The sequence below is a fragment of the Tamandua tetradactyla genome, chromosome 9 (genome assembly GCF_023851605.1).
Source record: "Tamandua tetradactyla isolate mTamTet1 chromosome 9, mTamTet1.pri, whole genome shotgun sequence".
Classification (NCBI taxonomy): domain Eukaryota; kingdom Metazoa; phylum Chordata; class Mammalia; order Pilosa; family Myrmecophagidae; genus Tamandua; species Tamandua tetradactyla.
The window spans coordinates 32,169,354-32,746,069 of NC_135335.1; the positions used below are offsets into that span (position 1 = coordinate 32,169,354).

Sequence of the window (576,716 nt, forward strand, 5' to 3'; positions counted from 1 at the left end):
CAAACACAAACATTCTTAACGTATGAATATTCCATACTTGGTGTGCAATCAATGGCCCACAATATCATCACATAGTTGTGGATTCATCACCATGATCATTTCCCAGAACATTTACATCACTCCAGAAAAAGAAATAAAAAGAAAAAAGGAAAAAGTCATACATACCAACCCCCTTCCCCACCCTCTCATTGACCACTAGTATTTCCCTCTACCCAATTTATTTTAACATTTGTTCCCTCTATTATTTATTTATTTTTAATCCATATGTTTTACTCATCTGTCCATACCATAGATAAAAAGAGTATCAGAACAAGGTTTTCACAATCACACAATCACACTGTGAAAGCTTGTGGTAGTTAGGTTCAGGTGTCAACTTGGCCAGGTGAAGGTGCCTAGTTCTGTTACTGTGGACATGAGCCAATGGTATGTGAACGTCATCTGTTGCTCATTACTTCTGCAGTCAGCTGCAATGTGCCTGCTGCAATGAATGATGTTTGATTTAATTGGCTGGTGCTTAAATGAGAAAGTTCAATGTAGCACAGTCCAAGCAGCTCAGCATACCTCGTCTCAGTACTGGCAGCTCAGCCCAGGCCTTTGGAGATGCAGAAAGGAATCATCCAGGGGAAAGATGTTGGAACCCAGAGGCCTGGAGAGAGGAGGCACCCTGTGCCTTCCCACGTAAGAAAGAACCTCAGTTGAAAGTTAGCTGCCTTTCCTCTGAAGAACTATACATTAACTAAATAAATCCCCTTTTATTGAAAGCCAATCTGTCTCTGGTGTGTTGCATTCTGGCAGCTAGTAAACATCTTAAAGAAACATGGGACACAGTTCTACAATTTCAGGCACTTCCCTCTCTAACACACCTTAAACTAAAAAGAGGATATCTATATACTGCATAAGGATAACTTCCAGGATAACCTCTCGACTCTAAAATCTCTCAGCCACTGACACTTTATTTTGTCTCATTTCTCTCTTCCCCCTTTTGGTTGAGAAGGTTTTCTCTGTCCCTTAATGCTGAGTCCCAGCTTATTCTAGGATTTCTGTCCCACGTTGCCAGGAAGGTCCACACCCCTGGCAGTCAGGTCCCACGTAGAGAGGGGGAGGGCAGTGAGTTTCCTTGCTGTGTTGGCTGAGAGAGAGAGAACACATCTGAGCAACAAAAGAGGTTCTCTGAGGGTGACTCTTAGGCCTAATTTTAAGTAGGCTTAGCCTATCCTTTGTGGGGATAAGTTTCATATGAAAAAAGCCCCAGGATTGAGGGTTTGGTCTTAGGCCGAACTTTTAGTAGGCTTAGCCCTTTGCAAGAATAAGTTTCAGAGGGGCGAGCCCCAAGATTGAGTGCTCAGCCTATTGATTTGATTGTCCCTACTGCTTGTGAGAATATCAGGAATTCTCCAAATGGGGAAGTTGAATATTTCCTTCTTTCTTTCCATTCCCCTAAGGAGACTTTGCAAATACTTCTTTATTCACTGCCCAAAATCACTCTGCAAGCCCTTGATCTTGAGGCTTACTCTTGAGAAGCTTATTTCTGTAGCAGAGAAGCTTAGCCTCATTATAGTTATGCCTAAGAGTTACTTCCAGAGGACCTCTTTTGTTGCTCAGATGTGGACTTTCTCTCTCTAAGCCCAACTCTGCAAAAAAGTCTTTACCCTCCCCCTTTGTGGAACATGACATCCAGGAGTGAAACTCTCCCTGGCCACATAGGCATGACTCCCAGGGATGAGCCTCACCCTGGCACCATGAGATTGACATGACTTCCTGACCCAAAAGGGGAGAAGAAGTGTAACAAATAAGGTATCTGGGGCTGAGAGAGTTCAATGGCTTCTCTTGAGGCTACCTTTATGTAAGCTTCCACTAGATATTGCTATTTACCATGGTTTGCCAAACCCCAACCAAAACCATTCCTGCCAACCCCAAAGAACATGTAGGGGGTGAGGGTTCAAGACGGCGGCTTCGTGAAGTGAGATGAATATACAACTATGTGACAATATCATGAGTTATTGATTATATACCAAGAATGGAATGATCATATGGTAAAAATGTTCGTGTTTGTATGTTATGTTTTAAAAAAATTTAAAAAAAATAAAAGAATGTTTGTATGTCAAGAATGTATGTTTGTTTGTGGTTTACAAAAAAAAAAAACAAACACATAGGGCTTTATTTGGTATTTCTACAAAAGTTTCACGTGCTATGGCTACTTTCCAGAAGCCTGCAACCTCCAGGAAGGTTCCTAGGCCTGAAACCCAGAGGGAAGAACCTCTCCAGAATATCAAACATCAAATAGTTCCAATCCCCTATCCCATATTATCGTTACTCCTTTCCAATGTGAAAAAGTTAGGATGGGTATAGCCCAAATATCCCTAAAGACTGAGAGAAAGATCAAAGGAGAAGGTGGAGTTATAACAGAGAAGATAGGATTTATCAAATGAGTATGACTGCCGAAGCATTATATTGATATTTATTTTAGTTTCCAGTGACTTGGAGCAGCTAGAAGGAAAAACTTAAAATTGTGAAGAATTTTAATCCACATTCTGTTTGTAATCCAAACTCTGAAGTCTGTTCTTCAACTAATTATTGTGGTGTGCTTTAAAATTTATTGCTTCTTTTTGGTATATATATTATTTTTCGCAATATATATACATGTAGAGTCCCTTGAGGGACTGAAGAAAAAAAATATGGAGCTATTAGACTTTCCCATCTGGCAAACCCTGGGTTCTCTAGAGAAACAGAACCAGCAGGAGCTACCTGGAAATATGAGATTTATAAAGGTGTCACACAACTGTGGAAATGGAGGGGTCCAAAATCTTAGGGTAGGCTATGAGGCTGGCAGCTCCGATGAATGGTCTCAATGGACTCCACACGAGAAGCTCTTTGACTGAAGAGACAGTGAAAAAGTCTTTCTTCATCCTAAAAAACCCAACTGATTGGATTATCTCTGTGTTTGGGTGTTGGGGCTCCTTTTCGGACCTGAGCTCATTTGTTCAGTACCCACTTCTGGTCAGTGCCCACTCAGCTTCCAGGCGTGACCTTCTCATCTCCACGTCACCCCTCAGGTGGCACAGCTTTAATTGGCACCAGGTGTCCTGTCTCCCACCCGCCCTCCCCCCATGTGGAGCCCCTAGAGGGGAGGGACCTTCGTGTAATTATATTTGGACTCTGAGTCTCCACCAGGCATAGGACTTGGCCAGTAACAGACCTGTACATAGTATCTCGCACGATGGAGAGAAGTTTATTCTTTTAACAGCTGGCACTAGAATTCCTCTGAGGGAGACCACTAGCTCCTTTGAAGAATCTGGAGATGGTCACGTGGGGTACGGAGTAGCTCCCCAGAGTTTGGAAGTAGCAATGTCAGCACTTGGAGAGGAGTTGTTTCCAGAGGGAGGACTGCAGAAGAGGGGCAGGGAGGAAGGAAGGGAGAGAGAAGACGGAGAGAGAGAACCAAGTGAAGGGAAGGTGAGGTAGGATGGGGCTGGGGGGTCCGGGGCAGCCTGGGAGGTGGGGAAGATGTGGGCAAAACCACTTGGGATAGTGCTGTGCACTTTCTAGGTGGTTCTCTTGGGCATTGCCATCCAATTGGCATCTTTAGCACATCCATGTGTTGTGAAGCGAGCTCTTTGTGGGGGTTGGAGAGGGGCCGCATATTTTTGTGAAATTGGCCTTGGGCTGTCCAAGGGCAGCCCATGTGGCAGAAGCAGGTGCTTGGAGAAGGGGGGGGGTTGTCACAGAACCAGCATTCCCTGGACCCGCCAGACATTGGGGACAGGCTTGGCACACCCAGGAATTGTGGAATTGGAGAGGAGTGGGGGACAGAGGCAGAACAGCCCATTGTACCAGGAACTCGAGGGACAGAGAAGCCCCCACTGGTATGTGGTTCCAACAAAATCAACCCAGGATTCTGGAAGGAACCAGACTCAGGGGCTGAGACGAAAACAAACACACACACATGAGACCTCTGAGCTTGGCTAAAAGGACTGAGCAGCCAATTTATTTCAGGTGTCTGGTGGTTTGAGCTGACCAGGGAGGGCTGCTGCAGTCTGGGGTGTTGGCTCAGGGCCCCACCCCAAAGCCTGAGGCTGGCAGTGGGGGAAGCCGGGCTCAGTCCAGGGGCTTTGCCACGGTGCACAGCAGGCCAGCCAGGAGTGCCAGGCCCAGCGTGGCCACGGCCACCAGCGCCACGTCCCTCCAGATGTGGGAGTCGGCCCAGGACATCCAGAGCTGCCAGCCACAGTTGCCCAGCTCGTAGCCGGTCAGCTGGCCCAGCGGGCGGTGGGAGGTCTGGGCCGGGCTGGCACACAGGACCAGCTGCAGGGCCTCGGGCGCGCGGTCCTCCAGCCAGAGGCGCAGGTAGGTGAGGCTGCAGTCGCAGTGCCAGGGGTTCTGGGTCACATCGAGGGACTGCAGCTGGGGCAGGTGGTCAAAGGCGCCAGGGGACACCGAGTGCAGGCTGTTGTTGGCCAGCAGGAGGTAGCGGGTGCGGCCAGGCAGGGCGGGCAGGGCCGTGAGGCCCCGGCCCCGGCAGTCCACCCACAGCCCCATGGTTTCCAGGTTCTGGCAGGTGCACGGCACGGGGCAGTCTTTGATGGCCCCAGCTGCCGTCCAGAGCAGGAAAAGTGCCTCCCACGCATGCATCGGGCAGGCTGGTTGAAGGGAGAGCAGCGTGAGGTGGGGAGGTCTGGGGAGGCACCCCATCATGAGGGCCAGCAGGCAATTGGGGCAAGGAGGGACTGACCGGGACAAGGGGTGACTCACCTCCCTTCTCAGGCTTCTGCTTTCTCTGCTGTAAATGGGGGAGGGGAGCCCGTGTCCAGCCCAAGGCCTGGCTGACCCTCCCCCACCCTGGCTGGAGGTGGTGGTGCACCATGAGGAGGAGGAGGGGACGGGGGGGTGCAGAGGGGGAAGGCAGGACGATGAGGGTGGATGTGGTAGGGGGTGGGGAGCAGGGAGTAAGTTTGGGGGAAGAGGAAGGGATATCCTAGAGCCCCTAGCAGAGACCCCAGCCCCAGTTCAGGAGTGGGGGGAGCTGACAACCGCTAAATGATCCCCCCACACTGTACACTGCCCCTAAGAGAGCAAGTCAGGGCCCCCAGGCTGCTCCCCGCTCCCATGCTGAAGACTGGGGATCTGGCCAACAGTTTGGACCATGCCTAGGCCAATCGATTCCCGACATTCTTGGCCTCAGCTGAGTGGTGCCAAGTGTAGAAAAGAGAACCCAGAAGGGGCTACTCATCTAGGCTAACGCTTTGAGATGAGGAGTTTGAGCTCAGAGAGGGAAAGCAACTTGTCCAGGGATGCTCAGCGCTCAGCATTAAAGACCAGACTCAAACTCCAGTTCTCACGAACCCTGATTTGTAGCCTTTCAAGCCAGGCTCCACGGGGTCCTCTGCCTTCCCTTAAGGATACAGCGGATGGCTGTTTCCGCTTCGAAGACATAGGGCTTTCCCACTAGTGCCTGGCCTACAGCTGGCTTCCCATGAATGTTTGTTGAATAAATGAATGATTGTTGACTCAGCCCAGAGATAGCATCTCAGAGTAAATGCCATCCTGCCAGTTCTCCACCCTTTCTTTTTTTTTTTTTTGCATGGGCAGACACCAGGAATCAAACCTGCATCTCTGGCATGGCAGGCGAGAACTCTGCCTACTGAGCCACCGTGGCCCGCCCTCCACCCTGCTTTTTAGGAAGAGAGTGAAAAGGGGGACAGAGGCAGGACTTAAGGCCACTTTCTTCTCCTCCTGCCTCTAGGCCCCCCCCCCAACTGGTAAGAGGGCCACGGGGCTGGGGTGCAGAGTAAGGAGGAGAACCACTCACCTGTGAAGCCTTCTCGGGCACCCCTTCCTACAGGTTGGACGGTCCTGGTTGAGACCGTGGGGACAGCTGTAGGTCAGGCAGTGGCTGGTGGCTGCTGCTTGAATGGGAGGAAGGAAATGATGAAAATAGCCTGCCTTATCCCCCAAGCACAGCTCTGGAGGGTGTATCTCCAGGAACAGGAGACGTTTGGGGTCCCGTGGCCTGGTGCACAGAACCACAGGTCAACCCCGTGGTACAGAAAGGGGTCCCGCAGCAGATGCCAGTGTACCACCAGGACAGGGGCTTTGGGGAGAACTGAGGGGCCCCTCACTTGCCCCAGGAGGTTTATGCAGTTCTTGCTTGACTGTGGGATTGTGGAAAACTCTTCTTCCTGTTCAACCAAGCAAGGCTCAAGTGGTTTGCTGGTTGTTCCTCTGAAACTCAGTTTTTCTCGTCTGTAAAATGGGAATAACAACCCCTGGTTCAAGGGCATGTCACAAAACCCATGGGGGAGAGTGATTCAAATTTTAATACTCTCTGTTTCTTCTGAATAAGTCAGAGAAAGGCTCTTTTAGGGCCAGGATATCTTTAACAGCTGCCTAATGCTTTCTGCTCTCTCTCCCTTTTTTTTGTTTTTGCATGGGCAGGCACTGGGAATCAATCCGGGTCTCCAGCATGGTAGGCAAGAATTCTGCCACTGAGTCACCGTTGCACAGCCCTCTGCTCTCTTCTTAACAGAAGGCTGCAGGCCTGGGGACCACAGCCTCTACTGAGCTTTGGACTCTAGCTAGAATTTAAAACCATTGTTTTATTTGCCTTACATTTATTTCTGTAGCTACATTCTACTTAGAGGAGGGACACTATTTTTCCACTTACGTTTGTGATATGAGATTCCCTTTTAAAAGTGTATATTTCTTTAATTTTGCTTTTAACATTTCAAAATATTGAACAAAATGAAGCATAATAGTAAAATATCATATTATAAACAATTATATTAAAATATTAATGTATATATAAAAATGTTTTCTATGGTGATAATATATACAAAACTTAAAATTTCCCATTTTAACCATTTTTAAATGCACATGTATTTAGTGGCATTAATTATATTCCCAATGTTGAGTTACCATCATCACTATTTATTTCCAAAACTTTTCTGTCACTCCAAACAGAAACTCTGCCCCACCATCCCTCCATAACCTCTAATCTACTTTCTTTTCTCTGAATTTGCTTATTATAGATATTTCATAACAGTGGAACCATACATTCTCTGTCTTTTTGTAGCTGTCTTATTTCACTCAGCATAACGTTTTCCCAGCTCTTCCACACTGCAGCATGCATCAGAGCTTCATTCTTTTTTTTTTTTTTCAGGGTGAGGGGAGTTTGAATCCTTTTTTTTTTTTTTCCTATTTTTACGATTGTAACAAATATACAATTCAAAACTTCCCATTATAACCACTGTCAAGCGTACAGTTCAGTGGTATTAATCACATTCACATTCTTTTTTTTGTATATATGTCGTATTTCACATTTAAAAAAACGCACTCACAATATTGTGCTACCGTCGCCGCTAACCATTACAATAACTTTTTCATCACCTCAAACAGAAACTGTACCCATTAAGCAATAACTCCCCATTCCCCTCACCTCCTGGCCCCTGGGAACCTCTGATGTACTTTCTGTCTCATTAAATTTGCTTCTTCAAGATATTTTGTATAAGCAAGATCATACAAATTTGTTACTTAATGTCTAGCTTATTTGACACAACATGATGGCTTCAAGATTCAGCCATGATGTCTCATGTGTCAGCACTTCATTCCTTTTTACTGCTGAATTGTATTCCATTGCATGGATATGCCGCCTTCTGTTTATCCATCCATCCATCAAGGGACACGGGTTGCTTCCATCATTTGGCAATCGTGAATAATGCTGCAGTGAACATCGGTGTGCAAATTTCTGTCTGAGTCCCTGCTGTCAGTTGTTTCGGGTATTGTTTTAGTTTGTAAGCTGCCAGAATGCGATGTACCAGAAATGGAACAGCTTTTAAAAAAGGAATTTAATAAGTTACAAGTTTACAGTTCTAAGCCTATGGAAATGTCCAAACCAAGGCCGATGCGTCAGCTGGGAAGTCACGTGGCCAGCATCTGCTGGTTGCTTGCTCCTGGGCTCCACTGCCTTCAGCCTCTGTTCCTGTGGGGGTTCCTCACTTTGCTTCTCCATGGCTGGCTTTCATCTCTTGGCTTCCCTTGGCTCTGTCCAGGTTCTGGCAATTGTAACATCTCATGGTGATGTCTGCTGGGCTCCAAGCATCTCCAGACATCCGTGTCTCTGTTCTCTGAAGCAACTGTTCTCCAGGCGTCAACATCTGCTCTCTCTGTCAGCTCTGCTGTCTCCAAAATGCTTCCCCTTTTAAAGAATTCCTGTAAACTAATCAAGACCCAGCTGGAATGAGTGGTGTCACATCTCCATCTAATCAAAAGGTCACACACACAAGTGGGCATAATCTGATAAAAAATTCACTTTTTTTTTTTTTTTTATTTTGCTGGAGGTGGGATTTGAATCCAGATTAATAGAAATAGTTGTCTGGACACGATCAAATCAGGATTAAACCATGGCTTTTCTAGGGTATGTAATATTTTACCACAGGTATATACCTAGAAGTGGAAGTGCTGGGCCACGTGACAATTCTATGTTTAACTTTCTGAGGAACTACCAAACTGTTTTCACAGTAGCTACACCACTTAACATTCCCATCAGCAATGTATTATGAGTGTTTCAGTTTATCTGCATCTTCAGTGACATATGTTAATTTCTGTTTTTTTTCCATTGTTATTATAGCCATCCTAGTAAGTGTTACGTGATATGTCATTGTGGCTTTAATGCATCCATTTTATAATAAATTATAAAAATCTCACTATTATAAAATATTAACTATTAAAAAAATAATAACTATGAAATCAATAAAGGAACAGAAGTTTTGCAGAGATGACAAAATTCATGTCTGCAGAGGAGGAGGCAATATGGGTTTGAAACTGCTTGTACCCCAGAAAGACATTCTTAAAGTTAATCCATTCCCGTGCGTGTGAACCCATTCTAAGTAGGACCTTTTGTTGAGGTGACTTCAGTTAAGGTGTGGCCTACGATGGGGCTTAATCCTATTACTGGGGTCCTTCATATGTGGAATGAAATTCAGACAAAGAAAGCCACAGAAAGTGAGAGGCTGAAATATAATGCAACCCAGAAGAGAAGAGAAAGGCCAGGAGAGGTTGCCATACGCATTATATGACAGAAGAGCTGAGGACCAAGGATTACCAGCAGCCAGCCCCAAAACGCCACGGTATTAGGGGAGAAAGCCTCGCCTTGATGACACCTTGATTTGGACTTTCTCTTAACCTCAAAACTGTGAAGAAATAAATTCCCATCATTTAAGTGGACCCACTGCATGGTATTTGCTTGAGCAGCCAACGAAACCTTAAACATCCTGTAATATAAGCCAAATTAAGATATTCTGAACCATTGATTGTACCCTTTGGCTGATTACATGGTATGTGAGCATATAATATATGTCAATAAACAAAAATTTAAAAAAATACATCTGTAATAAAGAAACTTTAGGAAAATGTAGAAAGTGTTTTACCAACATAAACTGAGCCCTTGGCCCTTTTTGGGGGGGTGCCCAGGAGACGAGCCCAGAGTGGAAGCTGCTGAAAGTTGGGGCTTGTGGGAGAACAGACGGGTCCCTGAGGAAAGGACAGGATCACTGGGCCATGCTCATGGGCATGGAGTGTTGGCCAAGTAAGTCACACCCAAAAGGAGGGTCTGGGCCCCCCATCCAGAGTCACTCAGGGGTTTTTTAGGACTGGAAAGGGAAACTGAGTCCCAGAGCAGGCCCAGCATCTTACCCCAGCCAGAGCAGAGGGGACCTGACACTCTTCAAGAGGCTTTTGTTCTTCAAACAATGCACACCACCAATCTTTTTCTTTTTCATATACTGTTTTTTTAAAAAATATTTTTATTATAAACAATGAACAGACATATAAACATTCTTGACATGCAAACATTCTTGAGATGGCTACAATCAACGGCTCACAATATCAGCACAGTTGTGTATTCATCACCATGATCATTTTTTTTTTATCATTTGCATCTCTCCAGCAAAAGAAATAAAAAAGAAAAACTCATACATGCCATACCTCTTACTACTCCCTTTCATTGATCACTAGTGTTTCGATCTACTCAATTTATTTTAACCTTTGTTCCCCCTATTATTCGTTTATATTTTTATCTATACTTTTTACTCATCTGCCCATACCATAGATAAAAGGAGCATCAGCCACAAGGTTTTCACAATCACACAGTCCAACACTGTGAAAGTTATATCATTATACAATCATTTTCAAGAAACATAGCTACTGGAACATAGCTCTACAGTTTCAGTACTTCCCTCTAGCCTTTCAAATACACCATAAACTAAAAAGGGACTATCTATATAATGCATAAGAATAACTTCCAGGATAACCTCTCGACTCTGTTGGAAATCTCTCAGCTACTAACAAAATACTGAGCTAACTTGTCTCATTTCTCTCTTCCCCCTTTCAGTTTAGAAGATTTTTCTCAATTCCTTGATGCTGAGACCCAGCTCATTCTAAGATTTCTGTCCCATGTTGCCAGGGAGGTTTACACCCTTGGGAGTCATGTCCCACGTCGAGAGGGGGAGGGCAGTGCGTTCACTTGCCATGTTGGCTGAGAGAGAGAGGCCACATCTGAGCAACAAAAGAGATTCTCTTTTAGGCCTAAATTTTATTTTATTTTTTTTACAACTTTTCTTTTTTATTCACCAGTATGTATTACCACCATTTTAAGCAGAACAGGATTTGAGCACTACATTTCCACTCAAAGCCTGTCTGAGTGTTTCCTTTGCTTTGCAACAGCACAGGCAGTCTTAGAATTGTGCTACTCTAAACAATACTTTTCTCTGGAAAACAAGCCCTATGGATATTTGCTCCATAATGGTGGTTTAACATACTAATTTCTAGAGGCCTAGTACATGAAGAGTTATAAACTACAAGAGATGGAAGGTTTAAAAAGTAGATCCTCAAAGATGAAACAAGTCATTAAAGAGTTCTTTTAAACATCAGCGTATATGTCTTTTAGGCCTAATTTTAAGTAGGCTTAGCCTATCCTTTGTGGGGATAAGTTTCATAGGAACAAACCCCAGGATTGAGGGGTTGGCCTATTGATTTGGTTGTCCCTATTGCTTGGCAGAATATCAGGGATTCTCCAAATGGGGAAGTTGAAATTTCCCCCTTTCTCCCCATCCCCTCAAGGGGACTTTGCAAATACTTCTTTATTCACTGTTCAAATCACTGTGACACCACCAATCCTACAGCAGCAGGTGGAGAAAGACCAGGGCACAGGGCCTGAGTGATTCCTAAACACACACTGTTTACAGATTAGTCCCACAGGGATATTCTTGACCTCCTCGTAAAAAACACAAGCTTTCTTATTTCTTCTCCTATGCCCTCTCTCAGACCACCCAGGATTTCTGGGAACAGGGAAGGGTCTCTCTTCCAGCCTGCAGAAAGGCCTCCTCTTTCCCCTTCTCCGTCCAGTTCTCCTCTGATTCCATCTGGCCTGCTTGTCCTGAAGGGAAGTAAGACCCAGGAGAGGCTGGGAGACGTGCCCAGAAGCACAGTAATGGAGCTCTGACTCCCAGAGGGCCAACTTTCCAAACCTGTTGCTTCTCTGGCCAGAGGAGAGATGGGAACTTGGTCCTTGCGGTCTCCCTAGAGCCACACCCTGCTTGCTGCTGTAGGGTCACCTGCCTGGGTGCTCAGCCTTCCCTGCCCTCCCCCTCTGGGGCCCTTCCATGTCCCACTTCTGCCCTATCTGCCTGCATATCTTTTTGCATATCTTTTATGCAGCAGCACTGTGGGTTGACCCCTCCAATTTATGGGTGGGGTGGAGAGTTAAGTGGGTGGCCTGCAGTCCAAATTTAGTGACCTGGCCTGACCCAGTCCCTAGCACTCTCCCTCTCGGGCCTCTGAGAGTCCCTTCTTACTTTCAGCAGGCAAAACTTAAACCAATGACAACAGGGAGGAAAACACACACGCACACATAATAAATCCTTTTCACTATAGAAAAAGAAGGATGTTCAGATGAGCAGGAAGAAGAGAGAACTTTTCTACAACCCCACAGTCAAGCAAGAACTCCCTTCCCCTCGCCCCACCTTTTTTTTTTTTTTTCCTGGGTACATTTTCTTGCCACCCAAATAGGATCATACATGGCCCAAGATTTTCTGAAAGTGTCTTCCCTCCCATGACTAAGCCCACGTCTATGGCACCATCATCTGTGGTGGCTGAGCGTCCATCGCGTGGACAGGGTGTCGTTATTTAAGGAGTCCCCTGAAAGAAAGTGCACGCCCTTCTCTCCCCTCACCCTTGTGCTTATCTCACTGGCACAGGAACTTTGTGGTGTGTGTGTGTTGAGGCAGGAGGGAGCAGCTGTTGGGGCTTTCTGAGGGGACAGGAGGCTCCTCCCTCCAGGGGCTGCCCAAATGGGCTGAACTGGACATGACCGTGCCTTCCCTGAGAACCGAGGCATTCCCCCAACCTGCATCTCCTGGCTCCCTTCTAGGTCATTTCCCACTTCCCTGCCCATAGAAGGGGCGGGGGCCCTCTCTTTGACCCCCTTCCTTTCAGTCTGTGAACATACTCTTGGCCTCTCTCATTTTGGAAAAATCTCGAGTGTATGTTGGACACCAGTTTTCCACCCCTACCCTGCTCCTACCTTTTAAAACATAAATAGATCCTGGCCCATACACATTCCAAAACAAAGAAACAAGCAAACAAATGAACAAAAAAACAACCAAACGCAACTTCAACAAATGGTTCTGCAATAACAGGATGCTCATGAGGAAAGAGAATGAAACATGACCCCGCCATACAGCATATAAATAAATAAACAGAGAGAAAATACAACATGTAATTTCCCATTTTAATCCTTTTCAAAGTGTACAATTCCATGGTGTTAATCACATTCACAATGTGCCACCATCACCATTATCCAAACTTTTCCATCACCCCAAATAGAAACTCTGCACCCGTTAAGCAGTAACTCCCTGTCCACCACTCCTGCCGACCCCTGGTAATCTCCAATCAACTTTCTGTCTCTATGAATTTGCTTATTCTAGATATGTCCTATAAGAAGAACCATAGAAAAGTTTTCCTTTTGTGTCTGGCTTATTTCACTCGGCATGTTTTCAAGGTTGAGTGATGTGATAGCCTGGATCAGAACGTCATTCTTTTTTGTGGCTGAATAATATTTCATTATACAGATGCATTGCATTTTGTTGCTCCACCCATCTGTTGATGGATGCTTGGGTTGCTTCTACCTTCTAGCTATTGTGAATAATGTTACTACAAATATTGGTGTACAAGAGTAGAGGTAATAAAAAAATGTACAACTTCCATAATAGCCTCTGGCACCAACTGTATGAATATCAAAGACTTCAACTAGCAACTGTGAGAAGTGCAGTCACTGGATTCAATGCAAAGCCATTCTGACTCTAACCTCAGGAGTTAGGCCAGATGACAAAGCTTCAGGGACATTCTCTACAAGATCCTCCTTCAGGCACCAGCCACACCTGTGGGGGTCCAGGCCACCTACCCTTCTGACCAATTGGGTAAAACGTGGGGAATTTCCACTGTCATCTCAGGTAGATAATTCACTAGAATGGCTCACAGAACTTGCTGAAAGCACACACTTAATGATGAGAGTTTTATTATAGTGAAAGGATATGAATAAGAAAAAGTCAAAAGAAGAGCTGTGCCTAGGGCCAGGTCTTCCCAGAGGTCTGGGAAGGTCCCAGAGGTGAGCTTCCATATTGTCTCCACTTGGAGTCACAAAGCATCACCCTCCAAGCACAGCAGCTATGTATTTTCTCAGTCATGGAAGCTCACTGGGGCTTTCATGAACTGAGTTTATATGGGTCTCATGAGATAGGTGTGATTGATGGAACCAGTGTCCCTGTGGTTGAACTCAATCTGCAGCCCCCCTTCCCTCCCAGGACTTAGGGCTGATATGACCTGGCCTAAGGTCCCAATCTCCTAATCACCTAGTTGGTCTTCCTGGTGGGGCTGGCCCCCTACCCTAAGGCTGCAGGCGTGGCTGGCCCCTCACTGTCACTTCATTAACATATAAACTACCAGGTGTGGTCCTGGGTCCAACCAGAACCAAAGACACTCCTACCACTAGGCATTTCTACAGTTTCAGAGGTTGCTTCCCCAGGAACTGAGAAGAGAGACCAGCCATAATTCTCATTGTACTGTAGCAAGAATTTGTCCCTGTTTTCAATTCTTTGGGTAGAGACCAAGGGATGGGATTGCTGGGTCATAGGGTAAATTCTAAGTTCAACTTTCTGAGGAACTATATCAAACCTGCTCCTGACCCTTTCTCTCCCCTTTGGTATATGCTGTGAGCCCCAATTACTTATTTCTTTCTCTGCTTTTCTCTCATCCACTTGACCTGCCCATCCCTGACCATGACAGCTCTGACTTGTGGAAATGTTGTCTCCTAGATATCTTCTCTGGGTGTCCCACAGGACCGTCACACTCACCATATCCCAAACTGGACTTTGTCTCTCCCTCCCTGCAAAGCTGGTATTCTCCATCTTGGGAAAAGCCGGTACCAGCCACTGGTCAACTATCCAGAAACCCTACAACACCTCTTTCTGCCTTATGTCATCAAATATGTCCAAGTTCCTTCTGAACACCTCAGGGATATGGCTCCCCTTCTGTGGCCCTACTCTCTGTTTATTTTCTGTCCCCTTCCTTTGACCACATCTTCCACCCCTCGCTAAGCTTCCCACTGTCAACAGCACCCTCAAACACTCCCCTTCTCTGGCCTCCTTACCTCTTTTATAATGGAAGTCCAGCTTTCCCCCAGGTCTCTGCGGCTGCAACTGCTCCTTAGTGCTGCTTCCCAGCAATTTCTCTCCCTCCCTCCAAGCTCCAGCTCTTTGGAAGTATCTTCTTCCCCAGCCTCATTACTTGGCTTCCATCCCCTCCCAGCTCTCTGGTTCCTGACTTCCAAGAGGAACCACCCTCATCCCGTGACTCTGGCACCCATGTAGCTGACCGTTTGGCACTCTGGCCTCAGAGCACTTTGGCCTCGTTTCCTCCTGTGGCCCTGCCCTCAGCTGCACTTCAGCTGTTGACCCCCATGGCCCTATTCTAGGCTCACCATCACCAGCAATGGCTCCTCCCAGAAACCCTGACTTTAAACTCCCCATACATTGATCATCAGTTCCTTCTTGAAGATCTCCAGGACACTGGCCCTACCAGTTTTCCATTATCCCTCTCATCCTCTAGGCCTCAGAATTTGTGTTAGAGGCAACTAATGTCCCCAACGTCCACTCTCCCCTTCTTTCACACCCATGGACTCCTAGCCAGACCAGGGTCTTGTGGCTAAAGACTACATTTCCCAGCATCCCTTGCTTTGAGATACAGTCATGTGACTAAGTACAAGCCAATGGAAGTAGGGGAGGAAGTGACACATGCATCCTCTTGCCTTGGCTGGTCCTCCACTTTCTCTTATCTTCCTTCCTGTGTGTGAGGGTGCTGGCAAGTCTCCCTTCCTCTGTGGGAAGCAGGCTTGAATTGAAGGCAGAGGAAAAAGGTGGAAGAAAGCTGAATTCTTGCTGATTCTGGAATTGCCCTTCCAGCACTGGCATATCCAGACTTTTCTCTGTGAGAGAGAGAACATTTAATTTTGTGGAAAGCATTGTCTTTTCAAGTTTCTTTGTTACAGTGACTGAATGTCACCAAACCACCCACCTGCTCGCAGCTGTGTCCACACGTTCTGCCTTCTTTCCTGCTGTGAAAGAAGGTGGTTCCCGCTTCCGGATAAGGCTGTGGTAGGCAGAATTTCTAGGAATGGCCCCCAGGGTTCAACAAGCCCACCCCCAGCACCGGTGAATGTAATGAAGTGTCATTCTTGTGATTGGGTTTTATGTGGTGCGGTCGACCTTAAAAACAAGGAGGTTTCTCAGGCAGGCCTAATATTATCATATGAGCCCCTAAAAGCACCTGGCTTTCTCTGGCTGGGGGCAGAGAGGGAATTCAGAAAGGTTTGAGGTAGGAGAAAGACTTGGTGTGGCATTGCTGGCTTGAAGATAAAAAACTGAATTCTGCCAATAGCCTGAATGAGTTTGGAAGCGGATTCTTCCACAGAGCCTTCAGAAAGGAATGCAGCCTTGCCGGCAGCTTGATTGCAGCCATATAAGACCCTAAGCAGAGAGCCCAGATGAGCCATATTGTACCTGGAGTTCTGACCTATGAAAACTGTGAGGTAATAAATGGGTGTTGGTTTGAGCCTCCAAGTTTGTGGTCACTTGTTCAAGCAGCAGTAGAGAACCAATGCAAAGGCTTAACCCTTCCCTCATTCTCTAAATTCCATCCCCTTTGACCTTCTCAAAACAATCTTCCTGAAGCCATCCCCACTCTCTCCAGTGTCATCAATTTATCCTGCACTTGCTCATTTGTATCACATCACAAACAAGCACAATGTCACCCCTTTGAAAAATCCTCCCTCAATCCTCCATCTTCCTCCACTTACCACCTATTTCTCCACTCCTCTCCATCACCAAACTCCATGAAGAGTTGTCTCTCTTTGCTGTCTTCATCATCAGTAATTCCTGTTGTCACAGGCCCCAAATATATTCAAAATGTAACCACTTCTACAAAGAGCTCTGATGTAAATTACTTTAGGTAATAACAGTATTATAATAATATTGGTTCATCAGTTGTAACAAATGTACTACATTAATGCAAGATATATATATATATATATATATATAAACATATGTATATATATATATATAGAGAGAGAGAGAGAGAGAGAGAACTTAATCACTTCTTCTCACCTGTCCTGCTGCTGTCCTCATCTTCCTTTAGCCCCATTGGCTTCCCATTGAAACTAGAATAAAATCCATGCTCCTTACTTTGATTTACAAGGTCCTTTGGGGTTGGCCTCCACCTATTTCTTTTTTAATCTTTAAAAAAATTATTGAAATGTATACAACATAAAACTTCCCTTTTTAACCACGTTCAAGTGGTATTAATCACATTTATCATGTTGTGCTGCCATCACCAACATCCATCACCAGACTTCTATCACCCCATACAGAAACTCTGTAAAATGGGCATTAGTTCCCCATTTCCCATCCGCACCTCGGGTATCCTGTGCTCTACTTTCTGTCACCATGAATTTGAATATTCTAGGTATTTTATATCAGTGAGATTATACAATTGAAAGGGAAAACTAAATTTGTAGAGTCTGTTCTGTTCAACTGTTGGGGCCACTGCATGACTTTGGTAATAAACTTATAGAGCCTGTGATACTCAACGAGGTTACCATTACGTGACCTTGATGATAAATTGTTGCAGAGTTTGTTACGCCTAACTAAGGTGGCCATTACGTGACCTTGGTAATAAATTGTTGAAATGTACACTCTAGCTGGGAGGACTGGTTATCCAGTCCTTATCCTCCCAGAAAGAGATGTATTTTGATAAAAAGAGTTATTTAGGTCCCAGGAAACTCCTCTCGGTACCTAGCCAGTTCCCACAAGACCATCTGGGCCCAGTCACCTAAGCTAATTGGAATCCAGCCACTACTGTATAAAGATAGCTTATAAACTGCATGCAAGCAGTTAGACTAGAGAATTGAGAGAGAGAAAGAGAGAGAGAGAGAGAGAGAGAGAGAGAGAGAGAGAGAGAGAGAGAGAGAGAGAATGTTCTGCTGTGGATTTGTACCACTCAGACCCTGAATGCTGTCTCCAAGAGTCCCCAGCACTCCTCTTCAGGTGTTGATGCTGTCCCATCTGGTAATGTAACTATGTCTCATTTCTAATAACCTTTTAATTACTTTCCTAATAAATTCTGTTTTTATATCACTGAAGTCTGTGTTGTCTGAGAATCCAAGCCTATAAATTAAGTGGCCACAAATATCACATTGCTGTTCGTGCAACAATATTGGTCCTTTTGTGTTTCTGGCTTCTTTCACACAACATGTGTTCAGGGTTCGTCCATGTCGTAGCGTGAATCAGAATCTCATTCCTTTTTATACTTGTTTTAGCTATCCAGGCTGCTCAAGCAAATGCCTTGAAACGGGTTGACTTAACCAATGGGAATTTATTAGCTTATGGTTTTGAGGCTAAGAGAAAGTTCAAATCAAGGTATCATCAAGGAGATGGTTTTTCCCCAAAGACTGGGGCATTCTGGGGCTGGCTGCTGGCAATCCTTGACCCTTAACTTGCCACATAATAAGGCACATAGCAGTGTTTCTTGGTCTCACTCTTCTCTTCCAGTTCTGTGGATTTTCAGCTTCTGACTGCTCCCTCTGTGGCTTTCTCTCTCTGTGCATGAATTTCATTTTGCTTATAAAGGACTCTACTGATAGGATTAAGACTCATCCTGACTGAGGTGGGCCACAGCTTAACGAAAGTCACCTCCTCAAAAAGTCCTACTTCTAAGGGGTTCACACCTACAATAACTTCAACAATGTGTTTTCCTGGGATACATACAGTTCCAAACCACCACAATGGCTAATATCCCTTGTCCTTGGCATTTGACAGTTTGAGTGCAGTATGGCTGGGAATAGTTCTTTTTTTAGTTTATCCTAATTAGAATTCATTAGGCTTCTCAAATAAGTACATTCATGTCTTTTGTTAAATTTGGGAAGTGTTTTGCTATTATTTCCTTGAATATTCCTTCTGCCCCTTTCTCTCTTCTCCTGGAAGGATGCATTGATGGTGTCCCACAGGTCGCTTGGCTCTGTTCACTCATTTTCATTCCTTTTTCTTTCTTCTCTCCAGCCTGAATAATTTCAATTGTCTTATCTTTGAGTTCACTGAATCTTTCTTTTGCCACCTGTATTCTTTTGAACCCCCTTAGGAATTGCAAAATTCAAATTTATAGTGGTTTCAACTCCACATTTCTGTTGGGTTCCTTTGAAAAATTTCTACATTGGAATTCTCTTATTGTTCATGCATTATTTTCCTGATATCCTTTAGTTCTTTCTCTGTTTTTCTTTATCTCTTTGAGCTAATTGAAGTCATTTTATATAAGTCTTTGTCTGAACACCTTCTTGACCAAAAGGAGAAAAAGAAGTGTAACAAAATAAGGCATCAGTGGCCAAGAGAGTTCAAATAGAGTTGAGTGGCTATTTTGGAGGCTACTCTTATGCAAGCTTCAGCTAGAAATTGCTAAATTGCCTTGATTTGCCAACTCCCAACCAACATCATGCCTATGACACCTAGGGCTCTAACTGAGCCTCTATAAAAAGTTTCATGTACTAAGTTTACCTTCTTGAAACCTATGCCCTCCAGTGGGTTCCTAGGTCAGATAAATCCTGAAACCCAGGGAGACCAGCCTCTCCAAGACCATCAACTAATTACAATCCTTTATTGCCAACACCCTTTTTCAACATGAAACATTTAGAAGGGGCATTGTTACTGGACAAGGGCTGTGGATTCTTTTGCCTGACATGTTCAATAACATTCCTAAGACACCAAGGTTTCAGAGAGAGAAAGAATTTATTACTAGAGGTGTAGTAGAGCAGATGGCCTATTGGCCCAAAATCTGTCTCCCCAAACTGCAGTAATTCTGATAGTTTTATGAGAGAAAAAAGATGGGCAGCATTTAGGATAATGAGCACAGTGCCCCCAGAGGATGTAATTAGAGGTGATCTAATTATTGGGCATGTGCAGATTGATTACAGGATTAGTCACAGAATGTATATGAGAAAATGGTAGAATGAGGCATAGGTGACTTGAAGGTTAAAGTCGAGGCCCCTGGGCATGTTAGGCAGGCCCATTCCCATTCGCTCCAGTCTCAGTTGTCAAGATAACTCTGGACTTGGGGTGAGGTAGTTCTGGGCTGCCCCAAAACCCTTCATTAATAAACATCAGGGGCTGTCTTTAGTGATCACAAGACTCTAAAGTTGTAAACACTGGATAAATGGGTACAAATGAAGGTTAGCCACAGGTTTTTACAATCACAGGGGCAGAAAATAATGGCCATATAATCATTATCAGACATCAGGGCAGCTGGATTGCAATTTAGAGATTTTAAGTATTTCTCTCCGTCTACTCCAATGTACCAAAAAGCAAAAAATGGAGTATCTATATAATGATTCAGTAAACAAAACCACCCCTTAAATCCTGATTTATTGGTTACAGCATTTCCCAAAGATCCCTTCTTAGGAGAAGAATCAAAGGAGAAGGAGGAGCTGTAACAGAGAAAATAGGATTTAACAAATGACTTTGACTGATGAATCACTATACTGATATTTCTTTCAGCCTCCAGTGTTTTGGAGCAGCTAGAAGGAAAAATCTGAAATAGTGGAATGGTAAACTATAACAAACTCTGAAATCTACTCTTTAACTATTTGTTAAAATGTTGTGCCAGTTTGAAACTGTTGCGTACCCCAGAAAAGCCATGCTCTTTAATCCTGATTCAGTATTATTGGGTGGGATCTTTTTTATTAAGTTATTTCCATGGAGATGTGACCCACCCATTCAAACTGGGTCATTTATTGGAATCCTTTAAGAGGGAATGTGGGAGCCCAAGTGTGGAGCCGTTCCCTGAGTCTTTATGAAACTCTAAAGCATGCAGCTGCTTGCATGACCTGGGTCAGTTAATGTTTACGCTAACCTCTTTACAAAGGAGAAATGCACAGATGATCAATGCATGTAAGAAACCAGACCCCACTCCACGTAGTTAATCTATACCCTACTCTTCTTTTCTGGGGTCATGTTTACTGTTAACCTATAATCATTATCACGAGATCCCTCTGTTGTCTTTGTCTCAGTTCCCTATAACTGGCCCTACTGATTCCTGCCTAATTGCGAATATTTTCACACTGAGCTCTGTACTAGCCTCCATCAGAGCAGTTTAATTCTCTGATTGACCGTCTTCTTTTACTCCTGTTAATAAGTTCTGATAAGGTTCATGTCTCTGTCCATGCCTGGTGTTTTATTTGGGCTCTTGGCTAGAAAAGCCCCTTTGAGCTGGAACAGGAAACCATTTTGGCAAAAATCGTCAGAGCCAACACAAGACCCAGATGTTTGGAGATGCAAAAAGAAAATGCCCCCAGGGAGGTTGCTTGAAACCTGGAGCCAAAAGACCAGCAGACACCAGCCATGTGCCTTCCCAGCTGACAGAGCTGTTCCGGACCCATTGGCCTTTCTTGAGTGAAGGTGTCCTTCCTGGGATGCCTCAGTGTTCCGGTTTGCTAGTTGCGAGAATGCAATATACCAGAAACAGGACGGCTTCCAAAAGGGGGAATTTATTAAGTTGCAAGTCCACAGTTCCAAGGCCATGAAAATGTCCCAATTTAAGCAAGTCTATAAAATTGTCCAAATAAAGTCACCAACTGTTAGGCACAGTCTTTAAGGAATCCACATGAGAAAGTGAGTCAAAACTTAACAGATTTATTGAAGAGAGAGAAAGCAGGCAGGTAGGAGCCAGCAAAAGGAAAGAAAAATGACTCCTGCTTTTGGTTCTGGGGGCTGTGTTTTAAAGGGAAAGTGACGCCGGGAGGGGAGGGTGCCCACTGGGTCCTGTGTTGTCCCTTGATTGGATGGGGGCTTGTTGATTTGGGCTCCTTTGATGTGCAGCTGCATGTATCAGGCAGGGTGAGACACTGGTAGGGGAGGGTGTTATCAACAGAAACAGACTATGACCATATTTCTAGTTGTCTGGGATGTCTTGTCTGGAGGATACAACACCAGCCAGAATGGCAATTGGTTTATTTCTGGATCCTTGGATCTGCCAAGGATGCTGAGAAAGGGGGCTGAGGGGGCTCTGTGTCAAGAGTTCCCTCTTAGAATTCTTTTTCTGAGACTTAACAGTTACCTTCACTCATGAAAGACCAATGAAGTTCAGGGTTTCTCTCTCAGCTGGAAAGGCACATGGCAAACATGGTGATGTCTGCTCACTTTCTCTCTAGGCTTCTTGTTTCATGAAGCTCCCCCCGCGGATGTATTCCTTCTTCATCTCCAAAGGTCTCTGGTGGCTTGAGCTCTCGGCCTCGTGGTTGTGCCGTGGCTGTGTTAGACTCTGCTGTGGCTTTCTCGTGGCTCTACAAAGGGATTCTCGCCAAAATCTCTCCTCTTTTAAAGGATTCCAGCAAAGTAATCACGACCCACCTGGAATGGGTGGCGTTGCAACTCCATGGAAGCCATCTCATCAAAAGTTAATACCCACAATTTGGTGGGTCACATCTCCATGGATAATCAAAAAGCTATCAGCCAGCAATATTGAATGAGGATTAAAGGACATGGCTTTTCTGGGGTCCACCACAGATGTGAACTAGCACACTTACTTTGGATGTTTTTATAGCCTTAGAACTATAAACTTGTAATAAATTCCCTTTTTAAAAGCCATTCCATTTATGGCACATCACATTCTGGCAGCTTTGGCAAACCAAAACAAATGAAGTTGGAAAATTAGTGCTTTTTCTTTCTTTTTTCTGCATATGTGTTATATTTCACAATAAAAAATGATTTTTAAAAAGAAATAAGACTGAAATGATAAAATAAAACAAACGAGTCAGTGTAGTGGTTACCCCTTGGGGAGAGAGGGGAGGGATATGAGCATTTCGGGATGTGTTACACGGAGCAGCTGGCATAGGGTGTTGACAGTAGATATTTTTCCTTTTGTTTTCTTTCCATCATTTTTTTTTAATACAAGCCAGTGTAGGTAATATATATCTGTGCATGTGTGTGTACATCTTTATCTGTTTATCTATCATCTATCCATCTGTCTATTTGCCTATTGGGAAATCCATTGTATGTGAAACCAGCATTCAACCAGAGGAAGAGAATGTCACCAAAAACTTGGTCCATTCCAGTTTGCCTGTGCTGTCCCCTCACCAGCTCCTTGCCACAGGATACAACTCTCCTGAATTTTGAATTTATCATTCCCTTGCTTTAAAAAATAAATATACCACTTATTTAGTATGATTAAATATATTAGTCAATATGTTGTTTAGTTTTACTTGCTATTCATCTGTATATAAAAAAGTAAAAGTAACCATTTAGACATGTTTCACATTCATCATTTTAGTTCTAAGTTTCATCTATATTGTTGAGTGTAACTGCAGTTCATTTACTTTGCCATGGATAAAATATTCTGCCTGAATAAAACAGTATTTATTAAAAAAAAATCTTTGTGTAGTATGTCCAAAGCCTTGCCTTCTTAGATGGTTTCTGAAATTTTATCTTTCTCCTTTGGAAGAGCCATCATTTTCTGTTTCTTTATTTGTCTTGTAACCTTTTGTTGTACGCTGTAATTTTAAGTATTTAATGTGTTAACTCTGGCCTTGAGTTCCTGAGCCATTTCTTAAATTTGCACTAGGCTAGTGATACCACAGAGATTTCCTTGAGTGCCAAGAGCTACCAAAAACAAACCAAAGCAAAAAACACTTTTCACAGTCTTTGCCTATTGATTCTGCATTGACTGGAGCTGTCCTTTAGAGTTTAGCCTTTGCACTGAGAAGATTAGCCAGAGGTGAAAGTGTGGAGTTCTCTCCTTTTCTGAGTCTGCTTCTTGCCCTGGGCTTGTACTAGTGGCCTTAGGAGTTCCCCTGTTTACAGGAATCAAATACCTCCTCCTCTACTCCTTAGGAAATAGATGCCAACCTCTCCCGGATTCTCTATTGTATCTCTTAAAGCCGATAATCCTTTGCCTCAGGCTGGTTTGCTTTAATTGCTTCATACACTGCTTTCCCTGTATGCAAACTCCTTCAGCCTGCAGGGCAAGTTCTGTGAGGCCCAGCTGCAGATGAGTTTCCTGGTTTACTCTCTCAGGCTGCCACAGGATAGAACGGCCCCTACATGCAGGCACCCAGCATCCGCACGGGGGTTCTCTGCTCCCTTTAGACTTGACCAGAGATCCACAATGGGGCCCAGGACAGCTCCACACCTCTCCAGGGAGGGGATGGGGAAGGTGCTATAACTGAGAAATCAGGATTTAAGGGATGATTTTGATTCGTAAATCATTATATAAAAATTTCTTTTTGCTTTCTGGTATGTTGGAGTAAACAGGGAAATACCTGAGATCTCTGAATTGTAGTCCAGCTGCCCTGATATCTGAAATAAGTGTAAGAAGTCCTTACCCTGTGCCTGTGATTGTAAGAGCTGGTCATTCTCTTGTAAAGCAAAGGCCGTAATGCTAATGAAGTCGGCCACTAACTACTTTTTCCTTTTGGTTTACACCTTTAGCACTGAACTGAGAGCTCTGCCTCCCTTCCTTTCAACTTGTGTTCTATTGAAATGATAATAATAACACCTGTCTCCTTTTTGCTTTGAACTCTCTGAAACGACCTCATCTCCCCTTGCTACAATCCTTGAAAACCTTGACCCCCTTAAACTCGAGGAGACAGATTTTGGGCCGTTAGGCTGTCTGATCCTGCTACACATGTAGTAATAAACTCTTTCTCTCCTTGAAAGCCCGGGCTCTCAGGAATTGGTTATTGAGCATATCAGGCAGAAGAATCCACGGCCTTTGTCCGGTAACCAAGCCAGCCAGGGTACCATGAGCTTCTCTCACCAGTTTTAAGCTGTGTGTTACTGCTTCTGCACTCACCCAGCTACCATAACCCTTTAACTCTTTCCCAGAGTTTTAAGGAAGATGGGTCTGCTAGTCTTGCTAGTTTTTCATAGAGTCTTTCGGGGACCGTCCCGCTGTAGCATCTTATGCTGCCTTCTTGGTTGATTGGAAGTCCACTGTATGGACACACCACATTTTGCCGATCCATTTGCAACAGCAACCTTTTAAATATAATCTTACAACTGTGATAGCAAGCTGGAAATTGTAATAGTGGCCTTTAAAATGCAACCTTTAAAACAGCCTTTAAATGTAACTGTAAAGCTGGAAGCAAGCTGTGACTATGAACACTTAGTCTCACAAGGGAGCAATATGTAAATGTGAAGTCTGCACTGAGACCTGAAGTTTTCATCTATTGCCCCAGACCTCCCAGATATGAATAAGACTTTCATCTATCTCCCCAGACTGGGCAGCACCTTTCCTAGGTGTCACGGAGGAAGTAAATCCTTAAGGAAGTATAATAAACTACTGAAGTTCTCCAACCTCAATTACTAATTAACTAAGATGATTATCTCTCCTTGTCTCTGAGGGGTATAAAAGCTGACTGAAAAACACTTTGGGGAGACAGATCTGGGAAAATTCCTGTTCGCTCACTGGTATAAATAAATAAAGTTTTTTTCCTGTCCTCAGCTCTGTTCTGTGTGACTTTTAGGGTTACTGGCCGTGTGGAGCAACAAACCCAGGTTTGGGAGCTCCCTTTCTAAACAGTCACCCTTTGATGGACACATGGATTGCCTCCACCTTTTGGCTACTCTTGATAATGCTACTATGGACACTGGTGTCTAAGAAACTGTCCGAATCCCTGTTTTCAATTCTTTGGGGTATGTCTGCCTACTTCTTAACCTCATTGTCCAGTCTCCTCATTGCCTCGCCTGAACTTCTTCCTATTTTTCTCACTCCAGTAACTTCCCACCTCGGGGCCTTTGCACTTGCTGTTCCCTCTGCCTGGAACACTCTTCCCCTATATCCCCACAAGGCTTCTACCTGATCATCATGTCCCCTAGCCAAGGCAGTAGGATCCACCACTCTACACCATGTTAGTTCATTTAATTTCTCACATAGCATTCATCACTACCTGAAATTATCTCATTTTAAAATTCATTTATGTGTGCATTAAATATAGCCTCTCACTAGATGTGAGCTTCCAGAGGGCAGGGACTCTGTCTCATTCACTGTTGTATCCCTGACACTTATGCCTGGTGCCTATACCTGTTTAATAAAGACTTGCCATTTTTGCTGACCAATCTCCTATAGGTCGGGCCTCAACCATATCTCTCCAGGATTGTCTGACGGATGCTGATCTCTGCCTCTCCACTCCACTCCACAGCATCCTTTTGTGGCTCTCAGATGTCTTCTGGAGAAATTCAACTCCTCAGCAGAGTTTTCCTTGACCATCCTTTGCCATCTTCCTTAGTCTCGTCTGTCATTTCTTCCTGATGTGAACCCTTGTGGTAGTCACGCCTGTTCCTTACACCCCGTCCCAAATCCTGATTCCTGGCTCTACACCTTTGCCTCTGCAAAACCCTTTTCTTGGATCCATTCCCTAACTTTTGCCTGGCAGACCCCATCCTTTAAGATTCCTCTAGGATGTGACCTCCTCCAGGAAGCCCTCCTTGGTCCCTCCTCACCTCCCAAGCTGAATTAGTGGTGCTTCTGTTTGCACACCTGTCTTCCCCAGGAGGCCAGCAGTAGCTCCGGAGCCCTGGACACAACGTGTAGGTGTAATAGAGGCTTGTTCATAAAGTAAGTGAGCAACTGAAAGTCAATTAAGGCTCTTAGATGATTTCACGTGGTGCGTGCCTGTAGCATTAAGTAACAAGACACAGTGAGAGAGGAACTCCTTTTCCATATCTTGACCTGAAGGGGAAAGAAAGCCTCAATTTGATCATTGTATTATTATAGGAAACTGTTTAGAAAAACTTTTATTTGGGGCCCTGGGACTGTTTGCTATCCCCCCTTGGAAACAATTTTTTTCTTCTCATGGTACTCAGAAAGGGTTAAGAAATGATGACTGTTATATAGCATTTTTAGCAAGGCCCAGCAGTCTATGTGACACCAAGGAGGAAAACAAACACCCCTCTATAGCACCCCCTTGCCCCCCACAACTGCTCAAAGCAGAAACCTGGTTTGCTAGTTCTTTGAAACTATGCGTCTCTATAAATAAAGGTATTTGTTCAGACCCAGCCTTTTGGAGCCTGGCACATGGAGGTGTCAGGGTGTGGGGGGTATCAGCCCAGTCACCATCAGGGAATAAAGAGGGAGCTTGGGGAAAAAAGAGGGAGCTTGACCCCCTCTGCTCTGGCATCTGATGATTTCTGTCTCATTGTGATTTAAAAAAAAAAAAGAAAAGAAAAAAGTTCAGACATAGCCTAACGTGGTCCAGGAAGGAACCCCCAGCTTGGGCAGTCCAAAAACTCCTGCCATTTTGAACTCTCTCTCTCACCTTACGTGTCCCCTCAGATTCGGCAGCCACATCTGGTCAGAAGTCAACCGCAGGGGGTTGTTTTCTGTGAATTTATGAGACGATCATGGCACCGTCTCTCAGTGGCAAGTGAGACTGGTTTTCAAAGGAGAGGATATAGGGTCTCTTTTTGAAAGGCATTCACATGAATTTTAAAAATGAGCTGCTTTTAAGGAAAATATGAAGTAGATAATAGTACAAGTCGTGGGAAGATTTGGCCAGCATCCAAGGAGCGGGTATTCGGGTGAGTTCGATTCGGGCCCTTCCCAGTGTATGATTTTTGTACCTTTTGACATTCCTTCTTCCATTCAGGGCGTGTCTTTGCCACCTTGTGGGCAATGTAGGAAACTACAGGATATTTTTTCGAGGCCATTGGAGGAGGGGTGTGGGGGCGGCGGTTTAAGATCCATGGAATGGCGTTGGTGCCCCAAGGTGCGAGAGAGTGAGAGAGAGAGAGAGAGAGGACTTTGGAGTTTTACCCACTCCATCCCTCGTCCACCAAGGACTGGCTTCAGGGACAAATATGACGAGAGTAGATGCCCAAGTCCCCACACTCAGAAGGACCCCACACTGGGGGGTTCACGGCCTGTTGCTGTAATCAATCATTTTATCTTTGTGTTTTGTAAGTGAGGTCTGATGGGACAAGGGGGCATGTGCCAGGGGCTTGTCACCGCCCCCCGCCGACACCGGTACACCGGACCCCATCCTACTAACCCGGACCAGGAGGACTGCAGGCTGGTGGGAGGGGCTCCGGCAGCAGTCAGGCTGAACACGTGTGCGCTTGCCTGTCCCTACCTGCCCGGGTAGCTCTGTGCGCGCATGCTCTATTTTGGAACCCTCTCTTCCTCCTCCCAACCCCTGGCTTGTGTTGCTCTCCTCTGTCCACCTCAAGGCCCTCTCCTGGAGGAATTATGAAATATCCATTGTTTAATTCCAGTGATTCTGCATATGAGTTCAATGCTCTGGTATTTGAATTTAAAACTGGCATTAAGTAGTCAATAAACAAACAAGCAAACAAACAAAAAACAACACCGGCGATAAGCCGCGAGAGAGACTGCAGAGGAAAGGAATAAGCTTTATATCCACCTTTACCTGATTTTTTTCATTTCGCAGCTGCTCCTGCCCCCCCACCTGTGAAGTGAGGCAAGATCGCACAACTTATTCTGGTCAACGAAATTTGAGGTAGCTTTAAGACTGGACGTGCGGTTCGCATTTTCTTTCCCCTGCTGTGATGGTGGAAGCATGTGTTGAGGTGGCATCTCTACCAGCCTGAGTCCTTGTGTGACAGCCATAATCAGAGCCCCCTGGACTGTCATTAGACATGCAGTTTGAGTGAGAAATAAACTCTCCTGGGGTTAAGTCACAGAGACGATTTTGTTGTTACTGCAGCATAAGCTAGCCCATCCTGACTCAGGTAAGGAGTCACGGTTATGCCAATGTTTCTGTTTCTTAGATGTTCCCGGACACCCAACAACACGGAATGTGTGTGTGTGTGTGTCTGTGTGGTTTGTATAGGGGATGTACAGGTCTTTAGGAACCCAGAAATAACTGCAGATTGGGCGCCTGGAAGTCCTGGAATCCAACTTCCACTTTGACCTGGGGAAGTCCCTGCACGAAGTCCCTGCACACTCTGTGAAATGGGTACAGTTTTGCCCCACCTACCTTGTGGGGCTGCAGAGAGGCCACAGTAGGGTCAGGCAGGTGAGGGTGCTTCCTAAACTGAGGGAATTAGAGCTGCAGTGAGAACAGCTCACCTGTATTTTCTAGAGACTTCCAGTCACTGGATCACCCCTGTGGTGGGTTTGCCACCGAATCCTTGGTCAGGATGCAACCCCCAAACATAACACTTCCCTAGGAAATGTGGAGGGGAGAAGGGAGCCCCAGGCCTGGTTTTTGTTGGCCATGGACACCTGTGCTTGCCTCTTGTCCCCTGACCCAGTCTTCTTCCAGGGGTGTTCCATGGCCCCCCCCGGGATTTGTTACCCCGAGGTGGCAAGTGGCCAGGCTCTACTGGGCAGGAAGCAGAAGCTGAACTTGGCCAAAGGAGATGCTCAGGTCACATCTGGCAGCGGGAGAGGTCCCAGCCTCTTTCCCCTGGGCGAAGGGGAATACCACCCAGGGTACAAGTCAGCAAAGAGCTCAGAGGCTGGCAAGTGACTCACCCCAAGGCCGACTCTATGGCAAAGACAGCTTAGGGTCCCCCTTCAACCATTTTCCCTTTCTTTACTTAATAATATTAGCATTAGCCTGGCCCTCAGCTAGCCCAGCTAGAGACTATGGGTCCTGGACAATGTAGTTCATCAATGTGGCTGATGCCATCTCATCAATGGATGAGAGAAGAAGAGATGTGTGTCACTTCCAGCCTCAGAGCCAGTGCAGCAGACCTTTCCCTCCCTCTGCCCTCCTACCTGTGGGCTGGGATGCTGATGCAATGCTGGTGTGCTGGCTTCCACCGTGTGAGAGATGACAACATCCTGGGAAGGCCAGGGCCACAAAATGGAAGGACCCCATGGAGCAGGGCTGCCCTGCTCACTGCAACTAGTCTCTGTTGCAGTCTAGCGTTTTATCCTGTTTGATCCAGAGCATTTGAGGGCCTCTTTATTAAGGCAGCTTGCCACTGCTCAGCCAGATCCTTAGCAAGCCTGGCATTTCCTAGCCAGAGGCATCTGGCAGTGGCTGTATGTGCATGAGGCTTGGGTTCAGAAAACAGGTACCCCACTCCAGACTTAGACGTGAATTTGCTGTGTGACACTCAGTAGCTCACCTAACCTCTCTGGGCACCTGCTCTGCTCAGACCAGTCTTTTCATGACCTGGCCCTGTTCACTGGCCCCTGGGGAACCCGGGCGGCCCTTCCCCAACAGACCTATCCTTATCCCATTGGCCACAGGCGTTGGGGCTGTTTTATTCCATTTCCAGAGGAACTATCTGGATGCTAGGCTTTGAGTCTAAGGGGCTTCTCCTGGGTCACCTAAACTGCTGAGTGTCTGAGGCCAGGCCAGAACACACACATCCCTTTGATCCCTCCCCACCTGCCCAGTCTTTCTGGGCTTCCAATTCCTGCCAGTGACACCAAGCCCCAACTCCAAGGATGCCTCTTGCCTGCTTCCTTCCATCCCAGGACTTGAGACCCTCTCGATGCCCCTGCTCCTACATTCCTGTTGCAGCTGTCCTCTTCACAGACCTCTCTGCCTCCAACCCATCATCCACACGGAGATGGAGCCTCATCCTGCTTAGAACTTTCGATGGCTCCCCATTGCCTGTGGGATTCCCCCCCCCCGCCCCCCCCCCCCCCCCCCCCCGTCCCATCAGAGCAGCCTGGACCTTTGCTCCTCCTGCATTTTCTGGACACAGAGCACACCTCCCCCCCCCCCCCCCCCACCATCCCCACCTGCAGTCTGTCCTATCCACTGCTCACCATGCATCATTTTTTTTTTAACGAATCACTTTTTGTTGGCTTTCATTATGTTGCTCTTTATTTTGCCTTTGTTCAGCACCAATTTTATCCACACTGCACTATAGGAATTTGCCAACACATCCTTCTCTCCTATGAGACTTTGAGCTGGGTGAGAGGAGGCACTGGGCCTCACTTCTTCCTGTTCAGAAAAGAGGGGCTCCAGGAACTGAACCAATGGGGTCCTCTCTGTCCTATTTACTGTTACTTCAAATTAAATGCTTTCCTCTCTTTCTTAGCCCATCAAAGTCCTACCTCTCCTCTAGAGCTAGTTCAAAGCCAGCATCCACAGGAAGCGTACACTGATCTCTGCTTCCTTGGAATTCCCCCAGCTTTCCCTGGTCTTTGACTTTTCCTAGGGAGCTGTGGAATTTCCCTCCAAATGGATCAAGAGTGCCCTGAGGTTTGGGCCCAGTCTCCCCTGCATCAGGCAGGCTGGTGGGGAGAAGGGGCCAGCACTGGGACGGGAGGAGACCCTGGGATGGAGGGAAGGGATTCTGGGCTGGGCGGGGTGGGAGAGGGGGTACCTCTGCTCTGAGGCCAGGGAAATGGCAGCAGGTACAGGCTGATCCAGTAACTGCAGGGTTTTAATATGGACTCCGGGGGCAGGAATGCAGGGGCTGCTCAGGAATCTGGGAGGAGCCTAAGGAAGGGGAGGGCGCCAGGTTCTGCCGTGGGAGGCTTTTGTTTTGCCCCCAGTCTCTGAAGGACCCAGGGCCTCCGGGGCTGCAGTTGACCACCCTGAGAGCTGGGAGTGGCCCAAACTTTATCAACCTGGCAGCGGTGGAGGACAGCCGACTGCGGGGGTGGTTGGGCTGACAAGGGAGGTGCAGGGGCTGGTCTGGTAGTGGTTGGGCTGGCTGCAGAGGGCAGTCTGATGGTAGCTGGACCATCTGCCGAGGCTGGTCTGATGGTGGTTGGGCTGACTGTGGGGGGTGGGCCGATGGTGGCCATGGCAACCGCAGAGGCTGGTCTGGAAGGCTGATCTGGTGGCAGGGCTCTGTTCGGATGGTGTCAGGCTGACCGGGTTGCCCCAGGCCAGGTCAGCCACTTTAGCAGGGGATGAGTAGGGGGTTGGTGAGGGCAGGAGCTGGGGAGACCGGTGCTGAGGTCTGTCCCTGCAGGAGCTCGCAGCCAGCCAGGGCTCCGTGCAGGGCGTCCAGGATTGCCAAGGGGCCAGATCCCCCGTCTGGAGGGAAAGATTGAGGAGGGAGTCCAGTGTTAGCCCTGCGGGCAGCCCCACTCTGCTCAGCCCACCTCCCAGCTCCCTGGAGCACCTCTCACTACCTCCCTCCCCGCCAATCGTGCTTCGTGCCCCCTCCAGCCCTGCCACCTTCTTCTGAGGGCCCCTCCCTCTTGTCCATCTTCCATTGAAGCTTTGGGGGAAGGAGCCTCAGGCTCTCCTCCCTGACCCCGGGTCCTGTGCAGAGCCAGGGACATACCTGGATGGAATGAGACCAGCAGCCCTCCTCACGGAGGTGCCCGGAGAGTCCCAGGGAGCAAAGGGCCCCATCCCCTGTCGGTGGCCCCTTGGCCCCGTGAGACCCTTTGGGATGGGAGCTTGGCTCTGCTCTTCTGGGCTTTACTGGGCAAGGCTGGCATGGATGAAACTCTGCTGCCTGAGCTTTGCCAAACAAGAGGCCCTGGGCACTGTCCCTCAGTCTTCTCATCCATAGAATGGGAATAATGGACCTTTTTACAGGGTCATTGTAAGAGAACCCCAGTACATGCCGGTGAGTCTGCATTGCCAGCAGAGGAGTTCTGCCCAGCCCTGTGGATGCAGTTGTATTGTTGCTGGTTAGCCCCTTTCCCTGGGGGCTCTGTTCCCCGCTGTGGTTAATGTTCCCAAGCCTGTCCTGAGGATACCCCGTGGAGGGGTCCAGGTCAGGGATACTAGCCAGACCTTCAGCCAACATCCCCAGTGAGCCCCCACTCCTGCCCCAGCCTCTGCCCAAGTTCTGAAAGATGACGTGGTGGTTTGGAGCTGCACGTACCCCTTGTAAATAGAACCTTTCGATGTGGGTACTTCAGATAAGGCACGGCCCTCAATCCTACTACTGAAGGCTTTACAGGGAAGAGAGAAAAACCACAGAGGGAGCGGCCAGAAGGTGAAAGTCAATGGAACCCAGGGGATAAGGGAGAGGGCGCCACGTGCATGGCCACGTGACAGGAGCCCAGGACCCAGGATGGCCGGCAGCCAGCCCCGGAGCCTCAGTCTTCGGGAAGAAAGCATCGCCTTGATTTGGACTTTCTCCTCGCCGCACAATCTTAGCCTCAGATAAATCCCCACTGATGAAGCCAGCCCAGTGCGCGGTGTTTGCTGGAGCAGTGAGGAAACTGAAACAGATGGAAGCTCTCCTACCATGTGTAGGGTCTCTGCAAGCGTCCAGTGTGCGCAGCATAATCTTCCCCAAGGCTCTTTTTGAAATGTTCTTGAAAAGAAAGGGAGACAGGACTGGGTCAGACTGTGGCTGCTTTGTTCTCAGGCAGCGGTATGAACGGGAGGGTCCCTTGGGGCTTCCGTGCAGCCACCTGGGGGTAGAAAAAGTCTCCTCACTCCTACCCCAACGATCATCCTCTCCTGGCCTCCTACACCGAGCCTGGCCTGAGATTCCTGGTGCTGGATGGAGTCCCCAGCTAAGCACTTGAGAAATTGCTGTGAATAAGACAGCATTTCCATGCATTAGCTCATTAAATCCTTGCAATGAACCTGATTTTATTACCCCTCTTTTCTGTTCATCTCTCTGTGTGTGTCTTTTTAAGCTTTTTTTTCTTTCCTAGAAATCTTTTATTATTAGAGCATTACACTTTTCTCAGAACAAGTGTAATTTGCAGGAATTATGCAAGGCAACTATTTACCAAATACCAACGTTTAGCAATGTGGTTGAGCAGAAATGTAATTTCAGTGACAAAACCCATCTCTGCTTACAAAAAATAATCAGAAAAGTTTACTGGATTGAATGTGTTTTTGCAAGTGTTCTAAGAAGTCTTAAACCAAATAATATTTTAAGTAGATAAAACACTAATTTTTAAATAGTTTGGTACACTATTTCTGTACATACATGAACTGGTCTCTTTTATAGGAAACCTGACTAGAAGTTTATCACTTGCACACAAAATATTGTAAATCAAAAGCAAGAGCTAATCGCCTTTGAACAAAAATACTCCCTATGCAAAAAAAGCATAACCATAATAAATGAATTATTATAAATAATAAAGATATTATTTAGTGCGTGGTAATTATCTGCTACAAAATGTGTAACAAAATACATTTACTGGATTGTTTTTCAGTTGCAGTTGCCTGCTAGCATTCCAAATAAGGATTTCCCATAAACAAAAACTGCGGTGAAATTCGCTTAGTGATTAGGATTTTTTTCTTTTATTCTTTTATCTGCTCACCCCACCATGCCCTGTACTATACTATTAAAAACATTAAGAACCTGCGATTTGTGTTTCATATCAAGACATCATCAGAGTAATTTCAAATAATAAGAGTACTTTATACAAAAAAAAAGATGTTTTGTGGTCCCAGTTATTTCAAAAAGTAATTATATTCAAACACCTTGACATATCATGCTTTAGCAATTACAGAACCACGATTTTGACGCATGGCAATTTATAAGTCACTCAAATGTGAACTGCTAAAAGATGGGAATAGCTATTCTTCTATAAAGAAGTGTTGCAAAAGTCAGGTAATGACTTTATTTTTTCAGTTAGCATAACTAGCCCACAAAGTACGCCATAAATTTTTTTTGGAAGTACAAATTCAAGGAAAGTAATACTTTTTAAAAAATTTTTAAATTAAAAAATACATAACAACAAACAAACACAAACATTCTTAACATATGAACATTCCATTCTACATATATAATCAGTAATTCACAATATCATTACATAATTGCATATTCATCATCATAATCATTTCTTGCATCGATTCAGAAAAAGAAATAAAAAGACAACAGAAAAAAATTCATACATACCATAAGCCTTACCCCTCCCTTTTACTGATCACTAGCATTTCAATCTAAATTTATTTTTTTTAAATTTTTTTCTCTCTATTATCATTTTATTTCTTTTTCTGTTGTTTTTTATTTCTTTTTCTAAATCGATGCAAATGTACTAAGAAATGATGAATATGCAACTATGTGATGATATTAAGAATTACTCAATCTAAATTTATTTTAACATTTGTTCCCCCTATTATTTACTTTTATTCCGTATGTTTTACTCGTCTGTTGATAAGGTAGATAAAATGAGCATCAGACACAAGGTTTTCACAATCACACAGTCACATTGAAAGCTATATCATTATACAATCATCTTCAAGAAACATGGCTACTGGAACACAACTCTACATTTTCAGGCAGTTGCCTCCAGCCTCTCCACTACATCTTGACTAACGAGGTGATATCTATTTAATGCGTAAGAATAACCTCCAGGATAAACCTCTCGACTCTGTTTAGAATCTCTCAGCCATTGACACTTTATTTTATCTCATTTCTCTCTTCCCCCTTTTGGTTGAGAAGGTTTTCTCAATCCCTTGATGCTGAATATCAGCTCATTCTAGGATTTCTGTCCCATGTTGCCAGGAAGTTCCACACCCCTGGGAGTCATGGCCCACATACAGAGGGGGAGGGCAATGAGTTTGCTTGTTGTGTTGGCTGAGAGAGAGAGGCCACATCTGAGCAACAAAAGAGGTTCTCTGGGGGTGACTCTTAGGCCTAATTTTAAGTAGGCTTGACCTATTCTTTGCAGGGACAAGTTTCATATGAACCAACCCCAAGATTGAGGGCTTGGCCTATTGCTTTGGTTGCCCCCACTGCTTGTGAGAATATCAAGAATTCTCCACTTGGGGTAGTTGAATTTTCCCCCTTTTTCACCATTCCCCCAAGGAAACTTTTAATAAGTTCCAAGAAGTTGGCAAGTCAATACAGTACTCTTTTAATACAATAAAACTGTATTTTTGTTGGAGTCACATATTACTTTAGTGATAACTGTCACTCCAAAAATATCACTTATGTAACAAATCTAAACACTGTGATTTTCAATGGTGGCATAGAGCAGAGCAAGTTTTTAAAATACAAATTAACATCCTTTTAAAAGTTACAATTTCTCTTTTTAAAGCGAGATCCTTCACGAAGCTGTGTAATGCAGTAAGGCAATCACATGTATATAGGAAAGGGTGTCTGCTTTTTTCTGGGGTTGGTCTAAAGCCAGATGGAGTTCCAGTGCATGAAAAGCTGTAAAAGTCTACCTTAAGGAGATTTAATATGCCAATATCAGTTTCAAAGTACTTTTTCAAAAATTGTAAAATTTTAACGTAAATATTGGAACCATTAAAATTACATGGTCATTTCCTGTAACACAAATTTTGGATGGCTGCTTTTACTTAGGAGCCCTGCATCTCTTTGTTTTCATCAAAAGTCACATGCCCTTTCACCAGTTTATTAAAAAAAAAGTCTACCTAAAATATAGTTTGTTTTTTTAAACAACAAATAAATATATTGCCAGCTTGGAAAGACCTGGGGGACCCAAAGTTGTATACCAATTTTCACTATCATTTCTCTACAGATGTTGCCGCTGCCATTTGAGGCTTCTGCCTCTTCTTGCTAAAGCCATCAGTTCTTCAGTCTTGGTATTTACATATCACCCATTCCATTGTTTCTCAGCCTTTATTAGCATTGGAAGAAATTGGACACGCCCTCAGTCCTTCCAGTAACTGCTGGGGCTGACTCCTTCCACAATGATTATGGCCTCAAAACAGCTTTTTTCTGGGTCTTGACAAGACTGTGGTTTGTATATAAGTCTTTCATCAACTGAAAGAATATATATATTTTGCATGGGCAGGCTCTCGGAATCGAACCCAGGTGTCAGGCATGGCAGGCGAGAACCCTGCCACTGAGCCACCGTTGCCCGTCCTACTGACAGCATATTTCTACATGAAATATTAGGAGATTTAACTTCTGTCATTCTGTTTAAGGGTCCACTATCAAATATTCCTGCACACGTGTTTTGACTCTTGCTGCACCAGTAAGAGGGTTCGCAATGGAAGACAGCGCGCACTCTCAGCCGAGGAGCCCATGCTGTGCAGCTTTCCGTAAGGATCTCTATGTCTGTCCAATGCATCATCCCAACCATACTTGGGTTTGCAGGGTTTGGGTATTTCTGCATTGCAGCTGTAGTAATAGTTTCCCACAGGTGGTCAAAGATGTGCACGGAAGTCCATATCTTCATGGCATTGGCAACGGCGAGATGACCGGGCGGGGAGGGGTAGGTAAGAGGCAACACCTGTCCCCGGCCCCACCCTCAGTCATCCCATTTAAAAAAAAAATTTTTTTTAATTTTTAAAAAAAAATCACAAGAAAAACACAAACATTCTTAACATATGTTCATTCCGTTCTACATATATAATCAGTAATTCACAATATCATCACATAGTTGCATATTCATCATCATGATCATTTCTTAGAACCTTTGCATCAATTCAGAAAAAGAAATAAAAAGACAACAGAAAAAAATTCATACATACCATACCCCTTACCCCACCCTTTCACTGATCACTTGCATTTCAAGCTACTAAATTTATTTTAACATTTGTTCCCCCTATTATTTATTTTTATTCCAAATGTTTTACTGGGAAGTTATATCCTAGATCCTATCTCTGTGAGTTTGCTTATTATAATTAGTTCATATTAGCGAGATCATACAATATTTGTTCTTTTGTATCTGGCTTATTTCACTCAACATAATGTACTCAAGGCTCATCTGTATTGTCGCATACATCAGGACTTCATTCTTTTTTACAGTTGAGTAATATTACGTTGTATGTATAGATCCCATTTTGTTTATCCATTCATAAGTGAATGGACACTTGGGAGGCTTCCATCTTTTGGTAATTGTGAATAATGACCTATGATCATTGGTGTGCAAAAGTCAGTTCGAGTCCCTGTTTTCAGGTCTTCTGGGTATATATGCTTGTAGCAGGAAGATCATATCATATGGCAATTCTCTATTTAGCTTCCTGAGGAACCACCAAACTGTCTTCCACAGAAGCTGTTTTACACTCCCACCAGCAATGAATGAGTGTTCTTATTTCTCTACATCCTCTTCAATACTTGAAGTTTTCTGTTTGTCTTTTTATTTTTTATTTGTTTATCTTTTTGTTTTTATTTTATTTTTGTTGCAGTTTTCTGTTACTTTGATAGTGGCCATTCTAGTAGTGTGAAATCATGTCTTATTGTGATTTTCATTTGCATTTCCCTAATAGCTAGGGATGTTGAACATCTGTTCATGTGCTTTTAGCCATTTATTTTTCCTCTTTGGAGAAATGTCTACTCAGGTCTTTTGTGCATTTTTTAATTGGGTAGTTTGTCTTTTTTTTTCCTTTTAATTTTTTTTCTGGATTGATGCAAATGTTTTTCTTTTTATTGTTGAGTTGCAGGATTTCTCTAAATATTCTGGATATTAAACCCTTACTTGGCTAGGTGATGGTGCCTGGTTGTCTAGTTAAGTAAGCAGTTGTACATTTGACATTCCCACCAACAGTGGATAAGTGTGCCTCTTTCTCCACATCCTCTCCAGTGCTTGTCGTTTTCTGTTTTATTGATAATGGCCATTCTGGTGGGTGTGAGATGATATCTCATGGTGGTTTTGATTTGAATTTCTTTAATAGCCAGGGAAGTTGAGCATATTTCCATATGCCTTTTGGCCATTTGTATTTCCTCTTCTGAGAAGTGTCTGTTCAAGTCTTTTGCCCATTTTGTAATTGGGTTGTCTGTCTTTTTGTTGTTGAGTTGAACAATCTCTTTATATATTCTGGATACTAGACCTTTATCTAATATATCATTTCCAAATATTGTCTCCCATTGTGTAAGCTGTGCTGGTTTGAAAGGATGTATGTCCCCTAGAAAAGCCATGTTTTAATCTAAATTCAATTTCATAAAGGCAGAATAATCCCTATTCAATACTGTATGCTTGAATCTGTAATTAGATCACCATCCCTGGAGATGTAACTCAATCAAGAGTGGTTGTTAAGCTGGATTAGGTAATGACATGCCTCCACCCATTTGGGTGGGTCTTGAGAAGTTTCTGGAGTCCTATAAGAGAGGAATTTTGAAGAATGAAGGAGATTCAGAGAGAGCAGAGCAGAGCAACATAGCCACAACAAGCAGAGTCCACTAGCCAGCGACCTTTGGAGATGAAGAAGGAAAATGCCTCCCAGGGAGCTTCATGAAACAGGAAGCCAGGAGAAGCTAGCAGATGATGGCGTGTTCACCATGTGCCTTTCCTGATGAGAGAGAAGCCCTGATTCTGTTTGCCATGTGCTTTCCCACTTGAGAGAGAAACCCTGAACTTCATCAGCCTTCTTGAACCAAGGTATCTTTCCCTGGATGCCTTAAATTGGACATTTCTATAGACTTGTTTTAACTGGGACATTTTCTTGGCCTTAGAACTGTAAACGAGCAACTTATTAAATTCCCGTTTTTAAAAGCCATTTTGTTTCTGGTATATTGCATTCTGGCAGCTAGCAAACTAGAACACTCTCTTTTTACTTTCTTGACAAAGTTCTTTGATGCACGAAAGTGTTTAATTTGAGGAGTTCCCATTTCTTTCTTTCTTTCTTCAGTGCTCTCATGCTTTGGGTGCAAGGTCTAGGAAACTGCCTCCTATTATAAGTTTTATAAGATATTTCCCTACATTTTCTTCTGAAAGTTTTATGGTCTTAGATGTTATATTTAGGTCTTTGATCCATTTTGAGTTCATTTTGGTATAGGGTGTGAGATATAGATCCTCTTTCATTCTTTTGCATGTGGTTATCCAGTTCTCTTGGCACCATTTATTGAAGAGACTGTTCTGTCCCAGGTGAGTTGGCTTGACTGCCTTATCAAAGATCAATTGTCCATAGATGAGAGGGTCTATATCTGAACATTCTATTTGATTCCATTGGTAAGAATATCTACCTTTATGCCAGTACCATGCTGTTTTGACCACTGTAGCTTCGTAATATGCCTTAAAATCAGATAGCATGAGACCTCTGACTTCATTTTTCTTTCTCAGGTATTTTTAGCTATTCAGGGCAAACTGCCCTTCCAGATAAATTTGCTTATTGGTTTTTCTATTTCTGAAAAGTAAGTTTTTGGGATTTTAATTGATAGTGCATTGAATCTGTAAATCTATTTAGGAAGAATTGACATCTTAATTATATTTAGTCTTCCAATCCATGAACACGGTATGCCCGTCTATTTATTTAGGTCTTCTGTGATTTCTTTTTAACAATTTCTTGTAGTTTTCTTTGTACAGATCTTTTGCATCTTTAGTTAAATTTATTGCTAAATATTTTATTCTTTTGGTTACAATTGTAAATGGAATTTTTTTCTTGATTTCCCCCTCAGATTGTTCATTACTAGTGTATAGAAACACTACAGATTTTTGAGCATTGATCTTGTAACCTGCCACTTTGCTGTACTCATTTATTAGCTCTAGTAGTTTTGTTGTGGCTCTTTTGAGGTTTTTGACATATAGTATCATATCATCTGCAAAGAGTGAGAGTTTTATTTCTTCCTTTCCAGTTTTGATGCCTTGCATTTCTTTTTCTTGCCTAATTCCTCTGGCTAGAACATCCAACACAATGTTAAATAACAATGGTGACAGTGGCCATCCTTGTTTTGTTTCTGATCTTAGGGGGAAAGTTTTCAGTTTCTCCTCATTGAGGATTATGCTAGGTGTGGGTTTTTCACATATTCCCTTTATCATTTTGAGGAAGTTCCTTTCTGTTCCTAACCTTTGAAGTGTTTTCAACAGGAAAGGATGTTGAATTTTGTCAAATGCCTTTTCTGCATCAATCGAGATAATCATGTGTTTTTTCTGCTTTAATTTGTTGATATGGTGTATTACATTAATTGATTTTCTTTTGTTGAACCATCCTTGCATACTTGGGTTGAATACTACTTGGTCATGGTGTATAATTATTTTAATGTGCCACTGGATTCGATTTGCAAGAATTTCGTTGAGGAATTTTGCATCTGTATGCATTAGAGAGATTGGTTTGTAATTTTCTTTTCTTGTAGTATCTTTGTCTGACTTTGGTAGGAGGGTGATGTTGATTTCCTAGAATGAATTAGGTAGCCCTCCCTCCTCTTCTATTTTTTTGAAGAGTTTGAGCAGGATTGGTACTAATTCTTTCTTGAATGTTTGGTAGAATTCACATGTAAAGCCATCTTGTCCTGGAGTTTTCTTTTTGGGAGCTTCTTAATGATGGATTCAATTTCTTTACTTACGACTGGTTTGTTGAGGTCGTCTATTCCTTCTCGAGTCAGTGTTGGTTGTTCATACCTTTCTAGGAATTTGTCCATTTAATCTACATTGTTGTATTTATTAGCATAAAGTTGTTCATAGTATCCTTTCATTACCTCCTTTTTTTCTGTGGGGTTAGTGGTTATGTCTCCTCTTCCATTTCTGATTTTATTTATTTGCATCCTCTCTCTTCTTCTTTTTGTCAACCTTGCTAAGGGTCCATCAACCTTATTGATTTTCTCATAGAACCAACTTCTGGTTTTGTTGATTTTCTCGATTGTTTTCCTGTTCTCAATTTCATTTATTCCTGCTCTAATTTTCATTATTTCTTTCATTTTGCTTACTTTGGGATTAGTTTGATGTTCCTTCTCTAGTTCTTCCAAGTGGACAGTTAATTCCTGAATTTTTGCCCTTTCTTCTTTTTTGATATAGGCATTTAGGGCAATAAATTTCCCTCTTAGCACTGCCTTTGCTGCATTCCATAAATTTTGATATGCTGTGTTTTCATTTTCATTTGCCTCGAGATATTTACTGATGTCTCTTGTAATTTCTTCCTTGACCCACTGGTTGTTTAAGAGTGTGTTGTTGAGCCTCCACATATTTGTGAATTTGCTGGCACTCTGCTTATTATTGATTTCCAGCTTCATTCCTTTATGATCTGAGAAAGTGTTTTATATGACTTCAATCTTTTTAAATTTTTTGAGACTTGCTTTGTGACCCAGCATATGGTCTATCCTTGAGAACGATCCATGAGTACTTGAGAAGAAGGTATATCCTACTGTTGTGGGGTGTAATGTTCTATAAATGTCTGTTAAGTCTAGCTCATTTATTGTATTATTGAAATTTTCTGTTTCTTTATTGATCCTCTGTTTAGATGTTCTGTCCATTGATGAGAGTGGGGAATTGAAGTCTCCAACTATTATGGTAGATATGTCTATTTATTCTTTCAGTGTTTGCCTCATGTATTTTTGGAGCATTCTGGCTCAGTGCATAACTATTTATGATTGTTATGTCTTCTTGTTGTATTGTTCCTTTTATTAATACATATTGTCCTTCTTTGTCTCTTTTAACTGTTTTACATTCGAAGTCTAAATTGTTGGATATTAGTATAGATACTCCTGCTCTTTTCTGATTATTATTTGCATGGTGTATCTTTTCCCAAGTTTTCACTTTCAACCTATGTTTATCCTTGGGTCTAAGATGCATTTCCTGTAGACAGCATATGGTAGATGCGTCCTATTTTTTAATCCATTTTGCCAGTCTGTCTTTTGATTGGGGAGTTTAATCCATTAACATTAGTGTTATTACTGCATGGGTAGTACTTTCTTCTACCATTTTGCCTTTTGGATTTTATACATCATATCTAATTTTTCTTCTTTTTAACTTTACTGATAGTCTTCATTTTTACACTCTTCTCCACGCCTCTCTCTCCTGTCTTTTCCTATCTGTCTCTAATGCTCGCTTTAGTATTTCTTGCAAAGCTGGTGTCTTGGTCACAAATTCTCTCAGTGATTTTTTTTGCCTAAAAATGTTTTAATTTCCCTCTCATTTTTTTTTTTACTCAACAATGACAGTTTTTATTCATTAAATTATCATCTCCCTGACAGAACAGGCTGTGCCAAAATAAATCCTTATTAAGCTTGAACTGGACTGACCTAGTCCTGACATTTGGCTCTGTAAGTCATTCTTTTATTTCTCTACTAGGCATAATGTTATATCAAGGAGCAAGTTGCATTCTGACTTTTTATTATTCTCCTATGAAGCAGTGGTTTCAGGTACAGTGAAAGATAAAGGGCTAAATCACACATTGCTATCTCTCAACTCCTTTTATCTAGAGCAAATAGAAAGTCAGAATCATGACAAGCTGCCTATTTTGTCCCACCCTTGGTGACTACATTTTCGTTTTCATGGAATGGAATCAACAATTTAATGGAAAGAAATAAAAATTTATGTCCTTTATGATCACCCTGGAGAGAATGAAAACTGCCATCCTCCTTGACCCAGCCTACAGACCAAAAGAGGATGTTTGGGACGATGCATTCAGGAAACACCCAAGGGCCAAGCTCTGGGGCTCTAGGGCCCTGCTTTCCATTTACTGTGCCTGATGGATTAACTGTTGGAGCCGAAGTAATTTGCTGCAGTGTTTCTGAATATGCTTCCTGCTCTTCCTTCTCACAATAGTTTGCAGAGATTTAAATTTTTTTTATTAATTAAAAAAAATTAACTAACACAACATTTAGAAATCATTCCATTCTACATATGCAATCAGTAATTCTTAATATCATCACATAGATGTATGATCATCATTTCTTAGTACATCTGTATCGATTTAGAAAAAGAAATAGTAAGACAACAGAAAAAGAAATAAAATGATAATATAGAGAAAAAATAAAAATAAAAAATACAAAATATATATATATAAAACAAACAAACAAACAAACAAACAAAAACTATAGCTCAGATGCAGCTTCATTCAGTGTTTTAACATAATTACATTACAATTAGGTAGTATTGTGCTGTCCATTTTTGAGTTTTTGTATCTAGTCCTGTTGCACAGTCTGTATCCCTTCAGCTCCAATTACCCATTATCTTACCCTGTTTCTAACTCCTGATGGTCTCTGTTACCAATGACATATTCCAAGTTTATTCTCTAATGTCAGTTCACATCAGTGGGACCATACAGTATTTGTCCTTTAGTTTTTGGCTAGTCTCACTCAGCATAATGTTCTCTAGGTCCATCCATGTTATTACATGCTTCATAAGTTTATTCTGTCTTAAAGCTGCATAATATTCCATCGTATGTATATACCACATCTGTTGATGGACATTTTGGCTGTTTCCATCTCTTGGCAATTGTAAATAATGTTGCTATAAACATTGGTGTGCAAATGTTCATTTGTGTCTTTGCCCTTAAGTCCTTTCCCTCTCATTTTTGAAGGACAATTTTGCTGGATATAGAATTCTTGGTTGGCAGTTTTTCTCTTTTAGTAACTTAAATATATCATCCCACTGTCTTCTTGTCTGTATGGTTTCTGCGAGAAATCTATGCATAGTCTTGTTGGATTTTCCTTGTATGTGATGGATTGCTTTTCTCTTGCTGCTTTCAAGATTCTCTCTTTCTCTTTGACATCTGACATTCTGATTAGTAAGTGTCTTGGAGTACGTCTATTTGAATCTATTGTTTGGGGTACGCTGTACTTCTTGGATCTGTAATTTTAAGTCATTCATAAGAGTTGAGAAATCTTCAGTTATAATTTCCTTCATTAGTTTTTCTCCTCCTTTCCCTTCTCTCTTCTGGGACACCTACAACATGTATATTTGTGCACCTCATCTTGTCATTCAATTCCCTGAGTCCCTGCTCATATTTTCCCATTCTTTTTGCTATATTCTCTTTTGCTTGCCAGATTTCAGATGTCCCGTCATCCAGTTCACTAATCCTATGTTCTGCCTCTTGAAATCTGACATTGTAATTTTCCATTGTTTTTTTCATCTCTTCTACTGTGCCTTTCATTCCCATAAGTTCTGTGATTTGTTTTTTTCAGACTTTTGATTTCTTCTTTTTGTTCATTCCTTGCCTTCTTTATATCCTCCTTCAATTCTTTGATTTGAATTTTGATGAGGTTTCCCATGTCGATTCGAACATTCTGAATTAATTGCTTCAACTCCTGTTTTCTGTTTGAATTTTTGGTTTTTTCTTTTGACTGAGCCATATCTTCAATTTTCCTAGTATGATTCGTAATTTTTTGCTGGCATCTAGGCATTTAATTACCTTAATTAGTTTATTCTAATTAAGTGATTTTTTTCACTTCTTTTAACCTAGGATTTTTTTGCTGGATGACTTTCTGGTCTATCTGTTCTTTGACATTCAGTTCAGCTTATTCTAGACCTCTAGCTTAGGTTTTGTTTAACAGATCAGAATTTTTCAGTTCTTGTTTTCTTGTTGCTTGCCCTGCCTGTATGGTGCCTCCCCCCTCCCCCCTAAGGAGGATCTACTTAGGTATTACAGACCCCAGCCAGATTTTCCAAGACCAAACTGACTTCCTTTCGGGAGGAAAGAGTCATCTGCATCAGTTTTCCCTGCGGGTGAGACCCAGCAGATTGAAAGGCTTTCCTATGAAGCCTCTGAACTCTGCATTTTCTATCCTGCCAAGTATGTGGTACTTTTCTGCCTGCAGGTCCCACCAGCATAAGGTAATATGGTACCTTTAACTTCAGCAGACTCACCATGCTGGGGCGTGGTTGAGACAGAGGAGAGATTGTAGGCTGGTTTTTCTTTTTTTTTTTCACAATATCATCACTTAGTTGCATATTCATCATTTCTTAGAACATTAGCATTAATTCAGTAAAAGAAATAAAAGACAATAGAAAAAGAAATAAAACGAACACAGGAAAAAAAAAAAGATTATACCTACCATACCCTTTACTCCTCACTTCCATTGATCACTAGCATTTCAAACTAAATTTACTTTAGCATTTGTTCCCCCTATTATTTATTTTTTCCCATATGTTCTACTCGTTTGTTGACAAGGTAGATAAAAGGAGCATCAGACGCAAGGTTTTCACAATCACACAGTCACACTGTGAAAGCTGTATCATTATTCAATCATCCTCAAGAAACATGGCTACTGGAACACAGCTCTACATTTTCAGGCAGTTCCCTCCAGCCTCTCCATTACATTTTTTTTTCTTTCATTTTTTTTATTAATCAAAAAAAAAGAAAAGAAATTAACACAACATTTAGAAATCATTCCATTCTACACATGCACTCAGTAATTCTTAGTATCATCACATAGATGTATGATCATCATTTCTTAGTACATTTGCATCGATTTAGGAAAAGAACTAGCAAAACAGCAGAAAAAGATATAGAATGTTAATATAGAGAAGAGAATTAAAATAATAATACTAATAAAAAAATATATATATAAAAAAGGAAAAAGAAAAAAAAACAAAAGATACAAACAAAAAACCATATTTCAGGTGCAGCTTCATTCAGTGTTCCAACATAGTTACATTACACTTAGGTATTATTGTGCTGTCCATTTTTGAGTTTTTGTATGTAGTCCTGTTGCACAGTCTGTATCCCTTCAGCTCCAATTACCCATTATCTTACCCTGTTTCTAACTCCTGCTGGTCTCTGTTACCAATGATATATTCCAAGCTGATTCTCGAATGTCAGTTCACATCAGTGGGACCATACAGTATTTGTCCTTTAGTTTTTGGCTAGACTCACTCAGCATAATGTTCTCTAGGTCCATCCATGTTATTACATGCTTCATAAGTTTAGTCTGTCTTAAAGCTGCATAATATTCCATCGTAGGTATATGCCACAGTTTGTTTAGCCACTCGTCTGTTGATGGACATTTTGGCTATTTCCATCTCTTTGCAATTGTAGATAATGCTGCTATAAACACTGGTGTGCAAATGTCCGTCTGTGTCTTTACCCTTAAGTCCTATGAGTAGATACCTAGCAGTGGTATTGCTGGGTCGTAATCCATTCTGCCATTCTATGTCTTTTGATTGGGAAATTCAGTCCATTAACTTTTAGTGTTATTACTGTTTGGATAATATTTTCCTCTACCATTTTGGCTTTTGTATTATATATATCATATCTGATTTTCCCTCTCTCTACACTTTACTCCATACCTCTCTCTTCTGTCTTTTCGTATCTGACTCTAGTGCTCCCTTTAGTATATCTTGCAGAGCTTGTCTCTTGGTCACAAATTCTCTCAGTGACCCTTTGTCTAAAAATGTTTTAATTTCTCCTTCATTTTTGAAGGACAATTTTGCTGGATATAGAAGTCTTGGTTGGCAGTTTTTCTCTTTTAGTAATTTAAATATATCATCCCACTGTCTTCTAGCTTCCATGGTTTCTGCTGAGAAATCTACACATAGTCTTATTGGGTTTCCCTTGTATGTGACAGATTGTTTTTCTCTTGCTGCTTTCAAGATCCTCTCTTTCTCATTGACCTCTGACATTCTAACTAGTAAGTGTCTTGGAGAACCCCTATTTGGGTCTATTCTCTTTGGGGTGCGCTGCACTTCTTGGATCTGTAGATTTAGGTCTTTCATAAGAGTTGGGAAATTTTCAGTGATAATTTCTTCCATTAGTTTTTCTCCTCCTTTTCCCTTCTCTTCTCCTTCTGGGACACCCACAACATGTATATTTGCGCGCTTCATATTGTCATTCAGTTCCCTGATCCCCTGCTCAAGTTTTTCCATTCTTTTCCCTATAGTTTCTGTTTCTTTTTGGAATTCAGATGTTCCATCCTCCAGTTCACTAATTGTAGCTTCTGTCTCTTTAGATCTACCATTGTAGGTATCCATTGTTTTTTCCATTTTTTCTTCTTTGTCCTTCACTCCCATAAGTTCTGTGATTTGTTTTTTCAGATTTTCTATTTCTTCTTTTTGTTCAGCCCATGTCTTCTTCATGTCCTCCCTCAATTTATTGATTTGGTTTTTGAAGAGTTTTTCCATTTCTGTTCGTATATTCAGCATTAGTTGTCTCAGCTCCTGTATCTCATTTGAACTATTGGTTTGTTCCTTTGACTGGGCCATATCTTCAATTTTCTGAGCGTCATCCATTATTTTCTGCTGGTGTCTGGGCATTTGATCAGATTTCCCTGGGTGTAGGACCCGGCTGGTTGAAAGGTTTTTCTGTGAAATCTCTGGGCTCTGTTTTTCTTTTCCTGCCCAGTAGGTGGCGCTCGTGGCGCTCGTCTGCCTGCGGGTCCCACCAGTAAAAGATGCTGTGGCTCCTTTAACTTGCCAATCCGAATCTCGAAGTCGGCCTGGGAAACCGTGCGGGGGCGGGGGGGGGCGTCGCCGGCCGCCGCGGCTTGGGGGAGTGCTGGTCCAAATTGCCCAGCTGGCCCGAGACGCCAAGCGTGGCAGGAGGGCCCCGCTATCCAACGTTCCCAGTCAGACCGGGAAGCCATGTGCGTGGAGGGGACCCCAGTCGCCAGCCGCCCCGGCCGGGAAAACGCGCACCCCTCGGGTATCTCACCGCAGCGGATTCTCCCTGCCCATTCAGCCGTTCCAGAATGGGGTACGCTGTCTTTTTGGTCTCTGTCGTGGCTCCGGAAGCTGTTTTGTATTGTTTCTGTTTCTTTAGTTGCTTTTCTGGAGGAGGAACTAAGACCCACGCGTCTTACTAAGCCGCCATCTTCTCCGGAAGTCCCTCCATTACATCTTGAATAACAAGATGATATCTACTTGATGTATAAGAATAACCTCCAGGATAACCTCTTGACTCTGTTTGGAATCTCTCAGCCATTGACACTTTGTCTCATTTCCCTCTTCCCCCTTTTTGTCCAGACGTTTTTCTCAATCCCTTGATGCTAAGTCTCAGCTCATTCTAGGGTTTTTCTCAATCCTTTGATGCTGAGTCTCAGCTCATTCCAGGACGTCTGTCCCACGTTGCCAGGAAGATCCACACCCCTGGGAGTCATGTCCCACGTAGACAGGGGAAGGGTGGTAAGACTGCTTGTTGTGTTGGCTGGAGAGAGAGGTCACATCTGAGCAACAAAAGAGGCTCTCTTGGGGGTGACTCTTAGGCCTACATTTTAAGTAGACTTGACCTATCTTTTGTGGGGTTAAGTTTCATATGAACAAACCCCAAGACTGGGGGCTCAGCCTATAGCTTTGGTTGTCCACACTGCTTGTGAAAGTATCAAGAATTCAACTTGGGGAAGTTCAATTTCTCCCCATTCTCACCACTCCCTGAAGGGGGCTTTGCAGATACTTTTCCACTTACTGATCGAATCACTCTGGGATTCATCAGGGCATCACTCTGCACAAACCAGCAAAATCTCATGTCCTACCTGAGATTCCAAGTACTTATGGTGTTCAATCAAGCTATCTACATAAGTTATATTAGGAAATGCACTAGCCAAAATATAAATTTTGTAACAAATGAACATTTTTTTGCTTTGGTCTCACATATAAGGTGACATTTTAAAATATTAATTACCATCTATTTTCAGCACCCTGCAGTAATGACATTCCTTTGTTCTTCCTCATGTAAAAACATTTTTAAAATTTGTACATTTAGTCACTATTATTATACACTCTAGGCATTCCTAGATTATACCATCTCAATCTTTACCATCTATCTTTCTTTCTGATTTCATTTATGTCCCCCGCCCTCCTCCATCATCCTCACATGCAGCTTCATTCAGTGTTTTAACATAATTGTATTATAGTTAGGTAGTATTGTGCTGTCAATTTCTGAGTTTTTGTATCCAGTCCTGTTGCACAGTCTGTATCCCTTCAGCTCCAATTACCCAATATCTTACCCTATTTCTATCTCCTGATAGTCTCTGTTACCAACGAAATATTCCAAGTTTATTCACTAATGTCAGTTCATATCAGTGAGACCATACAGTATTTGTCCTTTAGTTTTTGGCTAGTCTCACTCAGCATAATGTTCTCAAGGTCCATCCATGTTGTTACATACTTCATAAGTTTATTCTGTCTTAGAGCTGCATAATATTCCTTTGTATGTATATACCACAGTTTGTTTAGCCACTCCTCTGTTGATGAACATTTTGGCTGTTTCCATTTCTTTGCAATCGTAAATAATGCTACTATAAACATTGGTGTGCAAATGTCCGTTTGTGTCTTTGCCCTTAAGTCCTTTGAGTAGATACCTAGCAATGGTATTGCTGGGTCATATGGCAATTCTATATTCAGCTTTTTGAGGAACCGCCAAACTGCCTTCCATAGCAGTTGAACCATTTGACATTCCCACCAACAGTGAATAAGTGTGCCTCTTTCTCCACATCCTCTCCAGCACTTGTTGTTTTCTGTTTTGTTGATAATGGCCATTCTGGTGGGTGTTAGATGATATCTCATTGTAGTTTTGATTTGCATTTCTCTAATGGCCAGGGACATTGAGCATCTTTTCATGTGCCTTTTGGCCATTTGTATTTCCTCTTCTGAGAAGTGTCTGTTCAAATCTTTTTCCCATTTTGTAATTGGATTGGCTGTCTTTTTGTTGTTGAGTTGAACAATCTCTTTATAAATTCTGGATACTAAACCTTTATCTGATATGTAGTTTCCAAATATTGTCTCCCATTGTGTAGGCTGTCTTTTTACTTTCTTGATGAAGTTCTTTGATGTGCAAAAGTGTTTAATTTTGAGGAGTTCCCATTTCTTTCTTTCTTTCTTCAGTGCTCTTGCTTTGGGTGTAAGGTCTATAAAACCGCCTCCAATTATAAGATTTATAAGATATTTCCCTACATTTTCCTCTAACTGTTTTATGGTCTTAGACCTGATGTTTAGATCTTTGATCCATTTTGAGTTAACTTTTATACAGGGTGTGAGATACGGGTCTTCTTTCATTCTTTTGCATATGGATATCCAGTTCTCTAGGCACCATTTATTGAAGAGACTGTTCTGTCCCAGGTGAGTTGGCTTGACTGCCTTATCAAAGATCAAATGTCCATAGATGAGAGGGTCTATATCTGAGCTCTCTATTCGATTCCATTGGTCGATATATCTATCTTTATGCCAGTACCATGCTGTTTTGACCACTGTGGCTTCATAATATGCCTTAAAGTCAGGCAGCGCGAAACCTCCAGCTTCGTTTTTTTTCCTCAAGATACTTTTAGCAATTCAGGGCATCCTGCCCTTCCAGATAAATTTGCTTATTGTTTTTTCTATTTCTGAAAAGTAAGTTGTTGGGATTTTGATTGGTATTTGCATTGAATCTGTAAATCAATTTAGGTAGAATTGACATCTTAACTATATTTAGTCTTCCAATCCATGAACACGGTATTCTTAGGCCTAATTTTAAGTAGGCTTGACCTATTCTTTGTAGGGTTAAGTTTCATATGAACAAACCCCAAGATTGGGGGTTCAGCTTAGGCCTAATTTTAGTAGGCTTATCTATCCTCTGCAGGGGTTAAGTTTCATATGAATAATCCTGCAGAGTGAGGGTTCCACCTATTGCTTTGTATGTACCCACGCTTGTGAGAATATCAAGAATTCTCCACTTCAGGAAATTGAGTTTTCCCCCTTTCTCACCATTCTCCCAAGGAGGCTTTAGTAGCCTTGATTCTTTTTTTTTTTAATTTTTAAATTATTTTTTAAATTAAAAAAATATATGACAAGAGAGAAACACAAACATTCTTAACATACGATCATTCCACTCTACATATATAATCAGTAATTCACAATATCATCACATAGTTGCATATTCATCATCATGATCATTTCTTAAAACATTTGCATCAATTCAGAAAAAGAAATAAAAAGACAACAGAAAAAATTTAAACATACCATACCCCATACCCCTCCCCTTTCATTGATCACTAGCATTTCAGTCTAAGTTTATTTTAACATTTGTTCCCCCTATTATTCATTTTTATTCCATATGTTCTACTCATCTGTTGATAAGGTAGCTAAAAGGAGCATCAGACACAAGGTTTTCACAATCACACATCACACTGTGAAAGCTACATCATTATAGAATCATACAATCATCTTCAAGTGACCAATTGATTTTTGAAAAATTTTTTTTATTTTTTTAAATGCCAAAAAAAACACCAAACAAATGCAAACATTCCTATCTTGATCATTCTGTTAGTAGCCTTGATTCTTGAACATGATTGTATAACTAACTATAGTTTTTACAGTGTGCTGTGTGATTGTGAAAACCCTGTGTCTAATGCTCCCTGTATCCAGGTTATGAACAGATGAGTAAAAAAATAAGGACAAAAAATAAATAATGAGAGGGAGGATGTTCTAGTTTGCTAGCTGCTGAAATGCAACACACCAGAGACGGATTGGCTTTTAATAAAAGGGGATTTATTTTGTTAGTTCTTCAGAGGAAAGGCAGCTAACTTTCCACTGAGGTTCTTTCATACATGGGAAGGTACAGGATGGTCTCTGCTGGCCTTCTCTCCAGGCCTCTGGGTTCCAACAACTTTCCCCAGGGTGATTCCTTTCTGCATCTCCAAAGGCCTGGGCTGAGCTGCCAGTGCTGAGATGAGGAATGCTGAGCTGCTTTGGCTGTGCTACATTGTGCTCTCTCATTTAAGCACCAGCCAATTGAGTGAAACGTTATTCATTGCAGCAGGCACACCTCCTAGGTGACTGCAAATGTAATTAGCAACAGATGAGGTTCACGTACCATTGACTCAAGTCTACAGCAACAGAACTAGGTGTCTTCACCTGGCCAAGTTGACAACTGATTCTAACTACCGCAGAGGATAAGGGGTAAGAAAAAAGTGGGTAGATTGCGATACAAGGTTTTCGCAATCACACAGTCACATTGTGAAAGCTATATCATTATACAATCATCTTCAAGAAACATGGGGACTTCCTGGAAGATGGCGGCTTAGTAAGACGCGCGGATCTTAGTTTCTTCTCCAGGACACCTACTAGGGGAGTAGAAATGATACAGAAAGCGCCCAAAGCCACAACAGAGATAAAAAAGACAGCATACCCCATCCTGGAACGGCTGGCTGGCTGAGAGAAGCAGCTCGGGTGAGATCGCCGAGGCGCGCGGGCCTTACCGGGCGGGGTGGCAAGCGGCCGGAGTTACTCCCTTCCCCCTTCCCGGGCCGGCTGGGAGAATTGGAGAGGTGGTCCCCTGAAACCAAGGCGACTGGCGCCCACACCACGCGCAGCCCCCGGACCAACTGAGAGAATTGGATCGGAAACCCCCAGGCCGCGGAGAACGGTGACCCCGTGACTCCCGGGGAACGTGCACTCTCTTGGGCGGGCCGCTGCCGCTGGCGCCCTCCCGCCACGCGTGTTGCCCAGGGCCGACTAGGAAATTCGGACGGGCTCTTTCCCTGGCTGCGGCGACCAGCAACCCTCCCTGCGTTCGGACCTCGGGCCGGCTCAAGCCGCTTCGGCTAGCGAACCCCCAGGACGGCGAGAGTTTTCCAAAGTTTAAGGTCCCACAGCACCTTTTACAAACAAACGTGTGCCACCAGCGCCACCTACTGGGCAGGATAAGAAAAACAGAACCCAGAGATTTCACAGAAAAATATTACAACCTTGCTGGGTCCAACACCAAGAGAAATCTGAATAAATGCCCAGACGCCAGCAGCAGAAGATAACTGTCCATGCTCAAAAGATTGAGAATATGGCTCAGTCAAAGGAACAAACCAATAGCTCAAATGAGACACAAGAGCTGAGACAACTAATGCTGAATATACGAACAGAAATGGAAAACCTCTTCAAAAATGAAATCGATAAATTGAGGGAGGACATGAAGAGGACATGGGCTGAACATAAAGAAGAAATAGAAAAACTGAAAAAACAAATCGCAGAACTTATGGAAGTGAAGGATAAAGTAGCAAACATAGAAAAATAATGGATAGCTACAATGATAGATTTAAAGAGACAGAAGATAGAATTAGTGATTTGGAGGATGGAACATCTGAATTCCAAAAAGAAACAGAAACTATAGGGAAAAGAATGGAAAAATTTGAACAGGGTATCAGGGAACTCAAGGACAATATGAACCGCACAAATATACGTGTTGTGGGTGTCCCAGAAGGAGAAGAGAAGGGAAAAGGAGGAGAAAAACTAATGGAAGAAATTATCACTGAAAATTTCCCAACTCTTATGAAAGAAACATGGCTACTGGAACAGCACAGAATGAGAGGGAGGGGAAAGCAGTATGGGATGTGTGGGATTTTTATTTATTTATTTTTCTTTTTCTGGAGTAATGCAACTGTTCTACAAATGATCATGGTAATAATACACAACTATGTGATGATATTTTGAGCCACTGGTTGTATACTTGAATGGACTGTAGTGTGTGTGAAGATATCTCAATAAAAATATCTAAAAACCTGAGGTTGAGATGCTGGAACTTCCCTGGTATAATGTAGATGAGGGGATCCAAAGGCTTAAAGAAATTGGAATGTTAGAGTGGATTTATCATGGGAGACCTGCTCACACACCCCAGGAATGTCCAGAGGACGCACCTTTTATCAGAACTGCAAATAATTTTACAGTTACAATTTTTGCATGAATAAGTTTGTGAGACTAACTGTATCATCCCTGAAGAGCTCTGTAGTCGCCCTTCTCTGTAGGTCAGATATTACTGTAGGAACTGCTGTCACTGAGCTGGAATCCTTAAACACAGTGGGGATGACCAGATCCCAAGTTGGCAGAATCCATATGGTGGAACTTTATCACTGTTCTAGTTTGTAAGCTGCTGGAATGCAATATACTAGAAACAGAATGACTTTTAAAAAGGGGAATTAATTAAGATGCAAATTAAAGTTCTAAGGCTGTAAAAATGTCCCAAGTAAGGCAAGCCTATAAAAATGTCCAAATTAAGGCATCCAGGGAAAGATATCTTGGTTCAAGAAGGTCAATGATGTTTGGGATTTCTCTCTTAGCTGGAAAGGCACAAGGCAACATCTACTAGCTTTCTCTCCTCTTTTCAAAAGGCTCCCCAGAAGCATTTTTTTTCTGCTCCAAAGGTCTTTGGCTGTGTGGGATCTGTTGATTCTGGTGGCTCTAAAGAATGGATTCCTCTTAAAGGGCTCCAGTTAGTAACCCCCCTTGAATGGGTGGAGACATTTCTCCATGGAAACCATCTATCAAAAGTTACTACCCACAATTAGGTGGATCACATCTCCACAAAAACAATAAAAAGAAGAGTCCACCCATCAATATTGAATGAGGATTAAAGAACATGGCTTTTCTGGGGTACACAACAGTTTCAAACCAGCACAATCACCAAAGACAAGATGGGTGTGGCTATCATAATGGACACAGACTCAAAGCAGCAGTCAAATACTCTGACTTGCAGAGATTTGTGGCATTGGCTAGTAGATCATGGGGTACCTAGAAGTACAATAGATGGGCAGTCTACTAAATTCTTGTTTGAGCTACATAAACAAAAGAGTTCTAGGCCAAGTGAACAGAAGTCAAACTTGGATTACAAAAACACAGAGTCACGGCGCCTTAATCAATTTCCAGACTTGAGACAGTTTACAGACCCAGAGCCCCTTGAGTGAGCAGAAGGCCAGGTTCCTTTGGGGGAGAACCCTATTACACTGCCATAAATCTATACTGCTAATCTTCCTCCAAGCCTTTTCCAAGAAGACCAACGGCCTTTTATCAGGGTAACTGTGCTTTGGGGAAAAGGGAACGATCAAATATTTCTGGGATTATTAGACACTGGTTCAGAAGTGACATTAATTCCAGGAGATCCAAAATGTCACCAGTTAGAGTGCAGGCTTATGGAGGTCAGGTGATCAATGGAGTTTTAGCTCAGGTCCATCTCACAGTGGGTCCAGTGGGTCTCCAGCTCCATTCTATAGTTATTTCCCCAGTTTCAGAATGCATAATTGGAATTGACATACTGAGCAACTGGTAGAATCCCCACATTGGCTCTCTAACTCGTGCAGTGAGGGCTATTTTAGTGGGAGGGCCAAATGGAAGCCACTAGAACTGCCTCCACTTAGCAAAATAGTAAATCAGAAGCAATACTGGATTCCTGGAGTGATTGCAGAGATTACTGCCACTCTTAAGGACTTGAAGGATGCAGAGGTGGTGATTCCCACCACATCCCCATTCAACTCTCCCATTTTGCCTGTGCAGAAAACAGATGGGTCTTGGAGGATGACAGTGGATTATTGTAAGCTCAACCAGGTGGTAACTCCAATTGCAGCTGCTGTTCCAGACGTAGTATCATTGCTTGATCAAATGAATACATCCCCTGGTACGTGGTATGCAGTATTGATCTGGCAAATGTTTTTTTCTCAATAGCTGTTAGTAAGTACCACCAGAAATAGTTTGCTTTCGGCTGGCAAGGTCAGCAATATACTATCACTGTCCTACCTCAGGGGTGTATCAACTCTCCAGCCCTATGTCATAATTTCATCCGCAAGGACCTTGATTGTTTCTCCCTCCCACAAGACATCACACTGGTCCATTATATTGATGATATCATGTTGATCAGACCTAGTGAGCAAGAAGTAGCGACTACTCTAGACTTACTGGTAAGGCATTTGTGTGTCAGAGGATGGGAGATAAATCCAACAAAAATACAGGGGCCTTCCACCTCAGTGAAATTTCTAGGTGTTCAGTGGTATGGGGTATGTTGTGATATCCCTTCTAAGATGAGGGATATTCTATTGCATTTGGCCCTTCCCATGAACAAAAGGAGGCACAATGCTTAGTTGGTCTGTTTGGATTTTGGAGACAACATATTTCCCATTTGGGTGTGATACCCTGGACCATTTGCCAACCAATGACCAGAAAAGCTGCTAGTTTGTGTGTGTGTGTGTGCGTGCACGTGTGTGTATGTGGTCACATTTCATTCTTTTTCCATGTGAGTATCCCGTTATTGCAGTACCATTTGTTTGGTTAGTTTCATCATTTCTCTGTTTGCTTGTTTGTTTGTTTGGGAAGTGCATGGGCTGGAAATTGAACCTGGGTCTCCCTCATGGCAGGCGAGAATTCTACCACTGAACTACCCTTGCACCCCCAAGCTGCTAGTTCTGAGTGGGGACCTGAACAAGAGGAGGCTCTGAGACAGGTACAGGCTGCTGTCTGAGCCACCCTGCTACTTGGACCATATGATCCAGAAGATCCAATGGTGCTGGAAGTGTCAGTGGCAAAAAGAGATGTCAGGAGTCTTTGGCAGGGCCCTGTAGGAGACTCACAATGCACATCCTTAGGATTTTGGAGTAAAGCCTTGCAACCTCTGCAGACAACTACTCTCCTTTTGAGGAACAGGTTTTTGGCCTGCTACTGGGCCTTAGTAGAGACTGAACACTTAACCATGGGCCACCAAGTTATCATGAGACCTGAGTTGTCTATGAGCTGGGTGTTGTCTGATCTACCAAGCCATAAAGTTGGGCATGTGCAGCAACACTCCAACATAAAATGGAAATGCTATATATGAGATATGACCTAAGCAGGTCCTGAAGGCACAAGTAAGTTACATGAGGAAGTGGCCCAAATGCCATTTCTCCTGCCACATTACCTTCTCTTTCCCAGCCCAGAGCTAAGGCCTCTTGGGGAAGTCCTTAAGTCAGTTGACTGAGGAAGAGAAAACCTGGGCCTGGTTTACAGATGATTTTGCACGATAAGCAGGTACCACTCGAGAGTGGACAGCTGCAGCACTGCAGCCCCTTTCTGGGATGTCCCTGAAGGATAATGGTGAGGGGAAACCCACCCAGTGGGTGGAACTTTGAGCAGTGCACCTGGTTGTTCATTTTGCTTGGAAGGAGAATTGGCCAGAGGTGTGCTTATATACTGACTCAAGGGCTGTTGCTAATGGAAAACTGCAACAACCTAATCCAGGCAGGATTGCAATGGCCCAGAATCTTCAGGAATGTAGGTTTGTGTCACCCCATGAAGCAAAGAGTCATGGCCAGCTGGAGTGCTTGCTGAGGTAAAGGGGACAGGGAATCGGAAGTGGAAGAAGGTAGTGCTAAATATGAACTACGACCACATGACCCATTACAGAAATGAGAACTGTAATGGTATGAATATTTCTTCTTTGCTTTGCAATAAAGGTACATAAAGCAAATATCTTCATTTCCTCTCTATCTTATTCCCTTTATCAATTATGCTGTATTGTTCATGTTATAGCGTTTGAGTTATAGGTTATCAAGTTTAAGAATGAACATTACCCAAGACTTTCACCCCATTCTGGAGAGACTTAGTGCATTTCTGGTTGCATGCAGGACAGTTGAGTATCGTTAGGCAAAAAACGATAGAAAATAGAAAATACGTTTTCTATTTAGAGATTAGGTATATGGTTTAAGGTGATGCATATAGCTTCCAAGTTGTAAATGGATGAGCTGTGATGGTTAGTTTTATGTGTCAAGTTGGCCAGGTGATGGTGCCCACTTGTCTGGTCAAGCAAGCACTGGCCTATCTGCTGCTGTGAGGACATTTTGTGGAGTTAAATCATAAGCACGTTGGTTGCATCCATGGCTGATTACATCTGTAGCTGGCTAAGTAGAGTGTCTTCTGCAAAGAGTGACACTTAATACAATCACCTGAAAGCTTTTAAGGAGAAAACAGAAGGGAGAATCTCTCTCCACTTCAGCCAGCCAGCCTCCCCTGGGGAATTGTTGAGGACCTCCATTGGAGCTGCCCGCTTGTGGCCTGCCCTGCAGATTTTGGATTTTTGGATCCCTACAGTTGCATGAGACACTTTTATAAATCTCATATTTACAGACAACTCCTACTGGTTCTGTTCCCTGAGAACTCTAACTCATACATGTGGGTTTCCAAATATTTTCTCCCATTGAGTAGGTTATCTTTTCATCTTCTTGAAAATGTCCTTTGATATGCAAAAGTTTTCAATTTTGAGGTCATCCCATTTATCTATTTTTTTTTCTTTTGTTGCTTTTGCTCTGGGTGTAAAGTTTAAGAAACCATTACCTAATACAACGTCTTAAAGATATGGGAAGAGCCACTTCTGAAACCCATAGTCCTGGGTACAAATCCCACTTCTACCTCATATTGGCTGAGCTAGTTAGCTAGTCTCTTTTTTAAAAATGTGTTGTTTAATGGTTTGCTGTTGCTTTATTTTTATCTTTGAACTATTTTAACTTATCTTTAACTATTTTAACTTGAGAAGGTATTACGATAACTTGACTCTTGTTTCTCTTGTGTATTCTATGTAGATGAATCTGATCTATTATCAATGTTAGATTTGTTTCTTCCTTTCTAATCCTTACACATTTTATTTCTCTTTCTTTTCTTACTGTACTGGCTAGAGCTTCTAGTATGAACAGGAGCTGTGGTGATAGGAATTCTTGTCTTGATACTAATTTTAGAAAGATTCCTTCCAACATTTTAGCAATAATTATGAGATCTGTGAGGGTATTTAGTTGAGACACCTTATCTGTTTAAGGAAGAGCCCTACCGTTCTTTTTTTGAGCACATATGCAGATTAAATCACTTTAACTTGGTTCTTTCTCCTTTTACTTGTTGTCTCTTTGCTACTTTCCTTATCCTTTTTTGTTCCTTTTTAATAAATCTTACTCTCCTTATAACTTTCAGACTCTAAAACTTTTCATGTTTATCTTCTCCCCCCGGCCTTTTTAAAAAATGCGATTGTTTTGAGGTATATTCACACAGCATAGAAATCATCCAAAGTATAGTGGTTCACATCATCATCACATAGAGCCTCATGATCAAATTTAGAACATTTTCATGTTCCAGAAAAGAAATAAAAAGGAAAAAGAAAACCCTAGTGCTCTCATGCTCCTTGTCCCCCCATATAATTGGGTCATGGTATTGGTGTAGTACATTTATTACTGACAGTGAAAAAAGTATTAAAATATTATTGTTAACTATAGTTTGTAGCTTGCAATAGGTACATTTCCCCCATATATCCCTCTGTTATTAAGTTCTTACAATAGTGTTGTATATGCTCTTGTTTATGAAAGAACTTTTTAATATTTGTACAGCTGAAGTGACTGTTTTTTTTAGTCATCACCATGATCATTTTTAGAACATTTGCACCACTCCAGAAAAAGAAATTAAAAGAAAAAAGAAAAAAATCCATTCAGCCCATACCCCTTACCCCTCCCTCTCATTGACCACTAGTATTGCAACCTACCACTAGTATTGCAACCTACTGTTCTTAATTTGCTGAAAGCTTTTGTAATAAATGGGGATTGAATTTAACTGATTGCTTTTTCTATGTATATTGAGATGACCATATGCCTTTCCTCCTTTAATCTGCAATGTCATGAATTATATTAATAATTTTTTTTGGTATGCTGTATGACGGGGTCATATTTCATTCTTTTTTCCATCTGAGTACCCCGTTATTGCAGCACCATTTGTTGAATTTTTGTTGTTTGTTTTTCCTTTGTTTGTTTTGGGGTAGTGCATGGGCTGGGAATTGAACCTGGGTCTCCTGCATAGCAGGTGAGAATTACACCACTGTACTACCCTCGCACCCCCTATATTAATAGTTTTTTTTTGATGTTGGATTATCCTTGAATTCCTGGGATAAATACAACTTGGTTATATGGCATTTCTTTCAATATCGCTAGATTTGGTTTGCTAGTTTTTATTTAAGGTTTTGCATCTATGTTTAAATGTGACATTAGCTTATAATTTCTCTTAAGAGAAAATTTATACTCCTGTGGGTTTTTGTATTTTTTAAAATTTTTATTGCAGTAACATAAACAACTCAAAATTTCCCATTTTAACCACTTCCAAGTGTACAGCTCAGTGACATCAATTAAATGCACACTGTTGTGCTACCATCATCACCATCCCTTACCAAAACTTTTCATCACCCCAAACAGAAACTCTGCACCCACTAAGTGATAATTCCTCATTCCTTCCCCCACCCCAGCCCCTAGTAACCTATAATCTATTTTCTGTCTTTGTGAATTTGCATTGTAGGTATTTCATATAAGTGAGACCATAGGAGGTTTTTCTTTTTGTACTTGACTAATTTCACTTACCATATCTTCAAGTTTCATTGACGTTTTAGCAGGGATCAGAACTTCCTTCTTCTTTAAAGCTGAATAATACGCTATTGCATGGATAGAGCATATCTTGTTTATCTATTCTTCTGTTGATGGAATAGATAAACAGAAGTTTATCTATTGGGTTGCTTCTATCTTTTGGCAATTGCGAATAATGCTGCTAAGAACATTGATGTACAAGTATCTGTTTGAATTCCTGCTTTCAATTCATTTGGGTATATACCTAGAAGTGGGATGGCCGGGTAATGCGGTAGTTCTATGTTCAACATCCTGAGGAACCACCAAACTGACATCCACAACAGCTGCACCATTTTACAATCCAATCTCCTACGGTGATTTTTTTTGGCATGGGCAGGCTCCTGGAACTGAAACCGGGTCTCCGGCATGGCAGGCAAGAACTCTGCCACTGAGCCACCATTGCCTGCCCTCTCTTATGGCTTTGAGATCAAAGTTATATTCACTTCACAAAATGAATCAGGAAGGCTTTTCTCAGTTACCTCTTCTGAGCCTCCATGCCTGCATCTGTAACATGGAGATAACACCAGCCTACCATAAAGAAAGCCTATAGCCCCGTACATGACCGGTAGTGGGGCTCCCTTTCAACTGCTCTCTCCCCCTTCCTGGACGAGCCATCTTCCCTGAGCCTACCAGGTCCTGAAGCCTGTGCAGAAGCTGCAGCACGTCCACCAGCTTCTCCTCCAGTAGAGACAGCCTCACCCTCTCCGTCTCCACCATCTGCAGCTCCAGCTTCAAGTGCTCATTCTCCTCCACCTTCTGCTGAAGCTTCGCCTGTGGGGACCAAAAGGTGCTCAGCACGTACCCTGCTGCCTTGTCCCTGGAACTCATAGCCCCTTCCCCAGGCAAGGCTCATAGCCTTTCTTGATCTCCTTCTGCCTTTCACAGAGGTCTTCTCATCTGGCCTCCTACAGCCTGCTAGGTAGTTGGCACAGATGAAACCTTCTCTTGTCTCCCTGGCAATGGCACTCATGCCCAGAGAGGCTGAGAGCCTGGACTAAGGTCACACAGCAAGTCAGGATGATGGAAAAATATGCATATTTCTTTTCCCAATCTAAGAACTCCATCCTTCCTTCTTTTCTCTGTAAATCTGGTTTCTTTTCTCTAACATTTATTTATTTATTTTTGGTTGCAAGCAACAGAAACCAATCTGGCTAGCTTAAACAGAAAGAGAATTGACAGGTACACTAGTGGGTACCTCACAGAATGCACCAGCAGCTAGAGAGACTTGGGAATTTCCCCTGTCTCCTCTTAAGATTGAAAGCCTCAGGAGAGGCACCTGCCTGATTTGCCTGAGTCATTGGCCCACGCTTGGTTGGGGATGCCCAAGACAGTTGACCCCACCAGAATACCCACCATGGAGGAGCGGGTACTGTGGGAAGGGGAGTCAGGCAGTCACAAAGTGCCAAATGTCTACTCTCATTATAAAGCAGGGACTGCCAGGATGCAAGACCTTCCCCACTCTTGGTGCTGATGGGGAGAAAGAAGCAGCTGAAGATGTTTTGTGCATCTGGGTCCACCCTGAGCTGCAGGTGGGTGGAGAGGAGGCTCAGTACTTCTGCATATTACAGAAGGATGGGAAGGCTGGGCTTGGGGACCCAAGGGTCTTCCTCACCTGTGTCTCAGTAATTCTTTAACTCTGCAATCATCAGCACATTGATTGCATCCATGGCTAATTACATCTGCAGTTGGCCAAGGAGTGTGCCTCCTGTAATAAGTGACATTTAATCTAATCAGCTGAAGGCTTTAAAGGAGAAGTCAGAAGAGAGAAGTCAGCCAGCCAGCTTCTTCTGAGGGATTCATTAAGACCTCATTGGCGCTGTTAGCTTTCAGCCTGCCCTGTGGAATTTGGACTTTTGCATCCCACAGTTGTTTGAGGCACCTTTGTAAAATCTCATATTTATAGATTTCTCCTGTTGGTTCTGTTTCCCTAGAGAACGCTGATTGATATAAGCATGGTACTGTTTTGTGCCCATTTTACAGATGAGGAAACTGAGGCACAGAAAAGCTGAACAACTCGCTATTATAGGTTGTCCTCATAGAAAGATATGTTGGCCATGTCAGAGACTGTGTTTTTCTTGTGCATGCCAATATATATATATATATATATATACGTTGATGTCCTCACTCCTGATACCGCAAATAGTGTCATCACAGATGGAATTAGTTAAGACGAAGTCATACAAGCATAGGGCGAGACTCTTCATCCAAAAAGATGGATGTTCTTATAAGAAGGGGAGAAGAGACACCGAAACAGAGAGGAAGATGCCATGTGAAGATGGAGGCAGAGACTGGAGAGAAACCTCTACAAGCCAAGGAATGCCACGTATGGCTGATGAACTCCAGACACTTAAAGAGGCAAGGAAGGAGTCTCCCCTACAGATTTCAGAGGAAGCCTGTCCCTGCTGACACCTTGTTTTGGGCTGCCAGCCTCCTGAACTGGGAGACAATACATTTCTGTTGTTTGCAGCCACCCAGTTTGTGGTTCTTTTTTACAGCAGCCCCAGGAAACTAAGATACTGGCTCAAGGTCCTACAGGGGATTTAAGGCTTTCTGTATCCATCACACTCATGCCTGTCAGCATTAATGGAGTAATGCATCTTCTGAATCACATTCTTAGATTATTCAGGACCCATCACAGTAGGGGGTGCCCCCCAACCCCAAGACAGAGGCTCCAGGAATTGGGGGTGCTGCAGACCCTACCTCACAGGAAGGTTTTGAACCAGCCACAGTGGCTGCTAATTGAATGACATACATCCTCATTTCCTTTTGCAAATCTTAATAAAATATTTGCATGATCTTGATCTTTGTCCTATTTATTGCAATGTTCAAGGTCCTTTCTTTTTTTCTGTCTTGGTCTTTGATGGCATACCCTAAGAGGCTGGAATCTAAACAGACCACCTCTCTTGTTCTTATCCCAACGACCCATGCAAATGTCCTACAGAAGGACTGAGTGGGATGGCCGCCATGTTCCTTGGCTTGAGGGCTTCAGGAATGAGCTCAGAGTCCAGTCCACCTGACTACTCTCCCTGGTTCTCCATCTCTAAGATGGGGATCAAACCATTCTCTATCTCACGGGGGTCTGTGGGGCATGGAATCATGTCCCCCACAAAGTCAGGTTCAATTCCCAAGCCCCAGTCCTGTGGGCGAGGCCTCATTTGTAACTAGGATCTTCAAAGATACTATTAAGAACAGGCTGTGATGGTTTGAATTTATTATGCAGCCTAGGAAAGACCATGCCCATTCTTGCGGGGGCAGACCTAGTGTGGTTGGGGCGTTTGGGTTAGGCTATTTCAATTGAGATGTGACCTAGCCAATTCAAAGTGGGTCTTAATCCTTTACTGGAGTCCTTTGTGAAGAGGATAAAAGAAAAAGGCCAGAGAGCTTAGAGAGAAAAGCCCCAGGAGAAACAAGCAAGGGTCCACAGGAGCTGAGATAAAAAGTCATTGAAACCAGAACCTGGGAAACATCTCCATGTGCCTTTCCCTGCGGCAAAGGAACCCAGATGTGAGCAACCTTTCCTGAGAGAAGGTATTTTCCTCTTGATGCCTTCATTTGGACATTTTTATGACCTAAGAACTGTACATTTGTAAACTAACGAATCCCCATCGAAAGAGTCAACCTATTTCTGGTATATTGCATTCGGACAGCTTTAGCAAATTGAAACAGGCCAAGCTGAATCAGGGTGGTCTGTGTCCAATATGACTGGAGACCTTATAAGCAGAGGGATTTTGGAAATGGCAGTAGGAATGAGGAGACAGCCAGCCATGTGACAGAGGCAGAATCTGAGTTAAGGGTTGCAGCCAGCCACCACCAGAAGTCTACAGATGTCAGAGGAAGCAAGGCATGCCAAATCTCAATTCTAGACTTCTAGCCTCCAGAACTGTGAGACAGTGAAATCCTGTGGTTTAAGCCAACCAGCCTGAGGTGTTTCTCAAAGCAGCCCTGGCAAACTGAGACAGGCTCTTTGAGAATAAAATGAGATAGTGCATACCAAATGCCTGGCATGCAATTAAGGTGTGGTACAAGCCAGCTGGTATTGCATTTTATTATTTAAAGGGATAGAACTTCCCTAGACCATGTATATGTACAAAATAGTATAGATTTAGAATTTCAGGTGTACAACTCTAAAACTACCTTATGCAAAAGATCATGGTTTGCAAAAGTGCAATGGGCTAGGGCCAATGATAAACTTTTAATAGCATCTCACATTTGGTGCCTATGGAACAGAAAAGTTACTATGGAGTAGAGAGATGAGGGGGAAAAATGCTAAGTGGTCTTCTTGAAATGAGGATGCTTTACTTGCCCAGCCTTCCTTCCCTCCTTCGTCTTAGAATGGCACCCCCTTTCCTTTGGGAGCTGCCCCTCCTTTACTTTATCTGGCTTTGGTGGAACTGGGGTTGGCCCAGGGGCAGGCCTATGACTGCCAATCGGAACCCTTCCCTGAGATTTAATATACTAGGAGTGAGATTCTCTCTTCCCTCTGGGGTTTCTCAGGTGGGGTGGTGGGTGCCTAGAGCTGTCTGTGGTCCTGCCTTCCTTTCCCACACCACGTGGAAGAAGCTCCTCTTAGGTAGGGGAAGTGAGGCCAACACCCAGAGAAACACAGGGCAGGTGGAGACAAACTTTTCTCGGATCCAGCTGTGCCTAAGGTTCACACCAAGTCTGTCTTCCTCAGCTCTGCATTCCGATAAATTCCTGTTTTGCACTCTAGCTAATCTGAGCTGGGATCTTTTAACTTGCAACCCATAGAGTCAACATTCAGTGTAAATCAAAGGAAATCATGCCTCTCTTCTGCCATGTGGGACTCCAGAATTGGTTCAATCCTTGACCTCTAGGGTTTGCTAACCTCCTCCCCGGGTGTGTCAAAGGTCTTTGTGCCACAGCTTCGGGTCCCCAGCTGCTCCACCAGCAGAGTGATGCAGGCCTCCAGCTCCCCCAGGGCGCAGGTGTGGTCTGCACTGCCAAAGTGACCCAAGCAAGTCAAGAGCTTCTTGGCCGTCTGGTTGTCACACCTGCAGCAAAGGAGAGTGCCAACGCTGTGGGAAGCTGCTTTCCAGACACAGAGAGCTGGTGTCATTACTAAAGCTAAACTGCCCAGCACCTCCCCATCAGGGGCAAAGCCAGAGGTCTCACCTGCTCTGTCCCCCTGCTCTTTCTGACCTCACCTTCCCCCCTCACCCTGTTCCAGCCATGGTGGCCTCCGTGTAACCTCCACCACGCTCAGCTTCTTCTTGCTTGATGTTCTACCTTCCTGGAATGCTGTTCCTCTGACATCTGCATTGCTTATTCTCTCATTTCCTTCAGATCTCTGCTCAAATGGCTTCTTCTCAGAGAGGCCTTCCCAGAATCTCTGCCTCTCCCCCTTCTGCACATTTCTTTTTTACATTTTTCACCTCTTCAATATAATAGAGGTTCCAGGAGAGTGAGGCCTTTGTCTTGTTTATTGCTGTTTTCCCAGGTCCCCCCACCCCCACCCCACCAAATTTCCTGGCACAGAGTAAGTGCTTAATAACTGTTTGTTGACTTAAAGAATCAGTGATAATAATAATCCCAGAAAATCGAAAGGACTTTTCAAATAATAATAAAAGTAAATCCACCTCCCCCACCCCTGCAATGGAATCCCTACTCTGTGTAGGGCACTTATGACACATTTCAAGTCCTTGAACTCAAATCCTCACAAAATTTCTGCTAGATGGGCGAGACTGGCCGATCTTAGAGAGAAGAGACTGAGGTTGAATGGCCACGTGACTTGTTTGCAGTCTCCTACCCCCAGTCCCCCCCATCATTGTCCTCAGCTTGTTCTTTTTCTATTCTAGGGTGGTTGTGAAGACTAAACAAGCTGATAGATAGGAGATGCCCCAAACAATATTTGTGGCAAGAAACAATGGATTGGGAAAGGATCTTGCCTGTAAGGGAGAGACACTGGAGCCTCAGGCATGTCTTGGGATAGTGATCCTGGGCATGGATGTTTCCGAGGTGGGAACTTACCCTCACACATTTGTGTTCTTGTTACTTAGAAGGGGCCTGCAGGGATGGACCCCACAATCCTGGACAGCCCCAGACAACTTCCCAAAAGCATGTGGCCTGCAGAGGGCAGCTCCTGAACAGGGGACCTGGGCACACATACCTGCTCCCGCAGCTGGAGAGGCGTGCCAGCAGCTTCCGGACCTCTGCCGCTGCTGGCCTCTTATCCTGCCACTTGTCTTCCTTCTCCTCCTCTTCCTCCTCTTCATCAGAGGCGGCCTGGCCTTCCACGGAGCGGAACAGCTGCTCGCCCACTACTGGAGAAGCACAGGAGGTGGGAGGTAAGAGGTAGGGACCCAGGACACGTCAAGCCCAGTGCTGGGCCAAAGGGCAGGGAGCCAGGCGGCCCCTCCCAGGATGGGAATGTAGGGCCTGGGGAGTCAGGGAGAGTCCAGGAGAGGCTATCCCTCCCCGGAGGCCCTCCTCAGGATTTTACACAGAGACACTGGGAGAGAGCAGCCCCCCCTTTTCTTCTCCCGAGCCAGCAGGTCTCTGTGTCTCAGAAATAAGTATTATCACCACTCAGGACACTGCCATCTCGGCTTGGAAGCCAGGCTGTCTCACAGGAGGCAGTGTCGGAACTGCAGCACCAGGTAGAAGGAGTTTTCTACTCTCAGGAAAGTACAGGTCTCTAGTATTTGGTAGGACATGGAAGAAGGGGGTGTCACATGCGTGAATATCTGCGGTCCCCAACATTGCCATGTCTTGGGTGATGACAGAGTAGCAGAAAGTCCTGGGGGGGGGTGTGGTGGGGTCACCTCCTCTTCTGCTACCCTGCAGACCCCGATTCGCCTTGGGGTGCCCTGCCCCTCTCTTCCAAGGCTGAGTTTCCAGGTGGGGATTTGGGGGTGGGTAAGTGGGAGGCGAGGGGGTGAATCAGGCCTGGCCGGTCAGAAAACAGTACCCACCCCCCCACCCCACCCCAGCAACTGGTGCAGACAGGACAGGGGACTCCAATCGCAGCCACTGAGAATCAGGGCAAAACTTCGATTCATCCGTCCAGGGAGAAAAAACACCCCAGCGCCTCTGGCCTGAGAGTTGTTATGTGACACAGGAGTGAGTGCAGAGGCAGGGCCTGCAAACGAGAAATTAAGGATTAACCAATGAGTCCGATTTCTGAATCATTATATGGATGCATTTTCTTTCTATATGGTAGAAATGCCAGAAGTTAATACCTGAAATTACTGAAACCCAGTCTCAGTCCTGTTTGTGCTTTTGTAATGGTCAGCCTAGCCTTGTCCCAGCCTGTGTATGCTTGCTGTGGAACTGGTAACAGCCCCATCTCCCCTTGTTTGGATCCAGTAAACCTTGGACTCCTTAGACTTGGGGACAGCTTTTTGGACCGCTAGGGTATCTGTTCTCCTGCTTCTCACTTAGCAATGAACCTTTCTCTCTTATAAACCCTGGGGTCATGGGTTGGCTGTTATGTGCATCCGGCAGGGAACCCCGCCATTTGTTCAGGTATCGGCATCACGAGGGAAAGTGTTCTGTGGTCATCTCAGCTGTGCCTGGAACCTAATTGGGCTTTTTTAGTTTTCATTTTTTACAAGCTTTTGATTTTTATTATTAAAAAAAAAAAGCTTTGTTTTATAATTTATCTTCCTGACTCTGTGCTTGTGCCTTCAACACCTTCCCAATGATGGATTTTCTGATCCTCCATCAGGAAACCACGCTCAATCCTGTCACGGACACATCTGGCACAAATGGCACCACCACAGGCTCTGCTGCCGTGGTTTCCTGTTTCAGATTCACCTCATAAGAGCTTTAGGCCTCACAGCACGAACCCCCTGACGTCGGCTTGGACTCATGCCACATGCAGGTTTTGGTGCTTCCCCAACCTTCTTGGTACAAAGGCAAACAATTCATGTCCAGAGGTTAGGACAGCCTCGCTTTGTTGGACGGAGGATTGCAGGACAGCCTACGACAGGAGGTCAAATGCCGGACCGTGCTGAATGCCTCTGTGTACCGTCCAGGAAGAGGTAACTGGACTTCGTTTATGTGAACTGGTAACTTCGCTTTGTGTCGGCCATTTGGGGTTGAATGATCTGACACTCGCAGACCAAAAAAAGGTCCTAACCGATACAGATATTTTTAAGAAACTATAGATCATGAGCTCACCCTGGAGAACTGTTTGCAGTATCTTCACAGTGGGCTGGGGGAGCTGTATTTTTTTTGCATGGGCAGGCACCAGGAATGGAACCCGGGTCTCTGGCATGGCAGGTGAGAACACTGCCACTGAGCCACCGTGGCCCACTCTGGGGGAAGCTGTATTTTTAAAAGCCCAGGTGATTCTGGCCACCTCGCGGGTTGGGGACCCACCGAGTGGGATATCTGGAACCCATTGTTCCAGCTGAGAGAGCTCCTGGCACTTTTACTCGTCTTAATAAAAAGAGTGAACATTTATGTTATTCCCAAGCAAACAGGAGCAGGAGCGAAGCTGCTATTCCATGGCTTTTTGACTGTCTGAGTGTGCTTCCAATATCTACCATTTGTTTCTCTGTTGGGGACTCTTTTTCCTGATGCTGTGTCCCTGTGCATGTGTGTACATGCAAGGGTGCATGGGTGTGCTGTCATTATCATCGCGGCTATTTGCATCGTCCTGGTACCCAAGGCAAGAAAAGACAAGGCGCTCTGAAGATGGGGTGGGGGTGAGGGAGGGGGATGGAGGCCCAGCAGCTCCTCCCCAACTGTTTACCACTGGGCCAGCTGAGCACCTGGGCACCACCCCAGCCACTCACCACTCCCTTCCTTTTTTTTTCAAACTACTTCTACTCCCTAAAAATCCCCAGCTTTAATCTCAACTCCCTTCCTTTTGATGGATCTATACTCACCAGGGACCGGGCACAGGTTCTTACGACTAGATATGACCACCCAACCCCGGCTTGCTTACATGCCTCTAATGACAGGGAGCTTATTCCATCCCCAGCTCCTTGGGCAGTCCAGCACATCCCTGTAAAGAATTGACAGGGAGACAGATTTCCCCCACACTGAGCTGGAACCTGCTTCCCTGACATTTGGGAGGGGAATGTGAGAGGAAGGAGGAAGGTTCTGTCCCCTCTCCCTTGACAGCATTTATGCTCTCAGGTCTCGGGCAAAGGGCACTTATGGGTTCAGGAAGCCCAGTCTGAGCAGGAATGGGGAGTGGGGCTCTGTCTGGACGCTGGACACAGACAGGCCCCTGGGAGCAGGGCTGGGGACACAGCAGCTACCTGGGACGCAGGGACAAACCTTCCTCCAGGCATCTGCTCCCAGCACTGCTATCTGACTGCCAAGATCCTTCTGGAGGGGAGCCTGGGTCTCTGGCCTCACCGTCCTCAGGTTCACCACTCTTGACTTCTGGTTCTGGGCTGGCTCCTGGAGAGTTTGGGAGCTGAGTGACTTCTGACCTGTGGGCAAGGCAGGGAGAGATAGGTGCTGAGAGGGAGGAGGGGGTCTTGCTAACTTCCTGAAGGGGAGGGTGGGTTGTGAGCTCCCCGTCTTTTGCCCCTTATTCCACACAGGTAAGCTGTCTATAAGGTGTCTGAAGAAGGGACTGGCATTATCTTTTGTGGCTGACTCCAGTGGCTGCCTACCCAATGGGCAGACATCATCCTGCTGGCACAGTCACCTTCCATGTTCCAGGGGGAAGTCCAGATACTCACATTCCCAGCCTTCCTTGCTAAGGGGCATAAAACCCAATTTTAACTAATGGAACTCAAGGCAATCTTCTGAGGAGCTTCTGGAACAGATTTTCATCCCTTATAAAAAGAGGCATAGGAAAGGAAATACCTACATCCTTCTTGCCTTTGGTCATTGTCATATGAAGACGTAATATTTGGAGCTGTGGCAGCCATCTTGTGACCATGAGACGATGTCCAAGAGAACTTCAGAGTAATTGAACACAAGCCCTGACATCTTTTAGCTGTTGAGTTAACCAGCCCTGGAGACATCTACCTTTGGATTTCTTATTGTGGGTGGGATTTTTTTTTAAGTCTTCATTGTTTCAATTGCTTTAAATTGCATTTTCTATTCCTTGAGCCTGAAAGGCTTTAATCAGATTGTCGCCTCTCTCTGGGTTTTGGAATACCTACTGCACCCCTAACCAGTCAATTTTCTTGATATGCCAATCAATATTCTTGATATTACAAGGTCCTCAGGGTTTGAATATTCATTTTCCAAGGTCTTGCAATTACAAGGGCAGGAAGAAAGAAAAATCTGTCATAACATGAAAATATTCACAAGCTGACCTTTTATTAAAATCCAGCATCCTTCTTCTCTGCTCTACACCAGCATCTGTCCCTTGCCCCTCTTACTAGCATTTTTGTTACTCAACCTCTCCCTGCTGGTCAGATGTTACACATTTAGCAGCCCAATTACAAATCACCTGCAAAGTGAAACTGAACATCTTGAAATAAGGGAGGTTTCCCGACAGCAGTGAAAGGGATGCTGGAGACTTACTTGAATCATAGGCAAAGCCAGGCATGGTGAGGGTGAGGCAGGGTTAGACCAGTTTACAACTGAAGAAGACAAGGCAAGGGCAGATGAGACGAGATGAGATGAGATGAGATGAGATGAGATGATGAAAAGAGACGAAATGGCTGGAAAAAGCTCTTAGAAAAATGATCAAAGGCCTCAAATATTTTTGCAAAAATGACCCTCCTCCTGATTAAAGTACAGAAGTAAAAGACATAAAGTTAAGGATGCACAGTTGTGCTTTCTCACAATTTTGCTAAAGAAATTCCTCCAAAGGAATGATCAACTCTCAAACTGATAAAGGTTTGGTCTGAGAATTAGTGCATTATACATCAATCATAAATATTAAAACAAAACAAAACAAAGAGTGACTGAGTGGTAGAAAATGTTATCTGGTTTTATTGAATAAATAGTCCAATAAACTCAGTTGAATAAATTTTAGTACTATTTTTCAAGTGAAAGTCTCAATCAAATCTTTGGTCCCCAGTATTTTATGTGGATTCACTTTAGTGGATTTCCCAGAACCAAATATTATTGGAAAACAAGGACTCTTGTCCCGAGCTCAGGAGTTGCTATTCGGAGTCACAGGTCCCTTTCTGGACCCCACATAGATTCACTGTAAAGGTGGAAACCCCACAGCACCAGGTAGGGCCTGGACCTGGAGGGAGGCACTTCGACTTCTTCTTCACTTTAAAAAACTGTTTATTTCGAAATAATTTCAATTTACAAGACAAGTGCAAAAATAATACAAAATCCATACAGAGAATTCTCACATACTCCCTCCCCAAATACCTGGATTTCTAACTGCGCTGGCTTGAATCTGGTGGGCCCCAGAAAAGCCACATCCTTTAATCCTCATTCAGTATTGCTGGGTGGGAATATTTTGATTGTTCCCATGGAGATGTGACTCACCCAATTGCGGGTGGTAACTTTTGAGTAGATGGTTTCCATGGAGATGTGTCTCCACCCATTCAAGGTAGAGTTGCTTCCTGGAGCCCTTTAACAAGGAACCATTTTGGAAAGAGCTTTAGAACCAAAACAGCCCAAACTGCCAGAGACCTTTGGAGATTCAGAAGGAAAACATCCCTGGGGAAGCCGTTGATGAAGCTGGAGAGAAAGCTAGCAGACTTTGCCATGTGCCTTTCCAACTGAGAGAAAAACATCATCAGCCTTTTTGAACAAAGGTATCTTTTCCTGGATGCTTTAGATTGGGCATTTCTATAGGCTTGCTTTAATTTGGACATTTTCACAGCCTTAGAACTGTAAACTTACAACTTACTAAATTCCCCCCCTTTTTTAAAAAAAAAATTTTATTAATTAAAAAAAAATTACAAGAAATACAAACATTCCCAACACATACACTCAGCAATTCACAATATCATCACATAGTTGCATGTTCACCATCATGATAATTTCCCAGAACATTTGCATCAATTCAGAAAAAGAAATAAAAAGACAACAGAAAAATAAAACAAAAACAGAAAAAAAATTTACATACCATACCCCTTACCCCTCCGTTTCATTGATCACTAACATTTCAAACTAAATTTATTTTAACATTTGTTCCCCCTATTATTTATTTTTATTCCGTGTGTTCTACTTGTCTGTTGACAAGGTAGATAAAAGGAGCACCAGACACAAGGTTTTCACAATCACACATTCACATTGTGAAAGCTATATCATTATTCAATCATCATCAAGAAACATGGCTACTGGAACACAGCTCTACATTTTCAGGTAGTTCCCTCCAGCCTTTCCATTACATCTTTTTTTTTTTTTTTTTTAGCATTACAGTAAAGTCCTTCATTGTTTATTCAATAGAGGGCTTAGTGGGTTGTCTTGAAGTACAAATGAGATCATGTGCTGCTTATTTGTGATACACAGGAGGTGTTTTTCTCTCTGCTTTAGCTTGTGTCTATTCCTATATTCTCTCTAAACATCCACCTCTCTCTCCAACCCCAATATCCTCTTTTTTTTTATTAATTAAAAAAAAATTAACTAACACAACATTTAGAAATCATTCCATTCTACATATGCAATCAGTAATTCTTAATATCATCACATAGATGTATGATGATCATTTCTTAGTACATTTGCATCGATTTAGGAAAAGAACTAGCAAAACAACAGAAAAAGCTATAGAATGATAATATAGAGAAAAAATAAAAATAATAATAAAAATAAAAAATAAAAAATATATATAAAAAAGAAAAAAAAGGAAAAAGAAAAAAAACAAAAAACACAAACAAACCAACCAAAAAACAAACAAACAAAAAACTATAGCTCAGATGCAGTTTCATTCAGTGTTTTAACATAATTACATTACAATTAGGTAGTATTGTGCTGTCCATTTTTGAGTTTTTGTATCTAGTCCTGTTGCACAGTCTGTATCCCTTCAGCTCCAATTACCCATTATCTTACCCTGTTTCTAACTCCTGATGGTCTCTGTTACCAATGACATATTCCAAGTTTATTCTCTAATATCGATTCACATCAGTGGGACCATACAGTATTTGTCTTTTAGTTTTTGGCTAGACTCACTCAGCATAATGTTCTCTAGGTCCATCCATGTTATTACATGCTTCATAAGTTTATCCTGTCTTAAAGCTGCATAATATTCCATCGTATGTATATACCACAGCTTGTTTAGCCACTTGTCTGTTGATGGACATTTTGGCTGTTTCCATCTCTTTGCAATTGTAAATAACGCCGCTATAAACATTGGTGTGCAAATGTCCGTTTGTGTCTTTGCCCTTAAGTCCTTTGAGTAGATACCCAGCAATGGTATTGCTGGGTCGTATGGCCATTCTATATTCAGTTATTTGAGGAACCGCCAAACTGCCTTCCACAGTGGTTGCACCATTTGACATTCCCACCAACAGTGGATAAGTGTGCCTCTTTCTCCGCATCCTCTCCAGCACTTGTCATTTTCTGTTTTGTTGATAATGGCCATTCTGGTGGGTGTGAGATGATATCTCATTGTGGTTTTGATTTGCATTTCTCTAATGGCCAGGGACATTGAGCATCTCTTCATGTCCCTCTTGGCCATCCGTATTTCCTCTTCTGGTAAGTATCTGTTCAAGTCTTTTTCCCATTTTGTAATTGGGTTGGCTGTCTTTTTGTTGTTGAGTTGAACAATCTCTTTATAAATTCTGGATACTAGACCTTTATCTGATATGTCGTTTCCAAATATTGTCTCCCATTGTGTAGGCTGTCTTTCTACTTTCTTGATGAAGTTCTTTGATGCACAAAAGTGTTTAATTTTGAGGAGCTCCCATTTCTTTCTTTCTTCAGTGCTCTTGCTTTAGGTTTAAGGTCCATAAAACCGCCTCCAATTGTAAGTTTCATAAGATATCTCCCTACATTTTCCTCTAACTGTTTTATGGTCTTAGACCTAATGTTTAGATCTTTGATCCATTTTGAGTTAACTTTTGTATAGGGTGTGAGATACGGGTCTTCTTTCATTCTTTTGCATATGGATATCCAGTTTTCTAGGCACCATTTATTGAAGAGACTGTTCTGTCCCAGGTGAGCTGGCTTGACTGCCTTATCAAAGATCAAATGTCCATAGATAAAAGGGTCTATATCTGAGTACTCTATTCGATTCCATTGGTCGATATATCTATCTTTATGCCAATACCATGCTGTTTTGACCACTGTGGCTTCATAATATGCCTTAAAGTCCAGCAGCGTGAGACCTCCAGCTCCGTTTTTTTTCCTCAAGATACTTTTAGCAATTCGGGGCACCCTGCCCTTCCAGATAAATTTGGTTATTGGTTTTTCTATTTCTGAAAAATAAGTTGTTGGGATTTTGATTGGTATTGCATTGAATCTGTAAATCAATTTAGGTAGGATTGACATCTTAACTATATTTAGTCTTCCAATCCATGAACACGGTATGCCCTTCCATCTATTTAGGTCTTCTGTGATTTCTTTTAACAGTTTTTTGTAGTTTTCTTTATATATGTTTTTTGTCTCTTTAGTTAAATTTATTCCTAGGTATTTTATTCTTTTAGTTGCAAATGTAAATGGAATTCGTTTCTTGATTTCCCCCTTAGCTTGTTCATTGCTAGTGTATAGAAATGCTACAGATTTTTGAATGTTGATCTTGTAACCTGCTACTTTGCTGTACTCATTTATTAGCTCTAGTAGTTTTGTTGTGGATTTTTCCGGGTTTTCAACATATAGTATCATATCGTCTGCAAACAGTGATAGTTTTACTTCTTCCTTTCCAATTTTGATGCCTTGTATTTCTTTTTCTTGTCTAATTGCTCTGGCTAGAACCTCCAACACAATGTTGAATAATAATGGTGATAATGGACATCCTTGTCTTGTTCCTGATCTTAGGGGAAAAGTTTTCAATTTTTCTCCGTTGAGGATGATATTAGCTGTGGGTTTTTCATATATTCCCTCTATCATTTTAAGGAAGTTCCCTTGTATTCCTATCTTTTGAAGTGTTTTCAACAGGAAAGGATGTTGAATCTTGTCAAATGCCTTCTCTGCATCAATTGAGATGATCATGTGATTTTTCTGCTTTGATTTGTTGATATGGTGTATTACATTAATTGATTTTCTTATGTTGAACCATCCTTGCATACCTGGGATGAATCCTACTTGGTCATGATGTATAATTCTTTTAATGTGTTGTTGGATTCAATTTGCTAGAATTTTGTTGAGGATTTTTGCATCTATATTCATTAGAGAGATTGGTCTGTAGTTTTCTTTTTTTGTAATATCTTTGCCTGGTTTTGGTATGAGGGTGATGTTGGCTTCATAGAATGAATTAGGTAGTTTTCCCTCCACTTCGATTATTTTGAAGAGTTTGAGGAGAATTGGTACTAATTCTTTCTGGAATGTTTGGTAGAATTCACATGTGAAGCCGTCTGGTCCTTAACTTTTCTTTTTGGGAAGCTTTTGAATGACTGATTCAATTTCTTTACTTGTGATTGGTTTGTTGAGGTCATCTATTTCTTCTTGAGTCAAAGTTGGTTGTTCATGTGTTTCCAGGAACCCGTCCATTTCCTCTAAATTGTTGTATTTATTAGCGTAAAGTTGTTCATAGTATCCTGTTATTACCTCCTTTATTTCTGTGAGGTCAGTAGTTATGTCTCCTCTTCCATTTCTGATCTTATTTATTTGGATCCTCTCTCTTCTTCTTTTTGTCAATCTTGCTAAGGGCCCATCAATCTTATTGATTTTCTCATAGAACCAACTTCTGGCCTTATTGATTTTCTCTATTGTTTTCATGTTTTCAATTTCATTTATTTGTGCTCTAATCTTTGTTATTTCTTTCCTTTTGCTTGCTTTGGGGTTAGCTTGCTGTTCTTTCTCCAGTTCTTCCAAATGGATATTTAATTCCTGAATTTTTGCCTTTTCTTCTTTTCTGATATAGGCATTTAGAGCAATAAATTTCCCTCTTAGCACTGCCTTTGCTGCGTCCCATAAGTTTTGATATGTTGTGTTTTCATTTTCATTCGCCTCGAGGTATTTGCTAATTTCTCTAGCAATTTCTTCTTTGACCCACTCGTTGTTTAGGAGTGTGTTGTTGAGCCTCCACGTATTTGTGAATTTTCTGGCACTCTGCCTATTATTGATTTCCAACATCATTCCTTTATGGTCCGAGAAAGTGTTGTGTAAGATTTCAATCTTTTTAAATTTGTTAAGACTTGCTTTGTGACCCAGCATATGGTCTATCTTTGAGAATGATCCATGAGCACTTGAGAAAAAGGTGTATCCTGTTGTTGTGGGATATAATGTCCTATAAATGTCTATTAAGTCTAGTTCATTTATAGTAATATTCAGATTCTCTATTTCTTTGTTGATCCTCTGTCTAGATGTTCTGTCCATTGATGAGAGTGGTGAGTTGAAGTCTCCAACTATTATGGTATATGAGTCTATTTCCCTTTTCAGTGTTTGCAGTATATTCCTCACGTATTTTGGGGCATTCTGGTTCGGTGCGTAAATATTTATGATTGTTATGTCTCCTTGTTTAATTGTTCCTTTTATTAGTATATCGTGTCCTTCTTTGTCTCTTTTAACTGTTTTACATTTGAAGTCTAATTTGTTGGATATTAGTATAGCCACTCCTGCTCTTTTCTGGTTGTTATTTGCATGAAATATCTTTTCCCAACCTTTCACTTTCAACCTATGTTTATCTTTGGGTCTAAGATGTGTTTCCTGTAGACAGCATATAGAAGGATTCTGTTTTTTAATCCATTCTGCCAATCTATGTCTTTTGATTGGGGAATTCAGTCCATTGACATTTAGTGTTATTACTGTTTGGATAATATTTTCCTCTAACATTTTGCCTTTTGTATTATATATATCATATCTGACTTTCCTTATTTCTACACTCTTTTCCATATATCTCTCTTCTGTGTTTTTGTATCTGACTCTAGTGCTCCCTTTAGTATTTCTTGCAGAGCTGGTCTCTTGGTCACAAATTCTCTCAGTGACTTTTGTCTGAGAATGTTTTAATTTCTCCCTCATTTTTGAAGGACAATTTTGCTGGCTATAGGAGTCTTGGTTGGCAGTTTTTCTCTTTTAGTAATTTAAATATGTCATCCCACTGTCTTCTAGCTTCCATGGTTTCTGCTGAGAAATCTACACATAGTCTTATTGGGTTTCCCTTGTATGTGATGGATTGTTTTTCTCTTGCTGCTTTCAAGATCCTCTCTTTCTCTTTGACGTCTGACATTCTAACTAGTAAGTGTCTTGGAGAACGCCTATTTGGGTCTATTCTCTTTGGGGTGCGCTGCACTTCTTGGATCTGTAATTTTAGGTCTTTCATAAGAGTTGGGAAATTTTCACTGATAATTTCTTCCATTAGTTTTTCCCCTCCTTTTCCCTTCTCTTCTCCTTCTGGGACACCCACAACACGTATATTTGTGCGCTTCATATTATCATTCAGTTCCCTGATCTCCTGCTCAAATTTTTCCATTCTTTTCCCTATAGTTTCTGTTTCTTTTTGGAATTCAGATGTTCCATCCTCCAGTTCACTAATTCTAGCCTCTGTCTCTTTAAATCTATCATTGTAGGTATCCATTGTTTTTTCCATCTTTTCTACTTTGTCCTTCAATCCCATAAGTTCTGTGATTTGTTTTTTCAGACTTTCTGTTTCTTCTTTTTGTTCAGCCCATGTCTTCTTCATATCCTTCTTCAATTTATTGATTTGGTTTTTGAAGAGGTTTTCCATTTCTGTTCGTATATTCAGCATTAGTTGTCTCAGCTCCTGTATCGCATTTGAACTATTGGTTTATTCCTTTGACTGGGCCATATCTTCAATTTTCCTGGCATGATCCGTTATTTTTTGCTGGCTTCTGCGCATTTAATCAGATTTCCCTGGGTGTGGGACCCAGCAGGTTGACAGATTTTCCTGTGAAATCTCTGGGCTCTGTTTTTCTTATCCTGCCCAGTATGTGGTGCTCGTCTGTCTGTGGGTCTCACCAGTAGAAGTTGCTGTGGCTGCTTTAACTTTGGAAGACTCTCACTGTGGGGGAGGGTTGGCAGCCGAAGCGGCTTGGGGGAGTGTCGATCCAAATCTCCCAGCCGGCCCGGGAATCCGCACGTTGAGGGGGGGGGCGCCAGCTACCACGGCTTGGGGGAGTGCCGATCCAAATCTCCCAGCCGGCCGGGAAGCCAAGCGTGGCGGGGGGTGCTGGCCACCGCGGCTTGGGGGAGTGCCAATCCAAAGTTCCCAGCCGGACCGGGAAGCCACATGTATGGAAGGGACCCCGGTCACCGGCCTCCGCGGCTTGGGGGACCTCCGCTCCAAATCTCCCAGCCGGCCCAGGAGGCCGCGTGTGGTGGGGGGGCTGGCCACCGCGGCTTGAGGGGACCGCCTGTCCAAATCTCCCAGTTGGCCCTGGAAGGAGGGAGGGAGGGGCTCCGGCCGCCAGCCGCCATGGCCCGGGGAAGCGCGCGCCCCTCGGGGATCTCACCGCAGCAGATTCTCCCAGCCAGTTCAGCTGTTCCAGAATGGGGTACGCTGTCTTTTTGGTCTCTGTCGTGGCTCCGGGACTCCATTACATCTTGGTTAACAAGGTGATATCTACTTATTGCGTAAGAATAACCTCCCGGATCACCTCTCGACTCTGTTTGGAATCTCTCAGCCATTGACACTTCGTCTCATTTCACTCTTTCCCCTTTTGGTCGAGAAGTTTTTCTCAATCCCTTGATGCTAGGTCTCAGCTCATTGTAGAGTTTTTCCTCAATCCCTTGATGCTGAATCTCAGCTCATTCTGGGATGTCTGTCCCACGTTGCCAGGAAGATCCACACCCCTGGGAGTCATGTCCCACTTAGACAGGGGGAGGGTGGTGAGTTTGCTTGCTGTGTTGGCTGGAGAGAGAGGCCACATCTGAGCAACAAAAGAGGTTCTCCTGGGGGTGACTCTTAGGCTTTATTTTAAGTAGGCTTGACCTATCCCCTGTGGGGTTAAGTTTCATATGAACAAACCCCAAGACTGGGGGCTCAACCTATAGTTTTGGTTGTCCCCACTGCTTGTGAGAATATCAAAAATTCAACTTGAGGAAGTGGAGTTTTCCCCCGTTCTCACCATTCCCCGAAGGGGACTTTGCAAATACTTTCCCACTCACTGATCACATCACTCTGGGATTCATCAGGGCATCACCTGGACAAACCAACAAAATCTCATGTCCTATACAAATTTCCATGTACTTAAGGTGTTTAACCAACTATCTACATAAGTTGTATTAGGAGATGCACTAGTCAAAGTATAGATTTGTACCAAATAAACATTTTTTGCTTTAGTCTCACACATAAGGTGACATTTTAAAATATTAATTACCATCTATTTTCAGCACACTGCAGTAATGACATGCTTTTGTTCTTCCTCATGCAAAAACATTTTTTAAATTTGTACATTCAGTTACTATTATTATACACTCTAGGCATTCCTAGATTATACCATCTCAGTCTTTATCGTCTGTCTTTCTTTGTGATTTCATTTATGTCCCCAGCCCTCCTCCCTCTATCATTCTCACATTCAGCTTCATTCAGTGTTTTAACATAATTATATTACAGTTAGGTAGTATTGTGCTGTCCATTTCTGAGTTTTTATATTCAGTCCTGTTGCACAATCTGTATCCCTTCAGCTCCAATTACCCAATATCTTACCCTATTTCTATCTCCTGATGGTCTCTGTTACCAACGAAAATCCCAAGTTTATTCACTAATGTCAGTTCATACCGGTGAGACCATATAGTATTTGTCCTTTTGTTTCTGGCTAATCACACTCAGCATAAAGTCCTTAAGTTCCATTCATGTTGTTACATACTTCATAACTTTATTCTGTCTTACAGCTGCATAATATTCTATCTTATTTAAATGCCACAGTTTGTTTAGCCACTCATCTGCTGATGGACATTTTGGCTGCTTCCATCTCTTGGTAATTGTAAATAATGCTGCTATAAACATTGGTGTGTAAATGTCCATTTGTGTCCTTGCCCTCATGTCCTTTGAGTAGAGACAGCATATAGATGGGTTAAATTCCCCTTTTTTAAAAGCCATTCCATTTCTGGTATATTGCATTCCAGCAACTTTCAAACCAGAACACTAACTTTTTTCTTCAGCTGTCAAAACTGTGAATGTTCTCAAAACAGAACATTAATATTTTCTCACATTTGCTATATCATTCTCTCTCAAATTATTAATTTATCATTTATCCATCTAATTATTTATTATCTACTTATCATCAATCTACCCTCACTATCTAATTATCATCTATCATTTATATCTAATTATCTATCATCTATATCTAATTATCTCTCTACCTACCTATATCTATCACTGATATCTATATAGTTATCTAATTATCACTCATTTATCTATGTATCAACTATATCCTTCTATCTTCTATAACTATGTATGTATGCATGTATGCATCTATCTATCTATTTATAAACTTTTGAGTAAATTGAATTTACCCACTCCTTGAACACTGAATACTTCCTAAGAACAAGACTAATTGCTTATGTAACCACCTTGAGTACAGCTATCAAGTTCAATTGTCCCAGTAATATCCTTGGGGGCAGCTTGGCCTCTAACACCACCTGCTAACAAGGAGCTGGCAGTGGGACTCAGGCCTCATCTGTAAGGTGGGAGGCTGCATCCGCCCCTGACCTCAGGGTCTTTCCAGCTCTGCTTTGGATATTTGTGGTCGGGACTGTTGAGCAGGCAGAGGAGCCAGGAAGTGGTCAGTTTAAGACGAGCTCTGCTGGTCCCATGCGTGTCACCAAAACCACAGCAGCTGCTACCGTGGCAGTTTGGACAAGGCAGGGCGGAGAGGCGGGACATGCCAAGCAGATGTGAGGACCCGGTTCCAGGAAGCCAGGGCTGTGGGAGGGGATGGGCTCAGCATGCAGAGGGATGTCAGCCGCCTAGAGGGACCACCGATCCAAACAAGAGGGCCTCTGGGGGCTGCACGTGACGCCCTGCGGTCAGTCAGCACGCCCTCCAGTTTGGGGACAGCTCAGTGACTGTCATCTGGATCTACCTCCCCTCACCCCAGGTAGCTCATCTGCTCAGCTGGAGGGCAGGGCATGTGGCTCAGCCCCCAGCTAATCAGCATAATTCTGCCCCTAAGCCACAGTGATTGGTTCAGGGCTGCACAAGTAGCTAATGAGAACAAGGAGCTGTGTGCTGCAGTGTCTGGGAAACAGAAGTTTCCTCTCTTGTTGACCCTTTTTGCTTCCTGCCTGGTGAGGTGTTGAGGATGAGGTCTGGAATTTTGACAACCATTTGTGACTCTGAAGGGATCTCCTGGAGCTGCCAGGGGCTACGTATAGAGCCTAAAAAATGACAATAGAAATAAAGTTCTTAGTAACATTGAGTTGTTGGACTATGCTTTGCTCAAAGACTAAGCTACCATGAAATCTTAGAAGCCAATAACTCTGAAAGAGTCCTGCATTCAGGCTCCCCCATTGCAAGCAGAGAAAGGGGATGCGGCTTGGCAGTAGCCAATGCAAAAATCCCCTAGGTAGAGATTCTTGTTTAAATGTGAAACCATGTGTCTAGCGCATGGGTCATATTAATTAAGGTCTGATGCTCACAATCAGGGAGGTGATAGTCCCTCCCTACTTCAAGGGATCAGATCTCTCAGCCTAGAGAAGCTACAGAGGGATAAGGTAATTGTCTCCAAGACTCAGGGGCCATGCTTGACCAGGCTGAGTGGGGAGCAAAGATGAGAGTTGAATAATCAAAGGGAGGCACATTTTAGTTCACTATGGAAAAAAAAGCAGGAGAGATGACCAAGAATGAGAATGGTCAGCTTTGAAAGGTAGTGAGCTTGCTGGCAGAGATGGTATGTAAGCAGATAAGAGACTTCTGTGGATCTGAATAGAGATGGATATTGCATTAGATAATGTCCTGTTTTCTTTTTCTAAGTTATGTGAGGGCTTCAACAAGCAAAATGGGGTGGAGGGGCAGCCCTTATTGGGTGGCTTTACTGAACAGATCCTTCAGTCATGGGAGTTTTGGGAACCCTCCTCTAGGCCTGGCTTCCTGCATTAATGCCAACAATAGTTACTAAAATCTTTCAGGCACTGCTTTCAGTCTTTGAAACATTTGCCTAGGTGCATAGCTTCATTATTCCCATTTTACAGATGAGACAATGGAAACACTGAGGGCTAGGGTAAGCAGCTCAAGCCTCAAACCTCGGAAATGAAGGAATTGGGATTCACATGCAGCCAAAGTGGCTCTGGGGCCCGCACACTCAGTGGCCCTACTAGGCAGAAAGGCAGCTTTGAAAGCCAGCTGTGGAATGACCCAGTCCAGCTGCTGTCCTCATTAGCTGACCACAGGTCAAGGACCCGGTAGCACGTGAAATGAGATCCCAGAAGAGGAAGCCACTGAGCATGGAGCTGTTTGGAGAGTGGGACAGCTGAGGACACACTATGGAATTTTCCAAGAAACAAAACGTGGCTGCAGAGAAAACTGAGCATTTTCCCAGGGAGATTTGGCGTTTGCAACTCTTGTTGTAGTAATGGGTATTTAACTGCTTCTACCTTTCCCCCCACCCCACCCCCATCTCCTCTCTCCTACATCACTAATTTTTCTTCTCTTTACAGGATCATTCCCACCATCATACAAATGTGCTGTAATACTAAATCTTAAAAAAAGAAGCAATTAAAATGACCTTTCCTTCCCCAACCACATGGCTTCCGCCAGCTGTCATTCCTTTCTCTTCTTTGCTTTACAGCAAAACTCCTGGAAGGAGTGTTCTCTGCTATTGAATCACATCTCAGTCCCCCCAATGTCACCCACTTGCCACTTTTCTTGACCAATACAGTAAGGACTGGATGCTAGCCTCCTTTCTCACTTGAAGCACTGTGTGCACTTGGCTTCCAGGAGAGCACACACTTTGGGTTATTCTCCTTTTCAAAAAATATTTTTATTGTACACAAAAAACAAACATACAAACATTCTTGATATACAAACATTCTATACATGGTTGTGCTGGTTTGAAATGATATATATACCCTAGAAAAGCCATGCTTTAATCCTAATCCCATTCTGTAAAGGCAGCTGTTTCTTCTAATTACTATTCAGCGTTGTATGTTTGAAACTGTAATTAAATCATCTCCCTGGAAGTGTGATTTAATCTAGAGTGGTTGTTAAACTGATTAGCTGGAGGCATGTCTCCACCCATTTGGGTGGGTCTTGATAAATTTCTGGTGTCCTATAAAACAGGAAACATTTTGGAGAATGAAAGATTCAGAGAGAGCAGAGCAGAACGACATAGCCACGAGAAGCAGAGTCCACCACCAGCAACCTTTGGAGATGAGGAAGGAAACCTCCTCCCGGGGAGCTTCATGAAACAGGAAGCCAGGAGAGAAAGCTAGCAGATGACACTGTGTTTGCCATGTGCCCTTCCAGATGAGAAAGGAACTCTGAATATCATCGGCCTTCTTGAACCAAGGTATCTTTCCCTGGATGCCTTTGATTGGACATTTCTATAAACTTGTTTTAACTGGGACATTTTCTTGGCCTTAGAACTGTAAACTAGCAACTGATTAAATTCCCCTTTTAAAAAAGCCATTCTGTTCCTGGTCTAGAAATCAGACAGACATTGGATTTGGGTCTGTAGTACCCAGCCCTGTGGCCTAACTAGGGTTTCATGTGAGAGCGTGCTCCTTGGGGCTGCTTTTTGGTTGGCAATTTAGGGGAGGGAAAGCAAGGGCAAACTACCCCTGGGACAAGTCCAGAGCCCAAGTGGGTACCCCAGAACCCTCCCATCACTGCCTGCTCTCAGAACATTCCTGAAAGCACAGGGAGGGACTAGCACTTGATTTGCAGGCACAGGACCTACGTCAAATCCCACTACCCAGTTCTAGTCTTGAAGAAGTCATCTTTCTCCTGTAGAATGGGGAATCTGAGGCATCTCCTCAGGTGAGGAGGCAATGCAGGTTTTCCCAGAGTGCATGCTGTTTTGGTCATTTGGTCATTTGCAATGCTGGTTTCTCTGCCTGGACATGGAAAAGTGAGCAGAAAAACACATACAACAGAAACAAAACAAAGTTGGTTCCACTTAGACCTTGTTTTCTGGCATGGCCTTGAAGTTGAGGTTCCTCTCCCTGGCGAAGAGTGGTCAGGATGCTCAGGGAGGGGTTCCAGGTGCAGGAGACACCAAAGGCCCATGTGCGCCATGGTGGTGTGACCCTCGCCTCCACCTGCTGCCAACCCGCTGGACATCCCTCCTTTGGAAACTCAGAGGGAATGGTGGGAGAGAACTTCTGTGAACTACAGAAATGCCCTCCCAGGCTCTAGGTGGTCCTGGGGAAAGGCACTCCCCACTCTCCCCTTGCACCCTTACTGCCTGGCACATCCCCAAATCCCATGTGCGGGTGGGTGTTCCCTCCAGCTGGCCACATCTCCACCGCATTCCCCGGGCAAGCCTTTCATGTGTTCCTCCTGCCGGAGGCCACATCTGGCTGCCAGCCCAGTGGTTTACACACTCTGACAAGGGCCAAATGCAATTCTTCCTCTCTACCCCAATCGGGGCTGGAGGGACGTGGGGTGGGGGTGGGCAGCACACTGTCCTGTCAGTGCCTGCCTCAAGGTCTCCATCTGACAGGCCCTTCCCTGGGTTCTCAGGAGCTTCTGCCTTGGGGTTCCAGCCCCGCTGGACTGTGGTTTTGTTGTGTGAACTTCAACTCCTTCTGCTTCTCTGGGCCTTTGTTTCACTCCCCCATCCATTCATCAGCAAACACCGATGGAGACATGTGATGGTCAGGCTCTGGTGTCAACTTGGCCAAGTGATGATGCCCAGTTGTCTGGTCAGGGAAGCACTGGCCTGACCATTGCTGCAAGGATACTTCCTGGCTGGTTGATAAACTGAAGGCTGGTGTATTAAATCATCCGTCAGTTGATTGCATCTGTAGTTGATTACATTTGTGATCAATTAAGGGTGTCTCCAATCAGTTGAAGGCTTTTGATGAAGAAGACAGACTCTTTCACTGCTTCTTCAGCCAGCCAGCCTCTCCTGTGGAGTTTGTCCAGACCCTTCATCGGACCTGCCAGCTTCACAGCCTGCCCTACAGATTTTGGATTCTTCCATTCCCACAGTTGCATGAGACACTGTGCCAGTTTGAAAATAATATGTGCCCCAGAAAAGCCGTGTTTTAATCCTGATTCAATCTTGTGGAGACAGCCATTTCTTTTAATCCTAATTCAATAATGTAGGTGGGAAATTTTAATTACATTATCTCCATGGAGATGTGACACACCCAATTGTGTCTGTGACTTTTTGATTACGTGAAGATGTGACTACACCCATTCCAGGTGGGTTTTGATTAGTTAACTGTAATCCTTTAAAAGAGGAAACATTTTGGAGAGAGTCAGAAGTGACAGAAGCCTCAGAGCCGACAGAGAGCAGATGTAGACGCGTGGAGAATAGTTGCTTCAGAGAAAGTGACATGGATGTTTGGAGATGCTTGGAGTCCAGCAGACATCACCATGAGATGTTAAGGAAGTCAGAACCTGGAGAGAGCCAAGGGAAGCCAAGAGATGAAAGCCAGCCATGGAGAAGCAAAGTGAGGACCCCCCACAGGATCAGAGGCTGGAAGTAATGGAGCCCAGGAGCAAGGGACCAGCAGATGCCAGCTGTGTGACGTCCCAGCTGACAGAGGTGTTCCTGGCCCATTGGCCTTCCTCAAATTAAAGTATCTATCCCTGGATTCCTTAGTTTAGACACTTTTATAGGCTTAGAACTGTAAACTTATAACTTACTAAATTCTCCTTTTAAAAAGCCATTCTAGCTCTGGTATATCGCATTCTGGCAGCTCCCAAACTAACACAGACACCTTTATAAATCTGATATTTACAGATCTCTCCTGCTGTTTCTGTTTCCCTAGAGAACCTAACACAAGGTGCTACTGAGGGCTGGGCCCTTGGGGAATCACAGGACAACTGTGAAGTTTCGGTGACAAAACATAGGGCTTCCCAATAATATAAATACACTGAACGAAGCTGGATGTGAGTATAGTTAGAGGAGAAGGGCTGGGGGCATGTATGATACCAGAAGGAAAGACAGAGGATAAAGACTGAGATGGTATAACTTAGGAATGCCTAAAGTGGACAATGATGGTGATTAAATGTCAAATATAAGAACATTTTTGCATAGGTAGAACAAATGAATGTCAACATTGCAAGGGTTAAAAGTGGGATGGTATACAGGAAAAGGTACAATCAGTGCAAGGAGTATATAGTCAACAGTAACATTGTAATATGATTCCACTGAATGTAGCAAAGGTATTATGCTTTAAAACTAAATGTCAACAAGCAGGGGATATGGGGGAGAGGTATGGGATACTTGGCAGAAGGAATGGGAATTTCCTTATATAGATTGTGGTGGTGAGGGAATGGCTATGTGATTATACCAGGAACCACTGATTTTTTTTTTTTTTTTTACTTAGGATGGATTGTACGATGTGTGAATAAAACTGCTTAAAAATGAACAGAGACAAATAAGTGCTAAAGAGAATGAGGAGAAAGAGATGTACCTCTTTACTATCGGTAGGAAATGAGAGGTCTAGCCCCTTGGAGGGCAGTGTGTGGTTCCACAGGAGGCTAGGGGTGGGATTGCAATTTGATCCTGAAACCCCGTCGCTCAGAAGGAACTGAGTGTGCGGTCACAAATGGACATTTGCACATCGGTGTTTATGGCAGCAGTGTTCCTGATTCACAATGGACGGAGGTGGTCTAAGAGTGCAGCAACTGAGGAATGGAAGGGGGAACTGTGGTGTACACATACAATGGACTACTGAGTGGTTGCAAGAAGGAATGCAGTTGTGAAGCATGCAACTAGATGAATGAACCTTGAGGACTTTATGTTGAATTGAATGGCAGAAACAAAAAGACAAATATTATCATGCCTCACTCATATGTCTGTGCCAGTTTGAAAGGATTACATACTCTAGAAAAGCCATGTTTTTTTTCTTTTTTCTTATTAATTTTTAAATTTTTTGAAAAAATGTAACCACAAACATTCTTAACTTATGACCATTCTGTTCTACATATATAATCAGTAATTCACAATATCATCACACAGTTGTATATTCATCAACATGATCATTTCTTAGAACATTTGCATCAATTCAGAAAAAGAAATAAAAAGACAACAGAAAAAAATTCATACATCCCATACCCCTTACCCCGCCCTTTCATTGATCACTACCATTTCAATCTAAATTTATTTTAACATTTGTTCCCCCTATTATTTATTTTTATTCCATGTGTTCTACCCATCTGTTGATAAGGTAGATAAAAGGGGCATCAGACACAAGGTTTTCACAATCACACAGTCACATCGTGAACACTATATCATTACACAATCTTCTTCAAGAAACACAACTTGAAGAAGTTGTGGATATATACTTGAAGAAGTATATTCTGTGTGTTCCAGAATATACTGGAACACAACTTTATATTTTCAGGCAGTTCCTTCCAGCCTCTCCATTACATCTTGACTAACAAGGTTATGTCTCTTTAATGCATAAGAACAACCTCCAGGATAACCTCTCAACTCTGTTTGGAATCTCTCCACCACTGACACTTTTTTTGGTCTCATTTTACTCGTCCCCCTTTTGTTTGAGAAGGTTTTCTCAATCCCCTGTGCTGAGTCTCAGCTCATTCTAGGATTTTTGTCCCACCTTGCCAGGAAGGTCCACATCCCTGGGAGTCATGTTCCATGTAGACAGGGGGAGGGCGGTGAGTTTGCTTGTTGTGTTGGCTGGAGAGAAAGGCCACATCTGAGCAACAGAAGAGGTTCTCTTAGGGGTGATTCTTAGGCCTAATTTTAAGTATGCTCGACCTATCCTTTGTGGGGTTAAGTTTCATATGAACAACCCCCAAGATTGGGGGCTCAGTCTATTGTTTTGGTTGTCCACACTGCTTGTGAGAATATCAAGAATTCAACTTGGGAAAGTTGAATTTTCCCCCTTTCTCACAATTCCCCCAAGGGGACTTTGTAAATACTTTTTTATTGACTGTTCAAATCACTCTGGGATTTATCGGGGCATCACTCTGGACAAACCAACAAAATCTCATGCCCTACTCAAGGTTCCATGCACTTAAGGTGTTCAATTAAGCTGTCTACATAAATTATATTAGGAAATGCACTAGTCAAAATATAAACTTTGCACCAAATAAACATTTTTTTTGGAAAAACCATGTTTTAATCCTGATCCATTTTGTGGAGGTAGCCATTTCTTTTAATCCCTAAACTGGCACTGTAGGTTATACACTTGATTAGATTATCTCCATGGAAATGTGACTCGCCAATTGTGGTTATTAACTTTTGATTAGAGGGAGATGTGACTCCACCCATTCCAGGTGGGTCTTAATTAGTTTATTGGAATTCTTTAAAAGGGAAACATTTTGGTGAAAGCTTCAGAGTCCACACGGCCAGACACCTTTGGAGACAAAGAAGGAAAACACCGCTGGGGGAGCTTAATGAAACAAGAAGCCTAGAGAGAAAGCTAGCAGATGTCGCCATGTTCACCACATGCCTTTCCAATTGAGTGAGAAACCCTGACCATCATCAGCATTCTTGAACCAAGGTATCTTTCCCTGGATGCCTTAGCTTGGAAATTTCTATATCCTTGCTTTAATTTGGACATTTTCATGGCTTTAGAACTGTAAGCTTGCAACTTTAAAAAATTCCCCTTTTAAAAAGCCATTCTGTTTCTGGCATATAGCATTCTAGCAGCTAGCAAAATAGAACAGTGTATAATTATTTTAATATATTATTTTGTTGAGCATTTTTGCATCTATATTCATAAAAGGAATTGGCCTGAAGTTTTCATTTCTTGTGGTATTTTTATATTTCTTTGGTTTGAGCGTGATGTTGGCCTCATAGAACGGGTTAGGGAGTATTCCCTCTTCTTTAATTTTATGGAACATTTGAGCAGAATAGTTCAGTCTTTTTAGAATGTTTGATAGATTTCTCTTTTGAAGCTATCTGATCCAGGGCTTTTCTTTGTTGGGTGGTTTTTGATCACCGATTCAATCTTTTTTACTAGTAACTGATTTGTCGAGATCTATTTCTATTTAAAACATTTTTATTGAGAAATATCCACACACATACAGTCCAACCATGTTATACAATCAATGGCTCACAATATCACCGCATAGTTGTGTATTCTTCACCATGATCATTTTTAGAACATTTGTATCACTCCAGAAAAATAAAAAGAAAAAAATCTCATATATCTATACTCCTTTAACCCTCCCACTCACTGACCCACAATATTTCAGTCTACCCATTTTTTACACTTTATCTTCCCCTATTATTTATTTATTTTTATCCTTATTTTTTTTTGCTCATCTGTCCATGAATGGATAAAAGAAGCATCAGACACAAGGATTCACAATCACACAGTCACAATGTAAAAAAGCATGCAATGCTAAGAAAACGCCTGAAATTTGGCACACTTAGACACTGGCGTCTCTGCTCTTTGCCTGCCCCTCAGCCACTCATTTTACCCCCCACAACAGAGGACCCCAAATTTAACACATGGTCGTCGCCTTTAAAATAAAGAATGTTTCGAATGCTTTCATGCTATCCAGAAATGAACTGGATAAATAATACACCCTATCTTCACATATACTTTTAGAAAAGTTAACCTGATGCTCTTACAGTGATTTCTGGAGAAATAAAAGACAAGTGATTTTATAATATATTGCAGTTATGTAAATACTCAGACAATGAAATTTCAGACACTTACTCTTGCTTACAATGACAAAGTGTGAATTTTCAGTAAGGTAGTATTCATTTGAATGTTGCTCACACTTTTCCCTCATATTTAAAGTTTTCCAATAAGGGCTAAGAAAATACATTTATATATATATGTCAACTCAGTGAGATACAAACATAACAAATACCAGCCAACACATGCATTATTTTTTTATCAGGGGTTAAAGACCAGAAGTGTTTTTACCATCTGTAATGTGGCTCTGAAATGATGAGCAACTCTTGGAAAATCCCAAACAAAACAAAGTAGAACCATCCCTTCAGCTCAGACAGCACTGCACTCTTGGAAGATTCTTTCTATATTAAAACTGTGCAAAAGAAATTGTGTTCATATGTAAAACTGAGTTAGAGTCTAGCGTCAGATAATTGCCTACAGAGGGATAGGGGATGATCTTTAGTTGCTTAGGACTTTCCTGAGTGGCTTGTGTCCCCCCAGCTGTGGAGACAAATGCCTCCTCTCCACAGATTTCCAAGACATGTGTGGAGACGATTCTGCTCCCAGAGATGCCCTATGCTAGATACTCTCCCCTGATATCTGGCCTCATGTCCCACTGGCTTGGGCAGCCTCAACCCAGGCCTGGCTCCAGGCAGCCTCACTGGGGACTTCCTGGTTCTGCCCCTATGAGGTCCCCACTCCTGTGACTCTGGACGTGGAGGTTGCTGGATCAGCCAGCTAGATTATAACCATGGCCATGGGCGGGGTGGCAGCCAGCACCCCCATTTGTTAGTGCCTTACTGGCCTGAAACCAGCCTTGTCACCTCCCCATGTGACCTCACAGCTGGGAGATTTGACTTGTGTCGTCTAATTCCAGCCCAGCCCCTTCACCAGAGGTCCCCTCATGAAGCTGTTTCCCCTCTCTCAGACTCAGCTTTCCCATCTTTTAAATGGGCACTGGTGACCCCAACTCATGGGATGTGAGTGGGAACTAAATGAGGCAGTCAGCAAATATCAGCTCCCTTCTCTGTTCACAGCTTTCCTCCTTTATTTATTAAAAAATAAAATAAAAAAATAAATGCTTGAATTCTAGCATATTGTAGATCCACAGTTTTTAAATTCAGTCTGCACTGTCCAATACGGTGTTCACTTATTATAGGTGGCTATTTAAATTTAAATGAATTAACATGACATGGAACTTAAAAGCCAGTGCCTCAAGTGCACTGGCCACATTTCGAATGCTCAGTAGCCACATATTGCTAGTGGCTATCGTATTAGACAGTGCAGATGTAGACCATTTCCATCATTCCAGAAACTTCTATTGGATGTCACTGATGCTAAGCTTCTGTCAAAAGTTAAATCAACAGCTCACAGTCATTTTTTCCAGAACTGTAGCTCTCACTAGTAAGCCACTGATTCAATTCACTTTTACATGAGTGCAGTGAAAAGCTTGCTTACATCGTCTGCTGGTTTGAAATTGTTATGTTCTCCCAAAAGCCATGTCCTTTAATCCTGAATCAATATTGCAGGGTGGAAACCCTTTGATTAGATTGTTTTCATGGAGACTGACCCACCTAATTGTGGGTGTCACCCCTTGATCAGATTACTTCCAAGGAGATGTGACACACCCACTGTGGGTGTGACCTTTTGATTAGACGGAGATTTGTTTCCACCCATTCAGAGTGGTTCTTGATTAGTTTACTGGAATCCTTTAAAATGGGAGACATTTTGGAGAAAACGCAGTTGCTTCAGAGTCAACAGAGACACAGACATTTGGAGATGTTTGGAGTGCAGTTGCCTAGACATGCACGTTTGGAGATGCAGAGTCCAGTAGACATCGCCAGGTGCCTTCCCATGAGATGCCAGGCAAGCCAGAACCCAAAGTTGTGTCCCAGAGGAGTTAAGTGAAGGCCCACAGAGGCAACCACTGGCATCAGAAGCTGGAAGCAATGGAATCAGGAACAAGGACCAGCAAACACCAGATATGTGCCTTCTTGGGTGACAGACATTGGCCATTCTTTTTTTTTTTTTTTTCACATAGGCAGGCACCAGGAATCGAACCTGGGTCTCCACCATGGCAGGTGAGAACTCCGCCTGCTGAGCCACCGTGGCCTGCCCCATTGGCCTTTCTTGATTCAAATATCTTTCTCTGGATGCCTCAGTTTGGAGAATTTTATGGCCTTAGAACTGTAAACTTGCAACTTAATAAATTCCACTTTTAGAAGCTGTTCCATTTCTGGTATATTGCATCCCAGCAGTGTATTAGTTAGGATTCTCTAGAGAAACAAAATCAACAGGAAATATTTATAAACATAAAATTTATAAAAGTGTCTCACATAACCATGAGAACATACAGTCCAAAATCCGCAGGGCAGGCTGTGAAGCTGATGATTCTGATGGAGGGTCTGGACGAACTCCACAGGAGAGGTTCACCAGTTGAAGCAGGAAGAGAGCCTGTATCTTCCGAATCCTCCTTAAAAGGCTTCCAGTGATTAGACTGAGCATCACTCATTAAAGAAGACACTCCCCTTGGCTGATGATAAAATAGAATCAGCTGTGCATGTAGCTGACACGGTCATGATTTAATTCTATGAAATGTCCTCATAGCAAAAGACAGGCCAGCTCTTGCCCAACCAGACAAACAGGTACCACCACCTGGCCAACTTGACACATGAACCTGACCATGTCAGTCCACCCCTTCTCAACCTGGCAGCAATACATATCAGCTGCTTCTAGATGAAGGGGAACACGGTAAGACCAGAGAATTCCACAAGCATATGCCCATTCCTGCACTTCATTTGCTGTGAAGTGTGTTCCTTGATCAGAAGCAATGCTGTGTGGAATACCATGACGATGGATAAGGCATTCTGTAAGCCCATGGATGGTAGCTTTGGCAGAAGCATTGCATGCAGGGAAAGCAAACCCATATCCAGAGTATGTGTCAATTCCAGTTAGAACAAATCGCTGCCCCTTCCATGAAGGGTGTGGTCCAATGTAATCAACCTGCCACCATGTTGCTGGTCACCTCAGGGAATGGTCCCATATCGGGGGCTGAGTGTGGAACTCTGCTGCTGGCAGATTGTGCACTCAGCAGTGACTGTAGCTAGGTCAGCCTTGGTGAGTGGAAGTCCATGTTGCTGAACCCATGCATAATTTCCATCCCTACCACCATGACCACTTTGTTCATGAGCCCGCTGGGCAATGGCAGGAGTTGCTGGGGAAAGAGGCTGACAGGTATCCATAGAACGGGTCATCTTATCCACTTGATTATTAAAACCTTCCTTTGCTGAAGTCACCCTCTGGTGCACATTCACATGGGACACAAATATCATCATGTTTTAAGCCCATTCAGAAGGATCTATCCACATACCTCTTCCCCAGACCTCTTTGTCACCAATTTTCTAATTATGGTCTTTCCAAGTCCCTGACCATCCAGCTAAACCATTAGCAACAGCCCATGAGTCAGTATATAAACGCACCTCTAGGCAGTTCTCCTTCCAAGCAAAATGAACAACCAGGTGCACAGCTCAAAGTTCTGCCCACTGGGAGGATTTCCCCTCACCACTGTCCTTCAAGGACACCCAGAAAGGGGTTGTAGTGCGGCAGCTGTCCATTTTCGGATGGTACCTGCATATTGTGCTGAACCATCTGTAAACCAGGCTTGAGTTTTCTCTTTCTCAGTCAATTCACTGTAAGAACTCCCCAAGAATCCATAGCTGTGGTCTGGGAAAGAGAAAGTAACATGGCAGGAGCGGAGACCTTGGGCATTTGGGCAACTTCCTCATGTAACTTACTTGTGCCTTCAAGACCTGCTCTGGCCCTGTCTTGTAAATACAATTTCCATTTTATGATGAAGTGCTGCTGCACACATCCAACTTTGTGGCTTGGTGGGTCAGACAACACCAGCTCATGATAGGCAACTCAGGTTTCATGGTAACTTGGTGGCCCAAAGTTAAGCGTTCAGTCTCTACTAAGGCCCAGTAGCAGGCCAAAAGCTGTTTCTCAAAAGGAGAATAGTTATCTGCAGCAGACGGTAAGGCTTTGCTCCAAAATCCTAAGAGTCTGCATTGTGATTCTCCTATAGAGGCCTGCCAAAGGCTCCAATCAGAATCTCTATTTGTCACCGACACTTCCAGCACCATTGGATCTACTGTATCATATGGTCCAAGTGGCAGAGCAGCTTGTACAGCAGCCTAGCCCTATTGCAGAGCCTCCTCTTGTTTAGGAACCCATTCAAAATTTGCAGCTTTTCTGGTCACTTGATAAATGGGCCAGAGTAGCACACCCAAATGAGGAATATGTTGTCGCCAAAATCTGAAGAGACCAACTAGGCGTTGTGCCTCATTTTTGGTCATAGGAGGGGCCAGATGCAGCAACTTATCCTTCACCTTAGAATGGATATCTTGACATGCCCCACACCACTGGACACCTAGAAATTTCACTGAGGTGGAAGGCCCCTGTATTTTTGTTGGATTTATCTCCCATCCTCTGACACACAAATGCCTTACCAGTAAGTCTAAAGTGGGTGCTACTTCTTGCTCACTAGGTCCAATCAACATGATATCAATATAATGGACCAGTGTGATGTTTTGTGGGAGGGAGAAATGATCAAGGCCCCTGCAGACAAGATTATGACATAGGGCTTGAGAGTTGATATACCCCTGATGTAGGACAGTGAAAGCATATTGCTGACATTGCCAGATGAAAGCAAACTGTCTCAATAGGTGTTAGGTCCTTACTAACACCTATTGAGAAAAAAGCATTGGCCAGATCAATAACTGCATACCAGATACGAGGGGATGTATTGATTTGTTCAAGCAATGATACCACATCTGCAACAGCAGCTGCAATTCCAGTTACCACCTAGTTGAGTTTATGATAATTCACTGTCATCTTCCAAGACCCATCTCTTTTCTGCACAGGCCAAATAAGAGAGTTGTGGTGGGAATCACCACCCCTGCATCCTTCAAGTCCTTAAGAGTGGCACTAATCACTGCAATCCCTCCAGGAATCCAGTATTGCTTCTGATTTACTATTTTGCTAGGTAGGGGCAGTTCTAGTGGCTTCCACTTGGCCTTTCCCACCATAATAGCCCTCACTGCACAAGTTAGAGAGCCAATGTGAGGATTCTGCCAGTTGCTCAGTATGTCTATTCCAATTATACATTCTGGAACTGGGGAAATAACTACAGAATGGGTCCGGGACCCCACTGGACCCACTGGGAGACAGACCCGAGCTAAAACTCCACCTGACCTCCATAAGCCATGACTCTAACTGGTGGATGTTTTGGGTCCCCTGGAATTAATGTCACTTCTGAACCAGTGTCTAATAATCCCAGAAATATCGGATCATTTCCTTTTCTAATGCACAGTTACCCTGGTTAAAGGCTTTGGTCTCCTCGGGAAAGGCTTGAAGGAAGATTAACAGTATTATTTCTGGCAGTAACAGGGTTCTCCCTCAAAAGGACCTGGCCTCCCCTTCATTCAAGGGGCTCTGGGTCTGTAAACTGTCTCAAGTCTGGAAATTGATTAAGGGGCCATGACTCTGTCTTTTTGTAATTCAAGTTAGACTTCTGTTCACTTGACCTAGAACTCTTGTTTTATAGTTCAAGCAAGAATTTAGTAGACTGCCCATTGATTGTATTTCTAGGTACTCCATGATTTACAAGCCAATGCCACAAATCTCTGCGAGTCATATAATTTTGACTCCTGCTTTGAATTTGCTGTCCATTATAACAGCCACGTCCACCCTGTCTTTGGTGATTGAATGCTGCCACCTGGCTTCTGCCAATTCAGGATCCCATCATCCCCATTGTGTTTAAGGATTCCAGCTCAGTGACAGCAGTTCCTACAGTAATATCTGACCTACAGAGAAGTGCAACCACAGAGCTCTTGAGGGATGATGGTGCTAGTCTCACAAACTTATTTCTCACTGTTCTGGTAAAAGGTGCATCCTCCGGATCTTTCTGGGGTGTAAGAGCAGGGTTTGCATGATAAATCCACTCTAACACTCCAATCTCTCTAAGCCTCTGGGTCCCCTCATCTACGTTATACCAGTACAATTCTGGCAATCCAACCTCAGATAATATCAGCCACCTTTTGATTCATGTTTCAGCCAACCAACCAACCAAACTGTTACTTCCTTTTCTAACCCCTTAAGCTATAACATTAAATGCAGAATCTCTGCTTAGTGGGCCTGTATCAATAAATTCAGTCTGATACAGCCTTATATTCCTCCCACCATTATCCCACACCATTAAAATCCATTGCCACACATACTCCCCTGATTTCTGTCTATATAAATTGGAAAACTCACACAGTTCTTTTGGAGTATAACATACTTCCTTGTGCTGGTTTGAAAGGATGTATGTCCCCTAGAAAAGCCATGTTTTAATCAAAATCCCATTTCATAGAGGTAGAATAATCCCTATTCAATACTGTATGTTTGAAACTGTAATCAGATCATCTTCCTGGAGATGTGATTTAGTCAAGAGTGGTTGTTACGATGGATTAGGTGATGACATGTCTCCACCCATTTGGGTGGGTCTTTATAAGTTTCTGGAGTCCTATAAAAGAGGAAACATTTTGGAGAATGAAAGAGATTCAGAGAGCAGAGTAGAACGGCATAGCCACGAGAAGCAGAGTCCACCAGCCAGCAGCCTTTGGAGATGAAGAAGGAAAATGCCTCCCGGGGAGCTTCATGAAACAGGAAGTCAGGAGAAGAAGCTAGCAGATGATGCTGTGTTTGCCACATGCCTCCTCACTAGAGAGAAACCCTGAACTTCTTTGGCCTTCTTGAACCAAGTTATCTTTCCCTAGATGCCTTTGATTGGACATTTCCATAGACTTGTAATTGGGACATTTTCTTGGCCTTAGAACTGTAAACTAGCAACTGATTAAATTCCCCTTTTTAAAAGCCATTCCATTTCTGGTATATTGCATTCCAGCAGCTAGCAAACTAGAACACTCTTCATGTGTGATACTTTGCACCTCACCTTTAGGGGCCTGTTGGGCCTTTAGTTTTAGGTCTGGAAGAAATGAGGGGTGCTGAGGGTGGGTTATGAAAAGAATTTCAAGTATCTTCCAAGCCATTTACTTCAGGGCATTCATTTGCAGTTTCATCTGGCAAAACAGGATTAATCACTCTAGGGCTAATCTTTTCCAGTGGAGGTTGGGTGGCCAATTCCTCAAAACAGGCTGGAGGTGTGGTGGCTATGTTCTCAGGGTAGACTATTACAGAATTATCCAGAGAAGACTCAGCATGACCTAGGGTTTCAACCTCACCCCCAACATCATTACCAATCCATATGTCACCATCCCATTTTTCAAGGTCACACTCCTTTTGAATTAATGCCCTCACTTATGCTGGTTTGAAAGGATATATGTCCTCTAGAAAAGCCATGTTTTAATTAAAATCACATTGCAGTCATTGCCTACAGGGCAGAAGGAAATGGAAATAAAAGGGGAGAAAATCCACTTCTACCCCCGCCCCAATCCTGCTCAGGCCTCACAAGGCACCCACATGTCAAAATTAACAACCACCCACATAACGGCCTTCAGGAAATTATCATTTAACTCAGGGGTCAGCCAATTCTTTGGGTCAAGTATTGACTTGGGAGTCCCTAATGTTTGGCACAGTATCCGGGGTTTCCCTGGTGGTAAAGTTTAATAGTTCCATATTTTTTCTCCTATCTCTCAAAGGACTTTGCCAATACTTTTTAATTATCTGCTCAACACACTCTGGGATGAAAATGTTTCAGGCTTTGCAGGCCACAGGGTCTGTCACAGCTGTTCCTCTCACCTTCCTATAAGAACACCAGTCATGTTGGATTAAGGGCCCATCCTCCTCCAGGGTAACCACATTTTTTAAAAACATTTTTTATTGTGAAATATTACATATATACAAAAAAAACCAATACATTTCAAAGCACACCGCAACAATTAGTTATAGAATAGATTTCAGAGTTTGGTAAGGGTTACAGTTCCACAACTTTAGGCTTTTCCTTCTAGCTGCTCCAAGATACTGGAGACTAAAAGAAATATCAATATAATGATTCAGTGATCATACTCATTTGTTAAATCCTATCTTCTTTGTTATGACTCCTCCTTCTCCTTTGATCCTTCTTTAAAGGGATCAGAGGGCTATGGGATAATTGGGGATAATTAGGCTATGCCCACTCTAACTTTTTCATGTTGGAAAGAGCTGGCAATAAAATGGGCTGGGGGATGGACATAGTTGATGTCCTGGAGAGACTGGGTCCTCTAGGTTTCAGTACTCATCTGGCCTAGGAACTCATCTGGAGGTTGCAGGTTTCTGGAAAATAATCTCAGTATGTGAAATTTGCGTAGAGTCTCAGTTAGAGCCCTAGATGTGCTTCAGGGTTGACAGGAGTGGTTTCGGTTGGGATTTGGCAAACCATGATAAGTAGCAACATCTAGCTGAAGTTTGCATAAGAATGGCCTCCTGAATAGTATCTCAACTCCCTTTGAACTCTCTTAGCCACTGATACCTTAATTGTTACAATTCTTTTCTCTGTTTTGGTCAGGAAGACATTGTTAATCCCATGGTGCCAGGGCCAGACGCATCCCTGGGAGTCATATTCCACGTTGCCAGGGAGACTTTCACCCCTGGATGTCGTGTCCCATGTAGGGAGTAGGGTAATGATTTCACTTGTGCAGTTGGGCTTAGAGAAGGAGAGGCCACATCTGAGCAACAAAAGAGGTTTTCTGGAAGCAACTCTTAGGCATAACTATAGGTAGGCTAAGCTTCTCCACTACAGAAATAAGCTTCACAAGAGCAAGCCTCATAATCAAATACTTGGCCTATTGACTTGGATGTCCCTAATGTTTGAGACAGTACCAGGGGTTTCTCTGATGGTAAAGATTAATAGTTTCATATTTTTTCTCCCATTCCTCAAGGGACTTTGTCAATACTTTTAAATCATCTTCCCAACATACTATGGGATATATTCTAGTATTTAACTAAGCTATACAGAATTACAAGTCTTCATTCCCATTTTGGGCTCCATTCGTTTGGTTTGTTTAAGTGAGTTATCCAGACAGGTTGAGCTAGGATATGTGCTTTAGAAAATTTAGGTTTTGGAAAGCATGAACCTCTCTTCCTTCAGCCTCACAGTAGAATTTCACAGTAGGTGAAATTCTAAAAAACAGCAATGCAGGGTGACCATATTTTAACTTAAGGAATTACCTCTGCAAGGACCCTGTTTCCAAATGAGGCCATGTTCACAGGTATGGGGGATGGGGTAGAGCTAGGGCTCAACATATCATTTGGTGAGACACAATTCAACCCCTAATAGGTAGATTATCCCTATCTGGTCACATGAGCCCCTTTAAAAGCAGAGAACTTTGTTGGCAGGGAGCAGAAGGGGAAGTCAGAAAGACTGGAAGTCTGAGAAGGATTTTACATAGTCATTGCTGGCTTGAAAATGGAGGGAATTGTGCAAGATAAAATGCAAGGAACAACCCCCCGTCAACAGCCAACAAGGAAGTAGGGATCTCAGACCTACAACCACAAGGAACTGAATTCTGTCAGTAATCTGAAAGAGTGTGGAAGTGGACTTTTCCCCCAGAGCCTCCAGATAAGATCCCAGCTAGTCAACATGTTGATTTTGGCTTAGTGTGACCCCCAAGCAGAGAATTCAGCCAAGACCACCTGGACTTTGGACCTACAGAATTGTGAGATAATAAATGTTTTTGTTTTTTTTTAAGGTGTGAAGTTGTGGTCATTTGTTTTGTCAGTAATAGATACTGGTGGTCAGACCCGTCTTCATTGTAACACAACCTTGGCAATTACTTTAGGTACTTCATGGCCATGTGCTTCAGGAAAGGAGATTTGACTGGTGTAAGCCAATTGCAATTATCCATCTCCTTTGCCAGGGACCTGTTTAAGAACAGATGTGTCATGTGATTCTGGCCAATGACAAGTGAGGGGAACTCTACTACAGGGGTCTCTGGGACAAGTGAGGCCCAAAGAGGAACAGTTTATTTTTCTGCCTCTGGTTGTGGCAGTGATGGCCAAGGCCATGGCAGCTATTTTGTGACCATGAGGACTGCTTGCTGGAAGGTCAACATGGCAAGCTGAGGAAGACAAAGTGGGAATATGGAGAATTGAATCTCTGAAGATAAAACTGCTCTCCCTTAAAATTCTTGTGTGGGATCATCATTGTCTTGTGATTTAAGCCATCCTGAGTTGCGTTTGCTGTTACTTGCAGCCTAAAGCATTATGACTGATAAATTGCTCATAACACTATCTAAGGGTTAAGTTGTGAACACAAAATCCTTTCTAGTGTAGGGCTTCCCACCTAGCAGGTATTCAGAAATGTTGGTTTCTGCTCCTTAGTCAATGCTGCACCTTCCCTCTTATATCAGTAAAAATTCAACCAGAGAAGTAGAACCTAGGGGACATTTGTGCTGATTTGAAAGGATGTATGTACCCTAGAAAAGCCATATTTTAATCCTAATCCCATTTGGTAAAGGCAGCTGTTTCTTCTAATCCCTATTCAGTACTATATGCTTGAAACTTTAATTAGATCATCTCCCTGGAGACGTGACTCAATCAAGAGTGGTTGTTAAACCACCAGACATGTCTCCACCCATTCTAGGTGGGTTTTGATTACTTCATTGGAATCCTATGAAAGAGGAAACATTTTGTAGAAATCTCGAGAATCTGAGAAAGCAGAGAATGCCACAGTCCCGCAAGGCAGACAGTCCACCAACCAGTGACTTTTGGAGATGAAGAAGGAAAATGCCTCCTGGGGAGCTAGAGAGGAAGCTAGCAGATGACACTGTGTTCGCCCCGTGCCCTTCCAGCTGAGAGAGAAACCATGACTGTTTGCCATGTGCCTTTCCACATGAGAGAGAAACCCTGAACTTCATCGGCCTTCTTGAACCATGGTATGTTTCCCTGGATGCCTTAGATTTGCCATTTCTATAAACTTGCTTTAATTGGGACAGTTTCTCAGCCTTAGAGCTGTAAACTAGCAATTTATTGAATTCCCCTTTTTAAAAGCTATTCTGTTTCTGGTATATTGCATTCCAGAAGCTAGCAAACCAGAACAACATTCTTCTGTTTTTGGGGAGAAGCCACAGCCTTGCTTTAAAGGCCTTTTAACTGATTAAGTCAGGCTCACCCAGACTATCCAGAGTAATCTCCCTTATGTAAAGTCAACTGATTATAGACTTTAATTACATCTGCAAAGTACCTTCACAACAATACCTAGATTAGCATTTGATGAAACAACTTGGGACTGCAGCCTAGCCAAGCTGACAGCTCAAAATAAAAACATAGCAACCCTTGGGTTCAGCTCTTTTTGGAGTGGATGGAAAATGTGTGTCACTCCTGTTTGTTTCTTTCCGCTTTCAACCCTCTGAGCCACTTGGCAAATCTTCAAGCTTCAGGAAGCTGCAGGGCTGCTAGGACACCCAGAGCTTCAACCAGGGCCTGCGGAGGTGGTGTGGGCTGTGGGGGGTGGGGGCTGACTGTTTCCCCAAACCCACCCTTGCCCCATCCTGAGGACTGTGCTGGAGTTGGAGAGGCGATGGGGAGGTCCTGGACGCTCACACACAGCGCTTCCTTTGCTGCCTGGTGTTTCCTGATTGAAGCCTCACAGGAAACAGAGACCAGAATGTAAAAACAAGAGAACAACAGTAGGAAGAAGAGCTCAAGAAGGGGGCTGGAAGAAGAACCGAAAATAAATGATGAAGAAGAGGGGAGCATGCGGGAAGTCCTTGGGGGCCTGCTGGGCCTGGGAAGCACCCTATACACCTCTTCATTTACGGTCCCCACCTCAACATGGGGGCCCACACTCTTTACTTTGCATAGATGGTGTTCTAGTTTGCTAGCTGCCAGAATGCAATATACCAGAAATGGAGTGGCTTTTAAAAGGAGAATTTAATATGTTGCTAGTTTACAGTTCTAAGGCCAAGAAAATGTCCCAATTAAAGTAAGTCTATAGAAATGTCTAATCTAAGGCATTCAGGGAAAGATACCTTGGTTCAAGAAGGCCGATGAAGTTCAGGGTTTCTCTCTCAAGTGGAAAGGCACGTGGCGAACACAGTCAGGGTTTCTTTCTCGGCTTAAGGGCACATGGCAAACATGGCGTCATCTGCTAGCTTTTCCTCCAGCTCCCTGTGAGGCGTTTTCCTTCTTCATCTCCAGAAGTCGCTGGCTGGTGGACTCTGCTTCTCATGGCTGCATCGTTCTGCTCTCTCTGAATGTCTCATTCTCCAAAACGTTTCCTCTTGTATAGGATTCCAGTAAACTAATCAAGACCCACCCGAATGAATGGGTGGAGACACGCCTCCACCTAATCCAGTTTAACAACCACTCTCGATTACATCACATCTCCAGGGAGATGATCTAATTACAGTTTCAAACATACAATACTGAATAGGGATTAGAAGAAACGGCTGCCTTTACAAAATGCGATTAGGATTAAAACATGGCTTTTCTAAGCTACATACATCACTTCAAACCAGCGCAGATGGCGTGAGGAGCCAAGGACTGTGAACTCTGTGATGGAAGTGGCCAAGCAGACTCGGGGACTCAACTTTCAGTGATACAGCATAGGTGGGGGCTGCCAGCCTGCAGTGCGAAGTTTATTCTTTTTGTGTTTCTTAAAAAAATAAGTATTTAGCACTGCTTATCAAAGAAGCTGATCAATTCTCACTTGCTTTCAGCAATTTCAGTACACTCTGATCAGCAATTTAGATGTTAGGATCTATTTTTTTTCCTTCTAAACTTTTTATTTTGAAATAATTTCAAGCTTACAGGACAGCTACAAAATTAATACAAAATTCACGCAGAGGACTCCAACAAACCCCCACTCCAGATACCCAGATCCACCAATTTGAACATTTTGCCACGATTGCTGTATCATTCTGTATCTACCTATTTATCCATCCATCCATCCATCCATCTACCCACCCATCCATCTATCCACCCATCCCTTCATCCATCCGTCATCTATCTACATCTGTCTATCCACCCATCCCTTCATCCATCCGTCATCTATCTACATCTGTCTATTTTCTGAACATCTCAACGTTGGTTGCACACAGCATGTCCCTTGAACACATAAGACTTGCCTGTGGTTTTGTCCTTTAAAAGATAAATGACTGAGCCAGGCACTGTGCTATAATGCTGGAGATACCGAGTTTAGCAACATGGCCTCATGGAGCTTACATACCCTGGAGGACAGAGACAACAGTGAAGTAGTCACAAAAATAAATTAATGATGAAAAAGGACCCGGGTTGGTGAGAACAGAAACAGGAGAGCAGACTGAAAAATGGGGGTCAGGGACCTCTCTGAAGAAGTGATGTTTAAGCTGAGACCTGGAGTCTGAATACAGATGAAGCCAGAACAGGGGACAGCCAAGGCAGCTGCACATCCCAAGGGCCTGCAGAAGGAAGGGGTTTGGTGGGTTCTGGGAACAGAGAGGAGTGTGCGTTAGGCCAGGAAATGAGTGCAGTGGAGAAAGTGGAGGAAGCCGAGGCCAGAGCCTTGGGCAGAAACCACATTCCCCGCGGGTCAGAAGGTCACGGTGAGGGGCTGGTGTTTAGTCTAAGGGCAGTGGGAGGCCATGGAAGGTCATGAGCAGGGGAAATGCAAGATGAGACTTGGGATTCGAAAAGACTACCCTGAGCCCTGCATGGTCCACGGACTGGAGGGTGGAAGCAGAGAAACCAGTTAGGAGGCCAGTATGGCTGCCCAGCATGACACTGCAGCTGGGCCTGGGGGCTGTGTGCAGCTGGAGAGAAGCAGGCGGATTTGAGAATATTTGGATCACCAGCTCAGCAGGACTCAAGGTGGACTGTCTGCGAGACAGGGTGTCCAGGGCTCTTTTGTCTGCTATTCCCTAGTGCCTCGCCCCCCTCACTTGGCCCATCTTCATCTTGGGCATTTCCAGAGTTCTCATCACTCTCCAGCCATTTGTAGACAGGCCAATCTTGTTCCCTTCTTGGTAGTTCTGCCTTGCTCTTCCCACTGGCTGGATTTGCTCTCACTCAAGATCCTACAAGTCTGCTGATTCTATCTCATCACTCAGGTCTCAAGTCAAATGTCACCTCCTCCAAGAAGCTTCCTCTGACTGCTGTAGCTATAGCAGCCTCCCTCACCTCCGCTCATCCGTGTTCATTTGTCCATGTGTTCATTTGTGGACTGTCTCCCCACTCAAATGTCAGTTCTATGAGAGCTGGGATTTGCCCATCTTGTTCATGGCTGCTTCCCTTACAGCCAGGACAGTGCTGATACTCTCTTGGCATGCAACAAAACCTGGCTGAATCAAGAAAAGTCTGACCAAAAGTCACAAAGAGACAAAGTGAAGAGTTTCTGCCCCATGCCTTACTGGTATCTGACTTCGGAAGGCTCCGGGCTTCTCTTGGTCCCTCTTGGGGGACATTCCCCCTAATTCAGAACAGACAATGGGAAATCCATGCATCTGCTTGGTCACTGAAGAAATCACCAACCATTCCTGAGTCAGGCCCTCTATTGGGCTCTGTAGTAGGAAGGGCAGAAAAGAGGGGCCCAGACCACCATCAGCTCCCAAAAAGAGCTCCCAGTGTAGTGGGGACTATTTGTGGGAGAATCCAACCCTACCCTTCTCCTCTTCTCTTCGTCCACGTGACACAAGTAGGGCTAGAGATGAGCATGTGACCCAGGTCTGGCCAATCAGAATGGCCCAGAGTAGTCAAATGACCCAAGGGTGCTGGTTTGAAACTGTTATGCACCCCAGAAAAGCCATGTCTTTCTAATCCAATCTTTTGGGGGCAGACCTATTGTTGGGTTGTTTCCATGGAGATGTGACCATTCAAGGTGGGTCTTAATCTACTTACTGGAGTCCTTTAAGAGGGAAACATTTTGGAAAAAAGTCAGACACAGATGCTTGGAGATGCAGAAGGAAAATGCCCTAGGAGACACCCGAAGCTGAGAGAGCCATTTGAAACCAGATGCTGGGAGAGAAGGACAACAGACATCACCATGTGTTTTTCCATGTGATAGAGGAACCCAGATACCAGCTGCCCTTCCTCTGAGAAAGTACCTTCTTGTTGATGCCTTAATTTGGACATTTTCACATCCTTAGACTGTACCTTTGTAACCTAATAAATTTGCCTTCTGACAGCTTCAGCCAACTGAAACACCAAGCTGGCCAATCAGCATATTCCATAGCCCTGGCAACAGTGATTAGTTCAGGGATGGGCATGTGACCCAAGTCAGGATAATCAGTGTTAATCTCAGGATTTTGTTTGGAATGACTGGGAAAGAGAAGCTCTTTCTGTTGGGGGTGACTAGGAGATGGGAGTTAACCCTAGTGATGATGGCAGTTATCTTATCACCTTATGGAAAGGCCATCTGAAAGTGGAGACAACCAGGGAAAAGCAGGGATAAGAGAGGGAGAGGTTCCAGGTGATGTGACCTGAGCTCCTGGATCCAACCGTGCCTGAAGCCAGACACTGATGTTTTTTTAATTGATAATTAAATAAATGAATTCCCTGCCTGTTCTTTTGGCCTAGAAAAGACCAAACCCCCCCACAAAACCCTGTAATATAGAATTCTACCCTCCCCCAAAGAAAGTATGCATGAATTTATTTCCCAGCAGTTCTCTACTCAGGTGCAGGGGGGATGGGTATAAGAATCCTACACGGGACTACCTTGAATATCTATACCCCCAGCTTGTGCCATCAGAACAAGTTGGGAGACCATGCCCTCTCCCTTATGTTGTCCAAAGTGATCTGTTTTGGGACTGCACAAGTTGTCTGTACCACTCACGACTCAGGACCTAGCCACCTTAGGCTGCTGGCTCCAACTCTTCCAGAGCTACAAGACATGCTGGGACTCTACCTCACACTGGTCTCTTTCTCCTGTGTCTCCTTGTGGGTAAACAGCACATTACTATGTGTCTCTTTGGACAGATCACCCTAAATAAGGGAACCATCCACATGCCCCCAGCCTTTTTGGAAAACCACTACACTACATAAAAACTTCCAACCTTTGTATCAGAGGCCCAGATACCCACTCTTCTATTTTCTTTTTGCTTGTGCTATGTTATAGTCCTTACACTTGGATTTTTACTTCCAAGGGGGCGTTCATGAGGTGGACATTGGTTGTTTTGTCTCACCTGCATCCTTCCTTTGTCTCCTGGTAACAGTACCCACCTCCCTTGAGGAATGGATCTACCCCATTCCAATCAGAGCACTGATCCCACCCACTGCAAGGTAGAGGGTATGCCCTAACCCAGCCCTGGCCAATTGGGACTGACCCCAACTGGGCCAATCCATATTCTTCCCTGGGATTTTACCCACAGTATTGGCGGCAGGCTGATTTAAAGTCCGCTCCAAAGACTGCAAAGCAGACGAATGAATGTGCTCCATGGGTGAGAATCGACTGATGACATGGTATTTATGGGGTGCTTATTATGTGCCAGGTACAATTCTAAGTGCTTTTTACCTTGGGTCTCAGTAAGGAGCAAGGGTATAATCCTTACCCTACAAGGTAGGCACTAAAAATAACTCCTCTTCAGATGAGGAAACTGAAACTCTATCAGGTTGAGTCGAAGCTCTCCCATTTTTTCAAATCAAGGCACAAAAGAAAATGTGTGGCCTGTTGGGTTAAATGGACGAGGCCACCCAGGCCACCCCAGGTCCGGTGTGGCTGCCCTGGCTGAGAGGACCGGTATTCTGGTCCACCTATAGCTCCCCTACTCCCTGAGGCCACTCACCTGGCTTGGAACTGGAACTGGAAAAGGTGGGACTTGGAAGCTAAGTCTCACCCCAGAGAAAACTCACACCGTTGCCCTAACCACAAAGCCAAGAGAACTGAAGCTTACTCCAACCCACCTGCAGGAAGTAAGGGAGAGCCTTAGACTCTGAGACTCTCAGAACACTGAGTCCAGACTTGGCTGTGCCCCCGACTTGCTGTGTGACCTTGGGCAGATCACCTCCCCTTGCTGGGCTCTGGCTTCCTTCTCTGAAGGGCACATTTATTGCACATGTTTGTGTGTGCAGTCAATAGCCCTCTTCCTAGTAGGGGTGCAAAATCCCAGACCCTAATGCTTCTGGCCTGTCAGACAAAGGAGTGCAGGGCAGGCTCTGTCTTCGGAGAAGTGGGCTGGGGCATACATTTGAATGAGGGTGGATCTCTCTGGGAGTCACTACTGATTGCCCAATTCAGCAGACAATTCTTATACCCATCACTATTTTTAAGGTGGGTGCCAGGATAAGGAACAAAGTTGGTAATGACAGTTCCTAATATTTATTAAGCATTTACACTATGCTAACTACTACTCTGGGCACTTTAAATACATTCACACTCAGTGGGTGTTCTCGACTTCCTCCTCATCGTTGCCATTTTACAGACCGGGAAAGTGAGGCTCACAGAAGTGAAGGGACTAGATCAAGGCTTACAATAAAAATGTGAAAAAGCTGGGATTCAAACTCTGCAGAGCTCATCTCTGTGTCCCCAGGGGCCCCAGGCCGGGACACATGACAGATACCCGCCTGGCGCTACTCCTCTGTGGGAGCTGAATATTGTCCCTGGTAATGGGGCTTCAGTTCTCACAAGTGGCCACCCACTTGCCTGCCTCGCAGGGTAATGGAATCCGCAGCCAGAAGCCTCTCAGCTCCAGATGGTGCCCCCAGGCCTGTGCAGCCCCGCCCACCCATCTGCTCTCCTCCTGCACCCCTGCCGCAATGGGGTGGAAGAAAAGAGGTGACCCTCCAGTGGCCTCATCTTTGTGTTCCCTCCATAGGGGCCAAGTGAGCTGTCCTGCTGCCTCCCGCGCTCCACCCTGGCCTTTTCATCTTCCCCGGAGAAGACAACAAAGCCTCTGGAGCTGGGCTGGGCAGGCCCCGCCTCCCTGCTCCAGCTGCTTGCACCCCAGCCCCTGCCCGGCTGCACTGTGTCCTGGAGGTCCTGCTGGGTGGGCTCAGCTGTGCCAGTGCACGGAGAGGCTGGGCAGGCAAATGGCCAAGACTCAGAGGCTTCAGGAGAAGGAAGAGATGCCACAACGCCGCCCCAGGGTCAAGGTGGTCTCCTTCAAGGAGATCCCCCACCCCTCTGTACCAAGCCCCTTTTCACTGGGTATTTTTGAGGACCTCAGCCATTCCTATGCTCATTCAGTACTTCATTCATTTGTTCATGCACAGTCTTACTGTGTGCGAAGCCCTTGGCTGGGAGCTGGGCCAAAGAAATGCCCAAGACACTGTCCCTCCCCACGGGGGCTTCCAGGCTAGGGAAGGAGATGGGTAATGACCTTTTTTGCCCAGCCCACCCTAGTAAGTACTGAAGATCCCCAAGGAGCACAGCTTGACAAAGGTGTAGAGCCCCCCAAACCAGCCCCAAAGCATTCAGGAGCTCAGAAAAGCAGACTTCATGACAAGGCTGCCCTGGTAACAGACCAGGTTTCCTTCCCAGGTCTTGCCTTCCAGAGGTTTTCAGGCTGCCACGGGTGGAGCTATTCCCGAGACAAGAAGGGGCCTTAGGACTGCAAGTTCCAGAGAGGGGCTGGGGGCTGGGGGCTGGGCTGCCTGCTGTTTTAGCACATCCCAGATACACTCCCTGCTTATTGCTCTGGCCCCAGGGGGAGACACCCACTCTCAGCCCCAGGGTCCCCCTGGGCTGACTATGGCTCCGGGGGTTGGTAAGTGACCAAGGCTCTGCCAAGGACAGCACCAAATCTTCCTGCCCTGTAAGGAGCTCACAAATGAGCATGTTTCCCAAGTTGGTCCAAGAGGCTCTGTTCCAGGACTTCAGAGGATGGCGCGGGTGAGAGATTACCTTTCTAGGGGACTTAGAGCTTTGAAGATGTAGTCTGGTGTCCCAGGACCATCAGGGAGAGAGAACTTGCCTGAGAGTGAAGCTGAAGCTGGCTCAAAGGGAAGCAGAGCTAGGTGTGAGATGCACATCTATTCTATCTATCATCTGTCTGTCTGCCTATCTATCCATCTGTCATCTATCCTCCTATCTCTCATCTATCTAATCTATTACCATATATCTAATCTATTCAGTTATTTATAATCTATCTGCCCATTTACCTATCGTCTCTCTCATCTACTTACCACATGTGCACACATACACAGTTGGTCCTCACTATTTGTGGCTTCGTATTTGCAAATTTAACTGGCCTACTAAACTTTACTATTCGTAACCCCAAAGTCAGTACTCCTAGCACTTCGTGGTCGGTCATTCACGGACCTGCACAGGGTGGTGAGAAATCTGAGCCGCTGACATACATGTTCCCAGCTGAGCTTGCACAAGGCAATGCTCTGCCTTCTTTTTTCAGCTCTCATACTGCAAACAAACATCCTTTTCATGGTATATTTAGTGCCAGGAGTTTTGCATTTTTGATTTTGTACTTTCACTGTTTAAAACAGTCCCCAAAGTGTAGTGCCGAAGTGCTGTCTAGTGTTCCTAAGCACAAAAAGGCTCAGATGTGCTTGATGGAGAAAACATGCATGTTAGGTAAGCATCCATCAGGCCTGAGTCATAAGTACTGTTGGCATGAGTTCATTATTAATGAATTAACAACATATTAAATAAAGTATCTTTAAACACAAATACACAAAAACCAAAGTTATGCATTGATCAGTTGATGAAAATGTTGTGACCAGAGGCACACAGGAGCTTAACTCAGTATTTCCCCAGGGACTATGGCTCAATATTCAGCTTTTATGATGATTTTAGAGAACAAAATAAGAATTGACTGTGTGTGTGTGTGTGTCTCTCTCTCTCTCTCTCTCTCTCTCTCTCTGTGTGTGTGTGTGTGTGTGTGTATGGATATGCCCATACTTTTCAGTTCTAAGAGCCAGGAGATTCTCTCTTTTTGCCCAAGACAGTTTGAGCCAGGTTTTCTGGCACTCAGTCAAGATGACAGAGCAGAAGAAAGAGAAAGCAGGAGAGAGAGAAAGGTAGACAGTGACTGGGTCTAGGTTGGGAGAAATGTGATCATGCTGGTTGGTGGGGGATTAAATGACATTTGAAAAACCTGTTGCCCAGTATCTCACTGAAGCTGTTTGCATTCCTGCACTGTACCTTCCTGCCCCTCCCCACCACCCCAAATCAACAGTGAAGTTGACTCCATTCAAAATGTTTGGTGGGGACGGACTGTTTTGTTGGGTTTGAGGAAGGAGCTGAGTTTCTCTTCCAATAGGCGGTGGTGCCAGACAAGAGTTCTGCTGGGGGCAGGCAGGAGATCTGATGGAGTGGACAGAGGGGCTCCTGGGACATTTTTCTTCCGAGCTGTAAGAAGCCTGGAGACCCCTTCTGACACCTGGGTTAGTCCCATGCAAGTCCTGACCACAGCTCTGGAAGTAGCAGTAGCTCCCCCATGGCCCCTTAGCACACAGTACACTTGTATCCTAACGTGTTGAGGGTCAGCTCTCCTTGGGTCTAGGAGACCCTTTGAAGGCAGTGGACTTGACTATACCAATTCTGTGTCCCACATTACTAGCACAGGGCTTGGTCCGAGGAAGGTGCTTAGAAAATACCACTGAACGATTAAATGAGTATCTCCAATCCCTTAAGAACTTTTTTCTCTCTTAAGTTTTTACTGTATAGTCTCTTATTTGCTGGTCAAGATGGGAGTTGGAGGTGCTATGGGAAGCCCCCCTCCATCTCCAAACACAGAGAAATGATGGATAAAAAAATAACTATTTTAAAGAATATAGAGACCAGGTCCAAAAATATGAAGGGGAGACCTTCAGCTTACAGAAGGAAAAACGAGATGGAGGCAAAAGGCCCATGGAGGGGTCTGGAATGGGGTTTTATGAACAAATGGATCTTTCCCTGGAGAACTATAACTAATACAAACACTACGTGTGGCATTAAGGAACCCCAAAAGACTTTGTATGGTGAGTCTATAGAAGGAGGGCCCCTGTTTGAAGTCAGGAGCCATTGAGGGGAGGTCTCACCTACAAAGAAAGACAAGAAAAAACCCCACCCACTGGCCTCAGGATGTTGTGCCCAGGTGTGGATCTCAAATTCCCACTGTGATGGTCAGGTTCAGGTGTCAACCTAGCCAGGTGATGGTGCCCAGTTGTCTGGTCAAGCAAGCACTGGCCTCACCGTTACTGCAATGACATTTCATGAACTTAAATAATTAGTCAGTTGATTGCATCTTTGGCCGATTACATCTACGAGCAACCAAGGTGTGTAACTTCTGCAATGAGCAGATTCAATCCGTTGGATTTAATCCAATCAATTGAAGACTTTTAAGGGGGAGGTCACAACTTCAGCCATCAGAAGAGAGAACTTTCGGCTGTACATTAGCCAGCCTCTCCTGAGAATTCATCGAAAACCTTCATTAGAGGTTTGCAGCCTGCTCTGTGGAATTTGGATTCGTGCATTCCCACATTTGCGTGAGACCCTTCTATAAACTCCCCTATTTACAGATATCTCCTGTTGGTTCTGTCTCGCTAGAGAATCCTGGTAAATACACCGACTATGTGTGGCATTAGGGATCTCCAAGCAAAGAAACTAACTTAAAAATCAGCCCAGAATCATGCCCCGGTGGAGGTATGTGGGAAACCTTTGAAGGGAGCTCCAGAACAACGGTTATATGTGGGATTCTCAAGGATCATGACTTCTGCCAAAGACAAAAGTTACAAAGCACACTAGGAACTCAGCATCATGAGACAGATGGTGAATATAAAAACCCAAAGGCAGTTCAGCTATTCCAGCCCCCCAAAAAGAGACTTTACAATAAGTATATGCAAAATGTTTAAAGTGCTAAAAGATTGAATAGAGCCCATAACACGAGAACTGAGCAAGATGAAAAAGACTGTGCAGGTTTGAAAAGGAGCTGAAATGAAGGCCTAGAAATGACAAATAGAGTCACTGAAATATTTTAGGGAGGTGGCAGAGAAGGGGAAAGGACATTTGATTCAGAGTTAGGAAACTCAACTCTCAGTGCTCATTTAATAAAGTTCTGGCCACGAGTTGGTCAGGTCACTTGCCCCTCTGAGACTCCTTTTCTACATTTGAAAAATGAGGACATAAATGCCAAACTCAGAGAGTTATTAGAAGGTCAGAGTGAGGTGATTTCTTGAAAACTGGAAGAGGCCAGAAAAGTATGGGTAACACATTCATTTTAACTAAATGGCCTCAAACTGTCATTCCGGAGATGAATTCAGTCATTGCACTTTTTTTTTGTTTTTAACCTAAAAACACACCACACATCTGCAGAACACGTGGACATGTTCTAAAATGATGTCACTTCACAAGGCATGACCTGGCTCTGGCTTTAGGGGTGTGGTGCCTCTTCCTCCCAGTAATTCCTCCAAACTGCAGGCCCAACTGGTCCAGCTGCAGGGCAGGGAGGTGGCTCAGCTCACCCCTCAGGGGACATCTGTGTTCCTGGCATTTAAAATGCGAAAGTAGAGGCAACATCACAGCCCATAGCCCCTCTCCGGCCTGCAGACATTTTTGGGGTGGGAGAGTCCAGGACGACCTGCAACCTTACCAAACCCAGCCTGGGGTAAGTGGCTTTGGGGCCACTCAATCTGGACTTTGAATCCTGGCTTTGTCATGGCTCTTTATGCCATATTGCAAGTTGCTTCCTCTCTGGCATTGGATTTCTTATCTATGAAATGCAGATAACAATACTTTTCATTTTGGATAGTTTAGGGGCTAATATGAACTAACACAGGGAAAGTGCCTGACCTTGTGCTTTGTACAGAGTTGATGCCAAACAAATGTCCACAGCTGTTCTCTCCCCTCCTCTTTCCTTTTTTCAAAGACAGAGGGAGCTTTGGGGGCAAATCAGTCCACAAAACCATAATCCTTGACTACACAAAGTGTGCAGAGGAGGTCTGCCTCCAGGGGTTGAGCAAAGTTTACCAGGCACGTTTTTACAGGGACAGGGGAACAAGTGGCAAAGCCATCATCTAAACAGTGTGACACTCACACCGTATCACTCTCTAGTCCTCAGTTTTCTAATTCACAGGGTGCTGCTTTGGGGAAAACCTTGCTGATTGCCTCCATAATATCTGTTCCCCTCTTTTCCTTACTAATAGAGCCCCAATTTTAGGGGGCTGTCAATGTGCCCAGATTCCCCTGCAGGTAGGAGTAACCAGGTGAGCAGTTTTTACCCATGAGAGGTAAGTTCTTACCCATGAGGTGTAAGTTCTCGTGGGAAGAGGTATCTCTTCTGGAATACAACGGCAAAGACTCACGAGGAGAAAATCCTAACCCCCCCACCCCCCCCACGCCCAGGTGCCCTTCCTTCTTCTTATTCCTGAATAGCAGATATTAAGCCTGGAGTTTCAGCCGCTATTTTGCCACCATGAGGCAAGAAAAAAAGGTAGAGTGCAAAGAAAGAACACAGGCTGCGGGGTCAGGCAGACCTTTTTTTTTTTTTTTTTTCCTACTTTCTGGCTGGGTGGCCTTCTCATTACTCAACTTCTCAGAGCCCTACTTTCCACAATCTGTAGAATGGAGATACAGTCTCTACCCTGCATGGTTCTTGGGAGGACTAAATGATGCAATGGATACAAATCCATTTTTTCTATTGTTTGTAGTTCTTCCAATTTTGCTGTAAATGACAGTGTTACATCCAGGCAAAAAAAAAAGAGACCCTTTATTTCTCCTCTTGGAAAAAGTTCCAAGGCAGGACACAGGCCCCAAGCCAGCCAGACCTCCTCTTTAGCCAATCAGCTATGCAAACAGGAAGTGACTATCCAAATATTTGGAGCTGCGGGAGACTGGCTCAGAGTCTGCCTCCTTGGGAGACCTCCCTCTAGCCTTGTGAGCTCCAGCTGTGAGCACCTCAGAAGTCAAGGACACAGTATTTCCTCTAAGGATCTAGGTTCAAAGCTACCCCTCTGGCTGCCATCCCCCTCCATCCCAGACAGGGCCAGACCCCCCTTCCTCTCATGTTGGAAGCATGACAGCAGCCCCTCTCGGGCTCCCTCATCCATCTCTGCTTCAAACAGCCGTAGTTAAGGTGTTTTTTTTCCCCCTGAAATGCAAATCTGATCTTGTCGCCCCTCTGCTGAAAACTTTTCCATGGCTTTACATTGCTCTTGAAGGAAAGACAGAAGCCATTACATTCAGACAGGTACTGAATGACCTGGTCTCTGCCTGCCTCTTTATCCTTCCCATCAATCTGACTTCCTTACAGTTTCTGGAATATGTCAAGTCCTTCCTGCCTTATGGCTTGGGCCATAGTGTTCCCATGTGCCCTTCCCTTGGCCCATCCTGCCAAGTAAGAAACACTCAGCTCAAGTGCCCATCTTCAGGGGCTCAGACACTGAGACATGGGGAGCTTATCAGTACCAACTCCTGGAGAGTCTGGTGCCTTTCCTTTACAGCACTCACCCAACCTGCAGCCATCCACCTAATCATGGGGTGATCTCTTAGAAGTCTGCCAGCTGCCTTACTCAGCTGATGGCTGCTCTGGCCAGGATTTTCTTCTGTCTTGTTCACAGTAGCATCTGTGGCACTTGGCTCAGCACCCGATTCATCGTAGGTGCTCAGTCATGGAAAGTGGATATGCCTTGCGATTTGAGAGGCAGAGGACACGCTTGCTTACTGAGCACATATTATACTGGTACGGCAGGACGGTACCAACCCTTCAAACCATTCTGGTAGGCAGTATCACAATCTACATTCCACAGAAGATGAGCAGAGGCTTGGAGAAGGGTGGTGGCTTACTGGACCCATCTGAGGCCCTGCCAGGATCTGAGGCTTGTTCCCAAGCCCAGGTTCCTGCCTTGGTGGAGCTTATCACCTAGCCCAAGGGATACTTAGCCTCATCTGTAGAATGGGGACATAACTCACAGGGTTACTATGAGGGTTAAAGAGTTAAGTTAGACTGAGCTCAGAGAATAAAGTAACTTAGCTATTGTAGAAATTATTCTTTGATCAAATCAAAGGGCAAGTAAGAATGGATATATTCAATTGCAGTCCATGAATAAGCAAATGCAGGAACTTTGTGAGTGAATGGGTGGGTGGGTGGATGGATGGATAAACAAAGAGCAAGCAATGGAATCCATGAATGACTCAGGAAATGAAAGAACGGAACAGCGAATGAATGAATGGATGCATCAACAAGGCCGGGAACACAAGAACGGGTAGGGGCTGGGGCAAGGACGTACACCTGGGATTTGGGAGACCCGGAGCTGACCAGGGGGGCCCAGGCCCTCGCGTTCCTAGCTCACCTGTAGCGCTGCAGCTCCCCCTCCAGCCGCCGCACCCAGCGCTTCAGGCCAGGCACCTGCTGTGCCAGCACCTCCAGCTCGCGCACGCGGCGCAGACTGCACAGCACTGCCTGTCGGGCCTCCTCGGCGCGACGCCGCACCTCCTCCTGGCCCCGGCGCAGCCGCCCCGCGTGGGCCTGGGCCGCAGCCAGGGCGCCCCGCGCTTGCCGCAGCTCCCGTGCCGCCGCTTCGGGCCCATCGCGCTCCACCTCCTGGGCGCCCGCTTGGCTCTTCCAGAGGCCGACCTGCGGGGACAGGGCAGCAAGGGGTGAGCTGATGCACGACAGTAACGCGGGCCACCACTCCGGCCACCAGTCCTGTGCACCCAGAAGTACACTGACGACGGTGCACATTCATCGCAGGCACTGCTTACAAGCGTCGGGCGCTGTTAAAGAACCCAGCCTGTGTGAACCTATTTAATCCTGAATAGGAGGTCTAAGACTTGAATTTTATGGATGAGAGGCACTGAGGCACAAAGCTCACATCCTGTCCTTTGCATTGTACCAGCGATCTCTCAGTATCATGACTCGCTGCTTCTCCTCCTTCCTCCTATATTCATACCGCCCAAACTTCTGAGACTCTCCCACCCCCAAGATCCAAACAACATCTAAGCTCCCCAGCCTAGCGTCTAAGGCCCGGGCTCATGTCTGCTCACTAGCCTCAGCTTCTAGAAGGTGGAGCTTATGTCCCCCATATTTCCCACTGTATCCCCAGCGCCTAAAACAGGCCTGGCACACAGGTGCTCAATCAATACCTGGCGAATGAATGGTCTTGGACACTCTTTTTAGCCTGCTTTCCAGGATCCCCTTTACATCGCTTGACTCCACACCATGGGAGTACTTTACCACTGCCACCCTTTGCTTACCCCCTTCCACTTCCATAATTCTCGCTACTCTCCCTCACCCTGCAGCATTCTCTCTGCCCTCTCAGGGCCTGGGGACACTATCCGTTCCCTTCTGGCCTGCGGACCCCTTTCAGTGGTCTGTCCCTCTCCCTCCAGCATCTTTCCGGGCACACTGCTGGGTACAGCGCTACGTGTTAACTGAATCCCAAATACAGGGCTGGGTCCGTATGACACTTCCTTGTCAATATCCCAGAACTAACCTGGCCCCGGTGACTGCCTGATCAAGTGTTAGCGACAGGAATTCTCACCTGGGCACCCCGTGGGCGCCCCATAAATATTTGCTGAATGACTGAGCGGCCTGACCACTCCACTAAGCGGGAACCTCTGATGGGGCCTTCTTCTCACCTGTTTCCTAAACCTCGCAGAAGCCTGGCACCCTCCAGGGCTCAAGGTGCTTGCTGAATGACTGAATCCGTGAGACTACTACCCACGTTTCCTGGGAAGGTGCAACTCCTGGGAGAGAGGGGAAAGACCAAATGGGGATGGGGTAGTGCAGGATGGTTGCCCGGGTGGCACTGAGGTTTGGGGCGTGGAACAGGTGATAACAGAGATGCACGAGGTGGGACAGAGACAGCGTGCAAGTGGGATGAAGTAGGATTTGGTTGCGTGGGCCTCTCCACGTCCTCTGCTGAGTCCCGGCTCCACAGCCACCCCGCTGCTCAAGATACCCCCACACCCCGTCACTAACCTCCCCCCGCAAGCTCCCGGTCCACCTAACCCCTTCCCGCCCCCGGCCGAAGCGCACCTGCAGCGCAAGGCAGCGCGCATCACTGCTCTGCAGCGCGGCGCGCAGGTCCTCCACCAGCTCGCGCAGGCTGCTGTTCTCCTCCTCCAGCCGCGCCACGCGCTCGCCGTCGGGGCCGCAGTCCGGGCCGGGTCCGCTAGGCAGGCGGCGGCGACGGCGCGGGCGGCGCAGGCGGATCTGCGTCTCGATGTGCTCGCTGAGCGCGCCACGGGGCAGCCGGGGACCCGCGCGGGTGCCGAAGTAGCCGCAGAGGCGTGCGTGGAACTGGCGGAAGGTGAGCTCGGGCGGCTCGGCGCACAGAGCCAGGCGCGCCTCCTCCTCGGCGTCGGCGTCACCGTCGGTGGCCTCTCCAACCGACGTGTCCCGGGTGGCCGCGTCCCCGGAGTTCGCGTCTCGGACCGCAGCATCTCCGGCAGCCTCCCCGGAGGCGACCGGCCCCTCGGCGCGCAGCCCCAGCACTGTGCACAGTGCGCGGAAGTCGGCGCGGGGCAGGCGGCCGGCGCCGCGGCAGTCCAGGTGGTGGAAGACCTCCTGCAGGTACTGGTCCAGGCCCGTGGCCAGCACCACGATCTCGTTCTCCACGCCACGGTCCAGCCCGTAGTGGTGCGCCAGGGCGCTCAGCAGCCACTGCGTGCGCCGCGCCGGCCGCCGATACGGGTCCCCCGCCGCGCCCTCCATGCCGACCTCCGCGCCCGGGCCGTCAGGCTCCATGGCTCTTCTCCGTCCCTGCTCTGGCCCCTCTGCCCCGCCACTTCCAGGGGCCGGCCCCCGGAATCTCTCGAAAGGAGGGGCTTAGCGGCCGCAGTCTGGTTGGAGCGGCGCCGGGGACCGCGTCCGGCAGCTGCGCTGGCGGGTCAGGGCGGTTGTGTTTATTCGGGATGGCTTTGGAGGGGGTTGCGGTGGGGGGGGGGGGCCCGGAGTCCCCAAGATGCTGCCACTTCCCGCCGCTTCTCGCTTCTCCCCGGTACCCCCGCACTCTTCCTCCTCTCATCACTCGTCGGGGAGCTCCCGGAGTCTCTACCCTTTTCCTCCCGCTCTAGGGTCAGCCCGCTTTCAACTCCTCAAACCTCTGCCCCACCCTCCTGGCGAGGGGACTTTGCCTCGAAACCGTGGCGACGGGTGGGAGGGGAATAGGAAGCCGGCGAGGAGGGCGGCAGCCTTGTCTGGTTGCTGGGGGCGTGCCCCCCGCCTGCTGTTCGCTCCACCTACACTCCGCAGAAAGCTGGCTGACCCCTTCCCCTGTAAAGTGCGGCATCTCCCTCCCCACTTAAATTCGCCTACTGGGCTCCCTAATCCACTTCTCGCCCCACTCGGTTGCACACCCTTTAAACCACAGGATGGTGCAAAGAGTCACACTTGGTAAAGAGAGCCAAAGAGGAAACTGAGACTTGGAGAGGCAAAAGGATTAGGATAGGGACACCCCGGTGGTAAGAAACCTATTGGAGGGGACCCTCTGCTCTCTAAGCCCTGTGTAGGTGTGGGGTGGGGATGGGACTCCGCGGAAAGTGGCGTGCTCCCCCTTAATGCTAAGGGATGGAGAGCTGGCAAAGGGACCTGAGTCATATCCCCTCGCGGGGATTAGGCTGATATTGATGTTGGGCCAACACTTCTCTCTGGTGCCTTAGAATACATTTCCTGGAAGGAAAAGTAAAACCAGCTTCTTAGATGTGTGCTAGGCTGTTTTCCCTTTCTTTTTCACGAGAGGTGCAAAGAGGTGGTGCATATGTTACCTGCACTGGGGAGGGTTCTCCTGTTCCATTGACTTCCCTGAGAGAGACTCAGCCAGGGCAAACGAGAGGCAGACTTGGAAGAATTAGGTGCCAGACCCGGTCTCTCTAATAGCTCTCGGGTGTTCAGCGGACAGAATCTCGCATAGTGTATAACTCCCTGATTTTAAAATGTGCCATTCTGAAATTTGAAAAAGCAATACAATTCTATAGGCACAGGCACTATGGAAAACAGTTTGGTGGTTCCTCAGAAAGTTAAACATAGAATTCCCACATAATCTGGCAATTCCTCTTCTAGGCATACACCGCAAAGAATCTGAAAGCAGGGACATGAATAGATGTTTGCACGCTGGTGTTCATAGTGAAATTATTCACAATGCCAAAAGGTAGAAGCAACCCAAGTGTCTGTGAATTGATGAATGTATAAACAAAACAGGGTATATGCATACCATTAGTGAAATATAATTCAGTTGTAAAAAAGGAATGAGGTTCTGATACATGTGACAACATGGATGAACCTGGAAGATATCATGTTGCATGAAATAAGCCAGACACAAAAGGACAAATATTTATGGTCTTGTTGATATGAAATAATTAAAAGAAGCAAATTTGCAGAGTCAGAAACTGGAATATAGGTTACCAGGGATCAGTATGGAGGTAGGGAAATGGGGAGTGCATGCTTTCTATTTGGGTTGATGGTAAAGTTTTGGTAATAGATGTTGGTGATGATAGCACAATATTGTGAATGTAATTAACACCACTGAATTGTGTACATGAAAGCAGCTAAAGTGGAAAATTTTGTATTATATTCTCTCCAATATAACCATTGGAGAGAAAACTTCCAAACAATCTGGTGTTCATTGGTAGGATAAGGAGGAAAGAATTTTCGAATGTTCCATACTGCAGTTAAGGGAGAGCACGGAACCTTACGACATATGTATCAACCAGGAGAAGTCACCAAAAAAGGATAAAGATAAAAAGCAATTTGCAGCATATTATGTACAATGTTAATATTTAATGGGTAATGAGAAAAATTAAGCCACACAGAACAATATTTTGTGCAAGGATACATGTATGTAAATGAATAGAAAAAAATGGAATGATTCACAAACTGAGGTAGTGGTTATTTCCAGGGTTAGGATTTCTAAAGGACCTTTAGCCATTTCTGTAATGTTTCCTTTTTGAAAAAGTTAGGCTTTCATGTATTTCTTTTTTTAGGGAAGAATGCACTTATTAAAAACACACATATATATAATTTGTTTACTGTAAAGATTACCTGTATAAGGTACACAAGTCAATCATTTTTTTAACTCCTTTTTGTCTTTATTTCATTACTCATCTCCCCATATGTTGGCCAAAGGGAATGTCAGTCACGAGGTTTTTACAATCACATGGTCACACGATGAAAGCTTTATAGTTATACAATTATCAAAGTTCAAGCCTACTGGATTACAGTTCAGCAATTTCAGCTGTTCCCTTCTAGCTATTCTAATGCACCAGGAACTAAAAAGAAATCTCTCTAAAATGAGTCAGTAGCCATTATCATTTGTTAATCCTAATTTCTCAGTTATACTTCCTCCCTCTCATTTGATCATTCTCTCACTCTTTAGCGACATCTAAATGGTCAATGACCATTTTAACTTTTTCATGCTGGAAAGGGGTGTTGACCTTATGGGTAGAGGAATGAAACTGGTTGATGTTCTTGGAGAGCCTGGTATCTCTAGGTTTCAGGGCTTATCTGGCATAGGAACAATCCGTGGCCTTAAGTTTCTGAAAAAATAAACTTTCTAGGAAAAACTTTTATAGTGTCTTAGCTAGAGCCCAGGGTATTCTTTAGGATTTTCAGGAATGTCATTGGTTAGGGCTTGGCATACTGTGGCAATTTGCAATATCTGGCTGAAGCTTGCATATAATCGATGATTTTTAGTACATGCATAGTGTTGTGCAACCAACACCACATTTTGGAACATTTTCCTTACCCCCAGAAGAAACCTGTACTAGCTACTAGTCATTCCCTATCCCTGCTCCATCTTCCCACCTCCCATCCTCCCAGCCATAGGCAATCACTTACTTTCCGATAGGATTTACTTCTTCTGGACATTTCGTACACGTGGAATCATATAAGCATGTGGTCTTTTGTCACTGGCTTCTTTCACTTACATAATGTTTTCGAGGTTTGTCCATGTTGCCACCTGGATCAGTACTTCATTCCCTTTTATGGCTAAATGATATTCCGTTATGTGGATGGACCATATTTTCTTTATCCGTTCATCAGTTGATGTACACTTGGATTGTTTTCACATTTTGACAATTAGGAAGAATGCTGCTGTGAACATCCAGAACATGGTTTTGTGTGCATGTGTGTTTTCATTTCTCTTGGGCACCTACCTAGGAGTGGAATTGCTGGGTCACGCGGTAACTCTATGTTTAGCCCTTTGAGGAACTGCCAGACAGCTTTCCAAAGCAGCTGCCCCGTTTCCACTCCCACTAGCAGTGTTTTTCCTGTGTTACTTGTTGCATAAAGTCATACAGATGTTCTCAATTCTGGATTCCTGCTCCTCGGCCTCGTCTCTCTTGGTTTACAGCATCTCCAGACCCTCTCTTGCTTTCACATCCCACACCCAATCTGGCAGGCTCCACCTTTAAAATATATGCTAAATTGACTCTTTCTCCCTGTTCCATTATTCCTGCTTTGAGGCCCCAGCATATCACCTGGGTTATTGCAACAGCTGTCTCTCGAGCACTGCCCTTGAGATTCTGGTCTGTTCTCAATCCAGCAGCCAGAGGGATCTGGTAAACCTTAAGTCAGACCGTATTCCTCCCCTTCTCAGGACCCATAATGATTCCCCTCGCATGCAAGTCGAAGTCAGAGTCCGCAGTGTGATCCCCAAGGCCTGTCCCAGGCTGCATCGGCCCCACCCATCCTCTCAGACTTATCTGCCTCCACTTTCTCCCTCGCTCCCTTGGTAACTTGCTTCTACCTTAGGGCCTTTGCACTTGCTTCCACCCCCTGTTTCTAACCCACCCCTTCACTTCATTTGAGCCCTTTGCTGCAATTTCACCTGTTCAGTGAGGTGTTCTGCTATGGAGCTGCCCTCAGCACCTCCCAATGTACTATATCTTTCCTTAGAGGTGTTTGTCTGTCTCCCTAGATCAGACTGTAACCCCAAAAGGGTAAGGGCATTTGCCCGTCTTGTTCACCTACTGCAGTGTATGGCACACCAAAGAAGGGCATTTCTGCTTCCATCCCAACTGCCACCCCACAGGATGCCGTGGTTAGAAGGGTAGTGTGTTGCCTTCCAGATGTTTTCCTGCTTATACTTGATATGGAGTGCATGCATTTTTCCAAAGCAGCCATGGCACCACATTGTCCTGTAGTTTTGGGAGCTCTAGTCAGGTCTGAGCTTCTCAAGGCCAGGGACCAGGCCTTTTTCTCCCAGGTGCTCAGTAGGGGGCCTGGCACAAAACTAGGCACTCACCATTTTGGCTATCATGAACACACCTTTGTAGAAGTGAACTCACAGCTTTAGTAGGGAAAACTACCCCTGGTGGGCATCAGCGGGCATGTGTCCTTTGGCCCAGTGATTTGGGGTTGGCGAGGCTCCAAATATGGGGGTATAGCTGCTTATACCCCCAGCATGACCCTTTGGAAACTCCATGGCTGGGGTCCCCACTGCCTGTTGGTTTAAAATAGGATTCTGCAACTTGCCTCTAGACTTTCAAGTCTCAGCTCTGCAGATGAATTCAATTTTATTTCTCATGATGCTGGGAGCTGGTAACCCAGGCAAGACTGCAAAGCTCATACACACGCCCCCCACCCCCACTCCATTGCTGCAGCTGGCAACTGCCTTTGGAGAACAAATCCTTTGAGTAGTAACTTTCCTGGGCCAGCCAATATTGAAAAGAAAGCCTTTAAATATCTCACTGCAGAGCCGTTGCCCAGACCTCTGCTGCGACCCCCCCCCCCACCTGCCCCCCACAGCTCGGTGGGGCCACATGGCCAGGGAAGTCAGGATTTATAATGGTGACTGTCAGGCTTGTCTGGCTGGCTGGGCAGTGTTACCAGGCGCCTCTGAAATAATTCCAGTTGGATCCACAAGGTTTTTGTTTGAGGTTCAAAGTGAGCAAACTCTGAGGTCTCCCTGGGTTCTTTTGTATGAGCTGGGGGGATGGGCGTGGGTCTGTGCAGGGTGGGTAGAAGAGGCACCCTGGCCAATAAATTATTTTCTGAAGTCAGTTCAGTATCGTTTGCCCGGTTTCCCAAAGTGTTTTGTTTCAAGTGTCTTTCAAAAGTCCAGAAAAGTCCCAAAAAGCAAAAAGCATCCACCATTGCTCCAGCCAGAGGGGTTCCGCAGCGTGGAATATTTATCTCCAGAAGTTTTCTGTGCATTTGGTCATGAAAGAACTTTATTGGGGGTGATGGAAATAGCCTGTACCTTGACGGGGCCGGTGGTTTACAAGATCATATATGTCTGTCAAAATTCTCAACAGTACACTTAAAAAGGGCGAAGTTACAGCATGGAAATTGTACCTTATTAAACTTGACGTTAAAAATGCAGTTGAAATGCTACAGTGGGATCTTTTTTTGCACATTAGCCATACTTAATATGCAGGTTCGTGGTCATGAACTTGTCTGTGCAGACATTGTTCCTGAAAGCTCTTCTGCCCTCACCCCCCTATATTTTTGGCATGGGCAGGCACTGGGAATTGAACCCGGGTCTCCGGCATGACAGGCGAGAACTCTGCCTGCTGAGCTACTGTGGCCTGCCCTGCCCTCTGTTTTTTTTAAAAAAATATTTTTACTGAGAAATATCCACACACGTACTGTCTAACCATATTATACAATCAGTGGCTCACAATATCATCATATAATGTGTATTCATCACCATGATCATTTTTAGAACATTTGCATCACTCCAGAAAAAGAAATCAAAAGAAAAAAAAAAGAACTCATCCATCCCATGCCCCTTACCCGTCCCTCTCATTGACCCAGAGTATTTAAATCTATCCAATTTTTACCCTTTATCGCCCTCTATTATTTATTTATTTTTATCCTTTTTTTTTTTTTACTCATCTGTCCATACCATAGATAAAAGGAGAATCACACACAAGGTTTTCACAGTCACACAGTCACATTGTAAAACTTATATCTTTTTACAATCGTCTTCAAGAATCAAGGCTACTGGAACACAGTTTGGCAGTTTCAGGTACTTCCCTTCAGCCACTCCAATACACCATACACTAAAAAGGGGATATCTATATAATGCATAAGAATAACCCCCAGGATAACCTCTCGACTCTGTTTGGAATCTCTCAGCCACTGACACTTTGTCTCATCTCTTCCCCCTTTTGGTCAAGAGGGCTTTCTCATTCCCACGATGCCGGGTCCTGGTGAATCCCCAGGAGTCAGGCCCCACATTGCCAGGGTGAATTAAACCTCTGGGAGGGCAGTGAGTTCACCTGCTGAGTTGGCTTATAGAGTCTGCCCTTCCTTTTATGCCTGAATCATTGCAGGCTTAATCGTCTTCGTAGATGTACAACAAGATGGTTTTCGGCATTTCTCTGTTTACACAATGCTGTAAATAGTTTGTTCTATTTCTGGAGTAATTTATTAATAGTCAAAGTATATGAAGATTGTGTAAGCTCTAGATATTGCCAGTTTTCTTTCCCCAGAAGGTTTGTGTCCTTCTCTACAGCCCCCAGAAGTTCTGGCAATGTCCTTGAACCCTCATTTTCACTGTCATAAAGCTTTTGGACTGTTAGGAATCTTGGCTAGTGGATTTGCTTAGGGTTCAAATGCCAAGGTTTGAAAATGTGCCTTCAGTTAGGCAACTATTTCTTAGATTATGACACTGAAATTGCAGCTCATAAAAGAAAAGATTGATGCATTGGACCTCATCAAAATTTGAAATTTTTCCCTTTCAAAAGACTCCATGAAGAAAAGCAGGAGACTGGGAGAAAATGTTTGCAAAACAATTTCCAATAAGGGACTTGTATTTAGAATTTACAAAGAGCTCTTACAAGTCAATAAGAAGGAGATAATTTTTTAAATGGGCAAAAGATGCAAACAGACGCTTCTCCAAGGAAGACATATAAATGGCCAATAAACACCTGAGAAGATGCTCAAGATCATGTAGTCACTAGGGAAATACAGATTAAAACCACAATGAGATAATGCTTCACACCCACTGGGATGGCTTTAATAAATAAGACAGACAATAACAAGTGTTGACAAGGATGTGGATAAACAGACACACTGCTGATGGGAATATAAAATGGCACAGCTGTTTTGGAAGACAGGTTGGTAGTTTCTAAAAGAGTTAGACATAAAATTACCATACAAACTAGCAATTCCACTTCTCCATATCGATCCAAGAGAAATGGAAATGCAAAGATTTGCACATGAATTTTAAATGTCTATGAAGTGATGAACAGAGAAAAAGTGTGGTATAACTTGCAAAGGAATAGTGGTCAGCAATAAAAAGATCAAACTACTAAGAGGAAGAAGTTTAATGCTACAAAAGACCACATTATATGATTCCATGTATAGGAAATATCCAGAAAAGACAAATTTGTATATAGAGAAAATAGATTGCTAATGACTGCCTGGGACTTGGGGTGGGAATGTAAATTAGATTTAAATGTGCCTCTTTTGGGAGGCTGACAATATTCTGAGATTGATTTGTGGTGATGATTGCACCATTCAGTGAAGTTACCAAAAATCGTCAAGTTGTACACTTGAAAGGGGTGAATTTTATGATATGTGAACTATACCTCAATAAAACTGTTATAAAGATGAGGGTCCTGCTTTGGCTAAGGTAGGGATGGAAAGAAGGCAGGCGTAGCTGTTCCCCAGTGCCCTTTCAACGGCCAGGGTCTCAGAGGAACTTGAGAGGATCCTCTGGGGATCCCGGGGAAGCTTTGGGGCTCCCCCATGCTGGGAAGAAGAAAGAAGCAGTGATGGCCACACTGTCCTCCCACCCCTGGATGTTTGCCCTTTTGTAATGTGACGTTGCCTTTCCTCCCACCAAGAGGCAGAGTCTATTTCTCCATCCCCCTGTATCTGGGCTGGTCTTGTGACTTGCTCCAGGGAGGCCGTGATGCTTGTGCCAGTTCCAAGGTTGAGTCTCCAAATGCCTGCAGCTTCTGTCTTTCACTTTGGAGCCCTGGCCGGAGAATGCCATGTGAGAAGGCAACTTGGGGCTTTCTCTAGCCTCCTGGAGGATACAGGGATACATGGAGGGGGCCGAGGTACTCTGGCCAACAGCCAGCACCAGCTGCCAGGCAGGTGAGGGAGGCCATTGGACCTTCCAACTCTCCAAATGCTTTGGATGAGTGCAGCCCAGTGGGTGAGCCAGACGGGACCAGCTGACCCATAAGAGTGTAAGATATAATAAATGATGGTTGTTTTAAGCCACCAAGTTCTGGGCTAGTTTGTTACATGGCAACGCACGACCGAAACAGAAGCCCACTTTCCTCTACTTCTGGCTTTGCTAGCTGTGCTGATCTGAAACTGTTGTGTACCCCAGAGAAGCCATGTTCTTTAATCCTGATTCAATATTGTAAGGTGGGATTTTTTTTTTTTATGATTTTAATTGACATTTTGCTCAAATGCACAACAGTGAACATTTCAGTGGCTCAATGTTATAGGATTACAAATGAAATCCTGAAGTCTAACAGAGGATCCCACACCAATTATTTCATATTAAGAGCAGACTATTAACAAACAATTCTGTGCTCGTAAGGAGCACAAGATAAGCATTTCAGTTTAGTAACAGACAAAATTAAATATAGCACCTTTAAAATAAATACTGACAACCACTTTGTAAGAAGTACAAAAGCATCATTTCAATTGGGGGAAAATCCAGTTCAATAACAGTGCAAAACTAAAAGCAGCATTTTCAAAGTTGAAATTAGATTTGTGTAAACATATACCCATCTGCCACCCTGCCATGCATGGTGAACACACACTTCCCTTAGCTGAGCCCTTCATACCCAGGGCTGAAAGGAGTTTCTGCTCAGACTCTTTTAAATCCAAATCTGAAAAGCTACTACACTTTTAGGCCGTGGGCTGGAAAGACTTAACTGCAGTAGAGGGAGGTAGTGTTTGTGCAGGAAGCAGTTCTTTCTCAGATGGGCTCATCAGTGACAGTTCGGGTACAACCCCAGAGCTCTCTAGCCCTAGGGTGCTCATGGCAATACCGTCTATGCTTCAACAGGGAGTGCACAGCCCAGGCCAGAGCGGAGTGCAGCAGGGCAGTGAAGGTTCCCCATAGCTGGCACTGATTTTCAGCCAGAGCACTCTTAGGGCAACTGTGTTTAATTAAACATATTTGTGATCCTTACTCTCTTGTGACTAAATGATTCTTAAACAGGGAATCTACATGGTAAGTCTTCCACTTCTTAACACTTTCAAACATTAGTTATTAGTCCTTCCCAGAGTAGTTCTTACAAACACAGGTTCCCATGTTCACACATTTTTCTCATGAGCACTTCGTCATTCCACTGAACCTTGGCACTTCAGATCTTACTTTTAACAAGTACAGCCAGGTATAAAAAGAAACAATGAAGAACAGACTGGTCAATTCTTTGCATTACAGTGTTAGGAAAACATAATTGCTACTAGATGGTTTTTCTAAACCGTTAGTTTACCAACTGTTCAGACCAAATGTCATTTTCAAGCAGGGAAGTTCTCATTTCAACTTCTCCACTGGCCAATGTGCAATAAAACTTATCCTGTTCCCAAATGCTTGCAGAAGAACATGCTTGTTTGGCTGTCACCGACGCCGAATGGACTTGTAGACGCAAAATTCCATAAAGATCATGGTCACCAGCAGGATGCTGAAAATGGGTCCCATGAACCCCAGGTTCTGCCCGCGTAGCACCGCATACGGCCGGCTCCGCTCCAGCGGCTCCACCGGGCTCGGGGCCTCCGCCTGTCCCACTAGGAGGCCGCACAGGCCGAACCACAGACACCGCCACACGGGAAGCGTCATCTTCCCGGGCTCCGGGATTTTTTTTTTAGAATTCTTCTTTTTTAATATTTTTATTGACCAATCTTCACACACATACATTCCATACATAGTGTACAATCAGTGGCTCACAATCTCATCACAAAGTTGTGTATCATCACCATGATTATTTTTAGAATATTTGGTTCACTCCAGAAAAAGAAATAACAAGAAAAATAAAATCATACATCCCATACCCCTTACCCCTCCCTCTCATTGACCACTAGTGTTTCCACCTACCTAATTTATTTTACCCCTTATCACCCCTATTATTTTATTTATAACTTTTAAAAAAATGTATAATATAACGTATATATAAAGCAAAGAAAGAAAAAAGCAATAGTTTTCAAAGCATTCTTTAGCAAGTAGTTACAGGACAGATCTCAGAGTTTGACATGGGCTACCATACCATCCTCTCAGGTTTTTCTTTCTAGTTGCTCCAGAACATTGAAGGCTAGAATGAATAAATATTTTTTTTCTTATCACAATTGACTTTTTTCTCTTTTTTTTGCATGAAAAATAACATATATACAAAAAAGCAATGTATTTCAAAGCACAGCACAACAATTAGTTGTAGAACAAATTTCAGAGTTTGGTATGGGTTCCAATTCCACACTTTTAAGTTTTTACTTCTAGCTGCTCTAAGATACTGGAGACTAAAAGAAATATCAATATAATGATTCAGCAATCATACTTGTTTGTTAAACCCGACCTTCTCTGTGTAACTCCACCATCACCTTTGATCTTTCTCCCACTCTTTAGGGGTATTTGGGCTGCGTCCATTCTAACTTCTTCATGTTGAAAGGAGCTGTCCATAATATGGGGTAGAGGACGGAACTAGCTGATGTTCTGGAGAGGCTGGACCCTCTAGGTTTCAGGACCCATCTGGAGGTTTTAGGTTTCTGGAAAGTTACTCTAGTGCGTGGAACCTTTGTACAATCTTATATATTGTCCTAGGTGTTCTTTAAGATTGGCTGGGGTGGTTTTGGTTGGGGTTTGGCAAGTTATGATTGGTAGCAATGTCTACCTGAAGCTTGCATAAGAGGGATCTCTCGACTCTGTTTGAACTCTCTCAGCCACTGATACCTTATTTGATACACTTCTTTTTTCTCTTTTGGTTAGGATGGAATTGTTGATCCCATGATGCCAGGGCCGGACTCATCCCTGGGAGTCATCTCCATGCTGCTAGGGAGACTATTATTTATTTTTTATTCTTTTTTTTTTTACTCATCTGTCCATATAGCTTATCGCTCCCAGCTAAAAGGAGCATCAGACACAAGGTTTCACAATCATACATCACATTGTAAAAGTTATATTTTTTTATAATTGCCTTCAAGAATCAAGGCTACTGGATAAGAATAACCTCCAGGATACCTTCTTGACTCTGTTTGAAATCTCTCAGCCACTGAAACTTTATTTTGTCTCATTTCTCTCTTCCCCCTTTTGGTCAAGAAGGGTTTCTCAATCCCTTGATGCTGGGTCCTGGCTTATCCTGGGATTTCTATCCCATGTTGCCAGGGAGATTTATGCCCTTGGGAGTCATGTCCCATGTAGGGGGGGAGGGCAGTGAGTTCAAGATGGGAACTTTTAACTAAGTTGCTTCCATGGAGATGTGACCCACCCAATTGTGGGTGGGACCTTTTGATTAGGTGGCTTCCATGGAGATGTGTCTCCACCATTCAAGGTGGAGTTGCTTACTGGAGTCCTGTGGTAGTTAGATTCAGGTATCAACTTGGCCAGGTGAAGATGCCTAGAACTATTGCTGTGAACATGAGCCAATGGCATGTGAGCCTCATCTGTTGCTGATTACATCTGCAGTTGGCTAGGAGGCGTGCCTGCTGCAATGAATGATGTTTGATTTAATTGGCTGGTGCTTAAATGAGAGAGCTCAACTTAGCACAGACCAAGCAGCTCAGCATACCTCATCTCAGCACTTGCAGCTCAGCCCAGGTCTTTGGAGATGCAGAAAGGAATCACCCCAGGGAAAGCTGTTGGAACCCAGAGACCTGGAGAAAAGGCCAGTAGAGATCTCCCTGTGCCTTCCCATGTAAGAAAAGAACCTCAGTTGAAACTTAGCTGCCTTTCCTCCACGTTAACTAAATAAACCCCCTTTTATTGAAAGCCAATCCATCTCTGGTGTGTTGCATCCTGGCAGCTAACAAACTAGAACAAGCCCTTTAAGAGAGAACCGTTTTGGAAAAAGTTTCAGAGCTGTCACAGGCAGAGACATTTGGAGATGCTAGAAAGAAAACACACCCTCCACGTGCCTTCCCAGATCAGTCTTTCTTTTCTTTTTTCTTTTTTATGGACAGATGAATTTAAGAGCCTCCCTCTCCCCACCCTCACAGTCTCTTGGTCACATTTTCTGCTTGCAGATCTTGTGCAACAGCCCCAAGAAGATAATTGGGGGGCAGGGGCTCAGAGTGCTGTTCAATGAGACCCAGAAGGCGGCTGTAACTGTCTTCCTTGTGCTACATAAAGACAGCTGGCAGCTCCCGCTCCTTGTGTAGTGCCTTCACCTGGGCCACATTCTCAGCCTCCTGCCGGTAATTCTGCAGGATCTGGCGCTGTTCCGGAGAGGCCTGCTGCAGACACTGAGCCACCAGCCAGCTGCTCTTGTTGTCTTGGATGTCAGTGCCAACGTTGGCACTGGGGTCCCCCAAAAGGTCAAGGTAATCATCCTGAATCTGAAGGAACTCTTCCATCTCCAGAAGGATCTTCTCGGCATTGGCATGTTCCTTCTCCCCATCAGTGCCCAACATATACATCACGGCAGCTACTGGAAGGTAGAAGGAGTAGAAAGCTGTCTTGTACTTGACAATGGATTTGTACCTCTTTTCAATGAATCTGCAAAGATCCACATTGCCCTGGGGGGCTGTGATGAGGTCCAGAGTCTGATAGCAAACCTGCAGAGGCAGCTCGAGCAGGTTCAGATAATAGGGCAGCTCCTGGCAGCAGAGCTTCAGCAGATGGTCAATATCTGCTTCCAGCAACATGGTGTCATTAATGGCATCCAAACGTATGCCTGGTGGGTGGTGCGACAGTGGCTCAGGCAGAATTCTTGCCTGCCACGCTGGAGACCTGGGTTTGATTCCCAGTGCCTGCCCATGCAAAACAAAAAAGAAAAAGTCAAACCTATGCCTGGCTCCTGATACCAGTGGGGCTCTCCCCGTCAGGTGGAGAATGAATCCATGATGTCTGACACCAGAAAAAAAGCTTGGAGCAGTTCCACACATCAGCCCATAGTCCGGGCCCGCTGGAGACTATCAGCAGCCTGCTTCTTTGGCTCCTCCAGCTCCTGGAAAACTGCCAGCACTGTCAAACCCCAATTTACTTGCCTCCAATGGCATTGTACTCCAGGATCTCTTTGAGCAGGGCAATAGCATTTCCTGTCTCTGGGTGCCCCATCTCATCCTCGGTCAGCACCTTGAGAACCTGGGAGAAGTGCTGGATGAAATTCTGCTTTTCTTGGGCATAAACATCAGATTTCTTGTCTTCATTTATTCCGAGGGAGGAGCGAAGTGCTATGTTCCTGGATGCTGGTTTTGGCTTGGAGATTCGCCTTTCTTGGGTTGAGGTATCTTTATCTGGATGCTTTAGTTTGGACATTTTTATGGCCTTAGAACTGTAAACTTGTAACTTAATAAATTCCCTTTATAAAAGCCAACCCATTTCTGGCATATTGCATTTCAGCAGCATGAAAAAACTGAAATACCAGCCTTTAAACCATCCATGCTGAGATGATGTGGAAGCCCTACACCTTTGAGCACCAACTGCCCTCACCCCAGCCCACGTTGCCCCTGTCTTGACCTGGAAGCCTTCTCTGTCAGGGCAGTGATTTCAAACCTTGAACTTTGGTATGGGTTAATTTAAAAATAAACATGGGGCAGTGGGTGCCTGGGCGACGACCCCTCAGTCTCATTAGGGAGGGGGAGACACTGAGATGGGGGCAGTGGCCGCTGAAGTGGATCGCACTCTCTTTGTAGGCAACCTTGAAACTAAAGTGACAGAGGAACTCCTTTTCGAGCTTTTTCACCAGGCTGGGCCAGTAATAAAAGTAAAAATTCCAGAAGATAAGGATAGTCAACTGAAGCAGTTTGCATTTATGAATTTCAAACACTATCTGTTCTTTATGTAATGAATCTACTTAATGGAATTAAACTTTTTGGAAGGCCCATCAAAATTCAATTTAGATGAGGAAGTAGCCATGCCTCTAAGGACTTCAGTTTGTTATATTCCCAGCATCACAGTGGAAACTCGAGTCCTACCTCTATATCTCCTAGCAGCAGGTATGAAAGGACTGTGGATAACATGACTTCATCAACACAGATAGTTCAGAGATCTTTCTTTTCTCCAGGAAATTTTCAGAGACACGCCGTGATGAACAGTGCTTTGAGGCAGGTGCCATATGGTAGGAAATTTGGTTCTCCACATTGGGATCAGTCAGGATTTTCCCCAACAGTTCAGTCCCATAATCATTCTTTTTTTTAAAGGCATGTCAGAGGATGATTTTATTACAGGTAGTTAGTGAGTGGACTGATTATAAATTTACAAACTATCATTTTACTTTCTCTGTTAATTCCCTTAAAGACAAAAGAATAGGTTAAAAGTTATCATAGATGTTGCATGTACCAAAAGATTAGTAATCATATTAAAAAAAATACTTACATGCCTGTGAAAAACTTCGAAATTAATACAAAGGAATCCATAACATTTTTAACAGATTTAAATTATATCCATTTAAGAGCTAGGAATAGCATGCTTTGATGGTGGTTCACTATAAGATACTGCATTGGAAATCCTTAAGTTAAGCAACTGATTCTGATGGTGTGCATTCTTTTCCTGATTGTCTTGTTCATCCAGTGATTTTCTTATACAGTTCTTTAATTCTTCAATTCCTTCTCTGGTAATTGCAGAGATCGGGATGATATGTTGGAGTTTCATAATCCTCTCTGGAATCATGTTTGTTTCAAATAACTGCAGGAAATCTTTAGGATTCTGGAGTTGGTACATCAGTTCATGTAATTTATCTTGGGCACCTGGCAAATCCATTTTATTAACTGCCAATAGTGCAGGTTTTGTCTGAAGTTCCTGTTTATACAACTCCAATTCTTTTGTAAGCAGTATTATGGTTTCAAAAGCAGTTCTGTACTGTGTTTGGGTAGAAAGCTGAAATCCAGAAATATCAACAACAAAAAGTAGTTGTCTAGTTCTTTCCATATGCTTGAGGAATTTGTGGCCCATTCCTTTGTTCATATGCGCTCCTTCTATTAGTCCCGGAAGATCAGCTACTGATATCTGTTTGAAATCCTGGTACATAATCTTTCCAAGTTCAGGCTTTAAGGTTGTAAAGGCATAATCTGCATTCACAGGTTTTGCATGAGAAATCTGACTTAGTAAAGAGGATTTTCCAGCATTTGGGAATCCCACTAGGCCTATGTCAGCTATAAGTTTTAGATCAAGGTGAATTATTCGTTTCTGGCCTTTCAATGGTAAGAAATTTGTAAGTAATCTGCCACCAAGACCTCCTTCAGCCACCAAAATTCTTTCTTTCTCTTTATTGAGTTCTCCTATAATTTTGCCATTTTCATCAGTTACAGAAATACCAACAGGTACAGGTATTTCACAATCTTTTCCTTTGGAGCCTTTCAATGCACTAACCCGACTATCTATTCCTCCTCCAGCCACAAACCGTTTTTGAGGATATTTGTCTTTAAGTTGTTGTAAAGTCATTTTTTTTTAGCTACAACCCAGACATCACCACCTTTTCCACCTTCTCCACCTAATCGAGGATAACCCGTTCCACCACTTCCTCCCTTAGTGAAGAGTCTGAGGTTATCAATGAAGTTTCCATACTTTCTGAACAGCGGACAACTGCAGCGCACCATGAGTGCTCTAAGCCACGGTTCCCTCCTGTGGAAGCTCTGGGAACCGAGGGACCGCGCAGCCTTTTGCACGTCACTGCTGGCCACTCCCCATAATCATTCTTATAACCAGTCTCCAAGCTCTCAGAGGTGCCAAGATACATCACCGTCACAACATAAAGTCAGGCAGAATTCTCATCCCTACCCAGCAGAGAGACATTCTAGCTGTGAATGGCGTAACACCCATCATGGTTCTGAACATGACTGCAGAGGAAGCAGAGGTGATTTTTTTTATGAAGCTAGAAATCACGATGGCTGGAGCCATGATTATGATAACAGAAGAAATGATAGTCGAGATGGAAAATGGCACTCATCTCGACACTAACAAGTATTAAAAGAACATTTCCTTTTTTTATGGGATCATTTTAGGCCCTTTTGTCTAGGTTGGTGTAATAGTTAGGGTTCTCTAGAGAAACAGAATCAACAGGAAATATTTGTAAATACAAAATTTATAAAAGTGTCTCACGTAATCATGGGAACATAAAGTCCAAAATCTGTAGGGCAGGCTGTGAAGCTGATGACTCTGATGGAGGGTCTGGACAAACTTCACAGGAGAGGCTCGCCAGCCAAAGCAGGAAGAAAGCCTGTCTCTTCTGAATCTTCCTTAAAAGACTTCCAGTGATTAGATTAAGCATCACTCATTAAAAAAGACACTCCCCTTGGCTGATTGCAAATGGAATCAGCTGTGGATGTAGCCAACGTGATTATGATGTAATTCTTTGAAATGACCTCATAGCAAAAGACAGGCCACCACTTGCCCAACCAGACAAATAGGTCACTACCACCTGGCCAAGTTGACGCATGAACCTGACCGTGACAGTCCACCCCTTGTCAACTTGGCAGCTATACTCATCACCTTAAACCATACCTAATTTCTAAATAGAAAACACAGATTTTTTTCTCACCTAACAATACTTAACTGCCCTGCATATAACAAGAAACACATTCAATCTCTCCAGAATAGGGTGCAAGTAGTTGGGTAAACTTGATATCTTACAACTTAAATAGTATAACATGAACAAAACAGCATTACAATCCTTGTTTCTATAACTGATCACATGGTTGTAGTTCATATTTATCACTACCTTCTTCCACTACCCATTCCAGGTTCCCTTTACCCTCAGCAAGCACTTCAGCAGGCCATGGTTCCTTGCCTGGTGGGGTGACCCAAACCTTCATTCCTGAAGTTTCAGAGCCATTGGTAGTCCTGCTGGGATTGGGTTGTTGCAGGGCTTGGTAGTACTAAAAGACACCCTAGGGGATCTCCTATATTCCAGGAAAACTCTTCCTTACCTCCATTGTGTAGTTGCAGTCCTATTTCTCCCTGATAGTCAGGGTCAGTCACCCCAGCCAGTAATGTAATCCCCTTCTTGGATTGTTGATCCAAGGGCATGAGTAGCCCAAAGTGACCAAGTGGCAGTCTTAGATTCCAGTTCAATGGTGTGGTAGTTAGATTTAGTTGTCAACTTGGCCAGGTGAAGGCATCTAGTTCTGTTGCTGTGGACATGAGCCAATGGTACATGAAGCTCATCTGTTGCTGATTACATCTGCAGTCGGCTAGGAGGCTGCCTGTGGCAATGAATGGTTTGACTTAATTGGCTGGTGCTTAAATGAGAGGGCACAATGTAGCACAGCCCAAGCAGCTCAGCATACCTCATCTCAGCACTTGCAGCTCAGCCCAGGCCTTTGGAGATGCAGAAAGAAATCACCCGGGGGAAAGTTGGAACCCAGAGGCCTAGAGAGAAGGCCAGCAGAGACCATCCTGTGCCTTCCCACAAAAGAAAGAAGCTCAGTTGAACGTTAGCTGCCTTTCCTCTAAAGAACTAATGAAATAAAACCCCTTTTATTAAAAGCCAATATGTCTCTGGTGTGCTGCTAGCAAACTAGAACAGATTTTGGTACTGGAGAGGGGGTACTGCTGCAATTTGCAAATACCAGATATGTTGGAACGGTTTTTTGGATGGCTAAGGGGAAGATTTTGGAGGAACTGTGAAAAAAATGATGGAGAATTCCTGGAGTGCTTGAAGAGACTGTTGGAGTAAATGGAACCATTGCCAGTCTGGACATAGGGGGACACAAAAGGGACAAATTGGAGTTTGCAGGGTGAGAACCATGGAAGCTCGGGTCTGGAGCCAAGAAACCTTGACCAGGAGAGTGGACCAACCCATATACATGGAGAGGTGGGTTTGCCCTGAGGGCAGAGGATGAGTCTCCCCTTTCATTGCAGGGGAAGAGTTGTGCAGCCTCAGGCCTTGGAAAAGTATAGCATGCTCCTTGGGGACTGAGGGGGAGCCTGGCTGCCACCACATGGAGGGGTTGAGTGTGTGCCCCAGAAATGGAAGAGAGCCCAGGGGTGGCCCCAATGCCTGGAGAGAGTGGAGCCGAGAAAAAGGTGGTCTCCTCAGTGTTCCCTGAGGTTGATTTGGAAAGAGGCCACTGCATAGACCCTTGGATAGGGTGGGACTGCCACTTTCTAAAGCTGAAGGATAAATGACGTTCAGACTTTGAAATCCAATGGTATTGCCCTGCCGATTTTCCTTCCAGTTTCTCCCTATGGATCCTTTGACTGTCCCTCCTTTGCATATTGGCACCAGACACTTGTTTTGAGATTTACAGGTCCACAGCCAGAAGAGAATTTTTTGCACCTTAATACTATTTAAGGTGATGCATGTAGTTGCCAAGTTGACAAGCAGTGGACATGTGGTAGCTGGATTCAGTTGTCTACTTGACCAGGTGAAGGCACCTAGTTCTGTTACTGTGGACATGAGCCAATGGTATGTGAACGTCATCTGTTTCTGATTACATCTGCAGTTGGCTAGGAGGTGTGCCTGCTGCAATGAATGATGATTGATTTAGTTGGCTGGTGCTTAAATGAGAGAGCTCAACGAAGCACAGCCCAAGCAGCTCAGCATACCTCATCTCAGCACTCGCAGCTCAGCCCAGGCTTTGGAGATGCAGAAAGAAATCACCCTGAGGGAAGTTGTTGGAACCCAGAGGCCTGTAGAGAAGGCCAGCAGAGATCACCTTGTGCCTTCCCATGTAAGAAAGAACCTCAGTTGAAAGTTAGCTGCCTTTCCTATGAAGAGCTAATGAAATAAATCCCCTTTTATTAAAAGCCAATCAGTCTCTGATGTGTTGCATTCTGGCAACTAGCAAACTAGAACAAATGGAATCATTGTTGTTTCTCCTGGTGTCTTGGAACTAAAACCTATAAACCATTAGAGCTCAGGGTCACAGGCAGGAAGCAAAAAGTTTCTTAATGGATCACTAGGGGTAATAGCGAGTGGTGCCACTCTCATTTTTTGGTTCCTGGACCCATGGATCCTGGCTATGGAAGAAACAGCACCATACAGCAGATGCTGATTCAGAGCATACACAACTTCCTGGAGAACATTACCCCAGACCTTCAAGGTATTGCGACTAAGATGGCACCATAATTGAGTTTTCAAAAGGCCATTCCACCGTTCTATCAATCCAGCAGCTTCTGGATGATGGGGAGCATTGTAAGACCAGAGAATCCATGAGTATGTGTCCATTCCCACACTTCATTTGCTGTGAAGTGTGTTCCTTGATCAGAAGCAATGCTATATGGAATACCATGATGATAGATAAGGCATTCTATAAGCCCATGGATGGTAGTTTTGGCAGAAGCATTGCGTGCAGGGAAAGCAAACCCACATCCAGAGTATGTGTCTATTCCAGTTAGAACAAATTGCTGCCCCTTCCATGAAGGGAGTAGTCCAATGTAATCAACTTGCCACCATGTAGCTGACTGGTCACCTAAGGGAATGGTGCCATATCGGGGGCTGAGTGTGGGTCTCTGCTGCTGGCAGATTGGGCACTGAGCAGTGGCTGTAGCCAGGTCAGCCTTGGTGAGTGGAAGTCCATGTTGCTGAGTCCGTGTATAACCTCCATCCCTACCACCATGACCACTTTGTCCATGAGCCCACTGGGCAATGACAGAAGTTGCTGGGGAAAGAGGCTGACCGGTATCCACAGGATGGGTCAACTTATCCACTTGATTATTAAAACCTTCCTCTGCTGAAGTCATCCTCTGGTGCGCATTCACATGGAACACAAATATCATCATGTTTTTAGCCCACTCAGAAAGGTCTACCCACATACTTCTTCCCAAGACCTCTTTGTCAACAATTTTCCAATTATGGTCTTTCCAATTCCCTGACCATCCAGCCAAACCATTAGCAACAGCCCATGAGTCAGTATATAAATGCACCTCTGGCCAGTTTTCCTTCCAAGCAAAATGAACGACCAGGTGCACTGCTCGAAGGCCTGCCCAGTGGGAGGATTTTCCCTCACCACTCCCCTTCAAGGACACCCCAGAAAGGGGTTGTATGCTGCAGCTGTCCACTTTCAGGTGGTACCTGCATATCATACTAAGCTATCTGTAAACTAGGCCCGACTTTTCTCTTCCTCAGTCAATTCACTGTAAGGAACTCCCCAAGAGGCCATAGCTCTGGTCTTGGAAAAAGAAGGTAATGTGGCAGGAGTGGAGACCTTGGGCATTTGGGCAACTTCCACATGTAACTTATTTGTGCCTTCAGGACCTGCTCTGGCCCTATCTCATAAATACCATTCCATTTTACAATAGAGTGCTGCTGTGCACGTCCAACTTTATGGCTTGGTGGGTCAGTCAACACTCAGCTCATGATAGGCAACTCAGGTTTCATGGTAACTTGGTGGCACAAGGTTAAGCATTCAGTCTACCAAGGCCCAATAGCAGGCCAAAAGCTGTTTCTCAACAGAATAGTTATCTGCAGCAGATGGTAAGGCTTTGCTCCAAAATCCTAAGGGTCTGCATTGTGATTCTCCTATAGCGGCCTGCCAGAGGCTCCAAGCAGCATCTTTATTTGCCACTGACACTTCTAGCACCATTGGATCTGCTGGATCATATGGTCCAAGTGGCAAAGCAGCTTGTACAGCAGCCTGGACCTGTCGCAGAGCCTCCTCTTGTTCAGGTCCCCAACCAAAATTAGCAGCTTTTCTGGTCCCTCGATAAATGGGTCAGAGTATTACACCCAAATGAGGAATATGTTGTCACCAAAATCTGTAGAGACCAACTAGGCATTGTGCCTCACTTTTGGTCATAGGAGGGGCCAGATGCAGCAACTTATCCTTCATCTTAGAAGGGATATCTCAACATACCCCACACCAATGGACACCTAGAAATTTCACTGAGGTGGAAAGGCCATGTATTTCTGTTGGATTTATCTCCCATATTCTGACATGCAAATACTTTACCAGTAAGTCTAGAGTAGTTGCTTCTTCTTGCTCACTAGGTCCAATCAACATGGTATCATCAATATAATGGACCAGTGTGATGTCTCTGGGAGGGAGGAACAATCAAGGTCCCTGCAGACAAGATTTGATATAGGGCTGGAGAATTGATATACCCCTGAGGTAGGATGGTGAAAGTATATTGCTGACCTTGCCAGCTGAAAGCAAACTGTTTCTGGTGGTCCTTACTAATGCTTATTGAGAAAAAAGCATTTGCCAGATCAATGGCTGCATACCAGGTACCAGGGGATGTAATGATTTGCTCAAGCAATGATACCATATCTGGAGCAGCAGCTGCAATTGGAGTTACCACCTGGTTGAGCTTACAATAATCCACTGTCATCCTCCAAGACCCACCTGTTTTTTGCACAAATAGGAGAGTTGAATGGGGATGTGGTGGGAATCACCACCCCTGCATCCTTCAAGCCCTTAAGAGTGGCAGTAATCTCTGCAATCCCTCCAGGAATCTGGTATTGCTTCTGATTTACTATTTTGCTAGGTAGGGGCAGTTCTACTGGCTTCCACTTGGCCTTTCCCACCATAATTTTTTTAGCCCTCACTGCATGAGTTAGAGAGCTAATGTGGGGATTCTGCCAGTTGCTCAGTATGTCTATCCCAATTATACATTCTGGAACTGGGGAAATAACTACAGAATGGGTCCGGGGGTGCACTGGACCCACTGTGAGACAGGCCTGAGCTAAAACTCTATCGATCATCTGGCCTCCATAAGCCCCTACTCTGACTGGTGGACCAGAGTGACATTTTGAGTCCCCTGGAATTAATGTCACTTCTGAACCAGTGTCTAATAATCCCAGAAATATATGATCATTTCTTTTTCCCCAATGCACAGTTACCCTGGTAAAAGGCCGTCAGTCTCTTTGGGAAAGGCACCCAATCTTTGGGAAGATTAACAGTATAAATCTGTGGCAGTGTAACAGGGTTCTCCCCCAAAGGGACCTGGCTTCCCCTTCAATTCAAGGTACTCTGGGTCTGTAAACTGTTTAAAGTCTGGAAATTGATTAAGGGGCCGTGACTCTGTGTTTTTGTGATTCAGGTTAGACTTCTCTTTACTTGACCAAAAGAGCTCTTTTGTTTATACAGCTCGACCAAGAATTTAGTAGACTGCCCATGTATTGTATTTCTGGGTACCCCATGGTTTACTAGCCAATGCCACAAATCTTTGTGAGTTAGATTATTTTGACTCCTGCTTTGAGTTTGCTGTCTGTTATAATAGCCACATCCACCCTGTTTTGGTGATTAAGTGCTGCCCTGGCTTTTGCCAACTTGGGATCTAGTCATCCCCACTGAGTTTAAGGATTCCAGCTCAGTGACAGTTCCCACAGTAATATCTGACCTGCATAGAAGTGCAACCACAGAGCTCTTCAGGGATGATGGTGCTAGTCTCACAACTTTATTTCTCACTGTTCTGGTAAAAGGTGCATCCTCCAGACATTCCTGGGGTGTAAGAGCAGGCTGTGTATGATAAATCCACTCTAACATTCCAATCTCTCTAAGCCTCTGGATCCCCTCATCTACATTATACTAGGGCAGTTCTGGCATTTCAACCTCAAGTAATGTCAGCCACTTTTTATTTATTTATTTATTTATTTATTTATTATTCAACATAGACACACATTCTTATCATATGATCATTCCATTCTTGTTATTTAATCAATAACTCATAATATCATCATATAGTTGTATATTCATCATCATGATCATTTCTTACAACATTTGCATCAATTCAGAAAAAAAAAAACAGAAAAAAATTCACACATACCATACTCCTTACCCTCCCTCATTGATCACTAGTATTTCAATCTACTAAATTTATTTTAACATTTGTTCCCCCTGTTATTTATTTATTTTTAATCCATGTTTTACTCATCTGTTGATAAAGTAGATGAAAGGAGCATTAGATCCAAGGTTTTCAAAATCACATAGTCACATTGTGAAAGCTATATCATTATACAATCGTCTTCAAGAAACATGGCTACTGGAACACAGCTCTACATTTTCAGGCAATTCCCTCCAGCCTCTCCATTACACCTTAACTAAAAAGGTGTTATCTATTTAATGCGTAAGAATAACCTCCAGGATAACCTCTCGACTCTATTTGGACTCTCTTAGCCATTGACACTTTATTTTGTCTGATTTCGCTCTTCCCCCTTTTGTCAAGAAGTTTTCTCAATCTCTTTATGCTGAGTCCCAGCTCATTCTAGGATTTCTGTCCCACGTTGTAGGCCACCTTTTGATCCATGTTTCAACCCATCCAAACAAACTGGTAATGCCTTTTCTAACCCCTTGAGCTATAACATTGAATGCAGAATCTCTGCTTAGTGGGCCCATATCAATAAATTCACCCTGATCCAGCCTTATATTCCTCCCACCATTATCCCACACCCTTAAAATCCATTGCCACACATATTCCCCTCATTTCTGTCTATATAAATTGGAAAACTCACACAGTTCTTTTGGAGTATAACGTACCTTCTGTGTGATACTTTGCACCTCACCTTTAGGGGGGCTGTTGCGATTTTAGTCTAGTTATAGGTCTGGAAGGAATGAGGGGTCGTGGGGGTGGGTCATGAAAAGAATTAGAAATATCTTTCAAGCCATTTGCTTCAAGGCATTCATTTGCAGTTTCATCTGGTGAAACAGAATTAATCACTCTAGGGCTAATCCCTTCAGGAGGGGGTTGGGTGGCCAACTACTCAAGGCAGACTGGAGGTGGGGTGGCTGTGTCCTCAGGGCAAACTATTACAGGGTTATCTAGAGAAGACTCAGCATGACCTAGGGTTTCAACCTCACCCCCGACATCATTATCAATCCATATATCACCATCCCATTTTTCAGGGTCCCACTCCTTTCCAATCAGTGCTTTTACTCTTACGGCAGACACCATGCAACATTGAGATTTCAGTTTATGTTGTAAAGTCGCTACTCTAACGATAAGATTCTGAGTCTGATTTTCAGAGATCTAAGTCTACAGCTACAGGAAATAAGATTTTTCCTTCAGGATACTCATAGAAACGTCTGTATCTGTCAGACAGCGCTTTGTTTTCTCGTTTGAAGCCTTAAACCCATCCGTTTCATGCATTAATGTATACAGTGTATCTAACAACAACCAGCCAACATCTCTATACCTCTTATTTCCACAAAACTCCATAAAGGTGTCAAAAACATCATCCCCTAGAGCCTGGCTTCATACAAGCGAAGCATTCGAAGAATCAGATGGTGATATTTTGACCATCTCTTGCCAACTCACTTCATGGATTGGGAGTGTCATTCTGATTATGGGAATCAGAGTCCTTATCACCTTTGAGTCCAGTCAGAGTAGAAAACCATTCATAAAACCCTGTTTTAAGATTCTTAAGAACCACTGCTGGTACCAAGTTGTATTAGTTAGGGTTCTCTAGAGAAACAGAATCAACAGGAAATATTCGTAAACATAAAATTTACAAAAGTGTCTCACGTAACCATGGAAACGTAGAGTCCAAATCTGTAGGGCAGGCTGTGAAACTGACAATTCCGATGGAAGGTCTGGACAAACTCCACAGGAGACACTCGCCCGCCAAAACAGGAAGAGAGCCTGTCTCTTCTGAATCCTCCTTAAAAGGCTTCCAGTGATTAGATTAAGCGTCACTCATTAAAGAGGACACTCCCCTTGGCTGATTACAAATGGAATCAGCTGTGGATGTAGCCAACGTGAACATGATTTAATTCTATGAAATGTCCTCATAGCAAAAGACAGGTCAGCACTTGCCCAACCAGACAAACAGGTACCACCATCTGGCCAAGTTGACACATGAACCTGACCACGACAGTTGGCCTGGAACAGTTTCGTTGAAAAACTGTACAGAGAGCTTTACAGGTTCCCAATTTCTTCAAAAAAAATGTTTTTAAAACCTAGGGCTACAGTTTAATGTAGAAATAAGAATTGTGGCTCCAGTTTTCTTACATAAATAACCTTTTACTTCAGGGTTTTAAGAAGAGAAAAGAGTTTTATGCAAAACAAAAAAAAGTGCCACCATTCCTAAACATTTTAGACCGTTTAGGAAGGGGGAATCTTGAATTGTATTGTTTGGTTGTATTTTAAAATAAATATTTAATTAGTCGTAGTTTTTTTGCTTTGCAAGAAATTTCTTGTTAGAATTTAGTATGTATAATAGAAAACACCTAAGTTGGTGGTCTTAAATGGCTATCAGTATTTTGTTAATAAATTAGAAAACAACTTTTCAGTGACTTATTTTACTAACATATTTGAGAAACCATATTAGTAGAGTTTGTCATATTGTTAAATCACATTGTTTACCTTCTTAGAGAAGGCGTACATGTTCCATGATTTTTCTTTTAGTTTTACTGTAATTGAACATATTAGTGTAAATTCATATATATCATTGTTTCATTCTAAAATTTTAGAAATTTTTCATTAAATCATGTTTAATGTATGACTGAACTCACTCAGGAAGTTAAATGTCTTCAGATGTATATTTTTACATTAAAAAACAACAGTATTAGTATAAAAACACAATAGTCTCCTTTTCAGGAAGAAAAAAATGTTTCAATGCATAGTCAGATAAAATGGTAAAATGTTTTACTGAAAGTCTACTTTCTTGGGAAAAAAGATTCATGGAGCCTTTAAGTGCTGTTCCTGTCACTCAAATTTTTTAAAGGTTAGTATTTTCAAAATTCTAGGACATGTAGGAGGACACAATTTATCATGGAAATTGTACAGGTTGCTTTTCTGTTTGAACATTCAAAAGGATTTAGTGTTAAGCATTCCTGATATAATTAAATTTAACAAAACCTTTTTGCATCAGTGGGCAATGGTGGCTCAGTGGCAGAGTTCTCGCCTGTCATGCCAGTGACCTGGGTTCAATTTCCGGTGCCTGCCCATGCCAAAAGCCCTTTTTGTATCAAGATGATTCTGTCCCTATCATTGTATCTTTTTTAAATACTGACCATGCATTTGTATTATCTTGCTTTTTTTTTTTTTTACAGGGGAGAGTGCGAACGCAGTCCCCCACTACCACAAATTATGCAGTCGAGTTTCCCCCATTTGGGGAAATCGCAGGGGTCAGCACATCCAAAGTGCAATGGATAAGCCTCGCTCTGGGAAAACCACCTTCGTGATCATGGTACCTCTCCTGCCAGGCAAGTATGTTTTTTTTTTGTTTGTTTGTTTTTGCACGTGCAGGCACAGGGAATCGAACCCAGGTCTCTGGCATAGCAGGCGAGAACTCTGCCTGCTGAGCCACCATCACCTGCCCCTTATGTTGTTTTTTAATATATTTTAAATATAATTAAAAAAAAATATATATATATATGGTTCCTGTTGGAGTTATTTATCATCATGCAATAAATCATCTCCAAACCTACTGGTTTAAAGCAGCAATAATTTTCTTTGCTCATAAATCTGCAATTTGATCAGGGTCTTTAAAGATATTATTAGTTAAAAAGGCTGTGTTAATCGGGGTTCTCTAGAGAAATGGAACTAACAAGAGAGATCTATAAATATGAGGTTTATAAAGCTGTCTCATGCAACCATGGGAATGGGAGTCCAAAATCTGTAGGGCAAGCTGTGAAGCTGGCAGCTCCGACAAAGGGTCTGGATAAACTCCACAGAAGAGGTTTGCTGGCTGAAGAAGCAGTGAAAGAGTCTCTCTTCTTCCTTAAACGCCTTCAACTGATTAGATTAGATGATCTCATTGTGTGGGCCACACATTAGTTGATTGCAGATATTATCAGCCACAGATGCAATCAACTGACTGATGATTTACTACATCAGCCTTCTGGTTTGTCAATCAGCCACAAAGTATCCTTGCAGCAACAGTCGGGCCAGTGCTTCATCATCATTTGGCCAAATTGACACCAGAACCTAACCATCACAGAGGCCAAACTGGATGAGGGTGGGCCCTTAATCCAATATGACAAGTGTCCATATGCAGAGAGGAAATGTGGATACAGAGAAGGCAGCCATGTGACAACTGAGGCAGAGAATGAAGTGTCAGGACTGCCGGGAAACCACCACAAGCCAGGAGAAAATCATGGAACAGATCCTTAGAGTTGTCAGAGGGAGTGCAGACCTGCCAATACCTTGATTTCAGATTTCCAGCCTCTAGAACTGTGAGAACACAAATATCTGTTGTTTTAAGCCACCCAGGTCATGGTGTTTTGTTAGAACAGCTGCCCTAGCAAATGAAGACAGGGGCCTCAGCTACCATTCTCTTGAACAAACTAACTGCCTGGGTGGCTCCCCACTGCCCACAGTCTAGGTGCCCTGCCTGGCCCTACCCACCACTCCAGCCTCATCATCCCTTCCCTAAACTTGCCTTTGCATATGCTGTTCCCTCTGTCTGGAATGCCTTCTCTTGCTTTCACTCACTGCCTGGCAAACGTAAAAAGCAAAAATTGTTATCTCCTCCATGAAGCTGCCCACCCCGCCAGTCACTTCTAGGCGTGTCCCTGTGCCCTGTGCCCTCTAGTGTTCAATTTTCTTCTGTACCTGCTCCTCTTCTGGACCAGGAGCCCAGGAGAGCAGCGGCCAGCTCTTTCTCAGCTTTGGTGGGTGGCGGGTGGGGGGAGGTTGCAGATGAGCCCAGGCTTTGTGGTCAGAGAGGCTTGGATTTCAATCCAGTGCTGCTCCAGTCTCGCTGTGTGACCTTGGGGTAAATTGCTTCACCTCTCTTTGCCTTGACTTCATCATTCTCATTGGGGGTTCATGATCCCTAAAAACAGAATTCTTCTGATATTTTAAAGATATCAACAACAGAAGCAGAGTGCCTGTATGGGAGAGGTTTGGGGGTGGAAATCTGAGTTTGCAGAGCCCATTACTTAAGCTGGAAAGCTTTCCTGCCATCATCAAAGGATGGAATGGGGGAGCTGATGGAGATATAGAGGGAGAGCAAGCACTTCTTTCACCCTAATGTAGGGAAGAGTCAAGCACATAGTAGGTGCTTATGTTCAGAGTAGGAATTCCTTAAAGAAAGAGAGAGACAGGAAGAGAGCGGAAGGAGGGAAGAAGGGAAGAGAGAAACAGAAGGAAAGAAAGAAGGAAAGGAAAGGAAGAAAAAGAAAGAAAGAGAGAGTGGATGGATTGATGGAGACACCAGGCTTCGCAGTTTTAACGCACCTGTTTGATACATTTTTTCTGTGAACCTAGACTGGGACCAGCAGCTGAGGCGGAAGTCCCGCCCCCAGAAGAGCCCCGCCCCCTCTAGCCCCGCCCCGGGCGCCCTTCTCCTAGCAACCACCAAACAAAGTTACGCGGCTCCACCTGTGGGACTCCTTGCCCGAGCTGCTGCTGTGCCGCTGCGCGGGACTGACGCCGCGGTCTGAGCCCGGGTTTGCACCTTAGAGGTGACTGGAGCCCCCGACTCCAGCCTTCCCGGTGTCTCCAGCCCGGACATCCCTTTTCTCCTTGTTAGCCCGGGCTTCTGCCCAGCTTTTTTTGCCCATTGGTGTCTCCTTTCTAAATTGATCGAGTGGCTACCGTGGGCCGGGCACTGTTGGAGGCCTTAGTCATGCAATTGGAACAGGGCGAGGGAAGGGAGGGAGAAGGATGGGGCTTCCGGGAGGAGGCGGCGTTCACTCATCCTGGGAGCAGAGGGTGGTGCCGTCACGTGATTTTCTCTTTTACCCCTCCAGTGGAAGTGTGGAGCCCGGCGGGGCGCCCTGCGGTATGTCGCTGCAAGCCTGGGAATGGGAGGATGAGGGCAGGTTGAGCGTGGGACCCCTCTCTTCCATCGCCAGCATTTACCAGTCAACCAGCGAGTGTGACGTGGAGGAGACCCTCAAGGCCGGGTCCACCGCCCAGGAGTCGGAGTCGGACTCCAACTTCGAGTGCAGCGACAGCTTTCAGTCCTCCAATGGGCCTGCCGGCACCTTCTACGCCGACGCGCCCCAGGTGGTGCCTTGCAAATTCATCATCTCATTGGCCATCCCAGAGAATGTTGGTAGGTGCTAGAGCAGAACTCCAGCACGCTCTGCAAGAAGGGGCTATGCTAATGACCTTCTCCAGGAGTTTAGGGGCACATATGGGCCTTCCAACCTCTCTCCCCAAGAGGGTGGCTCGTGCCAAAAGCAGAAGCCAAAAAAAAAAAAAAAAACCCTGCAACTTGGGGGTGGAGAGGGGACTGTCTGCAGGAGGGGTAAGCAGTTGCATGTACTTGGCATACTTAAGCTCTTGACAACCCTGAGAAGCAGGGGATGGTATTCTTACTTTTTTTTTTATGGATGAAGAAACCATAGGGAATCCAATATCCTGGGAGCAAAGATGAAGGCTCTCAAAACTAGAGGAGAAAGGTGTTTTCTCCCATGTTAACCCAGCTTTGGAGACATTCTATTAACGACATTTGCCCCTTCTCCAAAAAACAACAATGAAGTATTCTGTGTGCTAAAAACATAGCTTTTAAAAAACAATAAAACAAAATTCTGCATTTTTATAAAACTTGATAAAAAATAGTATCTCAAACTGTTCAGTCACCAGAAGTGCACAGTTATCAAAAATGCACACACTTCATTTGGCATCTCCAGCACCTTCGGCTTTCTGCGCCTGGCCTGTTTTAGCATCTCCATTTTCTGCAGGGTTGTTCCCATCCTCGCCGGTATCAGCTTTCCCCTTTCTTCCTTTGGGTACCTTTCCTCCCTTCTTTGCAGGGGCCTTTTTCTAGGCTTGGGGTCTGGCTTTGGAGGAGCAGGTTGGCCGGATAACCTTGCAGAGCCTCTCTGTGGGTCATCTTTTACCTTGGCTTTATCTCCTTTAGCACCCCCTTCAGCCTTTCTCTTGGGCTTGGTGGCAGCAGCGCTGGGATGTAGATGCTGGACGCCGAGAGGCAGCAGCACATGGGCTTTGGTCTGTCCAGGGGTCCTTCTTGCCTCTTCACCCTGCTTCCTCCAAAGGCTTTTTAAAAGTAGATCTTTATGCGGCAAAGCTTTATAAGCTCTTGTTTATTTTGAGGATATTTTTATCATGCCAATACCTTTGAATGACAGATTAGATGGGTAGAAAATTTTAGGTTTAGTGTTTTTTGGTTTTATTTAACACCTGCATATTTCTGGTTGTATACATAAATATTTATAATTTAAGAAAAATGGGATCTTACGAATTCTATCCTACAACCTACTATGTTTTTGATTTTTGTATATTTCTTTTTTTATTAGAAGGTTTTTAAATTAAAAAATATATATAACAACAAACACCAACATTCTTAACATATGATCATTCCATTCTACATAGATAATCAGTAATTCACAATATCATCACATAGTTGCATTTTCATCATGATGATTTCTTAGAAGATTTGCATCAATTCAAAAAAGAAAAAAAAAGACAACAGAAAAAAATTCATACAAACTATAGTCCTTATCCTTCCCTTTCATTGATCACTAGCATTTCAATCTACTAAATTTATTTTAACATTTGTTCCCCCTATTATTTATTTTTATTCCGTATGTTCTACTCGGAGCATCAGGCACAAGGTTTTCACAATCACACAGTCACACTGTGAAAACTATATCATTATACAATCATCTTCAAGAAACATGGCTACTGGAACACAGCTCAACATTTTCAGGCACTTCCCTCCAGCCTCTCCATTATATCCTGACTAACAAGGTGATATCTATTTAATGTGTAAGAATAACCTCCAGATAACCTCTCGACTCTGTTTGGAATCTCTCAGCCATTGACACTTTATTTCGTCTCATTTTGCTCTTCTCCCTTTTGTCAGAGAGGTTTTCTCAGTCCTTTGATGCTGAGTCCTAGCTCATTCTAGAATTTCTGTCCCACGTTGCCAGGAATCATGGTACTTCAGGCAGGACATGGGCAGGCAATTGTTAACAGTATACAACAACTTTCAAACTCCCTTCTCCAATGGATGTCATGTCCCACGTAGGCAGGGGGAGGGTGATGAGTTTGCTTGTTGTGTTGGCTGGAGAGAGAGGCCACATCTGAACAACAAAAGAGGTTCTCTTGGAGGTGAGTCTTAGGCCTAATTTTAAGTAGGCTTGACCTATCCTTTGTGGGGTTAAGTTTCATATGAACAAACCCCAAGATTGGGGGCTCAGCCTATTGCTCTGGTTGTCCCCACTGCTTGTGCGAATATCAAGAATTCTCCACTTGGGGAAGTTGAATTTTCCTCCTTTCTCACCATTCCCCCAAAGGGACTTTGCAAATACCTTTTTTTTTTGCTTTTATTTTAATTTTATTTTTTTATTTTTAAATTTATTTATTTATTATTTTAAAAAATTAAGAACAAACAAAAACCTTAACATATCATTCCGTTCTACATATATAATCAGTAATTCTCAATATCATCACATAGTTGCATATTCATGATTTCTTAGAACATTTGCATCAGTTCAGAAAAAGAAATAAAAAAACAACAGAAAAAGAAATAAAACGATAACAGAGAGAAAAAAAAAAGATTATACATACCATACCCCTTACCCCTTGCTTTCATTTATCACTAGCATTTCAAACTAAATTTATTTTAACACTTGTTCCCCCTATTATTTATTTTTATTCCATATGTTCTACTCGTCTGTTGATAAGGTAGATAAAAGGAGCATCAGACACAAGGTTTTCACAATCACACAGTCACATTGTGAAAGCTATATCATTATTCAATCATCATCAAGAAACATGGCTACTGGAACATAGCTCTACATTTTCAGGCAGTTCCCTCCAGCCTCTCCATTACATTTTGAATAACAAGATGATATCTACTTGATGTATAAGAATAACCTCCAGGATAACCTCTTGGCTCTGTTTGGAATCTCTCAACCATTGACACTTTGTCTCATTTCACTCCTCCCCCTTTTGGTCGAGAAGGTTTTCTCAATCCCTTGATGCTGGGTCTCAGCTCATTCTAGAGTTTTTCTCAATCCCTTGATGCTGAATCTCAGCTTATTCTGGGATTTCTGTCCCACGTTGCCAGGAAGATCCACACCCCTGGAAGTCATGTCCCACGTAGACAGAGGAAGGGTGGTGAGTTTGCTTGCTGTGTTGGCTGGAGAGAGAGGCCACATCTGAGCAATGAAAGAGATTTTCTTGGGGGTGACTCTTAGGCCTAATTTTAAGTAGGCTTGACCTATCCTTTGTGGGGTTAAGTTTCATGTGAACAACCCCCAAGACTGGGGGCTCAGCCTATAGCTCTGGTTGTCCCCACTACTTGTGAGAATATCACGAATTCAACTTGGGAAAGTTGAGTTTTCCCCCATTCTCACCATTCCCCGAAGGGGACTTACAAATACTTTTTTACTCACTGTTCAAATCACTCTGGAATTTATTGGGGCATCACTCTGGACAAACCTACAAAATTTTATGCCCTACTCAAGGTTTCATGTAGTGATGGTGTTCAGTTAAGCTGTCCACATAAGTTATATTAGGAACTGCACTAGTCAACATATAAATTTTGTACCAAATAAACATTTTTTGCTTTAGTCTCACACATAAGTTAAAATTTTAAAATATGAAATATCACCTATTTTCAGTAGCCTGCACTAATGACATGTCTTTGTTCTTCCTCGTGCAAAGACATTAAAAAATTTGTTGATTTAGTCATTATCATTATGCATTCTAGGCATTCCTAGATTATACCATCTCAATCTTTATCATCTATCTTTCTTTCTGATTTCATTTATGCCCCCAGCCCTCCTCCCTCTATCATTCTTACATTCAGCTTCATTCAACGTTCTAACATAATTGTATTACAGTTAGGTAGTATTGTGCTGTCCATTTCTGTTTTTTTTTAAATTTGTTTATTAATTAAAAAATTAAGAAACCAAATAAAACATCAACATATATAATCAGTAATTCACAATATCATCACTTAGTTGCTTATTCATCATCTCTTAGAACATTTGCATTTATTCAGAAAAAGAAATAAAAGACAATAGAAAATGAAATAAAACAAACACAGGAAAGAAAAAAAAAAAGAGATTATACTTACCATATCCCTTACCCCTCGCTTCCATTGATCACTAGCATTTCAAACTAAATTTATTTTAACATTTGTTCCCCCTATTATTTATTTTTATTCCATGAGTTCTCCTCCTTTAATGACAAGGTAGGTAAAAGGAGCTTCAGACACAAGGTTTTCACAATCACACAGTCGCATTGTGAAAGCTATATCATTATACAATCATCATTAAGAAACATGGCTACTGGAACACAGCTCTACATTTACAGGCAGTCCCCTCCAGCCTCTCCATTATATCTTGAATAACAAGATGATATCTACTTGATGCATAAGAACAACCTCCAGGATAACCTCTTGACTCTGTTTGGAATCTCTCAACCATTGACACTTTGTCTCATTTCACTCTTCCCCCTTTTGGTCGAGAAGGTTTTCTCAATATCTTGATGCTAAGTCTCAGCTCATTCTAGGGTTTTTCTCAATCCCTTGATGCTAAATCTCAGCTCATTCTAGGTTTTTTCTCAATCCCTTGATGCTGAGTCTCAGCTCATTCCAGGATCTCTGTCCCACGTTGCCAGGAAGGTCCACACCCCTGGGAGTCATGTTCCACGGGTGGTGAGACTGCTCGTCCGTTGGCTGGAGAGAGAGGCCACATCTGAGCAACAAAAGAGGCTCTTTTGGGGGTGATTCTTAGGCCTAAATTTTAAGTAGACTTGACCTATCCTTTGTGGGGTTAAGTTTCATATGAAAAAACCCCAAGACTGGGGACTCAGCCTATAGCTTTGGTTGTCCACACTGCTTGTGAGAATATCAAGAATTCAACTTGGGGAAGTTCAATTTCTCCCCGTTCTCACCATTCCCCGAAGGGGGCTTTGCAAATACTTTTCTACTCACTGATTGAATCACTCTGGACTCATCGGGGCATCACTCTGCACAAACCATAAAATCTCATGTCCTACCTGAGATTCCAAGTACTTATGGCGTTCAATCAAACTATCTGCATAAGTTATATTAGGAAATGCACTAGTCAAAATATAAATTTTGTAACAAACTTTTTTGCTTTAGTCTCACACATAAGGTGAAATTTTAAAATATTAATTACCATATATTTTCAGCACCCTGCAGTAATGACATTCCTTTGTTCTTCCTCATGCAAAAACATTTTAAAAAATTGTACATTGTACATTTCACTATTATTATACACTCTAGGCATTTCTAGATTATACCATCTCAATCTTTAACATCTATCTTTCTGATTTCATTTATGCCCCCAGCCCTCCTCCCTCTATCATTCTCACATGCAGCTTCATTCAGTGTTTTAACATAATTGTATTACAGTTAGGTAGTATTGTGATGTCCATTTCTGAGTTTTTGTATTCAGTCCTGTTGCACAGTCTGTATTCCTTCAGCTCCAACAACCCAACATCTCACCCCATTTCTATCTCCTGATGGTCTCTGCCACCAATGAAACATTCCAAGTTTATTCACTGATGTCAGTTCATATCAGTGAGACCGACAGTACCTGTCCTTTTGTTTTTGGCTAGTCTCACTCAGCATAGTGTTCTCAAGGTCCATCCATGTTGTTACATACTTCATAAGTTTATTCTGTCTTAAAGCTGCATAATATTCCATCATATGTATATACTACATTTTGTTTAGCCCCTCGTCTGTTGATGGACATTTTGGCTGTTTCCATTTCTTTGCAATCGTAAATAATGCTGCTATAAACATTGGTGTGCAAATGTCCGTTTGTGTCTTTGCCCTTATGTCCTCTGAGTAGATGCTTAGCAATGGTATTGCCGGGTATATGGCAATTCTATAGTCAGCTTTTTGAGGAACCGCCAAACTGCCTTCCACAGCGGTTGCACCATTTGACATTCCCACCAACAGTGGATAAGTGTGGCTCTTTCACCGCATCCTCTTGTCATTTTCTGTTTTGTTGATAATGGCCATTCCGGTGGGTGTGAGATGATATCTCATTGTGGTTTTGATTTGCATTTCTCTAATGGCCAGGGACATTGAGCATCTCTTCATGTGCCTTTTGGCCATTTCTATTTCCTCTTCTGAGAGGTGTCTGTTCAAGTCTTTTTCCCACTTTGTAATTGGATTGGCTGTCTTTTTGTTGTTGAGTTGAACAATCTCATTATAAATTCTGGATACAAGACCTTTATCTGATATGTCATTTCCAAATATTGCCTCCCATTGTGTAGGCTATCTTTTTATTTTCTTGATGAAGTTCTTTGTTGCACAAAAGTGTTTAATTTTGAGGAGTTCCCATTTCTTTCTTTCTTTCTTCAGTGCTCTTGCTTTGGGTGTAAGTTCTATAAAACCACCTCCAAGTATAAGATTTATAAGATATTTCCCTACATTTTCCTCTAACTGTTTTATGGTCTTAGACCTAATGTTTAGATCTTTGATCCATTTTGAGTTAACTTTTGTACAGGGTGTGAGAAAGGGGTCCTCTTTCATTCTTTTGCATATGGATATCCAGTTCTCTAGGCACCATTTATTGAAGAGACTGTTCTGTCCCAGGTGAGTTGGCTTGACTGCCTTATCAAAGATCAAATGTCCATAGATGAGAGGGTCTATATCTGAACACTCTATTCTATTCCGCTGATCAATATATCTGTCTTTATGCCAGTACCATGCTGTTTTGACCACTGTGGCTTCATAATATGCCTTAAAATCAGGCAGTGTGAGACCTCCAGCTTCGTTTTTTTTCCTCAAGATACTTGTAGAAATTCGGGGCACCCTGCCCTTCCAGATAAATTTGCTTATTGGTTTTTCTATTTCTGAAAAGTAAGTTGTTGGGATTTTGATTGTTATTGCGTTGAATCTGTAAATCAATTTAGGTAGAATTGACATCTTAACTATATTTAGTCTTCCAATCCATGAACACGGTATGCCCTTCCATCTATTTAGGTCTTCTGTGATTTCTTTTAACAGTTTCTTGTAGTTTTGTTTGTATAGGTCTTTTGTCTCTTTAGTTAAATTTATTCCTAAGTATTTTGTTCTTTTAGTTGCAGTTGTAAATGGAATTCAATCCTTGATTTCCCCCTCAGATTGTTCATTACTAGTCTATAGAAACACTACAGATTTTTGAATGTTGATCTTGTAACCTGCCACTTTGCTGTACTCGATTATTAGCTCTAGTAGTTTTGCTGTGGATTTTTCTGGGTTTTTAACATATAATATCATATCATCAGCAAACAGTGATAGTTTTGCTTCTTCCTTTCCAATTTTGATGCCTTGTATTTCTTTTTCTTGTCTAATTGCTCTGGCTAGAACTTCCAACACAATGTTGAATAACAGTGGTGATAGTGGACATCCTTGTCTTGTTCCTGATCTTAGGGGAAATGTTTTCAGTTTTTCCCCATTGAGGATGATATTAGCTGTGGGTTTTTCATATATTCCCTCTATCATTTTAAGGAAGTTCCCTTGTGTTCTTATCCTTTGAAGTGTTTTCAACAAGAAAGGATGTTGAATTTTGTCAAATGCCTTGTCTGCATCAATCGAGATGATCATGTGATTTTTCTGCTTTGATTTGTTGATACAGTGTATTACATTAATTGATTTTCTTATGTTGAACCATCCTTGCATACCTGGGATGAATCCTACTTGGTCATGATGTATAATTCTTTTAATGTGTTGCTGGATTCGATTTGCTAGAATTTTGTTGAGGATTTTTGCATCTATATTCATTAGAGAGATTGGTCTGTAGTTTTCTTTTTTTGTAATATCTTTGCCTGGTTTTGGTATGAGGGTGATGTTGGCTTTATAGAATGAATTAGGTAGCTTTCCCTCCACTTCAATTTTTTTTGAAGAGTTTGAGCAGGATTGGTACTAATTTTTTCTGGAATGTTTGGTAGAATTCACATGTGAAGCCATCTGGTCCTGGACTTTTCTTTTTGGGAAGCTTTTTAATGACTGATTCAATTTCTTTAGTTGTGATTGGTTTATTGAGGTCATCTATTTCTTCTTGAGTCAAAGTTGGTTGTTCATGCCTTTCTAGGAAGTTGTTCATTTCATCTTCATTGTTGTATTTAATAGCATAAAGTTGTTCATAGTATCCTGTTATTACCTCCTTTATTTCTGTGGGGTCAATGGTTTTTCCTCCTTTTCCATTTCTGATCTTATTTATTTGCATCCTCTTTCTTCTTCTTTTTTTCAGTCTTGCTATGCGTCCATCAATCTTATTGATTTTCTCATAGAACCAGCTTCTGGTTTTATAGATTTTCTCAATGGTTTTCATGTTCTCAATTTCATTTATTTTTGCTTTAATCTTTGTTATTTCTTTCCTTTTGCTTGCTCTCATATTAGTTTGCTGTTTTTTCTCCAGTTCTTCCAAGTGGACAGTTAATTCCTAAATTTTTGCCCTTTCTTCTTTTTTGATATAGGCATTTAGGGCAATAAATTTCCCTCTTAGCACTGCCTTTGCTGCATCCCATAAATTTTGATATGTTGTGTTTTCATTTTCATTTGCCTCAAGATATTTACTGATTTCTCTTGTGACTTCTTCCTTGACCCACTGGTTGTTTAAGAGTGTGTTGTTGAGCCTCCACATATTTGTGAATTTTCTGGCACTCTGCCTATTATTGATTTCCAACTTCATTCCTTTATGATCTGAGAAAGTGTTGTGTATGATTTCAATCTTTTTAAATTTGTTGAGACTTGCTTTGTGACCCAGCATATGATCTATCTTTGAGAATGAAACATGAACACTGGAGAAAAAGGTGTATCCTGCTGTTGTAGGGTGTAATGTTCTATATATTTCTGTTAAGTCTAGCTCATTTATGGTGTTATTCAAATTCTGTGTTTCTTTATTGATCATCTGTCTAGATGTTCTGTCCATTGATGAGAGTGGGAATTTGAAGTTTCCAACTATTTTGGTAGATGAGTCAATTTCTCTTTTCAGTGTTTACCTCATGAATTTTGGAGCATTCTCGCTCGGTGCATAAATATTTATAATTGTTATGTCTTTGTGTTGTATTGTTCCTTTTATTAATACATACTGTTGTTCTTTGTCTCTTTTAACTGTTTTACATTTGAAGTCTAATTTGTTGGATATTCGTATAGCTACTCCTGCTCTTTTCTGATTGTTATTTGTATGGAATATCCTTTCCCAACCTTTCACTTTCAACCTATGTTTATCCTTGGGTCTAAGATGTGTTTCCTGTAGACAGCAGACAGATTGCTCCTGTTTTTTAATCCATGCTGCCAGTCTATGTCTTTTCATTGGGGTGTTTAATCCATTAACATTTAGTGTTATTACTGTACAGGCAGTACTTTCTTCTACCATTTTGCCTTTTGGATTTTATATGTCATATCTAATTTTTCTTCTTTTTACCTTTATTGATAGTCTTCATTTCTCTACTCTTCTCCACACCTCTCTCCTGTCTTTTCTTATCTGTCTCTAGTGCTCCTTTTAGTAATTCTTGCAGAGCAAGAGCGTCACAAATCCTCTCAGTGAATTTTTGTCTGCATATGTTTTAATTTGCCCCTCATTTTTGAAGGACAATTTTGCTGGATATAGAATTCTTGGTTGCCAGTTTTTCTCTTTTAGTGTCTTAAATATATCATCCCACTATCTTCTTGCCTCCATGGTTTCTGCTGAGAAATCTATGCAATCTCATTTGGCTTCCCTTGTATGTGATGGATTGTTTTTCTCTTGCTGCTTTCAAAATTCTTTCTTTCTCTTTGACCTCTGACATTCTGATTAGTAAGTGTCTTGAGTACATCTATTTGGATCTTTTCTCTTTGGGGTACGCTGCACTTCTTGGAACTGTAATTTTAAGTCTTTCATAGACTTGGGAAATTTTCAGTGATAATTTTCTCCATTAGTTTTTCTCCTCCTTTTCCCTTCCCTTCTCTTTCTGGGACACTCACAACACGTATATTCATGTGCTTCATGTTGTCATTCAATTCCCTGAGGCCCTGCTCATATTTTTCCAGTTTTTTCCCTATATTTTCTTTTGTTTGTCAGATTTCAGATGTCCCATCCTCCAGTTCACTAATCCTGTCTTCTACCTCTTGAAATCTGACATTGTAGGTTTCCATTGTTTTTTCCATCTCCTCTACTGTGCGTTTCATTCCCATAAGTTTTGTGATTTGTTTTTTCGGACTTTCAGTTTCTTCTTTTTGTTCATTCCTTGCCTTTTTTATATCATCCCTCAATTCATTGATTTGATTTTTGATGAAGTTTTCCATGTCTGCCTGAACTTTCTAAATTAATTGTTTCAGCTTCTGTATCTCATTTGAATTGTTGGTTTGTTCCTTTGACTGGGCCATATCTTCAATTTTCCTAGTATGATTCATTATTTTTTGCTGGTGTCTAGAGTGTGTTTAAGAGTGTGTTGTTGAGCCTCCACATATTTGTGAATTTTCTGGCACTCTGCCTATTATTGATTTCCAACTTCATTTCTTTATGATCTGAGAAAGTGTTGTGTATGATTTCAATCTTTTTAAATTTGTTCCCTTGTATGTGATGGATTGTTTTTCTCTTGCTGCTTTCAAAATTCTTTCTTTCTCTTTGACCTCTGACATGGCTAAGGTATTTAATTACCTTAATTAGTTTATTCTGGAGATTTTTTTCACTTTTTTTCCCTAGGATTTTCTTGCTGAATGACTTTATTGTGTATCTGTTCTTTGACATTCAGTTCAGCTTATTCTAGTCCTCTAGCTTAGGTTTTGTTTAATAGATTAGAATTTTTCAGTTCTTGTTTTTTTGTTTCTTGCCCTGTGTGTATGGTTCCTTTTTTCCACCCCTTAGGAGGGTCTGCTTAGGTATTATAGACCCCAGTCAGATTTTCCCAGACCAAACTGGTCACCTCTCAGGAGGAAAGAGTCATCTGCATCAGTTTTCCCTGAGGGTGAGACCCTTTTAAGGCTCTCCTATGAGCTTTCTGTACTCTGTGTTTTTCCTATCCTGCCCTGTGTGTGGTGCTTGTCGTCCTGCAGGTCCCACCAGCATAAGATGATGCGGTACCTTTAACTTCATCAGACTCTCCCTGCTGGAGGCGTGGTGAAGACAGAGGAGAGGTTGTAGTCTGGTTTTAATCACTTCACTTTTCCAGACCCTTGGGTCTGAACTCCTTAATGAGTGATTCCACCTGAGTTGGGCCCCACCCCTCTCCTGGAGAAGGCATGGGCTCCAGACAAGCTCTCAACAAGACTGTTTCTGCCTATGCCTGGGGCAGTGCAGCCCAAGAAGCCTTATAGCTGTATCCAAAGAGCAGTCAAGCCATAGGAACACAGCCACAAAAGAGAAAAAGAAAAACCCTTTTCAGAGCAGGACCCTGTTTCTCAGGTTTGCCAATCAAGAGCTTAAGTTGGTACATTGCTCTGTGTATCTGTAGGTCCTATGTGCCCCCTTCTTTCCTGCAGGGCCCAGACCTTTTCAGATCCAAAAAAACCTGTCTTTTTTTCTTTTTTGTTTTTCTGTCAGCCCTGCCCCCTCTGTGCTGGGGCAAAAACCAGTGACCTCCACTTTTACTCGAGATTCAACTGAGCTGGGGGCCTATTTTTAATAGTCAGAATTTGTTAATTAATTCCACACCTGGAGCTTAGTTGTGCTCAGCCCCTGCTTCTGGTTAAGTCCCTTTTCTTCCCCCTATGGGGGAGGGGTGCGGGCCACCGTGGCTTGGGGGGCTCATGGTTCTGGGGGTTCTCGCAGCCAGTCCAGCTGGTCCAGACTGGTGTATGCTGTGTGTCCAGTCACTGATGTGGCCCCAACAATTGTTCTGTGCTGTTCCTGGCTATTTACCAGCTGCTCTGGAGGACAAACTAAATCCCACACCTCACTAAGCTGCCATCTTGGATCCTCTCTTTATTCCTAGATTGATTATTTTAGATGGTATTGTGAGTGGAATTTTTTCTTGATTTCCTCTTCATATCGCTCATTGTGTATAGAAATACTACTGATTTTTGCATGTTGAGCTGCTATCCTGCCACTCTGCTAAACTCATTTATTATCTCTAGTAGTTGTAGAATTCTCAGGACTTTCTCAAGTGAAAGTTTTACTTCTTCCTTTCCAACTTGAATGCCTTTTATTTCTTTTTCTTTCCCAACTGTGCTGGTTTGAAAGGAAGTATGCACCCTAAGAAAAGCTATGTTTTAATATAAATTCCATTTCATAAAGGTAGAATAATCTCTATTCAATACTGTATGTTTGAAACTGTAATGAGATTATCTCCCTGGATGATGTGATTTAGTCAGGAATGGTTGTTAAACTGGATTAGGGGACAGCATGTCTCCACCCATTTGGGTGGGTCTTGATTAGTTTCTGAAGTCCTATAAAAGAGGAAATATTTTGGAGAATGAGAGATTCAGAGAGATTCAGAGAGAGCAGAGAATGCTGCAGCACCATGAAGCAGAGAGTCCACCAGCCAGTGACCTTTGGAGATGAAGAAGGAAAATGCCTCCCGGGGAGCTTCATGAAACAGGAAGCCAGGAGAGAAAGCTAGCAGATGATGCCATGTTCGCCATGTGCCCTTCCAGCCAAGAGAGAAGCCCTGACTGTGTTCGCCATGTGCCTTCTCACTTGAGAGAGAAACCCTGAACTTCATTGGCCTTCTTGAACCAAGGTATCTTTCCCTGGATGCCTTTGATTGGACATTTCTATAGACTTGTTTTAATTGGGATATTTTCTCGGCCTTAGAACTGTAAACTAGCAACTCATTAAATTCCCCTTGTTAAAAGCCATTCCGTCTCTGGTATGTTGCATTCCGGCAGCTAGCAAACTAGAACACCAACTGTTCTGGCTAGAACTTCCCATACAATGATGATTAACAGTGGTGACAGTGGGCATCCTTGTCTTGTTCTTGATCTTAGAGCTTTTGGTCTTTCACCATTGAGTACGGTATTAGCTGTGGGTTTCTCATATATGCCCTTTATTATGTTGAGGAAGTTTCCTTCTATTCATATATTTTGAAGTGTTTTTATCAAGAAAGGATACTGGATTTTGTCAAATGCCTTTTCTGTGTTAATCAATATGATCATTTGTTTTTCACCTTTGCTTTGTTAATGTGGTATATTAATTGATTTTCTTGTGTTGAACCACCCTTGCATACCTGGGATAAAATCAACTTTTTTTCTACACACTTCTTTTAATGTGCTTTTGGATTTGAAATGCAAATATTTTGTTGAGGATTTTGCATCTATATTCATAAGAGCAATTGGTTTGTAATTTTCTTTTGCTGTTGTGTCTTTATCTGGCTTTAGTACTAGGAAAATGTTGGCCTCATAGAATGAGTTAGGTAGTGTTCCCTCTTCTTCGATTTTTTTAAAAAGAGTTTGAGCAGGATTAGTATTAATTCTTCTTGGAATACTTCATAGAATTCACCTGTGAATCCATCTGGCCCTGTACTTTTTTCTTTGTTCTGAAATTTTTGATGACTGATTCATCTTTTTACAAATAACTGGTCTGTTGAGTTCTGTATCTTCTAGAGTCAGTGTAGACTGTGTGTTTCTAGGAATTGTTATTTCATCTAAGTTGTGTAATTTGTTGGCATACAGTTATTCATAGTATCCGCTCACGATCCTTTTTATTTCTTTGGAGTCAGTATTAATGTTCCCCCTCTCACTTCTAATTTATTGATTTCATCTCCTCTCTTTTTTCTTTGTCAGTCTAGCTCAGGGTTTGTCAATTTTGTTGGTTTTCTCAAAGAATCAGCTTTTGGTTTTGTTAATTCTATTTTTTTTAAATTCTCAATTTCATTAATATCTGTTCTAATCTTTGTTATTTCTTTCCATTTGCTCACTTTGGGATTAGTTTGCTGTTCTTTTTCTAGTTCCTCCAGGTGTGCAGTAGGGTCTTTGAGTTTAGCTCTTTCTTCTTTTTTAATGTAAGCACTTAGGGCTATAAATTTCTCTCTCAGCACTGCCTTCACCACATCCCATAAGTGTTGATATGTTATATTCTTGTTTACATTTATCTTGAGATATTTACTGATTTCTCTTGCAATTTCTTCTTTGACCCACTGATTGTGTAAGAGTGCATTGTTTAACCTCCATGTTTGTAAAATTTCCAGTTCTCTGCTTGTTACTGATTTCCAGCTTCATTCCACTATAGTCAGATAAAGTGCTTTTTATAATTTTAATCTTTTAACATTTATTGAGACTTGTTTTGTGGCCCAACATGTGGTCTATCCCAGAGAATGGTACATGCATACTTGAGAAGAATCTATAGCATGCTGTTTTGGTATGCAGTGTTCTCTAAATGTCTGTTAGGTCTAGTTCATTTATCATATTAGTCATATTCTCTGTTTCCTTACTGATCCTGTCTCAATGTTCTATCTATTGAAGTGGTGCACTGAAGTCTCCAGCTATTATTGTAGAGACATCTCCTTTCAGTTTTTCCTGTGCATGCCTTGTGTAATTTGGGGCACACTAGTGAGGTACATAAATATTTATAATATTATTATTTCTTCTTGGTGGATTGCCTGTTTTATTAATATACAGTTTCCTTCTTTGTCTCATATGATAGTTGTGCATTTAATGTCTATTTTGTCTGATATTAGACATATCAATGATATTACCTCAGCTCTTTTTCGGTTCCTGTTTGCATGGAACATCTTTTTTCAACCTTTCAATTTTACCTTAATTATTTCTTTAGGTCTAAGACGAATCTCTTGTAAATGTCATATAGTTGGGCCATACTTTTTTATCCATTCTTCCCATCTGAGACTTAAAAAAAATATTTTTATTGAGAAATCTTCACACATCATGCAGTCCATCCAAAGTATATAATCAGTGGCTCACAATATCATCACATCACAGCTATGTGTATTCATCACCATGATCATTTTAGAACATTTCCATCACTCCAGAAAAAGAAATAAAAAGTAAAAAGAAAAACCCCAGACATCCCATACCCCTTATCCCTCCTTCTTATTGACCACTAGTATTTCAATCCATTTTTTTATCCCTTATCCCTCCCATATTATTTATTTTTTATCCTTATTATTTTTTTTACTCATGTGTCCATGATATCCCTTTATCTGCCTGGGTAAAAGGAACACCAGACACAAGATTTTCACAATCACACAGTCACACTGTAAAAGCTATACAGTTATACAATCATCTTCAAGAATCAAGGCTACTGGAACACAGCTCAACAGTTTTAGGTACTTCCCTGTAGCCACTCCAATACACCATAAACTAAAAAGGGAAATCTATATAATGCATAAGAATAATCTTCAGAAAAACCTCTCAACTCTGAAATCTCTCAGCCACTGAGACTTTATTTTGTCTCACTTCTCTCTTCCCCGTTTTGGTCAAGAAGGCTTTCTCATTCTCATGATGCCAAGTTCTGGCTCATCCTGGGAGTCATGTCCCATGGAGGGCAGAGGGCAGTGAGTTCACCTGCTGAGTTGGCTTAGAGAAAGAGGCCACATATGAGCCACACAAGAGGTTCTCTGAGGGGTGACAAAGGCATAATTCTAAGTAGGCTTAGCTTTTCCTTTGTAGGAGTAAGTTCCGTAGGGCCAAGCCCCACATTCAAGGGCTTGATCTATTAAATTGCTTGCAAGAATGTCAGCAATTCCCTAGGTGGAAAGTTGAATATTTCCTCCTTTCTCCCCAGTCCCCCAATGGACCTTTGCAAATATTTTTTTATTCTCTGCCCAAATTACTCTGGGATGTATCACACTAACCTGTACAAACCAACAAGATCTCACTCCCTATGCAAGATTCATGTAATTACAGCATTCAAATAAATTGAACATACAAGCTAAATTAGATGATATGCTACCCAAAATACAAATTTTGTACCAAATAAGCCTCTCTTCTTTTGGTCTCACACAGGAGTTGAAGTTTTAAAATATAGACCATTTCATTCTTTACCCTGTATTTTGATTTACCTTAGTCCTATCCAGATCAACTTCATTCATATTTCTAGTTGAAGTCTCAATCTGAGTTTTTGATTGAATTTAATTTAATCCATCAACATTGCATCCAATAACATTCAGTATTATTACTATAAAGGCAGTACTTCAATCATTTTTCCTTTGTTCTTATATGTCCTATCCAATTTTTTTTCTTTCTTTTTACCCCTTCTGTTACCTTTACTGATAATATTCATTTCTTCACTCTACTCCAAGTCCCTCTTTCCTGCCTTTTCCTTTCAGCCAACAGAACTCCCTTTAGTGTTTCTGCTAGGGCAGGTCTCTTGTTGATGAATCTCTCAGTGTCTGTTATCTGTGAATATTTTAAATGCTCCCTAATTTTTGAAGGACAGTTTTGTTGTATAAAGAGGTCTTGTCTGGTGGTTTTTGGGTTTCAGTCCGTTACATATATCATACCACTGCCTTCTTGCCTATGTGGTTTCTGATGCAAAATCAGCACTTGGTCCTCTTGTGGATCTCTTGTATGTGACAAGTTGCTTTTCTCTTGTTGTGTTCAGAATCCTCTCTTTATCTTTGACATTTGACCTTCTGATTAGGATGTGTCTCCAAGGACATCTATTAGGGTTTATTCTGGAGTAATTGTGCCTCTTGGTCATGTATATTTATGTCTTTCATAAGAGTTGAGAAATGTTCAGCCATTATTTCTTCAGGTATTCTTTCTGCCCCTTTTCCCTTTTTCATACACCATAATGTGTATGTTTTTGCACTTTGTGGTGTCATTCAAATCCCTGAGACCCTGCTCAATTTTTCCAGTTCCTTTCTCTATCCGTTCTTCTGTCTGTAAGATTTTGATTCAGATCTGCTGCTGTATGCCTCTAGTATGTTTTCTAATTAACATATATATTCACATACCATATAATCACTTCATTGTGGTGGTCTCTGGAACCAAACCTGCAATATCTCCAAGGTATGCCTGTAAGCTTTTTTTTTTAATTGAGATATAGCTAGTGTGTTTTAAATCTCTACTATTGTGCCTTTCCTCCTCAGAATTTGTTATACTTTCATATTCTTTTTAATGCTCACACAGTGTCTTCTTAAAATCTTTTATCTCTTTACTCATATTTTCCCTTCATCTTGAATTGTTTTAGGAAATGTGTTTGAAGCTCTTTGATTAGTTACTCCAAATTCTGTGTCCCCTCTGAAGTTCTCATTTATCCCTTTGGGCCATATCTTTCTGTTTCTTAATGAGACTTGTAATTTTTTGCTGATGTCTAGGCAAAAATGTGCTTATCTTGAGGAGTTTACTATGAAGGTCAAATTCTCTCTCCTGTCTCTGATTTTATTCTTGATTGGCTGCTCTGTGTTAAGTCTCTTCTTCACTTGGATAAACTTATTCCAGACCTTTAAAATAGCCTGAATTTGATCAGATTTTCTCAGTTCTTCATCTGATTCTTGCCTTCTATATGCAGTGCAATATTGAAGATTGCACTTTTGAGCAATTGGGTTTCTTCTCTGGATTCTTGATCTGTTCTGTTTATTTCTGTTTTGCCTCTATGATTTGTTTCATTTTTAAAGAGTTTTATCCACACATATCCTCATACAATCCAGCCTAAGTGTACAGACATGCCTTTGCTGCCATAGCAAAGACATTTTCTTTCCTTCCATAAATAATCCATACCCCTTTCCCAACGCCCACACCCCACTGACGTTTCTTTTGACATAATGCCTTTGTTACATTCAGTGGAAACATATTACAATGTTACTGTTGTCTATAGACCCTAGTTTACATTGATTATACATTTTCCCATATACCATCTATTTTCAACACCCTGCAATACTGACTTGGTTCTTCCTCATGCAAAAACATTTTTTAATTTGTACATTTAATCACCATCACTGTACACTCTAGGCATTCCTAGCTTATACTGTCTCAGTCTTTATCCTCTATCTTTTCTTCTGGTTTCATACTTGCCCGCAGTCCTTCTCCCTCTATCATTCTCACATTCAGCTTCAGTCAATGCTTATATTTTTATGCTACCACTAGGTAGTATTGTGCTATCCATTTCTGAATTTTTACAGTCAGTCCTGTTGCACAATCTAAATTCCTTCACTACCAATTGCCCAATCTCTACCCTATTTCTTTTTTTTTTAATGATTGGAATTTATTTTCCAGAACTTGATAGTGTTTTTTTTAAACTAAAACATTAACATGTTATCATTTCATTCTATATAGATAATCAGTAATTCACAACATCATCACTTAGTTGCATATTCATCATTTCTTAGAACATTTGCATCAATTCAGAAAAAGAAATAAAAAGACAACAGGAAAAGAAATAAAATGAAAACAGAAAAAAAAGATTATACATACCATACCCCTTAACCCTCACTTTCATTGATCACTAGCATTTCCAACTAAATTTATTTTAACATTTGTTGACCCTATTATTTATTTTTATTCCATATGTTCTACTCGTCTGTTGACGAGGTAGATAAAAGGAGCATTAGACACAAGATTTTCACAATCACACAGTCACATTGTGAAAGCTGTATCATTATACAATCATCTTCAGGAAACATGGCTACTGGAACACAGTTCTACATTTTCAGGCAGTTCCCTCCAGTCTCTCCATTATATGTTGAATAACAAGATGATATCTACTTAATGCGTGAGAATAACCTCCAGGATAACCTTTCGACTCTGGAATCTCTCAGCCGTTGACACTTTGTCTCATTTCACTTTTCCACCTTTTGGTCGAGAAGGTTTTCTTAATCCCTTGATTCTGAGTCTCAGCTCATTCTAGGGTTTTTCTCAATCCCTTGATGCTGAGTCTCAGCTCATTCTAGGATTTCTGTCCCACGTTGCCAGAAAGATCCACACCCCTGGCAGTCATGTCCCACATAGATGGGCAGAGGGTGGTGAGTTTGCTTGCTGTGTTGGCTAGAGAGAGAGGCCACATATGAGCAACAAAAGAGGTTCTCTTGGGGGTGACTCTTAGGCCTAAATTTTAAGTAGACTTGACCAATTCTTTGTGGGGTTGTTTCATATGAACAGACCCCAAGACTGGGGGCTTAGCCTATAGCTTTGGTGTCCACACTGCTTGTGAGAATATCAAGAATTCAACTTGGGGGGCAGGCCATGGTGGCTCAGCAGGCAAGAACACTTGCCTGCCATGCCAGAGGACCCGGGTTCGATTCCTGGCGCCTGCCCATGTATTAAAAAAAAAAAAAGGAATTTTTCCCCATTCTCACCATTCCCCGAAGGGGACTCTGCAAATGCTTTTCCTCTCACTGATCAAATCACTCTGGGATTCATCGGGGCATCACTCTGGACAAACCAACAAAATCTCATGTCCTACCTGAGATTCTAAGTACTTATGGTGTTCAATGAAGCTATCTACATAAGTTATATTAGGAAATGCACTAGTCAAAATATAAATTTTATACCAAATAAACATTTTTTTGCTTTAGTCTCACACATAAGGTGAAATTTTAAAATATTAATTACCATATATTTTCAGCACCCTGCAGTAATGACATTCCTTTGTTCTTCCTCATGCATGAACGTTTTTAAATTTTGTACGTTTAGTCACTATTATTATACACTCTAGGCATTCCTAGATTATACCATCTCAATCTTTAACATCTATCTTTCTTTCTGATTTCATTTATGCTCACAGCCCTCCTCCTTCTATCATTCTCAATGTAGCTTCATTCAGTGTTTTAACATAATTGTATTACAGTTAGGTGGTATTGTTCTGTCCATTTCTGAGTTTTTGTATCCAGTCCTGTTGCACAGTCTGTATCCCTTCAGCTCCAATTACCCAATATCTTACCCTATTTCTATCTCCTGATGGTCTCTGTTACCAACAAAATATTCCAACTTTATTCACTGATGTCAATTCATATCAGTGAGACCATACAATATTTGTCCTTTTGTTTCTGGCTAGTCTCACTCAGCATAATGTTCTCTAGGTCCATCCATATTGTTACATACTTCATAAGTTTATTCTGTGTTAAAGCTGCATAATATTCCATCATATGTATATACCACATTTTGTTTAGCCACTCGTCTGTTGATGGACATTTTGGCTGTTTCCATCTCTTTGCAATTGTAAATAATGCTGCTATAAACATTGGTGTGCAAATGTCCGTTTGTGTCTTTGCCCTTATGTCCTCTGAGTAGATACCCAGCAACGGTATTGCTGGGTCATATGGCAATTCTATATTCAGCTTTTTGAGGAACCGCCAAACTGCCTTCCACAGTGGTTGCACCATTTGACATTCCCACCAACAGTGGATAAGTGTGCCTCTTTCTCCACATCCTCTCCAGCACTTGTCATTTTCTGTTTTGTTGATAATGGCCATTCCGGTGGGTGTGAGATGATATCTCATTGTGGTTTTTTTTTATTATTATTAATTAAAAAAAATTAACTAACACAACATTTAGAAATCATTCCATTCTACATATGCAATCAGTAATTCTTAATATCATCACATAGATGTATGATCATCATTTCTTAGTACATATGCATCGATTTAGAAAAAGAAATAGCAAGACAACAGAAAAAGAAATAAAATGATAATATAGAGAAAAATAAAAATAAAAATAAAAAATACAAAAATATATAAGAAAAAAAAACTATAGCTCAGATGCAGCTTCATTCAGTGTTTTAACATAATTACATTACAATTAGGTAGTATTGTGCTGTCCATTTTTTTTTTTTTTTTAGAAATCATACCATTCTACATATGCAATCATTAATTCTTAACATCATCACATAGATGCATGATCATCGTTTCTTAGTACATTTGCATCGGTTTAGAAGAACTAGCAATATAACCGAAAAAGATATAGAATGTTAACATAGAGAAAAAGAATAAAAGTAATAATAGTAAGAACAAAACAAAACGAAACAAAACAAAACAAAACAAAAACCTATAGTTCAGATGCAGCTTCATTCAGTGTTTTAACATGATTACTTTACAATTAGGTATTATTGTGCTGTCCATTTTTGAGTTTTTGTATCTAGTCCTGTTGCACAGTCTGTATCCCTTCAGCTCCAATTACCCATTATCTTACCCTGTTTCTAACTCCTGCTGGACTCTGTTACCAATGACATATTTCAAGTTTATTCTCAAATGTCCATTCACATCACTGGGACCATACAGTATTTGTCCTTTAGTTTTTGGCTGGACTCACTCAGCATAATGTTCTCTAGGTCCATCCATGTTATTACATGCTTCATAAGTTTATCCTGCCTTAAAGCTGCATAATATTCCATCGTATGTATATACCACAGTTTGTTTAGCCACTCTTCTGTTGATGGACATTTTGGCTGTTTCCATCTCTTTGCAATTGTAAATAATGCTGCTATAAACATTGGTGTACAGATGTCCGTTTGAGTTTTTGCCCTTAATTCCTCTGAGTAGATTCCCAGCAATGGTATTGCTGGGTCGTATGGCAATTCTATATTCAGCTTTTTGAGGAACCGCCAAACTGCCTTCCACAGTGGTTGCACGATTTGACATTCCCACCAACAGTGGATAAGTGTGCCTCTTTCACCGCATCCTCTCCAGCACTTGTCATTTTCTGTTTTGTTGATAATGGCCATTCTGGTGGGTGTGAGATGATATCTCATTGTGGTTTTGATTTGCATTTCTCTAATGGCCAGGGACATTGAGCATCTCTTCATGTGCCTTTTGGCCATTTGTATTTCCTCTTCTGAGAAGTGTCTGTTCAAGTCTTTTTCCCATTTTGTAATTGGATTGGCTGTCTCTTTGTTGTTGAGTTGAACAATCTCTTTATAAATTCTGGATACAAGACCTTTATCTGATATGTCATTTCCAAATATTGTCTCCCATTGTGTAGGCTGTCTTTTTATTTTTTTGTTGAAGTTCTTTGATGTGCAAAAGTGTTTAATTTTGAGGAGTTCCCATTTCTTTGTTTCTTTCTTCAGTGCTCTTGCTTTGGGTGTAAGGTCTATAAAACCACCTCCAAGTATAAGATTTATAAGATATTTCCCTACATTTTCTTCTAACATTTTTATGATCTTAGACCTAGTTTTTAGGTGTTTGATTCATTTTGAGTTAACTTTTGTACAGGGTGTGAGATACGGGTCCTCTTTCATTCTTTTGAATATGGATATCCAGTTCTCCAGGCACCATTTATTGAAGAGACTGTTCTGTTCCAGGTGAGCTGGCTTGGCTGCCTTATCAAAGATCAATTGTCCATAGATGAGAGGGTCTATATTTCAACACTCTATTCGATTCCATTGGTCAGTATATCTATCTTTATGCCAGTACCATGCTGTTTTGACCACCATAGCTTCAGAATGTGCCTAGAAGTCAGGCAGCTTGAGACCTCCGACTTCATTTTTTTTCCTCAGGATAGTTTTAGCAATTCGGGGCACCCTGCCCTTCCAGATAAATTTGCTTATTGGTTTTTCTATTTCTTAAAAGTAAGTTGTTGGGATTTTGATTGGTATTGCATTGAATCTGTAAGTCAACTTAGGCAAAATTGACATCTTAACTATATTTAGTCTTCCAATCCATTTACACGGTATGCCCTTCCATCTATTTAGGTCTTCTGTGATTTCTTTTAACAATTTCTTGTAGTTTTGTTTGTATAATAGGTCTTTTGTCTCTTTAGTTAAATTTATTCCTAAATATTTTATTCTTTTAGTTGCAATTGTAAATGGAATTCATTCCTAATTTCCCCCTCAGCTTGTTCATTACTAGTCTATAGAAACACTACAGATTTTTGAATGTTGATCTTGTAACCTGCCATTTTGCTGTACTCATTTATTAGCTCTAGTAGTTTTGCTGTGGATCAACAGATAGTATTATATTATCTGCAAACAGTGATAGTTTTACTCCTTCCTTTCCAAGTTTGATGCCTTGTATTTATTTTTCTTGTCTAATTGCTCTGGCTAGAACTTCCAACACAATGTTGAATAACAGTGGTGATAATGGACATCCTTGTCTTGTTCCTGATTTAGGGGGAAAGTTTTCAGTTTTTTCCCATTGAGGATGATATTAGCTGTGGGTTTTTCATATATTCCCTTTATCATTTTAAGGAAGTCCCCTTGTATTCTTACCATTTGAAGTGTTTTCAGCAGAAAAGGATGTTGAATCTTGTCAAATGCCTTCTCTGCATCAATTGAGATGATCATGTGATTTTTCTGCTTTGATTTGTTGATATGGTGTATTACATTAATTGATTTTCTTAGGTTGAACCATCCTTGCATACCTGGGATGAATCCTACTTGGTCATGATGTATAATTCTTTTAATGTGTTGCTGGATTCGATTTGCTAGAATTTTGTTGAGGATTTTTGCATCTATATTCATTAGAGATGTTGGTCTGTAGTTTTCTTTTTTTTAAATATCTTTGTCTGGCTTTGGTATGAGGGTGATGTTGGCTTCATAGAATGAATTAGGTAGCTTTCCCTCCACTTCAATTTTTTTGAAGAGTTTGAGCAGGGTTGTTACTAATTCTTTCTGGAATGTTGGGTAAAATTCACATGTGAAGCCACCTGGTCCTGGACTTTTCTTTTTGGGAAGCTTCTTAATGACTGATTCAATTTCTTTAGTTGTGATTGGTTTGTTGAGGCCATCTATTTCTTCTTGAGTCAAAGTTGGTTGTTCATGCCTTTCTAGGAAGTCGTCCATTTCCTCTACATTGTTGTATTTATTAGCATAAAGTTGTTCATAGTATCCTGTTATTACCTCCTTTATTTCTGTGGGTTCAGTCGTTTTTCCTCCTTTTCCATTTCTGATCTTATTTATTTGCATCCTCTCTCTTCTTCTTTTTGTCAGTCTTCCTATGCGTCCATCAATCTTATTGATTTTCTCATAGAACCAGCTTCTGGTTTTATAGATTTTCTCAATGGTTTTCATGTTCTCAATTTCATTTATTCCTGCTCTAATCTTTGTTATTTCTTTCCTTTTGCTTGCTCTCAGGTTAGTTTGCTGTTTTTTCTCCAGTTCTTCCAAGTGGACATTTAATTCCTAATTTTTTGCCCTTTCTTATTTTTTGATATAGGCATTCAGAGCAATAAATTTCCCTCTTAGCACTGCCTTTGCTGTGTCCCATACATTTTTTTTTATTAATTAACGGAAAAAAAGAAATTAACCCAACATTTAGAAATCATACCATTCTACATATGCAATCAGTAATTCTTAACATCATCACATAGATGCATGATCATCGTTTCTTAGTACATTTGCATCAGTTTAAAAGAACTAGCAACACAACCGAAAAAGATATAGAATGTTAATATAGAGAAAAAAATAAAAGTAATAGTAGTAAAAACAAAACAAAACAAAAACCTATAGCTCAGATGCAGCTTCATTCAGTGTTTTAACATGATTACTTTACAATTAGGTATTATTGTGCTGTCCATTTTTGAGTTTTTGTATCTAGTCCTGTTGCACAGTCTGTATCCCTTCAGCTCCAATTGCCCATTATCTTACCCTGTTTCTAACTCCTGCTGGACTCTGTTACCAATGACATATTCCAAGTTTATTCTCGAGTGTCGATTCACATCATTGGGACCATACAGTATTTGTCTTTTAGTTTTTGGCTAGACTCACTCAGCATAATGTTCTCTAGGTCCATCCATGTTATTACATGCTTCATAAGTTTATCCTGCCTTAAAGCTGCATAATATTCCATCGTATGTATATACCACAGTTTGTTTAGCCACTCGTCTGTTGATGGACATTTTGGGTGTTTCCATCTGTTTGCAATTGTAAATAACGCTGCTATAAACATTGGTGTGCAAATGTCCATTTGAGTTTTTGCCCTTAATTCCTTTGAGTAGATTCCCAGCAATGGTATTGCTGGGTTGTATGGCAATTCTATACTCAGCTTTTTGAGGAACCGCCAAACTGCCTTCCACAGTGGTTGCACGATTTGACATTCCCACCAACAGTGGATAAGTGTGCCTCTTTCACCGCATCCTCTCCAGCACTTGTCATTTTCTGTTTTGTTGATAATGGCCATTCTGGTGGGTGTGAGATGATATCTCATTGTGGTTTTGATTTGCATTTCTCTAATGGCCAGGGACATTGAGCATCTCTTCATGTGCTTTTTGGCCATTTGTATTTCCTCTTCTGAGAGGTGTCTGTTCAAGTCTTTTTCCCATTTTGTAATTGGGTTGCCTGTCTTTTTGTTGTTGAGTTGAACAATCTCTTTATAAATTCTGGATACTAGACCTTTATCTGATATGTCATTTCCAAATATTATCTCCCATTGTGTAGGCTGTGTTTCTACTTTCTTGATGAAGTTCTTTGATGCACAAAAGTGTTTAATTTTGAGGAGTTCCCATTTCTTTCTTTCTTTCTTCAGTGCTCTTGCTTTAGGTTTAAGTTCCATAAAACCGCCTCCAATAGTAAGATTCATAAGATATCTCCCTACATTTTCCTCTAACTGTTTTATGGTCTTATACCTAATGTTTAGATCTTTGATCCATTTTGAGTTAACTTTTGTATAGAGTGTGAGATATGGGTCTTCTTTCATTCTTTTGCATATGGATATCCAGTTCTCTAGGCACCATTTATTGAAGAGACTGTTCTGTCCCAGGTGAGTTGGCTTGACTGCCTTATCAAAGATCAAATGTCCATAGATGAGAGGGTCTATATCTGAGCACTCTATTCGATTCCATTGGTCGATATATTTATCTTTATGCCAGTACCATGCTGTTTTGACCACTGTGGCTTCATAATATGCCTTAAAGTCAGGCAGTGCGAGACCTCCAGCTTCGTTTTTTTTCCTCAAGATGTTTTTAGCAATTCGGGGCACCCTGCCCTTCCAGATAAATTTGCTTATTGGTTTTTCTATTTCTGAAAAATAAGTTGTTGGGATTTTGATTGGTATTGCATTGAATCTGTAAATCAATTTAGGTAGGATTGACATCTTAACTATATTTAGTCTTCCAATCCATGAACATGGTATGCCCTTCCATCTATTTAGGTCTTCTGTGATTTCTTTTAACAGTTTTTTTTGTAGTTTTCTTTATATATGTTTTTTGTCTCTTTAGTTAAATTTATTCCTAGGTATTTTATTCTTTTAGTTGCAATTGTAAATGGAATTCACTTCTTGATTTCCCCCTCAGCTTGTTCATTACTAGTGTATAGAAATGCTACAGATTTTTGAATGTTGATCTTGTAACCTGCTACTTTGCTGTACTCATTTATTAGCTCTAGTAGTTTTGTTGTGGATTTTTCCGGGTTTTCGACGTATAGTATCATATCGTCTGCAAACAGTGATAGTTTTACTTCTTCCTTTCCAATTCTGATGCCTTGTATTTCTTTTTCTTGTCTAATTGCTCTGGCTAGAACCTCCAACACAATGTTGAATAATAGTGGTGATACTGGACATCCTTGTCTTGTTCCTGATCTTAGGGGGAAAGTTTTCAATTTTTCCCCATTGAGGATGATATTAGCTGTGGGTTTTTCATATATTCCCTCTATCATTTTAAGGAAGTTCCCTTGTATTCCTATCTTTTGAAGTGTTTTCAACAGGAAAGGATGTTGAATCTTGTCAAATGCCTTCTCTGCATCAATTGAGATGATCATGTGATTTTTCTGCTTTGATTTGTTGATATGGTGTATTACATTAATTGATTTTCTTATGTTGAACCATCCTTGCATACCTGGGATGAATCCTACTTGGTCATGATGTATAATTCTTTTAATGTGTTGCTGGATACGATTTGCTAGAATTTTATTGAGGATTTTTGCATCTATATTTATTAGAGAGATTGGCCTGTAGTTTTCTTTTTTTGTAATATCTTTGCCTGGTTTTGGTATGAGGGTGATGTTGGCTTCATAGAATGAATTAGGTAGTTTTCCCTCCACTTCGATTTTTTTGAAGAGTTTGAGGAGAGTTGGTACTAATTCTTTCTGGAATGTTTGATAGAATTCACATGTGAAGCCGTCTGATCCTGTAGTTTTCTTTTTAGGAAGCTTTTGAATGACTAATTCAATTTCTTTACTTGTGATTGGTTTGTTGAGGTCATTTATTTCTTCTTGAGTCAAAGTTGGTTATTCATGTCTTTCCAGGAACCCATCCATTTCATCTAAATTGTTGTATTTATTAGCGTAAAGTTGTTCATAGTATCCTGTTATTACCTCCTTTATTTCTGTGAGGTCAGTAGTTATGTCTCCTCTTCCATTTCTGGTCTTATTTATTTACATCCTCTCTCTTCTTTCTTTTTGTCAATCTTGCTAAGGGCCCATCAATCTTATTGATTTTCTCATAGAACCAACTTCTGGTCTTATTGATTTTCTCTATTGTTTTCATGTTTTCAATTTCATTTATTTCTGCTCTAATTTTTGTTATTTCTTTCCTTTTGCTTGCTTTGGGATTAGTTTGCTGTTCTTTCTCCAGTTCTTCCAAGTGGACAGTTAATTCCTGCATTTTTGCCTTTTCTTCTTTTCTGATATAGGCATTTAGGGCAATAAATTTCCCTCTTAGCACTGCCTTTGCTGCGTCCCATAAGTTTTGATATGTTGTGTTTTCATTTTCATTTGCCTCGAGGTATTTGCTAATTTCTCTTGCAATTTCTTCTTTGACCCACTCGTTGTTTAAGAGTGTGTTGTTGAGCCTCCACGTATTTGTGAATTTTCTGGCACTCTGCCTATTATTGATTTCCAACTTCATTCCTTTATGATCCGAGAAAGTGTTGTGTATGATTTCAATCTTTTTAAATTTGTTAAGACTTGCTTTGTGACCCAGCATATGGTCTATCTTTGAGAATGATCCATGAGCACTTGAGAAAGAGGTGTATCCTGCTGTTGTGGGATGTAATGTCCTATAAATGTCTGTTAAGTCTAGCTCATTTATAGTAATATTCAGATTCTCTATTTCTTTATTGATCCTCTGTCTAGATGTTCTGTCCATTGATGAGAGTGGTGAATTGAAGTCTCCAACTATTATGGTATATGAGTCTATTTCCCTTTTCAGTGTTTGCAGTGTATTCCTCACGTATTTTGGGGCATTCTGGTTCGGTGCGTAAATATTTAAGATTGTTATGTCTTCTTGTTTAATTGTTCCTTTTATTAGTATATAGTGTCCTTCTTTGTCTCTTTTAACTGTTTTACATTTGAAGTCTAATTTGTTGGATATTAGTATAGCCACTCCTGCTCTTTTCTGTTTGTTATTTGCATGAAATATCTTTTCCCAACCTTTCACTTTCAACCTATGTTTATCTTTGGGTCTAAGATGTGTTTCCTGTAGACAGCATATAGAAGGATCCTGTTTTTTAATCCATTCTGCCAATCCATGTCTTTTGATTGGGGAATTCAGTCCATTAACATTTAGTGTTATTACTGTTTGGATAATATTTTCCTCTAACATTTTGCCTTTTGTATTATATATATCATATCTGATTTTCCTTCTTTCTACACTCTTCTCCATACCTCTCTCTTCTGTCTTTTTGTATCTGACTCTAGTGCTCCCTTTAGTATTTCTTGCAGAGCTGGTCTCTTGGTCACAAATTCTCTCAGTGACTTTTTGTCTGAGAATGTTTTAATTTCTCCTTCATTTTTGAAGGACAATTTTGCTGGATATAGGAGTCTTGGTTGGCAGTTTTTCTCTTTTAGTAATTTAAATATATCATCCCACTCTCTTCTAGCTTCCATGGTTTCTGCTGAGAAATCTACACATAGTCTTATTGGGTTTCCCTTGTATGTGATGGATTGTTTTTCTCTTGCTGCTTTCAAGATCCTCTCTTTCTCTTTGACCTCTGATATTCTAACTAGTAAGTGTCTTGGAGAATGCCTATTTGGGTCTAATCTCTTTGGGGTGTGCTGCACTTCTTGGATCTGTAATTTTAGGTCTTTCATAAGAGTTGGGAAATTTTCAGTGATAATTTCTTCCTTAGTTTTTCTCCTCCTTTTCCCTTCTCTTCTCCTTCTGGGACACCCACAACACGTATATTTGTGCGGTTCATATTGTCCTTGAGTTCCCTGATACCCTGTTCAAATTTTTCCATTCTTTTCCCTATAGTTTCTGTTTCTTTATGGAATTCAGATGTTCCATCCTCCAAATCACTAATTCTATCTTCTGTCTCTTTAAATCTATCATTGTAGGTATCCATTGTTTTTTCCATCTTTTCTACTTTATCCTTCACTTCCATAAGTTCTGAGATTTGTTTTTTCAGTTTTTCTATTTCTTCTTTTTGTTCAGCCCATGTCTTCTTCATGTCCTCCCTGAATTTATCGATTTCATTTTTGAAGAGGTTTTCCATTTCTGTTCGTATATTCAGCATTAGTTGTCTCAGCTCCTGTATCTCATTTGAACTATTGGTTTGTTCCTTTGACTGGGCCATATTCTCAATCTTCTTAGCGTGGACCGTTATCTTCTGCTGGCGTCTGGGCATTTAGTCAGATTTCCCTGGGTGTCGGACCCAACAAGTTTGTAAGATTTTTCTGTGAAATCTCTGGGTTCTGTTTTTCTTATCCTGCCCAGTAGGTGGTGCTCATGGCACACGTTTGTCTCACGTGTTTTGAAGGGATCCCCCTGGTCACCGTTCTCCGCTGCCTGGGGGATTTCCAATCCAATTCTCTCAGTTGGTCCGGGGGGCCGCACGTGGTGGGGGCGTCAGCCACCACGGCTTGAGGGGACCCTGTGGTTCCTTTATTAATTCCCCTCTTGGTGTTTGGTTGGACCCAGTCCCTGCCACTGTTGGAAATTCCCTCCTCTCCCTGGAGGGGTGTCGGTCGCCAGCCGCAGCGGCCCGGGGAATTCGCCACCGGACCAGGAAGCAGCCCGCGTGGGCGGGGCGTCAGTTGCCGTCCGCCACGGCCTGGGAAATTCGCCACCGGACCAGGACGCCACCCGCGGGGGTGGGGCACCAGTCGCCAGCCACCGCGGCTTGGGTAGCCCTCTGATCCAAGACTCGTAGCTGGTCCAGGAAGCCGCCCACAAAAGAGGGGCGCCGGCCACCGTGGCGTGGGTAGCCCTCTGATCCGAGACTCGTAGCCGGACCAGGAAGCCGCCCGCAAAAGAGGGGCGCCGGCTGCCACGGCTTGTGTAGCCCTCTGATCCGAGACTCGTAGCCGGTCCAGGAAGCTGCCTGCAAAAGAGGGGCGCCGGCCGCTGCGGCTTGGGTAGCCCTCTGATCTGAGACTCGTAGCTGGTCCAGGAAGCTGCCCGCAAAAGAGGGGCGCCGGCCGCCTTGGCTTGGGAAATTTGCCTCTCCGAGACTCTCAGCCAGCCTGGGAAGGAGGGAGGGAGGAGCTCTGGCTGCCACAGCTACCGCGGCTCGGGGAATTGCGCGCCGCTCGGGGATCTGACCGCAGCAGAGTCTCGCAGTCAGACTAGCCAGTCCAGACTGGGGTATGCTGTGTGTCCATTCCCTGCCATGGCCCCAGGAGCTGTTCTGCACTGTTTCTGTTCACCTAGTAGTTGCTCTGGAGGAGGAACTAAGAAGCACGTACCTTGCTACGCCGCCATCTTGGCTCCTCTCCCCCATACATTTTGATATGTTGTGTTTTCATTTTCATTTGCCTCAAGATATTTACTGATTTCTCTTGTAATTTCCTCCTTGACCCACTGGTTGTTTAAGAGTGTGTTGTTGAGCCTCCACATATTTGTGAATTTTCTGGCAGTCTGCCTATTATTGATTTCCAACTTCATTCCTTTATGATCCAAGAAAGTGTTTTGGGGCGGGCCGCGGTGGCTCAGCGGGCAAAGTGCTTGCCTGCTATGCCGGAGGACCTCGGTTCGATTCCCGGCCCCAGCCCATGTAACGAAAACGGAGAAACAGAATACAATAAAAACAAGAAAATGTTTAAAAATGTTTCCCTTTCTTCCTTCCTTCCTTCCTTCTATCCTTCCTTCCTTCTCTCTGTCTTTCCTTTAAAAAAAAAAAAAAAAAAAAAAAAAAGAAAGTGTTTTGTACGATTTCAATCTTTTTAAATTTGTTGAGACTTGCTTTGTGACCAAGCATATGGTCTATCCTTGAGAATGATCCATGAGCACTTGAGAAAAAGGTGTATCCTGTTGTTGTGGGGTGTAATGTTCTATAAATGTCTGTTAAGTCTAGCTCATTTATTGTATTATTGAAATTTTCTGTGTCTTTATTGATCCTCTGTCTAGATGTTCTGTCCATTGATGAGAGTGGGGAATTGAAGTCTCCAACTATTATGGTAGATGTGTCTACTTCTCTTTTCAGTGTTTGCCTCATGTATTTTGGAGCATTCTGGTTCAGTTCATAAATACTTATAATTGTTATGTCTTTGTGCTGAATTGTTCCTTTTATTAGTACATAGCATCCTTCTTTGTCTCTTTTAACTGTTTTACATTTGAAGTCTAATTTGTTGGATATTAGTATAGCTACTCATGCTCTCTTCTGATTGTTATTTGCATGAAATATCTTTCCCCAACCTTTCACTTTCAACCTATGTTTATCTTTGGGTCTAAGATGTGTTTCCTGTAGACAGCATATAGATGGGTCCTTTTTAAAAATCCATTCTGCCAGTCTATTTCTTTTGATTTTGTAGTTTAATCCATTAACATTTAGTGTTATTTGTATGGGTAGAACTTTCTTCTACCATTTTGCCTTCTGGATTTTATATGTCATATCTAATTTTCCTTCTCTTTACGTTTACTCATGGTCTTCCTTTCTACACTCTTCTCCACACCTCTCTCTTTTGTCTTTTCCTATCTGTCTCTAGTGCTCCCTTTAGTATTTCTTGCAGAGCTGGTCTCTTGGTCACAAATTCTCTCATTGATTTTTCATCTGCAAATGTTTTACTTTCTCCCTCATTTTTGAAGGACAGTTTTGCTGGTTATAGAATTCTTGGTTGGCAGTGTTTCTCTTTTAGTAATTTAAATATATCATCCCACTGTCTTTTCGCCTCCATGGTTTCTGCTGAGAAATCTACACATAGTCTTATTGGGTTTCCCTTGTATGTGATGGATTGCACTTCTCTTGCTGCTTTCAAGATTCTCTCTTTCTCTTTGACCTCTGACATTCTAATTAATAAGTGTCTTGGAGTACATCTATTTGGATCAATTCTTTTTGGGGTATGCTGCAGTTCTTGGTTCTGTAATTTTAAGTCTTTCATAAGAGTTGGGAAATTTTCAGTGATAATTTCCTCCATTAATTTTTCTCCTCCTTTTCCCTTCTCTTCTCCTTCTGGGACACCCACAACACATATATTTGTGCACTTCATATTGTCATTTGATTCCCTGAATTCCTGCTCATATTTTTCCATTTTTTCCCCTATAGTTTCTGTTTCTTCTCGGATTTCAGATGTTCCGTCCTCCAGTTCACTAATCCTATCTTCTGCCTCTCGAAATCTACCATTGTAGGTTTCCATTGGTTTTTCATCTCTTTTACTGTGCCTTTCATTCCCATAAGTTCTGTGATTTGTTTTTTCAGACTTTCCATTTCTTTTTTTTGTTCATCTCTTGCCTTCTTTTTTTAAAAATGTATTTATTAATTAAAAAAATTAAGAACAAACAAATACCTTAACATATCATTCCATTCTACAATTTCTTGCCTTCTTTATATCCTCTCTCAATTCTTTGATTTGGTTTTTGATGAGGTTTTCCATGTCTGTTCATATATTCTGAATTAATTGTTTCAGCTCCTGTATCTCATTTGAATTGTTGGTTTGTTCCTTTGGCCCATATCTTCAGTTTTCCTGGTGTGATTTGTTATTTTTTGCTGGCATCTAGACATTTAATTACCTTAACTAGTTTATTCTGGAGATTGCTTTCACTTCTTTTACCAAGGGTTTTCTTGCTGGGTGATCTGTTCTTAGACCTTCAGTCCAGTTTTTTCTGGACCTCTAGCTTAGGTTTTGTTTAACAGAGGAGAATTTTTCAGTTCTTGTTGTCTTGTTTCTTGCCTTGCTTGTATTGTGCCTTTTTCCCCCCACATACTTAGGAGGGTCTACTTAGATATTATAGACCCCAGCCGGATTTTCCCAGACCAAACTGGCCTCCTATCAGGAGGAAAGAGCCACCTGTGTCAGTTTTCCCTGAGGGTGAGACCCAACAGGTTGAAAGACTTTCCTGTGAAGTCTCTGAGCTCTGTTTTTCTTATCCTGCTCAGTATGTGGTGCTTTTCTGCCTGCAGGTCCCACCAGCATGAGATGATGTGGTACCTTTAACTTTGGCAGACTCTCCCTGATGGGCGCATGGTGGAGACAGAGGAGAGGTTGTAGGCTGGTTTTAATGGCTTCAAATTACCAAGCCCTGGTGTCTGAGTTCCTTAAAGGAGGGATTCCACCTAAATTGGGCTTCACCCCTCTCCTGGGGAAGACACAGGCTCCAGACAAGCCCTCAAACGAACTTGTTTCTGCTTATGCCTGGGGCATTGCAGCCTGAGAAGTCCTGCCACTGAATCCAAAGGCAGTCAGGCCTTTGTAGAAACACAGCCACAAAAACGTGTTTCCTTTTTTTTTTTTTTTATCTTTTTCCATCATCAGCCCTGCCCCCTTAGTGCCGGGGCAAAAATGGGCAACCTCCACTCTGACTAGGTTCACTTGAGCTGGGGGCCTATTTTTAGTAGTCAGAATTTGTTAATTCTATAATTGGCATTTGGTTGGGCTCAGCCCCTGCTGCTGGTAATGTCTCTTTCCTTTCCCCTCTGGGAAGCAGCCTGTGGGGGAGGGGCGCTGCCTGCTGCAGCTTGGGGAACTCACGGTTCTGGGGTGGCTCGCAGCCAGTCCAGCTGGTCCAGACTGGGGTACACTGTGTGTCCAGTCACTGACGTGGCCCCAGGAGCTGTTCTGTACTGTTTCTGGTTATTTAGTAGTTATTCTGGAGGACAGACTAAAGCACGCAGATTGCTAAGCTGCCATCTTGGCCTGGATGTCCTCTATCCTATTTCTATGTCCTAATAAATTGTGTTCTTAACTGAAATTCTCCAAGTTCATTAATGTTAGTTCATATCAGTGAGACCATACAGTATTTGTCCTTTTGTTTCTGGCTAATCTCACTCAGCATAATATCCTTAGGGTCCATCCATGTTGTCACGTGCTTCATGACTTTATTTTGTCTTACAGCTGCATAGTATTCCATAGTATGTATATACCACAGCTTGTTTAGTCACTCGTCTGTTGATGGACACTTGGGCTGTTTCCATCTTTTGGCAATTGTAAATGATGCTGCTATAAACATTGGTATGCAAATGTCCATTTGTGTCATTGTCCTCATGTCCTCTGAATAGCAAGGGATTTGCTGGATGATTTGGGAATTCTATACTTAGCTTCCTGAGGAACTGCCAAACTGTCTTTCACAGCTGTTGTAAAATTTTACATTCCCACCAGCAGTGGATAAGTGTATCTCTTTCTCCACATCTTCTCCAGCACTTGTTTTCTGTTTTATTGATAATGCCAATTCTAGTGGGTGTGAGATGATAGATATCTCATTGTGGGTTTGATTTGCATTTTCCTAATAGCCAGGGAAGTTGAGCATCTTTTCATGTGCCTTTTATCCATTTGTATTTCCTCTTCTGAGAAGTGTCTGTTCATGTCTTTTGTCCTTTTTTAAATTGGGTTTTTGTCTTTTAGTTGTTGAGTTGAAGAATCTTTTTATATATTCTGGACACTAAACCCTTTTCTGATATATGGTTTCCAAATATTGTCTCCCATGGTGAAAGCCTGCCTTTTTACTATCTTGACAGTAAATAAATAATTTATTTATCTGTCTAAGTGCTTTATCCACTGATGTAATGGGGAATTGAAATCTCCAACTGTTATGGTAGAGGTGTCTATTTCTCTTTTCAGTGTTGTCATTGTTTGCCTCAGGTATTTTGGAGCACTCTACCTCAATGCATAAATATTTATGATTATTATGCCTTCTTGTTGGATTGCTCCTTTTATTAATACATAGTGCCCTTCTTTGTCTTTTAATTATTTTACATTTGAAGTCTAATTTATCAAATATTAGTATAGCTACTCCTGCTCTTTTCTGATTGTTGTTTGCATGAAATATCTTTTCCCAACCTTTCACTTTGAACCTATTTTTGTCCTTGGCTCTAAAATGAGTCTCTTGTAGACAACATATAGATGGGTCCTCTTTTTAAATTAATTCTGCCAGTCTATGTCTCTTGATTGGGGAGTTTAATTCATTAACATTTAGTATTTAGTGTTATTACTGTAAAGGCAGTAATTTCTTCTACCATTTTGCTTTTTGGATTTTATATGTCATATCTATTTTTATTGTCTTTTCCCCCTTACTGATAGTCTTTATGTTTCTCCATATCTCTCTCTCCTGCCTTTTCCTATCTGCCTGTAGTGTTCCCTTTAATATTTCTTGCAGAGCTGATCTCTTGGTCACAAATTCAGTGATTGTTTGTCTGAAAATGTTTTATTCTTCCCCTCATTTTTGAAAGACAATTTTTCTGGATATAGAATTCTTTGTTGGCAGTTGTTCTAGTTGTTAGCTGCCAGAATGCAACATACCAGAACTGGAATGGCTTTTAAAATGGGGAATTTAATAAGTTCCTAGTTTACAGTTTAAGACCATGGAAATATCCAAAAGCAAGTCTATAGAAATGTCCAGTCTAAGGCATCCAGGCATCCAGGGAAAGATACCTTGGTTCAAGAAGGTTGATGATGTTCAGGGTTTCTCTCTCCATTGTAAAGGCATGTGGTGAACAGGGTGACATCTACTAGTTTCCTCTCCAGGTCTCTTGCTTCATGAAGCTCCCCAGTGGCCTTCTCTTTCAGAGGTCACTGGCTGGTGGGCTCTGTGGTTCTCTTGTCATTCTGTTTGGTTCTACAGCTCTCTCCTCATTCTCAAAAGGAGCTCTCTCCAAGATGTCTCCTCTTTTAAAGGATTTCAGTAAACTAATCAAGATGCATGTAGAGTGGGTGGAGGCACGTCTCCATCTAGTCAAGTTTAAAACCCACAATTGCTTGAGTCACATCTCTGTGGAGATAACTTAATCAAGTTTCCAATTTACAGTACTGAATAGGGATTAGAAGAAATGGTTGCTCCCACAAGATTTATGAGGATTAAAATGTGGTTTTTTTAGTGTACATAAATCCTTTCAAACTAGCACAGCAGTTTTTCTCTTTTAGACTCTTAAATACATCACACCACTGCCTTCTCACCTCCATGGTTTCTGCTGAGAAATCCACACATAGCCTTATTAGGCTTCCTTTGTATGTGATGGATTGCTTTTTTTGCTGCCTTCAAAATTTTCTCTTTCTCTTTGACGTCTGACAATCTTATTAGCAAGTGTCTTGAAGTATGTCTATTTGGGATATGTTGCACTTCCTGGTTCTGTAATTTTATGTCTTTCATAAAAGATGGGAAATTTTGAGGGATAATTTCCTTCATTAGCCTTTTTTTAAAACTCTTTTTATTTTTTAAAACTCTTTGCATATATACAAAACAAAGAAATAAAAAAAGCAGTAGTTTTCAAAGCACTCTTCAAAAAGCGGTTACAGGATAGATCCCAGAGTTTGTCATGGGCTACCATACAATCCTCTCATATTTTTCCTTTTAGCTGCTCCAGAATATAAGAGGCTAGAGCACTTAAATACTTTTTTATCATTACAATCGACTTTTTTCCTTCTTTTTTTGTGAACAATAACATATATACAAAAATGCTATAAATTTCAAACAAAGCACAGCACCACAATTAGTTGTAGAACATATTTCAGACTTTGACACGGTTTACAATTTCACAATTTTAGGCTTTTACTTCTAGCTGCTCTATAATACTGGAGACTAAAAGAGATATCAATTCAATGATTCAGCATTCATATTCATTAAGTCCTATATTCTATGTATAATTCCACATCACCTTTGATCTTTCTATACCTCTCTTTGGGGTTGTTGGGCTATGGCAATTCTAAATTTTTGATATTTGAAGTGTCTGTCACTAATATGGGGTAGGGAGATGGAACTATCTGATGTTCTTCCTCCATTAGTCTTTTCCCTTCTCTTCTCCTTCTGGGACACCACAACATGTATATTTGTTTGCTTCATGTTGTCATTCAGTTCTCTGAGACCCTGCTCATATTTTTCCATTCTTTTCCCTATATTTGGTTTTGTTTGTCGGATTTCAGATGTCCAGTCCTCTAGTTTACTAATTCTTTCTTCTGCCTCTTCAAATCTATTGTTTTAGGTTTCCATTGGCTTTTTATTTCATCTATTCAATTGTGCCTTTCATTCCCATAAGGTCTTTGATTTGTTTTTCCAAACTTTCAATTTCTTCTTTTTGTTTGTCCAATGCCTTCTTTATACCCTCCTTCAACATGTTGATTTGATTTTTTAAAACCTTTTATTGTATAGTATAACATACATACAAAGCAAAAAAAAAAAAAAGAAAGAAAAAATAGTAGTTTTCAAAGCACTCTTCAATAAGTAGTTACAAAAAAGAACCCAGAGTTTGTCATGGGCTACCATATCATCATCTCAGACTTTTCCTTCTAACTGCTTGAGAACATTGAATGCTAGAAGGAATAAATATATATATTTTTTTATCATCACAATCACCTTTTTTCTTTTTTGTGAAAAATAATGTATATACAAAAAAGCAATAAATTTCAAAGCATATAGCAACAATTAGTTGTGGAACAGATTTCAGAGTTTGGTATGAGTTACAATTCCATGATTTCAGATTTTTACTTCTAGCTGCTTCAAGAAACTGGAGACTAAAGGAAATATCAACATAATGATTCAGCAATCGTATTTGTTTTTTAAACCCTACCTTCTCTGTATAACTGCACCATCACCTTTGGTCTTTCTTCCAATCTTTAGGGGGATTTGGGCTATGGCCATTCTAACTCTTTCATGTTGGAAGGGGCTGTCAATATTATGGGGGGGGGGACATGGAACTAGTTGATGTTCTGGAGAGGCTAGCCCCTCTAGGTTTTAGGACTTACCTGGTCCAGGGACCCATCTGGAGGAGGTAGGTTTCTGGAAAGTTGCCCTAGTGCATGGAACCTTTGTAGAATCTTATATATGGCCCTAGGTGTTCTTTAGGATTGGCTGGAATGGCTTTGGTTGGGGTTTGGCAAGTTATGATGGGTAACAATGTCTAACTGAAGCTTGCATAAGAGGGACCTCCAGAGTAACCTCTCGACTCTATTTGAACTCTCTTAGCCACTGATACCTTATTTGTTGCACTTCCCCCACAAGTTTTTGATCAGGAAGGAATTGTTGATCCCATGGTGCCAGGGCTGGACTCATCCCTGAGAGTCATCTCCGATGCCATCAGGGAGACTTCATCCCTGATGTCATGTCCCATGTAGGGGGGAGGGCAATGATTTCACTTGCAGAGTTGGGCTTAGAGAGAGTGAGGCCACATCTGAGCAGCAAAAGAGGTCCTCTGGAAGTAACTTTTAGGCATGCCTATAGGTAGGCTAAGCTTCTCTGCTACCTACATAAGCTTCACAAGAGCAAGCCTCAAGATCAAGGGCTTGGCCTCTTGATTTGGGTGTCCCTAATATTTGACACTGTGTTAGGAATTTTCTGGGTGATAAAGTTTAATAGTTCCATATATTTTCTCCCATCCTCAAGGGACTTTGCCAATACTTTTTAATGATCTGCCTAGTATACTCTGGATGTATCCAGGCATTATATTCATCTATACAGGATTAAAGACCCTCATTCTTACTCTGGCCTCCCCATGTTTGGATTGTTTAAATGAGCTATCCAGATAGATTGAGTTAGATTATGTGCTACAGAAAATTTAGTTTCAGCACAAAACAAACCTTTCTTCCTTTGGTTTCAAAGAGTACCTTTGGTCTCAAAGAGTAGGTGAGGTTCTGAAATATAGACAATGCCTTCCTTACCCCTGTGTTCTAAATTAACTTAACCCTGACCTGATCGGTTTTGTTCTTGTCTCTATATACCAGGTTATACATATATAAAAGAGCCTCTCAAAATCCAGAAATAATTACCACTCTGGACTAAAGGTGACTGCTAAAAGAGCTGACAATGTAGGCCCCTATTTTCTTATAAGCAGTTTCTAAAGGAGACCATATAATAATTGCTCTTTTGTTTCTGGCTCATTTTGCCTCAAGCAAATTTTCCTTGATTTGATTTCTGATGAGATTTTTCCATGTCTTTTTGAACATCCTGAATTAGTTCTTTTATCTCCTTTATCTCATTTGAATTGTTGCTTGTTCCTTTGGGCCTTATCTTTGATTTTCACAGTATGACTGTGCTGGTTTGAAAGTATGTAAATCCCCTAGAAAAGCCATGTTTTAATCCTAATCCCATTTTGTAAAGGCAGCTTTTTCTTCTAATCCCGGTTCAGTACTGTATGTTTGAAACTTTAATTAGATCATCTCCTTGGAGATGTAACTCCATCAAGAGTGATTGTTATATTGGATTAGGTGGAGATGTGTCTCCACCCATTCTGGATGGGTCTTGATTATTTTACTGGAATCCTATAAAACAGAACAAGAGAGAAAGCCAGGAGATTCTGAGAGGGCAGAACGATGTAGCCATGAGAAGCAGAGAGTCCACCAGCCAGCAACCTTTGGAGATGAAGAAGGAAAACACCCTTGGGGGAGCTTCATGAAACAGGAAGCCAGGAGAGAAAGCTAGCAGATGATGCTGTATTTGCCATGTGTCTTTCCAGCTGAGGGAGAAACCCTGACCGTGTTCGCCATGTGCCTTCTTATTTGAGAGAGAAACCCTGAACTTCATTGGCCTTCTTGAACCAAGGTCTCTTTCCCTGGATGCCTTTGATTGGACATTTCTATAGACTTGTTTTAATTGGGACATTTTCTCAGCCTTAGAACTGTAAACTAGCAGCTTATTAAAATTCCCTTTTTAAAAGCTATTCTGTTTCTGGTATATTGCATTCCGGCAGCTAGCAAACTAAAACAGACTTGTTATTTTTTGCTGGCATCTAGGCATTTGATTTCCTTCATTTATTTATTCTGGAGGTTGTTTTCATTCTTTTACCTAGGATTTTCCTGCTGGATGTTCTCTATCTGTTCTTTGGCATTCAGTTCAAATTATTCTAGACCTAGCATAGGTTCTGTTTAACTGGTCAGAATTTTTCAGTTCTTGTCTTTCTGTTTCTTGCTCTGCCTATAAGGAGACTTTTTTTTGGGGGGGGGGAGGCTCTTCTCAGATATTATAGACTCCAGTCAGATTTTCCCAGTCTGGACTGGCCCTCGTCTCAGGAGTAAAGATTCTCCGGCATCACTTTTCCCTGAGGATGAGACCCAGCAGGTTGTCAGACTTTCTTAAAAAGCCTCTAGGCTCTGCTTCTCCTATCCTGCCCAGTATGTGGCTCTTGCCTGCCTGTGGCTTCCCACCACAGTATAGTTATGTGGTGCCTTTAACTTCAGCAGACTCTCTAGGCCAGGGGTGTGGTTGAGACGGAGGTGGGTTGTAGTTTGGCCTTAGCTGCTTCAGTTTTCTGGTCCCTGGGGCCTGAATTACTTGAGAAGGGACTTCACTTGAGTTGGGCCCCCCCTTTCTCTTGGGGAAGGTACAGCCTTTTAAGGAATGAACTCCTTTCGCCTGACTAGTTACTTTGTCTCTCAGATAAAATTAATTCTGCTCTTGCCTGGGGGCAGTGCTGGAGAGAAGCTTTCCAGTTCTATCTAATGAGCTGTAAGGGTCTCCTGTTCCTCGGATTTGTCCATCAAGAGTTTGAATTGATGTGTGACTCTATGTATCTCCATGCTGCATATGCCCCCCTTTTTCTAGGGTCCAGCCCTTTTCTCAAGTATTTTGTGCTTTCTGACTCAAAAAGCTTCTTTTCTTTTCCATCAGTCCTGCCCCATTTCTGCTGACTCAAAAGCTCCGAGTACCTATTTTCAGTAGTCAGAATGTGTTAATTAATTGCACAATTGGAGCTTGGTTGAGCTAAGCCCTTGCTGCTAGTAAAGTCTGTTTGCTTTCCCCTGGGGGAGCTACCCTGCTATGCCTGTGGGGAAGGGCACCAGCCCCCATGGCGTGGGGGACTTACAGCTCTGTGTGGGGTCTCAGCCAGTCCAGCTTGTCCAGACTGGGGTACGCTGTGTGTCCAGTCCCTGAACTTGTGGTCCCAGAAATTGTCCTGTACTGTTCCTGGCAATTTACTAGCTGCTCTGGAGGATGAACTAAATTCCATCCCTCACCAAGCCACCAGCTTGCCTCACTACCTCTATGATTTTTTGCACTCCTTTCATTGTCTCTAGTTACTTTTGCCTGGAGAGCAAATTCTGGCAGGAGGGTGACCCAGAATTTCCCAGATAAAACAGGTCCAGGGAACCATAAAGGAGGTGCAAACAGGCTCAAAAGTGCACCAGGAAGGGGGACCAAGAAGGAGGCCAAAGGTGTATTTGATGACTCCCCGACGCTGCGCATTCCCGGTCTGTCCAGCAGATGGCGCCCTTCAGCAAACTTTCCCGTTGGTCCTAGGGAGGCCCCGTGTCTTTACACTCCTGTGGTCGATGCCCCCTTTGGGGGCAGTGTTAAAACAATAGCTCCTGTCACAGGTGCCCAGTGTGGGCGGAAACAGTAACTTAGAGCCAGGACCCAGCAATCTGAATTTGCTAATCAAAAGCTATGATCAGTGATCAGCCGTGCCCACCCCTGTTCTTGGGGAAGAGATTTTTTACACCTCTTTGTGATGGCAGAAGCTGGCCAGGGTCTGGATGCCGAGACAGCCCACCTCGAGAGTGGGGCAAGGGCGCTGGCTGCCTCTGCCGCGTGTGCCGGGCTCATACTTCTTCACCGCAGTTCATCAGCCTCTTCCTACTGGTCTTTCCTGGATGCTGTATGGGGCTCTTCTGGCTTCCAGAGCTCCAGAACAGTTGTTTCAGGCAGGTCCTGCCTGTTTAATCAGGTGTTTTAGTGGAAGGACTGAATCTTGCAGCTTCCTATTCCACCATTTTCCCTGAAATCTTCCTCTACAGCTTTTTTTTCCCCCTCTTTTCTTTCTTTTTTTTGGCATGGGCAGGCTCCAGAAATCAAAGCTGGGTCTCTGGCATGGCAGGCGAGAATTCTGCCACTGAGCCACCATTGTACCGCCCTACAACTTATTTTTTAATTTGATGCTGTATTTTATGTATCTTCGAGGATATGAGCACATACATTTCTTTTCTTTTTTGCTGTGGCTTCGTTTCTCTGCCCCATATAGTATTCCATTAAATGGCTCTAGTCTTATGTATCCTGCCCATTCCTGGTGGAATTTGAAGTTGTTTCCAATTCTTCTCTGTTACAGTTCTGCAATGGACATCTTTGTAGGTGCGTCTTGATGCGTATGTGTGAGCACTGCTGTAGTCTGAATTTCAAGAGGTAGAATTGTTGGGTTCAAGGTATGCATTTAAGCGTTTCTGATAGATATTTTCAAGTTTCCCACCAAAAGGGTTATAATAATGTGCTGTCCCACTGACAGAAAGTGAGAGGGGTCTGCTTGTCCACTTGCTGGCTCATTTCGGAAAGAATCAGAACACAGACCATGAAAAGCTGCAAACTTTTTGGCCAGTTGCACCTTCTCAGGGCATTCTAATGCTTGCCAAGAACCAGCAGGAGAAGCTTTATTCCAGATTCTTTACAAAAGCTAGCTATTCTGATGGCACAAAATTATGCAGAAGCAGCTTCCTGGGTGTCAAAAACTTGAACTTTTAAAGTTTTAAAGATAGTCTTGTTTTTATAGAATGAAATTTGGATTAAATATTTATGGAGCTCCAGAGGCATCTCCTCCTGGCATGAAAAACACCAACCTAGCAGGCCACATTTAAGTTCAAGGGCAGGCCACAGAGGCCCCTTGGGCTCTGGGCTCTGGCTGAAGCCCCAACCTCACCTTCAGCCTCCTTCCCCCTAGCCAACCCATGTTGTACTTCTTCGCTCATTGAGGTTTTCACTAAGCTGCTTCCCTTGTGTTCTAGTTTGCTAGCTGCCGGAATGCAACACACCAGAGATGGATTGACTTTTAATAAAAGGGGATTTATTTTGTTGGTTCTTCAGAGGAAAGGCAGCTAACTTTCCACTGAGGTTCTTTCTTACGTGGAGGGCACAAGATGGTCTCTGCTGGTCTTCTCTCCAGACCCCTGGGTTCCAACAACTTTCCCCGGGGTGACTTCTTTCTGCATCTCCAAAGGCCTGGGCTGAGCTGCTAGTGCTGAGATGAGGAATGCCGAGCTGCTTAGGCTGTGCTACATTGTGTTCTCTCATTTAAGCACCAGCCAATTAAGTCAAACATCACTCATTGCAGCAGACACGCCTCCTAGTTGACTGCAGATGTATTTAGCAACAGATGAGGTTCACGTACCGTTGGCTTATGTCCACAGCAACAAGACTAGGTATGCTCACCTGGCCAAGTTGACAACTGAATCTAACTAACACACCTTGTCTGGAATGCCTTATCTGTCTGCCTGCTTCGCACCTGCCTGAATCAACTGAGGGGCCTTACTCAAACATCCCCAGGTTGAATTTATTTCTGCTTCCTTTGTGTATTTCAGAACCTTGTTCATGAGAATATTATTACACAAATCACATTGCACTTTTTGTTTTTTGTTTTTTTAAATCTACCTCTTACTCAAGGCCAGGATGAGTGAGGAATCATAGGCAAAAAATGTAAGGAGACAGTCTTTCTCAGAAACACACCCTAAAATATTGCACCCCACGTGTTTCACTTGCCTTATCTTGGTGGAGATGCTGCTATTCCGCTGTCTAGGAGGACCAGACCTGTTCTTAAACCCCAAGCCCCCTGAGCAATATGGGGTGCAGCCTCCCCCAGGCTCTTTCTTGAGTCCAGGGAGCTGTTGAGAAGGGTCTGCTTTTCCACGTGAAGCTAAAACAAGCCTCCTTAAACTTGTATCTTCTAGGTCATAAAGGAAAATATACAAGTTTGATTGAAAAATATAGAAAACATTCTAAATTCGAGAAACCGTCTTCGAAGTTTCGCCGTTTCTACCACATCGAATATTTCTTTCTGCCTGATGACCAAGAACCGAAACAAGTTGACATGGTGGTGTTTCCAGCGGTGGCCAAAGTGTTCTTGGAGTCAGGAATAAAGGTAGGTGTGTGTGTGTGTGTGTGTGTGTGTGTGGTTTTGCAGATAGCCTATCTCTGGCTACTGAAACTGTGGTCCGTGGGCAGCCGCATCGACATTTCCTAGGAGCATGTTAGAAATGTAGGATCTTGGGCCCCAGCTCACACACACAATGAGAGCCTGCACTGACATAGTACTAATTCACAGGACTTTTTATTTAGATATTTTACCCAGTAATTAATTTCTTAGGTGTTTCAAAAAGTTTTGTAACTCTTGAGGTTCCTTCCTTCCTCTCCCTCTCCCCACCTCTCCTCCTTGCTTCCCCCCTCTCACCCCCCCTTTCTTTCTCTCCCTCCCTCTCCTTTCTCTCCCTTCTCTCATCTCCCTTCCCCTCTCCCTTCCTTGGCGTGTTTGTGTGTGTGTGTATGCATTCTCCTGGCAGTAGTTCAGCTCTGGGGTAGTGCTTGGACGCAATTGGAGATGACCCTATTTGCAGGTAACTGCTCCAATTTTACTTTTTCCAAAGGACCTGTAGGTTTGGTGGGGTCTAGTCTATAACAACCCATTTCCCAGTCTGAGTTTGGAGCCAGAAGAGAGCCCGATGAAGAAAAGATGGAGGGGGTCACGGAGACAGAGAGCAGGGCACCACCCTGACTGCCGAGCGGGGCAAGGCTGGCTGGCATCATTTAGCCCTGCAGGTGACCTGGTGTGCCAGGTCTCGCCCTTCTGAGTTAGAGCAGGCGCTGTCCCTCAGCATCTGCTGGCCGGGCCCCTCTTGCTGGGGGGAGAGCAGATGCCTGCAGACAACCTGTGCAGGCCCAGCCCAGCTGAGTGTGGCATGTCCAGCCCTTCCTGCAGACCCCCCAGCCAGTTCAGTCACTCCTCTTCTTGTGAGGGAGGCAAAAGGCCATGGGATTAATGTGGCTGAGGCCCCTTCCCATGGCAAACAAAAGTCCCCCCCACCCCCACCCCACCCCTGCCACACAGCCATTCATAGAACTTTGAGGGTCTCAGAGGCTCCATCTGGGGGCCATGGGGTAGGGTGGGGGTGGGGCACACCAGTCTGGCATCAGGCTTGGGTGCTGGGGTTGGCTGTGTGGCTACAAGCAAGTCTCCTTCTTGGGGTTCTGAGCACAGGGAGTGCTTGGCAGGTAGAAGCCATTCTGTAGATGTTTGTTGATTGACTATGTGTGCTTGCCAGGCTCAGCAATAGGTCGGCATGCCAAGGTAAACTTCCCTGATTCCTGGTGGGGAGACAGAGACTCAGCAGAAGTGGATGGTGGGATGAGACTGGGGATGGGAACTACCACTCAAATAGTAATGCATGACTGCCCCTGAGGCATAGTCGACACCTGAAGGAATGAAAGACGGAAGGAAAGACAGGTCATGGGTGGTTGGAGTTCCTTCAGAGACTGGAGTTGAAAGTCACTGGCTAAGTAGCTGAAGGCTCCCCTGTGTCCCACCTGCCCTTCTGGGCCCCTTCTTGGTGCAACCCCAACCTGGGCCCTTCCTGGCACCCTGTTTCTGCCAGCTTCTCCCACCTTCTGCCTCACCTCTGTCCACACCTACCTTCCAGGCCTTTCTGCGGATTCTGGGGAAAGCCAAGCCTCTCCCACAGCCTGGCCAGCCCGTGCACCAGTCCCCCTCCAGCCTGGCTTCATGCTGTAGGCTCAGGAGTCAGGCAGGCCGAGCTGCAAAGCTCTTAACCCCTCTGAGCCTCAGTTTCCTCATGTGTAAAACCGATGACGACGACACCTTCCTTGCAGGATCCTTGTAAATAATACATTAAATTAAAAATACAATGTGCAGTGGTAGCCATAAAAACAGCTAATACAAGGATTGTCTAAGGACAACAGAAATCAGTAACTGTCAAGTTCAGCAGACATGGTGCATCATCTTATCTGCTGCTTGGTTTTGGCCCCCTGCCCTGCAAAGTCTCCCCCTGTCCTCTGGCAGGAGCAGCCGGCCTGTCCTCTCTGCTGCTCTCCCATGTCCACCAAAGAAGCTTCCTTATAGGCACAAGCCACCCCTGCATCAGGCACCTTCCTTAGGACCTGAGAGCTCCTCAGCTTTGCCCTTAGGCCCAGCCTCTGCTCATTTCCCCCCTTGCTGCTCTCCGCATAGAAGCCCGAGGTCGGTGTGGGGCCACGCGTGAGCGTTTGGCTTTGCCTTGGGCTCCACGGGAGCCGTGGGAGCCGTGGTGGAGAAAGGACAACCGAGGACCACCCGTGGGCAGGCAGGTCGGTCGGGCACGGGATGTCAGTGGGGAAGAGGCTGTTCCATTCGCCCCTGACCCTTAGAAACGCCACGGCGGGGACCGCAGGGCCCTCTGTCATTCCACAGCTGAAGTCCCTTGATGTCGTTTCACACAGACGGTGAAGCCGTGGCACGAGGGTGACAAAATCTGGGTGTCATGGACCCAGACGTTTAACATCAGCGTGACAAAGGAATTACTAAAGAAAATGAATTTCCACAAAATAACCTTGAGGCTCTGGGACGCAAAAGAGACAGTTTCAAGAAAAGTCCGGTATTATCGATTAAAGGGTTCCAGCCATTTGGATGATATCGACTCTTTTGGTAAGTCAGGCAGTCCAGCTGTATTTGACGTGTGTCTAGAGGCTTGTGTCTTCTCGCCTGTGGCAGAATGAAAGCCAGCTTGTCCTCATTTCCGTCATCTAATTTTCACGGGGGTTCTCCTGCATCTCTGGGTCGGAGGCCCGTCGTGGGCCTTGCGGCCGAGCGCGGGGCGGGGTGATGGTGGCGGTGGGCGGGGCAGCCTCTGCCTCCTCCACCTTCCAGGGCCTCTGGCCCAGGACAGGGCTGGGGAGGGAACCACCACCGTTCTGTCTCTCTGGGTGAACACTGGGTGTTCGCTGGGGGAAAAAAAATTAGAGGATGCTGTTTTAGTTTGCTAAAGCTGCCAGAATGCAACACTCCCAGAGATGGATTGGCTTCTAATAAGGGATTTATTTAGTTAAAAACGTATAGTTCTTTAGAGGAAAAGCAACTAACTTTCATCTGAGTTTCTCTGTTACATGGGAAGGCACAGGGTAATCTCTGCTGGCCTTCTCTCCTGGCTTCTGGGTTCCAATAGCTTTCCCTGGGGTGATTCCTTTCTGCATCTCCAAACGTCTGGGCTGAACTGTGAGTGCTGAGATGAGGTGTGCTGAGCTGCTTGGGCTGTGCTGTATTGAGCTCCCTTCTGATCTCTTTTTTAAGTCTCCAATTAAACCCCCCTCATTGTGAGTTATTAAATTAAACTCCCCTTAGCCAACTGCAAACATAATCAGCCATGGAATAATTTCGCATACTCATTTAAGTCCCCAGGAATATAAGAACAGGGCATCACCACCTGGCCAAGTTGATATCTTTTGCCAGTTTGAATCTATTATGTACCCTAGAAAAGCCTTTCCTTTAATCCTCATTGACTATTGCTGGGTAGAATCTTTTTGTTTCCATGGAGTTGTGACCCACCCAATTGTTGGGGGGAACCTTTGATTACATGGTTTCCATGGAGCTATGTCTATACCCATTCAAGGTGGGATTGGTTACTGGAGCCCTTTAAGAGGGAATCATTTTTGGAAAAAGCTCTAGAGTAACCAGTACAACAGAGCCCACACATCCAGAGACCTTTGGGGGAGAAGGAAAACACCCCTGGGGAAGCCTTATGAAATGACAAGAGAAAGTTAGCAGTCATCACCATGTGCCCTCCCAGCTGAGAGAGAAACTCCAAACTTCATCAGCCTTTTCTTTGGAATTAAGGTATCTTTTACTTGATGCCTTAATTTGGACATTTTCTTGGCCTTAGAACTGTAAACTTGCAACTTAATAAATTCCCTTTTCAGGCTGTTTAGTTTCTGGTATATCATATTCTAGCAGTTTTACAAACTAAAACAGATTTTGGTACCGGAGAAGTGGGGTGCTACTGCAGTTTGCAAATACCAAGCATGTTGGAACAGTTTTTTAAATGGATAAGGGGAAGGTTCTGGAGGAGTTGTGAGAAGCTTGATAGAGAAGGCCTAGAACGCTTTGAAGAGACTGTTGGTAGAAATGTGGACTCTAAAGATACTTCTGATAAGGCCTTAGACAGAATGCGCATGGTATTACAAACTGGAAGGAAGGTGACTCTTGTTTTAAAGTGGCAAAGAATTTGGCAGAATTGACTGACTTTGGATGGAAGGCAGCTTTTAAAAGCCATGAACTTGGATATTTAGCAGAAGAGATTTCCATGTTAAATATGGAAAGTGCAGCCTGTTTTCTCCTTGCAGCTTATAGTGAAATGTGACAGGAAAGAGATAAGCTGAGAACTGAACTCTTGGGTAAAAAGAAACAAGGAACTGAAGGTCTGGAAAATTCTGGGCTTCCAGGAAGGGACACCCCAGAAAATAGTGCTCCATGTGAGGATTTAACCAAATGTGGAACCAGTCAGTCATTTCAGAGAAAGCCAGGATTGGAGATAGAGTTATCCAGGTAAGAGTTGTGAAAATCTGATGGGCATGATCCCAGCGTATTGCATAGAAAACCAACAAGAGTTTTGTGGGATCAGTATAAACAGAACCCACTGCCAGTCTGAACTAAAAGGGACAGAAAAGGGACAGGTTAGAGGGAAAATAACTTCAGAGGCAGAACCAGAGAAGCTAAGTTCTAAAGTCAAGAAACCTCAGGCCAGGAGAGTGGACCCACACAAGCATTGGGAGAGGGTGAGTTTGCCCTGAGGACAGAGGGTGGGTCTTCCACCTCCATGCTCTGGAAGAGTTGTGCCCCCTCAGGCCTTGGCGAGGTTGGAGTACATTCCTTGGGGATTGGGGAGAGCCTTGCTGCCACCCCATTTTTCTGCAGGGGTTAAGCATGTGCCCTGGAGATGGCAGAGAGCCTGGGTGCAGCCCCAATGTTTGGAGAGGGTGAAGCCAAGAGAATGGTGGTCTCCCCAATGTCCCTCAAGGTTGCATTCAGAGAGAGGCAGGCCACTGCTTAGGTCCTTTGAAAGGGTGGGACTGTCGCTTTCTAAAGTCCCAAGGATAAATGACTATCAGACTTTGAAATCTAATGGCATTTGTCCTGCAGGTTTTAGGAACGGTATGGGTCTGATGACTCCTGTGTTCCTTCTAATTCCTCTCTATTAAAATGAAAATGTGTATCCTATGACTGGTCCTCCTTTGTATACTGGCAGCAGGTAACTAGTTCTGAGTTTTACAGGTCCAGAGATAGAGGAAAATTTTGCTTTTGGACAGACCAAAGTAGCAAACTTTGATGAGATTTTGTACTGTTTCTGACTTTGTTTTGTATTTGTATTGCTACTGAAATGGTTTAAGGCTTTTTAGTATTGTTATGGAATGAATGTATTTTGCTTTTGGAAAGAAGATGTCTTTTGGGGGTCCAAAGGGTGGAATTTGCCAGTTTGAAGCTGTTATATACCCCAGAAAAGCCATGTCCTTTAGTCCTCATTCAGTATTGCCAGGTGGAATCTTTTTTACTTTCCCCATAGAGATGTTACCCACCCAATTGTGGGTGTTAACTTTTAATTTGATTGTTTCCATGGAGGTGTGTCTCTACCCATTCAAGGTGGGGTTGCTTCCTGGAGCCCTTTAAGAGGGAACCATTTTGGAAAATGCTCTAGAGCCACCAGAACCAACAGCCTACACAGGGACCTTTGGAGCAGAAGGAAAACGCACCCTGGGAAGCCTTATGAAATGAGGAGAGAAAGCTAGCAGACATCACCATGTGCCCTCCCAGCTGAGAGAGAAACTCCGAACTTCATTAGCCCTTTCTTTGGAGTTAAAGTATCTTTCCCTCAATGCCTTAATTTGGACATTTTCATGGCCTTAGAACTTTAAACTTGCAACTTAATAAATTCCCTTTTTAAAAGACATTCATGGGCAGGTGATGGTGGCACAGTGGCTGAGTTCTCATCTGCCATGCCAGAGACCTGGGTTTGATTCCCCGTGCCTGCCCATGGGAAAGAAAAAGAAAAGCCTTTCATTTCTGGTATATCGCATTCTTTCAGCTTTTACAAACTAGAACACACCCAAACCTAACCACCACAGATGTTAAGAAATGGAGAAGAAAACTTAAAAATCCCACCACCCTTGCAGCCACTTTGGAAGTCAGTTTGGCGGTTCCTCAAAAAGTTATACAAAGATCTACCATGTGACCCGGCAAGCCCATTCCTAGGTATATGCCCAAGAGAACTGAAAGCAGAGACTCACACAGAACCTTGTATACTGATGTTCACAACAGTATTATTCACAATAGCCAAAAGGTAGAAGTGTCCATCGACAAATGAATGGATAGACAAAATGAGGTCTAGCCATAATGGAATATTACTCAGCCGTAGAAAGAAATGAGGTTCTGATGCATGTTACAACATGAATGAACCTTGAAGACATCATGTTGAGTGAAATGAGCCAGGCATAAAAGGGCAAAAAATTGTATAATACCACTTGTATGAAATATCTAGAAAAGTACATTCAAAGAAACAGAAAGTAGGTTAGAGGTTACCAGGGACTGTAGGAAGGCAGAAGGAGCACCCTATTGCTTAATGGGTGCAGAGTTTCTGACTGGGGTGATGGAAAAGATTTGGTGATGGATGGTGGCAAAGATACACGGGGAATGCAATTAATGTCACTGAACTGGGGTGCACGGGTGGTTCAGTGGTAGAAGGCTCGCTTTCCATGCAGGAGACCCAGGTTCGATTCCCAGATCAGGCACCTAAAAAATTAAAAAAGTGAATATTACTGAACTGTACACTTAAACATGGTTGAAATGGGAAATGTTATGTTATATATATGTTGTTTTAGTTGACTAAAACTGCCAAAATGCAATTCACCAGAAATGGGCTGGCTTTTAACAATGGAAATTTGTGAGTTTATGAGCTTATAGTTTTGACGTCATGAAAATGTTCAAATCAAGGGATCAACAAGTATGAAGACAGGTTTCCAGTGATCCTGGAAGCCTCTGTGAGATGGCAAGGCACATGGTGGCATCTCCTGGTCTCTCCCTTCTCTTCCAGGTTTCATTGTTTCCAGCTTCTGGCTTCAGTGGCTTCCTCACTGTTCCTGTGTCTTTCTCTCTCAGCGTCTACGTTTTCTTCCTCTGAGTTTCATTCTCTTATAAAGGACTCCAGTTAAAGGATTAAGGCCCACTCTGAATGAGGTGGGTCACATCTTAAATTAAGCTCCTACTCACCAAAAGCTCCTACTTACAATGTCTACACACATAGGAATGGAGCTTTAAAGATGTGATCTCCTGGGATACACAGCAGCTTCAAAGCACCACGTATATGTTACCACATTAAAAGGAATTAAAATCAAAAAAGTAATTGGGGAGGCTAGATAATTAAAAAAAAAATTCCATCACCCTGCAACAACCATATTAACATTTTCATATAGACCCATCTGGGACTTATTTGTGCAAATCATGTATCAATGTGGGAAAGCCTCGACTCTCAGGGGAGCGTGGGGAGGGGTAGAAAGACCCAGGCTGTGACGTCAGACAGTGCAGTCCTTCCTGCTTCTCTCCTATATTGGCCGATGACCTTGGCACACCTCTGAGCATCTGCTTCTCACTTGTATAAGTGGAAAATAAGCAGTAGCTCCCTCTTCTGACATTCTGGAGGCAGAAGTTGCAGGAGCGGCCACCCCCGGTGCACCCAATGGTGGGGTGTACTGTCTATAAAGAAATCAAAGTTGAACTAGGACATGGCATTAATTGTAAGATGCATCCTGATTTCTAGAGAGGTTACAAGTTTAAAAAAAAAGTACAAATTAGAATCCAGGAAGCATGGGGCTGCTAGTGTCGTTAGCAGCTTCCAGACAAGTTAATTATCCTTATTTTATAATGAGCCAACGGAGGCGGTCAATTGCTTGAAGTGCTTTGTGGTGTCAAAATCTGAGCCCCATTTGTTGTGACTAGAGACCCTCTGCTTTCTCTGCTCTTCCAGCCTGCCTTCCCAGAGGACCTTTCTGACATCAGAGGCTCAAAACTTCCAATTTTTCATCTTTCATATATATATATTCAGGGTTTCTTACTCTTGGCACTGTTGACACTTTGGGCCGGAAAATTCAGTGTTGGGGGCAGTCCTGTGCATTGGAGGATGTTAAAGCAGCATCCTTGGTCCCTAATAGCACTCCGTCCCCAAGTTGTGCCAACCCAACATCTCTTCAGACATCGCTAGATGTCCCCAGGGCTTGGGGGTAAAGTTGCCCCTGGCTAAGAATTACGGATTTAAATCTAAACGATTATTTGGAGGTTCCCATGTGAGAAAATAGGATCCAAGGTGACTGTCTTCACCTGGACCAATGGAGAGTCCCATGTCTTCAAAGTATGGGCTTCAATTTACCAGCATCACATGCACTAGGAGATTCTAGGGCCTAAATGCAGGTTCCAGGGTCTGACCCAGAGTTGCTGGACCAGAATCCCTGGGGGCACCATTCAGTGCCCCGCTGGTAGGCATCTGCTCTGGGACTGCAGGCTCACCCTGGAGTTGAGGTGCAGGACCAGGAAGGCTTCCTGCAGGAGGGGGCATGGATGCTGCATGTGCTTTTGAAATGATGGCACCTGCCCTTCCTGGAACACTGTTCCCAGCCTGGCACCACTGCTTATTTTAAATAACAGTTTTTCCCTCATTAAAAAAAAGCAGCATAGGGTCACTTTGTGAAATAATTTAGAAATAGCCTAACAACAGTAAACTATACTAAAGTCACTTAAAACCTGTTCAAAGATAGTCATCGTGAACATTTTCTTGTGTATTTTGTATGTGGGTACTTAAGTCTCTATTTCTTTTTCTTTTTTTTAAAACTTTTTAAAAGTTATACAAAGCAAAGAAAGAAAAAAGCAATAGTTTTCAAAGAACTCTTCAACAGGTAGTTACAGGACAGATCCCAGAGTTTGTCACAGGCTACCATACCATCATCTCAGATTTTTCCTTCTAGCTGCTCCAGAATTTTGGAGGCTAGAAGGAATGAATATTTTTTTTTAATTATCACAATCGACTTTTTTTTTCTTGTGAACAATAACATATATCCAAAAAGGCAATAAATTTCAAAGCACATCACAACAATTAGTTGTAGAGTTGGTATGGGTTACAATTCCAACAATTTAGCTGGAGACTAAAAGAAGTATCAGTATAATAATTCAGCAGTCATACTCATTTGTTAAACCCTACCTTCTCTGTATACCTTCAGCATCACCTTTGATCTTTCTCCCACTCTTTAGGGATATTTGGGCTATGCCCGTTCTAACTTTTTCATTTTGGAAGGGGCTGTCAATAATATGGGGTGGGGGGATGGAACTAGTTTATGTTCTGGAGAGGCTGGGCCCTTGGCATTTCAGGACTTATTTGGTCCAGGGACCCATCTGGAGGTTGTAGGTTTTGGTGAGCTATCCTAGTGCATGGTACCTTTATAGAATCTTATATATTGCCCTAGGTGTTCTTTAGGATTGGCAGGATTGGTTTGGGTTGAGGTTTGGCAAGCTGTGATAGATAGCAATGCCTAACTGAAGCTTTGATAAGAATAACCTCCAGAGTAGCCTCTCGATGCTATTTGAACTCTCTCAGCTACTCGCACCTTATTTGTTATGCTTCTTTTCCCCTTTTTTGTCAGGATGGAATTGTTAATCCCATGGTGCCAGGGCCAGGCCATCCCTGAGATTCATCTCCCATGCCACCAGGGAGACTTTCACCCCTGGATGTCATGTCCCATGTAGGGGGAGGGCAATGGCTTCACTTGCAGATTTGGGCTTAGAGAGACTGAGACCACATCTGAGCAACAAAAGAGGTCCTCCAGAAGTAACTCTTAGGCATATCTATAGGTAGGCTAAGCTTCTCCACTACCTACATAAGCTTCACAAGAGTACGCCTCAAGATCAAGGGCTTGGCATATTGATTTGGGTGTCCCTAAAGTTTGACACAGTGTCAGGGTTTCCACAGTGGTTAAGTTTAATAGTCCCATATTTTTTCTCCCAATTAGGTGTCCATTTTAATAAAAACGGGATCTTCTCTACACATTGTCTTTTTCTCACTTCAAAAGACGTCTTATGGAAACCCTTGTTTGTCAGGGGTTCCAAGACACCCTCAGAGGTTTGTTTCATGCTACAAAGCATGGAACATTTATTTTGGCACATGGTAGGTCCCTTGCCAGGGCTTGTGTGCTGCACAAGGCTTGACCGTCACATCCAAACCAGAGCTAGCATTTCTCATTTTCTTTTAATTCTGCTCATCCTCTGGCTTTCTCCATATCAAACAATGACTCCCTCACTCTTGAAGCCCCCAAGTCATATCTGACTCTGTGCCCTCAGCTCTTGGCCGTCCCACACACCTTAAATCCAGTTGGCTACAGGCCTGTCCATCGTCCTCAGGAACTTTCTCCTCCTGCCTGATTCAGGGCTTCTCTGCACCCAGGTTTTCTCCTGTCTGCTCTCTCCCCACACTAACCCTGTTCTTTATGTATCACCCCTGGCCCCAGACCTCATTGCTCTGTAAGGTTTCGTGCCTGTTCAGCACTTTACAGGACAAAGCCCAGGCTCCTGAGTCTGACTTGGAAGGCATTTTACAATTTGCTCTTCAAAGCTCCATTCTCGCTGCCACTTGCACTTCTGCCTTCACACCTGGCCCTCTCCTGGTCCATGAAGTCTCTGGGCTTTTCCTCATTACACGGCCTGCCTTCAGGCAGCCAGCCACACCTGAGGGGCTCTTGGCCTCATCACTTTTTCCAAAACTTTTATCTTTCCTTCAAGACTGAATCACATCTCACCTCTTTCTTGCAGCTTCTGTCATCTCCATCCATTCATTTGCTCCCTCTGTCCATTTGTTGCTCTATTTCTATTTGGCTGTTGGCCAAATATGGAGAGGGGTACTCCATATCAGGGAAGCTCTGGGCATAGTCCTGGCTTCACTAATGAACCAGCTCTCAGACCACAGGAAAGTGACTTACGTGTCAGATTCTTCATCTGTGAAACGGGCAGTGTTAAGCCTTCCTTAATGTGACCATGCGATGATTAGATAGAACAACCCGTCAATGGCTTCCTTGCCTTATTTGGAGGAAGCCATTGCCAGTTGAGATCTGAGTAGCTTTCCCAAACATCTGTATGGTCATTCTTTTGAAATTCTCAGTGTGTAAAGGTAGCCCGCTAGGCTACAACTCCAGGAGGGTGGAGAGTTTATCTCCAGTACCAGGAGAGAGCGTGTCACAGACAGTAGTAGATATTCAATAAGCATTTCTGATTGATTGACTGATAGAATCAACAATGCTTTTTTCTCCTACTTTGTAGAAGAAGTGAGATATTTGGTTTTAAATCAAAGAGGACTGTCTGACGAGGTCAAAGCTAGCAATGTCAGAGAGGCGGGGAGCCAGGAATATCCAGCAGGAAAACAAGAAAAAGCAGAAACCTACTCCAAGTCTTTGCAAGGTGAGTGGAGATGACTTTTGTGGACAAGCTGAGCGTAGGGCCACGAGGGGAGCAGGATGGGTTCCGTGAGTATAGTGTATGTGTACTGAGGTCCTTCAGATGTATCAGCAACTGCAGCTGGAGCCGGTTTACCCTGCCAGAGCAAGCTCTGCTTTTACTACCTGGCTCCCTTTTCATTGTTGATCCTTTTTCTTTATTTAACTTTTGCTTGTTTTGTGATTTACAAAAAAAAAAAAAAAATTCTAACCACAGAAGTTATTTATGCATTTTAGAAAATTCAGTGGGGGTAGAAAAGTACAAAAATGTGGGGGAAATTATCTACAATTTCACCCCCAATAGCATCATTGTAACATTTTGGTTATCATAATTTTGGCAGGTCCCTTTGTTTTTGTTCTCACATTTTTTTCTTTAAAATAGGTAAGATCGCCCTGTATACATCATTTTCTATTCTGAGATTTTCTTTTACTATGTCATCACATACACTTTCCTATATCCTTAAAAACTTTCCATAAACTTCCTTGTGTTGCCACTAAAAATGTTTCACTTGCTCATAGTACTGAAATGTGTTGAACCATTACCTATAGTTGGGTATTTGGGCATCTTTGGGGTGTTTTCAGGCTTCTTTGATATAAACAGTGTTAAAATGGATAATTTAATAGATGCAGATCTTTTCCTTCTCTTTTTCCTCTGTGGGGTGTTATGTAAGGAACTGGATGCGTCCTTTTGCCTCCATTTGTTTAATCATAATCAAAATAATTTGTTTAATCATAACTAGCCTTTGTATTTATTCATTCACTCATTTACCGTTCACGAACCTTTTTTTCCTGAGCGCTTACCATGCAGCAGGCCTCCTGCCTGGAAACTGGCGCTAAGGACATGGCTACACTGTCCTTGTTTCTTAATGACCTGGTATGGGGGCAAGAAGTTTGGGGATATTTGCTAATAAATACTTTTAGGTTCTCACCAAACAGAGCCTGAACCTTCTCTCAAGAACAGCGAGGAAAATGAAAAGTCACTCAAAATGGATGATTGCGGCACAGTTCGGTAAGGCTGGACCCGTGTTATTTTGGGTAGTGGCAGCGGAAACCCCTCTTGTACTGGCTCTACAGACTTATGCTGTGAGCTGTAGTGCTGCTGAGTTGGAATTCATGCCGTCCAGGTGAAACTAAAAGAACAGGGAAAGGAATGCTTGTTCTGTGAGCACATGGGAACCAGGCACTGTGCTTTCTGTATGCTTTATGTTATCTCAGTTAAATCTCAGAATGCTCATTCTGTGAGGTGGTATTACTGTCTCCATATTCTACCTGAGGAGACTGAGTTCACAAAGTCATAGAACCAGACTTCTTGGAAAGCCAGAACTCCCACTCACCCCTTCCCAACTCCTGAGTCTTTATCTTTTCCTGCTGTGAGGGCAGTTACTTGGAGAAGGAGTTTTCTTGGCTGATGTGGGGACCAGAGATAGAATGGAAGTTCAGCTAGTGGTTTTGGGGAATGGAGTAGGAAGAACCAAGATAACATATCATAAAAAAAAAAAAGAACTGATTTTTTTATTGTATTTGCATTGAGTTCATAGATCGATTTGGGAAGACTTGGCATTTTTACATTGTTTCATTATCCCACCCATAATCACAGTACATCTTTTCCTTATTCAGATCTGCCCTTATGCCCTTTAAGAGTTCATTTTTTTTCTTCCTATAGGTATTTTGGATAATGTCTTAGAATGAATTCATAGATATTTTATTGTTTTGATTGATTCTATTTAAATATCTTATTTTCCATTTTATTTTTAGCTCATTAGATTCTTGATATGGAAAGTCTACTCTACGGACCAATAGCATCAACATTTCTGGGGAAGCTTGTAAGGAATGCAGAATCTCAGGCCCCATTCTGACCAAAACCTTAGAACCATAATCTGCATTTTATTTAACAAGATCCCCAGATAGTTCATACACATGTTGAAATTTGAGACGCATTGGGTTAGAGGAAGGTAATGAGGCAATGTCAGTTTTTTTATCTGCTCGCATTTAGCCTAAGGAGTAGATTCTTAGAGAGCTGGCCCCAGGTTTTTTTTAACCTTCGTTTTTTTTTTCTCTTTGTGAATTTTTTAGGTGGAGTATTTCAAGAGGAACAAATGTTTCTTTAGGCGGCTTAACCACGATGGAGATGAAGGAATTAATTGAGAGAGCATCAGTTAGCAGCTTAACAAACATATTAGAAAAGCAAAAGTCTCAAAGTAAGTTAGGATGAGATTTTGGAATTTTATAATATAACTGCACTTGCAAGAAATAGGAAATATGCACATTTCAAATTCAGGATACTTCGAGATTCCTTGATACATGACTAGATGAGATTCAAAAGATTCTTTATGTAACCAAATGTTGCTCAAAAGTAATAGAGTACGGTACACATTTTCATTTTATCTGCACCCATCCCTGCTATCCATCTCTTCCATTCATCCCTCATCCATCCATCTATCCATCCATCACTGTCACCCACTCATCCATTATCCACCCGTCTGTTCCATCTCGTCTCATCTGCTTCAGCCTTCCTGTCATCCCCTCTGCTTCCCTGCTGTTACAAAGTAGCACAAACTTAGTGGCTTCAAACAACAGAAATCCATTGTCTCACAGTCCTGGGGGCTGGAAGTCTGAAATCAGGGTATCAGCAGGGCTATTTTCCTTTTCAAACCTGTGGGACAGGGTCCTTCCTTTACTCTTCCAGCTTCTGGTGTTTGCCGACAGTCTTTCGTGCTCCTTGACTGCAGCGGTTCCCGTCAGATGTTTTCCCCTCTGTTTCTGTGTCCAAATGCCCTCATCTCATAACGGTACCCGTCATATTAGACTAGGGCCCACACTAATCCAATTTGGCCTCCTCTTAACTAGTCATATCTTCAAAGACTCTATTTCCAAGTAAGGTCATGTTTGCTGGACTGGAAATTAAGACTTGGACATGCCTTTTGGAGGGACACAATTTAGTCCCTAACAGTCCTCCATCTCCCCCCATCTATCACAGCGATTCACTCCATCTCAACTTATCTCTCCCCTTCACCCCTCTATCTCATCCATCTATTTCCTCCATCCCTTCTGTCTATCCGTTGAGCCATCCCATCCCACCCCGCTCCATCAATATTTTTGGATTCTCGATCCATGCTTTTGTACATATAGGGAACATGAAAATCTCTGGTGTCTAATGGAGACTCTCAAATACATCATTGCAATCCTGTGTGATGGTTGCTGTGGTGGATGTAGGCATGTGGTATGTTTGGATAGCACAGAAGAATTGAGGGGTTGGGAGGTGGTAAGGGAGGACTCTCATTGAAAGATAATCTATTTGCAAGTCTTTCGGGGAGGACAGTGGAGCAGGGACTCCGTCCTTCTATCAGAACAGCTGGTAAGCAGGCAGGAACTGTCTGCAATATCTATTTTGAAACCCTTGGAAGCCAGAAGTACACTGTATAGCATCCAGGTAAAAGTGTGAGGAAAAGACCAATAAATTACATGAAAAACACTGTAAATTGCTCTCTTGGCATGGTGAGTATCAGCACTCGTCCCCGCCTCATGGCAGGCTGCCACAGGATCCAACCCTGGCCAGCTGCTGCTGTCAGGAAAGGACATAAAAATACTCCTCCCCCCAAACAGGAGCAGGGCACAGAAGATTGCTTGTCATGGCTTTTGTTTAATGAATTTGGATCACTGGGCCCAAGGGCAGCCGCTGTTTCAACCCACCCAGACAGGGGAGGAGGTGGTGGAGATTTAAAGACATGGGCTTTCTCAGAGCTGGGGCACAGTTTTCTGAAAGTCTGTATTTGCTGGGCAAGCCAGGAGAGCTCAGCTTTGGGTAACTGTCGGAAAAAAATTTGAAGCCCTTCCTGGTCCCCTCCACAGGGCACTTTTGAGCCAGTCTGTGCCTCTTTCTTGTGTCGCTGGCCCTGTGTTGGCTGGAAAAGATCAGTTTGGGAAAGTCCTCTCTGGGATGGCCCTCTCCCAGGATTTGCCCTCCAGGCAAAAGCCCCCGAGACAACAAAAGACTGTAAAAAATCTATACAGGCAGACAGTCTAGGACAAAGACCTGCTGGCTTCAGATACCCGGGAGAGGGAGGTCTGTCTCCTGGGAAACAGAGGGGACAGCCAAACTCCTGTAAATGGGGGAACTCCAAACAACAATCAAAAGTCCGAGAAAAGACAGAGGCCCAGTAAGACAGGGAAAACCATGCACACTGCATTTGCCTTGGGCAGACCTTGCTGATAGAGGGCTGAAGCTCAAGAAAATCTCTGCCTCATCACCAGCTGGTTACAAAACCAAGAAACAGACATCCCAGGGAGTAAATTCCAGAGTTAACAGTTTTAAATATTAAATGTACAATGTGCAACAAGAGGACAAGAATACAAAGAAACAGGAAATGTTGACCTACCCTAAGGAAGAGGATGAAAGTACAGAAAATGCCAATGAAGAGGAGGAGAGTGTGGACATCCTAAACAAAGCCTTAAAAAATGATCTTAAAATGCTCAAGAAGATGAAGGAAAGTACAAAGAAAGAACTACAGGAGATCAGGAAAACAATGAGTGAGCAATATGAGAAACTCAGTACAGAAACAGAAATTTAAAAAGGACCCATACAGAAGCACTGGAGTTGAAGACCAAATAACTGAAATGGAGAATGCCCAGGAGGGTTTCCAGAGCAGAATGGAGTTGGCAGAAGAAAGAATCATTGAACTCGAAGACAGGATACTTAAAATGAATCATGCTGAGGAGCAGAGAGAAAGAATAAATATTAAAAGTGGAAATGGCCTAAGACAACCATGGGACACCATCAGGAACACCAGTGCATGCATTTTGGGAATCCAAGAAGGAGAATAAAGGGAGAACATGACAGAAGGCAAAGTCAAAGAAGTAATAACAGAAAACTTCACAAACTTAGCGAAAGATATGACTGCACACATCCAAGCAGCTAAGAGAACGAAACAGGATGAACATGAAGATAAATGCATTCTGTCATGTGTTGAGCGCACTATCAAATGCAAAGGAAAAGGAGAGAGTTCTGAAAGAGAAAGACAACACGTTGTGTACAAGGGAGTCCAAATTAGATTGGGTCCTGATTTCTCATCAGAAACCAAGAGGCCAGAAGGAAGTAGGTTGAAATACTTAAAGTGCTGAAAGAAAACAACTGCCAGTCAAAAATATTATATCAGGTGAGATTCTTTTAGAAAAATGAGGGAGCGATTAAAACGTTCTCAGATAAACCAAAGCTGAGGAAGTTCATCACCACTAGACCTGCCCCACCAGCAATGCTAAAAAGTCCTTCAGACTGAAGGACATGAAACAGTGGTTAAAGCAGCAGGAAGAGGTAAAAACCTGCAGGAAAGGTAACCATCTGGGTAGTTACAAATGCCACTGTTGTTGTATTGTGTTATCTGGTATGTAACTCCACTTCTTACTTCCTACAGATACTAAAATGCAAATGCATAAAAAGTTAAGATAAATCTAGGTTTTTGGACATACAAGTGTGCTGATTTAAAAATATTATGTACCCTCTGAAAAGCCAAATTTTAATCCTTATTTGATCTTGTGGAGGCAGCTGTTTCTTTTAATCCTAATTCAATATTGTAGGGCAGAAACTTTTGATTAAATTATCCCAGCAAAAACTGTAACCGCTAAGTTGCAGGTGTGAGTTTTTGATTAGGTGGAGATGTAACTCCACTCATTCAAGGTGGGTCTTAATTAGTTTACTAGTGTCCTTTAAAAGAGGAAACATTTTGGAGAGAGCTCAGAGAGAGACACAAAGTGTGGTGATGCTTGGAGCCATGTGCCTTCCTGTGAGAGGTTAAGCAAGCTGGAACCTGGAGAGAGCCATGGGAAGCCAAGAGATGAAAGCTAACCCCAAAGAAGCAAAGTGAGGAATCCCCGCTGGAACAGAGGCTGAAAGCATCAGAGAGCTCAGGAGCAAGGGACCATCAGATGGCAGCCACATGCCGCTCCAGTTGACAGAGGTGTTCCAGATGGTATCAGCCTTTCTTTAGTGAAGGTAACCTCTTGTTAGTGCCTTAGTTTGGACATTTTCTCAGTATTAGAACTGTAAACTTGTTACTTATTAAATTCCCTTTTAAAAGCTGTTCCATTTTGGATATATTGTATACTGGCAGCTTAACTAATGTACAAAGATTTAAGTAGTAACAAAAAAGGGGTGGGGAAAGAGAGATTCAGGAAAAGTATATGTACATGCTATAGAAGTAAAGTTGGCATCAAATCAAATATGATTATTATATATCTAGAATGTTAAATTTTAACCTCATGATAACCACAAGGAGAACAGATGAAAAAGATATTCAGATAGAAATGAGAAGGCACACAAAAAAGCAAATAAATATAAAAGTAGGCTTTAATGGAAGTGAGGATGAAAAAAGGTATGACCTACAAAGGCTAAATAGCAAAATAACAAAAATAAGTCTTTTATTATCAGTATGACTTTAAATGGAAATGGATTAAACTCTCCATTCAAGAGGCAAAGGTTGGCCATTAGAGAAATGCAAATCAAAACCACAATGAGATATCATCTCACACCCACCAGAATGGCCATTATCAACAAAACAGAAAATGACAAGTGCTGGAGAGGATGCGGAGAAAGAGGCACACTTATCCACTGTTGGTGGGAATGTCAAAGGGTGCAACCACTGTGGAAGGCAGTTTGGTGGTTCCTCAAAAAGCTGAATATAGAATTGCCATACGACCCAGCAATACCATTGCTGGGTATCTACTCAAAGGATTTAAGGGCAAAGACACAAACGGACATTTGCACACCAATGTTTATAGCAGCGTTATTTACAATTGCAAAGAGATGGAAACAGCCAAAATGTCCATCAACAGAAGAATGGCTAAACAAACTGTGGTATATACATACGATGGAATATTATGCAGCTTTAAGACAGGATAAACTTATGAAGCATGTAATAACATGGATGGACCTTGAGAACATTATGCTGAGTGAGACTAGCCAAAAACTAAAGGACAAATACTGTATGGTCCCACTGATGTGAACCGATATTCGAGAATAAACTTGGAATATGTCATTGGTAACAGAGTCCAGCAGGAGTTAGAAACAGGGTAAGATAATGGGCAATTGGAGCTGAAGGGATACAGACTGTGCAACAGAACTAGATACAAAAACTCAAAAATGGACAGCACAATAATACCTAATTGTAAAGTAATCATGTTAAAACACTGAACGAAGCTGCATCTGAGCTATAGGTTTTTTTTTTTTAACTATTATTATTACTTTTATTTTTTTTCTCTATATTAACATTCTATATCTTTTTCTGTTGTGTTGCTAGTTCTTCTAAACCGATGCAAATGTACTAAGAAACGATGATCATGCATCTATGTGATGATGTTAAGAATTACTGATTGCATATGTAGAATGGTATGATTTCTAAATGTTGGGTTAATTTCTTTTTTTTCCGTTAATTAATAAAAAAAAAAGGCAAAGGTGGGCAGAATGGATAAAAAAGCATTACCCAACTATATTCTGTCTGCAAGAGACTCACCTTAAGGTCAAAGATGCAAGCAGGTTGACAGTGAAAGGATGGGAAAAAATATACCATGCATGCCAGTTTGAAGCTATTATGTACCCCAGAAAAGCCGCATCATATAATCCTCATTCAATATTGCTGGGTGGGATCTTTTTATTGTTTCCATAGAAATGTACCCACCCAATTGTGGGTGGTAACTTTTAATTAGATGGTTTCCATGGAGCTGTGTCTCCATTCAAGGTGGGTTGCTTAATGGAGTCCTTTAAGAGGGAATCATTTTGGAAAAAGCCACAGAGCCAACAGAGCCCATACAACCAGAGGCCTTTGAAGATGCTAAAGAAAACATCCCTGGGGAAGCCATTGAAGAAGCCTATAAAGAAAGTTAGCAGACTTTGCCATGTGCATTTCCAGCTGAGAGAAAAACCCTGAATATCTTCAGCCTTCTTGAACCAGGATGTCTTTCCCTGGATGTCTTAGTTTGGACATTTTTATTACCTTGCCTTAATTGGGACATTTTCATGGCCTTAGAGCTATAAACTTGCAACTTAATTAAATCCCCCTTTTTAAAAGGCATTCTATTTCAGGTATATTGCATTCCAGCAGCTTACAAACAAAAACAGATTTTGGTACTGGAGAATTGGGGTGCTGCTGCAGTTTGCAAATATCGAACATGTTGGAACGGCTTTTTGAACAGATAAGGGAAAGAGTCTGGAAGAATTGAGAGGAGATTGATAGAGAAGGCCTAGAATGCTTTGAGGAGACTTTTGGTAGAAATGTGGACTCTAAAGATATCTCTGTTAAGGACTTAGACAGAAAGGATGTATGTGTTATTGCAAATTGGAATTAAAAAAAATAACAACTTTATTGAAATAGAATTTACATGCCAGACAATAAGCCCTTTAAAGTGTACAAGTCAGTAGTTTTCAGTGTATTCCCAGTGATGCACCCATCACTGACAATTTTAGGACATTTTCATTACCCTAAAAAGAAACCTCTTATCATTTAGAATAAGTCATTCCCCACATTTCCTCTCTTCCAGACCCTGGTCTACAGGATCCTTGTTTTAAAGTGACAGAGAATCTGACAACATGGGCTGGGCTGGGCTGGGATGGAAGGCAGATTTTAAAAGCCATGAATTTGTATATTTAGCAGAAGAGATTTCCAAATTAAGTGTGGAAAGTGAGGCCTGGCTTCTCCTTGAAGCTTATAGTGGAATGCGACAGGGAAGAGATCAGCTGAGAACTGAACTATCAGGTATAAAGAGACCAGAAATTAAGGGTCTGGAAAATTCTGGGCTTCCAGAAAGGGAGACCCCAGAGACTAGTGCCTCATGTGAGGATTTAACCACACATGGAACCAGTCAGCCATTTCAGGAAAAAAAAAAAAAAGGATTGGAAATGAAGTTATCCAGGCAGGATTTGTGGAATGTCTTCTTGTCTGATGGTTGTGATCCCTGCATACCACATAGAAAATCAGCAAGAGTGCTGTGGGATCTCTATAAATGGAACCACTGCCAGTCTGGACTAAAAGGGACAGTAAAGGGATGAACTGAAGGAAGAATAACATCAAAGGCAGAACCATGGAAGCTGAGGTCTGAAGTCAGGAAACCTCTGGCCAGGATGTGGATCCACCATGTCCTTGGAGAGGGTGCGTTTGCCCTGAGGGCAGAGGGTGGGCCCTCCACTCCATGTTCCAGAAGCATTGTGCCACCTCAGGCCTTGAAGAGGGTGGCGCACATTCCTTGGGGATGGGGGAAATATTGTTCTGCCACCCCATATTGTTCTGAAGGGGTTGGATATGTGCCCTGGAGATGGCAGAGAGCCTGGTGCTACCCCAAAGCTTGGTGAGGGTAGAACTGAGAAAAAGAACCTGGAAAGAGCCAAAGGAAGCCAAGAAATGAAAGCCAGTCCCGAAGAAGCAAAGTGAGGAATCCCCAGAGGAAAAGAGGCTGAAAGCAACGGAGCCCAGGAGCAAGGAACCATCAGATGCCAGCCACGTGACTTCCCAGCTGACAGAGGTGTTCCTGACTCATCGGCCTTTCTTGAATTAAGGTATCTTTTCCTGGATGCCTTAGTTTGGATGTTTTTATAGGCTTAGAATAGTAAACTTGCAACTTATTAAATTCCCTTTATAAAAGCTGTTCCAATTTTGGTATATAGCATTCCAGCAGCTTACAAATTATACACCATGCAAGTAGTAACAAAAGAGAACTGGGGTGACTATACTAATATCAGATAAAATGGATTTTAAATAAAAAACAGTTATGAAGGCCAAAGATGGTTATTATAAACTGATGAAGGGAACAATTCAACAGGAAGATGTCACAATCATAAATATATACGTACTTGACAGCAGAGCCCAAAATATATGAAGCAAATACTGACAGAGTTGAAGGGAGAAATTGATGGCTTTACAGTAATAGAAGGAGACCTTAACACACCACTTTGAGTAATGCATAGAAACCTAGTGAGAAGATCAATAAGGAAGTAGAGGGCTTGAAGGATGCATTAAAGCAACTAGACTTGGCAAACATACATAGAACACTGCACCCCCCCAAAACAGAATACAATGCACCATATGTTGGGTCACAAAACAAGTCAAAACAAATTTTAAAATATTGAAATCATGCCAGGTGTACTGTCTGACCATAATGGAATGAAGCTATAAATCAGCAACAGAAGGAGAAATGGAAAAATTCACAAATATGTGGAGAACAACATACTCTAAAATAACCAATGAGTTGAAGAGGGAATCAGAAGTGAAAATCAGGAAATACCTTGAGGCAAATGAAAATACAACATACCAAAACTTATGGGATGTGGTGAAGGCAGTGCTGGGAGGGAAATTTGTAGCTAAACGCTTAAAAAGAAGAAAGCCTTCAAATCAGAGGCCTAATCTCAAAACTGGAAGAACTAGAAAAAGAAGAGCAAACTAAACCCAAAATGAGCAAAAGGAAGAAAATAATAAAGATCAGAATGAAGATGAATGAGATTAAAAAAACAAAAAAATCATAGAATCAATAAAACCAAAAATTCGTTCTTTGAAAAGATCGATAAAATTGACAAACCTTTAGCTGACTGACAAAAAAGAGAGAAGATACAAATAATGAAAATCAGAGCTTAAAAGAGGGACCTCACTACTGGCCCCCTTGAAATAAAAAGGACCATAGGCTAATGCCATGAACACCTGTTTGCCAATCAATTAGGTAAGCTAAATGCAAAGGATAAATCCTTTGAAACACATGAAGTACCTACATTGATTCAAGGAGAAATAGATCTCAGTGTGGAGAAAGAGATGGACCTATTCATGCTGGTGGGGAAGTTGGGAGGACGGTGTGGTGGCTCCATGGGAGGCTGTGATCCTGCATCTTGCTAGGTGTACACGTCGAGGGCTCGAGAGTGGGGACAGGGATGGACATCTGCACACTGGGGTTTATGGCGATGTTGTTTGTGATTCACAACGGATGGAGGTGGCCTAAGGGTACAACCACTGAGGAATGTAGGAAGAACTGTGGTGTTTACATACAATGGACTGCTGAGCGGCTGCAAGAAGGAATAACGTGGTGAGGCACGCAACTAGGGGAATGAACCTTAAGGCCAGTATGCTGAATAAAATGTCAGAAACAAAATGACAAATATTAATACCTCATTTATATGGACTAACTATAATATACAAAGTCAGGGAATTGAATGGGTTGGGGCCTATTATAAAGAGTCCTAAATTGTAAGCTCTTATAGCAGTCACATGTATTTACATGTTGCAACTAATATTTCTAAATTCTGAGACATGGAGCTATTTGTATATAACCTGGTCATTCCCTGAAGCTTCAGCTATTTATGTGACACGAGACTCAGAGTTAGAGCACTGAAGCTATGAAAGTCAGCAGTACCCCACTCAGCAACTGTTTAAAAAGCTGAAAAAGTGATCAGACTTCATCTAGAGATATGAATGAAGCTGATCTGGATAGGGCTAAGGTAAATCAGAATACTGGGTAAAGGATGATATGGATCATATTTTCAAACTTCAAACTGTATGTGATACCAAAGGGAGAGATATTTATTTGGTGCAAAATTTATATTTTAGGTGGCATATTATCTAATTTAACTTGTATGGTCAGTTTACTTGAACACCATAATTACATGGGATCTTGAATAGGGCATGAGACCTTGTTGGTTTGTCCAGGTTAGTGTGATGCCCCAATAGGTCTCAGAGTAATTTGGGCAGAGAATAAAAAAGTATTTGCACAGTCCCCTTGGGGGACTGGGGAGAAAGAAGGAAATATTCAGCTTCCCCATCTGGGGAATTCCTAATATTCTTACAAGCAATGGAGACAATCAATTTAATAGACTGAGCCTTCAATCTTGGGGGCTCACTCCTATGAAACTTATTCCTGAAAATGATAGGCTAAGCATATTTATAATTATGCCTAAGAGTCACCCCCAGGGAGCCCTTTTGTTGCTCAGATGTGGCCTCTTTCTCTAAGCCAACATGGCAGGTGAACTCACTGCCCTCCCCCCTGCATGGGACATGACTCCCAGGGATGTAAATCTCCCTGGCAACATGGGACTTGACACTTAGGGATGAGCTGGAACCTGGCATTGAGGGATTGAGAAAGCCTTCTTGACCAAAAGGGGGAGGAAAGAAATAAGATGAAATAAAGTCTCAGTGGCTGAGAGATTTCAAAATAGAGTTGGGAAGTTATCCTGGAGGTTATTCTTATGCATTATATAGATAACCCTTTTAGTTTATGGTGTATTGGAGTGGCTAGAGGGAAGTACCTGAAACTGTTGAACTGTGTTCCAGTAGACTTGATTTTTTTTTCAAAGAGAGAAAGAGTTTATTACTAGGCGTATAGTAGAAGAGCAGCAGCCCAAAATCTGCCCCCCACCCTGAGCTTAGGGGGCTCAAGGCATTCAAGGATTTCAGCAAGGGGAGATGAGGTTACCCTGAACAGCAAGCCCAAAACAGAAAAGGGAACCGTGCCATCACTATCATCTCAATAGGAGAACATAAGTTGAAAGGAGGGGAGGCACGGTATCACTTCAGTACCAAAGGTGTAAGCCAAAAGGGAGGGAGACAAGTTATCTTTCAATAGCAGAGTATAGCTGATATGATTTACAAATGTCCTGAGCTGAAGCTAGTTCATGGCTGACCTCACAGTCTTCACCAGCTTTTGGGGCTTTGCCCTGCAAGAAAATTACCAGATAAAGGGAGTATCAGCTCTTACAGTCACAAAGGCACAAGATAAGGGCTTTTCAATCATTTCAGATATCAGGTTAGCTGGATTACAATATAGAGACTTCAAGAATTTCCCTCTGTCTACTCCAATATACCAGAAAGCAAAAAGGAATATCTGTATAATGATTCATTAATCAAAACCATCCCTTAAATCCTGATTTCTCGATTACAATTCCTCTCTCTCATTTGAAAATTATCTCTCAATCTTGAAGGAAAGCTGGACTATAACTCTCTAACTGCTTCAGGATGAAAAGGGGCGTTGTTATTAAGGGGCAAAGGGATGAAATGATAAAGCAAATTGTTCTCGGAGAGTCTAGTAACTCTGGGTTTCAGAGCTTCTCTGACATTGGAACAATCTGGAGGTTTCAAATTTCTGAAAAACAAACTCATAAGTAAAATTTTATAGAGCACAGGATATCTTTCAGGGTTTCCAGGAACATTGTTGGTTGGGGTTTGCCATATTCTAGTAGTCTTGATTCTTGAAGAAGAGTGTATAACTATATAGTTTTTACGGTGTGACTGTGTGATTGTGAAAACATTGTGTCTGGTGCTCCTTTTATCCAGGTATGGACAGTTGAGTGAAAAAAATAAAGTTAAAAAAATAAATAATAGGGGGAGAGAAAGGGTAAATTTGGGTAGACTGAAATATTGTGGGTCAATGAGAGGGAGGGTTAAGGGGTATAGATTTATGAGTTTTTTTTCTTTTTGTTTATTTTTCTGGAGTGATGAAAATGCTCTAAAAATGATTATGGTGAAGAATACACAGCTATGTGATGATATTGTGAGCCACTGATGGTTGGACCATACATGTGTGGATATTTCTCAATAAAAATATTTTAAAAAGAAATAGATCTCAACAAACCAATTGCTAGTAAAAAAGATTGAGTCAGTAATCAAAAACCACCCAACAAAGACATGCCCTGGACCAGATAGCTTCAATGGGGAATTCTACCAAACATTCCGAGAGACCTAACTCCAGTTCTGATTAAACTGTTCCATAAAATTAAAGAAGAGGGAACACTCTCTGACTCATTCTATGAGGCCAACATCATCCTCATACCAAAGAAATATAAAGATGCCATAAGAAATGAAAACTCCAGACCAATTCCTCTTATGAATATAAATGGAAAAATGCTTAACCAAACACTAGCAAACTGAATCCAACGGCATATTAACAGAATTATGCACCATGACCAAGTGGGATTTATCCCTGATATGCAAGTTGGTTGTACACGAGAAAATCAATTAGTAGAATAAGCCACATTAACAGAATGAAGAAAAAAACATGCACAATCATCTCAATTGACACATAAAAGGCACTTGACAAAATACAACACCCATTCTTGATAAAATACTTAGCACACTGGGAACAGAAGGAAACTTCCTCAACATTATTAAGGGCATATTTGAAAAGCCCACTGCTAACATTCTACTTAAAGCTTTCTCTCTAAGGTCAGGTACAAGACAAGGATGCCCACTGTCACCACTTTTAGTCAACATTGTACTGGAAGTACTTGCCAGAGCAGTTAGGCAGGAAAAAGAAATAAAAGGCACCTAAATTGGAAAGGAAGATGTAAAACTTTCAGTTTGCAGGTGATATGATTCTATTTATAGAAAATCTTGAAAAATCCACAACAAAGCTCCTAGAGCTAATAAATGAATTCAGCAAAGTGTTGGGGTACAAGATCAACCCTCAAAAATCAGTAGTGTTTCTATACATAAGCAGTAAACAATTGGAAGAAGAAATTTGACAAAAATTCCATTCACAATAGCAACTAAAAGAATCAAATATCCAGGAATAAATCTAATCAAGGATGTAAAAGACCTGTACACATAAAACTATAAAACATTGATAAAAGAAATCAAAGAAGACCTGAATAAATGGAAGGATATTTTGTGTTCATGGATTGGAAGACCAAATATCATTAAGATGGCAATACTACCCAAAGAAACTTATAGATTCAGTGCAGTCCCAAGCAAAATTCCAAAAACTTTCTTTGCAGAAATGGAAAAGCCAATCATCAAATTTATATGGAAAGCTAAGGGGCTCCCAACAGCAAACTACACCTTGAAAAAGAAGAATGAAGTTGGAGGACTCACACTTCTTGATCTTTAAACTTATATTACAAAGCTACAGTAACTAAAACAGCATAGTACTGGCACAAGGATAGACATATAGACCAATGGAATAGAATTAAGAGCTCAGAAGTTAGCCCTGACTTATGGCCAACTGATTTTTGACGAAGTGGCAAAGACCACTCAATTGGGAAAAAAAGTCTCTTTAACAAATGCCTGTAGGAGAACTGGATCTCCATTTGCAAAGAAAAGGAGGAGACCCCTACCTCACATCATATACAAAAACCAATTAAAAATGGATCAAAGACCTTAATATAGGAGGAAGAATGATCAAATTCCTAGAAGGAAATGCTGGGAAGCATCTTCAAGACCATGTGTTAGGCAATGGTTCCTTAGACTTTACAGCCAAAGGAGAAGTAACAAAAGAAAAAATAGTTAATTGGAAACTCATGAAAATTAAAAACTTTCGTGTGTCAAAGGACTATCAAGAAAGTAAAATGGCATCCTGCACAATGGGAGAAAATATTTGGAAACCATATATTTGGAAACCATATATTTGATAAAGGATTAATATCCGGAATATAAGGAAATCTTTCAACTTAAGAACAAAAAGCTAATCAATCCAATTGAAAAGTGGGCAAAAGATTTGAATGGACATCTCTCCAAAGAAAGTATATAAATGGTCAGAAAGCACATGAAAAGATGCTCAACCTCATTCGCCATCAGGGAAATGCAAATCAAAACCATAATGAGATATCATTTCATATCCACTAGAATGGCTGCTATAAAAAATGGAAAATAGCAAGTGTTGGAGAGAAAGTAAAGAAATAGGAATGTTCATTCATTGCTGGTGGCAATGTGAAATGGTGCGGCTGCTCTGGAAGACAGTTTGTTAGTTCCTCAGAAAGCTAAGTATAGAATGACTATATGACCCGGCAATCCCAAGATATATACCCAAGAAAATTGAAAGCAGGGACTCAAGCAGATGCACTGATGTTCACAGTGGCACTGTCCACAATTGCCAAAAGATGGAAGCAACCCAAGTATTCACCAACCAATGAATAGATACCATCCCTGAATGGGGCCAGTGTCCTCTCCAGGTCCACCAACTACCAGCAGAGTCGGAGAGTTCTTTTATTCCATGTGATCCCCATGCCTGAATAGGCAGACATTCATTTCCTGGTTCCTAAGGAGTTGAGGAGCGTTTCATATGCTTATTTCCTGTCATGTGACTTGCCTATTCATATTCCTTTGCTTATTTTTCTATTGGGTTAGAAAATTGTTCTTATTGATCCATAGGCTTTTGTGTTGACTTTTTCTACCTTAATCTGAAATTAGTTTTTTTTTATGTAATGTGTAGTAGCCCAATAATTCCATGTGTTTCCAAGTAGATAGTCAATATAACTTATTGACTAGTCCATTCTTTCCCACTGATTTGAAATGCCATCTCTGCCATATATTCAGTTCCCCTGCATGTGTGGCTTTGTTTCTGGCCTTTCAAGTTTGGTCTTTATGTCACTGAACCAAATGCTTGTGCTTTTAATCATCATAGGATTATTAAGTCGTGTTATCTCCATTTTCTTCTTGAAATGAGTCTTGTACCGAACTAAGCACTTTCTGTTCCTTTGCTTATTTATTCTTCTCACCACCTAGAAGGCAGGTTGTATTTCCCCTATTCAACAGAAAAGGTAAGTGAGGGTCAGAGTGGTTAAGGTGCTTTCCCAAGGTCACACAGCAGGAGAGTAGAGCTGGTTCTGGAACTCTGGTTGTTCAATTCCAAAGCCCACACCTTAACCACTTGCTATGGTTAAAGATGGACTTAGAGGAGAATTTTTGTCTCCCCGGCATTGTCACGTCCTTGTTCTGGTGACCACCTTAGTTCCCTTCGGTCTATATTCTCAAGTGTTAGCAGGTCGGGGAACAGAACGCCCTTCCCTGTAGTCCTGTGTGTACCTGACAGCTGCCCTCTGCTGGCATCTAGGCACCTCTTCTGGTTGCTGGGAAGAGACAGCAGCTCAAAGAGCGACCGCTGCCTTCAAGGAGCTTTCAGACCCTCTTCTAACCTCTGCAGCCTAGCAGCTAGGATATGGGTTCCTCTGAATGTTTATTTCCCTTCTTCAACTTCACAGGTAAAGTGAGAGATCCGGAGATAAAGAGGAAAACCCAGAAGTTGAGGAAGAAATCTCGACCCGAAGAGGAAAGTGACTCCAAGCTGGGAGGCCAGTGGAAGCACGGCATCTTCTCTATCCAGCTGGCAGTAATGCCACTTCTTGCCGGTAGCTGTACCCATTGCCCAGTGATTTCTGATTGTCTTGTCACATGTGGCCAGAATGCCCAGCAACGGGACACTCACAGTGACTGAGTCCCTGCTTCACGCCCCCTCACCCCATCCTCACTGCACACTCAGGAAAGCGGGGTGGGAAACTGCCTCCATTTACAGGGAAAGAAACAGAGACTCAGAGAGGTTAATAAATTGCCCAAGATCGTACAGCTAGTGGGTACAAAGCCTGAATTTGAACCCAGGTCTTTCTGAATCCACAGTCCAAGTAAACCTGTGAGAACAAGGAAATGTCATAATTTGGTTTGCTAAATAAGATGCTGATTTTTATAAACATTTTACTGCAGATTATTAACAAAACTGAAGGCAACAAGTAAAGGGAATCAGTTTTTATTGAATGTCTATAATTCAATAAAAATTAGATTTTTTTAAAAAGGCCAAATTGGAAAAAATTCTTTATTTTCTTTTTAGAGAAAAGAATTTCAAACTTATTTAGTTTTTTTTGGCCCATCAGTTGGAATGTGCGCCCTCTGCTGGCTGTTCTGCAGAGACGCAGGCTTTTGTCTTTTTTTGAGAGGGAAACAAACTTTTATTAACAGTGGAGGGCAAAACCCCCAAAATGCCAAAGTGTTGAGCTCAGTTCGACAAGTGTCAGGAAGATAATGACCCTCATGAGCTCACAGGTTGATATCGATACCTTTGTGGGAAATACTGTGAATTTTAGTTTTCACTTTGAAATGGATCTTTTCAGAGTCAGTTTTCTCCTAATGTTGATTCTTTCTGACTTCATCGGGGTTTCTTCTAGGGAAGTCAGCTATGCTTCCTGTGAGTAACCTTTCCCGAGATTGTTACCATGCACTGCTATACCCTAAGAGTGTTGGTCTTCTGACCCAGCTGCTGTATGCTACTGCTTTGAGGAAAAACCCTTGGTGACATGGTCCTGTAGGGGGGAGAGCTCCGTGTGACCTGCCCCACTTTGAGTCTGGGCTGACTCCACTCCTTCATTTTGCTTTGAGAGTAAAAAGAAGCTCAAATGGTCTCAGCCTGCCCTGAGTGACTATTTTCACCAAGGTGGAGCCAACAGGCGTCTCGCCTTCCTTCTCCTTGACCTGTGTTATAATGATGGTGCCATGTGGCTGTCAATGCAAGGCTTTGAGTCCTGGCTCAACCACTAACCAACAAGTTCCCTGCTTTCTCCAAGTTCCGTCTCTAAAATGGGGTGGTCCTACCCACTGCGGAGAGTTGTTGTAAGGATGGCATGAGATACTGCATGTCAGGTGCCAATCATAGAACCTTGCACACAGCCAAACTCAGAGGTTGCTGGGCTGGAGGTGGGGTTCCTCCTGCCAGGGCATGCGCCTCCAGCAGGGAAAACAGATTTCATAGTTCATTGTCACAAACCAAGAGCGGCCTCAGCATACTGGGTGAATTGTATGTTCGATTTTTGCTATAAAATAACAGGACAGATTATCTATTCCAAAGCCAGTATACTTATTTTTGGTAATCACCTTCCATTTCAAACTAGGACATCAATTTTATGCACATCAGTAGTAAATACTGGTCCACCAATAATCCGAAGGGATTCTCTGTTTGGTGTAAATTCATGTTTTGAAAGGAGATAGCATGGCACAGTTGAGGGGCAAGGACTACTTTGGATCCTAGTTCCAAACCTATTAACGAAGGGACCTCAGATGACGACTTAAAACCCCGAGCCTCAGTTTCTCCATCTGTAAAGCAGAAATGATAGCAGTCAGGCCAGATTATTTTGAGGGTTAGATGACATTAACATAAGGTGGTGGTGCACAAAAAATGTCCATTTCGTTTCACCTTTTCCCTCACTCTGTACTAGTGGTTCTCAATTTAGGGCACTTCTGTGCTGCCTTCTCACTCCAGGGGACACTTGGCGATGCGTGGAGATGCGCTGGTGTGAGAGAGGTTCCTACTGGTGTCTAGGAGACAGAGGCCAGGAATGCTGCGGAAACACCCTTCAATGCATAGAAAGTGTTCTATAACAAAGATTTGTCTGCCCCCAGATTCACTAGTGCTGAGGGTGAGAAGTCCTGCTCTGGAAATATGCAAGATGAATCCCTGAATTTCTGAGTGATGATCTGAGCACTCCTTTGTCCTGGGGATTTCTTCTAACTTGGGCTGTCATTTCTATGAAAGGGCCTACAATGTTGTAAAAACAGATCACGACTGGTTACAGCCGTAATGAATTAGCTTTGCTAAAGAAACTAAAATAAGAGCAGGGAGAGCTGCCCCCAGGAAGTACATGCTTCTCCATGCATGGACCATGCCTCATGTTGGAAGTGACACTTCCTTAGCATGAGTGACTTGATTTTAGGTGCCCTAGAAATATGTCTACAAGGATTTTTTTTTGCATGGGCAGGCATTGAGAGTTGAACCCAGGTCTCCAGCATGGCAGGCAAGAATTCTGTCTGCTGAGCCACCGTCACACCACCCTGTCTAGAAGGCTTTTGAGAGGAATAAAGCTGAGCTTTTTGAGCACCTACTATGTGCTGGGCAGGGTCCCTGGGACCCTCACACACATCAATCTCTCCTAATTTCTTTTACCCGGAGAAAGGTGACATCTAGCCCCATTTTGTAGATGTGGAAATTGAGCCTTAGAGACTCTAACATGTTCTACTTACACTGCTATTAAGAGGCAGGTCTGGGATTTGAACCTAGGTCTCTCTGCCCCCCAAATTTGAACTTTTTTTTTTGTCTACACCCATATTTCTCCAACTTGTGAAATGTAAGGACCTCTTTCATAGGACAACTATTCTCATTTGTACCTTGTGCCATGCAGTAGCTCAGTTCACCCACCCCTTTCTCTAGTTGCACTATTGCCAGACTGTCATCGCACAAGATGCCCCACCAATTGGTTTGTATTTGGCACAAATGTCCCAATTATGTTCTACATCAATATCTATGCTTTTTCATTAAACTGCAACCATTGAAGTGACACTACTAGGTCTCAGATGTAGACACAGACATTATTTGCTCTTGATGGCTTTCCATTTTAAGTAATTGTCTAGATCCACATTATCCAATAGAACTTTCCAGAATGATAGAAATGTTTTACATCTGTGTTATCCAATAGAGTAGCTCATAACCACTCTTGGCTATTGAGTATCTGACATGTGGCTAGTACAGTGATGGTGCTGAATTTTAAGTTTTATTTAATTTAAATTAATTTAAAGATAAGTAGCTGCATATGGCAGGTAGCTACCGTATAGGACAGCACAGGTCTAGAGCAGTGATTCTAGAATCAACTGGGTACTTTTAGAAATCCCAATACCCAAGCCATAACCCAGACAATTTAATCAAACTCGCTGTGGCAAGTACCCCCAAAACATCAGTATTTCTTAGTGTATCCTAGATGACTCATGAAATGATTAAATTACTTCTTAAAAGATGATCATCAAAATTAAATCACAACATTATATTCTTCTAGAGAACTCATGGACCTCTGCTTGAGAAACACTGTTGAATAGCAGGATGCCTATAGATCATTCCCAATTCCTTTTCTTTTTTCCGAGTTTTCATCTTTCAGTTGTAATTTCATCATGGGCTCACCTCAGATTGCTTGATTCCTCATTGTTCACCTCAGGACTTTCATAAGCAACAGTTTAATGCTGTGTGTGTTTCTCCCCCAGGATGTCAAAGTGTTGTGAGTCGTGGCAGTGAGAGGTCCGTCAACATTTTAGACTGTTTTTTGACTTTAGAAACAGAAGGGCCAATCATGAATGAGGAGCAAAGGCAGCACTTAAACCCCTTGACCATAAGGATCAAGTGTGCCTCCTGCCTTCCATCCCAGCCTGTGCCCTTTCATGAACTAGAGGTAAGAAGGAGCCAAAGGAACTGAGTCACTGCCTCCTCTTCTCATCCAATTGCCTAACAGCTGTCACCCAGAATCCTCCCAATAGCCCTATGTGAGAGGTGTGACTGTCTTCCCAATTTTACCCCTTAGGATCTCACTGTAAATCATGAAAGAGATTAGCTCCCAGGATTAGGAGCTCCCAAGTCTGAGGCCCCTCCACTGTACCCACAGTGGCTCTTTCCTTCAGAAGAAGTTTCCATGCTTCCTTGTTAAAGCAGTAGCACCTGGTTAATCTTTACCTGGCCAGATGCAGTGCTGCTGGTTATCCTGGAGGCTCTCTTATCCCTCTGGTTGAATCCCTATCTCCTGGTTTCCACGTCTGCCTCTTGCTTTGTTTGCTCTCTGGGTTTTCTGGAGCGCTTCCCATAGTAGTTTCTTAGAAAAAGGTCTATGGCAGATCATTTTGATGGATCTCATTTGTCTGAAAATATCTTTATTCTACTCTCACTCTTGATTAATAGTTTGGCAGGGTATAGAATTCTAGGGGCTAAAAATCATTTTCGTCAGACTTTGGAAGTCCCTGTTCCATTGTCTTCCCACATTCTATGTTGCTATTCAGAAACCCAAAGTGTTCTCATCCCCAAATCTTTGTTATGACCTGTTTTTTATCTTCTCTCAAAGTTTGTAGAATCTTCTTTTTGTCTTCTTAGACTACTTGATGTGACTTGGGGTGGATATATACACACACATATACACACACAAATATACGTATTATCCTTTTACTGTGAAATAATTATAGATTCAAAAGAAATTAAAGATAGTTACAGAGAGGTTCCACGTACCCCTTCACCCAGGTTTCCCCAGTAGTTACATCTTCTACAACTGTAGGACAATATCAAAATCATGAAATTGACTTTGGTACAACGTGTATATATAGTTCTGTGCCATTTTATCACATGCGCAAATTGTAACTACCACTGTAGTCAAAATACAGAACCACCCCCTCGCCCCAAAAATCTCCCTCATGTTGCCCCTTTACAATCACATCCATCCCCTTGCCTCCCACCATCACCAATTTCTGATAGCCATTAAATTGTTCTAACTCTATAATTTTATCAATTTGAGAATGTCAGACTATGTGACCTTTTGAGAGTGGCTTTATTTCACTCTGCATAATACTCTTGCATCTTTATCCACTCTGCCAGTCTCTGTCTTTTAATAGGCATTTATAGACCATTTACATTTTAAAACTTTTATTGTGATAACATATATATACATCAATTTTCCATCCTAACCACTTTCAAGGATACAGTTAAGTAGTATTAATTATATTCACAATTTTGTGCTACCAATATCACTATCCATTACCAAAACTTTTCAATAACCTCAAACAGAAGCTCCATACATATTAAACATATCTCTCCATTTGCCGTCTCTGACTCTCACCCCTGGTAACCTGCAATCTACTTTCTTTCTCTATGAATTTATAAATTCTAGTTATTTCATATAATTGAAGCCATACAATACTTGTCCTTTTTATCTGCCTTATGTCACTCAACATGATGTCTTCAAGGGCGACCTACGTTGTAGCCTGTATCAGAATGTCATCCCTTTTTACAGCTGAATAATATTCCACTGTGCATGCAGACCACAATTTGTTTGTCCGTTTATTTGTCGATGGACATTTGGGTGGCGTCCACCTTTTGGCTATTGTGAATAATGCTGCTGTCAACTCTGGTATACAAATATCTGTTCAAGTCCCTGCTTTCAATTCTTTGGGTTATATTCCAAGAAGCCGGAATTCGGCTCATTTGGTAACAGCCTTCTGAGGAACCAATAAACTGTCTCCCACAGTGGCTGCACTATTTTACATCCCACCAATGAATGAGAACTCCTATTCTCTGCATCCTTGCTTGTACTTGTTATACTCTGTTTCTTTGATCTCTTTCCCCAACCTTCTCCCTCTCTCTCTCTCCTCCTAGTGGGTGTGAAGTGGTATGTCAGTGTGGTTTTGACTTCCATTTCTTGTATGACTAATGATGTGGAGCATCTTTTCATGTGCTTTCTGGCCATTTGTATATCCTTTTTGGAAAATGTCTATTCAAATGTCTATTCCTAATTGCAAATTCCAATGCAGTGTTGAATAGAAGTGGGGAGAGCACTTGTGCCTGATCTTAGGAAGAAAGCTTTCAGTCTTTCACCATTAAGTCTGATGTTAGCTATGGGCTTTTCATATATTTTATCATGTTGAGGAAGTTCCCTTCTGTTCCTAATTTTCCTAACCTCAAATAACCTCAAATAGGTTTTCAATAACCTCAAACAGAAGCTCCATATATATTAAACATATCTTTTATTAAGTGCTTTTATTAAGCAGAGTGCTAGATTTCGTCAAATGCCCTTTATGCATCAATTGAGATGATCATGTAGTTTTCTTCCTTTATCCTATCAATTAGGTGTATTACATTATTTGATTTTCTTACATCAAACCACTCTTGAATTTCTGGGATAAATTCCACTTAGTTGTGGTGTATAATTCTTTTCAAGTGCTGTTGGACTCATTGTGCTAGTATATTGTTGAGGTTTTTTGCGTCTATAGCCACAAGGGATTTTCGTCTGTAATTTTCTTTTCTTGTGGTGTCTTTATCTGCTTTGATATTAAGGTGATGCTGGCTTCATAGAATGAGTTAGAGTGTGTTAGTCAGGGTTCTCTAGAGAAACAGAACCAACAGGAGGTATCTGAAAATATGAGATTAATAGTGTCTAACACAACTGTGGGGATGCAAGAGCCCAAAATCTTAGGGTAGGCCATGAGCCAGCAGCTCTAATAAATGTCCTCAATGAACATCCCAGAAGTGGAAAAAGAGATTCTTTCTTCTGAATTCTCCTTAAAAGCCTTTGGGTGACTAGGTTAAGCGTCACTCATTGCAGAAGACACTGCCCTTAACCAACTGCACATGTAATCAGCTGTGGATCCAACCACCATGCTCATGATTTACATCCATGAAATGCCTTCACAGCAACTGTCAGGCCAGTGCTTGCTTGACCAGACAACTGGCACCATCACCTGGCCAAGTTGACACATGAATCTGACCATCACAGGAATGTTCCCTCCTCTTCAATTGCTTGCAAGTTTGAGCAGGATTAATGTTAATTCTTCCTGAATCTTTGGTAAAATTTACCAGTGAAGTCACCTGGTCCTGGACTTTTCTTTTGGGGGAGGTTTTTATTTACTCCTTCAATCTGTTTGTTATTGGTATGTTGAGATCTTCTCTTTCTTCCTGGGTTGGTTTAGTAATTTGTGTGCTTCTAGGAATTTGTCCATTTTATCTAATTTGTTGGTGTACATTTGTTCATGTATCTTCTTACAATCCTTTTTGTTTCTGTGAGGTTTGTAGTGATGCCACCCTGTTTATTTCCGATTTTAGTTATCTGTGTCCTCTTTTCTTGACACTCTAGCAAATGGTTTGTTAACTTTCCTAATCTTTCCAAAGAATGAACTTTTTTTTATAAGTTATATTAGGAAATGCTCTAGTCAAAATATAAATTTTGTAACTAATAAACATTTTTTGCTTTAGTCTCACACATAAGGTGACTATTTAAAATATTAATTACCATCTGTTTTCAGCACCCTGCAATAATGACATTCCTTTGTTCTTCCTCATGCCAAAACATTTTTAAAATCTGTACATTGTACATTTCACTATTATTATACACTCTAGGCATTCCTAGATTATACCATCTCAATCTTTAACATTTATCTTTCTTTCTGATTTCATTTATGCCCACAGCCTCCTCCCTCTATCATTCTCACATGCAGCTTCATTCAGTGTTTTAACATAATTATATTACAGTTAGGTAGTATTGTGCTGTCCATTTCTGAGTTTTTGTATACAGTACTGTTGCACAGTCTGTATTCCTTCAGCTCCAATTACCCACTATCTTACCCTATTTCTATCTCCTGATGGTCTCTGTTACCAACGAAATATTTCAAGTTTATTCACTAATGTCAGTTCATATCAGTGAGACCATATAGTATTTGTCCTTTAGTTTTTGGCTAGTCTCACTCAGCATAATGTTCTCAAGGTCCATCCATGTTGTTACATAATTCATAAGTTTATTCTGTCTTAAAGCTGCATAATATTCCATCGTATGTATATACCACAGTTTGTTTTGCCACTCTTCTGTTGATGGACATTTTGGCTGTGTCTATCTCTTTGCAATTGTAAATAATACTGCTATAAACATTGGTGTGCAAATATCGTTTTGTGTCTTTGCCCTTAAGTCCTTTGAGTAGATACCTAGCAATGGTATTGCTGGGTCATATGGCAATTCTATATTCAGCTTTTTGAGGAACCGCCAAACTGCCTTCCACAGTGGTTGCACCATTTGACATTCCCACCAACAATGAATTAGTGTGCCTCTTTCTCCACATCCTCTCCAGCATTTGTCATTTTCTGTTTTGTTGATAATGGCCATTCCGGTGGGTGTGAGATGATATCTCATTGTGGTTTTGATTTGCATTTCTCTCATGGCCAGGGACGTTGAGCATCTCTTCATGTGCCTTTGGCCATTTGTATTTCCTCTTCTGAGAAGTGTCTGTTCAAGTCTTTTTCCCGTTTTGTAATTGGATTGGCTGTCTTTTTGTTGTTGAGTTGAACAATCTCTTTATAAATTCTGGATACTAGACCTTTATCTGATATTGTCTCCCATTGTGTAGGCTGTCTTTTTACTTTCTTGATGAAGTTCTTTGATGCACAAAAGTGTTTAATTTTGAGGAGTTCCCATTTCTTTCTTTCTTTCTTTCTTTCTTCAGTGCTCTTGCTTTAGGTGTAAGGTCCATAAAACCGCCTCCAATTATAAGATTTATAAGATATTTCCCCACATTTTCCTCTAACTGTTTTATGGCCTTAGACCTGATGTTTAGATCTTTGATCCATTTTGAGTTAACTTTTGTATAGGGTGTGAGATACGGGTCCTCTTTCATTCTTTTGCATATGGATATCCAGTTCTCTAGGCACCATTTATTGAAGAGACTGTTCTGTCCCAGGTGAGTTGGCTTGACTGCCTTATCAAAGATCAAATGTCCATAGATGAGAGGGTCTATATCTGAACACTCTCAAAGAATGAACTTCTGGTTTCATTCATTCTCTCACTTGTTTTTCTATTCTGTACTTCATTTATCTCTGCTTTAATCTTTATTATTTCTTCCTTCTGCTTGATTTGGATTTAGTTTTCTATAATGTAACCATTTTAGCTGCCCTGTGAGTCACTTTTAGGTCTAAGCAAGCCCTGGGACAAGCCAAACTGAGATGATTGTCCTGGTTTCAGACTTCCAACACATATGTACGTAAGGGTTATTCTGTCCCCTCTGGAAATGGGACCAGGAACCCACACTGGGATTCCCAGCTGAGCAGTGATCAATCCACACTGAGCAAGGGGTGGGGGGTAAAGGAAGTGGTGAAAGGGCCAGAAAAGGCACCATGAGATTTCCCTATTTATTTTAAGGTGCCTTTTTCTGGATTTGGCACTCACCCAGTTACTGCAACCCTCTAACTATTTCCTGGAACCCAAGAAAGATGTTTTAACCGATTTATTCTTGTTCAGAAATTCTGTGGGAAGATTGAGCTCTGTAGTATCTCACTTTGGCATCTTGGTGATGTTGTTCGATTTGTCTAGACCATTTTCATTTCATGTAATTACTGATATGTTAGGGGTTATGTCTGCCATTTTTTTCTCTTTGTTCCTTCTATTTTTGTTTATTGCCCTTTTCTTACTTTCCTGTGGGTTACTTGAACAGTTACTTGAACTCCATTTTGATTTGTCTGTAGTATTTTTGAGTATCTTTTTTGTATAGATTTCTAGTGGTTGCTGTAGGTATTGCATTGTACATACATAACACATCACAGTCTATTGGTGTAAGCATTTTACCGGTTCAAGTGAAGTGGAGAAGCCTTACATATCCCTAATTCCCTTTACTCTCCTCATTTATAATGGTCTAAAGTATTTTCTCTGCATACATTGGGAACCACATCAGACAATGTTATACTTTTTGTTTCAACTGTTAAAGACAATTTAGAAAACTTAAGAAAGCACACTGATTACTGCCAGGTGGAAGAGGAGTCTGGGTGAGGACTGGGTCTCTGTGCCCTGGGCAAAGTGGGATTTTCTGCACTATGAAAGTTGGGTAACACTACTCTAAGATGTCTAAAACCAGTTCTGTGACTTTTAGTACATTCACAAAGTTGTACATCCATAACTACTATTTGATTCAAGGACATTTTCATCACTGCCAAAAGAGATGCCATAGCCATTAGCATTCACTCCCCCATACTTTCTGTCTCTATGGATTTGCCTATTCTGGACATTTCATATAAATGGAAACATACAATATTTGGTCTTTTGTGTCTCACTTCCTTCACTTAGCATAATGTTTTTAAAGTTCATTCATGTAGCATTTGTCAGTATTTTGTTCCTTTTTATGGTTGGATAATATTCCACCATATGGATAGATCATATTTTATCTGCTGCTTAGCCGTTCATCAGCTGATAGCTGTTTGGTTTCCACTTTTTGACTGTTATGAGTAATGCTGCTATGACCGTCCTTGTTCAGACTTTTATGTGGACTCATGTTTTCCGTTCTCTCGGGGAGTGGGTTTGCTGGGACATATGGTACCCTGACATTTAACTTTTTGAGAAATTGCAAAATTGATTTATAAAATGATTGTACCATTTAAAATTCTCACCAGAACTGCATGAGTGTTCTAATATCTCCACATTCTTGTCAGCACTTGTTAATGTCTGCCTTTTTTTTTTTTTTTTTTTTTAAAGAGAGAGGAAGGAAGGGAAGGAAAGACAGAGAGAAGGAAGGAAGGATGGAAGGAAGGAAGAAAGGGAAACATTTTCTTGTTTTATTATATTTTGTTTGTTTGTTTGTTTTTTACATGGGCTGGGGCCGGGAATCGAACCGAGGTCCTCCGGCATGGCAGGCAAGCACTCTTGCCCGCTGAGCCACCGCGGCCCGCCCTAATGTCTGCCTTTTTGTAATTAACCATGAGTATGAAGTGGTATCTCATTGTGATTTTGATTTTGATTTCCATAATGACTAATGATCTTGAGAATCTTTTCATGTGCTTATTGACTGTTTGTGTATCATCTTGGTGAAATGTCTATTCAGATCCTTTGCTCATTTTTAATTGGGTTATTTATCATTTTATCATTGTCATAGGGGTTCTTCATTCTGAATACAAGTTCTTATCAGTTATGATTTGAAATGATTTTATTCCATTCTGTTGTCTTTTCATTTTCTTGATTAAAAAGATTTAATTTTGATGACATTAAAATTTTCAGTCATGGGCGGGCCGCGGTGGCTCAGCGGGCAAAGTGCTTGCCTGCTATGCCGGAGGACCTCGGTTCGATTCCCGGCCCCAGCCCATGTAACAAAAAACGGAAAAACAAAATACAATAAAACAAGAAAATGTTTAAAAGATGTTTCCCTTTCTTCCTTCCTTCCTTCCTTCTATCCTTCCTTCCTTCTCTGTCTTTCCTTTAAAAAAAAAAAAAAAAAAAAAAAAAAAAAAAAATTTTCAGTCATTACTTCAAATATTGCATTTTTTTCTCTGTCTCTTCTTCTTGCAGGATTTCAATTAGTTTGATATTAAATCTTTTCACTACATCTTTTATTTAACTTCTTTTTTTTCTATGTTTTTTCTGTAGATATTTTCTTTTGATCTGATTGCTAGGCCACAAATTCTTTCTTCAGTTGTGACTAATATGTTGTTAAACGTATCCTCTAAGTTCTTTTTTTTTCACCTTTTAAAGTACTTGTTTGTTAGAGAAGTTGTAGGTTTCCAGAAAAGTCATGCATCAAATATATAAAATACAGAGTTCCCATATACCACCCTATTATCAAAACATTGCATTAGTGGTATATTTGTTATAATTCATGAAATAACATTTTTATAATTGTAGTATTAAATATGATACATCGTTTACAATAGAATTCACTGTTTGTATTGTAACATCCTGTGTTGTTGTTTTTACGTTTTTATTTCATTAATATATATACAACCTAAAATTTCCCCCTTTAACCATATTCATGTATTTAATTCAGTGCTATTAATTACATTCACAATGTTGTACTATCATCACCACCATTCATTACCAAACTTTATAATCAACCCAAATAGAAATTATATATAACTCAAGCATTAATTCCCTATTCCCTACTACAAACTCAGTCCCTGGTAGCCTATACTCCAAATTCTGACCACATGAATTTGCTTGTTCTAATTATTTCATATCAGTGAAGTCATACAGTATTTGTCCATTTCGGTCTGGCTTATTTCACGCAACATAGTATCTTCAAGGTCCATCCATGTTGCCTTCTGTATCAGAACATCATCCTTTTTATGACTAAATGATATTCCAATTTTATTTATCCATTTGTAGACACTTGAATTGCTTCCACCTTTGGCATTGGTGAATAATGCTGCAATAAGAATTGGTATGTAAATATCTGTTCAAGCCCTGCTTTCAATTCTGTTGGGTATATGCCTAGATCTGGGATTACTGGGACATAGGGTAATTCTATACTAAATGTTCCTGAGAATCTCCCAAACTGTGTTGCACAGTGGCTGCACCATTTCACATTCCCACCAGCAATGAATGAGTGTTCCTAATTCTCCCACACTTAATTTTCTGTTTCTTTTTTGATAGTAGCCATTCTAGTGGGTATGAAATGGTATTTCATTGTATTTTTGATTTGCATTTCCCTAATAGCTGATGATGTTGAGTATCTTTTCATGGGCTTTTTGGCCATTTGTACATTGTTTTTATATAAATGCCTATTCAAGTCTTTTGGCAATTTTTAATTGAATTGTATTATTTTTGTTGTTGAGTTATAGGATTTTTAAATATATATTCTGGATATTAAACCCTTAACAGATATGTGGTTTCCTTTCTCCCAGTGAGGAGGCTGCCTTTTGACTTTTATGATAATGTCCGTTGAACAAAAGTTTTTAATTTTGAGGAGGTCCCATTGTACCAGTTTGAAGCTATAAATCCCAGAAAAGCCATGTTCCTTTCCTTGATCCAATCTTGTGGTGAAAGTCATGTTTCTTTTAATCCTGAATCAATATTATGGGTGAAACTTTGACTAGATTATTTCCATGGAGATGTGACACACTGAGTTGGGTGGGGCCTTTTGATTAGATGGACATATGACTGCCATTCAAGGCAGGTCTTGAGAAGTTTACTGAGTCCTTTAAAAGAGGAAACATTTTGGAGTTACGACAGAGCTGTTGGAAATGCAGACATTTGGAGATGTTTGGAATGCAGACAGAGAAAGCAGATACCTAGACAGGGACGTTTGGAGATGAAGAGCCCAGCAGACATTGCCATGTGCCTTCCCATGAAATGCCAGGCAAGCCAGAACCCAGAGTTGTGTCCTGGAGGAGCTAAATGAAGGCTCACAGACACCTAGAGAGGAAACCACTGACATCAGAAGCTGGAAGCAATGGAACGAAGAACAAGGACCAGCAGACACAGCCACATGCCTTCCCATGTGACAGACATCAGCCTTTCTTGCGTCAAGGTATTTCTCTCTGGATGCCTTAATTTGGGCGTTTTTATGGCCTTAGAATGGAAAACGTATAACTTAATAAATTCCCTTTTTAGAGACCATTCATTTGGGGTATATTGCATTCCAGCAGCTTTAACAAATCCAAATTTATCTATTTTTTTCTTTTTTCATTCATTCATTCATTTTTTGTTTTTCAAGGTGGTTTTGGCTATTCAGGACCCCTTACCCTTTCAAATAACTTTAATGATTGGCTTTTCCAATCACAAATTCCCAAAGGAATTTCAATTGGGATTGTATTGAATCTGTAAATTGCTTTGAATAGAATTGACACTTAATATTTTGTCTTACAGTCCATTAACATGAAATGTTCTGCCATTTATTTAGGTCTTCTTTGATTTCTTTTAGCAGTGTTTTGTAGTTTTCTGTATATAAGTCCTTGGTTAAATTTATTCCTAGATAGTTCTTTTAGTTGCCCTTGTAAATGGACTGGTTTTTCCTCTTGATTTCTTCCCTGCATTGCTCATTACCAGTGTATAGAAACACTACTGATTTTTTCGTTTTGATTTTGTATCCTGCCACTTTGCTGAAGTTATTTATTAGCTCTAGTAGTTTTGGGGGGCTTTCTGTATATAGGATATTGTCATCTGCAAATTGTGAAAGTTTTGCTTCTTCCTTTCCAATTTGGATGCCTTGCCTTTCCTTCTCTTGCCTAATTGCTCCAGCTAGAATTTCCTCTTTGGTAGTTATTGATATCCAGCTTTATTCCATTGTGATCAAAGAAAGTGGTTTGAATAATTTCAGTGTTTTTAAATTTGTAAAGACCTGTTCTGTGCCCCAACATATGAGCTATCCTGGAGAACATTCCATGAGCACTGGAGAAGAATGTATATCCTGGTGTTTTGGGGTGCAATGACCTATATATGTCTAATTCATTTATCAAGTTATTTAACTTCTCTATTTCCTTGTTGATCTTCTGTCTGGTTGTTCTATCTATAGAAGAGAGTAATGTGTTGAAGTCTCCTACTATTATTGTTGAAACATCTATCACTCTCTTAAGTTTTGCCAATGTCTGTCTCATGTACTTCAGAGCTCCTTGATTGGGAACATAAACATTTATGATTGTTATTTCTTCTTGGTGAACAGTCCCTTTAATTAGTATATAGTGTCTTTCTTTGTCTCTTATAATTTATTTATATTTAAAGTCTATCTTGTGCAGTATTAGCATAGCTACTCCAACTTTCTTTTGGTTACAACTTGCGTGGAACATCTTTTTCCATCCTTTTGCTTTCAATTTATTTGTATCCTTGTGTCTAAGCTGAGTCTCTTATAAGCAGCATATAGCTGGATTATATTTATTAATCCATTCTCCTAGTCTGTATCTTTTAATTGGTAAATTTAATCCGATAACATTCAGAGTTATTACTGAAAGAACATTTCTTGAATTCACCGTCTTTACTTTTGGATTTTATTAGTCAGCTCTATGTATTCTTTTCTCTTCTCTTTTTACCCTTTAAGTTACCCTTACTGGTACTCTTCAATTCTGTGCCCTCCTCCAGACCTCCCTCTCCTGTCTTTTTTTTCTCAACTGACAGAACTTCCTTAAGTATTTCTTATAGGGCCGGTCTTTTGTTGACAGATTCTTTCAGGATTTATTGGTCCATGAAAACTTTAATCTCTCCCGCAGTTTTGAAGGACAGTTTGGCAGGTTCAGAATTCTTGCTTGGAAGTCTTTCTCTTTCAGGATCTTAAACATGTCATACCACTGCCTTCTCGCCTCCATGGTGCTGGTTGAGTAGTCTGAACTCAGTCTTGTGAGGTTTCCCTTGTATGTAGTAGATTGTTTTTTCTCTTGCTGCTTTCAGAATTTTCTGCTTCTCTTCAACATTTGACAGACTGATTAGTATGTATCTTGAGGTAGGCCTATTTGGATTTATTCTATTTGCAGTTCTTTCAGATTCTTTGACTTGAATATTCACGTCCTTTATAAGAGTTGGTAAGTTTTCCCCCATTATATCCTCAACTAATCTTTCTAGCCCTTTACTCTTCCTTTCTCCTTCTGGGACACAGATGATTCTTATATTTGTGTGCTTTGTTTTGTCTATGGTTTTCCTGAGATCCAATTAAAATTTTTTCCATCTTTTTTTGCCATTTGCTGTTTTGAGTGTTCAAAATCAATCATCCTGTCCTCTAGTTCACTTATTCTTTTTTCTGCCTCTTCAAATCTGCTGTTGTGTGTCTCTGGTATATTTTTTATTTGGTCTCCAACATCTTTAATCTCTGTGATATCTATTTTTCTATTTATTCTTTCAAATTCCTCTTTATGATCTTCTAGTGTCTTCTTGATCTCCTTTGTGTCATTAGTCATCCATTTATTTTATTTAGTAGAGTTGTATGAACATCTTTGATTAGTTGTTCCATTGTCTGTGTCTCCTCTGGTGTTTTGATTTGGTCGTTAGGCTGGGCTATATGTGCCTACATTGTAATATGCTTAGTGATCTTCTGCTGTCTTTGTGGCATGTAAATATCTTAATCGGTTTTCTTTGGAAGTTGATTTCCTTCAGTTGTCTAGAGACTTGTATTTGTGGGATGGATGTGGAGCAGGGTGCAGGGCAGGGCACAGCGGTGCGGTGATGGGTTGCAGTGTAGGTCTCAGTGGAGGTTTGGGATGCTACGTTGGTGCCTGTGGGCATGGGCAGGGAGGATGTGGCTGTGTGGGTGCACGGGTCTGGTGGGCAGGGCCCTGGTGTGTGCTAGTCTAGGGCATGGGGGCCCTTTGTGCATGTGCACAGCTCAGGGTAGTGGGTCAGCATTGAAGCCTGCATGGGCTGGGGATGGATGTGGCCTGGCTGTGCAGGTAAGTGTTTGCCCAGAGCTGGGGGGGTAGGGGGCATGATTGGGGGCCGTGCACATGCACAGATCTGAGAAGACCCATAAACGTGCCCAGCACATGGGGATAGGGGGCAGGGTTGCACGACTGTATGGGCTGGAGACAGGTATAGCCTGCATATGGGGGTAAGTGTCCTCAGCCTTTGTGTGCTGGCGACCACCTGCAGGGGGCAGGGAGGGGCAGGGCGAGACTGTGCTTGCACAGGAGAGGTGGGTTGGGCTGGGGCAGCTCTGCATGCACATGGGGTGGGGGGGCAGGTTCTCAAATGGGGGTGTTGGCAGGGTGGGGGCACTTGAAGCACAGGGGGTGGGGGCGACTGACGGGGATCAGGTGAATGGGGTGTGGGTTGCGGGCCTGTGCCAATGAGGGTAGCACATTCAAGGAATGCAGCTTGACTTACGTCCTAGTCCCCATCTCCCGTCCCTGCACTCCTGAGGGCTCCAGGCTTCCGCATGAGGCTGTCTGCACCAGCCAAACGGTCTCCAGTTTTCTGCTTCTCAGTTCCTCAGTTTTTGCAACCAGGGTCTCCCTATGTGGTGTAGAAGACTCTCCCGTGTCACGAGCACCCTGGAATTGCCATCTCAGTCACCCTCCCATCCCTTCTCTAGCTGTTCCTTGGAGCAGGGGTGAACTTGTCTATCCTATTCTGCCATCTTCCCGCTATCTGTTCTTTTTTTTTGTTTAAATTTTTATTAATAAAACCAATCAACATACAATATGAACATTCTTTTTTTCATCACATAATCGTATATTCATCATCATGATCATTCCTTAGAACATTTTACATTGTTCTAGCTTGCTGGCTGCCGGAATGCAACACATCAGAGATGGATTGGCTTTTAATAAAATGGGATTTATTTTGTTCATTCTTCAGAGGAAAGGCAGCTAACTTTCATCTGAGGTTCTTTCTTATGTGGGAAGGCACAGGATGGTCTCTGCTGGCCTTCTCTCCAGGCCTCTGGGTTCCAACAACTTTCCTTGGGGTGATTCCTTTCTGCCTCTACAAAGGCCTGGGCTGAGCTGTGAGTACTGAGATGAGGAATGCTGAGCTGTTTGGGCTGCGCTACATTGAACTCTCTCATTTAAGCACCAACCAATTAAGTCAAACATCATTCATTGCAGCAGGCACACCTCCTAGCCGACTGCAGATGTAATCAGCAACAGATGAGGTTCACGTACCATTGGCTTATGTTCACAGCAAGAGAACTAGGTGCCTTCACCTGGCCAAGTTGACAACTGAATCTAACTACCACATACATCAATTCAGAAAAAGAAATAAAAGACAACAGAAAAAATTTCATACATACCATACCCCTTACCCCTCCCTCTCATTGATCACTAGCATTTCAATCTAAAGTTATTTCAACATTTGTTCCCCCTATTATTTACTTTTATTCCATATGTTTTACTCATCTGTTGATAAGGTAGATAAAAGGAACATCAGACACAAGGTTTTCACAATCATACAGTCGTCTTCAACAAACATGGCTACTGGAACACGGCTCTACATTTTCATGCACTTTCCTTCAGCCTCTTCATTACATCTTGACTAACAAGGTGATATCTATTTGATGCGTAAGAATAGCCTCCAGGATAACCTCTCATCTCTGTTTGGAATCTCTCAGCCATTGACACTTTATTTTGTCCCATTTCTCTCTTCCCCCTTTTGGTTGAGAAGGTTTTCTCAATCTCTTGGTGCTGAGTCCCAGCTCATTCTAGGATTTCTGTCCCACATTGCCAGGAAGATCCACACCCCTGGGAGTCATGTCCCATGTAGGGGGGGGGGGCAGTGATACTGCCTGTCATGTTGGCTGAGAGAGAAAGGCCACACTGAGTAACAGAAGAGGTTCTCTTGAGGGTGACCCTTAAGGCCTTATTTTAAGTAGGCTTGACCTATCCTTTGCAAGGTTAAGTTTCATATGAACACACCCCAGGATTGGGGGCTCAGCCTATTGCTTTGGATGTCTGCACTGCTTGTTGGAATATCAAGAATTCTCCAGTTGGGGGAGTTGAATTTTCCCCCTTTCTCACCATTCCCCCAAGGGGACTTTGCAAATGCTTTTTTATTCACTGTTGTGCGGGTTTAAATCTGTGGTGGACTCCAGAAAAGCCATGCCCTTTAATCCTCATTCAATATTGCTGGGTGGGAGCATTTTGATTGTTTCCATGAAGATGTGACCCACCCAATTGTGGGTGGTAACTTTTGATTAGATAATTACCATGGAGGTGTGTCTCCACCCACTGAAGGTGGAGTTGCTTACTGGAATCCTTTAAAAGAGGAAACATTTTGGAGAGAGTCCTTTTGGTAGAGCCACGAGAAAGCCAGCAGATGCCACTATGTTCGCTATGAGCCCCTGCAGCTGAGAGAGAAACATTGAACTTGATCGGTCTTCTCGAACCAAGAGAAGAAGCCAGCAGATGATGCTGTGTTCGCCATGTGCCCATCCAAATGACAGAGGAATTCTGACTGTGTTTGGCATGTGCCTTCTCAGCTGAGAGAGAAACCCTGGACTTCATCAGCCTTCTTGAACCAAGGTACCTTTCCCTGGATGCCTTTGATTGGACATTTCTGTAGCCTTGTTGTAATTGGGACATTTTCTTGCCTTAGAACTGTAAACTAGCAACTTATTAAATTCCCCTTCTTAAAAGCCATTCTGTTTCTAGTATATTGCATCCCGGCAGCTAGCAAACTAGAATAACTGTTCAAATCCTTCTGGGATTTATTAAGGCATCACTCTGGACAAACCTACAAAATCTCATGCCCTACTCAAGGTTGCATAGTGTTCAATTAAGCTGTCCACATAAGTTATATTAGGAAGTGCACTAGTCAAAATATAAATTTTGTATCAAATAAATATTTTTTTGCTTTAGTCTCAGACATAAGTTAAAGTTTTAAAATATTAATTACCATCTATTTTCAACACTCTGCATTATTGACATTCCTTTGTTCTCCCTCATGCAGAACATTTTAAAATTTGTACATTTAGTCACTATCATTATACACTCTAGGCATTCCTAGATTATACCATCTCAGTCTTTATCATATATCTTTCCTTCTGATTTTATTAGTGCCCGCAGGCCTCCTCCCGCTATCATTCTCACATTATTGTGCTACAGTCAGGTTGTATTGTGCTATCCATTTCTGCATTTTTGCAATCAGTCCTGTTGCACAATCTGTATCCCTTCAGCTCCAATTACCCAGTATCTACCGTATTTCTGTCTCCTGATGGTTTCTGTTACCAACTGAAATTCTCCAAGTTCATTCGCTAATGTCAGTTCATATCAGTGAGACCATACAGTATTTGTCCTTTTGTTTCTGGTTAATCTCACTCAGCATAATGTCCTCAAGGTCCATCCATGTTGTTACACACTTCATAACTTTATTCTGTCTTACAGCTGTATGCAATTCTATTATATATATATATATACTACAGCTTGTTTAGCCACTCATCTGTTGATGACATTTTGGCTGTTTCCATCTCTTGGCAATTGTAAATAATGCTGCTATAAACATTGGTGTGCAAATGTCCATTTATGTCTTTTCCTTCATGCCCTCTGAGTAGATACCTAGCAATGGTATTGCTGGGTCATATGGCAGTTCTATACTTAGCTTCCTGAGGAACCGCCAAACTGCCTTCTGCAGTGGTTGTACCATTTGACATTCTGGCCAACAGTGGATAAATGTGCCTCTTTCTCCACATCCTCTCCAGCATTTGTCATTTTCTGTTTTTTGATAATGGCCATTCTGGTGGGTGTGAGATGATATCTCACTGTGGTTTAGATTTGCATTTCCCTAATAGCCATGGAAGTTGAGCATCTTTTCATGTGTCTTTTGACCATTTGTATTACCTCTCCTGAGAAGTATCTGTTCAAGTCTTTTGCCCATTTTGCAATTGGGTCGTTTGTGTTTTTGTTGTTGAGTTGAACAATCTCTTTGTCTATTCTGGATACTGGACCCTTATCTGATATATCATTTCCAAGTATTGTCTCCCATTGTGTAGGCTGTCTTTTTACTTTCTTGACAAAGTTCTTTGATGCACAAAAGTGTTCAGTTTTGAGGAGTTCCCATTTATTTATTTATTTATTTCTTCAATGCTCATGCTTTGTGTGTAAGATCTAGGAAACCACTTCCTATTATAAGAGTTATAGGATAATTCCCCACATTTTCTTCTAAAAGTTTTATGGTCTGTGCCAGATTGAAAGGATGTATGTACCCTAGAAAAGCCATGTTTTAATTCTAACCCCATTTTGTAAAGGCAGCCATTTCTTTTTATCTCTATTCAGTACTGTATGTTTGAAACTGTAATTCAATCATCTCCCTGGAGTTGTGACCCAATCAAGAGTGGTTGTTAAGCTGGATTAGGTGGAGCCACCTATTTGGGTGGGTTAGATTAGTTTACTGGAATTCTATAAAAGAAGAAACATTTCAGAGAAAAGGGGAGATTCACAGAGAGCAGAGAAGAACGACATAGTCCCATGAAGCAGAGTCCACCGGCCAGCGACCTTTGGAGATGAAGAAGGAAAATACCGCCTGGGGAGCTTCATGAAACAGGAAGCCAGGAGGGAAAACTAGCGGATGATACCACGTTTGCCATGTGTCCTTCCAGCTGAGAGAGAAATCCTGACTGTGTTCGCCATGCACCTTCTCACTTGAGAGAGAAACCTTGAATTTCATCAGCCTTCTTGAACCAAGGTATCTTTATCTGGATGCCTTATTGGACGTTTCTATAGACTTGTTTTAATTGGGGCATTTTCTTGGCCTTAGAACTGTAAACTGGCAACTTATTAAATTCCTCTTTTTAAAAGCCATTCCATTTCTGATATATTGCATTCTGGCAGCTAGCAAACTAGAACATTGTCTTAGATCTAATATTTAGGTCTTTGATCCATTTTGAGTTAATTTTTTATAGGGTGTGAGATATGGATCCTCCTTCATCCTTTTACATGTGGATATCCATTTCTCCAGACACCGTGTATTGAAGAGACTGTTCTGTCCCAGGTGAGTTGGCTTGACTGCTTTATCAAAGATCAATAGCCCATAGATGAGAGTGTCTATATCTGAGCATTCTATTCAATTCCATTGGTTAGTATATCTGTCTTTATGCCAGTAGCATGCTGTTTTGACCACTGTAGCTTCATAATACGCCTTACAGTCTGGTAGTGTGAGCCTTCCGACTTCATTCTTCTTTCTCAGGATATTTTTAGCTATTTAGGGTACACTGCCCTTCCAGATAAATTTGGTTATTGGTTTTTCTATTTCTGAAAAGTAAGTTTTTGGGATTTTAATTGGCATTGCATTGAATCTATGAATCAATTTAGGTAGAATTGACATCTTAACTATATTTAGTCTACCATTCCATGAACACAGCATGCCCTTCCCTTTATTTAGGTCTTCCATGATTTCTTTTAGCAATTTCGTGTAGTTTTCTTTGTATAGGTCTTTTGTATCCTTAGTTAAATTTATTCCTAAATATTTTATTCATTTGGTTGCATGTGTAAATGGATTTTTTCATGATTTCCCCCTCAGATTGCTCATTACTAGTGTATAGAAACACTACAGATTTGTGAGTGTTTATCTTCTAACCTGCCACTTTGCTGTACTCATTTATTAGTTTTAGTAATTTTGCTGTGGATTTTTCGGGGTTTTCAACATATAGTATCATATCATCTGCAAACAGTGAAGAGTCTTACTTCTTCCTTTCTGATTTTGATGCCTTGTATTTCTTTTTTTTTGTCTAATTGCTCTGACTAGAACTTCCAACACAATGTTGAATAACAGTGGTGATAGTGGACATCCTTGTCTTGTTCCCGATCTTAGGGGGGAAAGTTTTCAGTTTTTCCCCATTGAGGATGATATTAGCTATGTGTTTTTCATATATTTCCTTTATCATATTGAGGAAGTTCCCTTCTATTCCTATCCTTTGAAGTGTTTTCAACAGGAAAGGATGTTGAATTTTGTCAAATGCCTTTTCTGCATCAATCGAGATGATCATGTGGCTTTTCTGCTTTGATTTGTTGATATGATACATTACATTAATTGATTTTATGTTGGACCATCCTTGCATACCTGGGATGAATCCTACTTGGTCATGGTATATAATTCTTTTAATGTGCTGCTGGATTCGATTTGCCAGAATTTTGTGGAAGATTTTTGCATCATATTCATAACAGAGATTGGTTTGCAATTTTCTTCTCTTGTAGTGTCTTTGTCTGACTTTGGTAGGAGGGTGATGTTGGCTTTATAGAATGAGTTAGGTAGCCTTCCCTCCTCTTCAGTTTTTTTGAAGAGTTTGAGCAGAATTGGTACTAATTCTTTCTTGAATGTTTGATAGAATTCACATGTGAAGCCATCTGGTCCTGGACTTTTCTTTATTGGGAGCCTCTTAATGACTGATTCAATTTCTTTACTTGTGATTGGTTTGTTGAGGTTGTCTATTTCTTCTCAAGTGAATGTTGGTTGTTCATGCCTTTCTAGGAAGTTCTCCATTTCATCTACATTGTCTAGTTTATTAGCATAAAGTTGTTCATAGTATCCTCTCATTAACTCCTTTATTTCCGCAGCATCAGTCGTTATGTCTCCTCTTCCATTTTTTTTTATCCTCTCTCTTCTTTTTTTTGTTAACCTTGTTAAGGGACCATCAATCTTATTGATTTTCTCGTAGAACCAATTTCTTGTTTTGTTGATTTTCTCAATTGTTTTCATGTTCTCAATTTCATTTATTTCTGCTCTAATCTTTCCATTTGCTTGCTTTGGGATTAGTTTGCTGTTCTTTCTCTAGTTCTTCCAAGTGGACAGTTAATTCCTCGATTTTTGTTCTTTCTTCTTTTTTGATATAGACATTTAAGGCAATAAATTTCCCTCTTAGCACTGCTTTTGCTGCATCCCATAAATTTTGATATGTCGTGTTTTCATTTTCATTTTCCTTGAGATATTTACTGATTTCTATTGCAATTTCTTCCTTGACTCACTGGTTGTTCAAGAGTTTGTTGTTAAGCCTACATATGTGTGTGAATTTTCTATCCCTCTGCCTATTATTGATTTCCAATTTCATTCCTTTGTGATCTGAGAAAGTGTTTTGTGTGATTTCAATCTTTTTAAATTCATTGAGACTTGCTTTGTGACCCAGTATATGGTCTATCCTTGAGAATGATCCATGAGCACTTGAGAAACAGGTGTATCCTGCTGTTGTGGGGTGTAATGTTCTATAAATGTCTGTTAAGTCTAGCTCATTTATTGTATTATTCAAATTCTCTGTTTCTTTATTGATCCTCTGTCTAGATGAGAGCAGGGAATTGAAGTCTTAAACTATTGTGGTAGATGTGTCTATTTCTCTTTTCACTGTTTGCCTCATGTATTTTGGAGCAGTCTGGTTGGTGCATAAATGTTTATGATTGTTAAGTCTTCTTGTTGAATTGTTCCTTTTATTAATGTGTAGTGTCCTTCTTTGTCTCTTTTAATTGTTTTACATTTGAAGTCTAATTTATTGGATATTAGTATAACTACTCTTGTTCTTTTCTGATTGTTGTTTGCATGAAATATCTTTTCCCAAGGTTTCAGTTTCAACCTGTGTTTTTCCTTGGGTCTAAAATGCATCTCTTGTAGACAGCATGTAGGTGGTCCTGTTTTTAAATCCATTCTGTCAGTCTATGTCTTTTGATTGGGGAGTTTAACCCATTAACATTTAATGTTATTACTGTAAGGGCAGTACTTTTTTCTACCATTTTGCCTTTGGATTTTATATATCACATGTAATTTTTCTTCTTTTTATCTTTACTGATAGTCTTCATTTCTACACTGTTCTCCACACCTCTCTCTCCTGTCTTTTTCTCTCTGTCTCCAGTGCTCCCTTTAATATTTCTTGCAGAACCAGTCTCTTGGTCACAAATTCTCTCAGTGAATTTTTGTCTAAAAATGTTTTAATTTCCCCCTCATTTTTTGAAGGACAGTTTTGCTGTTTATAGAATTCTTGGTTGGCAGTTTTTCCCTTTTAGTAATTTAAATATATCATCCCACTGTTTTCTCACCTCCGTGGTTTCTGCTGAGAAATCTATGCGTAGTCTTATTGGGCTTCCCTTGTATGTGATGGATTGCTTTTCTTTTGTTGCTTTCAAAATTCTCTCTTTTTTCTTAACCCCACAAGGATAGGTCAAGCCTACTTAAATTAGGCCTGAAACTCACCCCCAAGAGACTGTCTTTTGTTGCTCAGATGTGGCCTCTCTCTCCAGCCAACACAACAAGCAAACTCACCACCCTCCCCCATCTACGTGGAACATGACTTCCAGGGGTGTGGACCTTCCTGGCAATGGGGGACAGAAATCCTAGAGTGAGCTGAGACTCAGCATCAAGGGATTGAGGGGACCTTCTCGACCAGAAGGGGGAGGAGTGAAATGAGACAAAGTGTCAATGGCTGAGAGATTCCAAGCGGAGTTGAGAGGTTATCCTGGAGGTTATTCTTACGCATTAAGTAGATATCACCTTTTTAGTCAAGATGTAATGGAGAGGCTGGAGGTAACTGCCTGAAAATGTAGAGCTGTGTTCCAGTAGCCATGTTTCTTGAAGATGATTATATAATGATATGGCTTTCACAATGTGACTGTGTGATTGTGAAACCTTGTGTCTAATGCTCCTTTTATCTACCTTGTCAACAGACGAGTAGAACATAAGGAATAAAAATAAATAATAGGGGGAACAAATGTTAAAATAAATTTAGTTTAAAATGCTAGTGATCAATGAAAGGGGGGGTAAGGGAAATGGTGTGTATAAATTTTTTTTTCTGTCTTTATTTTATTTCTTTTTCTGAATAGATGCAAATGTTCCAAGAAATTATTATGATGATGAATATGCAACTATGTGATGATATTGTGAATTACTGATTATATATGTAGAATGGAATAATCAAAATAGGAATGTTAAAAAACATTCTCTCTTTATCATTGACATCTCACTTTCTGATTAGTAAGTGTCTTGGAGTACATCTATTTGAATCTGTTCTGTTTGGGGTACACTGCACTTCTTGAATCTGTAATTTTAAGTCTTTCATAAGAGTTGGGACATTTTCAGTGATAATTTCCTCCAGTAGTTTTTCTCCTCCCTTTCCCCTCTCTTCTCCTTCTGGGACACCCACAACATGTATATTTGTGCACTTCATGTTGTCATTCACTTCCCTGAGTTCCTATTCATATGCTTCCATTCTTTTCCCTATATTTTCTTTTCTCTGTTGGATTTCAGATGTTCTGTCCTCAAGTTCACTAATCCTATCTTCTGCCTCTTGAAATCTGACTTTGTAGGTTTCCATTGTTTTTTCATCTCTTCTACTGTGCCTTTCATTCCCTTAAGTTCTGTGATTTGCTTTTTCAGACTTTTGATTTCTTCTTTTTGTTCATTTCTTGCCTTCTTTATATCCTCCCTCAATTCATTGATTTGATTTTTGATGAGATTTTCCATGTCTCTGAACATCCTGAATTAATTGTTTCAACTCCTGTGTCTCATTTGAATTGTTGGTTTGTTCCTTTGATTGGGCCATATCTTCAATTTTGCTAGTATGATTCATTATTTTTTGCTGGCACTTAGACATTTAATTTCCTTAATTAGTTTATTATGGAGGTTGCTTTCACTTTTTTACCTAGGATTTTCTTGCCGGATGACTTTGTTGTCTATCTGTTCTTTGACATTCAGTTCACCTTATTCTTGGGTTTTGTTTAACAGATCAGAATCCCCCCTCCCTTAGGAAGGTCTACTTAGATATTATAGGCCCCAGTCAGATTTTCCCAGACCAGACTGGCTTCCTCTTGGGAGGAAAGAGTCACCTGCATCAGTTTTCCCTGAGGGTGAAACCCAGCAGGTTGAAAGACTTTCCTATGGAGCCTCTAGACTCTGTGTTTTTCTTATTCTGCCCAGTATGTGGCACTTGTCTGCCTGTGGGTCCCATCAGCACAATAGAATGCAGTACCTTTAACTTTAGCAGACTCTCCTTGCTGGGGCATGGTTGAAACAGAGGTGAAGTTGTAGGCTGACTTTAATTGCCTCAGTTTTCCAGACCCTGGGGTCTGAATTCCTTGAGGGAGGGATTCCAATTGAGCTGGGCCCCACCCCTCTCCTGGGTCAGGCACAGCCTCCAGGGAATTACTTCCTTTCACCTGACCAGCCTTTTTTGCCTCTCAGACAAGCTTAATTCTGCTCTTGCCTGGGGCAGTTGGAACCTGAGAAGCCTTGCAGTTGTATCCAAAGAGCAGTTAAGACACAGAAACACAGCCAAAAAAGAAAAGAAAAGAAAAGAAAAAAATCCTTTTCAGCCCAGGACCCTGGTATTTGGGTTTGCCAATCAAGAGCTTAAATTGGTATGTTGCTTTATGTATCCCTTGGTCCTATGTGCTCCCTCCTTTCCTTCAGGGCCCAGACCTTTTCAAGTATTTTGTGCTGTCTGATCTGAAAAAAAATTCTGTTTTTGATGTTGCTTTTTTTCTTTTTCCATCATCCCTAGACACTCTGCACTAGGGCAAAACCCAGCAACCTTAACTTTTATTACAGGTTCAGCTGAGCTGGGGGATCTGTTTTTAGTAGTCAGAATTTGTTAATTAATTCAACAATTGGAGCTTGGCTGAGCTCAGCCCCTGCTGCTAGTAAACTCTCTTTCCTTTCCCATCTGGGAAGCAGCCTGTGGGAGAGGGGCACTAGCCTCTGCAGCTTGGGGGACTCACAGTTCTGGGGGTGCTCATAGTTGGTCCAGCTAATCCAGACTGGGGTACGCTGTGTGTCCCGTCACTGATGTAGCCCCAGTAATTGTTCTGTACTGTTCCTGGCTATTTACTAGCTACTCTGGAGGATGAACTAAATCCCACACCTCGCTAAGCCACCATCTTGGACCCTTATACTTTTGGGTTTTACATTTACCCATTTAGTTATCTTTATGAAGATGTTCACTGCTTCACAATTCTCCAAGCCTCTCTCTCCCAACTTTTACTTTCAACCTACAAAACTCCCTTTAGCAATTCTTATAGGGTAGGTCTTTTGTTGACAAACTCTTTTTTTGTTTGTCTGTGAATATTTTAAACTCTCCCTCATTTTTTTTTTGTGGGGGGGGGGGTGCATAGTCCAGGAAGCGCACTGTCCCTCATTTTTGAAGGATAGTTTTTACAGACAAAGTATTTTGGACTGGCAGTCTTTCTCTTTCCATACCTTAAATATATCATGCCATTGACTTCTTGTCTCCTTGGTTTCTAATGAGAAACTGGCACTTAGTCTTATTGTGAATCCTTTGTATGTGACCAATTGCTTTTCTCTTGCTCCTTTCAGAATTCTCTTTGTCTTTGGCATTTGACATTCTGATTAGTATGTGTCTCGGAGTGGGTCTATTAGGGTTTATCCTGTTTGTAGTATGTTGTGCTTCTTGGACCCGTATATTCATGTCTTTCTTAAGAGTTGGGAATTTGTGGGCACTATTTCTGTAAATATCCTTTCTGTCCTTTTCCCCTTCTCTTCTCCTTCTGGGACACCCATTATGTGTATGTTTGCATGCTTTGTGGGTTCCACTCAAGTCCTGAGATACTGCTTACTTTTTTTTTCTATTCTTTTCTTTATCTGTTCTTGTTATTATATGGTTTCAATTGTCCTATCTTCTAGTTCACTGATTGTTTTTCTGCCTGTCTGTGGTAGCTAGATTCAGGTGTCTACTTGGCCAGGTGAAGATACCTAGTTCTATTGCTGTGGACATGAGCCAATGGCATGTGAACCTCAACTGTTGCCAATTACACCTGCAGTCAGCTAGGAGATGTGTCTACTGCAATGAGTGATGTTTGATTTAATTGACTGGTGCTTAAATGAGAGAGCTCAAGATAGTACAGCCCAAACAGCTCAGCATACCTCATCTCAGTGCTCACAGCTCAGTCCAGGCCTTTGGAGATGCAGAAAGGAATCACCCCCAGGGAAAGATGTTGGAACCCAGAGGCCTGGAGAAAAGGCCCGCAGAGATCACCCTGTGCCTTCCCGTGTAAGAAAGAACCTCAGTTGAAAGTTAGCTGCCTTTCCTCTGAAGAAGTACACATTAACTAAATAAATCCCTTTTTATTGAAAGCCAGTCCATCTCTGGTGTTTTGCATTCTGGCAGCTAGCAAACTAGAACACTGTCCAAATCTGCTGTTGTATGCCTCCTTGCATTGTAACCTCCATTATTGTGACTTTCATCCCCACAATCTCTGTTATATTTCTTTTCAGACTTTCTAATTCTTTTTTTATCACACATTGTCTTCTTAGTATCTGTGCTGGTTTGAAATGAAATATGTACCCTTGACAAGTCATGTTTTAATCCTAATTCCATGTTGTAAAGGCAACAGTTTCTTATAATTCCTATTCAATATTGTATGTTTGAAACTGTAATTAGATAATCTCCATGGAGATGTGATTTAATCAAGAGTGGTTGTTAAGCTGGATTAGGTGGAGATGTGTCTCCATCCATTTGGGTGAGTCTTGATTAGTTTCTGAAGTCCTATAAAAGAGGAAACATTTTGGAGAATGAGAGCTATTCAGAGAGAGCAGAGCAGAATGACATAGCCATGAGAAGCAGAGTCCACCAGCCAGCAGCCTTTGGAGATGAAGAAGGAAAATGCCTCTTGGGGAGCTTCATGAAACAGGAAGCCAGGAGAAGAAGCTAGCAGATGATGCTGTGTTCGCCATGTGCCCTTCCCTGACCGTATTTACCATTTGCCTTTCCAGATGAGAGAGAAACTCTGACTGTGTTCACTATGTGCCCTTCCACTTGAGAGAGAAACCGTGACCTTCATCGGCCTTCTTGAACCAAGGTATCTTTCCCTGGATGCCTTAGATTGGACATTTCTATAGACTTGTTTTAATTGGGACATTTTCTCAGCCTTAGAATTGTACACTAGCAAACTAGAACAGTATCCTTTAGTTATATCCATGTTTTCCTTCCTCTCCTTTGAATTGATTTAGGAGATTTGTTTGAACTTCTTTGACTAGTTGTTTCAAAGTCCATGTCTCCTCTGAAGTTTTAATTTGTTGCCTTGAATGAGCCATGTCTTCCTGTTTCTCAGTATGTCTTTCAATTTTTTGCTGATGTCTAAGCATCTTATTGTTTTGATATGTTTACTCTGAAGGTCAGTTTCTCCATCCTGCTTAGGGTTTTCTTGAACGTTGGCTTGTTTTAAGGCTTTCCTTTGATTCTTGGTCCAAATTATACTGGACCTTTAGAGTAATCTGTATTTAACTGTTCAATTTTCTCAGGTCTACTGTATCTGATTGTTGCCCTGAATAAGTAGTATAAATTTTAAAGTTGCCCTTTTATGTGCAGTTGTTTCATCTCCAAGAGAAAGCTTCCTTTCCTCTGTTCCTTCTCTGGGAATCCTGATATGTCCTCATGCAGAATTTTCTCCCCAGTACCTATTATTTATGTAACCTTTCTTCCTCACTCAATACCCCCTTTTCATTACACTTTCCAGTTCTGCGGCCTGTTCTGCCTTACAGCAGTTCAGTTTCCACTTTTTTTTTCCCATGAGGTTTTTCTACCTCAGGTTACTTCCCTATTAGGGTATCTTTCCTTGGGGAGCCAGGTGGGGTTAATCCAAAAAGGTCCTTGTTTTTGGTTTGCTAAAGCTGCCAGAATGCAATATACTGGAAATGGAATGGCTTTTTAAAAGAGAATTTATGTTACAAGTTTACAGTTCTGAGTCCATAAAAATGTTCAAACTAAGGCATCCAAAGAAAGATACCTTGACTCGAGAAAGGCTGATGGGTCCAGAACACCTCTGTCAGCTGGGAAGGCATGTGGTTGGTGTCTGCTGGGGTCTTTGGCTTCTGGTTTCAAACACCTTCTCCGGGGAGCATTTTCTTTCTGCTTCTCCAAATGTTTGGTTCTCGTGTTGGCTTTGTCCAGCTTCTGAGCTTTCTCCAAAATGTTTCTTCTTTTAAAGGACATAAGTAAACTAATCAAGATCTACCTTAAATGAGTAGAGTCACATCTCCATCTAATCAAAAGGTCTCACCTGCAACTGGGTGTGTCACATCTCCATGGAAAGAATCCAATCAAGGTTTTCACCCCACAGTATTAAATCAGGATTAAGGAACATGGCTTTTCTGGGGTACACAACAGTTTCAAACCAGCACAGTTCTTCTTTCCTTTAGGTGATCCTGCAATCAGAGGTTGAGCTGAGTGTGTGTACCTCTTGTGAACTGTTCTGCCATGGTCTCTTATATTCTCGCAGCCTTTGCATGTACATGCTGATCAGCTGCTTGTGTTCTCCTCTGGATCTCTGCAGACTTGAATCCTTGTGCCTAGATATGCATGGGGTTTCATCCCCCTGCTGTGAGGGGCTGCTTGGTCTGCATCCATGGCAGCAAGTCCCTGGGCCATGCTGTCTCTGTGCCACCCCCAAGCTGTGTGGTACCACGTGAGAAGGAGGGGTCTGGCTGGTGTCTGGGTCATAGAGCGCCTCGTTTTTTTGGTGTCTTTCCCCTTTTTCTTCAACTCAGTATTTGTGGAGTCCTTCTCCAGTCTCTATCCTTCTCCAGAGTTCCAAGCAAGCAAGATTTGTCCTTTTATTAGTTGTTGCTGAGGGGAGACTTTTCCAGGGGATTCTTATGTCATCATGTTGGTGATGACCCTCTCCCCTATGCTCTGAATGTTGAGTCTTGTATTTTTCAGTTTTAAAATTTGTTTGTTTGTTTGTTTTTTCAAATATTCTGTGCCATTTTAAGGGTTTCAGCTCTCTGCCAAAATTTTCAATCTTGTCTTCATCTCCTAGAACATATTAAATTTATCAGTTTTCTGTGACTGCTGGAACAAATGTCCACAAACATAGTGACCTACAACAGCACAAACTTATTTTGCATTTCTGCAGATTAGAAGCCCAGTGTGGGTCTCACTGGGCTAAAATCCAGGTGAAGAGATGTCTACATTCCTTTCTGGAGGCTCTTATCTCTCCATTTCGTTTCCTTTTATAGCTTCTAGATGCTGCCCTCATTCCTTGAGGCATGAGTCCTATTGTGTCACCCTGAGCTTTCCCTCTGCCACTTTAAAGGACACTTGTGGTTACATTGGGCCCATCTGAACAATCCAGGACAATCTCCTTATTTTAACATCAACTGATTAGCAACACTAAATCCATCTGTTCTAGTTTGCTAGCTGCTGGAATGCAATATACCAGAAACTGAATGGCTTTTAAAAAGGGGAATTTAATGAGTTGCTAGTTTGCAGTTCTAAGGCTGAGAAAATGCCCCAATTAAAACAAGTCTATAGAAATGTCCAATCAAAGGCATTCAGGGAAAGATACCTTGGTTCAAGAAGGCCGATGAAGTTCAGGGTTTCTCTCTCAAGTGAGAAGGCACATGGTGCACACAGAGTTTCTCTCTCATCTGGAAAGTTACATGATGAACACGGTCAGGGTTCCTCTCTCAGCTGGAAGGGCACATGGTGAACATAGCGTCAACTGCTAATTTTCTCTCCTGGCTTCCTGTTTCATGAAGCTCCTGGGGAGGCATTTTCCTTCTTCATCTCCAGAGCGCTGGCTGTTTGACTCTCTGCTTCGTAGTGCTGCAGCATTCTCTGCTCTCTCTGAATCTCTCACTTTCTCCAAAATGTTTCCTCTTTTATAGGATTTCAATAAACTAATCAAGACCCACCCAAATGGGTAGAGACATGTCTCCACCTAACCCAGCTTAGCAACCACTCTTGACTGAGTCACCTCTCCAGGGAGATGATCTAATTACAGTTTCAAACATACAGTACTGAATAGGGATTAGAAGAAACAGCTGCCTTTACAAAATGGGATTAGGATTAAAACGTGGCTTTTCTAGGGGACATACATCCTTTCAAACCAGCCCACCATCTGAAACATTAATTCACAGATCTGAAATTTGAATGTGGGCATCTTTGTTGGGACATGATTCTGCCTATTATAGAAAGCATCAATGTTTTAAAGTCTCTCTCTGATCATTCCAATATCTGTCACCTGTGGGATGGTTTTACGATCTATTATTTATGCTGGTTCTCATTCATATTGTCCTGTTAAATATGCTTGTTTATCTTTGTGAACTTGGCATTGTATTTGAAAAATAAATTATGGAAATAATTTGAGGTCTTGGATGAATAATCTTCCCGAGAGTGTTTTTTCTTCTTTAAGCAGGTGGCAGTAATAAAGCAAAAGCAATTATGATCTAGGATTCCCTTAATCCAATCTCATGAATTCAAATTTTCTTGGTTATCCAGCTATCTTGGTAGCAAGGAGGATTACACTTTGTTGAAGGCTGTTACTTCCAGTTTATTCTATCTCTCATCCTCATAGACCCTGACCTTTGGCAATCCTAAATCCTGTGTTTTTGTCCTTGGAGTCTAAAATAATGCTTAGCATCCTAGGAATCCCTTCTGTAATTAGCAAATGCAGTACCAAATGCATGGCTCATTTCTCTGAATTTCTTTCTTCTCAGGGCCCTTGACTTAGAAATTTAATTTATTCCACTACCTTTATAGCTTTTCAGTGACTTTAAGGAAATGTTTTTGATGTTTGTCTGTCTTTTCTGGTTCACTTCAACAGGAGGTTTAGTCCTGATTATCTATGCGCCATTTCTAGAAGTCTGTCCTCTTTTTAGTTAGTATACATTTTTAGTACAGTTTTGATTTAGAGAAAAATTAAGTAGATAGTGCAGAGAATTACAAAGACCTCCAGGCACATGGTTTCCCCTGTTATAAACATCTTGCATTAGCATGGTACTTTTATTACAACTAATGCGCCAATATTATTAACTTTTATCAACTGAAGTCCATATTTTGCATTATGGTTCACCCTTTGCGTTCTACAGCTCTATGGGCTTTAACAAATGCATAATGACATGTGTGCCTAATTAATGTATCACCCCAGAAGTTTTCTTAAAAACAGTTTTATTCACACGCTATACAATCATCCAAAGTGTACAATCAGTTGCTCTCAGCATATCACAGAGTTGTGCATTCATCACCAGACTCAATTTTAGAACATTGTCGTTGCTCCAAAAAGAAAAAAAATCCATACGCCTTAGACCCTCTATTATTGACACTTAGTTTTGGTGTGGTAACTTTGTTACAATTCATGAGAGAATGTTGAAATATTATGGTTAACTGTAGTCCATAATTAGCATTAGTATTTTCCCCATGTACTGCCCTATTGTGTTAGTGACATACGTTGGTTCTTTTTCACATAAGACCATTCTTATATTTGTACAGTTAACTGCAGTCATCACCCACAACAGGTTCACTGTTTCAGACCCATGTGTCAACCTCTAGCTTTCCTTCAAGTGACAGATACAACTCCTAAATTCTTCTCAATCACAATCACAATGGCTCTCTTTTGCCATATTTCCCTTCATCTCCTTGAAATGACTAAGGAGATTTGTTGGAACAGCATTGATTAGTTGTTTCCAACCTTGTATCTTGTCTGAAATTTTAATGTGTTCCTTTAACTGGGACATGTTTCTTAGTGTAGCTTATAATTTTTGCTGGTGTTTAAATATCTGATTTTCTTGATGAGTTTTCTGGAGGTCAATTTCTCTGTTGGCTAGGAATTTCTTGTTGATTGGCTTCGTGCTAAAGCTCTTCTTTGACGCTTGGTTCAACTTTAGACCCTAAGAATAACTCCTGTTTAACGGATCAGAATTTTTTCAGTTCTTATTCATCTGATTCTTGCCCATGCAGAATAGTTTTACCACTCCAAAAATCTCCTGTGCTTCACATATTCGTCCATCCTTCCTTTCTCTGCTCCAAATCCCTGGCAACCACTAGGATTTTTCTATATTTTTACCTTTTCAAGAATGTCATATAGTTGGAATCATATAGTATGTAGCTGTTCTAGTTTGCTAGCTGCTGGAATGCAAGACACCAGAGCTGGATTGGCTTTTAATAAAAGGGGATTTATTTCATTAGTTCTTCAGAGGAAAGGCAGCTAACTTTCAACTGAGGTTCTTTCTTGTATGGGAAGGCACAGGGCGGTCTCTGCTGGCCTTCTCTCCAGGCCTCTGGGTTCCAACAACTTTCCCCAGGGTGATTTCTTTCTGCATCTCCAAAGGCCTCGGCTGAGCTGCAAGTGCTGAGAGGAGGTATGCTGAGCTGCTTGAGCTGTGCTACGCTGCGCTCTCTCATTTAAGCACCAGCCAATTATATTAAACATCATTCATTGCAGCAGGCGGCCTTCTAGCAGATGTAAGTAGCAACAGATGAGGTTCATGTACCATTGGTTCATGTCCACAGCAACAGAACTAGGTGCCATCACCTGGCCAAGCTGACAACTGAATCTAACTACCGCAGTAGCTTTCTCCCACTGGCTTCTTTCACTTAACCATATGCATTTAGATTTCTCCCTGTTGTCCCATGGATTGAGAGCTCACTTCTTTTTACCACTGAATAATATTCCATTGTATGGGTAGACCATAGAGCTTTAGCATTTATTCATAGTTATTTTAAATTCCAGGTCTGATATTTCTAAAATTGCTACCATATCCAAGTCTTGTTCTGATGCTTGCTTTGTCTCTTCAGGCAGTGCCTTTTTCTTGCCTTTTAGTATGCCTCATAATTTTTCTGTTGAAATCCAAACATAATGTATTCGGTAGTAGGAAATGAGGTAAACAGGCCTTTAATGTATGGCTTGGTGTTTGGTCAGGAGTTAGGCTGTGTTGAGTGTTTGCTATAGCTGTAAATGTCAGAGGCTCCCATTTCCTCTAGTGCCTTTGCTTTTGTCTCCCCTGTGGTCTTGGAATTTCCCAAGAAATTTCTTCTGAAACAGAGTCGGAGCCTTACAGTGTTTCATCTGCAATCCCCTGTTGTTATTCAGGAGCCCAGTTGATGTGGTATAAGGTAGGGCATGAAGAGGATGCATTCTGTAATCCTGTGGTTAGGTCTCAGGTTTTTAGGGAGCCTGTGCCTCTGGGCTGTGAGCCTCACAAGTGCTTCTCAGCCCTCTAGAGGGGGCTGAAGTCGGGTAATCCCTGCCTCCAGGCTGGATTAGACTCTGGTAAAGCAGTTTCCCTAGAGGGCAGGGCTTCTTAAAAAGATCATAGGATGCTATGGGCATATTTCAACATGGTTACTTTTCTCTTCACCCTGTCTTTAATAGAAGATTTTTCTCCCATTTTTACCCTGAGAACCTGGTGGGACTCCTCAGGGAAAGCTCACTGAAGTGTGGAGCCTCTGTAAGGCTGGGCCTCCAGCAGTTTTTAACTCTTAAGCTATCCCATGCTCAGCTCTTAGCGACTAGTCAGCTACCAGTTAGGTTTCCCTAACTTTTGCTGGCTCCATTGGTTTCTGCTCCTGGTAAACTGTGATTTTCTGCCCTTACCTGTCTCTCCAGTTTTCAAGGCAGTGGTTTGCCCTGTGACCTCAGTTCTCTGACAGATCTAAGACTTGTGGATTTTCAACTTGTCCAACATTTTTTCCTGTTGTGAAGGGTGATGACTCTGAAGTCACTTGTTATCTTAATTATGTTGGGTTCAGGTTTTCGTTTGTATGTTTTTCAATCTAGTGGTAGTCATTATTGCACTTTGCTTAATATTTCTGGCTCTTTGTCAAACTAGAATATGGTAGGAATATGCCTCTTGTCCCTCTGTGGTTGGTGGGACCAGGTGACTACTTCTGGCTAATGAATCAAGAAAGGGTAAAAGAGGATTGCTTTCATGGGATAAGCAAGACAGAACCTCCAGCATTCTCTCTTTCCATCTGGCATAACAATGGCAACATTTAAAATGGGAGCTGCTCCAAGGGCCAGCATCCTTGAGTGACCACAAAGAAAAGAGGCTTCTAAAGATATTCAAACTGGACATGTATAGAGAGTGAGAAATACTCATTTGTTGTTTGAAGACACTGAAATTTTGGAGTTGTTACCCCAGTATAATCGAGCTTATCCTGACTGATACGCAGCTCTCAGCCTTTTCAAACTTACTGAGGCTTACTTTAAATCCCAATTCATTATTTATTTATTTATTTATTTACATGGGCTGGCACGGGGAATTATTTTTTTACATGGGCTGGAACCTGGGTCTCCGGCATGGCAGGCGAGAACTTTGCCTGCTGAGCCAATGTGGCCTGCCCAAGCCCCAGTTCATTTTAAATTTAAATGAATGTTTTTTTGTATTATTGACAATTGAATTGAGGTTTTAACATATGTGTATTAATCCAAAACGTGATACTTTTGGATTATTCTCTGACAATTGAATTGAGGGTTCTATATATGCATATTAATCCAAACGTGATACTTGGATTGATCAAAATTTCCATATCTATATTAGTATGTTATCTCTTTTTTCCATCAATTACTGGAAAAGGTAAGTTAAATTATCCCATAGTGATAATGAGTTAGTCAGTTTCTACTTATACCAATTTTCACTTTATATATTTTGATATATTATGTGGTTATGTGCCTGTAATTTAGAGTGATTATATCTTTCTGTAGTGGTTCTCTATTTCTAGTAGTTCTTTTTGTCTTGAAATCTATTTTTCTGATGACATAGTCCTATCAATGCTTTTTTTTTCTTTTAGCCACTTCTTTTTTTTATTAATTAAAAAAATTAACAAAACATTTAGAAATCATTCCATTCTACATGTACAATCAGTAATTCTTAATATCATCACATAGTTGCGTATTCATCATTTCTTAGTACATTTGCATCGATTTAGAAAAAGAAATAAAAAGACAACAGAATAAGAATTAAAACGATAATAGAGAGAAAAAAAAAACCTATACCTCACATGCAGTTTCATTCAATGTTTTAACATAATTGCATTACAATTAGGTAGTATTGTGCTGTCCATTTCTGAGTTTTTATATCCAGTCCTGTTGCACAGTCTGTATCCCTTCAGCTCCAATTACCCCTTCTCTTTTTTTTTTTTTTAATTAACGGAAAAAAAGAAATTAGCCCAACATTTAGAAATCATACCATTCTACATATGCAATCAGTAATTCTTAACATCATCACATAGATGCATGATCATCGTTTCTTAGTACATTTGCATCGGTTTAGAAGAACTAGCAACACAACCGAAAAAGATATAGAATGTTAATATAGAGAAAAAAATAAAAGTAATAATAGTAAAAACAAAACAAAACAAAACAAAAACCTATAGCTCAGATGCAGCTTCATTCAGTGTTTTAACATGATTACTTTACAATTAGGTATTATTGTGCTGTCCATTTTTGAGTTTTTGTATCTAGTCCTGTTGCACAGTCTGTATCCCTTCAGCTCCAATTGCCCATTGTCTTACCCTGTTTCTACCTCCTGCTGGACTCTGTTACCAATGACATATTCCAAATTTATTCTCGAATGTCCGTTCACATCAGTGGGACCATACAGTATTTGTCCTTTAGTTTTTGGCTAGACTCACTCAGCATAATGCTTTTACCCACTTCTAACTTGCAAATTTTCTGGTCCTTTCTTTTATATGATCCTATAAACTGCCTACGTTTGGATTTTGTTTTTTATCCTATCTGACAGTGTCTCTTTTTAACTGGAGAGTTTAGTCAGCTTGTATTTATTGTATCAATTTTTAAATTTATTTTACCACCTTAATTTGATTTTCTGTTTGTCCTGATGTTTTTCCCAACGTTATTGAGATATATTCACTTATCACACAAACAATCCAAAGTATACAATCACTAGCTCACAGTATTATTATATAGTTGTGCATACGTCATCCCCATGATCAATTTTACAACATTTTCATTACTCCAAAACAAATATAAGAATGAGAAATAAAACCCAAATCCTCCCATACTCTTTATCCCCTCTATACTTGACCCATCATAGTATTGGTGTAGTAAATTTGTTACTGTTGATGAAAGAATATTAAAATATTACTGTGAACTAGAGTCCATAGTTTGCAAGAGTTATTATTTTCCCGTATACTTCTCTTATTTTTTTACATTTGTAGTAATTTATACAAAAACTAGTTCACATTTATAGTGTTAATCAGTGACATGCATTACTTTAAACAGCCACTTTCAGTGAAATTCACCTACATATGACACTATTATTTATAATCCCAATAATGAGCTACCATCACCTCTATCCATTCCCAAACATTTAAGTTCAACCTTTTTAACAATTCTGTACATATTGGGTAACTGCTCCCCCTTCTCTGGGTTCTGTCTATCTCCACGTACCCTATATTTTATACTTTAAGAATCTGACTCTACATATTCTAGTTAGTTCATATCAGTGAAATCATATAATAGCTGCCCTTTTATGTCTGGCCTATTTCACTCAGCATTGTGTCCTCAAGGCTCATCCGTGTTGTCACATGCTTCAGGACTGCATTTCTTTTTATTGCTATGTAATATTCCATCATATGTATATGCCACATTTTGTTTATCCATTCTTCTGTTGATTAACTCTTAGATTGTTTCCATCTTTTGACAATTGTGAATAATGCTGCTGTGGACATCAGTGTGCAAATGTCTGTTTATGTCCCTACTTCCAGATCTTCTGGGTATATACTAAGTAGTGGAAATGCTGGGTCTAGGGCAATTCAATATTTAATTTTCCAAGGAATTGCCATACTGTCTTCCACAGTGGCTGTCCTATTTCACATTCCTGTCAGCAGTGAAGGAGTTTTCTAGTCTCTCCAACATCTGTAGTTTCCTGTTTGTTTAATGCCATTCATTTTTATAGGTGTGAGATAATATCTCATTGTGGTTTTGATTTGCTTTTCCCTAATAACTAATAAAGATGAACATCTTTTCATGTGATTTTTTACCCATCTGTATTTCCTCTTTGGAAAAATGTCTATTCATATTTTTTGCCCATTTTATATTGGATTTTTTGTCCTTTTATTGTTGATTTATAGGGTTGCTGTGTATATACTGGATATCAACCCTAATCAGCTATATGGTTACCAAATATTCTCTCCCATTGAGTTGGCTGCCTTTCACCTTTTTTACAAAAGCCTTTGAAGCACAGAAGTGTTCAACCTTGAGAAGTCCCCATTTATTTAATTTTTCTTTCTCTGCTTATGCTTCAGGTTAAGGTCTAAGAAGCTACCTCCTATCACTACGTCTTGAAGATGTTTTCCTATATTTTGTTCTAAGAGTTTTATGGTGCTGGCTCTTATATTTATGTCTTTATCCATTTTGAGTTGATTTTCGTATAGGATGTGGGGCAGGGGCCCTTTATCATTCCTTTGGATATGGCTATCCAGTTTCCCCAGCCCCATTTATTGATGAGACTATTCTGTCCCATTCAATGGATTTGGGGGCCTTGTCAAAAATTAGCTGTACATAGATTTGAGGGTCTATTTCTGAACTCTCAATTCAGTTCTATTGATCTATATGTCTATATTTGTGCCAATACCAGGCTGTTTTTTCTTTTTATAGAGATGTTTTATATATTCACATATCTTATAATCATCCAAAGTGAGCGTATAATCAGTGGTTCATGGTATCATCATATAGCTATGCATTCATCATCACAATCTATTTTTTTTTTTTTTTATTGCATGAGCAGGCTCTGGGAATCAAACCCGGGTCTCTGGCTCGGCAGGCAAGAATTCTTGCCTCTGAGCCACCACTGCACTGCCCTACCCAAAAAAACTTTTAAAAAAAATGAAAGTAAAGAAGAGCCTTCAAAACATCCCGTAACCCTTGTCCCCCATTGTTTTTTTGCCTTTATTTTCTTACTCCTCTGTCCATACACTGGATAAAGGGAATGTTAGTCACAGGGTTTTTTCACAATCACATGGACACACCTTAAAAGCTCTATGGTTGTTCAATCATCTTTAAAAATCTAGGCTATTGGATTATAGTTCAACAGTTCCAGGTATTTCCCTCTAGCAATACACCAAAAACTGAAAAAGGATATCTATATATTGCATAAGAATAACCTCCAGCATGACCTCTCAACTCTGTTTGAAATCTCTCAGCCACGGAAACTTTATTTTGTCTCATTTCTCTCTTCCTCCTTTTGGTCAAGAAGTCTTTCTCACACTCACATTTCCAGGGCCTGCTCTTCCCTGGAAGTCATGACACAGGTTGGAAGGGAGGTTTACACCCCTGGGAGTCATATCCCACATAGCAAGGAGGGCAGTGGGTTCACCTGCAGAGTTGGCTTAGAGAGAGGCCACTTCTGAGCAACTAAAGAGGCATAATCATAAATAGGCTTAGTTTCTTTGTGGTAATAACTTTCATAAGGGCAAGCCCTGAGATCAAGGGCCTAGCCCATTAGATTGGCAGTCCTCAGGGTTTGTGAGAATATCAGGTCTTACCCAGGTGAAGAAGTTTAATATTTCTACCTTTTCCCTAGTTCCTGAAGGGAACTTTGCAAATACTTTTTAACTTTCTGCCCAGATTACTCTGAAATGTATCGGGGCATTACACCAACCTGTATCAACCAACAAGATCTCACTTTCTATTCAAGGTTTCATGTAATTATGGGGTTCAGATAAGGTGACCATAAACTTAGTGTGCTACCAAAAATATAAATTTTGCACCAAATAAACATCCTTTCCTTTGGTCTCAAACAAAAGTTGAAGTTTTAATACAGTCAATATTATTTTACCCTTTAGTCTGATTAACCTTGAATCCTACCAGATCAGCTTCATTCATATGTCTAATTTAAGCCTGATCACTTTTTCAGTGTTTATAATAGTTGCTGTATGGGGTGATGCTAACTTTCCCAGCTGCGGAGCTCTAGCTCTGAATCTCGGGTATCACACAAATACCCAAAGTTCCATGGTAAGGTCAGGTTATACACAAAGAGCTCGGAGTCTCAGAATTTATGAATAACAGTTACCATTCTGGAATAGATATGAGTGCTATAAGGGCTTACAATCTGAGAACCTCTATAATAGGCCCTCACCTGGTAACCTATGCTCTCGACATCAGTTCTCCTGATTTCCACATTACAGTTAGTCTGCATTAGTGAGGCATTACAGCATTTGTCTTTTCATTTCTGGCTTAATTCACTCAATTTACTGTCTTCATGCTTATTCACCTAGTTGCTTGCCTCAAGACTTCATTCCTTCTTGCAGCCACTCAGTAGTCCATTGTGTGTTTACACCACAGTTCCCCCTTCCATTCTTCAGTTGATGCACCCTTAGGCCAAGTCCATCCATTGCAAATTGCAAACACCAGTGTGCAGATGTCCATTAGTGTCCTGCTCATAGTTCCTTTGAGTATACACCTAACTACAGGGTTGCAGGATCTTATGGCAGCCCCACCCCCAGCCTCCTGTGGAGCTACCACACTGCCCTCCACAGGGGAAGCATCTCTCAGCTTCCCTGCCAACAGCGAACAGGTACACCTCTCTGTTCACATTTTCTCCAGCACTTGTATCTCTCTTCTTGTTTTTAAGTAGTTGTATTCACACATCATACAATCCAACTGTTCTGGTTTGCTAACACTGTTGAAATGAAATATGCCAGAAATGGATTGGCTTTAACAAAGGGGATTAATTAAGTTACAGGTTTGCAGTGCTAAGGCCATAAAAATGTCCAAGTTTAAGGCATCAATAAGGGGATACCTTCTCGGAGGATGCTTAAGGCAGCGTCCGGGTCCCTCTGTCACATGGGAAGACACATGGCGTTGTCTGCTGGTCCTCCTGGGCAGGTTTCAAATGGCTCTCTCAGCTCCCGTGGGTCCTTCTGGCTTCTGCTGGGGGTCTTTCCTTCGGCATCTCCAAAATGTCCGTGCCTACGCATCTGCTCTCTAGGTCGTCTCTGAGCTCTTTGTCTCTTCCTTGAGCTCTTTTAAGGACTCCAGTAAACTAATTAAGACCCACCTTTAATGGTGGGGTCACACCTCCATCTAATCAAAAGGTCTTACCCAAACAATAGGCCTGTCTCCACAAGATTGAAGCTTCTTGATGACTGGTTCAATCTTTTAACTAGTGGTTGGTTCGTTGAGGTCATCTATTCTTAAGTCAATGTTGACTGCTCACGCTTTTCTAGGAAGTTGTCCATTTTGGCTGCATTGTCTAGTTTTTTAGCATCTAATTTTCATAGTATCCTTTCATTATTTCCTTTATTTCTGTGGGGCCAGTAGTTATGTCCTCTCTCCCATTTCTGGCTTTGTTTGTATCCCTCTTTCTCTCTCTCTCTCTCTCTCTCTCGCCCTCATCAATCTAGCTAAGGGTCCATCAATTTTACTGATTTTTCTCAAAAACCCAACTTCTTGTTTTGTTGATTCTGTCTATTGTTTTCATGTTCTCAATTTCATTTCTTTCTGCTTTAAGCTTTGTTATTTCTTTCTTCTGTTTGCTTTGGGATTAGTTTGCTGTTTGTTCTCTGGTTCTTCCAAGTGAGCTATTAATTCCTCGATTTTTGCTGGATCTTCTTTTTTAATTATTTGTTTTTAATTGATATATATTATATATCCACATACCAAATAATCCAAAGTGTACAACCAGTGGTTCACAATATCATCATATAGCTTAGCATTTATCATCACAATCACCTTTTTCTTTTTTGTGAAAAGTAACATACATACAAAAAAGCAATAAATTTGAAAGCACACCACAACAATTAGTTGTAGAACAGATTTCAGAGTTTGGTATGGGTTACAATTCCACAGTTTAAGGTTTTTGCTTCTACCATCTTTAAGATACTGGAGATTAAAAGAAATATCAAATGTAATGATTCAGCAATCATACTCATTTTGTTAAACCCTACATCCCCTTTGATCTTTCTCCCACTCTTTAGGAGTATTTAGGCTATGTCCAGTCTAACTTTTTCATGTTGGAAGGGGCCGTCAATAATATGGGGTAGAGGATGGAACTAGCTGATGTTCTGGAGAGGCTGGACCCTCTAGGTTTCAGGATTTATCTCTTCAAGGACCCATCTGGAGGTTGTAGTTTTCTGGAAAGTTACTCTAGTGCATGGAATCTTTGTAAAATCTTTGTAATGCCCTAGACGTTCTTTAGGATTGGCTGGAATGGTTTTGGTTGGGATTTGGCAAGTTATGATAGATGGCAATGTCTAACTGAAGCTTGCGTAAGAGTGACCTCCAGTGTAGCGTCTTGACTCTATTTGAACTCTCTCAGCCATTGACACCTTATTTGTTATGCTTCTTTCCCCCCGTTTGGTCAGGATGTAATTGTTGATCCCACGGTGGTGCCTGGGCCAGGCTCATCCTGGGATTCATCTCCCATGTCACCAAGGAGACTTTCTCCCCTGGATGTCATGTCCCATGAAGCGGGGAGGGCAATGATTTCACTTGCAGAGTTGGGCTTAGAGAGAGAGAGGCCACATCTGAGCAACAAAAGTTCCTCTGAAACTTCCTCTGAAAGTAACTCCTAGGCATACTTATAGGTAGACTAAGCTTCTCTGCTACATATATAAGCTTTGCAAGCACAAGCCTCAAGATCAAGGGCTTGGCCTGTTGATTTGGGTGTCCCTAATGTTTGAGACAGTATCAGGGGTTTCCCCAGTGGTAAAGCTTAGTAGTTCCATATTTTTTCTTCATCCCGCAAAAGACTTTGCCAATACTTTTTATTATCTGCTTAATATACTGTGGGATGTATCCAAGCATTGCATTAAACTATACAGGATTAACAGCCCTCATTCTTCTGGGCTCCCTGTGTTTGGATTGTTTAAATGATCAATCAACACAGGTTGAGTTAGATTATGTACTACAGAAAATTTAGGTTCTGGACAAAATAAACTTTCTTCCTTTGGTCTCAAAGAGTAGCTGAGGTTCTAAACCGTAGACCATGTCTTCCTTACCCCTGTATTCTGAATTACCTTAATCCTGACCTGATCAGTTTTGTTCTTATCTCTAAACACAGTTTATACATATATAAAACAGCTTCTCAAAATCCAGAAATAACAACTACCACTGTAGACTAAATGTGACTGCTAAAGGAGCTTACAATCTAGGTAGGCCCCTGTTTTCTTGTAAGTCTTTTCTAAATGAGACAGTACAATATTTGCTCTTTTGTTTCTGGCTTATTTTGCCTCACCAAATGTCCCACAGGTTCATTCACAATGTTGTATGCCTCATAACTTTGTTCCTTTTTGTAGCAGCTCAGTATTCAATCATGTGTATACACCATTGTTCGCCATTTACTTCTCCATCAGTGCATCCCTCAGCCACCTCCATTCAGTGGGCAACAAGCGTAATGTCCAAAGTCAACACTCTCAATTTTTAGATAATTTCATTGTTCCCAAGAGAAAGGTAACCAATAAACACACCCTCACCAAATACAAAATCCAAATATTCCCCTAACTCTTGTCGCTCCCCCCATTATTTACCCCTGGTGTTGTTGTGGTACTGTTGATGTTTTCCTGTTAAACAGAGCCCACAGCTTGCACAGCAGTTCTCCCCCATGCCCCGAACTTAAACACTCTTTGTACAAGATTCATACCTTTGCAGTAGTTCATGCAAGGGCTTAGCTATATTTGTAGTGTTAATCCGAGGGACACATGAGTCTATACAACCCCTTTCAATCATATTCACCTTCAATATGGTAATGTTACTTATAGACCCACTAGTGAACCACCTTTACTTCTCTTTATTCTCTTACATTTAAGTTCAACCTCATTAGCTAACCGTTCACCCACCTCTAGCTTCCGTGTATCTCTAGGTCACCCATATTCTGTATTATGAACCTCTGATTTTACCATTACCATGGTCATAAAAGTGGAATCATACAGTATCTATCCTTTTGTGTTGGCTTATTTCACTCAGCATTATGTGCTCAAGAATAATCCACCTTGCCATGTGCTTTAGGACGTCATTTTGTCTTACTGCTGCATAATATTCTATTGTATGTATATACCACATTTTGTTAGTCTACTCATCTGTTGATGGGTACATGGGTTGTTTCCATCTTTTGGTGAATGTGAATAATGTGCTATAAACTTCGGTGTACAAATGTCTGTTTGTGTCACTGCTTTCAGCTCTTCTGGATATATACAGAGTAGTGCTATTACCAGGTCATAGGGCAACCCAATATTTAGTTTTCTAAGGAACCGCCAAACTGTCTTCCAAAGTGGCTGTACCATTGTACATTCCCACCAGCAGTGTGTAAGTGTCCCAATTTCTCCACATCCTCTCCAACATTTGTAGTTTCCTGTTTAATAGCAGCCATTCTTATAGGTGTGAGATGGTATCTCGTAAACTTGATCTGCTTTTCCCTTACAGCTAATGAAAATGTCACTCTTCTTTTTTAATATAGGCCTTTAGGGTAATAATTTTCCCTCTCAGCACTGCCTCTACTGCATCCCATAAGTTTTGATATGTTGCGTTTTCATTTTCTTTTTCCTGGATCTATTTACTGCTTTCACCTGTAATCTTCCTTGACCCACTGGCTACTTAAGAGTGTGTTGTTTAGTTGCCATATATTTGTGAATTTTTCTGACCTTCCACCTGTTATTTATTTCCACCTTCATTCATTGTGTGGTCCAAGGTAGAGTTTTGGATAATTTCCATCTTTTTAAATTTATTGAGACTTGAGACTTGCTTTGTGACCCAGCATATGGTCTATCCTGGGGAATGATCCATGAGCATTTGAGAAAAATGTGTATCCTGCTGTTGTAAGGTGTAATATTCTGTAAATCTCAGTTAAGTCTAGTTCATTTATCATGCTATTTAAAATCTCTGTTTCCTTACTGATCCTCTGTCTCAGTGTTCTATCCATTGATGAAAGTGGTATATCGAAGTCTCCAACTGTTATTGTAGGGGTGTCTCCTTCTCCCTTCAGTGTTGTCAGTGTGTGCCTCATATATTTTGGAGCACTCTGGTTTGGGGCATAAGTGTTTATGAATGTTATGTCTCCTTAATGAACTGTTCATTTTATTAATGTATAGTGTCCTTCTTTGTCTCTTTTAAATGTTACATATGAAGTCTCATTGGTCGGATATTAGTATATCTGCCCCCTCTCTTTTCCTGATTGTTGTTTGTGTAAAATATCTTTTTCCAAGAATGTATATTTTTTATGTTCTGGACACAAGTCCTGTGTATTGTACTTATTTTAAATATTTTCTCCCTATCTGGAGCTTGACTTGAATTTTCTTAATAATGTTTTTGAAAGAATCTAATTAATCAACATTTTCAGTTGTGGTTTGTACTTTTTTGTGTCTTGTCAAAGAAATCTTTGTGCCCATTCCATGTTAACAAAGTTATTCTCCTATGTTTATAATTTTAGCTTTTAGGTTTAGTCTATAACTCATCTAGAATTAATTTTCTGCATATGGTATAAGTTAGAGGTTGTCCCCACTGAATTACTGTAGTGTTCTTATTGACAATCAGTTGATCTTTAAGTGTTGGTTTCTCTATGGACTCTTTACTCTAATTCATTGATATCTTTTGTTTATTCTTATGCCAATACCACATTGTTCTGACTACCTTAGCTATATGGTAAGTCTTGGAATCAGGTAATGTCAGTTCTCTAACTTTGCTTCCTTTTTCCTCAAGATTGTCTTATCTATTCTTGATCCTTTACATATCTATATAAATCTTAGTATCATCATGATAGTATCTACCAGGAAAGCCTTCCAGGATTTTGATTGAGATTGCATTTAATATATAGAACAATTTGAGAATTGACATCTTTTTTTTATTAATTAAAAAAAATTAACAAACAAAACATTTAGAAATCATTCCATTCTACATATATAATCAGTAATTCTTAATATCATCTCATAGTTGCATATTCATCATTTCTTAGCACATTTGCATCGATTTAGAAAAAGAAAGAAAAAGAAAACAGAAAAAGAAATAAAATGATAATAGAGAAAAAAAAACTATATGTACCATACCCCCAACCCCTCGCTTTCATTTACTACTATTTCAAACTGAATTTATTTTAACATTTGTTCCCCCTATTATTTATTTTTATTCCATATGTTCTACTCTTCTGTTGATAGAGTAGCTAAAAGGAGCATCAGACATAAGGTTTTCACATTCACAGAGTCTCATTGTGAAAGCTATATCATTGTTCAATCATCATCAAGAAAAATGGCTACTGGAACACAGCTCTACATTTTCAGGCAGTTCCCTCCAGCCTCCAGTTCCCTCCAGCCTCTCCACTACATCTTGAACAACAAGGTGATATCTACTTAATGCGTAAGAATAACCTCCAGGATAACCTCTCGACTCTGTTTGGAATCTCTCAGCCATTGACACTTTGTCTCATTTTACATTGACACTTTGTATCATCTTACATTGACACTTTGTCTCATTTTACGAGAATTGACATCTTAATAATATTGCATTTCACTGACAATAGAATGGTATATTTCTCTATTTAGATCTTTAATTTCTCTGCAATATTTTGTAGTTTCAGTGTACAGGTCTTACATATCTCTCATTTAATTTCTTTTTTGTGTTTTCATGCTATTGTAAATGGTATTTTTAAAATTTCATTTTAAAATTGTTCATTTCTATTAAATAGAGGTATAATACTTTTGGCTTGGATAATACTCTTTACTTTTTTTTTTTTTCTTTTTTGCATGGGCAGGCACCTGGAATCAAACCCAGGTCTCCAGCATGCAGCATGGCAGACGAGAACTCTGCCACTGCGCCACCATCGCCTGCCCACTCTATTTTCTTTTTAAAAAGCTATCACTTGTGCTTATTTTATATATCTGATCATTCTAGTATCTTGAGCCTTTCTGTGTTTGATTTTGCTAGTGGTGCCTTTTAGCCTTGGGTGCTTTATGATGTTTATTTTGCGTTCATGTTAAATGGAACTTTCTCTGTGGGAATTCTTTGAGGTATGGTTTGGAAGTGGATTTCTCCAGAAAGGCTTTTTAATTGCTTCTCCTGGGGGCCTACGAGCACTGCCAACCTATAATTACTTTTAAATAAATTCTCAAATTCACTGCAAAAGAAAAAGTATTGTTGTTGTATAAATTCAGGCCACAAATTTGTGTAATGGTTAGCTTTTGATTATAAAATCTTAGCACCAAGGTTAAAACATGCCAGCTTGCTTGCTTTCTTCCTCAACATGACTTTGTCCCTCCTTTCCATCTGAATCTCCATGCCTCTGAGTCTTTCTTCTCCCCCTGTTGCAGTTTGAATTTTGGTTACCTATTAATGTGCTAAAGGTGGTTCTGTGCCAACCCTCTGGATTACCTTTTAAAAAAAAAACACTTACTTCTATCTTTTCTATGCCTACCCTTGGGCAGAGCCTTCCCAAAAGTCAGAGAATAACCCCTTTGGAACCCAAAACAAGATGTGATATCCTTGCAGGGTCTCCCAGGTCAGCTTTGCCAACCTCCTTGAACTTGGTCTAGGAACTAGAAGTATGAAAAAGATATGGCCTTGTCCTCATGGCATGCAGTGTTTGGAAGGAAAGCAGTAATGACTAATACTTGTGCCCTTGCCTTGCACTGGCCCCACCTTGGTGCTCTCTCTCACACATGATGTCGTTCAGTCCTGGGAATGACCTTGCAGGGCAGACCCTCTCATTGGTGTTTTGTGGATGGGGAAACTTGTATTCAGAGGGCTGCAGGGAGCAGGGGTGGTACGGGGATCTGGGCTCACCAGGAGCCTCGCTTTCCCAGAGGCAGTTGGGTAACCTGCCGTGGCCTTGCTTTCTCCTAGAGACTGTGCAGACCAGTGTACTGCAGGTACCAGTTCCTTGACACTCCGGTTCATGAGACTGAGGGCCAGGCCCACGGAAACCACATCTACTTCCAAGACATTAATGTCATCCTCCTTGGGGCGATGCACCCCAGTGACCTGAGGGAGTATCTGGAGGGGCCTCCCATGGTGGTGGAAGTTCACGACCGTGACCGCAAGTCAGAGGAGTATTCCCGGAAGCCCACCCTGTTTGGGGAGGACCCTCTGGATTCATGCATCAACCTCCAGGCCCTCATCTCTCCCAGACAGACAGACAACAACCCCTTTGAAACCCAAAGCAAGATGTGGGATCCTTATGGGGTGGCCCAGGTCAGCTTTGCTGACCTCCTTCTCGGCCACACATACTTGAACCTGTCTGCCCCCATCCACAGCTGCAGGCCCAACCCCACAGCCCACGGTCGGGACACCAGGAGCAGGAAGGCCGTGGGGTTTCAGGTCTCGACGGACAGTGTCCACCATGGCCCCATGCCCACTGGCAACTACCTGGAGGCCAACTCTGTCCTCAAGCTGCGAGTGGATATCGCTGTGCCCCTCAGGGCTGGGGCCGAAGCCCCCTGTCGAGACCTGGTAGGAAACCAGTTTGGCCGTATCATTTTCGTGTTTGACTCGGACAAGACCTTCCTCCTGCACAGCCTGCTGAAGGGAGTCGCCACGATCAATGCCAGGGCCCTCAAGCTGGACGGCTACCCTCTCAGGAACGTCCAGCAGATCTTGTCGGCCTTCAAGATGAGGGTGAAGGTCCAGGAGCAGCAGGACCTGGATGTGCTCACCGGCTTCCATCTGCTGGATGGGAAGATCCACCTCTTCATCCTGGAGGGCTTGGCCGATCAAGGTGTGAGGCAGCTGTGGGAGAGCCACCAAAGCCAGTAAGTGGCTCTTTTTGCATGGCGGGTGAAAGAGATGGAGCCTGGCTGGATGGCGCGTGAGTGTAGAGATCTTGCAAAGCCAAGCCCAGGTTCAGGGTCCTTGAAGGGAGAGGGAGATGTTAATTCCATTCCTCTTGGGGTATGTTATAAAGCTCAGTAACTGGACTTGGTAACAGGAAGAAATGATTGAGTTTGGCTGAAGTAAAGGATTTAGGGGTGTATAGAAGAGAGGGGGTGGTTCAGGAAAATGGGTCCTGCCTTCAGACATTTAAAAGCCACCGCAGCTGATGGGGAGCAGAATGCTCTGTATGTCTCTAAGGTGGACACCACGAGGAAATACTTTTCAACTTAGCCCAAGGAAGATATGGCTAAGAGGGGCTCCCTAGGCTGGAGGACGTTACCCTTCTCTGGAGGCCTTTGTGAACGTCTGGATGGGGCCACACAGAGAGGCCCTTGTACAAGCAATTTGAGTGTCTACTTCTGGGTTGGAGCAGGTGGCCGCCAAGAGCCCTTCCATTCTTTGGAATTCTCTTTTCCTTTCCATAATTTGGGTAAGTAGGGTTGCCCTGCTTTAGTCTGAAGGGCCCCTGTCTGTCCTCAGGGTTCAGATGCCCCATTACTTATAAACTGTGAAGCCCAGGGAGACCAAAAGTCCAGTCTGTCTGCCAGACAGGGGACTGCAGCCCTGTGTCTTGGTGAAAATAACCTTATGTACAGTTATATACACAAGAGAACTAAAAATATATGTCTCCCCAAAAGTTTGTACATAAAGTTCAAGAAGATTACATAAATAGAATCATAAAGAATATGACCTTTTATGATTGCTTTTTGTCCCCCCACTCAGCATGATGTCTTGGAGATCTATCCAAGGTATACGTATTAATAGTTTATTCCTCTTATTGCTGAGTAGTACTCTATGGTATGGATGTGCCACAGTTTAACCACTCACCTACTGAGAGGCATTTTGGTTGGTTCCAGTTTCTGACTATTACAAACAAAGTTTCTATGAACAGCCATTTACAGCTTTTTGTGTGAGCAGAAGTTACCATTTCCCTGGGATAAATGGCCATAGGGTGTATGTACATTTAGTGTGGTAGACATAATTCTACGATGCCCTCCAAGATTCCTAGATCCTGAGCTACATATACCTTCTCCTACTCATTCAATCAAGCAATAACCTAGGTACTGCTTTGAAGGGGCTTTCAAGATCTAATTAAGAGCCCAAATCAACTGATAGGAAGGTGGGCCTGACCTAATTAGGAGATCCCTTTAAAAGCAAAATGTTTTCACTGGTTAGTCTAGACATTAGAGACAGAGGAGTTCAGAGATTCAAAGAACAAGGATTCAATACACCACCACTGTCCTGAAAATTGAGGGGGATCATGTGTCAAGGACTACAGGTCTCCTCTAGGAGCTGAGAGTGGCCCCTGGCTAACAGCCAGCAAATAAATGGGGACCTGAGTACTACAATCCCAAGGAATTGAATTCTGCAAGCTACAATAATGAGCTTGGAAGTGGATGTTCCCAAGAGCATCCAGAGGTGAACTCACTCTGAGTCACAACTTGATTTCAGTCTACTACGAGTAGAGGGCCCAGTCACACCATACTGGACTTTTGTCCTGTGGGCTATATAACTAATGCTCTATATAACTAATGCTGCTAAATTAGTTATATAGAAATAGAAAATAACTTTTTTTTTTTTGCTATACTCACAATTACTTTTAGTATTTTAAGAAACCACCAAACTATTTTCTAGAGTAGCCATGCATTTTACATTCCCTTCAGCAACCTATAAGACATCGTTTCTTTACACCATTGCCAGCATTTGGTATTTTCACTATTTTTTATTTTAGCTGTTCCATAAGGTGTGTAGTTGTTCTTCATTTGCATTGTGTTCTTAATTTGCATTTCCCTAATGGCTAGTGATGTTGAACATATTTTTATGTGTTTATTTACCATCTGTATATCCTCTTTGGTAAAATGTCCCCTCATGACCTTTGCCTGTTTTCTGGGATTACATGTTGTTTTAACGTTGAATTTTGAGAATTCTCTATAGGCCTTAGTTTCTTGGCTGCTGAAATGAATACACATGTGTTGGCTTAAACAATGGAAATCTATTGACTCATGGTTTTGAGGCTAGCTGAAGTCCAAAAGCAAGGCATCAGAAAGGCCAAGTTTTCTCCTTGAAGACTGGCATTCTGGAGCTGGTTGCCAATGATCCTTAGTCCTTGGCTTTTCACATGGCAGTGCACATAGTGACCCCTCCTGGCTGCTCTCTCCATCTGACATTCACTCTGCCTATGAAGGACTCTAGTAATCCAGATTAAAGGTTAGCCTGATTCAGTGGGACCACACCTTAACTGAAATAACATCTTGAGAAGATCTTATTTGCAATGGGTTTGCATCTACCAGAATGCAGAACAAGACAAAGAACATGCCCAAGCTAGGGTACACACAGTTCAACCCAATGTGGTATGTATAAAAGAGACCTTTATCAAATACGCGATGTCTTAGTTTTCAAAGGCTACTGTAGACAACAGGAATTTATTATCTCAAGGCTTTGGAGGTAGAAGTCCAAAATCAAGGTCTGAACAGGCCATGCTTCCTCCTAGAGTCTGCAGTGTCCCGGTTCTGGCTTGCTCCAGTCCTTGGGGTTCTTTGGTCACATGGAAGTTTGCCTCATTCTCTAGTTTCTTACTTCTGGCTTTTGCTGACTGATTGCATCCTAATTTCCCCTGCATTTAAGGACTTCAGCCACATGAACTAGGGCCCACCCAGATTCAATTTGGCCACATCCAAATAGGATCTTTGAAAATCTTATTCACAAATAAGTCCACACCTTAACTAATTATAGCATCTTCAAAGATTCTTTTAACAAATGGGTTCACATCCTCTGGGCTTGATGTTAGGACTTGAATATGTATTTTGTGGAGGGCATGATTCAGTCTTCAGTATGTGTTTTGCAAATGTTTTCTCCCAGTCTGTAGCATCCAATTTATCAGTTTTTTTCCTTTTTTCTTGCTTCTGGTATCATGTCTAAGAACTCTTCCCAAAGCAGTTCCTTAGGACTTTCTTCTGTGTTTTCTTCTGAAAGTTTTATGGCTTTAGAGTAATTTAAATCTATCATCCATTTTGAGTTGATTTTTGTATAAAGTGTGAGGTTTGGATTGAGGGATTTGTTTTGTTTTTATTTGTCTATGGATATCCAATTGCTCCATCACCATTTGTTGAATCCTATCCTTTCTTTCTATGGAATTGTTTTTGCACCTTTGTTAAAAATTCAGTTGGCCAAAACTGTGCAGGTCTATTTCTGGGTTCTGTAGTCTGTTCCACTGATCTCTGTGTCTATCTCTTTACCAATACCATTCAATCTTGATTAATGCAACTACATAATTAATCATAATCAGGTATAGTGATTCCTTCCACTGTCCTTTTTTTTTTTTTTTCAAAATTGTATTAACTATTCTAGTTCCTTTGCCTGTTGAGCTGTCTATATCCCCCCAAATTTCTTGCTGGAATACTTAAAGGAATTGTGTTAAGCCTTGGGGTAGATAGAATTATGCCCCTCACAAAGACATGTTCAAGCCCTAACCCCTGATCCTGTGAGTGTAAACTCATTTGTAAATAGGGTCTTTGAAGATCCTATTACAATGAGGCCAAACTAAATCAGAATGAGTCTTATTCTTGTATGTCCAAAGTCCTTCTAAGCAAAGGAAATTTGGACACAGAAGTACAAGTGACAGGAAGAGACAGAAGGAGATCCCTATGTGACAGAGGCAGAGGCTGAGTTATAGGTTACAAATAAGCCACCACCAGAATGCTACAGACTTTGGGAGAATGCATGGCCAAGAGGCATGTTGATTTCAGACTTCAACCCTCCAAACTGTGAGCCAATAAATTCCTGTTGTTTAAGCCAACCAGTCTGTGATATTTTGTTATAGCAGCCCTGGCAAACTAAGACAAACCTGTATATCATTTTGGGATGAACTGACATCTTTGCTGTGTTTGAGTTTTGCAATCCATGAACATGGTATGTCCCTTGTTTTATTTAGATCTTCTTTGATTTCTTTAATCAGTAATTTGTATTTTTCAACATATAAATCCTATACATGTTTTGTTAGATTTTTTCTAAATATTTTTGAGTTATCAATGGTATTGTATTTTTAATTTCAGTTTCCATGTGCTCATTGCTAATATACAGAAATACGACAGCTATTTGTATATTGATCTTCTATCCTGCAACCTTGCTAAACTGACATATTGGTTCTAGGAGGTTTTGTTTTATTTAGTTTTGTAGATTTCTTGGGATTTTCTACAAATACCATTATGTCAACTGAAAATGGGGATAATTTTATTTCTTTCTTTCTAACATACAAGCCTTATTTTCTTTTTCTTTACTGTTAGCTAGGAATTCCAGTACTGTTTGGTTTAATGGTGGTGAGAGCAGATATTCTTGCCTTGTTTCTGATCTTTTTGGGAAGGTATTCAGTCTTTCCCCGTTAAGTATGTTAGCTGTAAGGTTTTTTGTAGATGTCCTTTATTAAGTTGAGGAAATTCCACTCAATTCCTAATTTGCTGAGAGTTTCCTAAATTGCTGATTCTCATGAGTCACAAAATCAATTTCATTTGCATTAAAAACCTAATTAAAAATTTTTCATTTTGAAACACTCACAATAAGTTAAAAAAAAATAGTACATTTCCATTCACCCATTACCCTGCTTTCCCCAATATCATCATTTTACATAACAGTAATGCATTAGCAAAACCAGCAAACTGACTGGCAAAGTATGATTAATGAGATTATAATTATTTGATTTGACTCTGATTTTGGCAGAAAAACCTATTTTTGAAAATTTTAGGAGACAGATTGATGACCTCAGGATAGAGAAAGATTTCTTGAGCAAGACAAAAATACAAAGAATAAGGGAAAAGAATGACACATTTGACTACATAAAAATTAAATAACTTCCATTCATTGCAAAACACCATAAAAATTGTGAAAAAGACAAGCCACAAACTGAGAAAGAAAATTTAGTATGCATAGAACTGACAAAAATCTAGTATCCTAAGTGTATTTAAAAGTTTTCAAATCAATAAGAAGACTATGAAAAAAAAAAACCAAACCTGCTAGAAGAGTGAGCAAAGGACTTGCAGAGGTAATTCACAAAGAGGAAAACTTCCATGGCCCAAAACACAGATTCCTGCGCAAGGTATGAACGTTAAGTGCAGACTTTTCCAGGTTCAGCGAGGTGTAGAGGGATAAACGTGCCAAACACAGAGTGTGTTAAAAACTCTGCCCGGTTGGTATTGTCAGAGTGCAAAGTGTGAGTGTCAGGGAGGGGTGGTGAGGGGGGCAGCGAGGGGTGGGGGTGAAACGTAAGCCAACCTCCCTTTCAAAGGCAACCAGGGTATAAAAGATTTTGTCTACCAGATAGCCTTTATTTCTAAAGTGTTCCTTCTGTTTGTTTGTAAACAAAAAGTTTCTCTGTACCTGCTAAAGCTGAACTAAGTGGCATAAACACAAAGTGTTTGGAGAATCAGCTGGTTTAAGGCTTTCCACGTGGCCTTCTCTCGCAGGATTCCCAAATCGGAACACAAGAACTGCAAGGTTCTCTACAACTCCCAGCTCCTGTTCCGCCGCCGCCTCTACGCAGACCTGGAGACCATCCTGTACCATGTGCACCTTTTCAAGCCCCTGTCATGCCTCATGAAGCATGCCAGGCTCTACGTCCGGAACACGGTGCCGCGGGATGCTTTCCAGGCCCTGATCAGGTGGGGCCTCCCCGCAGCCACGCTAGGGCTCAAGGGCGGGCCACCTGCTCAGGCCTGGCCCACCTTGCAGCATCTGCAAAGGGCGCCCTTGGAGGTGCAGTATTTATTAATTATCCTTTATGCCCAAAGAAGCTGAACCAGGCATGTGGGAGTACAGTTCAGAGTGACTCCAAAGCCCTGTGATTTTTCTACTCTCCCACATGATTTCTCAAGATAGTTTCAGAAACATCCTAGGTGAAAGAAGGACCACCTAATCAAACCCAGGTCATATGACTCTACCATGTCCCAGCACAATCTGAAGAGTAGGCAAGTGCTTAGCCTCATGGGATGGGAACCAGCAGGTGAGCCAGGCCAGGGCAGCTTTTTCTGTCTGCTTCTACCCCAGATCCTGCCCTGAGGAATCGCTCCCCAATCCTCAGAAGGCCATTCTCCAAAGACTCTGGATCTTTCCATCCTTGCATGCCATTGCCTATGCCATTTCTTCTGCTCAAATGCCAGGCCTTTCTTTGTCCCCCTGGTGTCTCCAGTCCTCAGGCACGCACTCTGCTTGTCCTTGTCTGCTAAATGCTGTACTCACTGAACCTCCACTTACTAGAGAGCAGCTGAGAGACAGCCAAACCCGACCCCCTCTCTCAGGAAGCCAAGGCTGAGAAGGGAGACAGACACAGAAAGGAAGTGCAGTCGGGTACACTGGGACCTATGGCCAGTCCGTGACAGGCTCCACAGGGCCAGAAAAGAGGGAGAGTGCTGGTCCTTCCAGCAGGTCAGGAAAGCCTCAGCCTGGAGCAGCAGTGAACACAGCAAACTGTTATTTTTTAAGCCAGCGACAGACCTGGCCAGGAATCTGCACATAGCTAGTGCTTGTTGAATGCATTAATGCAGGAGAAGGAGCAAAAACAGGAAAAATGAAGAGTAGGGCTCGGACAGGCCTAAGAAGCTTTGTCTTTCGCCCCCACCCTCAGCTCTGTCTTGCAGATTGGGTCATCTCCATTAGCAGGCGAAATTCCAAGTCAGAAGGTTGGTGTTGGGGAGGCAGGCGCAGGAGCATTTGGATGTCAAGATGGTCAGTAGAGGGAGGCTGGACTCTGCCCTGGTGGCGATGGGCAGGAGCCAGGAATTTTGTTAGGGAAAGGAAAGAAGACTACTAGTTGTTAATTGCTTACTGCATATCCTGGACAGCTACATAACATTATGGGTTTATCCCTACCTGAAAAAATGAGGGAACAGAAGCTCAGAAAGACAAAGTGTGGTCCAAGACCACTCAGCTAGGAAGAGGTGAAGTCCAGCCGCCTCACGGCCAGACTGTGGAAGTGGTTGGGGTACTGAACTAGCACGTAACAGTGCTTAAAGGTGCTTTTCCAGAGAACATGAGTTAGTCAAAATACCCCACTGCACGCTTAGGGCATTTGAGAGGGCAGTGAGGGAGTAGGGATGTCTGACGTTTGAGCAGAAGAGATGGCACAAATGTGTAAGTGTGGTCCCGCGGGTGGGGGTGGGGACCGAGGGCGGACTTGACTGTTGAGTCCTTGAGCTGTAAGAGATGGGGCTGTGTGTGATTTGTCTCCCTTCTTGCTCAGGGAGGTGCTGAGGTCTACACTGGCCTGCCAGCTTGGGGGGCTGTTCCCCGAGGGGATACAGGCTGGTGAGAGGCATGAGGACAAGGCCACCATAGTAGAAAAGTTTCCAGAGCAGAATGTGGGTGGCCTTTAACTTTGTGTAGGGTTTGGGGAAGGGAGAAGGGGCGGCATTCTTGGATCCTTTTTCTATCCCATTTTTGGAGCCATCAGATTTGAATCAAGGCTTTCCGTTTGCTAGCTCTGTGGTCTTGGGGCCAGCGAGTCAACTTCTCTGACCCTGAGGGTTGCTCCCTGTCTTCAAGGTAGGTGTGGCTGAGCAGGCGGCCTTGTGTTTCCAGGCTCCACGACATCTGTTATCAAAGCACCAAGCTGAAGGATGTGATCATGGGGGACCTGCTGCCTACCTCCGCCATGATCAAATGCTTGAGCCACGAGTTTGGGATGCCCATTTCTCAAGAGGAACTTTCAAATGAAAGATTGTTGGCCTTACCCCCTCAAGCTGCCACCAATCTTGAAGACTTAAGGAGCCGGCATTCCACCCTCACTTCCGAGATCCAGTCCCACCAAGAGAAGTACCTGCAGTGGCGGAACTCTATGATGTCGAAGAATAAAAAGCAGAACAACCTGATCCAGGTAGGCATTCTCTCTTTCCACCTCGCAACAGGGCCCCCAGGCCATTGCCCCACCTGGGCTCTCCAGCTACCTGTACGGCAATATAGGATGCCTTCCTAACCCCTGGCCTCATCTGGCCTGGGATACTTACTGAGTGGGCAAGAAGCCTCCAGGTGCTCTCTCCCTTGTGGCCCTCTGGCTTCGCAGGGTGCAGGGCTGAAGCCTTCCTGAAAGGCAAAAGGGAATGTTTTTAGATGTATATGTATTACCTTCTCCGTGGCCCCCAGAGTGCATCTCGGAGGAAGAAATAGTGTGTTTGTGTGTGCATGCGTGCATGCAGGTGTGTGTGACATCCTGTAAATTGCTAAGGGCTGGGTGTCATGAAATATCCAAACAACATAGGGAGATAGTTAAACTAATCTGCGTAAGAAAATGGAAAAAGGAGAGAGAAGCTGGTGAAGTGATGGAAGGCTGAGTGCTAGGTGGGCCAAATGGTCAGGGACAACCTCCCTCACCCTCAGGTCAACCAAAAAAACGTAAAAAAAAAACAAACCACAAACACCTAAGATACAACTTAGTTTGTCCAGGATCTGCCTGCATAAAGTGCCCCCCAGTCTCCAGAAAACTTTCTTATAAATGTGAAAGCTTCATATACGTGCTTTCTTTGTGAAAACCAATGAAGAGAGTGATTTTTCTATTAGTGTTCATGTTTTGAGTTTTGTTTTTTCAAAGAATCAGCTCTTGGAATTATTAATCAATTCTGCTTTTTCTGTTTCTCTAATTCATTAATTTCAACTTTTATACTTACATATATATTTTTTAATTTTATTGATAAAATAATGTACAAGTATATACATTCTTAATATACAAACATTCTGTATATAGTATACAATCAATGGCTCACAGTATCATCACATACCTACTTATATTTTTAACTTACATTTGTTTTGTCCTTTTTTCTAGCTTTGTGAGTTGATGACTCTTTAATTCTTTCTTGTTTAATGATAAATACATTTAAGACTATGAAACTTCCTTTATTTATATGCCCCTTGGCCGTATTCTATAAAGTATATATACCATGTGTTTTATTGTTTTTGCCTCAAATTTCTTATTAAATACTAAATAAGACCTACAAACACACCTATAAAAAAGTCCAACAATATTTGGAGTATTGAAGTCTTTCTTATTAAACAATCCCACTTTCTCACACATGTGTATGTACAAGGATATATTGTATTCATCAATGGGTTAATACCATCTTGTTTACACTATTTAACAAGGGGTCTTGAAGATTTTACAACAATGTAACTGTATATAATTCTATAATATGCTACCACATCACTTTATTTAACATCCTCTTTACTCCTTTACTTTGTTGAAATCACTTAGAGACTTGCCCAGATTTTTTTAAAATTATTTTTCTATTATCTAACAAACCACTATTTTTTAATTGCTTAAAGTTTCCTATGAACGCTATAATCAATAATTGAAACCCAAGAGTAATTAACAATTTTAAATTTTTTACAGCTTTATTGAGATATAATTTATATACCATAAAATTCACTTGTCAGAAATGTATATAGCAAGGATTTGGGGTAAATTTATGAAGATATACAACCATCATTGTAATCCAGTTTTAAAATGTATTTATACTTCTAAAACTTTTTGCTCACAAAAAGTTTCTTTGTGTTATTTTGCAGTTAACCCCTGTTCCTACCTCCAACCCCAGGTAACCACGGATCTGGTTTCATTCTGTAAAGATTTTCCTTTCTGGATATTTCATATAAATAGAATCATACAATATATGACTTTTATTTTTGGTTTCTTTAACTCAGTGTGACATGTGTTTTCTGAAAATTTTTATTGTGATAGCACATATACAGCACAAAATTCCCCATTTTAACCAATTTCAACTGTACCATTCAATGATATTAATTACATACACCGTATTATGCCACCATCACCATCACCCATCATCAAATTTTTTCATCACCCCAAACAGAAACTCTATACTCATTAAAGCAGTGACTCCCCGTTTCCCGCTTTCCCCAGCTGCTGGTAATCGCTATTCTACTTTCTGTCTATTCATTTGCATATTCTATGTATTTAATATAAGTGAGATCATACAATATCTGTCCTTTTGTGTCTGGCTTATTTCACACAACATGATGTGCTCAAAGTTCCTCCATGTTGTACCATGTACCAGAACTTCATTTCTTTTTATGGTTGAATAATATTCCATTGAATGGTGTTTCCATTTGCTAAATCAGTGAGAGTGCAATATACTGGAAATGGATTGGCTTTTATAAAGGGGATTTATTAAGTTATAAGTTACAATTCTAAGGTTGTGAAAATGTCCACATTACAGCATCAACAAGAGGATGCTTTCTTGGAGGAAAGACAGCTGGCATCCGGGTTCCTCTGTCACATGGGAAGGCACATGGTGACGTCTCTGTTCTTCTCTCCAGGCTTCTGGTTTCAGACGGCTCTCTCAGCTTTTTGGGATCTCCTGGGATGTTCTCCATCTGTATCTCCAAATGTCTGTGTCTGAGCTTTCTCTAAAATGTTCCCCTTTTAAAAGACTCCAGTAAGCTGATTAAGACCCACTTTAATAGATGGGGGGTCACTTCTCCATGCAAACTAATCAAAAGGTCCCACCCTACAATGGGTCTGTGCCCACATGATTGGATTAAAAGTGTATGGCCGTTCTAAGAAATGATCATGATGAATATACAACTATGTAATGAGAAAAGGAGAATGTTCATTTTGTATATTGAATGGTTTTATTGATAAAACTTCAAAAAAAGTGCATGGTTTTTCTGGGATATATAACAGTTTCAAACCAGCACATATGGATATACCACATTTTGTTTACCCATTAATCTGTGGATTTGTTTCCACCTTTTGAAATTGCTGAGTCATGTGGTAATTCTGTTTAACTTTCTGAGGAGCCACCAAAATGTTTTCCACAGCAAATGTACCATTTTACATTCCCACAAGCAATGTACAGTGGTCCTATTTCTCCACATCTTTGTCAACACTTATTTCCCATTAAAAAATAATAACCATTTTAGTGAATATGAAGTATGTCATTGTGGTTTGATTTGCTTTTATTTCCCTAATGGCTAATGATGTTGAGTATCTTTTCATGTGCTAATTGGTCACTTGTATATCTTCATTGGAGAAATGTCCATATAATTCCTTTGCCCATTTTTTTATTAGGTTGTTTGGGTCTTTATTTTTGAGTTGTAGGAGTTCTTCATGTATTCTGGATATTAAACCCTTATCAATTATATAATTTGCAACTATTTTCTTCCATTCTATGGATTGCCTTTTCACTTTCTTGGTAATATTCTTTGATGCAAAAAAGTTTTTAACTTTGATCAAGTCCCATTTATCCATTTTTTCCTTCTGTTATTTGTGCTTTTGGGGTCATATCCAAGAATCCATTGCCTAATACAAGTTCCTGAAGATTTTCCATTGTTTTCTCCTAAGAAATTTATGGTTTTAGCTCTTATATTTAGTTCTCTGATCTATTTTGAGATACTTTTGGTGTATGGGGTGCGGTGGTTTGAAGCAGTTATGAATCCCAGTAAAGGCCATGTTCTTTTAATCCATTCCTGTGGTGCAGACCTATTGTGCATAGGACCCTTTTATTAGGTTATTCCAATTGAGATGTATCCATTCCCATTCAAGTTGGGTCATAATCCCTTACAGGAGTCCTTTTTGAGAGGGTAAAAGGCAGAAAAAGACCAGGGAAGCTAAGAGGTGAAACCAAGAAAAGCTCAGAGAGGAAGCCACGGAAACCAGAAACTGAAAGCAGTGAAACCTGGGAGAGAAGGGTTATCAGACACCAGCCGTGTGCCTTTCCACATGACAGAGGGGTCCCACGTGCAGCAGCCTGTTTTTCAGAGTCCAGGTATCATCCTGTTGATGCCTTGAGTTGGACATTTTCATGGCTAAGAACTGTAGATTGTAAGTTAATAAATACTCATTGTAAAAACCAACCCATTTCTGGTATACTGCATTTCAGCAACTTTAACAAAGCAAAATATGGTATTGAACTTTATTCTTTTGCATGGTGGATTACAGTTTTCTAAGAATGGTTTTGGGTCCTTGGGGACCTTTGCATTTCTATATGATTTGATGATTGCTTTTCTATTTCTATAAAATGGCTACTGGAATTTTTATTAGGATTATAATGAATCTGTAAAACACGTTGAGCAGTATTGATATCTTAACAATAGTAAGTCTTCCAATCCATGAACACAGATGTCTTTCCACTTATTTGGGTCATCTTTCTTTCAGCAATGTTTTGTGGTTTTCAGTATATCAGTCTTTTACACCCTTGGATAAATTCTTAGATATTTTATTAGATGCTATTATATATGGATTTGTTTTCTTGATTTCCTTTTATGATTGCTTATTGCTTCTGTATAGAAACATGACTGATTTTTGTGTATTGGTCTTATATTCTGCAACTTAAATTTGTTTATTAGCTCTAATAGCATTCTTTCTTTCTTTTCTTATATGCTGTAGGTGGGGGTCACATTTCATTATTTTTCCATGTGAGTATCCCCTTATTGCAGCACCATTTGTTGAATTTTTGCTTGGTTGGTTTTCCATTTGTTTGTTTGCTTGTTTGCTTGTTTGTTTGGGAAAGGCGTGGGTTGGGAATCGAACCCAGGTCACCCGCATAGCAGGTGAGAATTCTATTACTGAATTACCATTGCACCCATTCTAATAGCTTTCTTGTAAATTATTTGGGCTTTTGTATACATAGGTTCATGTCATCTGTGAATAGTGATAGGTTTACTTCTTCCTTCCCAATTTGGATGCCTGTTATTTATTTATTTATTTTTTAGCTTTTTTAATTGTATAATATAACATATACAGAGCAAAGAAAGGAAAAAGCAATAGTTTTCAAAGCACTCTTCAACAAGCAGTTAAAGGACAGATCCCAGAGTTTGTCATGGGCTACCATACCAACAGCTCAGATTTTTCCTTCTTGCTACTCTAGAATACAGAAGGCTAGAGGGCTTAAATATTTTTTTTATCATCACAATTGCCTTTTTTTTCTTTTTTGTGAAAAATAACATATATACCAAAAAAAAAAAAGCAATAAATTTCAAAGCACAGCACCACAATCAGTTGTAGAACGTATTTCAGAGTTTGACAAGGGTTACATTTCCATAATTTTAGGTTTTTACTTCTAGCTGCTCTAAGATACTGGTGACTAAAAGAGATATCAATTTAATGATTCAGCAGTCATATTCATTTGTTAAATCCTATTTTCTCTATTTAACTCCACCATCACCTTTGATCTTTCTATCCCTCTCTTTAGGGGTATTTGGGATATGGCCTTTCTGACTTTTTCATGTTGAGAGGGGGTCTCAATAATATGGGGTAGGGAGATGGAACTAGTTGATGTTCTGGTGAGGCTGGGCCCTCTAGATTTTGGGACTTATCTGGTCCAGAGACCCATCTGGAGGTTGTAGGTTTCTGGAAAGTTACTTAACTTCATGGAACCTTTGTAAAATCTTATATATAGCCCTAAGTGTTCTTTAGGATTGGCTGGAATGGTTTTGGTTGGGGTTTGGCAACTTATGATAGGTAGCAATGTCTAACTGAAGCTTGCATAAGAGCAACCTCCAAAGTAACCTCTCGACTCTATTTGAACGCTCTTTGCCACTGGTACTTTATTAGTTACACTTCTCTTCCCACTTTTGGTCACGATGGAACTGCTGATCTTATGGTGCCAGGGCTGGACTCATTCTCTGGGAGTCATCTCCCACGCCGCCAGGAAAACTTTCACTCCTAATGTCATGTTCCATGTAGGGGGAAGGCAGTGATTTCACCTGCAAAGTTTGGCTTAGAGAGAGTGAGGTCACATCAGAGCAATGAAAGAGGTCCTCCAGAAGTAACTCTTAGACATGTCTGTAGGTAGACCAAGCTTCTCCTCTCCTACATAAGCTTCACAAGAGTAAGCCTCAAGATCAAGGGTTTGGCGTATTGATTTGGGTGTCCCTAATGCCTGACACAGTATCAGGGGATTCCCAGATGGTAAAGTTATAGTTCCATAATTTTTCTCCCATCCCTCAAGGGGCTTTACCAATACTTTTTGATTATCTTCTTAATATATTCTGCGATGTATCCAGGCATTACATTAAGCTATATAGGATTAAAGGCCCTCTTTCTTATTCTTGGCTCCCTGTGTTTCAGTTGTTCAAATGAACTACACAGATATGTTGAATTAGATTATGTGCTACAGAAAATTTAGGTTCCAGATAAAATAAACCTTTCTTCCTTTGGTCTCAAAGAGTATGTGTGGTTCTAAAATACAGACACTGTCTTCCTTACCCTGTGTTCTGAATTGCTTTAACCCCAACCTTATTGGCTTTGTTCTTATCTCTGGATACCAGGTTATACATATGTACATATCAAACGACCTCTCAAAATCCAGAAATAATAATTTATTCCAGAGTAAATGTCTCTTCTATGAGTTTACAATCTAGGCCCCTGTTTTCTTATAAGCATTTTATAAAGGAGACCATACGATAATTTTTCTTTCATTTCTGGCTTATTTTGCCTCACCAAATGTCCTACATGTTCATTCACATCGTTGCGTGCCTCATGACTTCGTTCCTTTCTGTAGCAAACAATATTTGATTATATGTATCCACCAGTGGTTGCCAATCTACTTCTTAGTCTCTGCATCCTTCAGCCATCTGCATTCATTACGCATCCTATATCATGCCCAAAGTCCTCAATCCATCAACACTCTCAATTTTAGATAATTTCATTGTTCCCAAGAGAAAGATAACCAATAAGCACATCCTCACCAAATAGGAAATCTAAACCTCCTCCTAACTGTTGTCCCTCACCCCCATTATTTACCTCTGCTGTTGCTGTGGTAGTGCTGATGGTTTCCTTTTGAACATAACTCCTAGCATGCAATAGCAGTGTTTCCCCTGACCCTGGACTTAAAACACTTTTTGTACACGAATCATACCTTTGAAGCAGTTCTTGCAAGAATTAATTTATATTTATAGTGTTAATTAGTGGGACATAGAGATCTATACAACCCCTTGCAATCTTGTTCACCTTCAATATGGTACTATTACTTATAGACCCACTAGAGAACCACTGTTACTTCTATCTATTCCCTTACATTGGAGTTCAACCTCATTAGCTAACCATTCACCCATCTCTAGCTTCTATGTATCTCTAAGTCCCCTATATTCTGTATTATTAACCTTTGATTTTACCTTTACCATGGTCATGAAAGTGGAATCATACAGTATCTAGCTTTTTGTGCCTGGCTTATTTCACTCAGCATTATGTCTTCAAGGCTCATCCATCTTGTCATGTCCTTCAAGATCTCACTTTGTCTTACTGCTGCATAATATTCCATCGTATGTATGCACCACAGTTTGTTAATTCACTCATCTGTTGATGGGCATTTGGTTTGTTTCCATCTTCTGGTGAATGTGAATAATGCTGCTATCTACGAACATCAGTGTGCAAATGTCTGTTTGTGTCATTGCTTTCAGCTCTTCTAGGTATATACTAAATAGTGCTATTGCTGGGTCATAGGACAACTTGATACTTAGTATCCTAAGGAACCACCGAACTGTCTTCCATAGTGGCTGCACCATTATACATTCCCACCAGCAGTGCACAAGTGTCCCAATTTCTCCACATCCTCTCCAACATTTGTAGTTTCCTGTTTGCTTAATAGCAGCCATTCTTATAGGTGTGAAGTGATATCTCATTGTAGTGTTGATCTACATTTCCCTTACAGCTAATGAAAATGAACATCTCTTCATATGCTTTTGAGTCATCTGTACTTGCTCTTCAGAAAAAAAATGCCTATTCATATCTTTAGTCCATTTTATAATTGGGTTGTTTGCTCTTTTGTTGTTGAGTTATATGATTTCTTTGTGTATATAGGAAATCAAACCTTTGTCCAATATGTGATTTCCAAATATTTTCTCTCATTGAGTTGGCTGCCTCTTCATCTTTTTGACAAAGTCTTTTGAGGTGCAGAAGCATTTGATTTTGAAGAATTCCCATTTATCTATTTTTTTTCTTTCATGGCTCGTGCTTTGGGTGTAAAGTTTAGGAAGCTACCTCTGTTTTAGTTTGCTAGCTGTGGGAATGCAATATACCAAAAATGGAATGGCTTTTAAAAAGAGGAATTTAATAGTTGCTAATTTACAGTTCTAAGGCCGAGAAAATGTCCCAATTAAACAAGTCTATAGAAATGTTCAATCTAAGGCATCCAGGGAAAGATACTTTGGTTCAAGAAGGCCAATAAAGTTCAGAATTTCTCTCTCATCTGGAAGGGCACATGGCAAACACAGCATCATCTGCTAGCTTCTTCTCATGGCTTCCTGTTTCATGAAGCTCCCTGGGAGGCATTTTCCTTCTCCATCTCTGAAGGTCACCAGCTGGCGGACTTTACTTCTCTTGGCTATGTCATTCTGCTCTGCTCTCTCTGAATCTCCTCATTCTCCAAAATGTTTCCTCTTTTATAGGACTCCAGAAACTTCTCAAGACCCACACAGATGGGTGGAGACATGTTGTCACCTAATCCAGTTTAACAACCACTCTTGATTAAATCACATCTCCAGGGAGATGATCTGATTACAGTTTCAAACATATAGTATTGAATAGGGATTATTCTGCCTTTATGAAATGGGATTTAGATTAAAACATGGCTTTCCCAGGGGGCATACATCCTTTCAAACCAGCACAGCCTCCTATTACTAAGTCTTGAAGATACTTCCCTACATTTTCTTCTAGAAGCTTTATGGTGCTAGTTCTTATGTTTAGATGTTTGATCCACTTTGAGTTAATTTTTGTATAGGGTATAAGGTAAGGGTCCTCTTTCATTCTTTTGGCTATTGATATCCAGTTCTCCCATGCCATTTATTGAAAAGACTGTTTTGTTCCAGTTTAGTGAATTTGGGGACCTTGTCAAAAATCAGTTGACCATATATTTGATGGTCAATTTCTGCACCCTTGATTTGATTCCATTGGTCAATACTTCTATCTTTGTTTCAGTACCATGTTGTTTTGATCACTGTGGCTTTATAATAAGTTTTAAAGTAAGGGATTATTATCTTCCCACTTCATTCTTCTTTTTTAGAATGCTTTTGGCTATTTGGGGTCTCTTTCCCTTCCAGATGAATTTGGTACCTAGCTTTTCCAAGTCTTCAAAGAAGGAATTTTGATTGGTACTGCATTGAATCTGCAGATCAATTTGGATAGAACTGACATCTTAGCTATATTTAACTTTCCTGTCCATGAGCAGGAAATGTCTTTCCACCTATTTAGATCTTCTTTGATTTCTTTTAGCACTGTTATGTAGTTTTCTGTGCACGAGTCTTTTATGTACCTAGTTAAGTTCATTTCTAAGTACTTGATTGTTTTAGTTGCTATATTGAATGGAATTTTTTCCTTAACTGACTCCTCAGTTAGGTCATTGCTTGTGTATAGAAACATTACCGATTTTTGCACATTAATTTTATATACTGCCACTTTTCTGAATATGTATTAGCTTACATAACTTTGTTGTATATTTCTCAGAATTTTCTAAGTATAGTATCATGTCATCTGCAAATAATGAAAGTTTTACTTCTTCCTTTCCAATTTGGATGGCTTTTATTTCTTTGTTCTGCCTGATTGCTCTAGCTAGAAATTCTAGCACATTGTTCAATAATAGCGGTGACAGTGGGCATCCTTGTCTCATTCCTGATCTTAGGGGAAAAGCATTCAGTCTCTCTCCATTGAGTACAATACTGGCTATCAGGTTTTCATATGCCCTTTATCATATTAAGGAAGTTACCTTTGATTCCTATCTTTTGAAGTGTTTTTATCAGAAAAAGATGTTGAATTTTGTTGAATGCTTTTTCAGCTTCTATCGAGATGATCATGTGATTTTCCCTTTTGATTTCTTAATGTGCTGTATTAAATCAATTTATTTTCTTGTGTTGAACCATCCTTGTATTCCTGGTATAAACCCCACTTGGTCAGGGTGTATAATTAATTTAATGTGCTTTTGGGTTCAATTTATTTTGTTGAGAATTTTTGTATCTATGTTCATTAGGGAGATTGGCCTGTAGTTTTGTTTTCTTATAGCATCTTTACCTGGATTTGGTATTAAAATGATAGTAGCTTCATAAAATAAGCTAAGTAGTGTTCCTTTTCTCTCAATTTTTTAGAAAAGTTTGAGGAGGATTGGTGTTAGTTCTTTTTGGAATGTTTGATGAAATTCCCCATTTGAAGCCATTTCTTTGTAGAAAGATTTTTGACGAATGATTCAATCTCTTTACTTGTAATTGGTTTGTTGAGATCTTCTATTTCTTCCTGAGTCAGTGTAGCTTGTTTGTGTGTCTCCAGGAATTTTTCCATTCCATCCAAGTTGTCTAGTTTTTTGTCATATATTTGTTCATAGTTTTGTTGTATAAAACATCTATCACTCCCTTTAGTTTTGCCAATGTCTGTCTCATGTACTTTGGATTTCCTTGATTGGAAGATAAACATTTATGATTGTTATATCTTCTTGGTGAATTGACCCTTTAATTAGTATATAGTGTCCTTCTTTGTCTCTTATGATGTCTTTACATTTAAAGTCTATTTTGTCCAATATTAGTATAGCTACTCCTGCTTTCTTTTGATTACAACTTTCATGGAAAATCTTTTTTCCTCATTTCCCTTTCATTCTATTTGTATCCTTGTGTCTAAGATGAGTCTCTTGTAAGCAGCATATAGCTGGATTATATTTCTTAATCTATTCTGCCAATCTGTGTCTTTTAATTGGTAAATTTAGTACATTAACATTCAGAGTTATTACTGAAAAGGCATTTCTTGAACCTATAATCTTATCTTTTGGATTTTATTTGTCAGATCTATATATTCTTTTACCTCTTTCTGTTTCTATCCTTTAAGTTACCCTTACTGGTACTTTTTAATTCTGTGCCCTCCTCCAGACCTTCATCTCCTGTCTTTTTTTTTTTTTTCAGTTGGCAGAACTCCCTTTAATATTTCTTGTAGGGCCAGTGTCTTGTTGACACATTCTTTCAGGATTTGTTTGTGAAAATGTTAATCTCTCCCTCAGTTTTGAAGGACAGTTTGGCTGGGTACAAAATTCTTGGCTGGAAGCCTTTCTCTTTCAGGATCTTAAATATATCATACCATTGCCTTCTCACTTCCATGGTGCTAGTTGAGTAGTCTGAACTCAGTCTTTTATGGTTACTCTTGTATTTAGTAGATTGTTTTTCTCTTCCTACTTTCAGAATTTTCTGCTTCTCTTCCATATTTGACAGACTGATTAGTATGTGTCTTAGGGAAGGCCTATTTGGATTTATTCTATTTGGAATTCATGGAGCGAATTATATCCCTATTATATCCTCAACTACTCTTCCTAGCCCTTTACTCTTCTTCTGGAACATCAGTGATTGTTATATTTGTGCACTTTTTTGCTTTTGTTTTTGTTTTTTTTTAATGTTCATAACATTAATTTTTATTTTGTTCTCATGCACGATCAAAGAGTTCAAATGCCTGATTTTATGTTTGATTATGAAAAAACTCTAAACAAATTTAATATTCTATTCATGTCCATTCTACTTGAGTCTGTATTAGATATGGTACAGGCACATAAGAATACTGAGGACATAAAGGGATAACTACAAACAGCAAATAACACAAATAACAAATAACAAATTAATTTCACTGTACAAGCTAAATCAAATACTAATTCATAGGCAACAGTAGCTGGTATTCATATAAAATAAGAAAATCACTGAATAAAGACTCTCAAAACTGATTAAAGGCCATGAGCATCAGGTTTGCTCCCTACATGGCAGAAAAAAGTTCAGACAGCATGGATGAATTGGAATTGCAAAATTATTTCACTTACTCAAAAGGCAATACAATATATGAGATAACAAATAAGAAGTAAAGCAGAAAGAGAACTATAAGAGAAAAGCTTTTTTCACCTGAGGTTTTTCACCTGAGGTTTTTGCAAGTTCAATTACATAAGGTTTTCCAAATGCTTTTTTTTAATTAATTAAAAAAATTTTTTTAAATACCAAAAAACACCAAACGCAAACATTCATAACTTTTGATGATTCTGTTCTACATATATAATCAGTAATTCACAATATCATCACATAGCCGTACACTTTGTCTTGTCCATTATTTCCCTGAGATCCAATTCAAATTTTTCCATCTTTTTTTGCCATTTGCTGTTTTGAGTGTTCAAAACCAGCTGTTCTGTCCTCCAGTTCACTTACTCTTCCTTCTGCCTCTTCAAATCTGCTGTTGTGTGTCTCTAGTATGTTTTTTATTTGGTCTACAGAATCTTCAATCTCTGTGACACATGCTACTTTTTTCTATTTACTCTTTCAAATTCCTCTTTATGCTCTTCTAGTGTCTTCTTGATCTCCTGTATTAGCCGTCCCATTTATTTTATTTAGTAGAGTTATATGAATATCTTTGATTAGTTGTTCCAACGTTTGTGTCTCCTCTGGTGTTTTAATTTGGTCATTCGTCAGGGCTATATCTGTCTGTGTTGTGATGTGCTTAGTGATCTTCTGCCACACATAAATATCTTGATTGATTTACTTTGGAGTTGATTTCCTTCAGTAGTCTAAAGACTTGTGTTTGTGGGATGGATGTGTAGCAGGATACCGGGTGTGGGGTGGGGCACAACAGTGTGGTGATGTGTTGCAGCGCAGCTATAAGTGCAGGTTTGGGATGCTGTGCTAGTGCCTGTGAGTGTGAATGCCCAGTGCCTGGGGAGGATGTGCAGGTCTGGGGGATGGGGCCCTGGTGTGCGCATGTGCAGAGCTATGGCAGTGGGTTGACATTATGCCTGCATGGATGGAGGGCGGATGTGACCCAGCTGTGCAGGTCAGCATTTTCTCAGAGCTGGGGTTCATGGTTGGGGGCTGGGTGCATGCGTGGGTCTAGGGGTGCTGTAAAGTGATGTATGTACCTGTGTACTGAACTTAGGGGAGGTGGGGTGGGTTTGTGAGACTATATGGGCTCGGGGAAGGTGTAGCCTGGGTATGGAGGTTAGTACCCACAGCCTTTATGTGCTGGTGACTGCCTGCAGGGAGCAGGGAGGGGAGGGTAGTGCTCGGGAGAGGTGCAGGAGAGGTGGGTGGGGCTGCACTTGGGGTGGGGGTGTGGGGCTGGTACATGCACTGGGGGTTGGTGGGGTGGGAGTGCTTGGTGCATGGGGAATGGGAGTGTGTGATGGGGTTCAGGTGTGTGGAGTGTGGGGCGATTTATGGATCATGGGGCTGCACTGGTGAGGGTAGAGTGTTTAAGGAATGTGGCTTGGCTTACTTCCTAGTCCCTGTCTCCCCGCCATATACTCCTGTAGACTCTGGGCTTCCATGATAGGCTCCAGTTCTCTGCTTCTCAGTTCCTCAACTTTTGCATCCAGGGCCACCCTATGTGGTACAGAAGACTCTCCCAGGCCACTTACACCCTGGAATCACTGTCTCAGTCACCCTCCCGTTCTTCTCTGTAATTTTCTTTTCTTGTGATGTTTTTATCTGGATTTGGTTTTAAAGTAAAGTGACCTCATAAGGAAGTGTTCTCTTCTCTTGAATTCATTGGAAGATTTTGAGAAGGATTGGTGTTAATTTTTCTTTCAATGTTTGATAAAATTCATCATTGAAGCTACCTGGTCCTGGACATTTCTATGTTAGAAGGTGTATTAGTTAGGGTTCTCTAGAGAAACAGAATCAACAGGGAACACTTGCAAATATAAAATTTATAAAAGTGTCTCACGTGACCATAGGAACGCCGAGTCCAAAATCCACAAGGAAGGCTGCAAAGCCGATGACTCCGATGGATGGCCTGGATGAACTCCACAGGAGAGGCTCACCAGCCAAAGCAGGAATGGAACCTGTCTCCTCTGAGTCCTCCTTAAAAGGCTTCCCATGATTAGATTTAGTATCACTAATTGCAGAAGACACTCCCCTTTGGCTGATTACAAATGGAATCAGCTGTGGATGCAGCTGACGTGATCATGACCTAATCCTATGAAATGTCCTCATTGCAACAGACAGGCCAGTGCTTGCCCAATCAGATAAACAGGTACCACAACTTGGCCAAGTTGACACCTGTCCCTAAACATGACAGAAGGTTTGAAATTACTGATTCAGTTTTTCATTTGTTTTTGGTCTGTTAAGATTTTCTATTTCTCCTTAAGGCACCTTAGGTAATTCATATGTTCCTAGCCATTTGTCCATTTCATCTAGGTTATCTAATTTATTGGCATACAATTGTTCACAGTATCATTCTGTCTTTTTATTTCACTGGGACTGGCAGTAATGTCCCCACTTTCATTTTTCATTTTAGTTGTTTGTGTCTTGTTTCTTTATTCTTTGTCAAACTGACTAAACATCTGTCAATTTTATTCATTTTTTTTCATAGAATGAACTTTTGGTTTAATTGATCCTCTCTACTGTTTTTCTATTTCATTTATTTCTGCTCTCATTTTTGTTATTTCCTTCCTTTTGTTCACTGTGGAATTTGCTATTTTTTCTAGTTCCTCCAGGTGTAAGATTAGCATACTTATTTCAAATCTTCTTTTTTAATGTAAGCACTTATAGCAATAAATTTCCCTCTGTGAACTGCTTTTGCTGTACATCCATGAAGTTTGTTGTGTTGTGTATTTTTTTTTTAGTCTCAAGGCATTTTCTAATTTCTTTTGTGATCTTTTCCTTAGGCCTGTTGGTGGTTTAACAATATTTTCCACATATTTTTAGATTTTGTCATTTCCTTCTCTTATTTATTTCTACCTTCATTCCATTGTGGTCATGAAGATACTTGCTTGGTATCATAACATACTGTCTATCCTAGAGAATTACCCATGTAATATGAGAAGAATGTAGATTCTGCTGTTGTTGGGTGATGTGTTCCCTGTGTGAATATTAAATCTAGTTATAGCATTGTTCAAGTTTTCTATTTCCTTACTGGTCATCTGTCTAGATGTTCTATGCATTATGGAAAATGGTGTGTGCTGGTTTGAAAGGAAGTATGCCCCCTAAGAAAAGCCATGTTTTAATATAAATCCCATTTCTTAAAGGTAGAATAATCCTTATTCAATGCTGTATATTTGAAACTGTAATGAGATCATCTCCCTGGTTGATGTGATTTAGTCAAGAATGGTTGTTAAACTGGATTAGGGGATGACATGTCTCCACCCATTTGAGTGGATCTTGATTAGTTTCTGAAGTCCTATAAAAGAGGAAACATTTTGGAGAATGGGAGATTCAGAGAGAGCAACACTATGAAACAGAGAGTCCACCAGCCAGCGACCTTTGGAGATGAAGAAGCAAAATGCCTACCGGGGAGCTTCATGAAGCCAGAAGCCAGGAAAGAAAGCTAGCAGATGATGCCGTATTCACCACGTGCCCTTCCAGCCGAGAGAGAAGCCCTGACTGTGTTTGCCATGTGCCTTCTCACTTGAGAGAGAAACCCTGAACTTCATCAGCCTTCTTGAACCAAGGTATCTTTCCCTGGATGCCTTTGATTGGACATTTCTATAGACTTGTTTTAATTGGGACATTTTCTCGGCCTTAGAACTGTAAACTAGCAACTCATTAAATTCCCCTTGTTAAAAGCCATTCCGTCTCTGGTATATTGCATTCTGGCAGCTAGCAAACTAGAACATGGTGTATTGAAGTCTCTCACTATTAGTATACAGTCATCTAGTTCTCCCTTCAATTCTGCCATTGTTTGCTTTATAAATTTTGGGGCTCTGTTCTTAGCTGCATATATGTTTATAATTGCTATATCTTCTTGATAAATTGGCTCATTTATCAATATATATTGTCCTTCTTTGTACCTTGTAATGATTTAGTCCTTGAAATGTATTTTATCTGATATTACCATAGTCATACATGCCAGTTTGAAACTGTTGTGTACCCCAGAAAAGCCATGTTCTTTAATCCTCATCCAATATTATTGGGTAGGATCTTTTGATTAAGTTTTTTCCATGGAGGTGTCACCCAGTTGTGGGTGGACTTTTTGATTAGGTGGTTTCCATGGACATGTGTTTCCACCCACTCAAGATGGGCTTGATTACCAGAGTCCTTTAAGATGGAACCATTTTGGAAAAAGCTTAAGTGCCCACATAGCCAGAGGTCTTTGGAAATACAGATGCTTGTAGAACAGTTGCTTCATAGCTGACACAGATATGGGTATTTAGATATGCTTAGAGTGCCGACAGAGAGGGCAGATGCCTAGAAATGGGCAAAGCCCAGCACACATCACCATGAGCCTTCTCATGAGATGCTAAGCAAGCCAGAACCCAGAGTTGTGTCCCAGAGGAGCCAAGTGAAAGCCCACAGATGCTTAGAGAGGAAACCACTGGTATCAGGATCTAGAAGTAATGGAACTAGGAACAAGGACCAGAAGATGCCAGTCACGTGCCTTCCTGTGTGACAGACATTGGCCTTTCTTTGGAGTTAAGTTATCTTCTCTGGATGCCTTAGTTTAGACATTTCTATGACCTTAGAACTGAAACTTGCAACTTAATTAATTCCCCTTTTAAAAACCATCCCATTTCTGGTATACTGCATCCTTGCAGCTTTAACAAAAATACTATACCGGCTATCTTTAAAAACAAAAAACAGTTTTGACAAACTCTGGGATCTGTCCTGTAACTACTGTTGAAGAGTGCTATGAAAACTATTGCTTTTTTATTTCTTTGCTTTGTATAAATGTTATACTATGCAATAAAAAAGTTAAAAAAAAGTTTCATTCACACATCACACAAGCCATCCAAAATGTATAAGCAATGGCTCTTAGTATAATCACAGAGTTGTACATTCATCACCACAGTCGATTTTAGAACATTTTTATTGCTCCAAAAAATAAAAATAAAAAACCCACACTCTTTGTACCCCCATCATTGACACTTAGCACTGGTGTGGTACCTTTGTTGCCACCAATAAAGGACACTAAAATATTACTGTTAGCTGTAGTCAACAGTCTATACCTGATGTATTTTTTCCCCGTTTACACCCTATTATTAACATCTTGTAATAGTGATGTACATTTACTCTAGTTCATAGAAGGACATTCTTATATTTGTACTATTAACCATATTCATTGCCCGTAACAGGATTCACTATGTTATGCAGTCCCATGTTTCATCTTCTAGCTTTTCTTCTAGTGACATGCACAGTCCTAAACTTCCCCTTTCAACCACAATCACATGCATAATTCAGCACTGTTAATCACACTCACAACAACTTGCTACCATCACCTCTATTCCTTCTCAAACATTTATAATCAATCTTATTAAATATTCTGCATAGATTAAGCAACAACCCCACCTTCTCTATCCTTGTTCTATACACTGGTAACCTTTATTCCAGGTATTAACTCCATGACTTTACTCATTATAATTATTTCATATTAGTGAGATCATAAAATATTTGTCCTCTTGCATCTGGCTTATTTCACTCAACATAATGTCCTCAAGGTCCATCCATGTTGTCACATACATCAGAACATTATTTCTTCATACTGCTGAATAATAGTATATTGTATGTATATATCACATTTTGTTTATACACTCATCAGTTGATGGATATTTGGGTTTTTCCATCTTTTGGCAATTGTGGACAATGCTGTTATGGACATCGGTGTGCAAATATCTGTTCATGTTCTGCTTTCACTTCCTCTGAGTATATATACCTAGTAGTGGGATTGCTGAATAATTTGGCAGTTCTATACTTAGCTTTCTGAGGAACCACCAAATGGTCTGTTTTAGTTTGCTAAAGCTTCTGGAACATAATATACTGGAGATGGATTGGCTTTTATAAAGGGGCTTTATTTAGTTAGAAATGTACAGCTCCTCAGAGGGAAGGCAGCTGACTTTCCTCTGGGTTTCTCTGTCACATGGGAAAGCACACGGTAGCATCTGATGGTCTTCTTTCCCAGCTTCTGGGTTCCAATGGCTTTCTTTGGGGCATTTCCTTTCTGCATCTCCAAACTTCTGGATCTGTGTCAGCTCTGAGCTGAACTGGGCTGGGCTGCGCTGAGCTGTACAGAGCTGTGCTGAGCTATTTCTCTCTCTTCTGATTCATCCTTTTCAATCACCAGCTAATTAAATTAAACCCTTCATTGTGGAAGGCACTCCCGATGTAATCAGCCATAGAAGAATTTCACATGCTGATGATTTAAGTCCACAGCAACAGAATAACTGGGCACCATCTTGTGTCAACTACTACAGTGTCAACCCCTTGTCAACTTGCCAACTATACACATCACCTTAAAACATACTTAATCTCTAAATAATAGACATTTTTTCACCTGATGGTGCTCATCTGTCCTGCATACAATGCACTAAAACTTTTCATATACAAAACACTGTCCTGCATACAATGCACTAAAACTATTTTGAAAGTCTGCAGGGGAAAATTCCATTACATTTCAAAGTCTGAGTCATTCATCCTCAGGGCTTTAGAAAGCAGAGTCCTACCCTTTCCAAGAGCAGTGCCCTGTTCTCTCCAAATACTGGGATGAGGGTTGTAACATTGGGGAACACTGGGGAGACCACTTTTTTCTCAACCCCACCCTCCACAAGCATCTGGGTGGCACCCAGATTCTCTGCCTTCTCTGGGCCATATTCTCACTCCCTTCAGAGCAACAGGAAGGCAGCCAGCCTCCCTCACATTCTGGGGAGAGCACTCCACACCCTCCAGGGTCTGGAGCACCAGAACTCTTCTTGAACATCAAGGCAGGAAGCTCACCTGTTGTCTCTGCAGCAAAGTCATCCCCTCCACACACACGGGCAGATCTGCTCTCCTGGCCCGAGGTTACTTGGCCTCAGACCTTAACTTCCATGGTCCTGCCTCTGATGTTATTTTCCCTCAGTTCCATCCCTTTTAGAACCATCAGCAGTGGGTCCATTTATACAGATCTCACACAAAAAAAATTTTGGCATGGCATGTAGCATACAGGGATCAAAGCAACCATATAATAGAACTTTCCACAAATCCTTTCTGGATGACTCCATCTCCAATCCTGGCTTGTCTTGTAATGGCTTTTTGATTCCATGTTTGGTTAAATCCTTGCAAGGTGCGCTATTCTCTGGGGTCTTGCTTTCTGGAAGCCCAGGATTTTTTTTTTTTTTGTCTTTTCAAGTCTTTTTTTAAATTGTCATCCTCCAACTTTATTCTTCTTTTTCAAAATGTTTTTGGCTATATGAGACCCCACTCCTTTCCAAATAAATTTGATGATTGGCTTTTCTATTTCTGTAAAATAGACTGTTGGAATTTTGATTGGGATTGTATTGACTATGTAAGTCAATTTGGGTAGAATTAACAACTTTATGATATTTAGTCTTCCAATCTATTAACACAGACTGCTCTTCCATATACTTAACTAGTTTTAAATTTCTTTTAGCACTGTCATGTAGTTTACTGTGTATATGTCCTTTATATCCTTATTTGTATTGATTCTTTTAGTTACTATTGTGAATGGATTTTTTTTCTTGATTTCTTCTCCAGATTGCTCATTACTAGTGAATAGGAATGCTACAGGTATTTACATGTTGATCTGGTATCCTGTCACTCTCCTGAATCCATTTATTAAGGTCTAGTAGATTCACTGTGGATTCTTTTGGACTTTCCTAATATAGAATCATGTCATCTGCAAATAGTGAAAGTTTTCCTTTTTCCCTTCTGATTGGATGCCTTTTATTTCATTTTCAGGCCCAATTGCTCTAGCTAGAACTTCTAGCACAATGTCAAATAACAGTGGTGACAGTGGGCATTGTCGTCTTATTTCTGATCTTAGAGGGATAGCTTTCAGTCCTTCACCATTAAGTGTGACATAAACTGCGGTGTTTTCATATATGTTCTTTAATATGTTGAGGATATTTCCTGCTACTCCTATCTTTTAAAGTGTTTTTAGTAAGAAAAGATGCTGCATGTTGTCAGAAGCCTTTTCTGCACCAATTGAGATGACCATGTGATTTTTCCCATTTGGTTAGTTAATGTGATTATTACATTAATTGATTTTGTAGTGTTGAGCCACCTTTGCATAGCTGGAATAAACCCATTTGATCATGGTGTATAATTATTTTAATGTGATGTTAGATTCAATTTGTAAGTAGTTTGTTGGCAAAATTGAGTTTTGCATCTATATTCATTGGAGAGATTGGTATGTAATTTTCTTTTGTTTCTTTATCTGACTTTGGTATTAGGGTGATGTTGGCTGCATAGAATGAGTTAAGTAGTGTTTTCTCCTCTTCAATTTTTTGGAAGAGTTTGAGTGGGATTGGTTTGAATTCTTCTTGGAATGATAGAATTCACCTGTGAAGCACCTTGTCTTGAACTTTTCTTTGTTGGAAGGTTTATGATGACTAATTCAATCTCTTTACTTGTGATTGGTTTGTTGAGGTCTTCTGTTTCTTCTGGAGTTAGTGTAGGTTGTTTGTGTGATTCCAGGAAATTGTCTATTTCATCTAAGATGTTTAATTTGTTGGCATACAGTTGTCCATAGTATCCTTTTATGATCTTTATTACTTTGGAGTCAGTAGTAGTGTCGTCCCTTTCTTTTCTAATATTATTTATTTGCATCCCATCTTTTTTTTCTTTGTCAGCTTAGCCAAGGGCTTGCCAATTTTGTTGATCTTCTCAAAGAACCAACGTGTGTTTTGTTGATCCTCTCCATTCTGTTTTTGTTTTCAATTTCAATAATTTCTGCTCTAATCTTTGTTATTTCTTTCCTTCTGCTTGCTTTGGGATTAGTTTCTGGTACCTTTTCTATTTCCTCCAAGTGTGCAGTTAGGCCTTTGATTTCAGGTCTTTTTATTTTATTTTTTTTTATTCTTTTTTTAGATACCAAAATACACCAAACAAACACAAACATTCGTAACTTTTGATCATTACGTTCTACATATATAATCAGTAATTTACAATATCATCACATAGTTGCATATTCATCGTCATGATCATTTCTTGGAACATTTGCATCTATTCAGAAAAAGAAAAAGACAACAGAAAAAAATTCATACATACCATACCCCCGACTCGTCCCCCTCACCAATCACTAGCATTCCACTCTAAATTTATTTTAACATTTGTAATTCCTGTTATTCATCTTCTTTCCATGTGTTTTACTCACCTGTAGATAAGGTAGATAAAAGGAGAATCAGACACAAGGTTTTCACAATCACACAGCCACATTGTGGAAGCTATAACAATATACAATCATATTCAAGAAATATGGATACTGGAACACAGCTCTACATTTTAAGGCAGTTCCCTCCAGCCTCTCCATTACATCTTGACTAATAAGGTGATATCTATTTAATGCATAAGAATAACCTCTATAACCTTTCAACTCTGTTCGGAATCTCTCAGCTGTTGACACTTTATTTTGTCTCATTTCATTCTTCACCCTTTCAGTCAAGAAGGTTTTCTCAATCCCTTGATGCTGAGTCTCAGCTCATTCTAGGGTTTTTCTCAATTCCTTGATGCTGAGTCTCTGCGCATTCTAGGATTTCTGTCCCACGTTGCCAGGAAAGTCCACACCCCTGGGAGTCTTGTCCCACATGGTGAGTTTGCTTGTTGTGTTGGCTGGAGAGAGAGGCCACATCTGAGCAACAAAAGAGGCTCTCTTGGTGGTGACTTTTAGGACTAATTTTAAGTAGGCTTGAGCTATCCTTTGAAGGGTTAAGTTTCATATGAACAACCTCCAAGATTGGGGGCTCAGCCTACAGCTTTGGTTGTCTGCACTGCTTGTGAGAATATCAAGAATTCAACTTGGGGAAGTTGAATTTTCCCCTGTTCTCACCATCCCCCAAAGGGGACTTCACAAATACTGTTTTATTCACTGTTCAAATCACTCTGGATTATCAGGGCATCACTCTGGACGAACCAACAAAATCTCATGTCCTACTCAAGGTTCCATGTACTTATGGTGTTTAATTAAGTGGTCTACATAACTTATATTAGGAAATGCGCTAGTCAAAATATAAATTTTGTGCCAAATAAACATTTTTTGCTTTAGTCTCACATGTAAGTTAAAATTTCAAAATATTAATTACAATTTATTTTCAGTGCCCTGCAGAAATGACATTCCTTTGTTCTTCCTCATGCAAAAACATTTTTAAAATTTGTACATTAAGTCACTATCATTATACACTCTAGGCATTCCTAGATTATACCATCTCAGTCTTTATAGTCTATCTTTCTTTCTGATTTCATTTGTGCCCCCAGCCCTCCTCCCTCTATCATTCTCACATTCAGCTCATTCAGTGTTTTAACATAATTGTATTACAGTTAGGTAGTATTGTGCTGTCCATTTCTGAGTTTTTACATTCAGTCCTGTTGCACAATCTGTATCCCTTCAGCTCCAATTACCCAATATCTTACCCTATTTCTATCTCCTGATGGTCTCTGTTACCAATGAAATTCTCCAAGTTTATTCACTAATGTCAGTTCATATCGGTGAGACCATACAGTATTTGTCCTTTTGTTTCTGGCTGATCTCACTCAGCATAATGTCCTTAAGGTCCATCCATGTTGTTATATACTTCATAACTTTATTCTGTCTTAGAAGCTGCATAATATTCCATAGTATGTATATACCACAGTTTGTTTAGCCACTCGTCTGTTGATGGACATTTTGGTTGTTTCCATCTCTTTGCAATTGTAAATATGCTGCTATAAACATTGGTGTGCAAATGTCCGTTTGTGTCTTTGCCTTCATGTCCTCTGAGTAGATACCTAGCAATGGTATTCCTGGGTCATGTGGAAATTCTATATTTAGCTTTTTGAGAAACTGCCAAACTGCCTTCCACAGCGGTTGTACCATTTGACATTCCCACCAACAGTGGATAAGTGTGCCTCTTTCTCCACATCCTCTCCAGCACTTGTCATTTTCTGTTTTATTGATAATGGCCATTTTGGTGGGTATGAGATGATATCTCATTGTGGTTTTGATTTGCATTTCTCTAATAGCCAGAGAGTTGAGCGTATCTTCATGTGCCTTTTGGCCATTTGTATTTCCTCTTCTGAGAAGTGTCTGTTCAAGTCTTTTTCCCATTTTGTAATTGGGTTGGCTGTCTTTTTGTTGTTGAGTTGAACACTCTCTTTATATATTCTGGATACTAGACCTTTATCAGATATATTGTTTCCAAATATTGTTTCCCATTGTGTAGACTGTCTTTTTACTTTCTTGATGATGTTCTTTGATGCGCAAAAGTGTTTAATTTTGAGGAGTTTCCATTTATTTATTTATTTCTTCAGTGCTCTTGCTTTGGGTGTAAGGTTTAAGAAACTGCCTCCTCATATAAGATTTATAAGATATTTTCCTACATTTTCTTCTAACAGTTTTATGGTCTTAGATCTAATGTTTAGGTCTTTGATCCATTTCGAGTTAAATTTTGTATAAGGTGTGAGATATGGGTCCTCTTTCATTCTTCTGCAAATGGATATCCCGTTCTCTAGGCACCATTTATTGAAGAGACTCTTCTGTCCCAGGTGAGTTGGCTTGACTGCCTTATCAAAGATCAGTTGTCCATAGATGAGAGGGTCTATATCTGAACACTCTATTCTATTCCATTGGTCAGTATATGTATCTTTATGGCAGTACTATGCTGTTTTGACCACTGTAGCTTCATAATACGCCTTAAAGTCAGGTAGCGTGAGACCTCCAACTTCCCTTTTTTTTCTCAGGATACTTTTAGCTATTTGGGGCACCCTGCCCTTCAGATAAACTTGGTTATTGTTTTTTCTATTTCTGAAAGCAAGTGTTTGGGATTTTGATTGGTATTGCATTGAATCTGTAGATCTCTTTAGGTAGGATTGACATCTTAACTATATTTAGTTTTCCAATCTATGAACATGGTGTGCTGGTTTGAAAGGATGTATGACCCCTAGAAAAGCCATGTTTTAATCAAAATCCTATTTTATAATGGCAGAATAATTCCTATTCAATACTGTATGTTTGAAACTGTAATCAGATCATCTCCCTGGAGATGTACTCAAGAGTGGTTGTTAAGCTGGATTAGGTGATGACATGTCTCCACCCATTCGCGTGGGTCTTGATTAGTTTCTGAAGTCCTATAAAAGAGAAAACATTTTGGAGAATGAGAGATTCAGAGAGAGCAGAGCAGAACGGCATAGCCATGAGAAGCAGAGTTCACCAGTCAGCAACCTTTGCAGATGAAGAAGGAAAATGCCTCCAGGGGAGCTTCATGAAACAGGAAGCCAGGAGAAGAAGCTAGCAGATGACTCTGTATTCGCCATGTGCCCTTCCAGAAGAGAGATGAACCCTGACCTAGTTCACCCTGTGACTTTCAGATGAGAAAGAAACTCAGACTGTGTTCATTATGTGCCCTTTCAGCCAGAAGAAAAACAATGACCTTCATTGGCCTTCTTAAACCAGGGTATCTTTTCCTGCATGCCTTAGATTGGACATTTCTATAAACTTGTTTTAACTGGGACATTTTTCTCGGCCTTAGAACTGTAAACTAGCAATTCATTAAATTCCCCCTTTTAAAAGCCATTCCGTTTCTGGTATATTGCATTCTGGCAGCTAGCAAACTAGAACACACAGTCTGCCCTTACATCTATTAAGATCTTCTGTGATTTCTTTTAACAATTTCTTGTAGTTTTTTCTGTATAGGTCTTTTGTCTCTTTAGTTAAAGTTGTTCCTAAATATTTTATTCTTTTAGTTGCAACTGTAAATGGAATTCTTTTCTTGATTTCCCTCTCAGATTGTTCGTTACTACTGTATAGAAACACTACAGATTTTGAGTGTTGATCTTCTAACCTCCACTTTGCTATACTCATTTATTAGCTCTAGTAGTTTTGCTGTGGATTTCTTGGGGGTTTTCGACACATAGTATCATATCATCTGCAAACAGTGAGAGTTTTACTTCTTCCTTTCCAATTTTGATGCCTTGTATTTCTTTTTCTTGTCTAATTGCTCTGGCTAGAACTTCCAACACAATGTTGAATAACAGTGGTGATAATGGACATACTTGTCTTGTTCCTGATCTTAGGGGGAAAGTTTTCCATTTTTCCCTATTGAGGATGAAGTTAGCTGTGGGTTTTTCATACATTCCCTTTATCATTTTGAGGAAGTTCCTTTCTATTTCTATCCTTTGAAGTGTTCTCAACAGGGAAGGATGTTGAATTTTGTCAAATGCCTTTTCTGCATCAATCGAGATGATCATGTGATTTTTCTGCTTTGATTTGTTGATATGGTGTATTACATTAATTGATTTTCTTATGTTGAACCATCCTTGCATACCAGGAATGAATCCTACTTGGTCATAATGTATAATTCTTTTAATGTGTTGCTGGATTCGATTTGCTAGAATTTTTGTTGAGGATTTTTGTGTCTATATTCATTAGAGAGATTGGCCTGTAGTTTTCTTTTTTTGTAATATCTTTGTCTGGCTTGGGTATGAGGGTGATGTTGGCTTCATAAAACAAGTTAGGTAGCTTTCCCTTCTCTTCAATTTTTTTGACGAGTTTGAGCAGGATTGGTACTAATTCTTTCCAGAATGTTTGGTAGAAATCACATGTGAAGCCATCTCATCCTGGACTTTTCTTTTTGGGGAGTTTCTTAATGACTGATTCAATTTTTTACTTGTGATTGGTTTGTTGAGGTTGTCTCTTTCTTCTCGCATCAAAGTTGGTTGTTCATGCCTTTCTAGAAAGTTGTCCATTTCATCTACATTGTTGTATTTATTAGCATAAAGTTGTTCATAGTATCCTGTCATTACTTCCTTTATTTCTGTGGGGTCAGTGATTATGTCTCCTCTTCCATTTCTGATCTGATTTATTTGCATCCTCTCTCTTCTTTTTGTCAATCTTTTTAAGGGTCCATCAATCTTATTTATTTTCTCATAGAACCAGCTTCTGGTTTTGTTGACTTCCTCAATTATTTTCATGTTCTCAATTTCATTTATTTCTGCTCTAATCTTCATTATTTCTTTCCTTTTGCTTGCTTTGGGGTTAGTTTGGTGTTCTTTCTCTAGTTATTCCAAGTGAACAGTTAATTCCTCAATTTTTGCCCTTTCCTCTATTTTGATATAGGCATTTAGGGCAATAAATTTCCCTCTTAGCACTGCCTTTGCTGCATCCCATAAGTTTTAATGTATTGTGTTTTCATTTTCATTTACCTCAAGATATTTACTGATTTATCTTGTAATTTATTTCTTGACCCATTGATTGTTTAAGCATGTGTTGTTGAGCCTCCACATATTTGTGAATTTTCTGGCACTTTGCCTATTGTTGATTTCCAACTTCATTCCTTTATGATCTGAGAAAATGTTTTGTATGATTTCAGTCTTTTTAAATTTATTGAGGCTTGCTTTGGGACCCAGCATATGGTCTATCCTTGAGAATGATCCATGAGCACTTGAGAAAAAGGTGTATCCTGCTGTTGTGGGGTGTAATGTCCTATAAATGTCTATTAAGTCTAGCTCATTTATTGTAATTTCAAATTCTCTGTTTCTTTATTGATTCTCTGTCTAGATGTTCTGTCCATTGGATGAGAGTGTGGAATTGAAGTCTCCAACTATTATGGTAGATGTGTCTATTTCTCTTTTCAGTGTTTGCCTCATGTATTTTGGAGCATTCTGGCTTGATGCATAAATATTTATGATTCTTTTGTTTTCTTGTTGAATTTTTCCTTTTATTAATGCATAGTGTCCTTCTTTGTCTCTTTTGACTGTTTTACATTTGAAGTCTAATTTGTTAGATATTATTATATCTACTCCTGCTCTTTTCTGATTGTTATTTGCATGAAATCTTTTCCCAACCTTTCACTTTCAACCTATGTTTATCCTTGGGCCTAAGATGTGTTTCCTGTAGACAGTATATAGATGGGTCCTGTTTTTTAATCCATTCTGCCAGTCTGTGTCTTTTGATTGGGGAGTTTAATCCATTAATGTTTAATTTTATTACTGTATGGGCAGTACTTTCTTCTACCATTTTGCCTTTTCGATTTTATATGGTCATATCTAATTTTTCTTCTTTTTACCTTTACTGATAGTCTTCCTTTCTACACTCTTCTCTGCACCTCTCTGTCCTGTCTTTTCATATCTGCCTCTAGTGCTCCCTTTAGTATTGCTGGCAGAGCTGGTCTCTTGGTCACAAATTCTCTCAGTGATTTTTTGTCTGAAAATGTTTTATTTCTCCCTCATTTTTGAAGGACAATTTTGCTGGGTATAGAATTCTTGGTTGGCAGTTTTTCTCTTTTAGTAATTTAAATATATCATCCCACTGTCTTCTAGCTTCCATGGTTTCTGCTGAGAAATCTACACATAGTCTTATTGGCCTTCCCTTGTATGTGATGGATTGTTTTTCTCTTGTTACTTTCAAGATTCTCTCTTTCTCTTTGACCTCTGAAGTTCTGATTAGTAAGCATCCTGGAGTACGTCTGTTTGGATCTATTTTGTTTGGGGTACACTGCACTTCTTGGATCTGTAATTTTAATTCTTTCATAAGAGTTGGGAAATTTTCAGTGATAATTTCCTCCATTGGTTTTTCTTCTCCTTTTCCCTTCTCTTCTACTTCTGGGACACCCACAACATGTATATTTGTGTGCTTCATATTGTCATTCAATTCCCTGAGTCCCTGCTTATTTTTCCATTTTTCCCCTAAATTTTCTTTTGCTTGTCGGATTTCTGATGTTCCATCCTCCAGTTCACTAATCCTGTCTTCTGCCTCTCGAAATCTAACATTGTAGGTTTCCATTTTTTTTTTCATCTCTTCTACTGTACCTTTCATTCCCATAAGTTCTGTGATTTGTTTTTACAGACTTTCAGTTTCTTCTTTTTGTTCATTTCTTCCTTCTTTATATCCTCCCTCAATTCATTCATTTGATTTTTGATGAGGTTTTCCATGTCTGTTCATACATTCTGAATTAATTGTTTCAACTCCTTTATCTCATTTGAATTTTTAGTTTGTTCCTTTGACTGGGCCATATCTTCAATTTTCCTAGTGTGTTTTGTTATTTTTTGCTGGCCTCTAGGCATCTAATTACCATAATTAGAATTATCTGGAGATTGTTTTCACTTCTTTTACCTAGGGCTTCCTTGCTGGATGGATTTGTTGTCTGTCTTCTTTGACATTCAGTTCAGCTTTTTCTGGACTGCTAGTTTAGGTTTTGTTTAACAGAGGAGAATTTTTCAGTTCTTGTTTTCTTGTTTCTTGTCCTGCCTGTATGGTGCCTTTTCCCTCCACCCTTGGGAGGGTCTACTTAAGTATTATAGATCCCAGCTGGATTTTCCCAGACCAAACTGGCCTCCTCTCAGGGGGAACAAGTCACCTGCATCAGTTTTCCCTGAGGGTAAGACTCAGCAGGTTGAAAGATTTTCCTGTGAAGTCTCTGGGCTCTGTTTTTCTTATCCTGCCCAGTATGTGGTGCTTGTCTGCCTGCAGATCCAAGCAGTGTAAGATGATGCAGTACCTTTAACTTTGGCAGACTCTCCCTGTGTTCTGGAGGGGGGCTAACAGCCAGTCCAGCTGGTCCAGACTGGGGTACACTGTGTGTCCAGTCACTGACATGGCCCCAGGAGTTGTTCTGTACTGTTTCTGGTTATTTAGTAGCTGTTCTGGAGAATGAACTAAATCCCACACCTTGCTAAGGCACCATCTTGGCTGAGAACCTTTTTGTGTCTCTTTCTTTCTTTTAATGTAGGCATTTAGGGCTATAAATTTCCTTCTCAGCAATGCCTTTGCTGCATCCCATAGGTTTTGATTTGTTGTGTTCTTGTTTTCTTTCATCTTAAGTTATTTATTGATTTCTCTTGCAATTTCTTTTGACCCATTTATTGTTTAAGAGTGTGTTGTTTAGCCTCCATATATTTGTGAATTTTCTAGTATTTTTAAACATTTTTTATTATATAATATAACTTATATACAAAGCAAAGAAAGAAAAAAGCTATAGGTTCAAAACACTCTTCAACAAGTAGTTAAAGGACAGATCCCAGAGTTTGTCATGGGCTACCATACCACCATCTCAGGTTTTTCCTTCTCCTGTGCTCCAGAATATGGGAGGCTAGAAAGAATAAATATTTTTTATCATCGCAATTGACTTTTTCTTTCTTTTTTTGTGAAAAATAACATATATACAAAAAAGCAACAAATTTCAAAGCACAGCACAATTAGATGTAGAACAGATTTCAGAGTTTGGTATTGGTTACAGTTCACAATTTTAGGGTTTTTTTTCTAGCTTATCTAAGGTACTGGAGACTAAAGGAGATATCAATTTAATGATTCAGCAATCATACTCATTTGTTAAACCCTACCTTCTCTCTATAACTCCGCCATCAACTTTGATCTTTACATCACACTCTTTAGAGGTATTTGGGCTGCAGCCATTCTAACTTTTTCATGTTGGAAGGGACTGTCAGTAATATGGGTTAGGGAGATGGAACTAGCTGATGTTCTGGAGAGGCTGGGCCCTCTAGGTTTCAGGACTTATCTGGTCCAGAGACCCATCTGGAGGTTATAGGTTTCTGGAAAGTTACCCTAGTGCATGGAACCCTTGTGAAATCTTATATATTGCCCCAGGTGTTCTTTCAGATTGGTTGGAATGGTTTCGGTTGCAGTTTGTCAAATTATGATAGGTAGCAAGATCTAATTGAAACTTGTGTAACAGTGACCTCTAGAGTAGCCTCTTGCCTCTATTTGAACTCTCTTAGCCACTGATACTTTGTGCGAATTTTCTAGTTTTATACCTGTTATTGATTTCCAGCCTCATTCCATTATGATCAAAGTGCTTTACTTAATTTCAATATTTTAAAATTTGTTGAGGTCTGTTTTATGACCCAACATGTGGTCTTCTCAAGAATAATCCATGAGCACTTGCCAAGAATGTATATCATGTTGTTTTGGGGGGCAGTGTTCTGCATCTGTTACGTCTAGCTTATTTATTACATTATTCAAGTTCTCTGTTTACTTATTGATCCTCTGTCTAGATGTTCTATCCATAGAAGAGAATGATGTATTCAAGTTTTCTACTATTATTGTAGAAATGTGTATCTGTCCTATTAGTTTTGCCAATATTTGCCTCTTGCATTTTGGGGCACCCTGGTTAGGTACATAAATATCTATGATGGTTATTTTTTCTTAGTTGATTTCCCCTTCAATTAATATATAATATCCTTCATTGTCTCTTTTTTTTTCACATGGGCAGGCACCGGGAATCGAACCCAGGTCTCTGGCATCACAGGCAAGAATTCTGCCTCTGAGCCACTATCGCATCGCCCCTTCATTGTCTTTTATTACAGTCTTCATTTAAAGTCTGTTTTGTCTGATATCAGAATAGCTACCTGTTCTAGTTTGCTAGTTGCTGGAATGCAATATACCAGAAATTGAATGACTCTTTAAAAGGAGGAATTTATCAAGTCACAAATTCAAAGCTCTAAGGCCATGATAATGTCCAAATTAAAGCAGTTCTATAAAAATGTCTAAATTAAGTTGCCAAAAGATGTTTCCTTAATTCAAGAAAGGCTAATGAAGTTCAGGGTTTCTCTCTCAACTGGAAAGGCACATGGTGAACATGGTGACATCTGCTAATACCCACAATTGGGTGAGTCACATCTCTGTGGAGATAATCTAATCAAGTTTCCAATATAACATTATTGAATAGGGGTTAAAGGAAATGGTTGCTCCCACAAGACTGAATCAGGATTAAGACATGACTTTTCTAGGGTACATAGTCCTTTCAAAGCAGCCCACTACCCCAGCCCTTTTTTTTTTTTTTTTTGGTTACTTTTCACTTGGAGTGTCTGTTCCCAAACTTTCACTTTCAGCCTGTATGTATCCTCGGAATTGTGGTCTCTTGTAGATAGCATGTAGATGGCTCATATATATATAAATTAAAAAAAAAGAAAAGGAATTAACACAACATTTAGAAATCATTCCATTCTACATATGCACTCAGTAATTCTTAGTATCATCACATAGATGTATGATCATCATTTCTTAGTACATTTGCATTGATTTAGGAAAAGAACTAGCAAAACAGCAGAAAAGATATAGAATGTTAATATAGAGAAGAAAATTAAAATAATAATAATAATAAAAAGTATATATATATATAAAAAAGGAAAAAGAAAAAACAAAAACAAAAGATACAAACAAACAAAAAAAAAACTATAGTTCAGGTGCAGCTTCATTCAGTGTTTTAACATAGTTACATTACAATTAGGTATTATTGTGCTGTCCATTTTTGAGTTTTTGTATCTAGTCCTGTTGCACAGTCTGTATCCCTTCGGCTCCAATTACCCATTATCTTACCCTGTTTCTAACTAGTGCTGGTCTCTGTTACCAATGATATATTCCAAGTTGATTCTCGAATGTCGGTTCACATCAGTGGGACCATACAATATTTGTCCTTTAGTTTTTGGCTAGACTCACTCAGCATAATGTTCTCAAGGTCCATCCATGTTATTACATGCTTCATAAGTTTAGTCTGTCTTAAAGCTGCATAATATTCCATCGTAGGTATACACCACAGTTTGTTTAGCCACTCGTCTGTTGATGGACATTTTGGCTGTTTCCATCTCTTTGCAATTGTAAATAATGCTGCTATAGACACTGGTGTGCAAATGTCCGTCTGTGTCTCTGCCCTTAAGTCCTTTGAGTAGATACCCAGCAATGGTACTGCTGGGTCGTAATCCATTCTGCCAGTCTATGTCTTTTGATTGGGGAATTCAGTCCATTAACTTTTAGTGTTATTACTGTTTGGATAATATTTTCCTCTACCATTTTGGCTTTTGTATTATATATATCATATCTGGTTTTCCTTCTTTCTACACTTTACTCCATACCTCTGTCTTCTGTCTTTTCATATCTGACTCTAGTGCTCCCTTTAGTATTTCTTGCAGAGCTGGTCTCTTGGTCACAAATTCTCTCAGTGATTTTTTGTCTATAAATGTTTTAATTTCTCCTTCATTTTTGAAGGACAATTTTGCTGGATATAGAAGTCTTGGTTGGCAGTTTTTCTCTTTTAGTAATTTAAATATATCATCCCACTGTCTTCTAGCTTCCATGGTTTCTGCTGAGAAATCTACACATAGTCTTATTGGGTTTCCCTTGTATGTGACAGATTGTTTTTCTCTTGCTGCTTTCAAGATCCTCTCTTTCTCTTTGACCTCTGACATTCTAACTAGTAAGTGTCTTGGAGAATGCCTATTTGGGTCTATTCTCTTTGGGGTTTGCTGCACTTTTTGGATCTGTAATTTTAGGTCTTTCATAAGAGTTGGGAAATTTTCAGTGATAATTTCTTCCATTAGTTTTTCTCCTCCTTTTCCCTTCTCTTCTCCTTCTGGGACACCCACAACACGTATATTTGTGCGCTTCATATTGTCATTCAGTTCCCTGATCCCCTGCTCAAGTTTTTCCATTCTTTTCCCTATAGTTTCTGTTTCTTTTTGGAATTCAGATGTTCCATCCTCCAGTTCACTAATTGTAGCTTCTGTCTTTTTAAATTTACCATTGTAGGTACCCATTGTTTTTTCCATCTTTTCTACTTTGTCCTTCACTCCCATAAGTTCTGTGATTTGTTTTTTCAGATTTCCTATTTATTCTTTTTGTTCAGCCCATGTCTTCTTCATGTCCTCCCTCAATTTATTGATTTGGTTTTTGAAGAGGTTTTCCATTTCTGTTCGTATATTCAGCATTAGTTGTCTCAGCTCCTGTATCTCATTTGAACTATTGGTTTGTTCCTTTGACTGGGCCATATCTTCGATTTTCTGAGCATGATCCGTTATTTTCTGCTGGTGTCTGGGCATTTGATCAGATTTCCCTGGGTGTGGGACCCGGCTGGTTGAAAGGTTTTTCTGTGAAATCTCTGGGCTCTGTTTTTCTTTTCCTGCCCAGTAGGTGGCGCTTGTGGCGCTCATCTGTCTGCGGGTCCCACCAGTAAAAGATGCTGTGGCTCCTTTAACTTGCCAATCTGAATCTCGCAGTCGGCCCAGGAAACCGCGCATGAAGGGGGGGGGTCGCCGGCCACCACGGCTTGGGGGAGTACCGGTCCAAATTGCCCAGCTGGCCTGAAATGCCACGCGTGGCGGCAGGGCCCCGCTATCCAACGTTCCCAGTCGGACCGGGAAGCCACATGTGTTGAAGGGACCCTGGTCGCCAGCCGCCCCGGCCTGGGGAAGCGCGCGCCCCTCGGGTATCTCACTGCAGCGGATTCTCCCTGCCCGTTCAGCCATTCCAGAATGGGGTACACTGTCTTTTTGGTCTCTGTCGTGGCTCCGGGAGCTGTTTTGTATTGTTTCTGTTTCTTTAGTTGCTGTTCTGGAGGAGGAACTAAGACCTGTGCGTCTTACTAAGCCGCCATCTTCTCCGGAAGTCCCCCCATATATATTTTTTATTCATTATGCCAACCTGTGTCCTTTGGTTAGAGAGTTTAGTCCATTAACCTGCAATATCATTACTCTAAAGGCAGTACTTGTACTTCAGTGATTTTATCTTATGACTTTCATGTGTGATACCTTATTTTTGTCTCCCTTTTTACCCTTTCCATTACCCTTACTTGTAGTCTTGGTTTCTGTAGTCTCCTGCATGCCGCTCTCTCCTGCTTTTTCTTTCAGCCTGTTGAACTGCTTTTAAGGTTTCTTGTAGGGAAGATCTCTTGTTAATGTTCTGTTTCTCTGTGAATATTTTAAACTCTCCCTCACTTTTGAAGAGCGGTTTTCCCAGATAAAGAATTCTTGCTGATAGTTTTTCTCTTCTAGTACCTTAAATGTACCATACTGCTGCCTTCTCACCCTCATGGTTTCCAATAAGAAATAGTGTTAGTCTTATCGAGCATCCCTTGTATATAATGAATTGCTATTTTCTTGCTGCTTTCAGAATTCCCTTTTTATCTTTAACATTTGACCTTCTGATCAGTGTCTTAGAATAGGTTTATTAGGATTTTTTTGTTTGGAGTAAATTGTGCTTCTTGGACATGGATATTTATGTCTTTAATAAGAGTTGGGAAATTTTTGACCATTATTTCCACAGATATTCTCTCTGCCCCCTTTCCCTTCTGTTCTTCTTTTCTGACATCCATGACACATGTTTGTGCCCTCTGGGCTTCAGTCCAGTTCCCTGAGACCCTGCTCCATTTTTCCCATTCTTTTCTCTGTTCCATTTTGGATCTCCTGTCTTCTAGGTTGCTGTTCCTTTCTTCTGTCTGTTCAAATCTGCTTTTGTATGCCTCTAATGTATTTAAAATCTCATCTGTTATACCTTTCATTCCCATAAAATCTGTCATTTTTCTTTGCATACTTTCAGATTCTCATTTATGCACACCCATTGCCTTCTTAATAAAGGTAATATCTCTTTACCTTTATTTTTTATCATCTCCTTGAATTGATTTAGCACATTTTTTGGAGCTTTTTTGATTAGTTGTTCCAAATCCTGTATCTCCTCTGACTTTTTAGTTTGTTCCTTTGGCTGGGCCATATCTTACTATTTCTTAGTATAGCCTGTAATTTTTTGCTGTTTAAGCATCTGATTATTTTGATGAATTTACTCTGATGATCATTTTCTCACTTGCCTAGAGTTTTATTGTTGATTGGCTTTGTGTTAGGGCTCTTCTTTGACTCTTAGTTCAACTTATTTTAGGCCTTTAGAATTATGCATGTTTGATGAAAACAATACCAAGAACCCATGTTTGGGACCAGACCAGTTCCAAAGGTCACTAGGGAGAGGGATAGGAATGTTGCTGTTTCGGTTTGCTAAAGCCACCAGAATGCAGTATACCAGAAATAAGTTGGCTTTTTCAATAGAAATTTATTAGTTACAAATTAACAGTTCTAAGGCCATGAAAATGTCAAATTAAGGCTTCAAGAGGAACATACTTTCTCTCAGGAAATGCTGCTGGCATCTGGGGTTCTTCTCTTTCATGTGAAAGCACATGACGATGTCTGCTGGTCCTTCTTTCCAAAATGTCTCTGGGCTTCTTTGGGCCCTTGCTTATCCCGGGGCCGAGCACTTTCCAAAATGTCTCTGCCTTTATATCCTCCCATGAAGGACACCAGCAAGGAGATTAAGACCACCTTGAATGGGCTGGGTCACATATCTATGAAAACTACCTAAGCAAAAGTCCCACCAACAATAGGCTACCCCCACAGGGATGGATTAAGAGAACGTGGGCTTCTCTGGGGTACCTAACAGCTTCAAGCCAGCAAAGTCACCAAAAGACTCCCCACCCCTTCACTCCCCAAAGGTGTACTTTCCTAGTCTGCCCAGCAGACAGTGCTCTTTGGCAAACCTTTCCCCTTAGTCCTAGAAGGAAATTTTTTTTTTCAACCTCCAACCTCAAACAATGACTGTGAGGATTCCTGTTCCAGACAGTCCAAAACTGTGATTCAGAGCAGGGGCCAGAAATCCAATCTTGCTGATCAGAAGCCAGTCCTGGGCTGTGTCACCCCTTTTTCTAAAGAGGAAGACCTCCATGCCTCTGCAGTCCATGGCAGCCAGTCACAGACTTTACCCAAGGCTGCTTGCCTCAAGGGTGGGGAGTGGGCTCTGGCTCCTGCACAGGAGTGATTAACTCAGTTTTTCATGCAGTTTCTCAGCCTTCTGCCTGCTCTTTTCTGGATGCTATACAGTACTCTCCTGGTCTCCGGAGCTCCAGAACAGTAGTTCTGAACAGCTTCTGCCTGACCTCTTGTTTTTGGAAGAGGGCATGAGCCCTGCGCTCAATACTCCTAGCTTCCTTTTGCCTATTGATTGTTTGGAGTATTTTTCCATCCTTTCACTTTCATCCTATTATTAGCATCTTTGAATATAATGTAAATCTCTTGTAAACAGCATATACTTGGGACATGCTTTTTATCTTTCTGCCAATCTTTGCTTTTTGACTGGAGATTTTAATACATTTTCATTTAAAGTTACTTATAATGTGGGCCACGGTGGCTCAGCAGGCAGGAATGCTTGCCTGCGATGCCAGAGGACCCGGGTTTGATTCCCGGTGCCTGTCCATGTTAAAAAATAAAAAAATAAAAAAATAATAAAGTTACTTATAATGCAAGACTTTCTTCTGCCATTTGGTTTTTGTTTTCTTGACCCTTAATTTTTCAGTTTCTGCGTACTTTTGTGTTTGCTTGTTTTTTTTGTGTGTGTGTGAACCATTTAGAATCCCTTCTCATTTCCATTTGTGCATTTTTAAGCTATTTTCTTTATGGTTACTGTGGGGCTTAAATTTAATGTGCTAATTATTATTGTCCTGTTTGGCTTTATACCAACTTAATTTCAGTAGCATACATACACAACATTTCTATACCCCTCTGATCCTCCACCTTTCTGTAGTACTTACCATAAATCACATATTTATACCATAAAAGTCCAAAAACCGCTGACTTACTACATTTTATGCGTTTGTCTGTTAGATCCTGGAGGAAGTGAAAAGTGGAGCTATAAACCAAAAATACAATAGTACTGGCATTTAGATTTACCCAAGCCTTTATGTTACCAGGCATCTTTATTTTTTCATTGCCCCTTCAATATATTGTATTGTGTCTTTTTATACTGTATCTGTCCTTTATTGTATCTTTCCTTTCAATATGAAGAACTCCCTTTAGTATCTCTTGTAGGATCAGTCTAGTGGTAAGAACTCCCTCAGCTGTTGTTTATCTGTGAATGTCTTAATCTCTCCCTCGTTTATTTTTGTTTTTTAATTAAAAATTTTTTTTTTACCATGGGCAGGCACTGGGAATTGAACCTGGGTCTCTGGCAGGGCAGGCAAGAACTCTGCCTGCTGAGCCACCGCGGCATGCCCTCTCCCTTATTTTTGCTGGATTTAGAATTCTTGGATAGCATTTTTTTTTTAATTTCAGCACTTTAAATATGTCATCACACCACCTTCTTGTCTCTGTAGTTTGCAGTGAGAAATAAGCACACCTTATTGAGGCTTGTACATGACATGTTGCTTCTCTCTTGTGGCTTTCAGAATTCTCGATTTTTGGCATTCAGCATGTTAATCATGTTATGGTGTGAGTCTGTTTGGTTTTATCCTCTTTGGAGTTCAGTGAGCATCTTGGATGTATATATGCTGTCTTTCATTAAATTTGGGAAATTTTCAGCCATTGTTTCTTCTAATAGTCTCTTTGCCCCTTTACCTCTTTCTTTCAGGGACTGCCACAATGCATATATTGGTTTGCCCAATGGTGTCCCATGGGTTCCTCGGGCTCTGTTTAGTTTTCCTCATTCTTCTCTCTTCACATTGGATGATTTCACTTGTCTTATTTACAAGTTCACTATTTTTTCTTCTGATAGCTGTTGACTGAGTTTCAGTCTGCTGTTCAACATCTTTAAGGAATTTTATATTCTGTTACTGTGGTTATCAGCTGTTTATTTTCATTCTTTCAAATGTGTTCATTATCATTTTCTTAATGACCTTTAATTCTTTGTTAATGGTTTCCTCTAGCTCTTTGAGCATATTTAGGACCACTTTCTGGTTCTCCTCATTAATGTGTTTGAATGCTTTAATCATCTCTTTTGCATGGGTCATCACTTCTTGTTTCTATGATTTATAATCTCTTGTTAGTACCTGGACATTTATATTTTTTACTGTATCACTGGAATTTAGACTCTAGGTTTCAGTTCCGTAAGCTTATACACAGCTAGTGTTATGATGGAGATTTCCTTAATGCCAAGTGCTAGCCAAAAAGAAAAGAAAGAAAGAAAACACCATTCCCAGTCTTTGCTGTTGACCTGTTAATACCCCCTTTCAGAGCTTTGCTATAGAACCAGTTTAGAGATAACTCAAGGCAAAAGCATAGGGTTATCCCTAGTTTCCTGAACATGCATCATGTCCTTGACATGTATATGTGGCCCTAAGAGACCCATATTTATATGGATCTGAACATACCCTCTTCCTAGGAAACTTTCTTATGGTCCTGGGCACTGCACAGCAGGCAAACCTTTGCCCCAAGAAGCTGCAATTGGACTGTTCTCCTATAGCATGCATTAGAGGTCTTTGAGCTGCCTACTGCATGCAGGACCAGTTCTAGGATGTCAGGCCTGCAATGAATGTACTAGTTTAGTCCTGCAGGCAGCCACCAGATTAGCCAGACCTACATGCCCCCAGTATGTGCATGAGGATTGCTCAGCTTCCTCTGGAAACTGGACCGGAAACCCATACTGGGGCATGGGCTAGCTCCATGCTGAGCTACTCAAGGAATTGGGGAGGGGACAGCTAATTCACCACAAGGTGGATTGCCTACCATCTTTAAGTCATTGTTTTCTTGTTTCAGTGCTTGTCCTGTTATTCAGTAGTTTAACTGTTTTCTGTAGCTTTGTGAAAAATGTTTCTGTCACCTCTTGTATTTTTCTTAAAGCTTTCATGAGGGAATCAAGTCCTCAAGTAGCTCACTTTGCCATGTTGATCACTTATTGTTTGATGTAATGATTATGAGCTACTGTCATACTAGAATTCCTATCTTCTTCCCACTCAACTACAAATGTTACTGGTTTCTATGCTTGTAACTGTTTCTTGAATCCAGGTCCATTCTATTTCTTGATTTTCTTTTTCTTTGAAAAATTTTTTGTGGGTGATAAACTTTCAGGGTACATGCAGTTCCAAGGTCTTCATCCTCACCCTTAGATAGCAATTGAGCTGTTTTTAGAATTATAGATTCAAAATTCCCCCTTAGGACTCTGCTGCCTTGTGTAATCAAGGGTTAAAGATAAGTCCATGTCTATGATGCTTTTTCTCTTTTGGCTAAGCTATGTTTCCCTCTAGAATCTTATGGCACTTTAGGTAAGAACTTTTTTGACTCCTAACAGTAACCATTTCTTTCTCCCTACTGTTGCTCTCTCTCTAGAATTTGTCTATTTCAGATACTGAATCTTTCTTCCATGTTTTTTCCTCTTAATTTGTACTTGTTGGTCTTATTGAGTTCTGGGAGAATCACATGCCCTATCTTCCATTTCACTAATTTTTTAAAACTTTTTTTAAATTGTGTAGTATAACATATATACAAAGCAAAGAAATAAAAAAGCAATAGTTTTCAAAGCACTCTTCAACAAGTGGTTACAGGACATATCCCAGAGTTTGCCATGGGCTACCATAGGATCCTCTTGTATTTTTCCTTCTAGCTACTCCAGAATATAGGAGGTTAGGGGGCTTAAATACTTAATCATCACAATTGACTTTTTTCCCCCTTTTTTCCTTCTTTTTTTGGTGAAAAATAACATATATACAAAAAAGCTATAAATTTCAAAGCACAGCAACACAATCAGTTATAGAACTTATTTCAGACTTTAACATGGGTTACAATTTCACAATTTTAGGTTTTTACTTCTAGCCACTCTAAAATTCTGGAGACTAAAAGGATATCAATTTAATGATTCAGCATTCATATTCATTTGTTAAGTCTTATCTTCTATGTATAATTCCACCATCACCATTGATCTTTCCACACCTCTCTTTAGGGTTGTTTGGGCTATGACAATTCTAAATTTTTTATATTGGAAGGGCCCGTTGCTGATATGAGGTAGGGAGATAGAACTATCTGATGTTCTGGAGAGGCTAGGCTAGGTTTTAGGACTTATCTGGACCAGGGACCTATTCGGAGGTTGTAGGTTTCTGGAAAGTTACTCTAGTGGCTGAAACCCTTGTGGAATCTTATATATTGCCCTAGGTGTTCATTAGGATTGGCTGCAATGGTCCTGGTTGGGGGTTGGCAGGTTATGATAGGTAGCAAGGTCTACCTGAAGCTTGTGTAAGAGCCACCTCCAGAGTAGCCTCTCGACTCTATTTGAACTTTCTCTGCCACTCATACTTTATTAATTACACTTCTTTTCCCCATTTTGGTCAGGATGTAATTGTTCGTTACACTAATTTGATCTTCCTCTGTGTGACCATTATACTAGTTACCAATTTGTAGTTTTAAAATGCCCTAGTCATGTTTTTATTTTGCAAAAATTCTCATGAGTTCCTTTAGTAGCCATCTGCTCTATTTTCATGAAGGATATGGTTGTTTTACTAAAATTTTAAACAAAATACATCATATATGCACTTATATGTATATCTCACCCACTACCCAGCTTAAGAAATCAAACATTATCAGTACACCTAAAGCTATGATCCCATTTTTTACCCTACTCTCCTCCAAGAAGTACCTACCCTAAATTTTGTGTTTATTTTACTTGCTTTTTTCTATAGTTTTACTGCATATGTATATATTTATGAAAAGTATTCTTAATTCTACCTATTTTAATGTTATGTAAATGGAATGATACCTTATAGAGTTTTCTGCAGTTTTTATTTGGGCTCATTATTGAGATTCAACTGTGTTGATGGAATATACCACAGTTCATTTATTGATGGGCATTTGTATGGCTTCTAATCTTTTGATATTTAAATAATATATTTGTAAACTCATTCTAACAGGTCTCCTGCTAAAAGATATGCAGGATTTTCTTTAGAGCATATAGCTAGGTGTGACTTCGTATACTTGTTAGATAATGTTTTGTTTTCCAAAATGATTATACGTATACCCAAGCTGTTAAAGCAAATACCATACAGTGGGTTGGCTTAAACAATGGGAACTTATTGGCTCATGGTTTTGAGGCTAGAAAGAGGCCAAAATTGAGGTGTCCACAAGGTGATGCTTTCTATCTGAAGAATGCGGCATTCTAATATTTTATGAGGATATCAATATTTATATTCATAGATATAGAGAACTTTATAAAATGGGCTCCTTTTCTTTTATCATTCTTACGAAGTTAAGAGACCAAAATTATACTAGCTTCATGACGTGAACTGGGTAGTGTCTGCTGTTCCCCAGTTTCCATGTGCAGCGTGGACTGAACAGCCGTGTGAGACAGAAGTAACTGCTCCTGGGTGGTTTTGTTAGCCTCTGTGGTAGTTAGATTCAGTTGTCAACTTGGCCAGGTGAAAGCACCTAGTTCTGTTGCTGTGGGCATGAGCCAATGGTAGGTGCATCTCATCTGTTGCTAATTACATCCGCAGTCAGCTAGGAGGCGTGTCTGCTGCAATGAGTGACGTTTAACTTAATTGGCTTGTGCTTAAATGAGAGAACGCAATGCAGCACAGTCTAGCAGCTTGGCATTCCTCATCTCAGCACTTGCAGCTCAGCCCGGGCCCTTGGAGATGGAGAAAGAAATCACCCCGGGGAAAGTTGTTGGAACCCAGGGGCCTGGAGAGAAGACCAGCAGAGACCATCCTGTGCCTTCCACGTAAGAAAGAACCTCAGTGGAAAGTTAGCTGCCTTTCCTTTGAAGAACCAACAAAATAAATCCCCTTTTATTAAAAGCCAATCCGTCTCTGGTGTGTTGCATTCTGGCAGCTAGCAAACTAGAACAGCCTCTAATGTCAAATCACATAGGTTTGTTGGTTACTTTGTGGGAATGTGGGAAGGAAAGTTCTTGACTACCATTTCAACTTATTCACATACGTTTTTCTATTTCTCCTTACAGTAATTTGCCACTTTATATTTCTGCAGAAGTTTATCCATTACAACTAGCTTTTAAACATCATGGTATGTTCATATTTGACCAAAATGTTTTTGTATCTGAAATTAATCCCCTCTTTTCACTCTATATTTACTTACTCATATCACTTGCTACTTGTTTAATATTCTGAAAGTCTTTACTATGAATACTTAGCAAGAATTAAGTTGGTTTTGTTAAACATCACATTCATTAACTCATTCTTTGACTTCTGCTTTTAGTTTGCCAGGGCTGCTTTGACAAAAACCGCACAGTGGGTCGGCTTAAACAACCCATTGGGAATTCTTGTCTCACAGATATGGAGGCTAGAAGTCCAACACTAGAATACTGGACGGGCTTGCTTTCTCCTGGAGTCTGTAGTTGATAAATCCTCTGGCACACAGCCATCTTTCTCTCTCCCCTTCTTTCTCCTTATTTGACTTCCTATGATATTTGGCTTCTACTTCCATGCCAAATTCACTTGCTTATAAAGACTTCAGCCATGTGGATTAAGATCTACCTTGATTCAATCTGACCTTATCTAAAGAGGAGCTTCGAAGTTCCTATTCACAAATAAGTCATGCCTTAACTAATAATAGCATCTTCAAAGGCCCTGTTTACGACTGAGTTCAAACATACAGGATCAGGGGCTTGAAGATATCTTTTGTGGAAAATACAATTCAGTCCCCTCCGTTGTCCATAATTTTTATTATTTTCCTTTATTTTTTTTAGTGTTTATTTGCTCTTTCCCCAATTTCTTCTCTTTTCTAATTTTTCTTAATTGATAAATCTTTACACACATACATTCTATATGTTCTAGTTTGCTAGCTGCCAGAATGCAATATACCAGAAACAGAATGGCTTTTAAAAAGGGGAATTTAATAAGTTGCTAGTTTATAGTTCTAAGGCCAAGAAAATGTCCCAATTCAAACAAGTCTATAGATATGTTCTATCCAAGGCATCCAGGGAAAGATACCTTGGTTCAAGAAGGCCGATGAAGTTCAGGGTTTCTCTCTCAACTGAGAAGGTACATGGTGAACATGGTCAGGGTTCCTCTCTCATCTGGAAGGGCACATGGTGAACACAGCATCATCTGCTAGCTTCTTCTCCTGGCTTCCTGTTTCATGAAGCCCCCTGGGAGGCTTTTCCTTCTTCAACTCCATAGGTCGCTGGCTGGTGGACTCTGCTTCTTGTGACTATGTCATTCTGCTCTGCTTTCTCTCTGAATCTCCCTTTCTCCAAAATGTTCCTCTTTTATGGAATCCTATAAAAATAAGACCCACCCAAATGGCTGGAGACATGTCATCAATTAATCCAGCCTAACAATCACTCTTGATTAAATCACACCGCCAGGGAGATGATCTAATTACAGTTTCAAACATACAATACTGAATAGGGATTAGAGGAAATGGCTGCCTTTACAAAATGGGATTAGGATTAAAACATGGCTTTTTTAGGGTACATACATCATTTCAAACCATACATGGTGTGTTAGAAAATTGGGAGGTTCATCCAACACTCAAAACCATGCAGTGAGTTGAGGTTGAAAGAGGTTTATTATAGAGAAGGGAGGAGAAGAGAAAGGAGGTCAGAGGGGGAAGAGGAAAGGAGGGAGAAAAGGGTAAAGAAACTCACTTTCTTCAAGAGCCTGAATAAAATATCCTCCTCCATTGTGATGTGTTTCTCCTTTTATACTCTGAAGTTCCCTGTCCCTGACTGGTCCTGAATTCTGCATTTGGCAATGTGTCTGATTACCATTGGCTGCTATTTTTGCTTCCTTCATTTTGTGCCTGTTATGACCTGTTTGCCCCTTATTGGTGGAGTCATGCTGTGGTCCTTCTTTGGTGTGGTGTCTTGCCCTGGGCAGTGTTTGGCAAGAGGTATCACGAGTTGTGGCAAGAATGATGGGGAAGGGGAAAGGGTCACAAGCCAGTGGAATGTGAGTTTTGGCTGTTGTTGCAGGGGGAGAGGGGGTTGGGACCTGAGTTCTGTCCCCTGTGACCTGTCATTCCTGCCTTTTGTTTATTATACAATTAAGGGAAGGAGGCAGGGCACTGTTTGTCATTTTTAACTGCTTCCTGCTGGACGGGGGCAGCGTTAGGGGGCTTTGGGATTGGAGGCAGGATTTTTGATGTGACAGTAGTCAGGGCCAGCTTAATTCAGCGGTTCTTGTTTTGCACGTCTTTAATAACTGGTGAGTTGTTTCTGAAAGAACTCGAGAAATATGTTATGAACTGTTTTTTTTAGTTAGTGAAGTAACTGTGCAGTATAAGAATTGATTAACAATCTTTCAGAGCAAGGGTGCTAAGTAAAGTAAAATTTTAAAAATGACAAGAGGCCCTGTAAGAGGAAATAAGTAGGGGAGCCGTGATGACATCCCGTACCATGGAGCATCGCATTATGTTCTAGTAGCCTTGTAGCCCGGTCCTTAAGTTGTTCTTTGCTGTATCTCGGACTACTCCAGATTTATTAACATGGAAGCAGCGTTCCTTATTGGGGAATAGACAGAGGCCACCCTTTTTGGCCATTAGTAGGTTTAACCTGCACCTGTTTTGCAGTATTACTGCCGCAAATGAGTTAATTTGGTTTTGCATATTAATTAAAGTGGCAGAAAGTTTTTCATACTATCTTGGAGTTCTTCTGAGAGCATCTGTGATGTTACTATACCACCGACTCCAGTGTCTACTCCTATTAGGCCACCTAAGTAGCTAAGAGAGGCAGGAGGATAACATCTCATTTTGGTCTTAGGTTAACGTTAAGGGGAATTGGGAAGGACTGGTTAGTGGGAGTACTGAGGTTCCGGGTGATAGGTAGACCAGGGTATACATTCCTGTCCAGTTAGTAGGTAGACAAAACTTTTATAATTTTTACTAACTTAGACTAATAATCCAAGAAAACTGTTATTTTAACAGAGAGAAAATTAAATTTTATTCTGCATTAATATATTATTTGCTATTAAAGCTTTAAAGCATTTTTTAGATAGACCCATCAGATTTTCCCAACTTTGACAATAATTTTCCTTTCCATTAACGTTGTATGACTTACTATATCCATTCAGGTTTTGTCTACGTTTTCCTTATTCTGTAACAACCATTTATTTTATCTTAAGACAAAACTATCCTTTTTCTTCCCCTTTAATGGAATCACATCCTTTATGTCCTTTATAGTTAGGTTTCTAAGCAAACATCTCATCACATATAATGACCATTAAACTCAAACCTGTCAAAATAATGTCAAATATTTATAACATAGTAGTGAATCATTTTTGAAACAGTAATTTTGCAATTTTTTATCAAGAATTTAAGATTGGGGTTCAGTGAAGATTGTGGCTGAGGGTAAGCAGCAGGACTGCAGGCGGCGTGAGTCTTAGCTTTAAGTAAGGGACGTGTGAGCACTGCATTTAGTTTGGTTAGAACAACTCATTTTAAGAGGGGGACTGGGTAATAAGAATGAGTGGGAAAAGGAAGTGTTTTGGAGAGTGCAGGCTATGGGTGAGGTTTGTAGTGGGCATGGTGCTTTTCTGTTAATTTCAACTGTAGACATGAGAGAAGGGGTTAGAGGTCCTAAAAACTCAGCCACTGAAAATGTGGCTCCTGTGTTAATCATAAAAGAGATTGACTTACCTGTCATGAGTATAGTTACCCTCCTTGGTCGTGGAGATGGGAAGAGTTGGGGCTGAGGAGCCTGGGCCCATCCATCAGTCTTCCATGGCTGGGGCCAGGAGGTCTGAGACCTTGAATCCTGATGAGTGGCTGCTTGCCTAGGACAGCTGCCTGTTCCCACAGTGAGAGGCTGAAGGACAGTCAGCTTTCCAGTGTCCTGTCTTATGGCAAAGAGGGCAAGGCCCTGGAGGAAGCTTGGGATTAGGACAAGCTCTTGCCCCTTGTCCCTCTTGGCCACAGTGAAAACAGGGACCTGGGAGTGGCTTAGTTCCCGGTTTGGTTCCATTTTGCTGTGGGATTCTCATCCGATCCTTGGGAGATTTCTAAAATTTTGTTATAATTGACTGCCTTAAATCCTACTTTTTTCATGTCTTCCAAAAAAGTGAGGAAGAGGCACAACTTGGGTCAGGGGAGTTGGGCTTGTAATTCCAATTAGGAGGTGACGGGGGGACTGCAGCAGTGCCCTGTGAGTAATTTTTGGGGTCAGTGGCAAAAAGTTGGTCTGCCTGAGTGATAGCTGCTGCCCAAATGCATTTTTTAGACTTTTTCCAAAGTGGTAGGGGAAGTAAGGTTTACATTTGCATCCTGGTAGGTGAGATCATAGGTCTGAGTTAGATATTTAAATCTTTATGGTATCGAGTAGCGTCTGTAAAGAAGGAGCCTAAACGTTGTTCAATTTGTGAAAGATTGGAGAGAGGAAAAGGAATGTGAGCTCTGGCTATGCTGTTGCATCCTGCTACTTCCCTAAGAGGAATAGTACCAGCAGAGGGGGAGGTTATTGAGGATGAGGAAGTGGGGAGTTCAGCAATAGGGGGAGAAGAGGCAAGGAGAGGTGAGGCAGTGGGGGTGGCAGGGAATAGGACTTGCCTGCATGACTGGGTATGGGTGGGGAGAAGGGGGAGGGGAAGGATGGGGAGGAGCAAAGTGTTGGGGGGAGGGGAAAGGCAACTGAAGAGGGACAAGGGTTGGGAGGGGGGTGATTGGCTGGGTCGAAGGAGTGGTGGGAGTGGGAGAAGAGGGGTAAGGAGAGGTTTCAGTATTTTGTTGAGGAGGAAGATTTGTTAAGTAGTTAGAGAAGAACAGAGTGAGGGCTTAGCACGCAGTGTCCAGAAAGCTTGGGCATAGGGTACCTTGTCCCACTTTGCAGCTCGCCACAGGAAATTATTAAGATCAATAAGAATTTTAAGATTCAAAAGTACCATTTTCAGGCCAACGATTTTGGTTATCCAGAGAATACTGGGGCCAAGCCACTGTAGAGAAAAATAAAAGGTTTTTGTTTTGATGGTGTTTTGTAGATTTAGTGTTGTAGGTGGCATAACAGACAGCCCAAGGGAGTGTCTTTAGGGGGAATACATTGTGCTGCCCCTGGCCAGGGAAGAGATGTGAGGATGTGGGAAAGAACAAGAACACTCAGTGGGGACATTCTTCGGGGTCACAGTTCAGGGGTGTAGACCCTGTCTCTGAAGAACAGAGGTGGGTGTCCCCACATCTGCATAACAGAGAGAGAGAGAGAGAGAGAGAGCATCTCCAAATGGAGTCTGGCATCCCCAGAACCCACCAGGACTAGGAGTGGAGCAATAGCTCATGTGGGAGGGCCCGACTAACTGCTTAGATTTGAGGGGGCAAGGGGGGCTCTGACTGCGCCGTCCGATGGGGCTTAGCATTCCCAGAACACTGAGAAGAACTCTCCAGGAAGTGGGGTCCACAGGACCCAAAAAAGGAAACTTTGTGTCATGTACACCTGAGCTCAAATCACCGTGGACCCCGCCAAAGTATCCCATGAGAATATTCCAGTACAACCCAATTCCTCAGTCTTAGCTTATAGTAGGAAAGGACTGGTGTTTGGTGCTGGGTGAGTGAAAAGAGGGATGCTCAAGCCACAGTGGAGAGTGAGGACATAACCGGTTTCGGCACCAAATGTTAGAAAACTGGGAGATTCAGCCCAACACTCATAACCATGCAGTGAGCTGAGATTGAAAGGGGTTTATTATAAAGGAGGCAGGGGGAAGAGGAAAGGGGGAGAGAGGAAAGGGGGGGAAGAGGACAACAGAACACTTTCTTCAAAAACCTGAAGAAAATATCCTCCCACATGGTAATGTGTTTCACCTTTTATAATCTGAAGTTTGCTGCCCCTGACTGGTCCTGAATTCTGCACTTGGTGACTTGTCCAGTTGCCACTCGCTAGTATTTTTGCTTCCTTCATTTTGTGCCTGTCATGACCTGTTTGCTTTTTATTGGTGGAGCCATGCTATGAGTCCTTCTTTGGTGTGATTTCTTGCCCCGGGCAGCACTTGGCAAGAAGTATCATGAGTTGTGGCAAGGAGGAGGGGGAAGGGAAAAGGTCAGAGGCAGTGGACCATGAGTTTCAGATGTGTGGCAGGGAGAGAGGGGGTTGGGGCCTGAGTTCTATCCCCTGTGACCTGTCAGGGTGTACAACCAATGGCTCACAATAGCATCACATAGTTGTGTATTCATTGCCATGATCATTTTTTAGAACATTTGTATCACTCCAGAAACAGAAATAAAAAGAAAAAACTCATACATACCATATACCTTCCACCTCCCTCTCAGTGACATCTGGTATTTCCATCTACCCAATTTATTTTACCCTTTGTCCCTGTTCTAGTTTGCTAGCTGCCAGAATGCAATATACCAGAAACACAGTGGCTTTTAAAAAGGGGAATTTAATAAGCTGCTAGTTTACAGTTCTAAGGCCCAGAAAATGTCCCAATTAAAACAAGTGTATAGAAATGTCCAATCAAAAGCATCCAGGGAAAGAAACCTTGGTTCAAGAAGGCCAATGAAGTTCAGGGTTTCTCTCTCAAGTGGAAAGGCGCACATGGTGAACATAATCAGAGTTTCTCTCTCATCTGGAAAGGCACATGGTGAACACAGTCACGGTTCCTCTCTCATCTGGAAGGGCACATGGTGAACACGGCATCATCTGCTAGCTTCTTTTCCTGGCTTCCTGTTTCATGAAGCTCCCCGGGAGTCATTTTCCTTCTTCATCTCCAAAGGTCACTGGCTGGTGGACTCTCTGCTTTGTGGTGCTGCAGCATTCTCTGCTCTCTCTGAATCTCTCATTCTCCAAAATGTTTCCTCTTTTATAGGACTCCAGTAAATCAATCAAGACCCACCCAGACGGATGGAGACACATCTCCTCTAATCCAGTTTAACAACCTCTCTCTCTCTTTTTTTTTCCATGGGCAGGCACCAGGAATCGAATCCAGGTCTCCAGCATGGCAGGCGAGAACTCTGCCTGCTGAGCCACCATGGCCCACCCATTAACAACCAGTCTTGATTGGGAGACATCTCCAGGGGGATGATCTAATTACAGATTCAAACATACACTATTGAATAAGGATTATTCTGTCATTTTATGAAATGAGATTTTGATTAAAACATGGCTTTTCTAGGGTCCATACATCCTCTCAAACCAGCACAGGTCCCCCATTATTTATTTTTTAATCCATATTTTTTACTCATCCATCCATACCCTGGATATACGAAGCATCAGACTCAAGTTTTAACGATCACAGTCACATTGTAAACATTATACTTTTATAAATCATCTTCAAGAATCTAGGCTTCTGGAACATAGCTCAACAGTTTCAGGTACTTCCTTCTGGCCACTCCAATATACCATAAACTAAAAAAGGATATCTATGTATCCAGGATACCCTCTCGACTCTGTTTGAAATCTCTCAGCCACTGAAACTTTATTTTGTCTCATTTCTCTCTTCCCCCTTTTGGTCAAGAAGGCTTTTTCGATCCCTTGATCCCAAGGGATTTCGTCCCACATTACCAGGGATATTTACAACCTTGGGAGTCAAGTCCCATGCAGGAGGGAGGGCAGTGAATTCACCTGCTGAGTTGGTTTACAGAAAGAGGCCACATCTGAGCAACAAAATAGATTCTCTGGGGGTGACTCTTGGAAATAATTCTAAGTAGGCTTAGCCTATCCTTTGCAGGAATAAGTTTCAGAGGGGTGAACCCCAAGATCGAGGGCTCAGCCTATTGATTAAGTTGTCACCACTGCTTGTGAGAATATCAGAAATTCTCCAAATGGGGAAATTGAATATTTCCTCCTTTTTCCCTATTCCCCCAATGGGACTTTGCAAATACTTCTTCATCCACAGTCCAAAATCACTCTGGGATTTATTGGACATGACACTAACCTGGACAGACCAACAAAATCTCTTGCCCTCTTCAAGACTCTATGTACTTATGGTGTATAATGACCTTACAAGTTAAATTAGGAAACGCACTACCCAAAATATAAGTTTTGTGCCAAATAAACATCTCTCCCTTTAGTCTCACACAAAAGTTGAAGTTTTAAAATATGGATAATTTCCTTTATCCTGTATTCTGATAAACCTTAGTCCTGTCAGCTTCATTCATATCTCTATTCAATGTCTTATCACTTTTTCATATTTTTAAACAGTTCCTATATAGGTTATTGCTGACTTTCATATCTTCAGAGCTCCAACTCTGAATCTCAGGGGTCACATAAATACCCGAAGTTTCTTGGATAAACCATGTTATATACAAACAGCTCAGTGTCTCAGAATTTAGAATGAACAGTTACACCTCCTCAATATATGTGACTGCTGTAAGAGCTTACAATAAGCCTTTACAATGAGCTCCAAGCTGATAATCCATGCTTTTGACTTTAGTTCACTGAATTTTTATATTATAGTTAGCCCATATGATTGAGGCATGATAATATTTGTCTTTTTGTTCCCGACATCTCATTCAACATATAGCTCTTAAGCTTCATTCCTTCTTGTGGCTGCTCAGCAGTCCATTGTATGTGTACACCATAGATCCCCCTTCCATTCCTCATTGTTGTACCCTTAGGCCACCTCCTTTCATTGTGGATTGGGAACACTGCCCCCAGAAACACCAGTGTGCAAATGTCCGTTCATGTCTCCGCACTCAGTTCTTCCAGGTATATACTGAGCAACAGTGTTGTATGATCCTATGGCAACCCCACTCCCAGCCTCCTGTGGAACCACCACACTGCCCTCCAAGGGGCTGCACCTCTCACTTCCTTACCAACTGTGCATAGGTACATCTCTTTTTCAACATTTTCTCTAGCACTTGTTTCTCTCTGTTCATTTTTAAACAGTTTTATTTACACATCATACAATCCAACCTAAGTGTAAAGACATGCCTTCACTGCCATACTGTATCTGAAGACATTTCCTTTTCTTCCACAAAGAATCCATATCTCTTTCCCAATCCCTCTGCCTGTTGACATTTAGTTCTTGCATAATGGCTTTGTTACGTTCAGTGGAAGCATATTACAATGTTACTGTTGGCTGTTGACCCTAGCTTACATTGATTGTACTTTTCCCCATATACTGTCTATTTTCAACACCTTGCAATATTGACATTCATTTGTTCTGCCTCATGCAAAACATTTCTAATTTGTACATTTAATCATCATCATTGCACAGTCTAGGCATTCCTAAATTATACCATTTCAGTCTTTATCATCTAGCTTTCCTTCCGGTTTCACATAGGCCCTCAGCTCTTCTTCCTGTATCATACTCACATTCAGCTTCATTTGGTGTTCTTATATGATTGTGCTACAATCAGGTAGTATTATGCTATCTATTTCTGAATTTTTACAATCAGTCCAGTTGAACAATCTGTATTCCTTTAGCACCAATTGCCCAATCTCTACCTGTTCTAGTTTGCAAGCTGCAGGAATGCAATATACCAGAAATAAAATGGCTTTTAAAGGGGGAATTTATTAAGTTGCAAATTTACATGTTCTAAGGCTGTGAGAATGTCCAAATTAAAGCAAAGCCATAAAAATGTCCAATCTAGACTTCCCAGCTCTGAGAAAGTGCCGACCTGCACAACTGGGTCACATCTGCCCCCAATCCACAAAGGCATAACACTGACCTGCTGCCACAGCTCTACACATGCACATAAAGGGCTCTGTGCCTTAGACCAGCACACACGAGGGTTACATCTCCCAGACCAGTGCACCTGCACCACTACATCCTGCCTGGCTGCTGGGCACGCACGTTCAGAAGCATCAGTGTAACATCCCCAACCTGTCCCCATACCTGCTCTGAAACAAATCACCGTACTGAGTGCTCCACCCCATGCCCTTCTCCCTACTATACAACCATCCTGCAAACACAGGCCTTAGACTACTGAAAGAAATCAACTCCCAAAGTAAATCAATCAAGATATCTATATCTGATGAAGACAGCAGAAGATCAATAAGCATATCACAATACAAACAGATATAGCCCTGCCTAATGACCAAATTAAAACATCAGAAGAGACACAGACATTGGAACAACTAAGCAAAGATGTTCATACAACTCTACTTAATAAAATAAGTGGGACAGCAAATGACATAAAGGAGATCAAGAAGACAGTAGAAGAGCACAAAGAGGAATTTGAAAGAATAAATAGAAAGATAGCAGAAATCACAGATATTAAAGACTCTGTTGACCAAATAAAAAACATACAATGGGCACACATACCAGATCTGAAGAGACAGAAGAAAAAATATATGTGATATAGAGGACAGGATAATTGACTTCAAAGACTCAAAACAGCAAATGGGGCGAGCCGCGGTGGCTCAGCGGGCAAGAGTGCTTGCCTGCCATGCCGGAGGACCCCGGTTCGATTCCCGGCCCCAGCCCATGTAAAAAACAAACAAACAAACAAAATATAATAAAATAAGAAAATGTTTAAAGATGTTTCCCTTTCTTCCTCCCTTCCTTCCTTCTATCCTTCCTTCCTTCTCTGTCTTTCTTTAAAAAAAAAAAAAAAAAACAGCAAATGGCAGAAAAGATGGAAAAAATTGAGTGAGAACTCAGGGAAATGACAGACAAAGCAAAGTGCACAAATATAAGAATCACTGGTGTCCGAAAAGGAGAAAAGAGGAAGGGCTGTGAAGAGTAATTGAGGATACAATGGGGGAAACTTCCAAACTCTCATAAAGGACATACATATACAAACCAAAGAAACCCAAAGAACTCCAAACAGAATAAATCCAAATAGGCCTTCCCCAAGGCACATACTAATCAGTCTGCCACATGTTGAAGAGAAGCAGAAAATCCTGAAAAGAGAAAAACAATCTACTACATACAAGGGAAATAAAATAAGACTGAGTTCAGACTACCCAACTAGAACCCTGGAGGCGAGAAGGCAGTGGTATGATATATTCAACATCCTGGAAGAGAAAGACGTCCAGCCAAGAATTCTTCTAAGAGAGCCAAATTGCAAATTGTCCCTCTCTTGAGGGAGAAATTAAAGCTTTCACAAAGAAGTCCTGAAAGAATTTGTCAACAAGAGACTGGCCCTACAGGAAATACTAAAAGGAGTTCTGTCAGCGGGGGAAAAAAAAGACGGGAGAGGGAGGTCTGGAGGAGGAAACAGAATTGAAGAGTACCACTAAGGGTAATTTAAAGAATACAAAGAGAAAGAAGGAAAAGAATAAATAGACCTGACAAATAAAAAATATAAGATGGTGGAATCAAGAAACACCTTTTCAGTAATAACTTTGAATGTTAATGGATTAAACTTACCAATTAAAAGATACAGATTGACAGAATGGGTCAAGAAACATAGCCCAGCTATATGCTGCTTACAAGAGACTCATCTTAGACACAAGGATACAAACAGATTGAAAGTGAAAGGATGGAAAAAGATCTTTCACGCAAGTTGTAACTAAAAGAAAGCAGGAGTAGATATGCTAATATCAGACAAAATAGACTTTAAATGTAAACACATCATAAGAGACAATGACAATAAATACTAATTAAAGGGTCAATTCACCAAGAAGATACAGCAATCATAAATGTTTATGCTCCCAATCAAGGAGCTCCAAAGTACATGAGGCAGACATTGGCAAAACTGAAGGGAGTGATAGATGTTTCAACAATAATAGTAGGAGACTTCAATACACCACTCTCCTCTATTGATAGAACAAACAGACAGAAGATCAATGAGGAAATAGAGAAGTTAAACAACTTGATAAATGAATAAGACCTAAAAGACATATATATATCATTGCACCCAGAAGTACAAGGATCTACATTCTTTTCTAGTGCTCATGGAATATTCTCCAAGATAGATCATATGCTGGGGCACAAAACAGGTCTTTATAAATTTAAAAAACATTGAGATTATTAAAAGCACTTTCTCTGATCACAATGGAATGAAGCTGGATCTCAATAACCACCAAAGAACGAGAATATTTACAAATATACGGATTAAATAACACACTCTTAAACGACCAGTGGGTCAAAGAAGAAATTGCTAGAGAAATCAATAGTTATCTGGAGATGAATGAAAATGAGAATGCAACTTATCAGAACTTATGAAAACTTAAGAACTTAGAGCTGTGCTGAAAGGGAAATTTATTGCCCTAAATGCCTATATTAAAAAACAAGAAAGAGCAAAAATTAAGGGCTTAACAGCTCACCTGAAGGAACTTGAGAAAGAACAGCAAACTAACCCAAAGCAAATAGAAGAAGAGAAGGATTAAAGCAGAGACAAAAGAATGGGAGAACAAAAGAAAATAGAAAGAATCAATAAAAACAAAAGTTGGTTCTTTGAAAAAATTAATACATTGATGAGCCACTAGCGAGACTGACAAAGAAAAAATAGAGAGGATGCAAATAAACAAGATCAGAAATGAGAAGGGGTGCGTTACAACAGACCCTGAAGAAATAAATCATAAGAGGATACTATGAACAACTATATGCCAACAAACTAGACAACCTAGATGAAATAGAAAAATTCCTGTAGACACACATACAAGCTACACTGACTCAGGGAGAAATAGAAGACCTCAACAAACCAATCACAAGTAAAGAGATTCAATCAGTCATCAAAAATCCTCCTACAAAGAAAAGCCCAGGGCCAGATGGCTTCACAGGGGAATTTTTTCAAACGTTCCAGAAAGAACTAACACCAATCCTGCTCAAACTTTTCCAAAAAATTGAGGAAAAAGGAACTCTACCTAACTCATTTTATGAAGCTAATATCATTTTGATACCAAAACCAGGTAAAGATGCTATAAGAAAGGAAAACTACAGACCAATCTCCCTAAAGAACATAGATGCAAAAAATTCTCAATAAAATATTAGCAAATCAAATCCAACAGCCCATTAATAGAATTATATACCATGACCAAGTGGGGTTTATGCCAGGAATGCAAGGATGGTTCAACACAAGAAAATCAATTAATGCAATACAGTACATTAAGAAATCGAAAGGGAAAAAATCACATCATCATCTTGATTGATGCTAAAAAGAAAAAGCACTTGACAAAATTCAGCATCCTTTTCTGATAAAAACACTCCAAAATATAGGAATCAAAGGTAACTACCTCAATATGATAAAGGGAATATATGAAAAACCGATAGCCAGATTGTAATTTGTAGCCAGCAATGTAATGGAGAGAGACTGAAAACCTTCCCCCTAAGATCAGGTACAAGACAAAGATGCCCACGGTCACCGCCATTATTCAACATTGTGCTAGAAGTTCTAGCTAGAGCAATCAGGCAGAACAAGGAAATAAAAGGCATCCAAATTGGAAAGGAAGAAGTAAAACTCTCATTATTTGCAGATGATATGTTACCATACTTGGAAGATGCTGAGAAACCTACAGCAAAGTTTCTTGAGATAATAAATTCAGCAAGGTGGCAGGATATAAAATTAATGTGCAAAAATCAGTAGCATTTCTATACACAAGCAATGAGCTAGCTGAGGAGTCAGTTAAGGAAAAAATTCCATTCAAAACAGCAACTAAAAGAATCAAATACTTAGGAATGAACTTAACTAGGGATATAAAGGACTTGTACACAGAAAACTACATAACATTGCTAAAAGAAATTAATGATGGAATTAATTGACAGTGCATAAATAGACTACCAAATCTATGTTCAACTGATTTTTGACAAGGCCCCCCAAATCCTCTGAACTGGGAGAAAATAGTCTTTTCAATAATTGGCCATGGAAGAACTGGATATCAGTAGCCAAGAGAATGAAAGAGAACCCCTATCTTATACACTACACAAAATTGGCTCAAAGTGGATCGAACACCTAAATATAAGAACTAGCACCATAAAGCTTCTAGAAGAAGATGTAGGGAAACATCTTCAAGGCCTAGTCATAGGAGGTATCTTCCTAAACTTTACACCCAAAGCACAAGCAACAAAAGAAAAAATAGATAAATGGGAACTCCTCAAAATCAAATGCTTCTGCACCTCAAAAGATTTTGTCAAAAAGGTGAAGAGGCAGCCAACTCAATGGGAGAATATATTTGGAAATCACTTATCAGACAAAGGTTTGATTTCCTGAATATACAAAGAAATCATACAATTCAACCACAAATGAACAAACAACCCAATTATAAAATGGGCTGAAGATATATGAATAGGCATTTTTCTGAAGAGCAAGTACAGATGGCTCAAAGCACATAAAGAGATGTTCATTTTCACTGGCTGTAAGGGAAATGTAGATCAAGACTACACTGAGATACCACCTCACACCTATAAGAATGGCTGCTATTAAACAAACAGGAAACTATGAATGTTGGAGAGAATGTGGAGAAACTGGGACACTTATGCACTGCTGGTGGGAATGTACAGTGGTGCAGCCACTATGGAAGACTGTTTGGAGGTTCCTTAGGAAACGGAATATTGAGCTGCCCTATGACCCAGAAATAGCACTTCTTGGTATATACCCAGAAGAGCTGAAAGCAACAACACAAACAGACATTTGCACACCAATGTTTATAGCAGCATTATTCACAATGCCAAATGATGCAAACAAACCAAATGCCCATCAACAGATGAGTGGATCAACAAAATGTGGTATATACATGTGATGAAATATTATGCAGCAGTAAGACAAAATGATGTCCTGAAGCACATGACAAGATGGATGAGCCTTGAGGACATAATGCTGAGTGAAATTAGCCAGACACAAAAGGACAGATACTGTATGATTCCACTTTTATATAATCAGAGACTTATAATACAGAATATAGGGGACTTAGAGATACATAGAAGCTAGAGATGGATGAACAATTAGCTAATGAGGTTAAACTTCAATGTAAGGGAATATATAGGAGTGAAGGTGATTCTCTAGTGGGTCTAGAAGTAATATTACCATATTGAAGATGAACAAGATTGAAAGGGGTTGTATAGACCTACATGTCCCACTGACTCACACTAGAAATATGAATCAGTTCTTATGAGAATTCCTTCAAAGATATGATTCTTATATAAAGAGTGTTTAAGTCCAAGGTACTGGGGGAAAACTGCTATTTCATGCTATTCCAGTTTGCTAGCTTCCAGAATGCAACACACCAGAAACAGATCAGCTTTTAATAGGGATTTATTTTGTTAGTTCTTCAGAGTAAAGACAGCTAACTTTCAACTGAGGTTCTTTCTTACGTGGGAAGACACAGGGTAGTTTCTGCTGGCCTTCTCTACAGGCCTCTGGGTTCCAACAACTTTCTCTGGGGTTATTCCTTTCTGCATCTCCAAAGCCCTGGGTTGAGCTGCAAGTGCTGAGATGAGGTATGCTGAGCTGCTTGGGCTGTGCTACATTGAGTCTCTCATTTAAGCACCAGCCAATTAAATCAAACATCATTCATTGCAGCAGGCATGCCTCCTAGCTGACTGCAGGTGTAATCAGCAACAGATGAGGTTCACATGCCATTGGCTCATGTCCACAGCAACAGAACTAGGCACCTTCACCTAGCCGGTTGACACCTGAATCTAACTACCACACATGCTATGAGCTATGTTCAAAAGGAAACCATCAGCACTACAACAGCAACAACAGAGGTAAATAATGGGGTGAGGGACAAGAGTTAAGAGGAGATTTAGATTTCCTATTTGGTGAGGGTGTGTTTATTGTTTTTCTGTCTCTTGGGAACAACGAAATTATCTAAAATTGAGAATGTTGGTGGACTGTGGACTTTTGGCCCTCTACATGATGCCAGATGAATGCAGGTGGCTGAAGGATGCACTGACGGAGTAGAATGGCAAACAATGGTCTATACCTAGGAATGAAGGCTGTGCTGCTACAAAATGGAACACTGTCATGAGGCATGCAGTAATGTGAATGAAAATGTGGGACATTTGGTGAAACAAGATAAGCCAGAAACAAAAAAACAACAATGGTATGGCCACCTTTAAAGAATGTTTATAAGAAAACAAGGGCCTCAATTGTAAGCTTTTAGAGCAGACACCTTAAGTCTGGAGTGGTGATTATTATTTCTGGATTTTGAGGGCTGTTTTATATATAAAACCCGATATTTAAAGATAAGAATGAAGCCAAACAGGTTGGGGTTAAAGTAGTTCAGAACATGGGGGTAAGGAAGACAGTGTCTATATTTTAGAACCACACATACTTTTTGAGACCAATGGAAGAAAGGTTTATTTAATCTGGAACTGAAATTTTCTGTAGTACATAATATAATTCAACCTGCCTGCAAAGCTCATTTGAACAACTGAAACACAGGGAAAGAGAGTGAGAAAGAGGTTCTTTAATCCTGTATAGATTATTGAAATGTCTGGAAACATCCTAGAATACATTAAGCAGATAATCAAAAAGTATTTGCAAAGTCCCCTGAGGGAGGGGAGAAAGAATATAGAACTATTAAGCCTTACCATCAGGGAATCCCATGATACTGTGTCGAACTTTAGGGATACCCAAACCAGTAGGCCATGTCCTTGATCATGAGGCTTACTCTTGTGAAGCTTATGTATGTAGCATAGAAGCTTAGACTACCCATAAGCATGCCTAAGAGTTACTTCTGGAGGACCTCTGTTGTTACTCAGATGTGGCCTCAGTCTCTCTAAGCCCAACTCTGCAAGTGAAATCATTGCCCTTCCCCCTATGTGGGACATGACATCCAAAGGTGAAAATCTCCCTGGCAACATGGGAGAGGACTCCCAGGGGTGAATCCAGACCTGGCACTATGGGATCACCAAATGGGGGAAAGGAAGTGTAACTGATAAAGTATCAGTAGCAGAGAGAGTTCAAATAGAGTCGAGAGGCTACTCTGGAGGTTGCTCTTACACAAGCTTCAGGTAGACCTTGCTACCTATCATAACCTGCCAACCCCCAACCAGGACCATTCCAGCCAATCCTAAAGAACACCTAGGGCAATTTATAGATTCCACAAGTGTTCCAGGCACTAGAGTAACTTGCTGAAAACCTACAACCTCCAGATGGGTCCCTGGTCCAGATAAGTCCTGAAACCTGGTCCAGACTCTCCAGAACATCAGATAGTTCCATCTCCCTACCCCATATTAGTGGCAGACACTTCCAATGTCAAAAATTTAGAACTGTCATAGCCCAAACAACCCCAATGAGAGGTATGGAAAGATCAAAGGTGATGGTGGAATTATACATAAAAGATAGGACTTAAATAAATATGAATACTGAACCATTAAATTGATATCTTTTAGTCTCCAGTATTTTAGAGCAGATAGAAGTAAAAACCTAAAATTGTGAAATTGTAACCAATGTCAAAGACTGAAATATGTTCTACAACTAATTGTGGTGCTGTGCTTTGAAATTTATAGCTTTTTTGTATATATGTTATTGTTAAAAAAAGGAAAAAATCTATTGTGATGATAAAAAAAAGTATTTAAGCCCTCTTAAATATAGAATATAGGCCTCCTATATTCTGGGGGCAGCTAGAAGGAAAAATACAAGAGGATTTTATGGTAGCCCATGCCTAAACTGGGATCTATCCTGTAATCACTTTTTGAAGAGTGCTTTGAGAACTGTTGTTTATTTCTTTGCTTTGAATATATGCTATAGTACACAATAAAAAAAGTTTTAAAAAAAGTCCAATCTAAGGCATCCAGGGAAAGATACCTTGGTTCAAGAAGGCCAATGACATTCAGGATTTCTCTCTCAACTGGAAAGGCACATGGTGAAGATAGTGACATCTGTTAGCTTTTTCTCCAGGCTTCTTGTTTCCTGAAGCTCTCCTGCAAGTGTTTTCCTTCTTTACCTCCAAAGGTCTCTGGCTGTATGGGCTCTTGTGGCTCTGAAGCTTTTTCCAAAAAGGTTCCCTCTTAAAGGGCTCCAGTAAACAACCCCACCTTGAATGGGTGGAGATCCATCTCTATGAAACCATCTAATCAAAAGTTACCACCAGGGGTGCAAGAATAGCTCAGTGGAAGAATTTTTGCCTGCCATGAGGGAAACCCAGATTTGATTCCTGGCCCTTGCACTGTACCTGGCCACCCCCCCCCCCCCCCCAAAAAAAAACAAGTAAAACAGACAAACAAAAAACAAAAGTTCAAGAAACGGTGCTGCAATAATGGGATACTCACATGGAAAAACAATGAAATGTGACCCTGTCATACAGCATACAAAAACAAAAACATAAATAAATTGAAAAATTAAAAAAAAAGTTACCACCCAAAATTGAGTGGGTCACATCTCCATGGGAATAATCAAAAGGCTTCTTAATCCAGCAACACTGAATAAGGACTAAAGAACTTGGCTTTTCTGGGGTACATGACAGATTCAAACTGGCACACTATCCTATTTCTATGTCCTGATAACCGTGTTCTTAACTTAAGTTCTCCAAGTTCACTCATTAATGTTAATTCATATTAGTAAGACCACACAGTATTTGTGCTTTTGTTTCTGGTTAATATCACTCTGCATGATGCCTCAAGGTCCATCCACAGTGTTACATGCTTCATGACTTTATTCTGTCTTACAGCTGTATAATATTCTATTGTTTGTAAGTACACAGCTTGTTTAACTGTTCATCTGTTGATGGACATTTGGGCTGTTTCTATCTCATGGCAATTGTAAATAATGCTGCTATAAATATTGGTGTGCAAATGTCCATTGTGTCCTGACCCTCAGGTCCTCTAAACAGATATCTAGCAATGGGGTTGCTGGATCATATGGCAATTCTATACTGTACAAAATCTTCCTGAGGAACAGCCATACTGCCTTCCAGAGCGGTTGTACCATTTTCTTTACATTCCCACCAACAGTGGATAAGTTTGCCTCTTTCTCCACATTCTTTCCAGCACCTGTCGTTTTCTGTTGTTGTTGTTTTTTATAATGGTCATTTTAGTGGGTGTGAGATGATATCTCACTGTGGTTTTGTTCTGCATTTCCTTAATAGCCCGGGAAGTTAAGCATCTTTTCATGTGCCTTTTAGCCATTTGTATTTCCTCTTCTGAGAAGTGTCTGTTCATGTCTTTTGCCCATTTTTAATTGGGTTGTTTGTTTTCTTGTTGTTGAGTTGAAGAATCTCTTTATATTTTCTAAATACTAAACCCTTATCCGATATGTAGTTTCGAAATATTGTCTCCCATTGCATAGGCTGCCTTTTTACCTTCTTGACAAAGTTCTTTGATGTACAAAAGTGTTTAATTTTGAGGAGTTCCCATTTATCTCTTTCTTCAATGCTCGTACTTTGGGTGTAAGATCTAGGAAATGACCTTCTATAACAAGTTTCGATATTTCCCTACATTTTCTTCTAAAAATTTTATGGTCTTAACTTGAATGTTTAGGTCTTTGAGTTAATTTTTGTATAGAGTGTGAAATATGGATCTTCTTTCATTCTTTTGCATACAGATACCCAGTTCTTCAAGTACTATTTATTGAAGAGGCTGCTCTGTCCCAGGTGAGTTGGCTTGACCACCTGATCAAAGATCAGTTGTCCATAGGTGAGGGTCTATATCTGAACACTCTATTCGATTCCATTGGTCAGCATATCTATCTTTATGCCAGTACCATGCTGTTTTGACCACAGTAGCTTCATAATATGCTTTAAAGTCAGGTAGTATGAGACTTCCCACTTCATTTTTCTTTCTCAAGATACTTCAGCTATTTTTAGCTGCCCTTCCAAATAAATTTGGTTGTTGGTTTTTCTAGTTCTGCAAAGTAAGTTCTTGGAATTTTAACTGGTATTCCATTGAATCTATAAGTCAATTTGGGTAGAATTGACATCTTAAGTATACTTAGTCTTCCAGTCAATGAACACAGTATGCCCTTCCATTTATTCAGGTCTTCCATGATTTCTTTTAGTAATTTCTTGTAGTTTTCTGTGTGTAGGTCTTTTGTATCCTTAGTTAAATTTATTCCTAAATGTTTGATTATTTTGGTTGCTCTTGTAAATGGATTTTTTTTCTTGGTTTCCTCCTCAGATTGCTCATTAGTGTGTATAGAAACACTACTGATTTTTGGGTGTTGATCTTGTACCCTGCCACTTTATTGGACTAATTTATTAGTTGCTGTAGTTTTGCAGTGGATTTTTTGGGATTTTCAGCATAGTATCATATCATCTGCAAATACAGAGTTTTACTTCTTCCTTTCCAATGTGGATGCCTTTTAATTCTTTTTCTTGTCTAATTGCTCTAGCTAGAATTTCCAGCACAGTGTTGAATAACAATGGTGATAGTGGTCATCCTTGTCTTGTTCCTGATCTTAGGGCAAAAGCTTTCAGTCTTTCCTCATTGAGGATGTTAGCTGTGAATTTTTCATATATTCCCTTTAACATATGTTAAGGAAGTTTCCTTCTATCCCTATGCTTTGATTTGTTTTCATCAAGAAAGGATGTTGGATATTGTCAAATGTCTTTTCTGCATCAATTAAGATGATCATGTGGTTTTCCTACTTTGATTTGTTGATATAGTGTATGACGTTAATGAATTTTCTTATGTTGAACCATGCTTGCATACTTGCAATAAATCCCACTTGATCATGGTATATAATTGATTTAACTGTGTTGCTGTAAAAGATATGCAAGTATTTTGTTGGGAATTTTTGCATTTATATTCATTAGAAATATTGATCTGTAATTTTCTTTTCTTGTAGTATCTTTGTCTGGCTTTGGTATGAGGGTGATGTTGGCTTCAAAGAATGAGTTAGGTAACCTTCCTTCCACTTCAGGTTTTTTGAAGAGTTTGAACAGGATTGGTACTAATTCTTTTTTGAATGCTTGGTAGAATTTACATGTAAAGCCATCTATTCCTGGACTTTTCTTTTTGGGGGAGCTTCTTGATGACTGATTCAATCTCTTTACTTGTGGTCAGTTTGTTTAGGTTGTCTATTTCTTCTTGAGTCAATGTTGATTATTCATGCCTTTTTAGGAAGTTTAATCTACGTTGTCTAGTTTATTAGTGTTGCTCATAGTATCCTCTCATTACCTCCTTTATTTTTGCGGGGTCAGTGGTTATGTCTCATCTTCTATGTCTACTTTTATTTATCTGCACCCTCTTTTTCTTTCTGTCAACCTAGCTAAGAGCCATCGATTTTATTGATTTTCTCAAAGAACCAACATCTGGTTTTGCTGATTTTCTCAGTTGTTTTCATGCTCTCAATTTCATTTATTTCTGCTCTAATCTTCGTTATTTCTTTCCTTTTGTTTGCTTTAGAGTTAGTTTGCTGTTCTTTCTCTAGTCCTTCCAAATGAATAATTAATTCCTCATTTTTTGCTCTTTCTTCTTTTTGATATAGGCATTTAAGGCAATAAATTTCCCTGCCTTTGCTGTATTCCATAAATTTGGATATGTTGTATTTTCATTTTCATTTGCCTAGAGATATTTACTGATTTGTCCAATAAATTTTCTTGGCCAAGTGGTTGTGTTTAGCCTCCATATATTTGTGAATTTTCTGGCCCTCTGCCTGTTATTGATTTACAACTTCATTTCATTATGATCTGAGAAAGTGTTTTGTATTTCACTTTTTAAATTTATTGAGCTTTTCTTTGTGACCCTGCATATGATCTATCCTTGAAAATAATCCATGAGTACTTGGGAAAAATGTATATCCTGCTGTGTGGGGTTGAGTATTATTTAAATGTTTATTAAATCATTTATTCTTTTATTCAAGTTCTCTGTTTCTTTATTGATCCTCTGTCTAGACGTGGTGTCCATTGATGAGGGTGGGGAATTGAAGTCTCCAACTATTATGGTAGAGCTGTCTTTTTCTTTTGTTTGTTTGTGATTTCTCTTCTCCTTTTTTAAAAAATTTATTTATTAGTTAAAAAAATTAACAAATGAGGCTTCTGGGTCAAGATGGCGGCTTAACAACGTGTGCATTTTAGTTCGTCCTCCAGAACAACTACTAAATAACTAGAAACAGTACAGAACAGCTCCCAGAGCCACGATAGTGACCGGACACACAGCATACCCCAGTCTGGACCAGCTGGACCGTCTGCAAGCACCACCCAGAATCGTGAGTTTCCAAAGATCCAGTGGCCAGTGCCCCTCCCCCACAGGCCACTTCCCAGAGGGGAAAGGAAAGGACTTTACCAGCAGCAGGGACTGGGCACAATCAAACGCCAATTGTGGAATTAATTAACAAATTCTGACTACTAAAAATGGGCCCCCAGCTTTGGTGAACCTGAGCAAAGCGGAGGTTGCTCATTCTTGCCCTGGTGCCAAGGGGGCAGGACTGACAGAAAAAAGGGGGAAAAAAAAGAAGGAAACAGAGGTTTTTGTGGCTGTGTATCTACAAAGGCTTGACTGCCTCTGGATACAGCAGCAGGACTTTTCAGGCTGCAACTGCCCCAGGCATAGGCAGAAGTGAGCTCTTTTGGGGGCTTATCTGGAGTTTGTGCCTTCCCCAGGGGAGGGGTGAAGCCCCACCCAGGTGGAATCCCTCCATCAAGGAATTCAGACACCAGGGCTTGGTAATTTGAAGCCATTAAAACCAGCCTACAACTTCTCCTCTGTCTCCACCACACCCCCAGCAGGGAGAGTAACCAAAGTTAAAGGTACCACATCCTCTTATGCTGGTGGGAACTGCAGTCAGAAAAGCACCACACACAGGGCAGGATAAGAAAAACAGAGTCCAGAGACTTCACAGGAAAGCCTTTCAACCTGCTGGGTCTCACCCTCAGGGAAAACCGATGCAGGTGGTTCTTTCCTCCTGATAGAAGGCCAGTTTGGTCTGAGAAAATCTGGCTGAGGTCTACAATATCTAAGTAGACCCTCCTAAGTGTGTGTGGGGGGAAAGGCACCACACAAGCAGGGCAAGAAACAAGAAAACAAGAACTGAAAAATTCTCCTCTGTTAAACAAAACTTAAGCTAAAGGTCCAGATAAAGCTGAACAGAATGTCAAAGAACAGATAGAAAACAAATTCATCCAGCATCCCTAGATAAAAGAAGTGAAAGCAATCTACAGAATAAACTAATTAAGGTAATTAAATGCCTAGATGCCAGCAAAAAATAACAAATCACACTAGGAAAATTGAAGATATGGCCCAGTCAAAGGAACAAACCAACAATTCAAATGACATACATGAGCTGAAACAATAAATTCAGAATGTACGAACAGACATGGAAAACCTCATCAAAAACCAAATCAATGAATTGAGGGAGGATATAAAGAAGGCAAGGAATGAACAAAAAGAAGAAACTGAAAGTCTGAAAAAACAAATCACAGAACTTATAGGAATGAAATACACAGTAGAAGAGATGAAAAAAACAACGGAAACCTACAATGGTAGATTTTGAGAGACAGAACATAGGATTTCTGAACTGGAGGATGGAACATCAGAAATCCGACAAGAAACAGAAACTGTAGGAAAAAAAATGGAAAAATATGAGCAGGGACTCAGGGAATTGAAAGACAAGATGAAGCGCATGAATATACATGTTGTGGGGGTCCCAGAAGGAGAAGAGAAGGGAAAAGGAGGAGAAAAAGTAATGGAGGAAATTATCACTGAAAACTTCCCAACTCTTATGAAAGACCTAAAATTACAGATCCAAGAAGTGCAGCAAACCCCAAAGAGAATAGATCCAAATAGACATACCCCAAGACATTTAATAATCAGAATGTCCGAGGTCAAAGAGAAAGAGAGGATCTTGAAAGCAGCAAGAGAAAAGCAATCCATCACATACAAGGGAAGCCCAATAAGACTATGTGCAGATCTCTCAGCAGAAACCATAGAGGCAAGAAGACAGTGGGATTATATATTTAAACTATTAAAAGAGAAAAACTGCCAACCAAGAATTCTATATCCAGCAAAACTGTCCTTCAAAAATGAGGGAGAAATTAAAACATTTTCATACAAAAAATCACTGAGAGAATTTGTGACCAAGAGACCAGCTCTGCAAGAAATACTAAAGGGAACACTTGAGACAGATATGAAGACAGAAGACAGAGGTGTGGAGAAGAGTGTAGAAAGGAAGACTATGAGTAAAGGTAAAAAGAAGGAAAATTAGATATGACATATAAAATCCAGAAGGCAAAATAGTAGAAGAAAGTACTACCCATGCAGTAATAACACTGAATGTCAATGGATGAAACTCTCCAATCAAAAGACATAGTCTGGCAGAATGGATTAAAAAACAGGACCCATCTATATGCTGTCTCTACTCAAAGGACACAAGGCCAAGGACACAAATGGACATTTACACACCAATGTTTATAGCAGCATTATTAACAATTACCAAGAGATGGAAACAGCCAAAATGTCCATCAACAGACAGTTGGCTAAACAAACTGTGACATTTACATAAGATGGAATATTATGCAGCTGTAAGAGAGAATAAAGTTATGAAGCATGTAGCAACATGAATGGACCTTAAGGACTTTATGCTGAGTGTGATCAGCCAGAAACAAAAGAAAAAATACTGTATGGTCTCACAGATATGAACTGACATTAGTGAATAAACTTGGAATATTTCCTTGGTAACAGAGACCATCAGGAGATAGAAATAGGGTAAGATATTGGGTAATTGGAGCTGAAGAGATACAGATTGTGCAACAGGACTGAATATAAAAACTCAGAAATGGACAGCACAATACTACCTAACTGTAATACAATTATGTTAAAACACTAAATCAAGCTGCATATGAGAATGATAGAGGGAAGAGGGCTGGGGCATAAATGAAATCAGAAAGAAAGATAGATGTTAAAGATTGAGATGGTGTAATCTAGGAATGCCTAGAGTGTATAATGATAGTGACAAAATGTACAAATTTTAAAAATGTTTTTGCATGAGGAAGAACAAAAGAATGTCATTACTGCAGTGTGCTCAAAATAGATGGTACTTAATATTTTAAAATTTCAACTAATGTGTGATACTAAAGCAAAAAATGTTTATTTGGTATAAATCTATACTTTGACTACTGCATCTCCTAATATAACTTACGTAGATAGTTGACTGAACACCTTAAGTACATGGAAGTTTGTATAGGACATGAGATTTTGTTGGTTTGTCCAGGTGAATCCCAGAGTGATTTGATCAGTGAGTAGAAAAGTATTTGCAAAGTCCCCTTCGGGGAATGTTGAGAACAGGGGAAAACTCAACTTCCCCAAGTTGAATTCTTGATATTCTCACAAGCAGTGTGGACAACCAAAGCTAAAGGCTGAGCCCCCAGTCTTGGGGTTTGTTCATATGAAACTTAACCCCACAAGGGATAGGTCAAGCCTACTTAAGCCTAAGAGTTACCCCCAGGAGAAACTCTTTTGTTGCTCAGATATGGCCTCTCTCTCAAGGCAACACAACAAGTAAACTCACCACCCTCCCCCTGTCTACGTGGGACATGACTACCAGGGGTGTGGATCTCCCGGGCAGAGTGGGACAGAAATCCCAGAATGAGCTGAGATTCAGCATCAAGGGATTCAGATAAACTCTAGAATGAGCTGAGACCCAGCATCAAGGGATTGAGAAAACCTTCTCAACCAAAAGGGGGAAGAGTGAAATGAGACAAAGTGTCAATGGCTGAGAGATTCCAAACAGAGTCGTGAGGTTATCCTGGAGGTTATTCTTATGCATTAAGTAGATATCACCTTGTTATCCAAGATGAAATGGAGAGGCTGGAGGGAACTGCCTGAAAATATAGAGCTGTGTTCCAGTAGCCATGTTTCTTGATGATGATTGTATAATGATATAGCTTTCACAATGTGGCTGTGTGATTGTGAAAACCTTGTGTCTGATGCTTTTATCTACCTTGTCAACAGAGAAGAGGAACATATGGAATTAAAATAAATAATACGGGGAACAAATGTTAAAATAGATTCTTTGAAATGCTGGTGATCAATGAAAGGGATCAGTAAGTATGGCGTGTAAAAAAATTTTTTTTTCTGTTTCTTATATTTTTCTGTTGTTTTTTTATTTCTTTTTCTGAATTGATGCTAATGTTCTGGGAAATGATCATGATGATGAATATGCAACTATGTGATGATATTGTGAATTGCTGAGTGTATGTGTTGGGAATGTTTGTTTCTTGTAATTTTTTTAATTAATAAAAAATTAGTAATATTTTTAATTAATAAAAAATTTTAAAAATTAACAAATGAAATAAAACATTAACATATATAATCAGCAATTAACAATATCATCACATAGTTGCATATTCATCATTTCTTAGAATATTTGCATCCATTCAGAAAAAGAAATAAAGACAATAGAAAAAGAAATAAAACGAAAACAGAAAAAAAAGATTATACCTATCATACCACTTACCCCTTGCTTTCATTGATCACTAGCATTTCAAATTAAATTTATTTTAACATTTGTTCCCCTTAGTATTTATTCCTATTCCATGTGCTCTACTCATTTGTTGACAAGGTAGATAAAAGGAGCATCAGACACAAGGTTTTCACAATCACACAGCCACATTGTGAAAGCTATATCATTATTCAATCATCCTCAAGAAACATGGCTACTGGAACACAGTTCTACCTTTTCAGGCAGTTCCCTCCAGCCTCTCCAATACATCTTGAACAACAAGGTGATATCTACTTAATCCGTAAGAATAACCTCCAGGATAACCTCACAACTCTGTTTGGAATCTCTCAGCCATTGACACTTTGTCTCATTTCACTCTTCCCCCTTTCGGTCGAGAAGGTTTTCTCAATCCCTTGATGCTGAGTCTCAGCTCTTTCTAGGATTTCTGTCCCATGTTGCCAGGAAGGTCCGCACCCTATTTCTATCACCTGATGGTCTCTGTTACCAATGAAATATTCCAAATTTATTCACTAATGTCAGTTCATATCAGTGAGACCATACAGTATTTGTCCTTTTGTTTTTGGCTAGTCTCACTCAGCATAATGTTCTCAAGGTCCATCCATGTTGTTACATACTTCATAACTTTATTCTGTCTTACAGCTGCATAATATTCCATTGTATGTATATTCCACAGCCTGTTTAGCCACTCGTCTGTTGATGGACATTTTGGCTGTTTCCATCTCTTTGCAATTGTAAACAATGCTGCTATAAACATTGGTGTGCAAATATCGTTTTGTGTCTTTGCCCTTATGTCCTTTGAGTAGATAACTAACAATGGTATTGCTGGGTCATATGGCAATTCTATATTCAGCTTTTTGAGGAACCGCCAAACTGCTTTCCACAGTGCTTGCACCATTTGACATTCCCACCAACAGTGGATAAGTGTGCCTCTTTCTCCACATCCTCTCCAGCACTTGTCATTTTCTGTTTTGTTGATAATGGCCATTCTGGTGGGTGTGAGATGATATCTCATTGTGGTTTTGATTTGCATTCCTCTAATGGCCAGGGAAGTTGTGCATCTCTTCATGTGCCTTTTGGGCATTTGTATTTCCTCTTCTGAGAAGTGTCTGTTCAAGTCTTTTTCCCATTTTGTAATTGGATTGGCTGTCTTTTGTTGTTGAGATGAACAATCTCTTTATAAATTCTGGATACTAGACCTTTATCTGATATGTCATTTCCAAACATTGTTTCCCATTGTGTAGGCTGTCTTTTTACTTTCTTGATGAAGTTCTTTGATGCATAAAAGTGTTTAATTTTGAGGAGTTCCCATTTCTTTCTTTCTTCAGGGCTCTTGCTTTGGGTGTAAGGTGTATAAAATCACCTCCAAGTATAAGATTCATAAGCTATTTCCCTACATTTTCCTCTAACTGTTTTATGGTCTTAGACCTAATGTTTAGGTCTTTTATCATTTCGAGTTAAGTTTTGTATAGGGTGTGAGATATGGTCCTCTTTCATTCTTTTGCATATGGATATCCAGTTCTCTAGTCACCATTTGTTGAAGAGACTGTTCTGTCCCAGGTGAGTTGGCTTGACTGCCTTATCAAGGATCAAATGTCTATAGATGAGAGGGTCTGTATATGAGGACTCTATTTCATTCCACTGGTCAATATATCTATCTTTATGCCAGTACCACGCTGTTTTGGCCACTGTACCTTCATAATATGCCTTAACTTCAGGCAGCATGAGACCTCCAGCTTCGTTGTTTTTCCTCAGGATATTTTTAGCAATTCGGGGCACCCTGCCCTTCCAGATAAATTTGCTTATTGGTTTTTCTATTTCTGAAAAGTAAGTTGTTGGGATTTTGATTGGTATTGCATTGAATCTGTAAATCAATTTAGGTAGAATTGACATCTTAAATATATTTGGTCTTCCAATCCATTTACACAGTATGCCCTTCCATCTATTTAGGTCTTCTGTGATTTCTTTTAACAATCTTGTAGTTTTCTTTGTATAGGTCTTTTGTCTCTTTAGTTAAATTTATTCATAAATATTTTATTCTTTTGGTTGCAATTGTAAATGGAATTCGTTTCTTGATTTCCCCCTCAGATTGTTCCTTACTAGTATATAGAAACACTACAGATTTTTGAGTGTTGATCTTGTAACCTGCCACTTTGCTGTACTTGTTTATTAGCTCTAGTAGTTTTGCTGTGGATTTTTCAGGATTTTCAACATATAGTATCATATCTGCAAACAATGAGAGTTTTACTTCTTCCTTTCCAATTTTGATGTCTTGTATTTCTTTTTCTTGTCTAATTGCTCTGGCTAGAACTTCCAACACGATGTTGAATAACAATGGTGATAGTGGACATCCTTGTCTTGTTCCTGATCTTAGGAGGAAAGTTTTCAGTTCTTCCCCATTGAGGATGATATTAGCTGTGGGTTTTTTCATATATTCTCGCTATCATTTTAAAGATGTTCCCTTGTATTCCTATCCTTTGAAGTGTTTTCAACAGGAAAGGACGTTGAATTTTGTCAAATGCCTTCTCTGCATCAATCAAGATGATTATGTGACTTTTCTGCTTTGATTTGTTGATATGGTGTATTACATTAATTGATTTTCTTACGTTGAACTATCCTTGCATAGCTGGGATGAATCCTACTTGGTCATGATGTATAATTCGTTTAATGTGTTGTGATTCGATTTGCTAGAATTTTGTTGAGGATTTTTGCATCTATATTCATTAGAGAGATTGGTCTGTAGTTTTCTTTTTTTCTATTATCTTTGTCTGGTTTTGGTATGAGGGTGATGTTGGCTTCATAGAATGAATTAGGTAGCTTTCCCTCCTCTTCAATTTTTTGGAAGAGTTTGAGCAGGATTGGTACTAATTCTTTCTGGAATGTTTGGTAGAATTCACATGTGAAGCCATCTGGTCCTGGACTTTTCTTTTTGGGAAGCTTCTTAATACCTGATTCAATTTCTTTACTTGTGATTGGTTTGTTTAGGTCATCTGTTTCTTCTCGAGTCAAAGTTGGTTGTTCATGCCTTTCTAGGAAGTTGTCCATTTTATCTCCATTGTTGTATTTATTAGCATAAAGTTGTTCATAGTATCCTGTTATTACTTCCTTTATTTCTGTGGGGTCAGTGGTTATGTCTCCTCTTCCATTTCTGATCTTATTTATTTGCATCCTCTCTCTTCTTCTTTTTGTCAGTCTTGCTATGCGTCCATCAATCTTATTGATTTTCTCACAGAATCAGCTTCTGGTTTTATAGATTTTCTCAATGGTTTTCATGTTCTCAATTTCATTTATTTCTGCTCTAATCTTTGTTATTTCTTTCCTTTTGCTCGCTTTGGGGTTAGCTTGCTGTTCTTTCTCTAGTTCTTCCAAGTGGAAAGTTAATTCCTGAATTTTTGCCCTTTCTTCTTTTTTGATATAGGCATTTAGGGCAATAAATTTCCCTCTTATCACTGCCTTTGCTGTATCCCATAAATTTTGATATGTTGTGTTTTCGTTTTCATTAGCCTTCAGATATTTACTGATTTCTCTTGTAATTTCTTCCTTGACCCCCTGGTTGTTTAAGAGTGTGCTGTTGAGCCTCCACATATTTGTGAATTTTCTGGCACTGTGCCTATTATTGATTTCCAACTTCATTCCTCTATGATCTGAGAAAGTGTTTTGTATTATTTCAATCTTTTTAAATTTATTGAGACTTGCTTTATGACCCAGCATATGGTCTATCCTTGAGAATGATCCATGAGAACTTGAGAAAACGGTGTATCCTGCTGTTGTGGGATATAATGTCCTATAAATGTCTGTTAAGTGTAGCTCATTTATTGTAATATTCAAATTCTGTTTCTTCATTGATCCTCTGTCTAGATGTTCTGTCCATTGATGAAAGTGGGGAATTGAAGTTTCCAACTATTATGGTAGATGTGTCTATTTCTCTTTTCAGTGTTTTCAGTGTTTGGCACATGTATTTTGGTGCATTCTGGTTTAGTGCATGAATATTTATGATTGTTATGTCTTCATGCTGAATTGTTCCTTTTATTAGTACATAGTATGTTCTTTGTTTCTTTTAACTGTTTTACATTTGAAGTCTAATTTGTTGGATATTAGTATAGCTACTCCTGCTCTTTTCTGGTTGTTAACTTCATGAAATATCTTTTTTTAAATTTTTTTATTAATTAAAAAAATTATGGAAAGAAATACAAACATTCCCAATATGTGATCATTCCATTCTATATATATAATCAGTAATTCACAATATCATCACATCGCTGCAGATTCATCGTCCTGGTCATTTCTTAAAACATTTGCATCAATTCAGAAAAAGAAACAAAAGACAACAGAAAAATAAAATGAAAAAAAAAAACCATACACACCATTCCCCTTACTCCTCTCTTTCACTGATCACTAGCATTTCAAACAAAATTTATTTTAACATTTGTTCCCCATATTATTTGTTTTTATTCCATATGTTCTACTCATCTGCTGACAAGGTAGATAAAAGGAGCATGAGACACAAGGTTTTCACAATCACACAATCACACTGTGAAAGCTACACCATTATACAATTATCATCAAGAAACACGGCTGCTGGAACACAGCTCTACATTTTCAGGCAGTTCCCTCCAGCCTCTCCATTTCTTCTTAGATAACAAGGTGATATCTACTTAATGCATAAGAATAACCTCCAGGATAACCTCTTGACTGAATCTCTCAGCCATTGACACTTTGTCTCATTTCACTCTTCCCCCTTTTGGTCAAGAAGATTTTCTCAATCTCTTGATTGCATGAAATATCTTTTCTCAAGATATTCACTTTCAACCTATGTTTATCTTTGGGTCTAAGATGTGTTTCCTGTAGACAGCATATAGATGGGTCTTGTTTTTTAATCCATTCTGCCAGTCTATGTCTTTTGCTTGGGGAGTTTAAGCCATTAACATTTAGTGTTATTACTTTACGGGTAGTACTTTCTTCTACCATTTTGCCTTTTGGATTTTATATGTCATATCTAATTTTCCTTCTTTCTACACTCTTTTCCACACCTCTTTCTTTTTTGTTTTCATATCTGTCTCTAGTGCTCCCTTTAGTTTTTCTTGCAGAGCTCGTCTCTTGGTCATAAATTCTCTCAATGATTTTTTGTCTAAAAATGTTTTAATTTCTCCCTCATTTTTGAAGGACAATTTTTTTTATTTATTAAAAAAATTAACTAACACAACATTTAGAAATCATTCCATTCTACATATGCAATCAGTGATTCTTAATATCATCACATAGATGTATGATCATCATTTCTTAGTACATTTTCATCGGTTTAGAAAAAGAAATAGCAAGACAACAGAAAAAGAAATAAAGTGATAATATAGAGAAAAATAAAAATATATATATAAAAAAACTATAGCTCAGATGCAGCTTCATTCAGTGTTTTAACATAATTACATTACAATAAGGTAGTATTGTGCTGTCCATTTTTTAGTTTTTGTATTCAGTCCTGTTGCACAGTCTATATCCCTTCAACTCCAATTATCCATTATCTTACTGTATTTCTAACTCCCGATGGTCTTTGTTACCAATGACATATTCCAAGTTTATTCCCTAATGTCGGTTCACATCAGTGGAACCATACAGTATTTGTCCTTTAGTTTTGGCTAGTCTCACTCACCATAATGTTCTCTAGGTCCATCCATGTTATTACATGCTTCATAAGTTTATTCTGTCATAAAGCTGCATAATATTCCATTGTATGTATATACCACAGTTTGTTTAGCCACTCGTCTGTTGATGGACATTTTGGCTGTTTCCATCTCTTTGCAATTGTAAATAATGCCGCTATAAACACTGGTGTGCAAATGTCTGTTTGTGTCTTTGCCCTTAAGTCCTTTGAGTAGATACCCAGCAATGGTATTGCTGGGTCGTATGGCAATTCTATATTCAGCTTTTTGAGGAACCACCAAACTGCTTTCCACAGTGGTTGCACCATTTGACATTCCCACCAACAGTGGATAAGTGTGCCTCTTTCTCCGCATCCTCTCCAGCACTTGTCATTTTCTGTTTTGTTGATAATGGCCATTCTGGTGGGTGTGAGATGATATCTCATTGTGGTTTTGATTTGCATTTCTCTAATGGCCAGAGACAGTGAGCATCTCTTCATGTGTCTTTTGGCCATTTGTATTTCCTCTTCTGAGAGGTGTCTGTTCAAGTCTTTTTCCCATTTTGTAATTGGGTTGGCTGTCTTTTTGCTGTTGAGATGAACAATCTCTTTATAAATTCTGGATACTAGACCTTTATCTGATACATCGTTTCCAAATATTGTCTCCCATTGTGTAGGCTGTCTTTCTACTTTCTTGATGAAGTTCTTTGATGCACAAAAGTGTTTAATTTTGAGGAGCTCCCATTTATTTCTTTCTTTCTTCAGTGCTCTTGCTTTAGGTTTAAGGTCCATAAAACCGCCTCCAATTGTAAGATTCATAAGATATCTCCCTATATTTTCCTCTAACTGTTTTATGGTCTTAGACCTAATGTTTAGATCTTTGATTCATTTTGAGTTAACTTTTGTATAGGGTGTGAGATATGGGTCTTCTTTCATTCTTTTGCATATGGATATCCAGTTCTCTAGGCACCATTTATTGAAGAGATATTCTGTCCCAGGTGAGTTGGCTTGACTGCCTTATCAAAGATCAATTGTCCATAGATGAGAGGGTCTATATCTGAGCACTCTATTCGATTCCATTGGTCGATATATCTATCTTTATGCCAGTACCATGCTGTTTTGACCACTGTGGCTTCATAATATGCCTTAAAGTCAGGCAGCGTGAGACCTCCAGCTTCGTTTTTTTTCCTCAAGATACTTTTAGCAATTCGGCGCACCCTGCCCTTCCAGATAAATTTGCTTATTGGTTTTTCTATTTCTGAAAAATAAGTTGTTGGGATTTTGATTGGTATTGCATTGAATCTGTAAATCAATTTAGGTAGAATTGATATCTTAACTATATTTAGTCTTCCAATCCATGAACACGGTATGCCCTTCCAACTACTTAGGTCTTCTGTGATTTCTTTTAACAGTTTTTTGTAGTTTTCTTTGTATAGGTCTTTTGTCTCTTTAGTTAAATTTATTCCCAAGTATTTTATTCTTTTAGTTGTGATTGTAAATGGAATTCGTTTCTTGATTTCCCCCTCAGTTTGTTCATTGCTAGTGTATAGAAATGCTACAGATTTTTGAATGTTGATCTTGTAACCTGCTACTTTGCTGTACTCATTTATTAGCTCTAGTAGTTTTGTTGTGGATTTTTCCGGGTTTTCGACGTATAGTATCATATCGTCTGCAAACAGTGATAGTTTTACTTCTTCCTTTCCAATTTCGATGCCTTGTATTTCTTTTTCTTGTCTAATTGCTCTGGCTAGAACCTCCAACACAATGTTGAATAATAGTGGTGATAATGGACATCCTTGTCTTGTTCCTGATCTTAGGGGGAAAGTTTTCCATTTTTCCCCATTGAGGGTGATATAAGCTGTGGGTTTTTCATATATTCCCTCTATCATTTTAAGGAAGTTCCCTTGTATTCCTATCCTTTGAAGTGTTTTCAACAGGAAAGGATGTTGAATCTTGTCGAATGCCTTCTCTGCATCAATTGAGATAATCATGTGATTTTTCTGCTTTGATTTGTTGATATGGTGTATTACATTAATTGATTTTCTTATGTTGAACCATCCTTGCATACCTGGGATGAATCCTACTTGGTCATGATGTATAATTCTTTTAATGTGTTGCTGAATTCGATTTGCTAGAATTTTGTTGAGGATTTTTGCATCTATATTCATTAGAGAGATTGGTCTGTAGTTTTCTTTTTTTGTAATATCTTTGTCTGGTTTTGTTATGAGGGTGATGTTGGCTTCATTGAATTAGGTAGCTGTCCCTCCACTTCAAAGTTTTTGAAGAGTTTGAGCAGAGTTGGTACTAATTCTTTCTGGAATGTTTGGTAGAATTCACATGTGAAGCCGTCTGGTCCTGGACTTTTCCCTTGGGAAGCTTTTGAATGACTGATTCAATTTCTTTACTTGTGATTGGTTTGTTGAGGTCATCTATTTCTTCTTGAGTCAAAGTTGGTTGTTCATGCCTTTCTAGGAACTTGTCCATTTCATCTACATTGTTGTATTTATTAGCATAAAGTTGTTCATAGTATCCTGTTATTACCTCCTTTATTTCTGTGAGGTCAGTGGTTATGTCTCCTGTTCCATTTCTGATCTTATTTATTTGTGTCCTCTCTCTTGTTCTTTTTGTCAATCTTGCTAAGGGCCCATCAATCTTGTTGATTTTCTCATAGAACCAACTTCTGGTCTTTCTGAGTTTCTCTATTGTTTTCATGTTCTCAATTTTATTAGTTTGTACTAATCTTTGTTATTTCTCTCCTTTTGCTTGCTTTGGGGTTAGTTTGCTGTTCTTTCTCCAGTTCTTCCAAGTGGACAGTTAATTCCAAGTGGACAGTTAATTTGCCCTTTCTTCTTTTCTGATATAGGCATTTAGGGCAATAAATTTCCCTCTTAGCACTGCCTTTGCTGTGTCCCATAGGTTTTGATATGTTGTGTTTTCATTTTCATTCGCCTCGAGATATTTACTAATTTCTCTTGTAATTTCTTCCTTGACCCACTCGTTGTTTAAGAGTGTGTTGTTGAGCCTCCACGTATTTGTGAATTTTATGGCACTCTGCCTATTATTGATTTCCAACTTCATTCCTTTATGATCCGAGAAAGTGTTGTGTATGGTTTCAATCTTTTAAAATTTGTTAAGACTTGCTTTGTGACCCAGCATATGGTCTATCTTTGAGAATGATCCATGAGCACTTGAGAAAAAGGTGTATCCTGCTGTTGTGGGGTGTAATGCCCTATAAATGTCTGTTAAGTCTAGCTCATTTATTGTAATATTCAAATTATCTGTTTCTTTATTGATCCTCTGTCTAGATGTTCTGTCCATTGATGACAGTGGGGAATTGAAGTCTCCAACTATTAATGTAGATGTGTCTATTTCCCTTTTCAGTAATTGCAGTGTATTCCTCATGTATTTTGGGGCATTCTGATTCGGTGCATAAATATTTATGATTGTTATGCCTTCTTGTTTAATTGTTCTTTTTATTAGTAGATAGTATCCTTCTTTGTCTCTTTTAACTGTTTTACATTTGAAGTCTAATTTGTTGGATATTAGTATAGCTACTCCTGCTCTTTTCTGGTTGTTATTTGCATGAAATATCTTTTCCCAACCTTTCACTTTCAACCTATGTTTATATTTGGGTCTAACATGTGTTTCCTGTAGACAGCATATAGAAGGATACTGTTTTTTAATCCATTCTGCCATGCTATGTCTTTTGATTGGAGAATTCAGTCCATTAACATTTAGTGTTATTACTGTTTGGGTAATACTTTCCTCTACCATTTTGCCTTTTGTATTATATATATCATTTCTGATTTTCCTTCTTTCTACACTGTTCTCCATACCTCTCTCTTCTGTCTTTTCGTATCTGACTGTAGTGCTCCCTTTAGTATTTCTTGCAGAGCTGGTCTCTTGGTCACAAATTCTCTCAGTGACTTTTTGTCTGAAAAGGTTTTAATTTCTCCCTCATTTTTGAAAGACAATTTTGCTGGATATAGAATTCTTGGTTGGCAGTTTTTCGTTTTTATTAATTTAAATATATCATCCCACTGTCTTCTCGCCTCCATGGTTTCTGCTGAGAAATCTACACATAGTCTTATTGGGTTACCCTTGTATGTGACAGATTGTTTTTCTCTTGCTGCTTTCAAGATCCTCTCTTTCTCTTTGACCTCTGACATTCTAACTAGTAAGTGTCTTGGAGTATGTGTATTTGGATCTATTCTCTTTGGGGTACACTGCACTTCTTGGATCTGTAATTTTAAGTCTTTCAAAAGAGTTGGGAAATTTTCAGTGATGATTTCCTTCATTAGTTTTTCTCCTCCTTTTCCCTTCTTTTTTCCTTTGGGACACCCACAACATGTATATTTGTGAGTTTCATATTATCATTCAATTCCCTGAGTCCCTGCTCATATTTTTCCATTTTATCCCCTATAGTTTCTGTTTCTTGTCGGGTTTCAGATGTTCCATCCTCCAGTTCACTAATCCTATCCTCTGCCATTCGAAATCTAGCTTTGTAGAGTTCCATTGTTTTTTTCATTTCTTCTACTGTGTCTTTCATTCCCATAAGTTCTGTGATTTGTTTTTTCAGACTTTCCATTTCTTCTTTTTGTTCATTCTTTGCCTTCTTCATATCCTCCCTCAATTCATTGATTTGGTTTTTGATGAGGTTTTCCATGTCTGTTCGTATATTCTGAATTAGTTGTTTCAGCTCCTGTATCTCATTTGAATTGTTGGTCTGTTCCTTTGCCTGGGCCATATCTTCAATTTTCCTGGTGTGATTTGTTATTTTTTGCTGGCATCTAGACATTTAATTACCTTAATTAGATTATTCTGGAGATTGCTTTCACTCCTCTTACCTAGGGTTTTTTTTTTGGTGAATGAATTTGTTGTTTATCGTTTCTTTGACATTAAGTTCAGCTTTTTCTGGACTTCTAGCTTAGGTTTTGTTTAACAGAGAATTTTTCAGTTCTTGTTTTTTTGTTTCTTGCCCTGGTTGTATGGTGCCTTCCCCCCTCCCCAGCCTTAGGAGGGTCTACGTAGGTATTATAGACCCCAGCTGGGTTTTCCGGACTAAATTGGCCTCCTATCAAGAAGAAGGAGTCGCCTGAGTCAGTTTTCTCTGCGGGTGAAACCCAGCAAGTTAGAAAACTTTCCTGTGAAGTGTGTGGGCTCTGTTTTTCTTATCCTGCCCAGTATGTGGCGCTTGTCTGCCTGAGGGTCCCACCAGCATAAGATGATGCAGCACCTTTAACTTTGGAAGACTCTCCCTGCTGGAGGCGTGGTGGAGACAGAGGAGAGATTGTAGGCTGGTTTTAATGGTTTCAAATTACCAAGCCCTGGGGTCTTAATTCCTGGGGGAGGGATTTCACCTGAGTTGGGCTTCACCCTGTGGTGTCTATTTCTTGCTTCAGTGTTGTCAGTGTTTGCCTCATGTATTTTGGAGCACACTGGGTTGATGCATAAATATTTATAATTATTATATCTTTTTAAATTTTTCCTTTTATTAATAGTGTCCTTATCTCTTTTGTTTTATATGTGAATATAAATGTTATACTAATTATACATAATAATTATACTTATTATATGGTAAAATATTATTAATATGTGATATTAGTATAATTACTCTTGCTCTTTTCTGATTATTGTTTGCATGAAGTATCTTTTCCCAACCTTTCACTTTCAACCTACTTTTGTCCTTGTGTCTAAAATGAGTCTTCTGTAGATAGCATAAAAATGGGTCGAGTTTTTCAATCCATTCTGTCAGTCTATGTCTTTTGATTGGGCACTTTAATCCATTAACATTTAGTGATATTACTGTAAAAGCAGTACCTTCTTCTACCATTTTGCCTTTTGGATTTTATGTCATATCTAATTTTTTTTCTCTTTTTACCTTTACTGATAGTCTTCATTTCTACACTCTTCTTCAGACCTCTCTCTCCTGCCTTTTACTTCTGCCTGTAGTGTATTTCTTGTGGAACCAGTCTTTTGGTCACAAATTGTGTCAGTGATTGTTTATCTAAATGTTGTAATCTCCCCATTTTTTTGGGGGGTGGGGGTGCATGGCCTGGGAATCGGACTGGCCTTCCCACATGAAAGGCGGGCATCCTAACCACTGAACTATCCTTGCATCCTTAATCTCCCCAGTTTTGAAGAACAGTTTTGCTGGATATAGAATTCCTGGTCAGCAGTTCTTCTCTTCTAGAATCTTAAATATGTCATACCATTGCCTTCTCACCTCCATAGTTTCTGTTGAGAAATCTACACATAGTCATGCTGGGCTTCTGTTGTATGTGATGGATTGCTTTTCTCTTGCTGCTTCAAAATTCACTCTTTCTCTTTGATAACTGATAGTCTGATTAGTAAGTGTCTTGGAGTATATCTGTTTGGATCCATTCTGTTTGGGGTACATTGCACATCTTGTATTTGTAATTTTATATCTTTTGTAAGAGGTGGGAAATTTTTCAGTGATTATTTCCTCCATTAGTCTTTCCACTCCTTTTCCCTCTCTTCTCCTTCTGGGACACCCACAACACATAATTCAAGTGCTTCATGTTGTCAATCAATGCCCTGCGACTCTGCTCATATTTTCCCATTCTTTTCCTTGTATTTTCTTTTGTGTCGGATTTCAGATGTAGAGTCCTCTAGTTCACTAATCCCTTCTTCTGCTCTTCAAATCTATTGTTGTAGGTTTCTATTGTTTCTTTCCCCATCTCTTCTATTGTGCCTTTCATTCCCATAAGTTCTGTGATTTGTTTTTTCAAACTTTTGATTTCTCCTTTTTGTTCACCCAGTGCCTTCTTTACATTCTCAAGCCATTGATTTGATTTGATGAGATTTTCCATGTCTGTTCGAACATCCTGAATTAGTTGTTTGGGCTCTGTTTTAGTTTACTAGCTGCTGGAATGCATCACACCAGAAACGGATTGGCTTTTAAGAAAAGGGGATTTATTTTGTTAGTTCTTCAGAGGAAAGGCAGCTAACTTTCCACTGAGGTTCTTTCTTACGTGGGAAGGCACAGGATGGTCTCTGCCGGCCTTCTCTCCAGGTCCCTGGGTTCCAACAACTTTCCCCGGGGTGACTTCTTTCTGCACCTCCCAAGGCCTGGGCTAAGCTGCGAGTGCTGAGATGAGGAATGCCGAGCTGCTTAGGCTGTGCTACGTTGTGGTCTCTCATTTAAGCACCAGCCAGTTAAGTCAAACATCCTTCATTGCAGCAGGCATGCCTCCTAGCTGACTGCAGATGTAAATCAGCAACAGATGAGGTTCACATGCCATTGACTCATGTCTGCAGCAACAACACTAGGTACGCTCACCTGGCCAAGTTGACAACTGAATCTAACTACCACAGGCTCCTTTATCTCATTTAAGTTGTTGGTTTGTTCCTTTGACTGAGCCATATCTTTAGTTTTCCTAGTATGACTCATTTTTTGCTGGTGTCTAAGGTTTTGATTTCCTTAGTTTATTTTGGAGGCTTTTTTCACTCTTTTACCTAGGATTTTCTTACTGGATGGCTTTGTTCTCTATCTGTTCTTTGACATTCAGTTCAACTTATTCTAGACTTCTAGCATAGATTCTGTTTAACGGATCAGAATTTTTCAGTTCTTCCTTTTTTATTTATTGCTCTGCTTATATGGAGTCTTTTTGTTTTGTTTTGAGGAGGTTCTCCTCAGATTTTATAGACTCCAATCAGATTTTCCAAGACCAGATGGTCCTCCTCTTGGGAGGAACCACCTATCATTTTTCCCTGAGCAGGTTGTCAGACTTTCCTGTGAAGCCTCTAGACTCTGTGTTTTTCCTATCCTGCCCAGCATGTGGCACTTGTCTGCCCATGGCTTCCCATCAGTGTAAAGTGATGTGGTGCCTTTAATTTCAGCAGACTCTCCCTTCCAGGGATGTGCTTAAGACAAAGGTGAGGTTGTAGGTTGTTGCTTCCATGGACGGGAGCGTGAAGGATAATAAGGAATGACTAGAGAAAGAGATGGGATCAGGGGGTCTCAAGATTAATAACAAGAGACTACAGACAACTTTACCCTTGACTAGTTCCTGCTTATATACTGCAGGGTTTATGTAACAAATGCATGCATGCATTTCGTGAGAAAACAGAGTGCTTACTTTTCAGTGTTTACTCCCTACATACTTAAGACAGCCATAAAGAACTTGGGGTTAAGAAAAAGCAAACATTCTCTCCCTCACAGACTGTTCTCCATTATGCAGATAACAATCTCCACAGTTTACTGCTGCTGCCACTCTGAAGCCAGTTGCTCCTTATAAATTCTGCAGGTCTTGTATTAACCCTTGCTCCTACAGTAGGTTGGCATTACTGCTTCAATTTTCCAGTCCCTGGGGTCTAAATTCCTTGAGGGATTACACTGGAGTTGGGCCCCACCTTTCTCTTGGGGAAGGGATGGCAGTTAGGGAATTAACTCCTTCTACCTGGGGAGTTACTTTGTCTCTCAGAGAAGTTTAATTGCACCCTTGCCTGGGATGGTACTGGTGCCTGAGAAGGCTTCTAGTTTATCTATTGAGATGTTAAGGAGTCAAAAAAGAAAAAAAAAAAAACTTCTCAGAGCAGGACCCTCACTCCTTGGTTTTGTCAACTAAGAGTTGGTATGTGGCTCTCAAGGCTCTGTGTGCTCCCTTTTTTTCTCAAAAAGCCTCTGTTTTTTTTTTTCCTTCCATCAGCCTCACCCCCTCTGCTGGGGCAAAATCTCTTAGTACCTTTAGTGCTTTTTCCAGGTTTATCTGTGCTGGGGGCCTATTTTCAGTAGTCAGAATTTGTTAATTCTGTAATTGGACCTTAGTTGAGCTAAGCCCTTGCTGCTAGCAAGTCTGTTTTCTTTCCCCTTGGGAACCATCCTGCCACCCCTGTGGGGGAAGGACGTTGGCCTCCATGGCTTGGGGAACTGGTACTTGTGTGGGGTCTCAGCTGATCCAGCTTGTCCAAACTAGTGTACACTGTGTGTCTGGTCACTAATGTAGCCTCAGTTGTTCTGTAGTGTTCATGAGTATTTACTAGCTGCTCAGGAGGAAGAATTAAATTTCACACCTCACTAAGCTGCCATCTTGCCCTGCTTCCCCCCTAATTTCTTGAATGGAATGTTCTATTTTGTCACCTTTTTTTATTTATGTAGATCATTTAAGCTATCAACCTCACCATAAGAATGCTTTACTAATTTTCGATAGTCTGTTGTTACACTGTTAATTTGGCATTCATTTCTTAATTTCATTTATGTTTTCCTTCTAACGCAAGAGATTTTCTTTTAAAAACCCTTTCCCTACAGCAGGCAACCATATAAACATAGGCTTCTGGATTTTCTTTTCATGGGCTTCTTTTTCCTTATCTCAATACTATAGTATTTAATCACTGTAGTTATATAATGTCTTGATGTCTGTCTGATATATTTGTTACTTTGTCAATTTCCACATGCAAAAAAGGCAGCGTTTACTGGAATTTCGCTGACTCTTTAGGTTATTTTGGAATAGAATTAATATCTTTATCCATCTCTTAATCCATGATTTTTTTTAGGTCTTTGAATTTACTCAATGACTTGCAGCTTTCTGTGTAGAGATCTTATTTTAAATTTAACATATTAAATACCTAGAATATCTACTAAGTTCTGATAATGCAAATGGAATAGTTTAAATTTTTCATATTCTAATTATTGCTATGTAATAAATTCACCCAATTTTTCAATATTGACCTTGTATCTGAAAACCTTGCTAAATGCAGGGACTAAGTCTAATATTTATCTCTGGGTTTTTCGATTTTTTTTTTTTTTACATTTATGTATCATCTGAGACTAATAACATTTTTACTTCTTTCTAACCTATACACTATTTCCTTCTTACTGGCTAGGATTCAGGCAAAATGTTGAAAAAGTAGAGATAGTTGGCAATGTTGTCTTGCTCCTGATCTTTAGTGAAAATTTTTTCAAAAGTTCACTATTATGACATTTGACATGTTTTTGTAGATACCCTTTATCAGATCAAGGAATTTCATTTCTATTCCAAGAGTTTATTGTCCTATTTACAAATCAATTCACACCCACAGGACTGGGGTTTAGGAATTGAGTTGAGTCTTTTGTGGCAGATAGGATTCAATTCCCAACAGATGTCTAGATTGTTGATTTTCAGGTACTCATCTTTTTACTATAATATATGCATTTTTGGCTATAACATTTCCTCTGAACTTTAAGCACATTCCACAAATTTTAATATATCATATTTTCATTTTCACTTAAAGATATTTTCTAATTCCATTTGTTTCTTCTGTGACCTATGGGTTATATAATATTGTAATTTTAATTTCCAAACATTTTAAGTTTTTAGACATATCTTTTATTAAGTTCTACCTTAATAAATCATCATCTACTATCATCAGAGAATATATTGGGAATAATTTCTATCCTTTATTGAGATATGCTCTATAGCCCAGATTATGTAAATTTTCATATATGTTCCCATGTACTTGAAAAAAATGGCTTTTTTTTTTGTTTTTGTCGTTTTTAATAATTTACAAATATTACTGCTTTCCCCTTCCCTTTCCCTTTCTCCCAGCCTGTTGATGACTTTGTCTGCTTTCTGTTTCTGTGAATTTGCTATCTCTGGTCAACTCTTATGAGTGACATCACACAAGTTTTCCCCTTTTGTGCATGTTTATTTCACTGAGCATGTTTCAAGATCCTTCCATATTACAGCTTGTCTCATAATTTCATTCTTTCTTAAGGTCAAATAGTATTCCAATCTGTATATGGACTATATTTTGTTTCATCCATTCATTTGTGGATAGACACTTGGGATGTTTCTAGGTTTGGGCTATTGCGAACAATGGTGCCATAAAAACCATTATAATGTGATTATTATTGTGAATAATGATGCTGTACAATATCTATTTGCAACCCCTTTTTTCACTCTCTTTGGTTATATATCTTGATGTGGGATTGCCCAGTCATATGGTAATTCTATATTTATGCTTTTGCAGAACTGCCATATTGCTTTCTACAGTTTTTGCACCATTTTACATTCCCACTAACAATGCACTAGAGTTCAAATTTCTCTACATCCTAACACTTGTTATTTTCCAATTTGTTATAATAACCTTCCTCATATGTGTGATGTGGTATCTCATTATAGTTTGGCTTTGTATTTCCATAATGGTCAATGATTTGAACAACTTTTCATGTGTTTATTGGCATCTTATCTATCTTCTTTGGAGAAATGTTCAAGTTCCCTACACATTTTATAACTGGGTTATCTTTTCCTTGTTTCATTAACAAGTTCTTTATATATTCTGGACATTAAGCCCTTATCTAATATATGGTTTTAAACTATTTTCTCCCATCCTATAGGTTTTCTTTTCACTTTCTTGATAATTTTGATCAATGCACATAAGTTTCAAATTTTGATGAAATCAAATTTGTCTATTGTTTCTTTTGTGGCTTATGCTTTTGTTGTCATATTTAAGAACCCATTTGTCAAATTCAGGTCATGAAGAACTGCTTCTATGCTATCTTCTAAGAGTTGTTTAACTTTAGCTCTTATATTTTCGTCCTTGATTCAGTTTGAGTCGATTTTTGCATATGCTGTGAGGTAGGGGTTGAATTTCATTCTTCTGCCTGACTATCCAGTTTTCCCAGTACTGTTGGTTGAAGAGACTGTTTTATCCCCATTTCATGTGCTTAGCACATTTGTCAAAAATCAATTTGCCCTAGATGTATAAGCCTATTTATGGATTTTAAATTCTGTTCCACTGGTTTATCTGTTTTTGTGTCTTTACCACACTGTTTTGATTACTGCCACTTTGTAGTTCAATTTGAAGTCAGGAAGTATTAGTCCTCCAACCTCTTGTTCTTTTTCAAAATTGTTTTGGCTGTTCAGGGCCCCTTGAAGTTCCATAAAAATTTGAAGCTCAGGTCTTCCATTCCAGATTCCTGGAGGAATTGCAGAGATTACTGCCACTTTTAAGGACTTGAAGAATGAAGGAGGGGATGATTGCCATCACATTGCCATTCAACTCTCCTATTTGGCCTGCTAGATGAGGCGACAGCAGCAATGCTGTCTTCACGACTTGGCCACGCTGTGGACTTGGTGCCTAGCAGTGTGCTCTGACCTGGCAGCATCCGGGACATTGCAAAAATGGCATTCTTAATAACTGATATACTGTTACATGCATGTCAACTTTGCTTTGCAAACCTTTTATATTTTTACTGATGTCTGTTTCTTCTATCAGTTAGTCAGAGAAGTGTATCAAAATCTCAAAATATGAATATAATTTTGTTTCTCCTTTTTGGTGTTTGCTTTTGCTTTAAATATACTGAGCTATTTTAGAGATATACAAATTTAGGACTGTTTCATTTTCCTGTTGATTTGATCCTTCTACAATTATGAAAGGCCTCATTCTCTGACAGTGCTTTTTGGATGTATACAAATGCACAAATCTTAACTACACAGACTGGTTCATTTTTATCTATGTAGATACCTATGAAAGCATTACTCAGATCCAGATATAGAATATTTCTATCACCCCAGAAAGTACCATGCCCCTTCCCACTCAATCACTATTCTAACTTCTATCACAATATCCTAGTTTTGCTTGTTTATATAAATGGAACTTCATATAAATAGACTCATACATTAGGTACTCTTGGTCTGTATTATTTTGCTTCACATATATTTAAAAACAGATTTACCCATAGTATTACGCATATCAGTTCATTACTTTTTATTGCTAAAGAGTATTCCATTGTATGAGTATGTCACAATGAGTTTATTCTATTGATTTACATTTAGATTGTTTTCAGATTTGTTTTGTCTTTTGGCTATTATGAATAAAGCTTTGAACATTTTTGTACAGATCTTCTTTGTGGACTTATATACTCATTTCTCTTGGGCATATACATAGGAGTAAAATTACTGGAACTTAGGGTACATATTTGTTTAACTTCTTTAGAAATTGTCTTTTCCAAAGAGGTTGTATCATTTTAATCATACAAATGTATGAAAGTTCCATTTGCTCTACAGAGTTGCGAATGCTTGGATTTGTTCTTTACATCCTAGCTACTCTGATAGGATGCATGCTGATATTTCATTGTGGTTTTAATGTGCCCTTCCCTGATGAATAATGTCAAACATCTTATGGATTATTGGTCATTTAGAAACCTTCTTCTGTAAAGTCTTTTCAAATTATTTTTCCTCTATTAAAAAAAAGTTAACTTTCATTTTACTGATTTGTAGGAGTTGTATGTGTATGTCTATGCATGTTTTTTTGTTAGTTCCAGGCATAGCAAATATCTTTTCCAAATCTGTGGCTTTCCTTTTCATTGTTCTAGTGGTGTATTTTGATGAACAAATTGTTTCATAAGTTCCAACTCATCAGTGCTCTGGTTAGACTTTGGATATTTTTCCTAGGTTTAGAATTCTAGATTGTCATTATTTCCTTTTAACACTTAAAGTGTTAAAAAGATATCATTTTCATTATCTCCTGGCTTCTCATTTCTGATGAAGCTGTCAGCCTTATTCCTCCTCTTTTTAAGATAATGTGCCCCTTTCTGGCTGCCTTTAAAATGTTTCCTTTTGTTTTCTGCAGCTTTTTACTGTGGATGCTCCTCAGCGTGGTTTTCTTTGTGTTTCTCCAGTTATGGGTCTGTAGAGTTTCTCAATAATTTTTTGAAGTACTTGGCCAACATTTCTCAGCCATTATGTTGGTTCTAACCATATCCTCTCCCCTTCTTGGAACACCAATTATTCACATGTTCGATATTTTTATGTATTTCATATTTCTTCCCTAATTTCCATCCTTGCAATTTCCTCTTTGTGTTTCAATGTGGGCAATTTCAACCAATCTATTTTCATTTCACATATCTTTTCTTCTCTGTCCAGTCTGCTATTAAACTCATCTTGTGAATTGCAATTGTTTATTCCCAAAAGAAAGACATCCCATTTGAGTGCAGGTAGCTGGTGAAATCTATTTTCTTGATTTTAATCAGTATTTATTTTAGTATACTTTTTAAATTAACTTCAATACCTGGAGTGCCTTGGTCTTGTCTTTTTTTTTTCTTGGATTTCATCATTTGGCCCCAAAGTCTGTTAATTTTTATAAAATGCCATAAATTGTGGATGAAGAACAATAGGGACTCCGGAAGATATCTTAAACACATCCAGAGAGGATTTGAATTTTCTTTTAAATGACAAATAGAGGACAGACAAATCCCCTTAATCAGGTCATGGCTGGCTTCTAGCTTGCTCTTAGGAGTAGGCATAGAGTGTCTGAGTAACTGAAAGCTCACGGTGTTACCAGGGTCCCTCCTCCTTGGCACACTCTAAAATCCAATTTTGTTTTCCTAGCACCATGGCACTTGCCAAAAATGTCTACTTAGCTTTTGAGCCTTTTAGACGCTCTTTATGCCTGGCTTATTTGCTTCATTCATGAGTGATGTAGGGGCCATTAAATTTCTTGAGAGAAAATTGCGTGGAAAAAAAAAAAGACCTTATGTCTGTCTTCTCTCCCAATTCCCTTCCCTCCCAATTCCTGGCCCCTCAATTCCCAGTGCCTTGATCACTCTCCAGTGACTTCAAGCAGATATTTATTTCTGCCAGCAATCCTGTCAGTTGTTGCTTAATATTTGAAACTATACTTTTAGGTGCATAAATGTACCGTCTCTTCTTGCTCACTTTTTCTTTTTCTCCATAATCCATATTCCTTTTTTGATAGATTTTTATCAGGAATTTTGTCAGAAATTAAGAATGCCATTCCGGCTTTTGTTTTGGTCCATCTTTGTCTAGTGTCTTTTTCTTCCTTTTAATTTCAACCATGTATTTTTGTCAAGTGTTTTTGTAGACAGCATATTGTTAGCTTAAAATCATAATCCAAGCTGAGATTCTTTAATTGGCAAGTTTAACCCATTTATATCTACTCTACTTATATTAGCCCCCTCCCTTTGTTTTAGCACCTTTCTTTTAAACTCCGTTTCCATAGTCTTTCAATAAATCAAAGCTTTCTTCTCATTTTAAAGGTATACATTCTATTTTTGTTTTACGGTGATTGTTCTAAAGGCCATACTCATTGTTATATATTCTGACTGAATTCTTAAATTTATTTATATTAATTTCACTTATAAAACAAATAGCACATTTATGCCCCTTTTATCTCTTCTCCTTAACCCCCTTTATAGTCTCTAAATTTCAGATCTAGGCTGTTATGATGCTTTCCTTTTCATTGGTCTTTTTTAGATAAGAAACTCTACTAGGATATTGGATATCCTTGCCCTGTCTGAATCTTCCTTTCTTTCCTCATTTTGAATTTTCTTTCAAGGATATTTGCAAAAAGGTATGTGTGTATCTTTTACTTTCTAATTTAAACTTTCTAAGACCTTGTAAAGGTGAAGGTATATTCTTACAATTAAACAGACAGTTGGCTGTATATCAAATTCTTTTATATCAATACTTTAAAGGTTTATTTATTTATTTACAGTGTTGTTGTAGAGTCTGGTATCGATCTGATGTTTTCTTTTAGAGATGACCCCCTCTTTTTCCTGTGGTAACTGTCAGAACTGATCCTTGCCTTTGTCTTAAACTCACTAATATAATGTATCCAGTCTTGGATTTTCCCTTATCTTTTGTGTTTGACATATTTCTTCAAATTTTGCTATTCTCATTTCACCCCTCTTTTGGTACTCCTATTATTTTGATGTTGCCATTTCTATCTCTATGCTCTATATTCTTAGGTCTTATATTTTTGGCCAGGGCTGATTTCTGGGAGTGTGCCTTGGCGCTGCTAATCTTTCACCTCCCTAACTCATTCTACAGCTGTATCACTTTTGCAGTACATCTCATTCACTTGTGTTATTTCAACTATTATATTTTTATGCTAAATATTTCTTTTTTTTTTTTTTGGTCTTATATCTTAACACATATCTTTTAAGGATGATAATTACTTTTATCTTAAATTCTTGTTCTATCTCTTCCTATGATCCTACTTCAGTTGTTAAGTTTGTAGCCTCCCATGATAGAGGATGTATTTTTCAGGTGTCTGGTTACTTTGGCTGTGAGTGCAAGTTCCCTTTCAGGTATCAGTCCAAGGACAGAGAATCACAGCACTGCCAACTGCTGAACACTGTTTGCTTTCATTCCTCCACATAACTCTTCTGGTCAGAACTTCAGCTTAAACTTTTAACACAAATTGCACTGAAAGTACTGGTCTGTAATCCACCAGCTCATGTATGGAAGGAAGCAGTGGACTTTCACTTCTGGTGATGGCAAACAATGAGTCAGGCCAATCCTCCCACTGAAGACAACTAGCAAAACTGGACAAAACATTAAATATTCTAAGTGAAGCCAAGTGTGGGCCATGGCAGGATCCCAGCTCTACGTGTCATCTCTAGCATAGATTTCTTGAAGATGCTCAAAAGCCTGGGCCCATGACCCCTTGACTTGCCTTTTTTCAGCCCCTGCTGCTCCATGTCATAGGGATCTTGTTACCTCATTGGTCTTTTATGTATGTGTATCACAGATAATTGGTCATTCCCTTGATTGCTTCTGTACTGTCTTGCAGTCAAATCATTGTGGTTTTGCCTAAGGAGACATTGCAATGCAGGTTAAGGTTACATCCCTGTGCTTTAAAGTTTTTGTCTTTTTTTCTTTTAAAGCAATTTACTGATGTTAATAGGCAAATCAAGGGCAAACTACACTACCTGGTACTTTACCATTTAGAGGGGCCAATTCTTCCTCTTTCTCCAGTTTTGGGTCCCAGGCACCTTTCTCTGCATTCTTCTGTTTTATCTTTTGCCTCTTTCCCACGGCTATTTTCATTTACAAAGGAAGCCTACAGACCATCTTGGATCCTCTCTGCCTGTGGGAATACTTCCTGTCTCCATACTGGGGGAGAAAAAGATAACACTCCCCCATGTTATTGAGCAAAAGATGGCAGTATTTGCTGCTTTACCATTTGAGACAGAAATTCTGCCAAATGGGAGAACAGTGGCCAGGTGACCCGTGTTCTACTCACTGTGGCCTGAAGCAAGTCTTCGGTGCTCCCTTCCTTTGTGGGCCTCAGAATTCCATTCTGGATGGTGAGAAGTTATACTAGATGATCTCTAAGGGCCCCTATTGTCAGGGCACTATAATGAAATAACTGCAACAGTATTCAGGAAATCAATTCCTATGTTTCTACAATAAAAATAATTTTAAAAAATCCAAAAGATAATCAAGGGTCAGAAGAATATGAACCATTTCCTGCATCACAGACAGTTATGTCCCAGAGAAGATCTCAATGAATACTAGTATGTGGTGGTGATGGGAGCCTTACATGAGTAATGACTAATGTCTCTTTCTTCAGAGAAATATCATGGGAGCCTACCAGGTCAGGAAGTCTCAAAAGCCCCTGGTGAAGGGGATTAAAATTTCATCCCCCGCCAGAGAGGCTGTCTACAACTACAGTATTCAGACACTGAATTCCACAGAGCTTGCGAAGAAGGAACTGTACCGAGAGATGGCCAAGGTGAGTAAGAGGCCCAGAGAGTGAGACACAGTTAAATGTGCACACTGCATCCAGACAGGATAACTGCAGCTGGGTAATCAATGAGCTCTTTCCTCTGTGACCACACCTGCTTGGAAGTCAGCAGATTGGGATGTCAGGTGTGCAGATGAAAGCTATCCAGTAGGGGAAGCAGGCAAGAGACCAGGAGCTAGGAGAGCGTAAATGCTCCTTCCCCTCCCTAAATGCACAGTCCCCACACCCAAGGGTAAGCTGAACAGATCTTCAAGATATGCTCAGATATACATGGCAGAAAACAATCGTGGGTTCCTTGCCTCCGGTAAACATTTTATAGTTGCTGTCCATGAAAGGTACAGGTATCACCCAGAAGGAAAAGCCTTGGCTTAGGCTTCCAGCACACATTAATCTAGAACATTACTTCTTCTTTAAAAGGGGACAATTTGACCCTCACAGGGTTGTACAGTTTGGATGATCCAAATGTACCATTTACCTGGTCAGGAACTATCATTAGGTCCCCAGGTGTGTATGACATCTACTTGGAAATGTGACCACCAGTCAATCCTATCCAAGCCTGCTACCAGCCATTCAATCCAGATCTTTTTGACCCCTTTTCCAGGAGCCAGGGAAGAGATTCACACACTCACAAGAATACCTCTCAGCCACGGTGGAGCCTCAGGACTCAGAAGCAGAGCGGAAGAAAGCCCGAAAACAATCCCAGGAGGCCTGGCTCACAGCCAGTGGATTCCAAGTACTGGGTACTCAGAGCAGCATCGAAAGTAACCGCCACCCAAAGCTGCCGCCCATCAGCCGCATCGAAGAGCTGAAGGAGGTCCTCAGCGAGGTGTGGGGCTGCAGGTGGGGGGTCCACAGGACTCCGGGTCTCAACTTATTCTTCTTCCTCTCCCCCAGTATAGAAGTGGAAAGAAAATGCACTGTTTGCCAATGTGCTGGAGCCAGTGTTGGACCGGAAGAGCTGGGGCTGGGCCCAGCGCCACGTGGACTTTGATCTGTACAAGAAACCACCCACTTTCCTAGACCTGCCCCCTCAGCCAGCTCTGAAGCCTGTAGTAGGTAAGAGAGATCTTTCCAAGCTAAGCCTCTTGATGCTGCTGGCAGGAAACCAGTGCCACTGTGAATTTCCAGCAGCATCCACTTTGGTTTAGATCCAAACTTTGTCAGGAAATCAAGATTCAGAATGAGTCCAGCCTAATGGTTTAACACTTGAGTTGGAAAGCAGAAGCCCTGGATTCTATTACCAGGTGTAACACTAACCTCCTGTGTGTGACTTTGGGCAAGTCCCTTTGCTGCTCTGGGTGGGGGTGGGGGCTATAAACCTTTTCAGCTTCGACACTGTCACTCATGATGTGTCTCTGGGACACTCAAAATTGCTGGCAGCAGAGGTTCTGAGCACCACTGGGATCTTCCAATTCCCTGCTAGCTCCAAGGCACTGCCTGTCTCCATCTGTGGGTAGAGGGAAGGAGACTGGAAGCAGGGGTCTCACCAAACCATCTCTCCAGTTTGCATCCATTTTTTAATTTCTTCATCCTCTGCTTATGAAGACTGATTTGCTGGTTAAAAGGAACTAGAACCTTTTTCAGGAAGAGAGAGGTGAGCTTATCTTGCAGCAAGGTTTGCCAGAGTAACTTTTCCCAGAAAGCTTGATCACATAAACAAAATGGATTTCTTTCCTCCCCTGACTCATGAGGACAGCTGCTAAAAGCGCCTCTCCATGGAAAAGGAAGAAAGTGCTAACAAGTTGCTGCCATTTTGGTATCTCCAGTTCTCTGGACTTTGCTCCCTTCCTCCAGAATAGGCCCTAGGATTTCTGTACAGGCTGCATGAAGAAAGGACCCTCCTATCTGCTGTCAGAAGTTCCTTGGGCATTGTGATCAGCCTGGGCATACTACTAAAAGTGTATAAGAAAGTTATGTAGCATGTCCCCTCTCCCGACATGTTTAAGAAAAATTCAGAAATTGCAGGAGAGATAGGGAGACTTTAAATGGTGCCTCTGGCCCCTTAAACTGAGCCATTAACAGGGGACTTAGATGCTACCAAGGCCTATAGGGAAACATTCATCCGAGAGGATTATCTGGGATGAGGGATGGGAGAAAGTGGGGTCTGAACAGCAGCTTTTAAGTGCAAAGGAACTACAACCTGAGGCTTGGTAGGACTTAGCAGAAAGAAGATATGCACTCTTGCGTTTTTTATTACTAGCCAGCAAAATACTTTAGAAACCTTGGGTTTCATTGGAAAGTTATTTCCAAAGTCACAATATTTGTAAACTTCTTCCTGTTTTTGTTTTTTTTTAAACTTTTTCCTTTTTTAAGATTAGTTACCAAAGCACTGACCAAAGGCTCGGCATTCACTACTAAGCCTGCTCAACTCCTAGAGTTCCCAACCTCTTCTCTGCCAGTTTCTGGCATGACAGCAGTTTATATAAAAGGAGATGACTTACAGTTATAGTCTGGCCTCCTCCTTCCTCAATGTAAAATCTATGATGGGCCTTTTGGAGCCCCAAACCATCTAGGAAGCAGACCAAAGTTTGCACCTGGCCAGTGCTGGTGTGCTATACCCCAGCACGTTCTACAAACAATAGCGGGAGGATGTTTGGCGAAACACACAAGCCTGTGAGTGCAATGTGACAAATGCCTTCTTGCCCTCTCTTGAATCTATGAGAAGACAAAAAGAAAAACCTTAGAAGGTAACCAGTAATTGACGACTTTTTCCACTGTCACATTCCAGACAATGCAATTTTATACCCGTTACTGGAGAAGTATCAAAGATAAGGGTTCATGACCCGCAATGTGCCCCTTCTGCTTTAAGGGCCCTCTTCTTGGAGGGTGAGGGCAAAGGGGCCAGAAGCCATCATCAAAAGATAGATCCCAGGGTCATGCTGTCATCCACTGATGACTGGTTCACCAAAGGCTAGAAGGCTAAACAAATTGTGACATTTTATGTTTTTTTTTTTATTAAATGGTTCCTGGTACCTGTTTTCAATGCATTTTGCTCCTGTTTTAAATGTCCGACATGTAGATAGCTTCCAGGCTGTTTCTAGGAAAGCATGTGGTCTAGCAGGAATGGCTGCAGGCCAGCCTCACGCCATGGACAGCAGCAGCCCAAGCCCCAGATTCCATGGTGATGACTCCTCAACTATCAAATTCCAGATATCAGTGAATCCTTCTCTCCTTGTTCAGAAGCCATGAGCATATCAGACAACGTGCCCAAAGGAACAAAGTCTGCAGGTCATACCCTACAGGAAGCTCCCTCAGATAAGGAGAGAGTCCTTTGTTTGAATGTCTTCAACTCAATCCCAAATTCTCCACTGTGTCACTGGGGCCTGGGGCCGGCTATAGCAAGGACATTGCACCTCAGCCTCAGGACGCCTTGTCCAGAGGGTGAGCACAGACATAGGTTCGCTTCTCTAGGATGTGCTGGGATACTTTCTTAATCTGTTCATCTAGATTTTCTGGAGAATCTGGGAAGAAAAAAAAGCAGTGATCTCTCTGCACCATGATGATACAAATACATCTAAAGCACTTTCTTCAACAAAGCCCATCCAATGTGAAGGAGGCTAATAGAGATCCCAAACCTCTTTTCCAAACAAACCTCCAGGAAGTGATTCTGGGCTACAGGGAGGAAAAAGGGACAGGGACTTCATTCTGAATTACAAAGAGCTTGTCTTGTGAATTTCAAACACCCAGATTTTGGGAGGTGGAGGTGGGGTACTTGTTCAATAAATGTTCTGTTTGCAGTTCAAGCTATTGGAGGAAAAACCAATTCTTCACCCTCCCCAGATTATAACAGTCAATGCAGCACCCTGGAAGGTGCATGAACCAGCACTCAGAACCAGGAGGTACACAAAATTATATGCTGCTACCCTCAGCAAGTGCCATAGTGCTGGCAGCCTCTCCACTTGTTGCCTGACAGTAGGGCCAGGCTCTTCAGGGAGCATGACCCAGGCCTGTTAAAGGGCAGAAGGAGCAGCACTCGAGCTGGTCACTCCCGGGAGAGACCGAGTGTGATGGAATAGGACAAGCATTCTACAACACCGAACCACACATTCTCCAGGGCCCGACTCTAAGGCACTTGCAGAAAGTTGCAAGTTCTTTCAGGCTAGAGTAGGGAATAAAGAGGCAAGTTCAACTGCTGTCTCCCCAATAAAGCACAATGCCTGCTTCCTATAAGGCCTGGTGGATAAGGCCTATTGGGCAGCACTGGTAGGGTCCAGCACGAGGAGCTGTGACAAGCTACAAACTTGCTTGCTAGAGGGCAGGCCATGGTGAACAGGGAGAACCTGCAGGGTAATAGGTAAGTCCAGGCTGTCACAAAGTTTTGCTCAGGCAGAAGTTGGTGAGCAGCCTGATCCTGGATGGTGGCTCTCTTTCCCCTCCCCAAAGCTGCCCTGCTTACACTTGTCCAGCTGAGACAGGGTGAAGAGATTCTGGTAGTATGCTTCTACACAGAACATGTTGGCCAACAGAATCTGCAAGGACAAATGTCAAAAAGGGTGACTGCTGAGATCTGTGGGCTCTCGGGGCCACAGGCATCCCCCTTTGTCCCCAAGTCTGACATCTGGGTGACCTAGTCAGTCACCCAAACTGGGAAGCTCGGCAGAGAAGAACCAGAAGGCCTGACACAGAAGTCACACAGCTCTGGGTTCTTGGTCCAGCCCTAACTCAAACCAGCTCTGTCTCCAAGGTGAGTTACTTAACATCTGAGCCTCAGTTTCCTTCTTTGTGAATGAACATCGCCCTCCCAGCCTCCGTGGCTGACTGTGGGAACCCAGCAAAGCCTCCACAGGGTAAGGCACAGGCAGACAAGAAGCAAGGGCCCCTGGCTTCTGGGGTGGCTGTCACTCACTCTACCCTCTCTCCCTATCAGGTAAGAAGACTCCTAAAAGGAGCAGTCCTGTCTCCGGAACTGCATAGGATGTCCCATCAATGACAGTGCTCACTTTGGGCAATGGCCACATGATACCCACCAGCCTCCACAGCAGCATCTTCAAGGACCTCTGTGCTCCACTCCTGCTGCTTGCTCAGCCCCATCTTCCTGAGAGTCCCCTAGAGGGGCCTGTGCTGTCTTCCTGTCCCTCCCCAACCCCTGTTCTCATTAAAGTTCAGCTGCACAAAGCCAGCAGGGAAAGCCCCAAGTGTGACGTGGGGCAGGGTGGGACTCACCTCTTGGTCATGGTTGCGGAGTCCACTGCGGATCGCACGGCTGGCCCGGGACAGAACGGCCGTCATGCCGTAGAGGTTGATGAGGATGTTGGCCACCCGCTTCAGTACCAGCTGCTCCTCCACAATGGTCTGGGGACCCCAGAGGCTCCAGAATGGGTAATGGTTCTCTTGGACCACCCACCACCCTGACACTATCCCTCAACCATCTCTGAGCCTTGCTTTATTCTTCTGCGAAGGGGGCTGAGAACTCCTTTCCCCTAGTGTGAGAAGCTGGCTCACAGCTGCCTTCTGTTTTCCCTGCTCTTTGGTCTGTCTAGATTTGGGCACAGTCAAGGCAAGATCAGGCCCCAGCAATCTGGCTGAGACCACAGGCGCTAATGCCATATTCAGCAGATTCCCTGGAGCCCCTCTTCACCTGGAAGGCACATGGAAACATCATGTGTTTCTGGTCCCTAGACTCTTTCCCCAGAAATCTTTAAGTCCCATAAGGAAGTTAAATTGGCCAGGTATGAAAGCTACAGCCCCAAAGGTGGACACTTGGCAGGAAACAGTCTCCTGGATGCTGGCCATGCCTTCCTGAGCCTAGTGCAGGAGGCGCCTGGTTACCTTGCCAAAACGGAGAAGCAGTGTCTCGACAGTCCGGCCAAAGTAATACACGTTCTCCTCCAGCTTGTTGGCGCTGTCCTGTTAGACCAGCAGACAGCACCCCCTCAGCGCCTCTCCTTCAAGGAGGATGCCCAGGCACTGCTGCCGAGCTGGCTGTTCTCCTAGCACAGGCTCACAATCAGGCTGAGAGGGCTGAGGGGTGTCTGTGTGGGTGCTAGACGAGGCAGGCCTCCCCAGCGCACCAGAGGAGCCTCGGCCCCTGGTCAAATCCCTTCTGGGAAGGGGATACCTGGGAGCAAGACACCCAAACAGGGAAGCACACTTCTCACATCTACCTACATTCAGCCCACCTACGGGGCCCACTCACCGCAACGCTGGGGTGCACAACTCCAAGTTTGCCCGTCAGCCCCAGGTCCACGGTACGGCCCAGGGAGTCCCAAAGCCTCTGGCCCACGGTCTGCATGACTGTGGTCACATTCCCCCGTTTAAGCTCCCTGCAGAAAGAGCACAGCCTGGGAACTTGAGGGCCACTGCCCACTCCTACCGGCCAGCAACATGAACCCTCAGCACCCTGGGGCCCAGTACCAGTGCTTCTCCCTGACAATCCAGAGCCATAAAGGGACCAACTCAGGACCACTAACCTTCCCACTCCCCCACCCCGGTCCCTCCCTGAGCATACAGAGCTCCTGGCTGTGTGGTGACTCACCCCACCCAGGCTCCTCTGAGGTCGAGACACACAGGTGTGCACCCTACAGGGACGCTGAGCTGCAGCCAGCCTCCAGGCAGTGGTCTCCCAGCTAACAAGTCTGCTAAATACTATTAGAAACCCATACTTGGGCTCCAGCAGTGACTCCTAATTGCTCTGTCCACAGGATGGGGGTAGACGGGAGCAGTAAAGGAAGAGAGAAACTGGTTTCTTGTTGGCCTCAGAGCCTGGTACCCGCTTGAGGAATACCTCTTCCGAGATTCTGAAGAGCAGCTCCCACAATATGGGAACCAGGCTATAAGGGAGGTTGGGAGATGGACTCAAGATGGGGGAGACAGGGTAGTGTGACAGCAGGGAGTGCACGGAGAGTGACCCTGGGCAGTGGGCCGCTCCCCTCACCCACAGGGGAAGGCCAAGTCCTGCAGCCAAGGCCCTGCCCCTCCAACTTCCCTCCAGCTAATTTAAACCCAAACAGCCTGCAGATAAGTGCCACCAGGCTGCACGCCACCTCCTGCTGCCTCAGGACAGGACTCTGCTGGGCAGTGGAACCCACGGGAGCCAGAGAGCGGAAGCAGAACTTACTTGACCCTCGCAGTCAGGATGCGGCCAGCGTGCTGCAGACCCGTCAGGGCAATGAACATCCGGAGAATCTCATTGGTTCCCTGTGGCCGGGAGTAGAGGTCAAAGACTGCCCCCAGCCCCTGGCAGGAATGCTGACCTGCTCTGCATCTGGCCTGTTAGGGCAGCCACTGCAGTGCCTTGGGAACGGCTGGGGAGGTCAGGCCCTGGCTCGTATTCCTCACTATGAGGCCACCGTTTCAAAAGTGACTGGGAGCAAAGCTGTGGCCAAGGCTTTGGGGGTAGGCAGGCTCTGGCCTACATGCGGACCAGAGCGGGGGATTCCCACCAGGACCTGTCCTCTCTACCCCTAGCTTTACACGTGTCATTCTTCTCTTCACACCTCAGATTCCCCTCTTTAAAATGGGAAAAAGTTTCCGTGAGCCACGGAGATCACTGAGGGATACACAGTCAGTGCTGGACAGATGACAGCTGACTCTGGGTCCAGGCCAGGTTCCCTGGGGAAGCTGTAAACTGCTGAGGGGAGGCAGCTGGTAGCCCCCAGTGCCAGGTTTTAACACCCACAGGCCACTCCGCAGCACTGTGTGTCAGAGAGGTGCAGGATTCGATTCAGGCCACAAAGCTAGTTCTAGGAACTGAACCCTTGCAGCTGGGCCGGCACCTTGGATGGCCAGTGCTACCTACTGACTGGCCCAGGCTACTACAGGAGCAAAGGAAGGAGTATGGAGGCCTCCAGACAAGAGCATCTGCTTCCTGCTGAAGGCTCTGCCCCCTTCAAAGAAGATGCAGCCCCAAAGTTCCCTGGAGTCCTGGCGACCACAGCCAGGCTGAGGGAGATGGACTCTAGAAAACCTGGCCTAGGGCAGCAGGCATGTCCCAACACCCTTGGGAAGCTGCCCGTCCACACCCTCAGGCTGGCCTGTCTGCTGAGAGAAGACAACCAGGTTGAGATGTGTGGCTCATGAATGGAAACGGGAGGAGGCAAGGTGGCCCTTCACTCCGTATGGCAACCCAACAGCCCTCTCTCTGATAAACATCTCAGACTGGGTTCCTTCAGATTGATTGCCTTTTGCCCTGAAGAGCCTTGCAGGGCTTGACAGTCTGAGGATGCCCCTCAGGAACCTCCTAACCTCGGCCTTGTCTGACACCTCTCCTGCACACTCCACATCTGTCATGAGGGCCCATCCATCCTCTCTCCACAGCTGCTGAAGCCCAGCCCTCCCTGCCAGCATGAGACCCCCAGCCTCTGGTCTCCCCTCTGCACCCACCTTTCTGCATTAGCCCCCATGGGCAATCTTTCTAGAATACAAATGCAACCAAAGCATTCCCTACTGAAAAACTTTTTATGGCTTCTGCTGCCCTCACACTAAGATTCCAATACCTCTGCTCCTCAGTCCAGCTCCTCCTCACTTGGATTGCTGATCTAGCCTTCCTACCCACCCTGCACCTCTTCCCTGTCCCCTACTCCTCTAGCCCAGCTGCACTGACCACAACTGATCCCTGCTCCCACACATTTCATTCAGCTCCCCTCCATCCAGCAGGTGGGCTAACATCTGGCTCTGGTGCCACTCAGCCCCAACTGCCCTTCCCTAGCCCTGGCCGAAGTCCTTCCTGCCCTTGGGGGCAGCCACTCCCGCTTCAGGTGACTCCGGGGAGGAGTGCTCTCCTCTGTCTCACCCTGTACCTTCTTACAGGGTTCTTCTTGGTCAGATGTGCTGTATAATCCGCAAAACAAGTATCCCCAAAGGGAAGACAGCATCTATCATCTCTTAGGCCCCAGCTCCCCTCCTACCTGGCTAGCTAAATTGTCTCTTTAGGCTTGAGAGTTATGAATGGTAGCAGAGGACAAAAAAAATACTAGGGCTGGGAAGGTCCTGAGAGATGACCCTGTTGAATCACCTCAAAACACGGGGAAGGACAGCAAGACCCAGCGAGTTCAAGGCAGAGCAGGACTAGAGCCCAGGTCCCTCTAGCTGGTTCCACCTTACCCAGCCAAAAGCAATCTAGCAAAGATGACCTACGACAGATCATCAGGAGGTAGCAGGCTCTGCAGAGAGGCCCCAGAAGAGGGACCCTGAATGAGCTGCACAGCCTATCTCCTCAACTTCCTCTCTGTAAAATGGGTCTACGCAGGGTCAAGAGGATCAAAGGGAGCCCCTGCCCCCAACACAAGCCCTTGGCCACCACAAGACTGCAAGGCGCATCTTTCAGGATTTGAGGGTCTCCTGACCAGAGGTGTCAGGGTGAAGAGGATGGGGCTGCCAGCAGCAGTCCAGGCATGGTCATGTCTAGCAGTCACTCACCTCGAAGATGAGAAGGATGCGGGCATCGCGCAGCAGGCGCTCGTAGGGGTAGTCCCTCATGTAGCCTGAGCCTCCGAGAATTTGCAGTGCCTCACTCACGCACTGCCAGGCACCCTCCGAGCTGAACACCTGCCACAGGTCCAAGGGCATGGTCAGCACAGGCTTGCTGTTGCTGAATCTCTGCCAAAAGGAGGGCCCGTGCCATGGGGAGCTGGACAGCCAGAGATGGAAGTGGGAGGCTCTGCAGAGAAGCCAGGCCCCAGTCGGCGTCCTGACTGTTGTATGCTAATCCCATCCTTCCTTAGCCACACCGACCAGCTTAGAGTTCTCCACACCCACTAGGCCTTCCAGACCTCTGTCTCCCTCGGGATGCAACAGACTTCCTCCCACTTCCACAGCTTAAAAAACCCACCTAGCAAATGTGACCAGCATGGTCAGTTTGGTCCTTCCCAGTACTCCTTGTGTGCAGGCCCCCCTGCATTGGGACACCTCTAATCACACCCCATGTCACACGGTTTATTTTTAACTCTCCACTCTGTGAATAGCTTGAGAACAGACACTGTCATATTCAGCTCTAGGCTGAGCTTCTGGAACAGGGTCTGCTATTGAAGGGTTATGAGAGGGTTAAATGATAAAACAAATACAAAGGTTCATAGCACCCAAAAAAAAGGGTACCTAGCACAAAGGCCACACAGAGAGAAGATGTATTATCACATTAAATAGAATTCTAAACTTTCTAGGTAGTTTTGCCTACTTAACTAGCACTTCTACTTTTCTACAGAGTCACAGTGTTTCCCATTTCTCTCAAAGATTCACTTCCCCCGACCAGTTTAAAGACAATTAGGGCTGACCAAACTCGGTTTGTTGTATTTTTTATTATAGCTAGGAAAATAAAACAACCAAAAACTCTAACATCTACCTCACCAAACATTTCATAAAAGGAAGTTTTAATATCGAAAAGTAGGAAAGCCGTGAAGACAGTCCTTCCCAAGCAAGTACTTCTGCTGCCCTATACTGACGGCACTGAAGTTATGATACCTACTGTATACTTTCTCTTTTGTTAGAGACTGGGGGACACTCGGCAGCAAACTGCACTGCGGAAGCACCGGCCAGCCTGCTCGGAGACTGTTCTTTCCTCCTGGCCATGGCCCAGGGGCAGGGCACACGGTGGGGGCACCGAATGACAAACTAACGAGAAGAGGACGATGGAGGCAGTGTGGTGGGTTTAGAAGGCTGCAGCTTTTTCAAAACCCCTCTCCAGCACCAGCTCAGGCTGCACTGGGCTCACCTTCACCATAGCAGCCTCGATGGAGCAGTCGGGGATCCCAGGTTGGTCCAGCATCCCTGCGGTGAGGTAGGTCATACTTTCCATCACGTATGCCTTCTGAGCCATCAAAGCAAACTTTTCCTGGAATGTTTAGGAACAAAACATAACTGAGAAGCAACATGCATGTGCTGAGACCCAAATCTGCTGACCAGGAGAGATGGCCATAAAATGACCAAGTCCCACTCCTAACGGGAAAGTGACCAACATCTCCTCTTCCTTCCAGCTCACCACACAACAAACAATCACTGGTAAGGATGCCAAGAGCACACGCGTAACGTCCCCACAGTGAAATCAACAAATATGGTGTTCATAACCACCAGTACCTTAATCAATCCAAATTCACTGAGATTCTTGTTGAACTGTTTCCTCGTGCAGGCATATTCGGCAGTCATTTCTGAAGAACAGAGTTGAAAAGAACGATTTCCGAATCATCCTAATATGATTTCCTAAGGCTATCATCATCACCCTCAGAAACCTAGGTGGGAACGAGGAGAAACGGCTACACCGAGATCGAACGTCCTCAAGGTCAGAGAAAGGACTTACACCCCGAGTTTGTAGAGGAAGCAGTTTGGGGTCAGACACAGATTTGAATCCTGGCATGATTCCTGATCCACTGAGGAGCCTGTGCCCAGCTGTGTCACCCCTCTGAACCTCAGTTCCCTCATGTGGAAAACAGGACAACATTCCCTACTCCTCAGCATAGCTGTGAACAGAAAGTCAGAAAGAAGATGCTATGGGCCATACACAAAGCTTGGTGCAAAGAAGCACAGGAGATGGAGCAGGTTTACCCCTGCTGTAGCTGTGCCCCAGCTTGGAAAAGGCAGGCCTATGGCTGCAACATGTATAGCTGTGACTACACCCTGTCCCCTGGGCTGAGCTCTGAAGATGTGGAGTGAGCGTGGCATTGGCCTCCCACCCGTTCTTCCCAGCCCGCAGTCACTGTCTTCCAAATGCTTTCACTGGCATGAGCCAATGACAAGCCAGTCCTCAAGATCAACTTCTAAGTCAGATGGTCACCCACATGCCACATGTTTCTAAGCCTCCAGATCTCAGGAGAGGTTCTACATCCTTTGGGAGACAGGCTGATCATGAAAGGCCCAGCAAAGCTCTTGAACTAGGAGAGTTTTCCAGCTGAGGAAACAGAGCCCAGGGAAGTTGGTTGGGGTTTTGGGAGCAGCCTGGTAAAATGAGGAGAGCTGTGAACTTGGGGCCTGATAGGCTAAGCTTTCAGGCCCAGGTGCACAGCCTTAGAGAAATTGCGTCCCCTCTCTGAGCCTGTTTCCTCCCCACTGTGCCCTACGCTCTGAGATGTATCAAACGGAGCCTGGAAGCAAGGGGAACTTGAGGAAGCACTCAGCAGTAGACATCCCCAGTGCAAGCCCCCCTCTGGGCCCCCTCCGCCTGTGGCCAGGGTCCTCTGCATGTCCCTCAGCTACTTTCCAACTCTAAGATGGGAATAACTTTTGTGTCAAACTAAATCCTTACAGAGCTGTCTTAAGTTCACTGGCAAAGGAAAACCTACCTGTTGGGGCAAACTGCATACGCTCTTAGTCTAAATTTCATATCTGAAACTTCAGCTGGCACATCTGTCTAGGTGGCCTGGCTCAGCACCAGCCCACCCATGGGGAAACGGCACAGCCTCCCAGGCCCGAAGGGAGCCAGTCTGTGCCGCAAAGTGCTCCTGTCCCTGACTTACCTACCAATCAATTTCTTGAGCATCCCAGCGACGAAGCTGCCCATGCTGAATCTCCCACTGTTGAGGATGTTCATGGCCACCTGTGGGGACACAGGCTCACTATGGGCACCACCCCTCGGCACCCTGCTGGGCAAAGCCCAAGGCCACTGGGGGAGGCAGAGGAAATGATCCCAGCAGTGTTTGTCTGTTTTTACCAGGTTTCTTGCAAACAAAAGGCAAATCTCTAAAGAATTTGTGCCAGCATTGGAGCTGAGGTAACCACCCTACCTTTCTTTGTGTTGGGAGAAAGCACAGCCCCAATACCTCAAAGCAAGGTGACTCAGACACTGCTACAGCTCTCATGAATATCCTTGAAGCCACCACACCACCACCATCTCTCTCCACAAAAAAAGGCATGGGACAGTATTATTCCAAGAGAACATGCACTTTTCTTAGTCCTCAGGGAGATGGAAATATATACTAAGATTTATTGGGCACTTGCTAAAAGTTATACCATCCCTTTCAATATTTCAGTGTCAAATTCGGACTCTCATTTCTCAAATAAAGAACCTCAGGGTCAGACTGGAGAAGTGACTCTCCCAAGGTCACACAACAAGTACCTGCCTAACACCCAAGGCTGTGCTCTATCCACTGAGCCAACCCTTTCCATTTGTCACCCAGTGAACTTTGCGACATCCAGACAATTACGTGCCCTTACCCCCAAATGCCTACCATAATTATCCGATCACTCTGTCAGCTTCTCTTCTCCTTTCAATGACTATTTTTCTATTTAATGCAGACGGTGAGCAGCCTGTGAAGAGGCCTAGGCACACACCACTCTGTATACACATTCTGTTTCTTAACTAGATTGACTCAATTAATGGAGGCTGCCCGTCTAGGGGTTGCAGAACAAAAGGGGCACAGAGGCGGCTGATTATGCAGCGAGGTGACAAGTGGTGTAACTGTTTACAGACTGTTGGGAGAGGACACAAGTCTAATGGGAATGGGTGAGTGTGTGTGTGTTTCCTTCTATGTGGGGAGACCCACTTGAGCTCAGTGTATCAGGACAGAAGGGGATGAAGGGCATCCCAGGCAGAAGAATGGTGTGTGCAAAGCCCTGAGGCAGCCAAAGCCAAACGCTTTCCAGGAAGAGCAGGCAGTGCCCTGTCCCAGTGACTGGAGTTCTACAGCTGCCCAGGCCCAGTCACCTCCTGCCCAGGTTTTCTAAAAGCTCAACTTCCACTGCACTACTGCTTTTTATTGAACCTTGGTTATGCGTGACTTCAATTAATAAAACACGTGACTGAATTTGAATTTATTATGCATTAAATAATTAGAATAGGAGAATATCTCAAAACAGACTAGAGGGAAATAACAGGTCTTCAGGGTTGGAGAGGTTGGAAATGGCTGCTCCAAATTATGAGTAATAGTGACTTTGATTTTAACCATAGCCCCCCAGGCAGTGAACAAAACCCAGGACGACCCTGGTAGGGGTAGGGGGACTGGTTAGGTCAGACCACAGCATGGGCATTCAATCCCACCTTTAGAAACAGGGACAGGTAAGGACCAGTTGAGAACTTCATTCCCTTTAACTTCCTGAACTTCAGACTTCCAGCATCTCTGGACATAGGAGGCACACTGGCCTATTTTAACCTGCCAAGGACTCTGAAGAGGAAAGTAGACTCCCCCATATTTATTTCCTATTTAGCTTCACTCTTCTGAATTGGACTGTCAAAGTCTAGCTCATTTTGTTTTATGAACATAATCTATTTCACAGCCCCCTCAGTTTATTCTTAAACTCTTTATTTTTTTTTAAGGATTTAACACTTGACCTCATTCCCTAGACTAGGGAAGACCTAATAGATTTACTCCATTTGAAGAGAGACTCATAAGCTCAAATATTAATCTTTCTACTTAGCCTTGGAGGCCTCTCTTCTACCTTTTCTCCACAGAATCGTTTTCACCACCTCAATTTTACCAGAAACAAAGATACAACCCATTCTTTCACTAGTCAGTTAACCGTACTTCCTAAGTGGTGTGACTACTGATAAAATCTTGTGACTAACCCAGAGAGGGAAAAACCTTTCTCTTATTTTACATCATAGCCCATTCAATTTTCACTTGACCTTTTTATCATTTTATGATCTCTCTGGAAACAATCACTTCAGCATTTCATATTCTTTAGTATTCAGGCTAACTGGCAAGCAATATTGCTACTAACAAAACAAAGGCTTTGGAAATCTACTTTCCTTTGCATGTTAAACAATCACTTTTACCAGGTTGTAGGCACAAAATGGCAGAATAGGAAGTTTTACAAATCACTTCCTCCATTAGAAAAATGAAAGATCTGGAAAATGGGACGGGAATTAACTAGGTGGTAACCCTGGAACCAGAATGGACATTTAGAGTAGCTACAGGAGTGCCAGAGGCAGTGAGTGGTGCTGAGGGTTCAGCTTTTGGAAATGAAAGTAGGAACCAGAGACCAGCCCCATGGCTCAGCCCCAGGGCAGCAGCAGAGTCCGGGTCAACATGGCCTGTGCCCAGGGCTGGTAGAGGAAACCACTGCCTCTAAAAGTTGGGGCTGAGGGTCAAGTTCAGTCTTGGGGAATCTGTGAGTGACCAAGGCAGAAGCTGGCCTCAGTTTTGGCTCTTTGGGCAGCAGTGCTTCCAGCTTCCTACCAGCATCTACTTGGACATAAAGAGCAATTGCACCTTCCTTGGCTGATTTTCCCCCTTCGGTGTACAGGCATTTCCTGGACTGGTAGACCCTTGAGGGCACATCATACATTCTCGTCTTGGTTTCAGCCCTCTCAACAGCAGCGGCTTCTGGCCTCACATCAGAAGAACAGAATCACTAACCAAAGATTAGCTACCCAAGAACAACACTCATATGTAGGATCAACAAACTATAGAAAAGCATGACTAACTAAAGGAGATCAGGAAAACCAAAAACTAACAAAATGAATTTCAATAATGAGATAAAAAAATATAAATAAGAACCAAATGGAAACTGTGGAACTCAAAAGCTAACAGCTGAACTAGAAAGTTCAATAGAGGGGTTTAAGAGCAGACTGTGAGGCTGAAGGAAGAATCAGTGTCCTTCAAGATAAAACAACCGAAATTGCCTAGGTTAAGGAGCAAAATTAAAGAAAAAATTAAAAACAAAACAAAACCACAAAACAGTGGCTGGGGAAACTGTAGGACACCACCAAACACACCAATATGTGTCTTATAGGAATCCCAGGAGAAAGGACCAAAAAAATATTTGAAGAAATAACAGGAGAAAACTTCCCAAATCTGATGAAAGATATGAATATACAAAGCCTAGATGAAGTCAACAAATGCCAAGCAGAATGAACCCAAACAGATCCACATCAAGACGCAGTACAATCTTAAGAATCTTAAAAGCACAGAATCTTAAAAACTGCAAGACAGAAGTGATGTGCAACATATAGAGAATCTTTAAAAAGATTAATAACCCAGAAGGCAATGGAATGACACATTTAATGTACTAAAAGAAAAGAACTGTTTCCCAAGAATAATATAGCTGGCAAATTTGTGTTTCACAAATAAGAGCAAAATTAAGACATTTCCAGACAAATGAAAACTGAGGACATTCACTACCACGAGATCTGCCTTAAAAGAAATGCTAAGAGTCACCATACATGTTGAAAGAAAAGGACTCTAGACAGTGCCTCAATGCTGGACAAAGAAATAAAGATCTCTGGTATAGGTAAGAATGAAGCCAATGGGTGAGGATTAAAGTAATTCAGAATACGAGGTGTATTAGTTAGGGTTCTCTAGAGAAACAGAATCAACAGGGAACACTTGCAAATATAAAATTTATAAAAGTGTCTCACATGACTGTAGGAATGCAGAGTTCAAAATCCGCAGGGCAGGCTGTGAAGCCGATGATTCCAATGGAGGGTCTGGACGAACTCCACAGGACGAACTCCTACTCCAAAGTAGGAAGGGCCTGTCTCTTCTGAATCCTCCTTAAAACGCTTCCAGTGATCAGATTAAGCATCGCTCATTGCAGAAGACACACCCCTTTGGCTGATTACAAATGGAATCAGCTGTGGATGCAGCTGACATGATCATGATTTAATTCTATGAAATATCCTCATTGTAAGAGACAGGTCAGCACTTGCCCAACCAGACAGACAGGTACCACCACTTGGCTAAGTTGACACATGAACCTGACCATGACACAAGGGTAAGGAAGACATGGCCTGTATTTTAGAACTTCACCTACTCTTTGAGACCAAAGGAAGAAAGTTTTATTTTGTCCAGCAGCATATAATCTAACTTAACCTGTCTGGATAGATCATTTAAACAATCCAAACACAGGGAGCCCAGAATAAGAATGAGCGCCTTTAATCCTGTATAGTTTAATGTAATGCCCGAACACATTCCAGAGTATATTAAGCAGATAATCAAAAAGTATTGGCAAAGTCCCTTGAGGGATGGGAGAAACAGTATTAAGCTTTACCACTGGGGAAACCCCAGATACTGTGTCAAACATTAGGGACACCCAAATCAATATACCAAGCCCTTGATCTTGAAGCTTGCTCTTGTGAAGCTTATGTATGTAGTGGAGTAAAAGTCACCTCTGGAGGACCTCTTTTGTTGCTCAGATGTGGCCTCTCTCTCTAAGCCCAACTCTGCAAATGAAACCTCTGATCTCCCCATTACATGGGACATGACATCCAGGGAAAAATCTCCATGGTGGCATGGGAGATGACTCCCAGGGATGAGCCTGGCCCTGGCACCGTGGAATTAACAATGCCATCCCAACCAAAAGGGGTAAAAGAACTGTAACAAATAAGATATCAGTGGCTGAGAGAGTTCAAATAGAGTCAAGAGGCTACACTGGAGGTCACTCTTACACAAGTTTCAGTTAGACATTGCCATCTATCATAACTTGCCAAACCCTAACCAAAACCACTCCAGCCAATCCTAATGAATATCTAGGGCATTACAAGCAATGCTACAAAGGTTTCATGCACTAGGGTAACTTTCCAAACCTACAACCTGCAGATGGGTCCCTGAACCAGACAAGTCCTGAAATGCAGAGGGACCAGCCTTTCCAGAACATCAACTAGTTCCATCCTCCTATCCCATATTATCGACAGCCCCTCCCAACTTGAAAAAGCTAGAATGGGCATAGCCTAAATATCCCTAAAGAGTGGGAGAAAGATCAAAGGTAACAGTGGAGTTACACAGAAAAGGTCGGGTTTAGCCTCCAATATCTAAGAGCAGCTACAAATGAAAGCCTAAAATTAGTGGAACTGGTTATACCAAACTCTGAAATCTTTTCTACACCTAATTGTTGCAACATATTTTGAAATTTATTGCTTTTATGTACATATGTTATTTAAAGAGAAGGAGGAGTATAAAACAGAGAAGATAGGATTTAACAAATGAGTATGACTGCTGAATCATTATATTGATATTTCTGTTCGTCTCCAGTGTCTTGGAGCAGCTAGAAGAAAAAATGAAAAATTATGAACTGTAACCCACACTAAACTTTAAAATCTGTTTTATCTGTTTTAAAAACAAACAGAAAGAACAAGTAGCTCTTTTTATATAATTGTTTTGGAAATTTGCTGCTTTTTTGTCTATATGTTATATTTCACAGTAAAAAAATGTTAAAAAAAGATCTCTGGTATAAGAAACACTACAGGTAAATATAAATATCGGTATTATCTCATTTGTAATGCTGATTTTTACTTCTTATAGCACTTAAAACTCAAAAGCATAAAAAGGAGGTGCAATTCTTTTTTACTTTGTTACTGGGCACACAATGAAGAATGTAATTTGCATACAATAACATAAAAAAGAGAAATGGAAGGACACAGGTATGGTGTATGTATAGGCTACTGAAATCAAGTTGGAATCAGCAGAAACAAAATTTTAATATACGTAGGATGCTAAATATTATCCCTAGGGTAACTATAAAGAAAACATCTAAAAGAATCTACACAACAGGAAAGGATAAGTAATCAAAATGGCTCATTATAAAATATCATCTAAAAAAAAGGGAAGGCAGTATGGAGGAAAGGAGGGACAAAAAAGGTATAAGACATAAAAACAATTAAGATATAAATTTTGCCTTATCAATAATTTTCTTAAATGTAAATGGATTAAACTCTTCATTCAAAAGGCAGAGACTGACAGGATGGATAAAAAAAATGACCCAACTATGTGCTGCTTACAAGAGACCCATCTTAGATCCACAGATAGAAATAGGCTGAAAGGGAAAAGATGGGAAAAACTATTTCATGCAAATAATTAAGAGAGAGCAGGGGTGGATATACTAATATCAGATAAAATAGATTTTGAATCAAAAACTGTTATAAGAGACAAAGAAAAGAAGGACATTGTATTAGTTAGGGTTCTCTAGAGAAACAGAACCAACAGGGAACACTTGCAAATATAAAATTTATGAAAGTGTCTCACGTGACCGTAGGAACGCAGAGTCCAAAATCCACAGGGCAGGCTGCGAAGCCGATGACTCCAATGGATGGCCTGGACGAACTCCACAGGAGAGGCTCACCAGCCAAAGCAGGAATGGAACCTGTCTCCTCTGAGTCCTCCTTAAAAGGCTCCCCATGATTGGATTTAGCATCACTAATTGCAGAAGACACTCCCCTTTGGCTGATTACAAATGGAATCAGCTGTGGATGTAGCTGACGTGATCATGACCTAATCCTATGAAATGTCCTCATTGCAACAGACAGGCCAGCGCTTGCCCAATCAGATGAACAGGTACCACAACTTGGCCAAGTTGACACCTGTCCCTAACCATGACAGACATTATATACCTAAAAAAGGGAAAATTCAACAAGATTATTTAACAAGTATAAACGCACAGGCCCCTAACAACAGGGTGTCAAAATACATGAAGCAAACACTGACAGAAGTGAAGAGAGAAATAGACATGTGTACAATAATAGGTGGAAATTTCAATACACTACTTTCAATACAGAATAGAATAACTAAACAGAAGACCAATATGGAAATATAGGACCAGAACAAAACTATAAACCAACGAGATAATGCGAAAATCTTTATGACCTGGAATATGGCAATGGATTATTAGCTATGACACTAAAAGCACAAGGAACAAAAGAAACAATAGATACATTTGATTTCATCAAAATCTAAAACTTTGGTACATAGAAGGAACTATCAAGGAAGTGAAAAGACAACATACAGAATGGGAGAAAATTGTTGCAAACCTTATCTTGGATAACAGTTTAATATCCAGAATATATAAAGAAATCCTACAACCCAACGTTAAAAGGATAACCCAATTTTAAAATGTGCAATGGACTTGAATAGACGTTTTTCCAAAGAAGATATAAAAATGGACAAGAAACACACGAAAAGATGCACAACATCATTAATCATTAGGCAATAGGATACCATTTCATACCCACAAAGATGGCAATTATTAAAAAAAAACAGAACAAGTGCTGGAGTAGATGCAGAGAAACTGGAACACTATTGTATTGTTGGTAGGAATGTAAAATGGTACAATCCCTATGGAAAGCAATATGGGTAGTTCTTCAAAAAGTTAAACAGAATTACCATTTGATCTGGCAATCCCACTTCTAGATATATATACCCAAAGAGAATGAAAACAGGGTCGCAAACAGACACTTGTATACCAGTGTTTACAGCGGCATTATTCCCAATAACCAAAACATACCAATTGTCCATAAACAAATGAAAGGATTAAAAAAATGTGGTGTACACACAATTGAATATTATTCAGCCACAGAAAATATGAAGTTAGGAGACACGATACAACAGGAAGAAACTTGAAAACATATTCTGTAAAATAAGCTAGACACAATGACAAAAACTGTGTGATATTATTTCTAAGAGATGATACAAATGGCAAGTTCAGAGTGAGAAAGTAGATTAGAGGTTACCAGGGGAGAGGAAAAGGGGAAGTGTTCATAAACATTTTTAAAATAAAAATAAAACAAACATAAGCTATCACTTAAAAAAAAACAATCACTTCCCCTACCATAATGGCAAACATGAAAAAGGGGATCCAGTATTGGGAGCGAGCAGGGAAGGGGTTACTCTCACACCCTGCTGCAGGGAACACACCCAGCTCCAACTTCCCAGGAGGCTACTTGGCAACAGGGATCAAGAACTTCAAAAGGCTCAGGCCCTCTGACCCAGTAATTTTACTGGTAGTGTTTCAGCTCAGGACACAGACAAGTGTGCAAAGATATGTACAAAGATATAAACCAAATAGGGAAGAAGTGAAAACAATCTTAAATGCCCACTACTAGGGACCCGATAACATTAAATGTATCACCATAAGAAATACTATATAGCATTAAAAACCATTAATATATATATATTCACCGACATGAAAAGGCTATTATCACTGATTGACAGGTAAAACAGGCAGAACCTACTACATATTACACACGCACACACACATTCACTGTATATGATGTATATGCTTTAAAAACATCAACAAACGGCGAGCCACGGTGGCTCCGCAGGCAAGAATGCTTGCCTGCCATGCCAGAGGACCCCGGTTCAATTCCGGTGCCCGCCCATGTAAAAAAAAAAAAAGAAACATCTACAAAGATAGCACCAACATGTCAACAATTCCGACTCTTGGAGATTTAATGTTTTCTTTTTGTCTATCTATATTTCTTAAATTTCATATAACATTGGGTTATATCACTAATAAATAACCTATTATTATATACATAGACTGTTGCCATATCGTTCTACCTTTCACTATTTAACTAGCTATTTAACATTTACTCAGCAGCCTCATGAGCCACAGGCTTTGACTACAGTCATTTTATCTGATTCTTTTACCACCTGGGGGAGGGAGGTCTTACTCTGATCCCTACTTCACAGTCTGGGTGGCTGTGGCATCCCCGTGTGAAGACACCTGTCAGAGTCATCCAGTAAATTAGGGCAAAGCAACAATAAAATGATAAAAAGCCAAATTTAAAAATGGGCAAAGGACTTGAATAGACATTTCTCCAAGATATACAAATGGCCGATAAGCACGTGCCTTATTGGCTATTTGTATACTCAACATCATTAATCATCAAGGAAATGCAAATCAAAACCACAAGGAGATACCATTTCACACCTACTAGGATGACTAAAATTTTAAAAAAAGGACAATGAAGTGATGAAGATGAGAAACTGGAACCCTCATACATTACTGGTTGGAATGTACCAGCATGCAGTGGTGCATGCATACTGTGGGTGCATGCAGCCGCTGTGGAGAAGGAAGTTAAACATATTGTTACCATATGACCCATTCCACTCTAAGTATGTACCCAAAAGAACTGAAAACATGCTCATATAAAATTTGTACATGAATATTCATAGTAGCATTATTCATAATAACCCTAAACTGGAAACAACCCAAATTCCACCAGCTGAATGGATAAACAAAACGTGACGTCTATACGATGAAATATTTTTCAACCATGAAAAGGCATGAAGCTCTGACACATGCTACAACATGGATGGACCTTGAAAACATGCTAGGTGAAATAAGCTAGACACAAAAGGCCGCATATTATATAACTGTGTGATTCCATTACTATGAAATGTCCAGAAACATTTCAGGCAAATGTATAGAGATGGGGCAGTTGCCAGGGGATGGGGGAGGGAAGAAGTCGAACTAATTAATTGCTAATAGGTATGAGGCTTCTTTTAGGGAAAAAGGAAAAGTGCTGGAATTAGTGCTGACGGCTACATGACACAGTGAACATACTAAATACCACTTGAAGTATGAACTTTAAAATGGTGAAGTTAATGTCATGTGGATTATCTGTTGATAAAAAATTAAAAACAATAAATCTGATTCTAAGAAAACAATTAGGGCCAGGACGGCATGCTCACAGACCCTGAGCTTTTCCATGGTCGAATGATCCCATTTCTTACATTCACAGGGGAGAGGAATCCTGTCCCTAACTTGAGGCAAATGATGCCCCAGAGATTAAGGAAGATTTCCAATGGGAGCTATAAAGTTCCGTCTTCCAACAGCACCAACCTTTCCAGTCTCCATTTTGCTGGCCACCCAGTGGAGAAGGCTAAGGGCAAGAGCCAAGACCAGGCTGAGGCTGGTCTGCAGCAAGCAAGGATGGGACAGGAAGCTGGCGGCCAACGAGCTGCACCCACGAAGTTACACAGCATCCACAGGATGCCGCTACTGACTCACCTTAAACCCATCGCCCACTTCTCCAAGGACATTCTCCACAGGTACCCTGGTGTTCTCAAAATGGACTTCGCAAGCTGAAACACATGAAATTCAGGACATTAACTGGCAAATGCAAACCACTCTGCGCTTGACCTGCAAACATGCAATTCATTCATTCAAAATCTACTGACAGGACAGAAGAGAAAAGTAAGGTCTCTGTCCTTGTGGAGCTCATATATTGTTTAAAGGGATAAATGCTAAACAGGAAGATATAATTTTGCAGTAAGTGCTGCAAATGAAATGATGGGATGGTGTCAGAGAGAAATAGAAGTTTGAGTGGCAGGGGTTGAGGTAGAGGGTCATGTCAAAGTTTTCTAGGGTGACATTTAAGGAGAAATTTGATAGGTAAGAAAGAGCAAGCATCAGAACCTTCAAAGGTTAGAAGACCGAAATTTTAAAAGGTATTTGTGGTAGCAGGTTAAAAGTCCAAGTCTTAACTCTATTCCAGCACCTCCGTGCCCCGTGGGAAAACGCTGTGGTGCCCTCCCACTGTGGGAGGTGGCAGGTTTCCCTTTTCCTGTCCCCTGAGGCTGAGTGTGGCCCTGGGGCTGCCTTCTGTCAATGCAGGAGGAGAGGCCCTCATGTGCTCATATGGTCTGGCTTGGCCGGCTGGGTGTGGGCAATCTGCCATGAGAACATACTCGGGGACGGCAAAGGAGAACAAGTAAGAAAACACATGCAGCAGATCTGAACTGACCCACAGCCTGAAGCAGCTGCCCCAGCCAACCTACAGGCTTGCGAGAGAAAAATAAAAATGCTTATTGCTATAAATCAAGTATTGAGTTGGTTTGTCAGACAGCATTAACACAGTAAAAGGTGACGGGCAGATCTTAAAAGGGAGGAAGAGTTTGGTATGCTGGAGGAATAAAGAGGTCAGTGGGAATGAAATGGAGTCAGAGTGGGCTCGGAATGGCAGATGGGGAGCCATGTTCACAGAAGCTGTGAAGGAACTGTGACTTCTGAACTATATTTTGTGCTAACAAAATGGTTTTTCATGTTATGTTAAATTAATATAGCAGCTCCCAGCAATTTACACATGAGAAAAGGGAGGCTCAGAATAGAGATGGTCATGGCTCAAGGGTAAATGCTCAGTAGCCAAGCCAAACAAGTGCAACCTGGTCTGTTTATCTTCCATTCCTACAAGTGTCCTCAAAGAGGTTGGCTATGAAACAATGAAATCCCCATCTATCCAGCTGCTCAGGACCTGGCTTACATGGGCTGCAGGACCAGACTTACTCCTAGGGGCTTTGTTCCTTCTTAGGCCCCGGGTTGTGGCAAGGACGCTGCCTCCCTCTCTGACCCTATATTGTGCCACCCTACCCTCTGCCAGCGCCACAGTTCACCTCTGGAGGGCACCACTTACCCAGATATCAGTGGGGACCATACCCAAGTGGGCCCTGGGTGCAAATTGCAGAACCGCAGTCCCCTCCAGCACAGACATGCTGAGGTCTGGTCTGGAAGACCCATCAGGTAGTGTTGCGATGATCCCATGGCACCACTGGGCTGGCAGGGATTACCAGAACACCAGGACCAGTGAACCAAGTACCAACCAGGAATGGGTGGGTAGATGGGAGAAGAAGAGGAAGGAAGAGATCCCAGGCAGGAAAAACGGGGTTTCCCTTAACAGAATTTTTACCCAGGACAGCCTACTCGCCTTCTTGGGGTTCCCTATTGCTTCCCCACAAAAGGAACAGTGAGAACTCCACAAGATTGAGAATGTTTCAATCACTCTGAAATTGCCAATGCCCAATGCAGTGAGAGATACAGAATAAATGTCTGTTGAATTAATAAGTTAATTTCAAGGAACTCATTGGGATTAGCCATGGAAAAATCATTTGTGGCACTCCTAATTTCATTCTGCTAAAATGCTTCAATGAAATCAAAACTACTTAAATTTCACTTTATCTTCACATTTGGATGTGGCTGGAGAGTCTCTTGCACACACACACACACATGTACACAGCTGCTTACTGTTGGAGCCTCGAATGCCTAACTTATCTTCAGGCTTCCCATTAGTTACTCCACCAAAGTCTCTTTCTACTATGAATGCTGTGATTTTGTCTTTTATTGAGCCGTCGGAATCAATAATCTCAGTCTTTGCAAACACAGTAAAAATGTTGGCTAATCCTCCATTGGTGATCCAGATCTGAGGAAAGGGGGAAAAAACAACTTTGGAATAAAACCAAACACTGCGCAACCCATCTCAGTTCCATGTTTCCCACAAGGCACCCCAGATGTCCATGAAACTTCAGGCCAGACACATAAAGCTCTTGGCTCTGAAGTCTGCAGGATCAGAAGATGAGGGGGCAGTCAGGGGAGGTCCAACCCAGAGACTCCCCAGAGCAAGTCTCTTCCCAAAAGACACAAGTGGTGAGGGGAGGGAGAAGGAAACAACCAACTCTAGAGACAGACAACTTAGGGTCTAAAGGATTTCTTTAAGAAAGAAAATGGTAGGGACTGGAAGAACCAGGGGAGAAGGGAAGGAGGAAGGGAGAGCAAAGGGAAGAAGGAAGGGATGGAGAGGCAAAGATAAGAGACTTCTCAATGTATGGAACTTATATGGATCTTGATTCAACTACATTGTTAAGGAAAAAAGAGTCATGAGACAATCAGAGAAATGTGACTGCTGACTAGATAGCAAGAAATTTTCAATGTCTTGTGATAAAGGAATTACAGCTTTGTTTAAAAGGAAAAAAAGGCTTTATCTTTCAGAGACACCTTCTTAAAATAGTTAAGGATGAAATCCAGGGTAAGGAAGGTGCCATATCAAACAAGACCAACTCAGCTAATAATGGTTAAAACTGGGTAACTGGTATGTGGAAATTCATTATACTTTACGTTTCGAAATGTTTGAAATTTTTGTTTTTATTAATTTTTTAAAAAAACATTCTTAACATATGATCATTCCATCCTACATATATAATCAGTAATTCACAACATCATCACATAGCTGCATATTCATCAACATGATCATTTCTTAGAACAGCTGCATCAATTCAGAAAAAGAAATAAAAAGACAACAAACAAAAAAAATTCATACATACCATACCCCTTACCCCTCCCTTTCATTGATCACTAGCATTTCAGTCTACTAAATTTATTTTAACCTTTGTTCCCCCTATTATTTATTTTTATTCCATATGTTTTACTCCTCTGTTGATAAGGTAGATAAAAGGAGTATCAGACACAAGGTTTTCACAATCACACAGTCACATTGTGAAAGCTGTATCATTATACATACATCTTCAAGAAACATGGCTACTGGAACACAGCTCTACATTTTCAGGCAGTTCCCTCCAGCCTATTACATCTTTTTATTTTTGCTTGGGCAGGCACCAGGAATCGAACCTGGGTCTCCGGCAAGGCAGGTGAGAATTCTGCCTGCTGAGCCACCGTGGCCCACCCTCTCCATTACATCTTAACTAACAAGGTGATATCTATTTAATGCGTAAGAATAACCTCCAGGATAACCTCTCAACTCTGTTTGGAATCTCTCAGCCATTGACACTTTATTTTGCCTCATTTCACTCTTTCCTCTTCTGATTGAGAAGGTTTTCTCAATTCCTTGATGCTAAGTCTCAGCTCATTCTAGGATTTCTGTCCCATGTTGCCAGGAAAGTCCACACCTCTGGGAGTCATGTCCCACATAGACAGGGGGAGGATGGTGAGTTTGCTTGTTGTGTTGGCTGGAGAGAGAGAGAGGCCACATCTGAGCAACAAAAGAGGTTCTCTTGGGGGTGACTCTTGGGCCTAATTTTAAGTAGATTTGACCATCTTTTGTGGCATTAAGTTTCATGTGAGCAAACCCCAAGATTGGGGGCTCAGCCTATTGCTTTGGTTGTCCCCACTGCTTGTGAAAATATCAAGAATTCTCCACTTGGGGAAGATAAATCTTCCCCCTTTCTCACCATTTCCCCACGGGGACTTTGCAAATACTTTTTTACTCACTGTTCAAAGCACTCTGGGATTTACTGGGGCATCACTCTGGACAAACCTAAAAAATCTTATGCCCTACTCAAGTACTTATGGTGCTCAATTAAGCTGTTCTTAACATATAACATAATATAAGTTATATTGGGAACTGCACTAGTCAAAATATAAATTTTGTACCAAATAAACATTTTTGCTTTAGTCTCACATATAAGTTAAGTTTTTAAATATTAATTACCATCTATTTTCAACACCCTGTAGTAATGACATTCCTTTGTTCTTCCTCATGCAAAAACATTTTTAAATTTGTTATATGTTTGAAATTTTGTATAATAAAATTTAAAAACAGAAATTAAAGAGCAGCTCAGGAGGCAGCTGGCACACTGGAAGTGTGCAGACTTTGGAGTTGGAGTGCTATGGAGCTGGAATGCTTTGGAACCAGAATGCTTTGCTTCCAATCCTGGCTCTACAGCTAATCAGACATAGGATCATGGTGAGGCATTAACCTTTTTGAACCTGTTTGTATTCCAAACAAACAAAACAGGGAACCGAGAGAGGGCACGAGATGAAACATGCACCTTTGACAGTTCCCAGTGTGCGGAAAGCAGTCAATAAATGGTGGTAAGTTACGATCACGACCGAGACCTGGAAAGGCCCATGGGGCCAGGAGGCTATACCTTGGAACCATTGAGGATGTAGTGCTTCTTATCGTCACTTAATGTGGCTCTGGTCTGGATGGAGGCAGCATCACTCCCGCTGCAGAAATGTGCAGAAATATGTGAGTGAGGCAGAACAGTTCAAGAGAAATAATGGTTTTGAGGGTCTGCAAATGGAAGCTTTTGATATTTTTATAATAATGGGACTGACCATCTCATTTTCATAAAGAACCAGAGGGTAAGTCTATCTGATTTGGCAGGCCATTAGGATGTCTGTCTCAATCACCCAACTCTGCCACTGCAGCATGAAAGCAGCCACAGTAATTGGTAAGCAAGTGGACGTGTTTGGTAAAACTTTATTGCTTTTACAAAAACAGGTTTTAGAAAGTTATTTTATAGGCTGTGGACTGGATTTGGCTGATACCTGCTTTACCAAATTAGGTAAAAACAAATGTGTGCTTGGGCTTAAATGCAGAATGTACACTTGAACTGGGCTTATCCAAATTCACTGTGAGGATGAACTCACAGTGCCGCAGGAGGAGGTGCCCCATCAGGGGAAATGGAAGTCCAGTCCTCCATTTTACCAGGGAAAGCAACAGTGGAGAGACCCTGTCAAAGCTACAAAGCCAAAATTTTACCAGGATCAAGAGACAGCCTTGACAAGATCTAAGCAGGCAAATGGATGGGTTTTTCAAATTAGTGTTAAAATTAGCAATGGGAGGTATCTGGAGCCAGCTCATGTCTATCTATGGTGGCTAAGAAAGAAAAGCACAGTGAACGGCACCAGTAAGTTCCCAGCTTCTGCAAAACCACCATTATGAATGCAAGGTTTGCCAACATCAAAACAGCATCAATAACAACCTGCTATGAATGACCGTTCCCAGTGCCCAGTTGAGGAGGAGAGGATATGGTCCCAGCCCTGAGTCCCACCCCAGCCCAGTGACCTTGTGCTGATTATACAACCTCACTGAACCACGGTTCTTAATCTGCAAGATGGGGACAATACCACCTACCCTATGTACTCTGAAGACTGCTTTGAAGCTTGAATGCCTGATTGTATGTGAAGGTATGTTGCAAATGGCAAAAATTTATTATTTAATAGGTGCTGTCAGATATGTGATCTCATTGTTAAGTCTCACTGGGGACAAAGGAGGTAAAGATAAAAGAAAATGAAGAGAACTGGTAAGAAAAGTTGTTCATTCTTTGGAAAATTTCAGGTAGGGGAGAAAGAGAAGTCACTGATTCAACAAAAACAACCCCCTGTCCCCATGACAAATGCAAAGGTCTCTGACATAACATTTTGAGCCCCTGGGACAGACCTGCTTGGCTCCGTGAGGCAGAAGGCTGCAATGTGCTCCCCGGATGCCAGCTTGGGCAAGTATTTGATCTTCTGCTTCTCACTGCCTGCCAAGATGATTCCCTAGACAAAACATGTGCAGAGTAAATTCAGCTGTGAGGAGTAAAGAGCATGTGACACACGTTGTAAAACATTTCCCCTTCTACATGCACGAGAGAAAGTAGAGTACAGGGTTCCAGGAGTGGGGGTGTGGAGAGGCAATGGGGAGTGATTGCTCAATGGGTACAGGGTTTCTGTTTGGGGTGACGGGAAAGTTCTGGCCATGGATGGTGGTGCTGGTAGGACAATGGTGCCGATGTGATGAATCCCACTGAATGGGATACCTGGGAGGGGTCAAGATAGGAAAGTTTATGTTGTATTTTTCTAATTAAAAAAATAAAGAAAGAAAAAGGAAAAAAAATCCCCTTCTGAAGAAAATAGTTATTTCATACAGAAGAAAACACCATGAGCTCAGGGCTAACAGCTTAAGGTAAAAAAGCTGGTGGGGAGCATGGGGGAGCCAGGCAGCTGAGGAGAGTGGCCTCAAGTGCACAGACCAGGACCATGGGCCTGGAAGGCCAGAGAGCCTGAGATTTTCTTCCCAGCTTCCTATACCTACTGGCTGTGTGTCCATCTCTGAACCTCCATCCTATCACCTGCAAACTGGGGATAAGCCTCCCCGCTGGAAGGGTGGTTTGGACAATAACATGAGATTACACAGGAACGGCAGAACCACACCTAGCAAGGAGAAGGGGCTCAATCAATGCCAGGACATTTCCACCCCTTTCCTAGTCAGTGCCAGTGACCTCCACAAAATAACTACATCATATCCATGTGCTCTTGAGAGGCAGGCTGAGCACCCAGCTCAGCTAGCAGGGATTTCTTCTCCGAGCAGAAATAACCTGAGCAATGCATAATGGGGAACTGGTGCTGCCCCATGGTTCTGCCTGGGCGGAATTCTGACTCAGAGACATTGAGTCAAAGTCCCATAGACAGCAGCTTCATCCCACTGGCTCCTCCTTCAAGCACACACACCAAATGTCTGAACATTACCGAGAGCTGTATGACCTTAAACAAGCCACTTTCCCTCCCTGCCCCACAGTGCTCCAAGCTAATGGGGGAAAGGAGACATGGGCACAAACAGCAGGGGCCTGACTCAGAGCTTAGGAGCAAAGGCCCGCTTCTGGCCTGAAGTGAATGAAAGTCTGCAACCTCTAACCTGGACCCTGAAGATGGGTCAAAACAAGCAGGGATGGAAGGAGGACTTGAGGGCAGGACAGAATGACTGAAGGGGCGACACCTGTGCAATCAGGCAGAGGCTGTGTACTTAGGGGAGATGGAGGGAGGGTGTGCACGAGTGAGGGAACTATAGGGTAAGGCTGTGAGAGCAACCTGGATTCCCCTCCGAGCCCCCTAGATCAAGCCCCTTTGTCTTCTTATAAGTGGATGAGCTTCCTGACTCAAGCCCACAGTGATACTCCAAAGGACCTTAGAAAAGTATCACACAGAAATACCAAACACTTAACCTTGAGACCGATGGCCTGGTGAGCGGACAGAGTCACAGCAATTGAGCCGTCCAGGGCCATGACCTCCCCGAGGCGTGCATACATGGTGTTGGAGAGACCTAGGCCACCTGCGGGAAAGAGAGCAGCTTTAATTAGAGTCCAACCCCAAATTTCTCCTATTAAAGATGAACAGCCTTCCTGTGCTCTCCTGGTTATAAAGTGATACCAGACCATTAAAAAGAAAGTCACAATACAGAAAGGTACAAAGAAAACAAACCACCCATGATCTTATTGCTCAGAAATAGAATTTTTGTATACAACCTTTCTCTAGGTATATAAGCAAACAGAAATACACATATGTATACATACATTTAATATTAAAAATGTTCATTCACATATTAAATAATTTAGAATGCTGAGAATATCTTCTATCACAGATAAATATTTTAATTATAAACTTAACAGCCATTTAGTGTCCTAGTGCCCAGTGGTTAGGACAAAGTTTCTCAAACTTGGCACTACTGACATTCTGGGATGAAAAGTCTGTTGCTGGAGGCTGTCCTGTGGGTTGTAGGATGTTTACCCCTCTATCCACTAGATACCAGTAGCACTTTCCCCACCAGAGGTGTGATAACCAAAAATGTCTGCAGACATTGCCAAGGGGGTACGAAATCTCCTCTAGTTAGGAATCCTTTTTCTGGGAGTAAAAAGACAAATATATAACAACAAAAAAAAAAACCTCCACTAAACTTTCATATTTAATCTTCACGATCCTTCCAGAGGTGGCGGGTTGACTTTATATCCATATTACAAATGACAGACTGAGGCCTGAGTTCACACAGTCAGCAAGTCCACAAGGGGTTGTGGGCACTGGTCTGGGAGCTGTTGCAATGTCCACCTCCAGAGAGCGCTCTTTGCACACATGACACGGCAAGGGGTGTCCCTGGAGGTGTGTGGGGAAGGGCCCTGCCTGGGTGTGAAGCTCCCTGAGGCTGCACACTAAACTGCCCGAGACAGCAGGCTTGGCGGCGGTGGCCCAGGGGAAGGTTGGGGCTTTGCACAAAGGGCCCCCACCTAGCTCAGTCTCACTCAAAGCATTTTTTGTCTTACTTGTTTCATATACTGAGATAATTTTGCTTGTAAAAAATAATTCTGATCCTTTCAAAAAAACTAAGCTCAATAGAATCACACTGGACTAGCTATTGCATGGGGACAGAAGAGGGCTGGGAGAGGGTGTTGGGGGAGGCAGAACCTGGATAAAGAGGGGAGGTCAGGTTCAGTCCGGGCATAAGATTTCGGATTTCCAGGACAGTGGTTTCCAACCAGTCTTTAGTATTGTCCAGACTGGGAAAATTTTCCCAAAACTTTTTAGGTAGGAAAAGAAGATTGCCGTCACCTTCATTTCCTATGGAAGAATTTTTTTTGGGGGGGAGCCCCATAAATCTAGACCATAGATTAGACCATCATAATCTAATGAAAGAGCACATTTTCACGCCAGAAAGTAGGACATGACAGAAGGGATAGAGTATTGTGGCACTCTCACACCAAAAAATACATGCATACGTACATACACACCCAGACACACACATGGCACATATGCTTGTATATAAGACATGCAGATACAAAAATATATAGAAAGGACGCAAATGTTCTAAAAATTTGGTCATAGTGATGAATCTACAACTATGTGATGACATTGTGAGCCACTGATTGTACACCACGTATGGAACGTTTGTATGATGAGAATGTTTGTATGTTGTTTATCACTAAAAGTGTTAAAAAAAAATATATATATATATATTCTATATATATATATATAGAAATCAGGAAAAAAAATTAAGTACTTTTCATCAACCATGAAGTGATTTAAATACATTTCCGAAGGAGAAATAGATATTAATACTAAGCTTGGCAGCTTTCTTCGGTATTTCTGTTTTCTCTAAGCACTTAGTTGTTGCAGATGATGACAGATCAATCTTTGCTCTCCAGCTGTACTTTCTTTCAGAAAGTTCATTCTAATATTTGACCTGGCATGCATATTATAGTAGGAAAAGCCTCTTCATTTGTGAGTGAGAATACAAACAAGCTCATGTTCAAATATCTGGGGAACAACTCCACCTCTCCCTCCCCGGGAGGCTGGATATTGTAAACTGTAAAGAAACACAACATGCCGCCCTCTCCCCTCTGGAGGTGAGCGCTGCCACACTCCACCACTAGGGGGTGGGACATCACGGATTCTTTTACATCTCAACAGCCAGAGTAATTTTTTACTCATTTGAGAATGTGGTAGGAGATATTTTATGGCTTGACAAGTGAAATATATCACTTAATGGCTTAAAACCCAGCAATAAACACACATAAACTAAGATACCTCTTGGTTAAAATAGTCCTCAGAATCAAGGAAATACAGCATAACATTATTAATTAATTTTCACATGTTATCTCAGACTAGACGAGCTCCAGGCTAGATACCAGTGGGAACTGCCATTCTACAGCTATTGAGGGCCCCCTTTACCGCTGGAGAGGGCAGTCTGGAGATAAACCAGGCAGGAAGACAGAACATCAAGAGAAGTTCCTGTGCCTCCTTCAAAATTTAACTCATGGGCGGGCCACGGTGGCTCAGCAGGCAGAGTTCTCGCCTGCCATGCCAGAGACCCGGGTTCGATTCCCGGTGCCTGCCCATGCAAAAAAAAAAAAAAACATGAAAAAAACCTTACTCATGGCATGGTTGGGAAAATGCCCAGAGTATTATATCTCCAAATGATCAGCTCACAGTTTTGAAATATACCTGTGGTGGACTGAACTTGGGACTCTGCGTACCCCAGAGTAGACATGTTTATGGTTCTGGTCAACACTCTGGTGGGTGTGGCCCCATTGCAAACAGGATCTCTAGGATGTCCCTTTAGTTAAGGTGTGGCCCCACTGAATCAGGATGGGCTTCAAACCAGGTTACTGGAGCCCTTCATAAGACAGATGGAGAGAAGCCACGGAGAACAGTCATGCACACTACCATGTGACAGAAAAGCCAAGAACCAAGAATTGCCGGCATCCAGTTCCTAGAACACCAAGTCTTTGGGGAGAAAGCACTGCCTTGATTTTGGACTTCTGGTCTCAAAACTGTGAGCCAATAAATTCCCACTGTCTAAGCCAACCTACTATATGGTATTTGATTTAGCAGCCGGGAAACCAAAACAATGCCCACCTCTGAAAGTATCACCAACATCTATCTCCTCTAAACCACATGACCAATTAACCTGGAAGCAGGTGCTGGCAAAGGCTTGGAGAACCTGTCAGAAATAGGTGGGTACAGAGTAAAGGCTGTAAAGCCTAGGGCTAGGCTTTTAAGTCAGAGGGCCTGAGAGTAAAAAAAAAGCATGTGTATGTAAATGTCTATGTTCTGTCCCTTTGAAACATTTTCTATCCCCCCCACTCCAATTTCATCCCTGTCTCCTCAATTCCCACAGAACCCACAGAACTTAGATGACCAACTTCAGATTGAACAAAGGAGGGACAAGTTACAGCCAACTTGCCAAATCTAGTAAGGCAGAAATAAACTGGGATTCTGGGGTGAAGGGTAAAGTCTTTCTTGAGAGGCTAAAAACATGACCACAGTGCTTACGGAATGAAGAGGACAGTCAAAAGAACAAAGAACTAGTTTGGCAGGGTTCCCACTGGTCAAATCTCCCAGCACTCTGTGCCTTGCTCCCTGCAGCCAGACGGACCATGTGTCATCACACTTCTGCATGTTCAGGCCCTGGTGAAACGAGATGCAACGCTCTGGCGGATTCTGGAGGCTGTGCTGCCATAACATGGCTATCCCTCCAATATAAAGTGCTGGCTGTTCTAGGAACAAGGGAACCAAGGGTTTTAAGAGGGAAAGGACACTGCAATCAGCCAATTCAGCTTGGAGGTTAGCCACATACACACACTTCTTTCATCATTGCCAGAAACCAGAGAGCACACTCATCCTGCAATGGCCTTTTTCCATTCCTGGTGAGGCAGCTCAGTTTATTTAGTCGGTCCACAAACACTAGTCAGCTACCTTGTGTTTAGTCCATGACTGACTTTTTAAAATATTAATTTCAGCAGTTTTATAGCTAGGCCTCTGATCTGCTGAATTTAAAGGCCACCTCCCCAAACACAAACCCTTTGTGGACAAATACAGAGTGCTTTCTGAAGAGCCAAATCAGGTGGGTAGTTGTTTTCTTTACTTACCATATTCTTCTGGGACCTGTAATCCAAAAAGTCCCAGGCTCTTCAATTTCTCCAAAGTTTCTTCTGGGATTTTCCCCTCCTGGTCAATTTTTTGAGAATCCACTGCCAAGAGGAAGTATTTTGATTAAACAAAATATAAATGATGTTTATACAAATAAAAGTATATAGAACAGTCCTTGTACAGCATATAATCCCAGTATCAGAAGCTTTTCAAAACTAGAAATTATCTAGTCATGGTCATTTCACATGTGTATTAGGCAGAGTTCTCCAGAGAAACAGAAACAACAGCACATGTGTATGTATATGTACGTAAATAAAATGAGATTTACTTAACCGTCACAGCATAAGTTCAATTATACTTAATTAGCCCAGCAAGAATGATATGTTTTAGAATTACCAGTACCAGTTACTACTACTCAATCTGGATGCTAGTTCACATGGGTGTATTTGATTTGTAAAACTGCAGCAAATTTTACATTTCTAAGATGCAGACATTTCTGTAGGCATATTAAACTTTGATTTTACTAGCAGTTCTGTTTAGAATATTGGTGAATGCATACGCAACTCCCAAGGCTGTGAAGCTAAATGGCCAAACTCTAGACAATATGTACCTTTCAGAAATCACGTTCCCTTTCACCACAGTCCACAGGTTCTGAGAACCATGTAGTCGATTTAACGTCATTAATCACATTTCATTACAGCAAAACTGAGCAGTCATTAGCATTAGGCCTAAAACTGTACACTTTTATATGAATCAAGTTAAAGTGCTTTTTAAATTACTAACAAACTTTATCACTATTATAAATTTTAAATATCACCATAACCTACATATATGAATTTTTACAATGGGTTGCTAATCAGGAACATGGATTCTCCAAAAACAGTTCAACTCTTGCTTTTTATTTACCTTTTTACAACTTTACTGACATATATGTTCGATGGACAATAAACAGAACATATTTAAAGTATATAACTGGATGGGTTCTGACCTGGGAAACCATCACCACAGTAAGGAACACATTTCACCCCTGCTAAGTGTCTTCTTGTGTGCCTTTGTAATCAATCCTCCTCTCCACCTACAACCTCAGGCAGCCAGTAATCTCCCTTCTGTCTCTAAGGATTAGTTTGTACAGTTGAAAGTTTTTTTATAAATGGAATCACATTTTTTTTCGGTGTGGTTTCTTTCAGTCAGCATAATAAACTTAAGATTCATCCATGTTGTCGCATGCATAAACAGTTCATTTTATTTCATCACTCACTATTCTACTCTATGGCCACATCAAAATCATTTATCTATTCACTTCCTGACGGACAACTGGATGGTTCCCAGTTTTCAGGAACCAAGAACATTCATAGTTGAGTCTTTGTGTAAATATAAGTTTTCATTTCTCTTGGGTCAATACATAAGAGTAGAATGGTTGGGTTCTATTCCTTATAGGAGGGGGGGGCGGGAGTAACTAAGAAAAAAGATGTCTGGGGGAGTGGGGGTCACAGCAGTACAGCAATAACGAAAAAAAGAAAGGTTGAGAAACACTGCCTTAGACTAAAGGCTGCTCTGCTCCTCTCTAGTAAAACTTTAAAAAGCAAGCTTCAAAAGGACAAGCAGGTTCACAAATAACTTAACTGTGATATCCCAAGACTATTCAGCAGCAATAATGTAAAATTCACAACATCTAGCATCTAATAGAAAATTACATGACACCCCACACATATACACAAGACTGACTATCCAGCAGCAATAATGTAAAATTCACAAAGTTTAGCATCCAATAGAAAATTACTGGGCATGAAAAGAGCAGGACAATATGATCTATAGGGTGGAGAAATATCCATCAATGCATCACAATCCAGAAACAGCACACATGACAGTAGACAAGGACATGAGAACAGTTATTATATTGATTCCAAATGCTCAAGAAGGTAGAGGAAACACATATTAAGGAGATGTGAAAGAAATAGGAAAGACACAAACTGAACGTACAGTTGTAAGATATAATGTCTGAGATGAAAAATAAACCAGATGGGACTAATAGATTAAATTACTCATCTTCTTTTGATCACTGAACATAAAAATACAATAGAAACTCCACCAAATAGAACAGAGAAAGAAAAAAGATTGGAAAAAAACAACAAACGAACAGCATATCGGTGAACTATGGCACAACTTCAAATTCAGTTGGCATCCCCAAGAGGGGGATTGGGAAAACATATTTGAAGAAATAATCACCAAAAATCTTTCAGATTTGATGAAAACCATGAACCCACATTCCCAAGGATGTCAAGAACCCAAGGAAACATGAAGTAAACTACACCAGGGCAGGCAACAGTGGCTCAGTGGAAGAATGGCCTGTCATGCTGGAGACCCAAGTTCAATTCCCAGAGCCTGCCCATGCCAAAAAAAAAAGAACAAAAAAAACCCTACACCAACACACATCGTCATCAACTTCCTTACAGCCATAAAATCAGTCAGACAAAAGACACATTATGTACAGATAAACAAAGATAAAAAATGATAGCAGACATCTCACCTGGAAATAATGTTAAGTCAGAAGAGGATGGACCAACATCTTTAAAGTGCTAAAAGAAAAAAAGTGCTACAAATCTTTACTAATGGAAGACTTTCTCAAACATGCGAAAGCTGAAAATATCACCCGCAAAGCTGCACAATGAGAAATGTAAAGGAAGTCACACAGAAGAATGATGGTAACAAAAGGAATTCTGGTTTTACACAAAAGAATGAAGAACACTACGAAGAGTAAATAGAACACTTTTTTCTTGGTTTAAAAATTACTCTAGGGCAGTGTGACATTGGTTCAGTGGCAGAATTCTCGCCTGCCATGCCAGACACCTGGGTTCGATTCCCGGTACCTGCCCATGTTAAAAAAAAAAAAGATAAAGTGACACTTCAATGGAGTTTGAAATAAATGTAGAAATAAAATATATGAAACAACAGAAAACAGCAGGGGAAGCAGTAATGCTGTAAGGCTCTTATACTATCTGTGAAGTGGATATTATTAGAAGCTTTGATAAGATATGTAGATAAACTCTAAAACAACCACTAAAAAAAAAGTCCTAACAAGCTAACAGAAGTGAAAAAATGGAATCATAAAAACTATTCTACTAATGCAGAAAAGGAGGGAAAAGGGAACGAAGAACAGATGGGACAAACAGAAAACAGCTAGATAGATTTAAACTCAACTACATCAATTAATCACATTAAAACTATCACATATCAATAATCAATTAAAAGGCATAGATTGTCATATGGATAAAAAAAAGAAAACCTCCAACTATGCTGCCTACAAGAAATTCACTTTACTGTTTTTAGATTGTAAAGGAAAGTTGCAAAAATAGTACAGTGTTCCTATATATCCTTCACCCAGTTTCTTCAAACAATTTATCAAAACTAGGAAGCTGACAATGGTAAAAGATTAGTAACTACATTACAGAGTGAATGTGAATTTTACCAGTTTGCCCACTAATGAATGTCCTTTTTCTGTTCCAGGAACCAATCCAAGATCCCACATTACATTTGGTTGTCATATCTTCTTACTCTCCTCCTATCTGTGACAATTTTCCTCAGCTTTTACTTCTCTTTCACGACCTTGACATTTTGAAGAGCTCAGTTACTTTGTAGAAAGTCTCTCAATTTCGGCTTGTCTGATGTTATGTCAAAATTAGACTGAGATTACACAAAGCTTACATTATACAAAAATTTACCTGGAATGGATCACAGACCTAAAGGTAAAAGCTAAAACTATAAAACTTCTAAAATAAAACATAGGAGAAAATTATAATGGCCACTGATTTGACAAAGATTTCTCATACATAAAACAAAAAGCATGAACTACAAGAGGAAAAAAAAATTACAATCAAAATGAAATGCTTTTGTTCTTTAAATGACACATAAAAAAAAAAATGAAAAGACAAGCCACGGACTGGGAGAAAACATTTGCAAAACATATATGGACAAAAGACTTGTATCAAGAATATATAATGACATTTTATGGCTCAATAATAAGGAAACATCCAATTAAAACAAAAAATGGATAAAAATATTTCAAAACACTTCATCAAGATATATGGGTGGCAAATAAGCACCTGAAAAGAGGCTCGGCACAGTGACCAGGGAAATGTAAATTAAAACCACAAGATTCTACTTCACACCTACAGCAATGACTAAAATTAAGAAGAATGACCGTACCAGGTGTTAGTGAGTATGCAAACTCAAACTTTTAAACATTGGTGGGAATGTAAACTACAAACCACTTTGGAAAACAATTTGGCAATTTCTTAAAGTGTTTAGTAAGCCTACACCTACCATATGGCCCCACCATTTTATTCCCAAGTATTTTCACAAGAGAAATGCCAGCACATGTTCACACAAAGACCAGTACAGGACTGCTCATGGCAATTTTGGATTAGCTAAAATCTGGATAAACATTAAATGTTACTTCACGGGTGAGCAGATAAATTGAAATACTCCTCAGTATTAAAAAGGAATGAACTATTGATACATGTGTGGGTGAAACTTAAAACTATGCCAAGTTGAAAGGAGCCAGACAAAAACATGCATGCTGTATGATTCTGTATACATAAAATTCCAGAAAATGTAAAACAACATATAGTGACGGAAAGAGGAACAGGGATTACTTGGGGACAGGGAAGGAGTGAAAGGGGCACGAGGAAACATTTTGGGGCTCTGGCAATACACTTTTTACCTTGATTGTGTGGATGGTTTCTCAGGGTTATATGTATGTCATAATTTATCAAACTGTACATTTTAAATATGCTCAGTTTATTGCAAGTCAATTACATTCCAACAAAACTGAAAAACAAATATGACAATCCAGAGAATAAAAGCTTAAACAAAAGAGCAAAGGATTAAGGAACTAAAAAATGAAATATGTATGAAGGTAGCCATTAGAGCAAAAACAGAAACGGAAAAATTTCTAAACAAAAAAAATCTATTCACAAGGAAGCAACTTCTAAAATTAGCAGTATAACAGTTAATAATGTAAAGGAACAGTTCTCAAACAGTGGGAGAACAGGGGAAGCTGGGACCCTTCTAGGGAGGTCACAAAGCCAAAACTATTTTAATAATAAAATATGTTATTTGACTTTTTAAATTCTATTTATCTTATGAGTGTACACTGGAGTTTTCCAGAGGCTCCATGACATAGAATATCAAAACAGATTAAAAACAGAAGCATATACAAGAATCCAGCCATCTTCTAATAAGCCAAACATTAAAGATTTTGTAAAAATGTAAAACAATACCACTCTTTTCATTATTCTTTGTTTTAGAAAATATTTTTTCATTAAAAATACTGTTCTAATCAGTATTTTTATCAAAATTTTCAATACTATCAATAATGATCAGCATTTTGAATAAAAGTTTTATCAATATTTTAAAGTAATAAATGAATACAGTATTTTAAAAATTTCTCAGATTTAATTTCTTTAAGGGTAAATATCGATAGACAAAACCCATATAAACAAAAGTCCTTTGAGATTCTCAATTTTTAAGTGTAAAAGGGTCCTAAGACCAAAAAGTGTGCAAAGCACTGATGTCCATCTAACCTCACTGAGCTCCCTTGGTCAAAGGCTGGCTAACCACTTCATCATATATGGGGAAGGGACCTTAAATCAGAGCTACTTAAACTGTTTTCTGTGACCAGGTTGCATGGCTGATATGCAAACAATTACTGGTTCAAACAAACTTAGGTTCAGAAGTTCAGACAAAACCTTTAGAGCAATTTTACCTTGCCATAACAACCAAGCACATCATCAGGGTGCTTGTATTTTGCATGTGTTTGTGGGTTTTTTTGCTTTCATTTAATTTTTCTAGTAATTCATTTCTTATTGCACTTTACAAAAGTGTCAGTCTGCTACAGACTGGAAGTTTTAAAAGGGGTCTTTCATCACAGTGCAGAGATTAATTTCTTACAATTTAATAGCAATTGGGATGATCCTTAACCTAAAATATTATCGAAAGATACTATTTCTCTGTGATTAAGAATACTCAAGGGAGCTTCCCTATGTATGTATACTGCTTCTCATATAAATACATTAGCAATGGCTTTTAAAACAAATCTGTAATGATAAAGAAAATTGTACATACCCTCTTCAGTGAAGAATTTTTCTAGTGGTATCACAAACTGATTGATTTCATTCAGTTCATCTTGGCTAACTTCAGGAAATGGGAAAACTTCTTTCTAAAAAGGATAAACATTTACTAACAATTTCATTTTTTAACAGCCTCCCACCGTGGTAATGTCAGTCAAGAGAAAAACATTTGCAAGATTTCACATCTGTCTGGCAGGACATTACATGCAGAAGGAATTAGAAGGTAAACCTGAGAATATGCCTAACCAACAGGGATTGCAAGCTAGACTGCATCACCTAGCTGAGATTGTTCCTGATTTTGGAGAGCTTTCCTTTTCCCATTAAAAAAAAGGCACTGGATCAACATTTAGAAGGCCTGAGTTCCAGTTCTTGATTTATCGTTTCCTGATTGTGTGACCAGAGCCACATTTCTTCACAAGCCCAAGCTTCCACTTTCCCACCCATAATATACAGGTAATATTTACTCAAGGGTGCTGTGAGGGTTGTGGAAGATAATGTGTGGGAAAGAACACTACTTAAGATTCTACATCGGCTATTTTGTGTGTTCAAAGATGTTGACAAGGGCCTAAGTGGCCGCAAGGATCCAACCTCAGGCCAGGCCCCCACAAGGCTGCCAACTATGGCCTCTTTTCCTTCCCACCTCCTGATGTCTGCTACTTATGCTGCATGTGTGAGCAGTGTGGTCACTGGAAGAGACCCAGCCAATAAGCCAGAGTCACCAGGTTCAACCAGCTCGGCCAATTCTTAGCTATGATTTGTGGGGCAAGTCAAACAGCCTTTCTCAAAGTGAGATGATCCTATTTATCTTAGGAGGTCAGTGTGGGGCTCATAAGAGATTACATGGCCTGGGACATGTAGCTCTAATTACTTATGTTAGATATTGGCTCTGCTCCTGTCTCCACCTTGTGGCCTGGAAAATGACTTAGTTTTGAGTCTCCGTCTCAAACTGGTAAGTGGCCAGTGTTTCTATCTGGCCCAGGATTTCTCCACTGAGCCATCACTAGACATTCCTTGAAATCATCTTGCTGTGTCCTCAGTCCCTCTGGCTTTCTTCACTCCAGCGATCCCTGCAGCTGCCAGCATGGGATGACTATATGGAGTTAGACCCACGGTTGCTGAGAAGGGACATCATGGGTCAAAAACTGCCAGCTCCCAAGAGCCCTGCCTCTCCTCACAGTACCACTCCTCAAGCATCTTCAGAAAGGTCTTTAGAAGAGCGCTCAATCTATCCCCTCCGACCTCTGTACCTCAACTCAACCTCCAAAGCCTTTCCTCTCTGGCCCTGTGACTCCAAGCTTACAGGTGGATTCCTACTTCAAAGTGGCAGCTGACAAAGGAATTCCTGCTTCCAGGCCATCCCTGACCCAGCCCTCAAAGTGATCAAGAAAGAAAATGCAGGATAACTCCCATCACTCTGCAGCCCCTAGAACAAAGTCCAATCTCCATAGCTTAATATACAGAGGATCAATCCATCTCTATCACATTCTCCTTCACAGCCTCATTAGTTCTTCCTGAGGCCATGTGCAATGGGCTGCATTATAGGAAGATATTCTGGTACCCATGAGCATGCCAGATAAGAAAACAGCCTGGAACTAACTGGCCCTTGACTATGACCAAAGGGTATCTGTGACATGATACCCTGAGCTCAGGTACATGTAAGAACTCTCCAATTACAATGTTTGAAAATTGAATGGGATGTCTCATAGGCGCTGGGTTCAACTAGTAATTTTCAGTTTGTTTTTAAAGCATGGAAACTGTTTCTCAAACAACTCTAGCATAGAAAAAAATAATAATATAAAACAGATAAAAGCCAAGCTGCTCCAATTGAGGCTGGAGGTGGGGAGAAAGATCCCAATGGCCCACCCACTCAGTTTCCCACTGGTCTTGGCAGGAGCCCCAGGGGCAGTTCCGGGAAGAGCAAGTGTGGCAAATGCTGGCCTAGATGAGCTTAATGATCTCTTCCTATTCTGAGATTCTAAGCATTGCTGCCACTTTCCTGCTCAAATTCCGATAATACTGTGAGAGCTGAGGTTGGTGATTCTGGATATAAACTGCAGGAAGGGAAGACAGGATGTGTTGTCAGAGTAGATGTGGATATAAGAATAAGAGTTATAAGGATTCCCAGTGTTCAGTCTGAACAAGTAAAATAACAGTTGCCACTGTCTACAACAAGGAAGGTGGTGGAGTAGAGAGACCAGCAACTCAGTTTTGAATGTTAAACTTGAGACAACTATTAGGCATCTCTTATGGGCTGAAAGGTGTCCCCCCAACCCTTCCTTCCCAAAAATATGTTGATGTCCTAGTCCCTAGTCCCTCGGAATGGGACCTTATTTGGAAATAAAGTTGCTACAGATTAAGATAAAGTTATAATCAGAAATTAGAGCAACGATTCTGAATGGGATGAGATGGGGGGGTGGGATGAGGTAACAGAATGTGGAGTTATTGCTTAATGGGTGCAGAGCTTGTTTTGGGTGACAAAAGTGTTCTGGTAATGGGTGGTGCTGATGGTAGCACATGGGGAACTTAATCAAAGCCAGTGAAGTATACACTTCAATGGTTCACATGGGAAATTTTGAGTTGCATATATAATACCACAACAAAAAGGTTTAAAAATGATGAAAGATGAGGTCATAGTAGCGTTGGAAGGCTCCTAAACCAAAAGGACTGGTGATCTCAATAGGGTCTGACACAGGGGAGGTAGCCATGTGAGGATGGAAGCAGAGAGTAAAGTGCTGGAGCTGCAAGCCAAGAAACGTCAAAGACTACTGGCCAACACCAAGAGCTAGAAGAGGCAAGGGAGGAGTCTCCTCTACAGGTTCAGAGGGACCTTGCTTTCAGAACCAAGACAATAAATTGCTGGTGTTTTAAGCCACCAAGCTCGTGACAGGGGCCCTAAGAAACTAAGACAACATCTAAGTGGAGCTGTGGGGCAGAAAAGTAGACATAAAGTCTGGAGTTCAGCTCTGGGGCAGAAAAATAAATATAAAGTCTGAACTGAAGAAATAAACTCATAGCCCGAGCCTTAGAATATACCACTCTAACTGGGTATGTCAGAAAGAATGACGAATGTGTAGAGGTCAAGGAACTGAGAAAGAGACTGGGTAAGACCAGACTGAGGTAAAAAGAAGAACTGGGATAGAATGGTCTTTCAGAAGACAGGTGAAGAAAGTGCTTCAAAGAGGGTGGTGGGATGAACTGTCAGATGCCAATGATAGGGCAAGATTAGGACCGAGAAGAGACCATTAGATTTGATGATGTGCAGGCCACGACCAACTTTCAGGAGAGCAGTTTTAGAAGAGTGTTAATGACAAAAGCCTGAGATGAAGTAGAGAAGGAAACACTGATGATGCAGATGACAAAAGACAGAGTAAGTGAATCAGATCCTTGAAAAGGTGAGAAGGCATGAGGTCTAGTGATGAGGCTGGGCTTTGGGAGTTGAGAGTTCATTCACAGTCATAGGAAGAAAGTAGAAGAAATAGGTATAAATGTGGGGAGGAGAGGGTATATGTGATGATGAAAGTTCTCCTTGACTGCAGGTATTTTCTTAGTGAAGCAGGAAGCAAACTTGACCGCTGAGAGTAAGGATGGGAGAGTCGGCACCAGAGGTTCAAAAACCTGAAGGAAGAAAAGCTTGTGTCCTTTCCTGGCCATGCTGTTTAGAGGCATAGGTCCCAGGAGACAGCACAACACAGCCTCACATTCAGGGTGAAAAAAAAAAGGTTTCCCAAACTTTAAAGACTTAGATCTGCACTCACTGACAGGAAAACCCACTCTCAGTCTGTCTCAGCTTCTACACCTGTACGGCTGGTATAAAAGGGTCAGCCTAACAATCGCAGAGGAATGTTCTAATGAGAAAGGAACTGACTCCTTAAGCCATACAGCAGCAGTCAACTTTTTGCTAAGCCTTGCTCAAAGCACTTCACAAAAGTTTTTTCTTTGGACTGCACAGCACCTTTAGCTGAGGATGAATTATGTTTATACTCCTATCCTGTAGAAGAGCCCACTGAGGCACAGGGACCTAAGTGAGTACCTGAAAGTTACACAAATAAGCACTGACGCCAGCATTAACAATTCTGCTGCCTCTTACCTCTACCCAGTACCTTCCTGCTTAGAAAACAGTTCCAGATACCACTGTGAGGTAGAAGCATGACTAGATGCATTTTAAGGTTGAAGAACTAAGGCCCCCCAAGTCATAGAGCCGAGGTCAATTTCAAGTCTTCAAACAACAAGAGGATGGAAAGTGCTTAATAACCAAACCGCTGCTATTGACTGTGACCGCGGAAGGGATGGCGAGAAGAAGGCACCTTGGAGCCAGGTTCTTCGGCAGCCTGAATGGTAGGTTCCGGAGCCGGGACTCAGCTCTGAAACCTAAGAGCAGTTGGAAGCCCACGAGGAGCGGCAGGGTCTGCGCTGTTTAGAAATCAGAGAAATCTCGCACATTTTGGGGCTAAGACAACCCAGTTGAGCTCTGCTTGGCGATCACCTAGAATAGGGTTTCCCAAATTAACCTGACAGGAATTAGCTGGAATAGCTGTCAAAATCATGGTTTCTCCAGGCCCCTTTCTCTGGAAAGGCTGGAGTGGGACTCGTAACACGCCCCGCCCCCAGGTGATTCCAGTTAGGCAGATTTGGGGACACTGACAAAGCTCGACACCTGTTTTGCTTGCTAGGGCCGAAAGGTGGGAGCCGGGGAGCAAGGGTCAGCTCGGGCCTGGCGTTACCTTCTCGATTTTGCCCAGGAAGAGCTCCTTGGCGAAAGCTCCGCTCGGAGGGCTGGTGCGCAGCGTGCGTCGGCTCGCCGGGAAGGCGGCCAGAGCCCGGCAGGAACGCGCCGCCGAGCGCAAAAATAGCACGCAGACGCTCATGCTGCCTCCAACTCCTTAAGCCGCCGGGTCCGCCGCCGCCACTTTTCAGCATCAGCAGTCTAGTGCACCTGACTCGCGTAGCCCGATGACGCCACTCGACTGCGACGCCCCCCCCCAACATTGCGCTTGCGCTACCTCCCGCGGACTGCCGGCTGGAGGGGGCGGATCCGGGGGCGGGCCCGGGGGACGGGAAGGGGCGGGGCCGGCACCGGCCCGGGCGCCATGTTGGCGGCCTTGACCTCCGGTGGGTGGTGCATGCGAGGTAGGTTATATCTTCCAATGGCAGTCCTCTCCAGGAACAGATTGGTCTTCTTTCTTTAATCTCTCATTGTGCGTGTACCATGACTGTAGCATTTACCACAGTATTGGAAAATATTTTCCGGCTCCATTATATGAACTTGAGAACAGTAGGAAATCTCGTTCATGTCAACATGCTTTAACCCCCTCCTTGAGCGAGTCTCAATAAAAAGTTGAATTAATTGCGTTAAAGACCTGATGACCCAACGTCAGAAAGATAAGAACCCAAAGACTTATTTGGTTAAAAAATATTTGCAAAAAAATTGTACTTTGGGTAGGGTGTTGCCTAATTTGACTTGTGTGGTCAGTTCAGTTGAACACCATAAACTTGAATAAGACAGGAGATCTTGTTGGTTTGTACAGGTTGGTGTAAAGCCTGGATATATCCCCGAGTAATCTGGGCAGAGAATGAAGAAGTGTTTGTGGGGGCTGTGGAGGGCCAGGAGCAATAAATCAGGCCGGAGCAAGGAAAGTCCCCAAAAATCTGGGGCGAAATGTCCCCAAGAGTTAAACAATGACCAATGTTAGGAAACTGAGGGAACAGGATGTGTTTTGGCAACAGTTAATGGCATTTTTCTGCTTCTGTAATTACACTTGCTTGCTAGCACCTGCAAACCACAACATGATTTTAGCCTTTATAAGCTCACCTTGAAAACCTCTGGGAGCTGCTCTCTGAATCATCCTTCTTGAAGGTTTCTGAGGCAGTGGCCAGCAGGTTAATAAAGACTCCCAATTGGCTTGCAGTTTTGAATTGTGTGGTCTGTCTTTCAGTGCGCCCCACAACATTTGGAGGCCCCAGCAAGATTATCCCTAACAGGACATCTGGTGACCACCGGTCCTGGATCGCCCCTGGAACCAAGGTCCAGCATAGGGGAAGGCCTCGGAGAGACGTTCCTCCACCCCAGGCAAGGACCAGGGACCAGGCCGGTTCTACAGGACTCTCCTAAATTATAGAAAATCTGGTGGAGTCATCTGTTTTTGGAAACCTCACCGGTGAGTACAGGTCTGTTATTGGATCCAGTGAGGACCTCTGGAGGGCTGAATGCAGCATTACTTCTGAGGTCCAGTCCTGGAGCAAGACATTGCCCAGGACTATGGGTTAGGAATTAGTTAGGGATAGCTCTTTGCTTATTTTGATTTGTTTTGTCCCTCCTCCCAATTGTTGGTCTCATCGCATTCTGTGTCGTTCTTGTCTTAATTGCCGTGGGTCAGTCAAGTTCATCTGTCTGTACTCCCCTTCAATGTTTTTTTAAAAATTTTCAGGAATTTCAGCCGAAGGCCAGAGACTACAGAGCCCCTGTCAATACCTTTGACTTGGAAAAATTCTGTTCATGGGAGTAGCCAACTTTTGGTACTGGGTGGCCTCCTGAGGGAACCACAGATCTATCTGTGGCTTATAAAGTCCAAAGGGCGATTTTTGGTAATCCAGGCCACACTGACCAAATCCCCTGTATGGTAATTTGGATTGAAATCTTTACAGAAAAACCCAAGTGGTTACAGTCCTGCATGGAGACCCAAAAAGGAAAACCCCCCAAAGCCAAACGGCCCTCTTAATAAAATTCTCTCAGAAAGAAAAAAAACTAATGGGATCCCAGTATTGACAGGACCCTTGGAGGATCTGCTCTCGATGGACCCTCCCCCATACCCAACAGCCCTTCCGCCCCCTCTAAGACCAGAGGGGAGGAAAGGTCAAGAGGTGGCAACCAGCCCCTCTGATAGCCAGGAGGTGACCTTCAGTCCCCCCCATACCAGAAGTGGTTCTGCTTACCACCCTTCTTCTGGTTCACAATCACCGGATTCTTCTGGAGCTCCAATTTTACCCTTGAGGCAGGTTGGCCCTGCCCTGGGGGATGACCGTCCACCTTTCATGGTCTATGTCCCCTTTTCCTCTAGCGATCTGTGTAATTGGAAAAACCAGAATCCCTCTTTCTCTGAAGAGCCGCAAGGGCTCATCTCCCTCTTGGAGACTGTCTTTTTGACGCACCAGCCCACCTGGGATGACTGCCAACAGCTCCCCCAGGCCCTCTTCACCTCCGAAGAATGAGACTGGGTCAGGAGAGAGGCGAGGGAGTTAATTCTTGGACCTGATGGACAACCTACTACTGAATCAACCCGATTAGAGGCTATGTTCCCCTCCACCTGTCCCAGACAGGACCCCAACACTGAGAGAGGTAAGGAGGCTCTTGATCGATATCACTGGACTCTGCTCTGGGGAATACAAGTGGCGGCCAAGAAGCCAACCAACTTATCTCAGGTAAGTGAAACCGTACAAAAGCCTGATGAATCTCCGGCCGCTTTCCTTGATCTCCTCCTTGAGTCATACCACTTGTACACCCCTATAGATCCAGAGGCACCCAAAAATAGGCGAGCTGTAAATATAGCATTTGTCACCCAGTCGACCCCAGATATAAGAAAAAAGTTACAGAAATTAGAAGGATTTGAGGGTAAAGTGCTATCCGAACTGATAGAGAGTGCCCGCAAGACTTTTAATGACAGAGATAACCCCGGAACCACGCAGTCCCAAAAAAAAATAGCCAAAATTTTAATATCCGTGATGGCTGAACAGGAAAAACAAAAAGGTAGGGTACACAGGTAGTTTAGTGGTTAGAATGCCCGCCTTTCATGTGGGAGACCCGAGTTCGATTCCTGGACCACGCACGCACGCACGCGCGCACACACACACACACACACCCCAAAAAAGGAAAAACAAAAAGGTAGACAAGAAACCATTGAAAAAAGAAAGGGAAACCAAGGAAAAGGTTGGGCCTACTAATGTGCCTACTGCAAAGAGAATGGACATCAGAAAAATGAATGCCCTAAAAGAGAAATTAAAGGACTGAAACCAGCCCCTGTTCTAATTGGAGAGGTGAATTGATGGGGACAGCGCTCCTTTCCATTGAGCCCCCGGGAGCCCAAGTTCACCTTAGAAATCTGGGGCAAGCCTATAAAATTTCTTGTGGAAATACTCGGGCGACCTTCTCCATCCTCCAGCAAGCAGAAGGGCCCAGATCTAAGGAAAAAATCCCCATACAGGGAGCAACGGGAAAGACAATGTCTTACCCATGGACGAAGACAAGGATCACTGACCTTGGGGAAGGAACTGTCACCTACTCGTTTCTTGTAATGCCAGAGTGTCCATACCCCCTTTTGGGGAGAGACCTTCTCCAGAAATTACAAGCCACCATCTCTTTCAAAAATGATTCGGCCGAGCTCTCCTTCAATATAAAACCCTCGGCAATCTTCCTCACTTGCCCCTTATTGGATATTCACTTACTGCAGAAGTGGTGCTGTTGGCCCCAGGCCCATATTTGCGGGAATTTAAAGAAAAAATACCAGGCATATGGGCAGAAACTAACCTACCAAGATTAGCCACCCACTGGCCTCCCATTGTTGTCCAGCTGACTAGCACCACCACCCCAATCAGAGTCCGACAGTACCCAATAAGCTTAAAGCCTAAAAAAGGCATTGCAGTCCATATCAAAAGACTCAGAGGCAGGTATTCTAGTCCCCTTCCATTCGGCCTGGAACACCCCCCTTCTCCCAGTCCAAAAAACCCGGGACTGACGATTTCCGGCCAGTGCAAGATTTCCAAGAGGTAAACAAAAAAATTGAAACCATTCACCCCACTGTGCCTAACCCATATACACTCTTGAGCCTGTTACCTCTCAGCCAGCAGGTCTACACTGTTCTGGACTTAAAGGATGCCTTCATTTCACTTCCCCTGGCCGTGGTAAGTCAACCCATCTTTGCTTTTGAATGGACTGACCCAGAGTGGGGGTTCTCTGGACAACTAACCTGGACTCGGTTGCCTCAGGGTTTCAAAAATTCTCCCACCCTGTTCAATGAGGTTTTAAGCCAGGATCTGGCTCGTTTTAGACAAGAGCATCCAGAGATAACTCTCCTACAATATGTGGATGACCTCTTACTGGCAGCTAATAACCTGTCAGACTGCAAAAAGGCAACTGAAAACTTGTTACAGGAACTAGCCCAGTTGGGCTATTGGGTCTCAGCCAAAAAAGCCCAACTCTGCACCAGTTCAGCAACATGCTTAGGGTATGAATTAGAAGGGGGAAAAAGAGCTCTGTCTTCTAAAAGGATTGAAGCTATCCTAAAAATACCCTAACCAAAAATGAAAAGGCAGGTACGGGAATTCTTAGGGGCAGTTGGATATTGCTGGCTCTGGATTCCCGGGTTTGCAGAGATAGCAAAACCCCTATACACTAGCACAGGGGGAAAGGAGGAAGCTCTACCTGGACTGAGGCTGAGCAAAAAGGTTTTAAGATGCTGAAACAGGCACTTGTGAGCGCCCCTGCCTTAACCTTGCCTGACATATCCAAACCTTTTCAACTACATGTCGCTGAAACCTGGGGAATAGCAAAAGAAGTCGTCACCCAAATGCTAGGGCTATGGAGGATACCAGTTGCCTACCTGTCTAAAAGACTAGACTATGTAGTGGCCAGGTGGCCAAGCTTTCTCTGAGCCATTGCCACCACTGCCATTTTAGTAAAAGAAGCATCCAAATTGACTCTGGGACAGGACTTACACGTAGTGGCCCCACATTCAGTAGAAACATTACTAAGGAGCCCACCTGAGAGATGGCTCTCAAATGCCCGGATAACCCAGTATCAGGTATTGCTACTGGATCCCCCAAGAATCTGCTTCCTAAAAATGGTGGCTCTTAACCCCACCACCTTGCTTCCGGATGATGATCCGTCCGAGCCCATCCATGACTGTCGTGAGATTTTGGAACCTCTCACGAACCTGAGGGCTGATCTCACCGACAACCCCTGGCCAAATCCTGATGGAAAATTATATACAGACCGGAGCAGTTGTGTCTCAGAGGGAATCAGGTATGTGGGGACAGCGGTGATAACTGTGGACCAGGTCATCTGGGCTCAGGCCCTAGGACATGGGACTTTGGCCCAGAAAGCTGAACTAATAGCTCTGACCCAGGCTCTAAGATGGGGAAAAGGAAAGGTTGTCAACATCTACATGGACAGCAGATATGCCTTCGCAACTGCGCACGTCCATGGGGCACTATATCAGGAGTGGGGACTTTTAACATCGGGAGGCAAGGGAATAAAAAATATACCAGAAATATTCACCTTGCTAGAGTCTATTTGGTTGCCAAAGAGGGCAGCCATTATACATTGCAAAGGACGTCAGACTGCCAAAACTCAAATCGCCAGAGGAAATGCCCTGGCTGATAAAATGTTAAAAGAGGTTGCCCAAAAACTAGTGGGGATGCTGCAGATACTTTCTGTTTTACTGGGGTGAGTGCTGCCGAGCCCTCCAAAATATACCGGGGAAGAGATTAAATTGGGCAAAACTCTGGGCACTAAAACAGATCCGGATGGTTGGAAAGTTCTCCCGGATGGGAGACTCCTAGTTCCAGAGCACCTGGGGAAAAATTTAGTTACCCAAGTTCACCAATGTACACACCTGGGCAGTATGAAACTAACTGAACTCTTACAAAGGGATTACTACATTTGCTGATTGCAACAACAAGCCTGGCAGGTATCGTCCAGATACCACATCTGTGCCCAGGTAAATTCCGGCCAAGGGAAAGAAATGCCCCAGGGAACTAGGCTGAGGGGACAAGCCCCGGGGAACAGTGGGAAATAGACTTCATGGAAATATTACCTGGTCCATATGGATACAGATACCTGTTAGTCTTCATCTACACCTTCTCTGGATGGACTGAGGCATTCCCTACCAGAACTGAGACAGCACAAATAATAGTAAAAAAACTAGTTTCTGAAATTGTCCCTGATTTGGCCTCCTGACTGCAATGGGGTCTGACAATGGGCTGGTGTTCATCGCCCAAGTTAGCCAATTGTTAGCAAAAATATTAAATAACAAATAGAAATTACATTGTATTTATAGGCCACAGAGTTCAGGGCAAGTTGAAAGAATGAATAGAACAATAAAAGAAACTTTAAATAAACTAAAGCTCGAGACTGGCAAAAACTGGGTGAGTCTCCTTCCATTTGCCCTCCTAGAAACTAGATATACTCCCTATGTTAAGGGAATTACCCCATATGAAATCATGTTTGGGCAACCACCCCCACTAATCCCTAAATTGGGGGAAACAAAAATAGCTAAATTAAATAACCATTCTTTTCTAAAATCATTACAGGCCCTGCAATCTGCCACCCAGCTAACTTGGGAACTGATGAAGGCAGCCCATCCGAACCAACAAATCTTGCCCCTTAAAGATCTATTTCAGGTGCAGCCTGGAGATCTAGTCTGGATAAAAAAGCTTCAGCCAGGGCCACGGTGGCTCAGCAGGCAAGAATGCTTGCCTGCCATGCCAGAGGACCCGGGTTCGGTTCCCAGTGCCTGCCCATGTTAAAAAAAAAAAAGCTTCAGCCAGCCACCTTGGAGGCCCGGTAGAGGGACCCCTGCCAATGATCCTCTGAGGTTGTCCTCCAAAATTGCAGGGGCTTAAACCTCCTATTTCTAAAACAGGAAGGATTATGCATGGATTTCAGGGAAGCCTGTTGCTTCTATGCCAACCACTCAGGGGTAATTAAAAATAGTCTATCCCTAGTCCGTAGTAGGTTAAGAGAGCAGGAGGAATGCTGAAAAACTGAAGCCTGGTATGAAACCTTATTTTCCTGGTCCCCATGGCTAACCACACTCTTGTCCGCCGTAGCAGGGCCCCTAATTCTCATGTTATTAGGCTTAATGTTTGGACCCTGTGTAATCAACTGTCTAACCTCATACATGCAAAGAAGAATACAAACTGTTAAATTATTAGTCCTTGGAACCCAATATCAACAGATTTATAATCAAAATGAAGAAACAATGATTTGATTCTCTCATAAAACCAGTGGGGAATGTGGAGGGCCAGGAGCAATAAATCAGGCCTGAGCAGAGAAAATCCCCAAAGATCTGGGGTGGAATGTCCCCAAGAGTTAAACAATGATCAATGTTAGGAAACTGAGGGAATGGGATGTGTTTTGGCAACAGCTAATGGCATTTTTCTGCTTCTATGATTATGCTTGCTTGCTAGCAACTGCAAACCACAACATGATTTTAGCCTTTATAAGCTCACCTTGAAAACCCCTGGGGGCTGCTCTCTGAATCTTCCTTCTTGGAGGTTTCTGAGACAGTCACCAGCCAGCTAATAAAGACTCCCAATTGGCTTGCAGTTTTAAATTGTGTGGTCTCTCTTTTGGTGGGTCCCACAACAGGGGCCTCTTGGGGGACTGGGGAGAAAGCAGGGGATATTTGGCTTCCCCACATGGGGAATTCCTTATGTTCTCAAAAGCAGTGGGGACAGCCTATTCGATTGCCAGGTTCATATCTTAAGGTTCAGTCGCTCTGGTCCTGTAGCGAATTGAAAGAACACAAGGAGCCTCTGGTAGAGTGGTCATTTTTAATCATTCCCTCTACTCTGTGCTTGCTTGCACTCTCTCTCTCTCTCATGAGGTGTACAGAGCAGTAGTCCCTTATATGCTAAATTACATAAAAGTGGCACTTTACCAACAGGTGACATCATTTGTGGGATATATGATTGGATACATGCTACATCATTGGTTACATAACAGGTGCCATGTTATGGCTACATAAGCTATGCTTATCATGCTTCCCTGGAACTTCAGACGTGAAAGCACTTAAGGCAGCCACCTAGGCAGGCTGTTTATAATCAACAACTTCTTGGGCCCCACACAGTGGGCTAAGCCCTTGATTTTGGGGTTCACCACTATGGAGCTTGTTCCTGCAGAGGAGAAGCTAAGCCTGCTTATGATTGTGCCTGAGAGTTGACTCCAGAGAACCTCTTGTTGCTCAGATGTGGCCTCTCTTTCTGGGCCAACTGGGTGGGTGAACATGCTGAGCTCCCCCCTGTGTGGGTCTCCCTGGCAACATGGGACCCGGCTTCCAGGGTGGGCCAGACCCAGCATCAAGGGGTTGAGAAACCTGTCTTGGCTGGGGGGAATAAGACAACATAGAGTTTCAGTGGCTGAGAGATTTCAGACAGAGTCAGGAGGTTATCCTGGAGGTTATTTTTGTGCATTATATGGAGTCTCTTTTCAGTTTGAGGTGTGTTGGTGTGACTGGAGAAAAGTGCCTGGGGCTGTTGAGCTGTGTTCTAGTGGCCTTGATTCTTGAAGACGATTGTTCAATGGTGGAGCTTTTGCAATGTGACTGTGTGGTTGTGGGAACCTTGTGTCTGATTCTCCTTTTGTCCAGGGTGTGGGCAGATGAGTAAAAGAATAGGGATGTTCGATTCCCAGTGTCTGCCCATGCAAAAAATAATAATAATAACAAAAGAATAGGGATGGAAGATAAATGGGTAATGAGGGGGCAGGGAGGCGATGAGGGGTAGGGAATTGGGTGGATTGAGGTGCTGGTGGTTGGTGGGGTATGGGAGGGGTGTGGGATGTATGAATTTTTTCTTTTTTCTTCTTGGTTATTTTTCTGGGGTGATGTGGTTGTTCTGGAAATGATCATGGTGATTATTAGGACCCATTATATTAGGTAAACATTTTGGTAATGCTCCTTAGACTGCACAGCACAGCCTCTGGCATAGGCAAGAGAGAGAGCACGATGTAGAAAATAGACTGTGGGCTGGGAGTCAAGAAAATAAAGATCTAATCCCAGTTCTGCCACTTGTCAGCTGTGTGATTACCGGCAAGTGCCCTCACTGCCGAGTCTCCGCTGTATCATCTGTGACTTTTAGCAGTGCTGTGGCAGAGACACTAGGAACCAGCAAAAAAATTCATGTGCCCACTTCCATGACGTGCAGTTGTCAAGTGTGCAGCATCCGTTAGCAGAGGCTGCTGAAAAAAACCGTAGCAACCACCACCCTTCTTGATGAGGTTCTCACCAATAGAATGCACGTGTCTTCAGAACAGATTTTAAGAAATAAGTGGTCATTTTTCACTATTCCTCTTCCACCAACTGGAAGCAGAGGACCCTTAGACCCTCAGGGATGAAAGGAGCCTAGTTCTTTGCCTCAGTCATATGGAGGAAAGCCGGCTGCAGAATCCACATCCACACTGGACTGTTCCATGAGCAGGAAGTATTGAGTCATTGACATTTTGGGGTCTAGTTTTTAGCAGTCAATGTTATCTTTACTAATAAAAAAGTACCTTACAGGTTTCCAAGGAGATGCTCAGGCACAGTGTAATTGTAAAGTCATCATTACTAGGGACAACCATATACATCAGCCAGATTAATTGAGCCTCAAGCAACCCTGTTTTTGTTACTGAGCCTTCCTGGTCTCTAGGATGTATGGTTCTCAAAGAATATAGCAGCTAATATTTAATGAGTACTTTCTTAGTGCCAAGCATGTGTGTTTTATGTTCTTTACATGTATTATGTCATTTAATGCTCCAAACAAGCCTACAAATTCAGTGCCATTACTTTATCCTATTATACAGATGAAGAAACCAAGGAACAGAGAGGTGAAACTACTAGCCTAAGGTCACACAGCTGTAAATGGCAAAGCCAGGCTCTGGATCCTGGCAGCGTGGCTTGTGAGCATGTGCTCTAAATCCCCCATATTATACTACATTTCTGAAGGTACAAGGCAAAACTTTGTGAGATGAATGAAGATTTGGACCCTCGGTCCCCTTTGGCTCTGCTGATCTCCCTTACTGATCTGATTTATGGGCAAATTACTCAAAGCTTGGGCTCTAAGAGGCCCAATCAGACCTTGCTTTCATTCTCCACCTCTGCCAACTCATTTGTAACATGTGGATAATATTACCTTGTAGAAAAGGGTTGAATTAAGGATCAGGCACAGCACTGCATATGCAGTAAGTGCCCATATGTAATTGTCAGTTTGAATATTTTGGATTTGTCTAACAAGTCTTTCTGCCTGGTGATATGTTTTTCAGACAAGACTCTCAATCCTATTCATCCTGTTCCACCATCACCACCATACCTGGGACAGGTCGCTTCCTAGCCCTGAGTCCCAGTTTCCTCACCTGTAAAATGATGAAATCAAAAGAAAATTTGGGGCAGGCCACAGTGGCTCAGCAGGCAGAGTTCTCACCTGCCATGCCAGAAACCCACGTTCAATTCCCGGTGTGCCTGCCTATGCAAAAAAAAAAAAAAAAAACAAAAAACAAAAAACAATAAAACAAACAACATATACATATATATATGGATCTGTTACGAGGATGAAATGAACATTGAACTCTCCTTCCACTTCACCCACTCTAAATTTCAGAAATTGTCTATTACTCACATAGGGGGTTCTCACTTATACTCAGTTCTATGGTGAGAGTCTAGCAAACTCTCAGGAGAGCTGGTGTATAAACAGCCTTTGATTTTACCTTATGTTTTAAATGCCAAAATGGCCCAAGATCTGGGTTTCAAAGCATGCACCCTTCCACTTTTTTTTGGCATGGGTAGGCTCTAGGAATCGAGCCCAGATCTCCAGCATGGCAGGTGAGAATTCTGCCACTGCACCACCCTTGCCCACCCCATTCCCACTTTTATACCATGAAAAGAGTGTAAAATAATACAAATTCTGTGAAACCTCCAGAATTCCCAAAGCAATTTTGCCTTAATGTAAGATCCAAATAATCACTTTAACTCACAGGGATTTTCTTTATTTGTTTACACAAAAGTTGGTAAAGCCTGAAATCCTATTTCAAGATGACCAGGCAGCAGAGCCAGTAAGGAAAAAATCTTAACTCACGGGAAATTGCACATAAAGAAGATGCAATGCTAGGCCTTGCCAAAGAGATATAATGTGAAACAGTCCTCTTCAACTCTGACAAATAACTAGCAGGGAACATATTTGAGGAAACACAATTCATCACCCTGTTCCCTGCGGTGGCAGAATCCTGACCTGTAGAAGGATCAGGCTGAGTAATTGTCAGGAAATGGTCGAGGCCTATTCTCAGAAAACACTTCGGGTTCTAGCAATGGTATTTGGCACTCAGCGCTAACATCTCTCTGAAACTAATAGCAATATACTTTTTGCAATCTCTAGATCAGTGTCTATGGGACTGCAGACCAGATAATAAAGTTAGCTGTGGGGGAATTCGTTTGAATGATCCATTCACTGAACACCGAAAAAGTAGAAGACAACTGATCATCCACAAGTCAGTCTCTGCATTTCAAACACATTGTAGTGCTCACTCCATAAGATAGCTGATGGAAAATAATGTTTTCTCAACGGTAAAGCAGACAACAATGTGATTTCCTCTGCAGAGACGAATTACCAGCTCTAGCCTCCACATTCATCATTCCTTTTATCATTTCTACCCAGGAATATTCACTCCAGGTCCTTCTTAGGGGCACTGAAATGCACACACACAAAAAACTCCTCTCTTGATTTTTCCCTGATGCTTTAACTGCAGATTACAGGACCAGGGAGATTTAGTATTGAGTACAAAATTATTGATAATTGCTGTGTCTGGTCTTTTTTAAAAAAAAAAAAATTACTCTTCTTAATCACTCAGTGGAACTTGGCATTTACTTGAATTCATTTTTTCCAGTTGTAATCAATAATAGGACACTGAGTGAAAATTTCATGAAGAAGCGAATTTTGTATTTTTGCGTGCAATACATTGTAATTAGTAGGGCTTTTTTTCCCCCTCTTTTTTTTTCCTGAACATCTAATATTCCTTGCTGGCCAGATTATAGTACCAAATTGTGAGTGCTCAGCTCTTCCTTGTGAAAAATTCTCATCTTAGCTTCTGCTGACAAAAGGCACAGAGCAATGAGTTTTCAGAGATATTCAGTCCAAGGTATCAGACATCTGGGTTTTTACTCCAGATCACAATGCAAAAACCATTTTGGGTACCTATTTACTAAAAATATTACCTGGAATGAAGGTTAATTTCTTCTTAGTGCCTGACAAATATGAATGATTAAGTACCTCTCCTACTTGAACACAAAATCTGATGACATCTGTGATCTAGCTTGTGAGATGAAGCGGTATTTCATCAACAACATGTTTTTTAGGGGAACAAAAATGTATTTCAAGGGAACAAAAATTAATTGCAAATATACTTTATAGCTCATTATAAATGACACGATCTCTTCCTCAACAAGATATCACTTCACACCCACTAGAATGGCTATTATTTGAAAACCAGAAAATAACAAGTGCTGGCGAGGATGTAGAGAAATAGGAACACTTGCTTATTGTTGGTGGGAATGTAAAATGGCACACTTCCTCAGAAATTTAAGTATAAAATTACCATGTGCCTAGCAATTCTGCTTTTCAATCCCAAAAGGATTGAAAGCCGGGACTCAAACACATGTTCGTACATCAATGTTCATGGCAACATTATTCACAATAGCAAAAAGGTGGAAGCAACTCAAGTGTCCATCAGTGATGAATGAATAAACAAAATGTGGTCTATCCAAACAACGGACCATTATTCAGTCATAAAGAGGAATGAAGTTCTGGTAATATGCTACTACATAGATGAACCTTGAAGACATCATTTTGAGTGCAAGTCAGATACAAAAGACTATTGTATGACCTCACTGATATAAAATAACTAGAATATACAAATTCATAGAGACAGAAAGGAGATTTGTGCTGGTTTGAAAGGATGTATGTCCCCTAGAAAAGCCATGTTTTAATCTAAATCCCATTTCATAAAGGCAGAATAATCCCTATTCAATACTGTATGTTTGACACTGTACTCAGATCATCTCCCTGGAGATGTGATTTAATAAAGAGTGGTTGTTGATCTGGATTAGGTGATGACATATCTCCACCCATTTGGGTGGGTCTTGATTGGTTTACTGGAGTCCTATAAAAGAGGAAACATTTTGGGAAATGAAAGATTCAGACAGAGCAGAGCAGAATGACATAGCCACGAGAAGCAGAGTCCACCAGCCAGCGGCCTTTGGAGATGAAGGAATATGCCTCCCGGGGAGCTTCCTGGGACAGGAGACCAGGAGAGGAAGCCGGTGGATGGTGCCGTGCTTGCCGTGAGCCCTACCAGATGAGAGAGGAACCCTGACCGCGCTCACCATGTGCCTTTCCAGATGAGAGAGAAGCCCTGACTGTGTTTGCCATGTGCCTTCTCACTTGAGGCGGAAACCCTGAACTTTGTCGGCCTTCTTGAACAAAGGTATCTTTCCCTGGATGCCTTGGATTGGACATTTCTATAGACTTATTTTAACTGGGACATTTTCTCAGCCTTCGAACTGTGAACTGGCAACTTACTAAATTCCCCTGCTTAAAAGCCATTCCATTTCTGGTATGTTGCATTCCTGCAGCTAGCAAACTAGAACAAGATTACAGGTTACCAGGAGGAGGTAGAGGTGGGGAATGGGTAGTTAATACTGAATGGGTCTGGAGTTTCTGTTTAGGGCAATAGGAAAGTTTTGGTAATGGATGATGACAATGGTAGCACTACATGTGAATGTGATTAATGCCACTGAATTCTATACTAGAAAGTGATTAATGGGAAATTTTATATTGTATATATGTCACCACGATAATTTTCTTTAAAAAGTTCTCTCTTCATAGCTGTTAAGGATAATGAGTTTAGCTTGAACTCCAGATATGAAAAATGAGTTTTAACCAGAAAACTAAGCTTGAGTGAAGGATGGACTTTAGACCCAACGTTGATGTAGTAGTATCTGTCCCTTAAAGCTCTCCCCTTGTTATGGCTTTGATGCCAAACAAGACTACAGGAACTAAGGGAATGCTATAATGGAGTAAAAGGATGATCAGTTAGTTTTATGAAGAAGAAGAAATGCAAATACCTTGAAAAGCCTATTGTTTCATGATCAGCAGTGATAGTTCAAATTGTAATGTGTTTCTCAGTACACAGAAGTGACTAAAACTGGTCAGCGTGCTCTAAAATTAAACTTTGGGAGAAAAAGAACTACACAAATGCCTCTGATGGGTTTTGAGTGTACAAACAATATACTGTCATAGAAACAGAAAACTGACGAACTAAGTTTAAACACTGTCCAAGATAACATTATAACAAGTACTTACACTACAAATCCTTTGTAGAACAAGACAGGGTATAAATATATCAAATACATCCTAATAATCTTTTCCAATAGGCAAAATCAAAACTAAAAGTCAGGTTGGAGTACTGAGGGATATAGTGGATTGAACATATATATCTATTTTTGCTTCCTCTCCACTAAAACCACAACCAAGGAATATTTTTAAGAGAAATTTTTTAAGAGAAATCTTTAATCCTGGGGTGAAAAGCAGAGGATTTCAATACAGTAAGAATTTGGAAGTTGGAAAGCAGATGGACGAGTGATAACTGACTTAGCAGATAGCCACACCCTAAATTGGCAGTGAAGAAGGCTAAGAAACAATCTTTACACTACAGAATTCTCAAAAGGCTCAGCAATTGGAAACCTCAGTATCTCTGGAAATGGAGGTGTTGGCATAGATGAAATAAGGAGTCTTGGGTAAAAAGCATTTCAGAAGAATTAAGATCCCTCTCCAAGTCTGTACTGTTCCAAAAAGAACATGGGAGAGGAAATCAAGAAAATTTCTCAAGACTTAGAGATATGCATTCAGATTAAAAGTATTATTTAAAGTGAAACACATTCAGCAATACACAGGAAAGAAAAAAAAATTATTTAAGTTTTCAGGAAAATGAATGAGAACAGACTTACACCAAGAGAGGTAATTTTGAATTTAGGACACTGGGGACAAAAGGTAGATCCACAAGTTTCCAGAAAGTTAAAAATAGGCCACATGAGTGAACTTAATTCATAATGGCTTCATATTTCTTATCAGCAGTACTGGAAGCTAGAATATAAATGACCAAGGCCATCAAAATTCTGGGCAAAACCAATTTTCAACCTAAAATTCTATACTCAGTCAAACTGTCAATCAAAAGGTAAAACAAAGGCATTTTTCGGACATACAAAGGCTTAAATAATATATCTGTGTGCATCCTTTCTCAGGAAGCCACTGGAGGGCATGCTGTATCAAAACAAAAAAGTAAAATCCAAGAAAGAAGACAAGCAACTTAGGGAACAGGAAACTAGTACAAAGGTGAAGGAAAAGCCCAGGATGACTTCCATTCACAGGTCATAGAAGGCAGCCATAGAAATTCAAGAATATTAAGAAATTTGTGACCAAGGAAAGTGTAGGATTCTGTCACCATCCCTTAAGTAAATGGGACCTCACTTTTTGGATGAGATGATGGATAGCTGAGAGTGAATAATCACATATATAATCATTCATAATCAATACATCCTGATGAGACAGTATATACAAGATCAATGGCAAAAGTAAAGATCGGTGCCTCTCTCAACCAAAAGTTTGCTAAAAATCTTCCGACCCTCATAGACTTTACATAAAAATAAAACTACAAATCTGCCTGAACAAGAGGAATTCTTAAACATGTATGTATTATATACAAGAATATCTCTGGAAGGAGTCACAATAAAATGATAACAATAGTTGCTTCTCTGGAGGAGAACTGGGAGGCTGGTGAAAAGGGGTATGGAGAAAATATCTTTGAGGGTTTTATTTTTTGTTATTGTTGCTTTTGAATGTTGTGCTATGTGCATGAATTATTTATTCAAAATAAATTAATAAAATAAAATACAGCTCCTTAAAAATCATTCTCACTGCTTTTAATCACGTTATTGCTACATCTGCCTATGAGGACCTGATTAGAACGTAACTTTCTAAATTATTTTGGCGTTTCCCACAGACTCCAACACAAACGTTTTATGTGAGCTCTCTCACCAAGCTGGATGTCCCATTAAGTTAATGTTCCATTAAGTTCCCTAAACTTGCTAAACAGCAATAAACATAAAGTACTTTCTATTGTTTATACTGCCTCTAGGTGAATCTGTGAACCAGAAAGTTCTGGAGACACAGAAAGAGCACAAGATTACGATATGGACAGAGAGGGTGTCCGTTTCAGCTCCTCTACATATCACCCTCATGATCTTCTGAAAATAACAAGCTGTCAGAGTTTGTTTCTTCTTCTGGGAAAGGATGACATGAGAATATAATGAGATGACATGGATGAAAGCAACCTGCACAGTGCCTGGTACACGGTGAGCCCTTTATAAAGCATCAGTACAATCTAAAGAAGTCAATTGAGCTGGTATCCTGCTCATCCTCTCTGCTAGCTCTTCCTTTAACTTATAAAACTTGGAAAACTGGACTCTTCCCTGTATTTAAATTTCCCTGCTGGTCTCAAGCTTTACTAATAGAAGGAAAACAACAATCACTACTTAATCTAATTTAAAGTCTGTTTTTTAATTGGTTAATGTGTTTGTCCCTCAAAAGATGATTGATTGAATGGGGGTGAGGTAGGCAGCTTCCAAGATGGTGCCCAGTGATCCCTGCTTCCTGGTATTGACAACAACTGTGTCGTTTCCTCTCATGTTATACCTGATTGGACTGTATGACCAATAGTTATTTCTGATGATGTTACTTCTGAGCTCAGGACATAAAAGATACATCAGCTTCTGCTCTGATTGTTCTGTTCCCCCTTTCCCTCTCTGTTCGTTCGCCTCTCTTATGCCCCATCATAAGCATCAGCTCTGTGGAGAGGCAGTGCCTGGTGAGAGTAAGGAACTGAAGTTTTCTCCCTACAGCCATATGAATGAACTTGTAAAAAAGATCCTCTAGCCCCATTCAAGTCTACAGAGATTGTAGCCCCTGATGACAGCTTGCCTGCAAACTCATGAGAGATCCTGAGTCAGAACCACTCAGCTGACCACTTCTGGATTCCTGACCCTCAGAAACTGTGTGAGATACTAAGTGCTTGTTTTAGGCTGCTAAGTGTTGGGATCACTTGTTACCCAGCAGTAGGGAACTAATACAGGAGGATTAGGCTGAAGGAACACTGACTCTATACCATTTTAGACATTTTGAATTATATACCATATATGTATGCTTATTTGGAAAAAAAAACAAATAATTTAAAAAGCAAAGTTAATTAACATAGTCTCTTAACATCTGTACTGTAATTTTTTCCCAATGCATTTTTCAGATTCTGTTTTTACCTTGAAAGATAATACTGTCTAGGGCTCCTTCACCATTATCAGTTTCTTGTCCTAGAACAAATTCTCCAATCATCTCTCTAAAATACGATTTGGACATTTTTTTGTTTTTTCTTTAAAATAAACATTGACTGAGCTCCTAAACTGTGCTAGGTAGTGTCCCATGAAACATTTTGTTGGATCCTTGCAACAAGTCAGTTACCCAGGTTTAAAGATGAGGAAACTGATGGCAGCAAGATAAGGTGACTTGCCTGAATTCACATAGCAAGTAAAATGGGAGACTTGAAACTGAAACCCAATTCTGACTCCAGATCCTAAATAATTTAAAACATGGCTGCTGATGCTTTAATTTTTACCCCATCTTTCATTTTTTGGTGAAAATTTTCAAATATATTTGGAAGTTGAAAGAATAGATCAATGAAGTACTAATATACCCTCTATCTATATTCAAGAACTGTTAACAATCTACCATTTAACTATCATTTATTATAACTATTTACTATCTATTGCATATGTATCTTTTTAATTTTTGCTGAACAATTTGAAGGTAAACTGCAGACATCATGATATTTTGCCTTTGTATCCTCCAGCCTACCTTTCCTAAGAATAAGGACATTCTCCTATTTAACCACATTATCATTTTCCCACTTAAGACAATTAACAACTTTCTTATATTATTCAATGCTCAGTCCATATATAAATTTCCCCAGTTGCCTCAAAATAGCTTTGGTAGCTGGATTTTCTTGAACCTAATCTAATTGTGTATTTAGTTGTTACAACCCTTTAGTTTCTCTTAGTGCAGGACAGTTCCCACTCCCCATTTTTTCCAATGACACTAACTTCTTAAAAGAATTTTTCTTACTTTCATATAATCTTAAGCCTAGAGAAAGATTCTAAGTACAGTTCAAAACCCTGTTGTTTATTTATTTGTTTTTGGAACTGCCATGATGCACCAATACCCCTGAACACTTGAGTGTGTGTTTTCCACCAATAAAGACATTCCCCCACATGACCACAATAAAGCTGTCAAGCTAAGGAAATTAACTCGGATGCATTACTACCATTGGATTCTTAAACCTTCTTCAGATTTTCCCAATTGACCCAATGATGTCCTTTCCAGCCAAAAAATTAAATCCAAAAACATCTGTTGTCTTTAGCTTCTTCAATCTGGAATAGTTCCCCAGTCACTCCCTTACTTTCATAACCTTGACATTTTTGAAACATAAAGGCCAGTTATTTTGTAGAATGTACCTTAATTTGTGTTCGTCTGATGCTTCTTTATTATTAGATTCAGGATATGCATCTTTGGCAGGAATGTCACAGAAAGGATGCTATGTTCTTCTCAATGCATTCTTCCAGGTGGCGCATGATTTAGGTTGTATATGCCGTGCTTCTTCACTGAGTAATTAATAGTGTTTTGTGGGTAAGTTACTTTGACACTATAAATATTCCCACCCTTATCAGACTTTAAATTAATTAGTTTTAAGGTAATGGATTTTTATCTTATTCAATGATAGCCCATACTAAAGTTGTTTTATCTTAATGTTCAAATTATCTCATCAAAGGAGCCCTTTCAAGCTGGCATCTGTGTCCTTTTGACATGTTCCCATCATTTTTTAGCACTTTCCTTACTTTCTGGCCCAGAAGGATGCTTCAAGCTCATCTTCTACTTTCATCATCCCAGTCGCAGAATCAGCCATCACCTCTTGGAGCTTGGTTCCTTTTAATGGAGAATGGTATTTAGAAACCAGGATGTGGCTGCTAGGTGTGCTCATTGCTGTTGTACTCTCTCGGGGGACAAAGTTAGGGGATATGTGTATTTTAAAATATTTACATCAATGCTCATTTCTATATTTACATGGTGAAAACTTTGAACTTACACCATGTGGTTGATAGTCAACCTCCAAGAGGGCCCTCAATGAACCCTGCATTGTCTGAGATTCATATCCTTGACAATAGAAAATGAACAGAGGCCTTTGAATATCCAAAATTCCACCAGCCAAAGGCAGGTTGAGAAAATCACATAGTTGCAAATACATGCTACCTCTCATGGAAAAGGGAAGATTACCCATAGGGTAGAGCCAAGAGTCCTGGTGAATAACTCCTGAGCAGGAGTAGGAACAAGTCCTAATCAGTGAGCTTCCAACATTTTCTTGGCTGGGTTTCAAAACTGCTATGGACCAGTGCCCCCTGCGTGCCTCCTGTTTCCCCCCTTTCTGAATGGGAGTGTTTATGGTGGTTATCCTATGCCAGTCTCATTATTTTATGTTGGGGGGGGTGTTGGGTGGGCAGATAACTTGTCTCTTTAGTTCACAGGTTGAAGGAACTGTATTTGAGAAGCCTGTTTCCACCCAGGTGATGCTATAACAGGATGCTAGTATGAGCTGATGCTATAATGGGATGAGATTTAAGGGACCTTGGGATGGGTGAGTATATTTCGTATGGGGAAGGAACACAAATCACTGGGGACTAGAGCATAAACTGTCCCAGCCAGCATTCAAGTTGGTGCCCATTCATGCCCAAGGGTAATTCCCACCCACTGATATGGACTGGACTTAGTGGATTGCTTCTAATAAATAGAATAAACCAGAAATGACTCTGTATGACTCAGAGACTAGGTTATAAAAGGCAATGTGCAATCACTTTTGTTCTCTTGAATCACTCACTCTGGGGCAGCCAGCTATCACATTGTGAGCAGCTCTATGGAGACGGCCATGTTTGAGGAACTTAAGCCCCTGGCAATAGCCACATAAGTGAACTTGGAACCTCTGGTTAAGCCTTGAGATGATCAAGTCCTGACTCACACTTTAATGTAAATTTGTGAGAAACTCTAAGTCATAATCCCCAGCTAAGCTGCTCTCATATTTCTGACCTATAGAAGCTAAGGGATAATAAATGTTTATTGTTGGAAGTTGTCATAGTCAGGTTCATGTGTCAGCTTGGCCAAGTGGTGGTACCTGTTTGTCTGGTTGGGTAAGTGCTGGCCTGTCTGTTGTGATGAGGACATTTCATTAAATCATGATCATGTCAGCTGCATCCACAGCTGATTCCATTTGTAATAAGCCAAAGGGGAGTGTCTTCTGCAATGAGTAATGCTTAATCTGATCACTGGAAGCCTTTTAAGGAGGATTCAGAAGAGGCAGGCCCTTCCTGTCTTGGTTGTTGAGCCTCTCCTGTGGAGTTCATCCAGACCCTCCATCAGAGTCATCAGCTTCACAGCCTGCCCTGTGGATTTTGGACTCTGCATTCCTGCGGTCACGTGAGACACTTTTATAAATTTTATATTTGCGAGTGTTCACTGTTGATTCTGTTTCTCCAGAGAACCCTAACTAATACAGAAGTCATTACATTATTGGGTAATTTGTTATGCAGCAATGGATAACTAACGCACTCCAGTATCTCCATTTTCAATCCATCACAATGGGGTCTATTCTAGATTTCTCTCTTTCCAGATCTGTAACTTCCCTTCCCTGACAGTGAGAAGCCTAACTTTCATTGTCCTTAGGATATTGTTCATGAAAATACTATAAATCGGAGAGGGGAAGGGCCAAGATGGCAGCTTAGCAATGTGCGCGTTTTAGTTCGTCCTCCAGAACAACTACTAAATAACCAGAAACAGTACAGAACAGCTCCCAAAGCCACGTCAGTGACCAGACACACAGCGTACCCCAGTCTGGACCAGCTGCAAGCCTCCCCAAAACCGTGAGTTCCCCAAGCCATGGCGGCCAGTGGCTGGTGCCCCTCCCCCACAGGCGGCTTCCCAGAGGGAGAGGAAAGAGACTCTAAACCTGCTCAAGGCAGAGTTCACTCTTTGGGCTCACGGAAAAAGAGGAAAGGGGAGGAAAGGGAGGTTTTAGTGGATGTGTTTCTATGGAGACGTGGCAGCCTCTGGATTCAGCAGCAGAACTTCTCGGGCTGCAACTGCCCCAGGCATAGGCAGAAACGGGCTGCTTTCAGGGCTGTCTCCCACCTGTGCCTTCCCCAGGGGAGGGGTGAAACCCAACTCAGGTGGAATCCCCCTCTCAAGGAATTCGGACCCCAGGGCTGGGCAATTTGAAGCCATTAAAACCAGCCTACAACCTCTCCTCTGTCTCCACCACACTTCCAGCAGGGAGAGTCTTCCAAAGTTAAAAGTGCTGCAACATCTTTTGTTGGTGCAACCGGCAGGCAGACGTGCCACATACTGGGCAGGATAAGAAAAACAGAGCCCAGAGACTTCTCAGGAAAGTCTTTTAACTTGCTGGGTCTTACCCTCAGGGAAAACTGATGCAGTTGACTCCTTCCCCCAATAGGAGGCCAGTTTAGTCCGGGAAAACGCGGCTGGAATCTATACTACCGACGTAGACCCTCCTAAGGGTGGGGAGGGAAAAGGCACCATACAAGCGGGGCAAGAAACAAGAAAACAAGAACTGAAAAATTATCCTCTGTTAAACAAAACCTAAGCTATAGGTCTGAAAAAAGCTGAACTGAAGGTCAAAGAACATATACACAACAAATTCATCTAGCAAGAAAACCCTAGGTAAGAGAAGTGAAAGCAATCTCCAGAATAAACTAATTAAGGTAATTAAATATCTAGACGCCAGCAAAAAATAACAAGTCACACCAGGAAAATTGAAGATATGGCCCAGTCAAAGGAACAAACCAATAGTTCAAATGAGACACAAGAGCTGAAACAACTAATTCAGAATGTATGAACAGACATGGAAAACCTCATCAAAAGCCAAATCAGTGAATTGAGGGAGGATATGAAGAAGGCAAGGACTGAACAAAAAGAAGAAATGGAAAGTCTGAAAAAATAAATCATGGAACTTATGGGGATGAAAGGTACAGTAGAAGAGATGAAAAAAACAATGGAAACCTACAATCGTAGATTTCAAGAGACAGAGGTTAGGATTAGTGAACTGGAGGATGGAACATCTGAAATCTGACAAGATACAGAAATGATATGGAAAAATATGAGCAGGGACTCAGGGAACTGAATGATAATATGAAGCGCACAAATATATGTGTTGTGGGTGTCCCAGAAGGAGAAGAGAAGGGAAAAGGAGGAGAAAAACTAATGGAAGAAATTGTCACTGAAAATTTCCCAACTCTTATGAAAGACCTAAAATTACAGATCCAAGAAGTGCAGCATACCCCAAAGAGAACAGATCCAAATAGACATTCTCTCACTTACTAGTCAGAATGTCAGAGGTTAAAGAGAAAGAGAGGATCTTGAAAGCAGCAAGAGAAAAGCAATCCATCACATACAAGGGAAACCCAATAAGACTATGTGTAGATTTCTCAGCAGAAACCATGGAGGCGAGAAGACAGTGGGATGATATATTTAAATTACTAAAAGAGAAAAACTGCCAACCAAGAATTCTATACACAGCAAAATTGTCCTTCAAAAATGAGGGAGAAATTAAAACATTTTCAGACAAAAAATCACTGAGAGAATTTGTGACCAAGAGGCCAGGTCTGCAAGAAATACTAAAGGGAGCACTAGAGTCAGATATGAGAAGACAGAAGAGAGAGGTGTGGAGAAGAGTGTAGAAAGAAGGAAAATTAGATATGACATATAAAATACAAAAGGCAAAATGGTAGAGGAAAGTACTACCCAAACAGTAATAACACTAAATGTTAATGGATTGAACTCCCCAATCAAAAGACATAGACTGGCAGAATGGATTAAAAAACAGGGTCCTTCTATATGCTGTCTACAGGAAACACATCTTAGACCCAAAGATAAACATAGGTTGAAAGTGAAAGGTTGGGAAAAGATATTTCATGCAAATAACAACCAGAAAAGAGCAGGAGTAGCTATACTAATATCCAACAAATTAGACTTCAAATGTAAAACAGTTAAAAGAGACAAAGAAGAGTCCGGGCCAAGATGGCGGCTTAACAACGTGCGCGTTTTAGTTCGTCCTCCAGGACAACTGCTAAATAACCAGAAACAGTACAGAACAGCTCCTGGGGCCACGTCAGTGACCAGACACACAGCGTACCCCAGTCTGGACCAGCTGGACCGACTGCGAGCACCCCCCAAAACCGTGAGTTCCCAAAGCTACGGCAGCCAGTGCCCCTCCCCCACAGGCCGCTTCCCAGAGGGGAAAGGAAAGGACTTTACCAGCAGCAGTGACTGGGCACAATCAAATGCCAATTGTGGAACTAATTAACAAATTCTGACTACTAAAAATAGGCCCCCAGCTTAGGTGAATCCAATCAAAGCGGAGGTTGCTCTTTTTTGCCCTGGCACCAAGGGGGCAGGACTGACAGAAAAAGGGGGAAAAAAAAGAAGGAAACAGGTTTTTGTGGCTGTGTATCTACAAAGGCTTGACTGCCTCTGGATACAGCGGCAGGACTTTTCAGGCTGCAACTGCCCCAGGCATAGGCAGAAGTGAGCTCTTTTGGGGGCTTATCTGGAGCCTGTGCCTTCCCCAGGGGAGGGGTGAAGGCCCACCCAGGTGGAATCCCTCCATCAAGGAATTCAGACACCAGTGCTTGGTAATTTGAAGCGATTAAAACCAGCCTACAACCTCTCCTCTGTCTCCAACAAACCCCCAGCCAAAGTTAAAGGTACCACATCCTCTTATGCTGGTGGGACCTGCAGTCAGACAAGCGCCACATACTGGGCAGGATAAGAAAAACAGAGTCCAGAGACTTCACAAGAAAGTCTTTAAACCTGCTGGGTCTCATGCTCAGGGGAAACCAACGCAGGTGACTCTTTCCTCCTGATAGGAGGCCAGTTTGGTCTGGGAAAATCTGGCTGGGGTCTATAATATCTAAGCAGACCCTCCTAAGTGTGTGTGGGGGAAAGGTACCACAGAAGCAGGGCAAGAAGCAAGAAAACAAGAACTGAAAAATTCTCCTCTGTTAAACAAAACTTAAGCTAAAGGTTCAGATAAAGCTGAACAGAATGTCAAAGAATAGATAGACAACAAATTCATCCAGCAAGAAAACCCTAGATAAAAGAAGTGAAAGCAATCTCCAGAATAAACTAATTAAGGTAATTAAATGCCTAGAGGCCAGCAAAAAATAACAAATCACACTAAGGAAATTGAAGATATGGCCCAGTCAAAGGAACAAACCAACAATTCAAATGACATACAGGAGCTGAAACAACTAATTCAGAATATACGAACAGACATGGAAAACCTCATCAAAAACCAAATCAATGAATTGAGGGAGGCTATAAAAGCAAGGAAGGAACAAAAAGAAGAAACTGAAAATCTGAAAAAACAAATCACAGAACTTATGGGAATGAAATACACAGTAGAACAGATGAAAAAAACAATGGAAACCTACAATGGTAGATTTCGAGAGGCAGAACATAGGAATAATGAACCGGAGGACAGAACATCTGAAATCCAACAAGAAACAGAAACTATAGGGGAAAAAAATGGAAAAATATGAGCAGGGACTCAGGGAATTGAAAGACAATATGAAGCGCATGAATATACGTGTTGTGGGTGTCCCAGAAGGAGAAGAGAATGGAAAAGGAGGAGAAAAACTAATGGAGGAAATTATCACTGAAAATTTCCCAACTCTTATGAAAGACTTAAAATTACAGATCCAAGAAGTGCAGCATACCCCAAAGAGAACAGATCCAAATAGACATACTCCAAGACATTTAATAATCAGAATGTCCAAGGTCAAAGAGAAAGAGAGGATCTTGAAAGCAGCAAGAGAAAAGCAATCCATCACATACAAGGGAAACCCAATAAGACTATGCGCAGATCTCTCAGCAGAAACCATGGAGGCGAGAAGACAGTGGGATAATATATTTAAATTATTAAAAGAGAAAAACTGCCAACCAAGAATTCTATATCCAGCAAAATTGTCCTTCAAAAATGAGGGAGAAATGAAAACATTTTCAAACAAAAAATCACTGAGAGAATTTGTGACCAAGAGACCAGCTCTGCAAGAAATACTAAAGGGAACACTAGAGACAGATACGAAGACAGAAGAGAGAGGTGTGGAGAAGAATGTAGAAAGGAAGACTATGATAAAGGTAAAAGGAAGGAAAATTAGATATGACATATAAAATCCAGAAGGCAAAATAGTAGAAGAAAGTACTACCCATATAGTAATAACACTGAATGTTAATGGATTAAACTCTCCAATCAAAAGACATAGTCTGGCAGAACGGTTTAAAAAACAGGACCCATGTATATGCTGTCTCTACTCAAAAGTCATGAGGCCAAGGACACAAATGGACATTTACATGTTTATAGCAGCATTATTAACAATTATCAAGTGATGGAAACAGCCAAAATGTCCATCAACAGACAGTTGACTAAACAAACTATGACATTTACACAAGATGGAATATTATGCAGCTGTAAGACAGAATAAAGTTATGAAGTATGTAACAACATGAATGGTCCTTAAGGACATTATGCTGAGTGTGATTAGCCAGAAACAAAAGGACAAATACTGTATGGTCTCACTGACATGAACTGACGTTAGTGAATAAACTTAGAATATTTCCTTGGTAACAGAGACCATCAGGAGATAGAAATAGGGTGAGATATTGGGTGATTGGAGCTGAAGGGATACAGATTGTGCAACAGGACTGAATATAAAATCTCAGATATGGACAGCACAATACTACCTAACAGTAATGTAATTATGTTAAAACACTGAATGAACCTGCATGTGAGAATGATAGAGGGAGGAGGACTGGGGACATAAATGAAATCAGAAAGAAAGATAGATGGTAAAGATTGAGATGGTATAATCTAGGAATGCCTAGAGTGTATAATAATAGTGAAATGTACAATGTACAAATTTAAGAAATGTTTTTGCCTGAGGAAGAACAAAGGAATGTCATTATTGCAGGGTGTTGAAAATAGATGATAATTAATACTTTAAAATGTCACCTTATGTGTGAGACTAAAGCAAAAAATGTTTCTTTGTTACAAAATTTATATTTTGACTAGAGCATTTCCTAATATAACTCATGTAGATAGTTTGATTGAATGTCATAAGTACTTGGAATCTCAGGTAGCACATGAGATTTTGTTGGTTTGTCCAGAGTGATGCCCCGATGAATCCCAGAGTGATTTGATCAGTGACTGGAAAAGTATTTGCAAGCCCCCTTCAGGGAATGGTGCGAGTGGGGAGAAATTCAACTTCCCCAAGTTGAATTCTTGATATTCTGACAAGCAGTGTGGACAACCAAAGCTATAGGCTGAGCCCCCAGGCTTGGGGTTTGTTCACATGAAACTTAACCCCACAAAGAATAGGTCAAGTCTACTTAAAATTTAGGCCTAAGAGTCACCCCCAGGAGAGCCTCTTTTGTTGCTCAGATGTGGCCTCTCTCTCCAGCCAAGACAACGAGCAGTCTCACCACCCTCCCCCTCTCTGCATGAGACATAACTCCCAGGGGTGTGGACCTTCCTGGCAACGAGGGACGGAGATCCTGGAATGAGCTGAGACTCAGCGTCAAGGGACTGAGAAAAACCCTAGAATGAGCTGAGAATTAACATCAGGGGATTGAGAGAACCTTCTCGACCAAAGGGGGAAGAGTGAAATGAGGCTAAGTGTCAATGGCTGAGAGATTCCAAACAGAGTTGAGAGGTTATCCAGGAGGTTATTCTTATGCATTAAGTAGATATCACCTTGTTGTTCAAGATGTAGTGGAGAGGCTGGAGGGAACTGCCTGAAAATGTAGAGCTGTGTTCCAATAGCCATGTTTCTTGATGATGATTGAACAATGATATAGCTTTCACAATGAGACTCTGTGAATGTGAAAACCTTGTGTCTGATGCTCCTTTTAGCTATTATATCAGCAGAAGAGTAGAACATATGGAATAAAAATAAATAATAGGGGGAACAAATGTTAAAATAAATTTAGTTTGAAATGCTAGTGGTAAATGAAAGCGAGGGGTAAGGGGTATGGTATGTATAATATTTTTTTTCTCTGTTATCATTTTATTTCTTTTTCTGTTGTCTTTTTATTTCTTTTTCTAAATTGATGCAAATGTTCTAAGAAATGATGACTATGCAACTATGTGATGATATTAAGAATTACCGATTGTATATGTAGAATGGAATGATCTCTTAATGTTTTGTTTGTTAATTTTTTTAATTAATAAAAAAGTTAAAAAAAAAAGAGAGACAAAGAAGGATACTATGTACTAATAAAAGGAACAATTCAACATGAAGACATAACAATCATAAATATTTATGCACTGAACCAGAATGCCCCAAAATACATGAGGCAAACACTGAAAAGGGAAATAGACACATCTACCATAATAGTTGGAGACTTCAGTTCCCCACTCTTATCAATGGACAGAACATCTAGACAGAGGATCAATAAAGAAACAGAGAATTTGAATATTACAATAAATGAGCTAGACTTAACAGACATTACACCCCACAACAGCAGGATACACCTTTTTCTCAAGTGCTCATGGATCATTCTCAAGGATAGACCATATGCTGGGTCACAAAGCAAGTCTCAACAAATTTAAAAAGATTGAAATCATACAAAACACTTTCTCAGATCATAAGGGAATGAAGTTGGAAATCAACAATAGGCAAAGCACCAGAAAATTCACAAATATGTGGAGGCTCAACAGCACACTCTTAAACAACCAGTGGGTCAAGGAAGAAATTACAAGAGAAATCAGTAAATATCTCGAGGCAAATGAAAATGAAAACACAACATATCACAACTTATGGGATGCAGCAAAGGCAGTGCTAAGAGGGAAATTTATTGCCCTAGATGCCTATATCAAAAAAGAAGAAAGGGCAAAAATGCAGGAATTAACTGTCCACTTGGAAGAACTAGAGAAAGAACAGCAAACTAACCCCAAAGCAAGCAAAAGGAAAGAAATAACAAAGATTAGAGCAGACATAAATGAAACTGAGAACATGAAAACAATTGAGAAAGTCAATAAAACTAGAAGTTGGTTCTATGAGAAAATCAATAAAATTGATGGGCCCTTAGCTAGATTGACAAAAAGAAGAAGAGGGAGGATGCAAATAAATAAGATCCAAAATGGAAGAGGAGACATAACCACTGATCCCACAGAAATAAAGGGGGTAATAACAGGATACTAAAACAACTTTATGCCAATAAATACAACAATGTAGATGAAATGGACAACTTCCTAGAAAGGCATGAACAACCAACTTTGACTCAAGATGAAATAGAGGACCTGAACAAACCAATCACAAGTAAAGAAATTGAATTAGTCATTAAAAAGCTTCCCAAAGTGCGAGCCACAGTGGGTCAGCAGGCAAGAATGCTTGCCTGCCATGCAAGAGGACCCGGGTTTGATTCCTGGTACCTGCCCATGTTAAAAAAAAAAAAAAAGAAAAAAGCTTCCCAAAAAGAAAAGTCCAGGACCAGACGGCTTCACATGTGAATTTTACCAAACATTCCAGAAAGAATTAGTACCTATCCTGCTCAAATTCTTCAAAAAAGTTGAAGAGGAGGGAAAGCTACCTAATTCATTCTATGAAGCCAACATCACCCTCATACCAAAACCAGGCAAAGATATTACAAAAAAAGAAAACTACAGACCAATCTCTCTAATGAATATAGATGCAAAAATCCTCAACAAAATTCTAGCAAATCGAATCGAACAACACATTAAAAGAATTATACATCATGACCAAGTAGGATTCATCCCAGGTATGCAAGGATGGTTCAACATAAGAAAATCAATTAATGTAATACACCATATCAACAAATCAAAGCAGAAAAATCACATGATCATCTCAATTGATGCAGAGAAGGCATTTGACAAGATTCAACATCCTTTCCTGTTGAAAACACTTCAAAGGATAAGAATACAAGGGAACTTCCTTAAAATGATAAAGGGAATATATGAAAAACCCACAGCTAATATCATCCTCAATGGGGAGAAACTGAAAACTTTCCCCCTAAGATCAGGAACAAGACAAGGATGTCCATTATCACCACTATTATTCAACATCGTGTTGGAGGTTCTAGCCAGAGCAATTAGACAAGAAAAAGAAATACAAGGCATCAAAATTGGAAAGGAAGAAGTAAAACTCTCACTGTTTGCAGATAATCTGATACTATATGTCGAAAACCCTGAAAAATCCACAGCAAAACTACTAGAGCTAATAAACAAGTACAGCAAAATGGCAGGTTACAAGACCAACATTCAAAAATCTGTAGTGTTTCTATACACTAGTAAGGAACAATCTGAGGGGGAAATCAAGAAATGAATCCCATTTACAATTGCAACTAAAAGAATAAAATACTTAGGAATAAATTTAACTGAAGAGACAAAAAACCTATACAAAGAAAACTACAAGAAACTGTTAAAACAAATCACAGAAGACCTAAATAGATGTAAGGGCATACCGTGTTCATGGATTGGAAGACTAAATATAGTTAAGATGTCAATTCTACCTAAATTGATTTACAGATTCAATGCAATACCAATCAAAATCCCAACAACTTACTTTTCAGAAATAGAAAAACCAATAAGCAAATTTATCTGGAAGGGCAGGGTGCCCCGAATTGCTAAAAGTATCTTGAGGAGAAAAAACGAAGCTGGAGGTCTCACGCTGCCTGACTTTAAGGCATATTATGAAGGTACAGTGGCCAAAACAGCATGGTACTGGCATAAAGATAGATATATTGACCAATGGAATCGAATTGAGTGTTCAGATATAGACCCTTTTATCTATGGACATTTGATCTTTGATAAGGCAGTCAAGCCAACTCACCTGGGACAGAACAGTCTCTTCAATAAATGGTGCCTAGAGAACTGGATATCCATATGCAAAAGAATGAAAGAGGACCCGTATCTCACACCCTATACAAAAGTTAACTCAAAATGGATCAAAGATCTAAACATCAGTTCTAAGACCATAAAACAGTTAGAGGAAAATGTAGGGAAATATCTTATAAATCTTTTAATTGGAGGCAGTTTTATAGACCTTACACCTAAAGCAAGAGCACTGAAGAAAGAAAAAAAGAAATGGGAACTCCTCAAAATTAAACACTTTTGCACATCAAAGAACTTCAAGAAAGTAAAAAGACAGCCTACACAATGGGAAACAATATTTGGAAATGACGTATCAGATAAAGGTCTAGTATCCAGAATTTATAATGAGATTGTTCAACTCAACAGCAAAAAGACAGCCAATCCAATTACAAAATGGGAAAAAGACTTGAACAGACACTTCTCAGAAGAGGAAATACAAATGGCCAAAAGGCACATGAAGAGATGGTCAACGTCCCTGGCCATGAGAGAAATGCAAATCAAAACCCCAATGAGATATCATCTCATACCCACCAGAATGGCCATTATCAACAAAACAGAAAAGGACAAGTGCTGGAGAGGATGTGGAGAAAGAGGCACACTTACTCACTGTTGGTGGGAATGTCAAATGGTGCAACGGCTGTGAAAGAAAGTTTGGCAGTTCCTCAAAAAGCTGAATATAGAATTGCCATATGACCCAGAAATACCATTGCTAGGTATCTACTCAGAGGACATAAGGGCAAAGACACAAACGGACATTTGCACACCAATGTTTATAGCAGCATTATTTACAATTGCAAGGAGATGGAAACAGCCAAAATGTCCATCAACAGACGAGTGGCTAAACAAACTGTCGTATATACATACAATGGAATAGTATGCAACTTTAAGACAGAATAAACTTATGAAGTATGTAACAACATGGAAGGACCTTGAGAACATTATGCTTGAGTGAGACTAGCCAAAAACTAAAGGACAAATACTGTATGGTCTGAACTGAATGATATGAACTGACACTAGTGAATAAACTTGGAATATTTTGTTCATAACAGAGACCATCAGGAGATAGAAATAGGGTAAGATATTGGGTAACTGGAGCTGAAGGGATACAGACTGTGCAACAGGACTGGATACAAAAACTCAGAAATGGACAGCACAATACTACCTGACTGTAATATAATTATGTTAAAACACTGAATGAAGCTGCATGTGAGAATGATAGAGGGAGGAGGACTGTCGACATAAATGAAATCAGAAATAAAGATAGATGGTAAAGATTGAGATGGTATAATCTAGGAATGCCTAGAGTGTGTAATAATAGTGAAATGTGCAAGCTACAATTTTAAAAATGTTTTTGCATGAGGAAGAACAAAGGAATGTCATTATTGCAGGATACTGAAAATAGATGGTAATTAATATTTTAAAATGTCACCTTCTGTGTGAGACTAAAGCAAAAAATGTTTATTAGTTACAAAATTTATATTTTGACTAGTGCATTTCCTAATATAACTTATGTAGATAGTTTGATTGAACGCCATAAGTACTTGGAATCTCAGGTAGGACATGAGATTTTGCTGGTTTGTCCAGAGTGATGCCCCGATGAATCCCAGAGTGATTCGATCAGTGAGTGGAAAAGTATCTGCAAAGCCCCCTTCGGGGAGTGGTGAGAACGGGGAGAAATTCAGCCTCCCCAAGTTGAATTCTTGATATTCTGACAAGCAGTGTGGACAACCAAAACTATAGGCTGAGCCCCCAGTCTTGGGGTTTGTTCATATGAAACTTAACCCCGCAAAGGATAGGTCAAGTCTACTTAAAATTTAGGCCTAAGAGTCACCCCCAAGAGAGCCTCTTTTGTTGCTCAGATGTGGCCCCTCTCTCCAGCCAACACAATGAGCAGTCTCACCACCCTACCCCTCTACGTGGGACATGACTCCCAGGGGTGTGGACCTTTTTGGCAACGTGGGACAGCGATCTTGGAATGAATGGAGACTCAGCATCAAGGGATTGAGAAAAACCCTAGAATGAGCTGAGACTTAACATCAAGGGATTGAGAAAACCTTCTTTACCAAAAGGGGGAAGAGGGAAATGAGACAAAGTGTCAATGGCTGAGAGATTCCAAACAGAGGCGAGAGGTTATCCTGGAGGTTATTCTTATGCATCAAGTAGATATCATCTTGTTATTCAAGATGTAATGGACAGGCTGGAGGGAACTGCCTGAAAATGTAGAGCTGTGTTCCAGTAGCCATGTTTCTTGAGGAGGATCGAATAATGATACAGCTGTCACAATGTGACTGTATGATTGTGAAAACCTTGTTTCTGATGCTCCTTTTATCTACCTTGTAAACAAAGGAGTAGAACATATGGAATAAAAATAAATAATAGGGGAAACAAATGCTACAATAAATTTAGTTTAAATGCTAGTGATCAATGAAAGCAAGGGATAAGGGGAAAGGGGTATGGTAGGTATAATCTTTTTTTTTTTCTTTCTTGTGTTCGTTTTATTTCTTTTTCTATTGTCTTTTTGTATCTTTTTTCTGAATTCATTCAGATGTTCTAAGAAATGATGAATGTGCAACTAGGTGATGATGTTGTGAATTACTGATTATGTATGTTGTGTTATTTTGTTTCTTTATTTTTTTAATTAATAAATACATTTTTTAAAAAAGAAAATATTATGAATCAAACCTGTGATACAGGTGCATGTAAGGAGAAACTGAGGAAAGAGGAAGAAAATAAATTAGGGAATCTATAGGGTTATACGTGGAGGGCATAACTATGTGGCAGATCCCCCAAAGGCCTGAACTAAGAGGCTCAACCAATCCCTAACTTATGTGGTACAAATAAATGGTACAGACAGGGTCATATATCTTTTCCTTCTTACTTTATGTTCCTTTGGGATGCTTGATAATCTTTCGGTAAAATAAATGCTTAAGTCTTCGAAAAAACAAACAAGTGTAAAAAACAAACAAACAAAAACTGTGGGATCTAGCCAAAGTCATAATTAAAAGGAAATCTGTAACATTGAGCAGATATTAGAAAAGATGAAAGGCTTAAAATTAGTTTTCTAAGCATTCCACTCAAGAAAAATATCAAAGAAGCCCAAAGAAAGTAGAAAGAAGGAAAAAATAAAAATAAGAGTGGAAATTAATTAAACAGAAAATGTTTCTGAGAAGATCAATGCCAAAGTTTGGTTCTTTTAAAAGATTAATGAAAATGATAAACACCTGGAGATACTGAGTGAAAAACAGAGACGGAACAAGTAATGAATATCAGGAATAAAAGGGGGACATTATTAAAGAGCCTGCAGACATTAAAATGATAATAAGATATTATCATGTACAACTTCTGGCAATAAATTTGAAAGTTTAGACAAAATGAACAAATTCCTAGAAAAATATGACTTAGCACTGGTGTTGATTACAGGAAAAAAGAATAATCTGAAGTCTTATAACTAACAAATTCATAATTAAATCCTTTTTACAAACAATACACAAGGCCAAGATGATTTGGCTGATGAATTTTACCAAATATTTAAGATAAAATAACATATTTGTTTAGCGAATAGAAAAGGAATGTTTCTCAAGTAATTTTATGAAACCAGCACAAACATGGTACAAAAACCTATATGGGTGGGGCGGGCTACGGTGGCTCAGCAGGCAGACTTCTCGCCTGCCATGCCAGAGTCCTGGGTTCGATTCCCGGTGCCTGCCCATGCTAAAAAAAAAAAAGAAAAGAAAAACCTATAAGGGTGATGGACAAAGGAAAATTATAGACCACTGTTCCTCATGAATAGAGATGCAAAAGATCTTTAAAAAATAATAGATCAAGTCTAATTATGAATAAAAGTGCAACATTCCTTGGAAACAAGGAGTTTATTTCAGGTAAGCAATAATGTTTTTAGCATTCAAAAATTCAACAAGTATAATGAACGCGTGACTAGGAAAAAATCATACAATTATCTTTATAGATGGAGAAAACAATTTTATAAAATACTTAATAAATAGAAATCAAAGGGAACTTCCTTAATCTAGTAAAGAGTATATACAAAAAAACTACAGCAAACAGACATTATAGTAAATCATATAAAGCTTATTTTCTGACATGAGGAACAAGACAAAGGTGCCTATCATTATTTCTATTCGACATTGTGCTGGAAGTCCTAACAAAAGCAATAAAGCCAAGGAAAAGAAATAAAAGGTATAAGGACAAGAAAAGAAGAAATAATATTAACATTATTTGCAGATGAAATTATTGGGTATGCAGAAAACCCACAGGAATCCATAGATCTTTATTAACATAATATTAGAAATAATGTGCTAATCTAGAAAGACCATTAGTTAACACAAATCAATTCTATTTCTATACACCAGCAAAAACAAATATAAAATTTTAAAATGATGCCATTTATAATAGTATCAAAAATATCACTACTTGAAAATAAGCCTAATGGTAGACATGCATGGCCTCTTCATTGAAACTGACGAAATATTATTGAGAGACATTTTTTTAATTTCTTAAACATGAAGGAATAACAATGATCATGGATTATAACAGGAAGTATTGTAAAGATGTCAGATTTTGCCCAAATAGATTTAATGCAATATCAATTGAAATCCTGGCATTTATTTTCGGAGGGGTGGGAGTTCTGGGTGGAAATTGGAAAGTCATATCTAAAATTTACATGGAAATTCAAAGAGGCAGGAACAACTAAGTTAATATTGAAGTAAGAACAATGCAGAGGACTTACTTTTACAGGGTATATTTGCAGAGACCAGCACCCCAAGCCCCACCCCATTTCAAACAAGAGATCCTGGGTTTGTGAATTGACTCAATGTCTGGAAATCGGTAGAAGTCATGACTCCAGTCTTGGGACTCAGGTCAGTTTTTCTGTTGCCAAATTTAATTTTTTTCTCTTATATAGAACAATCAGCAGTCTAGTAGGCAGCCCTTTTTTGTTGTTGTTCCTAGGGATACTGTGATTATTTAGCCATGCCCAAAGATCTGTACGGGTCAAGGCGTACTGCTGCCTTTTAGAGATGATTAATTTACATTGTCTTGGTGGTTAGTGCTTTCGCTTGGACTCTTCTACTTCAAAACTTGTTCATCCCCTTTGAAATGAGGGAGACCTCCTCCCTTGTATATTAGTTTTTTGTCCACTAAAAAAAATACTATATAATGGGTTGGTTTAAACAATGGGACTCTCTTAGCTCAGTTTTGAGGCTAGGAGAAGTTCAAAATTGAGGTGTCAAACAAGGCAATGCTTTCTCTTCAAAGACTGTGGCATTCTGGGGCTGGCTGCCGATGATCCTTGCTCCACAGCTTTTCTGTCCCATGGTAGTATCTTCTCCTTTCTCCTCTGGGCTTCACTGATTTCCGGTTTCTTCCTGTGGCTTTCTCTTTCCGTGTCCAATTCCCTTTGCTTATAAGGACTACAGCTATATTGGATGAGGGCCCACCCCCCTTCAGTGTGGGCACAACTTAACTAGTAGCATCTTCAAAGGTCCAATTCACAGGATCAGGGGTTGGGAACTTGTATTAGTCAGTGTTCTCTAGAGAAACACAACCTCAGGAGCTATCTGTAAAAACAATATTTATAAAAGTGTCTAATGCAACCATGGGAATGCAAGAATCCCAAATCCATAGGGCATGCCATGAGGTTGGCAGCTCCGATGAAGAGTTTTGATAATCTCTACAGGAGAGGTTCACTAGCTGAAGAATTCTCTCTTCTCCCTTATAAGTGTTCAATCGATCGGATCAATTGCAAACTGATTGGATTATCTTGTTTGCAGGAGTCATGCCCTTAGTTAATTGTAGATGTGATCGGCCACAGATGCAATCAATTGACTGATTATTTAATAAGCCAGCCTTCTGGCTTATCAACCAGCCACGAAATGTCCTTGCAATAATAGTTTTGGCCAGTGTTTGCCGGATCAGACAACTGGGCACCAACGCCTGGCCACCAACCATCACAGATCTGAACGTGCCTTTTGTGGGGGACATGATTCAGTCCCCAACACCTGCAACAAGAGCAATGAAGGTGCTTTTCAAGGATTTAGGCACTTCCCTCACTAATGTATTTCTCGAGCATCTTCTGGACCTTCTTGTGGATATTCATTGTGGGTTGGTGTATATGCAGTTCACACACGATAGATCCAGTCCAACAATCTTATTTCTCTAAGATAAGAAGGATTCTCTCCCCCAATCCATGCCAGGAAAGCTCTGGCATCTTAACCTCATTCAATGAAGCCTACTGGTGAGACCCAATCAAAATTGGGTCAACCAAGTATGATGTTAGAACCACCTTCTGCTACAGAAGTTAGCCCATTAAATGCAGAATCTCTAGTAAGCTTACCCATGTCAATGACTTCTGCCCATTCTAGTGGTCTACTCCACCTTCCTTGGTTTAAAACACTTATTTCTAATCTCACAATGACACCCAACTGTCTGCTGATATATATTTGTAAAGTCTTGCAATTCTTTTGGCGTGTGTTCTAGTTTGCTAGCTGCTGGAATGTAATATGCCAGGAACAGAATGGCTTTTTTAAAGGGGAATTTAATAAGTTGCTAGTTTACAGTGCTAAGGCCGAGAAAATGTCCCAATTAAAACAAGTCTATGGAAATGTCCAATCAATGACATCCAGAGAAAGATACCTTGGTTCAAGAAGGCCGATGAAGTTCAGGGTTTCTCTCTCAAGTGAGAAGGACGCATGGCGAACACAGTAAGGACTTCTCTCTCAGCTGCAAGGGCATATGGCGAACACAGCATCATCTGCTAGCTTCTTCTCCTGGCTTCCTGTTTCATGCAGCTCCCCGGGAGGTGTTTTCCTTCTTCATCTCCAAAGGTCGCTGGCTGGTGGACTCTGCTTCTTGTGGCTATGTCGTTCTCTGCTCTCTCTGAATCTCCTGTTCTCCAAAATGTTTCCTCTTTTATAGGACTCCAGTAAACCAATCAATTCCCACCCAAATGGGTGGAGACACATCTCCCCTAATCCAGCTTAACAACCACTCTTGATTGGGTTACATCTCCAAGGAGATGATCTAATTACAGATTCAAACATACGTATTGAATAGGGATTATTCTGCCTTTACCAAATGGGATTTTGATTAAACATGGCTTTTCTAGGGTCCATACATCCTTTCAAACCAGCACAGTGTGTAAGCTATTTCCTCCTGGGTCATAAGATATGCCTGTCCCCCCAGGGGCATGCTGAGATTTGACCCTTGCTATGGATCTAGTGGCAACAGGGGGTGGTTGTCACAGATCTTGAGGCTAATGAGCAACTCATTCCAGGTGTCTACCCCAGGTTTTCAAGCAAAAGAAATCTGTTTCTCCAGACAAAGGAGGACAAGCTACTTCTACTGATGAGAGGCTCAGAGTGATTTGGGGTTTCAAGATTCCATCTCATCTGGTCAAATGAGATGTCACCATTCTAACTTTCAGGATCTCATCTTTCCCAATTAGTGCCCTAACTTTTACATGAAAAACTTGGTGAGAGTGTGAATTCAATTGTCATTGTCAACCCAGCAACCTGCTCAAATACGTTTTGTGCTTGATGTCCAGCAATACCAACCTTGCACCTTCCAGAAATAGGAGATCTTTTATTTTTTCAGGGCTGTCATGAAAGCTGTCTGGTTTTCAGACCCTGAGCTATGAATTAAAGGGCCTCAGCTTGGCGTTTTCTCTCTGTGAACCTTCCACAGCACTCAGGAAGATACAGTCCACGCCACAGTCTTTGGGGCCATCATTGTTATCATATCACCCAATTGCAGTAGCTTCCTGGGCTCTAAAGGTATTTTATTCAGGTGGCACTTCATCCGAATAAAGCACAGACAACAGCTTAATTAACTGTGGTGCCACTGTATGCCACCACTAGCACCCCATTTCCAAGGGCAAGGAGCTCAGCACTGCACTCAAGCCTAAGGATACCTGCCATACAGCCAATTTCCAAATCCCATCTCTGTGGGCCTGTCTCCTGGCACCACTTGTGACGCCAATTCTGTACTTGTCAGGGTCCAGGAAATAGAAACCACACAGTAGTTTGAACAGGGAAGGTTTAATATACAGAATTTTTAACTATTTATAATTTCTATCCCCTAAGGAGGGATAGAAAAAGAACTCTTAAAAAGTACTCCATTACAAAATGGGAAAAAGACTTGAACAGACACCTACCAGAAGAGGAAATACGAATGGCCAAGAGGCACATGAAGAGATGCTCAATGTCCCTGGCCATTAGAGAAATGCAAATCAAAACCACAATGAGATATCATCACACACCCACCAGAATGGCCATTATCAACAAAACAGAAAATGACAAGTGCTGGAGAGGATGCGGAGAAAGAGGCACACTTATCCACTGTTGGTGGGAATGTCAAATGGTGCAACCACTGTGGAAGGCAGTTTGGCGGTTCCTCAAAAAGCTGAATATAGAATTACCATACGACCCAGCAATATCATTGCTAGGTATCTACTCAAAGGACTTAAGGGCAAAGACACAAACGGACATTTGCACACCAATGTTTATAGCAGCGTTATTTACAATTGCAAAGAGATGGAAACAGCCAAAATGTCCATCAACAGAAGAATGGCTAAACAAACTGTGGTATATATATACGATGGAATATTATGCAGCTTTAAGACAAGATAAACTTATGAAACATGTAATAACATGGATGGACCTAAAGAATATTATGCTGAGTGAGTCCAGCCAAAAACTAAAGGACAAATACTGTATGGTCCCACTGATGTGAACGGACATTCGAGAATAAACTTGAAATATGTCATTGGTAACAGAGTCCAGCAGGAGTTAGAAACAGGGTAAGACAATGGGTAATTGAAGCTGAAGGGATACAGACTGTGCAACAGGACTAGATACAAAAACTCAAAAATGGACAGCACAATAATACCTAATTGTAAAGTAATCATGTTAAAACATTGAATGAAGCTGCATCTGAGCTATAGGGTTTTGTTTGTTTGTTTGTTTGTTTCTACTATTATTACTACCTTTATTTCTTTTCTCTATATTAACATTTTATATCTTTTTCTGTTGTGTTGCTAGTTCCTCTAAACCGATGCAAATGTACTAAGAAATGATGATCATGCATCTATGTGATGATGTAAAGAATTACTGAGTGCATATGTAGAATGGTATGATTTCTAACTGTTGTGTTAATTTCTTTTTTTTTTCTTTCCGTTAATAAAAAAAAAAAAAAAAAAAAAGTACTCCAGACCTAAGACAGATATTCAAGGGAGAAAATACTTGGGGCTGGGGGTGAGGGGCAGGGGAGATACAGGGGCTTCCCAGGGCTATACTTCAGACCTAATTAGAGAAGATATGGTTGTAGCCCCCTGGATGGCAGAGAAGTTTGCTGGATTGCTCTGGACCAGGAGTGAGTTACTGTTGCCAGGCCAGGAAATCATGGAACTGCCAAGCGGGAAGTTCCATGCCCGTGTGCATAAGGGCTGAGGCACCTGCTGTGCAAAGAAGAAAAGGAAGCTCACATGAACTTGGAATAAAGTCCTTTCTCTGGCAGTGCCCCTCTAGCGCCCTCTATTGATAATGTTTAACATGTCAGCTGGCAAATGATGTAGGGTCCAGCTCCATTAACTCAGAGCAAGGCAGTGAGGGGTGGATTTGGAGCTGAGAGTCAATAAATTGATAACAGAGTGATTGCAAGTGAAAAAAATTCAAAAACAGTGTACACAGTATGCTTCCTTTTGTGGGAAAAGGATATGCATGTGTATATTCGCTTAGTTTTGCAAAAAAGGAACATTGGAATGATAAACCTAAAAATGAATGGTTACCTATAAGCAATGAAGGGAGGGATAAGAAGGATGGAGGGGATGGTGATGGAAGCGAGATTTTCTGAAAATACCTATTTATGTGGTTTTGATTTTTAAATCAGGCAAATATTTGTCATATTCGAAACATAGCATTAAACCAAAAAAAGAAAAAGCAAATCACCAGGAAGCAGCTGGCTGTTAAAATATATTGGGTAGATGGAAATACTAGTGGTCAATGAGAGGGAGAGGTAAGGGATATGGTATGTATGTGTTTTTTCATTTTTTTTTCTTTTTATTTCTTTTTCTGAAGTGATACAAATATTCTAAAAAATGATCATGGTGATGCATATACAACTATGTGATGATATTGTGAGCCACTGATCGTACACTGTGTATGGAATGTTTGTATGTTAAGAATGTTCGTGAGTCGGATCTCGGCGGCAGCTGCAGCGGTTCTCATCTTCTCCGGTTCTCCTTGCTGTGTCCCTTTAGCATCCAGAAACATGGCCTCTGGCGTGGCTGTCTCTGATGGCGTCATCAAGGTGTTCAACGACATGAAGGTGCGCAAGTCATCAACTCCAGAGGAGGTGAAGAAGCGCAAGAAGGCTGTGCTGTTCCGCCTGAGTGAGGACAAAAAGAACATCATCCTGGAAGAGGACAAGGAGATCCTGGTGGGTGACGTGGGCCATACTGTCGACGACCCCTACACCACCTTTGTCAAGATGCTGCCGGACCAGGACTGCCGCTATGCCCTTTATGATGCGACCTATGAGACCAAGGAGAGCAAGAAGGAGGACCTGGTGTTTATTTTCTGGGCCCCTGAGTGTGCACCCCTCAAGAGCAAAATGATCTGTGCTAGCTCCAAGGATGCCATCAAGAAGAAACTGACAGGGATCAAGCAAGAATTACAAGCAAACTGCTACGAGGAGGTCAAGGACTGCTGCACCCTGGCAGAGAAGCTGGGGGGCAGTGCTGTCATCTCCCTGGAGGGCAAGCCCTTGTGAGCCCCTCCAGCCCCCTGCCTGGAGCATCCGGCAGCCCCAGACCTGTCCATGGAGGTTGCAGGCTGCCCCCTTCCTGCCAGACCTGAGGGGCTGGGGGGATCCCAGCAGGGGGAGGGCAATCCTTTCACCCCAGTTGCCAAAAAGCCCCACCCCCACCCCCTGGACCTTCCTTCTCCCTCCATCCCTGATGGTTCTGGCCTCCCCAAACTACTTTTGATCTTCTGATTCCTCTTGGGTTGAAGCAGACCAAGTCTCCCCCCCAGGCACCCCAGTTTGGGAGGGGGGCTGTATTTTTTTTAACGACACCCCCTGTTTCCCATCTGTTCCCTCCCTGTCCCATGCTGCCAACTTCTAACCACAATACTGACTCTGTGTCTGTTTAGTTCTGTGTATAAATGGAATGTTGTGGAGATGATCCCTCCCTGTGCCCACCGGTCCCCTTCTCCCTTTCCCCTGGTCCTGGCCACTCAGGTGGAAGCAGGACTAGTAAGAAATCCTCAATTAAAAACAAAGAAACAAAACAAAACAAAAAGAATGTTCGTGTTTGTATTTTGTTTTACCAGTAAATATATTTATATAAAAGAGGCAGCTGGCCTAATTTAGAGGTGCTTCATTGCCTTACGGAAAACTTAGGCACAGCACAATTGGGAGACACTACATCGAAAGGATGAGGTTCCATCTTACAGGAGGTAATATACACATTGAATCACATTCCATTATGTGGTGGTGTCCCCCCCCATAGCCATTCTTCATGGGTCTAGAAATCAAAGGGTGGGAATGAAAGTCGCTCCCCTTACTATTATACCTAATAACCCTCTCACAGAACTTTTACTCCCTGTCTCAGCAACCTTGAGCTCTGCTCGTTTAGTTCGCAAGAATGCTACCACTGGATAAAACCCAACAGCTGCAGCAGAAGACAAGTCTTCCACCTGACCATTTTGGGCTTCTTATGACAAGGAACCAGTGGGCAGTAAAAGGGGTTACTCTACAGGCTGGAATGATTGATCCTGATTATCAAGGGTAAACAGGGGTGCTCCCTACATGAGAGCAAAAAGGACATTGTCTGGACCCTCTTTAGAATTTACATGCCTAATAGTAATGGTTAATGGGAAACTATAGCAACCAAAAAGGCAAGACAATGGAGACAGACCACTAAGCAATGATGATTTGGGTCACTCAAGCAGATAAACTTATCCCAGCTGAAGTTCTGTCTGAGCACTGGGGACAAATGGAATGGATAATGGAAGAAGGAACCCCAGATACCAACTGCCGCCTTATGATCAATTGTGGAAAAAAAAAAAAAGGAAGAATGCAGTGGCTTTGTATGTTTTCTCTTGTATGCATGTGTTACTTTGTATATGGTATTTCCTTCTTTTCTTTCCTTTTCATTTTTTACTTTATTTACAAGTTGTGGGTTAACTTTACAGTTTATTCATATTCCGTGGAGCTGGGACAGGCTTGGAGGAGTAATTAACATAGCTTGTCTTGGATGCAGTGACTGCTGGGATGGTTCATCTCCTCATTTTGGGGAAGAACACTTGCCTGAAGTGTAGCAGTATCTTGTAGTTGTGTATTGGTGTTTTTGTTGTACAGAAGTTCAAATGTGTGTAAAAAGGTGCATACAGAAGTAGACCAGCCAGAGGGGGTTGGACTGTAGTGGTTTTCAATATATTGACTCTCAGCCCCAAATGCACTCTTCACTGCCCTGCTCTACATTAATGGAGTTTGACTTTGTAAATGTCCCCCTTTGCCAGTTAGCAGTAGATAATGCTGGAGGGGTACTGTAGAAAGAAGAGATCTAACTTCCTGGCTCCAATGTGCAGCCACCTCTTTTTTTTTCCAGCCACCTCTTTTTAAAGCCTTCAGGACCTGTAATTTTCTTATTTGCTAATCCTCACCTGTAGTTACCTTTTGCCAGCCCCTCAATGGGGGATTTCCTGCTGGCTGGTCCTAACCTGTAGCTCCTTGCTCACCAGCCTCAACCCACTGATCCCCCAGCAGGCTTCCAGTTCACATTCTCATGTTTCCACACCTGCCAGCCTCAGCCAGGTGACTGTGGATTACCCCTGGCTTGGGGCCACCCAGAAAACTTTTCCACTGTTCAGTGGGCTGCAACCACCTTCCCAGCGAGAGCCTAGCCTTGGGACCAGAACTACAGCTGTATTCTGTATTCTGTAGTTTGCTAAAGCTGCCAGAATGCAATATACCAGAAATGGAATGGCCTTTATAAAGGGAATTTATTAAGTTGCAAGTTTACAGTTCTAAGGCTGTGAAAATGTCTAAATTAAGGCACCACCAAGAGGTTACCTTCACTCAATAAGGCTAATGCCATCCAGAACACCTCTGTCAGCTGGAAAGGCAAGTGACTGGCATCAGCTAGTCCTTATTCCCGGTTCCATAGCTTCCAGCTTCTGATGCCAAGGGTTTCCTCTCTAAGCATCTTTGGGCCTTCACTTAGCTCCTTCGGGACACAACTCTGGGTTCTGGCTTGCTTAGCATCTCATGGAAAGGCACACAGCGACATCTTCTGGGCTCTACCCGTGTCTAGGCATCTGCTCTCTCTGTTGGCACTCCAAGCCTCTCCAAGCAATCCATGTCTCTGTCAGCTCTGAAGCATCAGTTCTCCAAGCATCTGCATCTGAGGTTTCTTCAAAGTGTTTCCCCTTTTAAAGGGTTCTAGTAAACTAAGCAAGATTCACCATGAATGGGCAGAGTCACATTTCCATCTAATCAAAAGACTGCACCCACAATTGGCATGTCACATCTCCATGGAGATAATCTAATCAAAAGTTTCCACCCTGCAATATTGGATGAAGATTAAAAGAAACAGCTAACCTCCAACAAGATTGCATCAGGATTAAAACATGGCTTTTCTGGGGTACATAATAGTTTCAAACTGGGACACCAACCAACCCTCAACCTCAGAGAAACAAAAGATTATTGTTGTTTTTAAGCCAACAATTTGCAATGCAGCAAAAGCTGACACACCATTAATTTAAAAATAGATCTTTTCTCTGATGCGAAATGGCTTCTTTATTATAAATTTCCATGTAGTTGTGTCTGTTTCTGGATTTTTTATTCTGTTCATTTGGTCTGATGACTCATAAACCAATACCACATTTTTAATTAGGGAGACTTTATAGAGTGTTTTTAATATCTGGTTCTATCATTAACTCTAAAAACAAAAAAGCAATGAAAAATTTTCTGGTTATTCTTGCCTTTTTAAAAATGCAGATTTAAAATAAACTTGTTCGGTGCCAATTAAAAAAATTGAGTATGACATCTTCATGTTAAATTGTGAAATATGGAAACCTTGTGACTGATACTCCCTTTATTGACTGATGAGAAAGAAAATAATGACAATAAATAAGTAACGGGGGGAAGAGGGGTATGGGATGTTTTGGGTGTTCTTTTTTACTTTTTCTTATTTTTACTTTTTTTGGAGCAATGAAAATGTTTAAAAATTGATTGTGATGATGAATGCACAGCCATATGATGATACCATGAGCCACTGATTGTACGCTTTGGATGATTATATGGTATGTGTATATATATATATATATATCAATAAAATTGCATTTAAAATGTGAAATGTATTTGCTCAACTCCAGTTTTATGTTTTTGAGTGTTTTAATCTTTCCTCACATATATTTTGATTATTTTTGTTAAGTTATTCCGACGTACCTATTATTTTTAAACATGCTATTGTAAATGCATTCGTTTCTTCCATTATTGCTTTTTAATATCAAAGGCTGTTATTTCCTATATATAGTAATTTGATATCTGGTCATCTTGCTAAATTTCCTTATTGTCTGTAGTGGCTTCTTCATTGATTTTCCAGGTATGCTATTGTATCATTTACAAATAGAAATAGTTTATTTCTTCCTTCCCAAGAGTTATGCCTCTAATTGTATCTGATTTTGTTGGCTAAAACCTTAAATACACCATTAAATGGAAATGAAAATGAACATCTATATCTTTTCCCTGATTTTCATGGAATGCATCCATCATTTCTTCATGCTGGTTTTTAGATCGAAATATATATATGTATAAAATCATGTTAAGTGTTTAATGTATCAGTAGTGGTTTCTGAATTTTGTTGAAGATCCTTCAGCACCCAAGGAAGTAATCCTATGATTTTTCTTCCCATTCCAATTAAAATGCTGAATTATATTTGATTTCCTAATATTGAGCCCATTATTGTATTCCTGAAGTAAACCCCTACTTGGTCATGAGGTATATTAATTTACATTTAATGTGCCATTAGATGTTTGCTGTTCATCTTACTCAAATTTCTACACCTGTGGTGGGTAGTTTTGTGTTTGTGCAAACTTTAGCATGCTCAGAAATCACTTCATAAAAATAATTTATAAATATTCCTTCTTTTGCTATCGTCTCAAATGACTAGTTTTTGAAAATATTTGGACCTGGTAGGTTGATTACTTTCTCTCATTCTATTAATGGAAAAAATTTTTCCATTTTCTGTTAATGGAAAAATTTCTAGATCTCTTGGGGTCAGTTTTGGCTAATTATTTCATCTAGGTTTTTAAATTTATGGACATAAAATTGTTCAAAGCACCATTTAAAAAATCTCCTCCGTTTCGATAAGTACTTCCCTACTGTCATTTCTTATTTTGTATTTATGCTTCTTTTCATCTTGATTTGATTAGTTAGGGGTTTGCTGTTTTATAAATTTATTTTCAAAGAATGAGTTTTTTGATCTATTAGTTTTACTATTTCTGTCCTCTTATTATTTTTTGCTTTTTATTTTTTATTTCTTTGCTTACTTTGTTACTCTTTTTTCTAATTTTGTGTTTTATGATTCTTTTTATTCTTCCATTTTTGTTGATACAAGCATTAATGGTGATAAATTATACCTGTGACCTTTGCTTTGTCTCACAGATTCTGAAACAAGGTGTTTCATTATAACTTTTTGGAAATTCTATAGTTTTGGTCTATTTTTCTCTTTTGCCTCAAGAGTATTTTATTAGAGAGTTCACATTTCAAGTTGGAACGGATTTGGTTTTATAATTAATTTCTAGTTTTATTGTATTATAATCAGATAATATATTATATCAATTTTACATTATAGAATTTATTAAAGTTTTTTGTCTCAATATATGAACACTTTTCATAAATGTTCCATGTATGTTGAAAAGAAGATATTCTCTATTATCAGCCTTCAAAGTTTGATGTGTATCTGTAAGAAACTGTAGGTTTCTGTGTCATTTATTTTTTGTCCTTTTAATCTCTCTTGGATTCAGAGCAATGTGCTAACATATTATTAATATCTTTTTATTTCTTCTTGCATCTCCTATAGCTGAAGCTTTTTGAAGTTTGCTGCCATATCACTCGGTACAGATATTCATAACTATTATAGCTCCCTCGGGAATTATAGTTTTTACTATTATAAAGCCACTTTACCTTGTTTAACATTCTTTCAGCTGAATCTACTTTGTCAGATAGGAACATTGCAACTTCCTCCTTTTTTGTTTGTTTCTTTGCATTTGCTTATACACATCTTCCCATCTTTTGGTTTAGGCTTTCTGAATTTTTTACTTAACACGTCCCTAGTACATCAGCATAGAGTTGGTTGGGTTTTGCTTTGTGAGCTGGGGTAAACTAAATTATTGGTCTCAATTCTTTGCCCCAGTATAGTAGTATTCCATAGCCTTACCATGAATTCATATACACGGAGAGCAGAGTATACTTCTCAATCCTTTGACTTTGAGTTTGGACATGAACTTGATTTGGTCAATGGGATTTTAGTGGACATGATATGAACAAAGGCTTGAAATGTGCTTGTATGTTGGGCTTGCCCTCCAGCGCGTTAGCCTTTTGTCATGAACAGACCATGCCTCCAGTAGGCACTGGTTCAAGGAGAATGAAGGACACATGGGGCAGACTTAGATCTAACCTGCAACTCAGAGTCCAGCCCGATCTAGATCAATTGAACCCCAGTCAAGCTAAAAATGCATTACAAATAAATGTTTATTTATGTGTGGTAGTTAGATTCAGTTGTCAGCTTTGCCAGGTGAAGGTACCTCGTTTTGTTTTTGCGGACATGAGCTAATGGTACGTGAACCTCATCTGTTGCTCATTTCATCTGCAGTTGGCTAGGAGGCGTGCCTGCTGCAATGAATGATGTTTGACTTAACTGGCTGGTGCTTAACTGAGAGAGCACAACGTAGCACAACTCAAGCAGCTCAGCATACCTCATCTCAGCACTCGCAGCTCAGCCCAGGCCTTTGGAGATGCAGAAAGGAATCACCCTGGGGAAAGTTGTTGGAACCCAGAGGCTTGGAGAGAAGGCCAGCAGAGATCACCCTGTGCCTTCCCACGTAAGAAAGAACCTCAGTTGAAAGTTAGCTGTCTTTCCTCTGAAGAACTAACAAAATAAATCCCTTTTTATTAAAAGCCAATCCATCTCTGGTGTGTTGCATCCTGGCAGCTAGCAAACTAGAACATTATGCCACTGAGTTTTAAATTTGTCACAGAGAATTACTATGACAACAGCTGACTGATAGATTCACCAATCTTAAAATATATTTCTTTTAATAAGAGAGTTAAACAGGTTTACATTTATTGATATAACTGATATGTTTGGCATTAGTTCTATAATACTACTTTATGTTGTATACTTACTGTGTGTTAACTTAGACTATTTATTTTTCACTCTGTGGCCTGTTTCCCAACCTGAACCCCTTCCCTTTTTTTTCTTTTTCTTTTTACTCCCTTCCCATTTTAGCTTTGCTTTGTTCTCATATTTAGGAAAGCTTGAAATTTTGTTCTAGAAGTTGTGTCTATAATAACATTCATATTATGCAGTTAGTCTTTTTTCTTACTTCAAGCCTCCTACTATTTGGCATTAACTGATTTAGATAACACCATTTCTCTCATCCATAAACAACCCAGCAATGAATACATTTATTCTGCTTTCCCCTTTCTCTCTTCCTTCTCTTCCCATTAAAAAAATGGTGTTATTTTCTGTTTTATCTAAACATATAACATTACATATTGGTCTTCCATCCTTATCTCCACTTATGTTCTATTAATACATCTATAATTAAATGTATATAATGCTCATCATCAGTCTTTTTGCCAAAATTTCTCAGTTGGATTTTCGGTTGACTAAATTGTTTCCTATAGTAGATTCCTCAGAAAGAACTCACAAGTAGTATTATCAATACATACTTGTGTGTTCACAAACTGTTTAAGACTATTTTTCTATAGACTTGATACCTGAAAGGCAGATGGGCTATGACCTTGGCATGTGCTGTTTTTTATTTGATTTTCTTTAAAAGTTGCTCCTCTATTATCTTGATTTGCATGTTATTTTGAGAGATCTGAGGCCAGCATGATTTTCTCTGCAAGTAACTTGATTTTATAGTTAAGAGATCCATAGGATTTCTTCTTCAGCTTTAAAGTTTCAATAATTTTTCTAAGATACGTCTCTCAATATTGATAATTCTGAGTCAATTTTTCTCAAGGACATAGTAAGAACTTTCAAAATAGAGACTCAGACCTTTTTTATTGCAGAAAAACTTTTCTTGATTCTAGTTTTATATAGTATTTCTACTTCATTGTTTTTTTCTGTTCTTCAGGAAGTCCAATGGTATATATATTTGATATTCTTTTTTTGCTGCCATATCAATGCTCTTAAAATTATTTATCTACTTTGTTGATTTTAATGTAATTTTATTGCGATTATTCACACATATACAATCCATCCCAATTAAAATTATATATGTTTAATTATGGTAAAATAGACACAAAATAAGCATTTTAATCATTTTAAGTGGACATTTTTATCTACATTAAATACATTGACAATAGTATGTAACTTTCACCACTCTCTATTTCCACACAATTTTTATCATCCCACACTAAAACTCATACTCATTTAGCAATACCTCTCTATTACCTACTGCCCCTGCCCCTGGTAACCACTATTCTGTCTCTATGAATTTGCTTATTCTAAGTATTTTATATATTAGAAATCACGCATTTGTCCCTTTGTGTCTCACATATTGCAATCAACATCATGTCTTCAAGGTTCATCCATGTTGTAGCACGTACCAGCGCTTCACTTCTCTACTTGGCTGACTTAATATTCTGTTGCAAGGCTATACCATATTTTGTTTATCCATTCATCTTTTGATGGACACTTGGGTTGATTCCATATTCTGGCTATTGTGAATAATGCTGCTGTGAAAATTGGTGTACAAATATCTGTCCAAAACCCTCCTATCAATTCTACATACCTAGGAGTGAAATTGCTGGGTCAAATGGTAATACTATGTTTGACTTTCTGAGGAACCTTCAAAGTGTTTTCTATGGGAGCCACACCATTTTACTTTCCCAGCAACGATGCACAATGGTTCCCATTTTTCTGCATCCTCACCAACATTGTTATTGCTGGTTTTTAATATAATAGCCATCCTAGTGGATGCGAGAGGGTATCTCATTGCAGTTTTAACTTTCCCTAATTGCTAATGATATTGAGCATCTTTTCAAATAATTATTGACCATCTGAATTCCTCCTTTGGTGAAATGTCCATTCAAATTCTTGGCCCATTTTTATTTGTCTTTTTGTTGCTGAGTTGTAGGAGTTTTTTATATATTCTAGATATTAAGTCTTTCTCAGATATTTGTTTTCCAGCTGTTTTCTCCCATTCTGTAGGTTTTTTCATTTTTTTGATAATGTCCCTAATGTACAAAAGTTTTATATTTTGATGAGGTTCATTTTGCCTGTTTTTCTTTATTGCTTGTGCTTTTTGGAATAAATCCAAAAATTCAATTACCTACTACCAGGTCCTGAAGATATTTCTCTATGTTTTCACGTAAGAGTTTTATAGCACTAATTCTTATATTTAGGTCTTTGATCCAGTCTGAATTAATTTTTGCATATGGCGAGAGGTCTGTATTCATTCTTTCATATATTGAGGACACTATTCTTTCCCCATTGAGTGGACCTGGCATCTCTGTCGAAAATCAACTGGAGATAGATATGTGGATTTATCTCTGGACTCTCAATTCTATTCCACTGACATATCGGTCTATCCCTTTGCCAGTACTACATTGTCTTAATTACTGTAATTTCGTAGTACATTTTGAGTTCAGGAAGTGTGAGTCCTCCAAATTGTTCTTTTTCAGGATTGTTTTGGCTATTTGTCCCCCACCCCTTGAAACTCTATATGAATTTCAGGATCACCTTTTCCATTTCTGCAGAAAAGACTGCTAGAATTATTCTTAATGATGGGAGTGCTGGGCTACAATTTCAGCCCACTTTTGCCTTTTATCCTGTTTATATATATGTGTATTCTCATCTGCCATAAAGCTTTTTCATTTTTATTTATACGATACCTTTGTATGAGTACTTTACATGTTTGAATTGGATTTTCCTGGATCAGCAAGGGCAGTGATCTTATGGGGAAGGGACAATGGCTTGGATAGTTTACTTGGTGTCTTAGTTGAATGACACCCTATTTTGTTGCTACAGTGAAGTGCAGTTCCTTCAATAAAATACACTTTTTCTAGTCTGACTTCTGATTCTTCAAGAGCATCTTGTTTAATATGTGCTTACCTTAGCTGCTGCTTTCCTCCCCTTCATCATCAAGCTTCCGAGGGCAACACATCTCCCTTTTCCAAGATGCCCTCCTCTTCTTCAGCAGCAGAGTCTCCTGCTACCTCTATTCCCATGAAGGTTTCAATCCTCTTCCTTTCCACTCTTCAGGAGCCAGTGAGTGTTCTTATCTACCAGGTCCATTTCTCCTCAGTATTTCTCGACTCAGGTTCAGTCTCTCTCCCGTGAACAGACGTTGATGTTACCTGTGTTCTACCATAATTAGGACTGTGCACTCCTTTTTTTTTTTGGACAGTCCTCACCTGCATCTTTATTCTGGCATGGGAGTCAGTGTCAGCCCTGCTAGGCTAAGTTTACGTCCCCACCGATCTTTAATTGGAATGCTTACATTTTTGTTCTCTCCTGATTACTCTGTAGGACTGAGCTATCTTTGAAGAGTTCCTGAAGGATTTGGAGAGAGATTCCAGACTAAGTGGCCTCTATTTTCCCCTGATGTTTTTATTTTAGAATGTTTTCTTCCCTGTTAACAGCCATGGAAGAAGATAACTAAAGTGCTCTACCTTATCGTTCATATTTAAGTAATTGTGGGACCTTTTTGACATGTATAACACTGGTCATGTTGTGGAGGTGGGGTGGGGTAGGGTCAGGAATAACAGAAAGGGAAGGAAAACGTTCCTGAAAGGGGCCTTAAATGTCATGAAGAAAGTTAGAAATGAAGGAAACAGCTTTCACAACATACCTGCCATCAGCCAGCCAACAAACCTTTACTCTAGGTCACTCTGTGCTGGACAGCAGGATGGGCTTCCTTGAAAAGTGAGCAGGGCCCTGAAGACACTGAACAGAGAGGCATCCCAGGTGACGCAGGGTCACCCAGCGCTCATCGCAAGGATTCAGCACTAAAGTTAGAACCCGGGTTGTTCCTTGGCTCCATGTCCCAATTCATTACCATTTGGCATTGCCAAATCCCTTCAGAAACTCCATTATTTCCTTCCATTTCTCTCCAAAATAATACTTCCTGCATAGTTAAGTGCATTCTGGGACATCTACAGGATGGGCCATTATGCAGGTGCAATAAATTCAGTTTTCCATAACATCAGAATATAAAGGAAAAAAAGAATAAAAATTATACATAAAACTTCTACTCAACAGTATTCTGTAGAAGGCTTAAACAATTTCTGCAGCTTAATAAAGTTGGGAAATATGGGTCTATCTTTCAGAAATTCACAATCAGCCTTTAAAAAGGCTCTGAGAAGTTCTGCAGTAAAGAGACTTAATTGTCTTATCTGGCATTTCCTACATGTATTAGAATGCAAAAAGTTTTACTTTTTTTTTTTCCTGAGAGGCACCAGATAATACAAAGGGGCACATACAAAGGATCTCAATTAGACAATTGAGAAATAGTGTGGCAAGAAGATGGAAAGGAAGTAAGCCAAATAGTATCATAACTGTTTTCGCACGGTGATTTTTCCTGCTTTTTTATGAATCTCTTCTTTGCAGAAATGATTACTTAGAGTTAAAACACAATTAAAAGCTTCCAACGATTGCCTAAATTATTGATATAATTAACCAGGAATGTTCGTGGGACCCAATGTTTTCCCAACTACTCAGGCCTACACTGCTTTCCTGGGTCTCTAATCTAATTTTTAACCACCAAGCTGCACCACACATTTTTATGCCAAACATGGTCCTTTGGAACTATGCTGTTTATTAATTCATTCAAAAAATATCCATTACGTGTCTACCTTGTACCACGTGCTGCGATTATAGCTGTGCGAAAACAGACACCTGACGCTTTCTACTGGATTGGATACATGTTAACAAAACAGTCACATCATTGAACATATAACCATCCTGGGAAGCATCTCAGAGGGAGTAATGACAGCTAAAATCTGATGGATGAAATAGGAGCTAATGAGACAAAAATGTAAGGAAAAGCAAAGAGGTCCAGTGGCAACAGTTAACATAACATTCCTGAGGCTCTGAAAGGTTAATGAGGCTGTAATGCAAGGAGAAAGTGAAGGTTAGGGCCCTGACTGAAGCACGTGGGCCTCGTGAAAGCCACGGTCTGGATATATACATTTTTAATTAATCTTAAGGGCAATGGGAAACCATGGATGTGACTTGACTTCAAGCAGGTTGAACCTTAAAAAGATTACTGTGATACCACATGGAGAATGGATTTAAGGGACTCACTGTAGAGGCTGTGAGACCACTTAGGGAGTTCTTGACTCTTGGTTAGCCCAGGTGGGAGGCATGGAAGAAGAGAAATGAATGCATTGGAGAGCTATGTAGGAGGTAAAAATAAAGGGGGTTTGGAGACAGAATGGATTTGGTGAATTAAGGAGGACAGGTGTTTTAATTCCTAAATTCTGGTTTACACAACTGATGCAGTTCACTAAATAGAGGACACAGGAGAAGACCCAGTTGTGCATGTATGACCATGAATATGATCATGGAGATGCATGGGAGGTGCTTCTGGAAGATCCAAGAGGACACAGGTGCCCAGAGGAGGGTCGGGCTGGAGATTGAAATTTGGAAGATATAGGTAGGTTGAAACTGTCGGCTTGCATGAAGGAAACTGCATAGGGATAAAAGTAGAAAGAAGAAAAGCGGGTCTGCACTTGGGTTCTTAGAAGCACTTCAGTACTTCTTGACTTTAGCCTGCAAAGGTGACCATGAAGGAGCCACCAGAGAGGAAGTAGAGCGTGGGATCAAAGAGGTCACGGAAATAGTGTCCAAAGCTGCTAAGTCAAGTAACAGGAGGTCCAAAAATGACTACTGAATTTAGTGGCAGGAAAGGATGGTGCAGAGAATGAGCACAAAACTTCTTTCAGAAGTCTGGCTGTCATGGGTCTTCCCAGCAAGACTTTTCAAGGCCAATGGAAGCAGAAGGCTGGACAAACATGTTTGCATTGATCTTCGATCATGATCATGATTTACACACTAAGTTCAGCAAGTGGTTTTACCATGACCCTCTTCCAATCATCGATCCATTTTGGGGGATTTTTTTGCTTCAAAAAAGCAATTCTGTGCTGGTCACTGGATGCAGAGAGAGGATCAGATACAGTCCTTGCCCCGTGGAGCTCACAATCTGGTGGTGAAGACAAACACAAAACTCAGAGAGCCAGCGCATCGAGGGGCTGGCACAGCAGCTCTTGAATTGCAGCTTCAAAACCAAAGGACAGCAATCATGAGGAATCTTCCTTCTGGTGCAGTCAGAATCCTTGGCTTTCACACATCACATTTATCAACATGGAAAAGAGGCAGTTTTTACCTCATATAGTAATCCCTCTCTAAACATGTGGGACTGAGCCATTGCTTTCTTTCTTACTTTGTTCTGTAAATCCTCTCCAGTCTACCTCAACACTACACAACTCAATATAAGTATCAAATTTTGTTGAAAGTTGGGAGGAACTAAATTATGAACATCGCTGAAATCTTCTATTGGTTCCTAAGTGGCAATATGTACCTACATCTTAAGTCTCCTATCAGTGACCTCAAATTAAAGTCCAATTTCTTCAAGGTAAGTTTGTGTCCAGTTATGGCAAGGAATGGGAAACTCATCACTCAGAGACCTCTCTGTATCCTGCCAATAGGGAAACTTCTGGACTTTTCAGAAAAAGTAAGAACCAAAGAGTTTTAAAGGATTTATTTGACTTCTCCACATGATCACAGCTATGGTTTTACATCAATAGAGTCTGTTACTACTCACAAACAGAATGCATATTAAAACAAAGCACTCCTTTCCTCCCCAAAGTTACACAGTGGGTGCCGGGCTTCTTGCGAGCAAGGTGTCTCTGGAAGTCTTTGAATAGTCTGCATTCAAGACCTGATTCTAGTAGTTTAAAACAACTCGAAGGTGAATGACAGTTCCTAAGAGGAGACAGATACTGTATGCAACCTTGATATGACCGCAGAGAAAATTAGTTATGCTAATGTGCAGGCTATGTACAAGTTGATAAAAGTATCTATTCCTCCCCTTTTCACCACCCCTTCTCTTTGATCAAAATTTTCAACCTGTTTCCTTGTTGTTATTTAAAATACTTACAAAATTACTCATTTTTTTTTTCAGGCAGGAAGAGGGATGGTATTTTACAACTGAAAACTGCAAGATGCATGCTTACCTGGAGAGGCACAGCTTTATACGGAATGCTGTCAACACCTAGAGTCATTATTTAAATAACTGCTGTCTTTTCAGCTCATTTAAAGAAAAACAAGAGGCTACTGCCGCATGCAGTGCATGATGGAAAAATCACTTTACCCTGGATGACTGAAGACATTTTTAAGAAAGATGTGTACATCATATTATGATGAGCTTTATTTTTACATGTTGTACAATTCATCCATAGACTTAAAAAAATACAAATACATGATTTACTTGTTGTCCCAGAAAAGATTTTTTGTGATGTTACCAGCTTCTTCCTCTAAGGGTCTCCTGCTCCAGTCAGAACTGATTACATAACTGAAATAGTATGTGCAACTTGAGAAAAATAGTCCAAGTGTGTCCTGACAACAAGAAAGGATGGCTCTCAGCCGCCTTCTGTCTTTCTATCCCTGGGGGAGGCAATGATAAGTCCCTAAAGCTATGACTCTACGATTAGATGGGCTCTACTGAGTATAACCCCATGAAAGCAACACGGGGGAAACCAGTTTATAGATGCTTCTGTTTTCCAAATAGAACAGGCGGTTGCAGCCTGACTCCAACTGCTTCAATGGGACCTTCTGGAAACACTTCTCACGAAAAGCTTGTAAATAAACTAAAAAGGATGATGAGATCTCATTGACCCAAACCCAATACACTGCATACAGTTGGAAACATGGGGTGATATGTTCAATTTGTTGGAGGAACCCCTCTTTCGTTAGGATCCAACTCGACTCCACCCCAACCAGGCTTCAGGACACACGGACAACCATCCCGGAGGACATCTAAGTTTGGGATGGATCATGGAGCACACAGGACAGCAATGGAAAGTGAGAACCCCTCCACTGGATTTACAGTCTGTTCTTTTTGTTTCGATTATCACTAGCGATGCCCCTTCAGAAAGAGCAGTTTTATACCGAAGGGTCCACATCTTTTCTGGAACAACCTAAACGTTTACAGTTAAGACTCTACCACTGGTACAGAAGGGTGAAGAAAAGCTGACATATTTAATATGTTATCACTTTACTTCAACTATTTGTCAACGTTAACACTGATATAATTTCGCAAATATACAATACATAGAGTGTAGCCTCACGTGACTGGCGCTGGATGACATGCAGTAGAATTAGACTTATCCTTGTCAGAACCGCATCCCTGAAACTGCAAGACAGGGTGCCTCGGGGAGCCTGACTTTTAAGGAAAACCAAAGAATTCGGGAGTCAATGAAACCAGGTAGCCTCCCACCAGCCCGGCCTGGACCAAATCAGAAATACACAGGTTTTTTATTTCTCTGAGCAGATGCCAAAGAAAGGAATATGACACCCATGGGAAGACAAGGGTGGGCAGGTTAAGTCACACTTTTTTTTTTTTAAAGGCTAAACTCTAGATTGCTGTATTTGCTTCCTGTGGAGATCAACAAAGTGCTCAGTTTGCAGATTTGCTGGTATGGTGATCGCAAACATAGGACAAGGGGCAGGGGTGGAGGGTGGGGGCGAGGAGAAATCAACGAAACCTCCAATCGAACAGGCAGGGCAACCCAAAGCCAGACGTGGACGTCCCCGCTTTTCCTGCAGTCCTGCCACCTCCGGCCACGTTGTCTATCGAAGGCGGGGCCGCGTGGCTCCCCCTGCCCTGGGCCACCAAGCCAAGTTTAGCTTCGCCCTTTCTGAAAGGGCTCTCCGCCTGGGCCGGTGCCACCGGGCAGTCCTCGGGTCCTACGGCTTAGGAGCAAAGCACTGGCGGCTGCAGAGGTTCGAAAGGCTGAAACTACAAAGGATGGCTCATGTGTGACTCCGGCACGGCACCCAGACGCGGTGGGGACCGTCGGCCCCGGGGTGGGGTGGGGGAGTGGATGGTGTCACCACAACACAGAAGCGACAAGAGCACAGCCGAGTCATGTGGGGGGGCCCTGGCAGCCAAATGACCCCGCGGAGGCAGCGGGCTGCACCTGGCGGGGGCTGGACATTAGTCGGGCCAGGGACGGAGGGGCCACAGTGATGACAGGCTGAGCCGCGGGCACATGGCTACATGGAATTACAATGGTCACCGCTACCACGCGGGGGCGGCGGGGGAGGCACCATGGAGAACACACACACCACCCCGGGGTTGCTCGACCCTACATGGACCTTCAGGTTGGGGGGTGATTCCTGGTGGACTCACTGCCGAGGGAGGGCTGGGGGGAGCCTCTGCCTGCTGCGGTTGGAAACGAGATGAGGAAGTTGGGGTGTCGGGGAGACAGAGATGAGGGTTGGCCATTTTCACGTTGGAGATGAATACTTCTGCCGTGTACGGTGCCCTTCTTGGAGGGCTCTGAATGAGTGTGCATTAAATCATATGCATATAAAATAAACATGGATCATGGAAATTCACAGTTATCGGAGCCATTAAAGTGTCTAAGATTCTGGGTAACCAATATTCTAAGACAACCAGCTCTTAACTGGCCGTCCCGGTTGCTACTGGTTGCTACTGCTGAGTTTACTGCATTTTATCTATTTGCTTACCTGAAATAACAGAGCACTTATAATACTGATTACCTGTGATAGTATTCTGTTAATAAAATAAGGATTTATACAAAGCAATATTGGACTCTAACAGTTAGATGCTATGTTACTTGGCACAGTTAGTGATGATAGCGTAAAAGATTTTAGCCAGTCCCAGAGGGACTTTTTTCTTTTCTTCTTTTTTTTTTTTTATGAAAATATGGAAGTATCTGAATTTGTTCCTAATGTTTAAGTTTTTGGTCTACTCTCTCACACACTGGTCTAAGGTACTGTCTTTCTATCGGGTAAGTGGAGTTCTTTGTAAAGTCTCTATTGCTAATTTTGTGGATTTGGAACGTTTGCCTTTCACACACAAATACTACCTATACAGTATGTATATATATATATTTATATATTTATATATTTATATTATATAAAGTTTACTTACGTACTTTCATCAACCATATCAGGTCTACTTAACTTTTTTTTGCCCATTGTCAATAAAAGAGCAATAATGCAGCAAGTTTGGGTTTTTTTGTTTTGTTTTGTGTCTCATTTCTTCTTTTCCCGGGTTGGGTTTTCATATGCGGGTAAAGGGAACAGGTAGCTGAGGGCCCGAGAGGGGCTGGAGGCAGTTTGGCGTCTGCCCGGCAGGGGGCGCCGCTGCAAGGCCGGCGGGGGCGGGGCCCAGCCCACCGGCCACGGTGAAAGAAGCCGCGACGCCGCTGCTAGATTCGATCGGGAGCTCTGCTCCCTAAAACTCGAGCCCCACCGGCTCGGGGTGGGGGGCGGGGAAGCCCCCTCCGAGCCGTGGGGAGCAGAGCGGGGAAGAGATGGAAACCGGAGTGCCCTGGGCCTGGCCGAGGCTGGCCGCCTCCCTGGGTGCGCCTCCTGGCGTGTGCTGTGCGCTTGCTCCAGGGGTCGGGGGCCCCCTCCCCCACGCCGGCCCGGGGCCACACCTACACGATTGTGCTGATGCCGCTGGGCTTGGCCTTGCCGCTGGTGGGGGGCGGCGGGGCAGGGGGCTGCCCGTGGTGGTGCCCCCCGTGGCCGGCGTGGGCCGAGGGCAGCAGCGCGTGCGCGTGGGCGTGGGCGCCGTGGGGCAGGTGGGGCCCGTGGTGGTAGGGGTGGACGTGCTGCAGGTGCTGGGGGGGGTGGTAGTGGTGGTGGTGGTGGTAGGGGGGCGGGTTCTGTTGCACGAGACAGTACTGGCCGTGGTGCCCGTGAGCCTGGGCCTCCGCGGGCCCCGGGTGGTGGCCGGCGGGGCCGTGCTGCGGGTGGGACGGCTGGGAAGGGGCCGCGGGTGGGTGGGCCTGGGGCGGGGGCTTCCCTCTCTTACTACCGAACAAGGAGCCCAGGAGGGAGGATGAATTGGGCATAGTCTGGTGTGGGCGAGATGGACATTCTCGGGTTGATGTAGCTCTCCGGCGCATGTGAGGACTGCTAATGATCGAACCCTAAAAAGGAAATTCATAGAAATCAAAATTAAAAGATCTTAAAAGGACTACATCAGAATGATTTAAAAAAATCAAAATGTGAGAAGTTCACCCACTGACTGCTAAGTTCAACTCACTGGCCCCAGAAGGCAGGGCTGGGTGAGGCTGGATTAGGCCCCTGTCCCCTCTCAAGCTACTCTGGCTGGAGGAGGGGGGTCTGGGGTAGGTGCACTGGAGGGTCCTTGGGGGCCGCCTTCCAGAGACAAAAGCAGGGGGATAGGAAACCCGTTTTTCACTCAACGGTGGCAGCAAAAGTTCGACTTCTGCTCTTATCCCAACCAGCATTTTGTAATTGGAGGGCTGCCTGAGGTTTCCGATCAGAATGATTTGCTGGGGACTATCTGCGAGCTTCCCAGGGCAAGTGAGGTGGGGACGGGCGGGGGTGTGTGGAAAAGGAGCCCACTTCCTCGCCGACACTGCACCCTAAACTCTCCTGGGTCCTCTGAGTTCCTCTGCTCAGCCTGTGTTGGTCCCCAGTTTTCTGGGTAGGTTGTGGCAGGGACTGTGGGATTCAGGGAACCTCATTTTATTTTGTTGTTTTTGTTTTTTTGAGGGGTGGGGGGGCACTGCCTGGGCATTTCACTGCAGCTACCTTCTGCAAACCAAACAAGAAAAAAGAAGGAAATGGAAAAGATCTGCAAACTGAGGTTCAGATGTGAACAGGAATAGAGAGATGGTTTGAGGATGAATGAAATCTCAGGAAATCCACACTGAATTTCTCTTTCTCAAGGTTCTTCTCCTCACACGAGCTAGCTAAGCAATTCCATGGTGTCATGACTGCAGACACACAGCGACCAGAACTCCAGAGAGGAAGCAATGGGGGTGGCGGAGCATGGCAGTCCAGAGTTTGTCAAAAACATCCAACAGTTAAGAGTGGTGGGCAGATGGGGTGCCCAGGAAGCAGGGCTGGCCTGGGGAGGGGATCCCTGGGGTTGGGAGTGGGGTGGGTAGTGCCGGGAAGCTGGGGGTGGTTAACCATGCTGAGGGGCCGCCAGGGACAGGGGTTAAGTGGAAATGAAAACACAAAGCCCAGAACCGTACCCACCCCCCCACCGGTCCATCCAAAACAAGCTGGTGAGAGGCACAGGTGTTTCTAGGCACGGGGGAGAAGCTGGCATGCGCTGGGGCTGAGGCAGGCAGGGGGTGGGGGAGAGGGGCTGCTTGTCTGTGTGCAGAGGTGGAGGGAGGGGAGGGAGCAAAAACAAAAACAAAAAAAAAACGAAAAAACAAAACCGAACCAAAACAAAAACGAAAAACAAAAGACAACAGAGATAAACCAAGGATGGGGGAGGCGACACACGACAGCCAGCCGGGCGTAGTGCTTCCTACTTACTTCCACATTGCTCTCTAGCGATCCCGCACTGCTGCGACGCCCTCGCTTCCCTGCCCAGAACATGCAATACCAGAGGTTAGACACGGGACATGAGACCTGGGGAGCCGCCACCAGGGAGGCTGCCGCGGGGGTCGCGACCGGGCAGCCTGCCCAGGGGGGCTGGGCCCGCCTGCCTGCAGGTGCCAGGTGTGAGGGGTCGGAGGGGAAAGCTCAGTGGGGAAGCCACAGCAGTGCAGTTAACGAGTTAATAAAAATAACAAGAACAAGAAACCAAAAAAAAACAACAGATTTTTTTTTTAAAAAAAAGAGCAAAAGCCAAAAAAAAAGAGTTTAAACCAGCCCCAACTTTGTATCCCTTCTCGTGGACGTGGCATCTGCGGGGAAGGGGGGATCCCCCTGCTGGGCTGCAGCACGTGCACAGCTCAGGCCCAACAACCCCTGCCACTTGCTGCCAGGGAGAGGGTGTGGGACAGCTTATTTAACAACGACAAACAAAAAAGTGATCCTCCAACTGGCCTTTCAATGGATTTCATATATACAGATATATATGAAATATATATATTTGCACATACATTTGCATTTTTATCTTTAGTCTTTTCCTTCTTTCAGCAGGGTGGGGACGGGCATGCTTGAATGTGCAGTGCCCCTGGGCCTTGTGTTTAGTTTGTGCAGTGCCCTGGCAGGGCGGGTGGCAGGGGTGGGGCTGCCGGGCACTCCCCCAGCTGAGGGTCCTGCTTCTTAGGGTGCTGCTGAGCATCTCCTGGGCCGCCAGGCATTGCTGCCAGCATCTTCATCATGTCCGACACAGGGCACACAGCTGGCCCCCAATATGTGCCCCTCCATCAAAGAGTGGCTGAATCTTTCTTCTCAATACAGGATGCCCAGGCCTGGAGGACGTCTGATGGGATTTCTGCAGCACGGGGAGCCCAACCTTGGTGCTCCGGTCTCTGGCTGGCCCTCCAGGTGTGAGAACGGGCCGAGGGGGTGGGGATGCAGCCCTCCCAATGTGCCTTCCTGTAAGCTTCTACCTAAACAGCGTTGATCCTGGGATGTGCATCATGCCACACATTTTAACCTCTCCAATCGAACCCCCCAACATTGCTGGGGGACAGGCATATCTAGGCCCTCATGAAAGGAGACCGAGGCTACAAGAGGTGAACTGGTCAGTCCAGTGCCCTCGATTAGTGAGTCTAACAGCTCAGGTACAGCCCACCTTGCAGGCTGGAAACCTTGGCCATGTTGCCTGTAGAGCTGGACCCAAGTCCCTGCTCAGGGCCTCTCAGCTGTCCCATTCTTCAGCTTCTGGGGTGACAGTTGCTGTGCCCCAAAAGATAGACCAGGGCAACCCACCAGGAGTTGGGTGGCGAGGGGGTCGTGGCCACCAGAATGTGCTGGGCTTTGCCTGGGATGGGGCCGCAGTTCTGGGAACAGCCACAGCAGACGTGGGCAGACATCTCACGCTGTGTCTCATGCACTGACCTCCAGCAAGTGTTAAAAGGACCTCAGAGACTGTGCTCAGGACGGGGTCACCCAGTGGATCAGGGGCAAGGTTGTTTCCCATTGGATGCTGAGGACTAAGGAGAACCAAGCAGGGCATGACCCTCATTCCTGGTGGGAAGAAAGACGAAGGTCCCATTTCCTCAGCTTTCAGCTGGCATGAGTAGAGGCGCTGTCCTTACTTCCCCTCCTGCCTTCTGGAACAGCGCAGTGGTCCAGGGACACTGGGCAGAGAGAAAGCCCAGCAAAAGGCTCTTTGACTGGTGAAGTGGACCAGGCTCCCTGCTTCTACCTGGTACTTCTTAGACTCTTCTCGGTTTCCACATCTGTGAAATGGGCATGATCCACTTCACCCCCTTCCTGGGGTGGCTGGGAGCATCTCCCACTCAGGATATTGTGACATGAGGTGGAAATGTCTGAGAGTCTTTGGGTCTGTCTGGCCTCCTCCAAGACCTGCGAGACTCCTCGGACTGACTGCAAACCCAGGGCAGAGGGAGGGTGCCGCCCCATCAGCTGTCCACTCCTCTAGAGCTAGGTTTGGGGGCTTCTATGGGCTCCTGATCTGGGGTTGAACACAATCCCCTCCCTGAACCCTTTCCTGAGACCGTCTTCCTCTGCCCTCTCCTGCCGAGGGCGGGGCCAAGACTTAGAGGTCTGTGACTTGGAGTTTCTTAAAAATACTTTCAACTCTCTCAGCCCAGGACTGGATGTGGGGGTGACCCTACCGGAGCTCTGTCTGCATGCAAGGCCCACAGCTCTGTGTCCTCATGGCCACACCCATAAACATGCTGGCCCATGGCACACATGTGCCTGGATGTGTGCACATACAACTGCAGCACCATCTCAAACCTAAGTAGTAATGGAGGTGAGACATACCAGACGGTGGCTGATCCCCCCACAAGTGGTATGCCTCAACTGCATTCTATTTGCAGGTGTCTGCTCCAATTGGTGCCTCCTAGAGCCATATGGGGTCCAGCTGGATTGGAAAGGCTCCTGGCAGTCCTTCCCCTCCTGCTTGCAGGCCAGGCTCTTAGTTGATCCTTCCTTGGAGGTGCCCAGAAATGGTGGGGCTGAGCTGGTACATGTGCAGTACCCATCAAACTGAGAGAAATAATAACCATGCACATTTGGCTTGCCCAGTCTAGGCCTGGCCCTGCCCAGGTGCTTCTATGCATCCACTGTCTTTCTCCAAGCAACACTTTGAGGAAAGCACAATTATCCCCACTTTACAGGTGTGAACACTGAGGCCGAGGTACAATGTGGCCAGGGTCTGACGGCAACTCCAGGAGATGAGCTCATCCAGTCTGACTCTGGAATCAGCACATGGCTTCATGGTCCTTTGTAGGACCCAGCTCAGGCAACAGGAACACATCAGGGCAAGAGGTAGCACTGTCTTCAGTTCTCCCAAGACATGCTGCACAAGGCTGTCCCAAGGGCCTGCCCCTTGAGGCCCCCAGCCCTGCCTAGGGAGGTGCTAGGCAGCCCTCTCTCGGGCAAAGTGCCCACTGCAGGGCCCTTCCCAGGCAGAGTGGAGTGATGATACGATGCAGGCAGGTGCCTGTGGACCCCAGAGGTGTCCTCTCCTGAGGACTTGGTGTTGGGCCCCTCGGCTGGCAGGGGGCCTCTGGCCAGTGTTCACTCTGAGCTGGCAATCTAGGAGGCAGGAGCTACAGTCTCTTTGTACCTATTTCTCTAGTCTCAGATGCTAAATGAGGGTTGCAGGACTCATACCCTGACATTAGTCCGGGAGGCCCTGGTCTAAGAAAATTATGGCCTGGAGACACCGGCAAGGCCTCACAGTTCTCAAGTGAGCAGCTGTTACCAGGGTCCAGGTTTCTGCACTCTACCTCTTGGCATGTCAGAGGCGTTTGCTGACGGGCTGCCTCATGGTTCTCCATGCTCACGCGAGCGGAGACGTCCTTGGTGTCCAGGACAGATGAATGGACCCCAGTCTGGGGATAGCTGCTCTGAGGTCCCCTGCTTTGAGGGTGCGACATACCTACCACTGAGGACTTGCTTTCCTGAAGGGCAAGGCTGCCCCTTGGCCTTGCCTCTTGGGGTGACCACAGGCTGCCTAAGAATGGCATGAGGCCAGCTGATGGGAGTGTCCACTGCCTCAGGAGTGCTCAAAGTCCCTACCCCACAGACTCCTACCTCTCCAGCTGCCACGTCCAGCACGTCCTGGGGAGCTTCCCAGCATTTGCCCACCTCCCTCTGGAAGCCGCGGTGGCCTCTCTCTAGTCTGGGTCTTGGGGGCTAGCCTTCCTCTCCCCCTCCGCCCATCGTGGATGTGGGGCTCTCTGTGATCTGTTCCTGCAGTTCCTTTTTTCACTGCAGCTTAAGATTCAGGGTAGGCTCAACCTCTAGAGGATTTCTCAGCTCAGAATCCTCTGATAATCGTGGCAATAACCACAGCCAACGGGAAGCAGCTGACCTTTGGAATGCCATCTCTCAAATGGACAGGTACCCCTTAGCTCTGGATGACAGCAGATGGCAGAGGTCCTGGGGTGGGTGGTGGGCCTGACCGGCCAGGATCTGGAATGATGTGGCTGGATATGGACCCGAGACCCGGGCTGCTCCGAGGATCACAGCTCCGAGAGCCTGTACTACCTGTGAGGTGTCCAGGGGGTTCATCAGAGTCCAGAGGGACTGCACCTGCCATGCTGCACAAACTCACACAGAGCCCCCAGGGCACAGCCTGCAGAAGCCCAAAGCAGCCCTCTTGTGCTTAGCTGGGTTTAACAAGGCCACTGAGCAACTGTGCCCCTCGCGGAACACCTGGCAATTTCTGGAGACATTATTGTCACAACTCGGGCAGGCGCTCCTGGCACTAAGGGGGTAGAAGCCAGGGTTGCTACTGAATACCCTGCAGGGCACAGGGGGCCCCACAGCAAAGAATTATCTGGCCCCAAATGTCAGCAGTGCCATGGTTGAGAAGTCCCCGGTTAAACCCTCATGCTGGCAATGGAATTTCTAATTTTTACTATAGGAAACAAAAATGGCCAAAACAAAAGCAAAGGAAAAAATCCAACTCAAAAAAAAAAAAAAGGTAGGAGGAAAGAAAAATTCCGGGATATGGACATGCCGAAGTGAGCAGTGCTGCTGGCGGGCAGGTGTGGGATGGTGTAAGCAGGCAATCTGAGGGCGGGCGAGCCCCTGAGATTTGGGAAGGGGGCTGCTGGGCACCTCTGGGGAGGGACTAGCCGAGAACAAGGGGCTATGGCAGGTTCCTGGGGCTGGGCATCCAGGGCCTCGGGGCAGTGGGGAGCTGTGGGGTCCTAGGAGCCTGTACGGCTGCTGTGTGCTACTGTCCTGCACCTCCTGTTCCCCAGCAGCCCCCAGGGCCTCCTCCCTGGAGAAGCTGACTGCCCAGATATATGCTGGTGGGGGGGCCAAGGAACTCTGGTCCACATGGCCCCTGCTCCACCACCCCACTGCCTGACAGCGCTGGCAGGGAAAGCAGGCTGGGGCAGGACCACAGGCAGCTAACATGGGGCACTCTACCAGCCTCCCTTTTCCAGACCCCATGGAGAGGGAGAGGCCAGGGTGCAGGCTGCAAGCCAAAGCTCCCTGATGCTCAACCTGGGAAATGTGGGAAGCTGGAGGATAACTGCTTGCTTGGTTGGGTAGCTGGCAGCAAATTAAACACACACGCAAACAAAGAAACGACAACGACAACATCACAATTTCAGCCAGAGATCTTTCCTCTCAGTCTGGCCACCAGCCACAGCCATGGAGGCAATGACTTTTGGAACAGACCTTTGGAGGACTGGGTTTCCCAGGAAAGGATATGCCCGCAGGGTAAGGAAGGTCAGGAATGGCGGGCAAGGGGGGGCTCTCCAGACACAATTCAGGGCAGGGGCGCTTCACTCAATTTCATTCATCAGAATAAAACACAGGGACGCGGCAGCACAAAGTACACAGTATGCAGCCATCAACGGGGCCTGGCTCTCTCCGTGTTAGGAAGCAGTTCTCAGAAAATAAATAAATACATAAATGCATGAAGAAATAAAAACCCTTAGAGGAAGAAAAGGAAAGAGGGGTCATTTCCCAGGTAGTGTGGCCTTGCTTGTGTTTCCCTTGGATGCCTCTGCAAATTTGGTACCCATCTCCCTCGGCCTTTGGGGGATGCCCTGTCCGGGCTGTCAGCTGCTGCTCCAGTTTGGGGATGGTTGCAGGAAACCCGGCAGTGCTCTGCACCACTGCCGGCCTCTGGGGAAGGCCTTTCCTCGTGCGCAATGCATGCCGCCGCCATGCCATCCGGGTCCTGCATGCATTGGCGAGGACGGCAGCGCTGGGCCCAGCTCTTACCCGCTTCCGAGAGGTCCCTCAGGGAGCTGCTGAGGGCACTGCGCTTGAGGCCCTCGCTGCTGGCATAGCTGTCATCCAGGCACGCCCGGCTCAGGGTCCCGTTGCCTGACTCCTTTTTGAGGCTGGAGCACTGGGAAATGCTGGGCCGCACGACGCCCTTCTGCTTCTCAAGCTCGGCTGAAAAAGAGGGCGCAGGGCCCAGTGAGAGGAGCGTGGCCGGGACCTTGCACTGAGCTGCCTGGACGGAGTGTGTGTGTGGGGGGTGTCGGCCACCTTGGACATAAGGGAGCAGAAGAGAGACCCCAGGAGGGGATGGGTGGAGGCCAGGATGCCTTCTGATCTGTAGGAAAGAAAGCCACTGCGTGTGACTGCCTCGATCTGCGACACGAGCACGGGTGCACTGCACAGGGAGAGGCCAGTGGGGGACATCACACCGAAACTTCACAGAGCTCAGCTCCAGAACTCTGGAAGCACTTGTCACATGGGGTGGCCGGGGAAGGGGGGTTCCCTCTCCCCTGGCAGATGTGGGCTGACCAGTACGATGGAGTTTTGGAGCTCGGAAGCCCTGGTTTTCCCCAGGCCCAGCCTGTCCTCTGCCTTCTGAGCCTCCTTCCCCTTTGTGGCCTGTGTATCAGGGCCCTGGGGATGTGGGGAAAGACAGAAGAAAAGACTTTGGAGCATATCTGTGGGGCCCAGCGATGCCGGATGCTGGAGACTCACACTCTATCCTGTGCTTCTCCATTTCCTGCACTTCCGCGATGGACTCCCGCAGGTCATCGGTGAACTTCTTCCGGTCTTGGGGATTGGGGGCATTGAAATTGATCAACACCTTGATGTCTGCACCAGGCACGGCGGATGTGAGCCGGATGCCGTTGGGGTAGTCTGCAGAGGAGGGGAGAGGAGAGGAGCCCCGTGGATTCTCTGTGAGCTCCTTTCCAACCAAGACCACAGGAATACATCTCACTCCAAGGATCTGCATGAGAGAAGCACTCGGGGTCCAAGCTCTCAGCAGACCCGTCCAACCAGAGACGAAAGGCAGTCACAACAGCAGGCTGCAGGGGACATGAGCCCACCTCCGGCTCCCCAACTCTGGGTTCGATGTAAGTCAGGGGGGCAGATCTGGCCAGCCCTTAGGTGACCTCACCCGAAGGTCCTGGAGCCCCTGATCCTGTATTTCAGGGTCCTTGGTCACTCTGCCTGGGGCCTGCTACAGAGGCCAGCAGGTAGCCTGCAGAGGTACAAGGTGCAGAGTCTCATCCAGGCACCTTGGGTAATTCTGACACCATCCCCTCAGCCCCAGTGCATCCTAAGCTGGATTTGGTGTCTTTCTGCCAGATACCTTGGGGCTCCTAGGGTCTTTTGGGGCTGGGGTCTCCAAGCAGCACCCTTCCTTCTCCATGATAGGAATTGCCTGGTTGAGCAGGCCCCATAAGCGACCTTGGCTCAGGCCTAAGTCGAGGTTTGGAATTCAGAAACCTACAGGCCCCAGCAGGAGTCTAGAAGGAGGGAAGTGGTTGGGTGGGACTGAGAGCACCTGGAGATTTTGGGGGTAGGGGTGGTGGCAATGGGGGCCAGTGAGACCAAAGTTTCTGATTTTTTGAGAGAAGTCAAAACAATATAAATTTTGGGGTGAAGCCTAAACGGGACTGCCCTTGGCATGAAGGCATTTCCTATAGGGATTTCAGGGCTGGCTCTTGACAGCATCTAGCGTCCAATCTAGGGCTGAGCCCTGGGAATCTAAGGATGACCCAGGCGTGGCCTGTGCCCTGAGAGCGCCATGGCTGGGAGATTCCCACCTCACCAAGACCATTTCCGTCGCAGAGCATGGGAAAACCGGCACCACCGACCTCCCCTGGGACAGGCCCACACCAGCGTGGGAGACAGCCAAGGCTGGGACCAAGGTATTCCTCAGGTGTCCTGGACCCATCACGGGCACGTATGAAAGGAAGAGCATGTGTGGGCCCCCACAAAGAGCCCCAAATCCCTGTCTTCAGGCCTGTGTTTTTCCGGATCAACCTGCATCAAACAGCACCCTGACAAGCTATCCCAAGAGGAGGAGGGGTTCCCTACTGATGAAGACGCTGGGACACTCCCTGCTGGAATGGTCTTCCCTTCAGGCCTCTCAGAAGGGCAGGGCAGCGGAGGCCCAGAAGGGGTGACCCCCCTGCAGCTCAGGGACCTCTAGCTGGGAAGGGACAAAGAAGGGCCTAAGAAGAGAGGAGGGAGTGGGGAGGGAGGAGGAGGAAGGTTGAGAGAAAAAGTCAGTGCGGGCATCAAGGATGTGAGCCAGCTCCCCTGCCATGTCCCCAGGCCCCTCCACCTCCCCCACACAGCTGAGGGGCGCCCAGCACCAAGGAAGGCCTTCCAGTCGCATGCAAGGGTACATCCTCACCAGGCAGTTACTGGGTGCCAGGCGCTATTCTAAGTGCCTTACAGGCATGGACTTGTTAACTCTTCTAGGCAACCCTACGGGGTAGGTACTGCATTCGCCCCCATTGTGTAGACAAAGGAAACTGAGGGTCAGAGAGGCTGAACAGACAAGCCACACAGGTGTTATGGGTGGATTTGGGGATTTGAACCCAGGTGATCTGGTCCAGGATTTGGCTTTTAACCCATAAAGACACTCAAGTATTACCTTCACTTTTGGTAGGGCGGGAGGGCAAATTCGCATATCTGGGGTATGAGCTAATGTCTTCCTTTCAACGTTTTGTTTACACAAATTCATTTCTGCCATAAAGACATCTTTATAGCTCCTAACAGGCAGAAGGAAAAGTCACCTCAGGGAGACATGTAGTTGAATTCTTCTAGTTCTTACTGCTTATTGGGACTCCTGGGTTGCATCTGCTGTTTTGTGGTAGGGAATAAGTGCATCAAGGAAGCTGCCCTGGGATTCTCTCTCATGCACTCAGGAGGATGAGAAGAGGCCCACAAAGACAAGTGCTCCCTGGCCACGTGCTTACAGCTGTTGGACACCAGGTCTGAGTGGCCCCTAAGCCAGCGGATACGCATGCTTCCAGCCCAGGCTGGGTGGGGAGGGCGTCCCGGGAGGCCAGGGCAAGGCCCCAGGACAGACTTACACTGGTTCTCGAAAAGCAGGACTTGCATGCCGTACAGGGAAAACGACTGCCGGAAGCTGTATGTCACCGAGTTCTTCTTCTTCTGGAAGATCTTGGTGACCTGGGGGCAGCCAGAGACAGCGGCCTGAGCCACGTTGGGGAGCCCTGCCCTGGAGCAGCCCTGGCTGGCCTCATCACGGTCCTGGGAGCTCGGGATACTTAATGGGCCAGAAGGTGACCGTGCTCTCTCCTGTTCAGCTCCCGGGGCAGGGGGAGAGGTGCCACCCACGCTGTGACTTGGACGCTGGTCTCCATCCCTGTGACTTCCCAGCACCGTCCTGGCTGGCAGTGAAGTCTCACAACCCCTGTACGGTGCATACACTGGGCTGGCACCCAGTGGGGCAGGCAGTGCTCTCCGCGCTAACCTCAGGTCACCACTTCCTTTCTTGGAAACAACCCTGAGCGCAGGGCAATGCCTGGTCAACGCCCGGCCCATGAGCCTCACTCCCGCATTAGAGAACGTGGTATCCCCACCCTCCACGCGCCTTACAGCCAACCTGGTCTGCAGATAAAGGGAGCAACTTTCCATCCCCAGCCTGGCCTGGAAGGTGGGGGAAGGAAAGCCTGCATTTATTGAACCCTGCACAGGCCTTATGTCCAGGATTTCATTAGACCAGGTAACCCTCTGAGATATTAATTTACAGAGGGGAAACTGAGGCTCAGAGTTGAAGCTGATTTGCCCAATGATTTGAACCCATTTCTCTGAATTGCCACCCCAGCCTTCAGGGAGGACCTCACGGCTATCAGTCATGTGGGGGATCTGCGAGAAAGCCAGTGGCCTGCAGGGGGGAGAGAAACCCCAAGGACAAGTCCCCTTTCCCTCTGTGATAGACATCTTATCCCCACGTGGCTACATCCCTTGCCTACTTTTCTCGCGCAACAGCTTGTCGATTTCCCTTTGGGGGAGGGCACCATCAATCCATTAGCCCCGGTGGGGCTCATTCTAGCCCCTGCTCCAGGGGTGGGGCCTGTGACCCGGGCTTGGCCAATTAGCAAGCCCTGCACCTGTCTAGGCCCAATGTTCTTTTATAGGAAACAGTGATCCCGATGTCATTTACAGCAGTTTGAGATACATGTCTGTCCCTTTGCAACCACGAGATTCTGGGCCAATACAACCTCTCATGCCTCCCTGCCCCCACACGCATGCACGTTCCCCCTTGTGCAGACACACGGCCAGACAGAAAGTCTGGGCTCGAGGCCTCCCATCCCTGTCCTCGGTCCACGACACCCTGTGGGTGAACCACATACCACCAGGAGGTCGTTGAACAGGAAGATTTCTCGCTGGTGTAGTCCGAGTTTCTGGGGTTTGTTTGGGTCGGGGACCTCAAAGAGCCGGCAGTAGCAGACCAGCCTCCGGTGGGGCAGGGAGAGCACCTGTGCAGGGAAAGAGCGTCCCGCCATCAGCTGCCCGGCCCCCGCTCGCACTGAAAACACTTGCTCTCGTGAAATGGGTAAAGCAGAGCATAAGTTTCTTGGCTCATGGCATTTTTTCCCTCACTCTGCAGTCAAGAGCTACTGGGTAAAATTCCTCATCTCTGCTCTCCCAAAGCGCTGTGTCAGAGTCTGGCGAGACCTCTTTTCAATTCTTTTGGGCAGGAAACAGACTTCCTAAAACATCACTTCTGTGGAACTCCCCAGCCAGAGAGGAATTCATGTTTTCTGAGTTCTTATAATGTGCACTGGCTTCATACATTGGCCTGTTTAGCCCCTGTAAAAAAATTCCGGCTAGAGGGTACCCTAAACAAAGAAACCGAGGCACAGAGAAGCTAAGCGACTTGTCCTCAAGCACATAACCAGGAAGATGTAAAGCCATATTTGGTGTCAGACCCTACTTTCCCACTCTACCAAGCCTCTTCCTAAAAGAGTCCAAGGATTCTGATGTCCAAAAGACCGAGGGCTAGAGAGTTGACATTTTGTGGATCTGCCTCACCTTGATGCTACAAGCTCCCCCACCCCCAGTTTCCATGTCTGTCCGTCCTCCCCTCGTCTTTTCTACAAGCCTGACCCTGCACATGGCTCCAGGGAACCGAACCGAACTTGTAAACGGGATCATCGAAGGTCCTGTTTAGATGAGGCCACACCGAATTTGGGGGGTGGGGCTTAATCCTCTATGACTAGGGCCCCCAAGAGAAAAGGACACCTGGACATGGATAACAGCAGGAGATGGGACACAGATGGCCACGTGGTGGAGACAGAGCTCAAGTTACGGGCTGCCGGCAAGCCACCTCCAGACTTTGGAGAAAGCACAGCTTGCCAGTCACCTTGATTTTGGATGTCCAGCCTCCCAAATGGTGAGACAGCCAATTCCCACTGTCTAAGCCAACCAGTCTGTGGTATTTGTCCTAGCAGCCCTGGCAAACCAAGACAACGGGCAAGGGATCTGGGTGTGAATGAAACCCAGGCTGGGTGCAGCAAGGGCCTGAGCTAAGGCTGAGGGAACCCCCGCTCACTACACTAAGACCATGTTTCTGATGCAGGGTCAGGACCTGGGGACCAGCCCCGGGCTCTGGGCTCAGTCGGGCATAGATAAGACAAGCAAACAGTCTTAGCAGCTCCTAGGAAACTTCCTGCTTGCCTTGCCTCCTGTGGGGCTGCAGTGATTTGATGCTGGGACAAGTATGAAAATCATATTTCTTATCACTCTGGAAATCAAGCAACCAGAACTTTGGATCTGGGAGCCTGGAGGTGTGGCGGCATGACAGACTGGCATGCTGAGTCTCACCAGGGTGGGATACCAGAGAGAATGCAAAAGTAGAGGAATACTCACACAGCCAAGCCCATGGTGCAGGGATCCAATCTAAGGGGGAAAACGTTGAACAGACAAAAAGAGATATTAATGTTCCAAAAGGTACACCTGGGCCCTGAAGGAGCTAATGGAGTGAAGGAAGGAAGCAAGTATTCCCTCCCATGGCAGCTTCTTCTAGCTCCAGCCCCTAGGGAGCCAGACCAAGTGAGGGACTTGAGCTGGCAGAGCTCCCTGAAGGATTCCTGAGGTCGCCAGGGAAAATCCAAAAGCATCGGATGAGGTCCAGAGCAGAACTCCCCTCCCCAAACTCGCCACCATCTTTTAGGCATGCTGGTCTACTAAGACCCTCAGCTTCTCTTCAAATGCTACTTCTTCTCAACCCTGGGATCATTCGCAAATTCTGCCTGGAGGGGGCAAGGCTCCTGATGGCCTGGTGGGGGATTTGAAATGCCATCAGGGCTGGGGACTGAAGCCAGCAGAGCTGGCCTGGGGAGCTGGAGAAGCCGGGAGTAAGACCCGTTTTCTGGGGGCCACTGCCTCGGGATGCTGGGCCCGCTGCTTACCGGCTTCTTGCCCACGATGAGCTTTTCCACCTTCTGCACCTGGGACACGTGGTCCTCGCTGGTCTTTAGCTCCCGCTTGCGGATCCGCTCGTAGATCCCAATCAGCATCTCCCGGGGAATGTCCTCGCCATCGTCCACACCTGGGCAGGGATGGCAGCCAGGTGTCAGGTGTGTGTGTGTGGGAGGCGGGTTTCAGGGGTCTGTGGCTCCCTCTTAGCCTCAGGCCCCCAGTCTTGGCTCCTGAGTTACTGGTTTCTGAACCACATCAGAACTGGGGTCCCTTTCAGCCATGCCCAGCAGAACCAGAAGTCTTCCAGGCATGGCCTTGAACAGTTACAGGTAATTAGAGGTGCCCTTTTGTTCCTTCCACCGGGGCAACGCCTGCACATCCCACCTTCACCTGCACTAGTGTGGAAAGGGGTGCTGTGACCCCTCCCAAGCTGCATTAAGATACCTGTGTAAATGCTACCTTGTTCCATCCTGACCCTGGGCCTCTGAGCGGGGCACAATTATCCACGTTCCCCAGATGGGCCTGTTGAGGGGGGTGGAGGAGGCATGCTTGTCCACTAAGACCCTCAGCTTCTCTTCAAATGCTACTTATTCTCGACCCTGGGGTCATTTGCAAATGCTGCCTGGAGGGGGCAAGGCTTCCTGTAACCCGGGATCTGCAGGGTCAGGCTCGACAGACCCGGAACAAATCCTCGTTATGACCCTTACTGACCACGGGACTGTGGGCAGGGGTGTACCTCTCTGGGCCCGGACTCCTCGTCTGTAAGGGCCACCCACTGCCCACAACTCAGGCTGTCGGGAGGAAGAGGGAGACGCGTGTGCAAGGCGCGGTGAAGTGAGAGCTCAATAGACACCAGCTGTTACCAACACTGCAGGAGTTGCTGCCGTTGTCCCTGGCCACGAGGGCAGAGACTGGGGTCCAGTTGGGGAATCTGGGTTACTCCTGCCCACAGCCAGGAACAGTGTCCAGCTAGTTTGACAGCAGTACTTCCTTTGCATAGCATTTATTTTTTAAAACATACACATGCATTTATATATATTTTATTCATTCACTCATTCATTCATTTATTTGGTGCATGGTCCGGGAATCGAACTCAGGTCTCCTGCTTGGTGAGCAAGCATTCTACTACTGGACCACCCGTGCACCCTGCACTTATCTTTGTAATTTCCTTCTGTATATGGCAAACACTACTGGTTTTCCATCTAGAGTGATGATATAAGGTTTCCTTTTTAAAATAAATACATTTAAATAAAATGGAGGGAGCAAAAAGCCAGGTTGATTTAAAGATAAACATCAAGTGCAGAGAGGAAGGTGCAGGAATGAGCAGAGACGAGGTGGTGGGCTCTGCTGTGGTCTGCCCAAAAGCAGGGGCTCCCCTGGCTCCTGGCAGTCCCCCCAAAACAAGGCTGTATTTGTTGGAGACAGAATCATGTCCCCCATAAAGACATGTTTAAGTCACATTCCTGTGGGCGTGAACCATTGGTAAATGGGCTTCGAAAACATGACTGTTAGTTAACATGCAGCCGAGCTGAACGAGGGCCTTAGTCCAACATGGCTAAAGTCCTCATAAGCAAAGGAAATGGGACAGGGAAGCAGAAGCCAGAAGTCGGCGGGAAGCAGAGATGGAAAATCACCGAACGCCGCAGACTCCGGGAGAAAGCAAGCCCTGCTAATACCCGGATGTGGGACTGTCAGCCGCCAAAACAAATTCCTGTTCTTCAGGCTAATTCAGTGTGTGTTGCTAGTCCCAGCAGCCCTGGCAAACCCGGACGGTTATCCCTACCCTGTGCCTCTGCCACTCCTTGGATCCTGAACAGCTTTCCCTCCACCCTGATGGGCCGGACCCTGTTCAGCCTTCAAGCAGCAGCTAAGACCAACATCCCCTGCACGCAGACGAAGCTTCCTGACACCCCTCTCCCTTCCCCCCCATGCAGCATTGAGCTCCAGGAGGGTAAGGCCTGGGCCTCACCTATTCTTGGATCTCACGGGCACCTGGCCAAGGCGGGGGCTCAGCGGCTGCTCATGGCCCGGGGAGGGGGGGCCAGCTCACCTCGGAGGTTCTTGACAAAGTCCTCCAGCTTCATCTTGCGCTCGGGCTTGACGTTGGGGCTGTACATGTCCGTGTTGAGCAGGATGATGGCAAAAGCCAGGATGAAAATGGTGTCCGGGTTCCGGAACTGCCGCACCACCCCGGGGTTGCAGATGCAGTACCGCTGGCTGGGGGCCGGGGAAGAGGGAGGTCAGGAAGCAAGACTGCCTCAGAGGAGGGGCTGGTAAGGCTTGGCTCGGCACCAACGGGCTGGGAACGGCCTCTGAGCCCCAGGTTCTGCCTCGGGCAAACGGGGAGGAACACTCACAGGGCGGCGAGGTGGCTCCACTAACCAGCTGTTCCTTCTTACTCTATTTATTTTTGCATGGGCAGGCACCGGGAATCGAACCCAGGTCTCCAGCATGGCAGGCGAGAACTCTGCCTGCTGAGCCACTGTGGCCCACCCTGTTCCTTACTTTAGCTGTGTACGTGGCCATATTCCCTGGGCTCCCTGAGACCATGGTGCAGCCGGGTCACTGAGTTCTGGCCCAGGGGATGTGAGCAGACGTGATGAGGACACCTTCGAGGTTATGCACTTAAAAAACAGGGGTGTGTCCCCCACACTGCTCCTACCCCTGAGGAAGCAGGGTGTGACACGGAGTGTGGCGTGGGGTGTGCTGGGCCTGCCATTTGGGACTTCAAGATGAAAAACAAAAAACAAACAAAAATCCAGGCCTCCTCTGCACTAGCTCAGAGAGACATGCACTTCCACCTTGGTTAAGCTGTTATCGCCGTGGAATCTTTGTTACAGCAGCTGAACCCACATCCTCACTAACAAGTCCTGACTCACCACGCCACCGCACTTACTGCTCTCTTCCTCCACTGGTGACCACATGGAGGGGTGGGTGAGAAGGGGCAGGGATGGACAAAAGGAACAAAGACTGAGCGCTGGGGCTGAGGCTCATGTGCCAGCAAGCAGCAGCCACTGGAGTTCAATTCAGTTGCCCTCCCCCACCTCGCTGGAGGCTCTGTTCAATGCCGGCTCCCCCGGGGAGCCTTTCTGAAAGTGAGTGGGCCCTGGGGTAGTCGTCCCACCAGAGGGTGTGGGTACTCACTCCTCCTTGGCCTAACCACCGATGCTGAGCCCAGAGGGGAGGGCCACTGGCTGACTTGCATCCCATCCCTCCCTTGTGGCCCACACCTAGCAAAGATCACGGAGGCTCCCACACAGCCCATCTGCACATCTTCACTGAATGAATGATCGTGTAATTAACAGCCACAAAGGGCTGCAGGCTGAGCAGCTGCCAGGGGCTGGGCTGAGCATGTCTCTGTTCTGAATCATACAATCCTTTCATCATTTTCTGAGGCACTGCTCTCATTCCCATTTCATAGGCGAGGACCAGAGGCACAGAGAGGCCAAGTAACCAGCACAAGGCCACACAGCAAGTAAATGTTGGAGCTGGTGCTTGGACTGAGCCATAGAGTATGTGTTCTGAGCCACTGGGAGGGAGCCTCTTGTGAATGAATAAATAAATGACTATACGAATGAACTCATGAACAGAGAGCTGATGAGGTCTTGGAGGAAGACAAAGGACACGCAGAAACCTGGCTTCGACACTAACGAGCAGCCAGGACCGTGGGCAAGCCCCTTCAACTCTTTTAACTTTGTGTTCCTCATCTGCAGAATCAGATGCTAAGTCCTGTCCCCCCTACCCTGAAACCCCGTCCGGAAGGAGCCCAGCATGGTGGCAGGCAGGCAGGCAGGAGAGGCCGCTGCTGTCTCCCTAAAGTGACAGGCACCCTATCATGCTGAGGGGAGGGGAGGTGAACAACGGGCTTCTGCTCTCCGCCCCACACAGAGCTCCGGACCTGAACGCTTCGATGAGCCGCTCGACTTTCTGAGCCTCCCCCTGGACCCGAATGTGAGCCTGAAACTTCCTGAGGGCTTCATCCAGTTCCATGGCAGAGAAGTCCATTTCGTCCACCACGCAGCTGAAATAAAGGAAAACGGCCGGTGAGCTCGTGGCCTCTGCAGGGCCTCTCCCTTCCCGTCGGGAGGGGTGAGCATGCGCTCTGCCGGGCCGCAGCAGGGAGGGCCGGTTGGGGATGGGGTGAGGGGTGTGGGGTACCCCTCTTCTTTGGCTTGGCTTTCTGCAGTCAGCAAAGGAGGACACTTCTGCATGCGGCCAAGAGACGCCCAGTGCTTCAGGGGCTTCCACAACCTCTCAAAGCGTTAGGAAATTGTCTGTGCTTCTGTTTACATGTCATTTTCCACAGAGGGGGCCAGAGTTCTCACCCACATCTTAAGGAGGCCTCGGAACCTGATGCTTTTCAGAGCCCTGGGCTCCTTCGAGGTCAGGGCCTTCCAGCAGTTACAGACATGCACACGTGCATCCGTTCTGCTGGGCACTGAAAATCGGATGGCGCTGAGCCTCCCTTGCCCTGTGAGGGAGGTGAGGAGCATGCTGACTTCAGGAAGAGGAAATGGAGGGGTGATTCTGTCCTGAGCCAGTCCTCTCATGTAGGGTGGGGGAGGGGTTGGCTGGGATTCTGCTGGGGACAACTTGGAGGGGCTGTGCTGCCCTCACGCTGTACCTGTACCTGCCAGCGGAGAGGGACTGGGGAGCTGGCTTGTGCAGTTTCTCATCAATCTTGCCTCCATCACGCCCTGTTCTGATTCCTACCCCCAGGACATCCTTGCCTGTCCACCTGACTGTGACCCCTGAACAGGGAGGGTGGGGCCTGCATTCTGACTCTGGGTGGAGAGCACATCTGTCCAGTTCCAGGGCAAGCCCCTTCCCACGGAGCCACGATCAGCCGGGTCTGGGCTATGGAGGCCTTGACAATTCCCAGGCCCCATCTTTGCCAGGGGTGGGGGCTGCCCTGTGCCTTTCTCTGAGTGCTTGAGCCCTCCTGGGGCAGGAGCCTGGGGGGCAGGGGCCACGCAGGCATCAGCTGATGGCCATCAAGCAGCTGCCCAGAGGGGTGCTTGGTCTGCTGGGTGGGTTGGGGGGAGTCTTGCTACTTCCTGAGGCCACTGCTATTTTCTGACCCAAGGAGAACAATGCACGGATTTCCCACGGACCAGGAGCCAGCTGGGAGGGGTATGGGAGGCCATGCAGGAGTGGCTGCAGGGGGTGGTCGGGGAAGCACAGACCCGGAGTCTTGGGAGCTTATGTGCTTTATCCCTGAACCATTTCCTCCTGTGGTTTACAGGGTGGGGGTGGGTGGGAAGCTACTCCACCAACAATACAGCAGGGATTCCAGGTGAAACAGGAACAGAAAGGTGTGGCAGGAAGAAGGAAAGCCCAGACTGGGCAGGTTTGGCCGGGGAGGCACACGGACGTCCTGCTGGGAGCCTGCCCCATGCTGCTAGCAGGGCCCTGGCTCACCCATCACCTGTGTGTGCCTAAGGGTGTGACACTGAGTGTGTGTGTCCGTAGGTGTGTAACATACGTGTGACAGGATGAGCGCATATGTAACTGTGTAGGGAGGTGTGGATTGTGACTGAACAGTGATGTAGGTGTGAGTACGTGTGTACAACTGAACGAATGGGAACATGTGCAAGTGTGTGTGTGTGTGTGTGTGTGTGTGTGTGTGTGTGTGTGACTGCAAGGGGATGTGTGTCTGAGAGCCGGCAGGTGAGGGGACCCCAGGTCAGCCAGGCACCTCCTCGCCTTTAAACAAAGAGGCCAAGGGCAACTGCCTGCCTCCTGCAGGGGAGCTGCAAAGCCCTCTCCCCTCCCTGAGCCTCAGGTCAGGGCGTCCTCTCACCTGCATACAGGCATAGGGGCTCCTGCTCCCCACACCCCTGCACTGGGGTCACAGTGTGGCCCAGCTTCCCTCCTGCTCCCCCTGAACAGCACAGCTGCCGGGCCAGGGAAAGGGGAACCCGCACCTTCCCACGAAGCCACGTGATGTGGGTCAGGTCGGGCCACCCCCTCCATGGCTTTGTGGGGTACATGGCACTCAGGGTGCTTGAGCATGGACAGAGTACAGGTGGGTGTTGGGGAGATTCAGGGTGCCCATGGGCGTGCCCAGCAGGTGTGAGGGTGTGAAGTGGTGGTGGTGGGGGATCTGCATGTGTGTGTAAGAGTAAGAACGTGATAAAGGGAAGATTTAATCCACGTCCCAGCCCACAGCTTTGTCTGACATTGCGAGTGTGCATGTGCTGTGTAAGCCCGTGTCTGTACAGACTGGAGACGGAGTGTGTATGCAGGGAAGGCTGTGGGTGTGAAACCGTGCCCTGGGATGGAAGGGGAAATGGACATGTGTGTGATGGCACATGGGTGAGTGCTGGTGACTGTGTGTGTGAGCTTGTGTGCATACCAATGCACATGTGTGCACAAGTGGGTCCTGCGTGTGCGACACGGTGTTTGCAGGTGGGTCCTGCATGTGCGACACTGTGTTTGCAGGTGGGTCCTGCGTGCGTGACGCTGCGTTTGCAAGTGGGTCCTGTGTGTGCAACGCCGTGTTTGCAGGTGGACATTGCGTGTGCGACACGGTGTTTGCAGGTGGGTCCTGCATGTGCGACACTGTGTTTGCGGGTGGGTCCTGCGTGCGCGACGCTGCGTTTGCAAGTGGGTCCTGCGTGTGCAACGCCGCGTTTGCAGGTGGACACTGCGTGTGCGACACTGTGTTTGCAGGTGGGTCCTGCATGTGTGATGCTGTGTTTGCAGGTAGGTCCTGCGTGTGCAATACCATGTACGCACAGGCCTTCTCCCCGCCCCCGCCCCGAGCCCCGGGAACTCACTCGAGCACGTCGCGGTTGAACTGCTTTTGCCGGTTGCCCAGGAACTCGCCGATCATCTGGCGGCTGAGGCCCTTGCGCTGCAGCAGGAAGTGGGCCACCCCCACGGGCGTGTCGGGCACAAAGCCGCGCTCGATGAGGTACTGGACTCCCTTCTCAGGCTTCCTGGAGGGTAGGACATGGAAGGCGCTCAGCTGGGCCCCGCGGCTTGAGGCTGCCCAGTCACATGACCCCTGCCTGGGCAGAGACCTGAGGGCCCGAAGCTGACACTAGAAGACCCTGGGTCTAGACACCCTGTCCTTTGTCACCACCAGTCCACCAAGCAGGGAGTACCGGGTGCAAAGCCCTTCACCTGGGATCACTTAGACCCTACACCAAAAAAAAAGGTCTCAGCCATCCTTTGGCCAGAGCTTGGCTGGCTGCAGGGGCACGTGGGTAGGAGGAGAGGCCCTCACCTCTCCAGGTCGGCCTGCAAACCCTGTCCCCAAGCTTCCTCTCACTGCACAGAGCTGGCCTCCCCTTCCTGAACTCAGCGCAGAAGCCCCCCAGTGAAGCCCCTCCACGCACACTTGAATCCCCCTGCTGAGCACAGGCTAGTGGGGGGCTCCGCCCACCCACCCACAATAAATAGCAACAAGGACAGGTGTCAGTCACTGGGTGAGCACATCACGTGTGCTTTCTCAACTCTCCCTGGCACTCCTCAAGGTCAGTCCACTGTGTACCCTCAAGCCTGGAAGCATGCCCCTGGGTGGCCTCGGGTGAAGGCTTTGGCACTCCTGGTTGTACGGGTTTACTGAGTTAACACAGTGAAGTGCTCAGAATGATGCACCATGAGAGGTTCTTATGGTAGCTCCCAATTTTCAGGAGGGGTCGTGGGGGCCCAGAGAGGTGACCCCCCCCACCCCGCCCAAGGTCAAGGTACACCTGGGGAAGTTGAGAAGGGCTTTGGGAGGCAGGGCGGGATGTCCTATGCCCGGGAAGAGAAGATGCTGCTCGGGCCTGTTCCTCAGCCCCAGGAACCTGGGTTGTTTTTGTCCTCTAAGCCTTTTTATCTCACCAGATCTGCAGGAACATAGGATGGGGCACAGCCCCGGCTACATCTTATCACATGTTCGTGACTGCATGAATGGGGCCCTGGGGCCAGGCACCTGGTCAGTCATCTGAGGGTCCAAGTGGGGCCAAGGTGGGCTGTGAAGGGGCCATCAGACTGCTCTTATCCCCCACAACCAGGCCCGGAACAGGCCAGCGGGGCAAAGCAGCGCCCCTCCGAGGTCCCAGCATGGATGGAACTCGGCTGGGCCCTACCTGGCACCTGGGGGCTGTGTGAACCCAGGCAGACCCCTTCCCTGCCCTGGCTGTGGCTTCCCTGTCTTTTCTGTGGGTATGAAGCATGCTTGGCTTAACCTCACAGGGAGGTTCGTGTGATCAGAGAGGACAGGGTATATGTGACTCTCAGAGAAGAGGTGGCCTCCCAGGCCAATCCCAGAGCCCTAAGGTGCCTGCTCACTGGGCCCACCCAGGGAGTTGTGTGGAGAGCTCATGCCAGCCTGCGGGCCCTTGGTCGCACCACGTCACCAGGCTGGACTCTGCTTTTGAGAGAGGAGCCCAGCTCTAGGGAACTTGGGCTTCCCCAAGGGTCTCCAGGGGCCTACTGCACCTCAGACTCCACCGACCTAGGATGCACCCAGCACCAGGTCATCCATACAGCCAGAGGCCGGACCTGACCCACTGCCCAGCGGGTGGAGGTCACTGTGCTTCAGACTAACCGGGGGGCAGGGAGAGGAGGGCAAGGCCACCCTCTGCCTGTCCCGTAAACAGCGCAGTTCCTGGCTGACAGCAGCATCCTACAGATACTTATTTCCACGTGCAAGCAGAAGTAAATCTCCGGGCTGCAAGGTGACTCTGCTGTTTTTACCCCAGATGACCTCACATCCTATCCTCGTCTTCAGGGGTTCGGCAGAGAGCAGTGCTAAGCCCAGCTCCACCCTGGCAAGGAGGCTGGTAACAGAGTGGCCTGCTCCCCTAAGCCCTGCCAGGGCCCCAGGGCAGGAAAGCCAGGTTCAAGACACCAGTGACCATTCACACAGCTGCTGGTGAAGCTCTAAGCAGGGGACCCTGGAGGGTGACAGACTGATTAAACAGCTCTGGGTGGCAGGAGCAGCAAATGCAAAGGCCCTGAGATAGGAATGGGTTCTGTGGGATGCTGGGTTAGTGAGGCTGTTCTGGGACTGTGGGGGAGGGCCAGAAGAGGGCAGCGGGTGTACGTGCAGGACCACACAGCGCCGGGTGTGAGTGGAGTAGTGACAGGATCTGATTCATATTTTCAAGAGGCTGTTCCGGGCTGCCCTGTACAGGGGCTGGGGCAGTCCAGCCAGGAGGCGCCTGTGACCATCAGGCAGTGAGGTTGCGGACTGGTGGTCAGTTTTAGGACATAGCTTGAGACAATATTTGCTGAAGGATCTGTGTGTGTGTGTTCGGGGGGTGGGGGTGGGGGTCAGGGACAGGGAGGGATGAAGATGAACATGTCCAGAATGGCTGTAGTTTTCAGGTGGGCAGAACAGATGCCACCTGCCAGGGTTCACGGCAGACGTCGCAGAGGTGAGGAATCTGCACTGATGGGGATTTGACCAGTGGCAAGGAGCTAACCAAGCAACCAAGAGGCCAGAGGAATAGTGAGCAAAGGCCTGGTGATGACAGGAAGAGCAGCAGGGAGGCTGGGGCCCGCTGCATGGGGAGAGCTGTGGGGTCTGGCTGGCGAGGTAGCCCCTGAATGGGTTTCCCTAGAGGAGCATCCAGGAATAAAGGACCTCCCTGCAGCAAATGGCCGGTGCACTGACATCTGCTGGAGGAGTCCCCAATGGTGCTTCACCCCCTCTCAGCCACCCCAGCCCTTCCTGCCCCAGGTTCAAGACCACCAGGCTGCCTCCAGGCCCACACACCCCTGTCTACTGAAGGAATGTGTCCTGGGGCCCTGACTCAGCATGCAGGTGCTGTCAGGACCCCCTCCCTAGCCCCTCACTGCTCCCCCCGTCCCACTGCCACCAATCAACAGGCTAGCAAAGAGACACTGGAGGCAAGCTGTGAGTGGGTGCCACTCCCTGCTGCCCCTGCCTGGCCCCTCCCACTGCAGGGATGCACTCCCCTGCCCCCTCAGGACCTCCGCTGTGTGAATGTGCAAACCCCAGCAAGGGGATGACTGCTGGGTGCAGCCCTCCAGCCGACCTGTGATGGACATGGAACGCGCGATGGAGAGAAGTTAACTCAGGCTGTGTGAAGCCTCTGGGATCTGGGGGCTGTTTGTTACTGCAGATGACTGGGGAAACTGGGCCTCAGGATTTCACGTTCTGCTCCAAAGGTGCAGAGAGTGGTGGGCTCCTGGCACCTTCCCAGCTGTGGCTCTGTATTCTTGACCTACAAGGGGGCCAGAGCCTCCAGAAACCTCTGTCTGGGCCTCCGGGGCATTCACTCAGGCAATGGTCTGGTCTCAGGACCAAAGAGAGCTCTTTAGGGGATCTCAGAACACAAGGATTGGGGCTCATTCACTTCCGGATCCCAGTGTCCACCACAGGACCTGGCCCCCAAAAGCCTGCCCAGCAAATAGAGAGGCAAGCACGCTTTCCACCCAGGGGCTGGGGGCAGATGGGGCTGTGAGAAGGGCTGCCTCAGCCAGCATTGCTAGCACCACCTGAAACCTCCCACGGCCCCCCAGCCCTTGCAGGACAAGTTTCACATTCTTTTCCTGCTGTACCCTGCTTCTCTGTTCACTCCACAAACATTTACTGCGCGCCTACTCTGGGCCAGGAGTTCTATTGACCCAACTATGGTCCGAACGTAGTCTCAGCCCTCAAAAAAACATAGAACCCAGTTGGAGAATGATAAAAGAGGGAGGTAAACAGCAAGAGGACGCATAGATACCTGACAGCCTGGGGGTGAGGCCATGGACTACGGGAGCCAGAAGCCGGGGCTTAAATCCTGGTTCCACTACTTAACTAGCTGGGTGACCTTGGGCAAGTTACTTGACTGCTCTGTGCCTCGGTTTCCCCATTTGTCTAACAGGAATAATAGTACACATATAGAGCTGTGAGCATTAAATAAGTGAATAACAAAGTACGAGGCCCGTAAGCACTCGCAAATATTCTCGGTTACACAGCTGAAGGGAGAGGTTGGCCCTGGGGTACTGGGACAATGGCTGGGAGGCATGGTCAGGAAGGGCCTCCTCGAGGAGGGAGCACGGAGGCTGGACACCCCTCAAGGAAAAGTCTGGTGAAAGGGTGCCCCCAGGCAGGGGACTCACTCACAAACAAGCTTTATTAGACAGGTAACAACAGTGGGGCAGAGAAAGGTCCAATAACGGGCCCAGAGTGCCATGCTAGATAAAGCACTCGAACTTCTGAGCCTGCCTCTGCTCCGGGGAGACCCTTACAGTGCACTCTGGGGATGTGACAAGTCCCACTGTGTGGGGTGCTCGGGAGGGGCGAGCTGGGGAAGTTCATGCTTTACATATGTTTCCACAATTAAAAAAAAAAGAGAAAGAACTAGACTAAAGAAACAATTAAATACAGTACATGATCCTGGACTGGACCTAATAATAGAGAAGAAAAGGGTCAAAAGGACATTTTGGGTCCTAATAAAAAGTTGGAATACAGACTTAAGCTTTATAGCAGTGTTAAATTCTTAAACTTGATAACCACACCTAAGTGAATACTCTTGTTCTTGGAAAATGCACATGGAAACACTAGGTGGAAAAAAAGTCTGATGCACACAGCCTACTCTCAAGTGGTTAAAGAACAGACAGATGCCATGTAACTAGAGGATGGAACGCTATCCCAAATGCCCCAACATGTTAAAAGTCAGTAAATGTACTGTAGGGGTACAGTGGCATATTCTGCATGGGTTTTGCGTGATTTTTACAATTATCCTGTCTTATTATAAAATAAATTTTAAAAATTCACTCTCCCCTCCCCAGGTCCCATCACCACTGCTGAAAATCAAGTCCATTGAATCACACCCCCATCCCCCAATTTCTCGGTGAAAAGTTCCAGAATACTTTCTTTGCCTTCTCTTGGTCTACCCTTTAAGCACGCAGCACAGCTCAGGTGCTTCCCACGACACTGTGACCACATGTGCCTATCAACCCGGGTTGGGTTCTGCTGGCTCTTTTCCAAGTCTCAGTAGTGGTAGCAGGGGCACCCATGGCCCTGAGTGCTTCCCGGGGGACGGGCCTGAAGGACGGTGGTGGCCACTGCCTCGAGGACTGCTGAGCCAGCTTTTCCTGGAATCTGACACTGATTCAGGCTCAGCCCTGACCAGTGAGCCCACACGTGCTCTCAGCCACTTCCCCTCACACATGCGTCCTTCCCTGTCCGGCTGTGCATGTTCTCAGAAAAAGGAGCTAGAAGGCTGTGGGTTGTAGTGACGGACACCTGTTTGCTGGAATGAAACACTGATTGCTTAACCTACCCTTTCCGGAGCAGGGTCTGGAGGGTAAGGAATGGGGTTCTCCTGTCCACTATAATTGCTCAAAGAAGAGAAGGGGAGATGGGGAGCTGCCCAACATCCCTCCGGCACAGCACCTGGTATCTGCCTCCGATTTCCTGCCCCACCCTCTAGCTCGGTCCCCATGACCCTGGGGGAGCTGCCTTCACTCCCAGCCCGGGGAGAGGGGTTCATGATGCAGCCTAGAGCCAGCAACCTGCTGACTACAGGAAGTGGTTCAAGGACTGGCACGAGAGCCAGGAAGGGCCAGGGAGGCCCAATCCTGGGCTTTTGCTGGCGCTGAGGGGAAGGAGATGCTCTCATCCTGCTGGGGTTGCCGTGAGATTGGAATGTGAGCCCTGGAATGGCTGGCAGCTGTCCTGCCTGTGAGGGCACTGGCACCTCGGACCCAGAACAGGCCTGGGGCTGCTGATGGGGATAAGGGCCAGGGGGCAAGGACTGGATCCTGGTAAGGGTCCAGCCACCCAAGGAGACAGGGGAATGGGACCTGTCCAGACACCCAACCTCCAGACACCCAGCTCAAAGTGCCCCTAAAGAGAGCCGTCTTTAAGCTGTCAGCACCACAGCTATGACAATGAGCACAGCCCACGCTCTATGTCATCCAGAGTCCTGGAGCCAGCACCTGGCGGCTCTGTGGCACTAAGCTTGGGCCTTACCCTCTCTGATGCGTGGCTAGCTACACCCACACCCACACCCACACTTCCCGGGGCTCCTGGGAGGATTCGTGGAGTGATGCAAATCAAGTGTCTGGCATGGCATGCGGCACCCAGTACATATTCTATACAGACCAGCTATCGTCACTGTTATTTTTACTAGTCACAACAAAGCGGGTACATGCAAGAAGCACAGCACTGGAGTCAGCAGGGAAGGCCCCTGTGCAGCTCGGCTACCTACAGTGAGATTCTAGACAATCCCTGCATCCCCAAGCCTGGACCCCTCGTGGTGGAGGGGGACAGCAATCTATTACCCCACCGTGGGTGTCAGAAGGGTGCAGTTTTAAGTGCAAGCCCCAGTAGACAGAGGGCTGCATGGGGGAAGCTCAGCCTGGGTGGGTACCCGCCAGGCTCCTGGCAAGGCCAAGGGGTGCTGGTCCAGCTTCTGGTCACACTGACGGTCTCAGGACCCCACTCCAGGGCTGCGTGGCCTTGCACGGGGGATGTGGCTCTGCTTCCCAGACTCTCTCTTGACCCACCTGTGCCCTGGTGAGGTGGGAGGGGTGCCAAGGAGCATATGTGGGCTCATGGCCCTCATGCCGGGGCTTGAAGGGGGAGCACTCAGGAGGCAGGGGACGGGGTGAGTTCCAGCCTTGCTGCTTGCCAGCTGGGAGACCATGAGCAGGTTGCTCACCCTCTCAGAGCCTCACTCATCCACCTGTAAAATGGGTTAAAACACACAGGTTGATAGAAAAGCGGACTGGCTGGGCTGGCCTGGTGGGGATGAGGGTCTCCAGAGGCCTGTGAAGGGATGGACAAGCATAGGAGCATTTTTCCCTTGGGGAGCCTACCATGGCCTCCTCTGGCAGCTTTGGGGTGTCCGCTGCCTGCTAACCCGCCTCAAAATGCTCCTATGCTTGTCCACCCCTTCACAGGTTTCATCTGTTTTGCTTTTCCTCCCCATCTCCCACTTTGAATATACCATGCAGAACCTCCCAGACCCCTCGAGAGGGTGTGGTGACCCCAGAACCAGGCCTGGGAAGGGAAAGCTCCTGCTGGAAGGGGTTGGCATGTACGAGCTGTCTGGAGGGCTGGGGGGTGGGGGAGAGGCGGTGAGGGAGAGGGGACGACCAGAGCACGAGCTGGGGGCTGGGGCCAGAGGTGTCAAAGACACACAGGGAGAGCCAAGGGGAGGCCGAGGCTGGGGAGGTGGGCGGTGACGAGGCAGAGGCATGGGAACCTGGGAGGGGGAGAGAATGAGGTGGGTCTTTCTGGAAAGGGATCGTGGCTTCGGGTCTTAGGGCAGCTCAATGGCCCCTAAAACCTTGCCTGGCAACTCCGGGACCACTTCGGGGCAAAACCAGCCACGTCTCTGCCTGGCCCTCGACCACCTTCAGCTCTGCCTTGCAGCAGGGCTGGCTGTGTTCTGTCTACTTGCAGGGGAACCGAGGGCCTCCTCAGCACCATAGGCCCAGGGCAGGTAGGAGGAGCCCCATCTGTAAGGCAGCTTTGAAATCACAAGGCGGGGTGCAATGGTGGCTCAGTGGTAGAATTCTCACCTGCCATGCAGGAGACCCGGGTTCGATTTTCAGTCCACGAACCACCATCACCACCGCCCCCTCCCCCAAAAAGTGAAACAAAACTCCCTATAAAGTACATATCACATGTCTGCCTCTGAGTGTGTATACATATAGCTATGTAGGGAGACACTTCCTCTATGTGAGGAAGGTGTTCGCTGGTTGAAATACCAGTTTTAGGAAGGCAATTCCTCCCTCAACCCTCCCAACAACCCCCCCCCGGGGGGGGCAGCACGATCCCCGCCCATCGTCCAGAGCAGGAAACCGAGGCTCGGAGGGAAGTGCCGGCCCACCCGCACAGCTGAGGAAGGGCGGAGCTGGGCACCAGGCTGGGGCTTCCTAACACATGCGCGTGGCCCCGCGGTCCCCTTAGCAGTCATGGGGGGAACACACGGCTCACATGGAAAGCCAACAGGTCCACTGTTGGGCAGGCCAGCGATTCCACTGTCACCTCTCATGCAGCCAGACTCCCCACTCGCCTGTCCCCTCCACCCATGCTCCCGCCCACAAGGACGCGCAGCAACGAGGAGATTGTGCCATCTGCTCTGCCTGATGTGCAGAAGCGCAGCCTCGGTGGCCTGTGAGCACTTGAGTCAGCCCGAGGAACTCAATTTCTAATTCTATTTAATTTTAATTTAAATAGCCACATGTGAGAGGACATCAGGGTTCTAGGGTGGCCTCACGTCAGGGAGGAGCAGGGATCAGATCAAAAGGGGAGGGGTGCAAGGGCAGTTCAGCAGTAGAGTCTCACCCGCCCATGCATTCCCTGCTACCACCACCCCCAAAAATTCAGCAAATGGTGCTGCAATAATGGATCGTCACATGGAAGAAGAATGAAATGAGACCGCCACCTTACAGCACGCAAAAATAAAAAATAAAAATAAAAAAATCAAACGGGGAGCAGCACCGTGTTCCCGGAGGGAAGACTCAGCGTTATGCCTTAAGTTAAGTCTCTGACCTGAAGGCAACACCACTGAAAAGTCCTGTAGGATTTTCCATGGAGCACAATGCGGCAATTCTAAAATTCATGTGGAACATAAACTACTCGATGGCCAGGACTGTTTCTAAAAAGAACAAAAGGGTTTCGTGCCCTAACAATAAAACGCATTAGGTTTGGAGACGGTTAATTTATGCAGAAGTTAGCCTCCAATTGCACCTAAAAAGTTAGGCCCCCTACCTTGCATGGTTCCATAAAATAAATTCCAGATCAAGATCCAAAAATGTAGAAAACTAAACCATAAAAGTACTGAAGGGAACATATATATATTTGATGTTTATGATTTAGGGCAGTCTTTAAAAATAAAACACAAAAAGATAAAATAATAGAAAAGGAAACACTGGTAATTTGACTAATTAATATTAAAAACTCCTAGACAAACAAAGTTAGACAAGTATACTAAAAACTACTGAACTGTGTGCTCTAAATCGGTGAATTTTATGGCATGTGAATTGTATATATAAAAAAAGACAAGTGACGGACTGGAGGAAAACAGTTGCAATTTCAAATGATTTATATTGATAATCCATAAAGAACTAGAGTAAATCAGAGTGGTAGACAACCTATAGACAAACAGGCAGAGAACAGGAACAGGCATTTTATAGAGAAGACAATCCATGTGGCCAAGACACATGCAAAGATGCTCAACCTAAGGCGTAAGCAGAGGAATGCAAATTAAAACAAAGAGACCCCATTTTCCCCTACTTATCGTGGGGGGTGGAGGGAACACTGAGCGTTGACAAGTTTGGGCCCGTGTGAGGTCTGCCCACACTGGCCGTGGTGACCCTGGCGACCGTGAGGATGGGGAGCCAAGGCCCAGAGGCAGCAGCAACGGGAAGAAAGGAGGCAGCCCTAAGTGCACCCCTGGGAAGTTGCCTCCATCCCCGGGTGCACGGGCACCATGGCAAAACCATGTCGGGGACCCTGCACCTTGAAAGATGCCAGTGAGGCTCAAGATGGGAGCAGCCAACACTTACACAGGGGCCCACGACGTGCTGGGAACCCATCCAGGGCTTTACGTATTTCCAATTACTTAATGCTCACAGGCAGGTGCTGTTGGCAGTGTCCCCATTTCACAGACGAGGACAGTGGAGGCACAGGATGCTCAATATCAGGTCCAAGCATGTACAGCCAGAGTATGAAGCCAGGCGGCATAGCCCCTGAGTCACATCCTTAACCATAACAATCCCTACCTCCTGAGAGTACACGCATGTGCAGGGTAGCTATGTGGGGAAAAAAGGTCTGGGAGCCAGCACAGACTCCAGGATAAAGAGCAGCTGCACAGCTGCTAGAGAATACAGTCAAGTATTACACGTGTAACAAAAAATTAATGAGCTGCACCTTTTGCAAACCATGGACTACAGTTAACAGTGATATCAATATTCAACAGTAACAAACGTATCGATACAAGGGGTCAATAATAGGAAGGGATGAGGGGTGTAGGACGTTTTGAGTTTTCTTTTTATTTCTTTTTCTGTTGTAATGACAATGCTCTAAAATTGACCGTGATGATGCATGCTCAACTACGTGATGACGCTGCGAGCCACTGACTGTGTGCTTCAGACGAACTGTACGATTTGGGAACATAGCTCATTAAAACGGCATTTAGAAAAAAGTCAAAGAAAGCAGAAAGAGCCTACCAGAAACCCAAAGCTGGTCTGATGGGGAGAGTTTTCTCTGGCCTCCTGGGCCTGGGAGGGCCCTACACCCTGCCCCGTGCCCCCGCCCTGACCTCTACCTCCCCGTGCCCCCGCCCTGACCTCTACCTGCAGGGGGTCCCACATCAGGCCACACCATCAGCCAGGTGTGACGGCAATCCTGGGGACTGGGGGAGCCCCCCATTATCCCAGTCTCCCCACAAGAGGGCCTGGGCCTGGGTCTGACCCCAAGGGGCCAGAGCAGATGCTGGAGCTGGGCTGTGCTTTTTGGGACTTTTTGGGACAAAGCCCAGCATGGGTTCAGCAGGACAGGCTTCTCTCCACAGTCCAGTTTGCTGCCCCGGCCACGGCTGCACCTGCCACGGCTCCCTCCGCAGTGGGGCTAGTCCCCAAAGGCAGCAGGCCACTGGCTGACCGGAATTTTAGAGAAAAACCCCGTTGGCACATGCGAGCTTCCTGAGTCTACCAGATCTTAGCTGTGTGAGGCCAATAAACCTGGAGCCACTCCCCAGGGCTGACCATGCCTTTCCCTATGCCCACCCTCTAGGGCAGGTTGTCCTGATACCCCTAGACAGTGCTTCTTCCTGTGCCAGGCTCTGCTCAAAGTGCCAGTGTCCTGGCAGGGCCCCAAGTCTCCCCAGATCCAGGGGAAGAGGAGGCAGGGGAGGGTGGCCCAGGCTTCGGCCTTGGGGTGACCCAGAAGCAGCTCGGCAAGGCCGGGGCACCCCATGCCCTTCCCTGCCCCCAGTTTGGCCTCCAGGGCCTGCCTCTGGTTCCAGAATGTTTGTCGTAGCCATGTCCCCTCCACAGCCACAAGCCCAGGCAGGGCCAGCGTCAGGCCAGGAATCTGACGACTCAACCCTCGGAGGCCCCATGGATGGGACTAACATGAGATCTCAGGCTCAGGTTCAAGGAGAGCTGCCAGCCTCCCCCCAAGGGGAGCTGTCAGCCTCTTTCCCCTTCCTCTTGCTATTTTAAGCTGGGCTAAGAATAGTCTGCTTTAAATACCACCTCCCTCCCAGTTCGGATGGGCTCACAGAGCTGATCCGGCTGCCCATTTCCAGAAATGGGCAGCAGCCACTCCCTGGGCCCAATTCACATTTCTCCCCAGAAGACCTCATGGCTTTTTTTGTGGCTTTTCTTTCTTTTTTTTTTTTATGTCTCCCGTCTCTCCCTCCTTGTGACACTCGCCTCTGAGTCCAGCCTACACCTGTGGCTATCCCCAGCATAGCTCTGACCCTGTTACCCTCCTGCCTCAGAGACCCGCCGTGCTCTCCACCTGGGGAATAAAATCCAGACTCCCGAGCCGCACCCTCAAGGCGGGGCCTGGCCCCACGCACTGCTCAAGCCTCTGAATGCCACCTTTCCTGACTGGTACAGGGGTGGGGTGAGCAAAACAGACAAGGCCTGGAGCTCAGGGTGCCGAGATGGTGATGATGCCCCTCGAAAGGGGCCAGGGCCTGGGGGCCCAGAGGGTGTCCAGCTCCCCCACCAGGCACTGTCGCAAGCAGCGTTCTCTCCCCAGTGCGGGGTCAAAGGCCTGCAGGACAGGTGGATTTGGGCCCTGGATGGCTCCGGGTGCAGCTACCACCTGCCCTCTTGGTCCTCTAGCGCCCGCCTTCCAGCAGGGCCAGGCTGTGAACAGCCAGTGGCGCCAGGCGGGCCTCGGGGTACTCACTTGTTGAAGAGGTTGAGGCCGATGCGGTAGTGCCTCTTGCGGATGACATCGTTGCTGAAGGCGGGCGAGTCCCAGCTGTTGCGGGCCTCCTTGTGGTAGGTCTGCTTGCTGAGCGTTTGCTCCCGCAGGCTGTCGCGGGACGAAGACTCAGAGCTGCAGTTGATGGTGTCATTGGAGTTGGACGTGCTGTTGATGCTGTCGTTGTCCCCATCTGAGTAGTCCGACTCGGACTTGCTCTGCCTGTTGGCCGAGCCGTTGATGGCCAGATGGCCGTCCAGGGGCCTGGGGGGCCGGGGCCGCAGCTCGGGCTCGTCGCGGGGGAGGCCCTTGGGGGGGCCGTGCTTTGGGCTGCCCTGCTGCCCGCCGAGGCCGCGCTCGTACACGCTCTGCCTCTTGAGCGAGCCGCGGTCCGAGCGGTCGCTGAGGTCCACGGAGCTGTCGCTGGGCGGCTCGATGGTGAGCAGCGGGAGATGCTCCACCCGCAGCCGCTGCTCCTGCCGCTCCAGGGACGGCGTGCTCCGGCAGCTCGTGTCCGTGTCCACCTTGTCGTCCTTGTGGGCCAATGCCCAGTAGTCCTGGGATGAGACCCCCGCCCGCAGCCGCAGGTCCGACTCAGTGCTGGACGGCCGGTCGCCCGCCTGCGAGAGGGGCAGGGGTGGTGACAGCTCCTCCTCGTCGATGTACAGGGTGACATCACTGTAGGAGGCTGTCATCTCGTCCAGCTTGCGGTGGTCCACACCATGCAGGGCCGGCTCGGTGTCCCGTGTCCGTGCCGGGTCGGGGCCCGGCGCCTCCTCGGCGTGCAGGCTGCGGCAGTTGAGGGCGTCATCGATGGACTCGGCCAGGGACTTCACCTGCCGGGAGAAGGCGTCCTCCAGCTCTGTGATGGCGTCCGCAAAGTCGCTGGAGGTGGCCGGGGACTTGAGGGTGGGTGGCTCGGCGAGATCGCCACATTCGGGCGGAACCAGGGCCCCCAACTGGGAGCCGTCGTTGGTCACTGAGACCTGCTTCCCCTCGAAGTAGGAGCTGTGCATTTTCTCGGGCCCCTCGAAAGAGAACTGCATCCTCATGTTGGACAGGACGATTCGGCGCGACATGCGGTTTTCGGACATGGAGCTGCGGAGGCGCTCGAAGTTCTTATTCATCTGGTACTGGCGGAATGCTGTCTGGATGGTGCGGGCTGCATGGCGGGTCACGAGGCGCCCCCCATACTTTCGTTCTAGCATCTCCACCTGGAGGGGAAAGGAGAGGAGAGTGAGGATGGCCCCACGGGCCGGCGCAGGGCAGCTTCTGCTGCAACGCACACCTGCTGCCTGACCCTGGACTGACACCATCCGGAAAACTCTCGGCACGCCCTGAAATTGGCTGAAATAAGTGCCGGGGAGTGCTGCTGGGGTGATGTGAAATAGGGATTCCAAGGTCAGATGAGATTGAGAAATCCTGTGCCAAAGTTGAATCAGGTATCTTCCCTGCAGGACTTCTCAGAGCCTTTAAAATGAGGTAGGGTATAGTGTGCTGAGCTCCCCAAACTTCTCTGGCCAAGGTGTACCTTGTGGTCTCTGGTTTAATGGAAAACACTTTTGGGGATGTTGGGAAGATGAAGCCAGCCCCTTTCAGAGATGAGGAACCTGAAAAACAAGCCAGAGATTCTATCAAGTTGCTGGGGCACCGAGGACAGGCTGCAGGCTTCCACAGCCCTTTCTTTTCTATCACATAATGACTGTGGCTCTTGGGGCCTAGGGGAGTCGCTGAATTTTGGGGAGGTCTCAATGTAGCACCACACTAAGGAGCAGCCTTCAACGTTGGATGCCTGGGTTCTAATCCCACATGGCCCTGGGTAAGCCTCCAACCCTGCCTTCCCTCTGTTGCTGCCATCTATAAAATGGGAATAATCCCAGGACCTACGTTAGTAGATGAGACAGGATGGACTCAAAGTGTTAGCGCATGCCAAGACAGCGGCAGCTGGGGCTGGAAAACCCTCGTCTGGGCGCCTGCAAACTTTCTCAGTCTGTGGGGTTCCCCAGCCCCTCACTATATAGACAGGGAAACTGAACCCCAGAGAAGAGGCCGCCACACACACACAGAGACCTCCAGACTCCAGGGCTAGTTCTCACTTTTTTTTTGATGACAGGTTGCAGTGGCCCTTCCATGCGAGCATGGAGCCGGGTGGGGAGTTACCGTTTGGGGGACACGCTGCAATTGGGCAGGACAGACTGGGCAAGTGCTCAGCAGCTTCTGGCTTGAGGACCTCCCAGTGTGACATGGGGGCTTCCGGAAGTTCTGAGACTCACACGGGCCCACCCATGACCAAGGACAGTCCTGACAGGTGCTCCCTGTGCCTCGTTCCTGGGTGAAAGCCAAACACACCCCTGCTGCTGGAACCAGATCTGTAGGAATCAAACAATTCTCCACTACGCCAAACCTCTCTCAGGCCGCTGGGTCAGACGGCAAGCAGCTGGGGCTATGGAAGGAGTCGGGTCCACAGGAATGAGATGCATTTCACCCAGGAGGCAAAGCACCACCCAGCCTGCTGTCCAGTTTGCTAGGACATATGGGCATCACACCGAGAGAGAGAGACCCGAAGTCGAGGCCCTCCAGGAGCTAAGAGCCCACCAGGGAAAACAGACATACACTCATAACTGAAAGAAAGGCTATACAGACACTGAGCCAAATGAAGGCTGCAGGCCTGAGATGGGAGGAGAGAGGAACTCGGAGCCGTCGTGGGGTCGGGAGCAGCCGCGCTCTGACCTTGCACCCCGGTGTGGGGACTCTGGTCTTCTTGCTTCCAGGGCAAATGTGGGGAGTGATGTCACACCCTGACTCTCTCGGGAAAGCAGGTCGCCGTGTCACCGGAGCCTGGGCAGGAGCCCGCCCAGCTCCCAGCTGGCACGGCTGACCCATCTCAGGGACACAGAAAACACAGGCACCGAGAGTGTGGGCCGCGGCACCGTGTGCTCCCCCAGACCCTGGTGCCCCACGGGAGGGACCAAGCATGGGACCAGGAAGAGCTTCTCTCTCTGCAGGAGAGAATAGCTGAGGCGGGCGGGGATCAAAAACAACTTTTCAAAGCCAGAGTCAGCCAGGGCGGTTTTTCTCCCTTAAGTTACTGATCACCATCCAAACAGATGACCTCACTTCCACAACTCTAAGCAGAAAGTTTCTATTCTTTGGGTGAAGCTCTGTATGCCACGGGGCCGATAAGGAGCCTGAGCAGGCTGGAGCCCTGGGAAGCCCTTTACTCTCTCTCTCTTTCTTTTTCTGCCTGCGAAGGCCCTAGGCCCCTCATGTTGGTCCAAGTAGGGGGATCTCACAAATGCCCCAGGCACTCCCCAGCTGGCTTTGGACCTTGCAAACCAGGCAGAGTCCCTGTTTGCCAGGGAGCACCCCTCAAGTCTGTGTGTGCTGGGGGTGGGGTGGGAGGGGGTGGAGATGGCTCCAGGAAAGAAGAAATGAGCCATGTGCCTCGTCCAAGCCCATCAGTTCATTGTACCCACCTGCTCCCGGGAGGCTGCACACCAGCCCAGACCAACTCTCTCTCTCATCCCCCAAACGCCCTGTGCTCATTCTTTTTACTGGGTCAGAACCAACCCAAGGCCCAGTCTAAACATTTATGGGGATCCAGGAGAGGGAAGTAAATTAATATCTGTTCATCTACTGTATGTACCAGGGACTGTGCTCCCTCACTTGACACAACAACCTACCTTAAGAGGGGTTTACTCTTCTTTCTCCATGTCACAGGGACTTACCCAAGCCCAGCTGGATGCTTTCCCACCAGTCATCCCCTCCCCTGCCCTTTACAGGAGCATTTCTTAATGGTGGGGATAGGAATCGAGAGGAAGACCCTTCCGTGAGAGCAGAACAGCCACCTCTTGACCACTCAGGGACAAAGTACCTGTTTGTCCCTCCAGATCTCCTGTTCTCACTAGAACAGGAGATGACCAAAGGGTATTGAGGGCTGGAGGCCAAAAGGAAGGCTTGTGTGCCTTCCCGCCGGGGTCCTTTCACTACAACGAGTCTTCATGTTACTGGACTTGAACTGCTGGTAGAACCGGGCACCTGCTCTCATCTGCAATTCCCATCTTTCCTTTTCCTTCTTTTGCCCCAGTGGCCAGGAAGCTCGAGACTGAGTCGAACGCTCAGTGACTCTCAATCACTTCCACCCTCTCGGCCTCTTTCCTGCCTCTTCCCTCTCACCATCCCAGTCTCTTATGCATACCAAGATCAATCTAGCCTCAGGGCCTTTGCACCTGCTTGTCACCTCTTCCTGGAACACCCTTTCTTCAAACACCCAGTTGTAATGCCACCTTAGAGATATCATCTCTTCCACATTTATCCAATGCTGACACTTGCCCACAGCCACTCTATTTCTTTCCCCTATTTTATAATCTCTAGAGTTTATGTGAATTTCTGGAATTATACCATTTCCTTATTTACAAACTTGGTTGCAGTCTCTCTCCTATAGCACTGTCAGCACAAGTGAGCAGGGCCTCACTTGTTCACCACTGACTTCCCAGTGTAGTGTCTGGCCCATGTGTGCCTGGGGATGACATGTCTGGGATGGAAAGGAACAGCTGTAGCCAAACTGAGCTCGTACTAAGTACAGAATTATCTCTACCACTAACCTTTCTCTTTCCTATATTAAAGGTTCTGCTACCATGTCTGGACCTGGCAAACATGAATCTGGGTATAACTGATAAATTCAACCCAGAGGCTGTTCTCCCTGAAGTCAGTCTGGCCCAGGGGCCAAGCGCCACAAGGATGAAGGGAGCTATTTGCCCTCAGGCTCTGGCCACTAGCTGGCACCTCTGTCAGCCCCAACTCCCAGGTAAAAAGATAAAGTGAGGGTCAGAGACGAGGGATGGAGCTGTCCAAGGTCTCAGGACAAGCTGAGGAGGGGGCTGAGCAGGAGATTCTTTGTCAAGAGACAAGAACCACCTGAGCAGCACCCCCAGTCCTCCCCAAAGGAGTCAGGGCCACACCAGGCTTAGATCTCTGCCCCTTACAGGACAAGCAAGATAACTGACAGGTAGACACTGGGGGGGCAGGCCAAGGTACAGGGAAGCTATGGGTAGAGGGACTTGTGCAGCATGGCTTCTGGGGATTGTAGTCTGGGACCCTGCTGATCAGAGAGGCCACCTAAGATTTATGAGGTGACCGGCTGGAGTTCAATGTTCAGGGGCTGGGGAAATTTGATAAGCCATCTTGTCTCCGCAAACTTGCAAAGCCGCTGAATGGCAGCCTGGAGATACTTCTGAAGCCTGTGATTCTCTGCCGGAGAGTTTCCCACAGTCTGAGACACTGCCAAGTGACCTATTCATTCATTCACTCACTCACTCAGGTACCCAGCTGTTCATTTACTCGAATTCCCATCCAGGGCCCACTATGTGCCTGTACCCTCAGGGTCTTAGAAGTGAGAATTCTCTCTGCTCTCCTGGTGGCCTCCTGCTTCCTCGGCTGCACCCCACCACTCCCACAGAGACCTTCCCCACTCCCCTCGCCCTCAAAGAGGCTGCCTCCAAGCTCTCCCTTGAGCCTGGCTGAGAAGGTAGGCTGTGAGCTCTTCTTGCTATGCCATGCAGGTGCACCCACATGGGGCATCTGGGCCATTCTCTCTGGGACAAGGCCCCTGTGGGAGAAAGGTGGGCCCTGGCTGGTTTCCCATAGAGCTGTAAATCTGAGGGATATAATAAGCAACCTTGGCTCTACGGGCTGTGGATGGTTTTTTGTTTTTTTTTTTTTTAAAGCTTATGCTATTTATACTATAAACTGACCTACCTCCCTCTCTTTAGCCAGGGGCTCCCTCCTTCACACTTGCATTCTACCTGAGGCTCAGTCCGCAGCTGGGACCTCGGGACCTCAGCAACCACGGAAACTGTGCGTCCTCGTGAGGCTCAGGCACCCACCATGGGCCCCCCAGGTCCCTCCAAGAGGGCTTTGGGAACCAGGGCAGACCAAGGCCTCATCTGAGACTCTGCCTGAGTCCCCAGGAAGGAATGTCAAACAGCCAAGTAGGTCCCTTCACTCTAAATCCCTTCAAGCATTTCAGCCATAGTGAAGCTGGGGCCAAGAGCTCCCAAGGAGAAACAGGAAATAGTGCTCTGACTGAGGCAAAGGTCATGTGTAGGAAAAATCTATTATGAGGCTCATACTGCAGTCTGTGGGAGAGCTGAAAGGCTGCCCCGCTACCTGTGGCCACTGGTCATTCGTGGGAGCCGAGGAGTGGTAGGCAGAGCAGCCAGGCCCCGCCCACCCACCTTCTTGGGTAGCTAGGCCCCGCCCACCCACCTTCCCGGGCAGCTAGGCCCCGCCCACCCACCTTCCCGGGCAGCCAGGCCCCACCCACCCACCTCCCTGGACAGCCAGGCCCCGCCTACCCACCTTCCCAGTAGCTAGGTCCCGCCCACCCACCTTCTTGGGTAGCTGGGCCCTGCCCACCCACCTTCCCGGGCAGCCAGGCCCCGCCCACCCACCTCCCTGGGCAGCCAGGTCCCGCCCACTTGCCTACCTGCTTGTCCTGCAGGTCTGAGGAGAGCTCATAGCTCTCAGAAAGTGAGCGCGAGCGCTTGATGGCCTCCTCCTCGGCCTGCTTGCGCAGGATGGAGGTCGAGTGCTGCAGCTTGGGCCTCCGCGTCCGCTGCTGCTGCCCGGGCGGCACCGAGTACAGCCCATAGGCCCCTGCCGGCGTGCGCTCGTAGAGGTCGGGGCTCAGGCTGGCGCCGGGCGCCAAGGGGCCCTGGTGGTACGCTGACGGGCTGTCCAGCGACGTGCCGGCTTCGCTGCTGGGGGCCTCTCCCTCAACGCTGCAGAGGAGACAGAGGTGGGAGGCATGGTGCTGAGTGGGAAACCAGAGCCCAGGCTGACAGGGTGGGGGTGGGGGCTTAGAAGGCAGGGGGAATGGGGGCAGCCCTCTCCTCTCTGTCCTCCACCTTCCTATAGTTCACTCCCACACAGACAGCAGGACCCCATGAAGCCTTCCCAGCTCCCACCTCACTAAACCTTACCGCCTTCTAACGGGATAATATCGGTTTTCCTTATTGTGTCTCCTGCACAAGCCTGTCGGCTCCCTGAGGATGGGGCTTTTGTCCCATCTGTTCCACCAGGTGCTCAACTGATATTTACTAAATGAATGAATGAATGAATCCTGTCGCCTTCTTTCCTTCACTTGGACGCCTGGGTTAAGTACATCACTAACTTTATTTACTTCGTTTTTAACTGTAATTAAAGGTAACTGAACAGCACACCTCTTCAGGGCCAGGGACATACATCGGGGCTGTATGTACATCTTCTCTAATTTTTTTTTTCCGATGCATTGAAAAAGAACATCAGAAATAAACTACCAAACCGGCAACAAGCTTCTATTATTTTTCCTCCATTACCCCCAACTTGAACTCGGCACAACCTGACACCCAGTGTTTTCTCTAGATCTTCAAGCCAATCTGCAGAGGGTGAACGATTCACCCCTTTTTTACAGGCGAGGAAACCGAGGCCCAGTGGCAGAAAGAGACTTGCTCGAGTCTGCACGGTGGGCATAAAGCCCACTTTGGCGGGACCCCCACTTCTCTGTCCACTGCGGGCATGGCCATGCAACATTCTCTTTTGGCATCCCCTGGTTGCTGGCGGGAGCAGAGCCGATGGCGCTGAGAGAGAGAGAGGGACTTTTCTGCCTTACTCAACCCAAACTCATGAACTTAGGAAACCTTTTCAATGTTTTGCAGACGCTGGTTTCCGCTGCTGATTGCGTTTCAGTCTCGGGCACTGAAAGACATTTACACAAGGAGTTTCTACCACAGCTTCTGCTAGCATCTCTAACCGCCCTGCAAGTCTCCCTTAGGCCGGGAAGGGACTTTAAAGACCCTGAGATCCCCAAGGCCAGAGCAGAGGTCTCTTTGGAAACCACGCAGCAGGAAGACAACAGAACCTAGACTGGAGTCCTTCAATGGCTTGCATCTTCAGAACCCAGGGGGAGCGCCTCACATTCAACAGCCTCAGAGACGATGTGTCGCCCCCATCCTGTCCAGCTCCGCTTCCATTCCTGCAGGTCACCGTGCCTGGCAGGGCCCAGCTGCCAAGTTCAGAATGTGAAACCACTCACTGGCTTCTGGGGGGAGCCTCCTGAGATAAACTCAGAGTGGGGGTTTTGGGAGGGAGGCCCTGGAGAAGAAAAGGCTGAGATGATGCCAGCTGACACTGGTGTAGCAGGAAATAGTCTGCCCTTCACTGCTAATTCCACCCCAGGCCAGGGATGTGGCCACAAATCTTAACACTTGCTTTCCAATTTAACGATTTAAGAATAGGACAGGACTTCCGCTCCCACTGACTGACTTTGGCCTCTGGAGACATGCAGTGGGTCCCCTGTGATGAATGACATCCCATCCTGTCCCCAGGGGTGAAGGGCTGCCAAAGTCCTTCTTTGCAGAAGAACCTCGGGGTCAAACGTTAACCCAGTTCTTTGCCTGGCTCTGAAACGGGGTGGGTTATCTCTCATTTCCAAGCAGAGCCTGGAGCTCTCCAGTTCTTTTGATGGAAATTTGAACTGTGCCTCACAATAAGCAGTCAGTGCTACAATACATATTTGTTTAAAAGACTGAATCCTCACCTCAAGACCTCCAGGTGAGCCTCAGCTCCAGAGGGGAAAGCCCGCCCACGCCCAGCTGGCTGACCCCAGAGTCGGTGCAACCTACAGCCCCCCCATCTAGCCCTCTCTTTCCAGCTTGCTAGCACAGCACAAGAAAGTACTTCCAAATCCGCCCCTCCCAAATTGGAAACACTTTAGTTGGGGGGCCGAATCTGTTTTTCCAAGTGAGAAGCTGAAGAAAACAAAATCCCGTCTGTCCTTGAGGAGTGCAGCAGGGGCTCCACTTCTGAGAAGATAATTTTAAATGGGTCTCGTAAAGCCTGCATTTGCAGAAATACAGTGACTGATAGGTGTTTTACTCCAGGACCCCTGGAGCATTAGCAGGAGCGGGACACCTCCCCACCTCCCCTCCAGCTTCAGTGCTCCGTGTGCTGCTTTGGCACTGTGGGGGAGCTCTGCTAGGGAGTGGCAGGCAGGGACCCTGTCCTGCCCCAAGGAGCGCCGGAATAAATAAACACTCTCCACCTCTCACCTGTGAGCAGGTGACACAGAGGCCTTCCTTCCCTGCCCGGGGGTGGGGGTGGGGTGGGGCAGCCAATGTGAGAGGTTGTGCTAGTCCCAATCAGCCACAGCCTGGGGCAGAGGGGGCTGAGGCAAGAGAAGCTGGGGACAGAAGTGAAGGGCTCTGTAGTGGGGAAGGGCTGGCAACGGTCACAACACCCCGGCTGCCAGAGTGGTGGGAGTCCCAGGGCAGGACACCAGAGTGGGGAGTCCTCCCTTTGGGTGCAGGGGGAGGAGCGCTCTCAGGGGAATATGACGGGATGGAAGTGGCGGAAGGGAAGGAATGGCTTTCTGGGGCTGTGCCAGCCCAGGATTTTTGCTTTGAGGATTTTCTGGCTCCCGGCTGCCTCATGCCAGCAGGCTCTACAACGTGCTTGGAAGAGAGGACCCGCCTCCCCTCAAGGCCATCCTGTCCAGGAAGGGAAGTATCCTGACAGTCACCCACAGCCTTTCCCTTCACTGGTGACGGCAACTCCAGCTTTTACTCCTGCTCACATCCCACACTTCATCAGCCCTTCCTTCAAAACACATCCAGGATCAGACAAGCCCACCACTCAGCAGCCTGGTCCACCACCCACCTGGGTGATCCCCCCCACCCACCCACTTCCATCCTCAGCCTCACCCTCAGGCCCGTGCACTCAGGGGAGGACGTTGCAGCCTAAGTCAGATGGAGTACTCCCCTCTGCTCCCCATCACCCCTGGAATAGAAAATGCTGCCCTTACCTCGTCCTTCACCTGATCTGACCCTACCTTGGCTCACCTTCCCCTTGCTCATTCTGTTCCAGTCTCACTGGCTTCCCTGCTGTGTTCCCAAACATGCCAAGCACACTCCCACCTCAGGGTCTTTGCACTGGCTGTTCCCTCTGCCTGGAATGCTCTTTCCCAGACACCTGCATGTATCACACCCTCACTTCCTTCACATCTTCACTCAGTATCACCTTCTGAACAGTTCATCCTAATCACCTGATTTAAAGATCCCACCTCTCCCAGTACGTCCCCTGCATTCCTAATCCTTTACACCACTTTATCTTTTCATCTCCAACGTGACCATGGACCATCGCCTGTAGACACCAGGACAACCAGGCACTCTGTAAGTCCTTACGAAATAAGCCAAGGCCTTTCCCCAATGCCCGCTGTATGCTGTATGCTGGAATTCAGTTCCATCCTCCTGAGACATCCCACAGGCGTCTGATAGACAGGCGTGCCCCAAACAAAACTCTTCATCTTTTCCCATCACCTACCAGAGACCTGAGCCAGGGCTTCTGGGTGTCCTCGCCTCAGCCCCTCCCTCCCCAGCACTTCCCTTCCTCCAATCCCCCTGTCACTGAGCCCCTGGAGTCTAGGTGAACAGTACTCCCTTCTGTTGTGCAGTATGATGGCTTTCCCACACCACCCCCAGATCCAAACCCATCTCAGCCATTCCAGGAAGAGCTGGACAGGCCATCCACTGTCCAGCATGTCTCCACAGGGCCTTCTCTGACCGATGTACGGACAAAAGTCAGCACTGCACTGCTGGGCAGAGAGTGAACTTTCTGTGTAGCCAAAGAACATCACTTCCTGATGGTCCCAATCAAAGTCTACACTGCAACACACACCAAAAAAAGAGAGTCTTAATCTGAACCAAAGAACTGATAAAGAAAAAGCTGAGCAAAAAAAATAATAATAATAAAGATAAAAATAAGTACAGCAACAGCAGTCTCGGATTGTTGAGAGCAGTATGAATTGGCCTAGTTTTTCTCAGAGTGCAGGCTGGGAAGAGTCATCAAATTTCAATCATGTACAGCCTTGCTAGCCCCTGCCTGAAGGACGTACCCTAAAGCAATACCCTAGAACTCAAAGCCTTTCCTTCTTGATTAGCACCCAACTCTCTGCCCTGCTTGTCCCCCAGAAGAAAAACAACACTCACACATCATCAATCTGTGCAAGAGGGCCAATGCTGCAGCCCCTTGGAGGGCAGTGTGGTGGTTCCACGGGAGGCTAGGGTGGGGTTGCCATATGATCCTGAAACCCATTGCTCAGTACACACCTGAAGGAACTGAGTGTGGGGACATAATGGACATTTGCACACTGGCGTTTATGGTGGCAGTGTTCCCGATTTACAGTGAACTGAGGAATGAAGGGGCAAATGCTGCAGCCCCTTGGAGGGCAGTGTGGTGGTTCCACGGGAGGCTAGGGTGGGGTTGCCATATGATCCTGAAACCCATTGCTCAGTACACACCTGGAGGAACTGAGTGTGGGGACATAATGGACATTTGCACACTGGCGTTTATGGTGGCAGTGTTCCCGATTTACAGTGAACTGAGGAATGAAGGGGCAAACTGTGGTGTACACATACAATGGACTACTGAGCGGCCTGCAAGAAGGAATGAAGCTGTGAGGCATACAAGTAGGTGAATGAAACTTGAGGACTGTATGCTGAATGAAATGTCAGGAACAAAACAACAAATATTATACCATGCCTCACTCATATAGACTAACTATAATACACAAATCCGATGAACTGAGGGTGAGAGCATGGGTTATCAAGTTGGGGCTTATTGTAAAGGGTCCTAGATTGTAAGCTCTTACAGCAGTCACACAGATTCAGGAGGTGCAACTGTTAATTCTAAATTCTGAGATACTGAGCTGTTTGTGTATAACCTGGTCATTCCCAGAAACATTGGGTATTTATGTGACACTTGAGACTCAGTTAGAGCTCTGAGCTATGAAAGTCAGCAGTACCGCAAATAGGAACTGTTTAAAAAAATGAAGAAAGGATCAGACTTTGACTAGAGATATGAATGAAGCTTATTTGGACAGGACTGGGGTAGATTAGAATACAGGGTAAAGGATGATATTGCCCATATTTTAAAACTTCAAATTCTATGTGAGACCAAAGGGAGAGATATTTGGTGAAAATTTTATATTTTGGGTAGCACATTACCTAATTTGATTTGCATGGTCAGTTTACTTGAACATCATAAGTACATGGAATCTTGAATAGAGTGTGAAATCCTGTTGATTTGTCCAGGTTAGTATGATGCCCTGATATATCCCAGAGTAATTTGGACAGTGAATAAAGAAGTATTTGCAAAATTCCCTAGGGGGACTGGGAAGAAAAAAGGAAATATTCAACTTCCCCATTTGGAGAATTCCTGATATTCTCACAAGCAGTGGGGACAATCAAATCAATAGGCTGAGCCCTCAATCTTGAGATTCACCCCTATTAAAGTTATCCCTGCAAAGGATAGCTTAGTCTACTTATAATTACGCCTAAGAGTCACCTCCAGAGACCTCTTCTGATGCTCAGATGTGGCCTCTCTCTAAGCCAACTTGACAGGTGAACTAACTGCCCTCCCCCTGATGTGGGACATGACTCCCAGGGGTATAAATCTATCTCCCTGGCTTTGTGGGTCAGAAATCCTGAGATGAGGCATTATGGGATTTAGAAAGCCTTCTTGACCAAAGAGGGAAGAGAGAAATAAAACAAAATAAAAGTTCAGTGGCTGAGAGATTTCAAACAGAGTCAAGAGGTTATTCTTGTACAGTATATAGATATCCCTTTTTAGTTTATGGTGTATTGGAGTGGCTGGAGGGAAGTACCTAAAACTGTTGAGCTGTGTTCCAGTAGCCTTGATTCTTGAACATGATTTTATAACAATATAATGCTTACAATGTGACTGTGTGATTGTGAAAACCTTATGTCTGATGTTCCTTTTATCCACGGTATGAACAGATGAGTAAGAAAATATGGAAAAAAATAAATAATAGGGGGATAAGGGGTTTATGGTTCAAAAGGATTACGTACCCTAGAAAAGCCATATTTTAATCCTGATCCATCTGGTGCAAGCAGCCTTTCTTTCAACCCCTATTCAGCACTGCACGCTGGAAACCTGATTAGATTTTCTCCACGGAGATGTGACTGGCTCAGTTGTGGGTATAACCCTTTGATAAGAGGGAAATGCGACTCTACCCATTCCAGGTGGATTTCAATTCATTTACTGGAATTCTTTAAAAGTGGAAGCATTTTTGAGAGAGCCAGGAGAACCAAAGGAGCCCAAACAGCCAGAGACCTTTGGAGATGAAGAAGGAATACGCCCCCAAGGGAACTTCATGAAACAAGAAGCCTGGAGAGAAAGCTGGCCGACGTCTCCGTGTTTGCCATGTGCCTTTCTAGTGGAGAGAGGAACTCTGAACCTCATCAGCCTTTCTTGAGTGAAGGTAACCTCTTATTGATGCCTTAATTTGCACATTTTTATAGACTTGCTTTATTTGGGATGTTTTCATGGCCTTAAAACATGTAAACTTGCAACTTAATAAAGTCCCCCTTTTAAAAGCCATTCTGCTTCTAGTATATCACATTCTGGCAGCTTGCAAACTAGAACAAGGGGTAAAATAAATTGGGTAGATTGAAATACAAGTGGTCAATGAGAGGGAGGGGCAAGGAGTATGGTATGTATGAGTTCTTTCTTTTTATTTCTTTTTCTGGAGTGATACATATGTTCTAAAACATGATCATGGTGATGCGTACATAATTATGTGATGATATTGCAAGCCACTGATTGTACACCATGCATGGAATGTATATATGTGAAGAGTTGTCAATAAAAATATTAAAAAAAAAAAAAAGAGGGCCAATGCCTTAATGACATGCACCTTTGCTTTAGAAAGAAACCCACACTTGACCAGAACACAGAGGTCCCAAGTACAACTTTTGGGTCACAGAGCAGGCAGCCTCAACCCCACCACACATGACATCAGCAATCCCTCCAACCTCCAGAAGCTTGGCCACACCCACTTCTTCAGACAGGGTGACTTGTCCTCTGGAGCTCAGTGTCTCTCTCTGGCCCAGCTCCTTTGGAGAAGCTTTTTCCACAACCCCAGTTGATGAGAAAGGGCTGAGCATACCAGAGTTCCCAGGAGCACACCTGAATTCATGACCTTTCCCACAGATTCCTGGGCCATATGCAAATCAGGGAATGGGGCAGGGCACTTGTTCCATGTCCCTAAACGATCCCGGACAGTTTCAGAGTTGCTGAAACATTCTAGAACAGTGATGTGATTGCTGCCTAGAGCTCACACAAATACCCTTGGACCCATAACCCTTTTTCTAGAGATTCATATCAAGGAAATAAGACCAATATGCAAAGAGATAAATACAAGCTACAGTGTGGTTTCTAATTGCAAAAACTTGCTAATAATTTAAATCCTATCTCCAGTGGACTGATTTAAATTAATTGTGCATCTACGGAACGGAGATAACATCAAGATGAGGAAGATCTGGTCTAATGGCTGTTCCTATGAAAAAGACACTCAAATTTTTTGTTTCAAATGAGCTGATGCCACAATGCGGCTGCTAAAGCAGTTGCCTAGCTGAACCAATCAAAATTCAAAAGGCAAAACAATCCTGTCATCTGCTATGTTGTTATGCTGTCAGATTGCAGGGCAAGACTGCATCTGAGTGCTGCACCTACTGACCAGAGCCCCAGAGTGGGAGAGCAGACATGGCACACATGCCTGTCCCACCTTCTCCTGCATGTGGCAGACATTATTAATCCATCACAGAGACTCTCCTTCCAACCCAGCACTCTGGACAACTGATCCCAGCTGGCACGTGAGATGAAGAGCATTTGCCATTCCTAAACTACAGTATGCCAGGAGGAAAGTTGGACATTTAGGAACCACTTCCCACCAAAAGTTGCGACTACAGGAGAAAAGTAGCCCAAGGGGAGATGCAATCCTTGTCCTCCAGCCTCTGAAGGCTGATTTGTGACCAATTTCACCCAACCTGAGAAAGAACGTTCCAACATGGTAGAGGTGCCTGGGAGGTGGTGAGCTCTCCGTCACTGGAGGTGTGCAAGCTGTGGCAGAGATGTGGTCAAAGGGGATCCTATATGGGCTAGAAGCCTTGATCTGGGGGCAGCTAAGGCCCGTCTGAATCTACACTCCCACCACAGTGTTTGTCCACCACTCTTCTTCTCCTGTATCTTTGCCTGCAAAAGGCCAAACTCAGATCTCAGCTTGATACCACTTCCTTTCTCCACGAGGCCACACTACCTTCCATAGCCCCCACCCCACCACTCTTTGTTGCATCCTGCAACCGTTTTCTTCATAAATTATCACCATGTAGATCAACTGGTATATCTGGGTGTGAGTGGTCCCATGTACCCCACCAAGAATTTTGCTCTGTGGGGGAGTCTCACCTTTCATGGCAGCACCCGAGTCCGGTGTGAGGTTAGGAGTGTCCCTTCCATGACCCTCTCCCCCTCTACCCCGGGCTCTGCACATCTCTCCCCAAAAACGGTCCCCTAAAGCCCTGACCTCAAGCAGAGATGGGGACATGGGAGGGGCCAGGGGAAGGGGGACCCCCTCTTCCCCATGAGACCAGGTCCACAAGTCCACAATGGGGTCCCCGGAGGTGGGACCAGCTGCCCGTGGAGGTGTCCACCCCCCACCCAAGCCCCATCTGCCCCTGGGGGATTGGGTACAGCTGACCCTCCTCCTGCCCAGCCTGACAGAGGGTACTCCACGCCGTGATTCTCTGAAAGGCTAACCCAAGCTCTTTTCACTCCCCCTCTTCAGTTTTCCAAACATGCCTTCCTCTGCTGGAGGCTGGTCTGGGTTATTTTTATGTGGGGAAATGGCTGGGTGAGGCACTGGATAACTACGATGGAAATCAAGAACAGAGAACATATTTCCAAAAGCGTCTCCCTCTCCCTGCCTTTCTGCCAGGGGAGGGGCGCTGGACAGGCTCAATGCCGAGGCCCTGAGCCAGACGTCTGGTTCCACCACTGTGGCCATGGTTCAAGAATGCTTCTGTGCCTCAGTTTCCTTTCCTGTAAAATTGGAAAATTCAGGGAGCTACTTCATGGGATGCTTGTGAGGTTTAACAGAGCTGAGACAAGTAAAGTCCTTAAGACAGCGCTTGGCCCCTAAAACGCACTGTGTAACTCCTGTCTCTGGTGGCTCGGTTAACTAAGGTAAGGGAGGGTCCGGCCTACACACTGCAGTGGTCAGAGGCCAGACGGGTGGTCAGACCCAGGGTGGGGCAGAAGGGGAGGTAGGGAGAGGTCCTAGGAGCCGCCCAGGCCCCACGGTCCCAGACACCACGTCCTGGATCCGGATAGGAAGTGAGTCAGGGCCAGGGCGGCCCTTAGCCTCTTGAACCATGGCTGTCTCTATTTATGGCCTGTGAAGTCACAACCGACTTTTCTCAAGAAAAATGTCAAGTCAGAGGAGGTGCTGGGCAGGACTGAGAGGGCACAGCCACAGGAGGGGCCCACTGTCCATCCCTGACAAGAGGACAGTGATGACAGCTGGCATCCATCTCCTTAGCAGTGTTTAAGCTCCACACAGAACTCATTTAAGCCACGGGACCACCCCGTGAGGTGGGTACCACCATGTCCCTGTTTCACAGGCGAGGAAACAGGCCTGGAGAGGTTAAACTCGTGAGTGGCGTCAGAACTCAGGCCTTCTGGCCCCAGAGCCCAAACACTTACCTAAGATACTTATATGACTTCTTACTGGAAAGGAAAGAAAACATGGGCTTGGGATATGCAGCTGCAACCCTTCTCTGGACACCTGCTGGGTGTTAGAATACACAGCCTGAAACCCAACCCACGTCCCTGGGTGCCCGCTACGCCGCCTCTTCTCCAGATGAAGAAGCCGAGGCTCGGTGAAGGCGAGTCCCACACGGGACGGAGTGGGGCTGGGACTTGGCCAGGCCACCCAACGGAAGTGCGTGTGGTGAATGTGCTGGGGGCAGGGCTGGGGGCCACAGCTGAGGAGTCTCGGGGTTGTGCAGAATCCTGAGATGCAGGCAAAGGGGGCTGTGTGTGGCCAGCCGTAGCCACATCCCCTGTAGAGCTGTCCTCTTCACAGCGGGCAGGGCCGCGGCTGGAGGAAGCCGAATGGTCTGAAAGCCTGCCTGCAGTGACGTGTCCACGCCAGGAGCCTCAGCCCAGCCTCCTGCCAGTCTGCACAGACCTGAGCCAAACAGCGTCCCCTGCAATATGTATGGCCCTCATGGCTTCAGGTCTGGGACCTCCCCATGCTTTACTTTCTTTCAGGGTTTCTAATTTCCAAGGGTAGGGACACCTAATTCCCAGTAGCCCTGGGCCTGCACGGTCCCTCAGGAACATCCTCGTGGGGCTGTGACTCTTTGTCGCCGAGGCCACATTAACTGAGGTGCACTACCCAGGAGAAGGGCACAGTCTTGCCTGCTCCAAATCCTAGGTCCCAGCCAAGAGGAGGGACAGAGACAGACCAGGTCAGGGTCTGCAGAGGAGGAGAGGGTAGGGAAGGACCTGGAGACTGTGTCCTCCAAGAAAGAGCAGGTTGGCTCAGGCCCTGGAATGGCAGCCGTGTAGCTGCTACTCTGTGCCTCCGCAGGGTTGTCTTGGGGCCGAGGGAGCAGGGGGACCTGGGGACCAGACGCAAGGTGAAGGGGTATGTGGGCGCTTCAGGGAGGTAGAAGGTTTTAAGGTGAGAATTATGTGGGAACTGGCTGCCCAGGGCAGTGCAGGCATTCGAGCAGGGTCTGCACAATCGTTCACAAGGAGTTGTTGCAGCTTGGTGGTGGGGTATGCCACACACACTGCCATCCGGGGGCCCTGGTGCTGGCTCAGCACCCACATGCAATCCCTGCCATAATCCCCCTGGAAAGGAACGCCCTTCCCGCTCTGCAGAGGAGAAAATGGAGGCTCAGAGAGGTAGCTTACCCAACATTGCAGAGCTCAAGGCACAGCCAGATGTTCCCCCAGCCCTCCCCACTCTGTTAGGATCTACAAGGCGTGTGGAAAAGTTCCTGCATGGCCTGACCCCCAGAAGCAGAGTTCAAGGACAAGCATTGGTGGGTTTCAAGGGCAAAGTGGGGGTGTGAAGGGACATGGAGCCGGAGCACCCACAGGAAGGATCAGGGCTGGTTTTCCCAGGGGCACTGGGGAGGATGGCAAGGGCCCCCCGTCTAGGCTCAGGGCAGCAGGACCCCACAGATGCCTATAGCCCAGAGCCTGGACCACCAGCAGATGGATGCTCCTTGGAGAGGACAGGTGGCCTGGCTGGTGACCCAAGGGATTTATGGGCCCTGAGGACACCCCCAGCTCTCTCCCTCCCAGAGAGAGAGGCAGGTGGGCCCCCCCTGGATGGAGGCCCAGCAATGCTGGCTGTCTCCCCTGTGACCAGCCAGGCTGCAAGAGGCCCAGGAGGGGAAGTTCCCAAAGGATACTGCTCCCAGCCTGCAGGGCCAGGCAGAATCTGGGGAAAGCAGGCAGAACTGAGCCCTGTGCTCAGAGCCCTCCCACCATGGCCTTGAGCTAAGGGGCAGGGGAAGGGTGGAAAAAAGATTCAGGGTCACCATGAGGCAACGGCACGCCTTGACGTCCACCCTAAAACATAGGATGACTTTCAGCTGGCTAGCTGGGAGCACCGAATCCAAAGCAAGGGGTGTGAGGAGGTTTCCAGATGGTCTGTAGGTCCCCCCGACAGGGCTTGTGGCCGGGGCGAGTCAGGAGGACTTCTGCTCTTACCAAAAAGGAACTAAATCAACCCAATATCCAGCTGCCCTCCCAACAGCTACCCTCCGGCGACCAGGAGGCACATTGAAGCCCAGCCCCAGGGCTCCCCTCGCTACAGCCTTCCCCTCCTCAGCCCAGAGCAGCGCCCGCTGGCCTGCCTGCAACGTGGGCCAATAAGCAGTCATTCTTGGCAGCCTCTTCCTCACATCCTACTTGCAATCTGTCAGCAAATCAAGCTTCTCTAGCCCCAAAATACAGCCGGCCTCGGACCCCTCACCCCACACACTGCCCCCAGCCTCATCTGAGTCGCCCACCCTGGTGCCTTCCCTCATTTTCCAAATGGCAGCCAGGATCCTGTTAAAACACAACCCCAACCATGTCCCTCCTCTGCTCCAACACCCTCTGTGGCTCCCACAGAGCTCAGTCTTCGAGCCAGAGCCCTCACGGCGGCCTGAGAGACTCCTCCGGCTCCAGCCTTCCTCTCACCAGCCTTTGGCCTCAGGTTCTCACCCCGTGTGCCTCAGGCCCGCCCCGCTCTTGCGGAGACTCCTCACAGCGTGCTCCCTCGCCTCCTCCTGGCTTTGCTTGAAGGTCACAGAAGGGTCTGTGAGGGCTGCCCTGCCCCTGCTTTTCATCCCACCCCCTCCCTGGGGACTCCCTTATCCACCCCGCTCCAGCATCGGCAGCAGCCCCCCAACTATCTGGGGGCATGTTAATGGTCAGATTGGGCACGCTCTGAGCACAGGCTGAGCTGCTCCTATCCAGCCAGGGAGGCCTCTGGTCCCTTAAACCCAGAATCCTAGGGCTGCTCTGTCTCCCACGTGGAGTGTAAGTGTGGTAGTTAGATTCAGGTGTCAGCTTGGCCAGGTGAAGGCACCTCGTTCTATTGCTGTGGACATGAGCTAATGGCATGTGAACCTCATCTGTTGCTGATTACACCTGCAGCCAGCTAGGAGGCGTGCCTGCTGCAATGAGTGATGTTTGATTTAATTGGCTGGTGCTTAACTGAGAGACTCAACTCAGCACAGCCCAAGCAGCTCAGCATACCTCATCTCAGCACTCACAGCTCAGCCCAGGCCTTTGGAGATGCAGAAAGGAATCACCTTGGGGAAAGTCATTGGAACCCAGAGGCCTGGAGAGAAGGCCAGCAGAGACCACCCTGTGCCTTCCCACGTAAGAAAGAACCTCAGTTGAAAGTTAGCTGTCTTTCCTCTGAAGAACTACAGTTAACTAAATAAATCCTCTTTTACTGAAAGCCAATCCGTCTGTGGTATGTTGCATCCTGGCAGCTAGCAAACTAGAACAGTAAGCCTGTGGGAACAGAACCCCTGGGCCAGGCCCCAACTCACACAAGATGGTCACAATGCCCCTGGACCATCACTGAGCTTTGGCGGGGTGAGGAGGGGATTTCAGATCCAGGTAGGGTATGGCAAGAGAGCAAGCCAGACACTTGAAATGCGCCCAAAGTGAACATTTCAATGCAGAGATTCCACATGAATATAACTAAGAATTGTCCAGGAATGGGTTTCTAAAACAGGAAAGCTGGAAGCCTTACTACCCTCTGGGGCACTGGTGTCCCCACTCTCGGGAGGGTGGTAGCTGGGTGACAGACCCCAAAGACAGTCAGGGTGTCCTGTGGGTCCCAAACTGGGTTGCTCCCTGGACTTATCTGGGGAGACTAAAAGGGCCTCTTCCTCTGAGTCAGAGGTGGGGCCCCCGAAACTCTGCTTCTAAGAGTCTCAGGTGACTGCACAGGAGGCCACTTGTGTCCCAAGCCCCTCCACTGGACTGATGGGGAAACGGAGGTCGCCTGCGGATGAAACAGAGTCCAGGGCCCCTCTTTTCCCACTGCCCCCAGACACCCCACAGCAAAGGTGCACACTAGGGTCCAAGCCCCAGGTGCCCCCACATGCCTCTGTTTGGTGGATGGGTGCCCTCCTCTTTCACTTTTTTAAATTTACAACTAGTTAACAGAAATCTTCACTATAAATCCAGATTCCTGGCCTCTCTCAGAAAACCTAAGTCAGAAGATTGCATGTGGCTGCCCGACATTCATTATCAGCACCGAGCCGGCCATGAGGGCCGGACTCCTGGGTCAGCTTCATGCACAGCCAAAGCCCAGAGCTGTCGCCATGGATTTGAATCCTGGCTCTGCCATTCACTGTGGACCTTGGACTAGGGACCACCTTGGTTTCCATTGGTCAAATGGCCCAAAATTCATTCTGACTTGGCAAGCTGCTGTGAGGAGGAAGGAGCCTGGGGCAGTGTACAGATTAAATGCCCAAAAGATAACCCCGTCCTCAACTTTTCTGCTCCTCCAGATGCCTGGAGAGCCTCCAGACGCCTTGGCCTGGACACAGGCCTCCTGGGAAGGTGCATGACCCCTGGGTCCCCAGGCCAGAATGGCAGCCCATCCCAGCTCCACCTGCCCCAACAGGAGCCTCCCATCCAGCCACCATGGCCTCAATCCAAGGGTGGATATACTACAGGGATGAGCCTGATTTAGGTTGGAAAATATAAAGAACGAGAACACTCACCATTGAGTTAAAAAGAAGGAAGGTGATTTAAAAAGCTTCACTGTTTTCAACCACTCTGGAGATTCTTACTCATTTGAGTCACTCTGAAAAGCCTTGCTCAGCAAAAGCACGGACAGGGGAAGCCAGGCTGCAGTGGGAGTTCAAGGCAGGTATGAAACAAGCCACCCCTGGGGACTGTGTATCCTCTCCCGAGACCCTCCCCCAACATCCCTAGCCATTCAATGAATGAGCAGGGACTGCATGCCTATGGTGTGATGGGAAAGGGCTGTGCTAGGGGACCTGGAGTGAGCCCGACCGACACGGTTCCCATCCCTGCAGGGTTCTTAGGACACAGGAGAGGCAAGGAGTTGAACCATTACGTCAGCTCAGGCTAAGAATGATAATTCTGCACTGGCCACAGTGGACTCATGAGCAGATAGCTCCACGGCCTGGTGCCAGAGGCCAGGGACAGTGTGCTGGTGTACAGCTGTACGCACCCCAGAAAAAACCATGTTCTTGTACTCCATCCCTGTGGCTGCAGAGCTATTGTGGGTGGGACCCTTTGACTGGACTGTTTCAATTGGGATGTGACCCAGCCCATCCGAGGTGGGTCTTAATCCTTTACTGGAGTCTTTTATGAAAAGATTAAAGAGGGAAGCACCCAAAGAGAGCTTCTAGAGATAGCAAGCAAGGACTCATAGAAACTGAAGGAGCCAGAACTGAAGCAACGATACCCAGGAGAGAAGGACGAGCAGACATCAGCCATGTGTCTTCCCACATGACAAAGGAATCCCAGATGCCATTGGCCTTTCTTCAGAGAAGGTATCATCCTGTTGCTGTCTTGAGACATTTTCATGGCCTCAGAACTATAAATCTCTAAACTAATAAATCTCCATTATAAAAACCAACCCATTTCTGGTATATTGCATTCCTGCAGCTTTAGCAAACTGAAACAGGTGCTTTCTAGAAGCCACACTCTGAGCCAAGATTAGGGGAGGGGCAGCCGCTAGGCAGGTGAGGGTGCCGGGGTGTCCACCCCTCATCTTGCAAGGCTGAGTGGAAGGGAGGTGGGGAGTCCATTGAGTTGGCCCACCTGGTAGAAACATGTACTGGGGAAGGGAGAACAGTGAAGGGAAAGACCAGAATACAGGACCCGGGTGATGGGCTTGTCAAGGAGGCTGTGTTTGATCCTAAGCTTGGGACAAAGCCGAGGAAAGGTCCAGGGAGCAAACAGGTGGGAAGGGCTGGACCTGGCAGTTTGGAGAGGGAACTTGGCTGCACAGCAGAGTGTGGTCAGGAGAAGAAGGATGGTGGGGACAGAGAGCGGCTGGGAGGCCGTGCAGTGACTGAGGTGAGGTGAAGAGCCTGTGCGGGGCAATGACAGTGGACAGATGAGAGGGGCAGTGACAAGCTGGAATGGCAAGACAATGTGGGAGAATCAGAAAGGAAAGTCGGGTGTGGGGTCCCAGGAGACACAGTGATCGGGGCTGGGCATTGCCAACAGATCTAGGATGGCCAAGGCAGAGCCAGGGTCATGGGAGCAGAAACCAGGTGGGGTGAGGGGTGCAGGGGAGGCCCACGGAATGATGAAGATGGCCTTCAAGGAACCTGAGGAGGAGAGGCGGGCACTGAAGGCAGCTGGAGGGGATCAGGAAAGGCCTGTGGCTTTATAGCTGGAAGAGATCTGAGCACATTCAAATGGTGCCAGGAGGAGAGGAAGGAACAAATGACGGACCACGGACCCAGACTATCGGGCGAGGAAGTGACAACTAGGGCCAGCTCTGGGCATGACGGGGGCCACTGCAGCTCAGCTGGGGGTGAGGATGTAGCCTCATAAGGGCCTGCTCTGGGGCCCTACTTTCTCTGAGGGGCAGGGCAGGGGGTCAGTATGCTCCAAGGGCACCGGACCCTCCTGGGGCTCAGACAAGGGCCAACTGAAGGGACCCAAGGTCCAAGGGGCAAACCAGGAGGAAATGGAAGTTTCCCATCAACCCTGTGCCCAGTTCCAGAGACAGGCCCCTGGGCCATCTCCAAGCTTTCTGACCCTGTGCCCTGCAAATGTGTTCCCAGAGACTGGGACAGCCCCTCCCCTGGACACCAGTGGCTGACCACGCCCATCTGACTGGCTGCCCCCGCCCCTTACCTCCTGCTGGGATTAAAAACGGGGCTGAGACCTGCCCTGCTGGCTTCGCCCCTGACCTCAGGTAAGGTCTGTCCCAGCTCTGCCCCGCAGAGTGCAGCATTTTCTCTAATCACCGGGCACTCAAGCCCTCAAACATGGCTTTTACATATGTATGAAAATATAGAACTCTGAACAATGAACTTTTCAAAGCAGGCAGTTATTTTTAGAGCTTTGCTTACTGAACCAACATCCAGCCTCTGCCCGTTTTGCCAGCTGCTGCTGGTGGGATGGGCTGTGGTGTGAGGAGACTGGGACACAGCTGGGGGCTGAGGGTCTCAGTGGGCCACTCCAGCAGATCAGTTAAATGCTTCCTTCCGGGAGGTCCCATGGCAGGAGCCCCCTGGACTGCACAGCTCTGATGTCACAGTGCTGACAGCAGAAGCCTGTACTACAAGCCCCTCAGTTTCCTGCCTGCACAGGGGGCGAGGGCGCCTCATGGGGAGGCTCAGCATGACCACGCCTGCAGAGACAGGATGCTTCAGGAGGGGCTGGGGCCGGCCCCTGGGGACAGGACTTGCTGTCATCAGTGCACAGCCAGAGGGAAGATGGGCAAAGTATCCCTGGGCCATGTCCCCTGCTCCCGTTGCTTGCTTCATCCTACCAACGATGTGTTTTCAGAGGTTGTCTTTCTGGCTCTGGGGAGGTGGTGGCTGCAGCCTCCAGGGCCCAGGCTGTGTGCCCAAACATAAAAGAGCCTCTGTCTGTCTGTCCATCGGAAGGACTGTCAGTCCAGTCTTCCCACCACCCTGCTGGTGCATCACTCCCATTGCGCCCTGAGGACTGGAAGCGGGTTTGGGAATGGGAATTCAGGCTCTGGGAGATGGGCAGGAATCAGAGGGCAGCTCCAAGACCCTGGAAAGAACTCAAGAACACGGCAGCTGGTGCAGAGCGTGGTGAGCCTCTCGTGGAACCTGGGGCCAGCACAGGGCCTCGCACAGCTGGCAGATGTGGGGAAACCCACAATTAGCTGGGGTTACCCCAGCAGGAGGGAAGGAGAGAGGGTGAACCGGACCATCATTCGTCACACTCTTAGATTTCTTCATAGCATGTCGCAGCATCTGAATTTATTGTGTCCCCACCCATCCCCTTTTCTTACAAACACATCTGTCTCTCCCCTTCAGAAACTCGGCTCCAGGAGGGCAGCGATGTCTGCCTGCTCTCTTCACAGATGTGCCCTCCGTGCCTTTATGCACTGCAGCTGCAGCTGGTGTCAGTTGAAGGAATGCATGAGCAAAGCGGAAAAAGACAGCAGCACCCCTACCGCAGAGATGAGAACAAGGACACCCAAGGAAGCCTGAGTGGGCAGGGGAGGTACCTCCCTCCATCAGCTCACTGCTCCTGTCTTCTCCCCTGGACCTGGGGTTTTCCTCTAAAACCCTCAGGCAGTGCCATCTTCATTCTGGCTCTAACTGCTTGGAACCCAGGCCACCCCATTTGAACCACCTAACAAGTCTATGGCAGGGCTTTCTCCTCTTCCACTCACAGGTGGGAATCCTGAGTGTTCTCTGGGACACGCGGCACAGCCTGGACGGGAGTGTGTGGCTCTGGACCCGTGTCCAGTGCCTGCTCCCTCACCATGCAGCTGGCTGTGGAAATACTGAAGGACTGTGCAAACGGGTGGGTTTCTTTCTCCAGCTCATGAGCATGTGGAGTGCTGCACCCATGACACTGCCAATGCCCCACATGCCACCCCCTGCCTTCCCCAACTTCCACCGGCCTCGACTTACCAAGGAGCAGAGGCCGAATGTGGTCCCCACCCCACAGGGACGCCCTGGGCTCAGCCCTCCTTGGATGGCCTCTCCCTCCATGCCCACCTCCCACAATCCAGAAAGGCCTGTTATGCTGGGCACTGGGGGACCCCAGGCAGGAAGCAGGACGAAGAGGCTCACTCCACAGGCTGGCAAATGTGGGCTCTGCCTTGGGCTGAAAGCCAGCTGGCAGAGGGGGACATGTGGCTCAGGGTGGGGGACTGGCGCTTAAAAACCCTGCAGCCCAGCCCAGCCCAGCTGGGGCCTCTGCTGGGCAAAGCGCCACTCATGGGCTGGCATCAACTCGGTCCTGGAGCAGTCCCCAATCTGCCGGCAGGATCTCACTCCACTTCCTGGGGACCAGAGCACCAAACGGGGAAGGAGGGGGCCTCAACAAAAGGAAAACCAGCTCCCTAACATCAATGCCATGGCTCGAGCCAGGGTGGGCACCGTTTGCATGGAGAGGCTGTGAAAAAGCCCTTTCTTCTCCCTAATGCCATCTGGGCCAGGACCAAGACAAGGGTGCGGCCATGGTCCCTGCCCCCGGGAGAGTTGGCAGGAAGGCCTGGAACCTTCAGACAGCCGGGCCCAGCACCCACCCCGCCCCGTGACTCCTCCCTGCGAGGGGCCCACAGGTCCTGAGCTCCCAACCATCAGACCCTGAACGACCAGGTCCTTGTGGCTTGCCCGGTGAGGCCTAAGTAATGTCTGCAGCACTCTCCTGGCCGAGGTGGACATCTGTGCAATACCTGCAAAGGATCGAAATTCAAGACCCAGCTCAAAGAGCAGAACTAGGATCTGCAGCTCGGGCCCCATGGCTCCCAGGGAACCTGAAACAGCCCACCAAGCCCCGAGAGGCAGGATGCCAGGCCTTCCTCGGCTCTGCTCAGCTGGTGGGAACGCTGAGGCCCTCTGCTTCGCAGCGCCTTCTGCGAGCTGAGTTTTTACCAGGCTCTAGCAAGGTAATACCATCACCCTGAACGGGATCCACAAGCCAACAGCTACCGTAACCACCAAGCCTCAATTGGCCAGAAGCCCTCCTCCCAGAGTTTCAGTCAATGCATCCTTTACAGAACCATCCACACCAGCGCTTATTCTCTGGGGGGACGTCCTGGGGCGTGAGCAGCCTGAACCCAAGCTCTTTCCACCCTTGTAGCCCTCTGCCCCGGAGGATGGTGATCTGAGTTTGGAGTGAGAAGCACCCGCTTGGAGTGTGGGGAAAGCTTGGAATGGATGAAGCCCAGGAAACCGGGGTTAAACTCCTGCTTCCCCACCTCCAGGCTAGGGGATCCCACACAAATCCCCAGTTCATCTTTACAATGGCCACCACTTCTGTCCTGCCTACCCAGTAAGGGTGTGGAATCAAGCAAGTACATGCTTTGCCGATTGTGCACCCTCATGCAAAAGCACAGGGGCGGTTTCTGCACAGCAGTATCAACCAGGAAAGAGTCAACATCATTCTCTGCGGGGTTTATCGAGGCTAGAAAGGAGATAAGGAGAAGTGTGCTCCAGCCCAAAGCCTTAGCCACTTTCCTCTCTGGAAACCAGAAACGTCTTGCCTGTGACCATGTGCAGCTTTATACTTTCAAAAGCCCGTTTCCTTTCACTCTATCCACAGCTTATCTGGTCCCGAGCCACAAAGCTTATAATAAAATTGCTGCTGTGGTCGGGATCTTATCTGGGGATGGCACCGCCTTCTTCCCCTCCCCTGTTTTTGTTTTGTTTTTTTATTAACCATTTCCTATAGCTTGCCCTCTGCGAGACCCTCCTGAGCCAGGCAGAGCAGTTCTTGTTGGTTTTCACTGCATAAAGATGTCCAGAAGCTTCCCAAACCCCTGGGCTAGCACAGAAAGGTTTTTCAGAATACACACACAACACAGAGCCAAAAATCTTGCCGCCTGAGCCAAATTAAATACAGAGGGCTCTAGTTATTTCCATACGCGCAAAACGGACTTAAATAAAGCAGCTCTGTGTGGCAGGCTCCAGCAGACAGGGCGGGGCCGGGCCCCAGGGACACTCCGGGAGGGCTGGGTGGGAGGCACATGCTGGGGAGGCTGGCTCTGCAAGAGACCGAGGTAGAGAAGAGGTCGCTGCCATCCCAGCGGGCCTCCCTGCTGCACAGCCCACCCTGTCTGCCTGGCAGGTGTGTAGCCGGGGCAGGGAGGAGAGTCGTCTCAGCACCCAGGATGATGTCGGCCTCAGTTCTCAGGTCCCACACCCAGGCCACCACCACTGAGCTGACCTCCGGGCTCTCCCCTGCATTTGTCCACCCTCCCTACAGCCAGAAAGTGCCTTCTGCAATATAAATTGTCCTTTAAAATCTTTATTATGACCGAAACTCCTTAAGGTAACAGCTAAGCCTCCTCCCTACTCCACTAGGACCCCTGTCCACCTCCCCAGCCTGTTGTCTGTCTCGCTGTTCCCATCTCACTCCCTTCTCTCCAGCCATATGGAGCTGCCTGTGGGACAGGTAGTTATGTGCCACTTGCCTTCCCACTCATGCTGCTCCTTCTTCCTGGGACACTGGGAGCCCCGTGGCAGAGGGAGCACAGTTCAGGACAGCCTGTGGGGCTCTTCTGCTGGGATGTGAGCCGGCCCCAGGAAGAGGGAGCACATTTTATTTGTTGATGTCCCCAGTGCCCAGACAGTGGTTAAAAAGGGTGTATAGTAACATGGGAGATGACTCCCACGGATGAGCCTGGTCTTGCCACGTGGGATCAACAATGCCATCCTGACAAAAAGGGGTAAAAGAAGTCTAACAAATAAGGTGTCCATGGCTGAGAGAGTTCAAATAGAGTCGAGAAGCTACTCTGGAGGTCACTCTTACCCAAGATTCAGTTAGGCATTGCTACTTATCATGGTTTGCCAAACTCCAACCAAAACCATTTCTGCCAATCCTAAAGAACACCTACGGCTCTATCTGAGATTCTACAAAGGTCCCATAGACTGTGATTACTTTCCAGAAACTTACAACCCAGATGGGTTCCTAGGCCAGATAAGTCCTGAAACCCAGAGGGACCAGCCTCTCCAGAACATCAGCTAGTTCCATCCCCCTATCCTGTATTACTGACAGCCCTTTCCAAGCATAGCCCTAATATCCCTAAAGTTAGGGAGAAAGATCAAAGGAGAAGGTGGAGTTATAACAGAGAGGACAGAATTTAATAAATGAGTATGACTGCTGAATCATTATATTGGTATTTCTTTTAGTTTCCAGTATCTTAAAGCAGCTAGAAGTAAAAACTCACATTGTGGATCTGTAAACCAGACCAAACTCTGAAATTTGTTCTACAACTAACTGCTACAGTGTGCTTTGAAATTTATTGTTTTTTTGTATAGATGCTATTTTTTAAGACTTTGTTTCTTTATTATTGTTCTTTCTTCTTTTTTTTTTTTAGCATTTTTATTGTGAAATATATTTACAAAGCAATACATTTCAAAGAATACTTTAACAAGTAGTTATGGAACAGATTTCAGAATTTGGTATGGGTTACAGTTCCACAATTTTAGGTTTTTCCTTCTGGCTGCTCCAAGACATTTGAGAGTAAAAGAAATATCAGTGAAATGATTCAGCAGTCATACTCATTTGTTAAATCCTATCTTCTCTGTTACAACTCTTCCTTCTCCTTTGATCTGTCTCCCAATCTTTAGTGGTTATTTGAGCTATGCCAATTCTAACTCTCTCATGTTAGAAAGAGGTGTTGGTAAAATGGGATAGGGGAATGGAACTAGTGGATCATCTTGGAGAGGCTGGTTCCTCTGGATTTTAGGACTTATCTGGCCTAGAAACCCATCTGGAGGTTGTAGGTTCCTGGAAAGTAATCTTAGTGCTTAGCAAAACTTTTATAGAATCTCAGATAAATTCCTAAGCATTCTTCAGGGTTGACAGGAATGGTTTTGGTTGGGGTTTGCAAACCCTGGTAATTAGCAATATCTAGCAGAAGCTTGCATAAGAGTAGCCTCCAAAATAGCCTCTCCTTTATTTGAACTCTCTTAGTTACTGATATTTTATTTTGTTACAATTCTTTTCCCCTTTTTGGTCAGGCAGGCGTTGTCGATCACATGGTGCCAGGACCAAGGCTCATCTCTGGCAGTCATGTGCCATGTTGCCAGGGAGACTTTCACCTCTGGAAGTCATGCCCCATGTAGGGGAGGGGGGATCGGTAGTGATTTTACTTGCAGAACTGCGCTTAGAGAGAGAGGCCATATCTGAGCAAAAAAAAAGAGGTTTTCTGTAAGTAACTCTCGGGTATAATTATAGATAGACTTTGCTTCTCTGCTATAGAAATAGGCTTTACAAGACTAAGCCTCAAGATCAGGGGCTTGGCCTATTGACTTGGGGGTCCCTAATGTGTGAGACAATCTTTGTTTCTTTCCCCCATATATGTTATTTTTCACAATTAAAAAAAGGGGGTATGCAGAATGAATGACTGTACCAATAATGATGAAAAAAGTCAATAATAGCAATACACTGACAGATGACAGTTACCGTACCAGGCACTGCTCTAAGCCCTTTGTGTGGAACTAATTCACACAAACCTTTTCAGGGAGTTGCTATTACCATAGTCTCATTCTGCAGACAAAGAAATGGAGGCACAGAGAGGTGATGTAACTTACTCAAGGTCACACAACTTCCACGGGGGAAAGGTTGGCTGAGGCACTTAGTCCCTGTCGAGGAACCAAGCTGCGTTACATCTCCCTACCTTTATCACGCTCTTATGTTTGCTGGAAAAGCCTGCCCTGCGCTGACAGCCTACCAAACTCCTTTTGTCCTTGCAGGACTCAGCACAAGCACTGCCCAGGCTAGTCCCACAGCAGCTACAAGGCTCATTCCCCCCACTGCCTCATCACCATCTGCCCAACAGAGAACAGGGGCTCAGGAAGGGTCAGGGGGATGAATGAAGACTCAGGGTAGGGAAAGTTGCCCCCACCAACCACCTTCAGCTGCAGAGTTGACACACAGAGCCCTTCCTTAGTGACAGTCTGGCACCCAGCTGGCAGGAGCTGTGTGACCTTGGGCAAATAACTCAGCCTCTCTGTGCATCTGTTTTTAATGGAATAGCATACCCCTCATAGGCTTGGTGTGAAGGCTGAATGATGACTCACACACAAATTCTCCACCCAGGGTCTGTCACCAGGACGTGCTCAGGTGTAAACTGCTACTCTTATTACTATCTAGAATAGTTATGATTTCCCCCATCACACAGGCACCCTGGAGATTCAGGGGTGGGGGTGATGGGCTCTGGGACAGTCAGTAGGCCAGAGCGGAAAGAGGCTTAGCTAGGGTTTTCCATTCAGCTATAAGCATTAGATCACCTGATACCATTATGACATGCACATGGGGAAGGCAAGGGGTGACATGCTGACTGGACTGCAGGCACCCTGTGGTTCAGAGCCAAAACTAGAGTGGGAGTTGGGCCTACTGTTTTTTTGTCTTGTTTTGTTTTTGCTAGGGATAGCAATAATAATGAATTCCTAATAATGAAAGCAACTAGCATTTACTGAGCACCTACTATGTGCCAGGCTCCAAAGGAGGTACCACAGGATGGTCTGAGACTGAGTGATGGCCTGGATGTGGTAGGTGGGGTGATGGGAGGAAGCAAGGCGGGGGAATCCACCTTCTGGTGGAGTCCTTGAGTGGGTGGGATGAAGACTTGGATAAAGGGGAGAAAATAAGTTTCTTTGGAGCTTGCTGGTTTGGGGTGCTAAGTTGGGACCTGGAGGCCTAAGGCTGGGCTGGAGCCAGATCTGAAGCCCCAGGACAGAAGAGGCTGTGTGAACAGGAGAAGGGTATGGGAAAGAGGCTCAGGGGACCCTGATACTAAAAGACTGGGGGGGGGTAGAGGGAGTAGGGGGGAGCTCGCCAAGCATACTGAGAAGGAGCTACCGGTGTGGGAAAGGAAAATCGAGGCATCTTGTCAAAGGCACCTCAAGGGGAAGCAAGGTACGTGTCCGATAATGCCCAGAGTGGGGACAGATACCCCAGCCCAACTCCAACCACCAAGCAAGGGGACCCCTGGCAGAGGGTAATGGTTAATTCCATGTCTCAACCTGGCTGGGCTGTGGTGTCCAGCTGTGGGTCAAACGCTGGCCTAGATGTGGCTGTGGAGGTGCCTTGTAGACCTGGTACGTACAATCAGGTGACTTGAAGTAAAGGAGCCCACCCTCCATAATGTGGGTGGGCCTGACCCAATCAGTTGGAGACCTTAAATGTTATGAACGGAGGGTTCAGAGAAAATGATGAATTCTGCCTCAAGACCACACTCTCCACTCTTGCCTGAGATTCCAGCCTAAGGAGGAATTTGGACTTGACACTTAACATCCCTCTTATGGCAATTTCCAACCTCTGGCCTGCATTACTGATTTTGGATTTGTCAGGCCCCAAACGTGTGAACCAATTCCTTATAATAATTCTTTTAATACACATATATACATACATCCCGTTGGTCTGATATCTCTGGAGAACCCTGACTGATCCACAGAACCATGATCCTGCCTGGGGAAGCCAATGAGGGCTGGATAAAGGGAGGCTGGAGGGGCCGAGGCAGGGAGCACTCCTGCGGGAAGGGAAATGGCCTTGCCCTTGGGATGCCCCAATCTGATGAGAAAGGCAGAGCGCACTTCTGCGGACCTTCAGGCCTGATGGGAGAGGCACAGCCCCGTTCTCGAGGGGTTCTGGAGTGAGGGAGAAGAAACAAGCCCTCGTGCCCTGACAAAGCGATTTGGAGACACAGTCCTGATCCAGGGAGGTCCTGCCTGGTGGGGGAACTCACACACCTGGCCTCATCCGGTCACTTCCTGACCTTGAGTGCCTACCTAGAAACCCCCAAACGGTTCTCTGCCCCTGTGTTGAGTTGTCAATTGGTCATCAAGATTGGGAAACCAGCCCCAGTTCCTGATTCCTGAGCTGGGCTGATACAGTCAAGGGATTTGCAGAGAGTGCTGCGGACCTGCCCCAAAGCTCCACCCCAGCCACAGGGCAGGGATGAGGCTGATTACAAGGCAGGCCCTTGAGTTAAAAGTCAACAATATGTGTGTATCACAAAGAGTGAACCCTACAGTAAACCATGGGCTACCATTAACAGTATAATTACAGTAATACTGTCTCATCAGTTGTAACACAGGTACCATTCAAATGCCAAGTGTCAATAATAGGGGGATAAATGAACAAAATATCTGGGATTTGCTACAAAATAATCCAAGAGCTGGGGGAAGCAGATACAGATGAGATAAAATTGCACATGGGGATCATTAGACTGTTCTCTCTACGCCCATATAAGTTTGAAATTTTTCATAGGAAAAAGTTTGTTAAAAATGCTAAGTCTGCTATCCATTCTCTCCCTGTGCTGGTTTGTCATTTTTATCAAGTAAGCTGTAGGAAGAAAAAAAAGAAGAAAAGGACTTGCAAGTTCAAGTTACAGCTCTAGGGTAAAAGTCAAGGCCCAGAGGGAACAGAGAATAAGTTTGGGTGGCCTTACGTCCCTTCCTCTAGCAGCAGAGGAAAGGGCCACTTCCTCCAAAACTTCCTCCCCAACCCCAACAGGGGACTCCTTGCCTGCGGGGACTCGTCGGGGACCATGCATGGAAATGACAGATGTGACAATATTATTATTGGTAACAATAATTGTAGCTGACGCTAATAAGAAGGATGGGAGCAGCTGGTATTTACTGAATGCCTCCTATGTGCTGGCACAATAGCAGCCCCATGCTTTCCCATCATCTCTACCAGAGAGGGGTCCTGACACCGTGAAGGCATCAAGAGAACTGTTCTGGGACCATGACTTCCCGTGGCTAGCAAACAACATTTCTGAGATACAAGGCGGCGCTTCCACAAGGCGGCGGCTTCTGTCCACTCGGCAAATGGCGATCCACCCGGGGCCACTCCATGCATGGCTATTCGGGGTACCCAACGTTGCTGCCCGGGTGTGCATGAGCTGGGGCCCAGGGAGGGTCCCGCAGGTTCCCGTGTCTCCCCCCTCCTGCCTTTTTCTGTCTCTACTTCATCCTTGATTCTAAAAAGCCAAACATCCTACCCTACCCAGCTTCCCTAACAGTGTCAGAGAGAGAGAAAAGGGCCTGGAAACTAACCAGCAGCACAAAAATCCAGGCTCTGCAAAGCTTGACTATGTTATTTGCATTCTCTAACCTCAGTTTCCTTGTCTGTAAAATGGGCTCCAGGGACATTCAAATAAGATGAGTTTGTGTAAGTCACAGACCTCCGAGGTTAGTGCCATTTTTCTTCTGGAACCCTGTCCCAGTCACCTTCTCAAACCTGTGCCAACTTCATGCCAACCTAAAAACCACTGGGGCTTTGCCCAAACCTGACTGAACCGTTTCACCCTTCCTGCCAGCACTCACTGGGCACCTGCTGTGCGTGTGTACACTGCAGCCGCCTCTGCAGACGCCAAGGGGTCATTACCTCCATTTGACAGGGAAGGTCTCCAAAGCTCACAGAAGTGATGTCCTTGTCTGGGGCCACATCCAGGTCTCATGTCAGGTTTTCCCAGCATCAAATACCTCTCCCTGCCCACTGCAGCCCACTGCCACCCTGGCCAATGGTTAGACTAGGCTGGAGAAGGCAGAGCTGCAGAGTGAGGGAACTGAAGCTGGGCTCTGAGCTCAGAGCCTCACCAGACAGGAAAAATAGCCCCAGGTAGGACCAGGATGCCGGAGCTGCCCAGAGCTACCCAGGGCCACAGGAGCTCCGCACGGGCCACTCCCAAAGAACCCCAACTCCAGTGGTGCTGCCGTTTCCCACTCCCTTTGCCACGGGACTGGCTGTGTCAGCCTTGACGTCCCGTAATGCTGACAGGTCCACAGGGAGCCTTTCCATGATGCCAAGTTCAGGCCATTTGATTGTCAAGTCTAAGAAACCTTCACTCTAGCCAGCCGCTTACTTATCCATTTTTCAAATCTGCAGGCAAAGTGAATTTCCACAGACAGCACTCTGAACTGTCCACTTTTTAGCAGGCCATTTAACTCAGCTGGGGGTGCAGGCTTCCGGCACACACCCGAGTCTATGGGGTTTAGCCATTTCTCACCAAGTGTGCAATCTGTCACACACACGCACCCCTCGCCGCTTCCTCACACCGCGAGCAGCCCTTTAACTGCTGTCGCTTGCTACCATCTCTCTGCCTCCCACTCTCTTTCAACCCTGGGCTTGTTTGTAGCCAAACAGAGAAAAGCTCAAACCCCATCTCTGGGACCACAACTCCCCTAACCCCCAAACAAGCAACACAGTCCAGTTACAGCATGGGTGGACTTCACGGCCCTGAAATAACAGCTGAAAGCTACCACTGGTTGCTGGCCGGGTGTTTTACTATGTGCAGTTTAAGTGCTTTATGTGGATTAACATAAATTAACATAATCCACATAAATTATGTGGATTTAACTATCATAATCCTATGAACTCCTATTATCCTGCTTGTTTCACAAATGGGGAGACTGAAGCACAGAGAGGTTTAGGAAGGTGGCCAAGATCACACAGCAGTGAGGAGTAGTGCTGCCCCAACCTCTAGGCTGAGCATCCTCCCTCTGAAAATGACCACAAGGGCCTGGAGTTCACAGACGAGTAAACTGAGGCCCAGAGAACAGACGTGGTGAGAGCCCAGTGACAGGGGCCAGGGTATCTGGGGAGGCGACACACCAATGGCCGATCAGGGCCAGCTTGGCTCCTGGCTTTCTGGGAGCCTATCCTGGGCCTCCTGTCTCTGGAGAGGGAGACCTTGGAAGCTTAATCACAACCACAGTTATAAAGACAATGGCCTCGGCTAACACTTTCTGAGCACTTACTCAAAGGCACTGTTCTAGATGCTTTACATTTAATCCTTCACCGAGCTTCCCAGCCCGAAACAGGAAAGCCAGCACCACTGGCCTCTGCCTTTTAGAACACGCAACGTGCATAAGGCAGCCATGCTGGCAGACATGCCCCCACCCAGCCTGGGTGACAGGCTATTTCGGGGGAAGCCTCTCCATTGGTGGGAGTGAGGAGACCACCTCCCCGCTGAAGACCAGCTCCAGATTTCCCAGTTTACAGAGCCCCTTCTCCCCCGCCAGGGCAGCGGGTTCAGCAGCCCACACATGTTTCCTTGGATGACATCAAAGGCTGCAGCCCAGGGGTTTCCTCCCCTCGCAGAAACCTGCCACATTTACAGTGGCCCTGCAGCACGTCGGCCAGGTGACTTCTACCGCACACCCCTCCTTCCGCCCCCAGGACCTCATTCCACGCCCAGGCTGGGCCGGGGCTGCGTGCAGCAATGTGGGACACGACTCCCGGGAACGAGCCTGGCCCTGGCACCATGGGATCAACAATGCCTTCAGGACCAAAAGGGGGAGAAGAAGTGGAACAAAATAGGGTATCGGTGGCTGAAAGAGTTAAATGGAGTCTAGAGGCTATCCTGGAAGTTACTCTTAAGGAAGTTCCAGCGAGATATTGCTAACTGCCATGGTGTGCCAAGCCCCAACTAACAGTATTCTGGAAACCCCTAAAGAATACCCAGGACTCCATCTGAGACTCTATAGAAGTTTCACTTATTAAGTTTATTTTTTTCAGAAACTTAAAACCTCCAGATTGTTCCTAGGCCAGACGAGCTCTGAGACCCAGAATTACCTGTCTCTCTAAGAACATCAACCAGCAGCATTCCCATATTCATGATGTCAGTACCCTTTTCAATATAAAGAAGTTAGAACAGTCATTGCTCAAACATCCCTAAAGAATGAATGATCAAATGAGAGGGAGGAGTTGTAACAGAGAATTTAAGATCTCACAGAGGAGTATGACTACAGACTTGTTATATAGATATTTATTTTTAGTTTCTTGTGCATTAGAACAGCTAGAAGGAAATACCTGATATTGTAGAACTCTAACTCATACTATATTTTGAAATTTGCTCTATAACTAGGTATTAAATTATACTTTGAAATGTTATCACTTTTCACAATAAAAAGTGTTTTGTTTTGTTTTTTTAAAGGATGCCATGAGGGTTTGGGACCAAAGGGCACAGTTCTACTTCCCCACTGGAGACCCTGGAGAGGCGGCTATTTGGGTCTGCAGGGAAAGAGTGGGGTTTGGCAAGACACCAGGAGCAAATTTCAAAATATAGTATGAGTTAGAGTTCTACAACTCAGCGGCCCGAGACCCTGGGCAAGTTGTACACGTGAAAAATCCAGGATATCAGAAGCCTGTACTCATAACTTGCTCTGACAATTCAATACTCCACACAGAGAAAACTAAATGGCAGCCACTGCTGCTATTACTATTACTGTATATTCCTACTGACCTTTGAACAGAGAGGAACAAACACATGCAGTCACCATTTCTACATCCATACAAACAGGGGGAGAATTCTTGCAAGGGTTTTACATCTGGGTATGACATTCAAATTAAACTTGCATCCTTTTAGGAAATGCAAACCAAGGGGGGGGGGTGGAATAAAACAGAAAGAACATTCCCTTTGCATCCAGGAGCAGGGAAGCCATGGTCATGTATGGATAAAGCATACAAAATTATTAGAGTTGGAGCAGCGAAACGTGGAATCTCAGGCTCTCAAGAAGAGGAGGCTGCATAAAACTAGACATGCTCTAGAAATCAGTCTCTAGCCCCAGGGCCAGCCAAAGAAGAAAACTTCAGGAAACACATTCAATAGGTAACGATCTTACCAAAGGGTAGTGATGGTGATGACAGCTACCATGTGTCGTCACTCATTAGGCATTCTGGATATCTCGCTCATTAGGTCTCATTGCATGGATGGGAAAAATCAAGGCTCAGAGAGGTGAGGTGCTTATCTGAAGCCACCCAGCAAAGAAGAGGTGGAGGAAGGTTTTGTGCCTCTCGAAGGCCTGTGTTCCATGTCATATGATTTCATGTTCGTAATTTCAATCCCTCTACATGTAGCCTGGGGACTGGTGCAGAGCTGGTACTTGGTAAATGCTTGCTGAGCGAATAAAGGAACACAGGGAAGCAACCCAAGTGTCCAACAACAGACTAATGGATAAACAAAATGCAGCACATCTGCACAATGGGATGTTGATCCAGTTGCAAAAAGGAACAGCACTCTGATCCATGCAACGACATGGACGAACCTTGAAAATAGTATGCTGAGTGAAGAAGCCAGATGCAAAGGGACAAATATTGCATGATTTCACTTATATGAAATATCCAGAATATGAAAATTCAGAGAGACAGAAAGATTACAGGTTACTAGGGGCTGGGAAGACAGGGATTCGGAGTTCCTGCCAATAGGTGCTGAGTTTCCATTTGGAGTGATTAAAAAGTTCTGGCAATGGATGGTGTTGCTGGTGGCACAATATTATAAATGTGACTCGTGCTGCTGAGTAGTACACTCAAAAATGCTTAAAATGGCAGATTTTATGTTATATACACATATATACATATGCTTCCACAATAAGCAATTCCACAATAAACAAAACACTCCCCGAAGCCCAAGAGGGCACATGCATGCATTTGCCCACCGACCACCAACTGGGCCTACCTGCCAGGTGCCATACCAGGTAGATTTAAAGTGCAAGCACAGCCCAGGGCTCAGAGGGGGACACACACCCAACTAGGGGTACCGCAGTGGCAGCCAGGACAACGACAGGTCCCAGGCGGCAGCTGGCCATATTTCCACTCTATTCACCATCAGTTTTCTCTCAGCAGCAGCTCACACGGTGGGTGTAGCCAGATTCTGTAAGGCCGTGCCAATTAATTCTTCAAGAGCCATAATGGCCTTTAGACTCATTAAGATTTGCTTTTGAGGACCGATGATAAATCACATTCGGCAGGTTCTGGGGCACCCTCCCCCATCACGCAAATGCACACTTGCACACTCACACTCTGATGTGCAGATGAATGCATACTGGGGAAGGCTGTCTTCCAGCCTCTGGCTGGGTCCGTGCCGGGTCAGAGCTGTGCTGTCGTCTTGCCTCTGTTTCCTGGGTTGATATTCCACACGTCATCATAATTTAAAGGAAATTTACAAAAGAGGAAGGAAGAAAATCTGACAGGTCACTGGCAGTGGGAAGCGCATTGCTGAGTTAGACGAACGCGGCATCTGACTGGAGCCCGGGGCTGGTCAGCCTTGCAGACACCGGCCTTCTCAGAGTGCCTCTGGAAGGCAGTATGCTCATTCTCTTCCATGGAAGGAAAAACCGAGGCTCAGAAGGGTGTGGAAATCTACAGAAATTCACAAAGCTGACCCGGAATTTGAGCCCATGTTTTTTCTAATGCCCCAAACTGCCTGGAATGCAAAGATTCTCATGGCAAATTTGCAATCTTGGGTTCCAAAGAGTTCCACCAGATAAGACAACACACGTGCGTGCATGTGAATGCCACATATACTGAGCTCCTGCAGCCCTGCGAGTCTCTGTCCAGTTCCTCCCAGAAACACCTATTTGCTCAGCCATCACCATTCTGTTTGACTATGCAGCAGTCGGTCCTCTCCGTGTTTTTGAACCGAAGCTGTGTAAATATTAGCACAACTAGTTCATAGTCCGACTTCCTTGAGCAAAAGCCTGAAAATCCTGGCGGGGTTGGCAGGAGCTCTCCAGGGGCCCTGCATCTGAAACAACTGGGGTTTTGCTCTGGGCTTCCCTTCTGGTCAAGTCATTAGACCACTGCCTGCGTGTGCCCATCTGGAAAGGAGGGTAAAAAGAACCACTTTGGTTGCCACCAGGCTCAAAGAGCAAAAACATCGTGGTGCTGAAATGCAACATGCCACCCTGCTGATAGTGAGAAGGCTGTGATTTCAAGGTGGCACTGCTGCACCTGGGAGTGGTCATCCACAGCCTGTTACAGGCTGGGTGTCTCCTAAACCCTCCGGAGCACCTGGATCCTATTTGGTCCCAGACAGTGGGAGATGGCCAGCTGGAAGGACTCTGGGTCTCCCAAGCCCATGGGGGAACCTGGCTTACCCTCCCCCAGGCTTCCTTTGGAACTACATACCAGATGCTCCAGAGCAGATGGGACCCAGTTGCTCTGAGGCCAAAGGGCAAACTGAGGACAGTGCTGGAGGGGGTCATTTCACTCTCTGGGATACCTGACTCATATTCTGGGACTGGGGTAGCAGTTGTTCATCACCAGCCCAGATCACAGGTTTACCTGCTGCTGAAAGATTTAGATCAGATACAGTGAGGAAGTTCCAATGTAAACAAATGTTGGACCAAGAAATGTCCAAAAGTAGCCACGACCATCCCAACCAGAAGGGTGGAAATGGGAGAGGTCCTAACGGAGGGGCAGAAAACTCCCTCCATCCCTCTCAGCTTGGGGAACGGAGGTGTGTAGCTGGAAGAGCATGCTGACTTGTTTTTTTATGTTTACCACCTTGTATTCCCTGCTAGACTGTTGGCTCCATGAGAGCCGGGACTCCAAGTTTTGCTCTCTGTTAAGTCCCCAGCACCGAGAACAAAGCTGGCCCACAGTCAACACTCCACAAACCACAGGGCCTTTGCATTGATAAAGCTTGACGCTCAATCTCAGGTTGCTTTCCTGCAATATGGGATGCTGGTACCACAAGGAAAATCATGCAAGAGCAGCAGTGGGTGGGAAGGTTGATGGATATGTAAGGCAGTGTGCACGCATAGAATGCGAATCGCGTGACCCCCATTCTAGGACCGATGCCACCAACTTGAGACAGATGGCCCTGCAGCTGCAGCTTGCCTGGCCCCCGCCCCAGATGCAAGGAGGGATGGGTCCTTGGGCACAGCCCCCCGTCACAATCCCACAGGGAGCCTCAGAGTCCAAAGCCCCTGGGGTGAGAAGGGGGTAGAGGGGTATGCACGTGTGGTCTCAGCACCACTGCCAAGCATACATAGCAGCATTTTTGAACTCAAAGATCAAATGGTGGGCTCCCCCAGAGAGGGCCTGACACCAGCCAAGTGGGCTTGTCAACAAATCCCCTCAGCTCCACACCCCTGCCCCTCGGAGGGGCCTGCAGACAGTACGGCGGGTGGGGGGCAGCTGGGCTGGCGAGCAAAGAGAAGAAATCAATATTCCCAGCACACGAGAACACACATTCTCTCTCTCTCCACAAATACAGGCCTTGGATGCTCAAGCAGTTGCCCTCAGGCCCCCAACCCAGGGGCAGGAGGGCCTCTCTGGCACACATGCTCATCCCCACCAGACCCCACACCTGACCAAGACAGGTGACCACTTGGCTCCCGCTGCACATACACAAACACCCCCAGCCCAACAGCAGCCCCTCTCACATGTGCACTCAGCCACAAACACCATCCACGCACAATTCAAACTCTCTGCTCGCCACACAGTCCCAGGTGCCCCTCATCAGGCCACTGGGCACGCAGTACAGGACTCACAGGTGTTCACACACTGGAAAGCTGCTCATGGTCCTCCTCCTCCTACACACTCACACCAGGCACAAGCATACCCTCACTCGGGTTCTCGCCAGATACAGAACCATAAGCACACCCAGGTATCTCCACAAAACAACCCCTCATGAGGATGGACACGCAGCCTCCATTCTGCCTGTGATGGTGGCAGACAAAGCACAGACACACTCCCAGCCACGACCTGATGGGCACACTTTCTCTCACAATTCCCCCCCCCCCCAGCTGTTTTTCCCTTTTACACCAACCCAAACTCCCATCTGGTTTCCTATTCACACATAAACTCACTCCCAAAGTCACTCTCAACACGCGAACACAACTGCATCCTGCTAGACTGTCTCTCACACATGTCCCTTACACACCTGCACACACACACACGCACACACTTCTATCCCAGGAGATGCCTTTCCACAGTAACACGCACTCCCCATTCTGACAGCAGCTCTTTTGTCACAAACTCGGGTCCTGTCCCCATTTCACACACACAATTAGACACACTCATTCTGTGGGTCTCCCTCATATGCACACTCACACAGGAACCCCATCCTGAGAGGCTCCCACATTGAAGCACACCCATTCCAGTAGCGAGTCTCTTGCACACGCTCACACTTAAATCGCTGGCAGTCTCTAAGAGACCATCACGCAAACAAAAAACACAACCGGGGGACTTTCCCACAAACCCACAGACAGTGCACGCGCGTCCCCACCCCCTGTGGGGCCCCACAGCTCCGCATTCCGGACCCGACCCTGACAACCCCTCACTCCCACCACGTACTGACAATCCCCCGGCCCCGGTTCTAACAGCCGGTTCACACCCTCTCGCCTTCCTCCCGCCTGCCCGGCCAGACCCCCAGCCCCGGCAGGCCCTGCCGCTCTCACCCAGGCCCGAGCCCCTCCGGCCCATCTCGTGCCACTCCTCCGCGCCGCCCGCAACTCGAGCCCCGGCGCACACTCCCCGGACCTCGCCCCGCCGGGGCCCTTACCCGCTGTCAAGCTCCAGTTCCAGCAAGGACTGGGTGCGCTCGGAGTTGCAATGCAGGCACCACATGGCGGCCGCAGGGGCAGCTGACCAGGGCTGGGCGCCCGGGACCCAGGCCCAGCCGAGCGCCGCCGCCGCCGCCGCCTCCCGACAGCGGCGGTCGGATCCCGGGGCCGTCGCCCGACCACCCGCTTGGCGCAGCGCGAGGCCCAGCCGGAGGTTGCCCGGCCCAGTCCCCGCCGGTACCAAAGGCCAGCGAGCGTCCGGCCACCCCCCCGCCCCGCGCCGCCGCCACCCGCCTGGCGCAGCGCGAGGCCGGGTCGGAGGAATGTGGCCCGAGAGGGGGCGGGGAGTGGGAGGGGCCTAGAGGCGGGGGCGGGGCTGCGCGCAGGAGGCGGGGCTGACAGAGCAGCGGGAGGAGGGCTGCAGGGGGCGGGGCTGCGCGCTGGAGGTTAAACTAAGCGGAGGGAGGAGAGTTCGCAGGGGCGGGGCCGAGCGGAGGCGGGGCCGGGTTGAACGGAGGCGCGGGTGGGGACGCGCAGAGGGCGGGGCTGCGCGGAGTGGGCGGTGGAGGTGCGCGCGCGGGACTGGACCCGGCTGAGTGGAGCCACCCCGGGGCACGCGGGTAGAGAGCTGGGGCGGGAATCCTCGTGCTCCCCCTCGCACTCCGGAGCCTCCCCATATCCATGCCCCCATACAGCCGGAGTAACCGTACCAGTACAAAACCCCAGGCGGGCCAACCCGAACCCACCCTGCTGACGGCGCCACCCTCGGCCTCACCTGGCCTTGGCCTCAGTTTACAAAACGGGGCCACTCCCTGCTCGGGCTCCTGAAAAACTAGCGAGCTGCAACTTGAGGTTGGCAGCAGCTTCCTTCTCCCTAGCCCACCCAGCAACCCCCTACACCACCCTGAGAACCCTTTCAGGCCCCAATGGCAGATTTCAAGTAATAATAGCATGTTGGAGTGCTTTCCTGATATTTGATCCTCAGATCAACATTGGGATAGTGGAGTTATGACTGGGCCCATTTTACAGACAAGAGGACTGAGGCCTCCTCTCATCCCTCCTCCCTCCCCCAGCCACTGGCTCTCCCTAATATGAGCCCTTCAGGCTTGCTACCGTCTATTTGTATATTTATTTATTATCTGTCCTTGGGCTCCATGAAGGTAATGTCAGATAGTACTCACTCAACACTTGCAGGAATACCAGAATATGGGTGGGAGACATCAAACAGAAAAAGATGTAAGCAAAACCCCACCTGTACTGGAAGGCTTCACCTGCAAGTCCGTCTCCCAGAGAGCCAGGCAGCTGGCAGGTCTGCGGGAGTCAGGAAGCTGCAGGAAACCACGATTGCAGGGGCGTCATCTTGTGCCCTTTTGAATCTTTCATTTGGAAGTGATAATGCAAAGGGCCTGATAGATGGGTGTTTCTCCCAGATGGAGGAATGGGGGTGGGGGGTGGGAAGTGAAGGAAGAGGATCGGCCTAGTTCAGCTTGCAGCATGAGAAAGGCAATCGCTAGAGCCAGTTGAGTGTGCCAGGGTTCCCTGGCAAGAGGCAGAGCAGGAATCCAGAACCCCCACCCCCCTCCTCTTGGCTCCTGATGCTTTCTTTGCTAAATTAATAATACAGACATTGTATGGGAGAAAATATTTGTAAATGATGTATTTTGTAAGGGTCTAGTATCCAGAATATATAAAGAACTCTTATAATTCAACTATTAAAAAAAAGACAACCCGATTGAAAACTGGGGAGTAGACATTTTTCCAAAGTTGGACAAATAGCCAATAAGCACAGGAAAAGATGCTCAACATCATTAGTCATTAGGGAAATGCAAATCAAAACCACAATGAGATACCACTTCATACCCACCAGATCAGCTATAATGATAAAGACTGAATGTACCTATAAACAGGATTCTGGAAGGAGAAGACCACTTCGCAGCACTGCTCAAAGGCAGTAACCATATCCTGCTTCTTTCTGCCTTAGGGGAGGGATGAAATAGTCCAGTTGTTGGGGTGGGGGGTAGAAAATTCCCAACCCAGCCTGAGAGTAGTACCCTCTAAAAATAGGCTGCAATAAATGGAGCCAAGAGAATTCCCCCAGCCCAGCTGCTTCAGCACTCCAGACAAAGGCTCCGACAGCCTCACAACCCGGATTCTCCAAGAATTCCAGGAACTTCTCCAGGCACAGGGCCCCGCCGCCCACTAGAATGGTCTTGGCGACATCACTCTGGCTGGGATTTAGAAGGGGGTTGAATTTCCGTTAGTATTTGCAACACCAGAGGATGGAAACCTTTGGAAAAACAAATGCCTCCTAATTCTTTTTTTCTGTTGTTTTGTCTTCCTGCAAAGCTTGCCTTTTACTTCTGCTCACTTAACTGCCTGGTGGATTGATAATTTAGGGAATCAGGAGAGGGTGCAAGAAAAGTCCCAGCCAGAGAGGCAGAGAAGGCAGATTTTCCTGCCAAAACGACCAGACTGGGCAGAATTCTTATATGTTTCATTCTGAGTCTCTGTTTCTTCACCTCTGAAGTGTGGCTCATGAGCCACCCTACCCTGGCTAACCCATCTTGCTCTTTAATTTATTTTAGCTAGCATTTATTAGCACTTATTTTGCTGGGACAAATATCCCTCAGTATGGTATATAACAACCTGGAGGAAGGGGTTTTTAAATTTGCTATACAAGAGGCTCAAAAATAAGAGAACATTTGGGCTAGTTTTTTTTTTTTATGTAAACAGTAAGTATTTCTTTTTTTTTTGAAGTTGCTGATCGTTTCTTGAAATACATATTAAACAGGGGAAATTATCATCTTTTACTCTATCAGTTCCCGTAATAACTGCCTGTCTTTATTATTATTATTTTTTAAGAAAACAAATACACTTAGAACCATCAACAATGGCTATTTTAGTTTGCTTAACTATTGGCATATTTAAATAAAGTATCATATAATCATTGTAAAGCCTGTGTTTGCACAGTTGGGCTGGGTCTTGAGGGATGAGTAGGAGCCCTTGTAGAGGGGTTGTTGATTATAAGTCATGAAAACATTTAGTTCCACTGTATCAACCCAGTTTTAGTCCTGGGTTTTAGTCCTGGGTTGCTTGCCTTGGCCTTTTCACATGCCACAAACTCACTTAGCCCCTGTTCCCCTGCCTTCTAACAGGCTCCTGTCTTGCTAAAACCTTCCTGTTCTCCTTCGACTCTTCTCAAAGCCCACCCTTTGCAGCCCCTCTCCCGGAGCTGTCAGGATGAAGTCCAGCCCCTCCCCACGGCCAGCCTTGAGGCCTGTGTGGTCTCGTTCTGGCTCATTTCTCCAGCCATCACTGCTCATAATATTCTATCCTTGCAGGCTATATGTCCAGCAATATTAAGCTTCTTTCAGCTCCCCAAACCCCGCATTGGGCTGGGCTCGATTCTAGGACTTCAGGTTTCAGCTTTCAATGTCACTTCTCCCAGGGGAAGTGACAGGTCCCTAGGCCAATCTCTCTCTCATATGCCCTCAGATTCGTCTGCGTCGCCTCTCTCACTACATCTGTGTGCTGTATTATGATTGCCAGGCAGAGTGTGTGTGGGGGGGAGGGTTGGGGGTTGGTGTCCCTCCCTGCAGCATCCCATACCTAATATGGGACCTGGAACAGTGAAGATGTTCAACAACTGAACAAATCGAAGGTTGGCGAACTGTGGCCTGTGAGCCAAGTCCAGTCCGCTGCATGTTTTGTTTTATTTTGCTTTGGTGGGCAGAAACTATTATTCTCTTTATTTTACTGATGAGAAAATTCAGAGTCAGAAAGAAGAGGTCACTTGTATAGCTCCACACAGCTCAGAAAGGCAGAGGGAAGAGCATGTGTAAAAGCCCAGGGTTGAAAGTCAGCGTGGAGTTTCAAAAGCACAGATCAAACTTGACACTCCCTTGATTTCAACCCTTTGTCTTCCCTAGCGCCTTCTGGATGAAGCCCAAACTCCTTAGTTAAGCACCTATTCATTCATTCATTCATTCATTCAACAAACATTCCCTGAGCACCTCAGTGACTGGTCCTGTGCTGGGGACCCAATAGTGACCCTTACAATCAGGGCCTTGGCTTCATGGGGATCAACATACCCAGACAGGGATGACCCAGAGCAATTAGCGTGGGGCTGGGGAAGCCTGGGGATCTGACCCAGCCTGAGGGGCTCAAGAAGGGCTGCCTGGAAGAAGGAGCATCTGATCCAGATTGAAGGTTTCAGGGAGGGCTGCCTGGAGGGGGGAAGTTTGGAGCTGAGACCAGAAGAATGGAAGGAGTAAGGCAGAAGAGTGTCCAGCCCTGGGAACAGCATATGCAAAGGCCCAGAGCACTTAGAAATCACATGGCCATGAAACACCTCTCTTCCCACCAACACACATACACACATACACACAAGGGAGGCAGGACAGGCTGGGCTGAGGCAGACCAGGTTGGGGTGGCTAAGTAATGAATGTGAGGTCAACAGAAAGGCCTGGAAGATAAGAAATTGAGACCTGGGGCAAGGCTTGGGGGTGGAGGAAGGGCTACAGAACTGAGCCTGGGAAGAAGGAGAGATGAACTAGTTAGCCCAAGATCTAGCAGGTGAATGGGGGGCTTAGCTCTGTGCTGTGCCACTGCCTGTTTTTGTAAATAAAACTTTACTGGAACAGAGTCCCACTTGTTCATTTTGTCTATGGTGACTTTTGTGCTACAGTCACAAAGTTGAATGGTTGCAACAGAGATGAATGGCCGGCAAAGCCTAAAATATTTACCATCTACCCCATTTCGGAAAAAGCTTGTCAACCACTAAAATAAATGAAGCCCCCCTCCCTGCCCGAGAGAATCTCATAGTGAGTCTCCAGCCATCCTAGCAAACTCTGCCTATTTGGTCAGACCCCCAGTGCTCCTGGCTTAGAATCCAAATGTCATGGGGGAAGAGGAGGATTGAAACGATATGCCTGTGTTCGCAGCAACATTATTCACAGTTGCCAAAAGGTGAAAAGCCAAGTGTCCATCAAGAGAAGAATGGATAAGCAAAATGCACTATATTTATGCAATGGAATAACCATAAAAAGGAATGAAAATCTGACTGATCCATCCTATAATGCTGACAAACCTTGAAGACATCATGTTCAGTGAAATAAGACACACAAAAGGACAGGTATTCAATGACCCCACTTATATGAAATATCTAGAATAAGCACATTTTTAGTGATGGAAAGTAGATTAGAGGTTACCAGGGTACCAGGAGAAGGGGAACGGGGAGTTATACTGCTTAATGTGTACAGAGTTCCTCTTTAGGGTGATGAAAAAGTTCTGGAAATAGTTATGATGGTTGCACCACACTGCAGATGTAATTAATGCCACCCAATTGCTCATTAAAAGTGGAAAACAAAAACAAAAGCAAAAACGATAGGGCTGGTCCACATGACCTTTGGACAAGATGACCACAGGGCTATGTGCCCATGTGCAGAAGGACATATGTCCAAGGATATGAGTTGTTTATAACAGCGGAACACTGGGGAGGAAATGCTCCACGTGCCTCAATGGGCACACGTTAAGTAAATTGTGGTACATCCATCAGTGGTACCCAATGTTAAAAAGATGGCAGCGCAGCATACAAACTTTCAGGAAGAATTCTCTAATACATAACACTGTGATAAAAATTGCAGAAGAAAGTGAGATGTGTTTACAACAGAATTGATAAAACACTAGTACTTACATAGGTGTGCTGGCTTGAAACCATTATGTACCCCAGAAAAGCCATGCTCTTTTAATCCAGTCTTGTGGCTGCAGATTTCTTGTGGCTGCAGATCCAAAGGGTGGGACCTTTGGATTAGGTTGTTTCCATGGAGATGTGACCCACCCCATTCAGGTGGGACTTTTGGATTAGATTACAACTGTGAAGATGTGACCCTGGCCATTCAAGGTGGGTCTTAATTTGTTTACTGGAGTCCTTGAAAAAGCCAACACGGAGAGCAGACGCGAGGTAGAGACATTTGGAGATTCTTGGAGAGTCAACATGGAAAGCCACTGGAATTAGAAGCTGAAAGCAACACAACAAGAGAGCAAAGGTCCAGGAGATGCCAGCCATGTGCCTCTCCAGCTGACAGAAAAATCCTGGATCAGCCTTCCTTGAGTGAAGGTCTCCTCTTGTTGGTGCCTTAATTTGGACATTTTATGGCCTTAGAACTGTAACTTGTAACTTAATAGATCCGCTTTGTAAAAGCCAATTCATTTCTGGTATATTGCATTCCGGGCAACTTTAGCAAACTGAAACAATAGGGCTTCATAATCATAGACTTCTTCTTAAAGGAGATCCAGAAATGGATACCCAAGGAGAGGGGTTACTTCCGGGAAGGGGTTCTAGGAGACAGGGCTCTGCCCTCGAGGCTTGAGGTCTAGTTGGGGTACAGTTGAGAAAGAGTAAGGACCCTTCATTCTGTATCCTTTTGCAGTTTTCAAATTGTTAAACAAGTGTTTATTACCTCAACCACAACAAAAGCCAGTGAAATAAGGAAATAAATACCCCCCAAAACATGGTAATCCAAGGAGGTTTTCAGGCATCTTCTAACAAAGTCTATATAGCTCACCAGAACCAGTTTACAAACACCCCCAAATTCTAGGCCATACTTAAGAGATCTTTTAGACCAGTCCAGATTCCTTATCTTTTGAAAGTGTCTTACTGACAGTCACAGAATTCATTAGAGTCACTTGATAGCCCATCCTGAGATTCCAGCTCAGAGTACATTTCTCATTGTCAGTGTTCATAATAATGAAATCAACATCCCCCAAAACTGCCTAGATGCTGGATCCAGGATGCCTGATCATCCTTTCAACCCCACGTCCCATTTTAGAGACCGGGAAACTGAGGCCCAGAGAGGAAAAGATATGCCCCCGATCATGTGGCCAGGTACTAGAAACATTGACACGCTGCCGGGCTGGTACCCGTGGGGCTTCTCAGGCAATACAGTATACTGCCTGGCGCGACTGTGATTCTAACCCAAATAACAGAATGGAACAAAAATAATTCCTATGACTATTGGAGGCAGTAAAAAGTCAGGGGCAGCTGTACAGAACAGAGAATTCTTTGAATGACACAAGGGAAAGGCCGTCAATCCCCCGGAGGAGAAATTTTCTCAGATAAATCAAGCTGTTCTGGTTAAAGGCCAACTTTTTAAAACATTCCAACTATTTTAAATAGAAACCACTTGCAAATTGGACTTCCCCAATCTTATTAAACAAAGTAAACCACATGAATGAGTTTGGAATAACTTATTTGGGGAGATTTGGGCTGAGCATGAGGTGGTAGGACTGTTTGCCCCCGGGCTTGACAGCTCCAGACAGCTGACCCCAATTTTGCTATATGGGTAGGCAAAAGGTATGGGGTTGTATATCCACCCCCACTGCTATTCACCTGCTCAGACTGGTTGGTTGTGATCCAGCCCCTGCCTGTCTTTCTGACCTCTTTCCCAGATGTCATATATAGCTATTCCCAGAATGCACTTGGCACTTTCATACCCCAGTGCCTTTGCTTATGCAGTTCCTGCTTCCTGGGTTACCCTCCTCATCTGCTTGGCAAACTCCTACTCAACCTTCAAGGCCCAGCTCAAAAGTTACCTTTTCTTTGGAGCCTTCCCTAACACCCTTCTCTTGTCCTGTGGGTACCTCAAGGGTAGGAAAAATCACTGGCTCATCCCACTCTACCAGTAGTGGGACACAGAGGTGGTTACTGTTCTGGGTGTCCAGCCTGGGTCTAGACACTTGTCACAGCAACAGGGGATTTCAGTTCCAGCCATAAAAAAACACAGTGGTGTTTTGGTTGACTAAGGCCCAACCATGGCTGTCAGATTAAAGTGGCCTTAATTTCAGAGCATCCTAGAACTTCAGAGTGTGAATGAGTCACCCAGTGCTGCCCATCCTTTGATCAGATGAGGAACCCAAAGCTTAGAGAGGGGAGAGGACTTCCCCAGGTCATCCTGGGGCACTGCCAAGAACTGGCCACCTGCCTTCTTCTACATGCTCCTTCCCCACAGCTAGGTCAAAATAAGAGACAGAGTGAGGGGAACCACTGTGGTTTGACGGGCAAGGAGGCTGTCTGTTTTCCTGCAGATTTAAATGCACAATAAAAAATAGATGCAGTTGTTATGCCAAAAAGTTGACAAATGAATGAACCCCGCTTGTAAGGATGCACAGAAAAGACACTCAGGGAGGCATCACCACAATAGAAACAAAATTTAGGACACGGGGTTAGACGCAAGAAAGAGCGAAACCCAACACAGAGAGGGTGGCTCTATGGGTGCTCTGAAAAGGCTAATACGTGACTGGTGCTCAGTGACAGATGAGTAGCAGTGTTCTTTAAGTGAACAATAATGGCAGAAATGGTCACCTCCTCCAAGAAGCCCTCCTGGTTTGGATCCCCAGAGTACTCTGTGGTTCTAGGTCCCTAATGCCCACTGCAGTCCCTGCACACAGTGGGTGTCTGTTTTAAGAGAGAATGAAGATGGTAGTGGTGGCCACGGATTTGAAGAATGCTCAATGTATCCCTCCCCAGCCTGGCCACCCTTGTGGACACACCCCAACTCTCCTGTTCCCTCCACTCAGCCTGGCCAGGGTGACCTGAAGTGCTTGTCCAGGATTCCAAGGGGCAGGGCCTGCAGAGAACGGACCTGTGGTTTCTGAAGTACAGCTACTTCAGTTATGTATATCTATTCAAGTGGATGGGAAATAGCCATTTCCTAGTCTTTTCTGCAGAACTCAAGGGGCTCTACAATTACAGGAAAAAGTTTAGAAGCAAAAACCTTAGCTGCCTCCTTCAATAGCAAAGGATGCTTCCCTGACCATCACTACCCACCAAATCACCCTGTTCATCACACTTCCAATTTAGGGTGCCCTGCCGGCCCAACCATATGTGTGCCCCACTTTAGCCCCTCATACTCAACCCTCCTATCCCTGGTTGGCGGCACAAGGAAGCCACGGCAAGTTCTTCAGGGAGGAAGGGGCACAGCCCACCCCAAGCCCTTAGCCCATCTGCGCCCACTCTCTGAGCCCAGCCTGCCTCCCATCCTCCCGTGGCCAGCAGGCCCGGGCATAACCCATAACCCAGAGTCCATGCTTGCTGTGTGACCTCAGGCAAGCTGCCCAGCTTCCCAGGACCTCAATTTCTTCATCTGCACAAAGGGGGTGGTGACACCTTCTCTGCAAGATTGTTGCAAGGTTGGCAGTGATTTCCACAAGTGCCTCGCTTAGGCACACAATAGGCCTTCAGACCCAGTCCTTCCTCTTCTCACAGTGACCCCTGCATCCAGCATCCTTCTAAAGCCCAAGAGAAACTGCTGGGTGCTGAATGAACAAACGCCTTGCTGACCAGAGGCTGCAAAGCAGAGGAGGAGAGCTCCTGGGTGGGTATGGAAGTCCCAGCTCCACCATGTTCTGCTTGTTGGACCTCAGGTAAGTGCTTTGGTCTTTCCCACCTGTGTGCTTACTCTTAAGTGGTGCATTCACAACCAAAGAACAGCTACCTGGGGAATTGCCAAGCCAAGGCCCTAGCGGGCCAACTTTAATGAATAGATACATCCATTTACAACAAGGACTGGGGAGGCTTGTTTTGCAAATGGATGTCAGTAAGTGCTCCTAAAACAACAGCTTCTCTTAAGTGGGTTAAACATTCCCCTCTGCAATCTTCTTTACATTATTGTTTTAAACACTACCTTCCTTTGTCCCCGTGAGGGGAAAACTTCAACCAGCTCGAACCAGCTCCGCCCGATTAGAAATTAATGGAGGTAGAATGGGTGTGATGCCTGGGTCATTACTCGAATAAATGGATAGAAGAATGTATTCAAACAACAGCCACTGACATTTATTAACCATGTGTTAAGCACCGACCAAGTATCTCAGAGGATGAGGAAATGAATGAGCTGTGGGCCCTACTCTTAGGAAGCCTGGTTGAGTAAGGGGAATGGAGGGAACTCACAGTCATTAGTTCCAGGCCCTGTTCTTACATGCAATCATGTCATCATGACAGCAGCTCTACAGGGTGGGTCGTTTGCCCAAAGACACACAACTTGTAAATGATTGAGTTGGGACCAGAACCCAGGCAGGCTGACACTCCTAGCCTGTGTTCGTTCCCGATTCTACACTGGTGATTCTCAAAGTGGGGTTCCCGGACCAGCTGCTGCAGTCTCAGCTGGGGCCTGGCAAGGAAAGCAAATTCTTGCCTTCAAGATGCTGCTGATGCCTGAGAAGCACTGCACCACACCAAGGCATGAAAGCGAGCCATCGGTTCAATGGTAAGAGCAACCTGGCATGGAGACAAGAACAACTGCCATTCAGGGAAGGCTTCCTGGAGGAGGCAATGTCTATGTTGGCTTCTGTGGCATAAATGGGAATTCACTGTGCAGCCCAGAGTGAGAAAGGCACTCAAGGTTCAGGAAAAGTCACGTGCAGAAGCTTGGTGATCTTGGGAACTTTGGGAATTGGGAGGCCAGAGCTCCAACAGAGGCTTCCTCCCTTGGGTGTGTAAATAGCAGGTCAAAACCGGCAGAAGTGGGCTGGATTTTTATGCCCAGGCTCCTTTTCCCAACCACCTGAATACTTTTCACCTGTATCCCAATTACTTAACGCTATCCTTTAAATCAGGGAAATTTTATAACTGTTCCATAAATGGAAAACTAGCATCGCTGAGCAGAAATTGAATTTTCCTCTAAAATACATCAATGACACAGAAACATTGTTATAAAATCCTGCTTGGATCCTGTTACTGGCAGAGAATCTGTGTTCCGGGCCTGCCCTGTCTTTCTGTCTGGGTTTGAAACAGATATTAATAAGTGTAAAGAATCCATATAATGGAAGGCAATCATAAAACAGAAGAAGGCCGCTTTTTACATCCTGGCAGGGAATGAGATACAAGATATATTGTTATGTGAGAAAAGCCATATACTGTGCTGTGCTTGGGTAAAATAAGAAGGGGGCAAAGTGCCTGCAGCTTTACATGCCTTATTTTGCACCTTCCAAGCACAAACATCTACATACACACACATATACACACACTGACACACGCAGAAAATATCGCTGGACAGTGATGGCCTCTGGAGATGGGAACCGGCCCAGCGTTGGGGGTGGGGGTGACTTACTTTTTATCATGAACCCTTCTCTATCTTTTAAATGTTGAATCATGTGACCATATTATTTACTATAAAGTAAATATAATTAAGTACTTTCATAGGTGATAAGGAGACATTATTTGCACCAACTGACATTTTCTCCTTGATATAATCTGACTTTCTCCACAGGTTCCTGCGTCCATGGCTCACTCAGAATAATTTCTCACTCGCCATTGGCCTGAGTGGATACCGGGGATCTGAGGTTGCATTTTTGAGACAAGAAATAACATGCTCAAGCACCTGATGACTTCCTGGTCACAGAAGGCTGGAGAAGGCTGCCCGGGGCTAGGGAGAGTCCAGGGGAGCCAAGTTCCTGTTACCCTCTTTTTGGGAGCAAGACTTGGCTGCTGTCCCATTCTGCCTCCTCTATTGTGAACAGAGAAGAAGAGCTTGGGTTCTCAGTGACCACTTCCTCCGTGCAAGGCAAAGTCGGGGTGACAACTTTACCTACATTATATCATGTAATCCTCCCAACCTGTTATTTGCTCCAAAGGGAAACTGAGGCACAGAGAGGAGAAATGGCTTGCCTCAAGGCCACTCGGTGGGTCAGTGGCAGAGCTGGGATTCAAACCTGTGGGCCTAGACGCTAGCGAAACACAGCCCGACTCCATGAAGTAAGAGTTCAACCCTTAGGCCGAGATGTGGCCACTCAAGGCTCCTGGAGTTGATCTGCAATGAGTAGCCCTTATACAGCCCAATCCATAGACAATTTTGCTCTCCCTAGCAATTTCCATAAATGATTATAATTTATATGCTAATAGCGAAGATATCAAGGTTTGGAACCCCCTGGAGTGTTAGAAACGTAGTTTGTAATTACAAACACACAACAATTTGTTCAACATGTCATCGACGTCTGCAGTAATTATCACCCTGGTTGAGAATAATTCCACGTTTAATACATCACCATGCACATGAATGGAACAGTCAGGAGTGGGAATGCTGGGGTTGGACCTTAATTGTCTCTCTGGCTCCCTCAGAGCCATTTCCTCCTCCTGGGAGCCCTCCTGCTTTTCCTGCAGTAGGGCTCTTACGGACGGCACTTGGGCTCAGTGGGTTTCCCACAGGAACCAGCCCTGCCTGCAGGGTGTGGGCTAGGACCCAGGAAGGGACCCATGGACATTCCTTCCTGGAAGGGGCACCACGAGCCAGTGACAGCAAGCCTCCCTGAGGGGACCCTGCCTCCGGTTCCACCCTAAGCCTGCTTCCTGGTCTTCCTGCTTCCTGAAAGATCTGGGGACAATGACTATCTTCCAGTAAATTCTCTCTTGCTTTTGTTAGACAGACTTGGTTTATGTTGCTTGCAGTTTACAGGCTCCAGTTTCTGCCCCCTGGTTTTCCTTAGAGGCCACCTGTAGTTCCAGCAGCCATTGTTTCCTGAGCACCAGTTTTGTGCTAGATACTCCAGAGGTGGAAGGTGTCTGTAACCCTCACAAACAGCGAGAGAATATGCTCCTCCTTTTGCAGAAAGACCAAACTACTTGCCTGTGCCCACACAAGCAGACTGCGATGGAGCTGGGATTCGACATCCACCCACGCCCCAGACCCTGAGCTTTCCTACCCTGTGACACAGCCTCTGGTTGGAAAGGGTACTTGTTCTTTGAACACTTAGCAGCTCCTCTTCTGCTTTGGATGGGTGCTGGATGCAGGGTGACCATGGGAAGAGGAAGGAACGCCCAGGCCTCGAAGGCCTACTGTGTGCCTGGCCCTGGCTAGGCACTTGTGAAAATCACGGCCAACCTCATGACAGTCTTGCAGAGAAGATGTCACCATTCCCCTCGTGCAGGTGAAGAAACCGAAGTCCTGGGGAGTTGGATAGCTGGCCCAAGGCCGCACTGCTGGTTGCAGAAGGACCGGAGACAGCCTGAGCTCAGTCTTGGGCTCAGAGAGTGGACAGAGGTGAGCGGGTACAGGGGCAGACCTGAAACAGCACGGAGCCATTTCCCTGGAGCTGTCCATGATGGAGGGCTGAGCTCAACCTCCCTCCCCAAGGAACTTGCAGTGGCTTCCTTGTGCCACCAACCAGGAGATAGTCTAATGTTAGAGGACTATCCCTTGCAATACTAGAGAATAATAAAATTGAATATGTCTGAGTGCTTAGTGTGCATTATCTCAGTTAATCCTCACCTCAGCCCTACGTGGCAGATACCATTATCCCTATTTAATAGGTGGGCACTATTCCTTTTGGACACTAGGGGCTGCTGCTGAGTCATGGCTGCCCACTTTGAGCTTGGGAAAGCACTATTTTGCCACAATCCTCACCACTCCCTCTTGCCTCCCTGCCATGTTGCAAAAATCCAGTATTGGTTGTCCTTTATCATTTACCAAAGCACTCTTTTTAAAATATAGGCCAGGGTTTCTCAAACTTTCTGATCTCTGTATCCCTTTACACTCCTAAAAACTACTGAGGACTCCAAAATAGTGTATGGGAACGTATCTATTGACATTTACCATACTAAAAAATTAAAAGAGAGACATTTCTATAACACAAGAATTCACAACACCATACCTTTAGCCAATACATCAGCCTCTGGAAAACTCCGCCATATACTTGTGAGAGAATGAGAGTGAAAAAGACAAATAACAACTTATTATTATTACTATTATCATTTAAATAGTTTCGCCCTCACAGCTCTTTTTTGGCCAGGCTTTCAGGAACGCTGCTATTGAAGAAAAAAATCCTCACTCCCAATCAGCCCTAAGCACCCATGACATTTGCCCGGCTCCTGTGGGGGGTAATAATTTGAGTCCAATAATAACCCCTGTTCTAGAAACGGGTCAAAACGAACATGCACTGGTGCCAACAGGCAGACCTGATCTGGTGCCCAGTGTCCACAGCAGGTCCCTGGGGCTCTACCCCTACTAAAAACCAAGGCTTCCGGGTCCTAAGGGCTGTGGGGGAAGGAGCTGCTGGTCTGTGGCCAAGGGCTGTTGTCAGTCTACATGGGAGATGCTATCAATGGCAGCAGCAGCAGCCCCCATTTGCTCGTGCCTGCCACCTGCCAGGCGCCTGCCAGACATTCCAGAGAGCAAAGGGGAGCCTGGGTGAGAATCTCTGGTCCAAATGTTCCCGGCTTGCAAGCAACAATATGCGGACGTGAGACCGAATCCCCTGATCCGGGTCCCGGGGATCTGGCAGTTGCAGAGGGAGCTCCCGAATGTGGACGCCAGCTCCTGCAGGGGTGGTCACCTGCCTCTCCGGGATGCCCGGGAGGGGGACATTCAGCCCGGGCGCTAGAGCGCGCTTTCTGTGGCTGAGCTGGGTTTGGTCCCGCCCACCCCGCGCGGCAGGGTCCTGATTATCGCCAGGTCACCGGCCCCGAGCTGCACAGTCCAGATCCGAACCCAGGCCCCCTGGCTCCAGCGCCCGAGCCCTTATACCCGGCGCGGGGTGGACTCTATCAGCTGTCCCCAGTTAGGGTGGGGTGGCAAATTTAGAACGGCTTAAAAAAAGGGCTCTGGGCACAGCTGGTGGAGAGGTCCTCGGAGGGGATGAAAGATGGGGCTGTGACAACTGGGGGCTGCAGGAGTCGCTCCACCAGCAGCCTAGACGCCGGCTAGGGATGCGGGTGAGGAGCGGGGTGGGGGAAGCGTGGCAGGTCCTGACCAGAGCAGCCCTCAAAACCCAGCTCTGGGCTGCTCTGGCTGGTCCAGCCCGACTGTCATCATTGGCCGCTGCCGCCACCTGTCGTCCTGCAGCAGAACTGCAGCCTGGTGGGTGCCTAGGGGACAGGTGCCCAGAGAAGGCTACTGGGGCCAGAGAAGCTGGCAGAGCCAGCCTCATGAACCCCAACCCTGAGCTCCCCATACACATCCCCTTGGTCCTACTCTGAACAAAGTAAGAAACCCTCCTCTTCTTGTACAGCTACATCGGGAAGCACAGCTGGGACTCCAACCCAGTTCCACTGAGATTTCAGTCTAACAACGTCAACTGCCCTGTTTCAATCTCTAGCTTTCCACCATTGGTAAAGACCAAATTCCTCACCACACCCAGAGACCCCTGTGAGATGTGGCCCCTGCCTGGTTCTGCCCTTCCCTTTTCCTTTTCAGCCTCCTTTTCATCCTTTGTTTTTGCAGAGGTGGTCTCTACCCCGGGACTTTGCACATGCTGTTCCTTCTGCCTGGTACACACTCCTCTCCCTCTTCACCTAATTAAAACCTGATTCTCCCTTCGTAACACCTCAGCTCCTGCCAGGAAGCCTTGCCTGGCCCCCTCCTCACAGGTTCCACGGAGCTCCTCCTCCCAGCACCTGGGAATGCCGATTGTGGGTGTGTTTCCCTCTTTCTCACGGGGCAGCCCTGTGAGGCTAAGAACCCTGTCTCTCAGACTCACTGCTTATCCCCAGCCCCAGCACAGTGCCAGGCACAAACTGGGCGCTGGAGAAATATTTGCTGATGAAATGAATTATTTCCAGTTCATGTGAGTACCCCCTCCATTCATCAATGTGCCTTCGTAAATTAAGCTGCACCTTCTCAATGGGCCAGACATCAAGTAAGGGTCTTTCATCCATGAGCACTGGGGTGAGAAACAGAGGGTCTGCACAGAGGTGTCCTGACTGGGGAAAAGCTGGAGCCCAGATGTGGACCTGAGTTTGCTCTAAGCCAGGCCATTCATAGGTTCCTATGGCCAGGCACATGGCCCAGTTCCCTCTGAGGATTCACTGGGCTGGCTCCACTCGAGCCCCTCAAACAGACTGGGTAGGGTGTTTGGAATTACTTTTCCCATGGGGTTACCAGCCAGAGTCCCTAGAGTGAGATTCTAGAAAACCCTCAGTGCTGGCAGACCACAGGTAGATGGGGAGGAGACCACAAGCCCAGACGCCTCTCCCTTGCTGGAGAGCATATTCCAGGCTGGTTCCACTGTGGGCGTGTGCAGCTGCAGTGTGGGAATTTGCAAAGGGCACCCCCTTCTGTTGCACACAGGCCTCCAGGCTCAGCGCTTGGCAAAAGGAGCGCAGTTGTCCGTCTATCACTTGTCTTTGTGTAGTGTGCAACCTGAACTGTGACCTCTAGTCTCTGCCATCTTCCTCCTGAGGCTGACAGTGGGGTCTGCTCTCCGCTTGGGGGGCAGGGAGCCCTCCTGGTGAGGCCTCTTAGCTCTGCATACTGGACTCGTGACCAGGTATAGCCACTTGCCGCCTTCTTTCCTTATGCCCCGGGGAGAGGCAAAGCCCTCCCCATCCCTCGGGGAGATTCACAGGTCAGATATGAGGCAACAGCAGGTCCAGATGTCACATGGCCCAGAGAAAAAAAGTTAGCCAGACTTAGTACTGACTTCTGCTGCCTCAAGGTACACTGTTAAAGCTTACTGGGAAGGCAATTAAAGCCCCATCCCTGCACCACAGACTTCAGCCCATGTGGGTGGATGGGGTGTGGCCTGCTTGGGTGCTTAAGGGGACAGCCCCTCAGCCATCTCACGGAGGCTGCCACGTGCCCAGGGCTCCTGCACTGAGCCAGGAGCCCAGGGAAGGCCAGGGCTGGCTCAGGGTCACCCAATGGCCAGCTGGCAGCTGGCTGGGCCCGAGCCAGGTCCCCAGGCTCCGCCCTCACTCTAGACTCCAGACCCAGATCTGCAGTGGCGGTGGGGGGTGGAGGGAGCTCATTTCCAACTTGCGCCTTCGCTGGGCACAGAGGGACTGTTCTTTGCCGCTCAACAATCCCCCCTGTTTGCCCCGTGCCAGGCTGCAGCCTCCCTCGGGTCCTGCTGACGGGGAAGATCTGGTGCCAGGGTCCGCAAATATGTGTGCCTTCTGGAGGGAGGTGGCAGCTCCGGCTCCCCAGCCCAGAGTGGGTGGATTTAAAGGACCAAAGGGAAGTCACAGAACAGAGGGAAAAGCAGGCCGCCATGTGTCTCCTTTAAAATACTGCTGGGGAGAAGGGAGGGTGGATAAATATGCATATATTCTGAATATTTCTGACCAGATTACCCCCCAAACTGCTTACAAAGTTTACTCTGGTGAGGAGAGGGGAGGAGAGGCACCTGCAGTTTCCACTGTATACTCTTTGATAATACTTGAAATTTTTACCATGTGCCCATTTTTCCTAAGCAAATACTAAGTTTTAATTGAGTCAACCACATTAAAAAAGGGCTCCAGTAGAAAGGAAAGGGAGAGGAGTTCAGAATTTCAGTGGATGGACTTCAGGCCTTGACCTTCTGTGTAAAAACCAAGAGGAAAGATTTACTGGGAATCTGCTGAGTGCAGACGCTGTTTTGAAGTCCTTTCAGGCACACTCTCATTTCTCATTTCACCCTCAGAGCGATGCTAGGAGGTACGTACTATATTACTATTACCTTTCCCTGCTGGACAATTGGGGGACCTGAACGAGGGCACGGTAGGACTGGAACCTGGAGCCCAGGTCACACCCACCAGCCTAGGCGCCAGCTCTTGCTCCTTGCCCCACTTTTCCTCTGGGGCGGGGTGGAGGTGGGGGTGGGACCTGGAGTTCTCAGAGAACCTAGAGCCCCAGGTAGCAGCCACCCAGCTCCAGAGGGAATATGCCTTGTCAGATAATCCAGTGGGGGGCTGGGATCACAGCCCACAACTTCTGGGGTCACACAGGCAGGTGGCCATTCTCCCAGCTGGGTCCCCGGCCAGACCTCAGCATGGTGTGCAGAAAAATGCCCCTTTACACAAAGATTGGGGCCCTGATCCCAGCCCCGCTCTGGCTGTGGGACCTCGGGAAAGCCACAGCCTTTCCCTGAGCCTCAGTCTCCTCATCTATTAAATAGGTGAATACCTCCCTACCAATGTGAGGTGCCGCCATATGAAGAGTTGGGCTCAGTACACCACAGCTGCCCCCACCCCCCGCCCCATATGCTTCCTTTCTTCCTTGCCTGATAAATCCAGGAACTGGGGGCTGCCAGGCCAGGCACTGGCCACTGGTCTGGGGTAATGCAGCAGAGTCTGGGGTTCCAGACTAGCGTCTGAGTGCCCCACCCACCCAGTGGGCAGGTCCCAGTCACCGAAGAGGGCAGCCAGGACCCTCCAAAGACAGGTGAGCTGGGCGTGTGTTTGAGCCTGTGAGAGCTGGCAGGAGAAACAGCCTGGGAGGAGACATTCTATTTTCCAAACAGAGGTGCCCAGAGCAGGCAGAAGACACCACCGGGAACCATTCTGCCCCTCCCCTTACCTGGGTCCAGTACCCTGGGTGTGGGCCTCCTGTCACAGATAGCTGCAGCCGGCCTGGCCTCTCCCTGGCCTCTTCTGTGGCTGGGGGTGGGGGCTGGGGGGCCAGGGCCAAGCCCCGGGCGCCCCTGCGTGGGAGAGCCCTCAGCCCTTCCCCAGCCTATACAGTATCCAGTGCCGGTCATAAACCCTGAGCTCCTGCTTAATCCGCCACAGCCCAAGTCAGCGGCAGCCACGTGACCGTACTGTGGCCGCAGCCCCACAGACCTGTTTGGCAGGAGCAGCAGCTCGCTGGGGTGGGGGTGGGGAGGGCCGTCGCCCTGCCCCCCAGGGCTGTTCCCGATCACCACACTCCCGCAGGCTCTCCCAGCACAGAGCCCAAAGTCCCGGGCTCCTGCCTGCCTGGGGAAGCACAGCGATGCCAGACCTGGGCAGGGCAAGGCAGGAGGCCCCTCTCCCCCAGGTAACCCAGGGTGAGGGTGGGAGGACAGAGCAGGAGTGAGACGGGTCCTTGACCTCACACCATAAACAAAAGTCAATTCCAGGTGGGTAGAAGACCTAAGTGTTAGGAAAAGGGTTTTCTTAAAACACACAAAACATGAAAAAGAAAGTGAGAGACAGTTTTGAACACTTAAATTAAGAACACTGCAATGGAGAAAGTTTATCCCAAGGCCCCGTGAGGGGTACTAAAGACAGGCCAGAAGGAGGGAGAAGATATTTACAACGTGTATTACTGAGGAAGGATTAGAATCTAAAATGCCTAAAGAATCCTCCCAATCAATAAGACGGTGGGAAAAAAAAAGACAACCCAAGACACCAAGTACAAGGCTGGGCCAGGCACTTCGCCCAAAAGGAAATCCAAAACCAATAAACGTACAAAAAGCACCCTATCTCATCAGTAGTGAGGGAAATGCAAATTAAAGCTACAGCGAGGAACACACCCACCAGATGAGCAAAAAATGAAAAAGAGGATCCCAAGGGTCAGCGAGGAGGGGGCTCTCTGGGAGTCTTGTCTCCCACGGGTGGCACTGTTCCTTAGAGCTAAGTGTGTGAGCACTTTATGACCCAGCCACTCCACTTTGAGGTACGGACCCAAGAGAAGGTCACCACGTGTGTATGAGGACAATACTCATGAACAACAGCCCCACACTGAAAACATCCCTAATGTCCATCGGCAGTTGAATGGCTAAATAAGCCCCGGCGTACTGATCTGCTGGAATAGTACACAGCAGTGACAAGGAACACACACTCTAGCTATTCACAACATGGGTGAAATGCACAGCCAGAACTTGTGTGGGAGCAAAAGTAGCGCAACACAAATAGATATCTATAGCCTGAATCTGTTTACAGATAGCCCAAAAGTAAGAAAAACAAAATTATATTGTAAAGAGTTGTCCAGATAGGTAGTGAGACAATAAGAAAAAGCGAAGATGTTATTATCACAAAAGGCAGGATGGTGTGAACCTTTAGGCGGCTGTGATGCAGGGCGGGGTGGGGGGGGGTTCCTGGCAATATTTAGTCTCTTGATCCCAGGTCGTGGTTACCTGTGTATTCTTGTTATTTTTGTTTAAGTTTCAATGTATGCTTTCCCCTCTTTCTGCATGAGGTTGTATCTCACATTTAAAATAGAAAGGTATGTGTGGAAAGGGTGGGGACATACAAGGACCCAAGTTTTGACTAAAGAACCACTGGGTAATGTCATCATCCCAGACAGACAGGGCACCTGAGCTTAAAGGGTTTGTCCTGCTCTCCCATTTCACAGACAAGAACTGAGAATCGGAGATAGCAAGGAACCTGCCCAAGGTAGCACAGCAAGTTAGAAGCCAACAGGGCTAGGACCAGAAATCTAGGTCTTATGGAGCCCAAGCCAGGGCTCCTCCATTCCTTTGTGAAGAGTTCTTCAACTAAAAATTGCATTTAACACCAACTAGTACGGATGCATTCTTTTAAGGACTCAGCATTCTGAATTCTTTTCTTTTTCACTTGCTTATTTATTGTGGGCCCCTCACCACTAGAATGCAAGATTCCTGAGGACAGGCCTTTCCTGTTTTCTTCCTTAGATATCCCCAGCCCCTAAAACAAAACATGACATGTAGGAGATGCTCTATAAATATTCACTGAATGAGGAAATGAATGGACCTGTCATTTCTACTTGGACTTTTGGGTCCTTGAAGTTCATGGTGGTTTCTGGGATAGCCCAAAAGAGATAATGAAAAATAACTATATGACATTGATACATTTCCCAGGATTATCTTCATAACGGCCTTAGGAGAGGTGCCATCATTAGTGTAATTTAAAAAAAGAAAAAACAGACACCAGGGATTTGTCCCAGGTCACAAAGCTAAGAAGTCTAGAGCTAGGATTCGAACCCAGGTCTAGCTGCATCCAGAGTTGCAGCCTCCTGAGAAGTTACATTGTTAAGATCACTGAGCTAGGAGCATGCCCCTGTCCTTGCTTCTGTAGTCCCAGGAGCAGGCTGGCCCTCAGTCAGTCCACAAACTCTTATTAGGACCTGCACACTTCAGCCCCTCCTGGCTATACCTACTTCCAATCGTTTTGTGTGTGATGCAACTTTCAAAATGCTTTCCCTTCTCTTCCAAACTCCCAGCCCCCATGAGAAAGGCTAGATGAGGATTAGCCCCTCCATGATGCAGATGGCTCAGGGAGGGGAAGGAACTTGTCCAAGGGGAACAAGGCATCCAGCTCTTGAACCTCCAGGCCTCACAGATACCGCAAGTCAGTGATCCTAGCTACTGCTTTTGGAGTTGCCATAAGACACTCCATTAATACCAAACCCGCAGGCCCTTTGCATAAGTGCAAAACTTGGTCTTAGCTCAGCAGCTAAATAATGAAATGCTCCCTTAATACCTCTAGGCAATTGCCTTTATTAAAACCCTTGGGCACTTAGCATTTTTAGGAACCTATATTACCATACTGATAGTTTTCCACCAAGTCCTCTGACAAAACAAAACAACGAAAAAGCAATTAAGGCTCTGGAAGTCTTAGAGCTAAAATGGCCCTCGAGGACACCTGAATTAACCAAAATATATAAATCTTCTCTACTGCTTCAGTTTGCATATCTCCAGTGATGGAGAACTCACTACCTCACCAGGCTGCCTTCTCCTTTGGATTCAGTTCAGCTGAGCCAATCAAGCACTTACATTATCCCCTGGCTGGGCTCTAGGTTCCCAGAGGTATCTTAGCCACTGTCCTGCCCTCAGGGAGTTCACAGTTTTATGGGGAAAGGCACACAAACAAATATAAAAGGACTGAGCATGACGCACACTGGGATGAAATTATAAAGAGGTAGCAGGCACAACCCAAACTTCATACGCAGTGGTTGCAATTTCCCTCTGCAAGCCTTTAAATCCCCTGTCACATATGGCGCCATGGATTTAGGTGCATAGCTCAGGCTCTGCAGGCTTAAGTTTAAGAATCCCTCTTCAGAGGAATGCCTCCCCAAGGAGTCTGGGCAGGGAACTGTTGGGACCTCAGGGCAATCAAGAAACTAGGAAATAACTATCCACTCTGGTGGGTGGGAGGGTGCAGGATTCCAAATCGCTCCTGCTGACCTGTGGGGCTGACATTCTTTTTTAATACTAAGCTGCTTGAGCCTTTATACAAGTTTAAGGATGGGTTTTGTGGTTTTGCAGACGAAATGGGATAATATATGTGAGAGCCCTGTGTCAGAGTCTGGCATGGAGCAGACACTTAAAAAATGCATGCTGGGTTTGAACTGCAATCTTGCTGGAGCCGAAAGTGACATGCACACAGTTCTTCGAAGAATGGCAGAGAACTTGACTGCTGGCTTCTTGCCTTTCCAAGTTGGCACATCATGTGGTAAGCCCCGCTGAAGAGCACCCGGGGGGTAGGGGCGTGACTGGACTGGAATCTCACAAGGAGTCAATCCCGAACTACACTGCTCTCTTGTTCAGTAATAATGGTATCCCCAAGGGGAACGAGCAGGGACCTGGGGTAGACTCTGCAGAAGAAGTGGCACTGATGAGAGCTATGAAGGATGAATGGTGTTCACTAGATTGATGTGTGTGTGTGTGTCTGTGTGTGTGTGCGCGTGTGCGTGAGTGCATTCTTGCAGGAGCCAAAACAAGGAAGGGCTGGGTCCAGTGGGAAGGCAGAAGAAGCTCCTTATAGAGGCAGGTTTGAGTCATGTTGAGCGGTGGCACTGAATGCCAGGTCTGAGCGATGGTGGTATGGACACCGCAGAATCTTCACCCAGCCTCCCTTCATACAATAAACACCTCCTGACATTTATCTCCACTCTCCACCCCTTAATTATGAGAGTCAAGGCATGTGTGCATGTGCATGTGTGAGCTGGGGTGGGGGACAGTGTTAGAGGGCAGATTCTCAGCCTCCGTGACCTTTGAGCGTTCAGCTCCAGCTTGCATACCCCAGTGACAAGGAACTTACTACAAGAACAAAGGTTGGCGCTGTTCTTCTTAGATGAAGATGCTCAGATGCTTAGGTCCCCTCCACCGCACTCCTGAGTCCCCCCAAACAGTTAGGACAAGGGTGGGTTCCAGTTCTTCTGGCTGGGCCTCATGACTCTCCTCTGGGGGAGGGGCCTGACTAAAACCAAGTGTGTTGCTTTAGAGCCCTCATGGGCAGGGCAGGACAAGCTGTTCAGAGCAGTGGACAGAAAGCCTGGCAGTCAGGGCCTTTGAAGCAGCCCGGGGAGCGTGGTGACTCTGGTCACAAGACCCAGGATTACTTCATATTTTCAAACTGTGCAGGAGCCAGAGATCTCCTGCACACAAGGGGGACAGTCCCCTCCCTCATCCTTCCACCACTAGGGCCACTGTGGGAACACCAAGTCCCCTGTCTGTCCCCCTAGGCAGCAGCTCCCTAAGGATGGCTGAATTGTTGAACAGGGCACAGGGCTTCTCAGCCCTGAACTCGCTGTGTGTGACCCTGGGCATGTCCCTGCCTCTCTATGGCCTCAGTTTCCCCATCTCTGATGCACAGTATTGGTTCCTAGATGCTCCCTCCAGCACTTGATGTTCAGCGGCTGGGTGGTGGGCATCACAGCAGCCCGAGGAACCTTTTAAGGCTTATCTTGTCCTGCGTCTGGAGGGTCTGGGGCTGTTTTCTCTTCTTTCCTTTCAAACTGAAATGCTGGGCTCTGATTATATGTGTGGAGACTTGGCCACTTTGTCAACCCAGTGGGGAGCCAGGCACAATGCTGCAGGGCAGGGGAGGCTGACCAAAGCTGGTCACCCCCGTGTCACCTCAATTTAGAGCTGCCCGCAGGGGGCTGCACAGGCTAGTGTGTCCACTGTCTGGTGGGGACTGACCAGAGTGGGGCAGTGGCTCGTCAAAGTGCACAAGGAAACCAGGAATCAGCTGCACCCCAAACCCCAACTCCTGCTCACAGTCCAGAACCAGTCCCCAGCGACTGCCCCCTCCAAATGATGGAACATGCGCGGAGTGAAATGTTCAAAGCCAGCCAGGCAGAGGGGACGACAGGCGGTGCTGTCACTGTGAGCCTCATCTCGTGGACAGGGCCGGGGGAGGGGACTCCCACTGTCATCTTTCTGCTCTGTTTGCTCCAGGAGTGGATCAGCCGTGACAGCTGAGAGCTTAGCAATTTAAAGCGGCAAGAGCTTGGAGGACAGAGGACTGGGGGACGGGGAGGGGACAGCCCTGGCTGCAGACAGTCTGGGTCTTGGACTTCGCCTAGCCCCCCACCCTCACCCCCTCAGTACAAAGGGAACTGGGTCTGAGCAGGGAGGAAATTTCCCGCACTCTGAGCATTCTAGCCCAGGAGGGTCCAACCTTCCAGGCTGGCAGGCAGGGATAGGGTTTCTGGGCCCCTGAACAGTCTCTTTCACCTTTCAAGCCCCTCCTGCCCAGTATGAAGACAGGTCCAGAGTTACAAAGGCTCTGGCTGTTCCAACCCCAAGCACTGTCCCCTAAACCGACTCCAGACTCCCTGAGGGTCTGACCCCGAGGGGCCTCCGAGTTCCTTCCCCAATCGGCTCCCCACCCCTAGACTTGAGAACTAGCCCCTTGCCCATGTGGTGGCCGGGACAGAGCCCCCCCAAGGACACGAAGGCGGGGGTCAGGGGTAGAGCCGAACTCGGCCCCTGGGCCCCGCCAAAGCGCCTCACCCCCTCTCTGGGCGCGTCTCTCTGGCTCCCAGCGAATTCCTGGGATGCCTCAAGCTCCCCCCCCACCTCGCAGGCCCCGGACCCAGGACGCGGCCGCTGGATTTCTCCGCTGGGAGCGGAGAGACGGAGGGGCAGGGGGTAGGGCAGGGACACCCGGCTTCGCATAGCGACCCTCAGAGCCTGGATTTACGTCCCAAGACTTCGGGGAGACGGTCAGCTGCACTGACGCGGAGATGGAGCCCTCTCGCCCCACTTCTCTACCGCCCCAAAATCGCGCCTCGAGCGTTTGCAAAATATCGGGAGAAGACGTCCGCATAGCCGCGGAGCCTCAGCCTCCTGCGTCCTCCCCACTCCAGAACCAGTGCGCGTCGTTCGCAGAGCCCCAGCTAAGAAAAAAACGGAGCTGGCGCCCCTGGGCCCTCCCGGACGCCTGCGTGGCCGCGACCCCCATCCCCGCGCGCCTGGCGCCCCCACCCCCCAACCCCGCGGCCCGTGTTGTCCCGGTGACTGCGGCCTTGAAACCTCCTCCCCCGCTCCCCAGCTCGGCGCAGCTGCCCGCGACCTCCCACCGGCCCTCCCGCCCCCGCTCCGGCCCTGGGTTCCCGAAAGCTGCCCGCGCGTCCGCGTAGCCGCGGCTCCGGGGGGCGGAGCTGCAGCCAGAGGACTCTCCTGCAGGGGGTTCCCGGGCCGCAGCCCCCCGCCGGCCCCGGCCCCAGCCCCGGCTCCCCTGGGGCTTGGAGGGCGCCGCACTGCACCAGCCCGCCGTCGCGCGCGCCCCCCGCCGGCCCGCCTCCTACCTCGTGGGTCCGCCTGCAGCGGCTGAGCCGCGGCGCGGTCCCCGCGGCGAGAGCGGAGCGCGGGCGCGGCCCCAGCGCGTCGGGGACCGGCCGGGCGCGGGGGTGGGGGCGGGGTGGCGGGGAGGGGAGCTCGGGAGCCCGGGTGGCCTCCCGGTGCGCCGTTCCTCCTGCCGGCTCTGCGTGTCGTGACCTTGGCAGGCGGCCTCTCCGCGCCGGGCCTCAGTTTCCCTTCCGGAAGGCGCGTGGGTGTCGGGGTGGGTGGTGGGGACACGACGAGTGCCTTCCCCGCCGCTGACGTCATCGGAACCCCTGCGAGGTGAGGGCGCTGGGGTCGGTGGGGCCGCCGCAGAGGACGCGCCCGGGGCGGAGAAGGGGTTATGCAGTCCAGGCGCGCAGTCGGGGTGGGTGGGGGGTGGGCACTGTCGCCCCCAGCATTTCGCATAGGCGCCTTAAGGTACCCAAATAAACATGCCTTATGCCAAGCTCCCCGGTACCTCCCATGGAGACTTGTAACAACTGCCCCTACACACATCACCATCGCCGCACAACAGTCCCCTTCCCTTTTCCCCCCAACAGGCCCCCTCAGTTCACAGATGAGCGGACTGAGGACCAGAGAGGGGAAGTCACTGGCTCAGAGTCACACAGCAAATCAAGGCTGCTCGGCATCCACCCCGGCCACCGCTGCCCATTGTGTCCCCTCCAAGACAAGCCCTGCACATAATTTGGGGGAGAGGGTCTGGGCTTGCCCAAGACTCCCCACATCTTGCAGCAAACATCTACTTGAAGCCAAATGAATACTGGAGGTGGGCCTCAGTGGGCAGTGAACTGTCATAGAGAATGGGGGGCGGGGATCATAATGTGAAATACACAAACGTTTGGGGAAGAGCAGAGGGCAGCCTGGAAGAAGTGGCATAGATAGGAGAGGCTGGGTCTGGAAGGTGCAGGCAAAGGGGAGGGTGGGTGCTCCAGGAGGAAGTGCCCATAAGGAAAAAGCAAGACTGGAGGTGTGCTCTGGTTGGTGTGCGGGGAGAGAGGACAGGTTCTGGGGGCCTTAACACGAGATCAAAGAAGAAGCTGCTTGGTTTTTAGTAGGTTAGCGGGGAGTCCCTAGCAGACCGAAGCAAGAGCCTTAGTAGCTTGGGCTACGTTTAGGAAACGACCCCTGGTGGCCAGAAGGAAGCAGCTGCAGTGGTCCATCAGGGAGGAAGCCGGCGAGTGATGTAATGATTCAGAAGACTGGAGTCTCTCAGCCAGTCCTGCCCGGATGGGCTGTGTGACCTTGGACGAGGCACTTTCCCTCTCTGGACTTCAGAGAGAGAGAGAGACATTAGTGCTTGCCTTTCAACTCTGACCCAGGGCAAAGGAAGGAAGTGGGAGTGGGCAGTGAATCCAAGAATAAACAAAGAGCAGAGGTGAGAGGTGATTATTTTGTTCAGCACTTTATGAGGATTATCTCATTCACCTGAGGTAGAAACTATTACCCTAATTTTACAGACAAGGATGCTGAGGCACAGAGAGGGCAAATTATCAGCCCATGGTCACACAGCTACTAAGTGGCCCGGCTGGGATTTGAACACAGTCCGGTGAAGTTGTTGAATCTAAGTAGGGTGCCTGACCTCATTACTCACACTTGCAGTGTTTATTAAGCCCCCAAATATTGTTCCTAGATTGCAAAAGGCACTGATGACAGATGAATAAGGAATAGTCCAGCTCCCCACAGGCTGCTCCCCCTTGTGGCAAAAGTGAGTCCATGGCACCGTTGCAGGGCCAGGTGTGACCCTCCTCTCCCCCATGTTACATCCTTCTGCTGGGAGGTTTTGCTTTTACAAAGTGTGAATTCATTTTATAATTAAAAAAATGTGTTTTAAAAGAGCCCTGTAAGAAAGAAAAGATGTTGTGATTCAAATAATTAAAAATGTCCTACTAGTGTGGAAACACCCCAAATGCCCATCGACCGTTGAATAGGTAGACAAATCATGGCATATCCATACAATGGAATATTATTCAGTCGTAAAAAATGTTGACACATGCCTACAATGTGGTCTTGAAAACATGCTAAGAGAAAGAAGTGAGACACAGAAGATCACATATTGTGTGATTCCATTTATGTGAAATGTCCAAAAGAGGTAAATCTATGGGGAAAAAAATGGATTGGGGGTTGCCAGGGGCTGGGTGGAGCAGGGGAATGGGGAGCAAATGATTAATGGGTATGGGGATTTATTTTCTTTTTTTTTTTTTCATGGGCAGGCACCAGAAATGAAACCCGGAAATGGCATGGCAGGCGACAACTCTGCCACTAAGCCACCGTGGCCTGCCCCAGGGATTTCTTTTAATGAAAGTATTTTGGCACCAGACAGAGGTGATGGTCGCACAACACTGTGGAAGTACTAAATGTCACTGAGCTACTCAGCTTCAAATGGTTAATTCTATGTTATGTGAATTTGACCTCAATTAAAAAAAATTATTGTACCAGAGGAGCCAGGATTAAGTTACCTGACTGGTCAGAAAGCAGACAAGGGAAGTGAGAAAAGAGTTTGGGAATCTGTTCGACCTGGGCCAGTCTCACTACCTCTCTGAACCTCATTTGAACTCATCTGTAAAATGGAACTTGGATAAAATCCCCCCTGCCTGCTCCTTCAAAGGCTACTATGAGATTCGACTATAATAATGTGAGAAAAAGCAGTGTAAAATGCACTGTACAAAGGTTTTTATTCCCAGAAGCCATGGAGGAAAATATTGATAGATTTAACTATACATAAAAAAAGAAAACTTCTAAATGGAATAAAAAATACCATAAACAAAATAAAACATGACAAGTGGTAGGCTGAAGAAAACAAGTGCAGCACATAGGATAAAAGTTAATTGAGGAAAATGAGATGAAAGTTAATTCCCCTAATACACTAAAGAGCTCTTTTGAATCAATAGGGAAAAGTGATGACTAAGCCATGAGACAAAAAGAGCAAAGGAACGAGCAGTTACGGAAAGAGACTCTATCTCACTTGTAATTAAATGCATATTAAAGAGATACAAATCAAAACACAGTATGCTTGCTATTTTTCAACTGTTGAATTGGCAAAACTTTAAAAGTTTGATAATACCGTCACTGTTGAAGGCATGAGGTAGTAATTCTCAAACACCGTTAGGGTGTAAATGGTGCAGCCTTTTTTGAAAGGCTGGCTGCTGATACAAAAAACCCGAAGAGGAGGTACAAGGGTAGTTCAGTGGTAGAATTCTCACCTGCCATGCAGCAGACCTGGGTTCAATTCTCAGCCCACGCACTTTCCAAAAAACAAACAAAAATCCAGCAAATGGTGCTGCGATAATGGGATACTCACATGGAAAAAGAATGAAATGTGAACCCCGCCATTCAGTGTACAAAACACACCCACACACAGGGATAGATAGGTAAGAGTAAACAGAAGAAAACCAGCACCCAGCAGTAGGGAGAGGTTGCCTATATTATGTCATACCCATAGAATGTAATTTGTGCGGACATGGACACAGAACCCCAAGACATATTTTCAGTGAAAAATACAAGGGACAGAAGACTGTGCTTTATGACCCCTATTGTGTACATTTTAAAAGGTTATACATATAAGTGCATTGGAATCTCCTATTTGTCCTCAGAAGCTACACAAACACCAAAACAAATGGCTACTCATGCGCTTTTTTGGGGGGGGGGCGATTATGGGATAGAGTGGAGTTGGTATGTGAGGAGCTTTTGTTTTTTCATTTTATACTTGACCGTATTAATTGCTTTTTGAAAAAAGTCAACAGGTGTTATGCAGTTAACAGGCTTGTGGGCCGATTAAATTTTCTTTACATGTCTTTGTATAAAAAAAAAAAGAAAGAAATCAAGTGTAGGAATGTAAAATGGCCAGCTGTTGTGGAAAGCAGTTCCACAGAAAGGTAAACATAGAGTTCCTATCTGATTTGGCAATTCCACTCTAAGGTATATACCCCAAAGAAACAAAAGCAAGGACTCAGGCATTTGCACACTGATGTTCACAGCAGCATTATTCACAATATCCAAAAGGTAAAAATAACCCAAGTGTCCATCAACTGCTGAATGGATAAGCTAATGCGATACAACAGAATACATACTCATGTGTATGTATTACATACAATGGAATATTACTCAGCTGTAAAAAAGGAATGAAGTGTCTTGAAGACATCACATTGAGTGAAAGAAGCCAGACACAAAAGAACAAATATTGCATGACTCTACATAAATGAAATATCTAGGCTCGGCAAATTCATAGAGACAGAAAGATTAGAGATTACTGGGGCGGGGAGAGAGGGAATAGGGAGTTAAGGCTTAATGGGTACAGAGTTTTTATTTGGGATGATGGAAAAGTTTTGGTAATGGACGGTGGTGAGGGTGGCACAGTAATGTGATTAGTGACACTTAGTCGTATACTTAAAAATGGCTAAAATGGGTGCGCAGAGTAAGGAGGGGAAAGGCCGGACGTGCAGCCTGAACGTTGTGTGCCTGCGTGGGCCTAGCCAGCCCTGAGGAGGCCTGAGGGGGTCATTGGACTTCTCAGCTGAGGCTTTTTTGCCCTCGCTTTCGCCTGACTGACTGGATTTAAGAGCCCATTAAGCTCTACGAGCCCAGGATGAGGGAGACTTGGCCCCGGAAGCCTTGATCCATCCTGGCTGTGCTAGGCCCAGCCGCGACTTCCCCGAGGACCTAGGAAGCTGCCCTCAGTCCTTCGCCCACTGAATCAGCTCCGGCAAATCTCTCGGCCCTTTCAGCCACTGGCCATCAGCCCCTGCCCGGTGGGGGAAGCAGGAGTCCAACTCCCAGGCTGAAACCCCTGCCCACCCACACCACCTGCCTGTTAGGGACGGCTGTTTCCGCTCCTCGAGGAACTTGGACACCAGCTACCTTCTTTTCTTTTTGGAGGTTTTAGTTACAGGGAAGGAGGCACTAGGAATCGAACCCAGGTCTCTGGCACGACAGGTGAAAACTCTGCCAGCTGAGCCATGGTGGGCCACCCTAAACAGCTACTAGGGGAGTAGAAACGATACAGAACAGCTCCCAGAGCCACGACAGAGATCAAAAAGACAGCGTACCCCATCCTGGAACGGCTGACTGTCTGGGAGAACCAGCTCCAGTGAGATCGCCGAGGGGCGCGGGCTTTCCCGGGCGGGATGGCAAGCGGCCGGAGTCCCTCCCTTCCTCCTTCCCAGGCCAGCTGGCAGAATTGGGCAGGCGGTCCCCTCAAGCCGCGGTGGTTGGCGCCCCCACCATGCGAGACCCCTCGGACCAACTGAGAGAATTGGATCGGAAATCCCCAGACCGCGGAGAACGGTGACCGGGGGGGTCCCTTCCAAACACGTGACTCCCCGGTCCGGCTGGGAACGGTGCACTCTCCCGGGCTGCGGCGGCTGGCGCCCTCCTGCCACACTTGGCGCCCCGGGCCGACTAGGAAATTCGGTCGGGCGCTCTCCCGGGCTGCGGCGGCCGGCGACCCTCCCCGCATTTGGACCCCTGGGCCGGCTCACACTCTTCCAAGCCGCTTCGGCTGGCAAACCTCCCCCACGGCAAGAGTTTTCCAAAGTCTGCAAACTCGACTCTGATTTTACTTTCATGAACAGATTATAAATATGATGCACCCACACAGGATATATCCATGCTATGCAGCTACCAAAAAGATCATGGCATTTCTACACGAATTGATAAGAACAATCTCTAAGAGAACAAGGTAAGTGAAAAGACAAGGTGCAGTATAGGTGTACAGTGTATATGGTGTGTTACTTTTATGTAAAAAAAAAAAAAGGTGGGAGTGGGGAGGCAGAGTATAGAAAATATACTTACAGGCGTAGCGTATCCCTGGCAAAGATGCCCAAGAAACTGGTACACTGGTGTCCTGGAGAAACGTATGGAGAACTAGGGGATGGAGTGGGGTGGGGATTGGCTTTTCACTGAAATGTACTATTTAAATATTTTTTGCCTGATATGCATGTATTACCATTTTCAGAAAATTATATTAAAATAATCATTGGTTCTGAAATTGGACGAAGAGCTGGGAGGCGCAGTTTCTCGGGCCTGCTCTGACACTCACTTGGGAAAACTCTTGTGTAACCTGGGACAGAGGGTGCCTTCTGAGAGCCTCTAAGTCCCCTCAACCCAGTGGACAGGAAACGAGAAATGAGACAAGTACCAGGGAGCTTTACAGCCCTGATATCAAGCCAGCTCAAGAACCCTGAAGGACCCTGATGTCCAGATGCTTAAATCCCCGGGGAAAAGGCTGCCGCAGAGACCAGGCAGCAGAATTCAGTTTTAGGGAGTCGTCCAGATGACCTGGAACTTGCTTTTGTTAAATTTGAGTTGGGTTATCATCCTCAGGGAAATGACAGTGAAGGAATTGTTGCACGATGGTCAACTGATTATTAACAAAGGTGCAAGACAACTCAATGAAAAGAGTAATTTCTTCAACAAATAGTGCTGGGACAGCTGGCTAGCCACATGCAAACAGGTGCTACTAGACTCTTACCTCCCACCACACACAATTAACTCAATATCGATCAAAGATCTAAATGCAAGAGGTAAAACTATAAAACTCTTGGAATAAGACATAGGGGTAAGTCATCACGACCTTGGGTTAGGCAATGATTTCTTAGATGTGACCGAAAGCACAAGCAATAATACAAAAAAATTGATAAATCACACTTCAAAATTTAAAACTTTTGCACCAGAAGACACCATGAAGAAA

At 43.5% G+C, this 576,716-nt stretch overlaps 5 protein-coding genes, 1 long non-coding RNA gene, 1 other non-coding gene and 4 pseudogenes across 29 annotated transcripts in view; 4 read left to right on the top strand and 7 right to left on the bottom strand.

The window, feature by feature from the left end:
- Positions 1–3,961: 3,961 nt before the first annotated feature.
- Positions 3,962–30,189, bottom strand: GP9 (glycoprotein IX platelet). Of its 2 annotated transcripts, XM_077116378.1 has the most exons (4): positions 14,699–30,189; positions 5,807–5,900; positions 4,750–4,777; positions 3,962–4,637 (listed from the first exon to the last, which is right to left on the bottom strand). In XM_077116378.1, exon 4 carries the CDS (start codon positions 4,627–4,629, stop codon positions 4,096–4,098), a length of 534 nt encoding a protein of 177 aa, XP_076972493.1. In that variant the 5' UTR covers positions 4,630–4,637; positions 4,750–4,777; positions 5,807–5,900; positions 14,699–30,189; the 3' UTR covers positions 3,962–4,095. The 2 variants fall into 2 exon arrangements, with proteins under 2 accessions (XP_076972493.1, XP_076972492.1); XM_077116377.1 differs by lacking the exon at positions 4,750–4,777 and having other exon boundaries at positions 14,699–16,606.
- A 118-nt stretch (positions 30,190–30,307) lies between these two features.
- EFCC1 (EF-hand and coiled-coil domain containing 1) lies at positions 30,308–117,787 on the bottom strand. 2 transcript variants are annotated; one of them, XM_077116380.1, is made up of 8 exons: positions 116,678–117,787; positions 114,990–115,273; positions 69,387–69,544; positions 66,262–66,412; positions 64,981–65,146; positions 60,765–60,905; positions 32,732–32,801; positions 30,308–31,558 (listed from the first exon to the last, which is right to left on the bottom strand). In XM_077116380.1, exons 1-8 carry the CDS (start codon positions 117,386–117,388, stop codon positions 31,422–31,424), a joined length of 1,818 nt encoding a protein of 605 aa, XP_076972495.1. In that variant the 5' UTR covers positions 117,389–117,787; the 3' UTR covers positions 30,308–31,421. The 2 variants fall into 2 exon arrangements, with proteins under 2 accessions (XP_076972495.1, XP_076972494.1); XM_077116379.1 differs by having other exon boundaries at positions 66,262–66,415.
- A 12,099-nt stretch (positions 117,788–129,886) lies between these two features.
- Positions 129,887–130,411, bottom strand: LOC143646025 (farnesyl pyrophosphate synthase pseudogene; annotated as a pseudogene).
- Positions 130,412–131,358: 947 nt separating this feature from the next.
- LOC143646027 (RNA-binding protein 7-like) lies at positions 131,359–133,664 on the top strand (annotated as a pseudogene).
- On the bottom strand, positions 131,912–133,381 carry LOC143646026 (GTP-binding protein 10 pseudogene; annotated as a pseudogene).
- A 9,971-nt stretch (positions 133,665–143,635) lies between the features above and the next one.
- Positions 143,636–143,799, bottom strand: LOC143647522 (U1 spliceosomal RNA). Its single transcript, XR_013158141.1, has one exon. It is a non-coding gene; the product is annotated as a U1 spliceosomal RNA (small nuclear RNA).
- A 2,082-nt stretch (positions 143,800–145,881) lies between these two features.
- Positions 145,882–372,385, top strand: CFAP92 (cilia and flagella associated protein 92 (putative)). 10 transcript variants are annotated; one of them, XM_077116383.1, is made up of 16 exons: positions 145,882–145,996; positions 146,285–146,592; positions 190,169–190,359; positions 192,708–192,912; positions 201,604–201,741; positions 202,698–202,785; positions 203,850–203,974; positions 218,707–218,853; positions 222,515–222,699; positions 267,651–268,555; positions 274,133–274,327; positions 276,243–276,537; positions 367,093–367,254; positions 367,868–368,080; positions 368,166–368,322; positions 372,134–372,385. In XM_077116383.1, exons 2-16 carry the CDS (start codon positions 146,319–146,321, stop codon positions 372,178–372,180), a joined length of 3,327 nt encoding a protein of 1,108 aa, XP_076972498.1. In that variant the 5' UTR covers positions 145,882–145,996; positions 146,285–146,318; the 3' UTR covers positions 372,181–372,385. The 10 variants fall into 10 exon arrangements, with proteins under 10 accessions (XP_076972498.1, XP_076972496.1, XP_076972499.1 ...); XM_077116381.1 differs by lacking the exon at positions 372,134–372,385 and having other exon boundaries at positions 368,166–368,529; XM_077116384.1 differs by lacking the exon at positions 372,134–372,385 and having other exon boundaries at positions 222,584–222,699; positions 368,166–368,529.
- ACAD9 (acyl-CoA dehydrogenase family member 9) lies at positions 363,384–412,631 on the bottom strand. 3 transcript variants are annotated; one of them, XM_077116394.1, is made up of 18 exons: positions 412,385–412,631; positions 407,659–407,752; positions 401,535–401,636; positions 397,341–397,447; positions 395,798–395,898; positions 394,500–394,578; positions 391,864–392,038; positions 389,854–389,927; positions 379,651–379,726; positions 378,274–378,344; positions 377,912–378,031; positions 376,624–376,752; positions 374,324–374,403; positions 373,403–373,529; positions 373,036–373,113; positions 372,430–372,558; positions 371,663–371,735; positions 363,384–370,727 (listed from the first exon to the last, which is right to left on the bottom strand). In XM_077116394.1, the coding sequence occupies exons 1-18, from the start codon at positions 412,526–412,528 to the stop codon at positions 370,627–370,629; spliced, it is 1,860 nt and encodes a 619-aa protein (XP_076972509.1). In that variant the 5' UTR covers positions 412,529–412,631; the 3' UTR covers positions 363,384–370,626. The 3 variants fall into 3 exon arrangements, with proteins under 3 accessions (XP_076972509.1, XP_076972507.1, XP_076972508.1); XM_077116392.1 differs by having other exon boundaries at positions 376,624–376,803; XM_077116393.1 differs by having other exon boundaries at positions 391,852–392,038.
- A 96-nt stretch (positions 412,632–412,727) lies between these two features.
- LOC143646940 (uncharacterized) lies at positions 412,728–435,229 on the top strand. 5 transcript variants are annotated; one of them, XR_013157757.1, is made up of 7 exons: positions 412,728–412,790; positions 413,597–413,818; positions 414,719–417,675; positions 428,596–428,812; positions 429,359–429,512; positions 431,126–431,189; positions 432,076–435,229. It is a non-coding gene; the product is annotated as an uncharacterized LOC143646940 (long non-coding RNA). The 5 variants fall into 5 exon arrangements; XR_013157759.1 differs by lacking the exon at positions 432,076–435,229 and having other exon boundaries at positions 414,719–415,079; positions 416,495–417,675; positions 431,126–432,013; XR_013157756.1 differs by lacking the exon at positions 432,076–435,229 and having other exon boundaries at positions 431,126–432,013.
- Positions 435,230–452,685: 17,456 nt separating this feature from the next.
- Positions 452,686–453,843, top strand: LOC143646028 (cofilin-1 pseudogene; annotated as a pseudogene).
- Positions 453,844–468,667: 14,824 nt separating this feature from the next.
- The window catches only part of IQSEC1 (IQ motif and Sec7 domain ArfGEF 1), a 437,145-nt gene continuing 329,096 nt past the window's right edge, over positions 468,668–576,716 (bottom strand). For 4 of the 6 annotated variants that reach the window (XM_077116395.1, XM_077116396.1, XM_077116397.1 and 1 more), the window contains 13 exons: positions 509,917–510,211; positions 503,412–504,643; positions 491,356–491,517; positions 488,472–488,594; positions 486,624–486,790; positions 484,564–484,703; positions 484,022–484,051; positions 482,503–482,628; positions 481,216–481,315; positions 478,859–479,020; positions 478,139–478,315; positions 472,331–472,380; positions 468,668–470,958 (listed from right to left, as the gene is read on the bottom strand). In XM_077116395.1, the coding sequence (XP_076972510.1) occupies positions 470,461–470,958; positions 472,331–472,380; positions 478,139–478,315; positions 478,859–479,020; positions 481,216–481,315; positions 482,503–482,628; positions 484,022–484,051; positions 484,564–484,703; positions 486,624–486,790; positions 488,472–488,594; positions 491,356–491,517; positions 503,412–504,643; positions 509,917–510,211 (3,262 nt within the window). In that variant the 3' untranslated portion in view covers positions 468,668–470,460. Of the gene's footprint in view, positions 470,959–472,330; positions 472,381–478,138; positions 478,316–478,858; positions 479,021–481,215; positions 481,316–482,502; positions 482,629–484,021; positions 484,052–484,563; positions 484,704–486,623; positions 486,791–488,471; positions 488,595–491,355; positions 491,518–503,411; positions 504,644–509,916; positions 510,212–544,809; positions 544,917–576,716 lie in introns of those variants that run through there. The other 2 variants (XM_077116399.1, XM_077116400.1) reach the window with 2 other exon arrangements.

What these genes read in the sequence shown, in the direction of transcription:
- GP9 (XM_077116378.1), bottom strand. Translation starts at nt 4,629, where the DNA reads ATGCATGCGTGGGAGGCACTTTTCCTGCTCTGGACGGCAGCTGGGGCC.
- EFCC1 (XM_077116379.1), bottom strand. Translation starts at nt 117,388, where the DNA reads ATGGAGCCTGACGGCCCGGGCGCGGAGGTCGGCATGGAGGGCGCGGCG. An exon ending in GAGCAGATGCCTGGAGGAAG is followed by an intron (nt 66,416 to 69,386) that starts GTTTGTCCCTGC and finishes GTGCTTCTCCAG; the next exon opens with TAGTGGGCGAGCAGCTGTTC. An exon ending in CTCTCCAGCTGCGGGAGCAG is followed by an intron (nt 65,147 to 66,261) that starts GTATGTGTGCCC and finishes CCTTTGCTGCAG; the next exon opens with GTGTGACAACCAGACGGCCA.
- CFAP92 (XM_077116381.1), top strand. Translation starts at nt 146,319, where the DNA reads ATGTCGCTGCAAGCCTGGGAATGGGAGGATGAGGGCAGGTTGAGCGTG. An exon ending in AGCAGAACAACCTGATCCAG is followed by an intron (nt 276,538 to 367,092) that starts GTAGGCATTCTC and finishes CTCTTTCTTCAG; the next exon opens with AGAAATATCATGGGAGCCTA. An exon ending in GCATCGAAGAGCTGAAGGAG is followed by an intron (nt 368,081 to 368,165) that starts GTCCTCAGCGAG and finishes CCCCCAGTATAG; the next exon opens with AAGTGGAAAGAAAATGCACT.
- ACAD9 (XM_077116392.1), bottom strand. Translation starts at nt 412,528, where the DNA reads ATGAGCGTCTGCGTGCTATTTTTGCGCTCGGCGGCGCGTTCCTGCCGG. An exon ending in AAAATTCTTCACTGAAGAGG is followed by an intron (nt 401,637 to 407,658) that starts GTATGTACAATT and finishes TCCTCTTGGCAG; the next exon opens with TGGATTCTCAAAAAATTGAC. An exon ending in TCGAGGCTGCTATGGTGAAG is followed by an intron (nt 376,804 to 377,911) that starts GTGAGCCCAGTG and finishes TCCTTTTGGCAG; the next exon opens with AGATTCAGCAACAGCAAGCC.